Genomic DNA, 490,588 nt, shown 5'->3' with positions numbered 1-490,588 from the left:
ATGATGATGAAAAAAAAACTCTCTGCGCTGTCCCGGGACTCACATTTTTTTGTTATTTTAGAATTCCTCCTCCACGATTTGCATCCAAACCATTGGGAAGTTGATTTCCATCCCATAATATGCCCGCTCCTAAAGCTCAAGCGTCCGTTGAACACATTCACTCTTAGATTGCAAAAAGACAACCACGCTCACCCTTGAACGTTGTCCCGCGTTCGACAAGACACTTAACTCTGCACGACGACGAGTCGCGACCAGCGCCGATAACAACTCGGTGTTCATCAACATTAAGTCGCGGTCTTGACGGAAGCGGCGTGTCAGACGCACTCGCGATTTTGCCGGCTCGCCGCTGCTTTTATGACGTGCCTGGACGTGAGTACAAGATAACAGCTTGTCACCGGAGACGCTCACAAAATGAGCCAGAGTTAAGCGCTAATGCACTGTCCGTACTGGTGACTCGCCCGCTGCCGTGTCACCGATTGCGAGTCGTAGAAGCACAAAAAAAGGAGAAAAAGAAAGAGTTTGACGGAAATAACTTAAGCGACACTTGCATATATTCTTTATCTCTGTGGAAAATATCTACAAAAAACTAAATGTTACTGTTAAACTCTTCTTTGTGTCTGTAAGACTATTATACTGCCACCTGGTGGCCAAGCGAAGCACACCAGAATGGCAGTGCCATTCAGTGTGTTTTTATTTTTTTTTCTTAACACGATTGTACCAAAAGTGGTCTCACAACAATTTTACGTCGATTTTGCCGCTCACAGTCCACAAACTCGCTGAAAAACTCACCTAGTTGCAGTCTTTGTGCTTGTTTTGAAAATTCCACAAGGTGCCCTGTCAAAATATAATACAATAGATTAGTGTCATACGGTGATTGTTGTCAAGGAAGTAGGTTGCGGTGATATCTTTCAACAAGCGTCATATGTTTAAGTTTAAACAGGGTTGTTAGTGGAAGTACTTGTGTTTTATTTATTTATTTATTTTTAAAACTTTTTTTTTTTTTTTGTCAATTTAATCAACCAGAGCATGCACACGCCACGCTCGAGCCCAGATTCAAACCCCCAACCTCAAAATTGCGACGCTAGATGAGCTAACCACTCGGCCTCAATCGCATCGTCGCTAAAAGTAGCCTAAGCGTGCAATAAAGGCAAAAGTTGACTCAAAGCCAAGAGCTCTCCCACCACACACACTTCCTCCCATAAAAAGCGTCTGAGTTATGACGGGCCGCCGCCTTGTAAAAACGGAAGGCGGCGCATAACCGAGTCGTGTGGCGTGTCACGACCCTCCTATCATTACTTTTTATAGCCGCTGATTTCTGGAGCAAGCTCGCGTATGGCTTGCCGGGAATGCCGGCCGGAGACGACTTCAAAAATATATTTCTTTCGAGTATTTTCACATTTTAAGGATGCTAATTTTAAGGCATGTTTAGGCGTCGTTATTTTGAAATGTTTGGCTCGCGAACGATTTTCCATTTAAAGCGCTCCGTAGTTAGAGTAGTGGCTAGTTATCTACCCTACTAATTTGTTGGTTACAAAAATTTATCTTAATACAGCATTGCATTAACTATTAAAAAGAATTTCTCTGTCGACCTACCTATTGTTGTCATATTAAATCCTAGTGTTTTATTTTTAGGTGAGTTTTTATCCAATCAGAATTCAGCAAGCTGGAGTTGCCGGGCAGATTTCACAATTCCAGGAGAACCCACTAATTGTCCGAGGCCTTCAGATACAATCTTGCGGCCGTCTGTTCAGTCAAAGTCAATGGGCTTTTAGATTTGATAGACAGTCGCGATAGCCAATCAGATCGCGAGTTAATGACAATTAGGCCTTCTCGCTTGGCCTTACAGTGAAGGTGACGAACGTTGCCCGTATAGACGACTGATGGACCGTGGAACTTTAAAACCGCGGTAGACTTGAAAACTGATCACCGGTCCAATCTGGCTAATTAGAAACATACTGAAGAAGAAGGCAACCATTAGTGCTTCGTTCCAAATATTTTTGGGAGGGGTGGGTGAGGGGAATTGGGACTCTCCGTTTGGTTTGCGATTTGAAAAAAAAAAAAAAAGTGCTTTCATCGCTTTACAAAGGTCTGTAACGCTCACATTGCTTACGCCAACAAGGTTCAGCAATATTGTGACACCGGGGGGTTACCATGGCAACAGAGGCTATTCTCATTACGACGACTAAATGCAGGATCAACACAATTTTGACAAAGCCGGTCCATCCGGCGACCGAACGACACCGGTGTCGCTGCTCCAATCTTTTAGAAAAGGTCCAAACGCCGGCGCCGCATGCTAATGCACATGCAAATCATCACCCGGGGCGGCGACTCAACACAAACAAGAGCCTTACAAGGACTTTCAAGTCAAAGGGACGTTAATATTCATGTTGAGATCTGGGCGAGTGCTAAATTAATTAAGCCAGAATGTGTAAACGCAAACGCTAACTCAAAGGTTGCCCATTAACGCCGTGATTTCGTCTCGCTGGCTCGCTTTGTAATTTATTGATTGGCGGCGAGATCATTTGTTGGAAAGAGGATTTAAAAATGCAAAAGTCACTTTTTATTACTCTATTATAAACACATTGAGTTTTTTTTTTTTTTTTTTCACCGATTCACCTAAACTTCTGATTTTTGTTCTCTTCCTAAAATCCTCCAAGCTGTCACAGGATGACGCCAAAGCACTACTTTGTAGGAAAAAATGTAATTGGTGCCTAGACTGCCCATGACTTGGCAGCTAGGCTGGGTGAAGCTCTGCGATTTTCAAATGATGACCAGAGGACATCGTCAGAAACAATATGTCAAAGCCAAAAGGTAAGCAGAGCTGCAGTGACACTTGAAAGACGCAGATTAGCGTAAAGTGGCCAACGTGGTGGCAATGGGGGATGTTTGTTTGTGTGAAGTGCTGCCACCAGGAATGAAAATATAAATATTTGTCTGGCCTCTATTTCCCAAAAAGAAACTGCTCAGCTTGCTGCAACGCCCTGGAGCTGTTCCTGGTAACCATGGCAACGAAATCCAACGAAGTGCAATGCTGAGGGGAGCGCGAGTGACACTGAGGAACATGCTTTTTTTTCCCGCTGTACTACACTAAAGTGTAATTGCACCTCCACTCCACTAGTTGGCAGTGTTGTTTTATTCCGGCTTGGGTTGGCGTAACCGAAAATAATTTCGAAGCGCTGCATTAGCACAAGAGTATATGGGGCGAGGTTTACAGTCACTTACTGACACGAGACAGGACAACCCCCTCAAAATGTGCGAAGCTCGGTAAGAAATAGTGTAAAGAAAATAGAAAAGGGAAAAAAAAAAAGTCAAACTGTACACCAGTTTGAGGTTTTACTGGAAAGATGTTAGAGGTTGAGCCGTTTAGGCTGACAGACGAAAGAAAATGGACGTTAATGTTTCCTTGGCGCTCAATAAAGTCGGAATCCGAAATGGGAGCACATCTCCCTGTAAACGGCGCTTTTATGAGGCCGACACGCCGCCGTTTAGCGCAAGGCCCCGCAAAGAAAAGAGATTTGATATAAACAAGTTGAATCTCCGATCAATCTTTTTAACTCAGGTGACAGAGACAAGTGCGCAAAAAGGCGTTTTTTTTTTTTATTTAATTTTTTTTTAAGCTTTCCTTGATATGACAATTAAATGCACTATTTATGACTCTCAGATCAATAATTGATCTGAGGGAACGGAAAAAAAAAAAGTCTATTTGTGAAGATGCGGCGATTAATGATTCATCTTCGCGCGAGTTGCGTGACATGACGCAACAAGGCAATGATCATCTTTTCTAAATTCAAGTTTAGCCTGGGTTGTTAGCGGAAATTTCCGTCACTTGGTCGCAGGTAAATTGACTTCAATTAAATCACCTGCACATCTTTCAAACGGTAATGAGATGAGTTTGAAATAAAAAAAGTCACAACCATTTTTTTTTCTTGCTTGTTAACTCGTTTACTGCCATTGACGGATAAAGACGTGAAAGTTTCTTTTTTTTTTTTACTCTGCTGGTAGTGAATGAGTTAATTTCCTGCTCATTGTCATCCTTGCTCCCACTAATTCTTTCAATTACATCTTAAAATGACCCATTCATTCATTTAAGAGAGCATCGCCGCGCCGCTCGATAACGGCGCACCTCATTTATAAAGACTTGGGCACACCGCGTAATTGGACATCATTAAATGATGTAAGAATGACACAAAGTCTTGTCGTCTTGACTTAAAGAGAGAAGGACATCCTTTTTTGAAGGATTGTAACTTCCCGATAGAAATCGCAGCATAGCGGCGTAGTTAATCCCGGCAGATTGTTGCGGACGCGCCGCCCAACAACAAGCGCATGTCAAGATGTCGGAATCCTAGGAAGGCCCGTAAAGACGACAGTTTAACCGGACAGTACCCGGGGAAGCTTGACCTTTTGTGTGGAGACGAACGCAAGCGACTACCGATCGATGGTGTGGCTGCTTCGAACGTTTGATAAAAATAGACACCACGAACCGTTTTCATTCGATTCTCGGCACGCCTTCTGATTGACTGACGTGCCGCACGGCGACATTACAGAATGTAAGGAAGCTGGTGGTTTGGTACGTTATCGTTTCCGAGATGAAAAGTCTTTTCCGTGGTCGGTCTGAAAAGTAAAAGTGCCACAAATGAGTGACAGCACTCAAGCCACGCCCTCTGTCTCTGATTGGCTGATTTTCCTTTGCCGTGTCTTTTGGAAAATTGCTCCCACTTTGTGAAATGTCGTCGCTGGCCTCCATAAATTGCACAAAACTTCCAGTCCGCAACATTTAAACATCCAAGGAGTAACTTTGTGCTTTTTTTCGTTGGCTTTTCTTGCCGTCTGCTTTTTCCAAAGGATGCAAAAAACGGGAGGGGGGAAAATAAGCCGCAAAAGTCACATGAAATTTCAAAGGGTTCCCACTTACTAAAGTCAAACATCAGAAGATTAACTTTGGCTGTTTCGCTTTTGCTGGTGACACAAAAAAAAAAAAAAAACGCACCTTAAAAAAGAAAAATCTTGGAAGGACACTCCAATTAAAAAAGTTAGCAACGACGACTATGAAATTCTTTTTCTTGGGCTTTTCTCTGGTCTCGCTTTGGAAGTGAAGGAGCAAATTTAACTGCGGGAAGGCTTTTCTGCATCTTATGCCCACGGGTTAGCGATCGAAGGATGGAAAATCCATTTCTGGTATTTGCATTGGGAAAAAAATGTTCCTTTTTGGGCAGATGCTTAAAATAAATAAAGAAATAGCTAAAACACCCGTCAGAAAGTTTAGCCACTTTATGTTTCATTATTTTACCGGAAACTTTTTAATTAACCTCGTTAATTAACCCCAAGTGCTTTTGTGTTGACAGTGACGTTCAAATGATCAGGTTTTTTTTTTTTTTCTCTCCTTCCCTGCCATTATTTTCCCAAATGAGTGCGGATGCGCAGCCGCTCCGTCTCGTCGCTTTATTGACCGGCGACTACTCGCATTTCCACCCAGCTGCTTATTGGGAGATGACCCGGTGTGGTCACGTGACCTCGGACGACACCTGCGTGAATGCGAGTTGATGAAGAGGTGGCCAAAGGTTGCGATGGGAATGGAAGCGGCGCTCGGCTTACTGAATTGCAGCGATTTTGTTTTTTTTTGGGGGGGGGGCGAAAATGGCCATTGGGCTGTCACTTGTGAAGCGCTTTTCTACTTTCGGTACTCAAAGCGCTTCACAATATGACCTCAACTATCGCCCATTGACACACTTGAGCATTGCCAACCACATCTTAAAAATATTCCTCATTGTAAACATAGCAAGCCTCCATAAATAAATAAATAGATAAATAAACAATAATACAAAAAAAAAATTATTAAAAATAAATAAAAAAATAATAAATAAACAAAAGAGTTGATTAGTTTATAGAATTATATAATTTTTTATTCTAAGTAAAATATATTTACAGCAAATTACAACACTGCGATATTATCAAGGCAAAACAATTTGAAAGTCTCAAACAAAAAGTGCCAAGCAAGAAGTAACAAGCGCATTTTTCTTAATTTGAGATTTTTAATCTTGGCAAGACTTTAGTTTGTGCATTCTACTTTTTTTTTTCACACGGATGGGAGGCCAGGCACTCTAGCGTATTATATAGAGGCAATTAAAAAATATATATTTATTTTCCATAATGTGTTCCCTTTATAACGTTCCATGAAAAGTGGGTTCTTCGACCATATGGTGGCAGGGGGGGAGAGCGCAAATCCTGGCTTCCTCCTTGTTTGTGATTTATTGCGCCGCTCGTTGTTCACAAATGCGCCGGGGAGAGCGCTAAGGATGGGAAGCGAGGGCTTTTGGAGGTGAGGCCGATTTGTTTGGCGGCTCACGTGGACGACTGACCCCGACGGGCGCTGTCCGCATTCGCCCGACTAGAAGATCTTTCAAAACATCTTTTAGTTCACTCAAGGGCAAGAAATTAAAGCATTTATTTGAGGTGAGGAGTTTAATAATTAATCAATAAAACAGAGGCACGGTACTGTTAGAGGGGATGCAAAATTCCTGAGGGCAAAAAAAGGTCGCCGCCTGATTGGAGTTCATTTTGGCTTCGACCCGACCCAATTTTCTTAAGGGCAAAAAAAAAGTGTGTCTACTCGAGGTGAGGTGTTTCAATAAAATTGAAGCGGATGACAGGCTTTCAATTTTCTCCCGACGACAAAGAAGACCGACAGATGCTATTGATTTGTTGAAGAATATGACTGAAAAAAAAAAATCGACAAACTAATGAGACCAATCGGATCAAACGTCCCTTTTTTGTTTTTTGAGTTCAAGTGGCCTTGGATGTGGCGTCTTCCAGGACCAACTGTCTTTGCATCTTGGACCGATATGAACTCGATCAAAAGACGCTGGCTGGCCTGGGAGCGAGCTAATGCGCTCGGTCGCTTTGGCCGGAGTGCCCGGCGAGCGTTTGCTGTGCATTAATGAAGCAAAGCGTGGCGCCAAACAAAAGGAGCCCAGCTCGCTTTGGAGTGTTTAGCGGCGGCTTCCTAATGACCCGAACATGTCAATTTGGTCACAATTCAATAGCCAGGGAAAAAAAAATTTTTTTTGATTAATCAATAAATGTCTGACCGCAACAGACCACCTCCTTTTTTTCACCCTTTGCTCTAAAATAAAGTGTGCCCCAAATTGTTGGCGGGTAGTTTTTACATTCCAGAATATGTAAAAAATATAAAAATTTTTTTTTAATGCCATTGAACGGTGTGTACTCTTACTTTAAACAACACCTCAATATTGGCTAGTCAAATCAAACAAATAAGCGCCTCACGTCAAATAGATTTTCTGCCTTCAGGCTTATACTCCAATATAAACGGCGTTGCTGCGTATGTTGTACATTCATAATTATGCTTAAAAGTTTATTAAAACACTGTACGCTAATCTTAAAAAAAAAATAATTAATAATATAAATATCCCAAATAATCACGGGGTGCGTCTGCCACATTAAAAAAAAAAAAACAACACGATTCACCTTAACTAAACTGCTCTTTCTCTCGCCACAAGCACTCAACAAGGGCATCGTCCACTTCACAAAACGTTAGCGCTGTCCCAAAAAACGAGTTGAACAAATACCTCAACTCAAATATGCACGCATCAGGGAAATGGCGTCAACTCTTAACTCACCCCAAAGAGTTAGATGGCGCATCATCCACTTTAATGAATAAACGTCCCCCTCAACGAGATGCCGCCTTTTATTACCCGCAGGAAAATGAACTCCACTCTAATAAAAACACACCACAATCGTCGCCGGGTGTGTCAACTCAACGACATGTCTCCTTTCTTACCATCACTAAAACCTCACTCCTCAGACTCACCCCAGACAAAAAAAAAAACTCACTTCAAATAGCCTTTTTTTTTTTTTTTGACTCGGGACAATCGCCACCACTCTTACAGAAAATGTTCCAAATAACGGAGTGCGGCAGTCATTTTAATAGCCACTTCAAATCAACGAGGCCTCTCCTTTGTTTTCCGTCAGGAGAATCGCCTCCACTGTAACTGAAACAACGCCACAAATAACCATTCCCCAAATAGTCGGCGGGTGTGCCGTCCAGCGCAATAAATGCCTCACCCCAAATAGACACCTGCATTTGTTTTTGTTCAGCGAGACAAACAAGGCGCAGGACACGCCGTCTCTGCGGAGGAGTGCTTGACGCTTGAAGGAGTCGCAGCTCTACAGTCGGACACTTAGTGCAAATTTCCAGTGTGTGTGTGTGTGTGTGTGTGTGTGTGTGAGAGTGGCGATGCTGGGGAATAGCAATAGACGCATGATTGAGAGCAACCTGATGGGGGACACTGGGAGCGGCGACTGCCGAGATACTAATCAGTCTGCTGTCGCTACAGCGAAGACACAGAACATTACATCTAAGACAGGCTTCTTCCCTCAGGCTCGTAAAGAAAATACAGACTGCAAGAAACCGCAGGATAGCGGTATAATGTTAGCATTTTGGCTAACATACTGTACTCAGCGGCGGGGCGTGCATTTCACACGAAGGCCTTCAGTCAAATCGTACTTAGTCCGACTAAAATAAATCCCCCTCATTTATGACACCACGGCTGGACAAATAATATCCAGAAACACACCTATGCACGACTGAGTGATTGTTGGATGACCTCGCTTCTCGTGAAAGATCCGTCTTGAAAATGCCCTCGCAAGTTTATCTGCAATTAAATCCACACTTCTGCCTCCTTCGGCCATTGTGGTTTAAAAAAAAAAGCAAGAATATATTTTAGATTTTCGAACGGTCGCCAGTTACCACTTTCGGGTGTTTTGATTCCGCAGAGCGCTGCCCCCTCACGAGTGAGTATCCAATCACAAGCCGTGTTCGTCACCTTCAACGTGAGGCCTGCGAGAAGGCTCACGGTAACTATCCTGCCTTCCTAAAGTTCCCTGAACACGAAGGCAGCAAGCTCAACGCCTTCCGCTCATCAAGACTCTGGACACCAGCTTGACTCCAGGTTTATTGACAATTGAAAGGGTGAAACTGACAACCACAAAAACACATTGGGTAATCAACACTATGAAACAATTAATGGATAACTTCATTACCAGACAATTACAGCATTTGTTATCAAATGTGAAAACAAACTGGTTTTTACAGTCTAAATTACTGTGTTTCAAATGAGTGTATATTTATTGTTAACGATAAACATCCTTGAACTTGACATATGCCGTTATATTTCACACGGCAAGAATCGTGACACGAAATGGCCACTAGAGGGCGCTGTTAAACAACAAATGAAGGCAAGCAAGCAACGTAACTGCTAGACAGTTTGACGCCAATCACGCACTTAAAGTAGATCGACTCACGTCAAATAGCACACACGTTTCACGACATAAGTAACAAACTAAACTTAAAAGAAAAGAAGACGACATACCGACGATGTCACGGCTGCTCAAGATGTAGCAAGTTGTTTGTAATGATCCACAGAACGGGCGTAAAGAAACGAGGCAACGTTCACACCGCACTACTTCCGGGATTTTTAATCACGTGACTTGACTCTACGTCGCTCTTAAAGGCGTCAGCATATTTTTAGAGAATCAAATGAGAAAAGTTAGAGATAATGGCGGACTATAACCAGGAAATATGATTAAGAGTAGATTACCTGCCTATCGGAGGCAGGACAGTAACCAACCCGTGATCTGATTGGCTATCGCAACTGTCTATCAACTGTAAAACAACCGCACGATTATATCTGAAGGCCTCGGACAATCGTGCGTGGGACTGGTATTATGAAATCTGCCTGGCAACACGAGCTAGCTGAATTCTGATTGGAATAAAAACTCTCGGAACTGCTGTGACATCAATGTGAATAACATGATCATGATTTCTTGATTATGTTAAATAAACAACACAAGGAATAATCCCGTACGGGCTGCATGAACGCAAAGCAAAGAATTAAAACCAAGCATACAAATGATGAATCCAACACATAGCGCTTCAATCTTGACCTTTTCGATAATCCCATGTTTATATGAGCTGGGTGTGCTGTTATTGCTTCTTCTTCTTCTTCTGATGATTATCATTCTTATTATGATGATTTATTACTGTCGATGACAGCAGCGTGGTGAGGCCTCTCACATTTTCACCAGCATCCCACACACGCTGAACCTTTTAACGGCAAAATGGCCGCCAGTTGGTGAAAGCTTACGCTCCAGAGTGGCCGTCCGGCAAAAACATCGACGCCATTGCAGCGACTAAGGAGCATGAATAAAAACACTCGCACTCACACACGCACACGCACACACACACACACACAAAGAAAAAAAAAAACATGAGTGGTTACTCACATTGTACTTGATCTGTTTCACACCTACTTGCACACACATACGCAGGAGCGGGGAGGTGCAAAGTTTTTTCCACTTGGGGGCACATGCAGAAAAATGGAAGGGCGAGGGGTGCGGGCAAACATGCTAAAAGGAATTTAATATCTAACCAGTTTAACAGGAACAACAGTCCAAATTCCAGCTTGGTTTTATTAGTGACAGCGCAAAAAGTTCTTCGTCTCGGTGTGATAATTAATAAAAGAAAAGCATTTATTTAAAATTTGAATGCTACATAATATACAGTTCAAAATGAAAAAAAAAAGTGTCCAAATCTCAAATCTCGTTATCTGCGACAGAGGTATACAGTTTGTGAAAAATTTTAAATAAACTGTATACTACCTTGCAATGTTCAAATTCACAAATTTAAATATTTCATGAAATTTTAATATTAAAAACAATTTAAAATGTGTGTTATCTTTTGACAAAATGTATTATAATAAATAAAAATATAGAGGTGCAACGGTTAATTGATAACTAATCCATTAAGAAATTAATAATTAATTGATGAATCATTTAGATATACTTTTTTTCCCCAAATGCTCGAAACTTGAGCTTCTCAAAATTAAATATTGTTTACTTTGAAAAAAAAAAAACACTTAAGTAACTGAAACAGAATTTTTGTCTGTGCATTTTTCTCATAATGTCCATTTTTTTGGGATGAAGGGATGGAAATGTAAACTTTTGTTAGCCAATTCATCAATTAATCGAGAATTTAATGGATTATTAACTCACTTACTAAAAGCCAAATAAAAAAATGGATCTTTGACGCCTTCAGCCGTCAATGGCAGTTAATGAGTAAAAATAATTGTTGGTTTCATCCCTAAAATATATATCATCATTTCTTACTAGTTGCTACATTTAATTTGAATTAAAAATAGCTCACTGCCTATTGACATTTAAAAAACATTTTTTTTGCAAGCTTTTGTGTGCACCGTGTTCAATTTTCCGATTCGAACATGCAGCAAGCCGTTAGAAAACCTTTGAACACGCCTGCACTCGGGTGTTCAAGGTTCAAAACCGATTGTGCTCATCATGACAAAGAGTTGAGAACTCTCTCGTGACGGTGGGTTGCCTCACCCACACAGCGTCACACGAACTGATGCGAGAGAGTTTCGAGGAGCTGCGATGGCGTGGCATGTGCCAACAATCACAATGTACGAACATTAGCGTGACCTGCTGTTCAAAAAAAGCATCCTGTCCACAGCTCGTCGCGTGAGGGAGAAGCCGTGGGCGTAGATGGATGCAGGTGAGCCGCAATGTGGATCTGGCCACTGTACTTTGTGGCCAGCTGTCAAAGGCTGACTAATTGACCAAGTCCAACACGGGCGGCGGCGAGTCGAGCGAGACGCGGGCTAGGTCTTCCGCCCTGGTGTCATGACACACCCGGATCAATCCCGGACAAAGTTCGATGGAGCGAGGCCGATGGGTGTCGGGTGTCGTCGTTCAAAGCGGGGCGAGACTGCGGCAACAGACAGCAAAAATTCATTGATGGCATATGCATATGGAACTGAACAATTAGTACACATTATATTTATTAAACAGATGCATAATCTACTTAAAATTTTTTTTAAAGATAGATAGGTAGGTCGGGAGGTAGCTAGCTAGTTAGCTAGCTAGCTAGCTAGATAGCTCGCTAGCTAGCTAGGCTCCCGACAACGGAGGCTGCGTGCCTCGCTATGGCCCATCCCAAGGTGTCCTTAGCCAAACGACGTTTATCATCGACTTGCGGATGTTTGTGTGCCTGCGCATAAACGCGGTGAGCACACTTTTCCGTCACTTCCAGCGAGACATTGACGAAAGCGCAACATTTTTTTCACCGGAAGGTCATGTAGTCCATAAAGGCGCAAATTGCCTCGCATGGAAATTGAGCTACCGGGTTTTGTTTTGAAGACAAAAAGAAAGGGGGGGGGGGGCAATTTAAACACATTTGATGATAATGGCTGCTTTGTTGTTGTTTTTTTAAGCAGATAAGGCGAAGTAAAAAAATGATGACTGTCAATGCTTTGGGTCTGGCAGTGAAGATACGCAAATGGTCTCTTCTATCAGGTAGTTGGCAACAAAAGTGGGCCAAAACAAATGATGAGAGTAGGAGCACTTAGCTAGCTAGCTAGCTAGCTTTCGCATCAGAGTCACTCGGCCTCACGTCAGTAGCGAAACATGAATAATTTAGTTTCAGGGTTTAGGTTTTGGGGGCATATTTTTAAATATGCCTTTCCACCACTCCCGTGTACAGTTAGCTAGCTAACTAGCTAGCTAAATAGCTAGCTAGGCAACCCCCCCGAAAGGATCAGCCAAGAGGAACGCTGGTTAGCTTATGAGCTAGCTTGTTAGCTAGCATCTCTCGTCATGCCATGGTAGAGTTTTATCTTATATTTAAATCACGACCTGGTGGGAAACCTTCCAGTTACTCTGAGCTTCAGGCCGAGACATTTTCGCAGCTCAATCATTCGGAAACATGTCAGCCCAAGAAAGATGTGTGATCATTATCTCTGCGATCATTTGAGCGCAGAGTGAACGTTTTAATTATTTCCCCAATTTTGAAAGCTCATTTTATATCATCATACATCATTCAAATCCGATGTGTCAATTTTCATTAAGCAGCGATTGAATTGTTTTCTTTGGAGTGACGGTCTGCATTTCGCTTGCGGGACTTCAGAAAAAAAAAAAAAAAAAAGGCTCTCGCAGAAAAAACTACATTCTTCACGAATCCAAACCTCTTTGGAATCGGAGGGGGCAAGGACATGTAGCGGGATGGTTTCAGTCTGATCAAAAGTGTCACTTAAGAGTTTTTTGCCATCAGTGGCGGGCGATTTCGACCTCCAACGGACGATACAAGAAGCCTTCAAAAGCACTTTAATAAGACTGGTGGATGTGAGGGGATTCCCGAGGGGTGAGAGCGGGGGTCTTGTCTTGACAGAACAAGCAGGGGGCAAGAGAGCGGCTGCGGTTCTGCTTCTTGTCCCGAGTCTGCCGAGGCTCAGTTAGGCCGTAGCAGCTGAGAAAACATTTCACAAGGAGACAGACGACGCAAAGTAAAGCCTACCTCTTTCTACCCCCGGCCAACAGCTGGAACAATAAACGCTGTGATTTAGGACGGGTTAAAGCTACCTCCGCGGAACACAAATAATCTGGAGGCTATAAAAGTAAAACAGAGGCGTAAAACCCCGATTAGCCGACCCGCCGTTTGGGTTTTTAGCCGACGTCTTTTGACGATATATTAACCGGCATTTTTATTCATTCAAGACTCCTGTTACACACTTATTCTTCTGTTGCTCGGGACGCAGCTGCCGCGGCATTTTCACGCGGCTCCTTGAGACCGGTTGATCCGTTTATGCTAGCGCTTTGTCTGCACGCTGAGGTCATCACGGCCACGTCAGCTGTGGGAAGTAATGAAGTCCAAATACGTCGTTAGCAGCGTTAAGCAGATTGTTCAGTTATCTGTTCTTGACTTGAGTACAAAGTTAACTTGACTTACTTAAATTTAATAAATTTATGTTTTCAATAACAACAAAAAAATTATATATATATATATATGTAACTTTGGCAACTTTGCTAATTAAAACAGAACAGACCCAAGAGGAAAAACAAAAAAAGATTTATTTTGCGTATTTTCTGAACTATAGAGCGCCCCCTAGTGGGGAAAGAAAAATCCACAGAAAAGCCACACCGTTGTATTAGCCGCATGGTTCAAAATCACGGGAAAAAATAGCGTCCTTTAGTGTGTAAAATACGGTAGTTAAAATGATAATTAATGAAAGCTGCGAATTTCGTTAACACCAACCTAGTGTTAACCTACATTCAATTTTGAGCTGGCAAAATTGGATTCACTGCCAAAATATTGCTTTGTTTGTTTGCAATGCAGACGTACTTCCTGTTCCTTACCAAACATGTTCCTCGTGGGAACTCTGTATGCCGCTGTACCGGACCAAAAAAAAAAAAAAAAAATGAACACATTAACATACCACTGAAGAGTGACGATATCTAAACTTTAAAATATTATGACTATAATATTTTCCCTCAATCCTAATAACTGCCCTGTTCTTCACTCCTATCCTTAATTATTTATGCTTTGTTTCACTAATGAGTCCAATGCACATTCTTGCAAATGCAAAAAAAACTGCTGACAAAAACAAACCCGAATTTCACGAGAGGGACACGAGGTAACATTTTACAAGCGCATAACTTCGATTAATTCTTACACCAACAGCATTTGCAAAAGCCATCAAATTATCCGCTGGTAATTGGAATATTAACCTTATTTGTCCCTGCTGCAGCACCAAACGCAAACACCATCAACGAGGCTATTTCCATACATGCAGCAAGCTCTCAAAACACATTAGATGATTTTTTTTTTTTTTTTTGGGCAGCCACAAGTGGAAAAAAAAAGCACATTAGTCAGCTGTAAAATAGACGTGGAAATCACACTGATGGGCCAGAGGGGGGAAACTCTCATCGAGTCCCTCGGTGAAGGAAAATTACTTCCACATCACGTTAATTTTCATCAGAATGTGCCCAAAGTGCCAGAGACTGTTTAAATCACGATGTATGCGCCGCTCGTCTGCAGGAGATTATGTAAGTCGGTGCTGCGCGGTCTTGTAGTGGGAGTTAAAAAAGACCTTCAATGTGGTCGGGGAAAACGAAAAAAAAAAAAGGAAAAAGGCTTTTAATTAGTTTCCACGCCAAATACAGGATTGGGAGTACAGACGCTACCCGGGTAGGTCACGGGGAGTTCGCGCGTTATTAAATCGACCAAACAGACATGCACAGAGAGCAAAAGGTGAGGAGGAATAAATGTGGAGAGCGCAGTCGGGCTACAACCAAAAAAAGAAAAAGACTCGAATCGGAAAGTCTGTTTGGCTAAATTGTTGCATCCATGTATCGAGTCACTCGATCGACGCCACCATAATCGTCTCACAACACCAGCGCCAAGAATTAGACCTGCTTTTTAGGGGTCTAAAATCGAGTCGACTTTTTGAGACCAGATTGTCAGAGATGACATCCACGTCTGCTGATCATGTCGAGGATTTGTCATGAATTATGACTTCAAATTCTTTCAGTGAGCACTGTGAGTACCAAGTTTGTTTTTTAAGAATGTGTGTCCGGACCACAATTCACACTCTTCACTTTTCCAATTTCTCATCGCCCATCTGTCAAGGATACCCGCTTCTGATGGCGGCTCATTTGGCAGAATTTCCGAGTCGGGAGTTTATCAAAGGAGGAGCCTTGGAATTCACCCAATAAGGCTGCTTCAAAGCAAAACATCTCACCTCCTGTTCCATTTCACGCACGGGTCCTTTTGACTTTTTTTTTTTTTTTTTTAAATCGGCATCCTGTTTCCGATTGTCATATACACCTCTTTATTTATTTTTACGACAGATATATTTGTGTTCTTTCAGTACAGAAGTGGGGCACCAAACTCTGTGGCGGGTTACTCCATTTTGAAACCGGTGTTAAAAATCCGGACCTTTCTTGTTTCTTTTGAAATCCGACTTTGAAATGCTTTAAAATCCATGGTCACGCGTTGCGACGGCTGAATTTTTTTTAACTCAATTTTGGAACCGCTGTTAAAAATCGGAACCCCGCTCGGAAGCCAAAGGGTGCGCTGTTAATGTTTCTCTCTCTTTACTGTGCTTGTACCGCGGCAGATTTTTCGCTCAGCCCGGACGCAGTGACAGCTTAATCTCCCGAGAAACATAAATCCATCTCAAGATTTCCTCCTCCCAGCGGTTTAGGATAATCACCAGCAGCGTCTGCGCTTGGTCGCAGACAAATCAGTGATTATCAGAGCTGGCGTTGGAGAAGAGGGGGGGGGCGCACACATACGAAAAGCGAGCGTCTGACAACGTCGGGCAGACGGCGTTAAAAGCGTAACGGAGCGAATGCGCGGCTCCGGAGGGAAATCTGCATTGTGCACACAAAGTGCGGTGAGTCATCCGTCAGATGTTGGTCAACTTGTAATGAAATAGTCCAATCGTGTTAATAAGAATTACTTGTCATTTCCTGAGGCGGTCCACACGACATAATGCCTTCTCGGAGCGTTCGACAGCATACGCTCGCGTGTTGTTGGACTCCCAACGAGTCAATTCGGATTATTAAAGGACAATCGCTGTGGCGGTAAACAGATTACGATTGTTTCCCCGTGTTTGGAAAAGGGAATTGAGACAATTGCAACACTGTTTTTCTGGGGGGGGCAGAAGCAATATATTGTCAGCTATTTGATGAGAAACTCACCAATTTTTGCTTTCGTGTTCTTTTGTATCACTCAAATTTGACACAAGATGGCGCAAAAGATCCGATTAAAAGGAGGAATTGGTGTCAAGGATGTCTGTTGAGACAAAATTTGTATTTTGGGGAGGAGCTAGTTTCGCCTGTATTATCCATGGAGAGTCTCCATCGTTTCTCGCAATACTCCCCCGGTTCACTTTTTTGCGGGCTCATCGCAGATTTTTCGATGGACACGTCTTTCTGTCACTTCATTGAACAAGCGAAATGCAGTCAACAGCAGCGCACCTGCCGCTTGCCTCAACCGACAGCGTCACTGGACATCAGAGGGAGCGAGAGCTCGAGCTAGAAAATAGTCGGACAATTCATTTAATCATGGCGTGATTCAAATGAGATTTGTGATGCAATCAAATGGGGGAAGTAGAAGCTTTCCAAAATAAGTCAACGATACGCATTCATGCAATTATTACAAGCTGCCTTTTGTTGACACAACGCTAATTTAGCAGCGTAGATTTTCCCTCAAACACAAAAATGAAACAACTCATTAAGACGCAAAATTAAAACTACACTTTTGTTGGCAAGTGACACGCAGTTAGCTAGCTAGCTAGCTAGCTAGCTAGCTAACACAAAACGCTCGCATAGGTGTCCCAATCTTCACATTGTGCTCTATTAAGACGAACAAACAAAGTGACGGATTCAAATACACAAAAAGCTGCTTCATTCTTTATCTGACATTTCAGGGGTTTTCCTAAATTGGGGTGAATTTATTTTTTTTCTTGTTCTCCTCTCTTTGACTGTGAAAGTGTGTGGCGCGTTCGGACATTTCCTGTCAGAGGGGGGTGGGGCTTAAATTCCAGAGAAAGCCACTTGGGCTTCACACTCGCACGTTTGCGATCGCGGCTGCCACTCTCACAAGCTTCATCTGCAAAGTAATTGGATATTTCCAACGTATGCGCATTAGCGTCCGCTCAGACCGTCTGGCTTGCTGTCAGCGCTCAGGCGGGCCGATGCCATCGTCGGAAAGTTGACAACAGTTGAGCTTGGCAAATGGGACGAGCGGCCCGCGCCTGTCCTCGTAATGTTTACACGACGCGGCGAAATAGCGCCCGGAAGGCCTCGCCCAGCGCCGTTTGGTAACATGAGGAACGTGTTCGCGGGGAGATTTCTGTGCTGACAGAACGTCAAGCGCCGGGAATGTAATGGGCTTCATCATCAGGAATATACGCAGCGTTTAACGCTCTTAGCAAAACAATACTTGAGGAAAACATGGCTTTAACATTTGGAAAATTTCATGATTAAAAAAAAAAATTAGGATTTAATTTATTCGCTTATCACCACTTGTAATATAAATTAATATTTTTTATTTTAAATCATCTGTATTATTTAGACAATCTGATGACTTGTTAATAATATTTAGAATTTCTTTTCATTTATATTTATTAGTGATCCGTGTTTGGAAATATAATCAAAGAAAAACTTCTGTTCTTTAAATAATAGACACTTTGTATATTACACGTGAAATAAAAAACAAAAAACGATCAAATTCAAAGAGCAGATGAATCAGGCAGTTCATAAAAAAAAAATTAATAAAAAAAAAAATGAACTGCAGCAGAACATTTGACTGCTTTGCAGTACTTTGTTCTTTAGTTATTGTTTAACTTCACAGGAGGCAAGGAAAAAAAAATAATTAATGAATAAATAAATATCGGCTGATTTTTGGGGCTTAAATTTGAATCTCAGTATTTCGTCTTATGTTGTAACATGTTAATGCGTAGAACCAACTCGGCTGCTTTATTATCTTGTGCATTGTCTCTCTCTCTCTCAATCAAACCTAAAAAAAAAAATAAAAAAAAAAGACGTCAAATGAAATCAATTTATCTTTGCTCAGCGGCGACAACGAAGGAGGGCAAAAGAGGCAGATTGGCGCGACGACCTTAATTGGAGTCCCGGCACACCGGGAGACGCTGTGACCTTGGTCTTATCTGCGCGACCTCATGCATGATTGATAAATAAAGAAGAAACGCAAGATGTCTCCCAAAGACGAGGTATCTCATCTCATTACGGGGGGGGGGGGCGTTTAATTCGTCGTCCGCGAGTATGAGAGCGACGTCTCTGTGAGCGCGCGGACGGCTCCATAAACATTTCATCTCATAAAATCCCATATTTGCTCGTCACCCCGTGCGCCGCAAATTTAAAAATAAAACAAAAAGACGGCGCTTCCACCTTGAGAATGGCCTTTATTACGCTCATGAATTATTGAAATTGAAAACGTCGTGTTTACTCGTTGATATCAGCGGGACCATCCAAAGCCTTACTTCCACATTCCGCAACATAAGTACCATGCGAGCCTCTCCAAAGACTTCCGCTTTTATAGCCTTGTCACTGGGCTCGGCGCAGCTAAATAAAACAAGCGAGGAGGGTTTTTTTTTCTTGAGATCTTTTTTTTCAGGCAAAATAAACAGATATTTAAAGCGGCCCCCGACGATAACAGCCATGTAACGTTAGCGACCCCCCGCCCCACCTCCGTTGCATTGTTTAGTTTATTTGTCAGGGACCATGAACAGAAAACAGTAAACTCAAGAGGACAGATGCTCGGTACTAGATTATAGCTTTCAAACTCATTTCCGTCTGCAGTCCCTTGTGGCAGGCAAAGAAGAAAATTTCGAGAAAAAGTAGAAAAGTCAAAAGAAATGCAAATCAAATGCACAAATAATCATCAGACTGCCCCGAAATGGTCGCATTTTGCCCTTTAAGTATGTTTGAACTATTATGTGGATATATATTTTTTTTTTTACTGACTCACTTATGCCCTCAAACTTGGAATAAAATTATATTTCTATATTTCATTTTTTTTTAAATGGGCGTTTATAGTCGTCATCTGGAATCCAACAAACATTTGTCAAGTGCATTATTTTTTAACGGACAGGCGTCTCGCTCAGCTTGTCTGTGAAATGCAGGATAGCAAACCACTGTAATAACCAACAGAAAGCAGTAGATGGCGCTGTTAGGGCACTTTGTATTCGAGACAGCACAGCTTTTGAGTAGAAAACCAAAAATAGGAGGTACATCGGAGCTTGTCACGTCGATTACGAGACGTAAAATGTCAACATGTTGAGTTTAGGCATTTTACACTTAACAGTGTGTGCATCACGTGTGACATAAACAGAGAATGTGTCAAAGTTGGTCGGAAAAAGTGAGCATCGCTATTATTAGGAGAAAAAAGCTCAACCGAGCTGCACATTTCTAGGTTGTATAATCTAAATAAAGGAATCTTTTTCCATTTAAAAAATATTAGCGACAAAAGTGTGATACTCACATACTACACGCAAAAATACTCAATGAATTCCATTACTCACATCTACAACACTGAAAAATATTCTGTCGTTAAAAAAAAGTCAATGCCGACCGGTTTGGTTTGGAGCTCTTCATTTTGAACCGTTAATCAATAAAGCCCCCTCGGCCAATGAGACTGTCTGGAAATGTTTATCCCAATGTTCTCATATGACCTGAGAAGCCAGCTGATAAGTTCAAGATGAATTGCGCCCGCAAACGGGCTATTAGTAGTCGGCCCGCGTGCGCCCGGTGGAGGGGCTCTGCCGGGCAGCGTGTAACTCAAAACCACACGTGGTGGCTTTGGTGTTCCCGGGAGCAATGATTGCGCGTGTAATTGCTTCCATGAACTGGCTCGCCATGTGTGTCGCATTATCTGGGCATGCAAAAAAAAAATAATACACGCAGGTGATGTCGCTTGTTGTTTGAAATGATTCGTTATTCTGTCATGGGATCCTGTCCAAGGCGAACCTTTGAGGCGGCCCGTGTGGTGTTTTTTGGGGGGTGGAGTGGGCGAGTTTGCTCAACCTTTAAATAATTGCAGGCCCCCGCAAACAAGACGGGACCACATAGGATTTGGGGGTCCACAGAGGGTTCTTGTTCGAACTAAATCAAACAACCTGGGATTATTGTTGTATGTCAACGTGAGACGGCCAAAAGTTTGGAATGTCTGACACACGCCGTTGATGTAAATGAGGTCAAAAGCACTTCAAGAAACTGCGCCGGATGTAGCAAAGCGGCCCCGGTACATAACCGAGCTTCGTCCAAGATTTCTGACACTTTTACTCCCGGAAATTGAGATGACATTTGATTGCAGGCTGCACTGATTCAAGATACCCCGAGTGCCGGATGTAGCAGAGCAACCCCAGAATATAAGCGAGACTCCTCTAAGTTTCGAGCTTTCTGACAATGGACGGTACATTTCCTTCCGGAATGTTTTGAGAGTTTCATTATACACTGCACAGATTTAAGACACTACGTGCTGGGTTGAGCAAAGCAGCCCCAAAACATGTTCCTACGATGGGCAGGACATCTTGCCGCAGAATATTTTTATCAAGGTTGAGATTGTATAGCGGCCTGCACTGATTCTAGATAGCCTGGGTGCCGGATGAAGCAAAGCATATGTCTAGCAATACAAATAATACATTTATTTCCAAATAAATAAATAAATAAATATAAATGAATAAATAAATATAAAAGAATACATAAATAAATATAAAAGAATAAATAAATAAATATAAAATTATATACATTATATATATATATATATAAGTGAATAAATACATAAATATATATATATAAAATAAGTGAATAAATAAATATATATAAAAGAATAAATAAATGAAAAAAAAAAAAATATATATATATATATATATATATATATACACACACACCCCCACTAACATTTCACACAATCTAGGAGGTCTCACTCTCACAGCATGGCAGGATATAAAAAAATAATTTGTGTTTCTGGGGGTCACATGGGCACGTCCCCCACTGACACCTGCGTGGATAACCTTTCGCAGCTGGCAGCTCATGAATACATATCAGTTCAATTTAACACTTGGCTGCCTGTTTCACTGAACTTTTGTATTATCTGCCCGCTGTGCACGCACGTGTCACGTCGTATATGTCAAACATAGAAAGGAAATGGCACAAAATGGAAAGTGTCGCTAAAACATCGCCGTTTGGCTAAGTGCAGAAATTGCACGAGAATTCTGAAGCGCCGACACGGAGCTGGATAATGACGTGAAACAAATTGAATTGTCGAAAAATTGTTGCCTCGATTAATTGGCGAATTTTCTCGGTGAAAATTCGGAATTGCGCATGTTTGTTGCCTTTCGCAGCAATTCTCAAGCAAATAACACGGCTATTCAAAAACAACAAACCTCCAACTCGCATCTTTAGACCACAAAGCATCTCATTTGCAATCGCACGGAGATGATTCTGAACACTTTACACATTTAGCATTTCGCAGTCGGCGCACGCTGCAAGGACAACAGGACCTTCCGCAGCGCAGCTCCTTCGCGGCCTGCCGCTATATTACAGACTCAACATTCAATCAGCAGGTGCGTTCAGGCGGCATGACATTTACAGACAAGAGTGTGGGGGGAGGGGAGGGGGACCCTCGTGTCATGGGGTAATTATGGAAAATGCGCGTGACTCATCAAAGGGATTAAGAGCACATTTGTGACTCATCATCGCGAAGGAGCGAGCCCACGTCAGCTTCTTGTTTGTTCTTCAGGAGTTCCGAGAAAGAATATCGCATGTGCTCGGCCAAAGTGGGACGCATCATCAAGGTTGTCATCCATTCATGCGGGGGTGAGTTAGGAACTTTTCTTTTCTTTTTTTTTTTTGGCGATGGTCAAATCCTCGTCGGATTCGGAAGCATTGCGAAGTGGGCGGCGAAGGTTTCTAATAGTTGGTGAATTTTTAAAAATTACTTTTTTAATTTGTTTGAACTTTTTTTAAATATCAAATATTAATTTGTATATAAAGCAGGCTTGTTAGCTTTTCTTCACTTTTTTGTTTGTTTTAGTTCAGTTTTAATACTTGTTTTAGTTTTTTAATACATGGAGTATTCTGTATTATTGGACAGCAAAACAACATTTTTTAAACGATACCGAAAAAAAAAAAAAACGTTTTAAATGAGCTGAGAAAACACAAGATTGATTTTGACATTTTTGCTGCAATTATAATTTGTTTTAGTTTTTCTAGTTTTAGTTTAGTAAAATGTAGTTTCAATTGGCTCTCTTTACTTTTTGAATACTTGATCATTTTCATTTTAAAAAAATATTTAGTTTCTACTTTTAATTATTTCATTACCTCTAAAAAAATACTGTATCGAAATAACCTATTATGATTTACCAGAGCTGACAGGCAGGTTTGAAATGCACCATTTTGCCATACCTGTGCCTAGCGTGGCAAAATTCCGATCGTACTGCCGAACTAGCCTTCAAAACCGGTGCACAAAATTTGCGCGAGCCTCCCGTCTGATTTGACGTCACATTCCATTCAATGGAAAGTCGTCCTTCCAGAGCGTGCTTGATATGCTGCCTGCTGATGCAAAGCCGCTGACATGCCGGCATAATGCGCTGGGTCACATGATCAAAATATGATAGTCGTTAAATAAATAAATGGCCAAAATGACGGGAGCAAAAAGTCATGAAACATGATGTGCCTTGGCTCAAGAGACGCCGACAAACATTGGTCGAAAGCAACTGAAGTCGAGTCGATCAAGTGGTACGCAAAGTCGTCTTTCCTGATGGAAGTTGAACAACGGCATTTCTACGAGGCAAAATCCTCGTTTGCTTCCACGTGATCAACTTTCATTGACACGTTGACGCCGCGTTGGATGATTTACTATTTTTCCAGGAGTCTCGCGCTGTAACTGCAACCAGATCTGAACAACATCAATTCCACCAGATGCTGATGAGACGGAATTTTAATGCGTCCGCGACGGTTCAATACTGATAAATTGTGTTGACGCAGACTCGGGGGTAGGGGGGTAAAAAAAAAAAAAGCTAGACACAGATTTATCGCACAAATTTTTAGAGCAGCGCGATGGCACGTTGTAAATTTTGAAAATAAAACGACATCTGGCGCACTTACGCGGAATTTTAATGCCCAGGCGCAAATGTGTTTCCCGGACGAGGTTGTGAGGAAATAACGCGTTAATTAAGTTGCGTGCAAGTAGCTACGTGGAGAAGGGGGGGAAGGGAAAAAAACACAAAAAAAAACTGAATGGGGCCAGAATGTTCTTCTGAAAACATTAATTTTGATTTACTGTTTCTATTCAACACAGAAACTGAGCAGTCAAATACGAATTTAGACGGACTAGGTAACAAATAAGGTAAAATACTAGAAGGCACATTTTAAAAAGTGATATCTCAATTTAATAAAGACAACAATATGACACTCCAGTGATCCTTTTTGTCATCTTGCATCCATGATTACAGAAAATAAAATGAAACTTTCAAATTAGAATTTACAAATTAGGAAATTCTGCGAGTGACGCCAAGACAGAAAAAGTATGTAATTACCGATGGGTGCTACAAAGGAGAGTCTGACATGAAGCCTTTTTGAGCCACCATGAGCAAAGCGTCCCTGTCAGAACTGGTACTGGTCCCATATAGTCATTATCTAATACAGTAATTTTCCATTATATAGTTATAATTATTCATTTTAAATCATATTTCTTTCAGAAAAATCTGCCTTTTTTATCATTATCACCATCTCGTTCATGTGTTAAAAAAAATAAATAAATAAAAATTAAAAAGCACCAATTTTGACTGAGTAAATATGAGCGGCGGATTAATCGCTTCTGCCCACTTAATGCAACCATTTAGATGATTGTTCACGAGGATTGCAAAATGCCATAGACGGGCTACTAAATAGCATCATCGTCACGGCGTTATAATCCCTTTGAACACAAAAGGTGCAGCAACACACGTAGGCAGACAATATATTAAGACTAATCTCTCCAAAAATGACAACTACAACCACAGTCTACTGAGGGTTGCCTCCGAGTATATATCCCTTGGGCTGCATCAGTTACCAACTCAGACACAATTTCAAATTCATCCAGCAAAAGTTGGTCCCTGCTTGTGATTCTGTTTAAGCCAGAAGAGAAGTCCTGGCTGACACTGACTGTCAACAGATTTGTGACGCATAAAACGAAAATAATGTTCAGAGGACTTACAAGATGATTCTGCGTGAATGTAATAACGTCTCCCTTACGAGCCAACAATCTCCAGCTCACGTTCGCCTCGGCCCGCAACGTCTGGCGTCGAGCGGACGTTCATCTCCGCCGCCGTTATTTTCGGGTCGTCCAAACAGCTGCTCGTGTAAAAAACGCAAAAGGACCCCAGCTGATCCAATAAGTGTTTACCGGAGCAAAGCGACTGCCAACAATCTTCCCCTTAACGCTTGTCGTTTGCAATTACTCAACGTGACTAGGCGTCAGGTGACTGACCCTGACGACGTGTTGTTTTGCTTTCTTTTTTTTTTCCGTCACGTTGGAAAGCAGCCCAAAAAACAACACTGACAAAAATATGAAGCTCCATTGCTGCACTTTGAAATTCTTCTCTTGTGACAATTTCAAATATCGGCAATGTTGGGGGGGGGCAAGTGGGCTTTGATTTGTAGATTGTGGACATGACACAATGATTTTGCTTTTCATAATAGTGTCCCCGATGATTGATGGAGGCTCATTTGGATCCCGTTCGCTGTTACTGAAAAAGGAAATTAAGCACCCACTTGATTTATTGATATAATTAACGGTGAAAATGTGACGATGTACAAAAGAGCAAGCTGGACAGCTCGGCTATTATTATAATATTAAAACGGTTGTTGAATGTTTGCTGTGATGATTTCTTTTTAATTCATATTTGATCGTTAATTATTGTTCCGTCTTTCCCTTTTTTTTCATCACGCTGTTAACAATTTTGTTGGATGAGATTGCTCACGATGTCGGTTTTCATCAAGCATTTATGAATGATCACATTTGATGCGAGTGGGCACAGTTTGAAGGAAATCACAGGATCAGAAGTATCGGACTTGAGGGGCGAATGGGCTTGTGAATAAATGTAGCTGTTGTGAAACGCGCTTTATAAATAAAGTTTTATTTTATTTTATAGCATTAAAGAATTTCTGATTAAGTCAGCAAAAATTATTTTTCCCGAAATATATTGAAGTTGCGTACTCAGAGCTAACCTTCAATTGATAAAAGTAAAAGTTTCTTCCTAGTAACTCCCATAAATTCCCGTCAATTTTCATGGACAAATGTGAACTCTGAAAATTCCCGAAATTTAGAAGCTGGATTTTAGTTGGGGTCCTTCCCTGCCTCTCCTTGCTCTTAATTATGTCGCATCTCTTCCAGTTGAGCTCAGTGCTGCCAGGCATGTTGTGGCACAAAGCGGTACTACAACGAAGGTATGCAAATGGATCTTGGCACTCCAAATTTAACTTTGGACACTGGATTAAAAATGAAATCTATAAATAATCCAAAACGTGATAAAGAAGGGGTCATTAAGAAATAAGAAATTAAGCAAAATGGAAAAGAAGAGGCGACTGGATTAGCACGTTGATGCTAAACTGCACCTCACTGTTTCTTGGCGACCCTCACCATTCCCCGCCCCCTTCGCTACAAACAAAAATGAATCCCAGCTCGCAAGACACATTCTGATCAAACGAGTCACGATGACAAAACGAGCTCATCGCTGACACTCTGCCAGAATGCTCGCGGTGACGCAACCAAATGAAGAGCGCCAAACAATAAACGTTGATGGATAATTGATCTCTTCTTTGACTTTGGCATCATCGGCGACGAGTTGTGGTGCAACGTGCGTTTCCTGCCAGACGCGGTCGGCACGCACACTTTGACGGTGACGTTTCCCGATGCCTCGCCGGCAAGTTGGCGCGCTAATATATCAATTACAGCTGACTCTCGTTCGCCACGCGGCCAATCGATACAACTCCTGCCAGCGGAGGTAAAAGGCGCGCCCGGGCCAACGTTCGAAGCGGCCTTGCGGATTTAAGTGAAAATCCATCAAATACACAGAGCCTGAGTTTACATTGCAAGCGGCTCAGTTCTGATTTCAAAGCTGAACAATAAACAAACATCCTCAAGGGGAAGTCACATATTTGCTTTACAATATTCTGCTCTCACAAGTCTTAACACGCCATTGGCCGAATATGAATTAAGGAGCAAAATGCAACGGCTTCGGCGGGAAACTTCTGGGGCGAAACATGTTGCAGAGTCACTCCTACGTTAATAATCGAACGAATCGGCGAATAAGATCCAGTAGACAAGTTTTATTCTCACGAAGGTTTGATGATGAAAGCCGGAGAAAACATGCTAATTGCTAAGCTAACCTAAGACTGACACAGCTAGCGTGTTTAACGCCGGATTTAAAGGCTTGGGGTGATCGAGTTGACTTTTCAAAGATGGCTGGCTGGAACCATGTTAAACTTATAAATTGAACAACAAAATAACTTTAAAAAGAAATTAATCACGGCATACTACACTGTCCATCAGTCAGGAGGAGTGGCCTATACGCTTAAAAGTATATTAACATAGTATAAAATATTTCAAATGTGATTTGTTTTCAAAACAAAGTTCTTAATTTTGAGTTTGACTTTTGAGGTCTAAATGACAATTGTGACATTACAGTAAAAAAAAAAAATGTTTAATTATTTAGTGTTGCTCATAGACAAGAAGAATTTAAGAAATAGAAACTCTTAAATATATTTAGAAAAAAAAACAATTGTTCATTTGTTATATTGTCAGATTCTTGTTCTTTAATAAAATCCTTGCTTCAGGTCACTGGGATTAACCTGCAAAGAATTAAAAAAAAAATGCTCAACAAAATTAGAATCGTGCTCCTCAAATGAAGTCATTGATGTGCAAAACTGCTCTGCCACAATTTTTTTTTTTTTATTTTATTCTTGAAATATGTTACTAACATACAACCAGGATTACAATTCAGATGATTATTATGGTGATAAAAAATATTATTATTATTATTAAAACATGAAAAAAACAAGATAAGATTAAGGGCTGTCAAAATTTCACTTGGCTGAAATGTGTAAAAAAAAATGGTTTTCCGGAGTTACCATATTCATTTCCCAAAGTCAAAGAGAGCCACAGTATTATAATCAAAGTGCCGCATGAAAATCCCTAAAGAAGATATGAATAGTTTGAGTTCATTGTGGAGGAATGTCAATGAAGTCATTGGCAAAAATTGAAAATGTTGATTTGTAATTTATGGATTTTGTTTGTGCAGACAGGCGCGCGTATAAGTCACCAACCGACGTATCGCCGTGGCATAATCTCCCCATTATTGCTCGAGCGCTGACGCCGACCTCCCACGCTGCAGCTTTGGCTTGCAAGGATGCGAGCAAGATGTAAGCGTAACGGCATCCATTACAGGCCACGCAGGTGCATATCGCAACGTGAAAGGCGAGCGGCGTCAACGACGACCTTGAGGAAGATGAGATGAGGGCGTAATGGATCGCGCCGCGTACGCGCAAATCATCTGTGGCGTGCGAGCGAACGTTCAAAGAGGGAAAATGCCTCGCTGGTGATGACAAAGTGACAATGTTGCCATGATCTGGGTCTGACGGGACAAAGACAAAGTCACTCGTGTGCGTTTTTTGCAGCATCGGCAACAGTAACGAAGCTTATCGTCACGATTGGTAGGACGGGATTTCAACCCTTAAAACTAATTTATTCGATTAAGCAGTTAGCCGAATCTTACTCTGCCAAATATCAGAATCACCTTTAAAAAAAAAAATCCATACTGTTTGGGCCCTATTAACTCATTTACTGCCATTGACGGCTAAATACGTCATAGATCCATTTTTTTTTTTTTTTACTCGGCTGGTAGCGAATGAGTCACTTCTGTTGGCAGCTTATTGCGTTCACTTGCAGCATAACAACTAAATGCAGCTTCACCATGTTTACTTTGAACTCTGGGCTCCACGAACTGACCCGCGTGTGCAGACCTCAGAGCCCTTTTGGCTTTATATTCAATCCGCATTTCCGGAATGTCTTCAGGACCCCTCTAGACCAGCAAAAAAAATCGATTCTACAGCTAATTTCGGAAGTGGCTGACCTGTTGACCTGCCATGTTTCTGGGTTAGCGTTTATTCCGTGCAAACTTGAAAAAAAAAAAAAAAACAATATTTTGTGTCCTAATCTAAATCGCGAGGAAAGACGGCGTGAAAAAGCATAAAGCCCTCCAGCTGTGGCAATTCTCTCGCGCCGCGGTTCTCTCCTTCAACGCAAACCCGACTACATTATTAATTACATTGTTGACGCGTGGAGCCAATTGATGCGCTAATGAAAAGACACAAAAGGCGCTCTTTGAGAATTCCAGCGCAAATCTCATTACGTATGCCTTTTTCAATTTGCTTGCATGCTCTGAGGGGCAGCGGGGGTAGAGCATTGGTTGGGGGGGGGCTGGTGCTGTCTTTGCTCTGAAACACTGAAACAGGCGCCAGTCGACAAGGGGGAGCGCGGAGAAGGTTACGCACATGCTCGGATTAAGGCCTGTCAGTCACCGCTTGCGCTTATGCAAACCGGCTGACACGTGGAGACACCGGCTGGCCTCTTCACTGCTGCGTTTTTTTTTTTTTTAGCGGGACAATCCATCGGCCTGATCAATGGACAGTTAGCAAGAAGGTTCTTTTGTTTAACTTTGCGTTCTTGACAATTGTGGGCTCAGACAATGCTGTAGACACCTTTAACTGTCAAGACAAGGAACAATAAAACATGTTATGACAGTTAGGAAGCCAAAAAAATGTGACGTAAAACGTGACCCGAACAGTAAAGAAAAGGATTTAAGATGGACACAGTACGTAACATTCAAACAGTAATATGAACAAATACATTTAAGAAATAATATATTTAAAAGTATAATAAAATAAAAATATATATTCATAGTGAAATGAAAAAAATTTGAAATATACTGCTATGTAAAAAAATGTATAAACTAAAGAAAATCCATTTAAAAATAAATAAAGATATATAAAGTAAAATAAAAAAATAAATAAAATACAGAATAACTGAAAACAAATAGTCACAGTAAAAAAACTAAAAACAATACGTGAAATATATTTTAAATAAAATCTATTTCTTGTATTTTAAAATAAGAAATGAAAAGTAGGTCACAATTAACACAACAAAAAAAACTTGAATATGTGTATAATAAAAGAATTGACATTAAAATTAAAATTAAATAAAAATGACAAATTAATAAATACATAATTAGCCAATAAAAATAAAATGACATTAAATCAAATGAACAATAAAAATGTTTAAAATAAATCTAAACAAAAAAAAAACTATAGACAATAATGAAATACAATCAAAGAAAAATTTTCCCCTGCTCACATCTTCCCACAACAAGAAAGTCATGCATCTTGACAAAATGTTCTCTACAAAACTGATTTTCTCTTTATCCAATCTGTATTTACACTGAGGGCAAATATGTAGATTCGGAAATAAAAAAAAGCTCCTTCTGATGGTTTTGGACAGGATTTTGCTCTGCTGGTCAAACACGATGTGATTCGCACAAACCTCCATTTGTTTGTTAACCCGGGTCGTCGGCGGCGAGAGGCTATTCCCCGCCTGTCACTCACGCCGCATGGCTAAACATCCGCGACACTTCACCGCCACATCTCGTTTTTTGTTTTTTTTTTCTAAATAAAAATTTAAATACCATCCTCGCGATTGTCTGCATGCGAGTGTGAGATTAAAGAATTAAAGGATTGTTCTTGTCATATGAGGGCGAGGATGTATTTTGGTGCCAGTGAAATAATTATAAACACAAAGTGGCGGGATGAAGGGAGGATACGATGAAAGGTGATTTAATACAGAGATTTAATGGTTGTAATTAGTTGGGGGGGGGGTGTCAGGGAGGGGAAGAAAACAAACACCCCCCTCATCCTTTTATTGCGGCTCGGATGTGTGCGCCGATAAGGAACATGTGCAGAAAGGAGTCCCTCAAGCATGTAAACAGCATACAGTAAGCTACTTTTCCCAGTAGAAAGTACTTTTAATTAACTTGCTTTTTTTTTTTACCCCCCCCCCCCATCTGCTTATGAAGGCCACAAGGAAAGTCAAAGTCTTTCTTGTTTACCCAGCAAAAGCAAGACGTGGCTACGACGCAGGAGAATATTTAATGTAAATAAAGCTGCCAAACACTTAATCCCGCAGGAAGATGAAAAGTGACTAAGCTGCTGTGGGCGATGGGGAGACGGAGACGGGCGATGGCGACGGCGGCGCTCCAGTGGTGACTCCGCATGATTATCAAGCGAGGACGACGACGGAATATATGGAGAACGGGACGCTCCCGGGTGCTATGCGAGGACATCGCAGAGTGAAAAACGGCGTCCGACGAGCAGCAATTCACTTAATTTGTTTTGAGTGAGCTCTCCTGAAAAGTACCTGGCAGATTTTTCAAGACCTCAACGCAAGATACCAAAACTTCCAGGTACATTCAAAATGTGCATATCTTCTTTATCTGATGCCGTTGACTTATCTTATCTATGATCCGGGTCATGGCACCAATTGTTCAGACTGCCCCTTTTCCATGGCAAAAAATATTTGATTCAAACCTCACCTCAAGGACAGTTTACAATTGAATACAAATAAGTTAAATTAAACGGGTGCTCTTATCATAAAAGCAGAATGAGCGAGTCATGACCAAACTACGTGTGTCGGTGTGAGCAGATAAGAAAATGTTTTGAGCTGCTAAAAAAAAAAAAATGACATCTATCAGCCAGAGATTGTAAATATCCATATCCGCTTTTTCTAGCTACTTAATAAATGCATTTCTCATCCGTCACTGGGGTTAGCGGCTAGTGGCTAACTGCTAGCTGCCCAAAATGCAGCCCCCTTTTGTTGTGCATTTTTCTTTTAAACATGTTTTTTTTTTTGCATTGAAATACATTTACAATTAATTTTAAAAATCGTGTTTAAGTTTCAATATGGTCGGAGTATATGAGAGGAGTATTGCAAGGCTTAAACAACTAAATAACCTTAATCTATCTTCATTTCATTTTTAGCCCACATTATATTTGCTCTATATTTGATGGTTACATATTTTTTGTTTAAATGCGTTTAAAAGCACGTTTGAATAAGTTGAAATGTGTTCACAGCAAGCGGGGGAGTTATTTAAATAAATAAATAATACAAAAATAAATGTAAAAAGTCAAAGCATCCATCTGACCCACTTATCTTCACATAGTATGTATAATATCTGTATGGTCTATATTTGACATTCTCTGCCATTGACTTTTCGCGCTGCCCTTTCCTCTCGCAAAGAATTTGACTTTTCGGTGTACAGTACATAAAGTCAACCATCACCGGCACAAAACGGTATGAGAGCAGAATGATAATGCAACAGCAGAAACATCTGGAGAATAAAAGCACAGCCAAACTCACGAAGCTTCCATGCTAACGGCCACCAATAAGACGAGCATCACCTGCCAAGTTGGAGGAGGTCTCGCACGTCAACGCGGTTCAACGATTTAGGTGACGGTCGTCCATCTTTTTGGAATAAGTGACACAAAAAGACAAAAGCAGAGTTTAGACTTTGCCAAAAAAAAGCTGGAGAAAAAGCATCACACTAATTCATTAAAGACACACTGCAGTTGGTCCAAATGTTTTCAATTTAAATCGGAGGTAAGAAACTATTTTCAAGGCGAGGTCATCTTTAGCGGGAGATCTCGCGAGAGTTGTCGCAGCCTCGTGTGAAGTCGTATCGACTCTTGACTTTCGGGCCACTTTTTATTCCTCGAAGGTTCAAGGCAAGGTTTACCAAATTGTGACATCTGAGGCACGGGTTTACCCGCAAATTTATGCCCTCAGGAGATGTGCGACTTTTTCAAATGTGCATGCTAAGATGTCGAATGCCTTGCTTTGGGCACAAAGCGTGTTTGATGAAAAGTGGTCTTAATAAGGACACGGAAGGTGCCATTGCTGCTCAAACTGATGGATGAGCTGCCGGCTGAGATGTGAAAGTGACCCGGCCTGCTCCTTTTTCCTTCTTCCTCTTCTTCGTGGCGGGTTCGAGAAAGTGCTATTTTCTCCAGGGAGAGACGCGGCGTGATTGAAGTCTTGACGACAAGACTCAAATGCGACGGCGCAAAGAACGCTGATGACAGTGAGACATGAGTGGACAGATTAGTGTGTACAGACGGCGGTACCTTCAGTTGAGATGCTTCACTTTATTGTGGGAGTTTACGAGGCTCTGCTCGGTGCGAGCTGCGTTTAGTGTGGACCCAAACTTCGTTTTCATTGACCGAAAAAAAAAAAAAAAACTAAACAAAAAACAAATTTAAAACACCATGTTGCAACTCAAAATGAAAGTGAAATCTACTTCTTGAGGATTGATTGATGTGAAGATCTTTCAGTTTGATATGAAATAAATTAGCTCAAATTACCTTTATTTATGTTATTTTTAATAACCAAAGTGAGTTTTTTGAGGCAGATAGAAATTCTGATATTTGGCAGAATATAATTGCCGATTAATTGGCTGATAAGTTAAAAAAAAAAAAAAAAACGTATCATAATAATGCTAACTTACACATTTTTTTCAATGGGGGAAATGTTGGAATATTGTTGTCTTGTGTAAGTATATAATAAAATAAAATAAAAAATGGCAGATTTTTGCCGATATGAAAAAAGTTTTAAAAGCGGCAATATCAGCCAATCGCTGAATCGATCGACACCTAAATAATAATGATTTCTTTGTGTGAAGACACTGATCATTTCAATAATTTCTCACAATAATCAGCGATTTAACCCGGTAGGAAACAGCATATATCAATTTTTTCCACTTTATGTCTAAAAAAGTGAAAGTGAATATTCCTAAGAAATCACAATCTTCGGTGGGCTATTTTTAGAACAGGCCCACAGGTGACCCTTGATCCTTGAGGGCGCCATGTTTGTGCTCCCTGCCTAAAACTAACACTAATTCTAAGACTGTCCCTAAACTAACTCAACAAAACTCAAAGCTCAATTTTATTTTTCTTTACGTAGAACATGTCACCATTAAAGACATTACAGTAGTAAGCCGTGAGCTTCACTCGCTTGACGCTGCGAGCCAACTGGCTGGTCTCGCTGAATTTCAGAGTGTCATCCTTCAATGAGAGCGTCAAGAAAGACGTAAGAGATATCCCGTCTCAAAGAAGAAAAAGCGCACTTCTGTCAGATCGTCGGCCGGCGTATCAGTCTGTCGAAGTCGATCTGATGGAGGATGATGTACGTATCGGTGTCGGGGTATAAATCCCGCTGTCAGTGTCAGCTGCCGCCGTCGCTTTTGGTTCACGGGAAAATGAAACGATTACCTGTTAAGTTGACGCTGCGGCCGCGGGGGTCATTTTTCTTGCCAAAGTCTTTTCCAATGAAAAGCAGACTTTTTGGACACTTTGATCGGGATTAAAAACACATGTTGTGGCCCGTGAGTGACAGTTGGCGCAGATACTGTATCTACACAACCAATTGATTACCCTTTTTTGTTTCCCCACACAGAGACTCAGTCTTTTACACATAAGAGGTTGGATATGAACACTCATTGATAAATTTCAAAAAAGGAAAGGGGGGAGGGGAGGACAATAAATTGGTGGGAGAAGAAACTATATCGGGAGTGGAAAAAAAAGAATTGAAAAAATCTTGGGGGGCAAAAGTAAAATTTTACTGAATTTAAAATGTTATTTCTGAAAAATACTAACCTTTTTGTTGAAAAAGGGAAAAAACAATGTCTACAAAAATAACAGATTTTTTTATCGCAATAAGTAAATAAACAATTAAATAAAAAAAATAAAAAAAAAAAAAGTTTTGTCTGGCAACCAGTTCAGGGTTGCTACTGCCCGAGAACTGCAGGGATAAGCTCCAGCATGCAGCAATCCTCGTGATGATAAGTGGTTAAGATAATGTTTGGACAAATAGATTAAAAATTTAATAATAAAAAAAAAATAATCTGAATTTTATGTTTACAAAACCGTTATTGAAAAAAAAAACATGAAATTTGTTTCCATTTCTTTTGTTGAAAATATAATTTTGTTGTAAAACGTAACTTGGTTGAAAAAAAAACTTTTCTTGAAAAAGAGAAAATGTTAAATCGTCTTTTTGCTAAATATAAAATTTGCTTACTCACAATCCAGTAAACCTTGTGAGGACTCCAGATAAAAAAATATTTTCATTCTTTTGCTTTTTTTTTCTTCGATTCCTTGTGGGAGTTCATCCCCACCGACTATCATTTTGTCACCACCAAGGAAGTATGCGTACCCACAAGCCACTCCATCCTAGTTAGGATCGGGATCCGGGAATAATATTTGACGGTCAATGGAACCGTCCGTCTAAAGTGAAAAATGACCTCAACCTTCCAATCAGAATAACATCTTTCTCTTTGAACCACGAATTAGCCTGCGAGCACACATAACAAAAATAAAAATGGCAATCATGCAGAATCTTGGTATTTATTAGCGTCACATAAAGGTGATTTATGTAACATTATGTCACACAAATTTTAAGGCTAACGTCCGCTTTTCATCCCCTCCACTTGAGGACGGAGACTATTTCCCAAGAGTACCGCCCGCGTTTGAGTGACAGCGGCGGGACGACAGCCGTGCTGATACCAAAGAGTCGGAGATCAAATTCCTCCCGTACGGTAGGAGATATTTTATACGGCGTACTCCAGCTGCGTCGCGTCTGCTGTCGGCCTCAAAGTCGATTGATATCGTCAGCGGGGGAACGTCGGAATCTTCGGTTGTTGTCGCGCCAGCCGGCCTGACTATCCACGCCAAAAGCGAAGACCTCACTGACGTATTGGACATGTTACAAGACGACAGTGCAATATTTTCTGCATGTCACATTGGTGTCGGAGCAGAAAAAATGCCCGATAAATTTGTCCCTCTTTCCACTCGAGTGACAAGGGGCACTTATTTACTCAATTCCAGATGTCAATTAGAGTTAAGAATATAGTTCCTATTGTGTGTGTGTGTTGGGGGGTGTTTGAGTCACGCTGAAACCACTTGCCTTGATCACAGAACAGTAAAAAAAAAAAAAGTATGTCATCCGTTTTTTGCTTGCTAACGGAAATGAACACAATCGTGATTTTGCAGGTGTGCATAAAATTGTTAAAAACCTGCTTTGATGTCATTTTTTAAACGACAAATACCCTAAAGTACAAACTACCCAAAATGCATTTCAAACTGAATTTATACTAACTTTAAAAAAGAACTTGCTTTCAAATGATTTCAGCATACTTCCTTGACACCAATTACTAATACGATTACTATTAGTTAGGGCTTTGGCGCCATTTTGTGGCACCTTAGGGCGACTAACATGCAACGTCACAGAAAAACATATAAAGGCGTGAATTTGTGAATAGCGAACCACAAATGGGTGAGGATTGATTATCGTATTTTGGAAAAAATCACTTGTTGAAACTTTTCAGGCTTCAAACGTTGACTTTGATATCAAAATATCGGAACTTATCCTTGGTTAAATCCGACGTCACTCTCGTAAGAGCCACAAAATATCGATTTTTCAACACAATACATTATTTTAGTCAAAAGTAACTTTTTAGCTACGCGTGGTAGTGTTGTTTAATTCATGTGAAAATTAGGGGGGGGGGGGGGGGGGGTGGAAAAAGCTCTCCCTGGACCCAAAAAGTCCTGCTGCGGCATGTTCATGACGCCATCATGAAAGTGACTGACTGGTGGGGAATTAGGGCGAGGCGGACTGAAATACGACATTATTTATCATGTCCCCTTGTCACGATTCGCTCCTTCAGCCCCCCCCCCCCTCCCAATGCCCCGCCATTTCTCCGGTTTTGACAAGCAGACGATGATATTTCGGGACCTGAGACATATCTTCAGGTAATTGGTTCTTCACCTCAAGACCAGCGAGAGATGGGAGCTCTTCTGCTTTTCTTTTCTTCTTTTTCTTTTTTTTAAAGGTGGAATTGAATTTTGGCGTCGGAGGGAAAAATGCATTGGGCTAGTTTTGTACTTCACTTGAGATATTAGCAACCATGTGCTATTATTTTCGGAACGATGACACATTAGTGGACGATTTCTATGCATTTTGAAACGTGGGTTTTTTCATGTTCCCAAACTGCAGCTTCCCTCCAAATTCACCCATGAGGATCTTTCGCCAATCGCTGCCATTGATTTTGACTCAGAGGCAACGGAAGCCTCCATATAAAACTTTGAGACTTATTTTTAAAAGGCTTTTTGAGAACAAACACAGAGACAGGCGATGACACAGGGGAGATGCAGCACAACCTCCTCACTTATATATATTTAAAAAAAAAAAAAAGACCCAGTGGCGTTTCGTTCTGTCGTTTGTTTTTTTTGTTTTTTGGGGGGCCAAGGAGGATATGCTCCAGGAATGGAGGAGGTGTTTGAGTGCAGGCACGGAGGAATGCAATTATTTCTATTTGAGGGTTCACCTGAACAAAACACTCCCTCAAATCTCGTTTTTTTTTTTGCTTGAAGGGAAAAAAATAATCATTTTGTGGTTTTGAATACAACCCACGCAAAACGGACTTGGTAAATCTTCCTGGAAAATTAAATAAAAGAAACGACCAGCGAACCCAAAAACGAGTGGACATGTCTATCATAATGACAATGCCGTATTTTTTCGGGCTATAAGATGCACTAAAAATCCTTTGATTAGCATTAAAATCCACAATGTCGAACGGAAGCGGAATGAGGTTCGGCTTATTTGTGGTAATGCGCTCAATTAAATAAAAAAAAAACGTTCACTGAGGCAAGTCAACTTTGACTGATGACAGTAAAAATTCCCAAAGATGATTTTTTTTTATATTGCGCTGATATTTTGAGAGTCGAGTTCAACACGGATGGATGGACGAGTCGCACCCGCGCTCGTGTGTCAGACAAGCGCAATCTCCATCTCCTGCCTCGAATCCGTTTGCATGCAGAGCCTTGTCATGAGAGCCGCTGACCCACTTCGTTCCACTCTCCCTCCCTCACACCGTCTGACATTTACGCAGCCTCCATACCCGCCGCGCTGCAGCCGCGCACGTTGGGCATCGGCGCAACATTTTGGCCTTTCACCTTGTTCGCGTTCTCGTGTGATTATCGGTCACGGAGGAGACGAATGGGTCCGTGCGATGTTACAGCTCGGAATGGAGTGCGTAAGTTTCGTCACGACACTTCGGTTGATGTGATTTTGCGGAACTACTTTTAAAAGTAAAAATGAAAACTCACTTTAAATATGACACGTTTTGAACAAACACACGTGTTTATTACAGCGACGACCGAGTAACGTGCGCGGCCAACGCGGTCTTCCAATTGAATTGGTAATAATCGCACAATAAAAATTGATGGATGAATTTCTTGACACGAGTTTGTCTTTTTATATTTTTTGTATTCTTGCACATGACTCAGCAGGATTTGCAAAGCGAACAGCTCATCAGTTGTGGCCTCTACGTGAGACTCGAACGTAACAACTGTTATTGTTCACCATTCAGAGTTAGCTTTCGATGTAAATTGGTCATTTTTATTCTAACGAATTATCTTTGTTTGACGCAAGTGAAGCTGTTCAAGGGTAAAGATAATTAAAATATATTACATAGTCCGGATTAAAACAAGTTCATTTTTGGGCACTTGTCTCACACTCCTGGACTGTGTTTCCTGAGAACCACCCAAACACAGAATATGTTGGGTTTTTTTTTTAATATGAAACACTGCGTAGACTGAGAACTTTGCCAGTGGAAAGTGGGCAATACATCTCCTTTGCTTTCATAACGGTTGGTCAGGAGCAACCTTTTCTAAAGTTGGCTGAAAGGTTGCATTGAGGAAGCTTTTCTTAGCATTTTTAAAATTCCAACGACCAATCCTCGGTTCGGAAAGGAAAGTTCCAAAGCAAAAATGACATTCCGAAGAGGCCTATCGTAATGCGTCAGTGAGGCAAAAATGTGCTCTACCGCCATCTTGTGGCATCCATGCGCAATTACAAACAATTACACATTTTAGCTATTCATGGCAGAACGTGGACTGATGTTTAAAAAGAAAAAAAAAAAAAAGGACAATATGTCTTCTTTAAGTCTTTGTTTTATCTTGTGACTGCTGCAGATAAGCAAAACCGAAGCCCTGCGGTGTTCGTGCCGCATACGCGGCGGAATGAATATGGCGGCTCTACTCTACAACTGTGAATGAAAAGATTCTTTTATCAGTCAATTCCGGAATTTCAAGCGGCTGTGATAACAGAGCGGCAAACAGTCGGGCCTTGAAGGAATTTTGTCTCCGCCAGCATCCTGCCAGTTTTGTTCCGCTGCCCATTTGTCAACAGGATGTCCAATCGCTCAGTGCCAGGCGGGCAAATCAGCACCTTGTCACTTTTGACATGACAATCGCCGCTCTCAGACAAGTCGGCGGGGCCGGCGTGTGCCTCGCGGCGACGAGGCTCCACAAGGAAAAAATAAATAAAAAAATACAACAACAACAACAAGCACCCAGAATAAAGCCGGGCCCCGGCGAGCATGCGATCGGCCAAAACGGACGTATTAGAGCAACGAGGTGCCTTTGAGGTGGAGGACGTTTCTTTTATCACGGGAATCAAAAACTGGATTGGGCAGCGTGACAAAACCTTCCTCTGTCTTATCATGAAATGAGCTAGAATGGCGGCAGGTTTGTAATATATATGCAAGCTGACTTGGATGTACTTCCCAAGAACATGTGACACGTTTTGTGGTACAAACCTACTCAATGAATCAATGGGAAATCATTCATCATTATTTTGATATAAAAAAAAATTCATATTATTCTGTGCTATGGGCTGGTATTCTGTGATCCCTTGTTTTGATTTGCAAGTGCAACCTTGTGATGCGAGCTGCATTGGGTGGCAGTGTCAGAATTAGCAAATATTGTGTAAAAAAAAAAATAAATTAAATTAAAAAATGTGTTTATTGCCACTTTTAGTTTAGGTTTACAGTAAAACTAAATATACACATAGAATTACATACTGTGTAATTATAAGAACCACATATCTTAGTCTTTAGTAATAACCCTTTAAGTAACATATTTGAACACAAGGCCACGGACCACTTTGGACAAGGGCGCATCAATGAAAAATAAAAAACGTACAACACTTCCTGTTTATTACTCGAGGCTGAAAAATATTTTATTTTGAAAAGTTACCGGATCCTCTCCATGACATCCGGCTATGACTGACTCTTCACGCAAATCAAGATGCGAATTGTGTCGGTCGCTTGACGCAAATATTAAAGCCACAAGCGAGCAAAATGAGTTTAAATAAGTAAGTAAATAAATAAATAAATAAATAAAACATGCCCGAAGCCAGCGCTGCTCAATATGCGCTGAGTGGTTTCGCGTTCTGGGGACTACATATTGCTGGCACATATCAGGAGGACGTTGCTAATACAAGTCACATAAAAATATGTCTCGGCGTCCATTAATTAGATCGACAAAAATTCCCGCAGTTTCTGTGTTGCTCCACTTTATATGTTCTCTTGCGTGAATTACCACGGCGACCATATTTTACCCGTGTTACCCTTTGTCTTGATTAAACTACATAAAAATACATTGACGTTAATTGTTGTAGCATTTTATTAACACCCCCCCCCCCCAAAAAAAACTGTGCGCGACGTTCGACTTATTTTGTTGATTTCAAACGTGATTACTCCAGTTTTTTTTCTGTTGATCCACATTATTATTCTTCTTGTTTGTCATTAATTAAAATCATTTTTTTCCTTACAGGGTTTCTGTAGCTCATGGAATTGCAAATGAATTGGATAGTTACACGGAGAAACTCTCACAGTGATGCTGGAAGCCTGGCGGCACACATTGATACCAAAGACCTTTTTAGTGGCGACTTCACAGAAAGATAATTAGTTCGCCCACACTCGCACACGCACACAAGTACTTAGCCCCACTAGTGTCCAAGTGAGCTGCTCTCCACTTCCACGGGGGAGGGTGTCGTTTCCACACCAACTCCATCCAGCCCGACGTCTATGAGTGTTCTCGTATTTTTATGACACCCTCCCACATGTGCTTTATATGGTTTCACATGCTGTGCACTTAACAGAAAGTTCCACATATGTTGTTCACACAATAAATCACAAAGGCTATAAACGAAGCGCATCAGATTTATAGTCCAGTGATTTAGTGCCAGATTTCTCGTTTGTTATCAATGCGGGAAAACTAGCAATCATTCAAAGTACCGCCTGTCCTATTAATTTCATGTGCTGACAAAAATGGCTCCGCTGTTAAAAAGGAGCATTTTATGAACAACATAGATCATTTATGAAAATAGTCCCCCCCCCAATTTTTTTTTTTTTTAATGTGAATGGCCATTGTACTGCCACCTGGTGGTAGAAGACAGAAAGACATTTGCACAGTACAGATGACCCAGCTCCTCTCAGCTCCTTGCAGGAGATAAAGAACGTATGACTGCGCTGTTACATTGGATGTGTAAATGTATTGCTACAACTATTTGGATGGAAATAATTATTTTTTTAAAGGGTTATGTAGGCGTTTCCCATTGTATGTTAGCATTAGCATTAAGCTAGCAATCTAAATGTGGTTGTTTGACATCCACAACATGTATTTTTCCCAGCTTTAGCTTTAATTTGATTGTAAACTTCAACTGGGAGAGGGCTAAAACAGCTCGTAGGCTCTTGTGTGATAAATTGTTTTTTGTGTGAGTTAGGTTTATGGCCACAATTGAGTGATTGTATCAAAATTGCGCTAGCAGCTCGAAGCAAAACAAACCCAACTTTCTGCAACAGAGACTCGAAGGAGACAACCGCCCAAGCAAACATTTGTTTCAAAATGCGCACGCTCTAAACTTAGATTGTTGCATTCTATTAGTTGACTACAAGTTTGCACTAAATTCTACACACTGTCCCTTTAATGTTTTGAAGTTAAATTGACCACACTCATTTTTTTTTTTTATGTGTATTCCTGAAGTAGCAGGCAAAGGTGGGACAAAAGCAGATGTGGCCAGCTGCACACGATGGCGACAACACAAACTGTGCGAGATGTGCGGGAATGAGGTTCCGCTGGCTGGCACTTTCATTTCCGTGATGCGTTTTTAATGGTGCTTCAGGAACGGGCTATTAAGGTTATGATGGCCTCTCTCATTGGATGGCAATTTGTAGTGTGTTTTTTTGCGCATAATGTAAGCACACATGTTGTTAGCGACCCAGAGAAATATGAGACCTTGTCTTTGTCACTATGTAATTAATGACGTCTCTATTAAAATATTTCAAATAAATATTTAAAATATTTAAATATTTTATTTTATTTTATTTTTTGCATTACACAGACATTCCCTGCACAAGCTTCCTTTTCTTTTTCTGGCAATACGAGAAGCCACATGTATGTATGAAAGGTGTGCTCTTGAACCTGCCGTGTAGTCACGTCACGCCGGATGAATAACAATGATTTATCAATGCTTCTTCTCGTATATTTTCTGTCACGAGCCATTATCATGCAAATACTTGTTGCCCATCTTTTTTTTTTTCCCCCGCTGCCAAAGCGTTCTCGGCACAATAGCGATGCGGACTCATTAAAACATCACACTGTTGAATCGGGGCAGCTACGGGCCTGCCAGACGGTCCTGTGCCAGTGCCGTGGGCCGGTGCCACCTGCCACGCGGAGGCTGCTCACCTCAATAAAAAAATAAATAAATAAATGAAAAGGCTGCTCAAGTGCCTTCTATTCTCATTCCCAGCGCAACAATGCAAACCGACGCCCACCAAAGGACATCACGTGTTGACCTGTGAAGCCTCCAAACCCATTTCAGATCAATTTGCACGGCTCTCAGTTGATGGTGTTCCTTTAATCCGCCAATTGTTTTTCACTTTTCAACAACAACAATTTATGTTGGAAAATTATTTTATTTTATCTCTTTGTTTCGAAGTAATCAGTGAATATTGAAACCAGCCCCCGGAAAATGTCGACATTAAACGTAGAAAAAAGCAAATATCCAGCTGAAGTGTCCCTTTAATGCAAAGTGTTATCTGCAATCTGCGATGAGGCGGTTTCCAATTATTTATTCTACCAAAAAGTGCAAGGTACAATCAACTTCCCTCTGATCTGCGAAATTAGTGGCGAGGAAAGTTCTTTATGTTCTAATCGTTCATGGATTAGCCCTTTTTAAATACTTGCCAAAATGTCGCATAATGAAGCCACGATCCCCGCACAGATGTAAAAACTGGGTGCGAAATAAGATTGTCGAGGTAAAAATGATCACTCATACTTCATTGATCATTGAAAAATGACCGTACAACTCCGTGCAAAGGGGGCGGGGTTTGGGCTATTTTGGGATGTCACCACGGGAGGGTACAGTGGCGGGCCGTGTGAAGTCCTACTTGAATGACAACACGGCGGGAGAAATAAGACACTTACACACTACTCAGTGAGTGTTGGACGACCTCGCTTCTCTTGAAAAGTCTGACTTGAAAATGGCCTCGCGAGCGTATCTGCAATTAAATCCACACTTTTCCCTCCTTCGGCCATTGTGGTTTAAAAAAGCAAGAATATATTTTAGATGTTCGTACGGTCGCCAGTTACGACTTTCGGGTGTGTTGATTCCGCATAGCGCCGCCCCCTCATGAGTGAGTATCCAATCACAAGACGCGTTTGGAAGGCCAGCGAGAAGGCTCACGGTAACCAACTCGTGATCTGATTGGCTATCGCAACTCTCAATCAAATCTGAAAGCCGATTGAGACACAAAACAGTCGCCCGCACGAGTGTATCTGAAGGCCTCGGACGAAAAGTGCGTGCTACTGCTATTATGAAATCTGCCCGGCAACACGAGCTAGCTGAATTCTGATTGGATAAAAACTCTCACCTAAAAATTCATCACGAGGATATCATATGACATCAATGTGAAGAATATGATCATTTTTTTTTTCTTGATTATGTTAGACCAGCAGAGAAGGCCTTGAAGGCCTTGACCGCCCACCACCGGGAGGGTAACACTTTCCTAAAGACCATAATGAGCCATCTAAAAAGACCCTGAGAAAGGACGAATTCTGTATAAATGTGGCGGCCATTCATAAAAGAGCAAACCAAGCATGACGCTGTACTGACAGACATCGGCGTGATTTTTAAGAGGACATTTCCACGATCAATGGAAAACCTCAACATGCCGACAGCGTCGCAACGGCGCCACCTAGGAGGCCCCGGCCGCTCTCCTCAGCGCGCAGTCGGCTGCGTCGCGCCTCCCTCGTCAATGAAGAATGGTTTGTTCGTATTAGCGAAATGAGTGTTTCTGTGCTTGACGGGACCTAATGACACAGAGAGGTGTATGTAATGTGCCGGAACCTCATTACGTCTTAATCTTCTCAGGCTTTCTTGGCGAAAAGGACGTCACACCCTCAGCGCACTTTATAAAACACGGACATTTCTTGGGGGCACGTTTTTTTTTTTTTTTTTAATGGGGGGGGGCGTCTTGCGGAAAAAAATGGGAAAGAAGCAATAGCCATAAGACGCATAATTTGCACACCGTCCTTCACATGTTTCCAAGGTCACCGTGAAACCTCCCCCAAATCAGCGACGGTGAATTTATAATAAGCGGGCTGGAATTGCTTTTGCACACGTTTGGCGGGGCCAAATCCCATCGGGGGTGTGAAAGTGTGTTTTTAATTAAAACAAAGTTACTGTACGTTGTTGGCGTAATTAAAGTGGCTCCTAATAACGCATTGTTTAATTAGGAGGTTGGCTTGATTAGATGCCCAAATATGGATGAAGCTTAACAAGATGTGACACCGGGAAGGGAAAAAAAAACAAAAAAACGGCGGCACTGCTGCTCGATCAAGGATTTGATGGGGCTTTGTGTAAATTTCAGGGAGTACTTTTCAGTGGGTGTTAAATGCCCCCCCCCGACCCGTCGTGTAAATGGAAACAATCCACATAAAATTAATAAAAAGCATATTTCTTAATGACGCCTGGGAATTATCCCGACGAGGCCGCGCAGAAATGCGAAATGATAAATAAAGCCGTTGAAATCCCAGCGCCGAAATCCAATTTGAGGATTCCATCAAAAGGGCTCTGCCTCTAATACCAATTAATAATCAAAAAGCAATTATCAGCCATTCAAGCGCGCTGAATTTTTCTTTTTTTTTTTCTTTCAACATTGATTACATAAGCAAAATGGGCCAACGCTGAGTTGATTCAGCATCCCTTCATTATCGCAGCGGTGCAAATCCAAACAGCAAAAGGTCTCGCGCAGATTCATAAACCACTTGTCAGCGCTCGTTTACGCCGCTGACCCTGAACTGAATTTACGAAGCAATAAACCCCAAACCAAAATAATTGCGGCGTTGTGCCTCGAATAGAACGAGCGGGCCGAGTGTCGCCTGCAAAGCGACGGCATTAAAAAAATGCCGCAAAAAAAAAAAAAAACTGGGCTTGTCCCATTACGCGGTAGAACCCGGCCCGGATTTCCCTTCCAGAGCGGGGAAGAAGGCCATTAGTCTGCCGCAGATTTATTTCCGCACCTCGGAAACCCCGCCAAAGACATCTTCAGAAGCACGTACCTTTTTTTGCACCACGCGCTTTCTGCCAAATGACCTTCCGCTGACCGAGTCCAAACCGGGCATTAGTTTTACATTTGTATTGACGAGACCCGTTTTACGGGGCTCGCAAGACTTTGTTCGGCCAGCGCCATAATATGTTTGTGTGAGAGCGATAATAAAGGTCATGATGGCAAATAAAATATGTCCTTTAAAGAATTTTTATAGGGCAAGCGGAAGCTTCCCAGAGCAAGCACCCGGAACGTTAAAACGTCGCTAATGGCACCGTTTCCGGTGTTGCGCGGGATGCGGTGAATAGAAATTCGGTCAAGGCCTTCCCTGCTGGCCTAACAAAATCAAGAAATTATGATCATATTCTTAACATTGATGTTATATTATATCCTAGTGTTGTATTTCAAATAGTTTTCTATCAGTTGTGAATCGACATTTGTTCAAATTTGGGCAAAGTCTGTTGCCATTCCTTCCTCTGCTCGGGGGACCTTTCCCGTGGTGCGTGTGAGGCGAGGTGAAAAAGCAAACAGGCAGCTTACTGCCTGGAACCAATCAGATGTTGCTGTGGGCGGGCCAATCTGCTTCTGCAGGCAGGGCCACCAGCACAGCAGAGCGAGAGGGAAGTCGACTGCAGCGTGCCAAAATAAACCAGCTTTTAATTTATCGGCCTTGGAAGTTAAAAATGGCCGATGCCAATAGTCGTTTGTTAGCATTCAGCTAATATTTTTTTTTCCCCAAATGCAGCTTGTTGCGAAGTCTTCAAAGAACACCCGAATCAATTCAATGCTCTGAGAATGAAATGACCTGAACGAGTGAGGATGTTCACAGGCTTGTAATATTCAAATAATTTAAGTCTTCGCGTTGCTGCGTAGAAGTCTTAATATACGGTAATATTCTGCCCTACTGGGTTTTCGTATTAAAAGGCACAGGCCCGGCAAGCACTTTTGAAATATTTCAGTCTCTCTGTGTAAGAAGCAAGTGTGTGTGCGTGTGTGTGTGTGAATAGCTTGAAGGCAGAAAAGGTGTTCCACTAATGCGGCTCATTTACCATTTAGTCCGTTTCTGGTGTTCCGTCAAGTTTTTTCCTAATGAGGCGTTTAAATGTATGATCATTAAAAAGGTATGTCTTTTTTTTTTTATTATTAGGCCATTTACAGATTGCTCATTGGAGCAGATCTCGTCAAAGCGAACGAGCAAAAAAATAAATAATAAAATAATAATAATCGGTTATAAATCCAGCCGGCGTTATGATGGATGATGGCGGCGGGGGAACCGAAAGGACGGCTGGACAGGGCACACCCTTCCACCTCGGTAGGCAGGGATGGCTCGGCCACATGCCGCTTGCATCATTACACAGCCTCGGCCTCGACCTCCGGTGCCACCCTGATTGATGGGCTCCACCGGGCCAAATGGCCCAACCGAGGCTTTCCAGCCCGGCCCATCCGTCTTGGAATCCCTTGAAGAGGCTTGCCTCTGCCGGCCTAACTGTACGTCTTATCTGGGCTGCGCTGCTTCATCCCAGCCGCTGATTAAAAAGGCCTTGATGAGTCAATATTGTGGGAATTGGGACTAGACGTGATGTCAAATTAATAAATGAGAAATGTCACCGCCGTTGTGATCATCACCTGCGCCGCGCAATTGGTTCCGCGGAGACACGACGGAGGTCAATATACAGTAGTTGTTCATGTGACGCAGCCGCACAACACAGTGTCATGTGATTATGGCGGGAAATCATTTGCCTGCCTGATGATGATCACAGATGGCAAGGAGAGACCGAGGCCGATTCACAGAGGAGGAGTTTGTCGCTTTGTTTTATTTGGATTTCTTTTTTTTTTTTAGCATCATTAAAGCATGCAACAGTTAAAACATGCCTAGCTAAAAAAAAAAAAAAAAAAAAAAATGAGTTATTGACTTCTGCATTTGTACCTTGACAAAACTGTTTTATTATTCTTTTGTCATGCAGCAACATAATCAAGCTTTGCGTCCGACTGGTCAAATTCAGATAAAAATCATAAAATTGCATAAGAAATCAATGCATGTCTTTGCGATATGCATATTACACGGGTCAATATCGCGATTTCAACATTTTTTAAAATATTTTGCGCAAGTTAATGATGTGAGATGGGATTTTTTTTTTTTTCTTCTCGGTCATTTTAGTCAACAACCAATAAAAACGTATTTCGAATGGCACATGATTAGCAAGTCGCTCCAGTTCCGAGTATGCCTTTGGTTACCATTTCGAATATTCAATGAACCAAACGTGAATATTTTTACAATGTAGGAAGAAGCGGAAGAAAACTTAAGCAAGAATGCAAACTCCACACCGAAAGACCCGGGCCGTGATTCAAACCCAACTTTTCTTGACTGTGAGCCAGACGTGCTCACAACTAGGCTACCGCGCTGCCTCGTTAACTAAAATGTGAGGAAAAAAATTAAAAAAAGTTTTGGTACAATCAGTTTGGTAGCCTTTGCAAAATCCAGCGAACAGTCAGACAGCCAATCTCATCCCCGTGGTGGAGGTAATGACAGGATTAGGTTGTGGATTGTGGCCAATAAAATTTCCTCGTGGGAAGAATTAAAATTAAAAAAAAAAATTGGCGAGGGATAAAGATGCCGCGAAGCAAAAAGCAATTCCAGCCAAGCGACTTGATTGGCTCATTGATGGCCTCGGTCGGTATTTATTGTGCGTTTGCCAACGCGCGGCATTCCCTGGCAAGTCATTTGTGCATCGGTAGCGGGTGTAAACGAACGCCTCGTCGTGTGCCCGGCTGGATGTCGTGCCCCGCGCAGCCAGATGTGGCGAGCAGATGCACGCAGCTTGCTCGCTACCTTGACGCTTCAAGAAGTCTCATTACCGTAATTGTTGCTTAATGTTTTCATTATCTGACGCTCCCAGGAAACTGCGGCACTACTTTTATTCGTTCTGGAGGCGCAACGATTAATCGGCAACTCATCGATCAAATTAATCGTTAACCATTTTTGACAATCGATTAATCGTTTAAAGACATCGGTTAAGTGAGAAGTCTAAATCCTCAGAATTTGAACCTCTCAACCGATTTCTGTGGTACTCCATGAAAACAGACTATCGTGTTTATTATTATTATTTTTTTTTTTTTATAAAACATTTGCAAACATCTACTTTTACTTTGGAAAACAATGATTAACATTTTACCAAATCAGTAACTAAATGTTAATTTAATCACATTTATGCACGTTTTTGAACACAGGAATGGAAATTAAAACTTGTTTTTTAATTTGTTTCATTGATGTGGCATTTTATTTTTTTTTGCTTTGTGTTTGATTAAAAAATAAATAAATAAATAAATAAGATTTTCCATTTTGGCTTTTTGATTCCCAAAATAAAGAATGAATGAATGACACTCCGATTCCTCGCCATGGTCCTCTGCTGTTGGTAATTATTTTCGGAAATATGTTTTTTCTTTCTCCCCATTTTTCGCAGCCATAATGATGCAGGAAACGTCCCAGCTGGCTGCTTCCCCGATGCCGGTCAGGAAGCCAGCACCGAGGCCGTGGTGGGAGGGCGGGGGGGGGGGGAGTCCGAGGCCGCCGCTCGTCTGGCTTAATGAGTCGCTCGCGCGTCAACATTGGCACTCGCTCGCTAACATCTGCCTCTCGCATTCAGTTTACTTACATTTCACCTGTGCCATTACTCAGAATGAGCGATCGCCTACTTAGCTCCGGTCCGGGGCGATGTCGTTCCAAAAAAAGACGGCAGGTTTGGACACAAGCGCATCTGCGAGATCTGGCCGAGGTTCATCAGCGAGTCATTCTAAATTTTCCGTCGCTCTCTGTGATGAATAATCATTCTCTGAAAATATTAGAACAAAACGCGTTCACGTTAGAAGGTCGCCTGTCCGTAGCTGCTTTGACGAGGCGCAACATTCCGGCCCTTTTCGAACAAAAAAATGGTGTCCGATTGTCACCAAAATGTACGCGGACATCCATTTCAACACAATAATCAGTCTGAAAATATTAGAAGGAAACTCAATATTTTGGATGAGTAATGACGATTTAGCACGGACGACGGCGTCCTCTCTGATTAGCCCGCCCGTGACATTTGGCGAGGGCTCCGGGTGGGCCGAGAAGATGCCATTAGGTGATAAGCTTCATTTATTGCGGACCTCTCATCGGCACATTTTCCTCTCGCCTTAAAGCGCGGTCGGAACGCGCCGATTAGTATCAGGACGTCGTATCAGGACCGACATAATAAGCGCATTCTCAAGGTGAACCTTTTCAGGCCACTATCTTGACTCAACGTTGCTGTTTTTGGACAATTATCTCTACGGCCCCCACAAAAGAGAACGGACTTGTTTTGTTTTCGGACAATGTCGCCGCGGACTGCTGTGATGAAATTAAGTCAAAGCATGTCCTTCATACTTTGGGCCGTGATGTAATGTCGCTGTCGACGTTTGTTAATTGATATAAAAGACGCGTTCGAATGCGTTGGTTAATTGAAATGACCCATTCTTTTTACGTTCGCCCTTGGGAACGAGTTTCGTTGTCGCAACGCTCTGAGCTTCCTCCCGCAGAGTCTGCTCCATTCCGCCGCAAATAAGTTGATTATGTCAGCGAAAGCACCTCCAGTCGTTGTTTAGCCGTTGTAACGCTTACAACAGCTAATTAGCCGGGTGGGTTGCCTTTGATTTATAGTCCCTCCTATCAGCATTTAATCAGCCGGGAGCAACGATCCGTGTGCGGCCCCGAAACCCCGTTCAATTACAAAGCGTCTGATCGTGACAGAAATGCCAAAGACGGAGAAGATTGTCACATTTTCTGCATAGATAATTCCGATAATTGAGTCATAATTAGAGACGACGCATCCGTCCATCATTTACTCAAGAGGAAGCACAACAATGTTGCCTCCGAGGAGGCGAAACGGAAGATCTGGCATCTACCCGCCTTTGCCTTTCGCACAGAATCCCGTCAAGGCAAAATACTTTCACGACGATGCCCACTTTCACACGGCAACGCCGAGTCCCACAATCAGATCATCGCATTTTACGGACTATAAAGCCGCTACTTTTTTCCTCGATTTTGAACCTAGTACAAAAGGCTGCGGATTTACTGTGGATTTTTCTTTCACCACTGGGGGTGCTCTAGAGTTCAGAAAATACGCTAAATAAATCTCTGTTCTGTTTTAATTAGCAAAGTTTTTGCCGTGTTAAAAATCTGTTTATGGACCTTTATGTGCATTCACAGTACAAAATGGTTCTATACATGCAGTCAACAACTCGTTTTTTTCAACACAGAAAAATGTGGCTTTTTTTTTTAAATGGTTTATATGCAGGTCCGCCTTATAGTCCGGAAAATACTGCATTTGATTCATGACATCAATACTTGTCAGGCATCCACAATTAATTCCGACACAACACAAAGGTAGAAGAGTTTGATCCGGTACGTTATAATTCACCCAGCCCGGGAAATTCGTCAGCGGAATCAAAGAGGCGGGATATTGCAATCACAAAAATCTGACAAGAATTCTTTTTCACAACTCCAAAATAACCAACAAATGAGCCGATTTTTGCTCGAATGCAGTGTGAAAGGGGCCCCGGTCCCCTTCCTGCATCTGATATTTCTGAAGGCAGAAAAATGCCCGACAGCAGTGCTTCTCAAACATGGGAACATGCTTTCTTTCTTTTTCCCGCCGTACTAAAATGACATGTAATTGCACCTCCACTCCAGTAGGTGGCAGTGGCGCCCTCCTTGCCCATTGTGCGCAGCGAGTATTAACTCGGTTGTTTTGCAACGAAAATGCTATTCTATATCGTTGCAGCGGAGAGTGGCTGGTCGGGTGGGGGTGCGAATAGTTCTTTTCGTGCTAACAGAAAATAAATTTGAAGCATCGAACTACAGCGCTGCTATGATTTATACTGAACCAAAAATTCAGTTTTTATAAGTAACATAGAACGGGCTCGTGAATGAGTGATGCGAACAAGTGCGCCAGTGGCAGTAGAGGTCGAAAGTGTCGCCTCCCAAACAAACAGCATCACATGATCGCAGATTTAAAATCGACGACCCGATTCCCCGCCAACCGGCGCGGCCGTCGTACCGAACATTTACTGGATCCGTTCGTTTATGAATGGTCGTCATTACGGCGACGCCGCGGCTTCGGCTCCAGCCGCAATAAACACAAAGCAGGAGGGGGGACATCGGTTCAATCGGGCAAGGAGGTGACTCGTGAAACCCAAGAGACTTTCTTGAGAAAATTAATCGGCGGCAGAAAAACAAGTCCAAAATGGCCGACATGACTGGAGCGAACCCAACCAGACAACGGCGAAGCGTACTAATGCATGCAATCAATTCCACGAAACAACTTTAGCCGTACGAGAGAAAACAAAGTCGCAACAAAAAAGCCGCAAGTACTTCAAAATCTACAAAAAGACGGCGTTGTTCGAGTGACAGCAGTTCATTCTGACATGAAACACCTGAACATGGCGAAATCACGATGAAACAAAACAACGAAATACCTTTTCCCCGTTCCAGCCAGGTGCTCGCAGCCTCCGTTAGATTGCGTCAACCAATTTCTTGAACTTTAAGCTTTTCCTTTTCCTCTGGAAACGCCTCCTTCAATTGCGTAATGCGACGGTTGCGGATCGACACTTCCTGAACGCACCGAAAATAAAAACACATGGCGTACAAATTACAACTTCAAAATAAAGTATATCACCAACGGGGATTTTGACAAAAGAAAACAAATACACGTCAAAAGTCATAAACAATGAACATCGGTGAGTTTGTTACAATGACTAAATTGGAGTAATCAAATAATCAACTTTGGCGCCATCTTGTGCTTTCATTCATTAGTGGTCTGCTTTTAAGGATGAATAATTTTGCCTTCTGAATGCAACTTTGCAGGCAAAAGGAAAGAAAATGTTTTGGCTTCTCGACGTTTGCAGCAACACGAATGTAACGTAGGTTTATAAAATTGCGTACATGCTCGATGGACGGGAGCCGCGTTCGCCCAATTTTGTTTTGAAGCTGTCGTGAGGAAGACATTTTCAGAAGAAACATCCTCAATCCCCGCAGAAGGAAACAGCAGGACTTTTGGCATCGAGAGTCCTCTTCCTGTCTTGCTGCTGCGTACAATATAAGGGCACCTCTAATCAGCGCCAGCGGGTATTTTTTTTTTTTTTTTTAGCGCTATAACAATCACACCAGGGAAAACGCTGTACCACGGTACACCTGCTTCTTCACACAAAAGAGCGCCGAGGTTTTTAAGGGAAAAAAAAACATGACCAGAGTGCAGACACGCCAAACAGCAAAATCGATACGAAGTGGATGAGTAAGGGACAGCAAATTGACCTCAGCAGCTCAGCTCCGTGTGTAGCGTAGCATCACGCTAGTGTATTTATATTCCAAACTATGACTGACAAGTTCACACCTGAGGTGAGTAAAACAAAAAAAAAATCATAAAAGAGCCTCGGCTCAGGAGAAACGGCTGAAAATAGTCACGAGCTAACGCCTCATCACGTTGCGCCGATAAACGACGTGGCGCGCAATCGGAGCTTCTGCCTGCTTATAAAAGGCTGGCCCGTGTTGACGCTTGCTTGATGAAGACGATTTTGCTATCATTCGTCGGCGCTGTGAGCTTCGTCAGTGGCGCCACAAGTGGCACCATGTGCTCGCTTTTAGTGCTAAAACGTCAAGTTTTTTTTTTGTCAAAATATTTGAGAGCATGAAGGCGTCCGTGCTCAATGCAGTGTTTAATCACGTACTGAAGATATGCTAACATCTCACGCAATATGCCAACATTTCACAATTTAGGGTTGCAAAGCATAAATTCAGACTCAAGAGAAAGAAAAAAAATTAAAAAAAATATTTTTTTAAATTGAGATTTATTTTGGGGCGTATTTTTTGAACGATAGAGCGCCCCTAGTGGTGAAAGAAAAATCCACAGCAAAGCCGCACCGTTGTATTAGCCGTATGGTTCAAAATCGAGAGAAAAAAGTAGCAGCTTATAGTTTGGAAAATATGGTAAATTAAAAATTGGGGCGAATTTAATGAGCAGGTGTTATATACAAGCATTAATAGAAAAAAAATATTTTTGTCATGAGCTGATTTTCATGCAATGCTGAATACTCGTGCTGGTATCAGTTGGAAAAAGTAAAAGCAAATTAACTGTAAGACTCCCTCGGACCAACCTGGAAAAAAATTGCTCCTCAAACAAAGTCGTTAATTAGCAGGGAAAAAAAAGGAAAGTAGTACAACAAAGGTGTCAATAAAGTATTGAAGTGCTGACAATGAAAATACAAAAGTCAGAAAATTATATTTCGACTTTGGAGGCCCCTCGGAACGATCCGTTTTCTATTCTTCCACGAATTAGCGCTTCCTCTGCATTTATCAGCAGAAGACTTTTGTAATCCGTTCAATTCCTAGGTGCGAATTTAAATATTAGCAATAGATAATGTACAGCCAACGTGAAAAGCCACAAAAGTGTGGCGGTGTTATCTCGGCAACATTAAATGTCAAGTTAACACTCATTATCACTTTGGGAAGAGAGAGCGGGAACATTCCCGCGTGTTATTATGCATCGTGCTACGAAAATATTTTCTGTAGAAGGTTGACATTTTGCCAAATCTAATTACACCCTCAAAAAGCTCAAAATAAAACAAACGGCACGGACGTGACCCTCGCAGTGCATTTGAACCTCCATTTTCATTCATGTCAGCTACTTAGAGCGCTTGGCCAAATCTCCAGCGCATAAATGTCACGTTTCGCATCCGGGCATCGCCAAGGCGCTCACGCTGCTTTTATTTGCATACTGACGGGGGCGCGTCGGACCGTTCTCAAAGTTCAGGTTAGAGTGGCGCGATGGAGCTGGTGGCCTCATTTTTTTTGCGACGGTGCCGCTGTGATTTACAGCTTTAGTCCACATGCTTTTATCTATTTTTTTTTTTTCAACCGCGAGGCAACCCAGCACGCTTCTGTTTGAGTCCAGCTCGCACAACGTGGTAAAAGTGAGCGCACGCTTCTTTTGTACCGTTTTTCACTTGCGAATTTGAGCAGCCACGGTTGATATTAAAGAGCGTATATTAAAACTGATTTTATAAATTGCTTGTATAAATAAATAAATAATAGTAATAAGAACATTATTATTATTATTAATAATAATAATACCAATAATAATAAGAACAATAATAAAATAATAAAAACAATAATAAAATAATGATCATAATAATTTTAAAAAATAATAAAATAATGTGTGTCATTATCCACTCCGCTTATCCTGATCAGGGTCGCGGGAGGGGGCTGGAGCCTATCCCAGCTGACTTGGGGCGAAAGGCACACGACACCCTGAACTGGTCGCCAGCCAGTCACAGGGTAGACATAGACATCGTCGTTGAGTGGGAACTGAACCCACGCTGCCCGCACACAACTCGGGCGAGTGTACCACCACACCATCAGTGACTTAATAAAATAATAATAATAATAATAATAATAATAATAATAACCATTAACTCAGGGCTTGGTAACGATCAATCACGGCACATGTATTGTGAAGCTGAGCCATGATATTCCACAAACGCAATATTAAATCAGAATGCTGTGATTTGACTTGAATACATGATCGTTTTGTATGGAAAATTTGGGGCTCGACTTCCCCTTTAAACTTTAACTTTCGAGGAATAAGCTGTCCCGGAACACTCGGTTGTTATTTGCGACCACTTCCTTCTCAGGATGTCACTCGAGTCTTTTTAATTAACACCTGAAGAGGAGCATCTCCCCATTGTGCCATCCCCCCCCTCCTCCTCCCCCTCCCCCCCCCCCTCCTCCTGGCTGAAGGGGTGACCTTCTCAGCACGGAGGCTATCATAATGTGTTCCGAAAAGGTCAGCGAGGAACAGACGCTCACTCCTGATATTTGTCCCGATTGATAGAACCTGAGCTGTGGTTACACACGTGCGCTCAAATATTTTCAGTCAATATTGATAAGAGGAGACGTTCGAGGAAAAAAAAAAAAAAAAAGTGCGCTGGCTTTCTGCCGCATCCCATAAACATGCACGTTGACTTCATGGAATATAAATTGGAGAATATTTTTAAATTTAGAAAATTGAGCGATTGTTGAAGATGATCTATCGATTAATTGGAGCAATGAATACTAGTCGATTAATCGGAGCTGTAATCGTTATGAATATTTTTTTTTCTTTTTTTTAATTTTCTGTCTCCCGTTTATTTCTTGGTAATTCTGGATATATTTTAAACCGTACGACTTGACTCTGAGCGTACCTAATATTTTGACTCGAGCCACACCCATCAGCGAATCACTGATGGTGAGAATATTAAGACTCTTTTTTTCCGTTTGACATTATTATTTACGACTTTTTACTCTGGATCCCAATAAGGACAACATGTTGTCCTTATTTGGGATCCCCAAAAAAAAAAAAAAAGGAAAAGACTTTTGCTGCAAGGTGAAAGGCGTGCGAGGCAGATGTGCGACGTAACAGGTGAAATCCTCCCAACGGCCGCCATCAAATCGCTTCATTGGCCAAACGAAGACAAATGGCTTACAGCTGTTCTACTAGCAGCAATCACATTCATCCGAAGGTGGGGTGCAATGATGCATTTAGCTCGCAGCCCCCGCCCCCTCGCCACTGCGACAAGCAAACAAACGAAGCAACAAACTGCATTAAACATGAGATCGCTGCCGTTAAACGCTCGAGCGCATACATTTAAACGCGCAAACGCAGCAAAGCCTTTACGATGCTACTCGTACTTGACTCTCATACTGAGAGACGACGTCTTGGTCTGCTTACTTTCAAGTCGTCAAATTGCGCCTTTTTCTGTGGCCGTTCCATCCCCCAAGCCAATAAATTCAGGCCGGTTTTAAACGGCAGACTTCACAAACCACGTGAGCGAGCGCATCGGCCCCTCATGAAGATTTCCGTGTATTGATATGCGCCGAGGCGTCAACTATTGACGTCTCAATAAGGCTTCATCGCAAATTGGCGGAAAGTTGAATCAAATCAAATCTCACACCAACAGCGTCTGATCCGCAACATGAGGGCGCATTAATGCCTTCTATTGACGCCAAACGCAAACGGGACAATTTGCATACAAATGACGGAACATTCCAGCTGGGTCAAACTCACTGCGCTCGCACGAGGCGGGAAAAATGTCCAGCAAGGACAATAAAGGTCAAGTCGCCTTGAATTAAATAAGAAATAAAATAATTTTTTTTAAAAAGTTACGCTCATCCAAAAATACTGAATATTAGAAAAAAAGTCATGGAAAATAAATAAAAACCCCATTTTGTGTTTTGCGTAAAAGCGAGCTTTTTTTTTTTTTTGCACTGAACTAAACGATGCAGTGAGTGGACAGTTACTGGGAAAGCTCCTCATGACTTGTTGGAGGGAAGGCTAAATGGAACATTTAGCAGGTGAGGAGACAGACCTTGACTGGTCCACGTGGAATTACAATCCGAACATGCCGAAGAAGCGTCTCCCGGGACAAAGACATTTATGAAGCCTTCATTTGCATATATTAGCATAACACCCAAACCAGCAAGGACACAAGGAGACGCTGTCGCCATCTTAAAAAAAAAAAAAAAAAAATTTAATAGTTGGGTGCAGTTAGAAATGGGCGTTTGCGCCGTTGTGGGAGTGAACTGACAAAATAAAATGGATAAATATTAGGACAACTGGAAAGAAAAAGTGTTTTAAATAAGAATATAAATAGAAATAATGGAAATATTTTACCTAAAAATATAATATATACATCTATGCAAATAAAAGCTGAGGACACTGCAGTTGACTGACATATATGGAAAAAAAAAAAATGAAATCAACACAAACGCGTGTGGACTGAAAAAAATTCACCAAAATGCGACTTTTGAGGTTTTGGCCTGACGCCAGCGATACGGACTAAAGTAAGCAGGATATTAATTGGGTTTGGGTCTGGGGGCAGGTCTGCATGAGGGTCATGTTTGGAATCGCATGCACTTCGAACATGTTGCGTGACTGAATCCAAAGCATCATTTCCCTCCAAGACAGTCCAAGCAAGAAAAAAAAGAAGAAGAATCAGCCTTGACACAAAAGTCCTGAAGTGGAAATGTATGAAAGTGAATACTGAAGTGATCGTTTGTTCTCGGCATCATCAAACGCCGGCGTCGCCGCGGTAACATTCGATCACACGTCTACTTCGGGAGCGAGCGACTGAGGCCGAACCTCGCTGTGGGACGCAAGCGACCAAAATAGACGTCCCCTAGATTCTTCCCGGTGATAAGTCGGATATCAGTGTGGCCGGCTGGTGTCCTTGGCTCCCGGAGGAAACATTCCTGCAATTACGAGGGAGGCAAGTCATGACGTTTGGATTTTTTTTTTTTTCTCGTGTCCTCTTAGCTTGAAGCTTATTATGCTTCTTTTGGGACGCTCAGGTTGAACTACAAAGTCTTCTCCTTCTCATCATAGGGAGTTGGGATTTCACTGATTGCTACACTGGCAAAGATTTTTTTTTTTTTAATAATATCCAGATGCCAGAAAAGAGAAAGAAAAGCGTTTGTTTTTTGTTTTTTTTCCCAATGAGCTCCAATATTTGCATTCAGTGGATTTGTATTCAGGGAAGCACGCTGGTCTTAGTTGCCGCCAGCACATCTGCCGCAAAGTTCTAATGTTCTGGGTTTGAATCTCGGCTCTGCTTATATTTTTTCCATGGACAAAATTTCGGCATTAACTGGGCCAAATCAGAATAACTTAGCTCAGCAGTGGTCAATTCCTGCAACATTTTTAACGATTGCGATGATCGAAAATATCTTTGGAAGACATCTCCCGAAGCAGACGCTCCGGCCTTCCCGAGATGAATTAACTTTTTACACACGTCAAGACATTCGGGGCTCATAACCGCATCGCACTGCAGCCAGCGGGCTCGTTTGACGATGTTTTTGGGCAAGGTCACATCTATTTTAACAGCAAAACTTTGCCACTTTCACAGCAACGGGTGCAGACGAGGCGACGCCAACCTCCGGGCCTCGGCTGAGGTGACAGTTTCTCGCACCCTCCATGTGACGGGACACAAGTGACATACATCCTTTGGAATTTAGTTTTGGCATCTTGATATTACGAGAGGGGAAACTTTTTATCATGACCGCAGAACAGGAAATCGCAATGTTCAGTACAGTCATCGCAATCCATTCCTCAAAATGCAATTTTCATGCATATCCAAGAGGCCCTTCAAAGATGTCAAGAGGGGAACATGTCCTCCGACATAAACAGGGGCTGACTGTGCATAATTTGTAGTCAATAAATAATTATGTCTGTGCGCCATTGACGTGAAATGCCGTCAATGGAAATCCTCATGAGGAGCGCCGTGTACGTCAGTTGTGTCAACTGTTTTGTCTTTTTTTTTTTCTTTTTTTTTTGGGAATGGGCGGGGGAATGTCTTGGCCAGCTATGACTGTAACACTAAAATAAATAAATAAATAAATAAATAAAGGAGGAGGAGGCGCTCATCGCAACAATCTGTAAGCTCCTAAAACATGGCAGACCCTCGGAAATGTCACATTACAAGCAGCTGGTGATTGATCAAAGTGTTTGTCGAGTTAAATCTAACTGCAAAGCGTGTCACAAAAGAGAGAAAGGATGACAAGACATAATTTACACACATATACGCACACAGAATTGCATTGCATGCGCACACACTACCAACTACAACTACTACTACTACTAAATAGCATGCAAATAATACATTTCTGTTGTTTATGGCATCCCTAAAGTAAACATTCAAAAATATTTTAAAATAATATATTATTATATATTTTAAAATAATATATTATTATATATTTTAAAATAATATTTTATATATATTTAAATAATATATTATTATATATATATAAATATAATATATATATATATATATATATATATATATATATAAATGTAAATTTAAAAAAAAATCTGCCTTTCAGTTCCAAAATAGGTGATATGAGTGAAATTAACTTGTGTTTCACTGCTGATTACTTAAAAATGGAATCAGGTAGAAACCAACTTTTTCTGGTGAATGAAGGGAGTCTAATTTTTCATTTGCTAGAGTCTGTATTTACATATTATATCCATAAAAAATATTCTGCGAGACTAGAAATATCAGTCAGAATGCTCCAAATACTGAAGCGTATCTCTTCTCGTTTTTAAACGACGAGCATCAAAAGAGTGGAAGTGGATTATTTCCCGTTGCACATTTGATTATCTCGAATCGCTACACAGGACCAAAACTAAATATCATCGGAAAATCTTCTTACGTGATGAACAGAACTGGATGTCACGTCTGCGGGGAAAATTTGTTCCAGCTACCGAGTCATTGTTGGCATGAACAAAACGCATTTGAACAACGACGCCTCCAGCAAACCAAGCGTCCTCATTCCTGCGGCGGACATATTAGCAGTTAAATGGAAAAACAAATTGAATCAGCTGCCAACTTCAGATGTATCTTCCCTTTTTTGCAGGTTAAGAGGAAATGCTAATGCCGTCCTGATGTATGAGCAGGTCGCTGACAATTTCAAAGGAGAGATTTCGAGCAACTAGAATGTTCCAGGGAGGAATTAACATTTGGCTGTGGGGGCCCCGAATAACTTTTTATTTCAAACTTCTTTGCTCAGATGGAGCGTGACCAACTATGCCGAGAAGAACTTTTAGAAACACGTCTCGTATCGGGACTTCAACCATGCGTGACGCAGACTTGACTGAACAGTGGGCAAGACGGACGGACGTATCGTCACTCAATGTTCAACGTGAGAATTCATTTTAAGCAAATATTAAAGATATCAAAAACTAAATTTCAGGGAACACCAACCTGCTCACGCTTTGCAATTCACTAATTCAACATTTTGCATTTGCGTTCTTTCGACAATGCTATAAAGTGCCACAAGAGGGCGCCAGAGCACTGCTCTGAGAGCAGCCAGTGATTGTCTAGAAATTAATTATTAGTGTCAAGGAAGTATGTGGAATAAATAGACCTCAAGTTCATGTCGGGTTCAAGAAGAATTGTTCGCGACCATTAAAAGTGCCGGCAAACATCTGTGACCGTTTGTAACCTTGAACAAAAAATTTCCTACGTTTATAAAAAAACTTTTAAACCTCAGTGGCATCCGGACTTAAGACTGCAGAGGATCGCTCATCACGAATGTAAAACAAAAAAAAAGAATAAAAAACTGAGACGTAAAATAAGAACATTACAAAAAGCCATAGTGTTGTAACGGTCCATCGGCAAATAATGAGAAAACGCTGTTCAAGTTCATCACAGATGCGAAAAAAAAAAGACCCCCCCCCCAAAAAAAAATTTCCTAACGGGCGTCCTCCATCCACGAGTTAACTCCTCCTTGAACCAGGAAGTAGCCCGCTGGCTAACAAACAGCCTGCGCCTTTGAATCGTGACTCACTTTTTCGGCGTCACGGATCCAGACGTGACTCAAGTCGTCGTCGTTATCACACCAACGAAAGTGGTGAGCGTCTCCGCAACACCCCCCGAGGACCAAAACACGCGCAAATGAAAGGCAGCCAGACATGAAATGCATACGAAAGAAATGGAGTGAAGCTGCGAGACACTTTCTCCGCGCTGCGATTGCAGCCAGACAAAAATATAAAGCGGACCGCCAAAGGAATATTAATGATGGCCCGGGCTAACCGGTGATTTCTGGGAGGGCGCAAGGACGAGAACTGAAGGGCTTTAAAGGGCAAGCGACAGCCTGCGACCAAACAAACCTGAAAAGAATCAGACACCATCTGTTGAATGTCTGACAATGTCGAACTGACTTGAACTCATCTGAGAAACCAATTTGTGGATATATATATATATATATATATATATATATATATATATATATATATATATATATATATATGTATATTTTATTTTTTTTTATTTATATATATATATTTTTTATTTATTTATATATATTTCTTTTTATTTACGTATATATATTTTTATTTATGTATATATATATTTTTTTTTATTTATATATATAAACTCTCACACACACACACGACCACCCTTACCTTGCAGAACAGCAACGTGATGTGTTTTTATATATCCTATCCAGTATTATTTTCCATTGCACTAACTATTCTCTTATTTATCTAATTTATATATTTATCTGAATTATTGTTGTATTGCACTGGAGATATTCTGATATATATATATATATATATATTTTTTTTTTTTGTGGATGGTTTTGACACGTTTTCCATTCTTTGCTGAGAGTATTTTTTCTTTGGCAGTGCTTCATGACCCGCTGCGTATATCAAGTGTCTCGAGACGTCTTTTCAGTCGTGCAGTGACGCTCCACAAACACAACCGACTTGACTTGAATTCAGGCCTTGGTTCGCCAAGATGTTTTTGGTTAATCGCTTTGACAAACACCTCCTCTCCTGTGTGCCGTAAATCAAAGAGGAACAGAATGGCGACTAATCCCAATGTCAGCCCGTGTCACAAAATCCATATGCCTCCTGTGTGGATATTACATTGTTTAGACCTGCAAATGGCTTGACAGGCTGGAGATTAAATAAATGCATAAAATAAAACAAAATATTTCTATAAACGGTAGGCTGGCTATGAGGAGGTCTGGTCTGTGATTATGAAGCAGGCACACAAGGCCTTCTACCTGCGAGGGGAGTGGTTCAAGTTTCATATGGAATCTTACTGCCATCTAGTGGTCCAAGGGCGCATATTGTTTTGCATTTGTATTTATGATATATAAAGAGAGGGAAATTCATGAAAACATGCTCAATTATTTAGTCTTACTTTAGTCAAAATTATTACTATTAGTGCTTTTTTTTTTAGTAGGGTTGTGGATTTAATTGTGCTTTTATAACAGTTTTTTTTCTAGAGCTTAGTTTTATATATTACTAGGATTGTTATTGGAATTAAAATATATAATTGCTTCAACTATAACGTTTTATTTATTCTTCTTGCATATGATTATATAATGCTCAATGTAGTTTGACTACAGTTCATCTGCAGTTGTATCGTTTAAAAAAAAATATTTAGCAGGAGTATTTGTAATTGAACAATTGTGTATACTTGTATATTATATTTTTCATAATTCTGTCATTTTACTTTCTATCATGTTGAATGCTCTTTCAGCATGTATTAAAAAAATACGTTCAACAAAATTATTGTCATCATCATTGAGCCTCTTGTTGTAATTCCACAAAGCAGACGACAGGGGGCGACATACTTGGGTGGAATGAATGCGATCGTCGACGTCAACTTCTTGGGTGATTCCTTCCAGGTGTGTTTTTGGCTCCAACCATTTTTTTTTTTGGTGGGGGGGCTATCAAACTGTAGATTTGGGGCTTTAATTTGAGGGGGTCATTCTTTCAAGTGAATTCAGTAATTATTTGGTCATCTACCAATAACTCTGGATCTGTTTCATGTACTTATTTATGACATCTAAAAGAATGGCATTTCACCATTACAGCCCCTGCTTTGTCATTTTACATCCTAATTACAATCATTAGAAGACTCTTCATTTTCATAATTGGTTATTTTGAGTTATTCACAGCCAGTGGTGGAGGATAAATCCACAAAAGCAGCCCGGAATGTCTTTTGTACTTATAGTTTAAACGTCAGAAGACTACAATTGAATCATCGCATGTCATTTAAAAAAATTAAAGAAATTACTACTCTAAGATGGATAATTTATAAACATCGCTCCTGGTACTTTGTCACTTCTATCAGTGGGGAAAAATAAATAAATCAGCCACAGTTTACACAGCAATAAAGACCAGCTTTATTAAATCTCGGGACATCATCTAAAATAGATTCAAAATGAATTGAACACAATTCTTCCCATTTTGTTTTTAAGATCTGATCAAAGCAAAATTAAGTGATCCTCATCAGAGCTTCGTCAAAATGGAAAACACATTTATGCTGATCAGATTGAGTGCGATTTATGCAGCCTCATCTTCCATTTAACTCAACCAGACGACTCTCAAATGTGCAACAATTCAAAGCCTCAGTCGGGAATTCATCGGGGATGAAGTTTTGTTGGCATGAGGGCTCCTCGGGCAGTTTTACGACACGGGAAACTATAAAATGAACGCCTTTAAAAGTCATCAAAGTCCAGAAGCGAAAGAAACAAGCCCGTAAATGTGAATGCTAACCGCTAACTACTGCTAGCATCTTGAAATAAACTGCAGGATTAATTGTGTGGCAAACGTTGTCACTTTGTAGTTTGATGTAAACATTTCCTCATCACATTGGCAGAGTTTGTATGCAAACACTCAAATGTTCATTTACCATAAATTCTATATTTAGAATTTGGGACTGCGTAGCTTGGGTGCTAGCTTCACGACGGTCCATAAATACGAATTTTAGACTTTGTTTTTCCATTTCTTTTTTTTTTCCATTTCAAGAACAAAATACGAGGCAGCACGCTCAGTCACGGCTGTACTTGCCATTTCTCATTTTATTGTTTTATATTTAGGATGGAAGTGTTTTTCATACAAATACTGATTGAAATTATAATTTCTGCATTAGCGTAGGTTAGCGATGGACTAAAATTTGTTCCAACTCATTTGTCATTGCCATAAAAACGGAACGCTGTAAAAAATATTTTATGATTTATAATAATTCTTTTCTCATAGAGATGAATAATGAGTCCTGTTGTAGTCACTGCTTAAGTCGTAGTTGAGCTGAGGTACGGAGCAGTCTGTGAAAAAGTTGGAGAAGGCTAACGAGCACAGCGCGTTATCCTCCACGCCCGCAGGGGCAGCGGCCTCCGGGTGGCAGTATAGCGGCGGCTGGGCGGGAGTCGGGGGCTTCCTGCTTAGCGGAGGTGAGCCGCTAGTCCACGACTCCGGGTAAAGGAGACCGCCGACAAAGTGGTGGCCGTCGTAGGAGGCGGCGGCGGCGGCGGCGGCGGCGTCTGGACCCGGCCCACTTTGGTAGAGTTCCTGCTCGGCTGCCATGCTGACGTAGTCGGGTCCCAGAAGGTCAAAGAAGTCGGCAGCCTCCGGGTTGGCTCTCTCCAGATCCCGTAGCGACATTCCTGCCACCGGGTCGACCTTGGAGCAGTTTGCCGGTTCGGTGAAGAAGGACGGTGGCAGGTTGCGGTGGCGCAGGGGCGGCTTCCTGGCTTTCTCACCTCGGATTTCCTTGGCGGGGCTGAAGAGGGCGGCCAGGCTGCGGTTCTGCAGGCTGGCCTGGACCCCGTCACGCTTGGGGACGGTCTTGCCCGCCGGCGGGGAGGAAGCCGACCCCTTCCCCGGCGAATCCGCGACGCTGATGATCCCGGTGCACCTCTTGATCTGCTTCTGCAGATACTTGCGGTGGTTGACTTTCCTCTTGGACTTGACCGGCTTGTCCAAGGCCAGCTTGATGTTGCTGGAGGCCGAGTCCATGAAGCTCAGCAGCTCCCTGGTGGTCTCCTTGTAGTCCTCATCCTTCTCCGGCTCGCCCAGGAGACCCCCGTCCATCGCCGAGCCCGGGAAGCAGAAATTCATGAACGGCGGGTTCATGATGGCGGCCATTCCTCACCCTCGCCCTGCCGCGATCCAGACCAGTTCCTCAGATCATAATCCCCACCGTCCCGATGCCGCTCGACATTCCGGAGCACAAGTGAGGGGACGGCGAGTGGAGCGAGGGGATCTTTCAGGGGGCCGGACCCCGTGATGTCAGAAGAAGGAGGAGGGGGGTGTTTCCCCCTTCAAAGAGTGCAGGACTTAACTCTTTGCTTGTCCCGGAGCCACCTGCATCCCCCGAGGGATTTTGTTTGAGATTCCACGCTGAGCGATGGACAATGAGCTCGCTTAGGAACACTCCTCTGTCGTTTGAGTCGGTGTGCGCGCTCACGCCTAGTCAAGACGACGTGGAAAAAAACTACAAAGATTTTTATCCCTTTTGCGCTCATTAGAATTCCGGGAAAAACTGAAAAAAAAAAAAGATTTAACTAGGCCTACTTTATTTACTGTTTTGAACACAAACCAGAAAATTCCTCCCGGCCAAAAGGAAGTCCAAGAAAAACTATTCAGACAGCACAATTTATTCCAAAACTGAAAATGATGACAACAGCCTAGTCATAATTGCACTAAAACCCACAAGATGAGACTCTCTCATCGTTTTGATTCACAATCTGGCCAAAACGAAACGTGACCCGTCATGAATAGAATCCATCCCATCTTTCTGTCGGGACGACCAAACTCAACTCGAGCGTCTTTTGTCCCGCTCGATACAGTAACGAGCGAGCCTGCTCATCGTGGGAAAATGCGAGCGCCCAAACAGATGCGGCGATTTGGCCCCAAACATTTTGGTGCCTGCTTGTGTCTTAATCTGCCTGTGACATAAAGTTGATTTCTGGTGCATTCCCAGGCCAGTGGGAATTTCGGCCCCGGCCTGACAACTATTATGGGGCCGCCTTTGACATAAAGCCCTACAGGGTCTAAATAGCCCCCATTCTTCGACGGGCCGGCTGAATGGGAGCTTTGTGCCGGAGATTCATTAAATTGCACCTCACAGCCCCTCGCTAAAATGCGCCTCCAATAATGGAACAGTCCATTTAACTGGAAAAGCTGCCGGAGCTGTTAAATTAAAAAAAAAAACGCAGGCCAGAAGAGTGCCGAAGCTGACTTTGACAGAAATCCCGCGTATGAAGCCTCGGCGGGGGCGTCTTTACAGGAAGTCGCCTTGCCAGCCATTGAAAGGGGCCGCCATGTTGCTTGCCAGCGGCGTTTTTCTCTTTTTTTTTGGGGGGAGTCTGCTTTAAAGATCCACTTTAACTATTTTGTGCCAGTCGCTCGTTGAATAATTCATCTGGCTCCTCTTGGAAACAGTGCATCTTGAGGTGAGGTGTTTTGGAGTTGGAGGGATGAAGCCAGGCTGTTAAACATTCTTTCTCATGCTAATTGCAGGAGAGAGGGAGAAAAAAAAAAAGGGGGGGTGACCGTGAAAGTGATAGTGCTGATCTAATTAGATCTAGAGCTGTGTGATGCGAGTATGTTTTGTCGCCCCAAAAAAATAATAATAATATCTCATTTTAATTGATTCCCCTTTTTTTCCTGTAAAAATCAAATGAAAAAAGCTTTGGTTCCGCCCCCCCGGATTGGATTTCTTTCTTCAGATGAGAAAGTTTTTCTTTCTGAGAATTTACTACCAGAAAAATACAAATAGTGGCTGCTCTTAGCAGGGGATGGAAACTGAGTCATGACGCAAAAAGGCTCGTAATTGCGTATACGTGCCACAAGATGGCGACAGTGCAATCTTTTTTTTTTTTTTTCTGTTTGACAAGTCCATGGCCTGATTAGATGAAGCTCCTCCACTCAGTTCAACATAGATGCTTCAAATTTGCTTCATGAACCAGTTGCGGTATTTTTGGACTCCAGTAGATGGCGCTCTCTGTTCAACATCGGGCTGAAAGCATTTTTTAAACCTTTTATTTAAAGCAACAGTGCCATCTACAGGACTCCAAAAATACAACAACTGGTTCATGAAGCAAATTTGAAGCTTCATTTTCCTATCACTAGTGATATTTTTATACTTGACATGGCTTTTGCTTGTGGACAAAAACATCGAAATTTTTTGAGCAAATGATGGAGGGGATGTTCAGTCAAGAAAAATATATCAATTCGGGTGAAGTCATAAAAGCCAACTCATAAATATGTTGGGCTACTAAAGGAAAAAAAAGAGGTTCACAGATCAAGTAGAAATGCGTTATAACCACTTTTTTTATATGAGATTAATTAAAACATTATTCTATTTATTTTATTTTATGTTTGAATGATGAAAATTTTTTCCAGGTGACGCCACTCGTTGTTGCTAGTCAGATTTCGAGTTTGTCAGGCCAATTTGAACATTGCGATGCATGGCATTGCTGCCACTTTACGCTCATTGAAATCCATTTGACAGGATTATGACAAAATGGTGTCATTGCAGTCACGGAGGTTAACACCCCACCCGCCCCAAACCAAACCCAACCACCTCCATCTTTGCAATCTTTTTTGGGAGGATAAGACTTTCGGGGGGGGGGGTTGCGCCGGTGGGTCATTGACATTGGTGGAGCATGACGCACACATCCCGGAAACAAGCTCGCCATTGTTGCATAAAGGCCACAAGGTTACGGTGCAAGATTGGTTTTGTTGTGGGAGGGAGGAATTTTGGGGGGAAAATCCTTTGAAGAGGCTAAAATCTGTTCCAGGTGAAAAAACTCTTTTCACTGCATTTTTAAAAACTTTTTTTTCTGACCCTTTCAGAATTTTCGATCTACTCTTACGCACCTTCACCAAGCCAACAAACAACACAAAAAGTTGTTAAGGGCACACACACGTATCCTTATTCGGCGATATGTTCAGCATGAGCCATCCAATCCCAAGCGAATTTAATGATTCAGAAGCGACGCAACTCCTTTCTTCCATGTGACACCCCTAAGCTTTAATCTCTTCCTATATCATGTGTGTGTATGTGTGTGTGTGTGGTCGCAACGCACTCCCGCGTTTGGCCTCCGGTGAATACTAAATAACACCTTTGATTGATGGCCACTGTCAGATGCCAGCGGAATAAACGACCCCTTCCAGTCCTGAGAAAACTTTTTTTTTTTTAAAGGAGGGCCTTTGGGTGGCGGGGACCCCGACGGTCCTCCCCCGCAACGGGCAGTATATCTCGGCGTCTGAAAAGTCAGCAACAAGTCCAGCTTTTTTTTTTTTTGCTGCAGCATACCAGCACTTGATTTTGGAATAAGAATAATTGGGATTTTTTTTTTTAACCCTCACTGGAATGGAAATACTGGCAATGTTTCCTGAATTTTGTAAATCTTTTGTGTTTTGATTATGAGAAATGTGGAAGCAGCTGAATGACAAAAGAAAAATTAATGGCATGATACAGGTAATATATTTTTTTCTCAGGGGTGCTCAATAACATGGGAGACGATTTTACGACAGTGAACTCCATACCCATCTGGCTTTTAACCTTCAATCACCCCCCTCGGGAGCTGTATTAATAATATTGCTAGCAGGCGGAACAAAAGTGAATGGTCACCGGGGAGAGGGATCCCGCAGGACGGGGTCAGATGGCAATAACCTCCCGCCACTGGTGTTATTGGCTTCCTCCGACTGCCGACTTTTATTAAATTTCGCTGCCATTGTTCCCGCTCGCTCTGGATGCTTCAAACATGACAAAGATCTACCCAGGCCTGCTATTAAATGGAATTGTAAAATTGTATTTATCACGAGACAAATATGCTATGAAACAATATTTAGCGAAAAATGAATAAAAAATATATACCTTCACAAGTCAATCAAAGTGATATATAGTCTCTCAACAAATAGACTCAAACTATATATATATATATATATATATATATATATATATATATATATATATATACAACAAAAAGCAACAAATAAAGTCTGATCATATAAAATTAAATTAAATAAAGTCCTTATTATAAGTGTGATCGTATAGTGTTTTAACTTGAATATATTATTACAAACAACCTTCCTGGGAATACAATTCTACAACTATTTACGGGAAGAAAAAGAAAAACATTCACTCTCATTCACAGAGTGCCCCTGAATGCATCACACGTAGCGAACGTGACTACGTCAAATCGCAAATGGCGGCAGCGCTTCACTGCGGGCGAGCGCAAGCACATTCAAATAAATGAAAAACACGACATTAATAACAAGATACAATAAAACAGAAAAGAGAATCACATTACCTGCAACACAATGTGGCAAGAGCGAGAGTGAAGTCGCAACCAGCTCGCGATCATCAGCACAACACACGAGTATTTACAAATCAATGTAACAGAAGTGGACAAAACCTTAGTTTTACAACAGTACAGGAAACCATGCGGGCTCACGACAATCAACAGAACTACTTGAGCGCACCACATCAGTAGATAATAACCAAATCATCATATAATGATCATATTTCGGACTATCAACGAGATGCGACTCACCACTCGGCAATCCTCGTAGCTCGAACTGACGGCACGCGGGATGCAGGTGAGACACGCTGCGTCACTTCCGCCATAATTTAACAATGCAGCCCAAGGATTTTCAGGGTCCCCTAAACGGATTAATACATTTTTCTTTGGTTTAAATTATTTGTCTTAGTTTTAATTAACATGCTTACCAACATACAAATGGTCAATCGGCGGCAGAGAGGCTGCAGCTCACCCGTAACCCAAATGAGGACAAACGCGATAGAAAATTGGCAGATGGATCCAGATTTGGGGAGATTTATTAAAGCTTTTATTCAGATTTGTGTATAAAAAAAATCAAATGCATTTGATGCAAACACTAAAGAAAAAAAGTTTTATCCAGACTTTGCCACTCTTGGGTGCTTTTTAGCGGCCTGTCTGATCCATTTCCTAAAATAGTTCAGCTCCAACAAGCGGGCCTCCCGTACGGAAGGGGGGTCCTGATCGTTAGCGTAGCGCAGGTCCAGGTGATGCGCGCCGTCCGGAATCATGATGGACACCAGAGAATCGGAGAGGTTGTGGGTCACCCCGCCGGAAGACCACGGGTCCAGACCGCCATTACTGGGACACGGCAGGCAGAGAATTAAGACTTTAGGACAGGGCCAATTGTAACTTGACTTGTTTCCATAAAGAGCGCTGTGAGCTCTAGTTCAACAAAAATCGATTCCTCTCAGCTTACCTGAAGATGATGTTGCTGTGCGAAGCGATGTCCTTGCCGCCGAAAACCACGCCCGCCCAGTCGGCTCGCGGCCTGACGCCGAACATGGCGTGGCACTCGTCCGAGAAGGCCCGGAAGTTCCACTCGGCGGGCTCGAACATGTCCCGAACGCCGTCGGTGCACATGGGCATCACCATCTCGGTGCAAGCCTGAGGAGGAGAAGTCGTTTAACATGTGATCGAATTATCCATTTCGGCGCCGTGACGCAAAACGGACAACCCTCACCTGGTAATCCCAGCCGAGTATGCCGAGGCTGCTGGTGGCCGTCTCGGAGGTGTTGAGGCAGGAGGCGCTTCCGGTGTAGTTGTAGTAGACCTTGGCCGCTTGTGACACGCCGCGAAGGAGCTGCTGATCAGACGCGGAGGAATCCGAGGCCAGATGCTTACACGCGACCTGGAAAGCACAAAAACATTGCCATTAATCGAATTTGCTGCTCGATTAAAATCCAAATGGTGGTCGATCAGGGAGATCAGCTTTTGCACCTATTATTGTTCTTTTTTTTTTTTTTTTAAATCGAATCATTTTTTAAAAAAGGGACCAAAAAATTAAGTTATTCTATTTGTTACATTATTTTAAAAAATGATCAATTATTGGTTAATTTATTTAATAATGCATTTGCATGGTTAATTGGCAAAGAGCTAAAAAAAAAAAAAAAAATAAAAATTAATCTCACCCCGAGACTTTTCAATTGAATAAAAACATTTTTTTTTCTGTTTGGTTGCACAGATAAGGATGAACGTTTGAATATATCTTTGGGCTTCTAATGAGGAGATAAAAAAAAAAAATCCTCAATTGTTCAACCCTTAGCCAAAGAAGGAGATGGTGTCAACTGCTTGCCGTTTTTCTCTCTTCCCTCTCCCGCCGCAAATAGCTCACAGTTGTTTTCTTTGCAAAACTTTCGTCTGCCGATTGACCCCAGCGCCTCGCTTCCACCTGACCTCGTCACACGCTACCCTCCCCCGTTACCCCCCCCTGACGTCCCACTCAGCAGGTATTATCTACGTTCCCTCAGGCTCCGTGTCTCCACAAGGAACGCTAAACGGTCATCGGGAGGTTCCGCTAATGTATGCGACCCCTATGGACGGCGTAAGCGCTTTAGGCTGAGAAGATTTTTTTTTAATGACAAAGCTAATGTGATTATGTGAGCCAGTGTGAGAAGGGCCCATTGAGGGCTTAGAGGTGTTGGCAGAGATGAATGTATAAAGCTAATCCTGGCTGAAAAGTGAGCAGAAGATGCCACCCCCACCCTTCCGCTGCTCTTTTTTTGTTTTTGTTTTTTTCTTCCATGGTGTAAATCTTCGCTTGGACGTCTCCTCCGCCGTCCTCATCCATCGACCACCAACAAGTCCGCTCACAAAAGCCTCAGTAACAACACTCACGGGGTTACAAAAACACCAGGGCTATTTTTTTTTTGTGTGGGGGTCAACTGGGAAAAAAGATTTTAGCACTCTGACTGCTCCAACTGTGAAGCCTAACTTATCCATAGCTCAGCTTTCAATAAATTTGCACTTTTATTTTCTTGAGTTGTGAGCAAAAATTTAAGTTACGAGCGCTGGATGGCAGCAAATTGTTATTGGCAGAATTACAAGTTGGTTTTTTTTAACCATAAAGTGAAAAACTGGCGAACGTCTGCTAGCATAATGCTAACACACAATGTAAAACGCCATAGACAGGCTAACAAAACTAGCATTGATGACGTTTTATAAACTTTTCAGTCACAGAAACTTGCAGCACATGCAGACAGACGATGTCACAATTCTCACAGGTATATATTCTAACTTAAATATGAGTAAACTACAAGTGAGTATTTTTGGGGGGAACACTTTGAGTCCAAGCCGTGATGGACGGAAACCAAAGAGCTTTTTTTTTTTTTTTTTTTGCATTCTAATCGGGTCGAGATGCTAAAGCCAACGCGCGGCCCCTCCCCTTGTTCCGACATGGCTGCCATAAATCCCGGCGAATTTCACATGCAAATCAGGCCCCAGCGCGTTTTATGTGACAAAAGCGTTTACAGGCCGGCCATAGAGCAAGTCTGCTAAACAACAAGGAGACATTCGGGCGCCTTCTTATGACAACACACACACACAGCTACGTGGACGAACTGTTGCGTAGAAAACACTACGAGGGGGGGATTAAAAATAAAAAAATAAATAAAATAATCAACATTCTTCTAATCACTCGACAATACATCAACACCACAAAATACGTACAACTATATACGCTATATAATGTACGCACACTTAAATACGCTACACGACACTAAAGCGTGGTAGATGCAACACATTTGTCAAACAGGCTCCCTCTAGTGGTACAAGAAAGAAGTACTCCCTAATTACAGCTCCGTTTTATATAACATTTAAGTGTAATCATTTTCCTGTAAGATGGTAATCATTTTTAGAATCAATTTGATTTAACTTTTGCATGCAAGGATGTTCATTTAATTATTATTCAAGTATATGCGTTTCGGGGAATAAAAGAGTTAAGTCTTTTTTTTTTTTTTTAATTGACAATTGTTTTGAAAAGTTGTACACACTGTGAAATTTACAGCCACAATGTCGCTATAGTCGAGTCTGAAAAGTATTAATTGCAGAACAGGACATATGTCCTCGCGGGTCCTCTAAAAAAGAATATCTGGGGCCACCATGACTCCAGCACTGTCCTTCCAAACAAGCCGCGTGATTTGAAAGTCGTTTGAATCTCGCCGGACGCCACGATCGTTTTGCTCCGATACCTGAATGGGCCAGCGAGGCAGCGGCTGCAGAAAGTCGGCCTTGTAGGGATAGTCCACCATGGCCAGGTTCACCCACGTCTCCTGGAGCCAACTCTTGAAGCCCAACACGTCCTTGTGGCTCTTCAGCGGCGCGCACAAACTGAACTCGGCGGACAACCACTCCAGACCCGACGCTGCTCACCAGAAGACGTTTGATTCCGTGGCAGACGATGGGCACAAAAGGCGGATTTGTTTTCCAAATGTTTCATTTTGATTCAACGCAAGGTCAGCTTTCATGGAGGACGACAGAAGTCGGAGAATATTTACTGGTGAGGGGCTGAAATTTAGAGGACTTTGGCAATCTTAAATTAAACAAGGTATAAAAAAAATGATCAAAGTAATTAGCAATTACTTTCCATTAAACTAAAATACGACACCATTAAAATGAGCTATTTTGTAATTTCTTTTTTTTCTTAATTGTCTCATCGACGAGTAACGCGAACCATCTGTCGACTTCCACAGCCGTCCCGTAATATCTTACCGGTGGTGGAGAGGTTATTGATGGCTCGCCAAGACGCTCGGATGCTTGCGTCACAGTTAGGTCCGCTTTTAGCAAAGTCCTGCGTGACAACCTTGGAGAAGTCGCCGCATGGCACCATCCCTGAGAACTGCCATATTGGCGCGGAGGAGGCCAGAGCACTGGGAGGAAAATAATTACATTTAAAAATCATACTGGGAATGGATTACTAATTTGGGACAAGTTAGTGTCAATCGAAAGTGTCGTTGTTACCCGATAACCACGTTGGGGTATTTCATCCTCAACCACGCGGCTAGCATGCCGCCGTACGACCCCCCGATGGCGATGACCGGGCTGTGCTGGGCTCCGGCTCTGCTGAGCTTCACATTCTGGATCAGGACAGCAAAATCCGCCAAGGCCTGTTCGGCTGTCAGGTAGTTCAGGTGTTTGCTGTCCTGCAGACAAACAAGAGGACATTTTTTTTTTCCAGAGCAAAGGGCTCTCCAACATTAATGCAAGAACACATATTCTGCATTTTTCACAAAAATCAACTCACTCAAAAATCGGAATATTATTGAGGTGCTATGTTTGTCCCGCATGTCATTCCAAATCAGAAAAAAAATAAATAAATCAGAAAAATCAGCGTATGTACTTACGCGATAAGAGTCGGCTCCGAATGGCATCGACTCTCCATAGTAGCGATGTTCTGCAAAAATCAACATAGCACCCAGCTCTGCAGCAACATCCCACATGAAGCCCTGGACCAGAATAAGGACAGTCATTAGTATAATTATCATAATTATTATTATATTATAATTATAATAGAAGTATATTATTATAATTAACATAAAATAATACACATCATTATTAATAATAATAATAAATTGTAAAATTAATAATAAAATAATAATTAATAATAATTATATTATATATAATTATAATTCTAATCATAATTAGATTCTTACAGTCGGACCTGAACCCTTGCTTGATTTATTATTTATTTTTAATTCTTATTAGGGAGCAGATGTATTTGGGGGCGATGCCAAAATGGATTCCTGACATGACGGCTCAACTTACGGTGTTGTTGCAGAACCAGGTGATGTCGCCTTCGTTGCCCGTGTAGAACAAAATGGGACCACCCGGCGAGCGCCACTGCTTGTCAGCCACAAGGTAACGCTGTTTGAAAGTGCCGTCTTCTACGAAGCCAAAATGGTCAATCTGGGAGGAAAAAATGAAATAAATCAGTCATGTCACCTTCATATTTAGCATTATAAAGCATACAGTGGGGGTAGCAGTTCTTTTTTTTTTTTTTAATCCCATGCTGAATTTGGCGCTCCAAACCCGATTTATAAATTCAGTCATTATTTCAGGCCACTGTATATGACATCGCGGTCAAACATCCCAGACACTTCCAGAATAAACGTTTTTATTTTGCCAACAACCATTCTTTGCCGGTCGCTGGATACAAAAGGAGGCAGTAACTTTAGCAGGCAATGACAGCAGAAAGATTCAAAGCATCCATTCAGCCTCGGCTTGGCAGCGTGTCGGCGGACCATAAGAGCGTTGGGAAAAGAGAGGAAAAAAAACAACAAAAAAAAAACCTTTGGCAGGGCGGCATACCCCCGTGGGGTCATGTGCACTGTAATTGTGTGAACAAAGTGTTTAAATGTGGAGGTGTGTCCTTTAAAAGGTGCCTTGTATTTTTTTTTGTCGCTATTGAATCTTTAAATGTCCTTTACTCTGACTTGTGTCTTTTAAAAATGTCACAGTTTCATATTTGCCGTGATTCATCTTTTTTTAATTCAGCTCACTGATTTTAAAATCATAATAATGATGAGATGCAGCGCTCATTTTTTTTTTGTTGTTTGAATGCATCCTTTTTTTAGCGCCCGACTGATGTGGATTTTTTGAGGCAGATGCCAATTTTTGGCAAAAAAAAATACCAATTACAGATTATTTCCCGCGAATGGCGGAGGTCAACTCTGCAGATATTGTTTAAAAATAAATAAATAAATAAACAGGACACACTGCATAATGTGAGAGGCTGAAAAATGTTTGCAATGGCCTTGAGATGCATCAAGGAAGTGGAAAAGCCCAACTTTTGTCAGAATGAAACTCCTCACTTCAACATTGTTCCTTGGCACAAAGCTGCCACCAGATGGCGCCAAAGCGTTTTTTTGGACTGGTACTTGAAACTTTTTCGTGCAGGCAGTTATTCAGAAGACGTGTCTGACATTTCTGAGCCAATCGATCAATTAAAAAAAAAAATTGGTGTTAGGGGCTTGTCTAACATTCTAAGATACACTACCAAGTGAGTTTTGGAGGGGTTGTGTTCTAATCACCTAAAATAAATACTTTTTTTTTTAAACAAAGATTCACATGATCGCCAAAACGGTGTTTTCCAAGCCCCCCCAGTCCTACCAAAAAACCCCACCCACTCAAAATGTTTGCCTGAAAAGTAGTGCCACTGTGTGGTCATTATGAGAATTACGCTTTACTAACATCTGTCCATTTGCTGTGCGGCAGTAAAATAGGATTTCCCGTTGAGATGAGTATCATCACGCAAACGGTGTGTTGAAAACAAAAGCGGCCTGACCGCTGACCCTTTTTGTGGCTCGTACGAATGGAAATTGCATCAGTTGTGTCGCGGAGCGGGGACAAGACAATGTGCATCAGGATGGAGGAAGTGCTCGTAATGGGCGCACTGATGAGGAAGGATGCTGAGCGTGGGTGGAGTAAGTGTGACCCCCAAGGCACAAAAATGTTGAGATGCAACAGTGTCTTGATTTATCATCTGAATTATTGGAAATGCCACAAAATCCGTGCCACACACCCTAAAAAAATTTTTCTAACGGCTTTTTTTGAATATGAAAAACAGCACTGCAGTCCAGTTTTAACAACTCATAATAACATAATAAAATAGAATGCAAAGAATTAAGCAATTTATGCATCATAATTTCATGCCACAGTGTGTCGCTTCTTCTGGTGTGCACAATTTGACCACCAGGCGGCAGTATAATACACACAGCCAAACGACACATGGATTTTTTTTCCCTAGAGGATAAAGGATATATGAAAGTGACTATTATATGTTCTGTCTGCATGTTAGGACAGATTTTGTTCGAATATATGTTGTTCAAAAGCTTACAATGTTTATGAACACAACATCAATGTTAGTTTTTTTTTAGCCTTAACGCATTACAATAGCTGAGTGTTTGCACAACGCCTCAACCATGTCATAAAAATGATATCAAGTGATCCCCTGCTCATCTTGGGAATGTCATTTCGGACCACAAGGGAGAGTGTGTGTGTGTGTGTGTGAGAGAGAGAGAGAGAGAGAATAAAAAAATGTCCTGAAAACTAAAACCATTTATTTTATGTAACACGAGGTAGCAGTCAAGACCTGAAAGAAGAGCACTTAACTTCCCCCTCAGGGAAACTTTTAGGCAGCGAGCCAAGAGGGAACAACAACACACTGATTGTGTTTTTTTTGTTTTGTTTTTTTTACTACAGGACGTAGTGAAGGGAAACACTTTCTCGTGCGCAGACAACACGTGTGCGACCTCGACAATATTAAGAGCGTTGAAAAAGTGTTGCAATGATTGGAACACCAAATAGAATTGCTGCGATGCAGGCGGGGACGTTTAAAATGTTGCTGACCAGTCAGCCGCGTAGACGGTCGTTGCTCAAAGAATAATTCGAAGAGCTTCTCTGTTCTACATTTGTAAATCACGTGGCAATGGCTTCACAAAACATAATGGACTATGCTCCAATGTTGTATATGCTCATCTCAGGAAAAAAAGGTTTTGCCTCTTTTCTTTATCTTTGAATTTAATCAAACACTTCCAACAAACACGCTGAACAGCCTAATCGGATATGATTAGTCCAGATTAGGTACGCCACATTTGAGAGACTTGGAGTGATGTACATTTGTATAGAAATTAATTGAAATGTACACATTTTTCTATTAACAAAAATAAAATGGTCTGTTGTGTTTTCAGATGCAAAAGGAAATATTGGAATGGCACCGATGCATAGCTATAAAATAAAAAAAATAATAATAATAATCCAAGCACCATATAACAACCCAAAGCCTAAAATGAATACTCCATCAGAAGCATTGTGCAATTGTTTTGTCAAAATGAGTTGAAGGCAGTGAAAAAAAATTATAGTCCTCAATAAATTGAGTTTGCCAACCACATCTCAGCATACGCACCAAACCGGTTTAAATAATTGTAGCTTTTAATGTCATCCATTTATGTTGCAAAGTTAATTTTTGAGAAAAGGACACCATTTATTTTAAACATTTAAAGTACAAGGGAGATTTTGTTGTGCAATGTAAAATATAAAAACTAAAAAAGAAGTTAAACTCATCCGGGGTGCATTGATGCCATCATCTTTGCAACTCACAGCCAATGGGAGGCTTGGGTGAGCCTACCTGGAAAATGTCGCGAGAACCTTCGGCATTCAAACCAAACCTAGTAAAGAAACTGCAAATTTCTAGTTGTTACCCTTTATGTTTAAAAGTGATTTATTTTTTTATAATAAAACGAGTACACTTGACAATAAAGACGTTTAAATTACAGGGAAGAATTCGGGCATTGAGAAAAGTTCAACTCACCTTCTGGTCCAAGTAAAAAGTTTCATAGCGGACGGGAATCTCGGGGGAGTGGAAGGAGCATCCATGTTTGCGGAACAGTTGCGTTTTGAAGGCGTGTAAAGAGCCCAAAAACAACAAAAGCACGCAGCTAATTCCAGCTCCGTCCAAAAGTGCCTTCCCGGCTCTTAGCGTCATCTTTGTGCCGCGCTGTCAAGACGCCTGTCGTGAGCACATTTTGGGGTGAAGAAGACCGGATGAGGCGCTTCAAGGCGAGGAGGAAGAAGGAAGTGAATGTGTGCTGTCAGCAGACATTCGAGTTGTTCTCATTTAAGTAGAAATAAATCTCACGAGAACATCGACTCAGCATGAATAACAGCGTTGGCTTCCTCTCGGGCGTTTTCCAAACCGTCATTCGGTTAACATTTCATCATCAATTTAGCTAGCCGTCAGCATAGCACGTGGCTAAATTTAAATCCACAAACCGCATAGGCTCATGGGACTTGTAGTTCTTTGCGAAGCCATTTAAAAAATTAAAGGTTGAAATAAAGTATTCTTCCAAAAGTTGGCGGAACCATCTTGACTGTCAAATTAAAACATTGCAGGCCATTTTGATTATAAATTAGCAATTAGGATTTTGAATCGAATTTTGTTGCGGATTGTAAAATTATGTTTGGAAGTGTGCCTTGACTGTAGTTCTCATTCATTTTGTTTGAGTTGATAAGAGGAAGATTTTTTTTTCCTTTCCCATTTCATGTCTCTAATTTTGAAGAATTAAATATTTTTAGAAAAATGAAATATTTGAACATTACCATATCACAATTATTATATTTATTTGGACCTACTAATAACTTCATAGTTTATGGGAAGGGAGTTCTTGGAGCGGCAAACGGCCGTTTATTTTTAAACGGTCATAATGATGGTACTGGGTTTAAATAAATTGAGAACCCATGTGAAATAAAAAAATAATAATTATAATAAAAGTAATATAAATAAAGAATGCTTCATAAAGCTCATTAGAGAAACATGAACACTACATTTAGTTGGATTATTTAATATTATACAGAGTACTTTAGAGTATATTTTATACACACAACCCTTCCCGTAGTGTTTTCCTACTGCGTTTACCACAATCCAAGGGATTAACATTAAGTAACGGCAAAGAAAAATTAAAAAAAAATTAAAAACATTTAAAGTATAAAAAGCAAAGTGCTAAGTTTGTACAACAACAAAAAAATTGTAACAGTAACAAAAAATGTGTGCAGTTATCCGGCGTGTGTGTGTGCAGTACAGTACGTTACACTTGTGAGAAATACATGAGCACTACATCGCAGTTGTGGAGAAAAACATGCTGGGAAGCGCATGAAACACAACTATACACAAACTACACCACAGGAGGCCATGTCTCCGGCGTCAAAACAGATATTAGTCCGTTAAAACTTTCCAGAGCACGAGTACAACCTCCGAAAAAATGTAGAAAAAAAAAAGGAATAAAATGCTGATTCACGCTGGCTAATACCAAACTGTAGCAGCAAGTAGGAGGCAAAATATTTCACAGTTCGTCAAGGCGCAAGGGCGTATGGAAAGCCATATCCGTGTACTAGTATGCTCTTTGCTCACTGGTTACTAGTTACAGTTCAAAGCAATTGGTCGTACTAGTAACCTTTTTTTCCACTACTGTATGACATCATTTCAGACAAGTAGGGCAACCTTGGTTACTAGTGACAAAAAACAGCACTCGTTGACATCTGTACGCTACTAGTACAATCAGTGAGGTGCTAGATGTTAACTAGAACATTTTTACGCCAGATGCTTAGAAAAAAAAGTTACGCCTCACGAGTTAACATGATTTTGTCCTAGTAGCATGCCAAGGTTGTCCTACTAGCGTGCAGAACTGTCATACAGGACAGAAAATAACTTTCAGAATAAGACACAGTTCTACTAGTGCAGTCTAGTTGTTCTACAAGTGTGCCATCTTTGAAAGCTTCATGCACGCGTACGCTCTTCGTCCTTACTCGTAGGACAACTTTGGTATAAACGTAAAACAACATGTTACTCGGGAGGCACTATTTGCAGCTTAAGGTCTGGGTACTAGTTATCTTTGCCCTCACTTGTAAGAAAAAAAAAAGCACACTAGCAGAAGTATTGTGGTATACTAGTAGACTAAGTTAATTCTGTTCGGCAAAATAGTTGGCATTTGGCGTGATACTGGAACTATTAGCAACGCAAAAGATGATAACTAGTAGAATTGTATAATTCTATTAGTAGTACAAGCGGTTACTCAATATCCTACTAGTGTGCTGATTTATCTTTGTTGTAATGACAAAGAGTGGACTAATACACAGACTTTAAGGTCCACTCAGTAGTAACATGAAAATGTGCTACGAGAATGCTGACGTTGTCCTACTAGTGCGCAGTAATGTCATACAGTAGTGGAAAAAACATTACTAGTAAAATCAAACATACTACTAGTGCGCCGAATTGTCTTAGCAGTGATGATAAAGAACGTACTAGTAACCTTTTTATCAATATTCTTGATATCCATCTTAAACTGTACTAGTATATTCTCACTAGTAAAAACGATCCAGTGAACTAGTAGCACAATTGGGCAACTAGTAAGACGCAGTTATTGTACTACAGTGCAGTCGTTCCGTCCATTTTCCGAACCGTTTATCCTAGTGGTCCTGCAAGTATGCCGGGTTGTCTTATTTGTGAGGGCCAAAGGATACTAGTACATGGCAGTGCAAGGTATGAACTAAACGCTGCAACGGCTTTCCAGGAGGGCAAGACAATTGTGCAACATATTCGGAAAGAAAGCACATTCTGCAACGGAAACGGCAACGGAATGCCACCTGGCTGAGCGTTTTTAACACTGCTGGTGAATACCGAGACTTGGCGGCGTGATTGGTTGCCACGACGACGGGAGAGGAAGCCGCGCCATCGCCGCCGCCGCGCTAGTTGAGGCTGCAGCAGCTCAGGTAGCTGATGGTCTTGCCCTCGCCAGGCGCGGGCGCCGCGCCGTTGTCGTCCAGCTTGTTGTGCTTGGCCTCGCGGATGAGCTGGCAGGCCAGGTCCAGGAAGAGCTTCTCCACGTTGTCCGACTCCTTGGCGGAGGTCTCCAGGTACAGCATGCGATGCGCCTCCGCAAAATCCTCGGCACGCTGCCGCGCAACCTCGCGCTTCTCGGACAGGTCGATCTTGTTACCTGGCCAAGACGACCAAAGACCGTCAATTATTTTTGCGAAGTTAAATGGACATTGCAAAGTCGTAAAATGCAATTTTCAAATTGCAATTTGGCAAAAAAATGACGTAAAAATTCATTTTATTTTTTCTATAATCTGCTGATTCATAAATATAGATTTCAATATTTATTTATTTCGGGACGGGCGAGTACCGATACCAAATATCGATATCGGTGCCAATGCCAGCCTTATTTTAAGGTATCGGTATTTGTGGAAACTGTCCATACCGGCCACCGATACTTAAGGCAAAAAAAAATACAAATCTGACATTGAGTAAGTCCTCTTATACTGCGCCTGTTTGACATTTCTCCGAACCATCATAGTCAGAAAGAAAGGTCTTTGTTCACATTTTTTTTTGTCATTGCATTATCAAAAATACTAGAGATAACGTTACTCTGTATTGCTGTAAACTCAAAGAATGACTACTCATACTGATATCGTCCGGAAAAAAGAGTAGCATTGAGTATCCCTAATAGATCCCATACATAAAAAGCCTCAAATTGTCTTGACATTCGTCATCTCATAAATCCTCAAATCTTTATCTTCTACTCAAAAGCGATGCTGATCTCAATTTCAAAGCGATGCAACAATAAACTTTGTTCCAAATGTATTTGTCTTGCGCCACTAAATGTTTGTCTTGCTGATGATGTCTAGAAATGCAATCAGAGTTGCTAAGAATGCTAATAAAAAAAAAAAAAAAGAAATATTATCAAATAGAATGTAAAGAAACAAACAAGTATTCCCGTTTTTTTTTTTTCAAAATGTAATCATTAAGGCCACTCACCGACTAACACGGTGACCACCTGGTTGTTGGCATACTGCTCGATCTCTCGCAGCCACTCGGGAAGGCACCGGAAGGAGTCCTCGCAGGTGATGTCGTAGGTGAGAATGAGGGCGTTGGCACTGCGGTAGTAACTCTGAGTGATGGAGCGGAACCTCTCCTGGCCCGCAGTGTCCCATATCTGCAGCTTCACCTTCTGACCCTTAATCTCCACCGTCTTAATCATGAAGTCCACCCCGATAGTTGCGCCCTGCCCGGGCGGGAAAAGGCCCTGGAGCAAACAGAGAAAAAGTTGACACGCGCGACTGAAACATTGGCAAAGTACAGTTGAGTTGTATTTCACTTTTCTCTTCAATATAGTTGCATTTGTACTTTAGGAAACGGATTGTGAGAATTTTGAGAATAGTTCAGTTTATGTTCCTAAGTAACTTTTTAAAATTGGGAATGTTTGACCCAGACAAGAAATGATTTATTTGTAAATGTGGTCATGTGAATGCTGACTAGCTGAGGCCAACGTGAAATGTTGTGGAAGCGTTGAATGCGGGACCAAATGGTTTGTGTGGAAGGAGGTAAATGTGTAGAATCGCTCTTCATTGGAGCATTTTATTTGAAAAAAAACATGGAATATTATTTAGAAAAGTAAGGAATTTGGTGTGTGGAAAACTTGGAATTGAGTGGAAAAATGTCCCCAGAGTTGGAAAACTTTGTTTTTTTGCCGATATTTTGTCGTTGGAATGATTTGAATTGGTGGACAAATGTGTAAGGAAAAAAATGGCATGATAAAAATAATTGCTACATACATAAACACCAATATGAATGATTTATTATTATTTTTACTACATTCTTTTTTGTGTTTGTTTAAATCACACCAACCTGAGTGAAGCGGCGTACGAGGCATGTCTTCCCGACTCCGGCGTTCCCGATCAGAACAATTTTGAACAGGTAGTCGTAATCCTCCATACTCATGCTCAACTAGAGAAACGCACAAAATGAAATTATCATCATTGAGTCTTCAAGAAGTCTCAGAGACAATTAAAAATATGTCACTACTGTATAATATAAACACAATTAATAATGTTACAAAATTAAAGTTATGAGTATTAATACTCACAGACATATATTGTTTATTTTCAGCAAAGAACAACTAGTATTAGTTTTGACCGACTTCATGTATTGATGTTTGTATTATACCAACCCCAGCCATGTTTACTTAAAAAATGCTTTGGGCCCATTTTGGAGAATTGTTTGTTGAGGTGAGGGGAGACTCTTCATTTTTCAAGCCATAGTCTTGTCCAATGCAATTGATTGTTTTGCCACCATCTTGTGGCATTTATATGCAATTACAAAGCTTAGGCGTCAATTACTTGCATTTCTTTTTGGGGGGGGGGCGTGGGGTGGGCAGCAGGGCTCAATTCCCATCCCACTGTAGTTCCTTAGCACCAAGATGGGCCAAACTCATACTTTGATTTTTTTTGGCCTGACCCCCAAAACGGCGAGAAAAATCTACTTCGGGAAACCACAAATCAGCACAAGTGTATTGAAGTACGAGCTTGGTCACAAAACTAATTAAGACTCGTATGTCAAGGCACTATTGTATTTTCAATATCAATGTACAAGTGTCGCACACGATATGATGCATCAGGTGAGGCTAGCGTTGCACAAAACAAGTTGAGGAAAGGTGCTGATAAATCGGACTACAGCAGTTTTCTGTTTATTTGTCGCTTCATTTTTAAGTGACCCTCGGAGTCACCATTTCTCCATTCGCGCAAACGAAAGACGGTTCTCGACTTTATGAACATTTTCGGCGATGACAGCTAACGAGCAGCTAGCCACCGAGTGAAGCCATTTTGGCTCCATCCAGGCCATTTTGGCTCTTTTCCTTTGTGGCGAGGAAGCCCGATGGAGGAGCAAAACAACACACGTCTGACACTTACCTCAGAAGAACGAAGAGGGGATGGCCCCGCTTTTGACGGCTACTCGCGATGCATAGGTCACCTCATCAAGCGGCCACACGAGCACGGCACAGGACGGCGCGGCTGGCTGCGGGCTAGTAAAGGAGCACAACTCCTGTTGTGCGGCTGGTGGTTGGTGGTTGGTGGGTGGTAGCTGGTGGGTGTCCTCCTTCTTTTGATGGACGAGAAGGAGGAGGAGGAGGAGGAGGAGGAGGACTGCACTTCAATGACGTCTTCGCCTAACGGAACACTGCGCTGCAAGCTCATCACTTAGAAAAAGGGAGGTAGGGGGAGGAGAAAACATTTTTAAAGAAGCATGTGCTTCATAAAGAAAATTGTAAAAATGCTTACAAAAATTCAAATGACAAAATAAAAACAAGTTGTTCATGAAAAACACATAATTACCAATAATAAACATATTACTAAACATTCGTGTTCGTATTTTTTCATTATTTATTTTTTTTAGAACTAAGAAAACTATAGATTAACACATTTCCAGACCTTTAATTTAAAAAAGATAGCCTTAAATATATTTTAAAAGCTGTAGTTGGTTTAGTTTATTGACATTATCGTATAATTTTATTCATAGGGGTAATTGCTTTGATTTACACATAACAAAAAACGAAGCATACTAGAAAATATATATATTGGCTTATCTTATACTAACTATCCGAACTAACTCCTATTATTTTTGTATTCAAGTCATTTGTACCTGCTTGTGGGTTTGTTCGTTTGTTTGTTTGTTTTTTATTGGTATTTAGTCCAAAACCAATATTAAATTTCATCAGCCTTGTTTCCGGCCGAACCTTTCCTATTTGTCTTCCGTGACGTCACTTCCCTGACTTCCTCCCGAAGGCGGAAGTTTACTGGACGGTGTTTGCTAATCGCTGAGGTCAACACAAGACCGCAGGACGTCTTTTGGATTTTGTGGGTCATGGGCTTGATTCCGGACGAGGGCAAGGGGCTCCCCCCGCCGGGCGTCGTCAACCGAAACTCGGTGTGGCTGGCCTGCGTGGGCTGGTGCACCGCCATGCTCCAGAATGCCATCAACCACCGGCCGCCGCTAAAGTCAGGTTAGCACGCTTAGCATGTTAGCTTGCATCCCTCCCATCTACTTACTTGAATGGAGAAGTCAATCAATTTCATTCAAAGTCAATTAATTATACAACTTAGTCAGCAATTAATTCTAGTTTGTAATGTTCACTACCCGTTTCATTTTAAATGTATTTTCTAAGCATGTGCTCAGTTAATACAAGAAAAAAAATAACTGATGGTGTCATACTGGAATGCAATGGAGTGTTTGATTAAATGTTTAACAACGAATTTAACTAATGTAGATTATTTGCTTTTAAATTGTAGTTTTTTTATTGGAGTCCCTTTTTTGTTAATCTATTTATGCCAGGATGGCCGAGTGGTCTAAGGCGCCGCGTTCAGGACCCAGTCTCCCCAGGAGGCCTGGGTTCGAATCTCGAATTTCCCCATTGTGGGACTAATAAAGGGAATATTATTATTATTATTATTATTTTTGGGGGGACCTACCCAAATTGTGGTTTTCATGTAAATTGATTTGAGCACATATTGAATTTTGAATGTCTTGACAGGAGTTCATCGACAGTTTCTGATGGCGACTATCGGCTGGTTTATCGGCTACCACCTGACTAAATATGAAAATTATGTGCACGCCAAACTGGACCGAGACATGACCGAGTACATGAAACTGCACCCGGACGACTTTGCACCCAAGGGTGAGTTGACTTCTTTTGTTGAGAACAAAGTTTCTTTTGGCTTTCGGTATGTGTAAACTAATTGATCAAGTATTTATTGCATATAATTGAAAAATAATTAACTATGACAACTTAATTCAACTCATTTGTATGGATTTTTTAATGCATGAAATTAAGTTATTTTAAATACAAAGTATATTTTGTTTAGTTTTTTTTTCTAAAATGTTTTATTACCTAAATTGTAAATACAATATCCAAAGTATGTAAAAATATATTTTAGTGCATTGAGAGATAAATTTGTATTTTTTAATTAGAAAAATTAAGCCTCAAAACAACCCAGAAGTTTTTTTTATACATAAATATTATTGGTCAGTATATGGTCGACATTTAGAAAAAAATACATGAAAAAATTTATAAAATATAAAATATTTACTAGTATATTAAACTAAAAAATAAGGTTGTATGTCATTGTGAGGATAAGCGGTACAGACGATGGATGGAGTTATTTTTGTTTAGGAAAAAAATAAAAAAATGTGTTTGTTGCTATGCAAGTAATCAACTCCTTGTTCTTGTTTCCCCACCAGAAAAGAAGACCTTTGCTGAGATTGTGGAGCCTTTCATTCCTGTGCGCTAAGCTGTCATGTCACATCGTTTCTACCCAATATTCTTCTGTACATAATCCAGTAAAAGGACTACAACATAATCCAATCGTCTCTTTTGCAATGTTTATTCACTCATACAGATAAATTCACTTTTTTTCCTTTAAACTTCTGTCCCTTATAATTTAGTGTCCACCGGTTTAAATAATTTCCCATTTAATTGTTAATGCCGATGATGTCCAAGTACTTCTGCGTCAGCCTGTGGCTCCTGCGCGTTAGCTGGCTGATGAGGGTATTGAGTCCGCTCAGGTGGAAGCGCAGGAGGCTCTCTGGCTCCAGCTCGAGCAGCGCTTCGTCCACGAGGACCATGGACTCCTTTTTCACGTCCTTGGGGTGCATCAGGCCGCTCTCCAGCGCGCCCCTCACCGCCTTGAGCATCATGTAGTCGCCGTACAAATCTCGCGGAGATTCCTCCTCAGCCGGGACGTCTCGCAGCAAGCACGGCAGGAGGACCGTCTGCTCCATGCGACCTACCGCCGAGCTGTAGGTCCTCAAGGCCGGCAGCAGGCTGTTAGGATGAAACTCGGCAGACTGCATGCTTTCACCGCCGAAAGATCTGGGCTCGTCCCGATTTTATACAAGTGCCGCGGTTATGTAAGCAAAAACATCAGGCGACTCATCTGGCAACACCCCGGGTGCTACTTGGAGTCAATGCTTATCTCTTGTTTGAGTTGAGCATCATGTACTGTAAGTACGCTGTTATTAAAAAAAAAAAAAAAAGTTACGTAACATAAAGGAGCTGCCAACGGAACAGCGTTTGACTTTGCAAGACTTCCTAAAATCAGTAAATGTAGCCAGCCAAAAAAAGAAACCCACCAATGAGAAAAAAACCTTAAATAATAATAAAAGTAATAAAATGAGGAACGCATTACCTAATTTAAAATAATCCACCAGTAAACGCAGCCAATTTGACCTGGCAAAATTTGCTAAAAAAAAAAAAATCCTGACGAGTTTGTTAAACCCAATCTGGAATTTGACAAAAAATAGCCGACCTTTTGGATTTTGTCCATGGGGTCTTTGAGTCTTAACGTGTGTCCTGTTACGTCAAACCAAATCATTTTTCCCGTCTGGCGCAGCATCAAAGAAACACTCAGCAAACGGACGCAGTGTGAAGAGCGGTCTTATTAAGGCAACATCGTAGTCCAAGCAGAAAACATTGAAAACAAACAGCACATACATGGTCACATGATCACATAGAGTTAGCGGCCACAACATTAGGTACACCTGCACCCTCGAATACAATAAAGTACAGCACTAGTCACCTACATCATCACTCCCAAATCAACAGACGTTGAACCCATTTAGATGTCGGCCAGCTAGAGTCGACTATCGATCATAATAACTTGTGCTCTTGCATGTTGACAACAACAATCATTTCACTTGAATATCATGTGCTCGATCAAAAGCAAAAGGGTTGAAACTTGCTATCAGGTAACATCTGACTCCAACTAATTTGGCCGTCTTTGAAATCCGAAAATTTGAAGACAAGCACCACCTCATACATTGGCTTCATCTTGTATCAGATGCCCCTTCAAAATCAGTCGAGGTCCTTCCACTCAAAATAAGAGGGCCTCACAACTTAAGAGCTCTGAAAATGTTCAAACCTGTGGAAAATGGGACCTTTGGGTTTTTTTCATTGCTCGTTGATTATTTTCACATCTGACTTCGACAACTTTGGCAATCTTGTCTCAGAAGTCATTCGAGAAAAAAAAAAAAAAAACTACAACAACTGGATTTCTTTCAAAATCAAAAGGATTCCCGTCTCTCAAAATCGCTAAGGCTCTAAGCTTCCGCATCCTGAAATTTTGATGAACTAAAAATGTTGCCCGTGCACAGATTTTTTTTTTTTTTAATTTTGACAACTTCGGTCATCTTGTGTCAGACCCTTCAAAATCAATCGGGGTCCCACCTTCCAGTCGGACAGCCACGCCTGCGAGTTTAAAGACGATCCGTCGTCAATTGCGACTGCTGGAAATAAAAGAACCCATTTTGACCTTTGACCTTGCTCAAAATCAAGAAGGATCATACCTTCGGAGGCCTCTTGATGATTACATTGTAGCAAATCAGAGCAGTCCAGCAGACTGGCGGCGTTCTTGGATCCGTGTCTCCCTTTTGTCATCTTCTCAAAGGAACCTCCAGGATTTCAAAAAAAAAAGAAAAAGAAAAAAAAGGTGTCCTCCAATGAGAAGCCGGGCCTTCCTCCACCGGGGGCCGACACGCACTTTTAGAGAGGGTGGCCTCCCACCTGGCTCCTTATTTGGACTGCTTGCGTTGTCCCATGATGATGATCTCCAGTACGTGGGTGAGGTCCATCATCTTGGTGAGCATCTCCATGATGTCGGCGTGTTCCCGAGCGCCGCTGATGAACTCCTCCAGGGTCAGCTCGCCTGTGCGGACCCATACAAAGACGGCGTCCAAAATTTCACGTGACTGCTGAGAGATGAGCAGCATATTGAATTTATGTATTTGATAGCCTTTTTCTGAATGCTGGTCTCTCAACATTCACTTCTTTCTTTAATGCTCACTAGAACGCAAACATGAACATGAATCTCTTTTTGATGCCCATTAGTATGATTACAAATGACTATCAACTCTTCTCAATTGCCAAAATTACGACTGTCTCCGAGTTTTTGGTCTCCTACAAAATGTTACAGGTGGAAATTGCCCGTCTCTCAGTATTCACGCTTTCTTGACGATGCAAGAGTGAAGGTGTGATCTCATCTCACCTTCCCCGTGGACGTCGATCCGCTCGTAGATGAGCGTGACAATCTCTTCGGGAGGAATTTCGTAGCTCCTCGTGATGTCTTGAATGGCCTGTTGGGAGATGCGGATGCTTAGAAGCACGGCAAAGTACACGGCACGTTTTTACGGCCGGGCGGCGATCCTTTCGGGACACCGAACTTTGATGGTGACCTCGCGAGCGCAAACCCAAATTCAACTCCAAACCGTATCACTTTTGCAGGTACCGCTGTAAATGAACATCGGCATGGTGTTACGGCCGTGCCGCGAGTTTGAACTTGAAGGCAATTCCAAAGGGGATCACCTTTCGCATTTTTCACTTTGGAGGCACAGCCTGAGTACGCTTTGGCATGATCTCACTGCTGTGCAACAACTGACTTCGAAATTGAATCATTTTTCTCCACAGGGTAATTTTAAACCGTCACGGTCTTGCGGCCGTGCAAACCTGAATTCAACTCCAAATTGTGACACTTTTGCAATTTCCCTTACAGCGCACAATATTACTCTGAGATGAGGCCGGCAGCGTTAAGTGCGGTTAAAAATAAGTCCTGGATTTGTCCTTGTGCCAAGTTCATTCACTTAAGTCTGCTTCGACTAAGCCTCGACGCTTCTTGGAACCTCAGAGCTGCGCACTTAAAAAAAACAAAATAAGAAAAGGACGGTATACCTTGAAGATGGTCTCCATTTCGTCTTTGTCGATTTTGCCGTTTCCGTCCTGGTCGAAGAGCTTAAAGTACCACTTGAGCTTCTGGTTGACTTCTCCCTTCAGAAGCAGACTGATGGCAGCGATGTACTCCACAAAGTCGATGTAGCCGTCCTGCAAAAGGCCTCACAATTTAGCTCGGGTTAAATCCTCCGAGTACATCTCCATCATCATCTTGGTCTCACCCCGTCCATGTCGAAGGTGAAGAAGACCTGGTCCACGTAGCTGCTGGCCTCCTCCGTCATGCCGTTCATCTCCAGCATGGTCTTGAGCTCGAAGAGCGTGATGAGGCCCGACGGCGACTCCCTCATGAACTTGGTGTACCAGTGGTGCATGTCCTCCGCCAGGATGTCGTCCAGGTTGGAGCCGTGGGCGCCCATGCCGGCGGGTTGGCGGGAAGGCGGGAAGGAAGGCGGGCTCCTCGGGATGCGGCGGTAAGACGAGCCCCGGCGGGAACCGAATGAGCGATGGGACTTCAGCCGACGGACTGAAAAGCTGCCGCGTTCGCGAGGGTGAACTTAATCTACTTGATCTTGGCAGGAGCCAAAAGCAGACATAACCCTTTAATGGGATAACGGGGACAAGACTTCTGAGAAGCCCGGGGACACGCCATGATGATCTGGGTCACGGTTTTTGGAAGCCGGCCACCCGTAAGACGCTGACCTCTTTGCCTCCAAAATGAGATTCCTCGAATGCGAGCTTTCTTTTCACTCACTTTTGAACTTCCTTGCTATTTTAGGTTAAACTCAAAACACAACGAGAGACGCTCGTCTGCTTCCTGGCTGCTTTTGAAGTGACTCTGAGCAATACGATGGCCGCATTTTAGGTACGGGCGCCACTTTGAAAAAAAACATTAAGGAGGAAAAAGATTTTTACTCTTCAACCGGCACGCAACAAATAAAGGTATGGAAGGGAAAAAGATTCTCATCTTCAACTGTGAATCATTAGTGGATCAGGTCATCACGTCACATAAGCGCAGCGACAATTTTTCAGCACATTGACAACTGACATTTACATACCAACCAACGAAGTAGCGAGATTTGCGTTTTCAAGTTGGAAATACAATCCCTTTGTTGAGTTTGTGTCAGCTAAAGAAAAAATATGAAGGCTGGTTGTACACTGCGTCCTGTCGGCAAAAAAAGTTATCTAGCATTAAAAGAAAAAAATTGAAGAAAATGTGTGTTTGTATTAATGAATTGATTTATTCTTTGAAATATTTGATTATTTGGTTATAATTATTAAGCGATAGGAAATGTATTAATTCATTTGTGTTTTTAATTTACAGTATCCACTGTCTTTGTTATGGTAGAATTGATTTTTGCACTTTGTTTGACGGTTGTGTTATATAATAGATTTGATTTGAGTCATTATAAATTGCTGTCATAATTGAAAAAACTTGGAAATCATTTGCAGTCAAAGTGTTCATCACAGATAACATTTTTCAACATAATCATTTTTAACATTACTTCACATGTAAAAACAAGTAAAACACTGTATACTAAAACCAAACTAAAACAAAATGTCAATGCTAACTTCCCATGCTAGTCGTTAGCCAATTCGCTAGCATGTTTCAGTTACTTGCTACTTACGTTAGCATCTGTTCAGAGAAATAATTTTGCGCTGTTGGCATTAATATGTCCTTAATTGTATAGCTCACATGGTATCTGCTAAACCTTATCTGGTTAAGTTTTGTCTCTGCTAAAACGTACCTGGTTACGTTTTGTCTCGTGTGGTGGAATATCGCAAAAAAAAAAAAAAAAAAAGCAAAGCGCACTCAGCAGGTCGAGAGCGTTTAATGGGAAGCGTCCAAGACAACCTCAGTTGGTCTGATAGCGATGAGGTAATTTGATAAATGAACACAAAATAGCGTCAGGATGTTTGTTCACCACAATTTGGCACAGACATGTTTAATCCACTTGGCGGCGCTACGCTTATAAACATGTTGACGGGAAAGAAAAGAGGTTTTGGCGGGCGTAACAGTCAAGAGTGCCTCACATCAGATAGCGAGGGACAAGTCTTAATAAATAGCTTTGTGCAAGAAGCACAAATCCTTTTAAATAAGACGAAACCCCCCCCAAAAAAAAAAAAACGTGAGATTTTTTTTTGTATTATTAAGAACAACTTAGAAAATGCGTACTTGGGACAGGAAACATTTTACACTTTTTTTTAAAATAATAAATGTCACAAAATGTGGATTTACGTGTTAATAAGACGCGTTCCACATTTTATGAGGTTTGGAAAACAACAATGACAAATCTGATGAAAAGTTTCCTTACATGCTCATCATTGGACAGCGATCATTGAAATAAATCGACTAAGAGGCGTCAGCAATGTACGAGTCTGTGGTTCAACCATAAAAAAAAAACACTTGGAAGGCTGACAAAACGTAATCAATAACGCTCCATTTTACAACAAAAAGAGGGCTCGTTGTCCATTTCCTCGAGCCCGTCCTCTTGCTAACAGTCACCAGTAATATGAAACAAAAAAGTTCAAGTAAAACAAATAACACAACTTGCCTTGCCTTGACAAAGACAATAATACTCTCTTGCTTTACATATTTTTGACCGCCCGTGCATGTCAAATATGTTTTATCATAAAACTTATGTGACAGCAAGCAACACCCAGTGGCTTATATACACTCCCAGGCCACTTCATTAGGTACACCTACACAATCTAATTGGCTATGAGAGTTTCTCATATTGAAGTGAGGTCGCCAAAATATTAGAAACAGACAATTTGACTGCATTTCCTTGATTCGTTGAGAAATTAGCAACTATTTTTATCACTTTTTTTTTTTCACTGTTTAATTAGCAGCACGGTGGATATAGTGTTCGGTAAATCGGCCTCAAAGTCAGCAGAAATGGGTTTAAATCCCCAAAAACAACAAAACGTGTTTTCATCACTCAGTAATTCAAGTAAAATAAATAAAACAGATTGATTTCATACATGTATAACAACAAATATACATTTAAAGTAATTTTGAAGCGCTTTTGATGTTTTTTCTTTCTTAATTTTCTCATTTGGTAATTACACAATTTAAGCATCTTTATGAATAACCCATCTATGAATTCAAACTGAATGATCAATGTATTGTAGTTCTTCTATTTGAAATTAGCAACGTGATGTAAAGTGGTGAGGAGGCCATCCTTGCAGTCAGGAGATCAGGGTTTGAATCCCACAAACTTACATGTCATGTGATTTAAAGATTGGAACTCACCCATGTGAGCGTCGTGCATGTTTGCCCCATGATCGAGCGGCAACCACCCGCGGGAGTACCCAATGACCATGTGACATTGTGCAGGCGTATCTATTTGACATCCCGAATATGAATCATTACAACCCCACATAAATGCTTGGTCTTGGAAGATGATTTGTGTGACTGTGTGATTGCCCCGCACTCGTGGCGTCATGCGCCTCGTCGAACCGCAAGCGACGCCAACAACCCACCTGTGAACGTCACCTCATGACAACTTGAGGGAAACGGGGTCGATGTACAAAGAGGAGGAGGGGGAGGCGCCGCGGCCCTCCTGATCGTGGAGGAACTGCCGGAGCACGTTGTACACCATCTCCCTGCTCAGCGTGAAGCTCCTCAGCTGCTGCTGGTGCTCCTCGGGCATGACGAACGTCAGCTGGTACTCGGCGATCACCGAGCCGTTCCTGGGGGAGGAGACGACCACAAGCTCGACACTCTCGACACTGTTTAGGTAAAAAGAAACTAACGCAGGTGTATTGTACAGAATAAAAACCTACAGTAAGAACATATTGGACTCGCCTCAGCCTCACTTTATCATCATAAAGCCACAGCAATATGCACGCCTGCCTTTGGTTATGTTTTTCTATGATTTATATAAGGCTGACACAATTCATCAAATAACTCAAATAATTCATTCATGATAAAATTTCAAGTGAAATCTGGGTTCAAGCTTCACAATGATTATTTTCTAATACTTAAGCAAGTACCATGCATCTAGTGGTATTTGGGCTCCCTCTAGTGGTCAAAAACAGAATCACTGGCTTATATATTTAAATATAAATATTTAATGTCACAGTTTTGTTCTGTACATTTGAGTTGTTTTGGATGGTTGGTCATGATGATAGTTATTGGAGAGCGTAAAAAGTTTGAGAACCGTTATGCTACAACAGTTATATACGTATGAAAATAAATTAGTGTTGCTAAAAATAGACAGCCATTAAAAATAATGTAACAAATGGAAGACTTTTTGCATCACAATTTTATTGTGATGCTCCTTTTGACCAGCTCAGAACATTGCAGTCAGCAATGATCGTCGCACTTGGCAGAGCATCGATGCAATCTTCCATCTGCATGTGCTGCCACTGCTTGTGTTCAAGTGGCCCTTGTTTTAAGGTTTATAGTTTCCAAACACGGATGCTAGTTTTTTTTAAGCCTCCCTGTAGCATTTTGTGCTGTGTGTTAGCACAAAGATAGCAGACATTTGAAAGTTCTGTCGCTTGTTTAGGCACACAATGTGGAATTATGTTTTTGCAGCCGCCAACGAGCATTTGTAACTCAAGACTCAAAAAAAAAAAAAAAAAAAAAAGTGTGAAACGTCATGCTTACCGGAGAGCATAAATTTCCGCTTTGGAGAAGTAGCGTCCAAGCGCGGGTGAGGACATGTACACGTCTGACAGCTTTGTAGGAGAGGAAGAGAGGTCATCAGGTTGGGACACGCCAACATGCATGCGAGGTTCAAACGGCTCATCAGCGCATTCCGAGCATATTAGCGTGTTAGTGCTAAAGCTGTACAAGCAGGTCTCAAGTGCTCCAGTTAGTTAAGGAAAATAAGAAAGGCCTTTGGAAAAAGTCTCAAAACAAAATCAGCAAACGTTGGATGTTGATCATTAATTCTGATAAAATAACACAATGGTATGAATTCAACTATTTTATAAGCATAATTTAAATTCATTTAAATTTCATATTGCTAAACTCCAAGGCTGAAAATGTGCGTAGCGTGAGCCATATATAACGCAGTGATGACATCAGTGCAATCTGATTGGGCAGCTGTATTGCGTTCAGAAAAAAAAAAAAATTAGAGGTGGTCTCACCTTGCCTTGCAGGCCGCTGGCGAGAGCTCGGCTCTGATTGGACGAAAGGCTGAGGAGATCCTCGGTGAAGGTGAGGCCTGGCAAACTGAAGCTGCCGTTGAAAAGGAGGGCAACTCGGAACGATGACCGGTTGAACTTCTCATCGGGGTCCTTGTAAATGGCTGTGCACGTGGGGGGAGACGCGCCACACGGCCGACATTCAGTTCTTGTTTATATTTCACCGAGAGGCAAGTTCCGTTTCATTTTCTATGGTTAGCATCGCATGTTTGCTCTTTTCCATCACGGGCAACTTTATGCGGCGGCATCACACTTTTGTTCTTTCCTAACGTTGGTTTATTTAAAAAAACTTGTTTATTCATCTTTTATTTCTGTACGACATTAAATAAATGGTTATATGATTTACTGAAAGTAACAAAATATTTATAAAATTGAACATGTTTATATATTTTTTTAAAATAAATGAAATGAATTTTTTTTTACATAAATGTTACTATAATTCAATTATAAAGAGTAACATTAAAACATTAGAGCGGCCCTGCCTTCAAATGTTCACGCTGCCCGAGTCTCACGACATTTCCCCCCACATTTGCCTTTCGGGGGCGTTACCTGAGCACACGCCCAACGAGATGAAGATGACTGCGACGATGACGACGGCCAGCAAGATGAGCAGCATCCACAGGCGCAGTTTGCCGTACACCACCTCGCTCAGCTCCCGCTTCACCTTCCGTGCGGCGCTCTCCTGGCAAAAGGAACGACACCTTTTAGCGCAGCGCACTGGAAACAAATAAACTATTATTTTCATTCCTCAACGTTAGAATCCGCTACGCTGCAGATGAGAATATAAATATAGTAGCTGTACGAATCAAAGATCATTTACCATTTGAATAGTCCCCCGCTCACTTCAAGAAGGAGGGACAGATGGACGCACAGACAGATAATTATATAGCTCTTCAAATAGAAGTCACACCTTAGAACCTGAGAATACCTCCGTTGCTACACATCCTGAAGGCATCGTCTCGCCGTTGTGACCGTTCTGAAACACAACGCACACGCGTATATACACACACGTACACAACACACTTCTTTTAAAAGCGCCAACCCCTTCGTCTAAATGACAAAATCATTTTTGGTCAGCGTGGTGAATCATGTGTCTTACAAACACTTCAAAAAAAATACACAACTGCTGCACAGTTCATGAGAAATTTCTCAGCGGGGGTGGATACTTAGTGGATCGGACCACATCCTGTATATGCGACAACTTCCTGTAAGTGACCACTTCCTGCAGATGTGACAACTTCTTGTGTCTGACCCACCTGAGCGCCCAGCAGAACGCTTCCCTCGTCGCGGCATCCATAGGCGCGACTGTCACCGTTTCCTGTGGTCACCTGACGTCACACACACACAGGCGCACACACGCACCCCCCCCCCCCCCCCCCCCCCCCACAGACACACACACACACACACACACAGGCCGGACATTTTTTGTCAAGAGTAAAGAAATTTTGCGACAAGAGAATATTGGATGATGGATCAAAGACATTTTGAGATGATAGTCATAATATTAAAGCCACACATTTTCCTGGAGAAAAATGACTAATATATAACTATTATTTAGTAATATAGTAGTCATATTTTCAAGATAAAATTTGTAAAGATTACAGTCATTTATTAAGGTATTTATTATAGGGAAAAAAATGTACATTGGTTTTGAAAAAAATTGTGTATTTTGGAGGTTAAAGTAATTGTCACTTATTTCTCAACCAATTACGACTTGAAACTGATCCTGGAAAAAAAGTCTACTTTTTCCTCACGATTTTACAAATTTAATCTCTTATTGGTGTTAGTGAGTCTTGGTGGTTTTAAAAAAATCCTACACTTGAGGGAAAAAAAGTTTGGGCGATATATTTGTTATTACAGTTCTAATAAATACATCAAAATCAAGTCGGACCTTTTTGTAATTGGTGTTGCAATATTACGAGCATAATTTTACATTTTTTGAATGAAGTTGTACAGTTTTGAGATAGAAGGTTGTTCATTCATCATTCCTAATTAGAATCGTGATGTTACAAGAAGGTTTGAGATGAACACACTTGACACAAAGTGAAACTAAAGTGGTAATAAATGTAAGACGTGAATTTGTACTACATTTTCAGCAAAAGCCCCTAATGAGACGTTTTAAAAAAGAAATATCTGATGACGTCACGTTTTATGAGATAGGAGGTGCGCTCATTTTTTTACTTAGTGCACTTTTTTTTTTAGAAAATAAATCATCGATAACTCACCAAACGTCCCAATGCGTCGCTCCCGTTCGTTTTAACGGTTTGCATCTCAAGGTCCATCTTTCTGTTGTCCAAATAGCGGAGGGAAAAAAAATACACTAGTTCAAAGCCGGAAACGTCTCGACTACTACCAAACTGAACTTCCCACGGGGAGCATAAACGTCTAAACCGAAAGATAAAAGGAAAGTACAAAAACTCCTGAACTCGGTTCCGACTGAAAACACGCCAACAGCGTTCAAAACCACGCAAGAAACACGACGTTACATTACCACCAAACCACCAACTTGAGGCAAGAGACGAGACAGGTGAGATCCAGGGATCAGATTGCGGTCACTGTGACGTCACATCATACGTCAACACCTGAGCGCTCTGGTTGGTCAATTTCCCGGAAGTAAAACGTTTCTATGCGTCAGTTAGATTTCTTTTTATTTTCCGGCTTGTTTGATGTCTGCTATGTCAATGGTTTAGACGGAGAAAAAAAAAGTTAAAACTTTATTGTAGAATATTATGCAGCATCGTCAACTACTGCTGGAATATGACAGATTTTATGTAACACAAACAGCAAATTGTTTATTTTTCGTCATGGCTTTTAATGACTAGTATCCGAGTCCAGACAGATGTTCATGAAAAAAAAAGCACAAGCAGTAAATTAAATATAATTCCAATATATTTGTCTCAGCAAAACAAGATACTTCTCTACGAATGGGAGATTTATTTATAAAGGGAAATTAAGGCCACACTGAAAAGACAACAAAATAACACAAGAGCAAAGTGTCTTTTACAAAAACAAGTTGTATATTTTTGCAATTGAACGTGTAATATTACAAGAGTGAAGTTTTATACTTTTTTAAGAAAAATGAATATATTTGAAAAAGAAGTTCTATGTATTACATAAACTCATATTTTCAAGCTTAAAGAATAAATTTGTAATATCACAAGAATACAGTCCCTTATGTTAAAGTACTAGCGTGAGTACTTTTGGAAAAAAAAAAGTTTCTGATTAAAGTCATAATACGAGAATAAATTAGTATTGCTGAGGGAATTAAATTGCGTATTGTCAAGAAAAAAAGGATGTAATAAAAGTCCATCCGTGCAAAGAGTATAGTTCTGATATTAAAGTTGAAATCTGACAACAATTGTTGCATATTTTTTGATAATAATTTTTGATTTATAGTCGTAAAATTAGAAGAATAAAGTTGTATATTTTTGAGAGGGAAAAAAAAGTCCACTTAAAATATCCACTTTAAACTTTTTTTGGACATCTTAAAAAAATGACTACTTATTCTCATAAATTGTACTTAATAAACATCATTAATCATCTCTGTGTGTCATTTTATTCTTTTACTTTCAGGGTGGCCCTAATGCTCCTTAGTGCTCTTGCAAGGCTAAGAATAAACAATAATGTGTCTTTTCCATGCCTCCACATATTCTAAAAAAAAAAAGCCATCTGAGGGCGACAGAGCAGGCGACTTTTCCTTTTAGTCGGAGCAGTGAAAGAGTCTGAAAATCTGTGCGTTTTTTGGGAGGTCAGAATCATTGTCCACACATCAGTGGAGCGCATCGGCATCTCCTCCACCCGTGTGCTGCGGCCGCACTTCCTCCCCATGAGTCTCCTCTTCTTCCTCCGGGGGGGTCTTTGCTCGCTCCCCATGCTCCTCCTCACAGTCCCTGTCCTCCTCCTCGTCACCATCATCCCCCTCGCCATGTTTGGACCGAGTGACCCGGTCCGGGCATTGTAAAACGACATCCCCGTTGGCTTGGGGCGAGTGCGATTCAAACAGCGATGGGATGCCGCCGAAGAGCGCTGCCTCCTCCCCCATCGACCTCCTGTGCTGTCTCGTAGGCGGACGCCTCTTGAACGACAGCCGAACTCGAGTCTGGCAGATGAGGGGGAAACGTTGACTTTACTCAAAAGCAGATGAAGGGTGGCAAGTTGCACCAAAAGCCCTCTATTTCAGTTTATCATATTGATCATACATCCATCAGAATAGCTTGTGTGTCTGTGCGTCTGCGTGAGAAATCCTCTCACCCGGAGTGACACTAAAGGCTAATAGGATTACGTCTTCAATGGCGCACACCTCTGAGGCTAATCTGAGGCGAGCGACACCTGCTGAGCGAACACGCCATGGGCGCCGTGTGACGTCACCGCTCGCTCCGCAAATAGCCTAACGAGCGAGTCCGTGTCAAGGCGACAACAGAAAATAAGTGTCGTAGTACACGTGTGCAGTTCAAATAAACAAGGCAATTGATTGGTTACAAAATCAAACAGTGGCACGCCATTCTTTTGGTACGGAGGCCTTCAGTGGGGATTAATCGGACTTAATCTACTGCTAAGTAAGATAAAATAAGGTAAGTGGCCTAACCTTGATTATATCACCATGATCACGCACACACACAATAAATACTGTTTGAAAATGCAACATAGGAGAAAGCAACTGCACCAGAATGTTGAGGTGGGCGGGGTGATGTCACCTTGTGGAAGCTGGGCAGCGAGGCCCCTTCAGGAGGGCTGTCGAAGCTGACGGGTTCCTCCTGAGCCGGCCCCTCCTCTTCCACGGTCAGCGCGGTGGGCCGCAGGGTGGGGCTCAGCGGGGTCGTGGCGGCGGCGGCGACGGGGGGCAGCGGTGGCGGCAAATCAGTTTGTCGGTTCACCTCGGCGCCCTTGGGCGATGGCAGCAGGGTCGTAGGCGACAAAGCGAGGTTGGCCTGTGAGCGAAATGATGGAAAGCCAAACAAAATTGATGGAAAGCCAGTTTTGAAATCAGCAGCCAGTAAGTAATTGTTTGTTCAACAATTTATTTTAAAAGGGGAGTATTGGTAACAAATAAATGTCAATATCTTATATCTCAATGTTGTTAAAAGTGAAGAAAATGTGCTAGAAACAGGAAGTTGATGCACGTGATATGCCCTTGGCGGGCCACATAAAATGAGCTTGCGGTCCAGACGTGGCCCCCGGGCCTTGAGTTTGACACCTGTGACTTGATGCAACACACTCAAAAAAAAAATTAAGTGTTTTGACGACGTCGTGTTACTTGCTAAATGGGGTTTGTTCTTTTCATTTTGGCAAAAAATCTTCACAGAAACTTTTAAAAGACATTACAAGCACTTGTTTCAACAAATCCTTTTGCAACACGAATCGAACACTACTAGTAAAACTTTCTACGTATGTCTCAATTTTCCATGACATGTTATTTCAAATTCAATTTGATGTCAAGAAAGAGCGCGTAATTACATACGTGTTAGCAGTTATATAAATATTGTCTGGTTTGGTATCCAAATATGTCAGCACGAGTGTTTGATGCAACACAAGGGAACTACTTTTTTTTCACAGTCACAACAGAGGTGGCCTGTGATCAAAATAAATTTAGCACTCCTACTCGATAGCATACATATTGGGAATTAAAAAAAAAAAAAGCAAAGTCAATTTTCAAACGAGCGGCCCACTAACAAACATCGGTCCTACCTGCACCGGCGAGAAGAAGAAGAGAGAAAAGCGGCAGCCTTTTTGTCCCATGGCTGCCACGACGCGTGTGACAACGCTGGCGATTTCGAGCCACGCTAGAGGCCCCCGCGGGCCCGTGATCCCATTACTGGCTCGTTAATCTGAGCTCAACATGGACAAGTGTTCCCCATCCAAAGCGCTCATCACCCCTCACCCCTCTCGCAAGATTGACATGTTGCAGTGGCGGTAGTTGAACAGCAGGTGGCAGCAGAGCAGTACCTGAAGTCTCTCGATGATGGCGGAGCTCTTTTTCGTTCTCGTTTGAACAGGACTCGTGGAGAGCGTTCCGTTCGTGTTAGTCTGGAAAACAACAACAACAAAAAACCTCATCAACTTACATACAATTCATGAAAGCTGTAAAATGACTCACATTAGATTCTTGCACATCATCTTTGGGAAACCTCAGCGAACGTGGAGGTTTTCGTCGAAAGGGTGACTGCAAAACAAGAGCAAAAAAATAAATTACAATGCAAGTATATGTGTCGCTTGTGGAACTCGAGTCAAATCTATTTAACTGTTCTAACCTCATCGTGAGAGGCGGGCATGGGCAGCATATGAACTTTGAACCTGCCAGCCAGCTCGGACACCGACAGCTTGGATGGAGAATCCTTGTTGGGCAACAAAGCACACAAATTATTGATTGTTGTCCTTCCATGACCTCAAATGCTTTTAAGATCCCGGAAGTGGGGACAGTATGCATCAAATGGCTCCCAGTCAAATATAATATCAGAAAAACACGGAACTTGAGCATACAGTTGGGTTATTGTTTTCATTTTTTTGGGCTAATCAATTTGCACACTTTAAATTGTTAATTTATCATGCTAAATGTCACTCTGACCACTGTGAAAATATCCAGTAAAAATGTGGCTGGTGCACGCTAACTTCAATTTGTTTCCGTGGAAAATGGAAACTGATCATTTTATTTATATTCATGTATGATCGCATACATTTGTGTTCACAATGACAGTGAAGCAGGACAGCTGATGGTGTGAATATGAAAATTTCAAGAAAATATATAAACATGTATCATAATAAAAATTGGATTTCCATCATCAACCTCCCATTAAAAAAACTTTAAAATGGAAAACATTGCAAAAAAAAACATTACCCTGCCCTTATTTTATTTTTTTTTCCTATTCTTGTTACATATTGCAAATATGTAACACTTTCTTTAATTTATTGCCACCAGTCTGTTCTCTTCATTTCTCGTGTTTCGCTTGTTTGCACTGCTTCCAATGTGTGTGTGCTGACGTGACATTTTTTTTCTATTGTTTTGATTTTTGTCACGTTTGTCTTGGCTGCGTTGCTCCCAGTATGTGGATGTTCGATTTCTTTTTGGGTCCAATCAGATCTTAGCCTCTTTTTTTTTGGCCTCTCTCTTTTTCTCTCGCTCCCTCTGCCAGGGCGCCACAGGTGTCCAAGCAGCCGCCTCCAATTCTTAGGTGAGAGCACTCGCCTACCCTCCCAGCCTGCATGTACACTTTCAAGCGTAACCCATGGCAACGTACACACAAACCATGGCCTGAGCTAGATACGCACACATTTTAATCGCAAGCTTTTTTCCCCGTTTTTTCCCTCAGTCGTGTTGTCAGCATGACCTCACCGCTGCCGCCGCCGCCCAAACGCATGACTTCACAGCATCAGCGGCCGACACCCTAAAGCACGGCCCAGAAAACGCCATGGGACCATCCCCCACTCCTTCAAGCCCTTTAACGCTTTCATGACCGCCTCCACAAAAAAAAAAAAAATCACAGTTCAGTTAAATCATTTTGTCCAACTGAACACAAAATAGAATGAAAAGTTTGCAGTCTTTCCTAAATTGAAAGTCAAACAAGAGCACTGCCTGCGGACTAGCATTGAAAATCCCGGGGAGGCCGCCGCCCCGTTGACCCCCCCCCCCCCCATGCGCACTGCTGCTCTAAAAATATTGTGTCAACTTTTTTTGATTAGAACATTTTCATTGTTTTTTTTTTCTTCTGCAGACGGTGATTGGTCCAATTTTTTCTGTCAAAATTAGACCAAAAAAAATGAAAAATATGTTGAAGTGAAAAGTGCAAGCAAAGAAATATTACAACAGTCAGTGATAACCACTTTACGGTCAAGTTTTACCAAATTTAAAAAAAAAATCATAATAAAAAAACAATACATTGCTTGCTTCAGAAAACCGCTGTGCGTTGAAAAGTTTCAAGTAATCTTTTGCAAAAATAAATAGGATCTCAACAAAGTGTGCCACTGGAGACAGTATTGAGCTAATTCAAAAATCAACATTGTTGCCCTTCTTACTATTGATCTGATTTAAGCCCATCATTCCCGAACTGTGATGACATTAACTCCATTGTTTTTTTTCACCTCAAATTTCCTCCTCAGCACATGCCCGCTCCTCTGCACCACGAGCCATATTTAGCAATCTTCTACATGTACAGTATGTGGAACTGGAGTGGGAATTTGTGGATGACTGCGGGAGAGAGCGCGGCAAACTATTTCTGGGGGCAGGACAGGCCTGGGAAACAAAGCCTGGCAGCCTGGATTGCTACTCTGCTGCCGAAGCCCCCTCCTGCCTTTTCTGGCCCTTGGGACTGATGGAGTGGATGCAGGGGGGGGGGGGCAGGGGGGTCCCCAGATGGGCAGGAGCACATCTGGACTGCAGCATACTAAAAATCCATCCAACGGCAAAGCTCATCTATATAAGGAAACCAAGATGGGAAAAGGTACAAGCTAGTTTCGGACGTTTTTTTTTTTTTTTTGCTAAAGCTGGTTAACTCATTCACTGCCATTGACGGATATAGACGGCAAAGATTTGCAGGGGCGGCTGATGTCAGGGGGCTTGCAACGCCATATTTGTTTTCTAAATCCTGAATTGAAATGACCTAAACGATTGACACAAAAAAATATTTGCAGAAGGGAAAAATCTCTTTCAGTTGCAAAAGTAGTCATCCAAAAGACGGCTTCGCCCAAGCGACACAGCAGGAATTTGACGGCTTCAGGGCATTTGGGGAACGCTTGATTCCATTTGACAACATTAAGATCACAAGGCCGAATAACAGCCGACACTGTTGAAGTTTGATGTTGCTTCCTGTCATATGCGCCACCTTGGAAATTTGCGGTGTATTCCTTGAGAAGTCAGAGACTCCAGCCACCGATCACGATGTCCGTGTTTTCGTCTCTTTCTGCTCCAAGTCACTTTCCCGATTGGAGCCCCTCGCTCAAGGGAAATGTTTCGATAAGCTTTGTTCATCACAAGATGAGCTCAAATCCCCGGCGGGAGGCGTTTTGTTTTATCGACGTGCACATGAGGTTTTTTCTCATGACCCGGCAGAAGACGGCACAAAGCCGGCTATTGTCTCAGGCTGCGACTTTTCTGAGAATCTTGAGAGATCTCACGGTTATGGAAGCAGTGCACCAAGAAATCGGAAACAAATCGGTAAAAAAAAAAGATGACGGCTTAATCGTTTGGAGACTTGTGTGACCAGCGTAGAGAGGATCTGATTTTTAGCAACCATAAAAATGGTCATCAATGGACGGAATCTGCCGGAGTTAATCACTTACCTACGCTAGCTTACGATAATGTTTGGGAAAAAAAAAAAAAAAAACTCCTGGGATGTCGTAGCTCACGTACGAGTTTGCGCACAGGTGCTACGAGGACCAGCAGCCATCGAAATGTTTTCTCTCGGAAAACCTGAGGATGGTTTTGGCCGGCGTGAAGCCTCGGCTTGAATGGCTCGCTGTTCCGCTCTGCTTTCACACGCAGTGCGAGTGTGAGCGAAGCGACAGAGAGCAAAATAAATGCCACTGAAGGTTTAAGCGAGGGGGGCTTGAATAACGTTTAGCGAGAGGTCATTCCAAAGAGAGGGGCCGGCAACGGAAAAGGAATTACTGTTCAAAATTGTAGTCGAGAAAGGAGCTAGCCAGTTGCCTAAAAATGAAAAAAAAAAGATTTAGATTTGAGGTCACCAATTTGCCTCTAAAGGCCAAAACATTTCTGTTTGATCAATCTAATATTGTTTGTTGTAATAAAGATCCATCTATCGTTTGTGTTTGTTAAAAAAAATCTGGGGAGGAGGATCTTGAAAAAAAAATAAAATAAAATCGCTTATTAAATTAAAATTGCAATTAGATTATTCTTACTTTTTTTTTTTAATTCACTGTTAAAATAATAATTTAAAAATAATGGGAGATTTTTTTTTTAGGCTGGCAAAAAAATAATAAAATCTATATGAACAATATTTTGGAATTAGAACAATTTGGAAGTCACCAAAACACACCAGGAGCGATGAAACTTTTGTTCCGACTGGCGTCCATTTTTGGAAAACAACACGTCAGCAAATTTGTCTCTCTGCTGTGAAGTTACGGTCTTTGCATGCAGCAATAAAATATTTCTTTACTTTGAGCCACCGAGGAGAAGCACTGATTGTTTTTTTTTTTTTTTGCTCTCCATCCTCCCAAAAAAGGCAGCAGCGAGCGGCTGCTTGAGGAAGCCGACGGTGAAGTCCAGATAACGACATTTCCTCTTCCTGGAGCTGCTTTTCAGCTCCACAACAACCTGCAGATGAACCTTTTCAAGCTGACTCTGAATGTCGTCACTTTGGGCCTCCTCCTCTCGGGCCTCCTTATCCACGACTCTGTGGTTCCCGCCCCGGCTATCTCGGAAGACCAGAGCACGTTTTACACGGAAACTTGCAAGGCTAAGAGTCTGACTCTTTGCTGATAGCAGAATAAGAAAACACATTACGTGTTCATTTTGAAGTAAATTTACACAACAGCGACCAAGAATAATGGGAGTCCTTAGTCACACGGACGAGCAAAAAAAAAAAAAAAAAAAAGGCTGTCATACGTATGCCACGCCTGAAGATGGCAGTCACGCAAACATTCAGTAGTGAAGCTCGTCACAAATTCACCCATTGTTGGAAACCCATTAACCTACTTTTTCTACTCCTTCTGTGACACCTTATCTGAAGAGCCGAGAGGCCACAAAAGACGCTAATAGGAAAGTAGTAATTGGTGTCTAGAAAGTATATTGAAAAAAATTGGAGTAATCGACTATATTAATGCTAAAAATGTTAAATGAAATTTGAACCCCAAACACTCTCAGACCATTTAAAAATTAACGCAACTTTACTCCCAAAAAAGTAAACAGCTAAAAGATTCTTTGCTCTAAAAATAAAGTGTGCCACAGTGCCAGTATGTTGCCTTCACAACCAAGAAAAATTAGAAATAGGAGGCCTCTGTAACTTGGGTTTTTTTTTTTTTTAAGCCACTCAACAAAGAAATGCAGCAAATTCCCATTGTAACTTGATACATGCCACCATACTTCCTTGACACCAATTACTGCTATCCTATTAGCCAAGGAACGATGCTGATGTGAGTTGAGGAGCTTCATTTAGACAGAATTTGTGCTTTGTCGCCATCTTGTGGCATTTATAGTAAACTATAAACTTCTTGACGGCCCTCAATGAATCGTTCTAAACTCTGGGAATGCCCGGCCCGAGTCCTTAGAGACCACAACGTTGTGATGGCAAATCTGGAAAGGCAGCGGAGCGCAAAAGCAGCCCCATTAAAAGCTCCAAAGACATCATCACACTTTTGGAAGAACTTCACACCGAGCCAGATTCCGACTTGAGTGGTGCACCAGCAGGATGGAGGATTCTCCTCAAGAACACTTTAGCAGTGGGGAACTAATGAGGGTACCACCCCCGCTGCCCGCACGGCGCACGCCCACTTGGAGTAGAGCACAAATTCAGTCACATTGCTTAACTGTTGTCTGGACATCCCAAATAGAACATCCATGTGGTTTGCTGGATTTTTTTTCTTTTTTAAAGCAAATGGAGGCGTTTACAGGAAAATGTGACACCATGTTTGTCAATCACCATTTGTGCATACAGAACGGTTTGCAAACCTCATTCCAAACCACCAAACATCCAAAGTATCCCAAAGCAGGAAGTAGCTGGTGTGTTTGGCTCCATATGGAAAAAAATAACTAAATAAAAATGCCAAAATATGCAACCCACTGATTTTGTAGTTTCCTTAAAAGAAAAAAAGCTATTGATGTTGCACTTACTTAAAATGAAAAGAAACCATTTCTGGTGCACTTTCCGAAAAGGAAGACAAAATATTAATGTTGCAATTTCTTGAAAGCAACACTGACTTTGACGTAGCGAGAAAAAAAAAGTCAAGCCAAACAAATGACTTTTCCCTAAATAAAAAAAATAATTTACTGATGTTGCACTTTCCTAAAATGAAGACAAACTCTTACTGTTGTACTTTCCGAAAGAGATGGACTACCAAACTAACACTTTCCTAAAAAGAAAAAAAACAAAACAAGATATATATCGAATTATTGTACAGATGACTGTCTTCATCCAATAAACCTTCCCTTTCATCTGTTCCCGATGTGCTGAGTCTGTTTCCTATCACAGTTACAGGCATCCACCCTGTAAACAAAACACATCGGCTGCGACATCTGCCGCCAATCAGGAGCTCTACTACGACGTCGCCGGCCCCAAAACAAGTCAAATGACTTGTCATGACGCAACGTTACAAAAGGAATCTACTTTAGTTCTCCTGCGGTGTTATTCGCCGCTAACGCCGAGAATCTGGTGTCCCAATCAGAACTCGTGCTGGCCGGCCCCTCATGACACACATGAAACACTTACATTAAAAAAAAAAAAAAAAAGAGGGCTTGTTTTGCTGTTACAGGGAGGAGGCTGCTAAAAAAGCCATCAGGGAATTACCACAGAAAAGTCGCCAGACAAAAAGGGAAAAAAGAGGGAAATACCGTACTCGAGTTTAATGGAGCAAAAGCGGTTCCATCTTGAATGTTACATTTAAATACCTAAAAAAAAGTAGCCAATTTATTTAAATGAATGTTTATAGGCTAAAGTGGCAAGCTACTTTAGTCACCGCCGCTTTAAAAGCTAAAGTTGTTAGCTCGTTTTTTGATTGAACGTTTAGAGGCTAATATGGCTTCCGAGTTAATGATTACAAAACTGCAAAAGTGGCTAGCTCGTTATTTGAGTGAATATTGACAAAGAGAAAAGCTCATATTTGGACTAAATGTCTAATGTGTCCAATTATTTATTTGATAGAATGCTTTTCGCAATTAATTAGAAAAAATAGCATCAATTTATATTGCACCGTTAAAAAAGGTCGAAGGTTGCTTAAGTGGCAAGCGAGAAATTTGGCTGTCAAAAACATGCTAAATGCTAATTTCCGAAGCATGATCTTAGCGCTAATTCGACTTGAGAAGAGAAATATTGTATGACAAACAGGTTGTCTTAACAATATTTAACTTTTCTAGACAAAGCAGACAGGTTGACGTTAGCTAGCTTTAGCTAAAATGGCGGAGTAAAATTTTACTTTATATTCTCCACACCCAAAAATCAATTTAGTGACTTTCTGAGAAATAAGAATACAAGCAGCAGACTAAAAATGCCACCGTTAAATTGTGCTATAATTAAATACTAAAATTAATATTTCAATTGATTCAACTGACAGAAATAAACTTTTCATTTTCATCAATTAAATAAGTTGAGCAATAACGAAGACGTTAACATTCATTTTAATTTATCTCCACATCACTCAAGATCAACTTCTAAATATTTTGCCAAGCAAAATACAAAACAAACCACAACGCACAAGCCATTTTAACCTAGCCCAAGTTAAAACAACAATCGAGTTAGAAATATGATTTTATCTATTGGTCAGTTCTTATTTAATTCATTAAACTCCACCAAATTTAAAACTTTTTGGATGATTTAAAAAAATAATTATTTAGCAGGCTTTATTTAGCTCAGGCTTCAACTGCGCCATGGCTACAAATATGGCTTTAAATTCCATTTTCATTTATTGAGATGTAAGGTTTTTTGTTTGACTTTATTTACACATGTACATTTCACTCAAATTAAACTTTTTACATTGTAAAAAATTGAGCTAGATTTAGCGTGAAAAAAAATTACAGCCATTTTTTTCATCTCATCTTAATCTTTTGATTTTTTTTCTGCTCAATTCACTTACCGTTACAAATCTCTAATTCATAAACATTGTTGATCATTCAAAATAAAACATGACACACAAGTTAGATTTAACGAGTTCAAGATAAAAATATATATATAAAAAATAAATGAGTTGTTACCTCCATCCCGGAGAATGTCGCTTACTCGAGAATCCCTTCTTTATTCTTCTCTCTCCTTATTTTTCTGTCTTATTATGTCAAGTCTTGTAGTTGAAAAAGAAAAATGAAAAAAAAGTGCATGTGGAGCTGTGTGTTTATATCCGGACATAAATGAGCCCCATCGGCGACGAGGAGGAAGGCGACTTTTAATCACGCTGCTTTTCCGAGTGCCATCAAGTCAGCCATCTTGAGGAATACTACTTCTTTAAAAACACTTTCAAAATAAAAGACTTCACTTCTACACTTCCTAGTTTACTGACTTTACGTCCTGTTGCCTTCCCAAACATAACATTGCTTACGCCTTTAAAAAAAGTAGTTATTTAATGAAACGTTCAATAATCATTGCGCTCATTTTGAAAAACAGACCCATTTCAACAGAACACTGAAATATTGACTTTATATTTTACGATATTCAGACCACACATTATCTTTTTTTTTTCATTCGATTGTGTGGCATTTCACTTTCGGCGATTAAAATGATACTGGTTATTTTCATTGTTTCGTGCATTAGTTTGTATTTATACTTATTTGCCTTAAGCATCAAACAGCAGTCTGAGGCGACACACAACAGGAAATGTCAATCATCGTAGGTCACATGAATACATCCTTGTCACATTTAAAAAAAGATAACTCGTGACAAATAAAATCACGTGTTGTTGTTGTTAGAGACTTTGTATGGGGGGGCCACATGCGTCCAAACGGTTAAACAGGAAGTGGCTCATTAATGTAAAGCTGCTGCAAGGCGCACGCGTCACATCTGCATCCATTTGAAAATGACATTTGACGTTGTTGTTGTTGTGTCACATAACATGCTGACAATGACAGATTGTCGACGTGAGGCGCGGATAAAACTAGTACAACGCTGTCTCCCTCTAGTGGTGGGCGAAAGAACGATTGCTTCAGTACGCTTCAGTTGTATTTAACTTTTAGGCGCATTACATTTGTATTCACTGTTTGAAGTGTTTGTTTTTCATTTCTTAGGGTAATTGTATTTTAAATTTATGCGCAATACATATATATTTATTTTAGTTAAAACTTTTGACAAACACTGCTGAGGGGAGACCACAAGGTTTTACTTTAGCGCCCTCTGGTGATCATGAAGACAAATGCATGTCATCGATGACTAAGTTTCCTACATTGATCTATTGACAGAGGCTTTTCGTGTACGTGTGTGCGACTTATTTAAACGAAATTAACCCACCAAGAGGTGTTTGTAATAATTCGGTTTTCATTTTATTCAATTTACCTGCCTCGTGTTTACTTTGATTGAATTGAATTTACCTTCCCTGCAAATCTGAACGTCTACCGTGTGATTGGGGTCACTTGAGGTCAGTGACATGTCGGCGGCATGTGCGAAAGGTTTCGACGGAGGCACGATGACACTTTCGGTCACACAAACACACACAAGAGGCGGTCTGGCCACTTGTCCACCAATTTAGGACGTTGCGACCTTCATCTCGTTGCGCCGATGCATCTGGTCGGCGTGAAAGTGAAGACGCACGCTGGCCTGCCAGGAGGTGCCAGCCTGGAAACGATGAGTCACAGCACACACACACGCACACCCCCTCTGGCTCCGGTGTGTGTGTGTGTGTGTGAGTTTGTGATCGACGGCGAAGAACAGCACGTAATAAAGAGCGTGACTGAAAAAGAAAATGCACGTTTGTTTGACCCGAAAAGAGGAGGACTTTAGCTCTCACAGCTGAGGAGCCGCTCGACCGGTCGCTGACAAGCTGACATCATTTCACCGGCGTCCAAATGCACTTAGAGGAGCCATTACTTTGAATATGGTGATGCGGATTCGAGTCAGAGCCTCCGTAATGTGATCAGCGTGTCACATTACGTGCCGTTCCAGACACGTACGTGGCGGGCCCAAGAGGACCTCGAGGGCATCAGCTGGCACTGGCACATGCGCTCGCACGCACACTTACACACTTGACGTACACAACTTGCTTGGCTTGACGCCGACTACTTTTTATTTTTTTTAGTGACTATTTTTTTTTTGGTGCCCTCACGATGAGTGCGTAGTTCTGCTTTTTTTTTTTTTAATTTCATGTTGACTTTTGCTTTTTAAATGAACTTAGTTTCACTTAGTTTTTAAAAAGGTTTTGTAAGGTTGTATTTGTATTTATGTTTTGGAAAATGCTTCGCCTTAATTTTGATTAGTTTTTGTTTTAGTTTTGCTTTTTAATATATGGCGTATTTGTGGACAGAAAGATGTTAAAAAGGTCACAAAGTATTGCGTAATGAAGTAAAAGTAAACTACAATTCCTAAATGATTGTTCGGCCTTCCCACACCAAAAAGCATGCGTGCGCAACACAAACACAAACTTGTTTGCTTTGACAGGGACCTGACTTTTGTTTCCATGATTCATGCAACCATAAAGTTGTTCAAACGTGCACACATTTTTGATTTATTTCAAAGCAAAGCAATCACAACATTAAAACATTGTCGTCCATACTAAAATGTAATATTGCAATTCTTGTAACTGCAGCGGACATGAATATTGTGACGAGAAATCCAACAAAGACAACTTCTTTGGGCCATTCGAGCAATAAGATTTGAAGTAAAATCGTGGAAAACGTCAGCATGTAGACCACGTCACACACACGAGAATCTCCAGGGCCACAATATTAGGTACACATTCTAATGACATCGGAAACGATGGGGAAGAACAGACAGAATGAAAATATGGTCCAGTTGTCTTTTTCCGTTTTTAAACGCTAACATACGTAATGCAAGTCAACATTTTGAAGTGTGATACGAGCACTGTATGGCGACAGGGAGCTCAACTCAAATCACTTCACAATAAATAAGCAGCAGTTTGGAAAACAGTCAACAAATTTTCAGAAAAAAAGACGCGTCAAGCAGTTCAATGCCACCCGCAACTCAATTTTACTGTCAAACTCAACCTAAAACCGAGAGAATTACGCCGTGCTCACTTAAAACGACCACATAGCTTAGCCTTTTAGTTCGCTAACTCGATGCTAATCAAGCATCTAACCTTGAAGCAACACGATGAACACTAACAGTGCAACAATACATTTAGAAAGACAATAACAGTACTCACGGTCATCTAGTGTTTATCCCCTGCAAAGAACAACTCATATTAGTGCCGTACTGATGAGGTGAAAGAACTTGAGACGTCTCAATAAATACAACATTCGTTCGTCAGTCTTATACTGCCTCCAAGTGGCCAAGGTGGGCACAACAGAAAGAGCAGCAAAATGGCAATTAAATGGATGCAAAACCATTTAGTTCTTTTCAATTCTGTTTAATTTTATCATTACTGGATAATTTTATGAAGTAAAATATTATGAGTGCTATTTTTCCATTCATTTTAATGTGAAAAGATTGAGATACAAGTGGTCATAGAACAAATTAAACTAGTGTCTCAAGGCAACGCTGTACTTAAAAAAAATAAAAATCAATTTTAGAGTTTGAATTGGGTGATGGTATTTATGTTTTCTATTTCACATATTATAATGTTAAAATCAATGCTATTCAATTTCTTTTGTAAGTGAACGGAAAATCCCCACCATAGCGGACGCCATTTTCAAAATCGCCACTTAGAAAAATGCCGACCCGCTTTGTGTTCAGATCTTTTTTTTTTCTCTCTCTCTCTTTACCTTAATCTTCAAACTTCCTGGCGTGGACTTTCCGTCGAGTTCTCCTTCAACGCTCAATGGCGGCGAGACGGAGACGTTGGGCGGCGGGTCCGTTGAGGCTCTCGACGGGGTCGGCGGCGCACCGCTGGCTCTGGCGAACGCGATGGTGGTCGAGGGGGGATCCGGGCCGCCAGTGAAGGAGGAAGAGGCGCTTGGCGGCGGAGCGGTACTTGCGCGACATTAAGTTGTACACCACCGGGTTGATGGAGGCGCTCAGGTAGCACAGCACCATGGAAGCCATGTTGAAGTTCTGACTCAGCATGGCCGTGTCGTAGTCGTCCACCTGGGCGAACAGGTTGCGGCCGATGTGGTAGGGAAGCCAGCAGATGATGAAGGCCAACACCACCACCACTAGGGGGAGCACACACACACACGAAACGCCACTAGACCTGGACGTTTTCTATTGAATGGATTTCACGCTTTTGAAATCGACAAAAAGCAGCCAATTGGGGGTTTGAGGGGTGAATATCATTATCTAAGTCTTGTGATGTAATTGTGTTACCCTAACCCATCTGACTTTTCATTTTAGGGCCCCAGAAGGGGTAGCACCGGCCCTGCTTATCCTTATTCAAGTCACTGTGACTGTTTCATCAAATGACACGGACGGGATTTTGTGTGAAAAGCTTTCTCCAAGCTGTAAACCTTCCTTGGAAGAGATTTACTGCCCGTGTGACGTTACGCGGGCGCAACGAGTGCCGGCAGATTAGATGAGAGTGAAAAGCGTCGTTAGGCCTGATTGATGAGCAGTCATGCGGGACGATCGGATGCCATCAATATACTCACGCGAGGCGATGGCAATATGAGGAGTACAAAACAATATCGGAAAAGAATAAAGATGCTGTCGTGCTGCTTTTTACAGAGAACAATTAGTGGGCGCGCACACGCACGCACGCACATTATTCAGTGTGTGTGACAGGACAGCAAAAAGGTTAAGCAGGGAGACAGGAAGACAAAGGTTGATAAATCACTTGTGGAGACTAACAACAACAATTAAGGCAAGCAAGCAATAGTATTTTCAAACAACTTCTGTCTGGAAACCCTAACACATCCTTGCAACCCTACTTTGACACCCAAATCCTTGCTAGTTTGGGTAACTAATGACTTTGAACCATAATTTGAAACTATTTTGAAACAATAACCCCTGTCTTGGAACCTAACCCTTTGTTTGAAACCTTTTTTTTTTAGCTGCCTAAAATTGTGTACAGTAAATAAAGTTTTGGAAAATGTCAATATAATGGAAATTATTTATTTATGATTATTATTTATTTTTAATTAATTATTATCATTTATTATTATTATTTATTTTATTTTTTTTACTTGTCATTATTATCTGTATTTTGAGTTAAAAAACAAACACCATCCTAAACTCAGCTTCAGTACCCGCAGGGAATTTAACATTTCCAAATAATCCAGTTTTGATCGTTTATTGGCGAAGAAAAAAAAAAAAAAAACATCTTCCGCCGATACGCGTCAAAATATCGAATATCGGCTATGATAATTAGCATGCCACAAACATGGAGCATTTGTTAAGGCAAGAAAAAAAAAAGATCACAAATATTTGCATTTGGGAAATAATGTACAATTTTTTCCCAAGAATTCTTGAGTGCACCCACTCACCGAGAATCTTGACGGTTTGCTTGTGCGAGCGTTCCCTGGCGAGCGCGCCGGGCCCCCTCACGTCGGCACGGCTCCTCCACAGCTTGAGGCCGATGGAGCCGTAGAGGAAGACGAGGCAGAGCATGGGGCACAGGAAGTAGCCGGTGGACACCCACAGCATGATGTGCAGCCGACCCGAGTGGATGGCGCCGTCCGTGTGCTTGCACTGGCCGCCGCGCGCCCCCGTCCCGTTGTCGTACTCCACGCCTACCAGGAAGAGCGTGGGCGTGGAGGAGGCCAGGGCGAAGCCCCACAGGGCGGCGATGATGTAGTGGACGCGGCGTTTGGTCACCAGGACTTTAGTGCGAAGCGGGAAGCTGATGGCCAGGTAGCGCTCCACGCTCAAGGCGGCGATGTGCAAAATGGTGGCCGACGTGCAGCCTTCGAAGACGTAGTGGTAGAGCAGGCACACGGCCTCGCCGAACAGCCACGGGACGTACTTCCACAGGCGGTAGAGGTCGAAGGGCAGGCACAGGAAGATGAGCAGGTCGGACACCGCCATGCTAGACAGGTACAGGTTGGTGGTGGTCTTCATGTCTTTGAAGTGCTGGATGATGAGGATGGTCATGGTGTTGCCCGCCACGCCCACCACCAAGATGGCCACGCAGATCACCGTCACGGGGATCAGCGTGGAGGTGGGGAACAGGGAGCCCTCGTAGTGATGGTCGCCCACGCCGCCGTCGGCGACGTCGCCCGGAGGATCGGACGTGTCGGGCGACTGGAGTCCCACCTGGGGTCTGGTCCAGGGCATCTTCACTTCTGAGAAAATACAATACTAAGATGCAATGTGCAGACAAAAAAAAAGTCAACAAAACGCATTTCTAGAAGGATTTTTCTGACTCTTTTTTTTTTAGATTTTTTTTTCTTTGCCTTAATTACTTAGTTACTGATAACTGGTTAGTTACATAGTTGAAGTGAGTTAGTTATTCATTTAGTTACAGTTAATGACATTGCAGTGGCTTAGTTAGTTACAATTTAGTCAATCTGGAGGAGGTATGTGTTCAGAATGAACCAATCAAATTCAAAGTGTGAACTGGATGGCAGCGCACACCTGCCATCATTTGCCTCTGATTAACCCTAAATAAAGTTCAGCTGTTCTAGTACGCATTAGAACAATGGCGTGCAGACTTCAGCTGATAGAGTATGCAAGATTTTCCTTTTTATTCACTTTTGATCTTAAGTGTTATCACAGTATGGTTGAAAAATTATTGAAATAAAAATAAATAAACTAAAAAAAGAGAAAAAATATACATTAAAATAAATTTAAATTATTCGAAATAATTGGAGAAAATATATAGAAGCTCTAATATAAATACTAGCATCATAAAAAATGTGTAAATAATTAAAATAGAGCCCTAATCTTAATAACAAAATCAAAAATATAGTTGGATTAAATTAACAAATACTAGAAAAATAGAACAAACATTATTAACAGTATGAAAACCTTTTTTAAATATTAAAAAAGACTAACTAGACAAACTACAAACAAGAAGTGATTACAATAAGGTAAAAAAAACAGTCTAATTTAAAAAAATGCTAACAACATGAATAAACAATGAATGTCCAAATGAAAAAAAAACACAAAATACTAACATTCAAATTAGAAAGACAAAAAAAAATAATGATAACAGTACAAATAATAATGACAAAATACAAATTAAAGTACCAACTGGCCACACCACTGGTTACATTAGAACGCTGGCAAAACAGGACACTTTATTTGGCACACCTTCACAATGTTCACGCGGACATCCATCAATGCCGTCTTTACAAATAAATTCACAACAATGCGGAATGAAAGGCTTTACCTGTAAAATCAAAGCGAGGATCTCCACTTGCAGTCCGGCAACAAACGATAATTTGGATGATCTGGCGACAAGAGCGGAGAGCAGCTCCTCTTCCTCCTCCTCCTCCTGCTCCTAAAGGGGAGCTTGTCCCCTAATTGAATGATGACAATGGGAAGAAGTTAACATGCACGTGTAGGAGGGGACTAGGAGATTCTTTTTCCACACTAAGAAATACGATTCAGCACATTAGTAGGATGCGGAATAAAGCTATTTGGAGTATTTAATTATAGATTTTTTTTGTCATTGAAATGAAGCGAGAAAAGAAATCAAGGTTTACTTTCAAATCTGATTCAAACCTCGGCCAACTCCCACTTCCAAGATGGCTGCACCCATTAAATTGAAACTATTATTATTATTATGATAACCACATTTTCAACAGTGCTACAAAGGCCTAACCAAATGCATGACAAAATATCATTTTAAATATGGACATAACCGAACATATTTCATGTTTGTGTATGCATCTCCCAATGCATGAATAAAAAAATTCCACTATCCTAGCCCCCAAAAAGCAAACAACAAAATATTTTTTTCCTAGTGCAATGAGCTCTCTTGCATAAAAATAAACTTTATTTAGACATTTTTTTCACAAAAATCAACTCACCCAACAATGTATTATCGAGGTACTGTTTGTCCTGCAAATCGTTCTAAATCCACAACAAAATCTGCCTTCTCACATTGAAGATTAGAGCAGTATACGACCCAGTATGAGGGCAACTAAGTCATGTCTGCCATCTAGTGGTGAATGGCGATATTGCAACTTAGCACTAGTCAACCACTGCATATTCACAGTTTGGCAGCAACAGATTTGAATATTGACAAGATTCTTTCACTTTTTTTTCTCATAATATTTTGAATTTCTGGTCGTTCTGAGATTTTCACCTCCATTTCCCGAGTTAAAAAAAAAACTAATTAATTAAATTAATCAAGGGGCCCAAAGGACTCCAATTGCGTATCCCTGATCTATTTGGTAGTTTTTGGGAATGTTGCCATCTTTATTAAAATATTAACAAGCTGGAATATTTTGGCAATGTAGAAAATACTGACCTGGGATGCAATTTAGGGATAATGACAGCTTTGATCCAATATCAACATGATCCAAATCCAGGGTCCTAATTGTCCAAAATCTGAGGAAAACCAGTAAAAAAAACAAAACAAGTAGTCATTGCCTTATAAATCCACCCCACCCCCCTGACACCCTTGCACTTTATTGCAGCCATAAAAATTAAATTCACCCTCCCACAAAATGAGCAGAAAAGGAGTTAGCCCACTCCAGCTGTCACTGGTCTTACTCGTGAGGACAAAGAGCGGACTAGTACATGGACCTTAAACTGGATATGAATCAGAAGTAAGACCAGCGTTGCGGTTATCTCTCCTCTTCATCGTTGTGGCCGCCTCAGCCCGGTGACAGCTGCGTGCAAAACAACCGGGCCGCTCATTAATGAAAGCATCCATCACGTGAAATCAGCAATCTCTTCTTGTTTGCTGGCGCTGTTCGACACCAGCTCTGTCTTAGCTACTCAGTGACGAAACCTTCCTTCTCCTCCTACGCAAGAGCCGCCTGTTTGGTCTGACTCCCTAGACTGAAGGAGGAAAAAAAAAAAATTCAATGGAAGACTATTACATTTTTGAAAAAAATCTGGAGGAAAAAAAAAACCTAAAACAAAGTACGGTATGAAAAAAATGTTTAAAAATATATGTTTCGTTTGGGAGGAGAGTCTAAAGGATGCGCCATATATTTTCCAAAAAATCGAGGGAAAAAAATTACATATTGCACATTTTTTTTTAAAACAGAAAAATTAAAGGGTTTTCACTTTGCCTTATGGTCTGAAAAATATGGTAGATTTCATGATTCGACCAATTGGATGAAGTGGAATATGCCACTAATCAAGCCTTTAAAAATGGTTATTTAGGATCAAGAAAAAAAAAGAAAAAAAAAAGAGTCACATTTAAGAATAATAAATCATTTATTGTGCATGGATTTTTGTTGTAGATATCATGGCTATACATAAACATGTTAAATACATTTCTATGATTCCATTCCATTTCCCCGGCCACACAATCAACATTTGCAAAGTGATATGTCTCGTTAGCTGAGTATGTATCGTACAACAAATTGTCATTTTTGGAATGTATGGTGAATGAGGTATAACTGCAAAGATTAAAATGACATAAAAATGGTAGTTTCTCCATTTTTGTGCATATTTGACTTTTTTTTTGGTGGCATTTTTTTTCACGGTTTGTTTTAATCTCTCCAAACTGAACCGTCGATGTTCGAATGGCACACGTTGCAATCAAAAGATCTTTCACGCGAGAGGACGTTTGAGGACCAAAATCAAAGCATATTTGCAAGGTACTGATAGATTTTTGCTATTTATTATTTTATTGACATAACTGCAATTTTTGGACTGAAGACGAGAAAAGTCAAATGTTTTTGATTTCAACAAGTACACAGAAGTCAGAATTATGTGATGGATGGGGTATGCGCGGCATATCATTATTCTCCTTGACTTATATTATCACATATGATATAAAAAATATATATTTTATATATATATATTATATATATATATAAAATAGATATTTTATATATATATTTATTTATTTCACACATAACCCTGGACGAGCCCAAAGTAAAAACCAAAAAATTAAAAATGAACATAGGACTACGGTGTTTCTTCTCTTTGCTGACGGCAAATGAAAGGTAGCAAAAATAAAGGAAATAAAAACACCTTGTAGTGGTTTCTAACTAACTAAATAAAAAAAAAAAACAGAACCTCAACATTTTTCCCTCCCAATAAGGCCTCTGAAACAACATATATTTTTTTTTAATTTGCTCAGTTGTTTCAGTGACTTTTTTTTCTTTTTTCTTTTATAAAAGTGTTAGTGGCGTTAAAAAGCCAACCCAGGCAAAGTCAGCCAAAGTTTTTTTTTTCCTTTCACTGAGATGCGCAAAAAAAACCCCCAAAAAACAAAAAAAAACAAAAAAAAAAAAAGAAACCAAAAAAAAAAAATAATACCCCCCCTTGACAACATCAAGGAAACAACATAATACAAGCAGACATTTTTTTTTTGTGCTGAACATGATTTCCGGAGTCAAGCAGCTGCTGCATGATTGTAAAAACAAGCTACATTAGGGAGTAAAAATAGTTGGATTGGTTAGTTTACTTTCTATATTTCTCATAAGTATGAAATCCAAGCCATTTTTTTTGGTCATCCCTACCGCCACTGTACAAAAATAGGATTTCTCCGCTCACATTTTTGCATCCTTCAACATTCCCCACACTAACAAAAACAAACCCAAAGTGCTAAATCATCTTACATTGTGTATTTTCTCATCATAAAAATCCAACCTGGTTTTAAGTAGTTGATGGATTTAGATAAAGGTCCCTTCATGTGGTCCTCAAGCCCTCACTGTGCAAACTCTCCAGGCAGGTCCCGCAGATACTACACCCGGAGAAAGGGGGGAAAAAAAAAAGAAAAAACAAGAACAAAAACAAACAAAAAAAAAAAAAGCTTCATAGCGGACACGACTGCAAATATAAATAAGGGTTATACACAAACAGTTTTAGCAAAAAGTTGGGGATATTGTGCTTTTGGGGGTGAAATGTCAAATGAGCCCAAAATAAAAATGCACTTCAGTGATTGTCAGTCCAGTACATTTGCATCTGTTCATTTACGGGCACGCTTGATTGACTGATTGAGGTTGGCCACGCTGGTGATAATTGGAGATTAGATTTGATTTTTTTTTTTTGTGAAAAAGAAGTTTGACAACCACTCAAACCTTCAATGGTGAACTTAATTGGAGCTTCAGCCATTTTTGAAGTTCCAATTGTTTAGTCCTTTTTAAAATTCACAAGAGATGGAACGTCCACTTCCATGCAATTCTGTGTCGCCTCCAGTCTCTCCATCACGTGATTACTTTTTTTTTTTATGGCCTACTAAAGCAATTTTATGAAGGCAGCAGCTATCAAATATTCTTAGAATGGATTATTCTATAGAAAATTCCATCAATTCATGGAATAAAAATTGAATTCACCTTCAAGTTGTTTGCAAAATCTTTTTTTTTCCCATTACAATTAATTGAACGATTGTTTTATTATTTGGCATTTTCCCATGATTCAACAAAGCCAAATAAATTACAATCAACTCATATCACACGAGATAAAAGCGAAGGGCCACTCGCATGATGAAGACACCTTTGAGGATGCTTCGGGTTTAACTACACGTCAATTAAAGGTCATACAACAGCTCAAAATAATTATGCAACGGATTATTATTATCATTTTGTTTTTTTTACTGGTAGAATTTTTCCGGTTAATTTAATCGAATCATTATTTTCCATGAGGTGTGATTTCAAACTATTTGTTGTTAAAACATTTTAACAACATTGAATACAAGGGCACGATGAAATTACGACACATTTATACGATTGATGAGTTTGACAATCCTGGTCGAATGTCAGTGACTGGAAGAGTCACAGAAAGGCGTTCAATGGAATAACTTGGATATACGTTCAAAAAAATATCCACTCTGCTCCTTAGCTCTGAAACTGAAAAGTTTGAAATTCAAAAGCTTATAGGTCAAATTAATTCAAAGTTTTTTGTATCTTTTAGATTCATCCCGTTATTTCACCCAATATCCCAAATTTTTTGGGGAGTAATGTACATACTCTGTGTGACAGGAAGCCCCCACAGTGGCGAAGCAGGAGGAGGGGAAAGTGTGTAAAGAAGGGTGAAAAAAAAAAAAAAAAGAATAAAGCTGTAATAACCGTGGTGCCCTGGTGGTGGCGCTCATTTGATGACAAAGTACTGGATGACGAACGCGATGAGGATGGCGATGACGGCGAACACCATGAGGAGCAGGAAGGCGCACTGCTCGTCCGTCAGGCTTCGGCCGGGCCGGCCCGACGTCGAGGTGGACGAGGACGAGGAGGACGTGGACCTGGAGGAGGAAGCAGAGGCGGGGCCGTCGCCCCCCCGCTGGACGCTGAGCGTCACCGTGGGGCTGTAGGGCCCGCTCAGCTCGGGCGCGTCCTGGCACTGGCGGATGGCGCACACCCGGAAGCGGTAGTCGCTGTTGGGGTGGAGGTGCTGCACCGTGAAGCACGTGCCAGGACCTTTGTACGCCTGCCCACAAAGGAATAGGAGAACCATTTGCAACAAGATAATAATATCAAAACCACATCAGAAAAAAGATCGACATTTGGTTATTCTGAACATCTGAGCGGCTTTGAGTGCTGAATAATTTGAGAGCGGAATGCAGACATTTATGTAACATGGCTTCATGATTGAGTACATGTTATTGGTGCTTTATGAGCCTCTTTGTTTTAATAGCTTTGCTACTCTCTTGTGGCATCTAAACCGTCTTTTGTGGGGGTGTTCAATTACCTCAGCACCTACTAATCACGCTCGGCGCAAATAGTGGAGGATCACTGACAACAAACAATCTGGCTTCGGGCGTCTCCTTAAGCAAGTGTATATAAAACATATCTGAAAATGTTTGCGTATCATACTGCAAATTTATAAAGAATACAGCATAATAAAAACTAATATTTTCTGCTAAACTATTATTTGTAACAGGCCTATTTAAATATTTATCTAATTCTATTTTAATATAAGAATAAATCAATTTTTAAAAAAAAGAGTCTGTAGTTGGTCATTTTATGTGCAAAACTCAGTAAGAGTTTCAGCACAAAAAACTGAAGTTCTGAGATCAAACAATGCACACTTGAGTTGTTCAATGTGTGAATTAGAAAATGTGCTCGAAAAAGACGATAGAAATTTTAGTTTATTTTGAGAGTATTACAAAGAGCAATTGGCACTGATTTGGAACAACGGTCCATATAATAATATATAAAACATAAACAATGTATGTATATTTTTATATTAATTACATTTTACCAACACATTTTTGGGTGCAAAATGTCAAAACTAGTGCAACAAATTCTAAAGGACCACTGCTGGGTGGACCGGATTCAAGAACCAAGTGTCGCCTGTGATGAAAATTGCACACATGAATCCCAATCCTCTGAGAAGGCAAAGCCAGACGCAGGCCTCCCACTTCCGCTCGCTTATTGGATCCTATTGTGCGCTGCTTTGACATCAGCGCCCGCCATTCGTCAAGGAGAACAACGGCCTTTGCATAATGGACAATTCTGCCGTGTGAGATGAATGCGAGGGTCGGCGGACGAGCGAGCGTGCGCACCTGCTTGAAGTCAGAGTTTCCCATCATGAACTGCAGAGTGTAGGCGATCGGATCGCCTTTCATGGGCAACAGCGCCTCCCAGCTCACCTCGCAGGAACTGTCATCCACTCGCTCCAGCTTTGGGGCTACAACAAACAAATTCAAGCTTAGCATTCGCGCGGCAACGTGCAACAAATGCCCGCTTAGTTAAAAAGTCAAATCCTGACAGGAGAGCGCGAGGGAGCTTACCTTTGAGAGGGGCCGGGGGAGAGCGCGGGGTGGTGAAGGTGTAAACAGCGGAGAAGGGCCCCGAGCCCGCCTCGTTCAAGGCCTGGATGCGGAACGCGTACGAGGTAGACTCATTTAGCCTCTGCACTTTGTGGGTGTGGCATGTTCCTTCATACAAGGAGATAAATCTGCAATGACAACACGCATGACATGAAAAATTGCAGGACGATGAATGTGAGGTCACAGGGTACCAGTGATTTTGGGGGGAGTGAAAACAAGAGACACTGGAAAACACCACAACATCAAAGAAATGATTCAATCTAAATGACTCAATCACGGTTATCAAACTCAAGGTCCGGGGGCCAGATGTGGCCCGAGAAGGGCAAATCATGTGCATCAACTTTTTCTTCACTTTTAACAACATTGAGATATGAGATATTGCCATTCATTTGTTACCAATCCTTCCCTTTTAAAATAAATTGAAAATTGTTCATTACTGGCTTCTGATTTCCAAACACACTTTCCATCAATTTGTTTCATACATTTATATGAGTTCACATTCATAACGGCTCTCGGAGGAAAACCACAAAAATGAGTGACGCCCCTGGACAAAATGATCACAACATCTCCCTCTTTTTAAGAAACTTGTAACCTTATTACTCATGGAAAAATGATGGCTTAAGTTACCATAAAGACACCTGGGAACTGTTTGACTTTGAACATACAGACCTGCCACTCTTGTCCTCCATCTGCAGCTGATACTGGAGGGCGTCTGAGACGGAGGCTTTGGCTGGCCCGTCGCCCCACTTGAGCCTGAGGGTGTGGTGGCTGAAGGCCGTGCACTCCAGGCGGGGCGGCTGCGGGGGCAGGGGCTTGGTCTTCAGCTTAAAGGTGTGACTAAAAGGCCCGGCGCCCAAGCTGTTCAGGGCCTGGATTCGGATCCTGAAAGAGAAAAAGGCAGTCATCACCTGCCGATTCAATAATTAACAGTATTTTTTTGGGTGGAATCTAGCCTCACTGGTGGGGAAAAGGGCTTATGTTGTAGGAGGTGTTTGAAATGATATTTGAGTGTTTCTGGGTCATAGTTTACCATTTATACTCAGCTTACTAAATTCAAATGATTCTATTAACAAAAACTCTGCAGCCTGAAAGCCTCACCTGTAGCTGGTGTCGGGTTGCAGGTGCTGGATGACGTGCTTTGTGACCGGGCCGACCAGGACGGGCTGGCGTTCACCCAGGTCGATCAGGTAGGATGTGATCTCCGAGCCGTGGTCGCAGGGGGGATCCCAGCAGATCCCCACGCAGGTGGAAGGCGAGTAGAGCGGTGGCGGCCGGACACATTCGTCCTCATCTTCCTCCTCCTCTTCTTCTTCTTCTTCCACCTCCTCAGGAGCGCCAAACCTGGTGAGCTCAGACTCCTTCATGGCGCAGATGTTGTTGACGGCGGCAGGGACCGAGCAGAGGGTCAGGCACAAGACCGCCTCGCTGAAGGGGCCCACGCCTGCCACATTCTGAGCCTGTGAGGACGAGAGATGAAGTTTGTCCACAAGATGGCGATATAACTTAAGGGAAGCTCTCTAAAGCTACTGGAAGGTGGTATATGGCATGGCACACCTGGTATCTATTTATTCTATGTCATACATGTGCTCTCCTCGTACCTGTACCCGGCAGAAGTAGTTGCTGGCGGGCAGCAAGCCCTTCATCTCGTGGCTGAGGGCTGCTCCACTGTAACACAGCTGCATGCTGCCCTCAGCTGCCCCCCACTCAAGACGAAACTCCGTCACTGGAGCCCCGTTGCAAGGGGGGGCCTGGAAGGGGAAAATAAATCAGAAAGTTATTCATAAGGTCACCACAGAATAATGACATCAAGGACAAAATAGTATGATGTAACGAACAACATCTGTTTGCATGTGTTTAAATATATTAAATAATAAATGCAACTACTGGCTTATGTTTATGGGAAAATAATAGATAAAATGAAGGGAACAGTGTACTATACATATATAAACAAATAAAATAATCATATAAATAATTAGTAAAAAAAAAAATAATTAAACCCTTGTAAATCCGGTTAATTGTGTGCCACTAACTCGGTGTTTGCGTCACCTTACCTCCCAGCTGACTACAACACAGCTGGGTGATTTGCACGTGATGGAAGGCGCCTTGCACTGCTCAGGGGCCCCGGGGCCGGTGGTGACGTCGTAGCGTTCCGAGAGTGGCCCAAACTGAACAACCAAACACAATTATTTTAAAATCGGCTTTAGCCTAACATCGAATCAGAGCTCAAGAGACTGAAAAGCCGGAAAGACTGCTTAAAATGTTCATTATCTTAAATACAAAATGATTTCATACTGCATGGTTTTAATACCGTACTTGACGTGAAAAGCTGTACCAAATCCATAGAAGAAAAAAAAAAAAAAAAGAAATCAGCTATAAACTGCAATTTCCAGGATATAGCAGGGATTTCCACAACAGACAAGTACAGTAGATGAATTCCACACGCACACACAGGCAAAAAAAACGTTTTATCCTGTGAACTCCCTCTCTAATAACACAGTACTGTTATGGTTCGTCTTTCTCACCCCCGCCTTGTTTCCCGCCTTGAGCCGGAAGCCGTACGTCCTGCCGGGCATCAAGCCCACGACGGCGCAGTCCAGCTCAGGACCTTGGTAAACCTCCCTGCTCTCCTCCGACTGCGGCCCGCTCAGCTCCACGCTGTAGCACGACACCGGGCTGCCGCCGTCCACCTGAGGCGCACCTGGGAAAATGAAATATAATAAATATATGCAAAAAAAAAAATACAGCGCAAGCCATTTTGGGGTAAACGGCATTTACTCAAGTACTGGACTTTAGTTTCTAATTATCTGTACTGCTTTTTTGTTCATGTTTTCCAATGAATTAAATTGAAGAGACACCAAAGATTTTGATTTTTGTTTGTCATCAACTAAAAAGTGTGAATTTGAGAAGATCCCCCCCCCCCATTTCCTGAGGTCAATTAAGTCTTTCAAATCCTTCTTAGGGTTTATTGTCCGTCAAGTTAATCTTCTCCACACTTTTACGACCGGCAATTGATAAGAACATTAATCAACATTTAATAGAATTTAGCATTTTGAGCGCGTTAATGCTATTACAACTTCATGATGAAATGCGTCAGTTTGCACTTCATCTCTATTAACGAGCCACGGCGAACACAGACCACAGCGCTGTAATGGCGTCTGGCTCTTGCTCTTGCCTGTTTCGCAGATTTGTCACCATGAAAAAGGTTGAAACCTTTAGTAGTTTCCATTTAAACTGTACAACTCAAGAAAAAACAAAGAAAATGTGGCAACCACACGACCCCATCGCAAAGTTGCCAGAGCTTAATGCAATTGAGCCAGAGCCAGAAAGTCCAGAATACATCCCACGCATCGAAAAGCAAATGACTCACCCCAGCGTAGCTGCACTTCGCGGGCTTTGGGCTTGCCCACCAGCCGGGGGGGTGAGCAGGGCCCCGGGGGCACTGCGGGAGTCTGGACCTGCAGGGTCTCCGACAGCTTGCGGAGAAAACAAGAAACAATTTGATCATAACAATTTAAAAAAACACACACACATGCACACACACACACACACACACACAACCCTTTTCTGCACTCACACAGCAAATCATTCGCATGGGTTCAGGACACACACTTATTTATTTTTATTTTTTTTAAAACCAGACAAAATGGCAAACATGCAAGCGTGATGTCACCCGCTTGCCACCGTGAGTCATGCTTCCTTGCAAGGCCAAGGGCAAAACATCCAGGGAGGGTTCGTCAGTTAGCAGACTTGCTGTAGACGAGGAGTTGTCTCAGTAGCCAACAAGCATAGACTGCATTATGTCAGCTTCATCGAAACGCTGGTAAGATTTTCTTACATTTGTGTAGCAGCATGTTTTTATTTATTACTTTGTTGATTTGGGCATTTTACGGTGAATCTCCGGAAATGTCAGCCTTGCTACTCACAAATTCACCCAATTGTTTATTTTTCTGGTGCATTTAGTCAAAATAAAATATTGGGTAAGCTATTTTTTTTAAGGGCAAGGATAGTTTTAAATTATATTTAAGTGTTTTAGAATCAGGCGGCACGGTTGACGACTGGTTACCACTTGCAAATCTGCTCCTGCAAAGGAGTTCTAACGCACAAGAGGTCTCTGGAAATCATATTGCAAAAAGCCGCCAGACAGCTCAGCACAGTTTAAAATAACACTTCCTTCCGTAAGTCCACTTTCAAGAGGAAGTTACAAACATGAAATTCTAATAATAGGTCGCCTGACCTGACTTACAGATCATCATACCCTTTTCCTTATTGTGCCTCCGTTCAAATAAGCAGCCACACAAATCCGGCAGCGTGAAAATGTGTGCGTTTATGAATGACTCACCGGGCTCTGCCCCCCCTCGCTCATGCAGTACACTCTCGCCTGGTAGGAGCAGCCGGGCTTGAGGCCGTCACACACGTGCTCCATGGCCGGGCCTGAATACACCAGCTCCCACGACAAACCTGAGCACGCACGATACCACCACATAATACTTCATTTAACTAGCAATGAACAGAACCAGCACCCCCGCCCGTAAAAAGGCTTTTCACTCACCACTTAATCCCTCCGACATCTCCACAACATACTTGGTGACATCCGCTCCGCCATTTTCTTTAGGGGGATCTAAAACGAAAAGCACAGAAATGAACGTCGTCGCACTGGGTCTACATTTTGCCAAAAGATGCGTACCCCAGGCCAACTTGAAGCTGTTGGGCAGAACTTTGCCCTTGATGACGGGCCTGGAGGGATAACTGGGTCGGTCCGGGTTGGTGATGAAGTCCACCACCGGGCTGGGGTTACTCTTGCCCTCGGAGTTGTACGCTGCCACCTGGACAGGGCAGCGGGGTGCGAAATGAGGCATCAAGACAAAGCCATTAATCTAGTGCATTATCACAGATCCCCTAATTGTGAAACAAAAGATGAAAAAAAAGTGTTCCCTCGCCATGTGAACACAAAGTTGAGAGAAGGTTAGGGTGAGCGAGAGGGTGTTTGCAAGCGGGTCAGAAGGTGCGTGAAAGATTTGGAGCATGGAGAGTCAGGCTGATTGTGTGAATAAAGAGTGAGTCTAGTAGAGAGTCAGTGCAAGAGAGTGTGTGTGAGGGACGGTGTATGAGAGCCAGCGTGTGTGTGTTTGAGAGTACATGTGGGCAGGAGAGTCAACATGGGAGCGTCAAGAGTGTGTGTAGCGAGAGACTCGCCATACGTGTGTGCTTGAGAGGTCAGCGTGAGTGAGGAACAAAGCATGTGTGTGAAGTGTGTGTACATGAGAGTGAGCAAGTATGTACGCATGTGTTGCTCATTGGTTTCCTGTAAGAATCAAGTGAACACTTGCCCCTCCCCTTCCCCTTTTTGTCTTTAATGAGACAGATCTTATTTGCTTTTCCTTGCAACTCTCCCATGTTCCGGTGTTATTGTTGTCCCGGAGAGGGAACATCGCAGAGAGAGGCCGCTCGTTTGGGCAACACTAAAAAAAAGGCCCCGTGAGCGCCGAGTGGCATTTGTGCAATTCAGCGAGTGGCGCACGTGTGCACCAACGTGCTAATCTGGCTGCGGGCCCGCCGAGTTCATCTCATCCGCGCGAAGCATCCGGCAGTTGGATAATTGCAAAGCGGCAAGCAGTTTTTCTTAACGTGAGCAATGGCGGTGTTTGTAATAACCGTGTCGTCAGGACAGCGGAACGGATGTCGTAGTATAACCGCATGCGGCACGCTTGTAATTCAAACAAGCCAGCCCAAGTCAGTAGGACGCATTGCAAAATAAATGACGTGCTCATGCTAACGAGGAGCACAACAAAGCGCTCGACTTCCCGGGACGCTAATAAAAACAGTGTTGTTGACAAGCCTGTGCTGAGCAGCAGCAGGCGCGACCGGCAGGATGCTCCCGTCTAGTGAGGTTTAGAGGCCCGCTGCCACAAATTCTGGCCAAACCGGGATGACTCACAAAGATGCTGTGGGCCTCGGCAGCTTCAACGCCACAAGCTCACAGCAGCGTTCATAAAAGAAAAAAAAGATAAAACAATTCACACATGCACCTGCTGTCATCCACGCACACTCACAAACTTCCAACACAAGGATCACCAGAGTTGCCCTCCCTCAACACCGCTATGACAACCACTATCTGCCTTACCCGGAACTTGTACTTGGTGCTCCTGTGGAGGTTCCTGACCATGCAGGAGAGATCGTCACCGTCATAGCTGGGCTGGAAACCGTAACCCTGGGGAGCGGGACAAGACAGCCGTCAGGGGAGACGCGGCGCCCAGCCAAGTCTTTCAAGACAACAACAACGTTGAGACAAGCGATACGGGCGGGAAGGGGCTGTCACTGACACGGCGCGTGTTTCCAGGAAGCTGCACCAAACCGTAAATGTCATCTGAACAATGTTACCTTCCCTTTAGCGAATGAGGTAAATGTACTGCTTGAATGGTTCACAGAGTCAACCGTGTATGTATATATATATATATTTTTTTTTTTTAAGTAACTGCCTGTATTATTAGCTAAGACTGCGAATATACCAAACTATAATTCCAAAACAAATTTTAGATTGATCACACAATATTGAGCTTGTCACTGAGAAGTTCAGAAACGTCCTCAACAACATTTGCTAACTCACATCGACATACTTCTTTGACACCAATTTCTTCAGCGGTACCTTGACTTATCAGTCAAGTTTGTTCTGAGAAAACGTTTTGCTGCCATCTTGTGGCCACTACGGGCAATTACAAACATTTTAGTGTGAGGGACATTTACATTTTTTTCAAGATTTTGACTATAGCCAAATTTCGTTCAAAGAATGCATGAAGGGTTGCTGTGGGGGGTGCACAGTGAACAACTATTTGCACGTGTTCGGGATGGCACCCTGCCGTGGATATCTATTGTCATCATTGTCAAAAAATAAATAAATAAACGCGCCCTACCGAGCCTTCCTCCTCCATCTCCAGGATGTAGGAGACGCCGTCTTCCTTGGGCGAGCCGCTGGGCCGCTGCCACTTGAGACACAGCCAGGTGATGCCGGCCATCTCCAGCTCGGGAGGGAAGGGCGGCGATGGCACGCTGCATGAGGTGAACAGCTCCACAGATTCACTGAAATCGCTGGGAGATGAAAGAAAGACAATAAAACATGACTTGGTTTCATCGACAACACAAGTTTGACCAAAGAGAAATGTCATCAGGCACAACAGTAGCTGATGCTAATATTTTTTCTTTGATAAAGATGAGATTGCGACAGGGGCTTTTGATAGCAAATTTTTTTTTTTTTTTAATGACAAATATGACTGAGAAATGCACTGTGAGCATGACTCACCGCATGCTTTGAGCTCAACGTCAAGGGCTTTTTTACATGCTGTTCGTCATTCAAGGCAAGAAGTGAGTCATGATTTCTTCGGATCGCGACACATGCTTTCTGTTACCTACCGTGACACATATACGGTTTATATCACACATTTTCATACTCTGTCGGGACTTTGAGACGCCTCAACTTGTCTCGACATTTATCACCCTCATAATCAACGTGGCACGCTAAGATTCAGGCCCTATTCTTTATCTTCGACACAAAAGCTGTGCTCATCTCAACGCCGCCATCTACAGGGATCTGTCTGTCACTACACTGGCTTACAAAGATAAATTTCACAGACAAGCTGGGCGAGACACTTCCACGTCAACTCCATGAAAAATATACCTGACAAAATCTTTGTATTGCACATCTACTTATGGAATCATTTTGCTCCGCCCACAAAGGAACAAACACAGAAATGATGTAATCCATGTAAGGAAGATGACCTACCTGACACCCATGTCATTTTTGGCTGCGAGGCGGAAGGAGTATCTGGAGGCTGGCGAAAGTTTGGCCACTCTGTAATGCTTCTGAGGTCCGTAGTAGCACTGCTCAAAAACGCCCGTGCCCTTCCCCTACAAAGCAATTTGGTTTTTCTGTGACTAATAAGTCAGTTGGCTGCAGCTCAATCGCAACTTGAATGGACAAAATGTACTAAAAACTGGTTGCTTTAACGATTATGTATTCACGCCACTCAGTCATAAAATCCTGACTGGATCGTGTTGCATTTGAGGAGTCATTCAAAAACACGCTCACCTCATCCCATTGAAGAATGTAGTTGTGGACTTTGGAACCGTTGTCGCATGGAGCCTAAAGGAGAACAAAAACAAGCAAACATGACAATGCGACAATGTATGTGTGACACTCGATACACGGTGTGGGCAACACGTTGCCTCGGGTCACTTGAAGCCTTGTTGAGGTACAACGTAACGGACAAGACGCATCAAGCTGTGTGCACCTTTTTTTTTTTTTTAGCTGTTTTAATTAATCCGCTGAAGGTTTGCTGAGACCGCATGCTAGTTTTTGCAAAGCCCATTAACACACACACACTTGTGAACAGACACTAACACACATTTCTACACACACACACGCGCGCACACTTGGGAGGCCATCTTTACAAGCGGAGCCTTTTCCCGCTGGCTAAATGAGAACGTTAATTACACAGGAACCCCCTGAAATGGGGGCCCCAACAACAACCAGAAGAAAGGGCTGCTCTTTTTGCCATGCTGTTCACTTCCTTCCACGAGGCCAGGCCGTCGTCTCCTTGTAAACAAAGAACGTCGATTTGGCAATCCTGTGCTCATTATTGCGCATTCGAGTCGATCCTTTTGTGTTGTCCAACACGACTGAGCACTGAGTGAATATTTAAAATGCTACGTTAGCTGGAGCCGCCTGCTTCTAAGTGACTCTCATAGTTTTGAAAGTCAACACCGGGCATAATGCCTCAGTCATGTTGCTGCCGATCCCGGCACCCTTAAAGCCGACTCATTAACACGGTACCTTCCACTGGAGCACGAGAGAGTTCTTGGTCCCGCTGGCCTTCTTGGGAGCATTGGGAGGTTCTGGCTCGCAGCTTAGCGTGGTGAAGCTCACGGCCTCCGACGGGCTTCCCTGTAAACAGTTACACATGGCCTGGACCCTGCAGGCGGGAAGAGAGCCAAAGAGCAGGTTACGCAAAATGTCCTGCCACCTTTAAAAGCGCCTTATGGCTGACCTGACGTGATAGTCCGTTGCTGGTCGAAGGTCCACTAAAGTTGCACTTAGTTCCTCGCCACTGCCACGAAAGGAAAACTAATCAGTGTAGTGAAGGAGAAATGTGTGGTCCAAATAAAAGCTTTCTGAGCCATCATTTAAAGAGTCTGGCCATCATTCAGTCAGGGACTCTACAGTGAGAACTCATTACTTATTTGGTCGGCAATTTTTCTTTAAAAAAAAAAAGAAAAGAAAAACACTGCAAAAGTTTGATGAATTCTCAACAAGTTTACAACTGCGTGCTTACTGTATTTTATTATGCTCCATTATTATTATTATTTTTTATTATAGAGTTTGTATGAATACATTTTGGAATTATGCGAGTGATGAATTCAGGGCCGTATGAACGGTGTCGGCGTCACTCACCAGTACATGCTCTTGTACTTTCCATCCTTTCCACTAAATGAGACCGACACCTCATAGCTGAGTGTCCCCGCGGGGGTGCTGTCGTCCTCCGTTTTGGGTGCGCTCCAGCTAGCCTCAACGGCCCGGGCCTGAATGTCTGACACCTGCCACAAGTACACAAACACGGGGCTCTATCAGCGATAAAGTGTTATCCGGCCGGCAGGTGTGTAAACAGCGTCTGTTACAAGCGTTTACAGCTCGATGGGCTTCACACACCGAGGTGCCACCTGACACCACAACTCAATAGAACAATCCTCGGTATATTTTCGTGGCCGTTCTGAAACGGACCGAGAAGCCTTTGGTGTCGCCGAAGTATGTAAAAGTGATCCGGACAAACAGCCAAGCTTTGTATGTCGAGGAAGAGGAAGTTTAAGCCTGGGGTGTTAGTGGCGGTTACTGGAAATCTTGGCTGCATGTGCAATTCACAAAAGCTTACGGCACCGTCTGTTTACCACCACTGAGAGTCCGCTCACAATTTTGCCTGGAAAATTGCGCATTGGGTGACAACAGTCAGCACAGCCGTGACATGAAGACCCCCAGCGTATAACCGAACTAGGAAAAAGCTCTTGAATTTGACCAGTGCGTCACAACAAATGCACGGAAGCACATTTGCGTGCTTTTAATGAGTCTAAAAAAATATTTATTAATTACAAATAATGTATCTTTGTTCCTCTCTCTATGCCAGTGATGTATGGCGACAGGCAGACCTCTCAAATGCTCAAAAACAGGATTAAAGAACCTATCAGTGTACCCTCCTGTTGCCATTCAGTCACCAGAATAATAGATTTGTGCTGAAATAAAGCGCCCCGGATTTCACACCGAGTCAGTCGATATGTGCGTATACTGAGATGAGATCAATATTTTAGTGTAAATACATTTTGTGACTTCTATTTGCTGGTGTGCGAAAAAAGTTGTCTCACACGTAATACGTGGCTTCACTCAATAAATGTTGAATAACACTGAATTAGACTTTCAAGTGTGCATAATGGAGTGCCCAGGAAGTGACACAGTCTATATATTGTAACAATATCCTGCGGCCGCCTTCCTAAGCACAATTTCAACAGGGATGCACTGTGACAGTCACAAGATTACGTTGGGTCTCTTTTGAGGAAGCTTAAAAATAGCCTGCGCTCCACCTATGGGGCCCATTGACACGCGGAGGAAGTGGAACAGGTCGAGCACCTTACCAACCCAGGGGGGGGGCACCTTACTCCATTACACCCCACTGTTTCGCATCACAGTCCTTTAACCAAACCCGTGTGGCGGCAAATAGAAGAAGAGACGGGGGGGAGGGGGGAGGGGGGAATAAATAAAAATCCCTCTTTGTATCCGGGCCTGAGACTTCTCGGTTTATCCGGCCGCTTTGAAATGGACTCCCTTTTGCGCCGTTTACAAGGAGCTCAGAGGATTGTGCGGCACATTTTATGAGGTCAAAGAAATTCTATTTCAGCGCTAATCCCCCATTCAGCGCTGGCTAAAACAGCCATTTTGTCTTTTGATTTTTGTTGCTTTAGAAGAACCCCCAAGAATCTGGATTTCTTAGAGAAAAAAAAATCTTAATGTGTTTTGCTATTTTTCCAAACAAAAACTAGTACCATTGAAGTACAGGATTGATATGCAGTATCATTAAGAGTAGTAGTAAGCATTGCATAAAATGTTAACGATACTATTCCATGCTCTTGATGTGTGGTTGCGCCACAATTGTGTGTGTGTCTGAGTGTGAGTGTGTGTGTGTCACTGTGTTCCAAGTATTAGTTCCAGAGTTACTTACTCATTCTCTACCAGTCAAGTAAAAAAAAAAAATTGATTTTTGACGTCTTTAGCCGTCAATGGTAGTCAATGAGTTAAGTAGACTCAATGTTCATGTTTTGTTCTCTGCATTTTTCCACCATCGTCCATATTAAACTTTTTTCACCTGACAAATTTGAATATGCTCTTAACTTCAATCAAACCCTCCTCACACAGTTTCAACATTGAAAACTCCAACTTGAGTATAAAAAGAGGGAGCGTGAATTACGTCCGCGGTTGACCAATTCAACGCATCCAACCACTATTGCCCAAATGGATATTTTACTGAGCCAATCAACATCACAACATTTATTGTCAATACGAGTGGAGCGCCACGTCATTTTAACACATTTGTCTTAAAAGGAAACCCCATTCCATCTCAAGTCAACACATTATGGGAGCGGAAAATTCCCGCGAGTGTGCTCGTCAGCAGGTCAGACTCCATTAGCCGGGCGTCAGCGGGAATTCATCACCGGTGTTAATAGGACGTTTAATGACGCCATGCATTTGCATCATTAGCCCTCTCGCGCAGACGTACTGCTGACGGTCACATAAAAACATGCAAATCCAAGCAAATTGGGCGAAAAGCAAAACATGAGATAATAGGGAGGGCATACGAACCAACGGTTTACTTATGGTGCTCAGCAGCGCTTGCAGGGCCTGTGCAGCTGCATCCAACTCTGGGGAGAGAAAAATATCAATGGAGGAATTATAAAAACAGTCATCGCCACATAAGATCCGTTTTTTTGCTACCGATTGGGCTTTTGCAAATGATGTGCAGTAAGCTCCTGTATGTAAAAAAAAAAAAAAAAAACTAAATTAATAAAAAAAAGACCTCAGTCACTTACGTTAGTTAATCGTAATAACGTACAAATCTGTAAATATATTTTTTAAGTTATGTATGTTGCGTATAAAAACGTATAAAATTGATCGAAAAGACTACGAATAATGAAATAAAGGTGAGAGCCGTAGCTTGACGTGGATCTTCACCCAGCCTAACCGCCAAATCACGGCCTTAGAAAGTGGGTGTCAGAATTTTGTAAATTAGCCGCACTCTTACGTCACAATCTGCGACATTTTCCGAAATTTTGGATTTTCTTGATTGTGTCATTTCACAACTGCTGGATGGGCCGATGCGCCACCGACCCAACTGTTTGTATACATGTAATTAACGCCCATTTCCATTATGTTTTTCCTTTAACCTCGCACAAACTGACAGTAATTTTCTGGTTGTGTACTTGCAACGTAATCTTTAATGATTAATGATGGCAATCAAGAAAAATGCTGGCCGCCCGGCTGCTGGCACTGCTAATGAGGCTCTATTTTCAGCGCCTGAATGCAAACAAACTCCCAAACATCCGCAAACACCACAGCCAAATGTAAACCTTCCAAACTGCCTCCTCTTTCACGAGTGGTGGGAAGGAAAGAAAAAGTACTAAATAGTTGCAGGGGTTTCTTTTCCGTTAAAAATATAATCGACAGTAACATTTTTAATTTTACTGTTGCATTTCTGTAGTTTTTACTCTAAGTTGAATAAGTACAACTTTTACCATATTTTTTAACACAACTATCTGCATATTCTATTTAAGCACATAGCATGAGAACATCTCTCGCCTTTGTCTTTAACCCACTGACCTTCAGCCTCTCCATTTTTGCCCCGGCCCGCTTGCCTGTCCAACGCATGCTCGGCTTCGGGACCTTTGCCTCCCACGCCGTTGTGGACGTCGGGCGTCGTGGGGCTGCCGCAGGTCTTCCGAGGCGATGGGGGAGGGCTGTCCTTCACCTGCCCTCCGCCGCTGCCTCCCTGACGGTCCTTCAGTTTCTTCTGGAGCCGCTCGTACGTTTTGCTCGTTCTGTCGTCTCTGTGGACGAATGCCGGCCGTCCGTGTTGGGTGTGGGAATCTGCAGAGACTGAATTGAAAACCAAAGTAAATACAAACCGGGCGGTCAACATTTACAAACACGCCGACAATATCGAGGGGATCCCGTCATATCGGGATTGGAGTGATTCAAATGGCATCGCAATTAGAGTCAATTGTATATGACATCGAATTTGGAGTCATTTGTTGCGCGTACGATTAAAAAGCATGGTAATGGCAGTGAATCGTATCGAAATTGGTTCACATTCGAATTGTATCATAATAATTGCAGCAAATCACACTTTATAATTTTGAGTCAATTGTAACTCATTCTATCGTATAATAACTAGAGTGAATTGTGAATGTAACGCATGTGCCACAGTGACGCCGATGCACATACACATCCAGATGAAAACCAAATTGGGCGCCGTCTCACCCTGCTCTGAGTAGATGTGAGCCGGATGATATTGGGAGATGTACTGCGAGCTCATGTCGCCCACTCCGCCCACCATGCCCGTGTACAGCTGAGGGGGCGGGGGCATCATGGCCGGGTGCGGGATAAAGGCAGGCAGGTGGGCGTGGGGGGGTGGCGGCGCATGGTGGAGAGGAGAGTGGCCGCCCGGGTGGAACTCGGGTTGCTGTGGCAACACCAGCACCCGTCGCACTCCGTTCTCCTCAATGATCTGGAAGACGACATCCGTGTTATTTTTTTTATTTTTTTTTAAATGCGATCTGCAGAAAAATTATGTGAAACTCGACAAATTCCAGCAGTACACCAGATGACCTCTCACTGCACCAGTAGTTGGGAATCAATGATCTACAGGATGCTTACCTGTGAAATGTAACCAGGAGGCACATAGATTGGAGGCACTGAACCGTTTGGAGACATCATGGGAACCTGAGCAGGACCTACAGAAAGGCAGGGGGTGGGGAGAAGAAACATCAAAGACCCAAAGACAAACAAAAGTGCAGTCAGGAAGGTCACAAGTGGCTCTTCTCACAAATGCTTTTGTCGTCATCATGCTAACTTGCTTGTACTGTTGCTTTTGCAAGGGGTACAATAATCCAGGTCGAGCCTTGTCAGGAATTTTGATACCATATTGCAGCCTTCCAAATAAAACACCTCACCGCAAATTGGCATCTGCGACCAGTCGTCAGTCTCTTTTGAGTTCCTGGTGAGTGTAGGAAATGTTCGCAGTACCAATTGAGCATAGACAAGGATTGAAATAACTGTTGGCCGACGTGCATGGCGGCGCAGGCGAGCATTAGCGTGACGGTACACTGCTACGCCTCATTATTAAATGAGAATAGGAGTTGCGCGTGCCTATCAGACGACTGAACTGAAACACCAGAAGGAACTGTGTAGACGCTCTTCAAAAGGCGTGCTAACTCGCACTTAATTATCATCATGGCCTGCATCTGGAATTAGATTGCTCATTTCATATATTAAAAAAAAAATAAATAAAAAACCCACAAGATGACCACTCAGCCAAAGTGCTGAAGAGACGACGACAACGTTTCCTGCACGGCCGTGGCCGGAGTGCAGCCGCTTTGAGGCAGCTCAGCAGAAAGCCTGTTTTAAAGCGAGTTATGAGAACGTCAGACATAAACACTCGGGACCCGAGCCCCACGTGTCATGCGAGAGGTCCAGAAAAATCCAGCACATACTGACCTCCGGACGACCCGCTTGTGGGGGAGTTTGTCTTCATTTTTGGGAGCTGGCGTAAGCACAGAGCAAATGGGCAACAAATACGAGCCTCGCAAGTCCAAAGGCTTGCCTTTGAAACATCACTGACAAGCCTCAGCACCGCCTCCCGCTTTATGTGCTCACAGTCAGGCATAACGCGCTACCTTAAGAGGGTTGTACGGTTTCAGCTGAGTAATATTTCAATTTCGGGATCAATTTTTAATCACTTGTCACTGGAACGAAACTTAAGTAAAATGTTTCTTTTCCTAATTAAAGTGTTGTCACTTGTACTGCACGTGTGCCGCATTATGTGGCGTCCACCAACGATGAACGTACCAGTCGACTCAAGTCCACGTGCTTCTGTACTGACCCTGAACACTATTTGAATCGGAAATGTATAATCCCCCCCCCCCCCCAAAGCGGTTCCAACCCAATTGGCCTCGGCTACCATAATCATGAAGGTGAAGCATTAAAGGGGGCACTCTGTGCCCGACTGATTCACTCATCCAATATTAGTTTAATGTTTCCGATAAACAAGCAGGGCACAGTGTGACAAAGGTCCAGAGTTCATTACAGCCATCTCGGCAGAAACGCACATGTACCAGTCAATCAAAAAGGCAAAAAAGTCGGCCTGTGATATAGGACACCGTGAAACCGGAAGTGACATTGTGATTACTGTTACAAACAAAAATATGCCAACCGAATAAAACTGAGCGGTGTTCCACACACAAAGTGAGGTCCAGCTTGAAACGACGACGACTGACAGCTAACGATCATGACAGATGACGACGATGGCAAACTGCCGCTGATAAATGTTCAATACGGTAAACAGACGACGACCGCAGACAACAATGATGATCGACAATGACGGACGCTACACTTGACTACAACAGCAGACCAACCAAAATCGATGACTTACGATAACACAATAACCGACAACCATGGCTGACGACTGCGATGATCGACTAGGACAAACTATGGCAGATGACAACGACTGACTATTAAGACTGGAGATCAGCGTCCAGGACATAACTACAACGAACGACAACTGATTGCTAATATGGTCGACAGCAGACCATTACCAAAGGTCGACGATGACCGATGACGGTTGGCGGACAACGGACTACCACTGACAACTAGGACGTGCATTCGTTGTTGGGCAAAACTGACGACGAAGGCAGACAACACGACTTGATGAATATTACACCAAACGATTATCACAGACTTCTCTGAAAACATGAATGATAAACAGCGTCACACCCGAATATGTCCTGTAGGTGTTTGACAACCGGCTAAGAAGTTTACTCTGACAAGACACTTGCAAGACAGAGGCGGGGACAAGCTTTCTGGGCCCACCTCACCGTGAGCTAAGCCAGCCTGAGTGAAAGGCGAAAAAAAAATGAGTCAGTGCTTGAGAACACTCAGCACAGCGAAGATGGTGAGAACGGAAAATCTCCACAAGGGAATCTGGCCGAGTGAAAACTGAATGAAATGCGGTTACACTGACTCCGCCCTCGTTTTTTTTTTTGGGGGGGGGGGACTAATAAACATCGCTGTGTGGTACACCTGCCTGACGACTGATGAGGCTTATTCTAATTAGCCGAGTCTGGACAACACAGGATGTCCAATTTTTGACAAACGCCATTAGCATCCTATCTGACTTTTTTCCCGTCAGCGCAGAAAGGCGGCTTCATGGGAAGCCGCGTTTGTTTAAGGTAACAAACATGGTGGGAGGAGGAGGTGGGAGGTACTTGTTTTGCATCAGTCTGACGCACAACTTCTGACAGAGATCAGATAGAAAGGACCCCCCAACCACCATCCTCCCCTCCCCCTAAATCAACTGGAACATCGGCTGTGCTGACGTGGCTCTAGAGTGCCAGGCTTCCAGCGAGGGTTGACAATAAAAAAACATCAGTCCTCCTCCACAAAAGTGCAGGCTGACACCGAGCCAAGACGAGTAGCCATTTGACCTGTGGGAGACGCGTTCGGACGACACAGTCATCAATCGTCAAAGTCACATAAACTGTCCGAAAGCTTCTGTGTGTGAGCGCGGTACACATAGAGACGTTTTTTAACAGCTTTCTAAAACACTTCAGTTCTCATCCCCATTGGCTTGAGAAAGCTCAAAGTGAGATGCGGCATTGACTGGGATTCTAAAAAAAAAAAATAAAAAAAATCAGGAGAGCCTCTCATCAAGGAGTCGGCATGAAACCGACTGAAATATTCCATGAAAACGGTGCTGAGTGAAATCTCTCAATTCCATGTTAAATGGGCATTGTGATCGTAAAGCTGCAGCAAGGGTGCTTATTAATCACGTCTAATAAATTGACTTGGCACGCACATTTAAAAAAATAAAAATAAAAAAAGAGCATGGGGAACGCAGACAAATGAACCGATCGTGGTTAATAAGTGCAAAGCGTTGCATAAAGAGGCAAAGCGTGAGACTGTCAAAAAAATAAATAAATAAAATACTAATTGCAAGCAAGTACTTCCCCCCGTCGAATCTCATTTATAGTAGCGGCTAAAAAAGGAAAACGTTAGAAACCGTCCCTGACCAATAAGTCATTCACAGCCATTTCCAAACCAGTTCCTCCTGTTTCAGAGCTTTTGGACTCTTATGCCCGATTGGGTTTTATTACAAGTAGAAGTCTCTTCTTTCAGCTGAAAAAAAAAAAAAAAAAAGAGTTTGACCACCTTTTTCAATTCTTTGAGAATCAGCAGGATAGTGTGAGTTGGTTTTTGAGAAAATGTGGAGAAAATAAGATTTTTGAGGAAAGAAACATGGCAAGCTGAAGAAAGTGACTTTGATGATATAATTTTAGTTCTATTGTGACACCTTAAAGTACTTCAATCATTTAATAAAAAAGGTAAAAAATAATTACAAATATATAATAAAAAAAAAAGTGGCGTGAGAGACGCCAACTTTCTGCCGAAATAATCCGCTCGACGTTTCTATTCTGTGATTTGACGCGCTCGTATCTTTGAAGTCATCAACTGCCATTGACGGCTAAAGTCGTTTTGTTTTTTTAACTCGGCTGGAAGTGAATGACTTAAAATACATTTTCTGATTCAAATCCATTTTCGTGTTAGAATCCATTTGTTTGATAATCATCACAGGTCTACCATCTGACATTGATGCGCTACGTTGACGTCAACTATAGAAAAATTCCTATGCACTATTAGTGACGGGGCAGTAGGGAATGAGCGAATGATTCGGAACACATCGTTTGTCTCCGAATTTATTTACAGAGGGCCCTGCAGTCTTGCTGGCGTGGATGACGTGAACAGTAACCTTCATGCTTGTGCCTATTACAGAGCAGAAGCGCTCCAAGCCAGATGGCGCTACAATGAGAGGAAGGCCATTGCCACAGAGACCAGGTTGTTTTTTTGTTTTTTTCTTAACCCCCTCCAACGTGTTTGTTCTTGATGTTTACAAGCCCACACAAAAATAATGTGGACACTCCTCAAAGACTAAACTTAGATGTGAAAACATTAGCAGTTTCTTCACCGTTCCCGCCTCCCCCTCATATCGACGGAGCAGTGGGAGAATGAGTCACGAGCTCAGTCATCCTTGGAGCTACTCGCCGTGGAAGCTGTGAATGAACGCGAGCAACCCCTTGAAATTGAAGGGGGCGGAGGTGGCGAGCATAAAAATATCGGACTAATGCGGCTAATGTGATGTTTGCGGGGTCAATTACGTGAACCGTATGCGACGGGCTTGAGCTCGGGAGAGGATATGAGAGCTGCCGCCGTTTTGGTGCTTTAATCTAAACATGGGTGCGGCCGTTTTATGTAACGCTTACGCCGCACTCGAGAACGAAAAGATATGTGTTGAGACATTAGGCTTGTCCGGCATTGATTGCTTTTTTTCTAGATTGCATTTTTTTTGTTATTAACCAACAAATTGTGTGTGAGGTTCAGATATTATTGTCGTCCTCTTGGTGTCCCCATCCTCACATTCCACACAATAATATCTGAAACTTTGTGTGTGTGCCTGGCTTTTAAAGGCAAAAATCAGGCCTGGTAAGTGACGTGGGTGTCAGCGAATGAGATGGGAGAATTGTCTGTGGTGAACTCAAGTTAGCTGCAAGCTTCTTGCTGTTAACTGGCGCAGTGGGTCTTCATTTTCTTTTGTCATTTTTTTTTTCTTTGTGAAAAAGCCTGACGTGGGTTCAGGGTCTTGGACTTAAGCTGGCTCATAAGGACGTCGCCAAACAATGAAACAAATCAAAAGTTTAAAGTAAAAGTACGGCATGAGCAGCCGCTTACATTGACTTAACAAGACGAGAGTTAATTGACATGCTGCTACATCTCATAAAAATGCAAAACGGCCCCGGCACGGCGGTGTCAGATATGGCGAGGCCTGGGATGATGCAAATTTGGGTGAGGTGAAGGAGGGGGGGTCCGTTACGCAACCAGTGGAAAGGTGGGAATAAAATAAAATACCTGCAACCAGGGCGTTTTTCAGGATGCAGATTTAAAATAGCAAAAGAGATCAGAATGATTGTATTCGTTGTTCTTTCAATTTTCCATTATGAATCCAAAAACTTTTTTTTTTTCAGATTTGCATTAGCCAACTTAAAATGGGGGGGGGATAACAGACTCTCCGGATGTCTCTGCGAGCGTTCTATCCGACACGCCACAGTGTATGGCTGGCTGCTCTCTTTCTGCCACCGGGGGACCGCTTCAAATCCCGCCGACGGAAAACAGGCTAGGCGCATCTGCAGCGCCATCAGGACCCATAGCAAGTGCCTCGCAGCGTTGGCAACGGAGTGAACACAAGTGTCTGACAAAGTGGGTCGGATGAGGACGCAGAACCAATCGGGGAGGATGCCACACCTCTGTAATCGGGCTCGACAAACCCAACTGGCAGCGATGAGCCAGACAATGCATCAGGCCAGGCGGTGTGAAAGACAGCCTGATGAACAAGTGGCTCAGAGGAACTCATCAAGCCCCCAAATAAAAACAACTCATCCGTCATTGTACGGACCTGACAGCCGATCTGTGCTTTCACGTGGGTCGCTTCATCGGAAGATCTGACAAGTCTACAATAAAGTGCGCTACAGTCTTAACGCGGCGCACTCGTCCAGCTTTCAGTCTTTCCAGATATAAATGCAGCTTGAAGCGAGCACACTTATCCTCTTGAACTGATGTCGCTTTAGTGATGTTGAACAATTTGTAACATTTTAAAAGCTCTTCAAGTCCAAAACTATTCAAATTAATTCAATTAAGCGAAACAAAGTCGTACCACTTTCTAACTGGTCTGCATCTCTCACAAAAGACGATTCGATACTCGGGATGTGATATGATTCAAGGACGATACGGAACAAAGCAAAAACGATTTTCCGCTTCAAATCTGGATTCATTCCACTACGACCAGCATCGTTTTCTTTCTTTTGTCCAAGTATCAACGTACTATTCCAGTACCCGAGTATCATGCAACCCTGTTGAGGACACGCCAAAACAAACCAAGCAAACAGAAGCGCGCGCACGCATGCACACACGCTCCTCTTCTGCCTTCCTGCGACGCAAGCGGTGAGTCATCCTTCTATTCGCGTCACAAAGATGAGTGCACCCTGTGACAGACCAGTTAGTAGCAGCCACACTGATCTACAGTAGGCACCTCTTTAAGCTTTTTTTTTCCCCCCCTCCGTCTGACAGAGACACTATGTATGCTCAGCCCCTATTAGGACGCTTTATGCGGCTCGTAATGGGCGGCCAGTGCACCAGCGACGCACTCGGGCATGGAGTGGGGGAAAACAAAGCACAGATTGTATTTTTGTTTTGCTTTATTTGCTTCCTCCGCGTCATTTTAGATCACTGCCTCAAGTCCTTTGTCATCCAAACCTGGCATGCCTGGGGCCAATTGTCCACGCTTTTTGTCTCATCTTTATTCATTTGTGTCATAAGGTAAAGGCGAAGGCGAGGCACACAAGACAAAATAGCATTGTGTGTCAACAATGACATAGGCGGAACGGCTACAAAAGGTTCCCAACGCGAAAACATTGTGTTGTGTCACTTGTGTTATGTTTTCCAATCCATCTTTGCAGGGGTGGGCCAAGTATGGCATGCGGGACCCGTACTACCTGTGACAACTTGTATTTATATTTTATTGCGGCCGTTTGACACATCGGTGAATAACGTGAGTCAGAACGACAGAAAGGCCATTGTTACAAATTATCTGTCATTGCGCTGATTAAAGTTTTGCGTATCAAATATTAGCAGTATCGACACTTGGTATCGGTATTAGTGAGTATTGGTATCAGTCGGAATAAAGTGGTATTGAACAGCCACCTTTTTTTTTTTAAACCTAAAGTGGCCCATCTGCTCCTTTTAAAAATCAGATGTGGCTTTTGAGCACCAAAGTTAAAATTCAACTATTTTAGTGGTTCTGTGGCTTTTCTGTGACATACTTCGCTGTCCTGGCTACTCCGTAAAATGTGACAAAAGCGACAACGCAAACGCCATCAGATCAAAGGTGCATCTTTCACATCATGATCCCACGTCAGAAGATTTCACGTTTGCCATTCAGACATCACCCGGTGAAGCAAGATCTTGACGCAACAAATTGCTTTGAACACGTGACGATGCGAAAGTGTGTGTCGGGTGTTAACGTTCACACTTTTTTCCCAGTATGGCAGCAGAGACTTAAATACAGGTATCAGGCCACCTTGCGCCGGAGGAAAATTGCCAAGTAGACTCCATCGGATTGTGTGCAGGTAGCAATAATGTACTTCATTGACGCGTTTAAAAAAACACGTTCGCCAGGAAATGCAGCGTCTCGCTGTAAATGGCACCGGCATGCTTCAGGTGGACGGGAAGAGTCATGGCAGAGGTCACCAATGTTGTCATTGCTGCTGTTCATAAAAGGGAGGAATGAATGAAGTCAACTCGGCAATTTTTCCACTTTCTGTGGTGGCATCAGAGCCAATCTTGCAATGCTTGAGCAAAAATGTGCTTCAGAAATTTGGCTTAAAAAAAAAAAAGGCATGAAATGTGGAGAGCTCATTAATTTAAGTAAATTTGCTTTTGCTCAACTTACTCATAAATCGTAATGATACATCTTTTAATACCTAATTGAGAGTTTGAAGTAGTTGTAATTATCCAATTAATCCACAGTTTCGATCGTCGTTTATCGTTTACAGATTTTTTTCCATTTAGATTGAGCAAATCTTCCGAGTTGCAGCTTCTCGACAATTGATTATCTTTGGGTTGAATCAAAACAAAACATTTGCTTTCACTTTGGAAAACAATGATCCAATTTTTTTTTTTTCACACAGGCCGAACCAATCACTAAATCCGAATTTCTTAATGCTTATGCATTTTCTGCACTGAAAAATTGAAATGTCATGTTTCATAAAGCGATTTTTTTTTTTTTAATGCAAGTGATCGCCAGATCAACTGATTATTAAAGAATTGTTAGTTGCAGCCCTATTGTGAAGTTTTAGAAAATGTTCCAAGCAAGTGAAAAGAAAAAAAAAAGTCTGGTGATCAGACTCGTCCTGGCAGACACTGCCAGGCTTTTTTATAACGACAACTGTGCAGGACCTCTGCGTGAAAGTAGACCATTTCAAACAATAAAAAGATCCTCATTCCGAACACACGTGGCCTTTCCTTACCTGTGATACACTGAAACTGACCATCCTCTCGTCGAATAGTAAAGGCTTCACCTGGGTTTACCTGCACCAGGATTACCTGTGAGAGAGAGAGGGGGGGGGGGAAGAAAAGCATTTAGCAAAAATAGCTAATTAAAAACACGCTGGAAATGGAAATTTACTTGTAAATGCGAAGTGAGTTTATTAGTCGGGCGGGTTCTTCCACAGCATACAGCGGAAAACAAATACAGCTGTACCTTGGCTTACCCGGGTTTTATAACGTCTAATTACTGTACACACTTGTAGCATTTGTGTGCTAGATGCGTGACTTGAAGAACGGGAGTGGGTTATACAGCGCATAAGCTTCTGGGGGTGAGTGAACGCTCACGCAGCTCCTTGCGAGTGTTTTCATTTTGTATTGGTGGGTTTGACTGTTTGTCCCCTTCAATAAATGTCGGATGCTCTCCTTGCCCACAAGCGAGGGCATTAGACTAACTTTAATTACTCCATATTTTACCCCCACTTGATTGGAATGTCGGTTAAACTAACTCAAATTTGGAGGGAAAAGAAAGGCACAAATACCGAGCAGACCCTGGCTGGCGCCGCGTAAAATTTAAGTGTAGGCACTCGAAGTCCAGGGACGACTGTACCATATAACGCATTGCCACATTGTTAAGAGGTATGAATCGTTCACACCTGACGCGATACGTGTTTGTTTGGTGACCTTTTCTGGTCCATTAATAACACATCTGCTACCAGGCAACCCAAAAAATTCCCTCAAAATATTGAACGGTTGCAAATCAAAGTACCACATTGCTTTTTTGGGGGTTCAAACCAGTTGAAGTGAGTCATCTCTTTTGCAAATTAGCTCTCATTAAGTGCTGAGAGTTATTTAACAGAGTGCAGAGGTAAACAAAAATTCCATTTGCTGAACAGGCCAGAAGAGAGATGTCTTTTTTTTCTTTTTTAATTAATTATATTTTTCAAATTCTCATGTCACATGGTTGTGCCTTTAACTGCATTCGATTTAAAGTCGAGACCAGAAAAAGTCCCCTCGCCAACTTTCACTGTGGCGTCATTGTGTTTCGGTTGGATAAATCATACACAACCAATAAAAGCAGCTATTCAGGGTTACAAAAAAAATTTGCTTGCTACACATCTGCAAAATTAATGAACCCTTGTGTGGTCTTAACTTATCGTGCCCACTTCCGTTAGACATAGCACGGCAAGCAAATGTAGCACATTGTCTTCAGAATCGCTTTGTCGGCAAAAACAGTCACAAGACCAGTCACACAATTGCCAAATCAAAGTCCTTTGTTCATAAAAAGTTGCTGCTGAGAGTCCTCGAAAGCAATTGAAAAAATAATAATAAAAAGGTGCTAAATACGCTTGAGATTTTTGCTCAGTCATCCACTCTGACTCCAGAAGCACTCAAAGCCAAGCTGATGCGACGGAGCGAGCCAGGAGAAAAACAGTCCATAAAAGAAAGACTTCCAAAGCTTGGCATAATTTTACGTATGAAAAAAAATCGAATAAATAGAAGAATAAATAAAATAAAAGGCAATGAGACAACGGCAAAACAATAAAAAAATACCACAACAGCACATCTCCGACAGTCGACAATGGTTATTGATGTTAGCTAACTTTACCTAGCCAACCACCGTTAGTTAGAACGCATGCTAATACCTCCTCAAGTGGTCAAGGCTGGACTCAACTCGAGGGGCACTTTCAATCACTTCAATGAAAACTGGCAACGAAAACGCATAAGCACATTCATACACAGGCTGCGATGACCACAACTGAAGACCACGGACTAAAAACGCAGACAGGCTAGCCAGTTAACAGGCAGCCGCTAACTTCTGGTTGGCTAACTACAGCCAATTCAAAATTCGCATTCACCGACTCCCACGTCACTCACCTGACTAAGCCCAACCTTTTAAAGCCCAACATATTCCATGCCACCAAAAAAAAAAAAAAAAAAAAGAGCAAAGATGAATTAGTGATGGTGAATTACAAATAGGAACCGCAAATTTTATTTTGTCTCACAAGGACTGAATCCTATCCCAGTTGACGTCGGAGACTCCACTGTGGATTGGTCGCCAGTCAATCACAGGGCAAACACACACACGCGCACACACACACAAACATTCACCCCCGTCAGGAGAGTCAACCACTTCACCACAGTGGCTCGAAAGACGACAACAAAGCTTTGAATGGTGTTCACTGCCACCCCTGCTACAGACAAATAACAGCTCAATAAATCTTTTAAACTCAAAATATCCCTCATAAAATGTCTATAAACCCTCCCTGGGTCGTCATTCTCTCCACTTTGAAACTCCCTAAGCCAACGCGAGAAGCTTTTTTTTGGGGTGGTGGTGGTTACCTCGCTCTTGTGGAAGACGTTGTCATAGAAGCGACAGTCCCCCAGCACGGGGCTCAGGCTGCGGTTCTCGTGCCGCTCGGGAATCATCAACACCTCCATTGCCAACACTGCTTCCCATTCATGTGCTCGGCAGCGGCGGGGAAAGAGCCCTTTGACTGCCACACACATACGCAAACAGACCGTCTCGTAGGTTCATACACACCCACACGTCAGCGAGGAGGAGGAGGTGGGAGGGGGGTTCCAGGGGGAGGTGGGCGAGCGGCTAAGGGAGGACTAATTGAGTCAAAGTGGGCAGGCGTGTCACGTCACAGCCAGGTGGCGTCGGCCCGACAAAATCTACTGTGACATTTATCAAAAAGAAATAAATAAACAAGCTGCTACTTACGGTCGCCCGCATCGCTTTTTTTCATCCAGGCGTTCCTTTTTGGCGCAGTCAAGAGAAGGTGAGGGGTGGGGGGTAAAAAGATAAATTCACCGGGGTCCCCTAGCCGGGGGCTGATCCTGGTGACACTTCTACCAACTCCCTCCGCGCGTAACAGCCAGGAGGAGGCGAGCGGCCGTTTCGGAAAGGAGGAGGGTTTGGCTTTAACGGGAGGAGTGGCGTAAATCTCGCAATCGCTAAACCCTGGCGCTTCAGTCTGGCTCCTGCCTCCCTGTCGTCCGTATCCACAGCAACCCCCCTTCAACAAATAAGCACTCGTCCGCGGCGGACCCTCAGACAATGGTTGGGAAACCTTATCAGCGCATCTAGGAGGGTGGGGAAGGAGGCTGGATTAACTGTGCGAAGATGCCCAGTCTTCGCTGGCGTGCCAGCACACTCGCAGCCAGCTGTGCCCGCTAATGGGCTTCATTGCAATCGCGCTCCGTTGACTGAGTCGACAAACTGTAGCGGCACGGGGAGTCCTTTGTTCTGCGACTTTTTCTGCGTTAAATCCAATACAGACAACGGCGTTTGCAACGACGTGAAGGAGACGCGCGGCTTCTGAGGCTGACTTTTATACGCACACACACACGATTTAGCTGGCTCTCTCACTCCCTCCCTCATGCGCTCCCTTCAATCTCCAACGCACCCCCCCCCCCCAAAAAAAGGCCAATCGTTTTTGTGGAACATAAACAATTCACAGTCAAACTAAAGTTTAAATGATCCGTTATATTTTAATGATTTTTTTGCTCAAATCGACAATTTCAGGAAATAAAATTGGATATGCAAAATTGTTAATTAAAACAAAATATTATTAAATTTGAGAATTTTCCCAAGATAAAATTTGTGAAAAAGAATTCACATTTGATTTATATAAAAACGCATATCTAAAAATGTTAAAAAAAATTTTTTAACCAATTACTTGATTAGTTAATCAAACACCCCAAAAAATTACAAAATTAATTCATTTAAATTAACAAAAATTAGGAGGGAAACAGCTAAAAGAAAGCAATATATTTTACAAAATGCTCATTTTATGCTCTGTGGGTAAGATTAAAGAAACACCACCGATTAAAAGCACCACAAAATGTATGAATAATGAAATTATGATCTTGTGTCACTTCACTTATGTGAAATGTGGACCTGTTCATTTGAAAACAAAACGCACTATTCTGCACTATTCTGTCGTTTCAACGGCAACAGGCAAAGGTAAATGGCACCTTCTGCCATCTAGTGGAAGAACATTTAGTTGCTCTGCTTGCCACAGTATATTGCTGGCATAGAAAGGTGAACAAAGACACATTAACAGGACACACCCACACACACCCGCACGCACCCCCCATACACACACGCACACCCCCAGTTTCAGAATAATTGAGTGAACCTGGATCATTTCCCACAGCACACCTGATTCCGATCATGACACTGCGGTTGACACCAATCATGGCTCAGCTTTGTCACCTGAGCCCTGAGCAAGTGTGTGATGGAAGTGACAAAATGGCTGCTGCCGGAGAAAAAAAAAAAACGGATGGATTTTGCTGCACAACTCATATTCCACAAAGACAATATTCATCAAAATGCCATGTTTAGACCAGCGAACGATTTATTGCAAATCATTTTAGTCGGGGTTGACTTCCCCTTTAAAGTGGCTATAAAACGCCACTACGTGACAGTACAGCTCTCTAAACATCCTACAGTTCCCTCTTGAACACCACAGAAGTGTAAATGCAATTCAAAGTGGAAATTAATTACGGTGGCTGAGGGAAGCAGCCGGCTGCTGCAATATAATAGTGTCAGATGAAATAAATACACAAATGCATTCTGCAGAGCAGAAGCCTTCGCAAAGCCCGTCTGTCGCTACAAATAGCGCAACGGACAATGATGAGACGCTTGACAAGAAAAAAAAAAAAAAAAAATCGGTAAAAAGAGAACGGCAACATGCAAGGTTTGCAAATCAAAGATGCGCAAGCTACTCCGACAACAACTACGACCAAAACTATAAAACCCACAAAGACACATAAGGCACATTAACTTCACAGTCAAGCTAATCAATAGCTCGTCAAACACGAACGGCAAGTCTGTTATGCGTGTCATTGAGAAGACAAAGTAATCGACAGTAGGGAGGCCGGTTTGGCACCATTACAAAACCGATTGTGAAAGTGTCGTTAAGCTAACGAATGCAAGTTGAGATCATGAATGCAGAGCGACTAATGTGCAAAGACGTGACCGAGCGAGACAGCGAGCCGTGACTTGTGACTTTGCCTAACCCAACAAGACTTGACAACTAGGGAGGACTCGCGCCAGGAACTTGGGACTTACGTGAAACGTAAAAGGTTACAATTCAGTTAAGCCGACGTTTCAGAATGAGAAGGACTTGGAAGTCAACCCCAGTCACGGAACGGATTGATCAACTTTGGATGTCGAGGTAGCGACGCTTCAATGAGACGCCGCGTGCGGCGTGTCACATTAAAGCCAGCGCCTGTGCCGCGACTGCTTCTGCAACATCTGCCCTTGTTCATCCTCAACACATCATTCCTTAAAGCGACAGCCAGGAGTAGCCCGTGCCAAGTTGACAACACACACACACTCACACACACGCCCCCACACACACGCACACACACACAGATGCCGCTGGCCCCCACGAGCGGCTCATTCACATAAATCGAGCAGGAATCCTGCTGTTTATTTCGCTCGGCGTGAAGTGATCAAAGCCGGATTTAAAGGAATTAACCGAAAATAGCCGCCCCGCTGCAATGAGGAGGAGCATCCAAGCACAATGAGCTTATGGCGTCAGATGACTTGAAGCAGAGAAAAGTAAGCGTAATGAATTTTAGGGGAGGCGGTTCATAAAATATGCGCTGACACTTGAACACAAATTAAATAAGCAGTGTTGCACCATTCTGGTTTCAAACTCATTCGGACCCCCTCATGCCAAAAAGGAGCCAAAGTGGACCAGATAGTGTCCCCTTTTGTGGCAGGTTTTTTTTTTGGGGGGGAGACTTCAACTACAAAGTTTGAATGTTTGCATCAGGGAAACTGAGTGTGTGTGTGTGCGCGTGTGTGTGTGTGTGTGTGTGCACGGTAATGACGCAGCCATTTAAGAAGTGAACACACTTGTCTGAATTTGACAGACTCTGAAATCGTAGCGCGAGAGACACGGCGAGATGAAGAGAGAAACTGCAGAGGTTACTTTTCTCCTCACGCAGATGGCTGAGCACTGATCAGCGCTCGCTTCACGCTCTCGTTTTCTGGCCGTTATAATTATCTTCGAGGAGAAGCCAGCAGAGGAAAGTGTGCATTAAAACAGATGAACGATGACTCGTCGGAACATTACGGCGTGGACGCTCCAAATGTCAAATACGATGAACCGTCAATGAATTCCGTGACGCGGGTTGACTTGCCGTTTTAAATTGCGGTCAATGCTGCAAGAAGCGACGACTCTCACTCGCATTGTTTTTTTTTTTGTTTTTTTCATGATGTAACCTTGAAATGACAATCTAAAATAAAATGGCTCGCTCGTTTTCTGAACCATGATTGGTCGTTAGCTGAGCCCTTCGCAACTGTGATGTCAATTTCAGTCAACAGCAAATCACAAAAAGTACAGACTGAAACGTAATTACGTGCAAAACACAAAATCCATTTGTATAACATCTCAAACCATAAGATTTTTTTTTTGCCATCAAAGCAATGTGTTCCCGTAGTTTAGCTAGTGTTGACTATTTTTTTTTTTTTTTTTACACCTTTTTTTCTTTTATATGTCATGATCCAGAGAAGCAATAGGACCAGTTTAACAAAGTAAGGACTTGCAAGCACAAATATCTGTGTTCATGTGGGCGGAAAAAACACTGCCCTCAAGTAAAGTACAAAAATCTTGAAATAATGAAATATTTCTACTTTGATACCTCCCACTACTGAAACAAAATCCCCTGCGACATGCTCAGCGCGGGTCGGCGAGAGTGACACGCATGCGATTTACAACCACTGCTGCATAATTTCATGGCTCTGGGCGCTGACGTACCACTGCCGCCTCTGACTCAGAGTTCAGGTTTCTCACCATTTGTTCCTCTTTAATTGTTTACCGTGCGCCGGTGCGACAACGGCAGCTGGAGGACAGGAAGCCAGCTAAATGCCACGGGGGAGGAGGGGCGGGGGCTGGCGGGTAAACAATCCCGCCAGCCGCGGAACAAACCAGCGACGGTCTCGCGCGTGTGACGATTGATGATTCAAAGCCATTTCATCATCCCTGGGAAACAACAGATGATTGAATAACGTAATAGGGAAGGAGGAATTTTTCCGAGATGCGTGATAAAGCCCAAGATTAAAGATATTATTAGCAACAAACCGCCGAGGGGATGCTCAAATCAATGAGTGAGAGGACGTCAAACTGTCTCAGTCTGCGTGTCGGAGGACGAATCACAAGGTTTAATGCCGCATCGTCAGACAAAACGAGCATGTTATTAACACTGAGCTAAAAGTAGAGCGACGTCCAATTGCGCTTAGCCTTTAAAAGTACACCGAGACACGCCCCCCCCTCCCCCTCAATGTACGTTCCTTTCATAATTTTGGTAAGTAAGATACTTCTGTTTTCTCTGATTTGCACAATGTGCTCAAGAAATAAAGCTGCCTTGCCAAAAAGAACGCCTCGTAATGCACAATAACAAACTGTCGCCATTAGAAAAAAAAAATTAAAATTTTGAAAGTGGGGAACAAAAACATAAAACATCCATGTCCATTTTGAATGTTGCACTTGCTCCAAAACAAAAAAAAACTGAACACAAAAGAAAACATTTGGCTTTATTTCAGCTTGGCCACCGCCGAATGTTTTGACATTTGTGTCAATGGGGTTTCCCGAAAGAATATCCGAAATGTGATGTGAGGAAAATGTCACTGTTCTCTCCCTTTCTCTCTCTAGTCAAGAAAAGGGAGTGTCGAAAAAAGCAAAAAAAAAAAAAAAAAACACTGCTGAGTCACACTCTGCCCACCTCCTCAAAATAGGTGACGAATAGTGGGCCCTCGCATGAACGCATGCCTGTGACTTATTTTACTTGGTTACCAAATCATAATCTTGTTGTTCTTTCAAGTTATAGTTCAATTAAATTGCACACGATATATAAAAAGGCAACCAAAAACAGTGTGCAAGAATTAAATGTTCAAGAATGTGGAGATGAATAGGATTGAGGGTCCGATAGTAGTTTGGATTGGATGACTTTTGGTGGTTCAATAAATACTCCGTTTTGAAATCAATGAATAATCGTTTTTTTTCATAATCATGATTTTCAATAAAAAAAAATCATCATGATTATGCTCCCACCCCCACCCCCCCAATCATCGCCCAGATCAACTGCCACACGCACAGTCTCACACCCCTGAATGCTGACACACACGCACGCACACTCATACAAAAAATTGACAGGCACAGGATGGCATTTTTCCGGCTTCTCTGTCTGAAGCACCAAAGACGGCAGAGTCCAGAAGGAGGTCTCTCGCGTTTACGGTAACATGAGCAGGCCGCAAGCCTCAGCTCGCCTCAGACCACACACACACACACGCCCACACACACACACACACACACACACAAGCGCGCACTGCTTGTTTAATGTATCAATTTATGAGGACTAACGACCCAATGTTTTGTGGCACTCGTCGAGCAAACAAACATAAGCATGGCTATTTAATTAACTGTCATATTACAACAACATATGGAAAGTGCTTTGTTACAGAAATACGCACTGTAAATAAAGTTGTATTGTATTGCTTCGAAATGCAGGAAACAAAAAGGCTACAAAGTAAAAGTGAATCGGTCGCCTCTGACACCAGTCTCACTTTGCAACAAGACATTTGGTCGGCATGTCTGGCTTAATCAGAGCCACACAAAAAAAATAAAAATAAAAAAGAAAGACTACAGAACCCGTAGAGTACCCTAGCCTAAACAAAAGAAAATCGGAGCTCTGACATTTTACTTTGAAGAGGCAATTACAGGCTACGTTCAGACTGCCGGTTTTGATGCTCAATTTGGAACCGAAAGCATCCCCAAAGTGACCCGAATGAGGAGAAGAGTCTACGTAGGTATCAAAGTATGAATTCAATCTAAAACCTCGCATTCCTTCCACCGCTGATTTTCCCCGCCATGACTGTTGTTACTCCCATTCCTGCCGCACAGAATCGTGACATTTGTCGCTTTTCAATTACGTAAAGTCGGATACATGCTACGCTGCGATTCCACTTATTTTGAGGCATGGGTCTTATGAGAAGAAGCTGCGAGCCCCAAAAAAATAGTCAACTGCACGCCATAAACTAAATCAAAGCAACCAAGCCCACGATCCATTAGCTAGGTTTAAAAATTGACAGCTTCATCTGTTGCAACTGCAGGAAGACCTTTCTGGCGGTTGGACGGCGAGAGGGGGGCTGGGTACAGTTAATGGACGGAAGCGGTGAATCACGCTGTAAACAAAGTGATCTCTAATCATCTCAGGTAATGACCCCATGACAGCGGCTTCGTCTCTGACTCACAATAACTGCTCCAGTCGAGCGCGAATACCCGGCAGCGCAGACTGGATGCGGGGGAAAGGAGGAGGAATTGTCCTTGCAGCTTGTCAAAGTAAAAGGTCAGCGAGGGTGGGGCGGGGAGGAGCGGGGGTGGCCGAGTAGTGGGGGGGGGTGTTGTTCAGCCATCACTGATTTTCACTGTCACGGCAGCCCTGGCCTGCTTTGTCAGGACCAAACCACTCCACGGGGTCCCAACGCCACGATATGTACACACCTGAGACCTCTCAAAACACAAAATGTGACGGCCACGATAAATGGACTGGATTAGGAATGACCGGATTTCCTCTGATAGTAATGCCTCGCCCCAATTAATCCCTGAAACAGATGCCTTGTTCAGGGCCAACAGGAGTGATTCGGAACATCTTGACACCGTTGCCAACACGGCACGATGTCTGAATTTAAGTGGCATTCCATGTTGGAACTTTATTTGGAGAGAGCAAGAGGTGCAATTATTAGTCATGTAATCGACATGGAATGGATCAACAAACTAATCGATGTTTATTTTGTTAATCCATAAATAATTTTGAGACCTCGCCGCATTTAAAACCGTTCAAATCCTCTCAAAATTCATCCCGTCAACAGTAAATATTTACAGATTTCTGTCGTCCTACATGAAAGGAGAATAATTAGCTTTGTGCTGAAACAAAATAAGACATTTGCAGACATCTGCTTTTATTTTGGTGAAACAATGATCGACATTTTCGCCTGTTTTCTGTTACACACCAAACCATTAACGGAATCAAAATTCATGTTGGTGCAGTTGCTGCACAGTCAATGTGAAATAATATTTCGTTTTTGAACAAAGGGATGGTTCGAAGCCCACAATGAAAGTTTAAAAAAAACAAAACTATTATACGATCATTGTTAGAAATTATGCGCTGTTTACAATGAACTGTGCAAGTCACATATCTCTACAATGGCAGCTCTCATTAAAATGTCGTGACATGTAAACACCACATTGGAAACGATCACATCAACACGTGAGCAGCTCATTTGAGATTTTTAAGATGGAATGACAAACAAGACTGCACGTACTTACTCCCCCCAACCCCTACAATATTCCACAGGGCTCCGTCCCTGTCCCTATGCCATTCCTTAGCTAGAACTCCAAATAACTGCAATTTGTTACATTTTTTCTCCCTGGCCATTTAGAAAATATGCAAAAAGGTGTTTTATTTCTCCCATTGTAAATCATTTAAATATAGATGCACGACAAGTCAGCACGTTAAGACAAACAGAGCCATGTTATCAGATACGTGTTATTACGCCACATGAGAACACATTTCAGTTCCCTTCAGCAGTCATGCACACGCAGCGGCTCAAATTGGCCCGAACAGTAGGTGCGGCAATGACGTCAAGCGGGAAGGTAGAGCCGTGTTTTTATTCCTCTGGCTGGCTGGCATAAAACGCTAAGCACACGGATGCGTGACGCGCGCAGGTAATCGGGCGACCTCTTATTTTTTGCCGTCAACAAGGTAACCGAATTCCGTGACATCACCCTCGCATCGTAGCTCAGCTCAGCATGACGTTTTATTTTTTTCCCCCCACAGTGGAAAATGACAAGACGGCTGGAAAGCCACGTGGACCGTGGCTAATATTAGCGAGCCTTATCTGAACAAATTGCAAGAGACGATGCGAGCTCGGCGCTATTTGGGAAGACAAAAATGACAGCCCTTACGTCAGGGCCGCTCACTCTCACTTATTCTGACATTAAAAAATTGCTCCATTACACAATACCCACTCAGGGAGCCGCGCACGCTAACAGACGCACATCTGCTTCTCGAGAAATTCATCATCAAATCCGGTTGAGGTGTTTCAGGAGTGACTCTGAGTAATCTGCATGTTTTTAGCATCTGAAACCATCAGCTGGGCGCATCAGGTTTCACAAGATGACGGAGTGAGCAGCTCTCATCTGATTAGTGAGTATATGATATGATGAGACTCCTTCAATATCAGACCAGAGTGACGAATGTTCATCTAATTGTAAGAATTCCCAGCCTAATAAGCCCGTTTTCAATCCACACTGCAGACCCATTTCAGAATAAAGCACACTTTTGTGCGTACAGCATTCGGCAAATTGACGCATTTCCTCAAATTGCAGAACGCGACAACCACTTCTATAAATAAGCGCAGTACTTCAAACAAGATTCTTCCATGCAACATGCGCAACATTGGCAAATGGGAAAAATTATAGAACATGATGACATATATAGGCGGTGTAAAACAGACTTATCGCAAAGACTAGAACTCCAATTGAAAATTCTATTGGAAAAGAATTACATTTATTTAAAAAATTATAATAAATTGCTTGGCTGAAGAACAATTATGAATCTAGAAGAGAAAACATAACTTAATAATTTGGACCTTTTTTTGATGATAAAGGTTTTCTTTGAAAACATTAGTGAGTACTGACGGGACAAGGTGACGTCAGAACCGCAGTAGCACTATTGCCGGCTCAAACGACACATTTGAGTCAGCCGGGTTTTCTCAAACTTGACCAGCAGCACCTGCAACTGCAGCAACTGTTGTCAGGCTGTCAGCATCAAAATGAGGAGTGTCATTTTCACCTACTAAACTTTGAAAAGCAGTTTGCCAGCCCTGGCAAACATGTCACTCGCTGGTAAAAGGTGCCCTAAATACAATCGCTTCCTCCATAGAGTCTCCGTAACTTCCACCAACAACCCAGGCTAAACCCTGTGACATACAAAATATGTGAGTCTTAGCATCACATTTGCATGTACTTCCTTGGCCCCAACGACTACTTTTCTTCGCCAGAACTTTGGCACCATCTTGTTGCAAGTTGGGGCACTTCAAAAAGTACACAAAACCAGAAATAGAGGCCATTTTTTTCAGTATATACTCGTGGAGAAAGATTAGAAATATGTATGCATTTTAATGGTCAAACAATCACCAAATTAACTCACAACCATTGATAATCGATTAGTGATTTAGGGGCATTTTGGTGAAATGATGGAGAGTTTAATCAATTCGAAAAATATTCAAAAGTAAAAGCCCGACTTTGCACTTGGAAAATGCATTCTATGCATCGCCTCATAATCTGTTTTTGTGTGAGGATAAGAAAGATGAGCTAGTTCCTTTCCTGCTCTCTAATATGGGTTATCACTTTGCTGACAGAGAACGACGAAGCAAGATGTCTGTGGTTACGGGGTCGGGGGTGTTGCACGGGGGCAGATAACTGCCTGCTCATGTGTGCGCATATGGATGGATGCTATTTTTTTTTTATATAAATTTTAAAAATCTCACCGACTGCCTTCATGCACAAAGGGGTACGCCGACCCCCATTTGAGAACCAGTGCTATATGCTATACCTAATCCAATAACGGAGTTCTACAAAGCGAAGCAAAATGGACGGCTCCTCCGCAACAAGACGGCGATGGGGCGTCAGCTTACCTGCTGGGGGCCCTCGCCGTTGACCATGGCTGGAGGTGGCGGTGATGCCAGGATAGGGAGTTCAGGGCTGAGAAGTTGGCCGGACTCCAGAGGCGGGGTGTGGTCTGCCATGTCTCCCTCATTCACACCACTAGAGAGGGGCTCCTGCAACAAAGTCGCAGTCTTTTAGTACCGTTTTGCTTCCAGAGTGGCTTTGTGTCAATTTTTCCATACGTAACATTTTTTTTTTTTTTTACACAATAGTCCCCATTGCCTAATATTAGGGGTTAAATTATAAAGAAATTGATGTTGCATATTTAGCCAAGTACACTGCTTTTACTGATGTTTTTGCCATGGTATTTTATACAATTTTGGGGGGAATTTTGCCATCAGCACAAATTGCTGCTACTGCGACTGAGAGGAGCAGATCTTTCAGCCTGCGAAAGGTACCTGAGGAAATGCACACAATGCTCAACTGAGAGGGATTATGCACCAACTCAAACCCAGTCAGGTGAAGTAACTGAATCATGGTTAATTAAATATGATCCATTCCAAAGAAGAATAAGCAGCCTTTCAGTGTAGGACAGATGATGTGAATTTTTTTTTTTTTAAACATCAGTAGAATGTGAGAGAGATGTATCGTATGTCCTTGAACCTAATTACAGTGCAGTATGCCTGTGCTCTTAAACCTTGCGGTGATCTGGCTTATCTGTTAGCTTTAGCTCCTCCCCGGCTTAAGCTGAAACAACACGGCTGCGTTTACAATGCAGCGGTCAATGAACTGAAGTGCGAGGGGCGGGTGGGCGGCCGGCCCGCAGAGTGCCTTTTTGGCCCCGACTCCTCCAAATCAGCTGGCCCACGGACTCGCCGATGTTACAAAACAGTTCACAAATCAATACAAACATCTGACACCTTGTCCGGGTGCACAAATTTGAAATTTGAATCCCAGATAAACGGCGTCGCAATGTCGCAAAATTACATTTTCAGAGACCAAGCCAGATATAAACAACCACCACAAAGCCGTATACTGTTTTTGTATGTTGTTTTGCTAAAATAATTTACTACGGTGGTGCCTTGAGATAAGTTTTTTTTTTTTTTTTTTTTTAAAAACTCAAGTCTCCCCACGCACAGACAACACCACCGACAACCGCAGCCCCCCCCCCCAAACGTTAATTTGATTCTGCTCGTTTTTGTGTGCATGACGAGGCCTCCAGGGGGCAGTACAACAACATAAGACAGTCACTCCTCATGAAGCAACGGAAATGTTAGTCTTTCTTTGCAGAGGATAAAGACTGCATGCCTGTGAGTATATTATCTGCCTAGATGTGGTGCTCCACCATTTTTAATCAATCATCCGTTGCTTGAACGTTAATGCACCGTGAGACTAATGCCATTTGTTATCCTGTTTATGACATCCGACATTGTTCGCAATTTTCCTCGGGTATGTCTATGTTTTCCCTTAAAATGCATGCAACACACATGCTTTGTTTAGTTTGACAATAAAGATTCTTGATGAGGCTTCTTTATTTGAAGAATTGTTCTCAGTGTGAAAACATTGTTTTGCAATAAGAAAAGTGGACGCACGACTAGCAGCGACGAGATATGCGTGCGATGTTAAATAGCCAGGTGTATGGGTGCGAGTCGCCGACTGGAAATTTGTTTTCCATTGCCCAATTCAGCCCGAACATGTCAAGCATGGCACTGGATTACCGTGTGATTCAAATGTATATCATCACTGAGGAGTGAGGACTGCAGCTGGCAGAAACAAGTGACAGCTGTCTCTCACTTTCGGAGTGCACAGTCTCAAAGTGAAAATACATAATTATAGAAATAATTCATTGTCTTTTATAAGGACCTTTCAGGGCACGCAATGGCATCGTACATAAATGCTGTATATGGACCCAGATTGTCACATAAAAAATAATAGAAAATAGCAGCCTCGGTTGCCACGGTAACAATAACCTTTTAATAGAGTCACACGATGTCACTGGTAACACTATTTGTCAGGAACTACCTGATAAGTTTGACTGAAACTTATGTATCTACTTAGAATGGGATTCATTAGCCTGATTTTCTTCCCCTATCAGTGAGACCCTTATAGATACAAAGTTTCCCCTGAATTATGCTATACGTTTAAACATGGCCCCCAAACTTCAGGTTGCTCACCACTGCTTGATTTATTCAAGTAATAAGCTGCAATGCTTCTAATGTGTGACTTTGTCTGTCCGAGACCCGTGTATTCTCGATACAGCTGTCTTATTATTACGAAATAAAATATATAACTTTAATCTCATTTTACGACTTTAATATCGAAAACATACCTTATCGTACTATTGCGACTATAATGCAGATAACGTACACGTTTATATCTTGAAAGTATGACTGTTGTCATTTAACACCTTTTATTTGAAAAAAAAAAAAAATAGCAACCTTTTGTCTTAATTTAATTTCTCAAAATACATTGTTTTTTCTTGCATATGACATTGAATAATAACCTGTGTCAAATCTTGGACACGCATGCATTAGCGGTTCTGATAAAACTGATGATACTGAACAATTATGCAATCACATAATGACACATGGGCGTTAGAATAGGCAACTCATCCGAGAAAGGAGGGGCTGGCACCGATTTATAACCCATTATCTCATAAGTGGGACCGGCCTGACTTCCTGATCCAAAGGGAGACGGAGGTACGACCCAGCGCTGCTGTTTCTCCTCGACCACAGTTTTTTTCCCCCCTATTTGTTATATAGAATTATCAAAGACAAATTTAATGCATCAGAATTTAATTTGGACACAATATCACCTGCAAACATGACAATAACCACGGTGTCGTTATTCCACCGTGGATAGGTATTCCCTGATGAGGCAGAAGGGCCTCTACTCGCAATTCCTTACAATTAAGAAGTGAAGTCTATTTTTTAGCATATTATGGTTCATGCAACATGAAAAGTTGCATGTGTTGAAGTGGTAAAGCACTAGCATTATTGTTATAATCTGTGCGGTTTTATACGCTTACGTAGTATACATATACAGTGATGTTGTCATGGTGAACGAGTTTTGGTTTTTATTACTTTTTACAATTTCGGTTTCTCACAAGTGACTCGTTTCATCCAAGCAATTATCAGCTGTAGTGTTTTACATTAGTACTTGTTTTGCCAAACCCTGTGATTATTCTAGCTACAGGTGTCATATTATTATTAGCAGGCTGCGGGGTCCATTAGCAGGTGCAAACCGTTTTCACATGTCACCTCATTTCCGAATCATTTTTTAAATGTTGCCCCGTATCAAATGAGGGACGTGTGTTATGTGAAAGGAGCGCTTCTAATGTTACTCACTCAATCAGACTGTTGTTGGACGACAAGCGATGCAACGCACTCAATTTGTCGCCTATTTTTTTTCTCCTCTCCTTCAGCCGTCCACGTCAGCGGGCTGCGAAGAGGAGCAGCTTCTACCTCTGTGCAAACCCCCCACACCACCTGGAAGAAAGAAAACAAGACAACAACAGTTGTCCAACCGTGAGCTCGCCATGATAAAACAACAAGCCCAAAAAAAAGACAGGGGGGAACATGCTAACGTTAGCCGCCTGATGCTACGTTGCTAATAGTTAGCGAGATGAAGCTTCTTTTTTTTCAATTTTTTCTTTCTCTTTCGTCTCAAAAGGCTTCCGAGTGGAGCCGAAAGACGCTTTAATAGGGTCAAGGCTCACCTAAGTGGTCAATTCTATCGAGATAACTTTGCTTCCCAGGCTGGTCCTCCTTGCATAAAAAGCAGGAATTTCGCCATCGCTTACGGTCCGACTGTGTGCGCATGCGCGTTAAAGCAAATCATGGCGACGCTCCAAGTAAATTGAAACGTTGACGGGTCCGTTTAAATAGCGTCAAACGGATAAGTGGCGTCATATATATCTGTTCGACTATTGTTCCGACGTTTGTCACGCTACCTTTTCTTGGAAGATCTTTTTGGAGACGTGTCGACTGGTCCACTGTGACAAATGTCAATAGTGTTTGACAATCGGCTGAAACTGGGCTGGGAAAAAACCTTTTACGTCAACGGGAATCCCAAACAGTCGATAATTTAACGAAACTGACATTTAATTACACTACGGGCAGAAAGTACACATTTAAAGGCAGAAATTGAATGTTTTTTATTATGTTCCTTGTTCAGTTTCGTTTTCATACGAATTAAAAGACCCAAATTATTAAACTAAATTATTCTGACACTGTTTGTATATTTTTTACAATTAAGTTTTTTTAGTATACTAAAAATGCACATTAAGGTAACAGATAATTAATCTTTAAAATAATAAAATCAACTACGTATTAGTCTGGCTGTTCAAGATCGGGTTTAGCGCTACCTGCTGGAACGCAACTGTCCACACAGTACAGTTTACATTGATTTCTCTTTCTTTCTCAATTCATAACATTTTTGGGTGCTATTCTGAGTCAGTTTGCATTCCCCCTGGGTGAATATAGAAGTTTAATAACATTATTTTGAATCCAAACCACTGACGTGCATACTTGAGTTTCATAACTTTTATTTTGAAGGTGGCGCATTACTGTAATCCACCGTGTTGCACAGTATTGAAAATAAAAGTGGCGGCTGGCTTGACTTCGTTTTTGCCAGTGGAGGCTGGCCTGACTGCAGTGGAATATACGACCGTACAGTACAGTATTTGTAGTTTCTCATAGCATTACTCTAAAACGTAAAGAATTTGTAAATTGCTGTTACTTTCATTTGGATTTGTAATAGGGAGACTGACAGACTGACAAACGGGTATATACGATTGTATTCATAAGGTATTAAAACCAATATAATCTAAGCAAGAAGAAATTGATTAAAAAATAACATATTTTTTCAATAATGTACGTTATTTAAAATGTTTTAAAACAAATTCAGGCAGATTTCGTTAAACCCTTGAAGTTGCATCTGAAAGTTTCTTGCTACGCCATTATAAGAAAACCCTTGACGTCTGTGAAGGTTCACATGCAGGAATTTAGCACCACTCCGCAGCATCCAAAGGATGCAAGATCATGATTTGTACGTAAATTAAGAAAAATAAATAGGTCATATTAATTGCTGTTTCAATTTTATTTGTAGTTGTAAGTTAATTTTCAAATGGACACAAACATGTTTTACGCGAACTTGCTGAGTTGTACAAAATTCGTGATGTCTTTGAACTCACCGTCATGATGCCGGAAGTACCTCCACCGGGAAGAAGCTAACGAAGCTAATGTGGCTACTACGAGCCGATGGGACGTAGATTGCGCCGTTACCAACCGCCTTCACGATGAACGCAACTACCCCCTGACTTGCTTAACGTGTTACCAGGACAATTTTGCCAGCCCCGTGGTCAGGAACTAAGCAGTTATTTTGTGTGTCAACAAGCAAGGTAACCATGAAGTTAAACTTTGCGAAGGATGACGTTAATTAGCTTAGCGCTTTTGCTTGGGACGGTGTTTTTATCTTAGCACTTGAGTGACCATTCTCACTGCGAAAGTCCATTGCGACTCTACATTATGCGGTTTCATTTTGACAAGTTTACAGGTGTTACTAAGGGTTCTTTGAAGGAAAACGCTCATGTTTTGGTGACGTCAGACCAACGTAATTACGTAATAACGATACATTTGAATTTGTAGAAACCGAGTGTCAATTTCTTCAAATTTACATAACTTCCTGAAAACTTTTACTAGCCTCTTCAAACATATGACGTAGTTACCAGTAGTTAAGAAATTGCACTCCCTATGGGAAACTATAGGTAATTTAGCATAACAAAATTAATCATAATCTGAAAACTACAATTAAAATTAGATTGAAAATTTCAAGTGAAAATAATCAGAAATACCTCTTTTATTTAAGTATTATTATGTGCAAATGTAAAGTAATAAGCTCAGCTCCTTAATGACCAGGTGTGTGAGTCCCTCATCATTTCGTTCACAAGGTGCATATAAAGGCTCTAGAGTTCATTTCAAGTGTGCTATTTGCATTTGGAATGTGTTGCTGTCAACTCTCAATGTGAGAAGCCAAAGAGCTGTCACTATCAGTGAAGCAAGACATCATTATACTCTTAAAACATTCACGGCCAAAGCAACAAAGAAGTAGGGTGATGTGAGTTGAGGAGTTTCATTTAAACATAAGTAGTACTTTTACACCATCTTGTGGCTTCAGATGAGACAATGACAAACCTTTCTATGGTTTCACTTACAGATTTTCTCTATTCAGGGAGTTCGTACTATTGCAAATTACATCTTGAAATTACACAGCTGTTTATCTTGAACATATTTGTTTGTTGTTTTCCATTCCATTCCCTTCTTGTGCCGCAGTGAGTGATCGAGTGGCATGCTGGACGTTGGGAAGTGGCCAGTGTTTGCCCTCCTCCCGCCTGAGGAACTCAGCCTCATCCGACAGGTGTGCGTTTTCGGAAGCGGCGCCAACGAAGCCCTCTATGTCACCGTCAACGACGAGGTAATGGCGGTGAGTCTCTGCCTCGTGCGTTCCAGGTGGAGCCAGGTTTCAAATGCATGCGACGCACAGCGGCTGTGGGGTGGGGAAGGTGAAGCAGATGAAATGGCGCTATCTTTAGCCGTCAGGACCTAATTCTAGACAGAGCTGGAAGAGGGTGAAGGTGCGACTGGCTCATCCTGGAGCATTTGTTTTGTCCTGACAAACAGCATTGTTTTGAAAGCAAGTACAGTGCGGTGATGCTTTGATGGGGAAGATGTCAAACTACTTAACAAATGCACAAATGTTCCCGATAGCCATGAACTGAAAGCCTTGAGTGAAATTCTTCTGTGACCATGCTCGTAGCTGAAGCCACGTGTATGTCAAGTCAACCGTTCCCATATAAAACAGTTGAAATGCCAATAATTCATTCCAGTCACCCCACAAAAACCCACGCATGATGTCCACTTCATTACACCACCATGATATTTTAAAATGCGGTTCCTTTTTGACTGCGTGCAGGTCTTTGGTCTGGGCACCAACTGTAGCAGCTGCTTAGGCCTCGGTGACCTGCAGAGCACCATCGTGCCGCGCAGGATCGATGTCCTCTGCGGGAAGAAGATCGTGTCCTTAAGCTACGGAACCGGACCGCACGTGGTCGTCGCCACTTCGGGTAACCTGGAACGTCGTCGTGTCACATGAAAGGCTTGTTGCATCATGAGCAGGGTCATTTAGTGTGAAGACTGTCCTAAAGTTCCACAGTGGAAAATGTGTACCTCTCTTAAAGGGCCAGCATCAATAAACCTGCCTGTCCGTGTTGGGATGTTAATGACGGGCTCATTAATTGACTTATCGCTTGGATTAATGGCGCCGGCGCTATAAAGCTGACGATAGCTAGCAGGCTATACAAAGGAAGCTCTAACTGTTGAGCTTGTCTCTTGTTTTTTTTCTGCGCAGATGGCGAGGTGTACGCATGGGGCCACAACGGCTACAGTCAGCTGGGCAACGGGACCACCATCCACGGGCTCATCCCCGCTCTGGTTTCCACCAACCTGCAGAACAAGAAGGTCACCAAAGTGGCCTGTGGCTCCCACCACACCCTTGCCCTTACCACAGAAGGAGAAGTAATGCTCCTTTTATCCTTTTGATTTCTCCTCATCTATTTTTTTCTTTTAAAGCTAGCAAACGTGTCACCTCTGCCTTCAGGTGTACGCTTGGGGCTACAACAACTCAGGCCAGGTGGGATCGGGGTCCACCGCCAACCATCCCACGCCGCGCCGGGTCAGCAGTTGCTTGCAGCGCAAAGTGGTGGTCAACATAGCCTGCGGGCAACTTTGCTCCATGGCCGTGCTGGACAACGGGGAGGTAACTTGTTGTTTTGGCCTCCCTCAGTTGTATGTTGTCAGAGGTCGACATATCATTCGCGATTAGCTAAACTGCTTATAGAGGCATCATGAAATGGTTACATGCTTCCTCGTGTTACGCCATTTACTTTGTCACTTGAGGGAATACTAGAACTTGTTTGTGATCATAGTTTGCTTGCCCATCTGCTGAAGAAATAGGTGGAGGCACTGTAGTTTGCATGCACTTTGACTTTACGTCATTGCATTCAATTACTTCACCGCTAGATGGCTCTAAATTCTACACGCTGTACCTTTAAGAGATGATCGAGGGCACCATAATCACAGTGAACCGTAAACCTGTCTGGATTACTGTAAAGATTTGTTGGCGTTTACATTGCAGATCTACGGCTGGGGCTACAACTGCAACGGTCAGCTCGGTTTGGGCTATACCGGCAACCAGCAGACGCCATGCAGGGTCGCAGCTCTTCAGGGGGTCAAGGTTGTCCAGGTAAGGGTGAGAGAGGCGTTTGCCTTTTTAAAGACGTTAGCCAGCGCACCCAGGCCCTTTCTCTCCCGCCTTCCAGGTGGCTTGCGGCTACGCGCACGCGCTGGCGCTCACCGACGATGGCTTTGTTTACAGCTGGGGCGCAAACTCGTACGGGCAGCTGGGCACGGGCAATAAGAACAATTACTCGATCGCCACGCTGATCAGTACCGACAAGGAGAGGTGCGTAAACACGCACACACCATGGTAACTTAAGTGCTCAAAATTGTAATAGTGTATTTTATCCATCCGACTTGGTAATTCGCTTGTTAAATTGATGAACTAAATAGGAGCCGACTCCCAGAAATCATACGCAGCCATTCCAGGATATGAGTTCTTCATATTTTGAATGAAGCAGACATTTTGATTTTTTTTCTTTCCATTTCAAAGAGGTTCCATATGCCTTAATAAAAGGAATCCGACATTGTTTTGTCAAACATGACAAAGGATAATGAACTGGAAGTTTGTAACCTCTCTCTCGTTGAGGCACTGGGTGCGTTGAGATGAGCTATAATCAGAATATCCCATGGGACAGATTTATTCAAGCTTGGGACCCCTTCATAGAACTTGTGAAGAATGTATCTGCCTATAAGGTGTCCCCCCCAGAATTTGATATCATTTTGTACTTTCATTGAGATCTGTGTACAAACTGAAGTGAGTGAAGTCAACTCGTATCTCAAGGAACTCGCTGTGTTGCCGCGTTCCTCGCAGGATCGTGGAGGTGGCGGCGTGCCACACCAGCCACACGTCCGCCGCCAAGACGCAAGGCGGCCGGGTGCTGATGTGGGGCCAGTGTCGCGGTCAGGTGGTGACCAACCCGCACGTCACGCATTTCAGCTGCACCGACGACGTCTTTGCCTGCTTCGCCACGCCTGCCGTCACGTGGCACCTTCTCACCGTAGGTAAGCTTGCGCGATTGAAGGCGTCTCGTGTGCAGATGGGTCAGTATCACCATTCATCACCGGAAGGTGGCTTTGAAAACGACTTATTACGGAAAATGACGTTGGCTAGCAGTGTGTGAGTCAGTGTCTCCAAATCATGTATGGCCATTGGGGAAAAATGTATAAAAAGAAGAAAATAAATTCTAATCGGCTTCTTGTACTGGCGTGGTTCAATCATTTTCCCTTTTGTCATGAAATGTCAGAGTTGTATTATTATTCTGCATTTGCATGCTAACTGAGCGAGTGTGACGACGACACCAAATCAATCCTTATTTTATCATTTGGCTAAATAGTGTCAGTCTTGTTGCCATGGTAATCTCAACTCACCCATTTTGTTTGAGTATAGTTACAAGTTTGTATTCATTGACCGTAGCTTACGCAAGAACAAAAACGAAAAAGCATTTTACTCCATAATCCATTTCACCACATTGACTTCTTTTTGCGGTGATTGTTGTACTTGTTTTTTTTTTTTCACCATGGTATTTCATTTTTGCATTTCCGTCCATGTATTGTGTTGTATTTTTCCCTTTCCTATTTTATGCATGCAAATCAAAGTGGGGGAGAAAAACATTCCGGAAAGAAGTCTTTATTTTTTATGACAGCATTGTTGCTTTGTGGCACATTGCTGTCATGCAAGCCGGCTCCTTTCTGTGACGGCGGAAGCATTCGAAGAAATATAAACAGGAAAGTCAGTTTCCTGCTCATGCCTTCTGACTCACAAATGCAAACATGTCACGCTCACAATGCCGTTATTTGTTATGTTGTTTACGCAATTTCAAAAACCTTGACCAGAGCTTTTTTTTTTCTTTTCTTTTTCTTGTCATGTGCCTCAAGATGGCGACGACTACCTGACCGTCGCACAGTCGCTAAAAAAAGAGTTTGACAGCCCCGAGATCTCCGATCTGAAGTTCCTCGTGGACGGAAAGTGCATTCATGTGCACAAAGCGCTGCTAAAAATACGGTACAGTTATGTGTCGGGTGAACAAATGCACCAGTGGGACGCTGTGAAGTACCAAGACATTTCAGACAATTGCATGCTTCCAACTTTGTGGGAACACTTGACAAATGGTTCAGAATCATTAGACATGGGCGTCAAACTACACTTTTATTTTGAACGCTTATTACGCAGCTATTACATTGTATTTTTTCCTTATTCAGCATAGTATTTTTTCCCCCTTTTTCTGCAAAATTTGTGTAGTATTTTTTTTCCTTTGTATGCCGGCATTGCATAAGTTTTTTTTTTTTTTTTTTCTGCCCCTTTATGAATCCATAACTGAGAAATACATCCTTTCTCCAAGCCACTTCACACCTAATATTATTCTTTGTCTTTTTATACAGGTATTCCAAAATATTTTTTTTCCTTATTCATGTTGGAGTTTAAATGTAATTTTTCTCTTGAATTTTTCTTCGGGCATATTTTCAAGGACATATTTTTCCTTTTTTGATTTCCTAGTTTACCGTGTGATTATACATTTTTTTTCTCTCTTTATGATAGCATTGTATAGTTGCTATATAATATTTTATTTTTTATTTTTTTATTTACTTATTTTTTTTTGCATGCATTATACAGTATTTTTTTTGTCCTATTCTTGCTATGCCTTATGACCCAATCCATGTCAAAATTCTGAGTGTCACTTATGTTTTGCTTTGGTCATGATCATCATTTGACATGCCATTATTTGCACTAATTGAACTATTGGACGCAGCGATGGCCAAAACAAAACAGTTGAATGAGCAACACGTCCGCCGTCGTGCAGGGAGTGTGGAAGTTTTCCCAGCGTGAGGTGGTGAAGGAACGCCGTGTGTCCGCGGCTGCGTTTCCTGTCGATGTCAAAAGGGGAAGCAGAGGCAGACGTATTGTTTCCGCGTTGGGCTTTATATAACGCCGCTGTGTGGTTACGGAGAATCCGCATTCTTCTTCTGCGTCGGAAGGAGCCAAGCAGTCTGCTTGCTGCGTCGGCGGCGGCGGCGTTAACCTTAGCGCACGGATATGCAGCACTTCAAAAACACCCGTCCTGCAAACATCTCGTGCTCAGTGAGCCGCTTGAGCTGCGCTTTAACTGAGGAAGTTTTTGTTTGTTCAGCTTTGTATGCTGCACTTATGTGCCTGTTCGGAATGACATTCACAAGCCACAACATTTCGTACACGTTGTAATGCATCTCTTCTTCAAATAATTGCTAAAAGTATGGCTTTTATTTTAGTTGTACTTTTTCTCTTTTTGACAAAGGACATATTTCTTGTTCCCCTTTTTATGCAGGCAACACAATATTGTTTACATTTTTAATCCTTCCCTTTTCTACAAGTGATACACTTTTTTTGAAGGCATCGCTATGCATTTTTCTCAATTTTTTTATGCTGGTATAATTTTTTCATGCATGGATTACATTTGATCCCTTTTAGGGAGTGTTGCATCGTATTTTTATTTTCATTTGCACACAGGCATTACATAGCATGTTTTTCCCTTTTAAATATTTTTCTCCCCTTTGATGCAATATTTTCACTTTTCTCAAACGGGGATTAGGTAATGTTTGCTACTTTAAGAAAGCGTGAAAGTTTTTTTTTTCTTTTAGTATTACACTGTGTTTTTCACTTATGTGAGAACTACATTGTTTTATTATTTGTTTATTTGTAACTTTTTGTGCAGTTTTGCTTTTCATGCAGACACCAGTTCCCCCTTAATTTTTTTTCAACTTTTCTTTCTTCAAGATGGCATTGCATCATGTTATTCCCTATTTTAGTATTAACACAGTATGGTTTCACTTTTTACGCCATCATTACGTAACAGCACTTGTCATTTTCATGAGTCTGTTTTCCTTTTTAAGCCGATATTATTATTTTTTTTTATTTGCCCAGGCGTTTCCTCAGGTTGCTTCCCTTTTTTACGCAGATGTTATGTGGTGTGTTGTTCCTCGCTTACACAGTGTTTTTCCCTTTTTAATTTGGGGACTACATTTGACAAATGATTGTCATTATTTTTGCATTATTTCTCTCCAGGTGTGAACATTTCCGCGTGCTTCTGAACGAAACGGATGAAGACACCATCGAAATCGACAAGTTCCCCTTCCTGGTGTACAGAGCCTTCCTGGAGTACTTCTACACCGATTCCATCAGTTTGCCACCAGAGGATGCTGTGGGTAAGGATTTTGGCACGCACACATTTGGCTTTTGCTTCACAATAGTATCAAATACGGCGCGTATTTGCGTATCTGGCTGCCTGGCTTTCTCAGGCCTGCTGGACCTGGCCACCTTCTACCGTGAAAACAGACTCAAGAGGCTGTGCCAAGAGACCATCAAGAGGGGCATCTCGGAGGAGAACGCCATCACTCTGCTTTCGGCTGCCGTGAAGTACGAGGCTCGGGTAAGCTCCAGGGAGACCTCCGCAAACTGCTGTCGCTTTAGAGGTAGTCGAGGAAATGACTGGAAGACAAACTGTGTTTTATTTTTCTCATATTTCTATATGCATTTGGAACACTAAATCGTACTGTGGATCTAAAAAGTCTGCACACCCCTGTTCAAACGCCAGTTTTTTTATGATATAAAAAAAGGAGACCAAGTTGAATCATTTCAAAACATTCACCTAACCCTAGCTGTTGCGAACTGTTACAAATTCCTTGGACAAAATTTAAAAAATGTTGAGGTATCTGCCATGAAGCAAAAAAAAAAAAAAATACAATAGATTAAAGTAAGGATTGAGAAAAGCCTCAGGTGCGTGCTGACTCCCGTTTAACATGAGTTTGAATGTGATTGGTTCGCATGACGAACACAGCCACGTCCTTTTTATAACGAGGTGGGTGTGCACACTTGTGTAACCACATTGTCACCGTTGTTTATTTATTTATTTTTTTACTTCCCCTCTTATTCAGAAGTTTTTTTCAATTTCGTCATACAAATCATACCGTAGGGCCCAGCAATAGTGGGAAAAAATTTGGAAATGATCTTTGACTTATTTTTTCTTACCACAAAAAAAAAAAACTGCCATTTGAAGGGGGGTGTGTAGACTTTTTGCAATCAGTGAATTTTTTGGGGCATATGTCCGTTCCGCAACCATGGAGCCGCCGTCCATCCTCTTTAACTCCTCGAGTCATGTTTAGAACGCCTGAGATTCTCCCCAAATCCCGCTGACCCGACTTAGCCGTCTTGATCGTTTTAGGACCTGGAGGAGTTCTGCTTCAAGTTCTGCGTCAACCACCTGACATCAGTCACACAGACCCAGGCCTTCGCCGAGATGGACCACGACCTGCTCAAAAACTTTATTGGCAAAGCCAGCCGCTGTGGGGCCTTCAGAAACTGACACCCCCACAAATCCTGCAAACGCCCGTTTCTTGGGATGACCTCACTGGCTTTCCAATTTCGGCAGTCCAAAACAGACCAAGGTAAACTAAGTCCGATCATTTTTTTGATCCAGATGAAATGTTTAGTTGACTTTGGTACATCCCTTTCTTTTCATTGTTTGGGTACTCATGGGTGGCAGAAAAGTGATGAAAGCAACCACAACAACTTGCTGTGTGCCACATATGCCTCAAAGGTTTTAGCTTTTTATTCCAATTTCAAGAAGCACAACAAAATCAATCTAGCAGTGCTTGTGGGTTTTTTTTTTTTTCCCGCCAATCGGTGAACGGCAATCGCTCCACACTCCGCAAGCGCAAAGACGCTTATCACTGGTACAGAGAACCCAATGACGGACTACAGAACCGCAAACTGGTCGGGTCTGATGTATGGATACTTTACTGCAGGAATTCTGGACGATTTTGTCCTCGCTTATCTCACCAACCAACCTGCAAAAAAGGTCAAAGAAAATGAGCACTTTCAGTCTGTTGCACAAACGGGGTTTTGTTTTTTTTCAGCGTCTATCGTCATCTGTGCAGACTCTCTCCCTCTATTCATGAGCATGTTTGAGAAGGTTGTTGGCATCTTATGTCATTTTTCTATGTCCCTGTGTGGCTCACGTAAATTAGCATCAAGCGTTATGCTAACCTTCAAACCACTGCTGTAACAGACACATGAAACTTGCATTATTTTGTTCAACTGATGGGGGTATCGCCATCTAATTGGTCTTCATTATGCTGCACACAATTTATATATTGGATTAAATTATTGTTGTATTGCACTGGCGAGGGGAGCTCTCTAATCTCGTTGGACACTGTACAATGACAATAAAGGGATTTCTGATGTGTTCCTACATTTTTGGTGCGCAACTCAAAATTGGGACGAAAAAACTGCACAAGTGTTCCAATTTTTTCTTATTGTCCATTGGCAGTTGGCAGAGCATCTTATATGTGCTTCGTTGCCACTATTTGATCATTATTTTCCAGGAGCATCATATCTGAGCTGGCCCTGGGCTTCAGTCGTTCTTTGCACGCCACCGCCAAGTTGGCATGCACTTCAGAGCTCAAAACAATAGTAATAAAGGCAATAATAGCTTTTCCGGCATTCCTCTCATTTCACGTCAACAGCGGACAAAGGCGGCTGTGTGAAAGGGGCTACTAATGGCATGATGTCCACCGACACACACGCAACCAACCGTAGCAGTGGTTCTTTTCCCCCTCATGATATTGTTTATACTTCTTTGTATTATGTTCATCATATGCATTATTTGGGGGGGGAGCCTGGCTTAAAAAAAATAAAAAATAGCACGTGGATGGACTGCAAATGTTACTGAATAGGTAGACTTTTATACAATTTGAAGTATATTATCTCATGTCATAAGTATTAAAAAAAACACACATCAAACATGTCCTTCCTTACGGTCATTTGGGACGAGATTCCAAACGAGAACAATCTGAGCAACCGCAGCTTCAAATGTTTTCACTTGGTTGAGCGTGAACATAAATGTGCAGAGGGTTTCACACTTCATTTGCGTTCATTTCCCACCAAACACGCAGTCGAAAAACTGCAGTATGCATGCAGTTGTGGGCGGTCAAAGCCTTCTCTGCCTAACATCATCAAAAAAGCATTATTTAGCATATTTATAATAAAGAAAATTACATACACACACACACACACACATATATATATATATGGCTCCTCACGATTTAAAATCCATTGAACGTGGTCGTTGCCAATTTTAGCCTGGCAACCCTTTGACAACCTCTCCTGTTAGATTTTTTGGGGGTTATTGTTTTGTTGCCTACATGCGTGACCTTTCAAAAACCACACAAGAAATGTTTCCGTTGTTACAGTTTAAAAGCTGTTCGTGCGGCTGTTTGCACAGATGTGGGGGTGGGGCGGGTGAGGTTTGTTTTACAAAGCGAGCCAAACACGGAGCTCCACGCTAACGTGCTAAATGTGGCACCTATTCAATCCCTGCGTGTTGTTCTTGAAGCATGATGTCAACTGACCGCTCACCATCCAAGGCCTCAAGGAGGGAGGGGGCGGGGCGGGGCGACATGCTTCCTGGCATTCTGAGAGCTTCAGCAGTCTTGGGAATTGGAGCGTATGTTTTTTTTTTGTTTGTTTGTTTTTGCTTGGCCTGCACATGTTTGCATGTCAGGAGGTTGTTTTTCGGCAAAAGACAATAGTGAATGTTGCATGCGCGCATGTTTTGCATTTAATGACTCTTTTTATATCAGACGAGGCTTTGGCCTGAGTACAAAAACAGCGAACATGTGAGTTTTTTTGCAAATTGAGTAAGCCATGTGCCCAAAAAATAGACAAGAAGTGAGTTTGACGCTGAACTGAATGAAAACGCTCTTTGTGGTCCTTTTCAGTTCATTTTTGATCCTGCCGCCCAGACGCTGGCAGCGACGACAAGAGTGACACACTTCTTGCCATTGTTGTATGAAACAATCGACTCGCCACAGCTTTTGATCTGTTCCTCCATCCTCTAGTGATGTATTTTACAGTTCATTTAAGAATTGAAGTCTTGATTCTGCAGTATTCAATTCAGTCAATTCCATTTTTTTGACTTTATCATTAATGTTTTTCACGTTTTCATTTTTAATTGTGAATTCAAAATGACTTCACACATATCGTCGCTGTCGAACGCAATCCTCGTATCGTCAAATGACAACTTTATGGGAAGTTTAAAAAAAAACAAAAAAAAAACAGCAGCTTGTTTGAGTCCACAGGCACCGCTTCGTTCAAGTTTTCCATCCATCCATCCATTATCCGATCGGTTTTGCGATGTATATTCTTATCTCTCAAAAAAATAGTCAAGAAACTTACAAATTTATCAAAAAAGTTAATTTTGAAATTTTTTTTTTTTTGGGTGAAAAACAAAAAAATATATTTGAGTGTCGACCAAAAAAATTTTTTTTTCTTACTGGAGTTTGGTTAAAAAAAAAAAAAAAGAGTATGCAGCATTTGTTAGTCCTTTGGGAGCAGACAAAGGAGAGAGGGGGGAGGGTCCAGAAGGCGGGGAAGTGGACCAAGTCCCAGCCCAGTCAAAGTACAAAAGTGTGTGCGTGCGTGTGCGTGTGTGTGTGTCAGCGCGACAGAGAGAGAGCGGCACAAAAGAGAAGTGGGCAGCAGCGGCAGAAGCTCCTCACTGAGATTACTCAAAACCTGCCGGAGTAGAAAAGAAAACCCGAGCGCAGACTGCTACACTGACTTGCTCAGTCATTTCTTTTTTTTTTCGGGGGGGGAGAAATCGACGGAAGAAGAGGACGAGGATCCAGGACATAAACCCCAACTTTGGCGCTTTCTCTTCTCCTCATCTTGAGGATATGCCAGCCTTCCCTTTGTGTGGCTTCCCAGCCTAGAGGCGCACGTTGGCGGGTGGGGGGGTGGGGGGGTGGGCGAAGGAACGAGGGAACGAGGGAACGAGGGAGAGGGGGGGGGGGACACCGGATCTCCCCTCACGGCTGTCCTCACCATGAGCTAATTTCTGGACTTCCTCGAGGATATCAAGGATGGGGATCACGTTGGAGACAACCCGAGAGTTTTGACTCCTCGGGAGAGAGGGTCCTTACGCTTTACCTCTCGTCCCTCTTTTACTCCAAACCGGTTCATCAGAGACGTTCAGGTAAAGACAATGTGTGTTACATAATAATTGAGAACGTCCTCCAATGCTGGCGAATTTGGAACTTTTCATTCTGAGTATCTCCCCGACGTCCATGCCTGTGTCTTGCTACAAAACGCTTTGGTCGTTTCACTTTGCGCTAAATTCTCGCACTTGAAGCTCACCCGTGTGCTGAGAAAACCGCTCGTCATCGTGACGCCTTTTCACAAGCCATATCCTCGGGCGGGATCTACTCGTTCTTTAAGCCCTTTTCATGCTTTGCGCTAAATTGCCGTGGAAGTCCACAAAAACGGAACAGTCGCCTTGAGAGGAGTGAGACTCTGGTGCTAAACTTGACACCCCGGGAGTTGCCACTTCTCCTCGGAGGCTGGCAAATTTGGCACCTCGGGGCCAAGCGTCGGAGACGTTTGCGCCCGTGACTGGGGAATCACCTTGCACATTTTCCGCTGGACTCCCGACTGACTCCTTTCACCCTGCACATACTTCTGAGCCAGTGTTTGGAATAAACGACTTCTTGGTTCCGGCCTCTGGGACGACCTTAGAAATTAGTCCATTTGGTACCTTTTGCACAGGATATCGTCCGAACCGAACCTCAGCGATGGAACCGATGCATCCGCGCGAGTGTCTGGAATAAAAGACCTTGTGGACAGTTGCTAAGCAGCGCCACGGTCCAACGGGGCTTTTGCCAGCAAGATGCTCAACACCATCCCGCCGCTGGACTCCGGCAACGTCTCGACGGGCAACTGGAGCTGCAGCAAGAACGACGGCTTCAAGTACCCGCTGTACAGCACGGTGTTCAGCGTGGTGTTCGTGGTGGGCCTCATCACCAACGCGGTGGCCATCTACATCTTCACCTGCTCGCTCAAGCTGCGCAACGAGACCACCACGTACATGATGAACCTGGTGGCGTCCGACCTGCTCTTCGTCTTCACGCTGCCGCTGCGCGTCTTCTACTTCATCAACGGCAGCTGGCCCTTCGGCAGCGTGCTGTGCAAGGTGTCCGTGTCGCTCTTCTACACCAACATGTACGGCAGCATCCTCTTCCTCACGTGCATCAGCGTGGACCGCTTCCTGGCCATCGTGCACCCCTTCCGCTCGCGGACGCTGCGCACCAAGCGCAACGCCAAGCTGGTGTGCGCCGCCGTGTGGGCGCTGGTGCTGTCGGGCAGCCTGCCCACGGGCTTCCTGTTGGACACCACGTCGCGGCAGCGGCAGCGCGCCAACGCCACCTTCTGCTTTGAGAACTTCTCCTCCAGCCAGTGGAAGTCGCACCTGTCCAAGGTGGTCATCTTCATCGAGACGGTGGGCTTCGTCATCCCGCTGCTGCTCAACGTGGGCTGCTCCGTCAGGGTGCTGCAGACTCTGCGGCGCCCCCACAAGGTGAGCCGGGGCGGCGGCGGCAAGCTGAACAAGACCAAGATCCTGCGCATGATCGCCGTGCACCTCACCACCTTCTGCTTCTGCTTCATCCCCTACAACGTCAACCTGGTCTTCTACTCGCTGGTGCGCACCAAGACGCTGAAGGGCTGCTTCGCCGAGTCGGTGGTGCGCACCATCTACCCGGTGGCGCTGTGCATCGCCGTCTCCAACTGCTGCTTCGACCCCATCGTCTACTACTTCACCTCGGAGACCATCCAGAACTCCATCAAGAGAAAGTCGCTGGCGGGGGGGCGGCCGTGCGACGCCAGGTTCTCCGAGGCGCTTCCGTCGGAATCCAGCTCCAACCTGCAGTGCAGCTTGAGGAACCTCAAAGCCAAGATGCTGCACAACGAGTCCTCGGTGTGACGTTCTCTTCTATATATATATTTTTTCCCCCTCTTCTTAAAATCCGAGTCCCATCGGAGGAACCCGCCTCTGTGGATTTCTGGGGCGCCTTATGCAACCTCCCTGATGTCCGTCCGTCCGCTGTGGATTTTAACTGACATTGTGCAACCGGCTGCAAGGGGGTGAACACTTTTGAAAGTGCATGTGCGTGTGTATCTGTCGTTAACTTTAGTACACTTAAATTAACATAGTTATTTGACGCTAATGGTCAGGCGGGGTTTTTGTGCACGGCGGTGGATGAAAGTCTAAAATAAACTATTTGCACCAGAGAAAAAAAAACAACATACGAGTTTGTTTTAAATGCTTCAACAATGTACCAAATACGGTACGAGACTTTATTTCCACTTCTGAGGCTGTTGCGAGATTGAGGAAGTGAGCGTCTAGCTCTGGTTGGGCGTGGAGTGGCGAGTTCCGGTGCGGAAGTTTTGTGCAAGGCTGGAGCGAAACCATACAACGCTTGTGGCCACTTTATTGCCTCTCGCACGTGTTATTGCATCACATCATCGAATAGAAACTTGTCAGATAAATTCCTTTCGAACTTGCGTTTTGTCAATTGCAAATTATCCGTGCTTTGGGTAAAGTCAAATAAGGTGTTTGCGTGCGTAAGAGAAATGAAAAATTGTGGAAAAGGTAAAAATAATGAAATATGGGCAGCAGGTTTTTTTTTTTTTAGTAAAACACGGACAACTTAAAGTTGGTCCGCTTTAAATGCAACATAATAGAAGGGGTGACAGTTTTTGCAAATAAACAAAAAGGGTATATTATAACGATAAGAAAACAATTTATCCAAAATGCACTTTATATTTAAAAAAATATATGGATTTATTAAAAAAATAAGAAGTAGACCGGCAACATAACAGGAGGCTTAGCAAAAAAAAAAAAATCATAATAAAACATACAATACAAAAAAGAAACTTAAAAAAATACCTCATTTTAACCCGATGGCCAAAAGATGATGATATTAATTTTTCTTATTTTGCCCTGCCACATAAAAAGTGTTTACAAATTTCATCATTTTTATTTTTTAATCGACGCCCCCATCTCAACTTAGACCGTTTTATTCATTTTTTTTCACACTGATTGAGTGACACAGTCCGATAATTTGGCCACATTTGAATGTCAAGGTGACAGTATGCGGTTTGCAGCGATTTACAAGTGGTTTCTCACGTGGCCAAACGCTTTCACACAAGCAGAATTCAACCGGGCACGTTTGCCAAATAATGCACTCGGCGAGTCAACAAGCAGCGGCTTGAGTGGATCAGCTGAAACAAAAGAGGGTCTTTGAGGTTTATCTTCATCGCTTTTCTCTTCGCTATAGGAGGTCTTTGAGTAACATCCAAACTCCTCCAACTTGTGTTGCTTCGAACAATGCAAAGCAGATGGCCGGCCAGGCGTGACTTGATTTCCCACGACGAGCCACCTTTAGGGCGAGTCAAGGGAGCGGGACGCGATTGCTGTTGTGAAAACAAACAAATGGACGTTGATGTTACGTGCAATGTTTGCTCCGGTGGTGGAACAAAGTAAAAACGAGCTCAGGATAGTGCAAAAAAAAAAAAAAAAAATATGTGTTCATAGAAACCCAACGAGATTATTTTTATAACAACACAAACTGGCCATCAAATTTAAAGAAGCAAGTTATTTTTTTCCCTATAACTTTTTTCAAAACTTTAAAATTGGCCATATCGACCAAGAACCGTTTTGGGTAACATTAAGAAAAAAGAATCTAAAAATACAGAAGTGAAATAAAAATATGAAAAAATGACCAAACTAAAAATAAATGATTGCACCGTTTGTAATGCTGCGTTTTTGAATTTGAAAGAAACACGTTACAAATATTTTGGTTACATTATTTATTCATTAAACGATTATGCTGCGTGACTTTGCAATTTTTGATCGTAAATAATAAATGAACATTCTGCTCCAAGGTAAGACGTACTCTTATGAGTCAAACATAATGTTAGCTTGTTGTTGTCTCCAAAAAAGCTAACGCTCAGTGCCACTTTGCCAACTAAACTGACGAGGCGAGCTAAACTCGCATTTATCATTTGAATTTCTCAAGGCTGCGCCATAATAATGCTACGGTACTGCTGTTAGCTCTTTATCCAAAATGCTAACATTATGCCGCAGACACGATACCTAGCTGTGGCACTAGCCAACTTCGCCTGCGACGTGAACGCGCTACTATAAAAAATGTGTCGTGTTTAAACAATGTGCAAAAGAAACCCAGATAAAGGCGATGCCACCCATGAAGCGACGTGACTCTCAAGCTACGCGGTCATCCGCATCCTGTGAATCCCTCAAAAATCAAGTCCGCCCCAAGGTAAGCAATGTAGTCTTCATATCATAGCTTAAAACAATGCTGTGTTGTTTGTTTGCCGTTGACCCAAAACGCTAACATTATGCTCACAGCTACGTCTGTGCTAGCTGTTATCTGTGGAGCCAAGTAAGATGGCAAGGCTAGTTAAACACCCCTAGATACCACCTTTGTACTCTGTTGATTGCTTTTAGCCTCGCAATCTGGATGTTTGTAAACAGCCCTCAAAGATACCACACGTCGTGTATTCTCCATCGAACAAATGTTGCTGCTAGCGTTCTCCAAATTTCCCACCAAAATGCTAATGTTTTGTTATTAACATTACAATGAGGCTAGCTACCCAGTTAGCCGAGTTAGCTTGACCGGCGCCACATCGGATTGCCATGTGCGTACTGTCCTTGATCTTTTCTCCTTGAATGATTTGTGGAAGTCGAATGCTAGCGATGGCAGTTACCCGATGAACCCTGCCTCGCGACGAATCACGTTGACCAGCGAAAATAATCCAATCAGTCTTACGTCATGTTAGATAACGTGAGACAACTCAGAGGTCTCTGACTGCGTACGCAATCCTATTTCTTTTTTCTTCCTTTGCCAAAAGAATCCGTCCATTTTGCAATGAGACGCTATCATTTATTGCCAATTATTTTGCTGTAGCTCGACAAAACCCGAGTTAGAGAAGCACCACTTGCTGTCTCACTGTCAAAATGGCGGCTGCGGGAAAAAGGTCACGACAAACCCACGAACGGTACTGTCTCTTCTTTGGGGGAGGTAATAAACAAAGTGTCTTTTGCATACACAAACCTTATCTTATCTTCCTAACCTCTCCCTCCTTCTACTGACAAGACACAGACGCGCATTCTGCTTGCTCTTTTTTTTTTTCAAGGGAGGTTTTTAATTTTGTTTTGGGTTGTTTTTTGTTTTTTTTAGCATTGAAAAGCTATGCAAGGCTATCACGCTTGCACTCAGCAGCCATGTTTGGTCTCACGAGCTCCATCAGGGTCATGCCAGTCTGTACCAGCTCCACTACACCAAAATATTCCTCCATCGAAGATGCAACAAAACTGCCATATGAATGACCATTCCGTCGTTCAAAGACCCCCGTAACTTCCTGCAGTTCTGATCACAAAGATCCTGCAAAATCTGTCACCTCAAAGGTGAATCTTACACTCAAAGGTCCCGTAAGATACCTACACCAACAATGTTTCTTTTTACCCTAAACAACATTGTTTCATCAAAGACACAGAGATCCCACAAAATGACCACATTACGGTCGATACTTTCACAAAGATCCGGTAAAATGTCTTTGTCAAAGATGGTTCTTTTCATAGATATTTAGATACTTGAAATGTGCTTCGATAAATGTGATTATTTCACACAATCCTAAAAAATTGCCACAAAGACCACTCTTTCACGGAGACCCCAGGAAATGACAGCCTCAAGAACATTGCCAAATACAAAATTAAAGCCCGTTTAAATGCGTTTTTCTTTTTAATATACACATGCTGCATCAAAGATATCTTTCACACACACAACTCTTCACCTACAAATCCCGCAAAATATCGGCATCAAAGACAGATCATTAGCGTTAACGATACTTCTTTCACGATGATTGCATCAAAGGCGTTTCTACAGAAACAAAAATACTCCAGGAAAGGAAAAAAAATATCTCCTTGTCATTTGAGTTGACATATTATCAAGGGAAAGGAGCACAGTCGGAGAAGGGGGGGGGGGGGGGTGACAGTGGTGAGGGCAAGCGGGGGTCTCTGCGGAGGATAATGAAGCATTTCCCGCTCTTGAATGCGTGGCGTGGCTCACCAACTTACATTGGGAGGAAATGTCTGCTATTAAGCTGATATGAGCAACGTCCATTTGACACACAAGACACTCCGCTGCGTTGACAACGGCGGGCTCTCCCACCTTGTTTTCACTCTTATTATCACACTGTAGCATGTTTCGCATCGCCAGGCCAGACAAGTTGACTTGGGCGCCAATTCCAGAGAGACAATGCGGCGAGCACAACAACGCAAAGGCATTGTCAGGGCCAACGCGAGCAAAATGAGAAGCAGCACCGGGCTCATAAACACAGCAAGAGGCATGAGAGTTAACCCAACAGTCACATGACTCTCCCCCACCCCCCACCTCACTCCCAATAAACAAACCTGATCAAGCTGTGAGACCGCGTTAGCATTAGCATAGCAAAACTTTCACTCTAGCCACTCTCATGTGAAAAAAAATTGCTGCATCAAAGACTCCTCTCACACATAGCTCCTGGAAAAACATAGCTCCTGCATCAACATTTCAGACCCCGGAAGAGTTGTCCCATTTTTACAAAACGATAGAACCGCCTCAAAGACGGTTCTCCCGCACAGAGATCCCGTTCTCTCACAAAATGAATGCCTCAGCAAAATCTCTCATCCTGAAATGACGACGTTGCCACATCAAAGAGGCTTTCTTTTGACATTTCTGCCACACGTATCCTTCTTTTACAAAATACGTACCGCATCAAAGGCTGTTTGTTTTCGTTCAGGAATTGCAGAAACGTTGCCACGTCAGATGTTTTTTTTCACAAATAAACTTCCTCCAAGATGGTTCTTTCACAAAATAAATGCTGCTGCAAAGATTGTTCCTTCACACGGCGCTCTTTTTCATCCCTGTTTCTCAAAGGCTGTTGTTTTACACAGATCAAGTCCAAATGACTGCATCAAAAACAAAATAAGAACCACATCAAAGAGTGTTCTTTCACACAGAAACTGTTGCCGAAAGCCGTTAGTGCATCAGAGAGACCCCAAACAATTGCAGCATCAAAAACTGTTCTTTCACAAAAAATATATTCTGCATCCGAGATGTTTTATTTCACGCAGAAACGGTCGCCTCAAAGACCGGAGATTGAACCAAAATGACCGCATCAAAGACAGTCCTTTTACAAAATAAATGCCACTTCAAAGATGGTTCTTTCAGTTAGATCCGACATCAAAAATTACGACGATGCGATGATCCCACAAAAGGAATGCTGCCTCAAAGACAGGGCTCGTTCTTAAATGCAGAGATCTCACAAAATTGCCGCATCAAAGACGGTTCTTGACCCACCAAAAAAAAAAAAGCCTCATCATAAACGGTTCTGATAGACAAAAATGCTGCATTGAAGACGACCTCTGAAAAATCAATTACTTTTCTGCGCCATTAGCCCCACCCCAAAAAAATGTCATTTATGCGTCGGTCCCACAAAATTGTGAGCTGTCAAGCATGCATCTTGGCGGGAGTTTTTTTTTGCATCAATTTTTGTCCTGTTGGAGAATCTGAAATGTGTAAGCCTCGCTTGGACCTCCCATGAACATTTAATGACTGTGTCCACTTGGGGCCTGAGCGAGCTTCACGTTCCGCTCCCGCGTTTGTGAACAAGCTCCGTCGGGTCCTTTTGGAGGCTCCGCCCCCTCGTTGACAGTAATCCTCTGGCCGTCTTAAGCCAAAACGACAGGCCACTGGTGCGACTGACAGCAAACACAAAAAGACTTGTCATGGCTCAAAGGTCACCAAATTGGCTCTGGCATTTGTCTTGGCCATGTCAAAATCAAATAAAATAACAATCCATACATTTATTTTCTATAGCGCTCATGCTCATTAGGGGGACGGGTCAGCTGGAGCCTGACCCTGGTGATTTGGTGAGAGAAGTTCCATCGCTATAGGCAAGCAAGCGTTGTCACTGACAGCAAAGAACAAGTTAGAATTGAATGTGCATGTTTTTGGAATGTAGAAGGAAGAACACAACATTTTGCCATCAAAGGCAGCTATTTTATCAAATTATATTTTATGTATAGATCTCATATAACTTACGAAAAAATAGGTTCCGACAGGGAACCCACAAAAATCTTTTTTTTCTTTTTTTTCCTTTTTTTTTTTTTTATTCATCGATATCACACAAAATTGTGGTATCAAAAAAAGTTCTTTGACACATAAAAATCTTCCATATACATAGGAGACCACCAAAAATGACAGCAATCAATTGTTTTTGCGGCATTAAAGACAATTTTACACAAAAGAATACTTGAATGGTTCCAATAAAATCCACAAAAAAATGCCACGACAAAAAGATGGTTCTTTCACACAAAAAAAAATTACATCAGAGATTATTCTGTCATTATAGACTTTTCTTTCCTGTATAGAACCCACAAAAAAAAAAAGTACTAAGGCAAAAATGTAATCGCCACACAAGACGGCCCGAGCCCTGTTTCACCAACCTCAAAAGTCGAAGACGGTACAGAGTGGACATAAAATATATAATAATAAAATAATTATTGCCATACGTATGGACTCAACCCAAACTAAAATATCCCACCTGACACTGAAAGATGTCCACTGTGACTAACACACTTGCAAATCATCGACATTAGTGCGTGTGTGTGTGTGTGTGTGTGTGTGTGTGTGCTGTACAGCTGGAGGCTCAGCTACTCCAAAGAATCCCGAGACAGGAGTAACGAATTTATTCATCCCGCCGCACATACTGCCTGCTTGACTTCCTACACGAAGGTGTGAATGAAAGTGACATCAAGGACTAAAAGCAGAAGACGACGGACGCCTTCTGTGTCGTGGTGCACGTGGACAACTTTGGGGACTCGATGGACACGTTCCATATATTTGCAAATCATCCACACACGCAATGTAAAGCTTTGTGTCTTCTTGCAAGTGCGTGTGAGACATTCACGTGAACTCTGTGTCAACTCTAGACTTGGAGTTGATGAGGGCGGAAGGGGGGAGTAGCCTAAACACAGAAGAGTGGGCTGTGCGCAACACAAAAATACGACGGACATTCTTTCATTCATTGGTAAATATTTGTATTAATTCTACTATTTAAAAAAAAAAAAAAAATATATATATATATATATATATAAATTAAAAATAAAATATAATACAATTATTTTCATCTATTTTACAATGTAAAAAATATTAGAGAGAGAGACAGAGACATATCAGTCCTGGTGTGGGGCGTTAACCGGGCGGTCAAGATAAAAGTCCAATATAATTCATGGGTTGGCACAAGAAAAAGAGGACCCGAAATAGACGCAACAATGACCGCGCCTGCCTTTCAAGTGCTTTGTTAGAAACAGGAAGGTGGTGCTCCACCCTTGGAGCGTGTACTTCTCTTTAGCGACTTAGTCATCGCTCGCGGAATTTTCATCTTCGATGTCATTAGATGGAGCGCCTAATTAAATGAACGAAGGACGCGTCGTGTATGTTGACATTGCCGGGTCAATATCTTAACAATCTGCGCCGTCTCAAATGACTCCATTTCAATCATTTCTCCTTCCGGAAAATGTCTCCAAAATTCCCAAGTGACTCGTTTATTAAGGAGCCAGATGCGACACGTGCCCCGCATCCTTCCTGGCATCTCTTTTGGAGCATTTTTCTTTTATGAACTTGACATCCGGTGTAGGGCCCAATAACTAGTTTGCACGTTATTCTCACCATCACGACAATTCAGCACAACTCGTTGTGGGAAAAAAAACGACACTGATAAGCGTTCAACGCCGGTCCTCGAGGGCCTCTATCCTGGATGTTTTCCTCCATCAACACGCCTGAGTCAATTGATGCAGAGCCCGCTGATGAGCTGATCTTTTGTGACGCGATGGAGGAGGGAAACATCAAAAAGAGGCAAGGTAGTGGCCCTCGAGGATCAGAATTTGAAACCGGTGTACTCAAGTTAGTGCGTTACATTAGTTGCTCATCTGCTCAGGGTGTCACAAAACGGCAATATCTCTTCTTCGTGAGTCAATGTCACAATTAAAGCGCTCTTTCCGTGATACGCGGCACCATCCAACTCTGAAATTGAGGAAATAAAAGTAACGGTAGATGTCACAATATGACAAAGTGATGATTCGAGATGCTCATTTCCTCTTTTTCACCTTCAGTGAATTGTTTTGCAAAGTTTATGTGCAGGGAATTTTGCATGGAGCTGCCAAGGTGGAATTAAATTGGCCACCAGTTGCAAAAAAAAAGGCTGTCGTCTGATGTTTGAGTCCTGCTCACGTGAGTTAAAGCTCGACTAAAACTAAGCAAAGGTTACTAATATGATTTTACTTTTTTTTTTTTAAATACTGTATTGTACATGTAAAAAGAAATAAAAAACAGCGGGCGCCGTCTATATGTTTGATTGCACTTTCAAAGGAGGCTGTGTCAATACTTTTGTCCAGTCAAGTCATTGGCCAAGATTTTCATGTGACAAGACAAAGCAAGGAAGTCTTTTTACTGTCGTTGCTTCCCGTCGGGCGTGCTGACAACGACTGAAAAATCACCACATAAACATGCACATGAATTAATATCCCCGAGCAGTGATTCTCAGAAATGTGTCTCCCTCTAGTGGTCTGTGAAATAATCACAGACGAACCAAAGTTCAGTTGCATTTTACTTTTAAGTCCTGTACATTTACATTTAATATTTAGGAATTTTTTGCATTTAGAATTTTATATAGATTCTTTTTACACCATAAGAAAAAGCCCCCTTTTGAACTATTGAACATTTAAAATGTAAACGATCAAGAATCATGGTAATATGCATACATTACAAATACGCATCTCGTTTTTATTTTACCAAATGTCAGTGACTGCCACTGACCTGTGCGAGAGCTCTTGACTCCACCTAGTGGCTGATGGTGGTCACAGCAACATCCGGCTGCGAGCGGTCATAAAAACATTGCGGTGGACTGGAGTGACGTGACCTAGCCAAGACCCCGCTGCTGTGGGAAAAATACTTCCTGAACAGCCCCCCAGCCTAAAGAAGCCTCCAGACGACCCCAGCGAGCGAATTTGGAGTGTTGTGCTTGCTAACCTGATGAACGCACAGGCGGAGTACAAGACATCAAACGCACATGTTCACAATTTCCCATTCCTATGTGTAATATTTAAATTCAAATAAAAAATGTGATTAACTCAAATTTTAATGTCCAAATAAAAGATATTAAACAGGAAGTGGCAATATAGTCACATTTGAAATTTCTTTTGGAAACATTTTTATTTCATGGATTTTATCTCGTAAGAACAGAAAGAATAACAGTTACGCAAAATAATTTTAAATAAGTAAATCGAAAAGACTCATTTTTATGTACGATTTTTTAAGATTATATTTAATGCATTTTAAATGGGCCATTCAATAAATAAAATATGTATTATCCAACCAATTCATCCGAATCGAAATGTGAATGAGTAAAATTTTAATCTCAAATACAACAGGCAGGCAAAATAGTGAATCACAATCAGTCTTTATTAGTTTGTCCGCAAAAATTATTTCCCTTCAAAGCTGCAACATTTCCTCCAATTGGCCCATCCAGTCACATGGAGATTCTTCCTCAAAATCCCTGCGAGAAAAATCGATGGCACGTCTTAAGGTCATGTTCATCTCCTGTATGGCGTCTCGTCACTTGTTGCGGGCGTACCTAATATTTTGACTACATGACATAATAGCGCAAAACTCTTACGTGTCGTCGTCATCGGAGCGCGGCCACAGACGTTCGTCGTCATCGTCCGCGTCGACTTCCTGTTCGGGGCCGTCTGTGTCGTCGCACCCAGGCTGGGAGAGCGGACCCATCAGAGGACTGGCACCTAATCAAAATACACAACTTGAAGAATTCTCAATTTTGTGACTTTTGCCAAGAACCCAAATGTGAGCTCAGAGGTTACGTCTTGCTAGCTCGTCAGCTATTAAGCTCGCACGGTTCCGCTAAAACCACGCAAGGATCGACGTAAATACGACATTTTGGTACAGATCCGGCTTTTAGAACTGGATAGCGCATTACTGCCACCCGCAGGACTGGAGGGCAAAGGGACGATCCAGCTCATGGCGAGGCCACTTTTCGGAAGCTTGGACTTTGCTTGAAATCCTGACCTTGCCTTAAAAACCTAATTAGAAATCCTACCTTGAAACTGTCACTATATGGAAACCATAATTTAAAACCATGCTTGGAAGCTTAATTTGAACCCAAACCAATTTGGCTTTAAAATGGCTGTAAAATCTTAGCCCAGTTTGAAACCCTACTTTGAAACCTAACTCACGCTTTAAAATCTAATTCAAATCACTAATCTATCCTTGAAACCCTTTTGAACTCCCACTCTATCTAAAACCAAAATTTGCAACCCTAATTCTGGAGGTGCATAGCATGGCCTGGATCATTTTGAGGCGCTATTGAGTGACGTTGCCACCAGCACGGACCTTCTCTGTGGATCACGAAGGTTCTGAAGGTTGGACTCAGTTCAGCTTTCCCCAGCAGACTCAGCAGCCTCTCCGGAGGCTCTCGCCGCCATCTTTTGCGCCGCCGGGCTTCGTCAGGGACGGGCGTGGTGATGTCATCGCTCGACTGGAGGCTGGCATCGGCCAACATCGCCAGCGCCGTCTCGGAGGGCTGGGCCCACCGCCTTCGAGGGGGGAGCGCTCCGTCTTCGTCGTGAACGTCCGCATCTATGGTACGACTCGCTGTTAAATGCCGCAATTCCTCAAATAGAAGCCCACACACGCCGTGACACGCTAAAAAATTAACACCTCTCCCCTAATAAATGCAAAAAGTTCCAAATGAATACGCTCCACGGTATTTAGGTGTTGTCATCATCATCACTGGCGTTATACCAAAAAATTAAAGGGCTGCCCCATTTTTGGACGCTAACCTTCCAATGTTGTGGTTTGGCTCCCGCTCTTCTCTTTCAGATGTTCACGCACCTTCTTTCCCTCATCCGGATTCCACCGCCTTCCCCGTTCCTCCGCCTCAATTGCCTGTCACATTAAAAAAAAAAAAAAAAATCAACTTCAGCTGCGCGGCCATCTGAACTAACAGCGCGGTGTCACAGGTTACGGCGCCCGGTTGCGACATGACGCCGGGTCGCGGGACGCTACCTGGGAGGACAGATGCGCTCGCAGCAGTCTGGAGGCGCGGTGAGAGGTCAGGATGGTGCGCAGGGACGGCCGATCTCGGGGGTCCGTCTTGAACATCTGCTTGAGCAAAAGCCGCAGCTCGTGGGGCAGGTGCCCGGGGCAGCGGGGGGTACGCCCCGCGGCACACTTTCAGGATCAGACTCTTCCAACTGGGCGCCTGGAACTGAACACCTGCCGAGTGAGTTTTTACTCCTTGCTGTTTGCTGGCGACTTGTCACACATTGTTCAGTCCTACAAAAAGTGGTGCCTTGACATAGCTTTTTTTTAATTCATTTTTCGACAGTGCTCGTAATTAATAGAAATGTCAAGAATCTGAAAAAAAAAACATTTTTCATAAGAAAAGTATTATTCAACAATATTGCACTCTAGAAAACCATGTATAATTACACATGCCTGTAAGGATGGTTTTGCCTGTCTACATGTGATGCTCCACTGTCAGTGTTCAAATATCCATCCCCTTAAAGGGTCAAAGCAAAAAATACAACTAAATAAATGACAGCTTGTATCTAAAAAAAGCCACTTGTCTCAAGGCACCACTGTGGAGTGAAACCCAGCATATTCACAAATCACGACCTTACTTTATTTATTTTTTTAAACCTGTCCTCCGGCAATCCCTGAAAACTCACCTATTTGCTGAATTTTATGCTCAGGCATAAAAACTGCTAATAGGTGTTTTTTTTTCCTCCAATGAATTATGGAGGTGACGTTCCAAATAAAATCAAGAGACTGGGCGAATACCAAACAGCCAGTATGCGGGGGTGCACAGTACCAACGAAACGAAACAAAGAATATGGGAGGTTTGTATGAAAACGAGTTACCGGGTGCCGCAAGGTGCACAGTTCGTAGAGGACACAGCCCAGAGACCACACGTCACTGAAAAATACACAACAAGCGTGATTCTCAAAACGTGGCATGAGGGCTCCCTCTAGTGGTACATCAAGGAATCACTGAAGTAAACATTCAAAGACTGCATCGTGTCACAGTGGTTTAAACTTTTTATTTAAATCCAATCCAATATTTTTATTTTTTAAATCAAACATTTATTTGTAACTAATTTATATTTAATTTGTGTGACACATTTTAATTTATTCATTCTTAATTTTTTTTTTGTGGTTATCCAATAGTTAAGTGTAATGTCAATGTTCAAGTAAAGTAAACGTGTTTTTAAAGTAACATCCTTTACCTTTTATTGTTGTACGGCTTGTTGTCCCAGATCTCTGGAGCGACGTAATACGGCGTACCGACATACGTACGAGCATACGCCTTTGAGCTGCAGTGCGCAAAACGGACTTGCAGTGAGTCTCGGCGTGGACTTGATTGGTTGGACAGTCTGGAGAGTATCTGCATGTTTAGATTACTTGGTAAGTTACCTGTTAAGAACACACGCCGAGCCAAAATCACCGAGCTTGACTGTGCCGTTATCTGTCAGAAAAATGTTCTGGGAAGAAACAACATGGTGGATTTTGTTAGATGGTGCATGTGTTCCTGGAAAAAATAAATAAATAAAACTCACCTTGGACTTGAGATCTCGGTGTAAAACACGCTTATCATGGATATGCTTGGCACCGGCACACATCTGAGCAAACCATTTTAAGATCTAAAAGCGAAAAAAGATTTTTTATTTTTTTTTAATTAATGAATAAAAAGTCAAAGATCCCGATCGCTAATTGAGTTATAGAGTTGTAGATCCGGTTACAAATCACTTATTTACTGTAAATGGCGTAAAGGTTTTGAGATTTATTTTGGTCTTGTAAAATGGCTAGTAGGAAAGTAGTAATAGGTATCGTTATAGGTTTTTCACTGCATTATTTCTATTTTGTGTGTTTTGTGATTATAATTTGGGTCTTTGTCAATTCCATACATTTTTAGTGCGTCTCTCATGGAGTTGTAGTTTTGCAATTTGCATCAGCTCCGTTCACTGTATGAACTTAATGAGACCTACGTCATCAACGCAGAACTGCTTGGTCTTCTGTTGACGGATCCTGTCGAGCATGTCTCCTCCGCTGCAGTACTCCATCACAATACACAAGAGGTCATCAGCTGCACAAACACAAAATGTCAACATTGGGGTATCATGACCGCCCAGTCGTGGGCAGTAATCAATAATAAAGCATGTGTTCCTCATTGTGCCATCGTATCAAAACTAGTATTTTATACAGTACTTGACTGTAAAAATGCAATTTTACTTTTGTACTCAAATGCATTTAAACACATGTACAGGAGTGGAATCAGTACTTCTTATTTTAATCACACAAGTATCTGTACTTGTACTTTCGCCACCTACCTCCAAAAGCCTCCTGGAAAGCCACAATATTATCATGCTTCATGCTGGACAACAGCACAGCTTCCCTTCTTGACTTCTCCTGTCTGGAGCCACGCTACATACATTTAACAGAAGCTTCATGTCAATGTAGATACAGAAAGACTGACTTTTATGGGAAAAACAACCAATTGTTGAAGTCACATTTAAACATGCCTTAGTATTATACCTTTGGCAGCTGTATTTCTTTGAGCACATATTTCTCCTGAGTCTTTTTACATCGGACTAACAAAGCTCGACCGAAAGACCCCTCACCGATGACCTTGTGCACCGAATATCTCTCCATATACGTAAAGGGAGACAAAACACAACATTTAACAATTTCACTGTTGAGAGTAAATGCGGTTTGTATTATACACTCCAGCGATGATTGTTTACGAGCGTTGTTATGCAGCTCGCCGCTACTTTCGTGTTTTGTGTGACGTCATACATGACGTCCACATTGTTACCGCCCGGCCTCAAGATGGCGGAAGAGTATTACTTTTATTGTTATAACTTTGGAGTAGTTTATTTTTACAAACAAATTCCCAAATGTGTCAAAATAATGAAAACGTTAGTAAATAATCCGCAACGATTTGCAATTCAAGAGAGATGTAACGGATTTCATTTCGCAAAAAGATAGAAATTGCGTCAAAGTGATGTCGTAAGAGCGGCAGTTTGTCAGCTCTGGTCATTTTCTTAATGAGGCACAGCTGCGTACATGTCAGTAACATTCTTATTTTCTTGATATATTATTGTCATTTTGGCTTGTTCCTAAAACGGCATCTTTCTGTTACAATTTTATAAAGTAAGCTTCTAGCGGAACTGACAGAGCCCGGATAGCTCAGTCGGTAGAGCATCAGACTTTTAATCTGAGGGTCCAGGGTTCAAGTCCCTGTTCGGGCGGCTCTTTTATTTTCGGTTCTGTTCTTGTGTAATGTGTGTTCACATAAATTGTAAACCATAAGTACAAATCATGACATCATATACGTCGGCATGAATGTTCAGTGGCGTCGTGTCGACGCAAAATGGGTGGTTAAGTGCAGACTTCACATCTGTACTTCAGTACAAGTACATGTGCTTGTGTAAAATATGTAGTAAATGAGATTCACACAAGGTAGTTTCATAAATTTCATGCCTAGAGTTATTGGGGGTGTTTTGATAAACTACCCCCTTTAAGAGAGTTTGAGAACCCCTCTTTTATTCTCTGCCTGTCTTTAGATAGGCATGAACTCAAATCTTATGAATATCTCTTCTTTTCTAAACAAACTTTCGAAAAAGATGGGTTTTTTTCCCAGAGAAATTAGGAAGAAAGAACAGTTTAATAAAAAGCAAACAAGAGATTTTGTGTTTAGGGCTCACAAATAATTAGAGGACTTTTTAATTGTTGGCTGTATTCCTTGTTTAGTCAGCGATTCGGAAAGAATAGATGGGCGAATTGAAACAAGGCGAAGCTCATTATCCCAACACATCAGTGAAGCCGCTTAATGTGTCGTGAATGACACTTAGTGGCCGGATCCAAACTTCCAATCTCGACTTCCAAGATTCATTCGAGCGTGAAAAGGCCACACTTTTATGGCTTTCCCGTGACCCGAAAACACTTGTTCATCCTCCCAGTAATAATTTGATTCATTGCCTTTGCTGCTGCTCCTGCTGTTTATCACTTTATCCTTCCAAGGTTGAGCTCAGGCTGTTTTTGTTCTTTTCTCTAAAGGAGACATAGTTGGACATTTTTAACGTTTTAAAACAGTTCCCGGGTAAACGGGCTTTCACTTGTATGGTGCTGTTCTACCTTCAAGGTTCTCAAAACGGTTTAACACAGTCTCCTCTCTCACATCCAGGCCACACAGCATCAGAAGCAACTGGGGCTTCCGTATCTTGCTCAAGGACATTTCGACATGGTCACAAGGGCTGAGGATCAAACCCGCAAACATTGGGTTGGGGGGCGACCACTCAACCAACTGTTGCGGCCGCCCCAGGTGTCCTCATGCCTCCATCAATATTCCCCAAGGATCAGGAGCCAGCCCTCTCCCGTGCTATTTTATTGCTTGGCCAGTGGCCAGTCCAGCCTTCGTTACCGTGACAACGTGGGGTACAGGTAAGGACGAAGCCCTGACGTGAATTGTAAAAAATGTAATTGATGCTGCTTGCCCAAAAGATAAAACTACTTCAAACATTTTACTTGTGTTATAAAAATAGAGTAATACATAATTAAATGTGGACTTCAGGGGCAGTTCTGTGCAAACGTCTAAGTATTTTAACTCGTGGAGGCTGCAATGAATCAACTACACTGAGTGTAAAATCAAACCCAAATTCTCATGCCAGCCCATTCTTGCACTCCAATTGAGGACAAAAAAATGAGAAGAGGTCCACCGATAGGTCATGGTGGTTCGTGGCCCCGATAATGATTGATTACCGAACCAACGTTGGAGACGACCTGCTGTATAGCGATACCAGTAATATTGAGTCATCCAGCTGCGAACATTTGACAGCAGCCGTCAATATTTTGAGCTGAACTCGAGTAGCAGCAGGCCAAAGACGACTGCCGGTCTCTCTCAAAAATAACATTTCTTTGATAGGATTATAGGTTGCCTCTTGCAAGTCTGACAAAATCATTTTATTTTGACAGGTTTGAAGGCAGGAGTCTTCAATCCTGTTCCTCTCGGGCCGGTGTCCTGCCTGTTTGCCCCACCCGCTGCTGCAACACCTGATTCAAACGATCAGCATCGTTATCGAGCTTCTGCAGTCCTTGCTGATTATCTCATCATTTGAATCAGGTGTGTTGCATCAAGGGGCGACGGAAAACAGGCAGGACAGCGGCCCTCGAGGAACAGGATTGAGGACCCCTGCTGGCATTCGTTTGTGAGGAATTACCACTTGACAGGAATCTTTGACTAGCAAGATGTGAGGATAAACCTGAGGGGGATAAAAGTATATAGATAGTTAAGTTCATATTTTGGGGGGAATGAAGTTTGAGATTGGACATGTTTACGTGGAGCGATATAAGGTATGTTACCAACTTTAATGATCTTTAACGTACGGTTTGGTGTTTTTACAATCTGTTATATCCGAGCTTCCAACCAACATGGTCTTGGTATTGGGACACGAGCCGTGCCATCTGCTCGTCTTTCAGACGTCTTGCAAACCGAGCCGCGAATCCTAAAACTTTTTAGCCGATTTAAGTCTGACTTGAGTCAGGTCGTGTGAGTCTCGTCCTCCACGCCGGGCGCAAACGAAGCGTCAAATCGCGGAAGCGTCTGACGTTGACAACACTGTGTGAGACTGGAAATGTGATCAGATGGAATTCCAGATCTCATTAATCGCAGCAAGCGGGGGGGGGGGGGGGGGGGCTTGCCTCTCGGACCGAGACTGTCAGAATTCCAATTAATAGATTGATGGATGAGCCTCGCCGCTTGGAATCTCGGAATGATTTTGAAAACTTCATTGACAGTTTGTTCTGTGCATTCCTTATCATATGGAAGGGATCTAAAATTCCGTTTTAATGAAGTTTTACGTTTGCGCATATATAAACTCTCCAAATTGATTATTAGGCCAAATAAATGACCATTTTTGGGGGGAACCTTGACTTACAATCGCCTCAACTTTTTGAGGCTCATAAGGTACGAACTGTTGCTCGGTTGACTTTTTTTTTTAATTTATATATATTGCATAAATTAAATATTTATATTCATTTATTTCATGGTGTGGACCAAAATTGGAGTTGCATTCAGGCCTTTATTTATTTATTTATTTTTTTTTTTTTAAACTCCACAAGCAACCAAACACACAAATGAAAAGAAAAATAATTGCCACTCACAAGGAACATGAAACAGTGCTATTTTTAAAAACATGATTTGGGGGGGGGCGGGGTGTTATTTCATCGGGGGGAGGGGGGGGGGTAATGGATTCACGGCATTTCAATGGGGACATTTTATTCAATATATAAAAGAGTAAATTAAATGACAGAAGCGATTCAATTCATAAGTCCTCACAAACTCACCGAATTTTGCTGGCTTGTTTAACCTAAAATGTTTATTTGATTGTTGAGGGTCGACTGTTACTGTTCGCTAGACGGATGACTCAAGTGTTTTATATTTCATCATTATTCGTGGGAGGAATGTGGCTCGTTAACATGCAACTAAAGTCCACCAAGTCCAAGCTGGAACAAACGTGTGATGAAGGTCCAAGAGATCCGCAGGCGCCCCTTAATGTCAGGAATGTGGACTTGCAATAACACAAGATATAAATCCTCCTTGTCGGGGGGGGGGGGGGGCCGCGGGGGCCCGTTTGTTGCTGCTCGCACTTGTAATGAGGGCCCGAACGCCAGGCCCTCTTGGAATTTTGTTTTATTTCGCTTACCGACTACCTTCATAGAAAAGAAAATCAAAACATTTTTGGTAGTCCTGGTGAAAAGGTACGGATTTATTTTGAAGGGGGGGGGCAACAAAATAAACCCGTAAACTCACTACCTTGGAAAGTGAGAAAAATTCAGTTCAACCAAGTTTACCAATACTAAATTACGCGAAAAGTCTTGGTGGCAGGAAAAAGTCTCAAAACCAAAAATGGAACAAGAAGTCGGCTATTTTGGTCCGACTCCGACTGACTGTCATTTTTTTTTTTTGTCGACAGCAAGTGACCCCCTGACATGGATAAAAAAAAAATGGCCGTATCTTCCTGCTTAATTCATATTCCACCAATGCAAAATTAATCCGAATACCGTTTCTCAACTAGTGGCGAGGCCTAGAATGCTTTAAGCCAAAGAAAAGTTTTGACTTGACGTCCCCTTTAAGAAAAGTTTTCTATATTTCTCTACTGATTCAAATCGTTCCAATATGAAACTATTCAACGTATCCATGACATGTTAGGAACATAACGTTAAATTAATTTCAGTTTTGCAGCAGCTCCTCAGCATTTGAAACACAAATTCCACAAAAAGTGTATTTCTTCTCTTCTTGAACTTGGCCTCCGACTTAAACAACCACCTGTTCTCTGTGTCCTTCGTGATCCACTTCCATAAAAATGTCCACATTTACAAGCTCGTCAACCTGTTCCGACCGCAGAACGTGAACATCTTTTTACCTGGAATCACCCTGATGATGCAGCACCAAGCAAGAGCCGTCTGAAGTCTCATGTGCCTCCACGCAGGCTTTCACGATTGCTTTATTGGCTTCTCATCCGGCCGGAAACGGCGGCCGTATAAATAATGCAAGATGTTCGCGCCGTGCCTGGTGTCAAAGGAGCACAAAGACTAGCTGGGGGTAATGATTATCTCGGCTGTAGTCCTGTTGGGGGAAAATCATAATTAGAAAGAATTAACCGATGGCTCTAACGGGCTGCCGATGCCCAAACTTTGACGATGCGAATGCTATTGTGCAAGATTATCGCCGCAAAATCTGTCTTCAAACTTCACACCTCTTTCAACCGCTCAGTTTACGAAATTCTGGTCCAATAATGTCTGCTCAATTTCCCCCTACTTCTCATTCCGGTGCTATTTTCACAGAACAGCGACGACACGGCAACAAAAGGCAGTCAAACGGTTGTTTTTGCCCGAGTTGTAAAACTGGCGATTGGCGAGTGGTCAGTCCAGGGTGTCGTCTGTTTCTTGGATGACCCGCTCACTGTTTTTAAAGCGAAGCAGATGTAGCGTCACACTTCAAGTGCTTTTCATTTTCCATCCAAAGCGCCGCACAGATGAGTTCAGCGCCTTTCAAGTGCGGGCGCAAAGATAACAACCCCTCTCTTCACTTTTCGTTCTCCACCGAGCATCTTCGGGGAACAGATGTTCTCGCCTGGACCTCGTGTTTTTTCGCCACCACTGGAGGATTTTTATGATGCAAAGTTGACTTTAATTTGTTGCCGTCTCTTGAGTCCCTGCTCACCTTTAAAGAGTGAAATTACCGTAATTTCTGGACTATATGGTGCACAGGTATATAAGACGCAGCAGCTAATTAAAAAAAGAAAAGCTTTCGGAACGATAGAGCGCCCCTAGTGGTGAAAGAAAAATCCACAGGAAAAGCTGCACCGTTGTGTTAGCCGCACGGTTCAAAATCTAGGGAAAAAGTAGCGGCTTATTGTCCGGAAAATACGGTAATCTGATCTGATTGTGATGTCTCACCTAAATCTGCTGTGTAAATGCAGCCATTTTATTTGACAGGAAAATCAGTTTTGAGTCAAAGATAACGTCAACATTTTTTGAGAATAAAACAAAATTGACCAATAAAAGTTTTAGAACGGAACAGAAGTTTTCCATTTTGTAAAAATTAAGTCGAAACAATGTGCCGGTTTGCATAATTTTGATTTATTTATTTTCTCACACTTATCTTAGTTTCTACCATTTAAAAAAAAAAAAAAAAAAAAAAAAGGTGTGATAATTCCCCTTTAAGAGGCCCTGAAAGTGTGCTGATGAGGCATCCGCTGTGAGCGCGGGTCAATCAGCAGAGAATAAAGATGAAGAGCCACGTTCACGAGCAGAAATGGAGCAGAGGGGGAAGGTGCGATCGGTATTATTTGGGTCGGGGGGGGGGGTTGGGAATTGCCGCTCAATGTGGGGAAACGCGCATGCTGAGCAGATGTAAATGAGCTGACTTTGCACCGGCATCTCTCAAGTGTGGACGCGTGTCTAAAAATAGTCAGCGAGCAACGCGCAATCTCGAACGCAGGTCAATTTTGGCGTGGCGGTTCAAGGTGCCTCGTCTGGATCCGGCTGATCAAAAGGCAAATAAATGGGAGTCAAGGTCGCGGGATCGAGCACATCGATAAAAGTTATTCCGAGTGCGCCGCGTGTCCTTATCCTCTTCATCGATTGCAAAGAGGAGGGGGCGAGTTCTCCCACGGGTACTCAAGAGGATCAGGAGGTCATGGGAAAAAGCTTTTGAGGAACGTGAGCTCTCACAAAACACGCCGCACAACTTTTTTCCATAAACATTTATTTACAAAAACAGAATAATTGGAGGTGTGAATATAAAACAAAAGAAAACGTGCCATCAGGATAAAAAATAGATGATCATACATAACATAGAAGGTATGCATTCTTCTTTTGTGGGGGTTGGGAGCTGGAGAAGAAGCTTGTCGGGGATTATTGCATTTCGGGGGGGGGGGGTTGCGTTGGCGTTTAAGGCAATGATGAGACCGTCGAGGGAAATACGGGAACACTTCACGTTACGATGAAGTCGGAAATAGCATTCTTATTATTTTTTATTCTGACTTAAGTTGTCGTCACAGGACACATAAACTTCAACAGGTTGAACAGAAAGAGAAGTTGTTAAATAAAGCGTTACAAACAGGTTGGTCCACACATTAAGAGAAGGATTCAAAACTGTGTGTGTGTGTGTGTGGACACTACTCTCAAAAAGTCGGAAAATTCATTTAACGCGCTTACTGCCATTGACGACTAAAGACGTCAAAGATTCGTTCATTTTTTAAATTTTTTATTTCCTTTTTTTTTTTTGTCTCGGCCGGTCGTGAATGAACCTAAAATGTGCTCAAACCTTGACAAGTGAACTTCATTTGACCTTCTTGAAATTTGGGAAAATTAGAAATATCCATTTCCCATCAGCGTCACGTTCATCAGGAGTCTCTCTTCTTCAACGCAGCTCAAAGTACGGCGGATTATTTCCCCTAACAATGTGCTGCCTTTATTTCCTCATCTTCCAGCAACAAAGTTGCCTTACTTCCTTGACGCCGATACGCTCTCACGTCAACATCCACTCGCAAAATCCTTGATTAAGAAATCTCGCTCATACCAGAAACCGCCACTGTTTGTAGGTGACAACAACCCTGCAGAAAGTGAACTTTGACCTGTTCGAAATTTTGCAGTTCAGATTCTTGTCCTGGAACATTCAATAACTGAAGAGTTCACACTAGTTAGTCTGCAAACGTTCCAACGCACTTTAGATCAAGCCTCTAATTTCACTCGAAAGACGAATACAGTGAACAACCTCTGCTGTAATCAGTAGTGATGTGAAAATGAAGGTTCAAAATTGCTTCATGAACCAGTTGTTGTATTTTGGAGTCCTGTAGATGGCGCTGTTGCTTTAAATAAACCGTTTAAAAATGGCAAGTCAGCCCAATGTTGATCAGAGAGTGCCATCTACTGGAGGCCAAAAATACGACAACTGGTTCGTGAAGCAGATTTGAAGCTTCATTGACCCGTCACGAGTAATCAGTGCCCAGCCAAAAAAAAAAAAAAAAAGAGTCCGTAATACCTCCAGAGGCCACAAGAAGGCAGTAAAGCCCGTTAGCATGTCTAAATGAAGTCGCACCCCTCAGTTCAACATAGTTCCTCGACACCAACTTGCCTCCAGATGATATCAAAGCGATCATTTTCTATACGAATGTGAGGTGGTATCCCTGACCTTTTTGGAGCAGTGTGTGCGTGTGCGTGTGCGTGTGTGTGTGTGTGTGTGTGCTGCATTATGAAAGGGTCCCTGCAGTTTGTCGCTCGCCGTGCACCGTGTCATTAGAGCCGCTCGGCAGGCCTGGCTCCTCCGACCTTCAGTACGGGTACTGCTTCTGCTTCTTGCCGGCGAAACATGACAACCAGGTGCACAGCAGCATGGCGCCCGCCGCGCCCGCCGCCGTGCAGTAATAAGCCCAGCCGATCTGGCAAGAACCTGCCAAGAAAACATCGGAACGTTAGTTGTTGATTACATTTCGGGATGCGCAGCCTAGTATGGTCTTTCGGAACGCATACGTTACAGACTCTCCTCATGAAAATTTCCATTTGTCGTGTTTTCCTAATAGTTTTACCCCTCCCACCTACTTAAAATACATTTTAAATGATTTTAAAACAAATTGTATATGTACAGTGAACTCCCCGCGATTCGCTTTAGTGACGCCGACAGCCTGCGAAAATCGGCGTCAAATTGAAAATAAATATTTAATCCTATTTATGGCGCCGTTCCACAAATTAGTAGCGCTCTAACTGCCATCGTACCGACCTGAGCATACTTTTTGTTGCGACCTAATAATAATAATAAAAAAAAAAAGGGATTAGCTGCAGCAGCTACGTTCGACGAGCGTTATAAATGTCGAGCATCGGGAATCTAACAAATGAATGAATCCGATTCGCGCAACGCGTGCCATTCCCGCGAGAGAACGCCGCGCTAACGAGCAAGAGGTGTGACGGTGTTAAAAAAATAAATAAATGAATAAAAACATGCAGCTGAAGTTATTTCCGACCTTGGTGATGTTCTGAACACCTGAAGCTTTTGGCGCTAGACAAACAACACTTGTCATGAGAGTGCGCTAACGAGCTTGTCAGATACGTGAAACTTTCAACCCTGATAACAAAATTGGACGAGATTTTAGATCAAACTATTTGGATTGCGAATATAAAATGCCAATGTGAAAATTTCTATTTGGAGAACTCCAGTTTTGCCCCACCACAACCTTTTTGTCTGTCATTTAAATTGCGTAGTGGGCGTGACTGATATGTCGAGTTTGTCATTGGTCGAAGAGCGCTGGTTTTGATTTAGTGCGCAAAAATTCTGCCTAGCAACAAGTGACCAATTCTGTTGATTGCTTTTGAGAGACAGACAAAATTCCTTTTCACGGTTGAAGTTTTATCATGAAGCACAATGACTTGTGGTGATTGTGCAATTCACATTTTATGGATTTAAAAAATATATGATATTCTTAAAGAAAAATTAAATGAAAACTTTAGTATAAATCATGATTTTTTTATTTTTATTTTTATTTTTTTAATCATGACAAATTATAATTTAAAATCTTCTCAGGCAGTAACAGAAAAATTATGGGAACTTACGGGCGGCATTTAGACAACCAAGTGGGCGTGGCTAATTTTGACCGAGTTTGCCAGGGGAGTTTTAATTGTGCCCCACAAATTCTGCCTAGCAACAAGTGACTCATCCAATTCTGTTGCGACCGTCTGCTTGAGAGCTACAATTGGATTTGACTTTTGAAGTTTTCCATTAAATCATTTTTGTTGTTTGGATGTGTTCAAACATTTTTATAGATTTCTCTAACAGAAAAATTGTCATTTAAAAAAAAAAAGCTCACCATAGTTTTTGGAGCTCGTTCCACATTTTTTATAACATAAAACACCACTGGTGAGTGCTGTAGAAATACATTATTATTGCAAAACATCCCATAAAGATGTTTCTTTAACATGCTCACCACAATAACCTTTTTATTGTGCTATCGTCCCGCTCTTACGAAAGACGACTCGTGTTGTTTGAACGAGCTTTGACTTCAATTCGAGGCAAATCGAAGCAACCGCAAACGCGTTTGTGTTTTTTTCTTCTTCTTTCTTTGAATGATTACATCATCTCACCGATCTGAAACTGGTCCGAGCTGTTGCTGCACGTCTGTTGCACTTCTTCGCTGTCCCACCCGAGCGGATAGAGCGCACAGCCGGATCCGATGAGCAGGCCTAGAAAACAAGAGCAGGTCACGGGTTAGTGATGCACGGGAAGGACTTGGTTGGTCAGAATAGGAAAAAAAAAAGTATAAATTTCTGTGAGCATTAAGCAACTTTTCATCAGACCAAATGGTTTGGCAGAACATTTTTGGGGTTTATACAAACAATGTTAATTTTTCTTTTGTTTTAAAAGCTGAATTTGTGACTCGTGCATCCCACATTTGCTGGGGATTACCGCAATCACTACTCAAGGTGCATAGGGAAGACCTTGCTGGCGGATTTTCCTTGAGAAATTAAAAAGGTTTTTCCTGTAATGAGCGAAAAGCAAAAGCCTCAGGAGGTCTGCGAGCATCCCGGGAGGTGTGTGGATGTGCACGCACTTTGTGTGTTGCCAAGCTAATGAAAACGCCCCCAGAAGCACCTCGCGGCAGCCAGATTCACACACACACACACACACACACGTCTCCCTCGTTGTTGTCATCACTTTTATCACCTTGTTTACAGATGCATGCAGAATTGAAAAGTGAAAAATGGTGGACGATTCTCAAATGTTTTGTATGAGACCATGACAGACAATATAACGGCATTCGATGACATTTACAGTAGGTGTGAAACTCTTCTTTGTCGACATGACACCAGGAAGAATAAATCATGATGCACAAAGACATTTATTTATTTATTTATTTATTTTTTTAACATTCTGTTCAAGTTTGTATTCCAATTTGTTTTTTACGCGGTAAAAAAAAAAATCAACATATTTGACCCTGTTTTGACGCTCGCTAAAATTAACCTGTTTCGATAGGGCGGTCCCGTCTAATGCCAGCGTGCCATTTCTCACCCTCTACTTTCCTCAGGTAGCATGACGACGACATTAGCTACTTGTTGTGCCTCGAGTCTAAAAAAATTGAGTGTGAAGTTTGAAAAACACACAAGCTCCCACAAAGACAGCGTTGCGTTTTCACTCATGGATGCAGCACTTCATTATCAAGCCACAGAATTAATCGTGTATAACGTTCACTTTCTATACAATACGCGCAGTATTTTCTATAGAAATTGTTTGCAGTTCGTTTAATAGAGGTGAAGTATCATTAGAATTTTTTTTTTTAACTCATTTATTTCCATTGACGGCTAAAGACGTCAAAGTTCAGTTTTTTTTTTCTTTTACTTGGCTGGCAGTGAATGAGTTAAAATGTATTAACGTGTGTGTAAAGGGTCGCAAACCTTTTAAAATAGTCTTTATTGCTGCCGGTTCAAGCAATTAAAGTCAATCTTCCATCATGTGTCCTCTTTTTAGTGGATATGCTTCATTTAGATGAAACGTGTATGCAAACTTTTATCCACCGAGTATATACAGTATATTAAAAAATGTTTTTTTAAAAAAAGCTTATATAATTCCAACTCAGGATCAGAGAGGTTCAAGGGATTTTTTTCCCCCTCATCCATGACAACTTAACTGCTTCTCCTTCCCAAATTTAAACTTTGAGCCAAGCATCACAGAAAAAGTGACACGCAGGGGGATTGGATGTAAATCCTTGTGCGAGCAGCCAACAGGGTGCACACACGCTCACACACCGACATGTTGTGGCGTTACGTAACATTATCAAATGGCGTTTTGATTCAAATTTGCCACCGTAAAGAGTGAAAGGCACTGCCAGCCAGCTTGATAATGTATTTGCGATGAATATTTAACAATATCACGGATTCCCTTTCAAGTGCAACACGGAGAGACGCGGCCGCGTCTAATCCAACTGAATTTCCTTACACTCACAAGACTGTGTGTGCGAGTGTGTGTGTGTGGGGGGGGGGGGGGGCGTTAATGTAGTAGTATCCTACTCTCTGCACTCTTCAAAAGAGTCAAGATTGGCTTTGATTTGAGGGTGCAAAATAATAGAAAGGGTGCGGCTGCGCACATGAGGACACATGAAGAGCCCCGTTGGATTCCGACAAGAGACAAATCCAACACCTCGACGCTTTGGCTGACTTTTGTTACACAGTAAAGCATAAACCTTTAAAAAAAATGATAATTTTGCTGACTTTTGGTATAGAGCAGACTACTTCCTGGTTTGTGCTTACACTCGAGCCTCAAACTCATTTAATCCCAGAATTTTTCAAGAGAGGAAAGCCCTCAATTCCAGCGTTTTTCTTGACTTTGACTGATTTTGCGATGGCAACAGAATATTGTGTTCTAATGCAATAAAAAAAAAAAAACAGCTCTAATGCAAAAAAAAAGGCAAAGACGTATAAATACGTCTTTGGGAGGCGGGGACTACGTTTTTGAAAACGTATATGTACGTCTTATGGATTGAATGAGTTAAAATAAGCAAAAACTCCTGAAGCCGCTCTCAAAGCTCGTTTGTTATTTTTGCGTAATCCGGTGAACAAACTAAGGAACGACTCAACTAAATGAACCAGCTAACCAACAACCGACTAACCCACGAACCAGCCAAGATTATACCAGCCCCCGTTTTTTTTTTTTTTTTTTTGTTTAAGTGACAAAAGAGATCTTTCGGCAATCTTGCCCCGTCAAAGGTGCTTCTTCTGAATCCGAAAGAGGCGTTTCGCTTTGGCGGCATGATCTGACACCCCCCCCTCCCCACCAGGACAAACGTTGACGCCCTACACTTTCCGAGAAGGTCAAGTGCCGCGATTCTTGAGCGGATTTCTTTGTTTACGGCTTTATTTTCCAAACCACCACTGTTTGTCCAACTTTCAGCCTTCTGTTTGGGTGTCCTGCTGTTGCCACGGCAACCGGCCCACATCGGCCTCGTCGCGCTAGAAGTTCTTGTGAGATTGAGTTTCAATTGATCTCCATTATCACAGCGACTATCTCCGGCCTTAATGGCTTCTCTGAAAAGGCCGCTGTGCGAACTGGGAGGAACTTCCATAAATGGACTCGATCGCTTTCGAATGTGCCGAACTCGCTTATCTTTCTTCATTTACTTTGCGTTTCATCACCATCGATTCACTTTTCATGTCACATTTCAACCCGCGGGGGAAGTTCATTGTCCCGTCCTGTCTTCTTTATTCCTCATCCTTTTATTTGGTTACCTGATGTTAAAGTCCCCTTTTCACAGCCTGGTCCTTTTTTTTTTTTTTTTTTGTCAAGGAGCAAGACGATTCTTTGCATATCGTCGCTGTCCTTTGGAAAAACACTCATGACCATTTTTTTTTTCCACATTTTTTTTTATTTCACAGGACAGCATTGATGACCAAACTAATTCACGTCATCGATCAAGCTAGCAAAATATTTATTGATCTAACTAAATAAGTCACTGAACTATTGATTTAATAAATTAATTACCATATTTTCTGGACTATAAGCTGCTATATCTTTGCTGCTGTAACACCTCAAATTTCCCCATTGTGGGACTAATAAAGGACATCTTATCTTATCTTACTTTTTTCCTTGATTTTGAACCATGCGGCTAATACAACTGTGTTGGCTTTTCTGTGGATTTTTCCTTCACCAGTAGGGGGCGCGCTATAGTTCAGAAAATCCTTTTTTTTTTTCCCCTCTCTTGGGTCTGTTCTGTTTTAATGAGCAAAGTTGTTGCCGTCTATTTGTGCGACAAAATATTTACCAATCGATCAAACAAAATAACTCACCAACCAAACTCTCAAATGAACAAACGCACAAAGTTATCGTATCGATCGAACTATTGATCTTTTGAAATAAGCAACTCGACTATTGAGCTAAGAAAAATAACAAACTTTGCGCAAAAGTATTGGGACATTCCGCCAACAGGAAGTGAAGTTAAAAGAAAATCTGCACTTTTTTGTTGGAAGCGTACAAGCTTCAACAGCGCTCGAGTCGAGACGCCTTTTTCTTTTCAAACGTCGCTTTGATTCCTGCGGGCAGTTTGCTCGCGCTCGGATCAGCCCACGCGCTCGCCGAGGCCCGTGCCGAGTGTACCGTCAGCCTCGCCGCTGTTTTCTGAGGCTGAATAGAGAGATTTACGAGGGAATCTCAAGTGTGAGGTGCTCATCGAAGCGGTCGCAACACTTCTTGATTTCACTGAAGTGGAAATAACAAATCAACAACGAGCTCATCAAAAGGCTTTTCTTTGAGGATGTTCTGCTCAAACTTTTCCAGGGGTTCCAGCAAATAAATCGAGTTGGAAAATTAGGTTTCGACAAAGATCTTTCTGATACTTCAGTCAAACACAGTCCTGGACCACTTGCCAGAGTTTTGACTGCCACTAACAACTCGTTGATGTGATTGACGATCGGTATTGTGTAGTGATGGGAAAATGAAGCTTGAAATCTGCTTCATGAACCAGTTGTTGTATTTTTGAGTCCTGTAGATGGCACTGTTGCTTTAAATAAAGGGTTTAAAAAAATGGCAAGTCAGCCCAATGTTGAACAGAGCGCCATCTACCGGAGTCCAAAAATATGACAACTGGTTCATGAAGCAGATTTGAAGCTTCATTTACCCATCACTAGTATTGTGCAAACAAGTGTAGCAGCAGAAAAAAAAAATCACTCAAAGACAAAACAAAAATAAGTCACATCCCGTTTTGTAGGCACTTTTCTTCATGTCAGAATAGCCTGATAAGAATTGATAGTTTTCTCTTGAAATCCAAACCAAAGCAGTTCCAGGAAGATGAACTTGAACTACAATTTGTCTGGTTATTGAAATATTTTTCCCCTAGAGAAATAATAGAAACAGATTGAATCATTTTGTTGGGTTAATCTTTCCTTCATAAAAAAAAATTCTGATAACTTCATTCTGGGAACGATGCCTTTTATTCTGGGAAAGGCGTATTGTCTTGCAAATTTAAAAGCAGTACAAAAGAGACGTTAATTCCACTAAATGGACGGATGGAAACTTACAAGTGAAAAAGACAAAGTGGCGCTCTGCTCGTTTGTTGTCATTCAGCAGCTCGTTTGATCACGTCAACATATCAAGTCGCCGGGCGTCCGACAGGAGCGTGGCGCGTGCGCGTGCGCGTGCGTGTGTTATATTGATCTGTTTCAGTGTGGACGCAACAAGCATTCTGTCAACAACCGTTTGTATCTCATGGCCGCGCTCATTTGTCAACGCAGTTCCACGCTATAAGCGCTAATTAATGCGTGTGCCACTTTCGGTGTGAAAACAAACTTCTGGTTCATTCGGCAGCGACTAAGCAGGAACGCCAGTTTTGTGGGCAGCACTTGGGCTGAAACTGAGGAAGTGGGAGGTTATATATACTTTGTGTTTGGAAAGTCTTGAGTGTGGTGGAAGGACGAGCCACTAACACAGCAGTTTCAAATGCATTTTGTTTTTTTGGGCAGGCACATCATGGTGGGGGGCGGAGCTACATCGTGGCCAAATGAGTTCAAATCATATCGCCTGATTGAAATGAATGGAAATGCTAATAACTCGTTACGGCCTGGAAATATTTTAGTGAGTAAAAACTATTTTCAAAGACAAACATAGCAATCGCTAACATTACGCTCTTTTAAAAAATATACAGCAATTACTTAATGAAACATAATTTAAACAAATTAAACCGTTATCGTCACTCAATTGTGCTGCTGCCTCCCTTGGCCACCTGGGGGCAGTATAAGACAGTCAGACAGGCTATATATATAGATTTCTGTGTAGTATAGACGGCTCGGATCGTCGCAGCTCCTTGAAGAGGATCAATAATACATGACTATCATTCCTGTCATATTGAATGTCTAAATGTATTTCTCTTCTATTAAAGTTCACATTTCTGCGGGACAAAGTGTAATATTTATTTTATTTTGTTTTTAAAGTTATCTTGAGCTTGACAGTAAACTTCAACTGGGAGTGGCATACACATTTTTTAACAACAAATTGAATTTCAAATTGGATGTCAGTCATTTAGAGGAAGGGCAGATTGGGTAAAAATAAATGAGAAAACTCATTCAAACTGAGAAGTTGAATGTCAATAAATATTTTCCGCCAAAATGAAAATAACTAATACATTTTGTTAAAAAACAAAAAGTAGATGCACTTAATTTGCCTCAGTGGGCTGCATAAAATGTCAAAATAGGAGACTGAATCTGGCCCCCGGGCCATTAGTTTGACACCGTGATCAAACAGCAGGATGGAGATATTTAACTCCCGTTTCCCTTTTTCCAGCGGGGCCTCCCTGCGACCTTGGGCGTGTCCCCTCCGATTTCAGGATTGCACATTGGACGCTGTCCACATTCCGTTCCCGAAGACGTACAGTTAAATAAGCAGAACTGAAGGATTCAAGAGAAATTCCACCGTGGGCTGTCGACTAAAATGATGTATGCTTACCCTTTGCTCGTAAATATTCTCACTCGGGCGCTAAGCCGCTGCCGGAATCTCAAACATGAACAACGTGGAAGGAGAACGCTCGCAGAGAGGATCAAAACAGCCGCGAGTCCTGGTTGCCATGCTTTCATGACATCAACCGTACTCATGAATGAGACAACACATATGTTCCAACTCTGCCGGCATTCGTCACTCTTTACATAGCTGCAAAGTCTTGTGACTTGGAAGTTTTGTGGCCCAAAGGCGTATTTGGGGGCCGAATCGGATGGTCAGAATAAAATTCAGACAACCGATTAATTTGCTGATTAATTAAAGATAATATATATTTTTTATATTTACACTTTAAAATGTTGATAGGGGATTATAAATATTTTTGGGGATCTTAGTTTGGCAGTGATGATCGTTTGGTTTCAGTGTGCTACTGCATTTTAATTTTGTTCATGGTGGTAGCAATCGGAGTGTTTAGTCGTATTTCTATGTTTTAATAGTAGTACTTCATGCAAAACGCTCGAGGATCCCTTCTCACCAACTTTAAGCTGATGAATGTCGAAACCATGAGAGGAGACCAGCAAAGCCAATACGGGAAAACCTCCTCAGGGTACGTTTTATTTCATAGGCCCATAAAAATAAAATCTTGACACTAATCACCTTTTCGAAACCTTACATTGACTCTTCAAGGTCAAATTGTTTTGACATTTGACACCAATAAAAAAATAAATGTCATATTTCCGCCCTGAAATTGCTGAGGGGGCCGCACGTGACCCTGGGGACCATGCTTTTTTCCCCGTCGTACTTCAATGACGTGTAATTGCACCTCCGCTCCACTAGTTGGCAGTGGTGCTCTCCTTGCCCATTGTGTCTACGGTGTCGGTTTGTTTTGGAACAGAAATTATTTTCTTTATAGTTGCGGCGGAGAGTGGATTAGGAGGGGCACGAATTGTTTTTTTTCTTGCTGGGGGGCATAACAGAAAATAATTGAGAAGCACTTTGTTACAGAAACATGCACCTGTTTCTCTTTGAAGGCTCCTGTGGAAAACTTGACTTAATTTCATTCCCGAAGACAAATTCACGGGTTCCTGCAGTCTACAAGCAGGAGAATCTGGTTTCGATTGCTTTTCCTGGATAAGTAAACTTGAATGGTCATACTAAATATAAGGAACAGAAACAAAAAAAAAAAAAAGTACTTCCATTTATCTGTGAAATGTTGATGGAAGGATTACGAATCCACTTATTAATTTCAGACAGGCTTGTACTGTAGTTCATGAAATGATACAAACAAGTATATTTAGGTCCGTTTGTCAAAATGTAACGGTTAAACGGGTGCAAACGAGGCTCTGTGAGCCAGGAAGCTTCCTGAGGGACGAAAATCAAAGCCACGAACACGTTTCATGTTAATAGCGCCCCCGAACAAGTGGTGAATATTTCAATGTCCTCCCTCGCAAACATCAAAACGCATTGGTGACAGCCGGTGTGACTCGCCACGGGAGCGCATCAACCGCACAAACTTCTTTTTTTCAAAAGACAATGCGGCAGTGCTTCGGGGATCCTCTTCCGAGCGAGCGTACAAAGTGATGTATGTTGGTTTTGAAGCGGCATGTGTTTCAAGTGCTGCGTTCACTTCACAGGCGCACCGGCTAGCGCTTTTTAACCCCGTGGGGGTGAGTAAGGGTTTGAAAAGTCGTACACATCTCGAGCTTACATAATAATATTCCCTGGACACACAAGCGCAAAACTCTGAAGCACAATTAAAAAAAAAAAAGTTGGTATGTGTTGGCGTGATGGCTATCGTCATTAAAAGCAGCTTGGTTGTTTTCGCGTATGTCCAAGTCGCAAGTAAGTTCAAACACTTGCATTTCAAGCGAGTCGCAAGTTTCTTTGAAAATAATTCTTGGATAGGTTTAAATCTGCTTTTCGTCTGTAGCTAGCTTGCTACATTAGCCTACGTTTCTACACCCGTGTTAGGATATGAAATCGTAAAATATTTGTTAGCTTAGATTTGTGGTAAACCTTTATTTTTTTTTTTACTTTTCCCTCTAAGATGGGCTGCTACATGTGTAAAAAAATATTTCTTAGTATTTCTATTTTGCCCTAAAACGTGTGAGCCTAGCTTAAAGGCTAAACATGAGTGTAAACTTTTTGTTTTAGTCAGTTTAGCTTCAAGGCTAGCTTACAACATTAGCTGTCCTTTCAACACCCATTAAAATAGGAAATACTGAGCGACACTTTTCGTTTATCTTAAAGTTTTACCGTATTTCTATTTTCTCATTTCCTCTTTGTTAGCCTGCTAAATTAGCCATCTTCTTAACACGCGTGTTAAAATATAAACTCTACAAAAATGATGTGACCATGACCATAATACATGATGATATTAGCAAAATAATCTTTCCCAAATGTTTTAAGCTACATCCTGAGTTGAGTTAAAATTTCTGTTTTTAAACTGGAAGTGTTCACATTTGAGCTTCTTGTTTCGCGCTGTACGGCGCTTTTTAAAATGTTTTTATTTCTTTTATTTATTTATTTCTTTTTTTGGGGGGGGAGGTGGATCAGACAAAACTCCATGATCATGTCTTTTGCGAGTCACATGCATCTATTCTGACATTGGAGTACCCTTGGAGTGCAGCCCCCCCCCGAAAAAAAAAAAAAATCACATTATATAACATGTCAGGTAATCCGAGAGTAACACAAAAAGGCGAGCACAAAAGCAGAACCTGAGCAGGGCTGCAAGTGTGCGTGCGTGGATGACATCTTGCATTGTATCAAATGGATACTCCATAATCATATCATATCGGCTTGATCCGGTGTACTCGGGGATGAAACGCTCTTTGTGCTTCAATACGTCGGAGGATTGAAAGCAAACAGGAGTCAACAAAGGGCGGCCCATTGAAATTCACACGGCAATTTCGTCTTTTGTCATTGTTGTTGATGCCGCGCTGGTAAAGCGGCCTTGAAAAGAGTGGAAATAAATGGCATTTTGTCATTTATCTCGTACGTGAGTGAGTTGAGTTTCGGAGGACAGTGAATGCCCGCATCTTCGCTTAACTTGGCTAAATTTATTTATTTTTTTTTTTGCGGCAAGAACTGATCCTCTGATATTCACCCCAAAAAATGTCGTGCTCAGGATAAAGTCAATTTTTTTTTCATTTTCATCGAAAGTTGTACTTAGAACAGGAGCTTCATTTAATCAGATCATATAAGAATAGTAGAAAAAAAAAGTGCTTAGGTGCCATTATTTGTTATTTATAGGCAATCGCAAATTATTATTCTTTATTCCCCACGAATAGGAAGGGTCCACTGTGCTCACAATCTGAAGTAGAAGTACAGATGCGTGTGATTAAAAAAAACTCACATAATTGAGTAATTATGCTTAAAAAAAAATTAAAAATTATTTTTTGAGACTACGACTCAATTCATTCTGGATGATTTAAGTGAGACCATTCCGATTTTTTTTTTTTTGCCGTCCAATGGCATAATTTGGGGAAAAAAACAAGCTAGATCAAATCTGTTCTCTTCAGAACACAATCTGGCTTCTTTCATCCATTCATTTTCTCCAATTCCTTTCCTAATTAGGATCACATGTGTTTCTTCAGATTAAACTGAGATTTTTTTTTCATACCAGAAGTGGAGGATTTTTCTGCCCGCACGAGACACGACACATTCCTTGCGAATCATCGTTTGAGCCGACGACGTTGTCCTAAAAAGACCAAACGAGAAATTTTGCTTCTCTGAATTTGTTGCCGTTGTTTTTAACGCTCTTCGTTGTCCCCAAGATCGTAATCAACATTTTTCAACTTTACAAAGTAAGAAGTATAAAGCACAAGCATCCGTTTTCAAATCTAAGTAGCAAAACTATAATCTCGAGTAAAGTAAGTCGAGAAATACTGGGAAAAAATTCCATCTCTGGAATTTATCCTGATGGGAGTTAAAAGAAGACTTTTTTTCTGGACTTTGTATATGGAACACCTGAAAGTGCCAAATAGCCCCCCCCCTGCTGCCCCCCCCCCCCCAATAGCCTCGGTTGGGTGATACGTCCGTCTCTTAGTCCAATTAAAGGCTGCGTGATACGACAAGTTGTTTTGATAAGCACGTTCATGAAAGCGCTAAAAGCCTGAAGGCAAACTGACAAAAAGACAGCTGGAAAAGCGTGATGAATGTGAATGCAGTTAAACAGACAACGCCCCGGATTGTTTGAGATGAATCTCTGCTCTTTCCAGTATATTACCCCCCCCCTCACAATTCAAACCTCAGGGAAAAACTCCCGACGCTACGCAAATAGTGCAGCAGCTGTGTAGCGCCGCACAATTCTCCTAATCAGCGAAGAATTTTCTTCATAAAAGAACCGTTTTGAGCCAATGACACTTCAGAGAGTTCAGACGGAACACCGCCGCCGCCCACGTACGTACATATGGCTTCCATTAAAGCCGGAATGAATTTGACGTACTGGGGGGAGGAAAAAACACAACTTTTTTTGTACCTCACAATCCACAAAATCAGAAAATAAGTCATGTCCTATCGTTTTTAAAACAAAAAAAAGTGTCCTGCTGGATACAAATTATACAGTAAACGGGAATCTGCAAATTGGTCTTGTTGTCAAGGAAATATTTTCAAGTGAATTCAGATTGACGCGTTCATTTAGACAAAAGTAGTGCTTTGCCACCATCTTGGTGGCATCTATTGGCAATTCCAAACCTTTTTGAGTCGGCGTCAATTACGCGCCGATTTTCACCAGTCCCTACCACATCACAGATTTATTTTTTGTCCCGTTGGCGGGCCAAATCTGGCCCGCTGACCGTATATTTGATACCCCTGGTATAAATTGTATGACTGTCAAATAGCTAATAGGGTTCATGTTTTACACTCCAAACCACCAGAGGGCAGCACATTGCCAGAAGAGGAAGAATAATTTTACAAACTCCAATGTAGCGGTTGGCAGTAACTTTGAGCAACGACTGAAAGAATGTGAATAAAAACTTGCATATATAAATGGGATCGTTGTTGCTCGCAATTAATCTCTTTCGACTGTTGCTGACTCGGACGTAAATTCAGTATGCCGGATGCAATTTTGAAGATTCACGAGCATCCCCCATAAACCTTCCGCTTTATTATGCTGCATCCTTAAAAGAAGCGTGCCAAACTGTACCTTACAAATAAAGTCAATTTGCACAGGATTAGGACGCATTACCCGTCTGCCTCGACCGGCGCGCGGCAGGTAATTTGCAGTGGAATTCCACTTTAAATTTGCAGACGGAGCAGACTCGCGTCAGGATTAGAAGAATCAACAATCTAACTCAATTACGCAAAATAACCGCCCGCCCGCACTCCACCTCAGGTTTTATGTGCAAAAAATAGCTTCGTGACAATTCATCAGTATTCACGAACGTGAAGGAGTCTGCGGCTTAAAATGAGAGATAAAACATGGTTACGCCGCAGCGACGATGAATTAGGACCTGCCGTCGTGTCGCTGTGAAAAATGGCAAAATTAACTTTAAGCCGCTGATGTGCTAGAGAGCACTACTTTGCTAACAAAGGCTGGATTTACACACCGTGAGTCCAAGCGCCCACTTCTCCTTTAAAGCCGCCATCCCATTTTTCCGTCCATTTCATCCCTTGCCACTTCGCAGTTCAGGATTTTGCCATCTCCCTGAAACGCAAATTCTTAAATTGTAAATAGCTAATTTTGTATTCCGGATTTTTTGCTCTATCACTGGATTTTGGTCTGATCATTTTTCCAGATTGACGTAGCAATACTTGAGAGCAACGTGCTCAAGATGTACGGATGATATGTATTTGAAGTATATAAAGTAAATACAATTGATTTAACTGAGCTAAAATATTTAATTCATTCACTGCCAGCCAAGCAAAAAAAAAAAAATTTTATCTTTGACGTCTTTAGCCGTCAATGGAAAATGAGTTAATTGCGTTAATAAATAAATGTATCTATTTATTGATATTTATTTGTTTATATTAATAGTCTGCTCGTGGGCAGAACTAAATGTACTGTAGAAGTTTTGTGAATTATTTCGACAAGCTACACAAAAAAAAAGTTGAAAAATGTGATTCAGCGTAATTAATTCCGTATTTTTTATTTTTTGCGATTAATTAGTTACAAATTTTCATCGCTTGACTACTACTACTGCCCGAAGACGGCTGCGATAGGCTACAGCACGCCCGCGACCCTTGTATAAATGCCGCCTGGGTCACCGCCGGGCATTCTGCAAAGGGCGCTTTTGATTGATTGAGTCGTGTCCCTGTACTCGACAGGACTTGGATAAAAGATGAAGAGGCTGTTGAGCAGAGATGAATGTAATGTCGTACAGCCTCAGGCCAGTGGTGCTGAAAGATTTACAGTACGTTCGCAGGATAAACAGCACCTCAGCGGCAGAGATATACGCACTCTGACCGGGTCGGCCATTTAAGCATGGCGCCGGGTCGAAACGTTCACATTTCCCTGACACAAATGCCGTGACAAATACATTTGTGGAACTCAATCGTGAATGACACGGACGCACTAATAATTCGTTCATAAATCATTTATAGTACTAAGACTGACCTGCCCCACTATTTGAGAAGCACTGGTGTAAATTAAGATGAGATCATGGACATCAGTCCATTTGTCCGCAATGTCAACTAGTAGTCATCTCATGCTAGCTTAAATGCTAATAAATAATGCTAGCATGTAATGTGAAACACCGTACACAAGCTAACTGAAATTAGCATGTATATTATGATAGTTGGTAAACTTCAAAAGAGTGCTACTTTAATAGACTCAGAGCAGCAACACAGACAACCGTCTGCGTTTTCATTTGTGTTCTAATTTCCCGCCATTTTATATGATATCATATGGAAAGCGCTTTGTTTCCAGCGCCAGCTGTTGTGAAATGCGCGAGACAAATAAAGTTGGATTGTATTGTACCCACTGGCACATATTTTCTACTCTGTGGGAACAATGATTATTACTGCAGCTAAGTAGGATGGGGGTGGTGGGGTGAGGGGGGGGGTTTGCTTTTCTGCATCTCCATTTTGCTCTTAATTATGCTTTATCTCAAGTAGACCTCCGTGCCACCTGGTAAAAAGCCACTAAGAAAGCTTTAAAAATCTGCCGGATAATGGAAGAACACTACATCCACTTTTTGACATTTTTGTTTGTTGCTGTCAGGAATGCTGCCTATGAGCCAAGAAGAATAAACATTCACCCCCCCCCCACCCCCCACCACCACCACTTTTGTTCACACTGTCACACATTTTCCTTCATTTACGTGAGTAAGCCGTCGAAACCTAAAATCTAAATGCATATGTTCTGCATTTTACATTCCTCGTCCGTGTCACGCCCCCCCCCACCCCCCGCCCGGGCTAAGGCGGCCTCATTAGTATTCGGTGAATTTATTAAGGAACAATGGCGGCTGTCTGGGAACATGGGAGCTCTTGATGGAGGAGAGGTTGAGCCTTACTGGGTCAACGCCCCGCCTCCCTCGTCCACTCCCTACCAACCTCAAGCTGAAGGTCACCACGTCCTTGGCGGGGGGGGGGGGCGGTAGTGACGTGGCCATGTGAAGCGCTCTATTGTCGTACGGGTGGCTTTGTGGGCGAAGCGACGCGAGAGCTTGACTTTCAGCCACAATTCACTGGGCCAAAAAAAGGAGGTTTGCCCTCCTCCTGGTGAGCTATAAAAAGATATAAACGGGATCAGACTTTGCCTGAAGACCATCCACCGTAAAAAAGAGATGAATGAACAGGGGGGGGGGGGGGGGGCGGAAAACGGCTAAACGGTTCATACGCGAGGGAGGTGAGATTCGGCGCATCCTGGCCGAGCCAGCCATGCTTCACGGCACTTCAGCCAGATTAATAGAAACAAGAAAAGAAAGTCGAGCTTGAAAGATTCGAAGCAGTAAATCACAAGGGAAGCGAAAATGTTGCATTTCGGGGCGCTGGCTGACAAATCCGATTGATTTGGAATCCCTCCCGTTGCTACGCTATCTGTCAGAATCGGAGCTTCCCGCTGTGCTGATCCGCAAAAGGAATGACGTGATGATTAATATACATGGTACGTTTTTTTCACAGAGTAGAGAATTCAATTCCGGGAGAAACTGTGAGTGAATGTTGAAGGGCTGATTTCATTAAAGTGGAAAAAATTGTTGAATGTGAGACTGAAAAAAATCAATTTCAATTAAAGAATCCATTAAATTTGGGAATTTTGTCAAGCATAATCTCGGCACGTTTTTTATTTATTTTTTTTTTTATTTTCAGATTTTGTAAAAATCTTTACCCAAGATGTTTTGAATTCTCTCATTATTTTCAAATTGTAATGGTTTGAATTGGTTGAGAAATTTGGAGGAATTATCTAAATTTGTACGGCTAATGGGATTTTTTTTTTTTTTTAAAGGAAAAATAGGAATTGACGACTTTTGAATTTTGTGGCTATTTTGGAATCGTAATGTTTTGAATCGGTCGAGAAACTTGGAAGAAGTAGCATTTTGCTTTTGTAAGGTTAAGCGTTGCAAAACAAAAAAAATCCACATTATGAATTTAAAACCACCTCATAGCTTTGCCTTACTGCCGTTTACTAAATGCTCCTAAAAAATGCAAAATACCACGTATAAGTTAACAAATAGCATCACTGCTGCGGCGTCACAACCCAACAAAAAAAAAAAAACACTGACATGCATATATTCTTTATCCTCCGCTTTGCATCGTCTGCATGTACTGCACATCCGCTTTCTGTTCATTACACTGCTCTCACACGCTCAACCCGTTGCGGAGCACATCTATCTGATTTCCCATCTTTTTTTTTTTTTTTTTAATATACAAGTTGAACGCCCACATCCAACCGGAGTGACGTCCCACGGAGATGTCACAAGCGCGTTCTCCATTTTTACGCCTCCCAATTTCCTCCTCGCATCCTCTTCATGGCTGAGCGGAGACACAGCCTGCGCCGCTCTTGCAATAAAACTAATTACCAATAAAGAAATATGACAATACGGGAATGGTTGCGCGCAGCCCAGAGAGAAACGTGCGCCGCGTCCGCAATGACAATCGCATCATCCCACGTAGTCGACTCGCCCGAGAGGGACAACGGGAACATTTTCAAAGCCGGAGATGATGCCGGGGAAAAGGCCACGGTGCCGACTCAACTGGCCACTCGAGTGTACTTTGAAGGCGGGAGAAACCGTAAATGATATTTTGGTGCAAATGCGAAAAAGGAGGGAAATGACGCCCGATGGTGAGCCACTTAAAATCAATGTTGACATTTCCGTGTGCGGTCTTATATTGACGTGGGAGTTTAATTTGTTCCGTGACCGCCATCACCTCCAAGCGACTTTCTCAATTGAAATGCCGATACGTGCTTTCAGACACCAAAAATGGTTTGAATGTGCTTTTCAGTGAAAAAAAAACAAAAAACAAAAATAGCAATCTAAAATTTTGCACTTTGTAAAAACTTCAATTCAATGGACATCGTGCTTAAAAACGTAAAACGTTGAGACGGTCGCAGGTTGTCAGTAAGCCGCAGTGATATTAGTTATTCATTGCAGAGGATAAAAAAAAAAATAAAAAATGATATTCTGTCAAAATGCCGTCTGGTAGGCCGAATAGCGACTTCAACCTGAGCACGAAAAATTTTGAAACTCGGAAGAGGGGTTCGAAAGAAATACATTTTGTGTGTCGAAGAAAATTAAAATTGAAAATTATTTCTTTTCTTCTGCTATTCAGGGAGGCCCTTCTCTGATTGGCTGACAAGTTTCATTTTAGAATATCACTAATACGCTCGTCAGGCCACAATTTTAAGAGCGCCGACGTGTCAAAATGTCAGAAAAATTGCCCAGAAATGTATTTTGTGACGATGGAAGTGTGATCAGAACAATAGGTAATACACTAATAAAAAAAAAAAAAAAAGGTCATTCATTTATTTGTTATGGATAATTTTCCAGACTTTTGTTTTTTTTTTTTTCCGAAAACTTCTATTTCACGTTGCCAACATATGTCTATGGGTTACATTGTCTGTCTAAGTTGCGCCACCATTTGTGTTCAAATGTCACTCATTTAAAACTGTGATATAAAGATGCGTATTTCCCTCTACCAGCCTCTTTTACCGCGTGTCTTGCATGCGATCGGATTTTAAGGGGCTCCTTGGAAAAAAAAAAAATCTTACGTACGCCGTGTCCCTACCCCAAAACGTTTGAGAAGAAATGAATATTTCCACTGAGTGCAAGTCACCGAACGCAAATACAAGGCATACACACTGGAAAGGACAAAGTACTTCCCAGTTCATCCACCCAAGGAATTCTTCAGCTGAATCTGCAATTTTTTTTTTTTTTCCAACTATGAGAAAGCGATACCTCGACGACAATAGGCCGTATTCATGCGCGGGTCAAAAGCGAGGTTGTTCCCGAGTGATGCGTATCCGTTTCAAATCCACGTCCTCACACCCGCGGCCAGCCCAGCTCGGTCTCGGCTGGAACTATTTACCGAGCCGGAACATATTTGTTGACGTTGGAGCGTGCAGGTAGACGTGTGACACGCGAGAGAGTGCGTGAGCAAGATAAGGTGGAAAGGTTTACGGCAACGGCGGCGGGATTAGACGATACCCGCGGGGCCGCAGATGGCACACAAATCCTCAGCGTCGTTGCGGAAAGGTCACAAAATACAGCAAAGAGACTTTTCCCCGAGCCCCCCAGCACCCCCACAATCATTGCTTTTTTTTTAAACCCCCCCCCCCCCTTGTAGGCTGTCATCAATCCTCTGAGCACAATGATTCTTTTCAGCGTCGTGACAGAGAACAGAGTAGAAATGTCGCTAAATGTCAAATAGGAGCTGACTTTTGATGTTGCTAAAAGACTTTGCGGCAACTCTAGAGGAGGCTGCTCGTGGGAAATACACTTCCGTTGTAAAGCGTTTTGCAGAGAGTGGACAGTGACGCCTCGTTTATCGTTTATCACCAAAAATCCTGACGTGCCATAGATGGGCTAACTGAATTACAAGGTGATCCTCATTATTTCTGTATGGAGTCAACTCTAGTTTTTTAATTTGTCACTCCCGAATGAAGATTATTGAAGAGAATTGAACATTGTATATTTATTATTTCAACACCTGAAGCTAAATGCTAACATGGAATGCAAAACACCATAGATGGGCTAACTGAAGTTGGCAAAAATGTTACAATCTCACACAGAGCAGTAACATCTGACAATATCAATATTAATGTTGCTTAGTAAGGGACCTTCTCTGCCTTTTCTTCTTGCTTTTCCGTTACGCTACGTCTTGTGGCTCAGACTGGTACTATACTGAAGGCGCGCGACTAAATTTCTACTTGCCTGTCTTCTGTGTAAAAAAACATCACTGTAATTAGCATGGCCGTTATGCTAATTATAAAACTTCAAATAATTGCTCATTTCACACCCATAATCAAAAATTGAAGATGTTTTTGTGGATCCGAAAAGAAGCCTGGGCCACCCGACACAAATGGGTCTGCGCTCCACTAATTAGTCAAGCTCTTTGACTCATTTTTATTTCTTGACATTTTTTTTTTTTTTTTTACATTATGTAATATTGTGGCTGCTCTGAGTGCGTTGGGGGCCGTCTTGTTTCCCTGCCGGAGCCGTGTCGGAGCGTTTCCTGCCACCATACGGCGGCCGCCTCCCCCGGGGCGTTTGCTGCTCAACCGACACCATATGGCAAAGCCAACGAGCTCGGACTCGCACAGCACCGCCACGCTCTCCCACGAAACACTTTCGGAATCCAAAATGAATGTGGAGAAAGCCAGCACAAACGCAAAAACAGTTGGAAGTCAAATATCATGACAGTGAGCCCACGCCTAGCCGCGGCTATTCACAAATTCGACGATTTCAGATTCACCTACCGCCAGCTAAAGCCCTTGTTTGTAGTCTTACTTAAACAAATAAGAGGGTATTAATTGGAATCAAGGAAGTGTGATGAAGTGACACATCTCGAATGTTTCACATCTACAAGTGTAGTCTGGGTTGTTAACAGAGAGGCTACACGCCCTACGTTTTTGCTGTGATGAGAGGCTCACTCGCTTGGCCACACCCCCTTTAAAAGCACACAGGTTCAGTTCTTGTTATTTCGTAAATATGCTTTATAAAACCAATTATTTACAATCTCATTCATTATTAATTTCTAGCAATGTTATCATTATATATATTTTTTAATTTACGTTGCACAGGGTTGAAAAATTCCATGAAGATTCCCAAGTGAACCTATGCGGGAGAAATGTGAAAATTGAGGTTCATTTAATGCAGTGCTTCTCAAATAGGTACATGTTTTTTGCCCGCCGTACTACAATGACGTGTAATTGCACATCCACTCCAGTAGTTGGCAGTGGCGCTCTCCTTGCCCATTGTGCGCAATGAGTTCGAACTCTACGGTGTAGCTTTGTATTGCAATGAAAATACTATATTTGGATGGTGGTGTGGGCGGCGCGAATTGTTTTCTTCTTGCTGGGGGGGGGGCGTAAATCAGTGCTTCAATGGAAATTTATCACATTCATGCATAAAAATAAAAATATCAATTTGTCAAAGTATAGTGGTTTGCTCACGTATATTAATCATTGCCGAGCAGGGGGGGGGCTATCCACATTCAGAAAGTAATCACAGACGCACGCGATTTGTGGAGGGCGGAATGAAGTATAAACTGCATTTTAAAAAGAATATATAATTTTTCAGTATCTCTGTGCATCCCAGTACCAAATGAGGGCCGCGAACCGTCGGTTGCGAACCCCTGCACAAAAGTCTTCATGCAATCCATTATTAAAAAGAATTTCAGAATATTCGGGAAGTTGTCCGCGGGGAACGAGGCCGACAGCTGGAAAAGCAATCTCAGAGCAACCTAGGAGCTGTTTCGTTGACGACACGACTCGAAGAAAAAAGAAAGCAAAAAAAAAAAGAAAAAAAAAAGAAAAAGCCTGCTCCCGCTACCGCTCGCCTCATTTCCCGCCAGGTTCGTTGGATAATTCAGGGGACAGTTGGCCGTGACGACGGCAACGGGCGCCTGTTGTTCACATGAAAGAGAACAAGGCGAGACGGCGAGAACTTGAATGATGGTGGCGAGTTGTTGGTCAAGCGCAAAAAGTCGACGATTGGTGCTCTTCACCTTGGCAACGAAAACAAATTCAGCCAGGGGGGGGGGGGGCTGAGTTGCATTTCAAGTGGTTGGTGGAGCACGCGCACGCGCACATGCACGCGCACACCTTGGTTAATTGTTTTTCCCTTTTCCAGTCCGCTTTTTTCCTCTCAATGGAATTTGGAGGCGAGCAAGTACAGTTAACCCTTACTACTGAGAAATCGGACAGGAACCTAACCCCCCTCCCACTAAAAAATAAAAAAGTTAATAATTTACTGCATTAAGAATTTAAGGCAGAGGTTGTCAACCTTAAATATTGATTTAAAAAAAAAAAAAGGCATTTTTGTCATCTACCACAGAAAAACAAATATAGGGAGCCACAAAACTCATGAACGGCTATAGAGAACATGAAATTTTATTTCGACATGAAACAAAAAACTAATAAATAAATAATCCAACTTGTTTGCATCTTCCGTTCAATTAAAATTGTCCAAATCTATTTGGAGTCTGCCTCATTAAACTTCGATTCCTCACCTGCCGAAAACCCCAAAATGCCGTCTGCTTCTGTGTTTCAACGCATGTGGAGCATGCCGTCAGCTATCAACTTGGATTAAAAAGGATTATTCGAAACGATGCTTCAAAAGGAGGACATGATTCCACCAAGTAAAATATATCGTGTCTTTGCAAAATAACGGCCAATCGTTCTTTTACTTGCTTTTAATGTGATTTTTTTTTTTTCTTACTAATGTACCAACGTCACCTTCATTTTCGCTCACGATTGTAATCTGTCCTCGGTCAAATAGCTCAACAAATCTTGGCGCCAACCCTCGTCTTTCTTCAAGTCATTTCAAATGAAATATTTCTTTTCCAAAGTCGCAGCGAGTCGCATGCAGCTCGAGAGCCGCAGGTTGCAGACCCCTGACAGGCAATTCTCAACATTTTTGGGGGGGGGTGTCACCATTTCTGCAAGTGGGCTTGTAAACGTAAGCGATTGAGGAGTGCTGCAGATTTTTTTTCCAAATGGGAATGTGTTCCAACCACTCTTTTCAAGCAACTCATTTATCACGGCAACAAAAGCAAGTTACAAGTTGCGGCGTGTGCTGGAAACGAGCGAACCCTCGTGCAGGGAAGGAGCGACAGGAAGTCGAGAACAAATGCAGGCTTGAGAGTAAAAGGCAGCACTGGAACAACAAGGACAGGACAGGACAGGACAGGACTGAACTTGGCATCCGCCAAATCAGTTATGTAAACTAATCCCGACAAAATTTGTCATGTTTGGCTTTGTAGTGAAATTTCAGGATGCAATTTAGAGCTGAAATGAATTTGACTTCCTCAAAAATGAAAAATTAAAAAAAAAGGTTCCAGATTGTGAAAAATCAAGCCCTTTGCTAACCTTCCTGGTGTCGATGCTGTGGGCGTGTCTGCAAAATGCGTGAAATCACTTTGCTTTTTTTTTTTTTTTTTTTTTTTAAATTCAGCCACTCTCCAACCGCCCATTTCAGTTTCGCATCCTCTTGAAGGAAACTCGCTCTTGTGTTCGACGATTCGACAATGAGGCCACGCCAAACTGGCGCGTCCCGGCTACAAATGACAGCTGCCACTCAAATCTCAACGCATCCCATAATACTCGGACAAGCGGCATTCATCTCATCTCGCCTCGCCGCATGACATCCTCCGACTCACTTGGCAGTAACACGCGTGTCGTTGTCGGCGTCCACAACGTGATTGATAGCAGACGCGGCGCGCGGATTTGTGCGACTGATTACAACTTGTAATGTGTCGCTGATAAAACAGCAGACGGTGATGAATTGAACAACCGTCCCCAAGGAAGCCCCGACACTTCCATTACACGTCTTATTAGCGTCGACCGCTTTTGGACCACTTAATTGATCCTTGTCGTCCTGCTTCGACAAGTCCTCGGAGCATTGTAGAATTTCTGAGCGGAAAAATGCAAAGTATGGCGAACCGACACTGCGAGCTTGACCACACTCGCACGTGCGCAGCCGTGTGTCCGCTTGTTTTTGTATATTTATAGCAAGAGCAACCCAATTTCGAGCTGCTGCAGGAATTGATGCCACATCTTCCGCCGCCTTCTTCTGTGTGTGTGTGCGTGTGTGTGTGTGTGTGCGTGTGTGTGTACAGTCTCGGCCAGGCTGGCCTTTATTTTAAGTAGATGGCAAGTCCGATAGCTAAGCGTCTCTATCGCTGCTGCAGGTTTATGATGCTGGAAGCGAGCCCTCACACTTTCTTTGCTGGTAAGCGCAGATTCCACAGAGAAGCTCCACCCCCCCCCTCTCCTACCCCCTTTTCCTGTTGCTACCCCCCCCCCCTCGTCAACACTTCATCTGAGAGCTGGTGGCAGCAGAGCTGGTGTGCGTGTGTGTGTGTGTGGTGTGGGGGGGGGGGGGGGGGGGGAGCTTGTGACAAGATGAAAAAACATCTTAAACTTTCTCACCAGGCTTGAAGGAATGTAAACAAAGAGAGAGTTCTCACGACAACGCAGAGCTGTCGCCTCGAATGAGCGCAGAGCTAAGAGTCGACGGCGATCAAGTGAGAAATATGTCGGTACTTGAACCGGTTAGTGACCTCCACCCACCACCCACTCGAAATAATCGCATTTTCGTTGCAAAACAAAACCTCCACTGTAGAGATAAAACTCGCTGTGCACAATGGGCAAGGAGAGCGCCACTGCCAACTAGTGGAGTGGAGGTGCAATTACACTTCATTGTAGTACGCTGGGAAAAAAAAATCAAGTTCCTCAAGGTTAGCCGCCCCCCACCCTCAGGTAGTCCCGCCCCACTATTTGAGAAGCACTGGCCCAAAAAAAAAAAATAAACCACAAATGCCCGAAAATTCTATTTCAGGTTAGCATCCAATTTAGTTTTGAATTATGGCCACATTTAAAAGGAAGTCAACTTGGAATCCTTCTTATACTACATCAAATCCTTTTTATGCTTTTATTCCGGAACATTTGGAGAGCATTTCCGAGACAATAACAGCCGCTAATGTGAGTCAAAGTCATCTTCCGCCTCTCTTGGCCATCACGGATGTGAAATCCAATCCCAGTCCGTAAATGCGCTCGTGCTATTAGCCTGACGCTAATACATTCTCCGAGCGTTGAGCTGATGTTGCAGAGAGTCTGAGCGAGAGCGAGAGAGAGTGAGCGAGCGGCTTTAAGACGACCTCCTTCTACCTGAAATGAATGTTGAGTGGCGTTCGCTAATCCCAGCGTCGGCTTCTTCTTCTCAGCTTAAGTTTGCTGAAGCTGTGTTTGACTTCCGAGGAACAAACAAAAGGGGCGACTCGGTCGCAGGCGACACGTCCTTCACTTTGCCACCGGCGTAAGACTTTCGACGTGGACTCGCCAGAACAAAGAGCTCAACTTTCATGTCGGGTTTTACGACGGGATCGCAAACATTAGCCGGATGGCTTCAAACGGTCCGTGCGGCGTTCCCTTTGCTTCCGAGTTTTTCGGATTCACATCGTTTTTCGCTTCGTACAACGCCGCCGACTATTTTTTCCCGCTCTTTTCGCGGTACACAACATCCGAGCACCCTCGAGGGCTGCACCTTCCTCTTTATTTTTGTCCTTTGCCATAAAAAAATGATTGATTGTCCTATCGGGCGGGCGGCAATTAAGGAACGCTCCGTCCACATCTCATCCCCGAGCGTCGTCTTCATCTATGGCGGCACTTTGCCATAATGATCCCGCTGTTAGACCTTGAGCTGCGCAGGTTAATTTAATTATTTTTAAAAATACACATTTTACAATAAAGTAACTAACTAATCAAAGTGGTTAAATGTTCAGCATTTAATTAGATTAAAGTTATTTAAAAAATAGCGTCATAATTAAAAAGAAATTCATTAAAAAATGCTCAAATTTAAATAAAAAATACAAACAAAACTTCACCACTAATATGTTTTAGCCACTTCAAATGTACCCTAAAATAGTTTTGAAATTTCTCTATAATATTTGTCTCCTCTGCTGCAGTACAACGCTACACCGCCACGTTTGGAGTGCATTTCGAGTCGTGGATCGCACTCAAATGGTCGGTGAGCAGCATCAACTAAAATGCGTCTTTAAAATAAAATGCTGTTCTGGGATCACATGATTGCCCCTCACACTTGTGAAGTCATATTAGAACACACACATGCCCCCCCCCCCCCCCCCCCCTCAGTGGCACTGCATTGTGCTCTCCGGCACGTCAACCGCGATCCACATCTAATCCACCAAGCCAATAGTGAGGTCCCCGCAGGGTGCCGGGGGGCCCCGGGCCCGACACGGCCGCCTCATTCGTCTTGAAGACAGGCCCACAGGCGGGGGGGTCAGCTCGCACGGCCGTATGCGGGACGCTGGGCCAGATGGTCCCCAGGTGGGCGACCAGGTGGGCGAGCAGTAATGTGCTACCTTGACTTGCAGTAAAGAGCCATCGCTTTGCGGAATAATTATTCTTATTTTGGGTTGGGACCGCTGATCTAGTTGACTAAACTTTTTCGAGTGATGAGACGTTGCTCGGGTGATTATTTATTTATTTTTTTCTTTGTGTTGCGTGCAAAAAAATGTGACTTACAAGCAAAGGCACTGAAACGCGCTTGCATTGCGAGTGAATGATGACAAATTAATGCTCAATTCAAATGCTGTGGAATGAATTGAAACACTACAAAAAAATATTTCTCTTGATTCAGCGGTTGCGAATGACCATCACCGAGATCAATTTTTTTTTACTTTGTATTTGCAAGCAAAAATAATTGCATTGCATTTACACAAACATGATTATTTTTTTTCTTGATATTGTGACAGTAGATTAAAATTCCTTGGGAAATGATCCTATTAGGGTAACGGAAAGTTGAATCGTAAAAATGAAATAAATAGTGAAGCATAATCCAACGACAACTCAGCGCTACCTTGACGTGTTTCAATGAAAGAAATCGATAGCACTCTTGTCGTACTAGATTTAGTTCGATGGGAGAGCTGTTGTTGTTGTTTTTTTTCTCTGCTAAGATTTATGGGCAGACAACAGAGCCGTTTGCATGCAATCTGCGCTCGTTTGCTTTGGTCTTTTTACTTTTACTGCCAGGTGGAGCAGCAAAGTGTGATGTCAATTCTCACGCCAGCTGGAGAGCGCGAGACAAACATCCCCTGCTTGATTACTGTTCAAGTTGCAGAGCGGCAAATATTTGGAACGAGAACGACCAGTATTTTCCGATCAAACAAATCGGAGTATGACCCAAAAATTTCTAATCAGATTTTTAGAACCTAACCCACGAAAAATTCACAACACTGCCAAACATTTGGGAAAACTGCCAGAAATTCCAGAATTCAACCAAACCCATGAATTGGATCATTGTTAAATCAAGGCACCACTCACTGTCCTTGAAAAAAAAAAAAAATATTTATATATATCAACTCGTCATCTCAGCAGGAAGAGTTCACGTGCTTGTCAGCAGTTGCTGCCGCCCCTCGGGAAGCGAACGCGAAATCAACTCCAGACACGGCGGCGGCTGCTGCCAAGGATGTTCAAACAATAATGGACATTTACTGGCACAGCCCCCGCTAGCCCCCCGAACTCGTCCCCAGCCGGGTGGGCAGCAGCTGTCACTGCTTGTACCCGCGCTCAGCTGACGGGAACCTTCTTGTCACCAAATTGGAGGTGGGAATGCGATTTTCAAGCAGTGTCCTCTTCCGTCCTTCTCGATGCTGTCATGCCCTCGCAAGTGGGCAAGGAGAGACACAGCTGCTGACGCGCTTTCAAACGCAAATGACCTGAACTAGTGATGTCACTCCCTTGGCCACGCCCCCTAAAGGCAAACATCCAACACATGGATACTACATTATGAACAATAATTCAATTTTATAAAGCCCGTTTATTTCTTCTATTATGTTTGATTTATATTTTTGTCCAATAAAGTAAAAAAAAAAAAATATTTCTCACATTTCCCACGAAAAAAAATTTGTATGAATGGTGACATTTTCCAAATTGAACTCATTCTTCATATTTTTCCGCTTATTCAACCATTTTTTTTTTATCAGAAAACGAAAAGTTTATGCAAAATTTAGCTGGTTCGCCAACACATCCTGAAGGGCAAACAATTCCAAAAACAATCCGCGTTATTTTCTTGCTGTCTTCCAAACTTCATTCCAAGGCCAAGTCAGAATCTGACAATTGTCTTTCCCAATGAAACATTTACTCCCTTGTCTCGACTAAATAAATAAAAAGCGACGATCTGAAAGGCGGCGTAGCCTGAGGCTCGCCGCTGAACCTCTTCACATTTAATTGCGCGGGCAAACTGTAGACGGATGAAGACAAGTCCGGCCTACTGATTATGTTTGTGATATATGAACATGGCAGTTCGGCGGAGAGAAAAAACAAACACTCCCCAAGTACCAAATTTGAGTTTGAACAGAATAGACAATTTTCTTTACATGACATTTTGTTGTTTAAGTGGCAAAAATGGAGAAAATTAACATTATTAGCAGTCTTGAAAATCAGTCGATTAATCGAAGATTGTAACTTTTTTTCCGGGCAAATTTTGGCCAAAAACAATAAATCCACCCCAAAAATAAATAAATAATTTTTTTTTAAAAATGTCGGTCCTGAGTAATTATTGTGCATACCATAGTGTCTGTGTGTTGGATGTGTGCAAATAAGGGGCGTGGCTTAGCGCGTGTGAGCATCTGTGTGGGACTTGTGGCCTGAACCTCCCAAACTGCATCGGTGACTTATGGACCGTCCTTTCCCACATGCGAGGGCATTGCAGTACCTCCATCGCTCCGTTTCTCCAGCGTATTAGCGACTTAATCGCATTCACATCACATACACCGGCGAGTGATTGTTTCGCCTTCACGAGTGCGTGATTGTTATGCCACACGCAGCCTTGCCGTGCCATACAACGCTGACAACTGCAGCGTAATTGTTGTGACTGTAGAAATTGTTGCCTGTGAAACAAAAGCGGTATCTCATTTGCCGCTGAGCCTCGAGGGATCCAGCTGAAGTTGCCTCATTTATTTATTTATTTATTTTTTTTTTTTAAAGACACTATCTCTTCTTTGCTGAAATTCCATAACAACGTTGTTCATAGAAATGCATGATCACGTGAGTAATATTGGAAAGAATCCGACCAACTCAGATGCGTCACGCAATCGGATGTAGCCGGGATTCAAACCCGCAACCTTTCGACTGTGAGGCGGACATGATAACCACGAGGCAGCAGTGCTCCAAGTATCGTGATATCTACACTCTGAAAGTAAAAAAAAAAAAAAGAAAAAAAATCAAAAACTGTTTTTATTTTTCTGATATTTGGCAGAATAAAAAAATCTGATAAACGATTAATCGGGTGATTAATTAAATCATATACTGTATAATGAATAAAATTACTTTTTTCCCCCTTAGTGCTTCGAACAATAAAAGGTATAAATTTCACAAAATCCTGTAACATTCGTTTATTAAGAGACAAAATTTGGCAAAAAAACAGCCGATTTTTCGCCGATTATTTGTGAAGATTGTCTGAATGTTATTATTTTCATCTCAGAAGGGAATGTAATAACGTGTAAAACTAATCATTCCAAAACAAAACAAACCAAAAAAAAAAAAGATTTTTACAGATTTTAAAAGAGTGAATATCAATTTAATTGATCAAGCCCTACCATATATTGTTGATACATATTTTGCCTAACCAACCTTTTCATTTTTTTTTCCAGTCCTGTCCTCAGACGGCCATACTAACTACAAAGAAATCTTCTGATCACGTCATCGTCAAACCAGCCTGTCCCAGCTGACTTCGGGCGAAACGCACACCACACCCCGAACCGGTCGCTATCACTGAGTGGGAACCGATCCCACGCTTGCCCAAAAGTCAGGCAAGTTTACCACGACATTTTGAGTGACCTCGATATTCTCATCATTTCTGCTCAAAATGATTTTGGGCTTGTGTGTTTTATTGGTTTGTAAAATTGCTTCTTTTGAAGGCTCTCGTGGGGCTTGAAGTAATCAATACGTTGCGGACGCCATTAAAGAGCTAAGGCAGTTAAAAAGAAAAAAAAATCTTTTATTCTTTTCAATGAATGGATTTTGTTTCGGATGAAAAACACAAAACAGACAAATGGACGCCGCGGAAGGTTTGCAATTTCACCTCTTAAGATTGGTGTTCCCATTAGCCCGTCTCGTCCGCAAAGAGAGAGAAGAACTCGCGTTTAATCAGTTCAATTCACGCCCCCCCCCCGCAAGGCATCTGCAGCCCCCGCTATACCTGGAACGTGTGATTACACACACTGCGGGCTCAATCACACTAAATCAAGCGCCGCTTTGGCTTGCTCCAACTATAACGACGAGTTGTGTTGCCGTGGCGGCTCAAAAATAGCGCACACAATGAAGTCATTCACTCGGCTGAAAGTTTGACGACACACTACCCAAAATGACTCAAAGTACAGAGAACCTTCGCCTATTCATGGTTCACTTTTTTTTTTTCCGCAGAATTACCGACAACGGATTTGTGTTTTCCTAAAATGTATTGTAAAAACTGCACATCATGTTAAAGTGTCAAACTGTGGCCCGCGGGCCAAATTTGGCCCAGAGTGTCATTATATTTGGCCCCAGGCGAGTCAAAATGACGACTGTACGAGTTTACGTGCTATATGGTAATAGTACCGTATTTTCTCCACTTTTTTCCTCGATTTTTGAACCATGCGGCTAAAACAACGGTGCGGCTTTTCTGTGGGTTTTTCTTTCACCACTAGGGGCGCTCTATAGTTCAGAACATCCGCTCAATAAATCACGATTTTTTTTCTTTTTTTCTCTTGGGTCTGTTCTGTTTTAATTTCCAAGTTGTTGCCGTGTTAAAAGGCACTCTTTTAACAATCTGTTTACGGACATTTATGTGCGGCTATAGGTGCGCCTTATTGTTCGGAAAATGCAGTAATTTAAAAAAACTAAACATTGTATTGCATTAATAAAACCACTTATAATAAAAAAAAAATTAAAAATCAGCATTTATATTGTTTTTAAAAAAATTAAATGCTGGCCCGCGGCTTTGTTCAAGTTTTACTTTTCAGCCCTGCTGTAGTATGCTGAATTAATTTTTTCAGATCTAAAACGACTGAGAACCACAAATATAAGCAATTAGAAACATTTTGCGGGTGGGTATCAATTACTCGTAGCAGGACTTGATGCGGGGATTTTTTTTTTTTTTAAAAAGATCTGGGCTATTTCATGTGCTTTCTACTTGTTGCATCAACTGTTTAAGTCACATTCACAGCTTCGAAACATCTTCCGTCGATGCGCAACTGGTCCATATTTGGGCATTCGCTTGGTGAGTGCGTACAAATATGGCTGCAGAACGTCTTGTGCGCCGTTTATAGTCACGCTTGGTGTGTTCCGACCGCAGGCCCCTTTTTAGTGCCAGACTGGAATCTCGCTATGGCGCTGGTACTGTTGGTGCGCTAAAACCGACACGCAACTCTCGGTGGCTCAAATGTTATTTTTCAATTCTTTCTCCAGAGGCAGAAAAACTTTCAGGCATGTGGCTAGGAAGTTCACGCGGATTGTTTGTCGGCCGCTTGACCGCCTCTGACAGATGACAGCATGACTTAACTTTGGATTTTTTTTTTTTTTTTTTGCGTGGCATTCATCTGTTGAGTCCGTCGGCCACCCTTGTTGTAAATGCTTGACTTCTCGCTTGACTTTTTTTCCCTTGCTTTTTGTTTATGTCTCGCTGTCGCAGCTGAATTGCCTCTAATTCCTCTTTGGGGTTCAGTGGAGGGCCAGTCAACGAGGTACTTGAGGCTTCGCTCAAAGTGTGTGCGTCACAGGCTTTACTTAAGCAGAAGTACAGGTAAAGGAGGATTACTAATTCAACTTGAGTACTTCGAACAAAAAAGCAAAAAAAAAAAGTTCAGGCCCAAGAAGACGACGAGGGTTTGAAAATGCTGAGGGGGGGCACGAGTGAACCTGGGGAACTTTATTTCTGCCATACTACAATGATGTGTAATTGCACCTCCACTCCAGTAGTTGGCAGTGGCGCTCTCCTTGCTCATTGTGCGCAGTGAGTAGTGGTGGATGTGGTCTTAGATGGCGAATTTTTGAAAGCCAGAAGCTATCGGCGCAGCACTTTTGCAGCAAATCCTGTTTGGAGCCGACAACATCAAACGATTCGGTGCCAAATCGTTCATACTCTCTGCTTCACATTTCCCCGTGTTGCTTCAATCTCTTGTTTTTTTTTTTTTTTCACCCTCTATGACCCCAAAATGTCAAATCAGTCAGGATCTCACTCGCAGTTGATTTCACTCCTCTTTGTTTCAAATGTTTTTTTAATGATGTTTCGTCAATTGAAAAGACTGAAAATTATGATGATCCCAAATAAAGAAAAAAAATAAAAATAAATCAATAAAAAATAACAGGAGACTGAGGGTAGCCGCTTCGTTTGGCCGGAAATCAAGTCGGTGTTCACACCCACAACGGCGCATGCATTGCAGTTCAATTAACTTCAGACGAGTTGTAGGAGCCAAGTGTGAGATGTCGTCAAATACTTGGAAATAAGCTTCCCAGCCCACCGCGGACCACCTCTAAGATTGTGTTCTGTACGGTTAGTTTTAGTTACACGCATCAAATTTGACTTCGGCTGACGAGGTTTCTCAACCGCACAGTGACCTCCGTGGCAACTCTTTTAACATTTTAAACATCTCGCTCGACAATCTCGGCCCGTCACGTTTTCCGACCCCTTCCTCCCGCGCTGACCATCCCCGTTTTGTCAACGAAGGCCTGCAACCGAGCAGCTCCGAATTACAGACACCTTAAAAGTATGATAACAAAGTAGTTTGATTTTTCTTCACATTCCCGGTGTGCTTGAAAAAATAAATGGGAGGGCGGCAGGCGGTGATGTTTCAACACACCGCTGACCACTGCAGGACCTTTGGGAACGGCTTAAATTGTTTACCCGCCCTCCTTCTGGGTCGCGTGACGCAGAAAAGCAGATCCTATAATGGGAAGAGCCCACCCAGCTGGAAACGGAACCAAAAAAAAAAAGCAAAGCTCAGACCCCACGCCGGAGAGCTCCTTCTCACAAAAAATCCTCTCCATTTTTGCTCCGCTTGTCAGTCTTTCCCTCGCCTGCCGCGCGGCACGACGACGCCGACGATTGTCACTCGGCGCTAATGACACGATTCACGTCGCGCTTATTACAGCGCCGACGCGTCTTTGATGCGGCTTCAAATAAAAAGTCGGAGACGCTCGTGTCACTCCTCGGCGTGAACTCGTAAGGCTCTCGAAACAAGGCTTTTTCGCTAAATATAGACGTGGGGTTGTTGTTCAAGACGACAAAAAGCCAGCGAGCAACCGCCGTGAGACCTCGGCCGTGAAATATAAATCCACGCAAGAGAGCTCATTAAAAGCCCCGCACGAGGAAGTGCGGGGGCAGGGGCCCCCCCCGTCCAATATCTGGACGGCGAATTCCCAGCATTCCTCAGGACGCACCGCTGTGAGGCATTGGCCTCTCAGCACACGACTCAAAATTCCTTTCAGGCGCGCCGCCGACGGGAACGTGTGAAAATCCAATCCATAGTCACAACAAACGACGTGATCATGAGCTGACGCATCACGAATCATGCGGCTGAAATTATATCAGTGCTTCTCAAATGGTGGGGCGGGATGTGCTGAAAGGATTTTTTCTTTCCACCCTTAGTTTGGCTTTTCTGTGGATTTTTCTTTCACCACTAGGGGCGCTCTATAGTTCAGAAAATATGCTAAATCAATCTTGATTTTTTTTCTCTCAATTAATTGAATTGAATTCATGAAATCAATTAAAAGGCACTATTTTAACAATCTGCTGATGTCGCATTTTACTATTCGCTCATACGACTATGAGCAGTATTTGCAAAGAATTCCAAGACGTTTCGTTCCTTAACAAACTGTCACTTTGCAAGCACGATGAGCCGTCTGCTTTCCGATTCTCGTCGCCACTTGCTTATCTTTCGTCTCAAGCTCTGATTGGTCCAAGTGTCAATGGAGTTACCGATGACCCAAGACAAAGTACCGCGACCTCAGCGAGCCCTCAGCGTCATTTTCCAACGGCAGCTGAGGCATTTCATCAAACGGTAATCGACAGTCGGAAAAGCGGCCCGACGAAAATTAATCCCGCCGGGTTTGGCGTTAAACATCACGGCGCGCGACTATTTTTGCAGAACCGTCTCCCGGCTTAGCCCGTCTTCCATTTCCCCGGCCTGCTATTTGACCCGAGCACAAAAGCAGCACCGACCCTCACATTCCACCCCTGGCCGGGAATAACGCGGGTATAATTAACCGAAGAGTTAAAGGCACGGTGCCACCGAGACTGTAAAGCGGCCAATGAATACTGAGTATCTGGACCTTATCTGGGCCGTCCTGATTCTTCTGCTTCCCGCACACAACAATCACTTTTAGCTAAGAAGTGCCTCGTGGTCTTGCCACGTGTCTCGTCTAGAAACAACCACAGCGCAGCTCAGCCTCTGGCGAAACGAGATCACTACTTTTTGCCACAGATCACATTTGTAAACTGGGAACACAAAAACATGAGTTGCAATCACGTGCATTAAAAAAAAAAAAAAATTAAAACAGCCTCTCACGGGCTCTTCAGAGAAAGAGAAAGCAAGAAGAAATGCTATTACGTTATTTATTTTTTTTTTTTTTTATTGCCTAATAACAATCGAATCCGATTCAAACTGATGCACTTGTCTGCTTCCTCCATTTCCGAACAAGAAGACAAACTCATCATTTCATTTCCTAAGACTAATCCTGTTGATGATTTGAAATGAATCGTTAAATCCGCTCTTGTTTCGGCAGCTTGTTTTGCATTTTATTCCCTTAATGTGACCTGAAGCGGGACATTTATAGTATTGCCGTTAAAAGCGCCGGCCCCCCTGCGGCCAACGCTAACCACGATGCCGACTGCAATGAAAACAACCATTGTAGCTTGAATTCTTATTTTTATCCGCAATCATTATTGACCAGCTGTCCGCGACCCGGCGGTTGAGACCCACCATCTTCGACCGCCACTAAAACGCGCGCACTTTGGAATTAGCCGTCATACCTCGCCAACAGGTTCGACAAATGGTCTCATTTGTCATTGTTAAACCGAGCGCAAGGCTACAAATTGCTTGATGTATGGCTGGCGGACACAATGATCCGAAGAAATCTGTGAATTATGTTCGCTTTGCTTGACTCGTAAACACAATGAATTTAATTTTGCGAGCAAAACATTGGCTTGACTCAGACGGTGAGGGAGGGGGGGGGGGGGTGAATATTTGCGCTTTCTCAAAGTCATTCATGAGCATGTCGGTCTTGTATTCACGTGGGCATCGGTCGGTCCGAACCGATCGACCGATTATCAGCCGGGCCGATATTTGTCTTTTTGCTGATAATCTGCATCGGCCATTTTGATAACTTTCCAGGCCGACAAATTAAAATCTGGTTTATTTTAGCTCGCTGCTGCACACGTCGCTCTCTCTTTCTCTGCTGTGCTGGGGGCCCTGCTGGCAGAAGCCGATTGGCCCGCCCACAGCACCATCAGATTGGTTCCTTGCGCAGTGGGTCACAGCCAATCAGCAGTAAGCTGCCTGTTTGCTTTTTCACCTCGATTCACACGCACTACGACGGACATCGCCAAAATTTGAATAATTGTCATTGAACTCTAAGACGTGCTCCGTGCACTTTTTGTTTGACTTTTAAAATGACGTTTTCTATTTTCTAAGCTCTAAAAAAAGCTTCAACGTGTTGTAATTCACTAAAGTTGTTGAATTCATTCAATGCCAGCCCAGGTAAAATAAATACAATTTTTGGCGTCCATATCCGTCAACGGGAGTGAATGAATTAATGTGCTTCAAGGCATTGAAACTAAGTCAAATTTTGGAGTTTTTATTTTTCAAAATGTTGACACCATTTTTTCAACCAATGAATATCGGTTTGCAATATCGGTTATCGGCCTCCATGACGACTAATAATCGGTATCGGCTCTGAAAAAAGGCATATCGGTCTACCACTAGTCCAAACAGACGTTAAGAGAGGACCCGCTTGAAATAACACTTGTGTCAACTCTTTACTTGTCTCAGACTTCCTGCTTGACACGAGTAAATCCCCGTTGATGGCCAGCTTTCCGCCCCGTTTCCCCGCTCGCTCCGTCACTCTGTCTGCATCCGAGTCCTCTCTGGGTGACTGGACAGCAGCTCAATGTGGAGACAAAGTAAGGAGGGGGGGGGGCACCGGGAATCATGTTGTGGAAGCTCAAAGAAGGACAGGATGCCGTGAAAGGGATGAAAGGTGGCGATGAGGAGGAAGAAGACGAGCTAAGTTCCACCTCGCCGTGTTCTTGAAGGGGAGTCGAAATCGAGCCGGGTGCTAATTTACAGCAGCCGTTCCGAGGCTCCAAAAAAGTGTTTTTACATCGTAGTGAACAAAAAAAAAATATTAATCATGATTATTTTAGGAATAATTCAAATCTTGATTATACAAACAATTTTTTGGGGGGTACAAAATGTTTAAATGGAAACAATATTAAGAGTGTTTAAGTAGTACTATGTAAGTATTGAGTGCTTGGGTAATCGAGTACAATTTTCACAAAAGTAGAGCTCTTTTTTTTTTTTAAGAATATAGCTTTGCTTCTAGAAAAAAAATGCATTTTACTATTAAAAACAAATTTGAATTTAAGAAGTAAAAACAGTTGCTTGTGTAAAAAATAAATCAATTGTTCATCTTTAAACAAACGCGGCGTCCACGGGACGAGTAGCGCTCTCTCTCTCTCTTTCTCTCTCTCTTACTCTCTCTCTCTCTCTCTCTCTTGCCACTCTGCTGCTGTCTCATCGTTTTTTTTCCCTCTCACGCATGCATGCACGATGAGGCCGACGACGCTCCATCATCATCACGTCAGTGGCGTGGGGGGGGGGGATACAAATGATACAAGTTTTTGTCTCTATAAGAACGTAGCACCTTGTCTCTCGTGATGTCATAATGTGAGCGGCAAGATGAGGAAGACTGTTTGAATGACAATTTGAAATGTATTACAAGAGACTGGCGGAGTCACAGAAAGGCATGGAAGTGTGCATTCTCGGACATGTCTTAACAAAAAGTACTGAAAGGAATCGTCGCAAATGTTGGTTTCGTTTCTAAGATCAAATGAAGTTCACAAAAACGTGCCTGGCCTAGGAACCGTAACTAAGAGGAAGCTGGCAGGTCTTCGCAAAAAGGTCAGCGGAGTGAGAACGATGAGCTCTTTATCGGAAAGCACTCAGTGTTCGTATGGATGCTCGGGGGCGTCGAGTGTCGGTGGCGGGATTCGGCCGCGAGGACAAAAAAGAGGCCGGCTGTGCGGGTCGGCCTCGAGGAAACAGAAAACAGAACAACAGGCTGGTGTGCCAAAGAGCCCTCGGCAACAAGAGTGTGCAAGGCGGTCCATCTGTAACGTGCCGACATGTCTTTTAAGTGCGTGGATCGCGGCCCAACACGTGACCTCGGTGTACGCTTTTTGGGCCCACACAAACACGAGCGCTTCAATGGAGGCAATTCGAGTCCATTCGCTGTTGATTTGATCCTCGTGCAATCAGACGAGAAACAACCAAACCTTAAAAGTATCCTATCCTAATCCTTTAAAAAAAAAAAAAAAAAATCCATTTTCCTTTTCATAGCCAGATATCGATTCATAAAACCATAAATTGATACTTTTAATGTATTATTTGACACGACTTCACGCAAGATCTGTTTTGCTATTTTTCTTCCTTCTAAGGTGAAAATTTTATTTTTTGAATTTTTTTTAAATTTTATTTATCTGTTAGATGAAATTTATACAGCTCATCGCCTATAATCAACAGCTCATTTTTTGGGGTTTTTATACATGAAATTTGTTAAGCCACATCCAATTAAACACGCTAACGCTCGTACATGTATGACCGTTAATCGCGTCCAAACGTGAATCGGTCGTCAACATTCGTGAATCGAGACAGCGACAATGTGCGTTGACTCGTTCGTTATCTTCAGCTCCACAGCAACGCCGCGGATGTCACCGCTGAGGTGTGAACACAACCAAATGCCAGCCGAGTGGAAAACTTGCCAAAAAAATGGAATCGCAGCCAATGATTCGGAATTTTGAGGCTGCGGGCAAACAAACACACTCTCACACACACACACACACACACACACGGTGTGACACAGTTTCCATGCTCAGTCACCAGAACGCAGCGCTCGACGTTAACGCCGCCGCTAACCACGGGTAATTCAGTAAAAGAATCCTGCTGAACTTTTTTTGTCCAGTGTCCAATTTCCAGACAGCAGCGATATGTAAAAACGTGGAAAATCCGAGTTAATCGCAACGTCATCGCAATGAGGAGCCTTTATTTGAGCGGATTTCACTGAAGGCCTTCAAGTGAAAATGGACGGCGCGCCACTGAATATTACCAACCACTGTCTTGAATACGGAATTGTGACAAAATGCGGCATGCACGCGCGACGCCACGTCCACTGCTCGTATTTCATGCGGGAACCGTCGCAACCCAGAGGTCACATGTAATTTAATGCACATTAAATGTCTCTAATCTATAATAAATCCTCTTGGGCCGTCTGGCGGTGCCTCTCAATTTTCCCCGGAGAGACAAAATTAGAGTTGCAACCCCAAAATTTACGGCGCATACATAAATACGCGGCTACGAGCGCCTTTTTCTTTTTTAACATGGCTGCGGGTAGTGTATGTCACACAACTTCCTGTCTGCATCATCTCACAGCCTGTCATTTGGGCTTCAAGGACGCGGCGGCTGTGTAAAATACAACCCGGTTGCACGCCGCCTTGACACAACGCAACACTTTTTTTTTAAGGAGGCATAAAAACCAGAGGACTGGAAAAAAATACAAATACTTTGTTAGTGTGCTGATGTCGATTTTCAGGTCGCAGTACTTGACTAATTTTTTTCTCACTACGTCACTTTTATTCCCTACAATTGAAAGCAGTGGACTCTAAGTTTTGCAACCTCTTTGATGAACATTTAAAGTATGGGTGCCCATTTTTTTTTCTGCCCGGGACCAGTTAATAGTGCGACAGAATTTTCAAAGATGTAGTCTTTTATTTTTTTCCTCGGGGACCACTGGTTTAATGTTCCTCTAATTAACCCAAAAATAAAGTTCAGCTGTTTTAATACTTTAGCAATAATTTTTCTTCGTCTCATTTTTTTTTTTTAGATACCAAAAAAAAAAGGGGTGTGTAGACTTTTTATATGTGTACTTTCTCCTTCTGACTTTGTCAAAAATCGACTTTTTTTTTCAACCTCTGCGGACGACCATTTAACGAACCCCAAATAAAGTTCAGCTGTTCTAGTACTTTTGAAATGATTTATCATCGTCCCATTTTTATTTATCACAAAAAGGGCATTTGACGAGAGGTGTGTAGACTTTTTATACCTGATGTATCTGTACTTTCTCCTCCTTAATACTTCGTGAAAATAAACAGTATAGAATGTGAGTACTTTGGCCGCCTCAAAACAGATTTGCAGATGGACGGCAGTGATGATGGCGCTCTTCCACTATTTTTCATGTCGCATCCTCCTCTCTTCTCAAAATGGAGCTGATTGGCACACGGCCATAACACGAGCCAAATAACCCCTTAAAAGCACTCCCAGAGCACATTTTTTTTTTTTTGTTTCATGTATCGTTCATCGTTGCTAAAACGTGTGCCTGAGTGGATGTTTTCGACAAAACTCCTTAAGCGCCATCTGTTTCCTAAAGTCTCCATTAAAGCGATCGCATCACATTTAAGACTTAGAGCTTATTTGTCTAATGAGACCATCCGTGCGGTGAGAGAGAGCCCAGTGATTGGTCGGTGACATGAATTCGTTCTCATTGGTCAGCTGACACGCTCATCTTCATCATTATTATACGATTTTATTGACTCGCAGAAACAACAGCGCCCCTGCTGGTCACATTTGAGAGGTGTAAGCCATTAGCCACATTTTTGCGTCCTAATACTTCCTGACAGTCCACTCAAGTTCAGTCATTAGAAGCAAATAGAGAGAAGAAACACAAACAGGACACAATTAAAGAAGCCACGGGAGGTATTTAAAAAAAAAAAAAAAAAGCACCATGTTTCCCAAAAAAGACGAGGCCAGGCTCCACGGGGAGGGGGAGGGGGAGGGGGATCCAAATCCCTAACAACCTAATCCATGTCAGGAATCTTTTTTGAAGTCTGTCATTGGAGTTATGATCAGCGAGGCGGAACGCTCTCGAGTGAACATTTTGGCCTTTGCGTCAACACTGCAAAAAAAAAAGGAGCCTGACTAAACAACAACATTGGCGACAATAGATGTCATTAATGAGATTGGATGGCCTAAAAAAAACTAAAAAAAACTTAATGAGCTTTTTTTTTTTTAAACGCCACCCGCGCAAACTGTCCCACTCCCGTTCTCATCGCACAGAGCGTTCCGATGGTCGGCTTTCCCGGCATCCCACGCGTCTGCGCCAGCACAATGCCAATCTTCCCGATTGTGTCACTTCCAATTAGCCCTTGTGAGACATCTGCTTTTAAAAGATCTGAGCGCTGTTGCCGCCGACGACGCCCCCCCTCCCCTCCCCCACACACCCACTCGCCCACCCCCTCACACTTTTGTACTGTAACCACTCGGCCACCAAGCGTGACTGGATTTCGGAAAATTTGCAGAAAGCGCTATTGCTTTTTTTTTTTTTTAATCCGCTAACTGAAAAATAGCAAATTGTGAGCTTGGAATGAGCTTCTCTCACATGAAAGCCAGATTTCACTTCATTTAGTATCCTCCTACACAGCAAGGTTATTAACGTTAAAACGAGGCTAGCAAAACTGAAATTGAACAAAACATTTTTGTGAACAAAATAAAAGAAAAAAAATTCAAACATCCTCATCCGCTCGCTCCGTCCAATCCGTCCGCAACCTGCCTCGCTGTCACTTTTCCAAGCCGAGCGGCGTGACGAGGATTGCAAATAGCAGCGCGGCCAGCCGCAGAATGCGCGCGAGTCAAGCGAGTGAGCGTCGCCCGCTTAATGAGAGGGCTGCGGCGTCTCAAAGTAGGCCACAAAGCCCTCGCCGAAGGCCGACCCTCAGGAGCCGCCGCCGTACGTGTGCATGAAAACACCCAACAGACGTCAACAAAAGTGTGCACGCACACACACACACGAGCGCAGGCAGTGATCAAACTGGCAAAAAAAAAAAAATTCATAGCAGGAGACCTCAAGTGTGGCCTCTGAAGGCACGCCGTGGCCTTCCTTTCCACATGACGCTTCCGGTCACCACTTGAAGTCAAAGCAACATTTTTGAACACACGCCAGGGCGGGCCATTGGTCAGTCGAAATGTCAACGATGACATTTCGCACCAGTGACCGATCGCCATCGCATGTCATTGGTCAGGTTGTTTTGTCAATCAGAAGTGCTCGATGTGCCGATCGTCACTTACCTCCGACAAACTGAATGCCGCCGGCCACGCGACCAATCGTGCGCGAGATGAGCTCGGAAATGCAGCAGCCCATGAGGGCGGTCAGCGCCACCAAGAGGAGGAGGCCGCAGCCCACGCCCGTCACCAGCGTGCAGATGCGCCACTCCAGGCTGGGGATGCCGTGGAAGGAAGCGTAACGGCCGCACTGCTCCAGCATGACGGTGGCCTGACGCTCCTCGTCGCGCACCGGGTACGAACAGCGACGGAAGGTCCCGAAAGACACCGGCTTGTCCATCTGCGTGCCCAGAAGCCAGTAGGGCATGAAGAAGCCCACGCAGGAGGCGGCGGCGCACAGCAGCGACAGCAGCGCCCACACGGCGCCGGCGCACGTCAGACTGGACGCCATGAGGGGTCGGAGGCGGGCGGCAAACGGGCGGCGGCGGTGAGATGCCAGAGGGAAGCGTTGGGGGAAGGAAGCGCGACGGTCGGGCCAGACGTCTTCACCTCCTCAGCGGATGCGGGGCCCTGACAACGAGAACGGGAAAGTAGCAACTTACGGGTCTTTCTTTGCCACTTCGCAAATGGATTTTATATTTCATACAGAGCACAGATACTTTCCAAAAGATCATTCAAAAGCATTCACACTCATTAATCCAAACATGGTAACCAAAAAAAATTAAAATGACCAGCTATTCATATTTTTGGGTTATTCATGTAACCCAATTTTTGGGTCATAAAATGGTTGTCAAAAATAGCCCAAAAAAGAATTACAAAAGGATGAGTTATTCATTTTGTTGGGTTGTTACCAACATCCCAAAAATGTCGGCTTTTTTTTTTTTTTTTTTTAAATACAAAAGGTTTGGGTTGAAAAGAACCCAAATTGGCACAAGAAGGAACCAACCCAACTTTTGGGTTATTTATTTAACCCCCAAAATTGGGTTGTTTTGTCGGTTATTCATTTGACCCAACATTTGGGTTAAATAAATAACCTCGAAAGTTGGGTTGTTCCCTTTTGACCCAATTTGGGTTAATATTGACCCAATTGTTTAAGAGTGCACGTTAATCTAAATGTGTGCGTGTGCGTGCGTGTGTGTTGGGTCACTAAGTGCCCACTATGTCGAGACTAAGTGCATGAAAAGCACACAACGTTTAAGGAAAATGCTTTGAGCCATCATTTAAGTTGGCGGTGATCACTCCCGCTGCACTACAGCCCTCCCTCTTTCAGATCCGTCAACAAAATGAACAACAGGTCTCATTTTTCATATTTTCAGAGCGAGAGAGAAGGCATTAGTGCGTTACATTTTCAATTTTCAAGTGATTTTATTTATGATTCTCTGTGGTTCTATTTGTTTTTAGTATTAATCTTATGCCGCTGCTTTTAGGACATTGATGCAATTTCCGTTATTCTCAGCTCATCAAATGTAGCGTCATACATCTTGATTATTGTGCACATTCACTTCATGAGTGCAAGAAAGCTTGGGAAACTTAAAACAGTTAGGCGTAAAAATACCACCTGAAATTGTTCAAACATTCTCGCCAATGTGGTCCGTTGCACATTGCAAAACAAAACGAGCTAGAAGTGGCATCATACAGTTTCCAATATATCAAGTGGATGTTTGCGTTGCGCCGCCGTGCGCTGCACGCACACAATCCCCTGCAGGAAGTGATTCAGCCCTGACTTATCGCAGTGCTCACACCGTCGGAATGTTAATAATAAAGAATTGAACATGACTTCCAGAAGAGGAGCGAAGAGAAGAAGGGGCTTACATGGTGCGAGAGCTCCGGAATCAAGTGCGCCTCTCGCCGGCGGCTTCTTCCCAGCCGCGGACTCCAGCTGCGGTCGCTGGAAACTTTTCCACAATCGACGAAAAAAAAAGAAAAGAGAAAGAGAAAGAAATTCCTTCGGTTGGACGCGAAGATTTGCACAGGTCACTAAGTCCTCATCGATACGTTTGATGATTAGCACGGCTGCGTGTTCGCGTAGGGAAGACACCCGGCGGAGTGACAAATGCGGCGAGAGAGCGAGCGAGCGAGAGAGGGAGCGAGGGAGCGTAAGCGCCTCTCTCGAGGTGACCATCAATCACACCAATCCCCACCCAGGGGCTGGACCCGACACTGCTGGCGGTCCCTGAACGCGCCAAGATGCGTTCAAGGACACCTCGTGAAATGCAACCGCTACACTTGAAACTTGACGGTGTAAATTAGAACAAGGTTGAAAATGTATTGTTAAATGAATACTTTGCTGAAATTGCCCAACAGAGCAAAATAAAAAAAAGGAGTGTCACTGTTGCAACGTTTCCTTAATTTGTCATTCTTCCCCCTCATTTCGCCAATGTATAAAGCATTGTAGTGATATTACAATATTATGTAATATGTATTAGTAAAGACCACATCGAGTCATTTGGATTGGATAAAGTAATTACAAAATGTATCGATGTTAAAAATGATGTCAAAGATAGGAATTCTCACTTTAGTTGGACATTTGTATTATTTTGATATTTAGTCAATCATTTCTCCAAATACCGCAATACAGTAAAACTGTCAACAATTATTGTTGCTGATATTGCACGCATTGTATCCTTAATACTCAAATCTTCTTTGTATGAAGCACGGAGGATTACCTCTCTGTTATGTCACGGTATTATATAATATTTATAATAGTCCATCGAAGCATTTGGATTGAATTTAAAATACCAGCAAATTTTGTGTTCGGATTAGCTCCGCATGTGGCCACTTTCTGATTACAAAATAGCAATCAATTCTGGAATGCTAATCTGTTCTTGTATTAACCAGATTAATTGTTTAATATTATTGCAATATGGAAAATTGTCATTATGTAATTTATTTTTCTTGTTTAGTCGTGGGATTGACAAATTTGCGAAGTTCCCTGACAGTGAATTCGGCTATCTTAATCATATTTTCATTATTTCTGTGCAATAAAATTTTTTAATATATGGATTTTGTAATATATGTTTCACATTATATTATTTACAATTTCTGTATTTACACTAATTGTACAACAAAGCAATTTGTCGCATTTGTAAGTGGACACAAAATTATTAACCGTGAAGCGGAACATTGTTTCTCTGTTTTATTTGTTCCTGACCGGACGTTGATCCCACACGGACCAAAACAAAACCAGTCAGTTGACGTGGAGAAAAAAGACGCTCGGTTATGTGCAATGGCTGACACGAAGGTAGAATCAGCAGGCGACAGCTCGTCCTCTGCTGCTTTGTTGCAAAATACAAACGCGACGTCTCAGCCCAACAACCCGCTGTCGAGGAAACTGAATAAAATTTTGGAGACGCGACTTGACAATGACAAGGTAACACTCAGTCAGTGTCACTGCAACTTCGCTTCTGGTCCGCAGCGAGCGAGCAGTGCAACATGGACTCAAAGCTTATTTCAAATGCTGCTTACGCACGAGGGGAGAGAAAATCGGGTTGTTTTCTTTTTAAATGTAAGTGGTCGTCACTGCAAAGGTAAGCTAAATAGCTAGTTAGCATATTGTTGGAAGACTAACATTGCGTCGTTTTTGTTTTCGTCAATGGGGACCGGAAGCCCCCGCGAAAAGTGAAAAACCGCGAAGTAGAGCTTGACTTTTTTTTAATTATTATTATTTAAATTCTTTTTGAGGGATTTACACTTCTATTATGTCGCTACGCCACCCGGACATGATTCCCAACCTTGTTCAAAATAACAAATACCAGAGCGGTACGGTTGATTCCGGCTCTGGCCTTCCTGTGTGGAGTTTGCGTTTTTTCCTTGTGCCTGTGTGGATTTTTTCTGGGTACTCTGGTTTCTCATATTGCAGAAAAAAAGAGTGTGAGCGCAGGTGGTAGTTGTGTCTTTGTTTCCCCTGCAAAGGGTTGGCAACCAGTCCAGGGTGTACCCCGCTACTCGCCCACCGTCTACTGAGAGCAGCTTAAGCTCACCTGCAAATTAAAATGTCTTTCGATTCCTACAATGTGTGACATCTGTGAACTGGAAAAATTGAATACAAACTCAACGTGGCCTTGAAAATGTGCGTCCTGAATTGTGTCAGTGTCATTTCGCTCAGACGGCTTTTGTGGCACGATTGCAGGAAATGCTGGAGGCTCTGACGGCCCTGTCGGAGTTCTTCACCGAGAACAGCCTGCGCACAAGAAGGAATCTGCGCGGTGACATCGAGCGAAGGAGCCTGGCCATCAATGAAGACTTTGCGCGAATTTTTAAAGAAGTCAAGGAGGTAAAAAAAAGCTTACGGTGTGTTTAAAGCGTTAGGAGGGGACAAAATTTCAAAAGATATTTTTTTCCACAGGAGCTCGAGAGTGTTCATGAGGATGTTCAGGCCATGAGCACCTGCTGTGCGGAGATGACCAGCAGATTAAAGGTGCCGAGAAATACGTCATCTTGGCATTTTGTGCAATTGTTAGTCATGTTTACACCATGTGCATTTGTGACTCTTGTTTTTTTTTTGGTTTTTTTTCGTGCGACAGGCTGCCAAGGAGCAAACTCAGGACTTGATTGTGAAAACCAACAAGCTTCAAGGAGAAAAGTGAGCATACAGCCATTTCTATCCTCTATCATCTATTTTCTGTAGCGCTTGTCCTCATTAGAGTGGCGGATGAGCTGGAGCCTCTCGCATGTTTTGAATCTCCGCCTGTGTTATTATAGTTTTGGAATTTTAATTATCAATAGTTTTTATTTAGTTTTGAGTTTTTTTTATCTTGTGTATTAAAATAATTGCCAAAGATGATGATGAAAGGCATTTTTGCAATAATTATAGCCTAAATTAGTTTTATACACGTAAAATGTAGTTTCACTTAGTTTTATTTTTTTTTTTAGAAGCATGTTTATTTTTATTTCATATAAAAATAAATATAAAATATTTATTTTATCATCAACAAACACATTTTTTCAATAATTTTTATTTTCAATTAATTTTCATAAACTAAACTAACCTTAATCCCCGCAAACCTAGAAAAACATGTCAACTCCATCTCAAAATTGCAAGTTGCATGTGCTAACTGTTCCTTCACCTTGCTGGCCATCCCTGAATCCAAATGGAATCATCTTAAAATCAACCTGTCAGTTTGCTTCTGCGCTGCATCGTAGCCGACTGGTGAGTTGCCAGGTTTATGCACACAGGGCACAAAAAAAACAAAAAAACAATCTCTTTCAAAAGAAAATTGAGAAAACCACGGTATTTATTAGCCTTTTTTTCCCTTTTTTTTAAACACGTGCTGCTGAGCCTGCACTTGTTCGCAATCTTGCCCACTTCAACCTTTGAAAATATGATACGATTAGGCAACAGGGTTTTGAGTGTTAGTCTGACGCTTTAATATTTGTACACAACCGGACAACCTATGAAAAAAAAAGTGAACAAACTGTTAAACCATCACCCATCATCCGTTTGTCAGTTTGCATGTTTATTTGTCATTCATTCGTCAGTTCTTTTATTCGTGTCCCCTAAAAAGCGCCGTCGTCACCCCAACAAAAGGTGAAGACAACTGTCTTTGATATCCTTCCCGGCTAAAAATGTCAGCGCGTAAGCGTCTCCTCTCACCTTGCCTGCTGTCGGCTGCAAGCTGGAGCTCGGCCTCATTTGCATGCGTGGCTGTGACCTCCGTGCTCAGTGACCTTGACGGCAAACGCGTCCGTGTTTTTTGGCCACAAAAGGCAGCCGTGACAGCAGCTGTGATGTACCACCAGCAGCGCCGCCGCAGCAGCAATTCCCCCGAATGCCTGCTTGTCTAAAACGAAAAGGACGGACATGCCAGTCAAAGAGACAGCGCCGGGTTGAAGGCTCAGTTTAGACGCGACGTACTGCAGCTTGATGCTGAATTGAAATGGCGAGTGGCAATCCGGTACTCGCACTAGATACGTGTGTAAAATTCGACTCGGTGGAAAGCCGTTTCGGCAATTATTTCATGTCATCCCAGTAGAAAGGTTCAATTTGATGACATTTTATAATATTTTTATTTTGTAGATTTTGGTGTATTTTTTGGTCACTTTCAGAATAAAAAAAAAAAAAAGACATTTAAGGTATTTTTATGTGACAGCTGGTTAAAAGTGGGCGTGGCCCCAACACACATGTACTTTTATTACAGTGTAATAGATAGGACCAAGGTGGGGCACAAAATCCAAGCGCCCCGAGTGCCTAACGTCACATCGTCTCTGTCACGGCTCGCTTTCTGTGCATGAAGCACTTCCACTTTTAGTGCCCCTCCTGGAGAAAAGCCAACTAGCGCAAACGGCCCAAAACGTGACGCAAACATTACGTCAGGATTAAGTACTGTAGCAAAGTATACTTTGTTACTTCCTACCAGTGGTGGGCGGTCAAGGCCTTCTCTGCTGGCCTAACATAATCAAGAAATCATAATAATATTCTTCACATTGATATCATATTATATCTTAGTGTTGTATTTTTTGGTTGGAGTTTTTATCCAATCAGAATTCAGCTCGCTCGTGTTGCCGGGCCGATTTCACGATACCAGTCGTACGCACTATTCGTCCGAGGCCTTCAGATACAATCGTGCGGGCGACTGTTTTGTGTCTCAATCGGCTTTCAGATTTGATTGAGAGTTGCGATAGCCAATCAGATCACGAGTTGGTTACCGTGAGCCTTCTCGTTGGCTTTACGCTGAAAGTGACGAACGCGTCTTGTGATTGGATACTCACGCGTGAGGGGGGCGGCGCTCTGCCGAATCAACACACCCGAAAATCGTAACTGGCAACCGTACGAACATCTAAAATATATTCTTTCATTTTTTAAACCACAATGACCGAAGGAGGGAAAAGTGTGGATTTAATTGCAGATGCGCTTGCGAGGCCATTTTCAAGACGCACCTTTCAGGAGAAGCTCGGTCGTCCAACACTCACTCAGTGGTGCGTCAGTGTCTTTCTGTATATTATTTGTCCAACCGTGGTGTCATCAATGATGGTATTAATGAGAGGGATTTATTCAAGTTGAACTAAGTCGTACTTGACTGAAGGCCTACGTATGAAATACACGGCCCGCCAACGCTGTGATATTTTCATTCATAAAACGGCGCCAACCTCCCAACCAGACGTCCAACCTGGTAAGATTTGACCTTGTCGCAAGTGATTTTTGTTGTTGTGTGCACAAGCGCCACCGTCCTTTCTCATTTTCCTCCGCATAATAGCGAGATTTGCCGCATAATCTCTCAATCTGAGTCGGCCCGGGGAGAGCGCGGCCCGCTCCGCGGATGCCGGCGATGTGTGTTTACCCAGCAGGCCCGTCCCCGTCACCGCCCCCCCGGAGTAGCTCGCTATCTTATCAGCCGGCGGCACCGTGTCATTTGTCAGCTCTAATGAAACGGAAAGGAGCGGCAGCTTGCGCGAGCAAAGGTGGTCGGCGGCCAGCCAAAGGGGGCGGGCGACCCGCGCTTGCCCGCCGGCGTTCTTTTGTCATCCTTACGCACGGAGTTGCTCGCCTCGCCGAAAGACGCTGTCAGCACCAATGAAACTAAGCGCCTGGCCCGCACCGCGGCTCTTTTACATTGCACATCGTCATGCGGAACATGTCCTGACGTCTCCCGACATGAGCGCAAGCCGAGCCAAAGGCGGCGGAGCTGAAATGACGACTCACATATTTTTGCCGTTGTGTGCTGCGTTAGCACGCCGTAATTTGAAAAGAGGATGAGTAAATTGTTAGCAAAAGAAAAAAAAAAATCATAATTAAAATACCTCAAACTATAATCCCAAAATATCATTTCAAGATAAAAAAATAAGATTAACCTTAAAAAGAAACGACTTGTAAATGATTTGATTTAGAAAAAAAAGGGGAAAAAAGCATGTTATTTAAAAAAAAAAAAAAAAAAGGACCAAATTTCCACTTGTGGAGGCATCTTACCATCCCCAAGATTCCAAATTCTACACTTTAGGGGGTTCTTGAGCCATCGCCAAAAAAAATAGCACTTTTGCATTCAAATGAGCACAATGCAGCTCTGCTTACCTTTTGGCTTTCACATGATTTTGTTTCAGATCGCATCATCTGGCCATTGCCTGGAGATGGCAAATCTTTCCTCACGCTAGCTGCCAAATCATGACTGTAGGAACTGGTTTTGGGGGCGGGATTACATATGTAAATTAGGCAAACGGTCGCATCACATCCATCAAAATTCACGGCAAGGTCACGGGCACGTTTTCAGAAGCGTGCAGATGGCTCAAGATTTACTTTCGGTAAATGAGTGAAAACTCCACAAGTAATTGAGGCCCACCCAAAACGCTTTGTAATTGCCTGTCGATGCCACAAGACGGCCTGCCAATCAAAAAGTTTGCCCGCCCCTGGCTGAGACTTTGCAATTTTGAAGCATATCATTCCTTCGCCCTTGACAAGTTTTGCAATTTCTGCCCACTAAGTTTTTTTTTTTTGTCTCACAATTTCTTGGAGGATTCAAACAAACAAAAACTGCATTTTATATTGTCACCAAAAATAAAATCCCACATCATTTCTGGGGCTCAGTGATATTTAAAAGTGATGACGTTTGACCCCCTGCCACCCTTTAATTCCATTTCCATTCTTTCTTACTCGGACATTTTATTGGAAATCAACAAATGGAAGGTCAGACAGCCTCTCAGCATGAATTTGAAGTCACCTGGCTCCCCCCCCCCCCCACCCTCGCTTAGAAAAGCGGATCGTTGATTTACTGCTCCAGCCTGCTTGAATGTGGACAGAGGGAGTGTTGTCCCGAGCCGAGTTGTCGGTGTGATTCAGGCCGTTACCATGGCAACTATCACCCCACAGAGACACAATGATAGCAATGCCACTGCTGTCCAAACACCTACTTAATTCTTGGTGTCGCTCTCAGTTATTGATGGGTCCCAACCTCCTCATACGCTTTTTGTCAGGTGTGAGACTGCCACCTGCTGGATGGATGACGCTACTGCACATTTAGCTGCCCTCTGTTTGTCTTGTTTGATGGAAGCTTTTAATTTTGCTTCAATTTTACAGCCTGACGGGCAAGAAAACACCCTTTGAATGATAAAAAAAAAAGTGATTAGTCACAATTTTTCATAGAGAGAGCGGCAGAAATGCATTTTGATTAAATATACATCACAAGACTGTGGATTAGAAAAATCTGAAATGAGTGTGTTCCTTCTCTTTTAGCCATCGTCTTGAGGTGAGGGCCCAGGTGGCTCAGGCCTTCCTCGCCAAGTTCCAGTTGACCAGTGAGGAGATGAGCACGCTGCGAGGGGCCAGAGACTCGCCCATTTCAGAGGTAGAGTCCGTTTTTGGACTTCTTCAAGTGGAAGTTAACTCCCAAAAAATTCTTTAAAAAACAATGTTCGATGCACTCCCACTACTGGAAACACGGCATTTGCGTTGAGTGAGTCTTTTTTTTTGCCATTTTTAACCGATGTGCGCTTTCTTTTTTTTTTTTCCTTTTTTTTTTTTTACAGGATTTCTTCAAAGCCCTGAGTCGAGTGAAGCAAATCCACGAGGATGTTAAAATCCTATTGCGGACCAACCAGCAGACTGCAGGGTAACGACCTACCTGTTTAGTTTTTTTTTTCCCCTCTTCCAATGACACCACGACACTGCTGTAACGTAAATGTCATGTAGGCTAGAGATCATGGAGCAGATGGCCGTGTTGCAGGAGGCGGCGTACGAGCAACTCTACCGCTGGGCACAGAGTAAGTCCGGCACGCCACGACCTCACCGTGCTAATGAATACTTAATACCGGATTGCTATTTAAACAGCGGCCGTGCGTGTAGTAGACACTGTGACACAATAAGATATTGGGTGTCGTCCATTTTGCCATCAGGCGGATGCGTGTCACATCACGGACGTGTTCCGTTCAAATTAGAAATCACATTTGATTTTCTAATGGGAACGAGTACATCAAAAGAATTGGGTGTCAAGCCCTGCCGTGTGAACGGAGCTTAAATGCCTTACATTTATTTATTGAAAATGCAATATACATCCAAGAGAGAAAAGGCAAATAAAAGACGAGAAAACATTTCCTTTTTCCAAACTGTCCCCAGATGAGTGCAGAGGATTAACTCAGGAGTCATGTGACATCAGCCCCATATTGACTCAAGCCATGGAGGCACTACAAGACCGGCCTGTCCTTTACAAGTAACTTACACACACACGCGCGCACACCCCCTCACACGTTTGTCATGTTGCTCCTCCTAAACGAGCACTAGAGGGAAGTGCAGCTCCACATGTCAACTTTCTGAACACAAAAGTGCCTGTTGTGATCCTGTGGTGCATTTACCGACTTGTTGGAATTCACGTTTCTTTTTAATGGAAGCTGCTGCAACTTGTAAAATGAGTGTAAAACAGCTTTTTATTTTACAACACATGAGGTAACCATTCGCAATGACACCATTCTTTTTTTTTTTTTTTTGGATTATATTTCTCTTAATCATGTTGCAATTGTGCACAATCATAATCCAAATGCGTCTGTGGTCACAACATTGTGAGTGCAAGTGTATTTTTAGGGCAAATCCTGGCACTTAATACGCAGGACAAATATTTAAAAAAAAAATTAATTAATCCACCTTTGTTTTACATGTCTTATTTGTTCGTAACATAATATAGTTTTGATTTTGGATGAAATAAAATCATCAATGTGATTTTGTGTAGTTGAATCTAACCTGACCACGGCCAATGTGCAAAGGTCTTCAAATTTGAAAAAAATGTGAACGTGTGTATCCTGAAAATGTATGTCGACTAAAAATAACTCACAACGATCCGCGATGATATTTGGTGCAGACCAATTATAATGGAACCGAAATGCTAGAAATTAAACTGGAAGATGGCCGTTTAGTTTGAGACAAAACTCCTGCTTGGGGATGTATGCAAATGTGCCCCCCCATGGGACAGAAGGCCAATCTGCAAATCTTCTAGTTTGAAGTCATTTTGTGGGCTCTGAGTTCAAAATACGTTTGATGGCCACGGCTGAATTTGTTGTTATTTACAAGGAAATGACGTCAAGTTCTCATCCAAACTTGAAATGCGTCCTTGGAAAAGTTTCTTTGGCGTCCATTAGTGTCCCTTTAATGTCTACTTACTGCGCTCAAAATTGCATGCTCATCCAGCGTGTATGTTTTTTTTTGCTTTTTTTTCCCCAGTAGCCAACATTCCCTTTCGCTGTACGCAAGTACACCTGCCCCCCCCCCCTCCTTCCTCTGTGTGTGCGCAAGGTCACGCTCTCAGACGGGCCTTTCCTGGATTCTTGATTCAGCGCTATCTGGTGTTTACTCTCACAAAAGCTTCGGCTTCCTTGTGGAAACGCTACCCGGGCGCCTGATTTCTTTCCCAACTGACCTCCAACATATAAAAAGACCGGCGGTTCCCACACCAACTATGTATCCCTTTTTGCCCGCAGGTACACCCTGGATGAGTTTGGGACGGCGCGCAGGAACGCGGTGGTGCGTGGCTTCATCGATGCCCTGACGCGCGGGGGGGCGGCCGGGACCCCCCGTCCCATTGAGATGCACTCGCATGACCCGATGAGGTAGCATCAACATCCATTTTGTGTTTAGTGTTGAGAGAGACGTAGCTCGGTCTTTTTTTTTCTTTAATTTGCTCATTTTATTTACGCGGCAGTTCAGACTTTCCACCAGTAGAGGGCGGCAATGCACCTCAACACATCACCCCCGGGTTTACTTGTTTTAAAAAAAATATATAAAAAAAAAATCTCGATATTTTACTACAATTCTGACCACTGCTCCTAAGTATGCGGTGGCTGAGAAGAGGCAGCCAATGATCATCGAATTAAAGCCAAGCAGAACAAGCTTAGTACATCCACGATAGGTTCTGTTACTAAAACGGAAGGAGCCAATAAAAGTTGGAACGCCAGTCAAGGGCGTTGAAATGATTTTGCAGCTGCGAACCTCTGTCCTTGTAAAAATGCGGAAGCTGCTGAAAGCGAGCAAAGTCAGGTGGGAAAGAAAAAAAAATGTTTAGATTCAATTCAGTCAAAGCGAAGTGAGGAAAAGTGAGCAATTCTGGAAAAACGTTTTTTTCCTCTCTTTTTCTTGTTAATAACCATGCAAGGAAAACGTTTGCTTCATAATCGACTAGAAGGGATTTTTTTTCTCTTTTTCTTTTCATTCTTTTGAATGGTTGCCGAAACAAGTGAACCCGAACATGGTCAGGTCATGAATTCAACTCGTAAATCAAGGTAATAAATCCTTGTCATCGTCAACACTCACAATTTGAAAGTAGTCATTATGCTGCAATATAACATAATTAGTGTGACTTGCCTCATAAATAGGATCATTATTATTTAAAAAAAAAACAAAAAAAACCTGCAGATCCGATGAAAACAGTTGACACTTCATACACAGCGGTGGGAGGGGATCCTCTGAATTCCTCCCACGTTCCCAAAAAAAACAACAAAACAAAACACATTTGCATCTTCCGAGACACCAAAAAGGAATTTGCATCTGGGTTTGCAAAAGTGGCTGTGCTTTTCTAGACGAGTTCATGTCCGTACCGCCGTCACGTTGTTTGTGGAAGCACGTTAGCTTGTAACGATGGATGATTGTTGAATTTAATTCACTTGAATTTGGTTGAGTTTCTTTCCGTCAAACATGTCACCGATATTTCTGTTGACATTTAAGAAAATACAGCGTTTAGGTGTGCACATATTTATGTTCTATATTCTCAGATTGCAAAAGCGAGAATAGCCGTAAAATGTGTATGATGGTTGGACTTCCACCTTTTGACCGCGAATGACTCTCAGCGAGTTGAGATTGGATAAGCGTGTGTCCCGATTAGCCGCGTCGTCGTCCTCCCGGGAGATTTTCTCCGAATGGTCCGCAGAATGGCCTTTAGTTAGTCGTGAGTCAGAAGCATCAGCGATTCTGAGAACATTGAGTTGTTTCTCACTGCGTCCGCCACACACACACACACATACACACACGCACACACGTACAATCATTCGACTTGAACCTTGTTGTCTTTGCAAGCATTATGTAAGAGCCAATACGACGCGGTTTGTCTTTGGAGGGGAAATGAAAGATGATTGCAGGTACTTGTGTTCCCGACGTGTTAAAATTAGCCTCCCGCCGGCCAGGAGGGATTTAATTAGCGTTGTCCGTTCTGGTAGGTACGTGGGCGACATGCTGGCCTGGCTGCACCAAGCCACCGCCTCGGAGCGAGAGCATCTGGAAGCGCTGCTCAAGCAAGTGACTCTGCAAGGTACGCTGATGTGGGAAATAGACTCGCCCCCAAAAATTGTCAGCTTCCCAAAAAGAGACTTGTCTATTTGGTTCTCCAACTTTGAAAAGGACTACAACCAGAAATGTACATATGTAATATTCATTATGTTCCAATTTTCAGATTTTTTGTTTAATAATTAATTATTTAATAAATGTGAGAGACTTGAAGTCCTAATGACAACATGTCAGCTTCCCCAAATTGGATGTGAACATATAGTATTTTTTTTTCCACCTTATGTTTGTGAGTCTTTTAAAGTGATTCTCACGTTTTGGTTCGGTTATTACGGATTTGGTCTATGGCGGATTTGTGAGCGAAACTTATTGTTTTACTATTTTGGGCATATGTTCTTGCTATTTTTCTTACTTCTAAGTTAAACTCGTCAAAAAAATATTTTATTTATTTATTTTTTTTGGGGGGGGGTTGTTTACAAAAATGAAGACCATGTAATTTATACAGCTCATCGCCTATAATCAACAGCTCGGTTTTTATTCAACATTTTGCATTTTAAAAGTTATTTTCAATTGTAACAAGTTTTTAAAAAAAAAATCTGTCGATTCATAAAACCATATTTCAATAATTTCTCCCCATAAATTCGGAGGAATTTGTAATGGCCTAATAGAGGTGAACACACACACACACACACACACACACAAATAATTACAATGATAAAGATGAACTTCTACTGCTAAAATTATTTTAATGCACGGGGGCTTGGAATATATTGCCCGCAAAAAGTGTATGTAAAATATGGATGTTTATGTATTGTTTTATTTTTTTCTAACAAAGTAATTATAAATGACAAATCCAAGTTATAACGGGGATTTTAATTCATTATAATTGCTGAAAATAGTAACAGGGTCAACTTTTTTTGCTGCATGCTTTGAAAGGTGTAAAACAGTGACATCTGGTGGGCAAATAAAAAAATGAACAAAATCTGAAAATCTGACATAAATGGTTACATGACTGCATTTTTGTGTTCTGATGCATTTCAAATCAAAATAGCATTTGAAATGTTTTTTTTCAATCCAGGCGTGGAGGACAACATGCAGGAGGTGGTTGGACACATCACGGAAGGAGTGTGTCGGCCTTTGAAAGTGAGCAACAAAAACAGTCGTGAAACTCTCCCTGTTCGGCCGTCGCGTTCTGACCTCATCCCGCACTCTCCAGGTTCGGATAGAGCAGGTGATCGTGGCCGAGCCGGGCGCCGTGCTACTTTACAAACTGTCCAACCTGCTCAAGTTCTACCACCACACCGTCAGGTCTGTTCTGCCGCGTATTCTCTCCGCCGTGTCTTTTGCCATGTCCTCACGCCATATGTGCGCAGCGCCATCGTGGGAACCAGCGCGGCCTCTTTGCTAATGACCATGGAGGAGATGCACATGCTCAGCAAAAAAATGTTCTTCAACAGCCTGAGCCTTCACGCAAGCAGACTCATGGACAAGGTATGACGCTGCAAAATGAAGCGCCTCCTGCGGCAAAGTGATATAGCGGATCATCCACATTTGTAACCATTTCCTCGCATGAATTAAAGGAAGTAAGACATAATAAGCCTTTATCATTACGAATCATCATCAGCCTGTCATCCCAGTGAAAATAAATGAGTTCACCACTGTGTAAAATGAGCAATAAGGACTCATTGAAGACTCAAAATTCACCAAAACTGGAGCGCTTGGTTCACTGAAGGCGAAATTCTCATCAGTGTTGACAAAACACAAACGTAAGGTTCATTGAAAATTTTGCATAAACATGAACGCTTGATGATTAAATTGCCATCTGTGTTTATGAAAACATCCTTTGGTTCATTCAAGGGGAAGTCAACCCCCAAAAATTGAAGTGACAAAATGGCCGCCCAAAATGGCTGCCCTCCTGAGAAAAAAAAAAAAACACGTTGGATTTTACTGCCTAACTCATTTTCCACAAACGCAAGGTGAATGGCGAGTTTTGACTTGTGGCTTGCATAGAATATAATCTTGTTAAAAAAAATTTTTATTTATTTTTTTTATTTGATTGTTGTAAATGTTTCCAAAACATTTGCTAAATCAACATCGTTTTACAAAAACTTGAGTGCTCGGTTTGTTGAGGCCTCGAAAAAAAGTTCCAAAACTCGTACATTAGGCTAATTGAAGAGGAAATCATCATCAGTGCTCGTTGAAGACTACGTTCACTTCATTAATGACAAAATCATCTCCACTTGACTCGGTTCAAGACGTAAAATCATCTTTAGAGACAAAAAAATCATTTGCGGAGGTGAAAACTGAAAATGGTTTTCTAAACTTCAAGATTTCAATCGTCACCAAAAAGTCACATGAGGTCGAATTTGAATCCATGCTGTTGACATTTCTCTGTTTTCTGTCATAGAACGATCGTGCGGAGGTTCTCCATCACTCCTCCACAATTAACACGTCTATTTCTGAACCTCTTGAAAACATTTATGCCCGCTTCGTCCAAGTGGCTCTTACTGACCACCCCCGGAAAAAAAAAAAACTCCGCATTCTGCTTAAATTGCCTTCCAAATGTACCGCGGCACGCGCTCTTCCACGGAGCGGCGTCCAGCTGGCTCCCGATCGATAGCCGCTCGGCCTGTGAGCCCGGTCGCCCCGCTGCTAATCCGATTGAAGGCCCCTTTGGGTTTCAGTGTCGATTGCAGCTAATGCCGGGAACGCGCTCGTCTCGTAATGACCGCCATTAGGTGCACAAAAGATGGCCCGCTTCCTTTTTTTTTTTTTTTTGGGGCCCACGAGAAGATTTAATCACGGCCCTTTTCATTAAAAGCACAACTGACTCACAGATTACCTGCGTAGGATTTACTGAGGCGATGACAGAACTATCGGGCAACTTGGATGGAAATGTGGAGAAGGACCCTCATTTGCATCCGACAGTTTAGAGAAGGCCAAATTAAGTTGATTTTTTCTGTCTAATAATTTATTTATTTTTTTTTTTTAAGGTGGAGCTCCCACCCCCCGACCTGGGCCCGACCGCTTCCCTCACGCAAACGTTGTCCCTCCTCAGGGAGGTTCTGGCCTCTCACGATTCCTCCGTGGTCCCCGTGGGTGCACGCCAGTCCGACTTTGCCCAGGTTGACAATTTTGTATTTTTCATTCATCCCGTCCTGTCCCGTGAACAACTTCATGATTCATGTGCACACACACACACACTCCTCCTTCCCAGGTGCTCTCGTGCATTCTGGACCCTCTCCTGCAGCTGTGCACGGTGTCTGCCAGTAACCTGGGCACGGCCGACATGGCCACCTACATGGTCAACTCGCTGTACGTTATGAAGACCACGTTGGCGCTTTTTGAGTTCACAGACAAGAGGCTGGAGATGCTCGAGTTCCAGGTAGGCATAGCTTGTGCTTTTAAAAAGTCAAGGTTTCAATAACCGCTAATGAGCGTTCCTGTTCTGCAACATGCACGAACCATGCCGCCTCTTTGAAATTAATTACAAGAGACCGGCAACTTCTTGGTTGAGCAGAGAGGGGAGGGATGAGCAGTTACACTTAACACGTGTGTTTTTTCATCCCGCCGGTACCTATTCGTTGGTCGAGTGGCGCGATAGAACAATATAAATCATAGGGACGATATAAAACGTCTACCGCAGGGTCCTCGAGTTCTGCTATCCTGCCTTTTTTGCATCTCTCCCAGCTGCAACACATCTCCGATTCGAATGGTCAGATAATCAGCAAGGTCTGCATCGCTCTGTCCATCGCTTCATCTAATTTTATACCGCATCTTTTGTGTCATGCAACGTGGCTCCGGCGAAGCTCCATTAGGCACAAGTACCATTTGCTCACAATGGCACCTTTTTTTTATTTTTTTTTTTTCTCCACTTCCCCTTCAGCCAGTCACTCTGCTCCGCTGCTTCTTCTGTTCCCGCAGATCGAGGCTCACCTTGACACGCTGATCAACGAGCAGGCTTCCTACGTGCTGACCCGAGCGGGCCTCAGCTACATCTACAACTGTGTTCAGCAGCACAGCGCCAAACAGGTCGCAAAACACGCAACTCTTTTCACGTCGCGGGGGAACGTTTTCATTTGCCAACTGTTTTTTTTTTAAATTTTCCCTGTGCAAAGGATTAAAAAAAAAAAATTCAATAGATGTTCTATGTCACCGTTATGGTGGGCAAAGTTTTTAAAATTTCATTATGGTCTTATTATTTTGACATCACAGAAACCTGGCATTTGAACAAGGGGGTGTGAACTTATACCTCCAAGTTTTTGAAAAGTATTTCAAAGAGCAGCTCCATGCCCGGTGTTATTGTTGACTCGGCCGTCGCCACGGTGACCATATGGCCCGACTCTGTATTGTATGCTTGTCTTTCCGACGCTATGAACACAAGTCAAGCGTCTGACAGACTCCGCCCACTGTTGACTGACGGCCACGACGGTAGCCATAGTTGCGGTGCGTGTCGTGACGGCGCGAGTCACGCCGGGACAGAAGTGCCGCGCCCCGGCACGAAACTCGGTCGCCAAGCGTCATCGTCTCCCGGGTGGCCTCGCCCAAAATAGTCCAGCGTGTATTTGAGGAGATCAAGTCGGTGTGCGTGTCTGCACGGCACGCCGTCTATTCTCGGCCTTTAAGGTTGACTTTCACTATCTGCGAAACGTTGCCGCCCTGTCATTTTCTCTCAAACGGGACGAGGCGAAGGCGGCTGTTGATTTTGTTGTTCCTCCAAAGGCGGAACACTTGCTCCAATGTTTGTTGTCATCTTCGTAGAGAGCTATTCCTACTCATGATTATTCATACAAAATAAATTCCATTGAGTATGTTTTACTCTAGAAAGACTATATTTGGTCCTAGTAAACAAAGTCAAATATTCTGTGGCTCTGAATAAATTTTAGAATGAATTTTACTCTCAAATTTCACTTTTTACTAAGAAATGAAATTTACTGTCTAGTGTACTATTTTATTTACCAACATTTATTTTTACCCGTTATTAAAATTATTTGAATAAGACAAATGTCCTACTTTTGTGTTGATATTTATTTTGGATTTTTTTAAATATCTTTTTGTACTTATAAAAAATTGCCCTTTTTTTTTTAACCCTCTTTAGGTTGTATAAATAAAACAGACTGTTGTTGTATAAATTTTTTTTATTCATTAATTATTTATTTATTTATTTATTTATTTATTTTTTTTACTGACTATGGACTTGGGTCAATTACCAGATATTTATTCCAAAATAATATTGCTATTCTTTGACAGTGAGGTAATATGCTTTCACACATTGTTTTTATTTTTTTTAAAAAGTACACCAAAGAAAACAAAACTTCTGATAATCATCATTTCCTTTCCTTGAATGGAAAGTGCTCCATGAATACAAGGCTGGAACCTCAAAAGTCAGACCAAGATTGGAAATTCCCATTGAACGTGTTCAGACTCTTATTCTATTCTAATAATCCAGTCCAGTAAATCATGTTCTAATGTGCTGCGCTTCTGTAAAATGTCCGTCCACGTTCCCACTAGAATGGCGCACAGGGTGGAAAAAGAAAATGTTTTTTTCTGTATGTTGTGCTGCATTCAAGGCTGCGACGTAAACGAAACAACCGCAATGTGATAAGCCAGTCATTTTGTTATTTCTGAATTTCACAGTCAGCAGTCCTGACAACAGACCGAATCTTTTGTGGTAGCCTTGATTATTCTTTTAAAATAGATTTGACCAAATGACTTCACAAATGGATCCTATAATGTTGCACTGTACATATTGCCGCACCAATCTCCATGCGGAACCAGTTGGAGATGAAATGAGGACATTTGGCGTAACATATTATTGTTGTTGTTGCCTTCAGGGTCCTCTGTCCCTCCTGCCCAGCATGGACGTCTCCTCGGTGAAAGCGGCCATGGTGAGTACATTTCATGCGGAACATTTGTCAAAGGCAAAAATAGAAGGAGCAGATTTTATTAGCTTAATTGTGAGCAAAGAAATGTCAACTTTAAAACCAAAACAAGATATTTTAGTTGGCTTTGCTAAGACTGTGAGGCAGCGGCGGCGGGTGAGTTAACGCCACAATTTGTGAATGGATTGTGGCTGCTCGGGCTAACGTGTCCGCTCGTTCACAAAAGCCGACATCATTTCTTGGGAGCCGCACGGCAACGAGACTGACTCTGACAATGTCGAGAGGGACGCTGGCGTGTTAACTACTTCAATAAAGTACAATCGGACTCACTTTTGCTCCCGCTGCCTTTTTAAAAACATGCTAGCATGTGTGCTAGCGTAAATTTTACCGCGCTTGCATTCAACCATATGTTTTAAGATAGCATTTCAATTGTCTCTAAGCGTCGCCAATGACATGCGACACGCTTATTTTTGCTAGCATTGTTAAGAAAATTCAACGAATCCAATGTTCGCTCCCTTCGCAATCATTCACCGCTCAGTCAGATGACGCCTCAAGGTAAACTGGATTTAGCCGCTGGAATAGAAAATAATTCCAGTTGGACGCTATCAAGAGGACGTTCGGAGCCAAACCGAGATGGTAGACTTTCCGTGCATTTTCAGACATGGCTTCTTGAGAATTTCTTGTGGGTCTTCTACCAAATTTAATGTTGCTGAATTAAACCCGCCGAGGGGGCTAAATTTTAATTAGATTATTGAATTGAATTGATTGATTTTTTTTCCCAATACTCAAGTTGCTGGATTATTTTTTTTTTGGATTCTTGAGACTTTTGTGTGTTTTTCCTCATGATAGACATGCCTTCCATGTTTCCCAAAATAACAACAACAAAAAAAAGCCTTAAGGGGCAGCCGCATGCAACGACTGAAACAGAACTTTCTTTGCCGTCTGTCTGTCCTGACGTGATTCGGATACCAAACAGAAGCTCCATGACAAGTTGGTCTTGGATAATTTAGACTTCTTTCTTCTTTTGGGGCTTTTTGAGACATTTCTGGGTTTACCCCACATTATGGTAGAAGGATTAACTCATTTACTCCCATTGACGGCTAAAGACGTCAAAGATCCATTTTATTTTGAATGAGTTAAAATCACTTTTTTTTTTTTTTAAATGTGTCGTTGCGCTAATTCAGTTGTTAAAGTTAAAGGATCTCGGCGTGCTTGTTCATCCCTCCTCATGCGTTGTGCTGTTTGCCGTCCGTCAACCAACAGGTCCAGTTTGACCGCTACCTGTCGTCTCCCGACAGCCTGGTGATGCCTCAGCTCAACTTCCTGCTCAGCGCCGCCATCAGGTGAGTGTGATTGGGCCCTCACATGGCACGTTCCCAACAAAACACTCCACTCAACGCCACGGCGACTTTTCATTTGCTGTGCGGCTGCGGCGAGCGGCGGGGTTGTTTGGTGTTTGCCTGGCCGACGGCGAGCGCGCACATATGCTTTTAGCTGCCTCCATCCAGCCGCCGCGTGCTGTGAGTCACGTTTACTGGGAAGTGCGGCCGGCTTGAGGAGCACTCTGTACCTCAGGTTAATGTTCTCTATTAATGGACGCCGCAGGCCTAATGGGCAGGACGCCATTAATTAGCTTCTGGTCCATTTCTCACTCACGTCGGCGGTTCCCTGAAATCGCCTCGATGGCGCGCACGTCCGAGCTGATGAACACACGGAAGCACAAATAACGCAAATGTTCTTTTTTTTTTTGGGGGGGGGGGGGGGGGTTCTTGTCTCAAGAGAGATGTCGGTTATATTCCGTTTGCAAGGGGTGGAGGATTACTGGCAAATTTCAGTGAAATTTGCGGTCAACTTCCATGGGAATTTTTGGAAATACATCGGAACCCCCACTAGGCCGGCCTGCAAATAGCGAAACTCCGCATAAAATTGGCACCCACTGAAATGCGTTGTCAGCAGAAAAAAAAATAAAGAAATGTAAACACCTCCTATTCAAAATAAAATACAAAACCGCTGCTCATTGAGGATAAAGCGAGTGCAAAGTGTGAACGCTGATGCTCTTGCGTGTGATTGCAGGGACCAGATCTTCTCGCAGTCCACCGAGCTGGTGTGCCGAGCGTACGGCGAGGTGCACGCGGCGCTCAGCAGCCCGGCCAACGCCTACAAAGACCCCGAGCAGCTCCTTCCCAGATCCCCCCAGCAGGTCCGGGCTTTGCTGCCATGAGGGACGCACGCACGCACGTGCGACCTCGTCCCCGTCCGTCTCGTCCAGCTGCAGGTTATTTCCAGAGCGTTGTCGTGTGTAATCATAACACAGACGTGTACACGTGTGGCCCACGTTAGGTGGGGTTCTGCGGCCGGTGAGTCACCGCCAACGTCTTGTCTGTGGAGGCTCACCAATTTTGTTCGTGCATTAATATGCCACCAAGAACTTTTTTTTTTATATTATTGGATTTTTATTCTTGAACATTTCCCATAGATTTTTTTCCAAAGCTTAATTGAGCAGGGGCAGATATTTTACTTTGGAAAAATCTCATGGCACAAAAACAAATTCACCATTTCTTTGGTGTTTGGTATCAATTAAAATTTCCCAAATCGATTCGATACACAAGAGCTCGATTCAATTGGATTTTCGAATCTTCACGCTGAATGATTTTCGTGTCAATCGAGGATTTCAAGCAGTACCAATTTGGCATTTTCAGAATAAAAAATAAAAGAATTTGAATATTTACGTTATGAATTGAAGCCAATCATGTACGTTTTATTGAACATGACCCGATCAATTCAATAAATACATCTGCCTTCATGCGCGTTGGGGCTGACTTTACTGCTTCTGCCATTTTGTTTTAATATGCGACTTTGGCGTAGAGACAAGCTCTTGCGTGTTGGGGGAAAAAAAATATATATATATATAATTTAATTTAATTTAATTTTTTTAAATTATTTATTTGTTTTTGGTTATTGTGGCGCAATCAAAAAGTGAGCGTCTTTGTTTGACTGTACCTAATGATTTGTCCGGCATAGCGTGCGGTCCAACTATAACGCTTGTGTGGCATATTTTGCATCTCGCCGAGAAGTTTGCACCGGCGTGCTGACACGGCTGCGTCTGATAGCATGTCGGTGACACACTCACACACCCCAGCGTGAGTGCGGACGGAGCATGCATGCCGCGTTGGGTCATGACATCAGGCCCGGTGGCAGCGAGCCCTGCCGGGGGTCATTGCCGTTCACCGGATGCTGCTCCCATTTCGTTGGCCTTCTGGGAATGCCTCGTCCATCTGCGCGCCGTTCCTTTAAATAGACACGATCGCTCCGTTACTAGCCGGCCGGGATACACCGAACCCCTTCAACCCCCCCGTTTATCATGGGTGATGCTTTCTAGTACTGTCATATGAGAAAATCCGCGATATCGAGAAACCCGAGGAAAATATTTGATAGCTTTCTAATTTGTTGAGCGCAATAGAATGAGGATTTTTTTTTGTCTTTTTTGGGGGGAAAGTGTGTTTGTGCTTGCATGCACGTATGTCCTAATGAGGTCGGCAAGATGCGACAGGTGACGACGTTGCCACTTAGAGGTGGCTGATGGTGCAAACACGCATCCCATCATGCGTACGCTGTCGCCTCACTCTGCGTTTGCCCACTCGAGCGTGACGGGGCTTCAAGTCGTCAGAACAGCAAGAATCAAACGTTTTGGAGGACGTCGCTGTGTTTGTGCAGGATGGGCCAGTGTCTACATTAATTTTTTTTGTTGTTGTTTTGGGAATTGAGGCTAAACCAAAATCTAAGCATTATTCTCATTTTTTGTGACATTTATTGTTACACCTTTTTTTTTTGGGGTCATATTCAATGCGAAATGAAAATAAACATTTTGCTCATTTTACATGGATGATTAGATAATATAAATTAATTTTAGTTGAATAAGTGAACACTTTTTTCGAATTTATTTAGTGTCCTATCAATATAATTTAATTAATTAATGCAATTACATATATTAGAATTTGTTTCTCATTTTCTTCACAATTTTTTAAAAAAAAAATTCATTTTATTTAAATTTTTCCTAAATTCTTTTTAAACTATTACACTCATAATATTGACACATTTGTCACTTAAATTGGTCTTTATTTTTATCCTAATACATAGCATATGCATTTTTTATTTACTTGTCTTAATACAAATCAGAATTTTTATCCTATATTTATTTCAAATGTTTTAAAATATCACCCCACCATTCCACTCTTAACACCGCGTTTGCCATTCATTGTAATTTACTGAAATGTTTTTGACGAAATTGAATATTATGACAGCGCACTCCCATCGTTGTATTGTTGGCCAATCCATCCGAAATGTACTTTGTGCCCTGAATGAAGACGTCTGTAACGCCGTCTCCTAATAGAATATGATTCATCTTAATTATGAATACCACGACCCCCACCTCCGGCCCCTTTTCCTTTTTGCTTTTGCATGGTAATTATTTGTCCAAGTTGCTTTTGTTATCAGCCAAAGGTTACCCCGTGTCAATGGCCCCCTTCTCAGCGGAGGCCGTTATGTAACGGGCGCCGATTAGGAAGAGGGACACTGGGAAGTAGTGACCTCAAACACAAACGCCACAACTGATCCTCTTTTATTATTATTCTTATTTATTTTATTTTTTTTTAAGTGTGCTGTGATATGGCCGCCTATGAATGCGCGTCCATCTGCACTCTGGGCCGGACCAGATGCACGTCCAGGTGGCCTCATAAACAAAGCCTCGGTGGCCACGTCGCTGTTTGCTTAGCGCTGATTGGCTGGCCGACCTGTCGAAGCCAATGATGGAGCACCTTGCCAGCCGCCCTCAATGCAATTGTTTGCTTGCCTGATCGTTGCGCTTATTCCATTCCCTCCTCCGATGAGAATTGGTAATGGAATCGCAATCACCAAAAATGTTATCAATCGTGATGCTACAATTTTTTGGGGATGATGAACCAAAAATCTTTTCAAAGCGAGATTACAAAAAAAAGGAAAAAAATTGTTTGAAATTCTGATTTCGAGTCCGACGTAAGCGATATGACGTACTTCTTTCCTAATGGCGCCGCCTTTAGCAACACGGCCTGAAAAGGAGTTGGCAAGCGTGGCCGGAATGTTGGTATCATTGTGTCGGCTTCTCCTCCCAGAAGAAACTTATTGGGAACACTTTGTACAAGCCCCCCCCCCATAAATGCTAATTGTTGTTGTTTAGCCAGCCGTGACATGTGCACGGCTTGGCTTTGGACAAACTGTCATATTTTCGTGGAGTTTGGACCCCAGTCAAGAACAAGAACATGACTGCTAACAAGCGTGTGAGTCATCCCGCGTGCTGTCAATCATTACTCATTACGCGCCCGCCGACACCGGGCGCGTACTTCAAATGCGCGACAAAAAAAAAAAGACGCTCGGGTCCACTTGGAGAAAATGAACGCCTCCCTCAAATAAACCCGTCGGGGGAATTTATCAGTTGCCGTGTCCGTTCGTGGTTGTTTGCTAACCAAAACAGAAGCACCGCACGTCCAGGTGGACGACCAAGTGGTGCATGTGGATGGCCAAGCTTGTGAAAGCCTCATTTAGGTGAGAAGCGCACTTGCCCGTTTGATTTTATTTATTGCTCCTCAAGTCTTCTTTAAAAAGAACACACTCAAGGACAAAATAATTGCTTCATCTGTGCAGCTGTACTGGAGTGTGTGTGTGTTTCTTTTAGGTGTGTGTGTGTGTGGTTCTTAATGTGAGATTGTGTGTGCATGGGGGTGAGGGGTTGTGCGTGTCCTTGTGTCTGGAGTTGTGTATGCACACGTGTGTCTAGAGCTTGGGTGTGTGTGTGTGTGTTTCTCCATCTGCGAGTGTGTGTCCTTGTGTGATCGTGCATGAGTTTGTGTCCAAGTGTGAGTGTACATGAGTGGGTGTGTCCACGTGTGATTGAATGTGTGTGCGTGTGTGTGTGTGTTCATTTGTGCGAGTGTGATGTGAAGACGAGCGTGCAGGTTACTGAGTAACCTGCGCAGCGGTCGTGGTCCTCGCCTTTGCCCTAATAGCCCTTCACCTCACGCACCACGTGAAGCACGCCTGCACGCTGACTGCACACACACACACACACGCACAGCATCAAGTACGGAACTTCCCAGGATCGCGACATTTGAAAGGTGCTATAATGATTCGAATTGTTCCATCATTTGCGAGGGGCTTGCATGACTCAGCACTTTCGCGCCGCATGACAACCCCCCCCCCCCACTTGATTTTTACTCCGAGGCTCGGCTGCCGTTTCATCTTCAATTTCCATCCGGGAAAATGTTCAATGTTGCTGAGTCAAGGTCACTTTTTTTTTTTTTTTGCAACCTGCTTGTGGAAATGCACCGAATTTGAAACATTTGCCAGACGTTTTGGTTGATGTTGCCGAATGCGCTTCCTTCCTGTAAAGTTGCGCGTGCGTGTCACGGGTCAAGTGGAGGGCAAGTACACTTTTTTGGCTCTGATCATAAAAATAATAATAATAATAATAGCGAGATGATTTACTGGTGACTCCAAAGCGTTCGCCAGATGTTTTTGTCTTGCTCACCGGCCGGCCAATTCATTAGGCACACCTGCGCAACCTGTTCCTGGTTGATGACGAGAGCTGTCAATAAATAACATCTTTTAAAATTGCGTCGTGCGCAATAATAATGACGATTCCATCCTATATTTAATTTTTTTTCTTTAAATATGTAAGTAAATATCGTCTACTTTAAACAACAATTGTTCCATATGTGTGCTTTTCATTGGACAAAGACGATGACGTCAACAATGAGCACGTTGTCGGCCCAATATCTCTCGTTAGCGCGTCAATCAAAAGTGAGCATGATGAACGAGCTGAATGAGATTGCTTTTGCGTCCAGAAAGTCACAGGAGGACGTCAAGACGTTGTTCTCTTTCCAAACGGGCTTAATGTGCTTTATGGTGAGCTGAACTGTTAGCGTAGCGCTGAATCAGCGAATAGCCACTCCCGCGCCCGCAGCGTCGTTGTCGTCGTCATCATTGATGCAAAATGGAAAATGGTGAGTCACCAACTCGTGTGGACGCTTCTCATTAACGTCATTGTTGTATGATGAGGTTTTTTTTTTTTTTTTAAATGGGAGTGGCAGTAACATGTTGAAATCAGTGCGGGCCAACAACAAGGGCCCGCCTGCATACGTCGTCAATGGGGGGAATTGAAATTTTTAAATGATTTTTTTTTTCATGATTAATCTGTTAGTTATTGTCTATTTGCTAGTCAGTTTTTAAGTTGTGCATTAGTTTGATTTGCCAGTTTTTGAGTAACTTTGTCATTAATTGGTTGGTAAGTTATCAATCATCGAGTCGGTTGTTTTTAAGTTAGTTGGTTACTTATTAGCTTGTTTAGCCAATTAGTGGTTTTGGTTTTGAGTCACTCCTGTGAATGAGACAACAACTAAAAATATGACGGACAAGACGACGGACATGTGACACACGTGTGCGGCGCCCTGAAATAGAACCAAAGAAATCTAAATCTCCCGTGGGCGTCGCCACATGACACAAGTGTTGCGCAACTACAACGAGATGAGAAGTGGAGGACTTTGGCATGAATCACAGCACCAGTGACCTACTTTGAATTGGAAAGTGTCCCCGCTCAAAATGTCACTCAGGAGGAACTCATGATAGACACGAAGAATTGTAGAAATTTCGTTTTTGAAAATAACAGATTGTTATTGGATGGCAGTCGATTATGCAAGTGTGCCGAATGTTGTGGTCCGCACAAATATATTGCTTTTACCTGACATATTTTGATGTACTTTAATTATTGTTCAAGTTATTTTTAGATGCTGAAAAGCACATTCATGACCAGGCCAGTTGCGTTGTGTGCTGGAGTGTAGATCTGAGGGGCGGAGTTGGTGAATGGGAAGATTTCCGAAGGGGTCCACACATGTCGGAGGCCCCCCGAGAACAACTCATTCAAATACCTGCTGAGTAAAAAAAAAAAAAAAAAATGGATCTTTGACGTCTTTAGCCGTCAATGGCAGTAAATGAGTTAACTGGCCAACAACTAACAGACCAAGTTAGTCACATACAATTGACTAACTGACCAATTAATCAATTAAAGTGAGCAAGTATTTGACAATTAACGAGTAACTAAATTTGTAACTCAACAACCAAACGACGAGCTAAAATGATCATTCAGACTGACTCAGAACTGAAATACGAACACATTATGAACTAACTCGCCAACTGACTGACTAATCGACTAAATAACTAAGTAAGCGAGTTAGCTTTCTGAATTTTCTTTTTTTTTTTTTTTTTTTTTTTTTTTTTTAAAACAGACAGAGAGAAATGACGGGCCTTAAATGGTCACTCGTTTCTTGGGGCGTGTGTGTGTGTGCGTGTGGGTGTGTGTGTGTGTGCTAATCACCCAAACGTCCAAATGGGCTCGTGAGTCACGCCTGACTTCATTGTGGCCTCGGCCGCGCAAGTTCGTGCTGTTGACTGAGAAAACGAAGCAAAGGGAACCCGCGGCGCTGCTCGCGAGCAGCTGTCCCAACAAGCCGGGCCGCCTGCAGGGGGCTCCTGAGAGCCAGACGGGGGTCCTCGGAGGGCTCCGGCTTCGGCTCCGACTTCTCCACTTCACTTCAATTTGAAATGTCGCAATCCGGCCTTGTTGCATTGTGCGTTTGTCTCACGTAGACGTTTCCTGCCATTCATGCGAGCGAAAGGTCGCGACTTTCTCCCGAGCGTCGGACGTGCGTCGTTGCCGCCGCGTTGATTAACAACCGGGAAGCTCACTTTGACCCCCCGAGTAGGAAGTCAGATAAAAACGTGAGAGGCTTTCATAAAAGCTTGATTTGTTTTTGACGTCGTGTGATTGATGACCGCGTGTGCGCGCGCGTGCTTGACATTTTTTTATTTCATGACCACCAAAGTAGATGTGGGTGCATTCCTACAAATTTGTTCACATCCGTAGCTGACTTTTAATTAAGAAACGAACTTTGGTGAAAGTATCAAATCCGTATCGAATGTCGCCGTATCGCGACCGCCCCAAACGTTTGTCGTCGACACCGCGAGGCGAGTGGCGAATTGTTGCTTTGCCGTGTCCCAACGATGGTTGCCGTGGAAACAAGAGTCTGAGTTTTAGTTTGTGGGCGACGACCAAGCATGAGTCAGCGAAACAGACCACTCAAGACTGCATCTGCTGTCACCATTTTATCTTTTTTTTTTTCTTCGTCGTCTTCTTGATCGCCTGGAGAGCGTCCGTATGTTCTCATCTTCCTTTAATCCGACTCAACGCGACGGCTCGCCAAAAAATGGACCCCAAAAAAATCACTTAGTTGTTTTTGCTTAGTCAACATACTAACGGACGCTAAGCTCCACAAAATGTCCCCCCTTTTTTTTTTTTGTCTCTTTCGGGCCACTTCACTTTTCGCTCGTGATCGGCGTTGCTGTTACGTCACTTTTGTTTGCCTCATCGCCCATCTGTCCGTGGCTTCTCATAATGCCAAAATGTCTCCGAGATGGAATCAAATGACCACGACACCTCATACCATGACATACCGTGGTGACTCTTCAACTCGCGGCAAATGTTCGGAATTTGGATCCATTTGATGGAAAGAGGAAGGAAGAGAATCAAACTGAAGGGAAAGGAAATTGGAGAGAGAAAAAATGGTGGGTTTGGAGAAACAAATTGAATTGAACTGCAAGAATCGGGAAAAATCAGACCAGAAATGAGAAAATAAATTTAAAAGATGATCGTCATGCCCATGATGTCGTTGAGATTTGAACGAACGACAGAAATTCCCAATCGTCTCCGACTTGGCATCCATGGCCAATTCAAAGACGTCGCTTTAAATAAAGACTCCTCACTTGACTTTTTTTCCACCGCACTCCGAAGAGCACTTCCTCGCTCAAGCTGCCGACCGGCTCGTGATGAGCTGAGGGAGTCCCAGCGGTGTTCTTGGCCTCCCACCTGCTCCCGTCTCGGAGCTCCCCGGGAGGGCGTCGAGGCTCCGCGCCGATGGATCTTGCCTGGACTTGCCCACCGTTGCGGGTCAGGCGTGTTTTCTTGCGCCTGCAGCCTCGCATGGGAGGACGGCGAGATTAAGTGTAACACCTGAGACACCGACACGCTCGTAAGGACAATTTACAATTATTTGATGAGTAAGACAAAGACTTTGAGACCAACTATTTTTATGTCAGACTTGACCAGACGAAGCACTCGTGCAACGTCTGCGAAAGCTCCTTTCAAATAAACCAGTTCGTCTCAAAGGTGCCACCTCGGTTTTATTCTTCAACTTATCAGACTAACATGGCTACCTCCTGACTCAAGAATGATTTGGTCAAATTGGATTTTCACTCATGGAACACAGAATATCCCATCCTGTCCCAGTTCTGGCCTGTATAAAAAAGACCAAATCCTGTCCTGTTCTGCTCCCGTTCAGAAGGACTCCCATTTTGGAGGTCAGCAACGTTAAAAATGACAACACATCTGTCTGAGGTTTGTTGTCGGTTTTTTTTTTCTTCTCTTGAATAATCCCGCTCTTCTCTGCTCCTGCGGAATCGTGGGATGACTGTCACCAATCTTTCCGGTGAGTTTCGTCATCATCCCTCTTAGGCTGTTTCACGCCATCATCATCTTTGACGCTGACTTTCAAGCACAATCAGTGATGTCATGATAGATAGTCTTGGGGTGGCTCTATTTTCATCGACATGGCGCTTGTCATCCCCCCCCGCCCCCCCCATTTGAATGAATCCACTCTTTAAGTAAACATAATCAAGCGAGTCCCCAAAATGTCGCAAGCAAGCCGACGTCTGGGGCCGGCCGCCAAGCGCCGGCTGTCTCGCCACACGGCGTGAGCAAAGGCAGGAGCTGCTAGCGTGGGAGTCGGGCCCGAGGTCTGAGGCTTGAGGCTTTGACGCGGATCTGGTGTCACGAGCAGGTGGAAAGCAAAACATCTCGCCACCTTGAAGCCGCTCGGTTTCCCATCGCGGGTCGCAGGTGTCCGCAAACCTCCCGCCGCGCCGGGCCCGCAGCAGGTTGCCCAGCAGGCTGTGTTGTGTCAGGCCGATGATTGACGGCCGGAGCTGGAGGAGCTCCCGGAGGGGGGGGGGGGCAGCCAGGTGGTCACTGCTGACATCTTTGATGAAGCTCGCAGTTTACATTTTAACAAGACCGAGGCTCATTAGATTCTCACCAGAACGCAACACAAAGTGGACCTTCACAATTGGTTCTGGTATTGTGCTTCTTCTCAGTCGGGGATCACGAACAAAATTTCAATCATTTGACCATAATTTTCCCATTGAAGTGAATGAAAATGCCAGAAATTTGTTGCTGCCTCCCGCCCAGAAAAATAAAAAAAATTTGCTATGTTTTTAAAGAAGAAATTCTAAACTTAAAGAATTCAACATTTTTTTTTTTGCTTTAGTTCATTGGACATCGCGCTGCTCTTTCTCAGGCAGGCGTTTTTATGAAACAGACCTACAAATGAACACGGACACAGTAAGCCGCCGTAATACGATTCATTCTTCACAGATGATAAAGAATATATCTCCGGTTGAATTTTGTCTTGTTCAAACACACCTTGCTTGAAATTTTGGAACACTGCAACACGATGCGATTCATTAGCTTGTCTTTGCCATTTTTGCATCGTTTGTTAGCATTAAGCTAAACAGGCACTTGTGTATTAGCGATATGTTTTAGGCTCAAGCTAACCCAACATAACCCCGCCCCCAAAAAAAACTAACCTCAAGTCACCTCATGCCCGAACCCTGACCTAACCCCCCAAGCCTCCCTATCTTAAACCCTGACCACCCCCCCCCTCAACGTCGACCATCCCTTCCCCTTCATTCCTAAATATGTTTTCCTCTCGCCCTCAAGTCAAACTTTTGACAGAGACTTATTGTGACTGCTTTTATTTATTTGAGTTTTTTTATCCAAAGTTTTGAGACTTATTTGCGTGGTTTTCTGAAGCCGTGCCCGTTAGCTGCTGTTCCGTAACTTATTGTTGCTCTTATTAGAACAGAGGCGTCGTTGTCCAAACTTTTGGAGAGAGAAGCTTGTCTTTGTAAATAGTTGACATTTGTAACCTTTCTCTTCCTGTTTCCCTTCAACCGAATCTGACCTCAATGGGTTAACGCCCCCCTTTTTCCCCCAACCCAGTTTTATTTTTATTTTTATTTTTTTTCAAAGAACATTTTAAAACACAGTGGCGTTTTATTATAGAATGGCGACTGAACATTCGGACCAATTTGTCTTTTTTTTTTCATGCTAAAAAAACGGAATAATATATTTTTTTAAAAATCTAAATCTGTGCAGACCCCCTCCTCCTGGAAAAAAAATGACTCCTCACTTTGACCCAACGTCGAGGCACATTTAGAAGCCGTCTTCTTTAATGTACTTATTTTTTAAAGAAAAAGAAAAAAAACCACATCGCGAGCACCTCCTTTTGGCTGAGCTTTCGTCTTCCCGTGGGACTCTGAGCGCTAATTAGCATCCCCGCGCTAAACTGAAGCTGCTTCTTCCCTTCGCACTGTATACGACTACTTTCCTAATACTCTCACTATATACCATGCGACTTATTGCCTTTGTCACGACCGATGAAGTTCTCAGTAGCCTTTACAAAAGAAAAAAATAATTATCACAGAATTTCAAGCCACATTGTTGAAAATAAATCAATCCCGATCTTGTGGCTTGTGGACTGTTGCGCAAATGTGTCGCCACGGAGACGACGAGGCCTTCTCCCACCCGGCCGAGTCAGCGGAGACGTGGCGGCGCGTCCCACCGGACCCGAGCCAACCTCTCCATCATCTCGGCTATGATGAGATAATAATCGCAGACGGAGAGGTTAATGTGGCCCAATTAGTTGACAGATGACACGCGCGAACCGGCTTACGGTCTTGCGTCACGCCTCCTCTCGTACAGTGCGCTCCATTTCGTCACCAGCGTCCTTTTGAGATGTGTTTTTTTTTTTTTAAGCTTTACTTTGCACTCTTTAAAAATGGTCAAATATTACTTCCAAATTTCCCAAGGCAATAGGAAGCATTTTAATGATGACATCAGTTTAACCTTTATTTAAAATAAATCAAATTAAAAAAAAATATATTGCCCCTTATCTGCAAGTGACTTATTTCCCCCCCTAACTACTACATAAATTAGTAGTTTAAGTGAATAAATAAAAGGAATAATAACAATACATTAAAAAAAGAATATAATTAAAAATGTTTTTTTACTCTGCTGATTTAAAAAAAATGACACATGATCATAAAATATTATTAACTTTTTCAATTTACAATATTGATTGAATAAAAATGAGTGATGCATTTATTTTTAAAATATAACCAGACCTGCTCCAGAATTGAATTCTGTTTTTTTTCTTTGCTCTCATCGCAAGCCTTCACAAACTTCACTGGAAAGCACTAAATTGTTCTTTTTGGGTTTTTATGTATTTTTTTGAATGCACTCGTGCTCGCCAAGTACCAAACGTCTCTAAAATTACAACTTGACTACAGAAGCTAACACGAAAAAAGCAGTAAGTAAATAAACAAGCGCGTAATACGTGGAGTGAGCGCTGGGCTGCCTGGACTCGTCCGTTTCTCAGAAGACGGCGGCGGGCCTAATGAGACCTGCCGAGGTGCATGCCTGTGCACATGGCAGCGCAAATTAAAACGTGTCCTGCGGGCCGCCTCTCTAATTCGCTGGCACCGTGCCCCCGGCCTGTCGCCGAATTACCAGCAAGCCCACCCCCCCCCCACCCACCAGCCCACATCCACCCACCGTCAGCCAGCCAGCGTGAGGCCCCCAAACCCCCCCCCCCCCCCCCGTTCGTCTCTGAGTCAATAACAGAACACACGAGAGAAAACCGGCTTATTTGATTACGACGGGGGGAAAAAAGCACGCAAGTATTTTGGGGTTTAGCAGTTTTGTATCGCGGTTAATGAGGAGCTGAAGCGCCTGTGAAAGGTGAAAAACCACAAAGTAGAGGTTGACTTTTCAAATTTTTTATTTATATTTAAGGTGATTTAGAAATAGCAGGACGGGAGCGGACGATTACGACGCAACGTTGGCTAATAATGTTTTAAAATTTTCATCCCGTAATGACCTTAACTCGAATTTAGCTAAAGTTACAATCCTTAACTTTGACTTTTGACAATAACATCAAGAAGAACCTTTGAATAAAACAGAATGCGGGATTCTCGTTAAGATCAGCTGTTTCAAAACAAATGTGGCCAACTGTCACGCATATCCGACCGGAAAATGACGGAAGCACACACGCGAAGATGCCAACTTCGGCGCACGTGTGAGAGGTAGTACCTCTCCATGCCATCGGGGGCGATAGTCACCACGTAGCCTTTGACGGTGATGTCCAATAACGGCGGTCTTTCTTAATTTGTCTTCTCACATTCGTCTGATGCACATAGACGAGATGTGAAAATGAGCAAAGTTTATTTAGTTTTGGAGAAGCAGCTTTCATTTCTTTTGTTTTTCCCTGCTTTCGTCACTTCCCGTGTCCAGTGCACTGATTCACGAGCCAACACGCCCCCCCCCCCAGATAATACTCGATTTCATTCTGCTCCTTGTTCAAATATTTTAATTCTATGCATGCGGTACTTAAAGGGACGGACGAAAACCCGCTTCCAGCTTTGCTTAGTCCGTCCTTAAAATAAATAAATAAATAAATCAATCAATCATCCAGCGTCCTCTGCCTCAAATTGTCTCTCGTCTTTCTGAATTCAGCATGCAAAGGAGCATATCACACGATTTTTCTTGACTTTTTTTTTTTTTCTTCTCCTGTCCGCTGTTGGATCGCACGACGGCTGCTTGATGAGACGTAGGTGCTAAAAAAAAATGTGAATTTGGTTTTCATCTCGAATAAAGGATCTTTTTTTTTTTTTTTGGTGACTTTTATCAAGACGTTCAATCATCAGATTATCGGCTGCTAGCAAAGTGCCGCTATTTTCCTTTGACACTTTTGAACAATATTTGTCTTCGTTTCCCTTCAAGGCGTTCATTCAGCGACGTGTTCATTGTTGCATTTTGTTGTTTGCACGGAGAGCGCCTTCAAATATTTATTTATTTTTTTTTTTTTCAATTAGATCTCCTTCGGAGTACCTAATAAAGTGAGCCGAGAGCATTTGCCACTTCCCGCCCGCGTCGGTCAATCTCTGCTGTAATCATGCAGGTGTTACCGCCCACTCGCGACGTGGTTGCCATGGCAACGCCACTTCGTTTCTCATACTTTCAACATGACTTACAGGATTTGACCAAAATAGCCTCCCGCTTTAATCCCGTTGCGATTCTGTTTTTTTAGCATGAACGAACACCCACGGGTGTGATAATAAATAATGAGAATGAAAGAATTGTCATGATGGCAAAAGAACAAAGACGTTTGCAAATGTGTCATCCTTTGAGGCGGGTGAGCCAGACAATAAAAATGAGCACCAAAACCACACGTGAATGGATTGAATTAAAAAGTCGTGCTGCTCGCAGTCTAGACTTCAAGTGAGTCAAAAACATTCCCGCTCTCTCCACATGAATGTCTTAAATACGAGCGCGGGAGGAAGGCGATCAAAGTCGGAGTAAATCATCGAAGGTTGAAGCGGACATGTGGGGTGATGTGCGTTTGCTTTTTGGTGGCGATCGCTCGCCGTTTTACACGACGGAACTGACAATTGGAGCGATGTTACCTCGCTCGCCTCCCTGCTGTGACGTAGTCCGTAGGTGTCAAACTCTGGCCCGCGGGCCAAATTCGGCCCGCAGTGTAATTATATTTGGCCCGCGAGGCTAAACCAAATGACTATTATAACATTGCTACTCCAAGACATGAGCTTGGATGGTCGATTGATATATATTTAATTTTTTAATTATTATTTTTTAAATAATTATTTATTTATATATTCAATTTTTATTGAATAAATGAACGTCAATGACATTTTTTTATTAGATTTTGCATATCTGGACTCTTATTTTCATGGTTGCGTCACTCGGTGACATCAACGTGGCCTTCTTTTTGTGCCAGGGAAATCCCAGATCCTGACAAACAAAGTTTTCCAGCCGTACGAGCAAATGCCAAACCTCGCACATGACAACAACGGGGCCGGGATGAGCAGGAACTCATCGAGCACGTGCCGCCGTGTTGACGTTTGGCAGGCGTGACCGCGGTGTTGATGTTGTTGTCGTCGGTGTTGTTTTCAAATGTCCTGCCGACGCACACGAGCGCGCTGGTTGCAGATGACTCAAGTGAGGCTCAGGTAACCCGTATGTTCCCCCCCTGCATGCTTTAAAAAAAAAAAAAAGGTAAACAAGCCCGTTATGACATCTAATCGAGCTTTTGAATAAGCGCATGAGTGGCACACGGTTGCAGCAGGAGACTTTGTACCTTTTTCCTCTGCCATTGATGCGCAACACTCATGACTTGTTGCAACACGAGCTGCTGATGAATACACATCGGGGTGTGTGTGTGTGTGTGTGTGTGTGTGTGTGGTCACTGCCGGAGCGACATAAGACCACGAAAATAGTAGGAACACCTCTCGCAACCATGTTGTGTTCTGGAGCGTTGCAAAGACTGCAGGTTTTACGTGACGAACCTCGTGACCAGTAAGGGGATGTTCTGGAGGTGATGTGCTGCAATTTAATTGTTTACTTAAACATGGATTGTCAAGATAGGACGTATCCTTAAATGGAAGGAGATCGATCCGACTCCCGAATGTCAACAACTTGAAACAAATCATTGTAGCCTGCTGCCGATCCATCCGACTTGCACGTTGAACGCTCGAATCTTGAACGAGTGACGGGTCAATGAAGCTTCAAATCTGCTTCAAGAACCACTCCAGTAGATGGCACTCTTTGCTCAACATTGGGCTGAAAGCACACTGACTTGACATTTTTTAAACACTTTATTTAAACCAACAGCGCCATCTAGAGGACTCCAAAATACAACAGCTGGTTCATGAAGCAAATTTGAAGCTTCATTTTGAACGCTCTATTCCTTTTGTCAAGTACAAAAAGTCCCTGCGTCTCTCTCTCTTTCTCCCTCTCTCTCTATTAATTTATATATATTTATATATATCTGATGGTTGTGTTTCTTGACCTTCTCAAGTCTCTTGAGATAACTTCTGTTGTGACTCGGCGTAGCGCAAATGAAATTTTCTTGCCGAGTCTGTCCAACCCCGACGGCAGAAGGCATTCACAAGTCTGTTTTCCATAAGTCGTCGTGGCCTCTCAGACAGTCTTGCGTGAGTCTTAAAATGCGGCCTTCACCTCATGTTGACGCCGCGTTTGCATTCCTCCTCCTTCCCATGTTCTTTTTTTTTTTCCCTCTTTGTTGCCTTCCTCGCGGCCGTGTTTACATCCTGTGTGCCTTTCACCTTATTTGTCCTCCAATGTGCCGCTTGTTGCTCCTCGCCGCTCCCCGTACGCGCTCCTCCGCTTTCAGGCGGGAGGAAATAGCAGGAGTCGCGTGCCAGTCGCAGCTCACCGCAAAGCCTCGCTGGGGCGGAGAAGGGGCATTTTGGGCATAAATCACGCAATGCGACGGAGGGCGAGCCGGCTGCCATAAATAGAAGGCCGTTGCATGTCGTAAGAGCTTTGAGCAACACAAAGGCGGGCCTGTGGCTTGTGTATTTTAATTTGACAGATTATATCATTTTTTTTTTTGCTGCTGAAAGGCCTTCTATTGTTTGCGTGTGCGGCGCGGCACGGTCATGGGACGAGAGCAGGTTGTCAAGTTCACGGCTCGGAGCGTGAGAGGTCAGGCCTCGTTTCACTTTGCTTTTTGGGCTCCGAAAGTTGAACGGCAAGGAAAACATGTTGTCACTTCGTCTTGTTTGGGGCAGGAGCTTTGAAAAATTCTAGCAAGCGGTTGTTTGTTTACTCAACTGCAGATGGCGCAGGCATCCATGAGAAGACGATTGTCCATCCACGTATTATGTGAGCGGCTTTTCCTCACGAGGGTCGCAGGCGTGCCGGAGCCTGTGCCAGCCGTCTTCGAGTAGTCGGCGGGGTACACCCCGAACGGCTTGCCAGCTACGACGCACAACCATCCGCGCTCACAATCACATCTCGGGACAATTTAGAGCATTCTGTCAACCTAAAAAGCAAAGATTGGGGAATTTGGGAGGAAACTACAAAATCCCCACAAGAAGGTCGTGCGTAATTCATTTTTTTTCTAATTAGAGGTAATTTTTTTTAACAGTGTTTTAATATGTTTGTTTTATTTACATTGCTTAATTATTAATATTATATTTAATAGATCATTTTACTTTTTGCATTTCTTTTTTCATACTTTTTAAAAAATGGTAACGTAATATTTTATTTTTGACTTCATTTAAAATTCACTTTGAAAGTTGTAATAAAATATGAATTTATTGTAGTTCTTCTGTAACTGATAAACAATGCTAATAATAATAATGCAAATTTTCTTGCTTTGTGTTTCCCTAAAAATGACGAGCATTCTTTGCCGATGTTCTGAGCGCCATCCCAGGCTTCTCCTTCCTTATCTTGAGGCGTGGCCTGCCTGCATTTGGAGTCGCCCCGGTGTACGTCTCCTCACACGCACACCGCTGACCCCCGCTTGAACACCCTGCCACACTTCACCGCTGCCTGCTTCATTCAAATCATGTTAAACTCGGCGGAGTGGCAGAAATGTGCCGTGTGGTTAAATAACGTGCGTGTACGTTGTAGCACGGATGGGTTGTGACGTTGGAGTGTGTTTTATCAGAGGTTACATCAGGACACAAATCAAACGCCCGCCCGGCTAGCCCGTCCGTCTCCTCCCAACTTACACAACAGTGGTGGAAGTCCATCTGTTTCTCTTTAGTTCGCTCGCTCTCTCGCTCCCTCCTCGCTTCGGCACGCCACTCTTGGAGTAGAGAAAAGTAGTCACACTCTGTACTTGAGGGAAAAGTACATATACGTGTGTGTAAAAAAAAAAAAAAAGACTGCGAAAAGCAGAACAGTTGTATTTTGAATCCATTTTGTTCACTTAAAAAAAATGAAATGCTAGAAATGCATTAATGCCCACAATTACCCACCACAATATTTTTTAAGACAAATGGGCCTTGTATTGTAAAATAGGAACATAAAAACAACATAAGACAAAGGAAGTTGAGAACGTAAAAAAACAAAAGACCTCATGACGTGCCTCAGGGTTCCATATTAGGCCCACTGTCGTTCACAATTCATGTGACTAGTCTTTCTGATAATTTGCATGACCCTGTGTTCCATTTTTAAAAAAAATTATGCAATAATTTATTGTTGTCCTTTCACAATTATCAACTCACTTGAGTTGTTGCGATCGGCTCAAGGTGGTGAATGCCAATCAATCAAATGCCATGTTATGTTCAAATGTTGAGCAGCTTTCTTTCCTGAAGTTGTCAACGGTTCATGGGGTTGTCGGGGGTCCACTCGAGTTCTATTACTTAGATCCCCTTAGTCTGCACTGTGAGCTTGCATTTTTTTTGTGACTGTGCAAACATTTGTCAATCATTACTAATGCATATTATTAATAATAATGGCAAAGTAATATCCCAAGCAAACCGGACCAGTATCTAAACCAACAAGAATTAACAATATCAACAATACAAGTGAGGCTGGTAAACAGTACTCACAGCAACCATGTCTTTGGGGCTCCAAGTCTCTCTGAGACTTATTTGTGTCAGACCGGCACCACTCTGGAGACACACCACACACACACACACACACACAAGTGTGTCATGTTAGCATTCATGATCTTCAGCATCATATGAGTTTATTGTTGATGACATTATTACACGTTATTGACTCTGCATTTTGAACCAACTGATGCACTTGTCACTTAAAATGTATTTAACAAATGTAAAATAAAAAGGACTCCCACATGAACAAAACCTGCATTTGCGACTGATTCATTGTTGATTTATTCTTGCCTTGTAAAACTATTTCAAACGTTTTAATTAATTTAGGTCCAACAGTCCAGTTTTGAAAATCTATTGCTGAAATGCTAACAGTTACTTGCTAACACATAGCATGAGAGCAAACTGAGCAGATATAGCATTGAAGCAATTACATTACGTAGATACATTTCTGAAAGTGAATAACAAAAATACTAACATGCTAACAGTTGGTATGCTAACAAAGTGGCCAAGGTTGGCTGTTGAATGTCCCTTCATTTCATTATTTGAGATGTGATTGTTTTTAGTTACAAACGTGGTCATGGATCAAATCAAACTCTTAAGTTGAAGCATTGAGTAAAGATTTAATTTTCATAACTCAACTCTCGCTGTCCATCCACACCGATGAAAATCTTCTCACTATTGTTGTGATTGCGCTGCTGCTCCCCTCCTCCACTTACGACATCGCCAACTACAGGCCTGGCATGCACATTGCAAGCGTTTTGGCTTTTGAAATGAATGAATAAAAGCTTGCGTTACAAATATTGACTCTAGGGAATGAAAAGAAAAACATCTTTTATGTTGTTCAAGTGCTCATTGAGGCACAAAAAGGTCCCAACTCACTCACACGCGCACTTGAACTCAATGACATGACGCATTCTCACGCTGTGTCCTGACTCGGCCTCATTCGCACTCGGGGGGAACATAAGGATCACACATATGGCTCTGGCAGGTGTCCACACCCACATTCCTCCCGTGTGACGAGCCTCACGCCCCCGCCCGCCCGCTTGCCCGCTCACTCACTCAAAAAAATAAAGTAAAAAAAAAAAAAAAAACTTGGCCCACATCACTGACGACTGTACAGAAATGCAAAGACGACGACCCTTCAAGTGCCTTTTTGGATTTTTTACCGAGAGACTTGAGAGCAACGAGTGCAGTTGACATTTTACACGCTAAATGCTCATTTTTTTTTACTTTTTGTGGAAAGTGAATGTAAAACGTGCTACGCCATTACACTTTTAATCTAACAGGCATATTTTTTCCTTTTCAATTGATTGATTTAATTAGTTACATTTTATATATTATTATTATTAGTTTTTCTTGATTTATGGCTCTAATGTGACCATTTCAAGTCATGCAACTTTTGCCTTGTGGGGAAACAACAATGCAAATGTGTTATGATCATGCTTCGATTTTGAATATTTAATTTATGATAATGTGTTTCAATTTCAAAGTAAAAATATGTTGGGAAAAACAAAACAAATTTCCTGGTAGAATGAACAGCTAACAGCGCTGTATAGCGTTGTAAAATTGTAGTCGGAAAAGCAATTCGATTCTATAGAGAGATAGTCCAAATGTGTGAGTTAAAATATGAATTTCTGCAGCCCAGCCGTCGAATTGTTCCTGAGAGATTTTTTTTTTTTTTTTACAATTTTCTTAAATCTGCCAGCCACGGTCAGCCACGCCCACCTCTGCCAATCGGCCACGCCCACCCATTTGAAGCCTTATGGATGACTCGCTCTTTGTCAGATTGTTTGACAGTCATATATGCAAGACACCACAGCACTACAATGTTTATCTGGTGAAGCAGTTCGGCCTTTGTTTGCCTGTTGTGGATTCTGCTACGAAGTGTGATTTCCTCGTCCTGCTTTGCAAAATGTGTTTCGAGACAACACTGAAGTGAGAGCATCTCTGACGCGCTCTCTGTGGATTACGCCGCATGACGTGACTTTTGGCCCAAAATAAATTCACAATCCGCAAAGGGTCGCCATCTCGTCTTTGGAGTGAACCGCTTTCCAACAATTTCATCAAGGGAACAGTTTGAAGCACGCATGCGCCGCTCCTTCTTATGTAATTGTGCTGCGGAACGATTGCGAGCGAGTGGAGGAGTTTGGCGCTTTTGCCAAAGCAGGGCCTTGCGTCTTTATGAACCTCCTGTCCCCACTGGCTGAAAGGTTATGTTTTACTCACGAGTCAAAGTCAAAGCCAGCGGGGGCCCGGAAGGCTTTGCAGTTTGCGGTTCGGGGTGAGCGGGTTCATGGGTTGGGGGGTGCACGGTGCGGAATGCGGCGATCGCGAAGCGCCAGCCGGGTGAAATGAGACGCCGCAAGGGGGAATTGTAACTTTTCTTTTTGTAAGGAAAGTTCCGCGCGGGTTCTGTGACGTGATCAATCTCAGCCAGTCGCTTTCGCCTGGAAATGTCAGCGGACTCATTAACGGACCATAAAGGTCTGACCTCAGGACGTACAAAGTTGACATTAAAACAAAGTCATGAATATTTTTTTACTTGCTTGATATCGCAGCAACCATGTCCAAATTTTCTCTTATGAGGGCTGTATACAGAAAAAAATATATTTTTCAGCTTTAAATAATTAAATGAGCTAATAATAATAAATAGAATGCAATATTTGCGAGAGTTGTGTTGAAGAATTAAAATCTCGAGTGTGAGACTTTTATTTTGAAAAATTGGTATTAATCCTGTTAGGATAAGCAATGTGGTGATTGGTGTAATGATTTGAATGGGGTAAAAAAAAATGAGAAAGTAAAAAAATTGCAAACAATTTGGGAATTTTATTGTACACAATTGCGAATTTTACTGTTTAACTGTGTGAGATTTCAGAAATGCGGGAAATCTTGGAATGTTGAAAATATTTCTCAAGTTGTTTTGATGAGCCGAATATTTTGAAGTTGGCATGGCTTCAATTGGTCAAGAACGTGAAAATTTGGCAATTTTACTGTAAAGTGTGGAATTTTTGAAATGTGGAAATTGTTGTAATGTAGAAAATATTTCCAATGATTGAGCTGACAAGTTGGAAGTTGAGTGTTTTGAATCTATCAGGAAATGTGCTAGGTCGATATGTAACAGAACTCTTAAATGGAAGAATTGTAAAAAAAAAAAGATAAAATCGCAAATGTCAAATGAAAAATTTCTGAAAAGTGTGAATTCTTGCAAATTGGAAACTTCCCAAGATGTGCTGAGCTGAATATTTTAAACCTGGAATGATTGGAATTAATCAAGAAATATGGAAGGAGGAGCTACGCAAGTATGGAAATAATTTTTTGACTGAAATAATTCAATTGTAAAAAATTGGGGATTTTCGCAGATTCGCTTCTGCATTTGTCAAAATGTGGATCTTTTGAAATGCGGGAAAAAAATCCACGATAACATTTCATAAAATTTATTTTCACATTTCAGTCTGATATTATAACATTTTGCATGATCATTTATTTATTATTCATTTTAATTCAACGTTTTTTTTTCTTACTCCTTTAAAACCTCTCCATCATGTCTTTTGAAATAATCCAAAGCAAACGCAGATCTTCAACACAAGTACATTTATTCATGATTGAATACATTTATATTAAACATGTAACATACTGTCGTCGTATTCTATTGGTTGGAAAAGACACAGCACATGTACAGTATGTCTGCGATGTATAAGTTAAATGTAACAGATGTTTTCTTGGAAAAAAATGTGGGAAACTCTTTTCTTGCCATTTTGCACTTTAGTTTAAAAAAACAAAAGGTATTTCAAAGTGCAGTTGTTTCTTTGCGATGCATAAAACGACGCAAGAGAAAAAAAAAAACCCCGACTGGTCCGTTAATCTGCATTGTGAAGTCTGAATATAGAAATGTAAATATCATATCATCATTAGCTTTGTATGTTGTGAGAACACGAGCTAAATACAAGAAAGAACGACAACGTTGTCAGTTTACAAAAGCTTAGCGTAGAAATCACGGCATCATCTACTCTCTAAATAAACTTCACCCCCCCTCCCCTTTCGATAGAACCATGTAGACAAGAACAACACAAACGACACAGCGCTATGTATATTACAAAATGTCAGAAAGAGTCCAAAAAAGAGAGAAAGAAAGAAATAGAACCATAGCAACATCAAATTAAGGAATACAATGCATAGATCATCATTTTGAATGTCAAAATATCATTTACAACTTTTTTTTTTTTTTTTTTTAATTTTAGTGTGAACCCTTTTGATTCATGAACAATTCATTTTGACTTGCGTGACCGGCACAAATATATACAGTATTATATCTCCATATATATATCTATATGTAATAATCATCATCATCATTTTTTTTTTCAACATTAACGGGTTACTTAAAGGCAAATTTGGCCGTGTTTGAAAGGCGACGTGTGGCACCAGAGCCAAACAGCAGCTTCATTAGGGGCGTCTTTTTAAAAAAAAAAAAAAAAAATTATTAAAAAAACAAAACAATGAAGAAAAAAAAACAAACACATTTTGAAATGTTCAGTATTTCATCTGCCACAAAACTAAAACGGCAAAAACAAACTCGCCATATCTTGGCCTCTGGGACGTCACCAAGGCCGCCTCCATTTTGACACGCGGCAGAAAAGGCGAAATGTAAGATAAACTTGGATGTACTCAACACTTAGTGGTGCTCCTCCCCTCCCTCCTTCCTCCATGGGCGGTTTTTATATGAAGCAAAATAAAAGCAGCTTTTTTTCCAACGAGCCGTACAGTTTGGTTCAGTTTGGTGCGGACTTAAAATGGTTGGCGTTTCCGTTGCCAAGCGTCAGGGAAACAAACAAAATGGCGGATTTGGCGTACACAGTACAAGGTCACTAATCAGAATTTTCTTTTCCCCAATGTCCTGCAAGAGTCTGTCGAAAGAGGAATCGGTGTCAAGGAGGTATGTTGAAATAATCCGATAAGTTGTGCTTTGTCCGCGTGCGCCGATTGAAGTTGTGCATTTATATTCCGAATTTCCAGTACGATACGGAGGCTACAGAGGTAACGACAATCTCTGAACCGAAGCGCTTGCTGGAACGGGAGCTTCCATTCCGCCATTTTCCAACCGCCCGTCTCCGACCCTCCTGTTATGTTGCGCGTAGAACTGAACGGAAAAAAAACAAACCAGATTTGGAAAAAAAAAGGATTCTGGAAGCGCAATACAACAGGAGGGTTAAAGAGCGACCGTTTTTTTTTGGGGGGGGGGGCCCAATCTGAAAACGACGTCAAGAGCGCTGAGAACGTGGCGTCTTGACCTCTCACTCATTTCACAGCTGCACAAAAAGCACTTCGAGAACGGCTCACAGTCTACAGTCAGTTTGTCTTGGATCCTCGAAGGAACGAGAAGACAAAGCCTCAGTCAAAGTTCACCGCGGCCTCTTTCCTTTCAGAGAAGATCCGACTGTCTTCCGGATTTGTGCCGTATTTTTCGATTTTTAGAAGTAGAAAGAAAAACCTTCAAGCCCGCAGGACAGAACTACTTAAATAGGCCCCTGTGGTATTAAGGTTCCGAGTGCAGGTTTTGCACCAGAATAAATCTATATTCAACACAATAATTTATGTCTCAAATATATATATATCCTACAATCTAGTAAACATGAACTATGTAATGTTAATATACAATCTTGAGCTATTTACAGGCAGAGGTGTCCGATCGAGAGATGCTCAGGGGCATCGAGCGGCTCAACAACTACAAAAATAATAAAAAAAAACAAAAAAAACGAAGAATCCAGTTTTCTCTTGGAACCAAATTGGATTTTTGCTTCTATTGTGTAAACGCAGCATCGTCTTTAGACAGCACACACACACACGTAGGTACGCAAGACCTGATTGTCCAACGCGTCTTCCAACGTTATGGGCAGTACGTTGAGACGCAAAGAGAGAGAGATCGCAAGAAATGTTTGCCGGTTGACCGCGAGTTGCGAAAACGCGGCTTCTTTATGCTGATGATCGTTGGGTGGGTTGGTTGTCAGTCATTCAGGATGGGGAAAAAAATCATTGTACGAGGAAGGTGGAATGGAAGGCAACGGGGACAAAGCGTGGTTCAAAACTGACGATGAACAAGTTTGGTGATTGCCTCAAGAAAAAGGGACTTTCGTTTGAGGGTTTTTGGCATCTGGGTGGAGAAGACACCAAGCCCTTTAGGACCGGAGCGTCTCGAACAAGACTGTAGTGTGGACCGCCAGCTGAATTTGTCTACCAGAAACTCAAGACTGAAGTCCTGAGCAGGCAAAACTCGTCACCTGAATAAAACTCTTGTTCGCAGTCAGTTGGACAAGCGCACGACACGTTTGGGAACTAGCACCAACGTGTTCCAGATCTTACGAGAAAGCTGAAATTCTCCACCCGAAACTAGTAACGACTCTCGGTGGAGCACCGCCGGAGACGTTTTGGAACCGAGCACTTCTAAAGTCCAGACCCAACAAGAGAGTTGAATCTGTCTGAACTGAAGTCTTTGGCAGACCAAATTAGGAAAGGACCACCTTGGAAAAGAATATTGTTTGCAGTCAGACATGTTTTGGAACTAAGGACGGCTCTCATTTCCAAACGAGAGTTGAAAACACATCCAACTGAAGAAGCCTTTAAGAAAACCGCCAAGTCCAACCGTGTGTGTAAATGCTCGTTAGTTAAGGCAAATTTGGCACTTAGTTTGTCAAGAGGAATCATTCCAGTCGATCAAAACCTGGCACTTCTATTTTTCAAGTGATCGATTTAAGTATTTTCAAAGAGGAATGTTGAAGGTAAAGATTTGTTTCTTTTTACCAAACAGCAACAATCAGTCAGGTTGATAGCTTTTTTTGTTTACATTTCCTCTCGTCCGTGTCCTAGCCAGACACCCAGCTGTGTGTGGTGGTCTTCACCCCGTGGGCGAACCCTTGCTGGGTCGCCATCGGCTCAAAGTTGAAGTCCAGCGAGTCGCCATCCATCAGCGTTTCGTGGAGGACGGTCTCCATGTCGATCTCAAACTTCTCGATGGACATGTCGTCCAGGTCGCTCGGCAGCTTCTCCAGGTGGGGGGGCGGCGCCAGGCCAAGTCGTCCGTAGCCGTTGGTGTTCAGGGGGCAGAACCCGCCGGGCACGCCCCCGCCGCCGAGGTGGCCAGAGAGGCCGTATGGCATCGGCAACTGGTTCTTGGCCGAAGGCAGGCGCGCCGAGCTCCCGCTGTGGTTGAGCGACATGAGAAGACGGCCGTTCATGGCTGGCGAGGTGTGCGGATGAGCGTGCGACATGCCGTGAGGGTGGGCGTTCCCCCCCGCCATGAGTTTGGCCACATGCTGGCTGCTGCTATACGGCGGCAGCATGCAGCCCCGCCCCGACTGAGATACGACCGTGTCCACCGATGGCAAGAGGTCTCCGTGCTGGTCTGCGTCTGATGTGAGCAGCTCCTTGAGGAGCCCGGGCAGTTGGACCGAGCCGTGGCTGTACGATCCCAAGCCGGGCCCGAAGGCGGGCTTGCTCTCGGGCACGGTCTGCATCGGCATGGGCGACAAAGCGTTCATCCCCGCTTGCCCGTACACGCACTTGCGGTACTCCTGCGGCTGCGACGCCATGCTCGGTGAGCTGTAAGGGGGGTACCCGGGGCTGGGCTGCATCATCGGAGAAGGGGAGGACTGCGAGGACCCGGGGGTCGTCGCCCCTCCGCCAACCTGAGAGTTGTTCGGCGACAGCAAGTTCAGATTGTCCAGGAGGTTCTCCATGACGTTCTCCGAGCTGTGTCCCAAAGAGCTGGTCATCTCGGTGAGGCTCGGCAGCGTGGCGGTCATCTTGGGCCCCGGGGCGCCGGGGTAGCCCATGTGCGCCTCCGCCTCGCCCAGGTCGTCCTCGGGCATGAAGGGCGAGAGGCGCCCGCTGACCGTGCTGGCGTTGGAGCTGGTGCGAGGCCTGAAGCTCCAGGCGTCAAAGTCGTCGTTGCTGTGGGAGTTGGGGCTGCCGGGCCACTTGTTGTAGGAGCCTGGGCTGTCGGCGCCGCCATCCGGGCCGCCCTGAAGGGACAGCTGTGGGCGGACAGGGAGACTCTTAGCCATCTGAGCAATGAAGCCAATTGAAATCCACTTCACAACGTCGTAGAAAGTCATTTTCATACTTTCATACTCTCGATAAGATAATGTGCAGTGGAAAGCTGCTATTTGGTTTTGTCGAAAAAAAAATGTACATGTTACCTTTTTCTTGGCGGCCCGCCCCCGACTCTTGGTGAATTTGCTGTTGTTGTCCATGGAGGCTGCCCGTCGCCGTGGAGACTTGCCGCTCTTGCCGCCTTCGGGGTTCAGCATCCACCACGAGCTCTTGCCTGTGCCCTCATTCTGGACGCGGACAAAGCGGCTGTGCAGCGACAGGTTGTGCCTGATGGAGTTCTGGAGGTGGAGAGGTGGAGAGGGGGGGGGGGGGGGATCGACATCAGAGTGAGCGCTTTGCCCTTTCAAAAAAATGCACAACACATTTGGCTTGGCGTTCAAGTGCAAATCCATTTTCCAGCTGCTGCTTCTTTCCAAACAAGCGCAAACGACAGATGACTTGGTGAGGAAGAAGAAAGTGCCGTTTTAATGTCACTCGGGAATGGAAGCACAGAATTGATTAGAGCGGAAGCGGGCAGACTTTTTGTGATCAATTCGATTTCTTTGAGTTTTTATCATATATGCCAGTACCCCAACCTGGCTAAGGTTTGCCGGGAGCCCTTTATAGCTGCATGCAGCTCGAGTTATTACAGTTTTGCCTTAATTAAGTCATACATTCCGCCTTCTTCCAAAAATGGTTGGATCAATATTCCAGCACTGTTGCCGATGCAAATGCTTGTTGGGCTGGACTGAAGAACAGAGTGGGCTGTACGTTGAATGTCTTATCCCTGAACATGCACAAAACACTGATAACGCACATTCCACTTGGGTCTCCTCTACACCGGAGGAAACAAAATCCTGTTTTTTTTGCTCTTCCTAACTTAATACTGCACACGGTCGTTGCTGGGTGATGAGTATTTTTGTGCCAGCAGCAAGTGGGGCGGAACTAAAGCACCGCAAACAAATGAACGAGAATATTGGCCAAAGGTCTGCTGAGAAAACCAGAGAGAGAGAGAGAGAGAGAGAAGCAACTCGTTTGCCTGCTGGGATTTGTCGGATTCAAATGAGCCAAAACGGTTGTTTAAGGAACCAACGAGGTTCGGAGGGTAATAGTTTAGTGTCATTAGCGTCGGCCACACTCACACACACACACACGCACATCCTCCAATATGTTCCTGCCCCTGTGCAACACATCTGGTTCCCAATGTGCCTTCGACGTTGCCTTCACGTCCGTCTCGTCTCATCTCGTCGCCATCATCCATCGTCCTTAAACTCTCCAATCACAGCACAGTCGCGTTCCCATTAGCATTAGCTTGGCTCGCTTTACCACAAAAAAAATTAAAGATCACATTCGCAAATGAAAGAAAAATGTTTTTCATATTTATCTGCTTCTTGCACATTTTTTAAGTGAATCGAAGTGTTCACAAATTCATTCACTGCCTGCTGTTTGGGAGCATTTGATGATAAATTTGTTTAGTGGATCTTTGAAGCGTCACAGATTATTGTATTCTGTGGGACGTAAAGCAACAAACCTAACGACACTTCTTTAATCAGAGAAAAATAAAAGTTTGGTTTCGACAAAATCAGTTTCTGACCAAAAAGCAGAGAAAATAACATCAAGCAGTAAAATGAGTTTGATGCAATTTTTTTTTCTCTTTCGCGACTCAAACAACCAAAACAAGCCATCAATTGCAAAACCGTCATTTGGTCGTTTTTTTTTACGCAAACCTTCAATTAACCGCCACACAAAATTTTGGTGATACTTGACGTCTACTCCCCCCCCCCACCCAAAAAAAAAAGAACACGCTGCATTGCGCTTCCGCTCAAGCACCGGGACCGCGGGTCTTGTGCCTCCCGAGCAGCGACAGCTACGACAAAAGGCGAGGAGGACAACGTCTGGTCACGAGCCTCGGCTTCCCATGACTGTCGAGTGCGGCGCGCTAATTTTTGGCTGTGCAGCGAGCAGGAATGATTGCAATGCGACGGGATGTCCTGTGGGCAGCCTTCTATCACGGTCGCCGCAACGAACGAGAGGCCGGCGCGGCGCTTTCTGACGCCATCTTTGGGTTTAGACCAAAAACGTTCCTGCGATGGGACTGCAGTGAGGTGCGATGAACGGCTGCTTATGTGCGGCTCGCTTTTCAGGAATTGCCCCATTCAGGTTTTTTTTGTTTTTTTTTGGGGTGATTTCTCTGTGAAATGGTACCAAAACCTTGAATGTAACAATTGGCATCAAGGAAGTATTATTGAAGTGAGATATCAGCAGGAGTGGGGAGAAGTTACATTTAGTTCTTCCAGCACATTTTTTTCTAAATTAAATAAAAAAATTTTTAAAATATTTATTGAAGTGTTGAGTAATGATGATTATTTTTGTTTGGCTTGGATCAAAATATAATTGACATATTTGGTGAAGCGCGGTATGAAACAAAATGGCTAATTTGGAAAATGCAGTCATCCATCCCAAATTTGTGGCTCCCGATTTACAAATGCAATTACTCACGAATTTTATGCGGCAACTATCTGAACTATTCGCTGAAAATCTTTTCACGGTTTTTGTGCTCAGACGCCACAAGTTTTTGTCCAAGCGGAAGCGGTGCATCAAGTTGTGAGGATGCTCAAGGAACAAATTAAACTTGTATCTCAAGGCAGTATGTTGTGATACATGTCACGGAGAGACGAACATGGTGGGAGGAGCTACGTTCGGCCTGGGTCGTTAGTTTGGAATTATATGCAAATGTTTGGCTTGATGGTTTTTAGAATATTTACGGTTTGGGAGATTTAATCAGTTTTTTGTGACATTTAATGCGACAAAACCAAAGAGTCTTGTGACCCGCCTCGTTTCCGACTCACCTTGCAGTGCGCAAGGAATCTCAACATTCCAGCTAATCAGCCTGTGCAAAGTTCAATCGTAATCACAGCCGACGTGTTACTATCTCTTAGGAAACAGTTGAGACAGGATTCCCAGCCAGCCAGTCATCACAATCAACATTCCTCAGCGTGGTTACAAAACCCAAGGTTCCGCAGAGCTGTGTAAAGAGCAGCGGCAGAAAGAACATTCTGACAAAGACTCGCCGCTTCATTTTATGTTGAACTATCAGCCTGATAAAAAAAAAACATTCTCCGTACTTTGAGACCGCCAAAAAAAAAAATGCGCGTGGGGTGACCCCACGTCTTGTGCGAGTCGGCCGCCAGGAGCACTGCGCTCTGAATAAACACACCAGAGCGACAGAGCTGGCAAAACACGAGGAAGTGAGCACATGAAAGCGCAGCGGGACAGGAAGCGGGGTCAACTTCCTGCCTGACAGGAAGCGCCGCGGTGGTGAAGCAGGGAAAAAGGGCAAAGGAATGCGAGGCTGCGTGAGCCAAGCGAGCGCCGCCAATTTAGCTTTTGCCCTCCTCCATCGTCCGACGCCCCCCCCACCCACCTCCCACCGCTGCGAACATTAACCCTTCCCCTGTCCCTCCGCCCCGTGGCGGCACGGACTTTGTCATGGGACCGCACGGGCCGTGACTCAAGCGAGAGGCGGCCAATGTTGGCGTGAATGTGCGGCATTTACGCGGGAGAATGAGGGGCAGTGTGTGGCAAAGTGGGCGAGAATCAGTCTTCAGCTTCACCGTGCCAGTTGCGCTGAAAAGGCGGCAGTGTTCACCCCTTCCTTCTCGAATCGACGTTCTCGTGTCTCCTGCGTTTAGAAATTCCCCTTTTTTTCCCCTTTGGAACCGACACCTTTGATAATCTTGCTGGACAATCTCACGGGATATAAAATAGATGGCATTTGAAGTCCTTGCTTAGGAAGGGGAAAAAAAACAGCCCCATTGTCTTTGCGTGTACCTGGCCGCATTTTTTCCGACAGCGTATGCCGTAAAGTAGCGTCAGTTACTGTCCCTTGAGGTACCATCAGCACGATTGTCAGCAGTGATGTGAAAATGAATCATCAAATTAGCTTCACGAACCAGTTGTACATTTTGTCTCCTCTAGATGGCACTGCTGCGTCAAACGAAAGGATTTGAGCAATGGCAAGTCATTTAGAACAAAGAGTGCCATCTAGAGGAGTACAAAAAATACAACAATTGGTTCATGAAGCAAATCTGAAGCTTCAACCATCACGAATTATCAGACACTGGAGTAACCGTGTACATATTTTATTGTTGTTCCCACGTCATTAATGACTAGGAAGAAATCTTTGAGTGACTAATCTACAACGGAAAAATGTAACACAACTTTCCCTGAGAGTGCATCAATCCCCAAGTTCTTTCCGACTCTCAAAATGACAAAGCCATTTTATTAAAAAGGTAAAATGTCAGATAAGGTAAGGGGCCGTTTGCAGCTCGACATTGCAGGATGTTCATGCACCAAAGTGGGCAGCTTCCTCTGTTCGCACAGACTAAATTGCTTGCACTTTCAGCAGCACCTCAAATGTCAGCTCGCTCGCTGAAAGAAAATCCCCGCGAGGGCGTGACACCTCCTATAACACGCAGGACTGAGTCAGAAGAAAGCCGCAAACGAAACCTCGTCTGCAAAAAGCTCAAGCGGTTTGCAGCGCCGAGCTCAAAGTGTGCGACAGGTGCGAACACGCCGGCAGCCCCTCTGTTTTGTTTCATCACATACGGAGAACAAGAAAGTGGAAAGAAATGTGGTTTCCCAGCATTTTCTCTGATCCCCCCAAAAGCATTCAGATTGAGCAGCTGACCGTGTTCTGTATGCTGTCACAACTAACCGCCGAAATCCTGAGCCCTAAAGCGGCGGCCCAGTCATGTCTGGGGTCAAAAAAAATGCTGAGTCGGCGCACTGTGGTTACGGCTGAAAATGTATAAAACTGTCATTAAAGAAAGTTTGCCCGCTAAATGGCGCCATGGAGCTGAGTACGCAGTTCCAGCGAAGACGGAAGGCCGACGAGGGATCACCGGGTTTACGGAGTTGCGCGAAATGGGATTACGCGCTCTTGAGGTATGTCAGAAAAGTCGACGAGCATTCTCTTTTACGCCTTCCTGCACTCCTGGAAGGATTCTTCAGGGAGCCTCCGCAACACTTTTCAAAACGGGGGAACGAGGAAAATAAAGAAAAAAAAAAAAAAAACAGAGCCAGGTCGGCTAAGTAGGGAGGTTGCTTTTTTTGCGACAGGAAGTGTCAGATGCTCCAAGCATTGCGAGTGTGGTCTTGTTCGAGCAGTCACGCACTGAACGACGCAAAAACGCTGCAGCATCTCTTGATCGGCTACACCACGTTAAACTAAAAACTCGTACGGTAGTTTGGGTTTGAAAAATATCTTTGGTGGCACCAGCCCTGGAAGTTTTTTGCCGCACCTCTTAGCAGCCACCTGAATATTCCGTATGAGCATTGATGGCTTCATTTGGAACGTTGCTATGGTTACGGGCTGGGTGGGAGCAACTCAACACAAAACAGGAACATTTGCCCCATTTCTAATACAGACTCTCGTTTGTAACAGTCCATCATATCATATTTGGGTCATTTATCATTTATGAGCAACATCAAATAAATACTCCTTCAAATTATTATTATTATTTTTTTTTTTTTTTAGCGTCACACCAATTCAGAGAAGATGAAATAAGAACTTCTTTTGAAAACATCTGATATCAATCTTAGCCATCGGCGTCGGGGCTTGGTAACGTTCCCAAAAATCTGTGTTCTGACTCACGAAAAACCACAATCTTCATCGGTGAACTACTTTTTTTTTTTTTTTATCGAGTGGTCACATGGTAGCAAGTGGCAAGATTTGGACATTCGTCTTCGGAGCAGGCGGCGTGTTTTTCAAGTGACACACTGAATGCTTGTCTGTCTCAATATGTGCCCTGCCCGAGATTGGCTGGCGACCAGTCCAGGGTGTTGTCTGCCTTTTGCTCAAAAGTCAGCTGGGCTTTGCTCCAGCTCACCTGTGAGCCTGAAAGAGCCCGTGACATCCGTTGTTTTGGAACCGCCGTCGAGCCAGTTCTCAGCATAACTTTGTTCGAAAGGGAAGTCAGCAAGGTTGACATGCAACTTGCATTTTTAATGATTTTTTTTTGTTTTTTTTACAAAAATGATATATCTCCAAACTCCAACGCTAACTCATTTGAAAACATTCATGTGTCTGAGCATTTTCACCCTGTCATGAAATGCAACAAGTAGGACATGATTTTAGCACTAAATTCTGTTAAAAAAAAAAATCCAAAATAAATAAAGCAATACATAAGCACATTTAATCCAGACAGAGTGCACTGACTTCTTGTGTTTGCAGTTTGATACGTTATCAGCGCGGACTGCATGGCCACAATCGCAGGCCTATTAACTCAAGTCAATAGGCCATAAAAGGCGGTGGAAATGTGAGGGGAAAAGAAAGCACGAAAAGAAATAAGACTGGAAAGGAGTTTTTTTTTTTATCCAAATTTGCTTGTTTAAATCCGTGTAGGGGAAAAAAAAAAAACAAGACAACTGTTGTTAAAGTAGCACAACAAATCGCCTCAGGTTAGACTGCACACAAGCGTGTCACTGAGTTATAAAAAGACACCACAAAAGTCGCTCTTCTTAAAAATAGGATCCGCCAGACAAAAAAAGAAAGACAAGCCGGAACCCGGTTGTCTGTGCGCTGCAATCCCGCCGCTACACCCCCGCACCTCACCCTCGTTCCGCCGTCTCTCCACACCACAGGGATGTCACACACACTCACGCACACATATGCACAGCTGATCGTGCACTCATGTGAAAAAAAAGAAAGAAAAAGCTCTCTTTTTGTGCCATAATGCAATTTGGTGGTCTGGACACTGAGCGCTCAGTGTGGAGATCCTTAAATCCACTTTAGGCCAAGTGGCTGACGGTGACGTTTGGGGAGGAACATCTTAGAAACAGCTGCTTTCATTAAAAAAAAAAAAATCAGCAGGAGCAGCAAAAGTGTCTGCTAACGTATTTACAGAGGACCCCATGACCCGGATCTCCGTCTCCTCGATCGTCGACGAGGAACCGGACTTATTAGATGCTAGACAAGAGGCCAGTGAGGAACAGACACCTCGGCATCTTTCATCGCCGGACGACGGCGCGAGACGAGTGACGGCCCGGAGCGGAGCGGCTATTAGCGCGCTTCCTGCCGCTTTGTATCCGCACAGGAAGAGCTGGCCGCTCCTGATACCGATCCCACTGAAGCGCTGGCTCGTATGCAAAGCAGTCAAAGTGTCGCGGCAGATTGAAAACAGGGTTGGAGCGGCTACTTCCGAAGCCAAACTCTGCGCTTGACCGGCCAAACAAGAGGAAATAGGAAAGAGTTGACAGAGGGAAGAGAGGCTGCGGGGTTAGTCTAGGCCCGTTTGGCGGGATCGCAACGTGAGGCAGGAGCTGCACATACGACAAACTACTTCTACAAATTTAAGGAAAATCGGCTTTTGGGTGAAAGTTCAGGATTATACCGAAAATGGGTGTCACAAAAATCGATTTGAATCAGAAAAATATTTTTTGATATTGGTGGGACGGGAGTGATATATGTAGAGGTGTTTTTATGTGGATGTATATAAGGGACACACATCTCTCCAAAAAGAGACAATGTAAATAGGCCCCCCCCCCTATTTACACCCCCCCCCCCCGGTGTGATGCTGAGGTGGGGCGTGTGCAACCCTTTTTTTCCCCCACCGTACTACAATAAAGTGTAATTGCACATCCACTCCAGTAGTTGGCAGTGGCGCTCTCCTTGTCTATTGTGCACAGTGAGTATTAACTCTACGGGGTAGGTTTGTTTTGCAAGAATAACGCGATTACTATATCTCCCGGACTATAAGGCGCATCTGTATATAAGCCGCAGCAACTCTTAAAAAAAAGATGATATACAAGCCGCACCAAGCTTTAAGCTGCAGTTTTATATGCGGAAAAATATTAGCTGTTTACTGCAAGTACAGAATAATAATGCAAATCAAGGTACATAAACGGATTATCAAAACAGTGCCTTTCCCACGGCAACAACTGCGAATTAAAACAGAACAGACCCGAGAGAAAAAAAAAAAAAAAATCGAGATTTATTTAGCGTACTTTCTGAACTATAGAGCGCCCCTAGTGGTGAAAGAAAAATCCACAGAAAAGCAGCACCATCGTATTAGCAGCATGGTTCAAAATCGAGGAAAAAAGTAGGAGGGGGTGTACCAGAAAAATAATTGAGAATCACTGGATGACACTCATTCATATTGCACAAAATGACAACAAGAAACTTCCATTGCATTATACCGTCAGGAAACTGAAATGAAACCACATCAAACCGAACCTGCGGAACATTCGGTACAGCCGGCCAATATGTCGACGTTGATTTCGTCTCCTAATGTCAAAAAGGTGAACAGCGTGATGAAGACCGTTTAAAAACCATTTCTAACTGAAGCAGGACGTATATCGGTTCATTCGTGGGTCAAACACCTGTTGTAAATTTGCCCGATCGGCACCTCGTTAGCGTAAATCAAGTTGCTCAAAAAGCGCCGAAACACAGAACAGCGGAGCATTCAAAAGTCTGGAAAAAGGTCCAATTAAGTTGAAATGTAAGAGGGCTTACAAAGGAGCATCCTGAATTTTCACCTCACGTCAGAGTAAGCCGGACTTTTGGTGAGTACCGTATCAAGAGTTTCCCATAAACGCGGCGCGGGAATGACTCATCTGCTGCCATTTCCTCCCATTTGTCCGGCTCGCACACACGGCCAAATGGAGCGCGCAGCTGTGTGATTGAGAGACCATTATGTCTGTCCAAGGGCCCCAAAGAGCATTTTGCTCGCCGCTTAATTCATTCCGCGAGGCGTTCAGCGGGACCGCCGCCAAGCGTGTGTGACGTTTCCCATTCGAAACAGACAAATTGCATTGACACGTTAACTGGGGAGGACAGAAAGATATGCTAAGTTACAACAAGACCCAAAAGAGAATCATGAAAGAAGAAGAAATAGTGGCATGCAGAACAATTACCGTATTTGTTGCACTATAAATTGCTCGGGAGTGAAAAAAAAACGGCCAAAAAAAAAAAAAAAAGATATAAGTCGCTCCGGAGCATAAGTTGTATTTTGGGGGGGAAATTTAGTTTTCAAAAACCAACGCCAAAAACAGACGAGCCAAAATCACCGCTCTTTAATCACGCTGACAGACGCGAACAACTTCCTGTCGGATTTTAAACTTTAACTTTAAAATGGCTCACCTTAACCAGAATTTGGCCCTCTTTAGCATGGGGACTCCGGTTATTCAGAGTCCCCCCCCCAAAAAAAAGAGTGCCAGAGCGCGCTCCGACTGGGGACGCGGTGTGTCAACAGTTCATGTTCTCAAACACGACAGACTAAGTCACATGATCACCTCATTAGCAAGCTCAGAGAAACCGGATAAAGATCCTGACCATTTGAGTCAGGTGTTACATGTTCTAAGCCCTTTTTTCCCAGCAAAACGGAGCGCCATTCCCAAGCGGCTATTTTCATGTTTCGGCCAAAGTGATTTCCTGACTCAGTCCCAAACGGCGTGCGGCTCATGTGCACAGAGACAGGGACCATGTTGTGCTGGCTAAGCTCGCCGTGCTAAAATATGTGCATGTGGCGCTATATGCGACACAATTGCCAGTCTGTCAATGCACAGAGCGGCATCTGTGGAGCCGGGTTATTTTTCGCCTCCGACGGCTCGGCCGACTGGGCTGGGTCGTTGCCCTCGCCTGGCCCCGGATAAAGATGCAGTGTGCGGACCACTGCAGGATGCCTGTGTGGCGGCCCGCGTCCATCGGTCTGACCCGCACCGAGGAGAGGGGGAGGGAGGGGGATTACGTTTGCACACTCGTTAACCCGGTTCAACCCTTCCAAGGTGAGGATATCCCCCCGGCTGCTTTGATTGCCCAATTCCTCCGTCAATAAATAAACAACAACAAAAAAAAAAGGACTGCGGAGGGGTTCGCAGATTTAATACGGTCAAGTCTAGCCTATTTGCGCTTTGTTATTCACACATTCACGCTTTTTTCTGTGTCGTCTATAAATACTTTTTTGTAACACCCTAAGATGCCACACGATGCGCTCAAAGCTAGCAGGACAGTAGTTAGGGAAGTACGTAGATGTGACACAACTCAACTGTTTGAAGATATCTGGTTGGTGCGGAGGAGCTACATTTAGCTCGGGTAGTTAACGGGGAGTTTTCCATGTTTTCGCATTATTGAGTGGCGCTCACGTTATTGTTTGACACTTTTTACAGGTTGTGAAGGTGAAATAAAACATTTTTTGCATTTTTTTTTTAAATCACATCTATTGAGGCCATTTTATTTTAAAGGTAATTCATGTGTCGTAAATTGAATTTCATTATTTAAAGCCACTGTAACATTACACAGTTTCAACATTGACACTGAACTTGAATATAGGACAATTAAAAAAAATACGAGAATAATGATTCAATTTAAATGTATTGTACTTTAAATTTAAAAGCTAATTTTCAAACTGTGCATAGTTTTAATTCAGTGATGCAGGTGAAAGACGTCCAAAAAAAAACCCCCAAAACAATTTATACAGGCAATTCTAAAAAGAAATACATTTTCAGTTTCCTATGAGAGACTCCAAAATTCACGCCAATTTCCCCTTAATGAACTACAGCAGTGTTGTTTGTCTGATACTTGGTGGCAGCCGACGAGGCCACCAAAAATTTGGTGTGTGGTGGGGCTGATGGGATGACTGATGAGACGGCAGAAAATCAAAAGCGAAAACGGCCGCCCACGTCGTGCGAGTTGTTTTCTATTAAACGCCGCTCCAAAACGCCGCAGTCATTCCATCCGAGCACCGAAAAGTGGCTCGCAGCGTGGAATTATCGGCCGATTTCACAGATATTAAATTAAAGCTTCAGGGAGAGCGCACGACGGGATACGTGCGCTCTTCAACGTAAAGCACTTAGCCATTTGCCGCCTCTAAAATGAACAAACGCGTACAAGGATGAGGGAAACCATTACTGCCCACCCAAACCATTTTTTTTTTTTAATAACAGCAGACCAGCTTTTCCTCTCAAAGGCTAATTATGAGATGGAAACGATGGTGACACATCAGAAAACAGAGCCGGCGTGGGAGGACTTCATTCAATCAAATATAAAAAGAATGACAGAGAAGCTACTAAATTACACATCTTTAGTAAGTCACACACAGGCAAAAAAAGGCGATTTCCCCCTTTTTTTTTTTCAACGTGAGGGTTACGAGGTTGTGTCCCAAAAGGCTGCACTTCTGGACCCTTGATTCTTTTATAGCTTGGGAACATACCTGTTGCTTTTTTGGCCTGGGAAAAAATACAGACAGTGCCCCTGGAATCCAGTAATGAAGCCTATGGGATACATTAGCGTTGACTGTAACTTAGATCGTCAGTAAAATCGTGTACATTGGTAGAAAAACTAAATACATAAAAATAATTATACACACTGAATATTGAAAGACTACAAAGACTTTGTACTGGAAACAGCTTTTTGCTAGCAGTCAGTGGAAACCCCCTTAGACAGGCTAGCAAAAAAAAATTGCATTACTGAAGAAGTTATGGGAGGGATTTCCGTTCAAATAGTAACTATTCACGCACTAATTCTGGCCTAACACATACTACAGACAAGTAATATGAATTATATTTGCTTGTGAGCATTGTTATATCCTCACATTCAAATGTTATATTCTTCGTCGTGCTAATTAAACGATATTGTCTCCAGCTGTTGTAAAATGCGCTTTATAAATAAAGTTGTATTGTATTTTATTGTATTTTTTTGTTAATTGATTCAATAAAGTTAAAAAGAAAAAAACAAAACAAAAGCTCAATCGCCACTTTCTTCTTCTTCTTTTTATTTTAACGTGAGTTTGTAGCTCCATGCATGCGCCGCACTACACTGCCGATCAGAGGCCAAAACGTGCATAGCAGGAACAGTCGGAATTTCTTTTCTCTTTTTTGCTCTTATTTTAATTATTTATTTTTTTACTTTTTAACGTTACTGTTTAATGAAAGTTGAGCTTTGAAATCCATGAATAACCATCTATATTCATCAAGATTTCAATATCAATTAAGAAGAATATTGTATCATGTATCAACAAGATCGAAGGCTCATCTTCGGATATGCTGCCATGGATATTACGGCCCTGGATGAGGACCCACTCCACTGAAGTCATCTTCCTGCAGCACTTCATTCAATTGACTCTTATATTATCTCATCTATTATTGCATAGCATCATTGTATGTGTCAAATGTTGCCCAGTTGGCATCCATTGCAGCCTGGTCATCCTGGAAGGGGGATTCCCCCATCTGTGGTCCCTTCTCAAGGTTTCTCACTTTTCCCCTAATGAGGTTTTGTGAGTTTTTCCTTGCCCTCCTGGGGGTTAAGATCGGGGATGTCGATTGTGGCTATGTAAAGCCCTTTGAGACTGTCTGTGATTAAGGGCTATACAAATAAAATTGACTTGACTTGACTTGACTCATGTTTTCATTTTCTATCTGTGTTTCACTCATTTTAATTGTTATTTCTACATTGTGACACCTTCACCAAATATTAACAAAATTCAAAAATCTACACATCATTGTAAAGCAATTTTGTTTGAGCCCTTTCAGAAAATCTCAGGTTCTTAAATTTGACCACCCAATCGATCTGTTTTGGGCTGTCGACGGCAGTGAACGAGCTCCACAGTTGCACACAACTAGCGATACATTTGCAGCGTGACACCTTAAGGTCTTAATGTCCCTTCATGGGACAATAGCAAAGAGGAAGAATGCAATCCAAAAAAAAAAAAAAAAAAAAGAAGAGAAGAGGAAGAAGAATCTGGTGTCACATGTCACTTGTGAAGTTGCGGTGACATCACGGCAACACCATGCGCACGCACTTCCTGTCAGCGACGGAATGCGAGTTGCAGTGTCACACACAAAAACGGGGACGGGAACTTTGTAGATGACTCTCACTCGGACACTGTGAGCGTGTCTTAGTTGAAGAGCTGACATTAAATCGGACAATTTACGGAAGATGTCCTCCATTAAAAAATTAGTATTACGCTAGAAGGTGTCGTCCAGCGCTTGTTCAAACTGTTTACAAATAGTAGCCGCTAGCTCTGCGTGCATGATGCTTTCATTCCCGTGGAAAGGATCCAGGAAACTTCCCCGCAAAGTGACTCTTTAAATCGGGGCGAACGCGCCTTTTCCATCCAGCTCTCACAAGCGGCGCGGTTCACCAACTGCCAAAGGTGAGCTCGTAAAACCATTCCGCCATGGCAGCGCTCCGTTACAAAATAACGCCCGTGGTCAGGTAAAGCTCCGTTCGGGATGAGTCACGTTGTTTTTCCCCGAGCGTGGCTTTGGTCGTGGAGCACATGAGCGACTGTTTTGGTGCCGGCTGCGGCCTGACCTGCCGCTGGCGTAATACGATGCTGGAATCTCGACTCGTCATAGCGGAAGAGCTCTTGCGTGGTTCTCCGGTCACGTTTGTTCACACATGCGAAAAACTGCCTCCCATCAGCGCCCTCTCGTTTGTGTGTGTGTGTGTGTGTGTGTGCGGCGGCAACCACACACGCAGCAGAGTAACACTTTAACGGGACCGCCGAGTGCCGAGGGCCTCAAAACCACAGGCATTACCCAGACCCACATTGTTGTTCAACTCCTGCCCTGAAGCTATTATACTTGGAGCCTGTCAGACTCGGCCGGCATTCATCACACACGCACACACACAAATACACGTGCTACAAACACACATACAAATCAAACGCGCATACCGGCAATTGATTGGAGGTGTGTGTTATGTCGTCATGATATAAACATTGGAGCCTCTGCTAAGGGACAATTCAGCTCTCAACAATCCAGTTTGGAGCGGAAAATCATTATATGGCTTCTCCCGGGATGGCACTTTGTAAAAAAACATGACATCGTCGCGCCGTGACACACTAACCTGCCTGGGGAATTCAATAATGATGAAAAAGAACTAAACTCATTCACGACCTGATGAGTAAAAAAAAAAAAAAAAAATGGATATTTGACGTCTTAAGCCGTCAATGGGAGTGAATGAGTTAAGGTAAAAAATAGATGTATTTTTTAGAGGGCTAAATTATACCTCAATATCGGTTTGGGTACTACACCGTACTTAAAGTTTTTCATTTGACTGTTCTTTAACTCATTCACGACCAGCCAAGAAAAAAAAAATCTTTGACGTCTTTAGCCGTCAATGGCAGTGAATGAGTTAATGGCCAAGATGTGTTTTCCATAAACAAACTTTTTTTTAGTTCAGAGTTAACTACTGTGTTAGCTCAGGTCAGTAACAGACAAACTTTTTCACAAACCAAGCACCCCCTGATAAACTACAACTATAAATCAGGGGAACGACAGTAGTTCCCTCTCCGTCTCATCTCCAATAAGCCAATAAGCCCATTCATTCCCGTTCGTTTGCATGTATGTCCGCACCGACGAAAAGACTCCCACTTCAGAAAACCTTGGCTCCCTCCGAGCTGATTTCCTGCCTCCTCCACTCCCAAAGCCCAACTTTGCCTCCTGAGGGGGAGAGCGTTTGGGAGAGGGAACTCCAGGGAGAAGAAAACACCAGGTTGTGAAATCGCCGGCAGGATTCATTCTCGTTTCTGCTTGTTGCTCAATCCCAAAAGACTGGACGGGGTGTGGTGACATCACGGTGAACGCGATGATGGTGTTTGTCAGTCAGCTGCGTTTCATTTCACACGCATTAGCGGAATAATGGACTCCTTGGATGTCATCATGTTGTAATGACAGACGCAGACTTTCTGGTCTGATCGGCACTTAATGATAATTTCTTGGTGTGTAATTGAATTTGAGTTGAATTTTATAGCGAGAAAAAAAAGACAATGAGCTTCTAAATAGCATTCTTGCAGTACTATTTAGCTAGCTAGCTACATAGCTAGCTAGCTAAAGAACCCCTTTCATAAATGAATAGGTAAACTTTAGGTCAATTTTAATTGAAACTACTAACTGTAGAAAGTTTATCCACTGGACCCCAACTACGGACTGGTACTTGTTTAATGCTTTCAATGTTAGCGTCAAAGTGCTAGCGAGTGTTTCAGTGCTGGGACGGTCAGAGAAACAGATACACGCTGGACTGGTTGTCAGCCACCGGGGGCACAAATAGACAAACGACCATTCAAATGTGGTCACACGCAAGTTTTTAGAAGCAGGGATTACTTGGAGAAATCCGACACAAGCACGGGAAGAACATGAAAACTCCACGAAGGAAGGCCAAAGCCGAGATTTGAACCCCAAACCTCAAAATTTTCAGGTGGACGTGCTTGGTCACATTGCTGCCAACAGACATCCAAAATATTTTGATAAATATTTTTATCTTTCAACATTGTGGGTCCAATTAAGACATATTTGATTCATTAATGTCTTAAAAAAAGGGTATTACCGGATTTTCCGGACTGTTAGCCACTATTTTTTTCCTAGATTTTGAACCATGCGGCTCATACAACGGTGCAACTTTTCGGTGAATTTTTCTTTCACCAGTATGGGCGCGCTATAGTTCAGAAAATACACAAAATAAAGGGTTAGGGTTAGGGGTAGGGTTAGGGTTAGGGTTAGTGTGAGGGTTAGGAGTTAGGGTCTGGGTTAGGGGTAGGGTTAGGGGTAGGGTTAGGGTTAGTGTTAGGGGTAGGGTTAGGGTTAGGGTTAGGGATGGGTTATAGGGTTAGGGTTAGGGTTAATATTATCATGGCAGGAGCAAAGCAAAAGCCAGAATATTTCATCACAATGAAGTGAAAATAAGCAAAGAAAAGAAAACGAGTCAAGAAAGATGTGTTGGAATGTTCCTTGCGTTGGCCAGGGTGTCTGTCTGCCATGGTGTCTGTGCATCTGCCAGCAGCAGGGCTTTAATTATGAGGCCCAGGTTCTGCACACGCATGCGCGCACGCACACACGCAAACACACTCCTGCGCACACTCCACCTCTAACACAGTGCCTCACAGTTCCGCTGACTAACCAGTGGCACCAGACTTTGGCCTGCGGCTCCTTGATTCCAGTAAACGTCTTCTTATGCAACTCCTAACAAGTGGCAAACAGTCTCAACTGCTCACTGCGGCCGCATTTCTCCTTCCACTCTACATACGGTGGGACAAAGGTGGTGGTGGTGGTGGTGGTGGGCCAGTGGGGGGTCGAGGCACAAAGTGTGGTCTGCTATTGGTAAGGAATGGACAAGGCATGGAAAAGGCAGGCGACCGGGACAGGAAATGGGCTGAGCTCCTTCAGCTCCTCGCCTGAGAAACACAGCTGCCCCTTCTGTCCTGGGGCCATGCCAAGCTTGGACTCCTCCACCGCTTTCAGGGGTGACGTGAGTCTGTGTGTGTGTGTGCTGAAGCGGGAGAAACAGGAACGCTGCTGTTCTATCAAATCCCTGCCCCGCCCCCCTCCTCATCCTCCCACTAATACACATTCAGACTATGAGCTTGTTTCGGAACGTCGATGACCAAATCAGCTTTGCGCTGGAGACTAGAATGCCTTCATTCTTAGCTTAAAGTTGCCACTGGTGGGAATTGTACACCATGTGGATAAAAGTCGGCAGAGAAATGAAGTTATTAGCACGTTGGCTTCTCGATCGATAACTTCTGGATTCAAGACTCTGTGGCCTCCCAACGTAAACATACATCGACACGTGATTTTCATTAGTCCGCTTTTGTTTTGGAATGGTGTGTAACTGCAAACTGTGCCATGACATTCTTCGACATGGCTGAAGACTGGAAATGACCAACTTCCCTACATGATCGCACATAGGCGTCAAATTTAAGATTTTAGATCAATCAATCCCTCTATTTAATTTTAAGTGACCCGTGAAAACTGAAGTGGCCTTCAAGGCCTTCTCTGCTGGCCAAACATAATCCAGAAATCATGATCATATTCTTCACATTATATCCTAGTGTTGTATTTTTAGGTGAGAGTTTTTATCCAATCAGAATTCAGATAGCTCGTGTTGCCAGGCAGATTTCACACTATTTGACGCCTTCGGACATAATCGCGCGGGCGTCTGTTCTGTCTCTCAAGGGGTTCTTTTACCGTTGATTGACAGTTGCGATAGCCAATCAGATCACGAGTTGGTCACAGTGAAGATGATGAACGCGTCTTGTGATTGGATTCTCACTCGTGAGGGAGCGGCGCTATGCCGAATCAACACACTCGAACGTCGTAACTGCCGACCGTTCGAAAATCTAAAATATATTCTTGATTTTTTAAACCGAAATGGCCGAAGGAGGGAATTTCATTGCAGATACACTTGCGAGGACATTTTCAAGACGGACCTTTTAAGAGAAGCTAGGTCGTCCAAAACTCACTCAGTAGTGTGAAAGTGTCTTTTTGTAAAATATTTGTCCAGCCGTGGTGTCATCAATGATGCTAATATGAGGAGTTTTTATTCAAGTCGGACAAAATACGACGTCAACAAAATTACGCAGTTGTGACAAACATACTTGACCTCTTTTTTTTTTTTTTGTGAGTGATTCTGGAACTCGGCGTGCCTACGCATGACCGAGTGAAGTCAGCGGGTGCGTGCTCACGACCGGCGGGCCATGAACCAGCTCGGAGCGCCATGTTTGACTCCAGTTTGTTTTGAGGCGTGGGAGGGAGTGTTTATCGGCAGCGGAACGAGGAATACCGGGTCGGGAGTGCGTCGTGTACAGAGGGAACGCCGCAGCTGTATCGATCCACGCGCCGACATCAAAGCGCGGTAAATATTTGCGCAGCGACACGCGGGATGCAGCAACACGGAGAAAGCACAACCGAGTGTGTGCGTGTTTGCGTACGTGGAACATTTCCAAGCGAATTCTTCAAAAACAACCAGTGGTGGAGAAGACAAAAAACGTTTTGTATTCTGAAAGAATTTTCAAGTCCATCTACCATATTTTCCGGACTATAAGCCGCTACTTTTGTCCTCGATTTTTGAACCATACGGCTAATACACCGGTGCGGCTTTTCTGTGGATTTTTCCTTCACCACTAGGGGCGCTATAGAGTTAATAAAATAAGCTTAAATAAATCTCAATTTATTTTTTTCTCTTTTAATTCGCAAAGTTGTTGGCGTGTTAAAAGACACTGTTTTAAAAATCTGTTTATGTATCTTTATGTCACAGTACAAAATCGTTCTGTACATGCGACAATTTTTTTTTAACATAGAAAACCGCGGCTTATAGCCTGGTGCGGCTTGTATGTTTGTTTGTTTTCTCCCCGAAAAGAGTTGCCGCAGCTTATATATAGGTGAAAACACTGAAAAGGTGTATCTTTTATTTTTTCAGTTATCACTGCCGATTTGAACAATTTTTGGTTGCCAGTTCAATCGGTTAACACTCGATAGTTCTTCGGGGTTTTTTTTTTTTTTAAACCTAACGCGTGACACTAAGCACTGAGTTATTATTAAAAAAAATGAAGGAAACTATCTTTGTTGTTTTTGTTGCTGCGTCAAGTTACCAAATTTAGTCTTGTCAATAATAGAATTAACTCTAAAAATGTATTTTTATTTTGGCGCTTTTCAGAGTCTGCAATTTTTCAGTTACATCTACATTAACCCATGTTTACTTTTACCCGCGTATCTGCACTTCTTCTGAAATACCGAGCGCGATTACTTTTGCCGCCTCTGAACCCAATGTGGGTCACTTGAAAGAAAGCAGGCCTGGACAGTTGTTCCATTTTTTTTTTTTTTTTGGGGGGGGGGGGGGGACCCGTGTTGATTCCAGCCGACGTCCAGCCAGAGAGCTCCTGCGAGCGGGTCGCACCTGGCACAACTGTCCGCCGTCGTGGTGACTCAGTTGGCGGGCGCGTGACTCGCTCCAAGACGAGCTAGCCCGCCAAAAGCGGCGCCGGCGGAGAACGTCTTGGCGGGGTGGTGTTGGGGGGGGGGGGGAAATGGTGATTCAGATTTGTTTACAACTTGGATTTCCAAATAAGAACTCATAGGCGCGTGATAGCAACGTCAGCGATCGTGAAGCGTCAGGAGCTGTCACGGCATAAAGAAATGCCACCATGTGATGGGCAGGATACGCCGAGGTTACCCAGGACGCACTGGGTAGACTGGAAAACACCTTTGGAACCCCAGACAGAGCTGGACGAAGCTGGGGAGAGAGAAGTCTGGGCTTTTTCTGCGAAAGCCGAGGCCCTCGCCGTCGAGAATGGATGCAACGAAATATTGAGACACTAATAATACTAATACAATCGCAAGCACGACGCCAGAAGATTTAGCCTTCTATGAAGACATGTCGGGCAGACGTGACAATCATTATTCCACCGTGCTGTCACGTCTACTTCACATGACAAAAAAACAAGAATGCCAATCAAAAGGGTGGTGTCACTTCCCGCCAGACGCAATCGCTCCGTCCCCGAAGAGTAAACCGAGAAGACAATGTGCGATAGCCCCCCCGAGTGGAGGCGCGGGAGGCCCCCCCGCCGCTGTGAATGCCACGCTGCTTTTCCCACACTTTCGCACCGTCTACGGCGAGCGCCCCCCCCCCCCCCCCCCTTGTCGAGCCGCCGCAATGAATGGAGGAGCGTCCATGAAGATAAAGACACGCAAAGGAGGCGTCTGTCGCCGTGATGCGGAGGCGGCCTGCGAATCAGCCGTTCGGAACCAGCGCCAGTCCGTGGGCCGTTTCGGAACTCGCCACGTAGACGGACTAGCTTAAAAAAAATTGGGTTCAGGATCAGTCTGAAAGGAGTTTTATTTTGGAAAATCACGTCCATCCGCCTGGAACTCGAAAAAGTCGTAAGTTGGGGCATTCGTACGAAAAGGTAGCACAATACTGCTACGATATGCTAAAATATATTTCTCCCACGATATCGAATAATCCTGTTAAAAGCCAAACACCAGTTTGTAAATTCCTTGTGTAAATTGCCGCAATTTTGCAGCCACACTCGTCGCACACATCAACGTGCGAATCAGTCACAAAAAGTGAGCCCACAAGTTAGCAAACATAAAAAAAAAAAACAAACAAGGGAGCTTCTTCAAGAAGGGTGACAACCAAGAAGAAAAGAGCCTCCAACTGCTTGGAAAAGACAATCTCAGCAGAACTGCTTAAAAAAAAAAAGCCGGCTTTGCGTAATATGCATCGACAGGCTCGCAAATGAGGCAACGGAGCACTCAAAACTTGCTTCCTTTTCCAAAATGCAAGCAGGATTTTCTGGTAGACAGGACACAATGATTCCGCCAACATGGTACCGCTTTGTTGAACGGAAACAAATTTCGGCCCAATTAGAAGAAGGCCTTGCGAGAAAACGGTCGCTTTTGCAACAAGTGCCGGTCCTGTAAATGATCCACCGTGTCTCATCGGGACGGAGTCTCTGGCGCTCTGTCGTAACCTCGAAACACGCCGGGGACGTGTCGAGCGCGACTGGACTATTTTACGAATGTTGTTGACGCGGCTGCAAAACGACGCCGATATGAGCTCGGTGAGAGTCGCAATGCTCAACGATATCAAAACACGAAATCCCCTCACGACCCATTTTTCAAATCTTACGACATAAAATGGTCGTAGGTAGCTCATGTCAAATGAGCACAAAGTTCCTTTTCAACTTTCTTCTCCTCCCAACGAACCCGCGGCACATTTGTCGACCAAGTGAAGCTAGCGGAAGCGTGTTAGCTTACAAGCTAGCTCGCGGCGAGAGGCCCGCGATGACGCAGTGGGTTACATTTCAGCCAGCGTGTTAAGTGGATATATTTTAAAACGTAGAGATGTGAAGGCGTTAGAAAAATGCTAGCAAGACCAAGAAGCATCTATTTTTTCAGTGGGCTGTGGTTTCACACACTTGGGTGACACGCTCAGTCTTGCGACCAATAAGCAAAGTTGAGCTTAAAGAGCATCATCAACACAAATCTTCCCACAACGAGTCACCGTTATGATGTGATTATATTACATAATCTTATTGATTCCCCCCCCTACCTCCTATGACGAATTCAATTCAAGACGTTGGAGCTGCTGCGGGGGTTCAAAGTTCACGTCGATGCGTGCGGCTCGATGACTCACTCGGTGCACTCGGCGGGTGTGTGGCAACGCGGTGGGAACGGCAGAGTAAATGAAGACTGGACTTACAACAACAACAAGCGTGTCACGGGCTAACATAACAATAACAACGTATCGCAGCAAAATCTGCCGCTCACACATTGGATGATCGCAGGGGTGGGTTCTCGTATTGAATTCCCAAACATTTCTGAGAAGCGAGGCACACCTAAACCGACATTTTTTTGTGTATGCCCTACTTTGCTCATCAAAGAGACTTTCGAGGATTTTTTTTTTTTGTACAAAAAGCATCCAACCACGTTTTCATTATCATCTATATTTTAAAGAGCGCCCCCAACTGGTCACGGCAGAGTTATGTCAAACGTACTTTGTGTGCTTCCATCTCCTGCCTAGACTCCAACAAGTCCATTTCTGCTTCCACAAAGTCAACAACAATGAGTGGAGCAGCTTTGATCGGTCAGGAAGTAGGTTGGCTGTGTTCACTCCCACAACGGCGCATATGCCCCTTTCTACCCGCATCCGTCTACGAAAATACCAAAAGAACCAAAACTCCGTCCCATGTGCAGTTACACTCCACGCTTCCCACTGTGCCACTCAGTAGAATCACCAATTTAAAAAAAAAAAAAAAAAAAGCGCACCTGGAAATCTCCTTTTTTAAGGTTTTGGCCACAATGAGCAAGTTTTATTTTTTTCCTGCGAGCCTAATCTGATTGACGGGACACAATCCGACAGCCCTTCATTAGTCGGGAGCTTTTGTAAACAGCCAGGTCAAACGGATGAATGGCGAACAGCATGTGTGTGTGCACGCTGCTGAATTCCGCCTCATTAATGACACGCCGGGGTCACCTCGGCGCGTTTCAACATCCGCCAGGGTCGGGGGGGGTGGGAGGGACGGCTGTGATGAATCGCAGATGAATTTCTCGCCATCAATTTATCGCCAGACACCATTCAAGCTACTGCAAAGGCGGATGGCGGTCACGCCACATCTAAAAGAGTCAAGGCCAAAGCCCTCGCCGCCGCCCCCCCCTGGGCCGTCCTCAGCATCCCATGAAGTCTCAACTCACGGGTTCCTTTTCATCTGGCTTCATTCACTTTGCGTGAATTAGTCCAGACGAGAATCACGTGTTGCCATCGCGCGACGCCGCGACGCGGGGCCCCTGTCGAGTCAGCGGACTTTGGAAATCAAAGGGAGCAGGGAGAAGTCAGATGACTGTCATGGATCACGGAAGCAACGCAACTCAACTGGACGGAGGAGGAACGCCAACGAGGACAACGACAAAACTAACACGAAAGTCAAATACGAGCAAAGGAAGCGGATTTTGCTTTTTGACCTTTTTTTTCGATACAAAGGATAAAAAGTACCCTTCCTGGGAATACCAAAAATTTGTAATCAGATTATTAGTATAGGTCTGGTTATGAATAATAATAATAATCAATTTAGCTGTCGATTATTTTGCCGATTAATTGATAAATTAGGTTTAATTCAAATCCCTTGATTCAAAAACATGAGATTATTTCAAATTGGCAGTGTAGAAAATGCACAAACGCGCATCGATTAAGATTCAGTCACAAGTTTGGTCCTTAACATCGGTTAGAAAATCGGCCAAAAAAGCAATATGACACAATTCAAGTTGTCATTTTACGAGGGTTGAGTTGCAAATGACGTAAGAATAAAAGCGACGTAGTTTGAAGTTAAAAAATTCAATTTTACAAGACTAAAGAAGAATGATTTTTTTTTTGGGTGGGGATTTAAAATTGGAACTTCTATTTATTTGTGTCATGTTCTCAAGTGTAAGAAAATAAAAACATTATATATTAAATTGGCCGATTTATATGATGATCCAGTCGTAATAAAACGTACCACTGGGTAATTTTTTTTTTCTTTCAAGTGGCCGCAAACTCAATGCCTCCATTTTTTTACGGCATTTTTCTCATTAGATTCACGGGTAAACTGCAAGAAATGCTTTTTATTTAATTTTTATGGTTTAAAAATTCCAATGATCCTTTGAGGGAAACGGGGACTACTATGTTGCCCGAAACAAAAAATTTGTTTGACACGGCGCTGAGAAAGTGTGGTAAAAGCTCCATAAGCGGCACACAGGCTCCCTCTAGTGGCACATGATAGCATCACTTATTATATAATTTGGGCATCATGACATCGTGTCTTAAACTCTTTTTTTTTTTAATCAAGTACAGTAATATTTGATGAGTTCGGTTGTATTTAACTTTAAAGTACAATTCATGTGCATTTTTTTAAAAACAGTTTTCAAATATTTACTTTGGAATAAGCCTTAATACATTCTATGGGCAACACATTTGAATTGAAATGAATGATTATTAAAAGACAGTTTTTAATTTTCCCAACATTAAACTGTTCAAACTGCAGATTACATCGGCAAATTAAAAATACATGCTGGTGATTATGGTGGCCCATGTAGACCAAGATTTTTTTTTGTAGGTGTCGTTGCACTTGATGTAAAAAAAAAAATTAAAAAAAGTTTGAGAGCTACAGCACAAACCACTTTTTCCCCACAAGTCCATCACACTGAAACAACAACAACAACAGCAACTTACCTTCCACCCTGCAGAGCTGTTGCTGTCCCCCTTGTCCTTGAAATAAGGCACACTCTTCACCATCCAGTCGTAAATCTGAGACAGGGTGAGTCTGTTCTCCGGGGAGCTCTCGATGGCTTTGGTGATGAGATCCGCGTAAGACATATTCCCCCAAGCGTTGCGCCGGGACGAGCTGCTCTTCCTCTGGGCAGCGGCGGCGGCGGCGGCGGCTGTGGCCGACGACGGCGAGTTGGCCACCGGAGAGGAGAGCAGGGTCACCTGTTGCTGCTGCTGCTGCTGCTGCTGCTGCTGCTGGGGCTGCTGCGGATGGGGATGCTGCTGAAGCGCGGCGTTGGGGTGATGCTGATGCTGATGCTGCGGCCGTGGGGTGGGATGCTGGTGGACGCACGTCTCCTGACACTGGAAGTCGGCGCACAGGTCCTCGTTCTCCTCCAGGAGGCTGAGATTGCTGATGTACTCGTTGCCGGCGGGCTCCTGCTTGATGGACGGCACCGGCGACGAGGTGTTGGAGTCGCCCGGGTTGACGAACTCCGGCCGGGGCAAGGGCCAAGTACACGAGCGGGGTCTGGCCAGGGGCTCGAAGTCCGGGTCGATGTCCACCAGGTGTGGCTGCTGATGCTGCTGCTGCTGGGCCGCTTCCGCCATCGTGGTCGAGATGGGATGGGGTGTTACTATGTCCCCCCACCCCTCGATGGTGGTGGCAAAAAAACAAAACAAAACAAAAACAAAAACACGCGAGGTAAACACACGTCCGGGAAACGCGGGAGCTCCGCAGAAAGTCAGTTAACTTTGGAAGCTACATCCCATGACAGCTGAAAAAAAAATCAAAGGTTGAAAAATGTGTCCAAAGAGCGTGGAAACGTGGTGGGGGGGAAAAGGACAAACGTGTAAGTGCGCAGCGTCCTGGCGCGTCGATGTACGGCGCAGCCTGTTGACTCTGCGCGCCGTGCAGCATGTGAGCACTTTTACTGGAAGTGGCGTTTGGCGCTTGGCCACGCCCATTTTTGATTGACAGCCGCGGCTCACCAATCAATGACACCCGAGTGGTTTGCAGGGAGGAGGGCCCAAAAACAAAAAAGGAAAAGAGGACCTGTTTTCATTCTTTGGCCTAGTAAACATGAAAGGGCATCCAAAGGTTGTTCCCAACAATGAACTCCTGTCGTGTTTACATATTTTAATGGCAACTTTTAAGACTGAGAGGATTTTTTTTTCCAAAAGTCACACCTGTTGTCCTTTGAGCTTAAAATGGTGCATATTACACATGAGAAAAAAAATAAACATAGCACACCACCAAATAAAAAAAATTGAGATACATGTACCTTTTAACAATCTTCTACAGGAAAACCATTGTTCCGCCCGTCATTAACGATAAGTCAACGTCATTGTTGGCAAAAGAAAAAGATTATTTGATGTGAATAAATATTTTTTGGACCAATGAACTGACACTTGATAATTTTCCATTTTGGCCTATAACTGATTAAATTCGAATAATGAACCGATCACTCAATAAACATTTACATTTTTTGTTACTTTTCCATGCCTATTGTTTAACAATTTACATAAGTAACATCTTTTGGACTGACACTTCACACATTCAAAATACGGCGATAGAGAAGAACGTGAAAATATTCATTGAATCCATTTAGCCTCTTAAATGCGCTAGATTCATTCCTTACAATTTATTTTAACAATTTATGGAATTGTCGTTTATTGTCACATTGTTTTTTCTCTGCATATTTTACTGCCGTTTGCAAACATGTTGGGCTCTTGCTCATTATTTTTACAAACCAGGAACTTTTTTTCTTTGTAATTATTTGAATATTATTGAAGTTGACCTGCTGGTAATGGGTAAAAAGCAAACAAGTCTGCTGTCTCGTCATCAGACTTGCCGGGGTTTAAAACAGGGAATCTACTGACATCTAATGGCTAATAGGCGCAATGACACCCAAACGCACCATGGCTGCCGTCTCTTCCGCATTGCAAATTTCGTGTCAGCATAATTTGGTCTTTTTTTTTTTAATTAATAATTTAGGTTCATTATTGATTAAATATAATCTACTGACATTAAGGCGTAATTCATTTTATTCTTTTTTAAAATACCACAATGGATGTTACATCCGCTTTCGCAATCGGTTCGCCAACCGGTGCTTTTTTTTTTTTTTTTTTTTTTTTTTTTTTGAGGGGGGTCGCGGGCGCCCTGCACGCATCCAAACTGATCAGACGACTTCTCGAAGTTGCGCCTCAAGTCAAAAACATCCTGCACGGTAGTCGTTACTTTTAGTTGCTTGGGAGTGGCCTTCACTATTCAATTTTGAATTTACGAGAGGTAAGCAGGAAGTGAAGGCGTTACACTGAATTTGTCATCTACAAGGTTGCTGAAAGTATACTTTGTTTGCTTTTTACATTAGATAGATAGCTAGAAGGACATAAAGGACATTTTTCTCTTTGCAGGTTTTCCAGCTCATGCTGATGCAACATGGCTCCACATCCCATTCTTCAGGCCATCATTGACTTCACAGCGGGAGCAGCAGGCAAGTTCACGTTCAAACGTCAATGGCCCAAAACATTTGCAACACTCTTTGGATTCACTCATGTTCCCAATGCGTGTCTTGGCGCTTCAAGCCGTCGGTTTCCCGGTCCGTGCTGCCCATTCTTGGCACGGCTGAATGAAAACCAGGAGAATTGTTCATTATGCGGAAGCGTCATTTAGATAATGGCAAGCCAACGTCGTCGCATGACTCAGTAAGATTGTGCAAGGAGCACTTAAGAGCAGCACACCTGTCCTATTTGAGGGAATATCATGAGGTCATGAGCATTGGAACAAAAACTGCAATACTGTCATTTGTTTGTTGAATCAATTCCCTGACCAAACTTGGAATGGAATTTACTCAGATAAAAAAAATAATGTTTACAATTTAAATAAATTAAAATTCCAAATGAAAAAAAGAAGGGTTTATAAAGTGTCGTTACTATCTGCGCTGTAATATTATTGCGCTGGATGTGTGTCTGCGAGCACCTTAGTGTGAGTTGCGGTCGAAAAGAGCTCCTTGCGAGTGTTCCCGTTTTGGATTCGCTTGCCGTTTGTGCCCGTCCAATAAACACTCAAAATCTTTTGAATGCTCACAGGCGGCACAGCTTGCGTTCTCAGCGGGCAGCCACTGGACACCACCAAGGTGAAGATGCAGACCTTTCCCACCATGTATCGCGGCTTCCTTCACTGCTTCGTGTCCACCTTCAGACAAGTCGGCCTGCGCGGCCTCTACAAGGGCACCACTCCGGCTCTGGTTGCCAACATCTGCGAGAACTCGGTGCTCTTTCTGAGCTACGGCTTCTGCCAGGACGTGGTCCGCTCCTTGGTCGGCGTGAATGAACTCAGGTGCGGCTTCTACTGTACGTTTGGGGCACAAAACCGAAAATGAACGAGGGAGTGGGAGGAAAAACAGCTTTTCAAAGTGGATCAAAGACAGACTCGGTAAATATCCACTTGAGGCATCCCAAAAAGCCGGAATTGAGCTTCTTTGAACTCACCAGTGATGTTCAGAAAGCCTTCTCCGGGTCTCTGGCCTCCATCTTCTCATCGATGGTTCTTTGCCCCTCCGAGCTGGTCAAATGTCGCCTGCAGGCCATGTACGAGATGGAAGCCTCCGGCAAGATCGCCCAAGGACAGAAGAGGTCCGCGTGCTGGATGATGATTTCAAAGTTGTTTGTTCTTTTTTTTGCCCTTATTGGAAGCGTCGCCTTTTTGTGACAATTTTCAGAGTTTGGACGGTGGTGAAGTCGGTGATGGAGACAAACGGTCCGCTGGGCTTCTACCAAGGTCTGACGTCCACCATCGTGAGAGAGTTCCCGGGCTACTTCTGCTTCTTCGGTGGCTACGAACTGAGCCGCTCCACATTTGCACGTTACATGGAGACGGACAAGGAGGGCATCGGTAGGCGACACGTTTTGGAATCGACTTGTTTTTGGTCACCTGCTTGTCGTGATGGGAAAATGAAGCTTGAAATCTGCTTCATGAACCAGTTGTTGTATTTTTGGAGTCCTGTAGATGGCACTGTTGCTTTAAATAAAAGGTTTAAAAAGATGCTTCCAGCCCAATGTTGAACAGAGAGCGCCATCTACTGGAGACCAAAAATACGACAACTGGTTGACGAAGCAGATTTGAAGCTTCATTGACCCGTCATTACCCGCTTGGGAAGTTTAGCAATCAAACCTTCGGCAGGCATTCTTCCGCTCATGTTCAGCGGCGGTTTCGGTGGCGCTTGCCTCTGGCTGTTGATCTACCCCATCGACTGCGTCAAGTCCCGGATCCAGGTGTACTCGTTAGCCGGGAGGCAAGAGGGCTTCCTGAAGACCTTCATGGGGATCTTGCGCAACGAGGGTAAGACTCCAAATGACTTTTTGCGGCCAGTGTGCTTCGTGAAGTGACGCGTCTTCTGTCTGGCAGGATTCAGGGCTCTCTACTCGGGCCTCACGCCCACCATGATCCGCACCTTCCCGGCCAACGGCGCGCTCTTCTTGGCCTACGAGTTCACTCGAAAGTTCATGATGGAGGCGGTTGGCGCCTGATTTCGCCGTTTTCGAAGTTTTGTAATCGTTTTAAGTTCAGGTCTGGGGCACGGGGGGTTCCAAATTTCCCGAAAGGGGTCTATTTAAGGATTTTTTTGGTGCTTTTACACGTGACAGAAAGTGTGCAATTGCCATTCGGAGAAGTGAATGAGTGAGAGCTACCTCATTTAGCTGCGGCGTTGTGGCCGGCAGCAATTTCTACTGTGCAATAGTTTTACTATTTTGCAATGTTTTTCAATGTCAATTGTTGAAGTGAAATGGGAATCAAAATTGCATTAAAAAATGAAATCAATCAATCATTGTGAGAATGATGTTGAAATGTTGCTGCATTTTCACTGGGGGGGAAACTGGGGACAATTCATGACTTGAAAATAAATAGAGTGGATGTAAAAAGTCGTCACACCCTTCTTCATTTTTTGTGATACAAACCCAAAATAAATCATTTCAAAACCTTTTCCACCATTAATTTAGCCAACAAGCAGTAAAACCTTTTCACGAGGGTAACTCAAAATTAACGAGTCATATAAATGTGCGCTCCGTCTCATCACTGGACGACGGGACTGTGCTCAGACTTCAGCAATCGCTTTCAAACTCATTTTAAATGAGAGTCAACTCACCCCTGCCACCATTTTCAAGCGGCCAAATAAAGTTCAGCTGTTCTAGTGGGCAGATAAGAGGGTGTGCACACTTTTGCAACAACATTATCTCGGTGGTTTATTTTTCCTTACCCCCGGTGGAGGTCATATTAATGGTGCAAAAAGTTTTGAAATCATTTATCTTGATCTTATTTTTCTTTATCTTCAGCACACTTTACATCGTCGTCTTTCTCTGTTGCTAACCAAATCAGCAAAGCGCTTGATTAAAATATTTACCCTATTTTGTTTTTGTTCAATTAGGCAAGTTAACGAGCTGCTCTCCTCACTTCAACATCCTTGTCATCATGATACCTCAAGATGGCGCCAAAGCACAGCATTTATATTAGAAATGGTTTTGGCCCCAGCAAACAAAAACAGCAATTAACTGAAGGCAGGTTTAAAAAAAAAAACAAAAAAAAACTACGTGAGTGAACAGCTTCTTCGTATTCTTCTCTGGTCATTTAATCACCAGATTGTGAGTGAAAGGCTCAAGTTACAAAAGCGAAGAAGGACACGAGTGTCCGTGCGCCTGCCCCGCGTGTCGTGTTGCACCACACGCGTTGATTATTCATGACTCGGCAGGTGTCGAGGTGACCGAGCCAAGACGTGCAGAGTCGTCGCTGTCCTGTTGGCACCCGCGAGGACGGGCCCCTCGTCGCCTCAGATTCAACACACACACACACACACACACACCTGCTCTCTGATGATCTCCACGACGTCCAGCACGGCTGACATGATGACGCAGGGTAAACTTGAGATCAACTCCACGGACGTTGTTGAAGGTGATAAGTTGATCTTTTTTGTTGTTGTCGTTGTTCTTTACAAAATGACACCATCTCGCCGTGTTTGGACAACACCGGCGCCGCTAGCGACGGTAGCTAAGCATTAGCGGGTTGAGTCAACAGAAAAGGGCCTTTGTGTGTCGAGAGAAGCCAGTCAGGTGTTTGGTTGTGTTCCTCCGCAGATAAAACCTCGAGCAGGCTGAGATGCTTCGGCTGGATTTTGGTGATCATATCGCTCCTTTTCATCGGGGTCACCTTCCCGCTCACAATATTTATGTGTGTCAAGGTATGCACACTTGTAGTTCAGTGTAGGTTTTCCTTTGACGCGATTTACGGAACTTGTGTTGGTGTACCTAATTTAGTGAATATCACCTTTAAGTGATCTAATTCCCATTGACGTGAAAATGAAGATTCAAATTTGCTTCATGAACCAGTTGTTATATTTTGGAGTCCTCTAGATGGCACTGTTGCTTTAAATACGGTTAAAAAAATGGCAAGTCAGTGTGCTTTCAGCCCGATGTTGAACAGAGAGCGCCATCTACTGGAGTCCAAAAATACGACAACTGGTTCATGAAGCAGATTTGAAGCTTCATTGACCCATCAGTACTAATTCCTCTCGACACGCAGATAGTGAAGGAGTACGAACGAGCTGTCATCTTCAGACTGGGTCGAATCGTCGACAGGAAAGCCAAAGGACCCGGTATGACTCAACGAGCCAGCCGCTGGCTCAGAGAATTCCGGCACGTTCGGTATGACAACCAGTTTTCCTTGCAGGGCTTTTCTTTGTTATACCTTGCACCGATAACTTTGTGAAAGTCGACTTGAGAACCGTGTCCTTTGACATCCCACCACAAGAGGTAACACACCCTCGAAGAACGTTATATTCTGATATCATGAGCTTCATCCTGATGATTTGCGTGCCAGATTGCCGTAGATTATTTTAGCATTTTGTATTTTATTTTTATTACCTGGTCAGATCCTGACTAAGGACTCTGTGACGGTGTGCGTGGACGGCGTGGTGTACTTCCGCATCCAGTGTCCCATCTCGTCGGTGGCCAACGTGACCAACGCGCATTCGTCCACGCGGCTGCTGGCTCAGACCACCCTCAGGAACGTGCTGGGCACCAAGAACCTGGCCGAGCTGCTGTCGGACAGGGAGGGCATCTCGCTCAGCATGCAGGTTCTGCCACAAAAAGTCAAAAGTTGGACTTCACGTCAGCACACAATGCTTTGCTCAAGTCGAATGAGTCAATAAAGTCAATAATGTGACAATTAATTACAAAAACAAAGAGCAACTTTTTGATATGATTGTTCTTTTTATAGAAAGATGTAGCTGTAATTCCTCAAAATTCATCTTAACTCATTCACTACCAGTCGAGTAAAAAAAAAAAAAAAATCTTTGACGTCTTTAGCCGTCAATGGGAGTGAATGAGTTCAAGATTGTGACATGTGCTGACACGAACGTGGTCTTCAGGAATCCTTGGACGAAGCCACGGACGCGTGGGGCATCAAGGTGGAACGAGTGGAGATGAAAGACGTCAAGTTACCTCAGCAGCTGCAGAGAGCCATGGCGGCCGAGGCGGAGGCCAGTCGGGAGGCGCGGGCCAAGGTGGACGAGAAGCCCTGCATCCTTTCTTCTTTCCGTTTGCAACTGGCAAATGAACGGGACAGATTATTTGGATTGTTTTTTTTTTTTAAATCTAACACCAAAAATGTATTCAATTTTCTGATTAATAATGTGACATTGAAAAGCAGACCACAGGAGTTTGGTTACTAGCAAGAGTAAATAAGCTATGCTAGCTTGTTACCACGAACAAGAAAACAATCCACCAGTCACATTTTATCAAGGACAAATGTGTTTAAAGTCTTATTAGAATCGCCTCATTCAAATTTAGACTCAAATTATTTTCAGTCAAGTTCCTGAATACTGTTAGCGCTTAGCTCACATGTTCGCATTTTGTGCTGGATAGGGACTGAGCCTTGCCACAAAAAGTGAAAAGTAGTTAAAGGACGGTTAAAACGTTAAAAAAAAATGGCATAAAGCACTTTCTTTTTTATTAGACAACTCTATTGCCTGAATAAATGAAGCTCGTCATCTCAGTTCACATTTGGCCACCAGATGGCGCCAACGCCGCCACCGCCTAAAACAAAATGGCACACTAACCAAATGACGTCTTTGTTGTCAGCTCATTGCCGCCGAGGGCGAGATGAAGGCGTCCCGCGCTCTCAAGGAAGCCTCGCTGGTCATCGCCGAGGCTCCGTCCGCCTTGCAGCTGCGCTACCTGCAGACGCTCAACAGCATCGCCGCCGAGAAGAACTCCACCATCGTCTTCCCGCTTCCCATCGACATGCTGCAGAGCTTCATGACCAGGAAGTGAGGAACGTTGCCGTTGAAAGCAACGTTAAATTAGCGTTGGATTGGGACCTTGTTGATTCTTCTCACCCAGAAACGTTTACAAGCTTGTGTGTTCTGATGCAAATGTTTTTAGGGGGTTGCTACATGACAACTCAATCTGCCCACGAGAAAGTTTGAAAAATAAAAATTGCTCTTCACGCACTTTCAAGACTCGAAGTCAGCCATTTTGCAATTGGTGGACTTGTATCTCACTCTGGATTCATTTCAAATGAGCATCCTCGTAGACAGACGTCTTATTTTTCTTAACCTTGTATTTTGTCATGAAAAAAAGTCATATTTTCACTCTTCAGGCACTCACGAGTGCCCCCTGGAGGAAGAAAATGAAAGCCTCACACCAGTTTCACAAAAACAATTCATGTAATTTTGCAGATAAGACAAACAGGAAGGTCTCAAGGACCCATGCTGGAAATTGAACAGGAAGTCAGACCGTTTGGTTTGAAGGAGCCATTCTAGGGTGGAATTCCAAACATTTGGCTGACTCATACGAGAGAATGAGGAAGCTTAGACTCAACTAAAATGGCAGGTTTCCGGTTACATTTTGGTCATGGATCCATGAGATGTTTTCATGCGCCCTGTTATAAAAGATGCAAAGGGTTTGCATGGGGAATTTCTTTTCTAATGTTCCCTGAGTGAGTTTTGAGGCATCATGATCAGAGGAGGGGGGGGGGCACCTAATATACAAGACATACATTTGGAGGCATGTTGAGACCCACAAATAGATGATTTATCTGTCAGAAGAACAAAGGTGAGTGCTTCTCATGGTGCTCAGTCCCCAATTTAGTGGTAACCCTTTCGAAAATTGTTAAACGTCATTAAAGTTTGGATAGTTTCTGTGATTTTGCCATTTAAAGCTCAATGTTGAAGTAAAATGAACAGTGTTGTTTTATTTTATAACAACTAACCACATAACTCCCAAATACAAATTGTGTCATTTGAAGCATTTATTTGCAGAAAATTCAAAATCCCAAAATAGTTCTTTTTAGTCTCTTATTTCTTTCCCGGAGCAGTATGTAACATTTTGGTTTAATATTGACCACGGTTAACTCGTGTTTTGGGCGATACATTCAAATTCCTGTAAATGCAGATATCCATTTTAGTTGACAGTAATGATGATATTCTGCAATCTGCGATGGAAATAAAATTATAAAGGCTAATTCCTGTCCAAGCATAGTATCGTAAATGTGCAAATAAATAGCACCTTGATTGGTTTCTAAAATATTGGACTTTGCACAGACAATAAAAGCACTTATTAAACATTATCCATTTGCGGGCACATTTATACCCTATCTGGGCTTATGTTTGATCTATTTCATATATATATATATATATATATATATATTTTTTTTTTTAAAAAGCTTATATCGATAAATGTGTATTAAAGGAGTTATCCACAGTTCGTATTTTCCTGTTGTGATTTAATACTAGATACTAGCGTACAAAGAGCAAACATGTACAGCGGCGACAACAGAAATATTTGCGAACACTTGCAGTTTGGTTGGAGGACCAAAGAGACAAAGACATATAAAATGTTCTCCAAAATAAATCACAAAAAACGCACAAGGACATGCTTTTCACACAACAACTCCCTAAATACAATCTTCAGAAATGTAAACAAAGACTTAACAAATCGAGGCTGTCAGTGACGGCGGACAAGAATCATTTTAAAGATGATTTGGACCACGCTGAGATGAAAAAAGAGGAACATGATTTTATTACGGAATATTATGAGGTTGAAGTCATGATATAACGAACGCAAGAGGGCCGGAATCAAGTCAACAAAGAACTAAGTTGGAATTTGACTGGTTAACGGAGCGGTTGTGGGAATTCCCACGCCAACAAACGCAACACGACGACTTCAGTCGAAACGCAAGTATACGGTTTTTTTTTGTCCGTAATATTGCAACTTTACTCTTCATACTAAAAAGGTAACATTCGTATTATATTCCAACTTTATTTCCCTAATATAACTTATTTTCAGACACAATTGTAAGTTTACAGGTCGGTCAAAATAGTTGTGCAAAATTAAAACTATTGTACCAGTGTATTAAAATGTATTCCTAAAATATGAGAAATATGAAATATTTAAATTAGATTTTTTTTTTCATCATACTTTTGGAACATAAATCTTGTAATAGTTCAACTTAAAAAAAAAAGGTTTTCCCGTACCGTTTCAACTATTTTTCATTTCAGTTTGGTCCTCATAGCTCTTTGTAGCACAAAGCAAAATTTTCTAAAACATTTCCTTATTTCAAAAGTCAACTGGCCTATTGTAATGCAAAAATTCTCCTCCCTGCTTTCATATAGTCATTCTTTCAAATATTATTCCTGAAAAGTATTTTTTTTATTTTTTTTTTTACAAAATGACTGTGAACACATTATTTTTAAAGAAATAAAATCTGGAATTTTATCGGCTCTCTGTATATTTAAATGATGAACCCAATTTGAATTTAAAATCTGTTTTTTCCCCTTCACATATTGGAAAGACAAAAGAGCTGATCTTACCTTGCCTTTCAATATTTGTCAGGTAGCTCAAGCCTTATTTTACTGAGTATCCAGGTCAGAAAAAAATTGTGTCCCACTTTCCTCACTCACTTCCATTTGCTGTTCTCTGGTTATCATCACAATCGTCTTGGCTTTGCTATCTCGCCACCCTTTCTCGGGTCAAAACGCAACAAAACATTAAAAATACCCGTGTTCCTGTGGACATGAGAAGCAACTGAAGGATCCCTGGTTCAATTCCTGTGTTCGGCAGCATGGGCATACGACCTTTGAGCAAGGCACCCGTCCGGCCATTTGTTTTCTATACTGCTGGTCCTCATTAGGGTCCAAGGGAGTTGGACTCCATGCTAGGTGAATCCATGAGTAATTGAGGGGGGTTAAAGTACTGTCATTGATGCCACAAGATGGCAGCAAAGGACCACTTTTGTCCAAATGAAGATCCTCAACTCACTTCAATGGTTCCTTGGCTCCAAGAGGCCACCAGATGGAAGCTGCCCAGTTCCCCTCAATTGTTATTAATGCTTTGTTAAAAGCAAAGTTTGGTCCTTGGAGGAGGTTGCTGGTGGAAGAAAATGGACCGCATAGATTGCGTCATTCGGCATGTTCGTCATCCGTCGCGCTGGATGACAAATGAAGGTAAAATGAGAACGTCAGTGCGTCTTTTGTTCAAGTTGCCGTGTCTTAAAAAAAAAAAAAAAATCAATCGCACTCCTGAGTGTAGCTTGCAGGAAGTGTGGGCTTGCAACGGTCACTGGTGGTAGGAGTGCGGGCGGGCGGGCGAGCCGGGCAGAGAGGGCGGCCGGTGGACGGGCGAGCCGCTGGGCGACATGCGAGGGCTGAGCTCGCCCGTCTGCAGACGCCACAGCAGCTCCTCGTTGGTGCGACTCAGGCGCTTCTTCTCCGTGCTCTCCTTCTCCACGTGCACCTGCAGGTTGGCGTTCTCTTCCGACAGTTGCCTGCCACGCGCACAAGATGTTAGCGTTAGCATGCACAGCTAACTGCAATGGAGCCATTTGCATTTGTCATCGGAAGTTATTCCGGTAAAATTAGAATTTACTTGCATAATTCTGGCAATTTTCGTTATAATATTTTTGGAGTATATTTTTTAGGACTTTTTTACTCACTCTATAAGGATATTATTCTGGGAAAATATTTTTTTCCCTTGTAATATTTGTAGCAAAAGTACTTGAGCAACTTTAGTTCCTCCGAGATTTAGCGCAACTTTATTTTCTGAGTTGGCGAGCGGCGTCTGTTCACGAGGCCGTTAGCTTTCCCATCCCGTTAGCGCGGGCCCACCTGGACACGGCGAGGTTCTTGTCGATGCGTTCCTTCAGGTCCTCGTTCTGCTGCTGCAACACTTGCACTCGCTCCTCCAGGTGAACGTTCTTTTCAGCCTGCTCAAAAACACAAGGCCAGAGCGTGTGCAACTTTAAATTCTTCAAATGATAACATGAACCTTTCACGAAAAAAATTGTTTCTTGTATGGCCAAAGCAAATCAGAAAATTCAAATCCTACTATTTTCTCCAGCTCGGTGATCTTCAAGTCCTGCTGATGGATTTGTTGGTTCTTCATCTCCAGAACCTCCTTGAGGCTCTTCAGGTCCTCCTCGATGTGTTTGTATGGCGCCAAAGCGTCCTGCAAATACCACGTCGCCGAGGTCATTTTACTGCAAAGCATTTTTTTCTCGTCTTATTGACAAATGTTGTCCTGTCGAGCTTTGCGGTTCCACTCTCACCCTGTGGGTGGCGGTAATGAGCATCACAACGCGGGTGCCCAACTGTCATTCAATCGAAACTTTCATTTTGATCTCAAACAGGCCCGGATTGGCCATTTGGGGGGATGGGAATTTTCCTGCCAGGCCATTTGTTAGGATTCGGATTTGCCACAACATTTTGTTGTGTGTGAAGTTCTTTACGTAGGTGTCGTTGAGTCGATCGTGAACTTATTAGGGAATGGTGAGCTATTTCGATTGATACATTTATAAGGTTATAATTATACAACTTCATTAAAACGCTGCAAATTAACGTGGGTCGATCTGAGCCATTTAATGAGTCCCACTCCGGCATTGTCCTGAAACACAACGTATGAAATACTTTTTGTCTCACCACGATCTGGTCGTCGGTGCTCTTGCGGAGGGCTTCCTCGAAGCGTTTGGCTCGGTCCCTCAGGCTCCTGTTCTGGAAGGTCAGCATGTCCACCTGGTCCTAGTTCGGCAAGATATTCATTAGAAAGATAAATATTGTTTTAGTTGGTATTTGTGTAAAAAGTTGTGAGAACTACTCAATTAAGACGTAAACATTTAGAATCCCGTTCAGTTCTACGCTGCCACATCCAATATGGCGGCGCCTATGAAGCTCATGTTTGTGGCTCTAACCTGTAAGGACAATCTAATCTTCTCAAACTCCTCCTCCAGAGACTTCCTCTGCTGCTCGTGGGCCATCTTCAGATCTGACACAACACGTCATATCAGATTTATTTTCTCGTTTTGTGTTGAACGTGTCGAGTGCCTACTTTTCACGGTCCGGGCGTGCTCCTCCCGCAAGGTGGTCAGCGTGTCGTTGTGCGACGCCTCCATCTCCACCAGGGAGGCCTCGTGGTTCTCGTTCATCTCCTCCATCTGGTGCGAGGAGCACAAGGAATAATCATGAAATTCTCAGGGGCGTGCAGAAGGCGGGCATCCGATATAAAAATGTGCTCACCTGTTCCTGCTGCTGCAGCCTGAGGTCGTCCAGTTGGGCGCGCTGGAGGGCCCTCAGGCTGCGCGTGTCGGCCGAGTGTTGCGTCCTCAGCCGCTCCTCCAGCGCTCCCAGCTGGACCTGCTGCTCGGCGCGCAGGGCCCTGAGCTCCGCCTCGAAACGCCGCTCCAGCTCCTGCTTCTCCCGCTGCAGCTGCTCCCAGTGGGACACGCTGAAAGCTACAAACACACGGCAGGTAAGTGAACAGATTTGACTGCAGCCATACAACTTTGAATCACGCTAGGGCCAAATGAAAAAAAAATTTAAATGGAGTTAGCCCACTCTTGTTCTCAGTCAGAAATCCAAACAACCTTCCAAATATGACTCCTTCTCGTGGCTGCAAGGAGCATAAGTGATGACATCAGAGTTAAATGTTAGAAGCGAGGCCAAGATGTGACGCTAAAAAGAGCATGAGAAATAACAAGCTCCAAAATGTGGACGAAAGGATTCAAAATGAAATAAATGACGTTAGCGAGCGAACGCATTCCACTTACCCACTTCATCCCTGATCCTGGCGAGCTCCTGGGACAGTTCCCCTTCCCTCACAGCTGCACTCTCGCTCTGCAACAAAGCACAGGCACAAGCATTTCGTTTTTAACCACTTACTCATGACTCAAAAGTCAAAGAACGTCCAGCTTATGACCTCACAGGAGCTATATTTGCTTTCTTACTCGTCATCATCGAAACCCCCCACAGCCAACCCCTCCCCCCGCGCGACCTCACCCCGCCGTTAACGCCCTGCCGCCCGCTGACTGCGCTCTCTGGAGAGTCATGTGACCTCCATCTTGATCCTCCCAGTCCCGTCCTCGCCATGGCAACATCATCCTTTGACGAGGACACGACGGCTCCCGATTGATTTCTTTGTGAATGAATGAATGAATTTCCTTCGAAAACGTAAAATACGCTTCACCGGGTCATGGTTCCTTTTACTATTTGGCAAATTAATGACATTTTTCTTCATTTCTGACACTTTTGGGTAATTAAAAAGGCCCTGGGTCAAATTGACCCGCTAGTGTTAGAGAAACTAATGAGGGTTAGCCCAAGATCAAAAGTAGGGAGCATTATAATAAATGTTTTCATCAATTTTGTATGACAAAGGGCAGAGAAGAGAACGTGAAGAAGTCATCACAAGATTGCTGCTATCTTTGCTCGCCAGATGCTTGAATAACTCTCCCATTTTGCTGCGGGTCAAACAGACCCATGTTAATGTAATCTACATTTTTTTTACATCAAAATTTTGGGTGTGCCTTTTGTGTGCGTATTTTTTGTCATTAAATAGTTTTTATTCAAATAATATTTATACTTTTCATGACTCGACATTAAAAAAAAAAACTAGTCAAATTGACCCATTTATTGAATTTTTCCCACTTGTCTTACAAGTTTTTAAGAATTTTTTTTATGAAATTTGGAAATAAAACTGAGTGATAGCCTGATTTTTTAAATTTAATTAATTCTTTATTATTATTTAAACTTTTTATTCCATATGTTCCCATTATTTGATGCTATTTTAATTTTTTTGTATTGCCTGAGCAGAGATAACTTGCTAAAAAGTGGCCAGAAATGTCCAATTCATACAATTTCTTTCTTTACAAATATTATACACACACATATGTCCACAATATTCCAAATATGCCACACACACACACACACACACGACTTAAAAACCCACACACATTATTTTACCACGATTCAACACACAAGTGTTTGGTAATGCTTTCCAATCCAAGTGGCCAAACAGGAGGGTTAAGACTCATTAGCATAACTTCATTAAGAGCGAGTCGAGCAGCAATCCAGCAAACCGGACCGTCGAGAAAGACGAGCAAGGCTTTGACTCAGCACAATCTCAAAACAAAAAAACGAGAAGCATGCACGCACACTCGCAATCACACATTCGTCAAGGGATTTTCCACCTGCTGACTTTACCGTGCCCTCCAGACAAGGCGGCCGAGAACAGCGATGGCCCATACGCGCTAGCAGGCTGCAGCATCCCTCGGCCGGCAGAAAGATGCAGAATGAGGAGGGAGGAGGGAGGAGGGAGGGTAAGCCTCACCTCGGCTGCTCTCATCTGGAACAAAGACTGGCTCAGCCCCGCTCACCAGAGCACGCCCAGTTTTTCTTTCCTTAACCCTTTAAACCCCCACGAAGAGGCCACAAATTGCAAAAGCGAAAACACACACACACGCACACACACGCAGCCATTCCTTTTGCATCTACCGGGGATGGATGAAATAAAACAGTGGTTCCAACTATTTACGATAGAAAAATAATTTTAAATGCCAATCTTAAAGTACAGTAGCATAGTAGGCCTAGATGTCCATCAAAAAAAGGCAAAGGCTTTACAATCAACCAAAGGAACGATGCACAACAGCAACTGGTGAAAATCCAGGAATAAAAAACATTGTTGACATTCAAATCCTCCGTGAATGACTCGCAACCAGTCTGTTGTTTGTCTATATGTGCTCTGCCATTAACTGGCGACCAGTCCAGGGTGAACCCGGCTTCTCTTGCCCACACTCACTGCGAGCCAAAAGAGGACAAGCGCTAATGAGAACTGATGTGTGGCCCGTGCCGCCATCTTGCGTGTGGCACGTACCTTGTGGCAGAAATGTTGCGTGGTGATGGAGAAGACGCTCATGCACAGCGAGGCCTTCTTCAGCTGCGCCTCCAGGCTGTGTAGCTGACGGGCTTGCTGCTCACAACGTTCCCTCAGTAGCTTGATGAGCGCCCGGTCCACTTCCTGCGACGACCCGGATCGCCCGCGCACTGCGACAATGCAGGATGTAGAAAAGCGTTCATGTTTTAGCGCTGCGAGGTCATCAGGTGTGCAAAAACGGTCCCATTTATTACTAATTATTTCATTTAAATAGAAAAAGTTGATTCTATCTACGTCAGAGACAGTATAGAAGACGCTAAATGATGAGGGCGGCCATTTTGTCTTGTACTGCCACTTGCTGTCGACCGAAAATGACATCATAGTGCCTACGGGCTCAGGAAACAATCATCACAGCTTACCTGTTTTCAGGTTTAGGTCATGTGACCTTCGCAAGCTGAGCCCTGAGGCACGATGATGTCATTTTTAGTCGACAGGAAGTGGCAGTATAAAACAAAATGGCCGCCCTCTGAAATGGATAAAATCAGGTCGATTTTGCATCTTAATTCATATTCTACAAATGCAATATTATCATTTATTATGATACATCTATTATAATCGGTCTTGATTTATTGTACTATTTCAACGTCACTCAACAAATTGTCAACTAATCTCATATGACCTCAGTCATTGATTTATTTTCCCTCTTCTGGTCTTCCACGTGTGTGACTGTTAGTCCTCGAAAGGCTGACGTGTGCTGTGCTCAAGTCATGCAGCAGAAGAACTGTCGCTGCTGGAGTCAGTTGCCATGGCAACAGTGGGCAGGCGGCCTGGCTCTGGTAATGAAGTGCATGCCCAAGATGGATGATGATGATGGAAAAAACGCCTGCGAGTCGCTGTGGACCAACGCCCCCCCCCCCCCCCTCACAATACATGTTGCAAACAGTAAATGTGACACCCCCCCCCCCCCCCACCCCCCCACACACACAGTATCGACAGTCGAGTGCAACATGAGCTGGAGGGACTCACCGGGGGAATGTGGCTTGGGCGAGACCACCGCACATCTTTTAGGGGAGGACGCCTCGGACTCCTTCAGCGTCTCTTTCCTCCAAGCTGCAAAAAATAAACACAAATCATTGAATTTGGAGCTTCTAGAAATGATTTTTTATTATTATTATTTTTTTTTAATACGACCCTTGTGAGGAGAAGCGGCTCACGTAAGGGATGGACAAGTGGATAATAAAAGTATTTTGCGATCGTTGTAATAATCATAACAACAACGTGTCTATACATGTCGTCGCTGCTGTTTTTCACCAAAAATTTCCAGTAAAAGAACAAAAACATCTTAATTATTCATCAATCATTAGCAAGAAAAATGTTCAATTATTTAACAGTCATAAAACGCTGGAGGCCCGACGTGTGCTCCCTGCAACAATCCAGCAGGGAGCGTGCTGTGCAGTGTGCTGACAGTCTTCTGTTCGGCATAATCGGAAGGAAATGGAGTCGACTGGAGACAATGAACACGCCGCACAGTCACTTTTTTTTTTTTCTTAAAGTAAAAATTATTTTCCATGCCCATTCCCTAAAAACAATCCCTCATTGTCCCGGTTACGCCCCAAATTTTGCATAACTGCAAGATTCAAAGCAGCCCGAAGGCCTACTATCAATAGCTTGAAAATTCGCAAGACTAATTGCACTTGTCTGGTTCTGACCCACTTTTATATTCAATAGAGTGCGCATTCAAGTTCTGAACATCCGATTCAAGCGCAGCATTTTGGGAAAAGCTAAATTAGCTAACATCAAATAGTCTAGTTTGATATGAGCTAACTATAGTTTGATAATTGCTAAACCAAAGCTTTAAAGTTATTAACCAAAGTTAATTTGACAATTAATTGAGCTATAACGTGAATTGTCAGCTATTATTAGCAGTAACAACAGAAGAGCACAGTTCAATAAAAGTTCATCTATGCTAATGCTATAAAATCATTAGTTAGCTACTACGATTCTGGCGTTAGCTATTATCAACATATCAAAATAAATCAAGTTAATATTAATTATCATTAGCTAAAGAAAATTGTGACGCAAAGAAAAGACACACAAATGCTACTAGAAATTTTTTGTCCGTCGCTTTAAAACCATAAAGACAGGAAGAGATAAACTTCATAGTTTAGCTAGCTAATAGCTGGCTAAATATTAACCTAGCATAATGATGGTTGTGTATTGAGTTAACAATTTAAAAACTAATTGTGGATGAGTAAGTACTACTCCACGTAGAGTTACGGATGGCAAAGTGGGCTGAGTAAAATTGTAAAACTTGACTTCTGACTTGCCAAGTACGGGTAATGATGATGACGCTAGCTAGCTAGAAATTAAGGAATGTGGCCTGTTCAAATGTTGCCACAGCAACTTGAGATTTGGAGGTCAAGACTCGAGACTTATTTTAACCTCTGGCTAATCATAATTTAAGATAAAGATCTAACCTTGGTTGAAATCAACAAAAGCTAAAACACAATTATTACAATATACCGTCAAGATCTTCATCAATTTGGCAGTTTTTAACGGCATCCAAACTTACTCTGTGACGTTCGGCAAGTATTGCCGTCACTGGACATGGACGACAAGCTCCTTATGATGCCTGCGGTCACTCTGGCAGGAGGAAGCGCGAAGAAGCCCGGAGGACGAAGACCAGACTGGCCGGATTTAAGCAGGAGGTTCCTGGAGGAGGTTTCTGGAAAAGGCGAAAACGATTCAAGTAGCCACAGGTGAGCAACCAAAAACACCTGGAAGGCCTCTCACCTGAAGCTTCCTGGTAGCTGTGAGTTCCGGGTTGGCCGAGCACCGTTGACGTCGACTTTGGACTCGCTTGCGGAACTCGTGTTTTGGCTGTGGGTTGTCTGGTGACAGCGCCCAGCCCTAACTGAGGCCTCGCACATCTGGGGGAGCGGTAGACGCTGGTTCCTGGAGAGGTGTGCTGCTGGAAAAGTGTTTTAGACATCAGTCGATCGTCAGCATCAAAGTTTAGATCCGGGGTCTTCGATCTTACCTCCGGTGGACATTTGCCAGGGATGTCCTCGTGAGGACCACTGCTGGCTTTCAACCCGGACGAACAATGTCCAGACATGTCCTGTCTGAACTTGTCGATGATCAAGGAGCCAAGAACTGGTGAGTCTTTAGCTAGAGGTCCGACTTTCAGATCTGTATGCGCTGGCATACCTGAGTAGGACGACTGTTTTGAGTGGGCGCCTTCGGGTGGCGTGTCGGTACCAAGAAACTTTCCTGGTGGATTCTTTCGAACGCAGGTGATGATTTTAGGACGGACATTTTTGGGCTTTGGCGGAGACGAGGACCTCCTGGCGTCAGAGTCTTTCTGCAGAGGAGCGACAGGTTTGGGGATCGCACTACCCAGACTGGTTTTGGGCGTCCGGGCGCTCTGCCCCTTGGCCGGAGAGGCAGGGGGTTGCTTCCTGGGGGACGAAGGTGTCACCGGGCGACTCGAGCTTCCCCACGGCTTCCTTCTCTCCAGACTGGAGGAACAAGAGACGTTCTCGAAGGAGGTCTTTGCGGAATTCTTGGTGTAATTTTCAAAGGACAACTGCTTTTTGAAGGTGTGCTCAAAGGAGGGCTGCTTCTTAAAACTCCTCTCGAAAGAGTTGTGTTTCTTCAAGGAGTTATCAAAGGAGCCTTGTTTCTTGACGACTTTGGGCTGTGTGACTTTCGTTTTGCGAGGGCTGCCGCTCTCGTCCGCTTGTGCGCTTTTCTCGGTTGTAACGTTTCTGATGGGTGACGTCTTGTGATTGGCGGCTCCCTTCATGGCTTTATTCTTCTGGTTATTGTTCCTGTTGTGCTCGTGGGCTTCTGACGCAAGATCCTTGGTGGAGTTCAAGTTGAGATCCACCCAGGAATCGAGAATTTTCTCTGGGTTTTCCGACCCGGAAGGCAAAGTCTTGCCCTTGTTGTCCACGTCAGTCTCAGTTGCTGGTGCTTGTGCAGTCGTGCTGCTCGAAGGCGGCTGAGCCTTGCTGCGCTCCCTCAGCCCCACAAAATCCTCGCCGTCCTCCAGCATGTAGGCCTCCAGCTCCTGACACTCCAACATCTCAAACTCCGCCAACTCCGGGTCGTCGCACTGGGAGTCCGGTCCCCAGTTGCCCACCTTGTCACGCTCGGACGGGGCGTCGCTTCCGGCTGCACCGCTGCCACCGCCGCCCTCATGATCTGTCCTGATGTCGTTGGCGTTCCCGTCGGCCGGGGTGTCCTTTGCCACATTGTTGTTCCGCAGCGGCACCGCTCTCTCGCACATTTCGGACGCCGCAGTTAGCCCGCTTCAGGAAGGTCAAGTTTACTTCTCCGTGCTTCCAATCCTTTCAGGGACCTTCATTCCAGCTCAGGACCTCATCCTGTAAAAAGATGAAGTTAGCGAGTGCACAATTTGTGATTTTTTTCCCCCCTTAAATAACGAATCCATTAAGTGCACAGCCAAACAAACATACTTAAAAGAAAGTGGCAGAGTGAGGCATGAAATTATCTGAGTTTACACATTTATAAATTTCCACTTTCACCGCTTCGCGCACACGCTTGTGTCTATTATGGGTGATGCTTGGCGGGAGAAGATAACAACCCCGCCGCGTCGCCTTCACGGCACCTGGGAGACGCGGGAAATTTATGTTCTCATCCACACGCGTCCCCTGACCACAATTCCACCTCTGCTGCCCCCTCCCCCTCCCGGCTCCTTATTGTTTGGCAGGTCATCTTCCTACCTGCTTGCTAAAATGTTTTCCTTCCAGCTCTCCTGATGCAACCTGAGAGCTTCTGCGTGCAATTAAAAACGATCACTTCAAAAAAAAAAAAAAAGATGATTTTATCGGCTTCACGTGAGTCTGAAAGTCTCATGAAATATTGAGGACCGAAATGGAGGCAAGTGGCTTTTGATGCTTAGCTGGCCCCACCTTCTTCGTGTCAGACAGAAGAGGTGAGGCGAAATATACATGTTAATCTCATTTTTTTTTTTTTTTACCTAAAACCAAAAATAGATAATCAGGACCTAGAAAACCTAAACACGTGAGCACAAGTCACTTTGTGGAACCTATTTTTTTTTTCAAATTAAAATTATTAATTTGTTATGCAAGACTGACACAAAGCATACATTAAGGTGAGACGACCTACCTTTGGAGACGCAACACGCACACCACCATCATCCTCATCCTCACCTGCAAGCGCATTTCTTGTCCGCATTCAACAATCATTAATCAAGGTCAACATAAAAAAAGTTCTCACCGTGCATGTGGTAGAAAAGCATCAGATGGATCATAATCGTGATGAGGATGAAGACACGCAGTCTGCAGCATCCCGCGAAAAAAAAATAACAGGCAGGGAGGAAGAGGAGGAAGAGGAGGGGGATGCAACGCCCACCTGCTCACGTGTGCCCCCTGGTGCTCATTTGTGGAAACAATTTCCTGCACAGAATTGTGAGAATTCACAATGCTCAGATTTGGTGTTCATTTATTTTAGTGACAAAAAAAGTGATGCAGCTGTGCTTTGCTGTAAATGAAGGTATGTTTTTTTTTTAAAACATTCATTTTGCTCACCATCATTCCCAACCTGTGTAAACAAATGTGCACGTTTTGTGCACATGAACAAGTTTGAACTCATATTAAATACATGAATTAAAACTACGTATGAACTAATACAGGCAAGTCGACCTAAATACAAACATTAACAGGGGAGAAGTGATTCGAGAGGTTAAAAGTAGAAAGAAAATTCCAAATGGACTAATGGTTTGCCAGTCAAGATGTTCAGGGTTTGATTCTGGGCCATGGCCTTCCTTGAGTGGGTGTTCTCCCGTGTTTCTGTGGGGACTGTCCAGGTACTCCGGCTTCCTCCCGCATTCACAAAACACTCGGTTCAACCGAAAGAGAACCAGAATGCGTTACTGGCGACCACTTTGGGGAAGGTTTGGTGGAAAAGCTGCCTGCACTTTTCAAAATCTGCCGAGCATCAGACTTAGGTAGACCACAATGTTCTGAAGCTATTCAAGTTTGATCAGTCGGTACACCATTTAACTTGGGACAGTTACAATGATCATACCACAACTAGAGAGAAATCAACTAAATAATAAAAAAAAAAACACACACACACAGATAATTACGCAAGAAGAAACATGAACTAAAAAGGAGGTCTAAAAATACAAAGTGCTTTGTTTTGGCTGCTGTCTCCAAAAACTTTGCCAGCTGCCTTCTGCTGCTCGTCTGCTCTCTCTTCTGAAATCACAGCTCATCTCCGCGGCCGTCCAGTTTGTATTCGTTCGTCTTGTTCCACTCAGCCAGCGCGCTGTGACGAATGCCGTAGCAGAAGTAGATGAGCAAACCTGCATGAGAACAGTCAAAGAATTCTTTAGTGTGTCCATCCTGGATTTTTGCTAGTAGGCTACTTCTGGTTTTTGGTGTAAAACATTGTAAAACAATGGGAAATATGTTTATTTTATTTTATTATCACTCCATTCACACCACAGTGGGCATTTTTCATTTGGGGCAAGACGGGTAGTTCAGCATCATAACAATAAGCACCTACAGCCACTTGTCATAACAAGCACCAATAGCCACATAACACACCTGGAGCAACAGCAATAAGCACCTATAGCTTGTGTCATAACAAGAAGGACCTATAGCTGTATGTCACAACAATAAACACCAAAAGCCACACGTCTATAAAGATAAGCACTTATCTTGTGTCATAACAATAAACACCTGTAGGCATGTGTCACAACAATATGCGCCAATAGCAATAAGCACCTATAGCAGTGTCATAACAAGAAGCAACTATGTGTATGTGTGTGTCTGAATATGTGGCTATATATGGAGCACTTAGTTACAGCTGTTGTGAAATCCAGTATACAAATAAAGTTGTATTGTATTGTATAGTCATGTGTCATAACAATACACACATCTAGCCACGTCATAACAATAAGCACCTAGTCCTGTTTCATATTAGGGACACCTAGCCATGCGTCACGTGAACAATAATCACCTAGAGCCAGATTAACACAATTAGCACCTCTAGCCATGTGTCATAACAATAAGATAATAATAATCACCGAAAGCCATGCAGGTGGTGTAATGCACCCAAGGTCCTGCCAGGAGCTGCGTCATCAGGTACGTATTGATCAGCATGCTCACCAGCGGGATGAACGGCACCAGAGGGACCTACAAGTCGACACCAGCACGTTAACTGAGATTACAACTCAAATGTTCTCCACAGAGTTGAAAAAGGAAATGAAGAAATTGAAATGATCACTTTGAAGGAGAGCTTGGTCTTGTTCTGCGGTTGTCTCCACACCACGGCGGTGACGCCCATGCACGCCGTAAAGATGGCGCCCAAGAGGATGGGACCCCACGCTGCTTGCCTGGCCGTGACCGCCACCACGCTGAAGAGGAACGCCAAAACCACTGCCAGACCAAAACCCAACTCAACAAGCTACTTTAGCGCTTAATCGACAACATTTGGTTGCAATTTTAAATCATGGTTTTTTATTTATTTTTTATTTTTTTAAATGATTTTAACTAAATCAACACCACAACTCAGCTCACGAAGCTACTAATTCAATCAAGGTGCTGGTTCTTACCGAGCATGCTGGTGCAAATGATGACTGCGAAGCCGGATCGAGGAGTGGGTTCTTTATCGGGGTGGAACACGAGCCACCTGATAATGGCGCGGAGATCTTCTTTTGGCCCGATGTCCCCGCCGCCCTCGATTTCCACTTCCAGCTCCTGAGTGGCCGTCTCGTAGTCGGCGCTCCCGTCCGGCTTGTACCTTCACACCACAGATCATTTTAGAGCTCATGTTGGACTTGATTGGACCAGTACTTCTCAAAGTGGGCTGCCTGAGCCGTAACCTGGAGGTCCGCAAAATCATTTGGAATTTTCCCCTGCTATAGCGACGATTTTTAAAAAAAATTGCTTTATGGGTTTCTCCAGCTACCCCTCGTAGAAGAAAATCACTTTGATTATGAAAAAAAAAAAAAAATCACCGTATTTGGAAAAAAAAAACGTTTGACCTTTCGGAACGTGATTTTTTTTTTAAAACAGTCAACGTTTTTATTGTTTCATTCGTGTTATGATTTTGAGTGAGCCCTTGGAAAGAAAAAAAAAAGAAGAAAAAAAAGCACTGCTGCGTGAGACGGTGCACGTTTGCCAGACGTACCTGAGCACCAGCACGCACGCGGCCACAAGCGTGTAAGCGAGCAGAGCGCCGATGGACATGAGGTCCACCAGATCCTTCAAGTCGAACAGCACGGCCATCACGGCTGCAACAACAACAACAACAACAAGTCATCAACGGCGAGAGGTGCGAGGAGATCTCAAGTTTGAACCTTTCAAATTTGAAGTGAGTGTGGCAAAAACAAGTCAAACTGAGTCCACACAAAATTTTTAATTAATTTTGGGATAAGCGAGTTTGATGAATTCCGAGCCAGGGCCCTCATCAAGAAAAAGTATCAACAATTCAATTCCTTCTCCCGGGTTATTGTTTATAATGAGCGTGATGTATCCAACAAAAATGTCTTTTGCCACTTGTGTCAAGTGCTCACGTAAGACTTGTGAAATGTCACGCTTGTGACTCACCCGCGACGACGCCCGACACGATGGTTGCGATGAGCGGCGTTTTGGTGTGATTGTTGATTCTGCTCAAAGATTTGAAGAGCAGGCCATCTTCTGCCATGGCCCAAATCACTCGGGGCATGGGAAACATGGCGCCCAGTAAACTACAAGAGGACGCAGCAAAAACAAGCATGTCAGTCCATCAGCTTTTTTTTTTATAACAGTATAAATTCTTCTAAAGAATACAAGTAATATTACAAATGTCGTGTTTGACTTTTTTTTCCCCGAGGAAGAAGAATGAGTATGACTTTGTAAGATTATGACTTCTCTTGTAACATTTTTCCTTTTTCTTACAAAAATGCAAATTCTTCCCTGGTGTAATATAAAACACTCCATGTTTAATATTTTTTTTCTTGTGATTTTGTTTTTTTCTGCAGCCTTTTTTAATAGATGTAAGTAACCACTACTTTCTTCCCTGTAAAAATAATATTTACTATTATAATTTTTGACATTTTGAGTGACATTACATATTTTCTGTCAAGTATGATTTTTACAGGAGATGTAATTTTTTTCTGATAAAAGAAAAATCTACTTTTTTTCCTTGTAGCATTGCACGTTTTTTGGGAGGGATAAAATTTATTGATTTTTTAAAAAATCATTGAATAGCTTTTTTCTTTTAATATACATTTTTACAAAAAAATGACATTTTCATTTTCAACATATTTTTTGGGGGGATACATTTTTTTTTGTTAAAAAGAAAAAACCTTTTGTGTCATTGCACTTCATTTTTTCTGGAAAATGCTCTCGGAAACTTCAGACTTTTTTTTTCTTATAACATGACACATATTCTTGTAAAAATATATATTTTTTCTGGAGCATTACAATTTTTTCCTCCATAACGTTGAAATACAAACTGAACAATTTTGTTTCTTTTTAAAAAAAAAAAAAAACTTGCTGTAAAATTCAGACTGTTATATCCCAATTTTTTTTGTTAGATGGAAAAACAATTCTGAAAATATCATTTGACCTGGTGGACAGTGCGCAGAGAGAGCCGGCCGCCACGGCGTCGGTGGCGGCCGGCCAGCCCACGTGTGTGAAGGCCACGGGCAGCGGGTTGTGCATGTCCAGCAGGTAGTACGGCATCAAGAAGGTTAGGGCGGTCGACACGCCCACGTACATCACCAGGCATATGAGCAGCGAGCTAACGATCCCGATGGGGATGGCCTTCTGCGGGTTTTTCACCTCCTCACCTGGACGGCAGGCAATATTGGACATTCATTTGACTCATAAAACGCCACAAGGTCAAGTTTTGTTCTGCAATATTCTCCGCTATCTTTGTCTCAGGTATCCTTTGCGATAAATACAAATAAATAAAATCCGGCAAATTTACAACTTTTTTTCCTGTGATTTTTTTTTTCATGTGAAAATAATATGCATTATTCTCTTGGGATTACAATTTAATTATTTTCTCATTTATGATATTCTGGGAATGTTCTGACCTTTTTCACTCCAATGTTTAAAAAATAAAAACTTTATTTTTGCAAAATTATGACTTTTTCCTTTCAAATTATTTTCTTGTAACATTACTTTTCCTTTTTTTGTCATAAAAAGAGAAAAAAATACTTTTTTTTCCCTCCTCATAAAATTGACTTCTTACAAGATTTTCACTTTTTTTCCTTCATTACTTTTTTAATAAGTCTTCTCGTAAAAATGCATTTATAAAACACAATAATGCCATTATGTCACATTAATATTCTAATTTTTAAAAATATAAGTAGAGCCTTTTAACTGACCCAAGTGTGGTACTTACAGTTATGCTACAAGTTGTATTAATTCTCTTTACACGTGTGGGATGCTTGAATTATTAAAAATGATTTATTTATTTATTTATTTTTTTAACTAGGAAACTTTCTACCCACCTGTAGAGGCGATACATTCAAAACCAATGAAGGCGTAGAAGCAGGTGGCGGCCCCAGAGAAGACCCCCGCCCAGCCGAAAGGCATGAAGCCCCCTGCGCCCAGACTTTTCTTTAAAGACGAATGAGCTGTTGCACTGGAGAGAAAAAAAAAAGAAAAAAAAAACACAAAAAGACGCCATGAGCAGATATGATCAATGACGTTTGGGATCTATTTAGTGGTCTTGCTGTTCACTTGGGTGAGGACGCGTTAACGGCACTGATGATGTCATCTGGGTCCATCTTCCAGTTTTTGGAGTCTCCTTTAATTAGCCCACCGACCATTACGGACATGAGAACCAGGATGTTGATGCTGGTGAATACTTTGCCCACCAGCGCAGACTCCTTCACGCCGAAGCCGAGCACGCCTGGAAAGAATATGTGCAGTTTTATTAGAGCATTTATTAGGATATTTATTAAGGGGAAAAAAATATCATTTTCAAGGCGAGTTTTTTTTTTTTGTGTGGGGGACAGTCACATTTATTCTTCAGCATGTTTTGGAGAAAAACTCATAATTTGACCAACAAGTTGAGTTTTGTAAGAAAAACATGTATTCTTTCCTCTGAAAAATGTTTTGATTAAAAAAAAAATAAAAAAGGTCAAAATTTTTACATTTCAATGAAAAAAAAACATTTTGTAAAGAAAAAAATAAGTTTGTGATTTTTTAGAGGCAAGTACTCGTTTTTTTGCCAAAAACGTTCAGAATGACTTTTTGAATTCTGCTTTTCAGCTACATCCTTTCTTTACAATCAAGACATTCTGACCTGTCAGAATCATGACGAGAGAGACTGAAAAGACATCAGGGTATTCGGAAAAGATGCCAGGTAAGTTCATGGGTATGTTGTTTTTGCTCCACCTCTCAATTTTGCCTCCGATGAGCGTGTCTAAGGTGGCGCTCCACGTTTTGGCCACGCTCGAAGTACCTGTGGACAAACCAGACAAAAGATCTTCAGGGCAGGAACTTCGGCATCTGACCTCACACCAGGCAAGTCAGCAGTTTTATGAGTTCACATTCTACCATATATCCGCCTTTTTGGGGTCCATGATCACAAACCAAATCTGAACAACTGTGCTCTAAGTGCCTCACCAATGGCATACGAAATGAGGAGGTTCCATCCGGTGATGAAGGCCAGAAACTCTCCGGCCGCCACGTAACTGTAAAGGTACGCCGAGCCCGTTTTGGGCACGCGGGCGCCAAACTCGGAGTAGCACAGGCCGGCCAGGATGGCCGCCACCGCCGCGATCAGGAAGGACAGGATGATGGCGGGTCCCGAACTCTCTTTGGCCACGTTGCCGGCCACCACGTAGACGCCAGCGCCTAGCGTGCTCCCCACGCCCAGCGCGACCAGGTCGAACGTGTTGAGGCAGCGCGATAGGCGGGTGTTGTCGCTGGTGGTGTCCACCACCTTGATGCGCACCAGCTGCCTCCCGAAGCGCTTCAGGGCTTCTGGAATCATCGCACCTGAGAGACGGGACGGGGCCTGTTGGCAAAATAAGACAGATTTCAGCCAAAGAAACATACAAAAAAAAAAACATTACGAACAAAGAGCGCACATAGCTTTGCTTATGCTGTGAACTGACTAAGAAGTCATGCTAAATAACTGACTGAAGAGCTACACCATGAAGTGGACTATCCCCCCAAAAAATTAGTTGGCAACTTTCCCCCCCACACACCAACCCATTGAGCAATGCACATCTACCACTGAGCTGCAACGGAAAAAAACGGTGACACTTTGAGTACATGGATTCATCAGAAAAAGAAATAGTAAATAATAAGTAATGTATGAACACCTGAAAAATCTACTCAAGCACAGGAACAAAGTATGTGTTCTTTGCCACTTCCCACCACGGGTTTTTACTGCTGAGAGGCGAGTAATGCAGATGGTTCATTTCGTGACTCATGACCATAAATAAAACGATTCTTAAAGTGGGTTTTAATTTTTCATTTTCACAATCCTCCGACACCCCTTAGTCAATCGCGAATTAGTCAAGTTTTCTCCATCGCTCTCTCTCTGGTTGTTTTTTTTTTTTTTTTTTACCTTACTTTTTACGCGACATCAACTCATTACGTCTTATTTAGGCTCCGAGGGAAAGCTGTTTTTTGCGCCACCCAGAGGAGGAGAGCCCACCCGCAGGGGCTACTTTACTGGAGGCTACTTCCGGTACAGCTTCAACGAGAGCGGAAGTATGAACTTACTTATTATAATACTTATTTCACGTTTTGACATCGCTCCATTTGGATTTCCTCTCTTTATTTGTAACTTTCCAGCAACGAGAGGCCCGAGACCGTCTCGGCGGCGTATTTTAGTTGTCGTCAAAGTGCTTCAAAGTGACGAGGGCTAGCGATAGCCTTAATGCTGACGTTCGGGTAAAAACATGAGCGCTTTATTATTTGCACTTTCGCCTTTTACACAAACCATTCGTAGGATGCGCATCAAAAACAGCGGTCTACATGTAAAAATGTGCGTCATTATAATAAATATATAAATATATCAAGATGCTTTAGCTAGTGCGATATTGAAATTTCATTAAAAAAATCTTGAGCGAATATATGAAGGTGGATCCCGCAGATATGATAAACCATCGTAGTTCATTATATGTGGCAGCCTGGCTAAACGGAGTGCCTGCGTGGCGGCCATATTAGCCGGGGCAACTTCGAGTAAAAAGGCAATACAAGTCGTAACTTGTTTATTTTTAACCGATTTACACGAGTTTAATTGGGATGCCAAAATAAAAGGATGACTTGAATTGCACTGTACTTAATGCCTTCAAACAATAGATGGCGCTGACGACAAGGAAACCGTCCTTCCTGAATCAGAGGTTCTTCAACAATATACAGCAATAAAGATAATCATTACAAGAATAATAGTAATAATACCCTCGGATCTGTAAGTATTTACCCCTAAGAACAGGTAGATTTAAAGTTATTCTAAGCCACTACAACATCATTGTGCATAATTAGAAAATCAACACAGCGCCTCACCATGTGAAAAAAAATACTGAACCTAATTACTGATTGAATTAAAATGCGTTGCATATGAGTTCAAGAAAAAATTGCACTGAGCAAATGTACTTTTACTGAAAGAAGAAAATGTTTCGCGCTCCCCCAACTAGTCTTTTGAAACCACTAGGTGGAGCCCTCGTACCAAACTGAGACTCAACGAGCTCAATCAACAAACTGATTTGTTTTTCAATTCAGAGAAGAATGTTAAAATGTTTTTAAGCATTGTCTGCACAGCTAAAACAGATGTTATGGGAAGTATTCATGCTCACGTTAAAAAAGCACAGCACAAGAAAAAGTGGCACTGCTGCTGCTGCAAAAAAAGGAAATCTACTCACCCGTTGATGTGTAAGATGCGTTTGACTGGAAACACTTTCCTCCAGTCATACAAGTGTAAAAGGAGGTTATTGGTTCATTTGCAGTCTCTTATGAACTAATTTGTTTACTAACTTATTTTAAATAAAATAAAAAAAATATTGACATTCATTAAATAATCAGCTAATTTATTCTAACAAAATGAATTGTTAATATTAGGAGAATTAATTAATATAATTAAAATAGACAACCTGCACCTACTTGCAGTTTGGCACCCGAGGATTTGTATGTTCCTTCCCCCCCCCCCCCCAATTTTTTTCGAATTAATGAAACAAAAATTTTTTTCAAAGTTTTTTTTGTTTCTGATGGTTCATCACAGATGGTGTATATAGAATGGTTAAATGTGAACTATTTAAAATATTCAAATTATACATATTAAAATATATATTTAATAAAGCATAATATATAGGACAAGTGACTTTTGGGGCGGTAAACTGTAAAAAAAGAAAAATAAATGAAAAAAAAAACAAGTTGAACTGTGCAGCCAGGAAAGAGATGAATGTTACGAGATGGCACATTTTAATGTTCCATACTGCAAAAACAACACTTGCAATGACAAAAAGGTCCAAAGTGTTGCTCATCCAAATATGCTTTCATATTTCATAATTCCATTTGTTCTGTGCAAATTACAGCGTGTTTATCATGACAAATGATTGAAGTGCTGGTAATACCGATACGATGCCACCTTACAATAAGGGAACCCTTAAAGATGTTTTTAAAAAAAGAAAAGGATTGTGACGTTATATGCATGTAATGATTTTTATTTTTTTTGCTTGTATCCTTCTGGATACAAAATTGGCTTATGAGCCTCCAAGAAAGTTTGAGAAAAAAATAAACTACCGAAAGACTTTGGGTAAACATGAGTATCATCACATAGAAACTGTGATCTGTCATCAAACTTTGAACAGCAAGTCAGCCATTTTGGTTTGAAGCAGCAATTTGGGGTGAATTCCAGTGCTCAAACTTGAAATTAATTCACCCAAATGAGCCCCAAGAAGCATCAATGTGCCATGTCTGGTTATTTTATTAACTCATTCACTACCAGCCGAGTAAAAAAAAAAAATAAAAAAAAAGGATCTTTGACGTCTTTAGCCGTCAAATGAGTTGAGGCTTTGCAAAGTGCTAACCTGACAGCAAGCAATCTGTAAACAATTCATCGACTCAGTATGTAGAAGGGAACCCTTATTGTAAAATCGCACCACGCAAACAAATAATCCATACATCAACATCCCAAAGTGCAAAAATAAAATTCGAGCATCAAGGATATCACCATGATTATTCTTATTGATCATTCTTGATTTAGCTGTGCTGTTGCTGCCCTGCACACACAATTGTGTTTTACAAGACAAAGAACACTGAACACGGCTAATAAATCCACTGGACTGCTGCTGGTGGATGCACTCAACCACTGTTTGACATCCAAATGGACAAGTCACAAGTGTGCGCGTGTGTGGGGGGTGTGTGTGTGTGTGCGTGTGTGTCCCCTCTAATAACAGGAATCAATCTCCTCATTGGCCAGCACAAGAGCGGTCCTGCAGGGGATGTACACCTGCGGGTTAAAAAAAAAGAAAAAAGTCAAAAGTGGACCTGGCAAAAAAGTAACACCCGCCTCCCAAAAAAAACAAAAAGCAAAACATACTTTTGCTCGTATTGTAGTGAGCAATCACTTCAATTTGGAGTTTAACATGATTGTATTTCTAGCCCCCCCCCCCTCCACACACACACTGAAAAAGCAAAAACAAAATAGCAGAAGGGTCCGAGTCCGTCCAACTGACAATTGCAAAAATTTGCATTTAATCGATGGACATTTTATTTGTATTGTGACAAAAAAAATCTTTGACCCTAAATACTATCAGGTTTTTGAGATATTTTCATTTGACCGGTAAAAAAAATGTGGATTTTATCATGCATTGTAATTTATAGCTATGGCATTTCAGGAAAAATTATTAGCAATACTAAACAAACAAACAAAAAAATCTGCCTAAAATTTGATCACTGTCAACAACCCTGATTGTGGCCACACCTTCTTTTGGAGTAAGACATGCAAGACACAAACGCAGAAATGTTTGTCCTTTGATTCTCACAACTGAGCTCTCATTGTCCAACATTAAAGGCACCGTTGAATGTTGCAGGAAAGTAAATGAAATGCTGAGGGTTAAAAATAAGAACAATTCGAGCGTGTAAATATCAGGTGGCCGCTACAAAATGTACGGCGCAACGTAGCCTACGCAATGGCATTTATTTTTAGAACAAAGCGTCTGCCGCTAATCAGCGCTTTGATCAAACTGTTTGATATTCCGCGCGCGCTTTGCGGGCCAAGAGCCACCGAGCGCCATTAGTCATCTCAGGAAAGAAAAAAAAAAAAAAAAAGTCAGGCAGACATAAAACGGCCTTAGATTTCCCCACAGAGTCGCCCGTGTGAGTGCGAGAGCGGAGCCGCAAACAATTCAATCAGGGATTGAACTTTAGAACCGCTGCTGGGTCTCTTTGGCGACCCCCGGTGGCCCAAATGCTCACGCGGCGCAACTCGGAGCGCAAGTAGGTGAGCTAAGTAGGACGGCGGTTAGCAAGCTAACTGTTTGCGTCACAAAATGGAAAGTAAACTGAACATTATTTGCTTTTTTGTACGAAGGATTTAATCTCATTTTAAATTAAACGTCCCAAAAATTTGAGCTGATAAAAAAAAAAAAAAAAAAAAGCCAAACAAAATAATGTATAACATGCAGCATCAGACTTTTGTGTTTTTGTTTTTTTAATAAAGTTGGTTTTCTTTTTAGGAAAAGTGCAACTTTTTGGGAAATCACAAGGTTGATTCTTTGATTTTCCGCCTAAGATCGATAGTTTGTCTCCTCCGCAAAGTGCAATACGAGCAGTTTGATGATTTCATTCCCGTCACTTACGTAATACGCTTCACGTGAGAACATTGGGTCCCAAACACATTTTGGCGAGCACAAGGACAACTCCCACAACGAAACACGCTGACGCCATCTAATTATTTCGGTTCCGACTCAGAGGAGGGAAGCGTTCGTGGTTTACGGAGTTCGCGCAGACTTTTTTTTTTTAAAGCACCAGCTGGCAAATAAAAGAGCGCGGGCATGCTCACGCCCCGTCTGATTACGATTGCGTGGAACAAAACAACAAAGTCGATGCCAAGAAGAAGAAGAAGGAGGAGGAGGAGGAGAAAGCATCTGTTTGCGACTCTGCCTCACTTTCTTCTCCTCCGACGTACGTGATTACAGGACGCGCTGGCTAAAGTGGCCTTTCACTGAAGAGAGGCGTCGGCGAGTACGGAAAAAGTTGCTCCTTGATGAGGGGAGGAAAAAAAAAAAAAGCCAAACAACATCCTTATCTGTTTAAGTGCACTGCCGCTTGCATTAGCGACGTGGCGAGGTTCACGTCGAGTTCGCGTAAACAAAACCAGCGCCTTGAGTCCTTCCCCCTTTTAGCACTTCTCCACGCCGCACATGAAAAGGTAACATGCTGAATAATTTACATTCTTGACGTAGGGAAACGCAGCGAGCGGATTCTAATGAGGACCCAGAGTTGGACTGGAAATGATTTTTTTTTTTTTAAAGATTAAAACGCTTTCATTTGTCATGAAGAAGCGCCGTATCGGCTGCGAGCTTGCAAGGAAACATTCGGCGGTGCCGGCGAACTTGTTTGGCGATATCGCGGGGTCACCATAATAGGAACGGCTCTCCGTGGGGTGAAAACTAATTAGTACCTCGCCGACACTATCGATCAAAGTGTAGTTAGTGCGAGATAGCTGGAATGATGCCCTTTGGAGTAGCATTTTTTTTTTTTTAAATTTAATCTCATTGGAATGACAAAAGAGTACAAATAAATAAATACAAAAGACAATTTTAACCGTAAGAGAGACCCACTACCCTCTGCAGTTGAGTACGCTCTGGATCACGATAGCAAGAAATTCATTTATATGGCACATTGGCAGAATTTAATATCGAGCTGAACGATTTATCGTTTTGGGATCGAAATCGCAATCTCGGAAAACATGATTTTGAGATGGCCGACAAGTTTTTTTTTTGTAACGCGCGACAATAATTTGACTTTTGTTGGTTTGTCCTTGTTTTTTGAATAACAAAAATTTGTCTTCTTTTTTGAAGAGGACAAACATCAGCAGTTCGTCTTCCTCGTTGACTCGTATGCAGTCCGGCTTTCTGAGCGAAACGTTTTAATTTAGGCGCCATCGCCGTGCGAATGCATCCCCAAATAAAGACGAAGGTGAAGCGCGTACCTGCATGGAATGGGCGCGTCCGTTGAAGGGTTGCGGCTCCGTGAAGAACTCGGTGTTGTGGTCCAGCCGTCCGTGGCCTCCGTAGAGAAGCTCGTCTGAATCCAGCTTGATTTTGTACCTGGTAGGCGGCGGTTAAGGAAAGCGAAGCGACATCGATTGGGGAGCAGACGACTTTCGGATCGGAAGCGCTTTGGACTTAGTGAGCACAAATCTTCACATTTCAGCGGCATTAAGTGGCAAAGATCGATCACAGTAATTTTCTGATCAAACGTGCCATTCGGACCTTTTTGATTACCGTATTTTTCCGACTATTAGCCCCTACTTTTTTCCTCGATGCGGCTCATACAACGGTGCAGCTTTTCTGTGGATTTTTCTTTCACCACTAGGGGGCGCTCTATGGTTCAGAAAATACGCTCAATAAATCTTGATTTTTTTTTTCTTCTCTTGGGTCAGTTCTGTTTTAATTCGCAAAGTTGTTGCCGTGTTAAAAGGCACTTTTTTACCTTAGATGTGCCTTCACAGAATAAAATCATTCTGTACATGCAGTCCACAACTCTTTTTTTTTCAACATAGAAAACTGCGGCTTATAGCCTGGTGCGGCGGCTTCTTATTACCTCGACAGACTTGTACCAGCACCTCCAGAGACTCTACGACACGTCCATGACAGTGTGCCGTGGACGTTTTAGTTTGTTTGATCAGTTATTTCTAGTCCTCCCATGAACTCATTCACGACCAGCCGGGTAAAAAAAAAAAAAAAAAAAAAAAGGATCTTTGACGTCTTTAGCCGTCAATGGCAATGAACGAGTTAATTTCTCCCACTGGCCCAGCAAAGCAGCCTTCAGTTGTCAAGCGGGCCCAAGCACGGCTTGCCTTGTGCAAGAGAGTCCTTAGATAGCTTCAGAAGCGATTCTTCCGAAATCCAAACAAGCTCACTTCTTTTTCAGTCAACCTGCAGCCTGACAAGGTGCCTCCAAGGCCAAAGAGACGACTACGAAACAGCTCAAGTGCAAAAAAAAAAAAATCCTGCCAGCTCTGCAGCACACAACTAACTCCTCCGTCTTTCCCCGTACGTGAGCCGAGTCTCTGAGCAATCTCCCGATTCATCCATTTGCTTTTCCAATCTCTCGACGAGGCCCCCGGAAGACATAAGCTCGTCCATCACGCGCACAAAAACTCCCAAACTGAGCAATCCAATTTGTGCAGTTGCAAGCGGCGACAAAACAAGCGCAATCGAGAAGACGACTTAAAAAGAGGGGGCCCGTTTCCGAGAGTCCATCTCCACGTGAAGGACGGCGGGATAAAGATGACAAGCGGGGCAGCAAAGAGGGATGACGATGCAATCCGGTGCGCACTTATCAGCCCGTCGAAAAGCAATCGACTGGGCTGAATGTCATTGAAAAGAACTTTTTTTGTGTGTGTCGGTTTCAAAGCATGAGACTCTCCAGCAAGTCCTTGAGCGGCGCCACTTCAACAAAACGCGACGACGGTTTGGCACATTATCCGAGAATGCGGAGTTCACGGTCAGATAGTGAACATGTCACAGTTTAAAAGAGATTTTTTTTTTAGAAAGGTTTATTCAAAGGCTCGGTATGAACAAGAAGCACGCTGATTTTTGTACGAAACGGTGACAAGAGAATTGACAAGAGGTTTGCATTTCATGGAAAGATTTCAAAGAAATATGAAATATGTATATTTTTATTGAGTTGTTCTGCCAGTGTCATTTTTGTTTCATTGTCAAACTGAATTGAACGGACTGTTTTATTTTATTTTATTTCTTAGGCGACTTGTTTCTCAGGAGGAATGGGCCAGATAAAATAAGTTTACTTTCTGCCCCATTTCATTCTAGAAAACATTTGTAGACATATTTTTGTTTCTTCTTTTATGAATGAATGAAATAAATGGAGGAAATGGAAAAAAAAACAATGAAGTGAATTTAATCGATTCTGGCTCCATTATCGATACCAACTGATCCGATTGCTTATCCATTCTCTTGTTAAAAAAAAGGGGGGGGGGCGGGGCAACGGGGGGCAGCCTTGAGCGGTCAACTCTGGGGGTCATCCACACCCCAGCCCCCCCCACCCCCTACGAAACCATTTATTGGTTGCATAAACCACCAGATGCATGTCAAGCACAAAAATCGACAGCAAATGAGGACATTTTCCAACTCCCGTCCCCAAAAAGTTTTAAATTCTAAATGGTGACGCATGACAGGACAATGGAGGTCACCAATTCACATATTTTGACTGGAACCTATTCTGCGTCATTCGCTTAAAACCTATTCACATTTTTTTGTGCTCTTTCTACAATATACTATGCTAACAAAAGATGGCGCCAAAGCGCTCTTTAAAGAAGTGTTGTGATTCATCTCAACGGAGGGATGTAGTTTTGTATGTCAGGGGTGTGCCAAGCTTGTTTGTGTTAGTTGTTCTTTTATGCTGCTTCATATGATTAATCACTCTTATTATTTTTTTAATCACATGCTTGTAAGTTTAAAACCAAGGTCTCTCTTAAAAAGAGACGCAAGTTGAATGCGCTTTCAAATGGACGACTCGCCCAGTTTAAAACGGCGGCGAAATGAGTCGCGCTAAACGGCGCACACGTCGGACCAGATTGTCGTTTGATATACGGCCAAGCAACAGGCGGCTGCCATTGCGCCAGCTCGTCACTCTCGCTCACTGTCAGAGAAAGCTGCGGCGGCGCGGGCCTTGACACTAACTCAGTTTTACGGCCGACAAATCCACACTGTGCCGCATTTAGCGCAATCGTTGATTTTGTTGCGATTATTCCAAACGGACGGTGGCGGCTTTTTATTTGTCTACATGCGTATTTATCACGCTTTACTCAATCACCGCCGTGCATTTAAAAAAAATAAAATCAAATCAAAACGCTTATGCTAAATTGACCGTTTTTCAAATTGTGCAAAGAAAAAGAAAAAAAACACAAAAAGCGTCATGTCTGCTTTTGGCCTGCGGTTAAAACAGCGCAGCGGAACCAAGCGTGAGCGGCTCGGGTCAGCCTTGAGCGGCCATTATTTTTAGCTCCGTGTCCGTGCCGACCCTCGCGCGGCGCGCTGCAAAGTTTCAGCGTGTGACATGCGCCTTGTAATGAAAAAGCACTTTGGCGCTCGTTCAGCTCGTTCGTGTTTACCTCAGCTGCCTTTGAGTGGCACTTTCATCTGTCTTCGCCCCTAATTGGATCCTCGGCACACGCTCCCCCGTCCGAGCATCTGCATCGCTCTGCGACGCCTTCACACAAACATGGATACAAATACACAAAAACGCAGCACTTTCTCTCACACGCATGCAAGGTCACACACGCATTCACAATATCTCATGCACATGCATGTTTACTTTCACACACGGTCACACACATGCTCACATTATCTCATTTACTCACATGCACGTTCTCACATTCACTTTTACTCTCACACACTCTCTCTCAGTCTACAATCGCACAAACACATGGACAGACACGTACGAACATGCACACACACACGCATATTCTCACATTCTCTCATTTACTTACACACGCTACTCTCACATTCACTTTCACTCTCACAGGTTCTCTCAGTCACACACTCGCACCCACACGGTAACAGATGGACAAACACACACGCACAAGCATATTCTCACATTATCTCACTTACCCTCACTCACATACACATTCACTCTCACGCACTCAGTCACACAATCGCACGCGACAACACTCACACATGCCACATGCATATTCTCACATTCTCTCATTTGCTCACACAGGCTACACTTTTACTCTCACACACTCGCTCTCAGTCTACAATCGCACAAACAGACGCACGAACATGCACACACACGCATATTCTCACATTCTCTCATTTACTCACACACACGCTGCTCTCACATACATTTTTCCTCTCTTACACTCTCTCAGTCACACAATCGCACACATACGGTAAGACATGGACACGGCATATTCGCACATTCTCTCACTTACCCACACTTTCACTCTCACACACTCAGTCATGCAATCGCATACACACACGCACACTGACATGCATATTCTCATATTTTCTCATTTACTCATGTCCACACTCTCACGTGCACATTCACTCTCACTCGCACTATCATGCACACACGGACAAGCACAGACACACACTCCCCACGATAATACGCACAGTATCACACACACACTCACGCTGTCAGACTCTTGTGCGCGCTGTGTAATGACAGCAGCGAGCATCGGAGGCCTCTGCTTAAAAACATCAAAAAGCGAGGCGATTAAGCGTCGCGCCCCGACTTCACCCCGTCAAGAGAGGTTGTAATTACGCCGCGTCAAACACGCTCGCGATTAGCGCTCGATATTAAGAGATTAGCAGCTGCTGCTGTTGTTCTTTTTTTTTTCTCCTCTTCTTCCCCATCTGCAAATAAACACGGCCATGTTTGCCTGCGTCGCTTTTATTTTTATCCTCGGCACATCTTTTGTTTCCTATAATAAGCGACGAAACACACTCCAAACTAAATATGGATCTAAACATGCAATCCGCTTTAATAACGGACAAACAATTTCGACGATAAAAGCGGGGAATTGCACTAATGTGTCCCCTTGAAAGGCTTTCAAGCGGATCCAAGCTATTCAAATCATTGAAAATCAAAAGGGTTCATTTCGAATCATTTGCCAAAATAAATGATTGTAAATTGTTTCAAACCATCCACATCTAACGGCAACTAAAGCTAAATTATGCCAAAACTGTAATATTTTATTTGAAATGTAGTGTAGCAATAAATGTTATTGGTTTCAAGTTTTTTTTTTTTTGGTAACGAATGAGCTATTAAAACATTTTTAAAAAGAGACTATAAACTTATGTGTCGAGCAGGAATGTTGCTGGTTCAGCGTCGCTTCTGACTCTTGAGCGGCCTAAGTTTTTATAACCAGTTCTTAGCAGCCGAGTGATGCTTTTTTTTTTTTGTAAATTATTTTTGTTTTCCATATTTTTTCAGGGGTGGATTTTCTGCTATAGTTTCAGCAAAGCTCCTGAAGCCCGAGGAAACAGGTCAGGGTTTTAATACGCACGGTGCACAATGGGCAAGGAGAGCGCCATTGCCACCTACTGGAGCGGATGTGCAATTACACTTTATTGTAGTACAGCGGGGAAAAAAAAGAATGTTCCCCAGGGTCACATGCCCCCCCAGGGGGGCCCGCCCCACTATTTGAGAGGCACTGATCTCAGCGCACCTGCTTCAGCTGTCATCAGAACCCAACGTGGATTCTCGAAAACCCGCCAGACGAGAGCTCAAAAAGGATACTTTCCTGGCGCCTGCACGGCCACCTTGTAGTGCTGGAAGCTTTTGCTGGGGTGGAAGTTGAAGATGAAGAGCACGTTGGCCCTGTCAAACACGATGACCTTGTCCTCCTGGTGCTTGGCGCTCACAAAGGCCTGCAGGGGAGACAGCGGGGACACGAGCGCACGCCATGAATAGTCATCATCTTTCTCTCCTTGGCGTGGATTTAAAGGATTACAACGCGGCGCGCTATGTATCCGTGGGACGCATGTTTGGGGGATTCCAGGAGGCGGTCATCTCAGCAGACGCGAGCGCTTGTCAGCCTGGTTTCAGTGGCGAGCGGTAAAGCGCGACTGCACTGATGCTAATGTTTTGTTAGCGGGCATTAACAATGTCAAACGGATGCGTTAATCCCTGGAGAATAGAATGACATCCAGAACAAGTCTGGAAGTGTTTTTTTTTTTTTTTTTTAGAGGTCGACCATTATGTGACAAATAAAATACATAATCACTATTAACGCCTTTTTTAGCTTCCCCCGAATCCCTCGCCTTCCTCTATTATGGCGCAACTTTAGTGGGCTGTGGTGGCGGCCTGTTGGTTACAAAGACTGCCCTCTGCTGGTGGATTGTTCACCCTCGCCACTCTCTCACACCACCGACACACGTGTCATGCATTCTTGTATGCCTGTTCACTGAGCTGTTGAATTATTTTATGTCAACTTACACGATGTAAAAATATGTTCTTTAAAAACACATTGTGGGGGGAAAAAAGCAACACTGTTATAATTTGTGGCTTTGTTTCATTTCACTCCTCGTAGTGGGACAGACGCTCCGGAAAAGCAACAATTTAAAAGTCAATTTCCCGTCATTTGTCGAGTGACGAATGTGAAGAAGACAAAAGCAGCCTTTCTCCCAGCGGGTCACATGACAATAAATGAGTGAGCAAACAGACGTTCTTTGTGAGTCAAGATTGATTCGTGATTCATTTTCATTTGAGGGTTTGTTGATTTGGGACATTTTGAAAAGTGAGTGAAAGGTTACGCCCTTCGATTAAAACGTAATGAAACACGCTGCAAATGACTCGCCATAGAATAAAAACTCAAACTAAATCAGGTTGTGTTCCCAAAAACTACCCTTCAAAATGAAAACAAGACATCCAGTACGAGCGCAACGAGATGTCTTTGACCAGCTTCCGAATGTCCTCGTTCACCTTCCTACATGACAGTTTAGCAAATTGAAACGCATTTCGGCACTTCGCGCTGCTTATCAGAACGCCTGCGGCATTTCCTGAAACGCTGCTTTTCCTCGACAGTGTTGAAAGGCTGCATCTCGTTCGCTCTGAAGAGTTTGCTCAAGATGGCGCGTGCGGTCACGTCTCTGTTTGCACCGTTGGACAGCGGCAACCTAAATTGCTGTAAAAGCTGTCGTGAAAATGGACTTTGAGGATCATCGCGTCGGGACTTTGATCACACAAAAGTGATACATACGTACCAGCTTGTCGACGTGAGCGGGTGAACAGCCTTCATTTGGTTTGAATCCAAAACGTTCCCACCCACACGGCCGCTGTTTCATCACAGCTTGATTCCGTTTGATGCCGCTCAAATGAAAACATAGCTTGGAGTCCGCTAACTCACTCTGCTTCATCGCCGACCAAGCCGTCTGTATCCTTGTGTGTGTGTGTGTGTGTGATTGTGAGCGTTCCAACTCCCACAGCGGCGAGCAAGTTGACTGACAACGGGAACAAAGCAGCGCGACTGAATGTTGATGACGTAAAAAAAAACAAGCATGTAAATGTCAATTCATCGAGTGCGGAAAGTTTCCTCAAATTTCTTTAATCACACCGAAAGTCGATATAGTAATTATTGTCTCGCATATGATGTATCAAATATATTTTCCTCGTATCAAATCCCCCTCATAATCGCATAATTTACGACGCCACGGCTGGACAAATAATTTACAGAAAGACACTTGCACAGTACTGAGAGAGTGTTGGACGACCGAGCTTCGCTTGAAAGGTCCGTCGTGAAAACGGCCTCGCAAGTGTATCTGCAATTAAATCCACAAATTCTGATTGGATAAAAACTCTCACCTAAAAATTCAACACTAGCATATGACACCAATGTGAAGAATATGATCATTTTTTTCTTGACTATGTGAGGCCATCAGCGAAGGCCTTGAGGGCCCGCCACTGCCAATGACATAACACGGACATGTTGGGGGGAAAACGAGGATGCAAGGGTCCATTCATCCCACTTTGCAGCTTTCATTATGATTCTTTTGATGAATGAAGTTCACCTCAACTTAAGCGATTTGAAGGTTGTGCATCAGCAAGAAAACACAGCCAGATGATGACTTCAGTGCAACTTTTCCCCACTTCAGTCACAAGCGCTTGGGAAATAAAAGTAGACGACTCGCGATCGATATGAAGGAGGGAAAAAAAATGTCGGGCGAGCGGCAGACATGATTGTAATTATCCCGAGTTGGCACCGGAGGAGGCTGACGATGGCGGCGGTCAGGAGTAACAAGGTGAAGAGGCTCTCTCGCCGCCACGACACACGAATCAATTACGCACACTCGCGCCTAATCCCGATCAATTTACTCTACGTTTACATCATCTCGCCAGTGCCGAGAAATACTCGGCTAAGCGCCGCTATTAATTGAAGAGCCACGACGCCGGATGAGAGCTAAATCCGAGCGAGAGGGAAACCTCGCCAAGGTGAACTTGACAGGTATTCATCTCCATCGCCATGCTTTCCAATCACATTGTCCTGAAAAATACACTGAAGTTGGTGGTGGTGAGTAAAAAGAAATATTTCGGTTACAAAAATAACATTTTCTGAACTAAACCATTACCCCCATTAATTGCTAAATCTAACCCTAAATCTAAATGATCAATCAACCCCTTCGAACCCAAACTACCTTTTGTGGCCTAATTGCCCCGCCCTCCTCCATATTTTTCTTAATCCTTCCACACTTAAATCAATATCATTAGTAAGAAAGAAGAAACCTTCCAGCTTCAGTTTCTTCAAAATTTGAATTAAAATTTAAAATGGTGACAAGGCTGTGGCATTTTTACTGGAGTCCCGCCCCTTCTCGTTTATTTTTTTCCCCATTTTGGGGGAAATATGGAAGTCATTTTAATATATAAAGCAATATTTTTTTTCTTCTTGAAATTGAAGTTGGGTCAAAAATAATATGTCCAGTCAACCAAAATGGCACGTTGCATGCAACTTCATTTTTGTCCATGACGCTGCGCTAGTCAGCTCCTTAATTTATTTATTGCATCATTCATGGCTCTAAGACCTTTGAAAAAGAATTTGGGAAGCTAATGCAACCCATGTTTGCTTTTGTGAAGCATTTAAAGCTTTTAGTCTGGCAAGCACAGCGTAATGCCTTTCATTTTTTTTTTTTTTAGCATATTGATTTAGCAATTGGAGATGATTTTGCGGTGGTGCTGAGCTGATGTTGGTGCGCAACAAAGATATTATATTAACTTCAATAATGTATCGTTTGCAGGATGGCGTTTATTTGGTCATGACTTTGGAGGAGGTCACACCAAATTCTGGCACAGACGTTGGCCAACCCTTGCCAGTCAATTTGTCCTTTGAAATAAGATGTTTTTTTGATATAAATATTGAAACGAAAACAAAAGCAGCCCGTCTCCTTACCGGCGGGGCGGCCAGCCATCCGTACTTGTCTTCGGTGCGGTTCATGTCACGGTCAAAGTTGTAGAGCTGACGGTAGCGAAGATCCGTCATGTCCAGCAGGTTGAACTGCCGCCGGGCGTAGTGGTAACTCTCCTTGTTGCCCTCTCGGGGGAAATCCAGCCACTCCGGGTGACCGAACTCGTTCCCTGCGGCAACACGGACCAAAATAGAGAGTCAAGCGTCACCGTCGATTAGCATCGGCGTTGCTATTTGAGGCTCTTTTCAAGTTGTAAACGGTCCACGACCGGTGCAGAATCCCAGCGGGGCGGCTCGCTTTTTATGTTCGATGCCGCCCAGCTTTTATTTCTGCTTCCTATTTGGCTGCAACTTGCCCTCAAGCACTTCCTGTTCTTGCTCCATTTGGACAGATGATGAAAGCAACGACTAGCCTACGTGACTGTACCGAGATTACCGATAAACGGAATATCAATGTTGGATGTTAAAGCAATATCATACTTCTTGCACATGATAATAAAAATTAGAGGGGGGAAAAATTGTTCCGAGATACGATTTGATAAATGTCATTAAACTAATTCACTGCCAGCTCAGGAAAAAAAATGAATATACTTTTTGACTTGTATATCCGTCAATGGTAGCGAACGAGTCAAAATGGGAATCATCAATGACGATCTCGTAACGGATTTAGCGCTTGAACTGTATTTGCTTCTTGAATGTCAACTCTTGTTTGAAAGGCGTTGACCAACATTCCAGGTGCTCAACCAGCTCGGGGCGTAAACCTGGACGAATCCCACGGGAGCGTTAGGAAGGGAAACAGCCGCGATGGCGCTCTCCCGTCACAGCGAGAGATGAGTTAATGAATCCATCAGTGGATGTCACGTCAACATCATAAAACAACAGCCGGCTATAATTGAATTCCCGGCAGAGGTGGTGAGGCACGAGCAGCCGGATGATGCCGCGTGACAACACGATAAATGCAGCTTGTTCATCCCCACCTCCAAGAACAAAAAAAAAAAAACGGTCAAGGTAATAGGACGAAGCAGACATAAGAGAGATTGACAGCAGACGCTAATGAAATTCATTATGTGGCTATTAAAGGAGTAGCAAACAATAAGGCCTGGCCTGTCAGCACCGCAATGCAGCAGTTTACGAATAAAGCAGCAAGTAAGCGCCTTTATTTGTGTCATTAGTTCCGTCAAAGCCGCCTTTTTGTTGGCATGCGCAAACAGAATCGCTGCAGAACGTGGCGCTGGTGGGCAATGTTGACCTGAGCATTTGACGGCTTTGGATGAAGCATCCAAAGAGTAACAGAGGTGGTAGTAGAGGCTCACAGTACGACTAATCTTAAACCCAAAACCCGACACTCCTAAAACCAAAAATATTTAACTTGAGCCGAAACCAAAACACTAAGGGTCCTATTCTTGTGCCCAGCGGAACTCCAGCGCAAAGTCTAACTGAGTGCATCGTGGACTCGCACTGGTGGAAGGGGATAGTGCCCACCACAACCCAAAATTGTACGACAGGGTAAGAGGGGTGCTACTAAAATATTTTTGCAGTCGATAATAATAATAATTCCGGCGATTAGCCTGAACATAGAATCCAAACCCCCTGAACTGATCTTAAACTTTAAACCCCAAATCAGGGGTGGGCAAACTTTTTGATTGCACACAATGGGTTCTAAAATTTGACAGAGAGGAGCAGGAGCAGTTGGATGGAGTGTTTTGGTAACCTCACCTCATCGGAGAAAAAAAAATATATATTTAAAATGAAAAGTGAAAAAAAGCATTCCAACAATATATATGTCTTAGAAAAACCACAGTATATTGAAAATAAAACATTAACAAGGTTTATTCGTTTAATTTTTTTTTTTTTAATTCGGCGGGCCGGATTAAAACGTTCAATGGGCCGCATGTGGCCCCCGGGCTGTAGTTTGCCCACACCTGCCCTAAAACCCTTTGTATGTCATAAACCCCTAAACCAAAGCTCTAAACCCTTTATCGTAATATTATAGCCACTAACTCGAATACGAATCCATGGAACGGAACTCAACTTGACCCTAACCCAAACCACTAACTTTAACCTTAAACACTAAACTCCGATGCTAAATCCCAACCATAAACCTCAATCAAAAACCCCAAATATGAGTACGAATTCAGGTCAATACGAGTGAAATGTGCTCAGGATCACCGAAGCAATCTTCCCTCCCTTTTTAACGAGTAATATGATGGATTCTGCACGCAAATTGATGCGGAGCTGCATAAAAGCTTCCCGCCTCGTGTTTAATCTCCGCTTGAGAGAAACGGATTGGACACACCTCCGCCAGGTAATTGTTGCTCTTTCCTCGCCAAACGTTCCTCCGCGTACACCTCCATTCATCACAGCCTTAATTGCCTTCTTCTTCCACTTCCTCGCAGCCAAAATAACCCAAATCCCATCTTATAAAAAAACATTTAATGGTACACAAGGTGGCAATATTTTCTCTTTAGTTAATAAGCGCTCATTGACACAGCCGCATCTTCATAGTTAGGAGGGTATAGCGTACACAAGTCGCACAAACCTTAAAACGATTAAGCAATTTATCTGGTACATCATGTAAATTAGACATAATGCTGCTGCAGTTTCTCTGGCACAGAATTTTTTTTCCCCCTGGTAAACAATAAAAACTATCAATACTGTAGGTTCTCTAGTAGGTAATTATAAAAAACAAGATAAAATACTCCTCCTCCTCTGTCATTAGATTCGCGTTTAATTTTGTGCCACCAATCGTTTTTCCTTGCTGGAATGAATTGAAACGTCATATAAACAAATAAACAAAAAGAAAACCAACAACAAATCTTGCAATGTGTTTTGGAAAAAGAAAAATAGCACTCTACGATATTGTGTGTCATAAAACATACAATTCTGCCATCAATAAATGAACTTTGTGCTGTGGCTCAGTGTGTGCACACCCTGGCCACCAGGGGGCAGTATGTTATAGACATTGTGACACGTGGAAAAGTATTTCTGACTCGATAATGTGTTGTAACATTTTTTTAGTGAAGGATAAAGAATACACGCCTGGCAGTATTGTCTACATGTGTTGCTCCACCGTTTGTGTCGCTCGCTTAAAGGCTTAGAACATTGATGCTTGTCATTAGTTCTGCAGGTTGTTTCCAATACACATGTAAATTTCTTTGTTGATAATAAATATCAACTTGGAGAGGCTATAAATACCTGGAAGCCTTTTTTTTTTTTTTCTCCACTATCTGCCAAACTGCTGCTTATTGTAAAATTCACTGCGAACATATCGCACTCGTATCCCAAATTGTTCTTTTCTCAGAAAAATGACAAAGATTAAAAGAAAGTATAGAATATTGCAGTTTCACTGAAACATAATGATGAAATCTAAATTATAATATTCCTATTCCTCTGTTCCATGGCGATAAAAACTTCTAGATGCAATACAGCTGCTCCAATGGTGCCTAATAAAAGCGAAAATTAATATTTCATTTCAAATCAATCCAATAAAGTTCTTGCATAGATCAGGGCTGAAAGTTGATGCAAGATTGTGTGTGTGTGTGTGTATAGAAATCAAAAGTACTACGATGGTGTCGGTCGGGTAATTGTGCGGCGCTGCCACAGCTGCTGCTTAATAACGAGGCCCATGAATGCGAGGCGGCCATGTTTACACGAGGTTACGTCAGGCATCTCATTAGCGGTCAAAGCCAGACGCGCATCAGATAAGCGGCTGACAGTGACACGGTCCCCTCAGTAATTAGCCGTGCCGACAAGCCGCCGCGATCAATGTGTTTACCACAGGAGGGATTTCTGGCCAAAGGGGAGGATCAATGAGGGCGGCGGCGAGGCGAGAGCCGATTGGAGATGGGGACGGGAAACAACAACAAAGGGTTACACGACCAGGGTGCATGTTGAAAATACGTTTGAAAAAAGGAGAGGAAGTTTCTCATCAACGGAAAATTCATAAAGACGGTCATTCGACAACTGCTTCATGAAGCAGATTTGAAGCTTCATTTACGCATCACGACCGACAACCTTCAGGATGGGAGACGACCACTCAACCAGTGAGCTCTGACGCCGCATCGTTTAGCGTTTCTTGTTAGCATTAAGCTAAGCAGACTTTCCAAAGGCGTTTTAAATGCACAACCAGTAATTATTTGTTTTATGCACAGCTGGGCACTTGACCCTTTTTTTGCCGGTCAGTCCCCTGCCTTCTGGCCACGATCTCTGAACCGTTTCGGCCTCGACCCCGCGGTGTAATTCAGATAAATTGTCGACCCCTGACCCCAAAGCAAGTAACGACGCACTGTCGCCGTTAGAGGAATTGTGGTATTGTGGCTAGATTAACAAAAAATTAACCCCAAAAAATAATCAGCCATTACTTCTTTTTTGATTGCCAATTCAATATGGAGAGAATGCATGATAAACTGATTCAAGAGGCACGTAAAAAAATAAAAATAAAATAAAATTTAAAAAAAATCATTTTGAAAATGAGAGAAAGTCTTTAACATAGCAGACAGCAGGAGAAGTTTCCGGTCGGGTAATTTCGCCCCCGTAAATCCGCAAGGTTATCAGCAGTCCCTGCGAGCTGTGAAAGTCAGCCGGCGCGAGGTGTGCTGATGTCGCGATAAAAACCCGCCAGGCGTTTGACGGCAGCCGCGGCGTTAATGCCATCGACGTTACAGTATCCATCTCGCAGCTTCGCCGTCGGTCACGGCTAAATAAACGACACTTTCCAAGCCGGGCAAATTGATTTGCTTGCTCAAACTATTTGCTCGGGCTCAGCACCGCTAAGTGACTCGTGCCTTCATTGAGCCGTTGACATGCGGCGTCCTCACACCTTTGACCTGACTTTGTTTCAGCCTTTTTGTTGTTAGTGCTTGAGGATTGTTTTAGCCCTTTTTTTAGTGGTCTTGTAAAGACAAACTAGACTTAGATATTTTGACCAATTCAAAACAAATTTGAAGCAGATACAGCAGAACCTTGACTTACAAGTGCGTAAAAATTGAAGACAGACAGACTGAAAGATCAGAGGACACCGTCAACTGATCGTTTGCATCGTAAAATACTAAACACCTGTTGCTAAATTGTGCACCTTTCTAATCCTTCTGACTCATGTGCAAGAACAGACAAGAAATATATTACAAATGACCGTAAACTGACGGATTGTTACATTACGGTCATTTGATTTTGAAAAAAAGAAAAAAAGAAAAAAGACGTTTGCATTAACGTGCACATGCGGCAAAACGTCACTGTAACCCAGTGCTTCTCAATTATTTTCTGTTACGCCCCCTCTAGTAAGAAGAAAACAATTTGCGCCCCCCCCCTCCACCACCCACTCCCCGCTGCAACTATAAATAATCGCATTTTTGTTGCAACACAAACCTCCACCGTAGAGTGAATACTCACTGCGCACAATGAGCAAGGAGAGCGCCACTGCCAACTACTGGAGTGGAGGTGCAATTACACTTTATTGTAGTACCGCGAGAAAAAAAAACATGTCCCCCAGGTTCACTCACGCCCCCCTCAGAACAACAAACTCCTTTGCATCAACTGTACTACGTTCCTATTCAGACGGGGCTTTGTCGCCATCTGCTGGCATTTCAGGAAATGCAAATGGGTGAGATTTCAGTGAATAGCAGCAGAAGGCTAAAAATATGTGTGTGTGCGTGAATAGCCGAATTTGGGAATAGTTTTAATTTGCAAATGAATGCAGGATTACTGTAATGTGCTTTAGGCGAACCGCTGTCGACCTGAACTTCTTTAGCTGGCGACAATTTTAAGTTTTTATTCTCCTTAATGATGCGTCAAGTCTCAACCTTCCTCTCAGCAGTATATTTTCTTCCCGTTCATTTTGCTTTTTCTTGAACAAAAGTTTTAACTTTCGCCCATGATTAATGTTATCTCGCAATGATAAGCGCTAGCCCTTTAATAAGGCTGACAGCAGCTCTCAAAGGAGAACAATATGCTTTTTCTCTGCCTTTAATTCAGCCGGCTTTGCGTAGCCGTGCGCTTCAAACGCTCGTTGACAGAATGAGGAGCGCGTCTGAAAAGCGAGACGAGGCCGCCGCCTCACTCGTGTCGTTACATCACGGGTGCTTGATTATTGCACCGGTGCAAAAAAAAAAAAAAAAAAAAAAAAATGCTGAAAAGGTCAATGTCATTCCCTGAGTTGCATAATTATTTATGAGAAGCTGCGGATTTGCAATACATTTTAGAAATGTGACGGAAGCTTTGGGCTAAAGGTTAAAAACATTTGACTGTTTTTTGTTAATGTCAAGTCAATTAGTGGAGATTGATCAATGGTGGTTATTTCGCAAAACAGGAATCTTATTGATTTGGAAATCAATGGAGCTGAGGTCAAAGCACCGATCAGCAGGACACGACCTCGACCAGGCGCAATTTTCAAGTTCAGTCTTCCTCAAACATTCATCGATTATTTTCCCTCCTCTTCATTTGAATAGGGCAAACTATAAAATCGGGAGCCCTGCTGCAAAAGGGCTCGTTTCGATTTACGTGGAAATTCAGGTAGCGTCGCCAGCGAAGGAACGGAACTCGTTCGAAACATGAAGACCGGTAAAATGTATGTGGAGCTTCAAAACTCAATGCAGGATTGCGGTTTTTGGTTTTTGACTCAGTAAGCAGCGGACCTTAAAAAACAAAAACACACCCCAAAAATAAAATAAATAAACAAACAAACAAATAAAGAAATAAATAAAAATTAAAAAAACATCCTTGAGTGAAATTGTGAAAATAAAACCTCAATTAATGATATTTTTGCATATTTATGTCAGTATAATTATTTCAAGTCCAGTGACCTCGGAGAAGCGATTTAGACTACATTGCCAGCCAGCAGGGGGCGCTATCACGCAGTGGATGCCATGCCTAGCAAGTCTGTATTTACATCAATCCAGAGAGCACACGCAGAGACCAAGGTCAATGTGTGACGTCTTTAATTAATCTTTAATGTCTTTAGCAGCGGGGCATTTGGGCACACATTTGGAATTTGACTGCGCTGTACTCCACACCCAGCCGTGCAAAAATGCCGATCAAACACGGCAAAGCTACATTGATGCTAATCTAGAATAGAATAGAATAGAAATCCCTTTATTGTCATTGTACTCAAGTGTGCAACGAGATTAGAGGGCTCCCCTCTCCAGTGCAATACAACAATAATACAGACAAATATATAAATTAGATAAATAAAGAAGACAGTGCAATGGAATTCAGTACTGAATAGGGCATATAGAAACACATCACAATGCTGTTTTGCGAGGTTAGGGTGGTCTCGTGTGTGTGTGAGAGTTCAGTATGGAGATGGCTCTCGGAAAGAAACTGTTTCTCAGTCTATTGGTCCTTGATTTGACTGGTGGTGACTTGTGTCGAGATGTAGCCATGAAAGCTAATGCACTTAAGTACGCCGCCCCACCCTTCCTGATGGAATTAAACTTATAAAAAAAAAAAGGCCATTTCATAACATTATGTGAATTAAGATTCGTCAGAGAAAAGTTTGGGTCTTGCCCTGAAGCTAAAAAAAAAAAAAAAAAAAAAAAAATCATCATAAAGACATTAAAGTCCCTCTCAAGAGAACACAGTAGGGACCAGCATCATTTATTAAATATTTAGACGGTGGCCTGTTGCCTCCTGCTGTCTGCCGGCGGAGAGCATGAATAAATCTGTGCTCGTCTGCGCAGCGGTCGACACTTAAAACGCCGAGCGTCTTACCTGAAGGATGGAAAACAAGCAAGCAGCCAAAGCGAGAAATCTAAAACGATTCCCAGCATCGCTCAAGGTAGCTGATGACATCACTGGATCGTGCCATTTATCAAATGCCTTTACATCCCCCCCCCCCCCCAAAAAAAAAAAAAAAGCCTTTACATCAGCGATCACTTTTGACGATTAAAGACGCTGTCAAACGTATTTAGAGATGTGTTTCTTAATAAATTATGCAGTCTTGAAGAGAACGGCTGCCACTATAGAAGAACATTTTTCTTTATCTTCTTTTAATTTTATTATTTATATGTCAGCCACTATCCACATTGAAGAACGCTGGTACAACCTGCGAAAACGCAAAGTTGAAGATTTATGACTTGCACAAAATATGTGACCTGCTCCGCTGCAACTAAACGGCTATCAAAACAAAAAAAAAAATCCCATCAGATTCACTTCGAAGGCATTTCTGAACGTAGCAAAGCCAGCATCGGCGTTGCCGTGACAACTCACCCATGAAGTTGAGGTAGGCTTCGCCGCCCAGAGCGTGCGTGAGCAGGCGGATCATCTTATGCAGCTGCATGCCGCGATCGATGACGGGCGTCATGGGAGCCAGTGAGCTCATATTGGTGTACATCTCCTTGTCCATCAGCCAGAACGCCAGCGTTTTATCCCCGACCAGGGCCTGCGCAAATAATACGGAGGCCGGGTATCGTCAGCATACACGACGAGCTGCACTATGTCAAAAACGGATGTCATATGCATGTCGATGTGAGGAAGTGTTTGACTGATCCTTGGAGAGATGCAGAATATTGTGTGCCATGACAATGAGCGACAAAACAAAGAGAAGACTTGAAGGCTACTTTCAGCATAAAAAAAACAAAACGTTTTTTTTAATTTTTAGTCGAGAGATCCCCAAACGCAGGGCCGTGGCGCGGGGCTGCACAGATGGGGGAGAAAAAAAAAAACCCAAAAACCTGCAGTACTTATGGTTTATTTATGATTTGAGGCCAAAAATAGTCAGCAATCACGATAATAGCAACAGAAGAAGTTGAAAGTCAACATGGAGTGCGAAAGGAAGCTGCAAACATACTCAACGAACACGTCGTCGTCATCACAATTTCAAAATAAAGCTTACCAAATAATACATTGAGTCGTCGACGCCAACGCCTTCGTCGACTTTTACTTTGAAGTTGTTCCTCGTGGTGGCGTAACGGCGACCTTGCCTTCCGTTTTCGACCTTTCGGCTTGATTTATCGCATTTTTAATTGACTGTTCTCACCAAGAACACAACAGCATCCTGAAATCCTATTCAGTCGCTAACAAACCGCTCGTTAATTATGCCGCCATTGTATGACACGATTCAAGTCCCCAGCGTTTGTGGCTACTCCTGGCTAGCAGCTAGCTGTTAGCATTAGCAACAAGTAGCAGCACCGCTCATACTGATTGGCGGTCCACAAAAGTTATGGCCTTTTATGAACCGGTCCGCAACGGGAAAAAGGTTAAGGACGACTGCTTCAGCATGTGTTGTTTTCACCCAAAATATTTTCTGAGCATGAACTTTTTCTAAGAAGAAACATCTTTTTGACGTGAATGTTTCTTTGCTTTATAAAATAACGAAAACAATCAAGCGCCGGTGGCAGTAAATGGTAGGATTTCCGTTCACAAACATGAATGGCCACATCAATGAATGGGTTATGTTCTGGAAAAAAAATAAATAAATAAATCAAATTGCAAACCTGGTCGTGACTTTCAGCATAGGCGATGCTCTTCTCCGCGTAACGTCTGTTGGTCAACGTGTGGACAATGTTTCCTATGTCCCATTCTTCATCCTTTAACTCCTTCAGGATCTGCAGCGTGGAAAAAAAAAGAAATGAATAACCGTAATGATAGATGAGACCGGGGGATCCGTTTCGGATGCTTTTTTTTTTTTGACGGATGTCCAAAGGCGGGCTATTTCAGCTTTAAGGCACTCTGGAATTTTCTCTGGGTTACACTTCTTTCTCAGATCAATCTCTTGTTGTGACATCTCTATATCTGCACCGTGACTTATGTCCGCCCGATGAATGGCTTTAATGGAGTTTTTAATAACTCCTCCGCAGCCCATGGGCGGCGAGGCGGCACCATAAGACGGGCAAGGTCACAGCCTTTCATCCAAAAGCGGGGATTCCACAATAAATCCCAGTGAAAAGAATCAATGGGCAGATGGCGGCTGGGCCCACTCGCGAGCTTCCTGCTGGGTATCATTTACAACAGGGCTTCACCCAGCCCACGCCTCGCAGTACCGAATACCGCGTTCCTCCGCTAGGTCGCGGCTCATCCTTCGCACCTCGCAAAAATCCCTGATTTTCGAGCTGTCATCATCCTCACAAAGCAAATAAATGACATCGGAGGATTATTGCATGATTTCTTCGGATGCGTTGCAGCTCTGTGTGTTGTTTATAATCACAAAAACTGTTTATTTCTGTTAGCTCGTCTGTGGCATTTCGCATTATAGTATGTTAGCGGTAAGCTTGAGAATTTTTATGCGTTCACTTTGTGTGTCTTGTCTCTGTGTGCTTAAGTTGCGGCTGTTTGAAGGTTTATCATTGCCATGACATATATGCCGTGTTCATTTCTGTTAGCCCATCTATGCCATCTCACATTATATGTTGGCATTAACCAATTGGACTGTGAGTAATTCTACAATTCCAACATGTTAGTGTTTAAATACAAATTTCTCTTTTGTCGCGTGTGCCACTTTTACAATATTGTAAAATTCAACGGGGAATGACAACAAACACATTTGTCCTCTTATTTGAAGAATGGCGCATGTGAAGTATTTTCATACGTTTTAAGTGTGTCTTACGATGTTTAAATCATTTCAAAGCATGCAGGAGGGAATCTATTTTGGTCTCTCTAAAGCGTGCATTTACACGGTTGGGTCAGGAACGTATTTCCCACGAGAAACGCGGGTTGACTTCAACAGCAAGCAACAAGCTACTTCCTAAACGGAATCAAAGCGACTTCCCCTACCCCGCCCCCCGCTTGAGCCCTTGGTGATGGACATCTGCCTGGATGGGGGCAGCACGTGGCGAGTCCATCCCAATGACAGGCTTGAAGCGAGCCAGGTGGAATTGGCCCCGACAACTGACTGACAGCCAGGGAAACCTTTATATTACTCCAAAGAGAGGTCATCCTTGGAGTAAAGGGGAGTAAATTGTGCCAATCAATATGTCCAAGATGAACTGGATGGTCCAACTAAATAGTGGCTCTTGGCTTTTGATATTTACTGTACGTGTGTGTGTGTGTGTCTGTGTAGCTCTTGTGGTAAATATATTTGATAAGAAAAATATTAATAAATGCTGGGCCGACTCGTGACAAACATACAATCACTATTCTGTTACATTCAACTTTTACGTTTAATACATTTGTATTCAAGTTTTAAGTACAGTTGTCATTCGCCAGATTGCGGTTTGCTTTTTGCAGTTTCACAGATTTTTAATTTGTACATATGTAACTTCAGACTGCAGATTTCCCACTAAACGAGCGAGACTCAGGTTACTCCAGAATTAAGTAACAATACACGCGAGCCAGGAGGAAAGATTTTGGAAAAGACGGAGAATGTCCAAAGTTTACTGACAATCAAAGACATAAAACTACAATGTAGAACATGCGGAAAATAAATAAAAAATAAAAACCGCACCTCACGCACATCTTTAGTATGGGTATCATGCATAAAGCTTTAAAATACATTATATGGTAAATAAAATAAACATGCAGTCGCTACTTGGATGATTTTTGTCTGTCGTGAGTTTTTTTGGGGGAATGTAACCCATTAAACATTTATCTAGGTATGATTATTCACAAATGAGAATTACTGAAGGACAGTTTCTCATTTTTTTAAAATAAAATAAATTGATTTTAAAAGTGTGCATAATTTTACAGTGTCTTATAATAATATTGAAAATAATTTAGGAAAAAAAAACTTTGTTTTTAGTGAACACATTGGCTTACTACGTTTCAAGGATTTAGAAACACAGTTCGACTGTATTCAACATGGAAGGGGAGAAATTGCATAGAAAAGGTCAGAATGCAGTAAAACAAAAACGGCTGTCATGTTTTCACCAAACACACAAGCTGCTTCGTGATCTTGAACACAGCTGCTTACAGTTACTTGGAATGCAAAATAACCTTGAGTTATGAACCACATGCTGCTTCACAAATGGACAGTGTGAAAGATGTCCCCAAACTCAAATCACGGCACCATTCAGTCACTCCAAATCATTCCCGCTCACTGCAACCTCACCAGTGCTGTAGGAGCAATTAATCGGGTAGCGGCGCCATCCAAGCGAAGACGGGGAGCGACCCGCTTGACGACCACAGGCTCGACCGTGACCCGGACCCCCGAGCCCCCTGGCGCCGAAGACACTCCACTTCATCAATGGTAATGAGCAGCAGAGCAACAAATCTTACTTTACAAGCCGGCTGTCACCAGGCAAGCCAGAGAGCACTCGGATTAATTAGGCAAAGGATGGAAATAAAATGTAAAAAAAAAAAACGTGAGAAAAGAAATGAAGTGGAGCTTCAAGGGTCATTAAAGCAACCTTTAGCGCAGTGGTTCTCAAATTGGGGTCGCCGGACCTTTGGAGGTCCACAAGGCATAGCTTGGAGTCTGCATGCTAATAATACAAAAAATAAATAAATAATAAATAAAAAAAACAGTAATACAGAAATATAGGCACACGTGTAACATAACCCAATTATTCCTTCCTTCCTCGTATCATCACAAATCTTTTATATTATATATTATTACAGGCAGGTTTTTGTTTTTTTAGAATAAAGGGGTGTATTTTTTCAAGAATATAGCCGTATTATTTTTAGAGCATACAGGATCCTTTTCCAGATTATAATTTTTTTGTCAATAAAGTTGTATTTTGGAAATTTGCTTGTTAAAATATAATTCCCACGCGTGTTCCAAATCATTGTAAAATGTCGTAGGATAAGTTTTTTGTTTTTTTTTGATTATTTTGTTTGTGGCATATTTACAAGTGAATCTATTAACTCATTCACTACCAGCCGTGTAAAAAAAAAAAAAAAAAAAAATCTTTGGCGTGTTTAGCCATCAATGGTAATAAATCAGTTAATACAGATAATCCTGAACATTTGTGTAGTGGTATTTGGTACTGTTCTAAGCACTTTTTTTTTTTAATTTCAATTCTCTTATATGGTAAGTGCCTCAATACATTCTTTCACATGTAAGAAGAATAATTACAAATTACATTGTTAACTCTGCCCTATTTTGAACAATTTCATGCAGCTACTCAACTCCCTGCGCCCCGGCTACATCTTCTTCCATCAAACACGGCGGCCCGTGAGTGTCATTATCCACCAAAAATCCGCCCCGCCGAGCGACAGCAAGCGAGGGGGTCAAAGCCAGATGTGGTGTAAACAAGCAATTTTGATAAGCCGCGTCTAATTGAAAGCGCTTCCATCGTGATGGACGGCGCAAAGCGGAAAGAAATGTCTATTTTCATTCAATTAAAATAAATGGGCAGAAAGAGAAATGGGGCTCGGAGGTTGTTGGAGTCGAGAGAAGCCGAGGGATCCGGCAGAATTCCCGTTTCTTATTCCCACCTCTAACTGTTCCAATTATATCCAAACTGCAGCTAGGGGGGAAGGCCACGTGTTCACGTAGCCATGAAGCAGGGCAGCGTTTTGCGTTTGGCCGTGATTCTAAACTCCGAATCCATTCTGAAGACAAAGAAAGTCGGGTACACGTTTCCATTTTTAATAAGGAGCATCGTCAGGCCAAATGGAACCAAAGTCATCAAAGGGCCGATTGTTGGATGTTTTTCAAAGATTAACCTAAGTGATGATCCTGTTGCATGGAGTGTACGTAACTCAGATATCATAAATGTTCAGTATTTACAACCGTGAATCCTCAAGTGTGTAGTCAACGTCAAATTTGCGCACAATTTTCCAGCAAAATGGATGCCCCGTGGCACCATGCTGCCACTCACAGGTCAGACTTGGTACCACGGCAGACATCAGCTTTGAAGCAGCAGAATTTACGGTTATCTGTAAAGTAATAAGTGCGGCGTGCTGTGTTGGTCACAGCTCACCTGCTTTGTGGGTTTAAGTCTCGTGACGATCGCAATGCGGGCCCGAGAGCGCTTTGATGTCAATTCCAGTCAACAGAAGAGGTCAAATGTCAAAATGGCGGCACGGCTGAAAACACAAAATGAATCTAAATACAATTATTAGACGAGTGGCGGCACATAACACACATTACTGCAAAGAAAATGTGCACCTTGACTTCTACGTTAACACAAATCACACCATGGGAAAATCATTCCTTCAACCACTCATCCATCGAGAGCCTGCTGACGTACTGCGTCTCTACCTGGTACGGCAGCTGCGCTGAGGCAGACCGAGTGAGACTCCAGAGGACAGTCAAAACAGCGAAGAGGACTGTCGGACATCTACAAAACTAATTATTTAATCTTTAATTTATTTAATCGATATATTTCATTAAATTATTTGTTATATTGCACTGAAGAGGGCAGCTCTCCAATCTCATTCTACACTGAGTACAATGACAATAAAGCACATTCTGATTCTGATTCTTTGACAAGACGATCCGACAATCTAGCCTTTGCTTGACTTTGATCGCGAGGAGGAGAAAAATGCTCCAAATAGCCGACTATCAATATTTTTACCCCCTCCTTCACTTTTTCCGCCAGTCCTTATTATGAAGAGATCTTCATTTTCCTCGCCGTCGTTAAAAGAGTCATATCGAATGAGTCACAGCGAGGACGGAACACAGCGTGACGCCAAGCTTGCGGAACTGAGGGACTCAGTGGGTACAAATGCAAGCCTATAAATAACACAGTCTACGTCTGTCGATCTTTTCCCGTCTCATTCGTGTTGCAGCCTGTTAACAATGTCCCCTAATTGACGCCATGAAGGAGCAAAGCCACGAGAGAGGTTCATACATCATATCATCTTCAAAATCAAGCGCGTTCTTCGACTTTGCAGCGCCTTACACTTGTGCTAATTGGTATGTATGGAAAAAAAAAAACATATGGCTGTGGGATTTCTGCAATGTAGAAATCAGTTCTTGTGAAAACAGTTTGTAATTTGTTGATAATTCGTGATTCTATGGGAAGCAAAAAAGCATGTCAAGACAAAAGGTGATCCATCCATCCATTATCTCGCCATTATTATTGGCCTCGCAAGTGTATCTGCAATTAAATCCGCACTTTTCCCTCCTTCGGCCGTTGTGGTTTAAAAAAAAAAATAAAAATCAAGACTATATTTTAGATTTTCGGACGGTCGCCAGTTACGACTTACGGGTGTGTTGATTCCGCATGGCGCTGCCCCCTCACGAGTGAGTATCCAATCACAAGACGCGTTGATCACCTTTGACGTAAGGCCAGCGAGAAGACCTTACTCTCATCAACTCGTGATCTGATTGGCTGTCGCAAGTGTCTATCAACTGTGAGCGCCCCCTTCGCTCACACAGAACAGACGCCCGCACGATTGTATCTGAAGGCCTCGGACGAACATTGACTGGCAACACAAGCTCCCTGAATTCTGATTGGATAAAAAACTCTCACCTAAAAAATTCAACACGAGGATATAATATGACATCAATGTGAAGAATATGATCATGATTTCTTGATTCTGTTAAGCCATCAGAGAAGGCCTTGACCGGCCGCCGCTGCTTTATTGTTGTAAGCATTAAGGGACTTTGCAAGTTTGGCTTATACATTATATACATTTTTTAATTAATCGGTCATCAGAATTGTACTATGCCAAATATCAAAATCAGCATCGGCTTGGATGGGCCATATAAATTACTAATTGATGCTAAATTCAAACCTTGAATTTGTAACTTTAAAATGAAAAAAAAAAATTCTGAGAAGTCAAAGCATGAAGGAGAGTTCTCCAACGTAACTTAGGGGATAATCCTGTGAGTGTTTACCGAGCAGGAGGCTTCAATCCAAGTAAAGTAAAGCCGCTCTAAGAAGCAAGCGAGCCAGGAAGGTCATGCGTGAGAGTCTTCTTCTTCTTCTCTGTCTCTTCATCTTCAACGCAGAGTAACAGCCACTTTCTTGATGAACGACGCGGAAGCTTCCGTGGATTTGCCCCTCCGGTCAAGAAGAACAATTAAGTGTAGCGCCGGAAGATGCATGCCGTGACAAGGTCGCATCCTTCGCTTAAATATAAAAACACCACATGAATTTGAGGGTTGAGAATGCGCTACATAAATAAAGCCACCTTGCCAATGTGTGGCATAACAATCCACTCTCAAAGCATCAAATCTGGGACAACTGGAATCAATCCTGATATCGAAACAATCTCATTGACAATTTTATACACTAACCCAGAAATTGAGAGGCATCGCCCATCATGATTTTCCAGTTTATCACCTATTTAAAAAGAGCTGTATTGCGATACGATCAGTACTATTGGAAAAAATATGAGTTACTCTCCGATTCCCATCGCTCGTAATTACACAGACGTAAAAGCACAGCAGATGAAGTTTAGCGCACGCCCACTATCCATAACAAGATGTGAGCGTGCATCGCAACAACAACATGAAACCAACTTTTTGGCATAGAAATGTACGCGTGGCTGTCGACTGCTCACCCCATCAAGGCTTTTCATACCCGCCGCTGCGCCCTTATGAACAATGTTGCCCCCCTCCCTCCACCATGGACGGCCATTAAGTACTTCAACATCGACACTTTGGGCTGAAGAGGCGAGCTGAAGGGTGCTTCAACACTTGTTGTGCGGAAGGACATCCACGGTGTCCCGTGCCAAGAATTTCCCATCGGGCGCGTGAACGAGCGCCGAGTGGTCAATTGTACCTGCCCGACAACGTCAAAATGACCAAAAAAAAAAAAAGGTCTATTACAAACAACAAAGCTGGTGGCGGCCGAAGATTTTTTTCGCACAGTAATTGCAAGCAGTACGTTATTGATGTGCCTGAGCACGTAGCGGCACAGTTTGCAGCAGAAATGAGCGCTTGTCACCTTCATAAAACATTTATTTTGTACTCAAAAGTTGTAACAGCAGGCGAGGAAACCTGTGTGTCTGATGGGAGGTTTACCGGTAATACGCCTCTTCTACGCTAGAAATGACCGTCATTGTTACAAGAAAATGTCTTTTTTTGGCCTATACCTCAGAAAGTAATGCCACGAAAGCGGTCAGCCAAGAACTCAAGATTTTTTTTTGGGGAGAAGGCTGGAATGGATTAACGGCCTTTTCGGGAAAGATGTTCTGAAATGCGATTGATTTGAGTTATGAGCGTTGTCACAGACCAAATTGAACTCATATCTCAAGGCGCCGCTGTACTGTTATAGCGGAGGTAGAAAAACATCACATACTCCTCACTTTTTACTTCCTGTAGGTCACAGGTCTTAAACTCTGAGCTGATCATTTCAATCAGGTGTGATGGAGGAGGGAAACAAAAAAGATGCAGGATAGCAGCCCGAATACTTTTGCCAATTAACTGCATGTCACACTTTCGACATGCAACAAGGGAGTTTTTAGGTGAGAGTTTTTATCCAATCAGAATTCAGCTCGCTCCTGTTGCCAGGCAGATTTCACGATACCAGTCGTATGCACTATTCGTCCGAGGCCTTCAGAAACAAAAACAAAGACAAATTATTTATGTGGAACTTTCCGGAAAAGAAGGCTGTGGCTCCATGACGAGATGACCTTTGCGTTAAAGCTCGTCGCCATCCCCGCCGGCCTCACGAGGAGAATACGGCGTACGTAACTGCATAAGCGGGGGGGGGGTAATTATCCAGTCGACGGCAAGGTCACCGTGAATGAACGGGTCAAACGCTTTTATTTTCACGATAACAACTGCGTCTCGTTGCACCGCTTCTTCCATAAGTCTTTTGTTTTAGGGGATGAATAATGACCTTCCATGAAGTCAGGAGGTGGGATTAGACATGAAAAAAATAAATAAATGAGTGCTGCCTTAATAATAAAAAAGAAAAAAAAATAGGAACAAAGGGCTCGTTCGTGGAAGATTAAACCTCTTACACTGCTCGGGGGGGCAAGAAAGAAATACTCAAGTGCTTCTCACACGAGGAGACTTTTGATCATATTATCCGGGGGAAAAAAAATGCACTTGTTGACATGTGAACGTGATTCACAGCTGCGATGAAGAGCACAATGTGAGGGCGTCCAAACATATACAGCACATCTCGGGGGGACGCTCAAGAAGGGACGCCACGAGCGTCTTTTGCTCATTTGCTGGCATTTGTGTTCGTTTGGAACTAAGTATGTTTTTGAGTGGCTCGGTGTGTGCGTTGACGAGACGCCGTCAAAGAAATGTAATGGCGGTAGCTCGTGATGGGTAAATGAAGCTTCAAATCTGCTTCATGAACCAGTTGTCGTATTTGTGGACTCCAGTAGATGGCGCTCTATGTTCAACATTGGGCTGAAAGCACACTGACTTGCCATTTTTTTAAACCCTTTATTGAAACCAATAGTGCCATCTAGAGCACTCAAAAATATAACAACTGGTTCATGAAGCAAATAGTGAGCAGAAGTGCCTAAAAAAACAAAACAAGTGAGCGAAAGCAGATCACCTTACCTGAATCCACTTATCGGGAATGGCCATCGCTAGACGGTAATCAAAACCGAGCCCGCCTTCCTCCACCGCCCTACAGAGGGCGGGCATCCCCGACACGTCCTGCACAAAAGTGAGAATTGGAGTTCAGAAAAGAAGAAACTAAAAATGGAAGCCAAGTAAGCAGGAAAACTTGCTCAATCAAAGTTTGATGAGCCTTTTGAGGATTCTCCATGAAAAAGGCAGCCTGAGGGGGGCTATTCATCAGAGCGTTCAGCTTTAATTTGTATTCTTTCGACGAATGAATGGTCTTTTTTCGGGGATCTCAACATGCAAGGAAATTCACCAATTTTTGTGCTCGGTCCTGGTAAAAAAAAGTGATATGTTTTCGAGGTAACCGACAAGTCCCCATCCTCGTAAGAAAATTTTACGATAGAAACGAGTTGCACAGATTGGCATTAAAGCGTGTTTACAACATAAATTTCATAAAAATATTACTCAAAGAACTCAATGTACACAATATTTAATGACAGCAAATAGTAAAGTGTCATCATTTTTTTTTATGAATATTAAATGTCTACTCCGATAAAACAGATCATCAAAACGGTAAAAATTTGATTTGATGGCAGAACGGCAGTGTGACCAGCTTTGTGAGCATGGTGCACAAGAACCTTCCCAAAAATTAAAAACGTAGCTTTGACGATCTCGAAATCACATGGTCTGAGATCGCAATTTCAATCACAAAAAGATAAATTGTTCAGCCCTACTTTACAGTTAATTAAAGTTTTATAACAAGTTTGACTCTGGATTATTTCTATTTGCATTCCATCCTTTGGGAAAACTGTTTGGAACGGCGAACAAATTCGAAGGTCAAAAAGCGTCCCCCGGTGTGGATCTTTGGAGTTTCTTCAGGCCAACAAGAGCGACATCTCATTGGCTTTCCGCATTACTTGCTAATTACAGCAATGAATACGCAAAGGAAGCTGAGCTCCTCACTAATAGTCGCCGCGGGCCACGTCATTACAAAAGACGACCTCTACCTCTGCCACGGTGATGCAGTCGGGATACAGCGTGTGCAGGATGTGATTGGCTAGCATAAGGTACACCAGCGAGTCCTCGTCCACGTGCAGGCCAAAGTACTCGCTGTAGTCCCCCGAGAAGGTGACGCCTGAGGAGGAAACGCCCGCACAAAAATTTTTCAAGTTCAATGTCACAGCGTGAAATTAAGCAATCAACTAATACCAGCCCAGGTAAAAACGACGACTATATCCGTCAATGGCAGCGAATGAGTTAAATCCTTTTTTTTTTTTTTTAATTCGCCTTTTTCTGATAACATATCTGTGGCTAAGTCGTTCTCCACTTCTGCCCGTCACTTGACTCACTGCCAGGTCATCGCTCTCTCGTCCTAAAACCTTTCTTGTTTCATTTTTTTAATTTATTTTTTTTAAACAATAGCAAGCATTTCAAGCTTTGGCAAGTCTTACCGATGCCATGGTGGTGGTACAGCATGGAGGTGACGCCATCGAATCGAAAGCCGTCAAATTTGAACTCCTCCATCCACCAGCGCAGGTTTGAGAGCAGGAAGCGCAGCACTTCCCAGCTAGCAATACGCACACACACGCACATTCAAGGTCAGACACGGCAGCGGCTTTGAATTATTCACACGCCTCATCATGCACTTTGAACACTAGAAATTAATTTCCACCGCTGCAGGCCATTCACATATTGATAACCAAAGCGTCATTATGTCGCAGGCTAAGCGACGGTGGGAGGCGTTTTCATTAACGTAGAGGGCCGCACGCTGTCGTTTAGGCTTTCTCGGAACAAAGCAAAGGTGGCAAAAGTACTCCGGAGTAAGTCGATGAACGGTTGCTTTGGAGACTGGTGAAAGTAACGCGAACAAATCTTTCTACTAACAACAGAAAAATCCGCCCGTTTTCATCCATCTCAGGGGAGGCGGCCATTTTGCCACTTGCTGTCGACTGAAAGTGACATCACAGTTCTTCAGAGCGCAGATAACGACCAATCCGCTGCGCCATGATTGGTCGTTATCAGAGCTCTGAGCAACTGTGATGTCTTTTTCGGGCGACAGAAGTGACAAAATGGCCACCACATGAGATGGACCAAAAGGGATGGATTTTACCGCTTAACTCATATTCTACAAACGTAATATTAATCAGAATGGCGCGTTTCAACTAGTGGGCTTGCATTGAACATATTCTTGTAAAAAAAAAAAAAAAATTGGTGTTGACTTCCCCTTTAATTAAAGAACAGAAACCCGAAAAACTCAAGTATTTGTATTTCCTTATTTCCCACCACTGGATTTCAAATGAGAAACTTTTGGCTGCTTAAGTGGGGGGAGCTGTCTTGGATTTGACTTTTGGCCAATGGCCAGAAGCAGGCTGGTTAACTGCGAGGATTCCGCTTTACGCTGTGATAAACAAACACCATGCAAGGGGGACTGAATTCTGTTGCTGTGCGCCGGAGCAGTTTTCAAACTATCATGCGTATGAAAATGCAGAGGTGAGCCATGGGAAACGACAACTTAATCCACCTCTTAATGCCAACACTATCACGTCGCAGTCACACAAACCACTAATAAGATACAAAAACGTAACATAGCAGCTCATAACTGAGCTGTGTTCGTCCACTGGAGCAGCTCAGAGCCAATATTTATCTAATAACATGAGAAAAACATCAAAGAAATTGTAATAAAAATACACCACACGCACCAGGCTGATTATTTTATGCATTATTGTGCGAAGGTCACTACAGTTGTGTTTTGCTTGGAAAATATGGCGGGAAAAATGTTATAATTAGGCAAATGTAAAAGGTGATTAGTTAAAGAAACAACCTAATTGCTAACATAGTTTGTTACATCGGCCGACACGACTAATTCTGAAGGAGCGCAGGTAAGGCCAAATTCTGATTGACAAACGCTAGAAAATGAAAAGAATATACTCGTGGGAAGACATTAATACAATTTCATGGAGCAAATCTTCCAATTCAGGTCAGTGGTGAACTTTTAATAATGTTTAGGCCCACCACTGTGAAAACGTTGCTTTTGGCTCTTTTCTCAAAAGGACGGGCTTCCTTTTTAACTGACGTTTCCATGGCAAGACACCAAAGTTTTGCTTCTGTAATGAGCGCGCCAAATGAGGGACCCCCGCGACGCCGATTAAAGCACGAGTGTCTGACTCTGTGCACAACCAATTATGCAACTTGGGCACTTGCGGTATCATACTGAGAACTGGTGCTGAGGCTTGCACCGGCACAAAATCTGGTCCAGCAGACGGACGTGAAATGCAAGTGACTTGAAAAAAAAATGCGAGTGTTGGAGGTAATGTCGACCAACGAAAATGAAACCAATTATTGGTGCTGTATATATATATACTTACTAATCACGAGCGAGTAACGTCAATAACAAGTCAACCGGTTCTGCCCGCACAAAGTAATGTACAAATACGCAATTTCTGGATAAATAAATAGCACTGGGAAGATTTTTACCACTACCTAGGCGTTGAAAAACAAGTGTACTTTCATTACAAAACGTTATTTAATGTTTAACGTTACAAATGTATATAATGGGTCAGACCACCTCGTTAGCCCGCTAGCATTTCTCAACAGACGTTTGCGGTCATCATTATGTGCACATAAGGGCATTTTGTTGCTCATTTGCATATTGTATAGTCACCTAACGTGATGATTTTTGCTACTTTTTGGAGGAGAGAGACGTGGAATTTATGTTAAATATATTTCGGGTTTCCATGTCATCACTTGTTAATTACTTTTTACGGCCACTAGGGGGTGTCCTTACACTGTCTTTTCCATTAGATTTAAACGTGAATGTTAGGTGATTGTCATTTATTTGTATGTTTTGGATCCTTAATCATTCGTAAAATTATTGGGAGCTGTGACTAATTTCATTTTTCTTGGCTGGTTACTTCACTCACTAGTCTTCATCTCAATTGTTACACCTCAAGCCAGTGATTGGTTGGTGATGTCATATTTGGTTGGTCTACTGCACATGGCAGTCATGACACATAGCAACATCTCAACCAATCACCGGAGGTGCAAGGCTGAGCTTACTTGAACCTGAATCAAGATGTGATTTTTTTTTTTTCCACACGGCAGCACAGCGAGGAAGCAGTTTAACATTTCAGTGATGGACTGGGGCCATTTCATCATGTCAAAAAGCTGTTGCAGCAGCAGCAGCAACGACCACTCCAATAACCTCTCAAACTGCCACATCCATCCCTACACTTAACAGTTCTTGCTCTCAATAATCCCCCACTCTCTCTCTCTCTCACGCTAAAGTATATCACCTCTGCAGGTTTTAACTCGTCCTGAGCCCTCCTCCTCATCCTCAGGGATGTCCGACCCGAGCGCATGCTGACAGGTGCGAAGCAAAATGTTACATCAGCGCATAGAGGAGCACCAATCTGGGGGGCGGAGGGGGGTTGATGTCGGGGCTCGGCGTGAGCAGCAGTCGGGCTGGGTGGTCACACAGCCCCTGTGATAAATAGATTAGGTCCTTCACTCTGCCGCACAGAGCCAACAAAGACTACGGCACAGTGCATCCTCCGGGGATGGAGATAATAGCAAGCCAGAGCTCAGTGGGGAGGAGGGTGGCAGGGGGTGGAGGGTAGGGGAGGGGGGAGGCTCTCCAAGATGAAACCGTCCTGCCACATTAGGAGCCACGGTGCCATTCATCATCAAGCCCAATTACGGGCCGGGTGCTCGGCTCTCTGGTTGGGGAACAGATAGGCAGCTCAATGAAGTCATTGCTCAGTCTGCGCTGTTAATGCCGGAGCAAATTGCAAACTACACAGTGCTCTTGCTTAAGCGCGCCAGTGAAACATGGTTAGGGGAGCGCTAATAGAATAAAGCAGCGCTAATGGAGTCATATTGCTGCTGCTGGAGCATCTTGGATGTACACCGGAAACCTCGGAGGTTGAAACCAACGCATTTCCCTCATGTGCCCCTTGTTTGCCATGACAATTTATTTATTGCCGGGAAAGCAATGGATGGCCGGATATAATAATTGATGTGCAGCGTGGCCGAGGATGATGTAACGGACCCACCTCTGGCATGTGGACTGACAAATGAAGACAGAGTGACGTTCGCGACCGGTCACTGGATATGCCTGTTGAGACTGACGGGTAGATTTATGAACGACGAGTGAGTGACAAATGAACGATCACGGGTGCTGGGTGTAACGATTAAGTCCCGATGGACATGGATTTTGGGAAAATCCGTATTGCGCAAGTTTTTATTGGTCAAACTTAAAAACAAAAAAATGAAGATATTTTCCAAAACCTGGGGTGCTAGATAAAAAATGACTTTTTGGAAGAGTCATAAATTAATTTAGCCGTCTTGATTAAAAATTGCCTTAGACCAGTGTTTTTTTTTGATGAATTATTGCAAAAGGGGATGTTTGAATATCATTATCTTTTTCTTTGGTTGCAATACATTAATGTGTTAAAAAAAAAAAAAATTCAGCCTATTTTTCTTTTTTGTAGATTTTAAAAGAGCTAATAAGACGATTAAATCCCAATCACATGTTCATTCTGTTTATGGTAAAGATCAGAAGCTGCTCCAAGTTTTCTTACAAGCACCGTTGACATGAGTCACCATTCAAATAAGTGACTGCTTCCTTCAGCTCATCTTCATGCGCAGTCGCTGCTTATCGGGTTTCATCCCCACCACCGCCACCCCTCCCTCCCCGCTTCCCCTTCAGCCGAACACGACGGCGACCCGTTTAATGCGATGCACTCGCGTTCGCGGGCAGACGGAGGGGTCAAGCCGTCACGACGGCGGAGGATAGATTGAAGTTGTGGGGAAGCCGTGGAGCAGAAAGCAGATGTAAGGACGCGGCTGATGGAGGGCAACAAAAACGGACAAATAAGCCAAGGCAGCCTGTTCAGACATCCGTGAGACAGCGTATGTAATGTTACCTGGATAAACCTTTTTATAATGTTTGTAAACAAAAGGCGGCTGGACACTTGTAGGTGACAGAAAAGTGAGTGGCTACAGCTGACTGGAAGTGAAATGATAATAATATTATATTCCAAATTAGCTTAATAAATAATAAATCAATCTAATAAATCAGTCAGGACTGGTGGGTGAGGTGAATAGAGTCAGTGGTTATATACAGTACCGTATTTTTACCGTATTACTACAAGGCGCACTCAAAATCCTTTTATTTTCCCAAAAATCGACAGAGAGCCTTAGAAATCGGGTGTGTGTCTGTCGAAGGAAAGTTGGACTTATGTGCTGTACTTCCAGAAATGTAGTGATGGGAAAATGAAGCTTCAAATTTGCTTCATGAACCAGTTGTTGTATTTTGGAGTCCTCTAGATGGCGCTGTTGGTTCAAATAAAGGATTTAATAAATGGCAAGTCAGCCCAATGTTGAACAGAGAGCGCCATCTGCTGGAGTCCAAAAATACGACAACTGGTGCATGAAGCAGATTTGAAGCTTCAGTTACCCATCACTACAGTAATGCTCCTTAAAACCCGGTCGGTGTGCCTTATCGTCCGAAAAATAGGTTGTTTTTTAGCCAAGGATGCATCCTGGACTGGGTGCATGCAAAGCTTCAAAACTCCAAACCTAAAGATTGCGAAACACGACGTGCTGACCTCACTGTGCGCAAAACATAGCAACGATGTTTATTGTGTCTGTTTTGAAGGCCTCTAAAACCTGATTTAAAGGGGACCAATAATGGAAAATTGACTTTTTATACAAATAGCTTGGTCTCTGGAGTGCCTGCTCACCCATCAAGTGTGAAATTAAACAACCGAGTAAATCTTTTGTTAACGGCTTACTTCACAAAATGTGTTTGTGAGACAGCCGTTGGAAATGTTTGTTAATTTACGAGTTTCCCTCTTCCCATGACTTGGCAGCTGAGTGACCCTGGCGAGAATAAGCGGGAAAAAAAAAATAACTCTCACCATGCTCAGATGCACGGGCGTGTGTGCTGTGTCGAAAAACCACGCCCCCGTCAATCAAATTATAGTCCGCCGGGTCATCACAGAGTTTTTATAGAGCATGACAACGAGGCGCTCTAAAGACGGCAAGCGCTGGTCCACATGCTGGTTTTGAAATCGGGTAACTGCACGTCACAACGATATCGGTTTACAACTGATGCTAAGAAAATTAAAAAAAATAAATAAAAAATCCTGCTATTAGCTTCAAAAAGTTTATAATCTATTTGGAAGCAAATCTCTCAATTCACTTCAAGGATTTAACTTTTTATGGATCGGCGGACACCCTGGCTTGGCGTGAAAAGCAATTAATCAATTTTTAATAATCCCATTTTTGCCTTATTTGAGCGCGCAAATCAAGCCGAGTTAATCACATTTCGCCCCGAATTCCTTTTTGTTTTAATATTATCACAAGATCCGTTTGGTATTTCCAATCGCCCTATGCACAGATCATGATCACATCTTTGTGGGTCCAAAAAACACAAATATAGATTAATCCAGTCACAGATGCAGTAATTATTCCTTTGTGCTCACACTCAGCGTGAAAATACCGCGAGCATTGAAACAAGAGTTTTCAAAGGCTTGGCGCGCTGGCTCCTTTTTTTTTTTTTTCCATATCTTAAGAATTCACAGGCACATTGAAGTCGAATAGAAGCGAATGATCCCGGAGAGGTGGTCGGATTACAAGTTCCTCAGAAGTCTCTCTCATCTGGAGCGCGCCGCGCTGCTGCGAGGTTTCGGTTTCTCGGCCTGCCAGCGCGCCGGCGTGCCAAACACGCCGCCTTGATTTACTTGGCGGCTGTCTCAAGGTGACTTTGGCATCTTTTAAAAGGAAACGGCGGCCAATAAATTAGGCTGACATCCGCCGGTTGTTGTGAGCACGCCCTCGTACCAGCGCATTCGGAACGGGTTCTGGAATTTGGGGGGGGGATTTATATGGAATAAGAAAACAAAAGATGCTGCCATGTTTTCAAGGGCATGCCAGCAGGACACAAATGTGACGGAAAATTGAAATGAATAATTAAGCTCGTTCAATATTTTAGGAATGAAAAGTACAAGCTTCTTTTGGGCAGGGATGACGAGAAGCCCACAAGGTAAACCTGTTAACATTCAAACTAGAGGTCACTCAAAAAATCAAAAATGGATGCAGCGTATTACTTTTGGACTGGATTGAGACGCAAGCGTCAAATAGCGTTACAATGACGGCGTGACGTTCAAGCGAGCCCGTTTCGTTCAAATAATTTAGTCTGACTTTGGTGTTGATTAACCTGTCTGTTATATAACTTTGTTGAAGTGAGTTGAGGAACTTCATTTACACAAAAGTTGTACTTTGCTGCCATCTTGTGGCCAATATGGACAATTCTAAATCTCTTTTTGGGAGAAGCGTCAATTACTCGCAGATTTACGCTATTTGCAGAATGGCTCGGTTTGCAAAGCCGGGCATTTCCCACAGAGGTACTCCGAGTTAACAATGTGGATGAAAACAATGTGTTCCCTGGTGAAACTGATTGGGAAAGTGCTACTGAAGGCAAAAAAAAAAGTGTTCTTTGAAAAAGACAACAGGAAGGAAAGCAGAACATTTCAGTCGGACGGTCGGTCGTTATCACTCAGCGACTGTCAAACTAATAAGAACACGGCGTTCCGCTGTAATGACAGACAGCCGCGTTGCTCTCTTAAAAAACAGGCTGTGATTCACACTAGACTTTGCCGCTCCGCATCCTCAAATGAAGACGTCCCAAACAGACAAGTGAGCAGGATCTGAAGCTCCGCTGGGCTTTCACAAATGACTCTTTACGTACGCCCCGCGGTGCAGCCATATGTTTTACGAGCACCGTGCAACCTCGTCCACTTATGATTGCCCCCCCCCCCCCGTACCGGACGCTAAGTCGCGCGACAACTTTAACGATAGCATCGGTCGCTAACATTGATTGATATGGTCCCACTGTGCTGGAAAATCACAACGGCGACAAAACGACGTGTGACCTGAAAACATATTAGCGCGTCAACTTGAAGGACGTGCCTTTGGTTTGGCATATTAGCAGTTAGCACCCATGTAAATGTCGGATAATAGCGGTATGACTTTATTTCGCCGCATGCTTTTAAGTGCACTCGGCTAGTTACGATTTTGTTTGAACCAGCTTAGTTTTTTAAATTATTAAAAATATCAAGGAATAACAGTTTTGTGCTATCCGTACAAATCCAACCAGTGTTATTTGATTTTATAATTTTTTTAAACACAACAATTTTTTTTTCCAATGAAAGTGATTTACTGGTTATTAGTGCACTCAAAAATTTGCAATTAATGGCATTTTGCATGCACAAACCAGTTGATTAGGTAAGATTCCACGGGTCTTGCATTTGGACCTTGAATGCGTCACTCGCTATAAAAATAAAAAAATGCTGATGTCAAAATTTCCTACCCAGTGTCAGAAATGTTGAAATATGGAGGAGGTCGGGGTCTGGGGCTGCTTTGCTATTTCTAGCACAAGACTATCAGGGCATTCCGGAGCAGCTCGGCAGACCTCAGTCTCAAGCCGTAAACCCAGGACCGTCTGTATTCGTGCAAGAAGTACCTGGAGTAGTTGAAGAGGCGGCTATCCCAGAGGCTGTGCTCCCCGCGGGGAGGCGAGTGGAAGAAGCACGAGTCGGAGCCGTCAAATTTGTTGAGGCCGTCCTCCGTGTTTTTGGACGCGTGGCTGTGGACCATATCCAGCAGCACCATGATGCCCATCGAGTGCGCCACGTCGATCAGCTGCTTCAGCTCATCAGGAGTGCCGTAGCGACTGAGGAGGACACCAAACACACAAGTTTGCGTACATGTCAAGGTTCTAAATAAAGAAAACTAACGTTTTTGCACTCAATTTTCCTATTTTGGAAGAATTTCAGCTTTTCAGTTTGCCGTAATTCTGTTGAGATTTGCAACCAGTTTCTTACATTTCTCAGTAGATCCAAATGACAGTCAGTTATCAATAAGTCGGGACAATTCGATTATTGATCCAAATCTTAATGACCAATTTTAATTGTCACAAAGCTGTCTCTGCAGAACGGCGAGTACATATTTTCCGTCCTCCCTCGCTGCTATCGTCCCATCGGCCTCCTTGTGAAGCAGCACGCATACCAACCAGCATTAGCCGCTTCCCGGTATTCACGCGTTCCGATTTTAAATGACACTGAGATCAATCATGGGTGAAATTACACTATATACCTTACACTCGGGGGTTTAGGCTGTACTCCAGAAGGCGAGGGAAGGGGCGGTGAAGGTGGGCTGGGGATTGAGGAGTGAGGGGGTTGCAATGGGGGTGGGGGGTTCTCTGACAGAAGATAAACACTCAGACTAGTCGCTCTTTATCAGAGAGTCCCGCTCTCTGGATTAACTGGAAATGTGTTTACAGAGAGATTACTGCCGGGGTCAGCCGCGCTCACCTTGATCGGACGCCAGTGGGGAAATTTCTCACTGCGTTTTGTCTCGCAGGCTCGCGTTGCGAAACGGCACGACTGGACAAATATTTGTCGTGAGGACGCAAATTGCGTGAAGACATTGGGATAATCCCTGCATCGGTCATTACTGACGTTCCTCAACTGATACGTGATGTTATGAGGGTTATTGATCCGCCTCCAAACCAAATGACTTTTATTAATGTTTGGTATTGGATGTCCGGAGTAGCGTCACTCGTCTCTTTTTTTTTTCATGCGATGCGATTTTTTTTTTGACACAACATAGCAGAGTTAGCGTTCAGATGAACAAAGTCCATACCTGGAAGCTGCAAAGAAGCTGGTAACTTGATAGCCAAAACTTGCGTAGTAGGCGTGCTCCATGATGGCCATCATTTGAATGCAGTTGTAACCTGCAAACAAGACATAGGTTTCCACTTGCGATTTTTTGCCGTCTTGTTTTGACACGATCAAGTTGTCGCCAAAGCTTGTTTGTTTTTGCAGGTAAAAGTTTTCGGCGTGATTCAGTGAGGAGAGCGACACCTCCTTCTGCTCGCGTCGCCTCATTTGCTGCCGTCACCGCAGGCCTTGTTGTCGTCTCTCTCGATGATTTGTAGGATGTCAGCGGAGCGCATGGGACACGCAAGGAACTACAACATTACCCACAACGCATCGATCGGATTTGGGTTGAATTTCATGCTTATATCTGTCAATTTTATATTCAAAATTACGTGACACATGCAACATGGTACTATGGATATATAAACAATTAGCCATTCCATTCAAGACATGGTTTAGAATTATTAATATTTATGCTTCTTTACCTGTATAAAGTTTTTAACATTAGTTCTAGTGATTAGTATAAAATATCTATTAATTCAAATTTTCTAATCCTTCAAATTCTAAATCTTTTAAATATATCACAGGTAAAATTATGCCCTTTTAATTATTTTTAGTAGCGCAGTCTTTCTACAATCAGAGCTTCCACTTCTTAAATTGAAATATTCTTCACCAAAGTCATTAGAAGTTATTCTCACTTTTTAATTTTGAAAAAAAAAATGAAATAAAAAATAAATCAAATCATTTGCATCATAAAAGAGTGCAGCAAACAATGAAATGCCTCCTTCGGAAAGGAGGAATACTTCATGAAATCTGGTTTGAGTGTTGACTTTAAGTTCACCCAAATTCATGACTCAATCCAGTAATATAAAACAAACAAACAAACAAACAAAAAACAAGGTTTGTTATTGGAATGTAGTTATCATGGGTTTCAGTTTGGCTAAAAGTGGTCACGAAATTATTGATGAACTGAAAGTACTCAAGTTGGAAAATACTAAATCAGGCAAAAATCATCACCCGTGAGACGTTTCATTTCAATTGCATTAACACAGCTAGAATGGTTTGAAAAAAAAAAAGCGAGAATCATCTGGCGATCCTGCCATCGACTCTTTCGTGGCATGTTATTAAGAGTCATGCGTTCCCATATGACATCTCAGCACGCTCCTACGAGAGCTGCTTCCACGAGTAAAAGACAAGTCGAGGCTTTCAAGCCACCGTCGGGCGCTCCGTGGGGAAGCCCTGCGGTTGTTTTCTCATTGCTGCGTGGCACTGAGCTGAGCTTCACATTGGAGAGGAAGCAAAGAAACGTCTTCTGAGGGAGTGTGTCAGCATTTCTATATCAACAACAAAAAAAAAAAGACGCCGATTCACCTCCTGACGCACTACGACGGGGAATTCCCTGAGCTGCAGCGGGGACACAATTTGACAGGCGACATCAGAAGCCGCCTGTGCATTATAAGAACGGGAGACAAATAATGCATTTGTTCCACAACTTCAAACACTTTCCAGGTGTCCTAATATCATGTCTGTGACACGCTTTAGTCAAAATACCCCAAAGATAAAGTCCTATCCAGGATTACAGTCCAAGTCTGGACTGTTTATTTCACTCTTGGAGGCAGCGCTTTGTCACAAAATTACACTTCTGATGCATGCAGCAGAAAAAAATATTGAAACATCACCTATTGGCGGGTGCTAGCTGCAAATTCTTCCATTTGCAGTATTGGGGCTTATTCTATAAGCCACCGGGAGGCCACAAGATGGCAAAAAAGGCTGGAAAGTATGAATTAATCGGTGGCAAGGAAGTACGTTGAAGTGATACATTTTGACTGAAAGAGGAGGAGCTAAGTTAGCCTGGGTTGCAAGGTGCTTTTTTTTTTTTTTTTAATTTCTTTGTAAGGGTAATGTAAGATAAGTTTCAAAAGATAGATTTTTTTTGAGGGGGGGGGTCATAGTTCATGGTACATTTACCTCTTAAACAATTAATATTAAAATATAAATTATAAATATATAAAATAAATATTAGGGGGCAGGGCAGAGAAGCTACTATTTCAATATTAAGTTAATTTGCCATATTGTGATGTCACAATCTGGCAAAATTCTAAACGAAAATGAAAATGGACTGGAATTAACTTAAAAAGTCATACTATTTTATGGTTGAGTGAGACAAATAAAATGTGGTTGCTTTGTACTATGACCCACTTTAATTACACCTGCCAGCTGTCATAAGTTGACATTCCCGGTTATTTTTATTTTTTTAAACAGATCCAACAGAGACATTACAACTAATGAACAAATGAAGATGCAGAGGCGTTAATAAGCAGTTATGTCTTACCCAGATCTTTTATACGAGGCAGCACGTTGGTCGTGAAGTTGCTGTATGACGCGATCTTTCCCTCAGGTGACGCGATGCCCACATGGGCCTCGTAGATCCTCAGGTGAGTGGGTTTCATGGGCCGCGGGTGGATATGCTGGAGAGGAAAGCCAAAATGGAGCAAAAAAAAAGAATAATCCTCCGACAAAGGATGCTGCTGTGGTGTGAATCACAGCGTCTGTTGTTACGCAAGAGATTTGCTTGGCGCTAACATCCTGACGGCTACACAACAGGACTTGAACCCACGATTTCCAGCGCATGATGCAGCCCCTCGAGCATTCCAGCCACTGACAAAGCTCTCGCTCTCGAGGATGTTTAAAAGAGAAATTGAAGCTGCAGCTAGCCCTTGGAACCACTTTTTCAATGACATGCTCCTCCCACATTAGAAGGCGTAAGCAAAACAAAAAAAAACAAACAACCTTTGCAATTTAGTGTCCGCCATTGTTTCCGGTTAAAGCTCATTTGGGCAAATTGTGAGCCCTGGAATTCATCCAAAATGGCTGCTTTAAACCAAAAACGCACATTGGAAGAATCATCAACCGTGATTCCGAGACGGCCTCGTTGAACTCGTTCGGCCTGCTTCCCGAGAAGAACCCCCACAATACCCACTTACAATGTACGGTTGCGGGGGGTCCCAGTGAATCCAGTCGTAGATGACCGAGTTCTCCTGCTTGGTCACATATTTGGCCCACGGCGACATCCGGTAGAGGCGCTCACCAGCTTTGGTGTGAATCACCACCTGGTAGGAGAAGACGACCGGTTAGAAGCAACGAGGACATTATGAGGTCAGTCGCTCAAGACACACACAAAAAAAAAAAAAAACGATTGCATGGTGATGAGAAGAAAAACAACAACAACAAGCTACGGTCGTAAGAGCGCTTAAATCGTTGATACTCAACATTTCTGACACAGCAGAGAGAGTGAGCGACGATCGTTGGGTTGATCAGTGCGTCAAGATCAGAAAGGCTCATTTTGCGGCGGAATTGATTCGAAGATTGGCGCCGGTCAATCTTTATTCAACCGCTATTGTGTTGCCAGGGCCTGCCCAACATTTTATTTATTTATTTTTTTAACAACCGAGCGATTGAGCGAGGCATTATGTTTAGTAGCTTGCGCCAATGTTGTCAGCAGTACGTTGAGTTGTGTTTGGCAATTCGGATGAAGTTCCGACCAGGCAGTGTGACTCAATTTAGCTCGCCGGGGTACGGTTCAGAATGGTAAAATGCAGTGGCGGGCCCGAAATTTCACACGGAGGCCTTCAGTGAAGTCCTACGTGAATAAATCCCCTCATAATTGCATCATTTATGACACCACGGCTGGACAAATAATATGCAGAAACGCACTTATGAAGTACTGAGTGAGTGTTGGACGACCTCACTTCTCTTGAAAGGTCCGTCTTGAAAATGGCCTCGCAAGTGTATCGGTAATTAAATCTACACGTTCCCTCCTTGGGCCATTGTGGTTTAAAAAAAAACAAACCAAGAATATATTTTAGATTTTCGAACGGTCGCCAGTTCCGACTTTCGGGTATGTTGGTTCCGCATAGCGCCGCCCCCTCACGAGTGAGTATCCAATCACAAGACACGTTCATGATCTTCAACGTAAGGCTAACGAGAAAGCCTTACTGTCATCAACTCGTGATCTGATTGGCTATCGCAACTGTCAATTAACTCTGAAAGCTCAGAGGAGATGCCCGCACGATCGTATCTGGTATTGTCAAATCTGCCTGGCAACGCGAGCAAGCAAAATTCTGATTGGGTAAAAACTCTAACCTAAAAATACAACACTAGGATATATGACATGAATGTGAAGAATATGATATATTTTTTTTCTTGATTATGTTAGGCCAGCAGAGCAGGCCTTGACGCCCCACCACGTGTAAAACATAAAATGGCTTCAATTCAGCTTTAAAAATATAAATGGAACCAAGAGCGCGGAGAAAAGCAAGCAGTTAATTCTGCAATGTTACGCACTGCATGTGCTCTGCCCCCCCGCAGATCCCGGCTAATTCTGGCTACTCCTGAGCAGTAATGACCGGTGCCACCTGCCTGAGTGCCGTTGGCCAGAACCCCCCTGAGCTTGTTTTCATTACAGCCGGCCTCCTGGGGGGGGTCCAAATTTCCTCGACTGACGTCCTTCAGAACTTACAGGATTAGGAAACAAAATATACACACTAAGGTGGTCCTTCACACAAATTCACCAACGACGGGAAAAAACAAGCATCGGCCAGGCGATATGCGACGTGCAAGGTGTGAAGTGTTTGATTACTTCAAAAATATTTCCCTGCTGCGCGTCATCAAGAGCATTTTTTTATTTTTTATTTTTTTTTTGTGGGGACAAATTGGACCCCAGAACAAAAAGGGGACAGGGGGGGGGGCTCTACATTAGAGGGCCTGGCGCTCGGCTTCGACGGTGGATTTCATTTGAAAAGGCGAGCTGGCGACGATGCGGCCATTGACGGGCAGCAGGGGGTGCGCAGGGGGGGGCTGGCACATGCCAGCGCTTCCATCTGCTTCTTATCATCCCAAGACTGACCTGCGTTGACAATGGGAGCGAGGTGGCCTGTCCGGTGGCGGGGGGTCGTTGATGACCCGGTTCCAAGGACCGTGGTAACGTGACTCTTTTCATTCTGTGGCTGGCATCTCATTTGGGGATTATGTTCCCCTTCAATATCTTATGTAGTGCACCCCCCACAAAATCATCAATTATTATTTTTTTTTATTATTTTCATACTATATCGTTATTGATTTTTTTTTTTATTTTATAAAAGCCCGTCTGCCTCCTACGAGATGACAGGACTTTAGCATAGCGAAATGTCCGAAACATAACCAGTTGAGCGGGTTCGTGTGCACATTCTTGCTCATAGAATGTCTCGGAACTAACCGTTGTATGAATATGTGTAAAAAAAAAAAAAAACGGGGATTTTCACCTTGAGTCGTTGGCTCTGGAACGTATCCCGCACGATGAACATAAGGGGGAGGAGGTCACCATATTTGTCGTCCTCGCGGCTTACTCACAAGACAATGCAAAGTAGGCGGTGTGTGTTTTACATTTAACCTTGATGAATTTTTCACAAGCGCTAAAAAAAAAAAACCAATCATCTGCAGCCACAGTGGGCCGAACAAACAGACGTCCCGCGGGAGTGGAAATGAAAACAAGCCTCGGCGGCGCACACTTGCGCCCGCGCCGTGATCTCCCTTGCAGCCTTTCGCGCCCGTCTTAACGAGACGTGGGCGGGGGGGCACGGCGCCGACACGGCACCCGCTGAGGACGTGAAAGTCGGCGTGAAGATGCGCTGTTGCCTACCTTCAGCTTGCTGTTGTGATCCACAGCGGGAGAGCCGTCACGCTTGGGCGGGAGAATCAGCTCCCACTTGCCGTAATCTCGTTTGGTGTACGGGTGGGAGAATTTGTCCCAGTCATCTAGGTGGGGAGTCAAAAACGCAAACATGAACGCCGAGGGAGCAACATGAATGAGAGCATCAGGCTCAATGTAATACACACCCAGATGAGATATTTTACATTCCGAGGAGGACTTGGGCACACCTCCTAATCAATCGATCAGGGCTTGGACAGGAATTGTCCCTAAATTTTAATTTTTCAACTCGGCAAGGCATTTTGGATGATTGTGTTCTTCCATAAACGCTCGCTTCGGTATGTTTGTTGTTTGATGGTATACGATAAAAAAAAAATACATGAAAAGTAACACACACATACTGTCTTTTCCGGACTACAAGCCGCTACTTTTTTCCTCGATTTTTGAACCATGCGGCTAATACAACGGTGCAGCTGTTCTGTGGATTTTTCTTTCACCACTAGGGGCGCTCTATAGTTAAAAAAATACGCTAAATAAATCTTTTTTATTTCTCTCTCTCCTGTGTCTGTTGCTTATAGTCTGGTGCAGCTTTTGTATATGTTTTTTATTAATTAATTAATTAATTTATTTTTGTTGTTGTTGTTTTTTCCCCCAAAAGAGTTGCCGCATAGTCCGGAAAATACGGTATAACTATTGAAGTGCACACATTTTTATAATTAATCGCGATGACTCCTGGGTATCGATTTCAATTCACTTTGATTGATTTTGGATTCAATCAAGGATTTCAAGCAGTACCAATTAGCTATTTATGTTAGAACGTGCGAAGTGAGTTTGGTTATTATCATGCAGAACTTTGGAAAATGTCTCCGTCAGCTCCTAAATTCAACTCTGATGAGCTGTTTTTCTTGTCATTGATATATTTGTGCAAACAAATGTATACGTAGCACCTGTTGAGTTGACCTGTGGTTAAATCCATCTGTGGCAGAGTAATTTTCTTTTCTGGACCTGGATTTGACACGTGTGACTTTTAGTAGTAGAAGGTATTTAAGAGGTACGCGAAACTGAAGAAGCAAGGGCGGTCTCTTAAGTAGACGTGTGGCTATTCGCTACAGAGAGAGAATTACTGTCGCTTACCTTGGGGTGGGAAAAAAAAATGTGATTACAAATGAACCAGTAAATGCCGAGACAATATAGTTACAGAAATAAAGGTGGATTACAACACAAAAGAAGTTTAAAAAGTAATGAGAAAAACTGTCAAGCAGTGTGATTTATTTTTCCGGTACTCCCCAAATGTTCAACTGTAAAAGCCTGCCATGGGGAATGTCATGATTTTTGATTGCTAATGAAATAATTAAAAGTCACTTTGTGCCTTTTTGCCTTCTGTTTGAAAAGCTCCCCACTGGCCCAGCCCATTTCAGCAGCCCTGCTCTCCTCCACAATGAAAAGCCCACTTCACCACTCAATGAATCCAAAAAAACCTGCTGAGAGCACATTACCGGCAGCTGAAGGGAACCTTTTAGAACGCCGAACATTTATCACGCCGACCACCCGGGCCATGTCTCCAATCCATATCTGCTTACCGCTTGATGAACGGAAAACAACGGCAGGATGGAAAGTGAAAGGCACAAGTGAGTCGACACACTCAAATTCATGCGGGATTTATCGCTCGAAGCGTACGAGCGCAGGATGTGCATCAGTGTTGCCGCTCGTTAAATCAGAGATGATGGCGCTGTGTCATAATGTAATCACTCTCACACAAGTAAATGTCTTTGACATATTTCCCACGAAGAAAAATGAGAATCGATTGTGGAAAAAGGTGCAGTGACAATAAAACAAACAGAAAACCGTGTCAGTGTTTTCGGGTTGCCATTTGAATGATTGTACTAATTGGTAAAAAAGCAGCACAGCGGCGAGGAGTTCTGCGTTCGATTCTCAGCTACGGCCAGGACACTCGTCGATGGAGTACAAAAGTAAAAGTGACAAATGGAAAGTAGTTCGATACATTTATACAATAATACATTTATGGCAACTAATTAGGGCTGGGTTTAAAAAAAAAAAATAAAAGAAAAAGAAAAAAAAAATCTAGATATATCGATTTGAATCGATTTTCTTTTTCATAGCCCGATATTGAATCATAAAAGCATATATCCATACTTTTAATAACATTGTTTTACCCTAAAAATTGATCTGACTTCACGCAATCTCGAACTCAAAATGAAAACAAAATGTCAGCGCCAACACGCATGAAGGCAGATGTATTTATTGTTTTGATCAGGTCATGTTAAATAAAACGAACATGATCAATGGAAATGCATTGGCTTCAATTCGTAATGTAAATATTCATATTTTTAAGAATGCAGCGAGTTACAGCAAGCAGTGTGGACTAATTGCAGCATTGTTTTTTTTCTGAGAATGCCTTGTGAGAAGTAAAATTGATACTGCGTGAAATCCTCGATTGAATCAAAAATCAATCAAAGCGAATGCTGAATTGAAAATTGAATTGAATCGAGCTCTTGCGTATCAAATCGATTTTGGAATTTCATTACCCAGCTGTATAACTCATCGATTAATCAAGTTAATTGCTAATTATTTTTGATCACCAATTAATCGTTTGAATAAGGGGGGGGGGGGGGTTGAGTGAACTTCAGGGCTCATATTCACAAGCTAGAATCCAAAACTTCAATTTTTTTTTTTTTTTTTGCCTTCACCATCTCACGTGGGCTGAGCGCCGTAGCGTCAAAGTAATTTCATTTCATGCACAGGTAGGAAGCAGCTCTACTTATTTTTAGCTTGGGATTTTTTTTTCTCTCCCCTAATGTGTCAAATGAGAGTCATGCGACACGACTATGAGCAATAAAGTCGAGTAGGTTTGATAGAGGGGGAATAAGAGGGGAAAAAAAAGGAAAAAAAACGGAGTGATATGAAAACAGCCTAAAAAGGGGCTGGGGTGTGAGCTAGCTTGTTGTTGATCTATTTGACAGACAGTGAGGCAGTCTGTTGTAATGTCGTTAATGATGATGAAAATAAATGATCTTTAACTTGATCTGACTTTCAAAGTTGGCACGGCAGGTGAAAAGGAGGTCTGGGCGCAAACACAGATCCTCTTTTTTTTTTTTTTCTTCCCTTTTTTGCATTTCTCATCAGCTTGCTGGCGATGATGAAACAAGCGGCTGCTAAAAAATGAAAAGGCAGCCTCCCACCATTGAAAGGAGACGGTCCCACACTTGAGTATTCAGGCCAATCCTGCGTGATCAATATTTTCCACATTTCCGACTCCCGGGTCGGCCGATCAAAAGGGACGATAGCCTCGTTTCAGCGGCGGCTGCTGCTTATCTTAATTTCGGCTTCCTTTGTGTTCGGCAGCGCGGCAACGTTGGATATCTTATTAAATGCTCAGCCGAGACGCAACGTTTGTGTGTGTTGTGAAATTTCTTGACCGCGTTGGGAACAAACTCAGACTCAAAGTCACATTTTCTTTCTGTTTAGTACAGCGACGGGACCACGTTGGATTGTCTGGGCGCGGAGCCAATTGGCTTCCAACTTTCATTTTTCATTAGAATAAAAAAATGGGACCGAGTTTCATAATGTGCGAGCTGAGGGTAAGGTGTGGTTTCTTCAGGCACAATCTCACCTATGGCTGAGTGATTTGAGGAAATTTATTTATTTTTTTCTGATAAGGATCACGATTTCGATTTAATCTACGATTTTCGTCACAGTGTACAGCGACATTTGCAAACATGTCAAAAAAAATGCCGTTAAAAACAAAATCAAGCTTCAAATTTGCTTCATGAACCAGTTGTTGTATTTTTGAGTCCACTAGATGGCACTGTTGGTTTAAATAAAGGGTTTCAAGTATGGCAAGTCAGCCCAATGTTGAACAGAGAGCGCCATCTACTGGAGTCCAAAAATACTACAACTGGTTCATGAAGCAGATTTGAAGCTTCATTGACCCATCACTAGCTAGAACCTTCCCGAGCCGACTTCTGGCAAGAGGGGGTGTCAACCTTGGACTTCGAATATACAAAAGTGGAGAATTATTCCCATTCTTTTATTTTAGAATTAAAAAACATTCAGTCTTTGATATGGTTTCGTCAAAATATCCCACGTATCAAGCATGGTCGATTCTAATTCAACTCGTAAGTCAAGGCGCCACGGTATAAGAAGGCAATTCTTCCCTGGGTCATTTTCTAGCATTGCATCATCTGTTGAGCAGGTGTACTCGCTGGCAGCTACACGGAAATTGCCAGAATATGGCGGGGAATTCTTGTCGGCGCGTTGATGGAAGAGCTTGGTGTTCTCAACCCGAGAGTGCACTTACTGAAATCGCCGGTGAGGAAGAGGGCTTCTGCGGCCGGGGCCCATTCCTTAAAGAAGAGGCTGTTGTTGGGCCGCCGCTGCACGCCGAAGGTCCAGTAGCTTCGCGTGAACTGGTCGAAGCCGCCCTCCGCCTCTTCCAGCTGGAAAAGCTGCTTCTGGAACAGCTCATATCTGAAAAACAATAGATTCAACTGAAACCGGAAATATAGATGATTTTTTTTTTTATTTCGGTAGAGGTTCCCACCAACCAATCACGGCTCAATTTACGAACTTCACAAGAGCCGCGATTGGTTGTTGCCTGAGCACTTGATGTCATTTTCAGTCGTTGTTCGCATAAAGGAAACCTTGAAATCTCTTTCATGCAACTTGGCCTAATTTCTGTCTTTTCACCTTTCAGGAAGGATACGTTGACTACTTAGTAATTTATCTCACTTAGCTTCCTCCAGCCAGCTGGCGTCCATAACAGACCAAAACCCGCCCGCCTCCCCCTTGCTGCAATCCTCAGTACAGAAAGCTTCTTTCAGCAAGCTGAGCTAAGTGCACTTGCTTCCCCGTAGCGCCCTTGCCAAGCTTTCCACCGGCCTCCTGCAATGCCCTTGGGCGACGGAATGATCAGATGATGGACAGACGCGGCAACCATTTCTCAGCAGCTGATGATGGAGCAAGCGAAAAGGACAAAATTGAAAGAGGAAGACGATGAGATTCACAGTAGTGACGGGCATGACAGTTCTTTTCAGAGAACTGAATCATTAGAATCAGTTCATCAAAATGAATCGTTCAAAAGATTTGTCCATCGACTCGTTTGCGGTCCCCTCCTAATGCATGACCCAAAACTATCACATTGAATGCTTATTTTTAGTTTAGCCAGTGCCCATTCCCATTATTATTATTATCATTATTATTAGTAGTAATTATGAATAATAATAACAATAATTTATTTATTATTAGTAGTAGTAGAAATAATAACAATAATAATAATTATTGTTATTAAAAATAAAAATAAAAGTAAAAATAAAAATAAAAGTAAAAGTAAAAATAAAAATACAAATAAAAATAAAAACAAATAAAATAAAATAAAATAAAATAAATTTAAAAATAAAAATAAAAATAATAAAAATAAAAATAAAAGCCTTGACAAAATGGGAACAAAGTAGAGTAATTGGTGTTAAGGAAGTATGCTCAAGTTGAGCCTGGGTTGTTAGTGGAAATTACTGAGGAACTGCACGGGTCCATGTATTTTTAAAGTTAAAATGAATTTTTAGTTTGAGGTACATTTGAAGACTTAACTATGAATATAAGTAATCACTTTTAGTCAATTAATTCTAGTTTTCCTGGCAGGGTTTCGTCTTAATCTTCACCATCCAAGGAAGAACCTTTTTGCTTTCTGACGTGTGATGCCCGAGGGGACTGCAAGTAAATGTGCTTTGCGGTTTTGTTTCGAAATTAAAGCACTATCTTCCAATCCCAGCTCATAATCTTCTGTCAAGTTCACGATCTGCCTTTTCAGACTCCCCCGAAGGCGCTTTTAAAAATCCGTAACATATTCACAAGCAGACCGCAAGACGATGCCAACCTAGACGCCATTTAGCTGTGTTGTGTTTTGTGTGCGTTTGAGTCGAGACCACCCGGAGAAACACCGGCGGCGCCGAGTCGTCTCCGGACGCGCTTGAGGCCGGCGGCAAGGTGGCGGTTAAAGTCGCTTTCTGGCTAAGTGCGTTAATGAGGCCGAATGGAGAGCCGGACATCGGCAGAGCGCTAGACTGATGGAAGCCAAGATTCAGCCGCAGCCCGCAGCTAATAATATTAAATCGTAACTTCGAGTCACTGTATCAATGTCAGTCTCGCTCTGAATAACCGACGTCATTTCGGAATTGCTTCAAATCGGGTCATGCAGAACTCGCAGCATTGGAGACTTTTCGTTGGCTGCAATTTGAGTGCTTCACGGCGCCGCGAGCTGCGAGATTTCCTGCCGTCTTGCGCAAGCAGACGGGTAAATAATGAAGCGTGTCAACAGAGCAAGGCCCGGCGGGGCTGTAACCTGCGCGCAGCATTAATGCCGCTTCTCGCAATCATCAACGCGGCTGCCGGCGTTCAGATGAACTACGGCCCCGAGGGGCGGCAGGCTCACGTCGGCTGAAGCTGGCGGGGGGGCAAAGTTCAACAGACGTGCGCAGCCCTCGGCCATGACACGCCGCTGAGATCTGAAGGGTCCGTCTGTGCGGTCAAAGGTCTTTTTTCCTGATAAACCGGCTCGATTCTTGGCGTGCGGCCGCCGGGTGAGAAGACTCAGCGTGATGCCAAAGCTCGAGATACGACTTGCTATGTGACGCTATTTATACGGCGAGCCGCACGACGCCGGAGGCTTCTCGAGAGCCTCCGCTGAGCAGCACCTCATCGGGAAAAATCACAAAAACGTGCTTGTGCACAACGGCAACCAGGAGTGGGCCGTATATTTGGTATCTGACTTCATAGGCCTTTTTATATCACCAATGTAATTGCACCTCCACTCCAGTAGCTGGCAGTGGCGCTCTCCTTGCACATTGTGCGCAGCGAGTATTAACTCAACGATGTAGGTTTGTTTTGCAACGAAAATGCGATTATTCATAGTTGCAGCGGCGAGTGGGTGGTGGGGGGGGGGGGGGGGGGGGGCGCAAATTATTTTTTTCTTGCTGGGGGGCCGTAACAGAAAATAATCGCGAAGCACTGGGTTAGACTGACACAGGCTGAAATCTGATTGGACAAAAATAAATGAATAAATGAAGTGGATGGACTGTTGGTACTAAATGAATCCAACTTGTGGAACAAAATATCCCAATTGGATTCGACTGGACATGTCGGTGTTTGCTTTGTGATAGTGAATTTACTCATCTTAATCTTGGAAAAGCAGATTTCAATCCATTTCTCATTTCTCGTGAAAAGAAATGCAAATCTATTCAAACCGTTTGGTAAACAGGTTGTCATTTTTGTGAACACATTGCGAGGAAAAATGTAAATGCTCCAACACTGGAGACTAATAAACTTTGGAGTCATGCTGAGATATCAAATATTGTTTTAACTGTAAATTGAGGCCAAAGAAAAATAAATAAATAAACTCTGCTGCAGATGAACAACAATCAATCGAACACATCGCAGTAGGGAACAATTATTTGAGCTCCATCAGCAGGGGCTCGTATTTGAGGCACGCGTCTCGGGTTCGGCGAAGCCTAGCGGTCCCAAGCTGGGCGTGTGATGGAACTGACACGTTTGTTCTCGGCGCAAGGTTGGAGCCTGCCACGCGGGCTGGAACTACAAAGCGGGTGGTCTCTAACCTCCCATATTGCAAAGCAGACCCTCATGAAAATGGATATTAAAAATAATAACAATGTGACCCCTGGGCGGAGATCCTGTTCCAGACAAACAATTGGTTATTACCGCAGACATCCAAGTCAATAACATTAAGGTTTTTAATTAAACACCCAGCAGGTAGGGTGGCCATAGATGAGCAAAATGACATCATAGTGTTTTGATCATCTTTGTGAACACTGACTTTAAACTAAACTATGACAAAAACGTGTTGCTTTGCCTGATTTAGCCCAAAAGGTTTAAAGTTGGTTTCCATTCCCTTTCATATCATTAAATTTAAAAAAATGGGGGGAAAAAATACAAAACAAAGGCTATTTTTTGTATTATCATTCTTTTTGGCTTTTTTAAGATCAGTTCATTTTACTTAGTTTTTAGAGAAGTTTCTTTAGTTTTTGTGAATTTTTATTTGTTAAAAAAAGGCGAAAAGGTGGAGTTGGTAGGGAGAGAGCAAGACGAAAAAGATGCTACATGAAAACTGATGCCTTTTTTTTTTGTTATGAACATGATTTAGATTCATGTGTGTTGTCCTAAAGAGAAAAATGGTGCCAGCAAGTACTAGTTAGCCCCAAGGTCAAGAGCAGCCCAAAGGTCTGTTCTAAAAGTCACTCACCAGTGATGGGACAGTGTGAGAAAAGTAACAAAGAAAAATTAAAACTGAATAAGAATGTTAACATTTATTTATTTAATTAAAATTAACAAAGTACATGTTTCTTCTGTACCAAATATTCTATATTTTGCTTAAAAAGAGATTAAGTTCAATAGGAAAAAAATGCTCATTTTAGAGTTGTAATTTTAATACTGTGATACCGCAAAATCTTTTGCTCACGTTGATCACACCATCAGAATCTAATGTCTGTCGATTCCTAGTCTGAACCTCTTCTTTACCATTGTGAACTTTGTAGCCTGGCAACACAAAGAATATATATTTTTTTTTAATCATTCAGCTTTTATTTCATGCAGGATGTGACATAAATCCATTAACTGGCATTGAGCATTTCTGTATTCAGCCTACTTTGGTCCCAACAATAATGAAGGTAGACTGCAGTCATTCTCAAAGAAGCATTATTAAATGACCATGGAATGATTAACATGAGCACCACTCTGCACCCCCTGCCCTTACCCCCCCCCCCTCAAAACCTCCCAAATAGTATTGTAGCAAGTCATCAGGTTTAAACTAGCGCTCAGTTGCTACACAGTCTGTGGTCACGTTGCACAAACAGGAGCCAACATCCAGGCGACTCATTCAAGTGCTTTTAGGTCACCCTGCTGTGCATAAAAACAACATGTTGACTCCACTGAATGGCCATTTGTTTTAAATGCACATTGCTTGAGTGGTGTGGCCAACTAGTGAGCATTTGTGTGGACCTTTTAGTGTATGTATAAAGGTAGACATAATTGTATTGCAATTACAATGCACACGGGGGCCGGACGGAGACATCGCAAATGACAACTGTTGCATTTCAGGCCAACTCACAGCAAATTTAAGCACCATTCAAAGCAACGGAAGCACTGTTATTAAAATCTAAGGCATACTTAACTCATAAATGTCATTGACATACATACATATATATATATATATATATATATATAAATATATAATACATTTTTTAAATCTTTTTTTACTTTGTGAAAATACTCAATGGTTAAAATAGTTCCGCGACACTGGTTTGAAAAGACAATGGTAGGGAATTAACTATCCATTAAAGGATTATCTATCGTAGGGATGCAATTTATTTAAAGAATTTATTCAATTGGTATTTTTTTTTTGTATTGATGTATTGGCTCGATATTTTTTCTTTTAAATTTTCTCTGGTTTATTCAAAAACAGGACTACAAATTGACAGTGTGGAAATGGACAAAATAAACTATAACTTTGTTACTGGTTCAGTCTGCAACATGGGGCAGAAAATCAGCAAACATTTTCATCGGTGGTTTTCCAAAGTAAAAGCACGTTTCTATTTGTCGGTCATCAGAGTGAAGGGCAATGACCACAGAGTCTGGCGCTAGTTGATGACGTTTGGCCGACGTCACTTGTTCGGACTGGCAAGTTTGCGCATGCTCGGAACTTCCAACTGTCAAAACTGCGCGAGGTTGCGACTCAAATTTTGTCGAGTTCTCATCTGGTCACGCAATGCGAATGCTGCATCTTCAAAATCTTGTGGTTTATTGACAACGAAGAGGAGCCACAATGTCATTAAAAGGTCACACGTAAACATGCACCGGGGAGCTTGAAGGTGTTGCAAACTTGGCTTTTTTAGCCTGAGGTTGTGCGGTTAGGTGGTCCAAAGGTACACATATTAGAGCAAAGCATTGACCTCAGCGCGTGACATTCAGCGCTGCATGATTTTTATTTTTTATTTTTTTGCCCCAAAGCGTCATTCAGGAAACATTTACCTCCGCTTGAAGTCCTTCGCGTAGGGTTTAAGGTACGGGTCCATTTGAAGTAGAGTGTTGAACTCAGGAATGGTAACATTATCCTGCCGTTCCGCCATGATTTCCATCCCGAGACCGAAGCAATCGAGCGCCGAACTCGGCTCTTTGCCCACCTCACTGTGAGTGCGAACAAAAAGCAGGAATGTCGATTACGGGGGGACTTTTTGTGGGGCTGGCGGTGACAGAAAGTCAGCCCAGTCCGTCCTCCTATCACAACACGCGGCTGTGTTTACCACCGGGAGGAGCCGAGTTGGATCGAACATTGCCGAGTGCGACTCTGACGCCTGCCAAACTGACGACACGTCAGCAAACTGCTACGTCATAGGTCGATGACTCAGACGGATATTTTCGAGCCATCAAAAAAATTAAAATAAAATAAATAAATTAATAATTTCGAGCCATCAATATTTATGAATGTGTTTAAACTTCATTCTCGTTCACAATGTCATGAAATGAGAACCCTAAATGTAGCATTTTCATTTTCCACGTGGTGAATTGTTTCAGGGAGCATGGTGACCCCCCCACCTGTTCTGAACCTTGAGGTTGTGGCCCAAGTTTAAAAAAAAAAGTCTTGGAAATAAATAGAGTAATTAATTTTTTTTTTTTTTTAAATCTAATGTTTTATTAAAATATTCTTTTTATAAACAGTGGAATTAACAAAGAAAAGCACAGCACAAACTATATATAAATATATAAACAAAAAGGATTTCAAAGTAGGGTTTTAAACTTGGGTTACATTTTCCAAGCACGGTTTTAAACTAATGTTAGGGTTTACAACCAGGTTTTTATACTACAATAATTGTTTCAAATTTGTTTTTTAAACAATGGTTTCAAAGTAGGGTTCTTAATTCAGGGTTAGAGTTTGAAATGTAGGTTTTAAACGAACATTTGTATTTCAAATTAGGTTTATAAACAGGTTTGGCTTTCAAAATTGGTTTCCCAAGTCAGGTTTGGGTTTCAAACTATGGTTTAAAAAGTGGTTTAAGTTTTCAGTATAGGGTTAGAGTTTTTAAAGTTGGGTTCCCGCAAGGGTCAGAGGGTGGTGGGGGTGAGAACCTTGCAATCAAATACATTATTGTATTGTATTGTATTAAATGTTTGTGAAATGACGGCGCTGCTCTTAAACGCGTCGTCCTTGTCGTCGAGTGAAGTTTTTTTTTTTACCACGACGAGGCAAAGCACAAAGCGAGTGTCATTGGAAGGAAGCATCTGTTTGGAGTACAAAAACACATACGCAACGTCTGCCCCTGAAGGTTATGTCAATAGATGTTACCTGGCTTGTGCACGGCGAAATAACATCACCTTGACAAGGGCGGGAAGGGCACAAAAAGAAACTCAAGACACTCAAAGTCAATTTTGTTTTAGGGAGGGCAACTTTGAGGAGCTTTTCTGAGTGCTGCTACTTTATGTTAATTGTCAGAATTACAGCTTCTCAAAGTAAATATTAACCAATGTCAGCAGTCTTCCAAAAACACGACTGATTATCTTTATGTTGCACTGTCAATCGGAAATAATGTCACGTTTTGGAATGAAGGAATAATAATAAAAAAACAATAATGCTTTTTTTCCCCCCAGGGAGTTTTCTACCAGTCAGGTTGACGGACGGCCCTGCCCTCGTCCAAATCCATGCCAGTGTTGCATAATAAAAGTGCATTCAAAACAGTCTACTCTACACGTCGGCACTCCGGCGCTTGAATCACATTTTCCTCGCCCCGTCCCTCTTCGCACGTTCACCCGAGTTTCACCCCCAGAAAATTGTATTACTGTGAACCCCCCGAGATGCCGCTCTTTTAGTCATTTATTCATTGTGAAGAGTTTAGATAATGGTGGAAAACAATTCGTGTGGAGTCCCAATGTTCACAACAAATTTGAATACAGAATCCGAAAGGTGTTGCCATGGAAATGAAAGAAGCCTGATGCAAAAAAAAAACATGTCTCGTTTGGTCTTTATTGATAGAGTGCATTGTAATGAAGATGATTGGGGGAAAAAATGAGATTATTACTCATTTAATGCCTCTAATTTTTCATCAAAGGACTTAAGAGCAACCCGGCCTGAGATTTGCTTCCTGGTGAGTCAAGCTTGGCAAAAAAAAACAAAAAAACTTAGAGGACAAAAAAAATAATAAATTGATTAAGTTGAGCAAGTCGGCGAATCGGAAAGCTTAAAGGGGAAGTCAAGTCAAATATTATTTTTACAAGAATATGTTCTATGCAGAAAACAAATTAAAACTAACTTGATTTAAAAAACAAATGAAAAAAAAAACACAAATGAAAATTCCCCAAATATTATAACCTTGCAACATACTTGGCGTGAAGTGTGTTGGACATTTGCATCCAATTAAAAAAATAAAATAAACAAAACATATTTTAAGAGTTATATCGTATGGTCATGTCACAGGAGGTCTTTTTTCTTTTTCTTTTTTTAAATCTGGAAAAAAATGGATCGTCTCCTTTAAAGTATGTGAGCAGTGTTCACAGCCAAATTAGCTTTTCACATCATGAATAAAAACTTGCAAAAGACAATTAGACAACTGTCTTCCGAGGACCTGCCAGGAAACAACATTGGACAAATAAACAAGAGGTGAAAAAAAAAAAGCATACGACGATATTTCACGCCGACGCCTGAAGAATTGAAGTTGACTGCTCACAAATAACGTGACTTATTTGACCAGATGTCGCGAGCAGAACTCAGTCGTGTGATGTCTGACAACCTCACCGACTCCCATCGAAAAGTCGAGCAACTCATCTTCTGCTAAAAACTCCAAATGTAAATGTATGTTAATTGAATTAGGTCCAGTAGGTCGGACGCGGACACAATACAGGCGGCTTCCTTCTCCGCCGGATCAAATTGGATGTCAGGGATCAGTGTGCTGAAATATTACCAGTCATAATTCATGTGAAAGAGAGCCGGCGCCTCGGTGTGAACGCCACTAAGTGAAAAGGTTAACGCCGTGTGAGACGGCGGATGATGCTAATGAGAGGTGATAAGTTCGCTTCCAGTCTTCAATTTCAAGGATGGAGGCGTCTCGGGAAAGGGAGACGGCGGCCGACGCGAGGGGCCGGCTCGGAAGATGAGAGACATTAGACCGGGCGCTTGCGGAATCTCTTTAAGAAGATGAAATGCCGGCGAGGATCAGTCACACCTGCCCTGTTGTGACTCGGGCTCGTACCGTATGTGACTCATTCAACATGTGTGCAGTTCATTTTCCGGTCCCCGTTGGCGCGCATTAAAAATGCATTTTCAGGCTGTCAAAGTCGATGCCAATCTCTGGTGGTGGGGCTATCTGACCCTAAACAGCAGGATCATTTTTGCCAATCAGGAAGTCTTAAGGCAGTGTCCAGAAAAGGACGGGATTCATTTTGAAGTTCATTTAAATGTATTTTCATTAGCAGTGGTGGGCGGTCAAGGCCTGCTCTGCTGGCCGAATAGAATCAAGAAAAAAATGATCACCTTCTTCACATTGATGTCGTATTATATCCTCGTGTTGTATTTTTAGGTGAGAGTTTTCATCCAATCAGAATTCAGCTCACTCGTGTTGCCAGGCAGATTTCATAATACCAGTCGCACGCACTATTCGTCCGAGGCCTTCACATACAATCGTGCGGGCATCTCTTCTGTGTCTCAAGAGGCTTTTACCGTTGTTAGACAGTTGTGATAACCAATCAGATCACGAGTTGGTTACAGCGAGGCTTCTCGCTGGCCTTACGCTGAAGGTGATGAACGCGGCTTGTGATTGGATACTCACTCATGAGGGGGCGGCGCTATGCGGAATCAACACACCTGAAAGTCGTAACTGGTGACCGTTTGAAAACCTAAAATATATTCTTGCTTTTTTAAACCACAATGGCCGAAGGAGGGAAAAGTGTGGATTTAATTGCAGATCCACTTGCAAGGCCATTTTCAGGACGGACCTCTCAGGATGTAAACGAGAAAAGCCTGTCATTTTTCAAAATAATATATTTTAGCCTAAAATAATAAATAAACCACAAGTACAAGTTTTTTTTTTTTTTTTCATCTGAGCGACCCACCATGGCCCGGTCCAAAGTAGTCGGCCCGCGGACCAGTGATTGGGCACCTCTGGTATGCCACATCTACATCATGTATGCATCATGAAATAAAAGCTACAATTCTCAAGGTTTCATATTCACCTTTTGACCCGAAACCCAAATGTCTTCACTTTCCAACATTAATCGCTGGCTGCAGATTCAAGTGGAGCGATTCACTCCGGGGCTTCCTGCGGGGTCCCTCAGGTGGCGGAGGCCGTGTCATCTGTACGCGCTTTTCAAATCAGGAGGTGTTCATCACGCTCGGCTCGGGGGGGGGGGGGGTGCGTGTAATTACCACAAACAAGAGCAAACACGCAGGGAGAAATAGATGACATAGATCGGATTGATGAATCGGGTTTATTAACCGACCACGTGTGGTCTACTGAAGTCGCTCGTTTCCTCCGGAGGTGGCAATTTGATTGTATATCAGAAAACAGAACATTGCTGTCTCTAAATAGAACAAACTCCAAGTCAAGATAATTGACAAATTCCATTTTGATGCAGGATGCCTGCTCGTTGAAAGACAAAATAGCGTCAGGTGTGAATTGCCTCAAGGAACCTTGGGAAATAAGTTTGACTGAAGTAATTGTTGACATTTTGGTTGGAGCAATCAATCAAAAATCCAAAACTGCCGAAGTTGAACCCTTCTCTTATGTTCTGCGGGTCAAATACAATTTTTAAATGAAAGAAGCGATATTGTAAAAATGCAACCGCAATTTTGGAGCAAACCTTTCATTCTATTTTTCAAATTGGCTGAAATGAAATCAGTTTTCATTGGAAATTTTTGTGAATATCAACAACAACAAATTATTTAATTTATTCGAAACAACAAAGGCAATATTCTTTTTTATAGAAACAAAAAAAAACTATGTACTTTTACTTCTCAAATTTCCCCATTGTGGGACTAATAAAGGACATCTTTATCTTTAATACAGATTGGGAAACTTGACACCAATTTAGTTTTTGCAGTTTGGAGTCTTCCACACAAACCAAATGTTTTTTTTAATTTTTTTTTTTATCAAAGACAGTTAATGTTTCCAATAACTTTACAAAAACATACACCAGTTGTCAATGCTGTTTTCCAACGCCCTCCCACCCCACCCCCGGAAAAAAACAAAAAACATCTTTTTGTAACGATTTAGTTATCTTTGATATTTACAAAAAGAGGACTAAATTGTCTTTGTTGTTTACAAAAAAAAAAAAGGTACGGTTACAAAAAAAATGTTGCAGTCCGGGAGGAACCTTTCATATGTAGCCAACATGCAAAATAGCCAGAGTGACGATTATTTTAGCCTGGAGGGGAATAAACCCCACCAAAATAGAACATAATAGAACATTGTCAAAGGAACGATACAAAATGGAAAATAGGCTTCCACTGTGCCACACACACACACCTACACACTCTTTTTGTGCATAATGTATTGATGCAGGCATTTGTGCTTCACCTTGTTAGTCGCACAAGGAATAGAGTTGTCTAAAATTAGCTGCGCTGTTTGAGACCCAGCAGGTAGGTAGCGCCCCGTGCTAATAGATCCTGGAGGTGAAGTACCCATTAGCTCCAAAGGCGTATTCACCTCTAAACAGATGTTTTTGTGCAAGTTTAAATGGAGGGAATGGCAAATGGTAATGGAACACCTGCGCTGGTGTGGGTTTAGCGTGTAAAACAATAAGAACAATAGAAAATGCTGCACTTAACGCGGCAGCTAAAATTGATTAATGCAAGCTGTGGAGCGGATAAGACTATGCCTTCGCCCACACAATCTTTTGAATACTGATAGACAGACAAAGTATGCTTAGCCAGCCAAGCTAACGAGGCTAGCTATGTGGACTGGGTCACTTAGCTGTTTACCAAAATGCTAACGTTAGGCTAGCACCATGAGGCCTACTTGCTGACACTGGTAAGCTTAAGCAGCTAAGCTAACGAGGCTAGCCAACATTTTGGTAATATCCGTAAGCTAAAAAACTAACTTTGTTCTATCTGTGGTGGGCAAGTTTAGCCAGCCAAGCTAACGAGGCTAGCTACGTGGACTGGGTCACTTAGCTGTTTATTAAAATGCTAACGTTATGCTAACAACATGAGGCCTACTCGCTGACACTGGCAAGCTTAAGCAGCTAAGATATCGAGGCTAGCCAACATTTTTGTAAGTTAGCTATAACACTAACGTTGTACTATCTGTGGTGGGCAAGTTTAGCTAGCTGGGCTAACGAGGGTTCTTCTCACATTTTAGAGGTAGCGTAGAAAAAAAACAACAACAACAAAAAAAGAAAAATATGAATATAAAATTTTACTGATTTAACTTTCAAATGTATTGGAAAGATCAAGGCCAAACATTAAAAAAGAAAAATATCTATATATTTTTTTTTGTTTTACATGGCTCAAGTCATTGCCCCGGAGCTTCATGGGGGGAAAATAATGCTACGTTTGTCGCATTTTGCCAGCAAGTGCTTTTGATTTATGTTTAAACGTATCTGCGAGTAGCTTAAACATATTTGCCCAAAAATTTGTCAAAACATTTTACTCGGCAGTTCCATACTTCCATCGAGTACAAACTTTTAGTTTATTAAAAAACAACAACAAAAAAGCATTAAACACAAAATTGTCCCCCAAAAAATCAAGGAAAACTTTACTAATGCCTTTTTTCTTATTCAAACTTTCAGTGTAAAATTTCAAAGTTGCCTAATGGTGAATCCGATCCTGCACATGATTGCCGATCACGCAGCAATAATCTGGATTGTAATGGAGGCTTTACTTGCGCTTCCTTCCATGGCATCACTTATTTATATCACTTTTAGTTCACTTTGATGCGAGCAAGGCCTGTAATTGCGTGCACCTCAGTCATCTTGTTTCCTTGATCAAATTTTAATCCGTGCGTGAATTATGCATCGCCGCTGCATAGTGAACTTACGCCCAGAAATTTTCCTTTCAAAAACAAAATCTTGGTCTGAAAAAAAACATTGACGCTCTTCTTTAGCAAACTTTGTTTCCAAGCCGTTTGTAAAACGCACATCAAATGACTGCTAATGGAAGTTGTGGGGAAAAAAAGTTGTGATGTGGTGTGCCGCTCAGCTTTTCTTTTTTTTACGGCCGTCTTTTAGCGGTTTGCAACGAGAGTCGGAGTCATTAGTCATTCTAAAAAGCTGAGGCGAGCGGACTTCTTAATACGCTCAAAGTGGAGGCCAGGCGTCGGCCTTGGCAGGCAGGAAAACGGGTGCGTTGAGAAACAACAGCAAGTCAACAACATCGCGCACGAGCCAGAGTCGGAATCTAAATTTGCAAATGATAAGAAATTCCGTATCAACGCCAAGTATGAAAGTCGCAGTTACTACAAGTAAAAGTCGGAATGAACGGACTCTACCAAGATTTGTGGCTAGAAGCAATAGTCATCAAATAAAATACCTAAAAAAAATGCCCCCCTGTCAGGGTGACAGTCGTGCAGTTGTGCCTTGGTGCGTCCGGCGGCGTTTGTGTAAAAGATGTCAGGAAGGAGGAGGAGGAGGAAGCGTTCGATGAAGTCGCCAAGGAGAGCAGATGGTCGGGAGGAGCAACGAAACGTGACTGGCGTTTTGCAGAGGAGGCGCTGAAGAGTTGTGACCGCTTCATTTTGCACCCAATTAATGTAGCCTTCTTGTTAGCGCAAATGCTAGCCGCACTGAGCCAGCCATTCACTCATTTTTTTTTTTCAGGACCTCGTAAATTGTTGTCGAAAAGTGCGATTAATTGCCATCAACTTTGGAAAATGTTGCGATGAAAACATTTTTAATCACTTGACAGCACTACGTCCATCGAGTCCGAGTGTTTGCAACGTGAGATGTGACTCAATAAATTCTTTGAACTGTAAATGGGAGCAGTACTCTGTGGCTTTTTTGATGGGAAAATGAAGCTTAAAATTTGCTTCATGAATCAGCTGCTGTATTTTTGAGTCCTCTAGATGACGCTGTTGGTTCAAATAAAGGGTTTCAAAAAATGGCAAGTCCGTTTTTTCATGTTGAACAGAGAGCGCAATAAATACGACAACTGGTTCAGGAAGCAGATTTGAAGCTTCATTTACCCATCACTACGTGGCTGGTTGATTTCCGTTAATTACTTGGTGGACATTTGCTTTGTCATTGGTTAGTTAGCTATAAAATATCAATCATTACTTTATTATTCTGCACGGAAATTTTAGATAATTAGTATTTTAGTTATGTCAGTTGGTTTTGTCACTTGCTTCACTGCCAGGTCGATACAAATACTCTGTCAATAAAAAATCGATAAAAACAAGAAAACAGAAAGACCAACACCAGCAGAGAATTTTTTATTTTTTTAATAAAAAAAAAATATATATATATATCAAGGATGCTCATTGACCCATAAAATTAAGAGTGGTCTTTTGAACCTAATCAGCCTCTTGGCATGTTGTTCCGTTTCAGCCTTTTAACTCCCTCCTCCCTGCGGAGTCATCAACGCTTTGAGTACAGTTAACCCCTTGAACCCGGCACTCCAGCGACGCACGCACGCGCTCATCGTATAGCTCGCTTATGATTCACAGCAGCGGCGTGTCGCCGCGGTCACGATGCTCCAGATTGTCCAATCTCCAATCCCACGAGGCGCTGTAGGGCAATTCTTCAGCACTTTATTAGATCAGCGAGAGCAGATAAGTCTCATGTTGTCGCCAATTCGCCAGAAAAGAGACGAAACGTCGGATGTTACGTGTGAAACTGGATGCATTCGCCATTAATAATAATAATAATAATAATAATTTGCCCTTTATTAGCCCCACAATGGGGAAATTCGAGATTCGAAACCAGGCCTCCTGGGGAGACTGGGTCCTGAACGCGGCGCCTTAGACCACTCGGCCATCCTTAGTTGTCTCTAATTCATATATTTTGGCCACACATGATTACAGACAGATTTTGTTTTTTTTAGACTAAACATGACATCACCTTGAAATTATGAACGTATATCTGTCTGCTTGTTGCTCTGCAGAATTCAAGGCGCAAACCTATCCCTTGCTTGGAATGCTGTCCTCTTGGAAAATTAGGAGATAAAGCTCAGTTATTTATTTATTTATTTATTTATATATATTTTTTTAGAAAATGGAAGGTGTATTTTTTTTCTTTAAAAAAAATCTACTGTAAAACAATGTGACGTCCTACTTTTTTTTATCAGGGTCCGACATCAACGGCGGCTTGATGGCCCGGTGCCACGGTGCGACTGAAGTAAACTGATGCTGGCCCGACTGGACCGTGAGTAATTTCTGGAGCTTGACCGATGAATTGATCGACTCTCCCTACCTTTTTGTATTCTAACCATTTTCTGACGTAAAAAAATGGTCTCCTTACACCGCTATAAAACCCGATCGAACCATCCTGTTTATGTAAATGAGGATTCTCATGCTGTTTTCCTCGTTCGCTGTTGCACGATTTGGCCTTCATGAAGCAACAGGTGCACGTTTCTGTGAGAGCCTGCACAGTTTCAAAATTACGACCATTTTATTTTTTGTTTCACACGAGTAGAAACCAGACAACTTTGTTGGTCACAGGACAAATCCTACGCCAATAATATGTATGATATATTTGTATTCCTGTCAAATGTGAAGTCTAAAGAATTATTGAATGATACAACCTTATTAATTCTACGCTTCCGGTTACGCGTGCGAACCCCAGTTTGAGAACCAATGTATTAGTCCCCCGAGTGGGCGTGGCTTTGTCTCCTCCCCATCATCCAATCAACGAGCAGCACGGGAGCGGCGGGCTGCACGTGCACGCTGTCGACCAGCAGTCAGCGTTGTCCTGCTCCAGAGGAGGACCAGCTGCCCCCCTTCCTCAACCACCTCCCTCCTCCTCCTCCTCCTCCTTCTTCCTCCCCTCAAGCATCATCATCCTCGTCAGTCAGAGTTCATCCATGTAAAGTCTGCGCATCCGCCGTCTGGATAAGTGACCCCCCCCCCTTTTTCTCCGTTCCCCACGCGTGGAGCGCCGAGTCACGACAAGGCAGCGTAACACTTAAGAAGTGAAGATGATGATGGTCCAGCGGCACTTGTTCTTCCTCCTCTCAAGCCTGGGCGCGAGCATTTTTGGAGGTGAGTGCACGCGAGGAGGGTTATGCTGCAAGACCGGGGCGTGGTGTGCGTGGATATGCGTGGAGACCCCCCCCCATTTCCCCTGCTCCCCCAGTCCCGAAAAAAAAAGCACATTATGCCTGTTCCAGTTCTCCATCATGTGCTGTGTGCGCTGGAATGCGCGGAAGTTGCGCCGTGCGTGCGCGTGCGTGCTCCCAGTGGAAACACTGCGGCGACACAAGTTAGTGTGTTGGCAGGAGGAGGCAGAAGTTGTGTTTGTGTTTCATGGTTTCACACGTGTTGTTGTGGCTGCAGCAGTCACCTCCAGCACTGAGCTGTGTGAGTGCGCGCGTGCGTGTCTGCGTGTTGCACTTGCGACACACACTTTGGCATATTTCATTGGTTTTACCTGCTTGTGCGGCAAATTAGTGTGCTGCAATCAGATGCAGCTCCTGGAATGCGTGTGCGTGTGGGCGTGCATGTGTGTGTGCGTGTGTGTGTGTGGGTGTAATCAAGTCCCCCCCTCCTCAATGCCAAAAGTCTCCGAAAAATCCCCCCACCCCTCCTTAAAGTGCTGGTCCCGTCCTCAGCCGTGCATGCGCAGCCGCCGCCCCTGTATAGCCGCGAACGGTGCGCGTGCACGCAGCAAGTCGGGGGTGCGTGTTTGAGGTGACCCCCCCTCTCCCCATCTTCTTCTTTTTAAATTTTTGGGGATATTTTCTTTATTTTGTTGAAGCAAATCATTTATTTTGCACTTGTAATACAAGTTTGTAATTTTCTCAATTCTTTATTTACACCTTTTGTTTTATTTTTCACTTTTATTGTGAATAGTGTTTTCATTTATTTTATTTGAATAATTTTAATTTATTTTTTATTCAATTTCTTTCTATGTATGGGAGTTTTATTTTTGTATTTAAAATATTTAATTGTGCGAGCATTTTTATTTTAGGGTGATTATGTCCATATATATTTATATCATCTTCATTAATATTACATATATTTTCTGAAAATCCTATTTCATATCGCTGAAGCAGAAAGGGACGGGGTAAAATAATACAAACCTTCCTTTAACACATGTAGATGGCAGTCTAAGGCATAATTGATTAATTAGTCGCTCAGAAATTCGTTAATTTGTCTGGAAGTGACTGTTGATGAATCATATCTTGGAATAATCATATTATACTCGAGTGCACTCGGTGTCAGCAACCAAAAGAGGTGCTGTTGATGCGCCGAACAAATTTGCTGTCCAAGGACGTCCTTGTCCTTTTGTCTTGACAAAACGAGACTTTGGTGTGGTTTGGTCGAGCAAAGTGGACCGTTTTCATGCCCTCGTTGAAGATGGCCGCCCATCCAGCTGTGGCCTGACGACACTTCCAAGTATTTCCGTCGCCTCCTGCTGTGACAACCCCCGGCAGCCACGTTTGATGCTCCAAACGCGAGTAAATATGCATAGCCCTCTTATTATTGTGGCCATCTCAAATGATTCATTTTGGAGTGGAGCCGCAAAAATGGCTCAATGAATGGATGGAGAATTGCCTTTTTTTTTGCGAGCAATTTTTCCATTTTCATGCAAGCTGTTATCAACCTACAACGAGTCGAAAGGTGCCCCCCACAACCTGGGAAAAATATCAAAAAAAAAAAAACGCACCAAATTTGAGAGCATTTTCAACTTAGTGAAAAATGACGCTGTGCTGTCTGATCGAAATGGGCTTGGAAGCGCCACCTGGTATAAAAATAAATAAATAAATAAATGAATCAGCCCCAACACATAATGATAACAGTCTATGTGAGGTGCATGTTTTTTTTGTTTTTTTTAAGTGCACTTGGGGTCGTCTTTCTCACGTTCGACATCGTATTATCTGTGACTTTGAGTGTTTATGGCTTTAAAACCCGGGCCCCCTCTGGCTCGGTGAGTGACGAGTGCGTCAGCAAATGAGAGTATCCTGTCTGTCCTTGACCACTTGCGCGGCATGACACGACATTTAACCAAGCGCTGGTAGGCTGAATTAGCTTTTAATGTTTACGTTAGCCGATGTCATTTTTCTCCCGGGAATCTTCTCCGATTTGCATTGCAATACCTTTCATTGCCAATCGCAAAAGAATTTCAAAATAAAACGATCACATTAGTCCCCTTAAAGGAGTGTCGTCCTGTGTACATTTGACAACGAATCCTACGCACCTCTTATCCTGTCTGTTTTTTTTTTGTTTGTTCCAATTCATCGATTAATTAAAAATAATGGACAGATTAATCGATTATTAAAAAAATTGTTAGTGAACTATCTTTTAAATTGAAAAATGTGCAGCTAATAAATTTAATCGGAATTGAAATCGGCAGCATTAAACTCAAACGGTGAAGAAGGTCAATGTAACGTTCCATTTTTACTGTATGAGATCCTAAAAAGAAAAATTCAGAACTCCCGTGGTTGGCAACTGCTTGCCAACCAGAATTTAAAAATAAAATTGGAAGAGTGTATAATCTTAACTACAACCATTTTGCGTGTGTGCGTGTGTGTGTGTGTGTGTTTTTAACTCCAAAAACGGAGCGTTCACGAGGGACCTGAGTAAATATTGATCTTAGCGAGGCTGTTTGTTGTGCTTTTGGCAGCACCCTCAAGTTATGTTTTTTTGGCCGATCTGGCATTTGATGGAGCTGTGGAGCCTCAACAACATCGAATCAAATCGGAAACATGTGTAAGCAAACGAGGAAGGTGAACGCGGTGGACATTTTCATCAAAAAAAAAAAAAAAATGTTGCATAAAGATTGAATAAGAAGTTGAAACTCGTGTTGATTAACCGCAAACAAGCTCATTCTCAACGTGTGCCGTCGTCCATTCGGCATCGCTGGAATCCTTTCAGATTCTTGCAGCCGTACATTTTATTGATTCCGGGTTTGTTTGCATCACGGCCGTATACTCATGTGACGCATATAATGTGCGGGAGGCCAAAACCATTTCTCATCTCTTGTAACCACAAACATGAAATTACAGGTCAAGGTGGAATAATCCCCTCACAGGGTAAATTAATCCTTCTCCTTGATCGATTTGGCTTGTCCATTATTCATCAGGAAACCGATCAGCATCTAGCGGGAACAAAAACTAACAAATTGTGTCAAGAAACCATCTCATTAAAATCATACGTCATGATTTTCTTTTTTTATTATGATGTTTATAAGCAAGAGAAAAAAAATACACTTTCACAGTGATTGGTGGTGTCACAGGGAGGGGGGGGGCGTGGTCTTTCTTATTAGTAGGTACTCACACCTGTGCATAATCATTTGTTTTGTTTGGATGGTGTGGTGGGGTGAGCAAGGGGGAAAAAAACTTTGGCTGAGCGTAAAAGAAATCGGCGTAAAACATCGTCAAAATCATCAAGGAAAGCAAGTGTGAGCAAAACATGTGAAATGGACTTGTGAGTGAAACAAACGTCGAACGTCGGCCAACTCGTGTTGCGGAGAGAGAGCTGATCAGTCCAAGAGAGCGACCTTGAATGGCAAAATGAAGTAAGTGCCTGTCATTTTCCTCCGCGATGGATGCGCCTCGATAAACAACAGTCAAGATAGCGATGACGCAATAGTTGGGATGCGCGTCATCAATGTTTCAACTCGCCTTGTCTTAGCCTGCCGTGGCGTCATTTCACAACTGAGTCACTCAATAAGCTCCAGCAATATGGGGCGTTTTTTTGCAGAGGATAAAGAATACATGCCCGTGAGTGTTACATTGTCTGTCTAGCTGTGCTGCTTCACCATTTGTGTTCAAATATCTGTTGCTTCAACTACCGCAACGCTGATGTTATTTTTCTTAGCCTGTCTGTGGCGTTTTGCATTTCGTGTTAGAATTAAGCTTGGAGAAGTTACATTGTTGCTATTGTTGTTTGATTTTTGGATTCGTCCTTTAATGGATTATAACAGTGCAACTGTTTTCTGTGGTGAGTCTCGAGTCCTTTTGTGCACCGCGGATTGTTGTAAAAAAATGTTAAAACCATTTGATTTCTCAAAGTGAATGTCTCCCTCTAGTGGTCTGCAAAACAATCACAGCTTAATGTTCAAAGTCACAGTTGCTTTCAATAATATGAAATAAATAATTTTTGTTCTGGTTTTGGATGCACACTTTGGCCTTTTTTCGGAAGTGTCTTAATGTTGGTCATGACGGTGGAGGAATGATGGAGGAAGGAGTAAAAAGTTTGTGTTGCTAGCTCGGAAAACAAGACTTTTACTTTCCATTGTCCTTCACTGCCTCGCTCTTGTCAGAGCATGCGTTGGTGAATGCAGAAACTGTCACCAAAAAAGAAAAAAAATCTTGGAGGTTTTGCGCTCCACTGACTGCTTTTCTGCTTTCAAATGGTTTCTTCTATATTTGCGGTATTGCCTTGCCACCTACGCAGAGTAATTTTTCATTGGGAGCCGAGACTGTAGGGTGGCACTTTTCAACGCCACTTGATGGCTGAGAAAATGCACTTGTGTTTCATCTACTGACTCCGTGTGTATGTGTGTGTGCGTGCGTGTGTGTTTGTGTAGAAAATGTCAGTCAAATAAACTTGACGCCAAAGCCAAGTGAAGCTCTGAGCTGTCACATATCAGGCTCGCGTCAAGCGCGCAATATCCCGAGGCGCATCCCATTTACTGTCCACAATTGTTCTAATCTGCTCCATTAGCACAAAAACACCTTTTCGTGTGTTTTTTTTTTTTTTTTTTAGCATCCGCAGGTCACATTATTAGGTACACGGCCAATGCAGGAGAGCTGTCTTGACATCACAAGGGATAATGTTCACTTTTGTTGAACGTTGCCATGATGAAAAAACTCAGCCTGTTTGCCTTGTCGTTGTGAAATTTGGTGGACGTGTCTGTCATGAGTAGACCCACAAAAAGACTCGAGAAGCCATGGCAAAAATAGACAGGAAGGTCTTTTCGCCTATTTCCTGGGGTTCCTCTAATATTTCCTGGGGGAACTTCGCAACATGAAATTTGGTGGCCATGTCTATCGTAAGTTGACCCACAAAATTGTTTCAAGAACCCACAAAAATCTCTCAAGAAGCCATGGCCAAAAAAAGACAGGAAGGTCTTTTTGACTATTTCCTTGGGTTCTTCAAACATTTTTTGGTGGGAAAATGAAGCCCCACTTCGCCCCATGAATTTTGGTGGTCGTACCTTTTACAAGAAGACCCACAAAAAAGTCTGCCCTAAAAGACAGGAAGTCCACCACTTTGATTTCAAATGTCCATTTTTAGCTTCACCTTGACCATTTTCCAGGTGTCTTTGAGTAGTTGAAAGAAGACCCACAAAAATATTTTTAAAAAAACATGTGAAGCTGCCATTTTGGCTCATGTCGCCCATTTCCCGGGGTCTTTCAAAGACTCGCTGCTGAAATGTCCTCTTGGGTTTGGGTGTTAACGTGACGCTTGCGATGCTTCTTTTTATGCTGTTTGCAGTGTTGACCTTTGCCACTCTCTCTTGGCCCTCATCCCTGCATGCTCAAGTGGGCTTTGTGCCCAATAATGGTTGCGCCTGCACATTTCATTTCTCCAATGGGATCGTCTCACACTTTTTCCACATTCAGCCACCAAACTCCTTAAACAAAATGACTGTTTTCTGGCTGCCGCTCGCATTTTTTGGTTAATTCAACACTTGGAGCGCAACGTAGCGTCAATTGCAGTCGCGCCGGTCGGCACAATTGACAGCGTCACATGGCAACCAGTCAAATAATAGGAGTTTAATGAATTTTTAAAATTTTAAATTTTTATTATAAATCTGAATAAGTGACTTTGAAAACCTGATGATTTTGCAATGCAAGGTGGGAGATAAAAGCTCAGAATCGCATGTCCTCATAAAGAGGCATCAGCCGTGGTCCGCACGGCAGCTGCATACCGATGGGGGGGGGGTAATGGGGAATGGCAAGAGGAACAAGAGGCGAAGATGGAGCCTCAGAGGCAGAGAGGGGAAAAACAACTGAGAAGAAAAATTATGTGGGGCGGAACATTTTTAACAGCCAAAATTGAAAACCCAATTTCTTAATATGACGTGAAGGGCTGCAAAGGGGTGGTAAAATTCCAAAATATTTCTGCTTGAAAATATTAAATCTTCCTCTGAGGAAAAAGTTGTAACCGTTGCTGGTCACTCGGGGCCACCATTTTTCATCAGCGCTATTTGTGAGGCCACGTAGGACCCGGTACTTCCTAAACAGATGAATGATAAAAATGCCATTTTGAACATGGAATAAATGCGAGTGCATTTTTAAAAGCTCCGCTATCGTGACCCAACAAGAAAAAACACAAACAACAAAATAACTGCAAACTGTGATTCATTTATTTTTTGCCTCTTGATCAGTGTTGTTTGATGAAAATATTTTAACCCCCGCCCTTTTATTTTTTCATGACGATAACGAGACGATTTAAACGAGGTTCTTTGATGTCGAAAAAAAATGACGTGACGTCCAAAAATTTCCGTTGATAGCGAAAATGGATCTTTGACGTCTTTATCCGTCAATGGTAGTGAAAGCGTTGACTAAAACGGACTAAAACCTTTTTGAATTTTCGTCGACTGGATGCCGCTAAGCGATGTTGAACATCATGTGGCAGCTTGTTAATTTCCCACTGACACCTGAACTATTTATTCCGTCTCAAGACCTCGCCCCCGCCCCCCCGCATGGCTCAGCAGAGTACCCAAACAACTGTGATATTTTTCATGTTTTTGAATTTCAGGGCACTCAAAGTCCCTCCATACTTCAAGCGAGGATAGCCAAGCAGCCATCGAGACCAAAAAGCACCCACTTTGGGCTGACCCGCTACCTTTCTTTTCTTTTTTTTTTTTTTTTTTCTATGCGAACGTAATTACGCATTCAGTCGCCGACATGCGCCGTGCTCCAGGTGACCTTAACCACTGGAGCTGCAGCAAGCCCCCACGTAATGACCACTCTCAACCTCGGGGGCCGCCATCATCGCTCCATAAATACACCGCGCGACGGCGGGAAGCTGCCGGCTTTTTACAAATGGACACGCCGCACTCGGCGGAGGCTTTTGTGTCTTTGGCGGCGGGAGGAAAAGAGACTATAAAAAAGAAAATTGTGGAAAAGCTTCAATGAAGGCTGCGTTTTTTTTGTTGTTTTTTTTTTTGGTCCAGGCTGCTGTTCATTCGCAGCGGCCGGGTGGCAAGATGTCCTCCGAGCAATTTTTCAAAGTCCCGACCTGCAAAATAGAGTCCACGTGGGCTGACCTCAGCTGAGGTTGTTGGAAATGGTTGGACTTGGTGTAATTGGAGATGTGAGGCGGGTCAAAGTGAGAGGGGCTTGTGTAACCAATGACGATGAATGTGCGGCTGGTTTGTGTTGCAGGATGTTTCGGAGAGATTTAGAAAATGTCATGGTTGCTGAAAGAAAAAAATGAATAAATAAATAATTTAAACATTAATGCTACACCAGAAGAAGAAGCAAATCTACATTTTTTTCCAGAAAAAAAAAACTTAAAAAAAAGCAAAAGGCATGCCAGGTTGTACATTTTCAAGAAAATCAAGATTTTCTAGATCAAGTGGGTTTTTTTTTAGTTTAAAAACTGTGATGAAAATCATGCAAAATACAATATTTTTAAGATGAATGGTTGTATATCTTTAAGAAAAAATGCCTTAGAGACATTTTTTCGATATATCGTTTCAAGAAAATATATTAACATTTTGGAGATATAGATCATTTCCAAGATAAAACTGGATATTGTTTCAAGAAAAAAATATATTTTCAGACAAAAAGTTGCATATTGTGAATAGAAAAGGGTATTATATGGATTTACAGTTTTGAGGAAAAAAATTAATTTCCTAATTTAAAAATATATATTTTTGGGAGAAAAAGCTTCAGAAAAAAAGGTAGATATCTTTTAGGAAAATTGTATATCTTTGCAAGATAAAATATGCATCCTTTTGAGATAGTTTGGTGGGATCTTTTTTTTTTTTTCACAGCCATAAACTTACATGTGATGAGTCGGTTGAGATTGAGAAGAATTCCAGATGGATGTGGAAATAAATGTTCATTTAGCAAGATGTTTTATAAAAGCTACACACAGAATCAAGAGGCAGCACATACAAAAAATATTTATTATTATAAGCCTTGGAACAACTTCTACTTTAACACTCCGATTCAGATTGTATCGGAGCTTTTAACAAATCCAATTGAGTGATGTTGGACTAGTTATTATGTTTGCAAATAATTTTGTGGACCCTCATATTACACCATGCGGACCCCCAGGTAGCCCACGCCCCGCAGTTTGAATAGCGGCAGCTCTAAATGACACATTGCAACCGAGTGTAAAAAGTCATACTTGCAATGACATCTGCCTCCGTGTTCCACTTTGGAATGTTTTAATGAGACTTTTTTTTTTTTTTCTGCCAGTGGCAAGATGAAATAAGACTTTTTATTCTTAGCGCCTCAACGTCTTTGTGATGCGAGATTGACGCACACCGCGTGGAATTTTTCACATTCCTGTCTGAACATTTGGAGTGGACTGTAATCCACTGCTCCTGTCATTTGGTCACCAAACGGAAATGAAGAGGGGAGAAAAAGTTCACGCTGGTTGTCGACACGCTCAACCTATAAACCTTTGCGAATTACATCATGTCTACTACTGAGAATGCGTTGTACTTCTTTCTATCTTGGATGACATTTGAGTCCAAATCTTTCATATTTCTTATTGGAACCAAATTTAAAACCACAAAAGTAATTAATGCGTGGCATACCATAGCATAACTATGTTAGCATAGCACAACGTGTAGCATAGCTAGCATAACTAGCATAGCGTGTGAATCACCTAGCATTGTATCAGAACATATGTCTGGCATTGCAACCGCGTCACCTCGCATCGCATGTGGCGTAACGCAACATAGCCTGTAGCATAGCATAATAGCATAGCAGCACAAAAATTCACCTGGAATTAAATGTGACATGAAAGAATCATAAGATAACAATTACCATCGTAACGTAACATAGCGTATCATAGGACCTCATCTAAGTGCGGCACAATAAATGTACAAAAGATAGAATAAAAATAAAATGGAACCTTATATAACCTAGCATAGCATATAAAATAGCATAATGTAACATATAGGATAGCATCATAACATTACATATTTTGTAATTAATTATTGTTGAATTCCATATTTTCCGGAGTATACTTTCCGCTACTTTTTTCCAAGATTTTGAACCATGCGGCTAATACAATGGAGCGGCTTTTCCGTGGATTTTTCTTTCACCACTAGGGGCACTCTATAGTTCAGACAATAAGCAAAATAAATCTCGATATATATTTTTTTTAATTTAATTTTTTTCCCCCTCTTGGGTCTGTTCTGTTTTAATGAGCAAAGTTGTTGCCATGTTAAAAGGCACTGTTTAAACAATCTGTTTATTTACCTGAAAAAAAAAAAAGAAACAGGAGCTGTAACAAAGCGCTTTCCATATAGTGTCATAAAAATTAGCAGCATATTAGAACACAACTTAAAACACAGAAACACTCATAAGATACAAGAAGAACACCAGAACAGCGACAGTCTCATGTTGAGTCGAAAGCGAAAGAATCAAAACGTGTCAAATGCAAATGACGCTCGCTGGGTTCTCCTGCACGCCACTTGAGTGATCCTTCCTCGCCCACTTATGATGTGACACGTGTCATTCTGCAAACTTTTCTTTTTCCACCACCGTATTATTACGATGCGGCATTAATGGTCGCCATAGAAACGGCCGTCGGAGCGCGCTACCGCCGTGCCAAAAAAGCGCTCGCGCTTGTACAATGCCTCGCCGTAATTGGCTCCATACTCGAACATTCTGGCACATTCCGAGAGGAAGAAAAGCGTCCTCACGTATCATATTTCAATTAGGAGACGCTGGCGAGCGTTTCCTATTAAATGTCTGAAGGCACCGAGCCCATCAGTGGTGTCATGAAAACACTAGATTGACATTTACATTGGAAAGGGGATTCTTATTAGCTCCAAAAGTCATTTTTAAGCATGTTTATGCACTTGTTTGTGTTTTTCGTTATTCCAGATGAGAGCGCAAAGGATGTGAATTATTAGCGAAGCGCAAACGTATTTCCGCGGTAAGACGAGCAAATCCCTTCATCAGCTCCCGCTTCTAGCCGATGGCATCAAAAGCACGTTGCTCTTTCTCCGCATCAAGACGGGATACTGACAGGCAGGATTTGTTATCCTAATCTCTTGGCAGGTGATCACGTTTCGCTCGCTTCCGTCCTCAATACCAGCGACTTAAAAAGACGATTTACTTGGAAGCGCCCACAAGATTTTGTACACAATCATCCATAGTTTTTTTTTTGTTGTTTTTTGCCACCTGAGATTTTTCTCATTTGAAGTCATTCCCCCATTAGGGAGCAGACGCTGACAGATGAACGTGAACGCCGGCTTCCGTTTAGTCGCAAATGCGCACTTAGACGGGGTGAAATTTAGACAAGGTTGAAAACTTTTTAGGAAACTCTTTCGAAACTTCCCCCGTCTGACACTTTGAGGGAGGAATGTGACGTTGTTTGCGGTAACACGTTAATGCAACTAAAAGTATGATCATTCGTTCGCGTGGCAAGTTTTGAAACCCGGATGGTGTGGCCCAAACTGTTTTTTCATGACATTTACCTTCATTTACGCATCCACTAAAAAAAAAGTTTATTGTTGCTCTGAGAAGAATCTGCAGACAGAGAGAACTTTTGTGTTGATTTTAATTGCAACTTTGACATTTTATGTTTGCGTCTACCCTGCGAATGATTACTCAATGACCTTGTGGAGTTTGTCGATCCAAAATTCCAGAGATATTAAAATGCAAAAGCGGCAGAATGCAACCGAAACAACAAATCTGTTCTTATGCCACCTCTCCTATTGTAATGATAATTACGCTTGTTGTTGTTGTTGTTTGTTTCTCTCTGGTCTGAAATGTCAACGTCTCAATTAGTTTGATTTTTGGCACTCATTTGGAAAGCCTCTGACAGTTTTTATCATCATCATCATTATTATTGTTTTTCTTTTTTGCACCATCAGTGACATTCAAAAAGTAAATGGCACCAAGATAAAAGTAGGTCATTGTGCATTGATCGCTTTCATGATTTACCAGCGTTCCTAAACACGTCGGCTTAACCACTCTTTGTCTCGCTGATTGCTGTGTAAATGAAATTGTGGCATAACAAGCAGGATAAAATAAAGATAAAATGTTCATTTAGTTTGCAATGTTTACTTTAGCTCAGCAAATAGTAAGTCAATTCTTCTTCAGGGATTCTAATGATCCGTCTCTTTTAACTTTTATCTCTCTCTCTCTCTCTTTCTCTCTCTCTCTCTCGCTCTCCTGGCTCGCTAGCTTGCTGGCTGACTGGCTGGCTATCTAGCAAGCTAAGTAGCCTCTCTCGCACTGGCTAGCAAGCTAGCTAGCTTGCTGGCTGACTGGCTTGCTATCCAGCTAGCTAGGTAGCCTTAGCTTACTTACAGCTTGCTCTCCTGCTAGCTAGCTCTCCATATTTCTTATCATACTTGAACAGACTTGAACAACTGTCATTGATCAATATTTCTCAGCACTTGACACTTCAAAGCACTCAAGGACTTTTTGCTTAATCGTAAACTCAAAGTTGCATTCCATGCACTGCTACTGGTCACGTAATAAATGGCACAATGATTATTTGCATCACTTTTGCAACCGTCATAGGATTTTAAGTACCACACCACTGATGACTTTATCTCTAATCTTATTATCGTCATTGATTGTTACCCGTAATGCCAGTGTAGCTCATCCTGCCAAACTCCAATTCCTTTTGTCTTTTACATTAATAAAGGTGATTCTGATTCTGATCATGAAAGTAAGTCTTAAATGCTATCTTTTGTTTATTACCTAATAATCTCAATCTGATTGATTTTTGTTTTCCAAAGCACAATGCACATTCACCACTAAGCCGCTTGAAAATATTGCCATTACTTTGCTTTTTATTGGCCGACAAGTTGTTGTCGTCAAAAAAAACCAAAAATGACTGAAATATCTCCAGTTGAGGTGGCACCAGGTCCGGTTGCACTCACCTTCAATTATCCTGCCTTCATACTGAGGTGGATATTCATTTTATTTTTTTTTCTTTGGCAATGACTACAATTCATGTTTTTTTTGTGGGCAATACAAGAAACGATGTCACGAACTGCTGCTGGCTGGAAGTGGACGTAAAGTCCAAAACTCTTCCCAGAGCGCTGAGTCATAAATGCCAAACGCTGCAAGTCGCCCACTGGCACAAATACATTCAACGGGAAGCAACCTGTAGACTCGCTCTCTGAATGCAAAAAGACCAAATGTTAAACGTTTTAAAATGGATACAAATTTCAAATTCAAATGTCACATTTGCACTTCTCATGACCAACATGGTCACATGACTCGACTAATAATAATGAGCATTGAAAATGTTTGAAATTTTTTCCTGACAGTCGGTTATTTCAGGTGTAATTCCACTATTGGCCACCAGGTGGCGGCACACTTATTTTTACAGTGTAAATTTGAAGAGTGCAAACAAGAAGTCAGCCTATTTTAAGATCAACCTAGTTTTTAAATTAAATTCTCAGTAATCCTGCTTTTTATGCCAACAGAAAGCATCGGCATCCTTGGCCATAATTATTGATTTATATTTTGAGATTAAATCAGACCAGTGCGCCAGTGGTTCCCAAACCTCAGTCTATGGACCGGTGCCATTTGGTACTTGGCCGCACAGAGAGACGGACCGAAAATTGACCATTTCATTCCAAAGGGAGAGAATATAAGTAGACGACTTTTTGACAAGCGATGTTCCTTACCTTGTGGAAAGCAGGAGAATGCGAGCAGCGTTTGCACAGCCTGCACATGTAGCATCGACCGTTTAGCCGCTACTAACTAGCCGCTAAGCAGCAACTGATCGCGTCATCTTTTGATGACGATTGAAAAGTCACCTTAAAACTCGCGAGAAGAGAGCGACAACAAAATTCAATTCCCCCTCAAACTGCATATTCTTTCACCCCTTACCATTGTGAGCGATTTTTTATTTTTTTTTTTTTTCTCCAAAAGCTCACCTGGCATTGACTGCATCGGCGTCCCAATTGCGTTCCCGCTATTGGATAACGGTCGTCTCATGTTCAAACGTCGGCGCCTTGCGGGACGCCGTGCTGAGGATATCTGTCACGGCGCCATTTCAAAGAGCTTATCGCAGAGGGAACATTTTCTGCTTCACCGTTTATTTGAAAGGAGATTCTTTTGTGCGCAATACACTTTTTTCACACTTGCGGCATTTAATATGCAGCATAATATGATCAAATGTGTCATCATTGAACATCGAAATGTCTGGCATTGAGTGAAATCATTCGGTTGAGATGAATGCAAATTGGAATTAGTAACTTTTTAAAGGCTCTTTCTGATTGAATTGATTCCCCCCCCCCCATCCCCCGCCTCCTTCTTCTCAGTAAAAGTTAATTTCACCGTGGAGTGTGGGAAGCATTTGCAGTTGCAGATGTCTCGCAGTAGGAATGAATGTCAAATGCGGTGACGGCAGATGGCACACGCCCGGAGTAAACGTCGCCTAAAGGCGTCTGGGAATCGCTTGTGAAGGCAGTCGGGAAGGCGCTAGTGTTTGCATCATCTATTTCGTGGCGTTGCATCTTTTTTTTCTCCTTTTGGGTCCCTGATCAAATTGGATGTTCGCTACTTTTGCAGAAAGAATAATCCACATTTTCGGATAATTTTTTTTTTAAAGTTGGTATCATTGACCCTGGAAAAAAATGGCGCTTGAAGTGGTTGTACACAATAAAATCATCTGTATTCAAATACATTTTTTGACGATATATTGTCTTATTAAAAAGTATCTGGATCTAAATGATTTTATTTTTGTGCAACCGCTTAACAAAATAAAATTCCGTAAATTTTTTTCAGTGTACTATCTTGGGCTGGGTTTAAAAAAAAAAATCCATAAATCAATTTTTATTAAATTTCCTATTATGTCTTCACATGTCATGTGAGATCTTGTCACTACGGGAAAGTTGTGTATCAAAACAAAATGGCGGAAGCAGTGAAGTCAGCGCCAACAAACAATAAAGTGTAATTGCTCATCCACTCCAGTAGGTGGCAGTGGCGCTCTCCTTGCCCATTGTGCGCAGCGAGTATTAACTTTATGTGTAGGTTTGATTTGCGACAAAAATGCTATTATTTAGAGTGGCGGCAGGGAGAGGAAGGTGGGGCGAATTGTTTTCTTCTTGCTTGGGGGCGCGTAACAGAAAATAATTGAGATGCACTGCACTAAATGATCAGGATGGCGGCAAAGTGCTGTTACTTTATTTATATAGCTATTTATTATTATATTTATTTTTTTTAAATATATTTTGTTTAATAAAATAATGAAGAATTTTATCCTAGATCATATAGCCCCGCCTTAACTTCCAGTCGTACTCGCCTCGCATGTTGATGTCGCGGTCAACAAGGTGTAAAGTCCAAAGTGACATATCATGGGGGCGTTTTGTCAGGCTCGCGTCGCCGTTTGTCCGCTTGGTCCGCTGCCAGGAGACGTGTAAATGAAATGTGCGCCGGCGTATGGAACGCGACATGAGGGCGGAACAGCTTGCGGGCCAGAATGTCAGATGACGGCGCCGCCGAGGGCCCGCTTTGTTGTCGGGCCAACGCGGCGTGAGGTAGCGCCCGCCCGACACCGCCGGGACGTCAACGCAGATCCTCGGCCCATCTGTCTGCGCGCGTTCCGCTGCGAAACACACGTCGTCGTATGAGACACGGCAATTACGAGCGGCTGGCGGCCCGGGGCGGCGAGATAAAAAGGAGCCAGCGGCCGAGCATATTGCCGCCGTTCCGGGCGGGAAATGAAGTCCCGCTATCGGCGCGACACTTGTTCCGAAGGTTGGGAGCACGATGGAGCGATAGCCGCACGTCGATGCTGATAAACGGCAACGTTTTGTTTTCCATGGACAGGGACCGCCGCGCACACCGTCTTCCGATGAATTCGGAGTCGTGTGTTCCCGTACAATTGTTCAAACAGCGAGTGCGCAAATCCTTTTCAGGAGTGAACAACCCAGTCGGGTAAAATTCCATCAATTACTTCCAGCGTTTTGCTGTAAAAATCGTTGCAAAAAGAAAAGTATGAATAAAACGGGTCATGACAGAGGTAACACCCACACCCACACACACACACACACCCACACACACACACACAAGAATTTCATGTGAGTGGAAGGAAGCTAAAGATGCACTCTCGGCTGTGACAAGCAGATCCTCGCCGGAATGTTTTTTCGGGGTGGAAGGTTTCCATTGTGCCCGGCGCTTTAAAAGGAGACGATAAAATTCCTCCACGGCTGTCGACGTCAAGCACAATTGTGATGGAAGCCTTCACGCGGTTTTATCATAAATTCTAGAACACAGGGATTCTCAAATTGGGGTCCTCGACCCCCCCCCCCCCGAGGGTCTGCCAGGTGGAGCGTTGTGCAAGAATTTACAAACCCACAAGAAAAAATGTGAATGGCTATGTGCTGCTCTTTCTGGTCTACCCGCTTTGGCCACGTGGGGGCAGTGCGGGACAGACAGACGGACGGTTTGCTGAGATCATCTCATCTCCTTTCATCTTCTCAGTACGGCACTAATATTAATCATTCTTCGAAGAGGGTGAATGCAATACGAATAGGAGGACTATAATAATGTCTGTCTTCATGTGTTGCGGCACCTTTTGTGCATTCGCATCGAGCGAGCAGACCGAACGTAGCCTTTCAGCTTTGAGGTTGCTTTAATGACACAAAATGCTGTGCTGACGTCGATGCGTATATTCGGACTCACAGGCTGATCGTTTTTATCCTTTGCAAAAATGACCAATTTTACGGCCACTTACTGAGTCATTGATAGTAGTTGTGAAACTCTTCTTTGTTTCTGCCTGCATGGCTACATTCTACAGCTCATGTTGGCATTTGAGTTTGCATGCACGCTAATTATTCTGCTGCCTTCCTCTGTGACGGACATTTTCATTAAGGCGCCTGTCAGATGTCTGTTATGTTTTTTTTTGTTTTTTTTAAGAAAGTTGCAAAATCAAATTATTTCCAGCATTTCATTCTTTTCATTCAATTTGAACCTCTCATGAATAACAGGAAGCGCCAAAGTTTGTGGTTAAAATGAGGCCGAATGTTTTTGTGTGTGTGTTATTGTTCACCGTGGCTGTGTTCCCCGCAATCTTATTAGCAAATAAGTCCCGGCAAAGTGTTTTGACAAATAATGTTTGAACCGAGTGTCTCAGCACATTCTCGGTCGTGATAATTATTTTCCGCGTGATAGGTTGTCAAGGCGCCGCCTCGTCCAGCGAAAAGGAAAAGTTTCAAATTAAAGCTGACAAAATGTCATCTCAGGTGTGTTTTTATTTTTTTTTAGAGGCATCCAAATGGAGCTTTTCAACAGAGGCGGAGTCATAAATTTTTCAGTCGTGTGGTCAGGGTGACACAATGACTTCTTGTGCACGCTCACAACTTGTCACGCCAGCCGCGGCTGCGACGCAAACATGGCCGAGATGTCATCGGTTCTCAGACCATCCGCGGTCAGGCTTTCTTGAAATAAGATGCGCGCATCTGCCCAACGCACTCTTACGACAAATTATATCAAAGAAGCATGTTGACAATGACGCAACAATCTCTTAATTCGCCGCAGGTCTGACCTTTACTTTTTATGAAGCTCCGCCCCTTGTTTTTAAGTTCTCTCTGCTTTATTTAGAAGGAAACTCGATAGCACTGAGTACCAGTCGTCACTCTTTGAGTACTCACCGATACAGAATCTGATTCCCACTTTAACACAATAATAAAAAATGTAAGAGACGATTCAGTGTCAAACTGTGGTAGTATAGCGCCATCTACTGCTGAGGAGGACTTACACATTGTCCGTTTTTTTTTTGTTTTGTATTGAAGAATTTGTACATTAATGTAAAACTCTAATTCCTAAATACCAAAATGCCACTAGATGGCGCCAATGCAATATTTTTTATGTTAGACATGGCTTTGGTCTGATCACGGAAACAAAAACGGTTTCATTTATTGTAAGATGTTGTAAAGTGTTTGCGTGTTTTCCTTTGAAACAAAATTGGTAATTAACGGTGATCCGGTAATCTCAGAATGGAGTCAATTTGTTCTCGCGTCTCGCGGTGGAATTGCGCAATCCTGCTCCCCATTCATCGTGATTCAACTTTGGTGCTTCCCCTTTGCACGTAAAACAACAATTGGTGCCGCTTTCATTTGCACTGTCGACGCTTCTGAGGCCATTTGCTGCTCATTTACGGCACAATACGACTTTGGAAACACGGAGGCAGATGGTTTCGTTTGGACGTGGCCGTTAAAGCGCACGTCGGCCTCGCCGAGCCGCTTATTTGCATTTAAATGCGTTTGACCTTGAGACCCCGCGCGTACGCCCGGCTCCCGCTTTTGTGGCTTCACACCTTTAATTGGATGATTATTTGGAGTTTTGGGTCGCAGCCTGCGTTATTATACTTTGTTTTCGCTCAAGAGCAGATTTGTTAAGCAGTTTTGTGAATTTTGTGAAGTCTTTTTTTTTTCATTGCTGGCTAATAATGAGCGCAATTTTTAATTATGGGATTGACGGTTGCGACTTGATCATCAGGGGTGGTCACAGCGAATCACTCGTGTGATTTGTTTGGCACAGTTTTTACGCCAGATGCCCCTTCCGGACACAATTTTGTGTCATCGACATGAAAGGCGGAAGATCGATTTTAAAAGTGTAATGTGTCTCATTGATGCACGCGGGTTCGAATCGTGGAAGCAAATTAGACATTAAACGGTTAATCATGACAGTGGCACATTGCGCAATCGGAATAAACAGAATTAGAGTCAATAAAATCCCCGTGACTCTCAGTCACGCTCGCGCACGTTTGCATAACAAATGTGATTACCGTTTGCTGCCCGTGTTTCATATTCACTGCCACCTTGCACAATGAAAATACACGGAGTGACTGGAAATAAGCCATAAAGTCAGAAGTCTGCGGTGAGCTCAGTCACGCGGCTACGTCTGCTGTATGTCATTTCAAAAGTCTACACACCCCTGGGTTTGTGTGATATGGAAAATTATGAGACTAAGAAAAACATTTTAAAACTTTGATGTGATTTGTAACCTTTAAATTGGATTTTTGAAAAATTTCTAGAAATAAAAAAAGCTCTCGTCATATGGTTGCAGAAGTGTGCACACCCTCTTGTAACTGGGCTGTGGCTGTTTTCCGAATGAACCAATCGCATTCAAATTGATGGTGAATGTGACTCAGCGCCTTCTTCCACCCCAAAGAAATTATCGCTGTTCTCGCAGGATTTTCCTGACGTATTTTGCCTCTCAAGCCAGAAGGTTATGTGCTAAAACTGACTGCTATTTGGAACCGTTCGTTAATTCCTTCGACCTTTTCTAACGGCACAGTTCAACTAGATGGAAAAACATTCCCAAAGTTCTGTGCCTCACTGTTAGTCTGTTTTTGTTTGTTTTGCAATTTTATTTTTTGTTTGTGGAGTCTAGGGGGGTTGAAGGGGATAATGAGTAGCAAACATATTGTTAGGAATTCTAACCAAAAAGTTGTACCTCATTTTCATTAGTCTCCTTCAGACTTTAATTAGAACCAAAAGAAAAGTCAGGAAAAGTCTACTAGAACCGCTGAACTTTATTTGCAGTTAATTTAGTCTATTTCAGTTGTATATTTTTCCTTTTCAATTGACTTGTCATTTTTTTCCCTCATTTCTCATTTCAGCCGGGGTGTGTAGACTTTTTATAACCAGTGGGAGTGGCCGTCATGCCAGCAGCCAAATGGAAAAGTTAAACAGAACAACTCGAAATAACCCATAAAACTCGGTCCAGAACGCCTCATTAGGCCCACGAGTGTTTGTTTGCTTCCGAGCGAGCTGATGACACCGACGGGCAAAAAAAAAAAAAAAAAAAGGCGAGGCATCCATCAGTCTAATTTCAGGTGGCATCAATATTGGAAGCAGACGGAAATTGGCCTCTCTGGAGGTTCCCTGATGAAAGCGTCTGAAATAGCTGAGCTCGTACGTCTTGCTCACATCCCGCCGTTGATTGCGAGACGGCGCCTCCCCGCTCTCATCGACGCTCGGCTGAACGTGAGAAGCTCAAACAAACGCTTTCTTTTCACGCCGAGGAATTCTAGTTTCTGCGAGGGTGCGAGTCGGCGGAGGAGTCGATGCGGCGCAAACGCTGGTTTGCATGAGGATGAAAACCTTTTCCAAAATCAGTCAATTTTGCGATTACGATTTAATAATCGATTTTTTTTTTCCAAGTTGCTCTTCCCATGTATTTAGCATCGAATTAATCTGTATTACAAGAAGCAATTTGAAATTTGCATTCTGAGTGTTTCTCCGAGAGCGGCATGAAGCGCATTTAAATGTCTACGGATGGAAATGTTAATAAGAATCCTTTACGGCGTTTTAAATGACAAATGTTGAAATGGAGACAAAGGCCTCGCTACAATTTCAAATGTCAAGGCAACTCTTGGCCCTATTTCAATTTTTATGAGACTTTTATTAAGCCTGGAGGAGGTCACCATGAAGCAAAGGACATATCGATTTTTTTTTTCTCTTTTTTGTGCGCCCATAAAGCCTTTACGCATATGATCTTTATTGTGAGCCGTCTGATTATCACATACATATTTATATATATATATATATATATATATATATATATATATATATATAATTTATCATTATAAGAAATTATATATAATTTATTATTAATATATATATATATATATATAATTTATTATTATAATAAATATTTAATGAATAATATTTTGATTGTAACATTAATATTTATTCATTATTATAAACAACACTTCAACTTTTTGTCGACTTTTATTGCAGTCTTTCTTGAAGGAGGTCAACCCAAAGTAAACTTTTCGCCTTCATGCCACGTGCACTCCGTTTTTTTTTTCCTCATTGGGTTTTCAATCCGACATATTCAAGACGTGTTTTGAAGCTTTCCCGCGCTGGCGACCATCTGGATGTGCGTCGGCAACACTCGCAGGCTTTCCGGGAAGAGACGTCGACTCCGGGAGAAGGGGGAAAAGAAAAAAAATCTAATTAAGGCTTCAACCAGACTTGGAACTGAAAGTATTGAGTTGTTTGCACAATTTTCTGTTTTTCTCCAAATTACAACTTCTTTATCGGGACACCCTCAAATCCACATTTCAGGAACCTGGCGAACGGTTCATCAACGACTCTCGTCTTGCAAAAGTTACCTTGAAAATGTCACTTAGTTACTTTCTGGATTTCTTGACTTTAAAAATAATTGAGTTACTTTATGGATGACTTGATTTGAAAAGGAAGTGAGTTTGATTACAAGTTACTTTATTTGTTACCGGTCGTCATGCATTTCAGAACTGAAAAAAAAAAGTTTCAGGAATTGGATAAAAAGTATCAATGGCGACAATTCCTACCTGGGCTGCGACGCTGTTTCCATAGTTAATAACTTGACAAGAGTGCAAAGAAAACAAGTTGCGTTGAGGGCACGCAATATCGATACGTTGGAGTGGACGCTCCACAAAAAAAGCACTGTTGCGCGCATGCTGTGGCATTTTTGTTCTTTATTATAATTTTTTTTTTTTTTTATTCTGCAATGCCATCTTTACAACTTTGATGGATGACACTGGCGGGTTTATAGATTTTGTAGCTTTGTGTTACTTCAACAGCCTTTTCCTGCCCTCGCCCGCCTTTGATTCCTATAATTCTCATTTTTTTTTTGCTGGTGTTTTGGGGGGGTGGCGGGGGTGGGGTGGCGAGTAGACAGATGACGGCGGCTGCGGGGCCGGGCGAGGGCGGCGGAGTGTGCGGCTCGCCTCAACCTCTGTCACTTTGACAGAGTGAATACATTGTGAGAGATAATGGAAACTTTCTATCGGAATAAAAGCGAGCCTCGCCGCTCGTTCATCAACATCGATTACTGTACAAAGACGAGTGCCGAATCGCGGCGAAATAAATAAGGACAACAAAAGTGTGTACTATTTGCCTGTTAGGGGACATCACCCCAATTTGTTTTCTCTCAGTATCCAAAAACCTTGAGCCGCAGGCTTTTTTTATGTAATTTTTTTTTATGTATGAGTGTGTGTGCGTGAGAGTGGGAGAGAGAGAGAGAAACAAGTGTGTTTTTCTGTTCGCCTGAAATCCATTAAATGGGAAGTCAACTCCCCAAATATATTTGGAATTATCCAATCCAATCCAACTTTATTTATATAGCGCATTTCCGAACAGCAGGAGCTGTAACATATGCGTCATATAAATTTGCCGGTAATTAGAACACAAATTAAAACACATTTACAATCGATACCAGAAGAACAACAGAACAGTGACAGTCTCGTGTTGAGTCGAAAGCTAAAGAAGAAAAATGTGTCTTCAAACGAGTTTTAAACATTTAATGGAAGCTCATTCCATCGGGAAGGACCGGCAACAGCAAAGGCACGAGTAAAGTAAAATACATTCCAGTAATCACGTCTAGATGTAACGAATGCATGGATTACTGTTTCAAAGTGCTGCTGGGAAAGAAAGGGCGTCACTTTAGTCAGCTGCCTAAAATGAGAGAACCTGAATAATAAAAATATGCTTTTTCATCCGCAAAGAACAACTAATATTAGCGCCGTACTGATGAGCTGATGATTAGAGTTGTGGCCTTCATTCAAGTACATTATGATGAAATGCTATTTTTCCTCAATATGTCGTTTTGGGGAGTTGCGCTCATTTCAATGGGAAGGGAAAGCAAATATACAAAACAAATATAAATATATGAACTGATTACCATAGTCAAACCTAAGAGCATGTGATCCCATGTGCGACTTATAACACTCAAGATGCTAATTTCCTGTAAGTCGCTTCTCTTGTAATTAGCTCTAATTAGCTCCATGACATTTTCCCCCAAATCTCCAGTACAAACATGTAATTAATTTCTTATCACAAAAGTAAACAAAGAGGATGAGTTCACCACCCTGTCAGAGTCCCGCTGGGGTTGTTTTCCCTTTCAAACGTTGAAGCCCAGACGCTGCTGGCATCGCCAAAACGGAGTCAGGGTGAGATATCGCCCGTCGTCGTCGCTTGCGCGAGACGCTGTGATGAAGCTTTGAGGTTTTATCTCGCTCGCCAGAAACACTAGAAGCTCCTTCGGCTGTGACCGAGATGACTTGGTTGGAAATTGGGCAACACCGTGGCGCTTGTCGAAATGCGGATATTGCATTACGTCCAAATGTGATGAGTGTCAGTCATTTTTTGTTACTATAGAGAGAGAGCGTGAGAGAATGTGAGAGAATGTGTGAGAGAGAGAGAGCGAGAGTGAGAGAGAGAGAGAGAGACACACACAGACACACGGTGGACTGTGGCTGGGGAAAACAAATCCGTCCTTCACACGGACGATTAGATGCCATCAGCAGATTGTGGAAGACCGCATGGCTGCGCAAACTTGATCAGCAGCAAAGCGACGAACAAAAGCACACACGGACGCAAATGTTTGCCGTCATGTCCCAATTCCCCTTTTTCAAGCTGATCTGGAATATTTGCTGGGTTTGATGGTGGGGAGCGATGTGTCAATTTTGATTGCGGATGACGGAAGGGGTCTGGAGGTTAGCGTTTGACATTCGTAAAAGTTTGAGGAACAAATGCCGTTTTGTTTTTTTGCTCCGGTTGTGATCGTGTCGTTATTAATGTATAAACCATTTCCCGGATGGATGCGTAAAGTCCCCAAAATACGCAGCAGTTCTTTGTGGATGTTTAGCGCCTGAGTCTGTCATCAAATGTGTTATCATTGAACATTTATTTACCTTTGAGATGAATTTATGAGTCGTAGAGGCTCCATTTCAAGCTTTTGTGTACCACTATCGTTGCTATTTGTGGGGCATTTTTAAAATGTAAAAGTAAATTTTATTGAAGAGCCATTCTGAATCATTGTCGTATGTTTTGTCATGGCGAAAGCACCTTGACCCAAATGAGCCAACTTCAGGTTCGACTGTCATTTGTCTTTGTTAAAATCAGATTTTGATATTTCTAGAAGGACTTGATGATTATATTGTTTGCTTTTGTTTTTAGAAAGCTGAGCCGACTTGATTTCAACAAATCTAAAAGTTGATTTTATTTTAGGGTCCTTTCAGGATGGTCATAGTATGTTCTTATTTCTAGACATTTATATATATATAATTTAGATATATATTTCTTTTGAATTGCTATATTTATATAATTTTGGCCGACTGCGATTCCGAAGCAGGCATTCCACATTTCGGGACATCCATGTGATTCCGAGTCCATGCCACATGGTCTGTCGTCTGTTTTTATGGACTTGTTTTGAGCCAATTACAGCAAATGAAACATTCATTCCCGACGACATTCTGTTGGATGGCGCATTCAATTATGTCTGAATTGTCAGGAGCTTTGGGCCACGGATTGTCAGCTGATGTTGAATAATTGGATTAGGACAATAATAGGGCCGAGGATATATTTCTTTGTCCTGTGTGACAGATCTTTTAATGGGAGATGAGACCCGAGCAGGCCATTAAGCAGATGGGCCGCCGTTGACTTCATCTCCAAATGATGTCTTTAGCGCGGGCAAATGGGCTAATTAGCGTCACGATACAGCACGTGCTAGCGCAAATGGATACGACGCGTCTCTAGTGGGCGAGGTGATGACGGTCAACGACGTCGCCGCATGACTGACCGCTTTGGCTTTGATCGAAGTGAAGGGGGGAGTTAAAAAAAAAAAATGACGCTCACTCGCTTTGTGGCATTATGGCGCAAAAACTCTCCGCTCCATAAAGTGCGTTGATCCCGGTCATCTGGATGTGTATTATAAGCATCATTTGTTTTATTGACCAACATCCGTTTGATTCTGACAAGCGGTTTTGTTGACTCAGGAAGTAATGGACCATACATACGTTTGAAGGTTAAAACTTGAATAAACGACCAACCATCGCTTGGCGAGCAAAAAAATCAATAAAAACTCCGGTTTATGATCTCTTGGATTCGTTACGAGATGATATTTAACAAATGAGTGCCACCTGTTGGCGAGATTATTCATTGCAAATTGGTACAAAATGATAATGTCGAGTAGTTCATTCGTTGTCAAACTATGGCACGGGGGCCGTTTATGTTCCGCCGCACATTTTTTTTTAGTGGCCCACGGAATATACTCAAAAAAAATAACTGGCCTCCAATGCGAATTAAAGAAGAAAAGGATGACCAGCTGCTGCTCAGGGGAGGTGTGGAGCTATTCTAGTGGGATCGAGGCCTGTGGAAGAAAATCTGAAAATTATTTGTATTATCTTATATATATATAAATATGAATATATATGTAAAAAAATATTTTTTTAAAATTTATTTTTATTTATTTTTTAATATGAATTGATTGATTGGTTTTCAAAAATCACCTTGGATGATGAGCCACACGCTGCTTCACCAAGCCGAATCCAATAAGCATTCCGATGGAACCACGTGCTGCTACATCCCGTATGCCCGCATGTTATGCCGCAAAGTTTGTGCCTTTGTTCCGAATCTGACGGAGATTGCGAGCAAGGTGACACATCTGCTCGCCTTCTGCACATGCGAGTCACATCCGCTGGCCTTCGGCGCGAGCATAAGTGTGAGTGATGATGTTGTAGGCCGATGATTAAGTGTGGATCCATCCATTGAGTATCGCCGCCTCCCGCTCAAGACGACCTCTGAATAACAATCGGGAAGCCAATCAATTATTTATTTCATATTCTTCACGGCTCCGAATGATTGAAGCGGCTTTACGCCAGTGTGCTGTATCATCGCTGTATCACGCCACCATCCGCCCGGTTATCGCTTTTCCATCGCGTTCTGTTAATTATTTTAGCTCTCGAATAATTATCGGCGTTGGCTATCAGCTCGTGAAAATTGACCCCAAAAAATGATTTGACTTTTGCGGGGGCGTAAATATACCCAAAAATTCCATTTTGACAAGTGCATGTATACTGATAAATGTTTTTTTTTTCATTGTCAACACAACCCCCAAAACTCGCGCAGTCGTGCCCTCTGGAAAGTTTAAAAAAAAAAAAAATTACTCTCAACACCACAATCACAAATTGATATAAAATTCAGAAGACACATCTATCAATGAAGGTCAAATGTAAAAATGACCAATGTCCAATATTGGACAGAAGGTTCATCGTTTTGGTTCAAAACGGCAATTGAAAAAATTCAGAATTCTTACAAGAGCAATTATTCCCAACCGTTTTTTTTTTTTGCTTATGAAACTTTTACTACGAGTTGCCCCTCCCTCATACGTGTTGCTGTTTCTCCAAAAGTAGAACATAACGCAACAAATTAAAAAAAAAAAAAAATTATTTTGTTTTCTTGTCATGAAAACTTAATTCAAAGGCCCCCCCCCAACTCAAAACATAAAAATACATATTGCCGGCCCAGGGTTGAATAATTAAAATGATCACTTTTCAGAAGACCAGCCACCCCAATTTTTTTTAACTATTAATAGTACATCATCAATAAGCGCAAGCCATTTTCAGCAACGTTGAATGGTCGATAATTTGTAAAAATAAGAACTGAACAATAATGTAGATTTGGGGGGAAAAAAGCCTGTCTCTCGTGATATTTAACCTTGAAAATAAATACGTAATGTAGATTAAAATGAAGAAAAAAAAATCAAAATGAATTACAAGAAAAAAAAAAAACGCCTTTGTTTTGAACTCACCCAAAAAAGGAGCTTCTTCCAAATAATGCCCTTTAAATATCATAAACGAGACTAACATTGGTTAAATCTCCGTCGCAGGGCTTATGGACGCTATGCTGGCAGCCTTGGGTCACTTTGGAGCCTTTTTTAAAACAAATTATAAATAAAAAAAAAAATTTCAGTAAATAAAATGAAAAGAAAGGATATTGGGCATGGTTTGTCGACTATCAATACTTGACAACACATATCTCTCCCATATGGCACGTAAAGGATGCGTCGCATATCAAGCTGGGCGACAATATGGCGCTTTTTGCGTTCGACGGCTTTGGTGGCATCAAGTTTGAGGATTTTGAAGATTTCCAATAGAAGAAAAAAAGCCCCACCATGGCCAGGTCAACGCAAGTTGCAGCTTTGACTTTTGAATCGCAAGCACCTGTGAAACTTCCTTTTTTTTTTTTTTTTTCTCCATCAAAACGTTTTTTGCATTTGGCAATAACATCACAATTTGTCGCCAATAAGGAAACAATTCTTCCCTTTTTCGCCTGAGTCAAAATGAAGTGATTAGCATGCTTATTTATGCTTATGAGAAAATCGCCCACAGATTACAAATCACCCCCCCGTCCATACTTTTGGAATGAAAAAAAAAAAATCCATTTGTTGTGACAGATGCTTGTTTTGGGGCGCATCAGCCAAAGCTCAGCGTGATTATCTGGACCGTCACGCTACACTTGCGCTTTCCTGCTTTCGTTGTCACACCGAGCAAATTGTTCATTTGGCACGTTGATGAATCCTCATCATCGCCGCTCACTGAGACTGCAAGCGACATGAAAAGCAAGCTTCCCTAACGCTGCAAATGGGCTTCTCATCCTGAACATCAAAATCAAAAACCCTGATGCTTTTTAATCGTACGACTTGTTCTACTTGTTTCTTGACGCAATTTTCAACTTTTCCAGTCCTTTTTTGACAGTGTACCGTATTTTCCGGACGATAAGCCGCTACTTTTTTCCTCGATTTTGAACCATGCAGCTAATACAACAGTGCTTCTTTTCTGTGGATTTTTTCACCACTAGGGGCGCTGTGTAGTTCAGACAATACGCTAAATAAAGCTCGATTTTTCTTTTCTCTTGGATCTGTTCTGTTTTAATTAGCAAAGTTGTTGCTGTGTTAAAAGGCACTATTTTAACAATCTGCTCATTCACAGTACAAAATCGGTACAACGTAGAAAACTGCGGCTTTTTTTTTTTTTTTATTTCAAAAAGAGTTGCTGCAGTTTATATGTAGGTGTGCCTTATAGTCCGGCAAATCCGATACTTGTTCCTTAACCCAATTTTCAACTTTTTCAATTTTCAACTGCCAAATATGAAAACACTAATCCAAAAGTTATGAGGCCATTCCACACTGGTGTGGTTTGGTATCTTACCCTCCTGTCTCTCTCTCTCAACTCTTGAAAAGCTTTGTCATTAATGATCCTACAATCCCAGCTGTTTTAATTGCTTTTTATTTTACGTCTACTTGAATCCACACACACACACACACACTTGTTTTTCCTGGCAGGTGTCTCCGTAAAGGTGACGCCAATGTCATTTTTCACGGGACATAACAAGTGGTGCCACGCAGGAGGTTTTATGTGAGCTTTTAATGGAGTCAAAACGCGCAGGATTTACCGAGCGGGAAGGAAAGTGGAATCACATTTATTTACCGCCGCCTCCGCTGATGAGATTTAATCCTCGCAGGTAGCTAATAAGCGTTTATTGCAGAGGAGGTTCACGCCGTTCTTTGTGGCCAGCTCGCATTGCGCCCGATCATTTCGAGCGCTTCTGTTTATTTCCATTTGCGGCGGTTATCGCCGACAGCAGGCGAGAGGCGCATTTACGTGAATCACGCGACGCTGCTGCCGACTTTTTCTGACGGTGGATCAGCTTTGTTGTTTTATTTCAATGCAGTGGCGTGCAAAGGGGGCGGGGCAGGGGGTGGACTGCCCTCTCTGAGTGCCCGGTGCCTCTGCCCCATCGCCCCCCCCCCCCCTCTTCGCACGCCACTGATTGAAAGCAAAATCAAAACGGCACGACGGCGAAAGGAATCATCTTGTCTTTGATAATCCCGCCGCTTCTTATCGTTGCAGATGTTTGCGGCGCCGATCGGTCGTTTAGCTCCACCGCCGGCAGCCTTTGTCGGCCGACGTTGCCTTTGAGGACGGCTTCAATCGCGGCGCAACTTTCATGCGAGCGCTGACCTCCGTGAGAGAAAGAGGCGCTCCCGCCGACGCTAATCTTGGCTGGGGTCTAAACAGGGAATTTATTAGCATCGCTCGCGTGCAGGCGTAACAAATTCTCATCCGGGGCTCCCGTTTTCAAGGCGTTTGTGTATTCCGGAAGTGTCAGCAAGGATGTTTGGAGGTGAGTTTAATTAGAGCGCGACGCTCCTCTGCCGCACGGCCAAAAGAATGCATAATTGCTGCGAGACACGAGACGGCCTCTTTATAATCCTGTCATGCATTTTGAATTGTCCACGCCACCCGCAGATGCCGTTTGTCTGTGGAGAATCAGCATTGTCTCGTCTGGAAACTTTCTTGGTTTGTGCTCAAGCATGTTTGAGAAACGGTTTTGTGGATTCTTTGTTTTTGTGTAGTTTCGAAGTGTAGTTTAGTTTAGAATTAAATTTTCATCTGCTGGCTGCTTTTTGGCGGGTGATTGCTGTTGTAATTCCACTCTTGGCCCCAAGATGGCAGTACACAATTTTTCCACACTTTGAATTAAGGAAGTTGGCTGACATGGTTTCTAAATGACGCTAGTTTGTGTTGCAATGTTCATCTAATCCTCTGTAATCCTGATTTTTATGCCGACCGAAAGCAACGACTGTCAGTTAACTTTAGCATGTGCATCTTTTGGTCGGATTATTCACGTACATTTTTAGATGAAAAGTGGATTTGAAAAAATGGGACGTTAACAATAAACACGAAAGTGTGACACCGTGAAAAATAAAAAAAATGCCATAAAACCATGCCCCCCCCCCCAAAAAAAAAGCTGAAAAACATAGCATCGAAGATTTCCCTGTGGTTTGGAACGCGACGCTAACGATGGAGGCGGGAATTACTGTAATCTAATAATGCACAATGAATCTGAATCTAAAAGTCCAGGCCTAAAAAAACCATAAATAAGAGCCCGGGCCTGGATTCTCATCGTCGTGAAGTCACCCATCCATTTCCAGTCAATGTATTCGCTTTGTATCGAATCACTGAATGGGGAAGGACTTGCAGTGTCAACGTAAATGCTCTGTACTCATTACACAACACGGACACCGTGTATTCTTCCGTCTGTGCTGACTCACTGCGTATGCAAATGCAAGAATAGAGGGAGAGCCGTCGAAGGCAAAGATAAATAAAAAAGAATCCTGCAGGGTGTCAGCGCAAATGAAGGGTTGGACTCGGAAAAGCTCATATCGCCGCTTGTTCAAGCATCCCGACAGATCCGAGAAGTGGGCCGGATAATTCATGTGGTGCCGCTGCCAGCTTCTGTTCAAATATACGATATCGGTAGCGAGACATTTCTAACAATTATGCATTCCAACCTTTTGGGAATTGGGTGTGGAAGAACACGAGGACAAATATGGTGTGCAACCAGGCCCTCTCTCGAGGCCAACATCTTTGACCTCGATTGCAATTCGTAGACAGAAATTGCCACAGATATGCTCCAACATCCTGTAACGAGTCACAATTTGGAGAGGAGTACCTCAGGGAAATCTTTGAGGCCCACTAGTTTTCTAGGAAGTTTGAACTCTGCTCGTTCTTGTAGCACCATCATCAAGGCAAAATTGACAAACGTGTTGCGACAAGCATAGCAAATGGTTGAAAATTCCCAAACATCAAAAGAAAAGCGAAAAGTGAGGAACAACTGCAGAGTTCGGTTCCTATTTACTTCCTCTAACGGGAATGGCCACAGGTCCCAAGGTTGTTGAAAAAAATCGATAGTGGTTTTGGACAACAACATGAAAGTCGGACACAATTCATAGTGGAGTTCCTCAGGGTAATGCTTTAAGTCCACTAGTTTTCAATTAAACTTTAACCTTCACTTCCTTGAGTTGGAATCCCTCAATAATTTTGCCTATATCGTGTACAGTCGTAAATGTTGTAAAGACTTAAGATCGTGAGGCAAGACGAATGTGATCATTGTCCAAACCAACATCGTCTAATATAAACGCCACTTTCAGTACATCCACTAACGAGCTAATTAACACCTCTGTGTCAGTGTCAATCACGAAGAGGCGTTTCATTGCTTGGGAGTTTAATTTTTTTACGTGACTTTGCTTCCGCTGAGCTCCACTAAACGCTAATAACCACCTTAATGGCGTTTTTATGCGGCCGTGAAGCGGCTCCCCTCCTGTTAAAGACTTTATAAGGACCGGGGTAAAAACGAAGCACACCTTGGAGAGATGTTTTTTTTTTTTCCCCGTCATTTTCCTAGATGAGGTTTGAGGATTATTGGGGCTAATCTCCGGAACAACGTGGCGACACTCGTGTGAAATTTCCAAGGCCGGCGGTTGCCTTTCGCTGCTCCGTTTCCAGTCAAGGACATTTGAAATTTCCTCATTGTGTGTTCCTATTTTAAGCATATGAAAGGTAGAATAAGTACTATTTCGCATGTCCCAAGGCACAAGGTGACCTCGATTGTGAATATCTGGAGGGCACGTCATAACCTTGCACTCTAATTAGTCATTGAGACTTTTGTAGGTTTTTTTGTCGAGACGGTAGAAGGATAGGTGACAAAATGTTGCAGCGAATCGAGAAAAAAATCAAAATAATGAATATTTTAAATTAAGATCAACAATGTGTAATTAATGTGTGCTGGTAGGAGTATCCAAAAAACTTTTGTGAGTCTGGTTAGAACTCCAATAACGAGGATCTTGAGTTTTTTGACGTTTAATGAGGTTGAAGTCACAGTGCACACGTCTTGATGCTCAAATGACAATGTGTGGTTCTACAAAAATAATAAAGCATTAATGTCTGAATAGTGCAAATATCACAACACTCGAAAGGAAGTCGCAATGACAGCTAAAATGCTTAAATGTGCTCGTGAACGTCACATGTTACTAATTAGTGGAGAAAAACGTGTATTTGTACACAAAACGAACAGTGTTCTTAATGCTGTAAACTTACTTCCCTCATGCACAACTCGAAGCAGGATAAAAAATTTGGACTATAACTTGAATAAACATAACTTGATAAACAGAACTGACACAAATCTCGCCACCGTCTCTCCTTATTTCTCCTTCCTGTGCAGCATCCGCCACACACGCGCAAAGTGAGTTGGAGCGCTAAGCTCCGCCCTCTTAAAGGAGCCAGTGTCGCAGTCTTTGAGCACCGTTTTCACCTGTTCAAAAGCCGCTCACATAGAAATCGGTTAATACCACGTCCTTAGAAAAACGGGATGTTTTACTCGTTCACATTATGCATCGTGGGATTTACGTTAATACTATTTCCAACGCTAGGAAGTTCCTTGGTTGACTTTGCCAATCGAAGCGTTGAGTATTCCCTTACCCAGAGTTACCTGAAGGGAGCTCACTATTGATGAGCAGTTCAGGTGCCAATTGGATTTTGAAGAACCAGATACACGAATGTTACGTGTACTGTTTTTTAAGTTTTAATGATTTTTAGAGATTGTTTTTTTTGGTTGTCTTTGGTAAATTCCTCAAGACAAGGAAGGGGGGGTCGCATGTCTCGCTGCGCCTCGTCGTGCTGATATGAATCAGACGGCGGCGCGATGACAGACGATCATTGCAGCTGTCGGGCGCCCGCGTTCAACGTTGGCGATTGATGGCGTGGCAACGTGTTGAAGGATGTCAAGATTGACGTTGGACATGACCCCGAGGTTGTGTTGACATCGCAGTGCAGACTCTACAAACTCGTCGACACGTTCACTTAACTTAGCGTTAACTTGTAGTAAACATAAAAGTTCAGCTCATGATGCTGTTTTGTGAATGAAAATATAATTTTTTTAAGTGGGTTCAAACTGATTTTCTGCAAAAGGATTAGCGTCGGGGTTTGTTCGTTTTTTTTCGTGTTTTTTTTTTTCAAAGAAGGAATAACAAAATTGTATCTTTTTTTGCTCAAATATACATCTATTACATTTTGATTCTTTATTAATTTCATAATCAACTCTTGCCCTTTGGTTCAAATAAATAAACTAGCTAATACTGCAACTGCATTTCCTTGATCGATTTTTTTTTTTTCATTATTTCTATGTGACTTTGAAGATAATTGCGTCGTAAATGGATTGACAGTCAAGGTTAAACATTCATTCTATCATCCAGTAACACAGAATGAGATTATACTTTTCTTTAACATCTAGAAATGAGTCGTTTGACGCACACAAACGATTTTTTTTCCTTCTCATGACAGTTTCACTGCAAAATTGAAAACATTTCCTCTAGCCACCTGACTTGCTTAATTTATGTCTTTACGGGCCATAAGTCTTCACTTTCATGCCCTCATAATTTTTTGGGACTTCCCAAAAGTGACTTTTTTTCCTCTCCAGTATGGATAAGCTCTCGAGATAATTATTTTAACGACTAGAAAAAAAAAAAAAAAAACCTCCGCGCCGCCAAACAAGACGGAAGGTCATCCATCCGTCTGCTTCCATTTTCCCGCCACTTTGTTGACGAGTCGCTCTTTCTTCCGCCCCTTTTATACCCGAAGAGTCTCTACCACTCAAACGCCGAAACACACTTTTATTTGCATTCCGACTTTGAAGCATTTCAAATTGAATTTCCTTTTCTCCCCTCTTACTCTCAGCTAATAGGTTGTGATCTTATTTTTCTTCCGCCCTGCCTGAAAACCCGATTTTGCTCAAGCATGTTGAAGCCAGATGCATTTGCATAGCCACATAAAGTCGAAAAAATAAATAAATAAAAAGAAAACACGCTCACACGTTTCTCTGCTGGCACGCTGGGAAATCATCGGGGACATCTTTGAAAGGTTTTGAGTGGAGCTGAAAGTGCGTTAAAAAGCACTCTGCTTATTTATGTAAGTTAAAAAAGTATGTTGAAAAACAGTCGTGCGTGTGTGTGTGTGTGTGTGTGAGGAGGCAAGCCCAGGGGATGTGACCCGCTGGCACATTTAGGACGGCAAACTCTGGTGTTGAATCGATTTTCATTGTTTCAACTATGAGTCTGTCATTTTTTTGTTTGTTTACACTTTCCAGGTGTCTTTGTAAAATGTCCAGCATTTTTCTGTCAAAATACAAAAAAAGGCCTCCTGCGCACAAGTGGTTGATTTTTTTTTTTGTTGTTGTTTTTATTTATTTTATTTTTTTTGGAGAGGACTTCTTATGTAGAGAGGTTGAAAAGTCTGCTGTGATTGTTGATTTCACAAAAAGTGCCGTGCTATCGGTCATAAATTTGGATGATGGCTGTGAGGGGGGGGGGGGGGTTGGATCTCAGTAGGGCGTCAGGAAGTCGAGTGGCTCCCTCGTGGGCCCGCCAGCCCGTAGACTGAATCCATCATATGGGGAAAAAAAAATAAGAGGCCATCCCCTCAAGCTTTCACCAGATTGCTTCCCTCGGCGTCCCAACTCACACATGGACGCTCACAATAAACGCCGGTCACTTCCTCTTGACCGAACGGGGTGGCAAAAAAAAAAAAAAAAGGTCTGCAGTCCCTCCTTGGATGGCGTCCCTTACGCCACCTGCGACCTTCATGTCCGACAAGCAAAGGTTTCAAGGCGGCATGCCCAACAGCGGCGTGGTGTTCATCTGCAAGTCAAATGAGTCGTGAAACGAATGACGCATTTCTGGTGACCAATTGTGAGATGCGTCGCGTTTCCACTTGCCATGGTTCAATATTTGTCCAAGCGCTAAATCGTCTGCTAGGACTTACTCGGCCTTTGCACGAGGCTTTCCGCTTAAGTGCAAGCCTATCATTTAAAGCCGTACTTTTCCCAGACAGCGAAGACAACGGGGACTTGGTGATGCACGATGCCGGCACTCAAGTTTTCTGCCGTCGTGCGTCTTGTGAAGAGCAGAAGTCAACAAATTGACTTTGATGCGAGGATTGCTCTGTGGAGTTGAGATAACGACGGAGCGGGACAGACGACCGTGGAAAATGTGCTGAAATGCCTTTAAAGGTTACTTTGGATCCATAATAATCTGATATAATGATCTCTCGTGTTTGTAAAGACTACATTTAGACAAGATGGGGGGGGGGGGGGGGGGGTTGTAACCAACATACAAAAGACGGAGCAAACAAACTAACGTTCCACCGACTCATGCGCGACTCCGTGTAGAAATAAATTTGCGATGGTCGCAAGTGAAGAGGAAAGATTGCGTAACAGACAGCGAATGCCAAACGGTTAGCCAGCCAACGACGGAGCTCACAACTTCCGCATCGACATTCTCATTCATCGACACCCACGTCACTCACCTGGTCAAGCCCCGCCTTTTAAAGCCTCTGGCACACTGAGCCACTCACTCAGTCGAAGATTTTATTATGTCAAATACGAGAATAGAGAACCCGCATCAATACCTGAACGTCACATGTCCATTTTAATAACGCAAAATGTATCATATTACGGTGAAAAGCACATTTTCATCAGAGATTTGTCCCTGCCTCCTGAAATGTATTTATGATGCCAATTTAAAAAAAAATATCCTTACTTTTTTGTAGCACATCAGGTTTTTGATATATTTACATTTTTTGTTAAAAAAAAAAAGATCTTTGACGTCTCGAGCCGTCAATGGCAGAAAATGAGTTAAAGTATGGTGTAAAAATGAGTAATCAATTCTAAAAAATATTTAGTTGCTGCATCTGTGGACAACCTATTCTCAGTTCAGACTAATGATGGATAAATGAAGCTTCAAATCTGCTTTATGAACCAGTTGTCGTATTTTTGGTTTCCTCTCGATGGCGCTCAACATTGGGATGAAGGCATTTTTTTTAACCCTTTATTTAAAGCAACAGCGCCATCTAGAGGACTCCAAAATACAACAACTGGTTCATGAAGCAAATTTGAAGCTTCCTTTTCCCATCAATAGTTCAGACGTAACTAAAAAAAACAAAAAAACAAAAGAAGACAAAAAGAGGGTTGAGGAATATCTGAAACAAAAATCTTTTGTCTCATTCACCTTTTGACGTCCAACCCAAATGCTGTGAGACAAAAAAAAACAATTCCGCCTCACTGTTGAATTAATTTTGGGGTTTGTTGGTTTTGTGCTCACAGCCTGTGCTGGCACGGCAAGGTTGTCCAAAAGTTGACAGCTTCTTCACTTTTGGGCTGACAGGTTGCCAAACGCCAGGCGTCTTGACTTTTTTACAACGAGAAGGTCTGCCAGGTGTTGCCGCAACGCTCCGGTTGCGTTGGCACGCTGAGGGGGGGGCGTGAAACATTGTTGTAGGAATGAATTAGCACCCTTCATTACACTGGCTCCGATTGCAGGCGGGATTATGCAAATGAGCCCTGACACGGGAATCGGTATGCGGACGACTTGATTCGCATTTTCGCCGCTGACACGCTGCAGCTGCTCGGGGAAGATGTCAAAAGTGGTTTGGATTTCTTCACATCTCGTTTTCTGTGTTTCGAACGGTGGATTGTTTCTGAATTTATTTAGACTTTTCAGGGAGTCGCGTATTCTTTTCGACGAGGATTTTATTTCATTTTTTTCGACATTTGAAAACGGCGCTTTCTACTCCCAACTTTGTCGTCAAACGCCACGTGGTACTTTTTTCGGTTCAACAAAAAAGAAATTCTTATTTGCAACTCTAATTTTCTCAAACGGAGATTTCTTAAAATAAGAAAAAAAATAATAATAAATGAATCAATTGCAGTTGTATTCAAAAGGCTTTAAAAAAATAAATAAATTGCCTGACCAGAGATGTTTTGTGGCTGGATTAAGAAATCCAACTAATTGAAGTGTTAGTCCAAACAATTGTGGTTATTTCATTTTTTTTTTCTGGCATCCCCGTTTATCCGCTTCCCGCTCACCAGTCCCACTTTTAATTTTCTCGGCGTGAGGAAGATCCTTCACCTGAAAGCGCGAGCATCTTTGAGATTCTGGACCGCCTGGGAGCTGAAACTCCAAGAGGTCGAGAGTAACGGTCACGATGCCTGGAGGCTTACCGGAGGCGGCGTGAGGGGTTGGGGGGGAGGGGGGGTGTGCTTACAGTGTAGCTCAAGGCTGCGAGGGGGGGGGGCATCTCATTATTTGTTACGTCTCCTTATTAGACGAAGCTCCTCGACATCCCGGCGGAGCGAAAGCTTTTCGAGCGGTTGGCCACAACAAAGCTCGGATGTCCTCCTCTTGTGAAATGATGATGAGACAGCGAGTCGGCAAAGCGAAATTAGAGCGTCAATTATTCCAACCTCACCTGGCTTCCTCGTGGCGTCCTTGTATATGCGGCGCGGTAATCTCTCCAAGGGATTTTCAGTGGAAGGCGGCGCGAAAGGAGAACAAGGCCGACTCTTTGTTTCTCGTCGTCGTAATTAAACTGAACACCACCCTCCGAAAAGATGAGCTGGGCTTTTGGGCGGAGTCCCCCACGGCGCCGTAGCCCACCCCTGAGAGGTGGACGTTACGACTGTGTAACGAGCAGGCTGCGCTTCTAATAATCGAGCGTTAATGACGATGGACAGAAAAGGAATTTTTCTTTTTTTTTGTTCTTTTTGTGAAATGCCCCGACAGGCCACAGGATGGCACCAAATTCTTGCCTTACGAAAAAGTAGTGCATTGGTGTCAAGGAAGTATGTCGAAGTGATAATTTAAAAAAAAAATAGGAAAATAAACGAGACACCTTTTTCACCGATGCACATGAAATTGGGAGGATGTCTATCGTCAAAGGACTCGGGGGGAAATTTAAAAGAACGTCTGCCATTTTGTTTGGAAGCAGCCATTTTGGGTGAATTTCAGGGCTTGTATTTTGACAAACTCCTCCTAGAGAATTTGCTCAAAATGAACACCGATTGGAAGTCGCTCTCCGAGACAGATGGGCTATGCGAAATTGCCAAGATTTTTATTTATTTATTTTTTTGCTTTGGCCACTTAGTGTGAAAGGAGCATTCATTCAAAGTTTGTTTATCATTTTGAGCATTTGGAAAGAACATGAAATAATAATAAAAAAAATGAGCCCCTGAGACTATTTTCACCAATCGACATGAAATCCGGTAACCGTAGTCGCCGTCACAACAGAATGCACAAGAAAAGACTGAAAAAGCCAAGCCAGAAATCGATCAGAAAGTCATTCATCTTGGTTTGCAGCACGACTCACACCATGCGGGGTTATTTGGGAATTTTCATTCTTGTGTTTTTATTTTGTTTTGAGTATATACCCGCCTCAATCTGTTCCGCTTCGCAGGACACACAAAGACGCACAACCATCCGCTCTCATACTCACACCTAAGGACGATTTAGAGTGTTCTGTCAACCTGCCATGTATGTTTTTTGGAATGTGGGAGGAAACCGGAATACCCAGAAAAAAACCACGCAGGCACGGGGAGAAAATGCAAACTCCACACAGGAAGGACGGAGCCGGAAACGAACCCGCGAATATATATATATATATATATATATTTTTTTAAATCGGAGTTATTTTACAAGTTAAAGTGTTCAGAACAGGTTTGTTAATTTTTGTAGTTTTAGAATTAGTGATTTATTCTTTTTTTTTCATTTCTTTTGTGCAAACTTGAAAAAACATCACGGTGACAACAGTTTTGTAAAAACTCAACAACAACAAAAAAATTACCTAATATTATAATTAGTTTTATAAAATGAAAATATAAACATTATCTTTTGTCTCCTTAAAAGAATTAAATTTTCATATAATTCTTTACTTTTAGCTATTTTATTAATTTTTGTCATCTAAAAAAGTTTTTTTTTTTTCTGTCCACCTCTTTTTAAGATTGCAATCTTTGCTGCTCATTTGCCATTGGTGTGACTGAGGGCCTGTTAATTTATGGCTTTACCATCGCACTGCCTTCATTTATGAAAAGAAAAAAAAATGTTACTCGTCGACTAATCACAGTTCGGTATCACTTGTGTGTCATCTTATTTCAGCCTTGGCCATAATTTGTCTTTTTGAATACACTTTACTTTAAAATGGGTTACTGCGTGTTCGGATCTTCCAGTTGCTTCTCCAGAGATTTGCTGCACTCATTTTAAAGCTGTCATGAAGAAGTCCACTCGAGACGAACACTCTCAGGATTTCTGCTGGCGTTTTCTGCCACGGGCTCTGCGCGACTTTTTGGACCGCGCTGTCTAAAATGGCCGAGGAATACGTTCTTCGCAAAAGACTTCTCCTCCCTCGCGCGATCCGAGAACAGAGGCGCTTGGCAGGAGGCGTCTCGGGTCAAAGAGAATCTGCGCGAGTCTTTGCGGGTCGGGTGCTGGCAGCGTATCGGCTCGCCCTTCCCGGACGGCCCCCCAGGGGGCGCAGTGGTCGTCAACTTTTGAGGCCAACAGCTGCCGCTCCTCTTTTGTTCGTATTTGGCTAAAGTTGCAAATGTACTCACTCGGTGTGCTTAGTCTAAGTAGAAGTTCAGATGCCTGCAAAAAAAACAAAAAAAAAAACAGAACTATTGATTCTTTCACCTGTAAATTGAATTCCAACATTTGGCTCAAAATATTTCATGCATGCTTGAACATAATTGCTGAAAATGTGAAAATACTGCAAACTATCTCGTAGTGATGGGTAAATAAAGCTTCAAATCCGCTTCATGAACCGATTGTCGTAATTTTGGACTCCAATAGATGGTACTCTCTGTTCAACATTGGGCACACTGACTTGCCATTTTTTAAACTCTTTATTTAAAGCAACAGTGCCATCTAGAGGACTCAAAAATACAACAACTGGTTCATGAAGCAAATTTGAAGCTTCATTTCATCATTTCCAATTGAAAATGTCGTTTGACAATCCAGAGAACGTACAACTTTTAGAAAAAAAAAAATGCAACGCTTTTCTAGCGTGTGGGACTTGACCCGAGCATCGCAAGTCCATCGAGCAGCGCGCCGAAGCCCAGTTGTGACTCACCGTTGTAAGCCGCCGGCGCAAGCAGGGAGCTGGCCTGTTTGGCAGAAAGGCGACGTCGCCGCTGAGCCCACGATGATACAGTCTGGCGGAAGTGCCACCGTCCCCGTTTTCTCCGAAATCGGATCCCTTCCTGCTGTTATGAGTCATTGGTTCTTTTCACACATTTGAAAGCGCCTCCGTCTCGCGTAGAAGTTGAATGAGCACATCAGCTTGTCGCAAAGGCAACCACGTGTTGTTTTTTTTGGTTTTGTTTTTTTCCCCCTGAAAGAACATCGGCCTGCCCGAGTGAGCGTGAGCGACCCGTCAACAGCGAAGTTCATGTGATCATTCCACAGCAGGAGCAGCGTTGGGGTGTCTCCCCAACTCACCTTTTAAGCATGTGCGTCCGGCTGGCAGAAAAAAAAACTCCAGTTGCATCACATGTTGACAATTATTTGACCGAGGCCGAGTTGATTTAGAAAACATGCTAAATGGTTTGCAAGATTTTTATTTGATTGAATTTATTTTATTTTTTTTTACTCTTCTTCACCACCGTCGGTGGAACGTGTGAGGTGTCAGTCGAAAAGAGAAATTGCTTCCCAAGGGAGACGTCATTTACATTTGATGATTCAAAAATAGACTTTGTAGGGATATCTAACAGGCCAATACGTTACTGTCATCGTTTAAAAGATGATAACAAACGATGCAGGTGTGCTGATTATTGCGCGTGAATTTCCAGATTTACAGGTTGTGAAGGGGAATAAATTTATACTTTTTTTTTGTAAGCCATTTATTGTTTATGGTTATCGTTATGAGATGAGTTAGGAAGAAAATGGTTTGGATTGTTATTTACGGTTTCAACTATTAACATAGGCAAGGTGCACATTTTTTTAAGGGGGCTTCAATTTTCGGTGGCGGAGTCCCTTTTAATAAATTTAAAACAAATTGTTGTAATGACATTTTAGCTGAACACAAAAGAAAAGCAAGTGCAAACCTTTCCATTGCTGATTTGTAAACAGAAAGCTTCGTTTTAATTCTCAACATAAAGCAGCATGCAGGAGCAGCGTTATGGTGTCTCCCCGCGCCGCCACCTTCTTTTGCGGCCTTTTTTCCCGCCGATCCTCGCCCACGTGGTCATGCCGTCGTCGTAGTGTCAGAATTAATGGCACAGGAAGTACGTGGCATGGAGAAAGTGCGTCAAATGCAAAAAAAAGTTGGCTGTGTTCACACCCACAGTGGTGCAAACGCCCCTTTTTACTTTCGCCCATGGATTAATAAAATACCCAAATAAAACTCCTCCCATGCACACAAGTAGACTGCTGGGCATGAAAGGGGGCCCAACTTTTCTATCGTCAATCTTTCTATCTATGGAGCTTCGCCCCCGACCGTTGACCACGCCCCCGCAGGGCATATCAACAAGTCTCCTCATCAAGTCCACTTTTTACGGTTGCTCTCCTCCTTCTTCGCTTTTACGACACCGGAGGTGTAAAATGTTGTTTGGGCTGCAATCTGCCATCCAATATCTGTCCGCCCCCGTAAAAGCGGACCAATTCCTGGGTGATGGCACGCTCATGTGGCGACAGATGCGCCGCTAACAGGGAGTGAGACACCGCAGTAAATTGAAGTCTTAACGTCTTGGAGGGTGTAATCTCGTGTGTTATGAGCTTTCCGAGCTTAATTAACGCTTTTGGAGAGCTCTCGTCAACTTTCCGATGATTTGTGCTCGACGTGGGTAAAATCCTGCCGTGCCAGGTCATTTCAACTTCATCACAAGGCGGAGTCGAGATGAATATTTCACGTTTCCATCAGGAGATGTTGAGAGTTTTCACCTTCCGGGATCATGGAGGTTTGAATTTGGATATTTTTGTTTATCGTGGCAAACCGTTATTGAAGTAAAGTGATCAAGATGATTGATAAAGATGATTTATTGGGTGTCAACCGGTTATTGCGATGGAAAAGAGATTTAGTGTTTTGCTACATGAGTTTGCAGGTGTCAAACTCGGATCCTCGGGGGCAACTTTCATGGTAAAAAATGCATTTAAAAAAACAAAAAAATCTTATCAAGTACAGTCCAACTTACTGCAACTTTTACCCTAAAATAATTTTTTTCTGTCGTTGACTCACTATTGTTCATTCAAAAACTACGGACTCCAAATAAAAAAAAAAAATAAATAAATAAAAAAAATCTAAGCAGCGTCTTCGTATTTGGCCTCTTGCAAGGTTAATCTCCTCCAACAGCCGTCGGCCCGGCAGGGGAAGAACATTGACTCGGTCCATCTCACCAGGAAAGTGATGGAGAGCTTCGACAGGGACATCGCTTTGCTGACACCCCAGCGAACCCCCCCCACCCCCCCAACCCACAGGCCTGCACATGATAGCACTAAGATACTCTGTCTACACCCCCCCCCCTCCTCCGCCTCCCGCACTCTCTCACTCTCTCAGGGCACATCCATCACGACCAACGCAACGCAGTCCGGAAACATTAGTCGACAGGGATTCGCTTTTAATTGCGCTGGCAAACGCAATAAAAGCTGGATGAACATTGCAACCATGCAGCTGCAGCAGAAACTTGCGTTTACAAACAATGTCATATGCAAATACAATTTTAGAACACAAATAAGATGTTGGATTAAATGTATGGACATCATTTTCACATCAACTCTTAGAAAGTTAAAAGTTACTATTATGTATGGCCTGAACAATATGGATTTTTTTTTTTTTTTTTTTAGACCAATATAATATTTATAATATGAATCGGATGATTAATTTGAAGAAGATATCAGGAATGAATCTCTTAACACTTACAAACATAAAGATATGAATTACAAGGTGAATATTTGACGTTGCAAAAAAAAAAAAAAATTTGGGGGGAATGTGGATGTGTGAATGTCACCATCTTTGTCTTCTGTTCTTGTGCAAAAAAAAAAGAAAAAAACGTTTTTACCAATTAGAAAGAAGCAAATAGCGTCCGATTAATCGATCAAACCCCATTTAATATAAAAAAAAATAGAATAAAAAAAATCTGCAAGCTCAGTTTCAAAAGAAAAAAAACGGCAACGAGAAATCCATGAATCCATATGTTGCAAAAAACAAAACAAACAAAAAAAAAACAGCATAGCGAGTTTGACGTTCCAGCGCAACACGCGAAATTGTCGGCTTTGAGGGCTACAATTATGGCAGGCGGCGTGAGAAAATGCTATTTCTTGGCATGATGTGGGTTGACCGTGTCAGCTCGACTCCATTAACTCGTCCAGCGAGGAGTGAGTGAGGCCGTGTGTCTCATCAGGTGCGATTGCAGACACCCTTCGAGCTGTTTGCCTTTGTCAGTCACGGAGACCTTCGTATTGAGCGCTCGCGTCCGCCGGGCTAAACCGATATTTGTGCGGTGGCCGTGAAGACTTTTTTTTTTGTTGTTTTTTGTATCGACAGTCTTTGAGCAAACCTTTTAATCAACTTGTGTATCCGAGTTGTTAAGCGGCACGTTGCGATTGGATGACTTCCTCCGCGTACTTCAACGCTGAATTGAAAGCGATTTTGGTGTCCAGCAGGACACGAGGATGAAGAAACGGCCGCTTAATACCAACGTTAGTTTTTTTCTTTTTCTTTTCAAATTTCTTACCTTAACTAGAATCCCAGGTTGCATTTTGTAGACTCCTGATGGGTTACTTTGTGTCAATCCTTGTTGCGGAGAGCCAAAGCTCGTTGCCATGACAACTGTTATTGTTGTTGTTCTTCATCTTCCAAATGGAAGATGAGTACGAAAGCATTTATTTATATTCATCAATTCTTCATTTTGCAAATTAAGAGCTATATTAAGTGGAAAACGTGTTTTGAAAGGTGTGAACCAAATGCAGTCGAGGGGATGGTTAAAAAAAAAAAAAGGCAAACTCTACTTCACGGAAATTCACCTTTTTTGTGGAATCGCCTTCAAAAGGGGAGAGAATGAACTAATTTGAAAAAACGCAAAATAGTTTTGTTTTTTTTAAATGTACGTTAATAGCAAAAATGCGCGAGGTATTGTCGTTCACGGAAAAGAATTTGTAATTGTTTATAGAAGCTACAAGAAGAAGCAGAGTTCTTTTTTTATTTTTATTTTATAATGAGGCAAGGCCACCGTTTGACCAAATGAAGCTCCTCCTTGCACTTCTACATAGTTGCTTTGGCCAATATTTATACAGAAACTCAGAACACTGTTGACGTGAAATGCCGTCATTGGGAATCCTAACAAATGCCATTGACCTTTTTTTTTTTTTTTTTTTTATGGGAATGGGCGGTGAAAATGATTGGCCAACTCTGCTTTGATTTTTAAGATGAAAAAACAGAAAAAAAAAACATAACAGATCCTTAGAAATGTGACCGTTTCAAGCAACTTTTGAGTTGTCCAAATGTTTATTAGATTAGAAATTAGAAATTAGAAATCCCTTTATTGTCATTGTACTCAAGTGTGCAACGAGATTAATCACGTTAAATCTACGACAAAGAGCGTCACACAAGTGATGACGTCATGTACATACATGCACACACGAATGCACGGCTCAATACACGCACACACGACTAAATACAACTACTACTACATAGCGTGCAAATAGGATGTAAAATTTGTCAAACGTAACATTTTTGGACTGGTGTATATTTGTGGATTGTTCATTATTTTGCCATCAATAATAATTTTAATAGCCCGTCGTTACCTAAATGAAGCTTCGGCCTGTCTCGCACTGCTGATTTTTAGTTCATCCGAGCCACGCTTTGTCTAATTCTGCAAATCATGGCGATAACCGCATCCCCGCTTTGCCCTCGCAGGCCACCTTGAAAGCAACCTGCTCTTTATATTTACAAATTTAGTTTCCTCGCCAATAAAGCCGCTCCTGGGGGGTGACGGCGTGTCATCTGCCGGGTGTCGCCGGCCGTCTGGACGCGGCCCTCGGAGCGACGCTTTGATGATCGCTCGTGATGGCCGGCCCAGGTGCCGGAATCGCATTAGACCTGCAGGACAGGTGGCGCAGCGGCAAAGGAGGGCTCGGAGGCTCCGTAATGAGGCCGACGCCAGATAGACCCCCATCTGTTTTTTCGTGACGCCGCGGCGCCCATGTCACAGATGAGCAAACGTCTCCTGGAAGTGTCGGCGAGGCCTTCCAGGACCTTGCGGCTACTTTGGAGTCACGTGTGCGACAAAAAGCCACTTTTCACTGTGCGCACTGAAATGATGAGCACTGTCATCTCGCATCACAAATATGTAAACTTGAGAGTACACGTTTTCAATGAGTACAAATATCTTTCTCTCCTGGTGTATGCTCACAAAGATGGTCATCGTGAATTACTGGAATGCGGTAAAGTCACCAACTTGGAAAGAATGTACGCTTTGAGAGAAGCAAAGGAAATGATTAAATTGGCGAATGTTGCCTTTCGAACACGTCATATTTAAGTGTTGCAGTGTTATCTGGTGGGCTAAAAAAAAAAAAAGATTATCCTGCGGTGTGGGGTGCGTTAAAACTAATTAATCCTGAGTGATTATCTTGTAGTGTTAAGTCGTTTTTTTTTTCTTTTTCCAAAAAGATTATTCCTGAGTTGTCCTCTAGACTGTGATTTATTTATTTATTATAAGTTTTTTTTTTAGGATCATCCTAACTCACTTTCTTGCGGTGTGGCTCGTGTTAAGTTTTTTTTTTTTTTTGGTGTGTGTTGTGTTCAGTTGAAGTCAGTCTGAGTGATTATCTTGTGGTGTGCAGTCTGTTAAGGGTGACTTTAAAAAATAAAAATAAAATAAAGCATCCTAAGTGACTATCCAGTAATGTGGTGGGTACTAAAATTGAGTTTTGGTTTGAAAAGATCATTTTATATGATTATCCTGTGGTGTGGGGGGTGTTACGAGTAATTTTGTTGAAGATGATCCGAAACGATTATCCTGCGGTATCGGTGCCGTAAATCCGAATGATTGTCCTGAGTGTGGTGAGGGGTATGTTAAAACTTTTTTTTTTTTATTTAGGACATTATCCGAAGTGATTATCTTGTGGTGTGCGGTAAAAAGTGATTATAAAAAAAAAATGTTCCAAGGGATTATCCTGTGGTGTGGCTTGTGTTAAGATTGAGTGAGTGATTGTCCTGGAATGTGATTTGTGTTCAGAATGATTTACCTTACGGTCGGGCATCAACGATCGTAATTGTTAAAAATCGTTGAATAGTTTGCTTTCCTATCGTCGGCGTCACCACATGGTCACTTCCTGCCGTTTTTCTCGCTCATGAAAAAAATAGTCTCTCGTTGGTGCTTTTATGTTTCCTCCCAGGTTAGGAGGTTATGGTTACAGCAAGAACTCTCGCGGCATGAAAAACCGTCGGCCATTAATTTTTAAAAACGAGCACTTAAAAAAAAAAAAAAAAAAAAACGTAGCCGCCGCTTTGAATTTACACAGCAGAGGCATCATGAATAATCCAAAACGTCCGCGTGTATCGATTGGCAAAGTATTACCTCGTTTGAACCGCCGTCTTCCTGGAGGTTTCTCCCCGGTAGTCCATCTCTCCGCTTTCATTGCATTTAATCGATCAGCGGCAAACCTCCAATAAAATGCTTCACTTTGGGCTCCTTTTTGGGGTTTTGCTCACAAGCGACCCGATTTATGAAACGTGCAAAAAAGGTGCGCAAACTTGGAAGATGAGCTACTAACCGGGGCACAACTTGGATGGCATCTGCCTGAACGCACTAAGTCTAATTTAAGTCTGAAACCCTTCTTTGAAACCCTAACACTGTCTTGAAACCCTAATCCGAAAGCCGTATCCCAAGCATGTGATAATCCTGATTTAGAAATCTTAACGCTGTCTTCAAACCCGAATCTGAAACGAGATTCCCTGTTTGAAATCCCGGCACAGTTTTAAAACTAAACTGTAATTTGAAACCCTAATCCTGTTTTCAATCCCCATTTTTGAAGCCCCAATCTGAAACCTATTTGAAAACCTGACCCAACGATGAAAGCCAAACTCAAAACCCTAACACTTTCTTGACACCCTACCTTGAAGCGCAAATACTGTCAATTTCGAAATGCATTTGTTTCCTTCCCACAGTAAATAAACGACAAGAGTTCATCCAACGTTTTTAATCAAATTGAAATCGCGCTCTCCTTCGACAACCTCACAAAGTCGGTCGGGTTGGAAGACTTGAGCGAGGGAACAGGTGTGCGCTTTCACGGCTTTGTGTTTTCTCATGGCGCCTTTTTGCATTCTTTGAACGCCTCGGGCGCTTGTCAGGTCGCCACGTGGGCCGCCTGTCGCCACGCTCGCTACCCGTCCCGGTCGCCGCCGCGCCGTTGCGTCTGTCGACACCAATTTTGGGACGTGCCGCTTACAGGGCTTGGGGGACGCCACTTGACTTGGACGGGAACGACATTTGACTCGACACGTCTTGGCTGTTCGCATTTGCTTCTTCGTACGGCATCGGAGAGGTTAGCGTACGTTGCCCCCCCCCTCCCCCTGGCGTCTCCATGGCAACGCTAAGATCTAGCGATCCCTATAGCCCGCACCTGTATTAGCGGCGGCCGTAAAGAAAAGCTGACGTGGTGTTTGCGGAGGCGGCTTGTGTCTTTTCATCTGCTGAGCCGACACTGTGCAAGAGGTCTTGTGGGATCGTTTCTCTCGGCTAAATGCGGGGCTTCGGTGTTTGTGTGTGTGTGTGTGTGGATTTTTATTTATTTATTTATTTATTTTGGGAGAACTTGAGCTACTGTTTTCTGTTCAGTGCCCACAAAAGCTGAGGCTGCGTTCAAGCAGTCCCGACAGATTGACGTGGTTGCGAGCAGTTTTTAAATCGTCAACGCCCAGTCGGAAAGGTCAAACAAAATAGTAGATCTGAAGGGAAAATGAAGCTTCAAATTTGCTTCATGAAGCAGTTGTTGTATTTTTGAGTCCAGTAGATGGCGCTGTCGGATGTATGTGTTCTTGATCCGATTAGTTGGTTCAGTCAATCGGTTTGTTGCTTGGTTACTCCGTTGGTCGGTTGGATTATAAATGATTATGATAATCCAATGATTTTGGAGACTTTTGTTATTTTAGCATCTTAGTTAGTTGTAGTTTTTCTCAAATGAGTTGACTAGTCGGTTGGTTTCTTGATAATTAGCTGGGTGTATTGTTTCTCTGGTGGTGAGTAAGTCAGGTCAGCCTGTTCGTTGATTGGTTAGTCAGTTGATGAGAGGGCGTTGTTCGTTTATTTGTCAGTTAGCTCTGCAATCACTAGCTTGGTAGTTAGTTGGTGCATGCTTTGTCATAATGTTTTCCAACTTATCTTCTGTGTAAAAATGTGGAGTCTGAGAGCTGGTAAATTGCTTTTCCATTGAGGAGGGGAATCAAGTCGGATAATGTTGATCAAGTTTTCTGGAAAATCTGATTTGGTGCCACGTTATAATTGCTCAGTGTGGTACGAGAGGCGGCTCAGCTGGACTGCAGCGAACACGACAAGCCCCTCGGCGTGCCGGCCGCAAAACATCAGGCGGGGTGATGCCGAGCGGCGAAGAAACGACAGGAGCTCCAGTTGAGCTTTCTGTAGTTTGAGCTCGTTTGCATCGTTAGTCTCTTGACGCTGCCAATTATTGGCGATAATTCATTTCAATCTGAATCTGCAACATCAGACAAATATTGCCACCTAGAGGACTGGAGAGGAACTGTTTCAAATCGAGCAATTTCAATTTATAGACCGGCTGAGTAGCATTTATACATTTTGGAGACTTTTTGTTTGTTGTTTTATTATTGTTGTTGAGTGAGAGAGATTCTGGTTTGGGATGCTGTTATAAGAACCGCATCAATGTACACGAACGGACAAACTTCAATAATAGCAGACTTTTTTTTTTTGGGCTGACATGAAGAAAGGCCTGTGTCCCTTTTTAAAGGACAGGCTGCCAATGAAAAACACGTTTATCGTATTGCATAAAATTGAGGTCGGCGCAGTGGCCTGCTGTTATTTGTTTTTGCAAGCGCAGGTCTGAAGCCTTCACGCTTGATTTATTGAAAATGTCTTATTACGGCCGTTGTCAAAAACACCATTTTTATCCCAAACCTACGCAGGTCATCTTGAAAATAAATTGAGCCCCCGAGGCTGGGGGGAAAAAAAACCCAACAGATTTGATTTAAGTTGTTGCGGTGAAGTTCAAGGCCGTCACCGTCAGGATGCTGTCGAGGAAAACAAAACAAAACAAAAAACGAGTAATAGATATCGCACGTCATTGCTATGGCCAACGTTGGCTGGAGCATCATCACAGCATCAATCTCTCGTCGGAAAAAAGCGGCGACGCTTGTGATTCATGACCGAGTACGTGCTCTACTTCTTCACAAGCGTGTTCATAAATTAAGCAAAAAGCGCTATTTCTTCACGGCCAGGTTACAACTTCCCGCTGTGATTGTTAGAACACATTTACGCTTGCGGAGAGCTATCAGAACTTGATCAGACTGAGCTAATGACTCGCACTTTAATTATCCTGACACTTTAACTTGAGCAAAATGGAAATGCCGTGTGTCAAAAACCGTCTATCAGCGGATCTGAAATGTTTTACAGCAAATTCCATAAAAAAAAAATTTTTTTTAAAAACTTAGCTCTCTAAGTGACCAACATGAAAAGTGTTCATCAATTTTATTTATTTTGTTGGTACATGCAAACGCTATGTTGTGAAGACTGCACTCATCACTAACAACCCGGGCTAAACCTAACTCCTCTTCGATTTACAGGCCTGTGGTGGCCTCTTTTAACAGGGAAAAATAAATATTTTAAAAATCAGCAAATAGCTGGGGGGGAAAATAATAATACAAAAATAAGACAAACATATGCGGCTCATTACTGGAAAGGCTTTAAAAGAGTCCCTTGTGAGTGCAATTTGTGTCATCGGTGTCCTTGTACCTTTCTTCCAAGTCATTACTTTTTAATGAGTTTTAATTCACTTTCTTTTTTTTTTTGGGGCCCGATTTGATTGGAGTATTTTGCATTGACAACCTCCATTACATTGCGGTTACGTAACACTTATTTCGACAACACGCTTGCGACTGGAAAAGATGTGAAAGTAGTCTCATTCATCAATTGTTGACGTACGCCAAGACACCTCCATGTATTAAATCAAGGTTTTCAAAATGAGTGCGGCTTTTTTTTTTTTTTTTTGCTCAAACAACATTTACAAGCATGCACTGCCATAAAGTGCTTCAATTGGAACATGACGGAGGAGGAATTGAATCGGAATTTGTTGTTGCTGCTGCGATATCCCCTTCTGGAGTTCTCTGTGAAATGGTTTAAACGGCGTGTTTTTAACGAGGCAGTGAGCCGAGCTAGCGTTGTACTCGTTGGTCTTCAAAGTCCAAAGAAACGGTTAAAATTCCTTGAACCAGTACGAAATACCTCAAGTCCAACTGGTGCGCTAGTTAGCCTAGCAAGCTACGAAATGCCTTGCTAATGGAGCAGTGCTTCACAAATATGGCAACGCTAAGCTAGGCTTTTCCAAATAAAAATCTTGTGGACTGCCAACAAACATAAAACAAAGCACATGTGAAAATTGTAATTAAGCTTACAAGCAATAAAAACCGACTGTGAAAAGTTAAACGAGTCTTTACATAAAATCCCGTAAACGTGAGCAGCTAAGTGCGCTAACGCTATAAGATGCTCGTCATTCATTCTTTTTTCTTATTGAACTTTGATTCATCCAGGTAAGGCAATTGAGAACAAACGGAGATCATGTACAGCATTGTCATGCTCATGCTAGCACGCTAATATAGCATTCCTTAGCTAAGCCTTTACAGTCGTCCACAGTTAGTACAATTAATCTTCCTGTAGGCGAGGTAAATTAAACATACAGTCAATCAAAGTCAAAAGCGCTAGATTCTCAATCCGTGATCTCGTGCTAGTGAGCTAACAACCGCCTTCCGTAGCGTTGTCTAGACTGTCTTGACTTGCTAATTCCGCCGTCGTCTCGCGTGATAAAACAGCAATTAAACTAATCCAAATAGACTCCAAAAAGGGAGTCATTCTTAAACATCTCGCAAAAGTAAAGTCATGCGCATACGGTTGGATTTTCAATATTCACACTCATTTATTTCGCATTTTACGAGCAGGTTGTATAAGAAGATTAAGTATGTAGTCAGAAAAATGCTAAGTGTACAGATACGGATTATGTGATGTGTGCGCACTGCATAATGATGAATCGTAAAAAGTGAAGTATTTTCTATTACTGAGGAGTGAAATATGCGTGTGTGTGCGTGTAATGGAGTGTGTTTCCGAAGCAGTGTGTCACAGAGATGAGCGCAATCGTCTGCAAGCCTTTTCACTGTCACTCACTCCAAAATTATCATTTGGAAATGTTATCTTGTTCACTTTCCCCGGAATACAAATTATATTGGCATAATATTTGCCTGGAAACAATGGCAGTGCTGCAACATTGAAATGAAAATAAGCACTTAGGAATAAAATTGACTATGCAAGGAAACGTTTTCAGAGTGTTCTCCTCTCCTAACGTCTTTGACGCTTTCAAAACACGCGTGCGTATATGAAAGCGTCTTTGGGGACTAAATCTACGCTTTTCTTGAAGGTCTTTATACACAAAATTGTTTGCTTAATTAATTTTGATTGAGCTGAAGTTGTTCATGTTCTCAAAACATGAATTCATCTCTTCTATCAGAAACTTAGTCAAGCACATTTTTATGATCATAGGAAGAAAAAAAACGTTAATTGAAGACAAAATTGTCGGTTAGCTTAATTTATTAAAGGATATATGTGAGCTAGCTAGCTAGCTAAGACTGGATCTCATCTTCGATGTTTAAAAAAATGCATGTCTTCATTGTGTGTTTAATGATGAACATAAAGTAGAAAATGTCTTTATTGACAAGAAAATGTATGTTAGCTAGCTAACTACATGGTCTTTTTTTTTTTAACTTTCACACTGCAACGGTAACGTCAAGCCAAAACAAGTGTGTCTTTCGCTCGACTGCTCTGTGGGGAAAAACAAACCTCTTTTTTATTTATTTATTTATTTATTTATTATGCTATTGATGCTATGTGTTCTCACAAACCGAATCTCACTTACCTGCCGTTTACCAGCCAACTCGGCCGAGCTGCTTTCGACCGCCGCCTCGTGATTCCGCCCGGGGGTGCGAGCGCGTGAGCTGAATGTGATGAACCGCCCCCCCCCAATTCCGTGGGTTAGTTACACAGCCGTCGTCCCGGGAGACTTTGTCATGGCACACTGATGGAGGTGAAGGCCAGATTGCGGCTCGTGCTGCATTCGAGGACACTTCTCAGCGGAGGAATGGCCAAAAAGATTGGTCGTCCGCCTGCCTGCTTCCGTTTGTTCTTTTTTTTTTTTTTTTTTTTCCTCATTGCTTTCTTATCTGGCTGCCCCCGACGTGCTTTTGTTTCAGCGCACATATGGCGCTCATTCGTCACGTGAGCCATCTCGGTTAATCCTGCACACGGTTAATCGGAGTTCTGCGAGGATGTTCTTCACAGGCGGCAAAAGTACAGCGACTTCCTCTTTGGAGTGATTGCACTCGACACCTCATGCATCTCATTTTAGGCTTCTCAACTGGCTCAGAAGTGGGAAAATGAAGTTAATCGCCGTCGTATTAATGTGTTAAACCACTCTTTTGACTTTTATCATTAATAATAGGTATGCATAACATTTTTTTTCCCCAAAGGCCTCACTGACGTTCTCCCACGTGTGAGCTGTGTTCGGCTTGGCCAATAAGTATGCCCATAATTGCTCAACAATTCTCACCGTGAGCAACTTTTTTATTCGTCATTAGCGGTCTTTTGAGCCGCGCTTCGTCTGATTCCGCACTTTGGACCCCAGACAATTTAGCCATTTTTCACCCATATCGGTCTTGATAGTCGTCACGTCACACATTTGTTTCGTTTCAACTCGTAACCCATCGTACAAGTGTAAAAATAAGTTAAGTGTCAAACATGAGGTAACCCACAGTAAAATGCAACAACAAAAACACCAATAATTGGTTCTATCTGTCCAGGTTTTGGTTTACTTTTTGTCTTTTAGGTGTTAAATTTAGTGCCTTTCCCCAAAATGTTTCCCTTGTGGTTGTTTTAATGAAAACAAATGACGATTTTCTGCTCCTATGTTTGAGCAATAAGAGGAAAAGTGCTGTAGGTGTGAAAATGTAGTGAGAAAATGGCACACACACACCCCCACACACACACTCACACACAGCGTTACTTACACACCGGGCCGCCTCTCAAAGCGCCTCCTCTGCAAACGTGTCAACCGTTGTTATGATCGATGGCCGCACTTCTCACATATCAGCAGAGAGGAAGTCGTCGTTTCAACATTGATCGTGTCAAATAAAAAAAAAAGTTGCTGCTATTTTTGCCCGCGCGGCGCTGATAAGAAGCCAAAAAGGTTGTCCTTGACGACGACATCAATGAGAGCAACAATGTCACCAGCACCCTCGGCCATGTCACAGACATGACATGATCTCCAGTCACGACACGGGAATTATTATTACTAATGTAATAATTCCTGTATGATTTAAGTTGATAATTATTATTTATCAAACAGAATTTTGTTTTTTTTATATATATATATATATATATATATATATATATATACATTTTTTTTTTATTCATATATATTTTTTAAATAATATATATATATATTTTTTTTTAATAATATTTATATATATATGTTAAATATTATATATATGTTAAATAAAAAAATATTAAAAATAATTTGTTTGTATCAACAGGAGCAGCACGATGCTCCCTGAATTGAAGCAAAATGTGGCAAAAAGTTTTTTTTTTTTAATTTAATGTTCAAGTTGTATCTCAAGCCTTCACGTCTGTCTAATACAAACAAGCAAGGTTGATGAAAGTAATCAAGGTGCAAGTTGACCATCAACTCGTCGCCGTCTTGGCAGCTGTCTTCCAAATTGGGCCTCGCGGGAAATATTTACTTTGTGATTTGCTTCGTCTTTTTAATTGTTTGCCTTGTTCGCTATATGATAATCCTTTCAGTGGATTTCACAGTGATTTCAAAAGAACTGTCAGATTTGGCGTACTTTACTTCATTTGCGTTCTATAATCAAAGGTGAAAAGAGAGGCGCATTAAATTCTTGTAAATAGTCCTTACTTTGATGTCGCGGCGCTTAACTTCTTTGTTTGAGATAGTGTGGGACTAATAAAGGACATCTTATCTTATCTTAGTGCATGATATGCTGCCTGTTGCGTAAGAAAAGGAAGACACAGTCAGAAATTGGGAACAAATCATCAGCCTGGCTGGCATATTTCATTTGTGGATTTTTCATATTTTGTCCAAAACCGTGCATGATCTGCTTGAAAAGACGGCATCGAACAATTGAGAACGGTTTTCTCGTGGAATGCTTGACCAGGAGAGCTGGCTTTGTTATTTTAAAAATGTGCTCACTTTTTTCAAGACGGTGCATGATATGCTGCTCGCTGCAATAAAGAAAAAATGCATTGTGACAAATCAACTTGACTGGCTTTAGCTTTACACCCTCAATGTGTGGGTCGTCGTCATGGATACGGAGGTCTTTATCCTAACCAGTGCATGATATGCTGCTTATTGTGTGACAAAAAGAAAACCGATCCTGGAATCAGAAATGAGAACAAATCTGCTTGATTGGGAGTCGCGTTGCATAGTGATGGGAAAATGAAGCTTCAAATTTGCTTCATGGACCAGTTGTTGTATTTTTGTGTCCTGTAGATGGCACTGTTGCTTTAGAAACTGGCAAGTCAGCCCAACGTTGAACAGAGAGCGCCATCTGCTGCAGTCCACAAGTACGACAACTGGTTCATCAAGCAGATTTGAAGTTTGGTTTACGCATGCGAAAAAAACGGTGTGCCCAAATCTGAGGCAAAATGAAGTGACCCGCCGATCAAAGTATGGAAGGAGAAGTTGAAACGACGGCTTGCTGGCGGGCTTGATACGTTGTTGTCATGGAAACCAGTTCCTTTATTCAAGCTTGCGAAAATGCAACTTCGAGTTTGGTTCGCATTCACGTTGCATACTCCTCGAGTGGCTCGTCAGTGTCATTGCAAAATTCAAGTTCAGCGTTAAAGGCGTGCATGATATGCCGTTTGCAATCAGAACCTGGATCGGCACAATTATGTTGACAAAAAAAAAAGCAAATCCTTGCACTGCCTGAAAAATCACATGTTAAATACAAATGTGTATTTCCTCCCGACTGATAATTATCGCTGTGTCTTTCCCTCTCCACGCTTCCTATCTAACGTGCTGTTTTCTCCCCCCCCCCTCACGCTATCAGTGGAAGCGACAAAAAGCAAACCCAGAGGTGAGTTATTGCCTCCATTTTCTTGCTCCATGATTTATGTTACACACCGCGAGCAATAAAGCGCATGCGGCTCGGCCTTTATATCCCCCCCCCCCAAATCCTCCCCCCGGCCCATCTCCAGAGCCGAGGGGGCATTCACATACGGCGCTGGTGGCAGAGCGTTTTGTTTTTTTTGTTTTTGTTTTTTTTGCTTCACTGTTATTCTTCTGCAAGAGAGGCTTGCCGATGCGCGCACGGCAGTTGGAGCGCGCATGTTATGACGAACTGGCTCGCGCTCGGGCGGATGGCTCAAGGACAGAGGCTGTTTTGGTGGGCCCAATTGACATTTTCGCCGATTGCAAAATGAAAAGTCGCAACAGACCATATTGAGTCATACCTCATATGAGAGGCCGTGGCAAGGGCTTGCCAGATACGTCATTATTTTTGTCATTATTCCTCACAGTCACTGAAGAACCTTTTTTTCCTGAGGTTTTTGTCCAAAATAAACACATTTAGATGGAGAAAGTGTGCAAAAAAAAAAAACGGCACAGACATAAAAACTTATAGCATAACAATGTCAATATTAATAACATTTTTGATAATTTTTCTGTTCCAGTTTTTGTGATTTTTCAGGCTTAAAAATCACTTTGCGGCAAACTTCTTGTTATTCAAAATCTCCACCACTTATGAGACTAACAAATACCGTATTTTCCGGACTACAAGCCGCTACTTTTTTCCTCGATTTTGAACCATGCGGCTAATACAAAGGGGCACCTTTTCTGTGGATTTTTCTTTCACCAGTAGGGGTGCTCTAGAGTTCAGAAAATATGCAAAATAAATTTTATTTTTTCTTCTCTTGGGTCTGTTTTATTTTTTTAATTAGCAAAGTTGTTGTCGTGTTTTAACAATCTCTTTATGTGCATTCACAGTACAAAATCGTTCGATACATGCAGTAAACAACTCTTTTTTTTTTCAACATAGACAACTGCGCCTTATACCCTGGTGAGGCTTGTATTTATTTATTTATTTTTTTATTTTATTTTATTTTAATTTTTTTCCAGTAGAAGTTGCTGCTTTACAGTTGATTGTGTAATATTGTTCACCAGGAGACAACGGTGTTTTTCTGACCCACTTTTCTAGATAAATTGTCCTTTTTTCCTCCCATTCTTTCCTGCTTCAGAGACACACACACACACAAAGACAATGACAAGAAGTAACCCTCCTCTCCAGGGGAATATTTATTGCCAGTCCATCGTTTCGTCTCCCCACTGCGCCAAATCACAGGGGAGGACTTTGCTCGGCAACGCCTGAGTCGAGCGCAGTTACTCAGTTCACAGCCTCAAAAACAAAAATGTCCTGTTTGACAGAGAGGGCGGCTTGTTGCATTTTTTTTTTTGTCTTTCCGTTAAATGGGCTCTTTAACATTTTAATTAACTCATTAAACATCGCACTAACTGGAAAGCACGTAGCATGATCCAACTGATGAAAGCCGTCACAGATAATGAATGGATGCTTAAAAGTTATGCCAAAAAAAAAAAAAAAAGTCGGCCAGGTTAAAATGAGACAAAAGTTAATGCCCCTAAATTGTGTGAGTGGAAACTACAATGCTGTAACTCTTAACAAGAATTGTGGGAACATGCTTTTCCCCCCGCCGTACTACAATAAAGTGTAATTGCACCTCCACCGCCACAGGAAGAACGTGCAAACTCCACACAGGAAGGCCGGAATCGAACCCACGACCTCCGAACCGTGAGGCGGACGTGCTACCAACGTGCCGCACGAGCGTAAATCCATCTTCCGCCATTCCTGCTTGCTGAACTGACTGAAGCGAAGCGGCCGAGACGGGGAGTGACACGGGTTCCGTTTAGAATGCGGCCCAAAGCAATCATAGACTTTGCTTTTAGCATAATTGCATATGGATTTTCCATAACCGGATCAGAGGCATATGGGAAAGGCCCGTTTGGTCCAACGTGACCCTCGTAGATTCTGAAGTGTGACGGGCAGCTCCGGATCCGCTTTACATCTCAAGTTTGAAGACATGCCTCACTCTGGACAGGTAATTTAGCGATTAGCTCCCGCTAATGGATCCGAGCGAGATTTAGTGCTAATTAGCTAGCGTCCTTAAAGACTTCTTAAATCTTTCCAATCAAGGAGAGCTATCGCTCGGCGCCGAGGCTTTATTGCCCGAGTGTTGGCGTTAACAACATTTCTGTCAGCGTGAGCGATGACTGGCGGTGACAAATATGACCTTTTTCTCGTTATTGCAACAATTTAGGTGTAATATGTGTTATTCCTCTTTGGGCTGGCAAGGAAGGTCAGTGAAGGTGACACGGCGGGCGTGTTGTGTTGCCTTCAAGGAACTCTCACTTGGTTTTGGAAAAAAAAAAAAAAAAGCCAGCAAGTCTTATCTGCTTATTTGAACCAATCCCGAGCATTCGCCATTGTCAACATTTTCCAGTTAATGAATGTGTCATATTCACGCATGATCCTCATGATGAATGGACACGCATTTAACACGCGGTTTGCATAATCGCTCGCCATTTTCATGCATTAAATACGCTTGCCGCACATACGAGAACATATAGGCGATATACAGTGCGCAGTGGAATCATTTGCATGCACAGCATTATCCAATAAAAAAAATGACAAGAGTTTTATTTCAGTAGCAAGGCACCCTTGCTGAATAAAGAAATAAATAAAACGTTCAGTGGTGTGATGTCGTTCTGCATTATTTGAACGGTCAAGACGTCGAGCTATGTGCAGGAGAAATGAAAATTAAAAGTCCAACATTGAAAGGTACAAAGGTACATTGTAGGGGTTTTACAAAAAAATATTTTTAGTCGATTATCATATCGATTATTTGATTATTATTATATTTTTTAAAGTTTAAAAATATAAAAATCATAATAACCAGACAAGCGATCACACCCAAGCCGAGGTCTTCCTCTCCAAAAACAGCAAAGAGATACAATAACGCACCCTCAAACGTGGATTGAGGTGTAATTCCACTTTTGGCCACGAGGTGGCGACATGTGATTTAATTTTGATCGTTAGCACGATGGCCTCCCGGTACAGAGGTGGTGGGTTCGATTCCGGCTCCGGCCTTTCTCTGTGGAGTTTGCATGTTCTCCTCGTGCCTGTGTGGCTTTTCTCCGGGTACTCTGGTTTCCTCCCACATTCCAAAGACACACTTGATAGGTTGATTGAACACTCTAAATTTTTCCTAGGTGTGAGTGTGAGCGCGGGTGGTTGTTCGTCTATGTGTGCCCTGCGATTGGCTGGCAACCAGTCCAGGGTGTCCCCCGCCTACTGCCCGAAGACAGCTGGGATAGGCTCCAGCACCGCCCGCAAGGAGAAGCGGTGCAGATAATGGATGTGTGGATATATCACAGATTTGGACGATAACCCCTGCAATGGCGGGGGCGGGGGCGGGGCTTACTGTACGTCTCTTCCTGTAAATGTCGTCCCCTGTGTCAATCCGAACCGTGCGTGACCGACCCCCGTCCCCTCTCGCCTTTGTTACATTTAATTGCAAATCGCATCAGAACACACATTAGCGCCGTTCCCATTTTCCCGAGCGGTGGCGCCGCGAATGATAACCGAGGCGCGGTGATGTTTAAACACGGGAAGCTGTTAGCTGTTTGAAATTGCCTTCATCGTTCGTGTTTGCTGGTTAAACTCTCGCTGCCGCCGGTGCGTTATCGCCAAGGCCGGTCGAGGAGTAATAGATTTCATTCTAAGCGTAAGAATATCTATATTTGCAGCCGGGCGGCGATAGGAATGATGAAATGTGTTGGAGTGAAGGTTAAGTGAGTATAACTCCCGTGACTTTCACCAGGTTGCTTATTAGAACTCAACCTGATTGAATGCATTAATAGGATTTTTATTCCCCTGACGTAATTGTCGTTGTTGGCGCGGTTATATTAGATTGGGACTCGCTTCGTAGTCCTGTGAATGTTGTTGGAAAGGAGTGCAAGAAAAATGGCGTCGCCGACTGTTTCGTTGTCTTTGGCGATATACGTCACTTACGTCATCGGCCCTCCGTCCTTATTCATAAAAATGATCGTAGTCTCTCACAATCCGTTTTTTCAAGGCTTTTTAAAGCGCTTCCATTCATGTATTTTGTCAGCTCCAAAAAAAAAAAAAAAAAAAAAAAGTGTCCATGCATGTTGACGCCATTGGACAGAAGCGGCACTTTAGTGAGTGATGACACAAAAACCAAATCATGTTCTTATGATATAACCTGCACTTTTCTCGACTTACCGTATTTTCTGGACTATAAACCGCTACTTTTTTCCTCGATTTGGTGCAGCTTTTTTGTGGATTTTTCTTTCACCACTAGGGGCGCTCTTAGTTCAGAAAATACCCTTAATACCTCTTTTTTTTTTTTTTTATCTCTTGTGTCAGTTCTGTTTTAATTCGCAAAGCTGTTGCCGTGTTAAAAGGCACCGTTTTAACAAACTGTTTATGTACCTTTATGTGCATTCACAGTACAAAATCTGTACTTGCAGTAAACAACTCATTTTTTACAACATAGAAAACTGCGGCTTGTATATCGTTTTTTTGGGGGGGGGGGTTTTCCCCCATGGTCCGCAAAATACAGTAATTTTTATGGAGAAATTAGAAAAGTCGAGTTTTGTAGTCAGGAAGTATGTATTTATTTTCACATAGAAAAAAAATTCTCCAGCTCCAAAGCGTCGCTGGACCCGAAAGATATGATCGCCCCTGTCGTAGATGGATTTCTTCCATTCGATCCATTATTGCTTCCTGACTTTTCTTGTGATTCTGATCATTTTGGTTCGCTACAGATTTTGAGGACCATATGGCTTATGCATCCCAAGCCGGTCTTGGGGGAGAACATTTGGCAGCCTTTAGGTGCCCTGACAGCAAAATAATCCAGTCATCTTTCATCTTGAGCCGAGGCTCATGAAAAGGCCAAGAGGCGTGCCCGCGGTGCAAAACGCCGCTCTCGTAAAACTCCTGCTGGACCAAAAGGTCGCAGAAATGGCTGTTGGCAAAGTCTTCATAGAAGCTGTCGATACGCGCTCCACGCGGCTTTGATGGAGAGCGTTGATTAAAAGTGATAGGGCACGGCGAGGTCACTTTGGTGCGAGGTAACGCCGTTGATTTAGTTCCTACCCACTTTGATGTTTCATGATCAATCGCCCCGCATATTCACGTTTCGATATTCACAAATGTCCGCTATTAGCTGGAAAGAAAACTCACACTAGCCGTGTCTTAAAATAAAAATACTGATTTGGTGCCATTTGGTAGTATCTTGGTGTTGCGGGGACGTAGCTTTGCATAACAAAATAATTGCTTTGCCGCCATCTTGTGGCATCTTTAAGCAATAACAAACTTTTTTGAGAAAGTGTAATTATCTCAGTGGCTTCGCAGACAAAAGAATTTTACATTTCCAAACAAATTGCTTGTGTCTTAAAGTCGTCTTTTTTGAACCAGGAAGTAGTCTGCTAGCTAACAGACGGAAGAACAAAAAAAATATGTATTTAAAAATTGTAAAGTCCAAAGTTTTAGATTTTGTTGGATTCATTTTCTTTCTTTCTTTCTTTTTGTGCAGCTTTTTATCGTTTAACTCAATGATTTTGTGACAAATGACTGTATCTCAACAACGTTTGTTTAGTTGACACATGGTATGGTTAGGCTCCACCCACTCAGCTGTTGATTGAAAATTAAAAAACGTATAATGTTTTAACGCGTGGTACGGTACATGTGAACAACCTGTACCTTTCCTGATTGCAACTTGTACCAGGCTGTATCGCGCGAGGAAAATCAAAGTGGTCTTGGCAGCGAGCCTTGGGGTGCACCTTTTCAGATGACGTGAGCCAAAAATATTCCCACCCAATTCGATTTATCAGAACACTTTCATCCGCGTCTACTCTCGCGGGAGATGAACTTGGCACAGTTATATTAAGCGTTGACGGTAAAACTCGCGTTATTGTTATTTCCTTGAAGAGCTTAGCGAGACTTGTATAACAATAGAAGTTAGATTTGAGGGTAAGAATAATGACAGTTGGCTTCGTTGGTGAACTTCTCCAGTACTCTCTCGATGCCGTGATTCCAACGAGATGTCAGGAGCGAAATCTTCGGCTCACTTGTTGTGAGAGAAGCGAGCAGCCTCGCGTCGCGAGTCACCCGGGAGATGGGAAACTCTGTTATTCCTTGTTCGCGCCGCGCGCCACCGGGGGCCCGCTGCAGTTTTTAATTAAATGGAATATTTATACAGCGCACGTGTTGAAACTCCCTCGCTTCCCCCAACATGCTGGCAAATGGGCCACGCCGTTTAGACTCGGCCAATTAATTACAATTTTGTCAAGACACAGCATTAGCGGTGATTAATTCCCACGTTCCCACGGGTGGATGTTCGACGTGCGAAAACAGAGGAAAGACGGAACTATTTTTGTTTTTGTCAACATTTTGGAGTAAAAATTAATGTATATGTTGAATTTAGTTGTGTGGGTTACGGCTTGCTCATGGACACTTTTTTCAGAAATAGGCGGGAAATAATTGAGAACACCCCCCCCAAAAAAAGTGATTTTCCACAATATTAACGTTTTTTTTAAGTATTTTTTTCTTTTTGTAGTTTGTTGGAAATATCCAGCTTTAAATGTGAAAATATTATGCAATGAACCCTGTTTACTTTCATTCTAAGGGCAGAGTTCCATTTATAATTATAATAAAAATTAGCACAATCCCCCAATCATGGTAAAATATGTGTGATGGTCTGATATAATCGAAGTTAAAAATTTGGTCATTATTCCAAAGTTTGGCGCAAAAAGACACATTTCATGGCCGAAGAAAATCATACCCACAGTGAAGCATTCATGAAGAATTTCAGTTATTTTTACTTTGCCTTTATTTCTATCGCAAAAACCTACCATTTGAACAAGGGTGTGTAGACTTTTTATCGTTGCTGATGTTATGTCCTGTGAGTGTTGTCGGGTGATGAAAGGAAGACACAAGCCTGCAGTTTCCAGTTGCTTCTGCTTGAATGCTCCCTAAGCATTCATCAACGTGCCGCGTTCCATTATTCAGTGCGGTCAACTGTAACTGACAACGGCTTTTGGGCGTGCGCGGGGGTCGGGTGGCGTCGGTGGCAACACATCTATCACGTCTCACAAGACCCTCGTTTTCTCGCGGTGGTCTCACAGCAAGAATCGTGCGCATCGTCCATAGCAATAAATCTCTTATTTACATTCATCAGCCCGGGCCTCGTTGTTGATCCGCCCCGCCGGTGCACTCGAGATCGCCGCCGTCCTCCTGGTATTGATATTCTCCACGTAGCACCGCACGCTCGCAAAATCAATAGCGCACGAGTATCATCTTCTCCGCCTCGATAAATGAGAACGTTCACGTTCCCGCTCGGCAACACTCGGAAGCGCATTCCAAGTCTCAGTTCATCTTTTTTTGAAAAGTGGCAACATGCAGAGTTCGACTGATCGTCTACGAATGGAGGCGAATGAGCGAGATATGTTACTCTACTCGTTATTTTCGACACTCGAGGAGTGTCGAGTCACAGTCCTCTGAGTCGCCGGTTAGTCCTCGGTACCTCTAGTCGCGTTTGGTGTGCCACCTGAACCACCGAGCAGGTGTGTCGAGATGGACGAGATCAGCAAGGTCAGGTGAGACGAAACCATTTAAAGATTGGAAAACAAATCAAGGAATCTTAAAAGGAACTCTAAAATGTCCAGAAAGATGTAATTGGAGACAAGCAGCAGTATTTTGGATTCAATTATTTTATGTTACGCACCCCTAAGCAAGAAGAAAACACCACCACCACACCCACTCTCTGCCGCAACTCTAAATAATAGCATTTGTTGTAAAACAAACCTATGCCGTAGAGTTAAGACTCGCTGCGCACAACAGGCAAGGAGAGCACCACTGCCAACTAGTGGAGTGGAGGCGCAATTACACTTTATTGTAATACGGCGGAAAAAAGCATTTTCCCCAAGGTTACACCAGCATCGCCTCCCCGCCCCACTATTTGAGAAGCACTGGGATAGAGTAAGATTCGCGTTTTCAAAAGTCCGATGGACGAGTCTCCTCCTCATTATTGTCTTGCTCAAGCGATCCCCAAAACTGAGCAGGAACTCGTGATTTGCTCCTCGTGCTGCAGCGGCTGCTAATCATCTCTTTTTCACCTGCAGCACGCCTCGAGTGCATCTGTTGCCGCCGTTTCCTCTCTCACATCCTCTCGTCAAATATTTGTGTTTACAGAACGCCGCAACCGAGCCCCCCAACGCCCCCCCCCCCGCCCGCCCCCTCTCCTCTCAGCTGTGCAGCGAAATATTTCATTCATGAGGCGCCCCACTTGATTGTGTCGGAAAGTTAACAGTAACAAGGGGGGAGAGGGGGGGGGAGTTGAAGCGCCGCTCTTGAGGAATCCGACACGTGACGATGATCACGTGACTATGAGGGCTGACGTTGCCGCTTTCGTCTTTCTCTCGCAGCTCTCACATCCATGTAACCCAAAAATAGGAAAAATGACGACGGGATATGTTAACAAAACAAAAGCCCCACGAGGGACCAATTACGTTTTAAAGAGGAATTAAGTCAACACACAAAAACAAATAAATTTAAGTCTTAGAATTTTGGTTAAAAAAAAAAAAAACTAACATTTTGATTGAAGTGTCTGATATATATATATATATATATATATATATATATATATTTTTTTTTTTTTAATACTTGCACAATTTTTGTGTATCCTGGATGAAGAAAGCGAGTTCATTTAATTGTCAATATAAACTCTGACCTCCAAACACCTGAACAGCATTGCCAACTCGCCTTTCAACATCACCCTTCAAAATTGATGGCTTTGAGATTCAAAATGAAAACTACGGAAGCAACCACACATTTTTATCAGCGTCTTAAGGAGGATAGTTTAAAAAAATCTTCATGAATAATGAAGCGTGATATATATTTCTTTGAGAGTCAATTAAACAGATTTTTGCTATCCCTTTCCGCTATATCTGTAATAAATAGGTTTGACGTACTTCCCGTCACCTGCAAACGTTTCCACCTGTCAACACGGCGACGTCCTTTCATTCCACATAATGCCCCAAAGACACGCCAACGCATGCTCTTGACATAATTTAGCCTTCGGCGCTGATATAAATTACGCCTTGGGGGTGACGGATCGTCTCTGGCGAGCACACCAAAACTATTCGTTTTGTCAGTGGGCGACCTTGCCGTCTTTTGTCCTGACGGTTTGCTTTTCACGCGCAGATGTGAAGACTTGACTCGCTGTGCTTTTAGATATCAGTTTTATGCTTTTTCTTTTCATGCGCGACCTCCGTCTGCATTGTATTGCGCGCCTTTGAGAGAAACTTCTCATCTGGCAAAAAGTCAAGAGTTCTTTTCTTCTGAATTTGTAGGCACGGGTCTTTGCCAAGCGTTATTTAACCGAGGCTCATTCGTTTGATTGAAAGTCTCAAACAAAAATGTCACAAAAAGTACGCAGATTGAAATAGTGACAATCTTGTCTGCAAATACGCTTACCAACAATGAAATGTGGGCCTGTTGAGTTGAAGCTATTATTCAATTGTATGATGAGCAACAGGTGAATTCAGCCTTCTGTCATTTATTCGTAATCATTTTGCCTGTCATTATATGTCACTCGCATCGATAGATACAACAACAAATATTCACTACTTGGAGAAAAACAACTTTAGGGACGTCTTCAGTGAATCCAATGCTTCTCAAATACGGGGTTGGGCACCCTGGGAGGGGGGGGGGGATGCGATGCTGAGGGGGCGCATGTGACCCTGGGGAACATGCTTTTTTCCCCCCGCTCAACTACAATAAAGTGTAATTGCACCTCCACTCCAGTAGTTGGCAGTGGCGCTCTCCTTGCTCATTGTGCGCTGAGAATTATTTTCTTCTTGCTAGGAGGGGCGTAACAGAAAATAATTGATAAGCACTGAGTAAATACAAGACCTTTACAAAAAATAAATAAATAAATAAAACAATATGTCCTGTCAAAAGAAATATTTGGCTATTGCCTCGCTGTTCGCCGGCTAATGCTGTCTTAGCAACAAAACAAAAGGGACTTTGCTAAATTGGACAGCAGACCAAAATGAAGAACTAGCTTAGCCCTAGTAGCATGATGAGGCTAGTAGCGACGAAAATGGTTTTAAAAAAATAAAATAAAAAATGGCACCAAGCATTCTTTGCTGTTGTCCTGGGTGTGGCGCAGGACCCTTGAAGTTAAAATTAAATAAAGATCTAAACAAAATAGTAACTGATCTCAGCAAGATGCGTCGCAGTCGTAGAAGAAGACGTACAAGAACCAACTAAAATGACTCATTTAAAAAAAAATAAATAAATAAATAAAGTAGTCTTGGACCACATCGGATTGTGCAAGTCTAATTTTACACATTGCCTATTAAATTGGACTCCTCCCTTTCCGTCAGGCAGATGATGTAATGAAACCGACACATTCAAACAAGGACATTTTATATTTTAATGAGCCAAAATACCTGTAAAACGCCCCCCCCCCCTCGCCCCCCTTCCCGCCCTCTCCCCGTCATAACGTCGCTCTCATTGCTATTTATAGTCGGCCTCAGCGTGTCCCTGAGCTGACGAGCGGCGCCCGTCAGGACAATCGAGGTCAAGGAAGGTCCGCCGATCTTTGCGCCTCCTGGGGGGGGGTGCGGTGGGGAGACGGTGGGGCCCTCCGGTGCTCACTCGACTAATGAGGCGGGCAGCTGCTCCCTCGGCCGACGCGGTCAACTGTACCTGGGAGGAGGCCGCGTCAATGTCACCTTGGCCGAGCACGTCAGGGGAGTTGAGGGCGATGTATGCAAGGGGACGTGATTAGCGCTGCCGACTATGCTCTCCTGCATTCAACCATGACGTCACACTTGGAAACAAAAGCTTCCATGTCACTGGACAGCATCGAGCAATTATATGCTTTGAATGATACTTTATTCAGACTTAAATGTGTGACATCAGTCAAAAAGATGTTTACGAAGGAAAATTGCATTGAAGGGAGTCGTTAATTATAGCAGTGGTGGGCGGTCAAGGCCTTCAAGGCCTTCTCTGCTGGCCTAAAATAATCAAGAAAACAACGATCATATTCTTCACATTGATGTTATATTATATCGTAGTGCTGTATTCTTAGGTGAGAGTTTTTACCCAATCAGAATTTCGCTGGCTTGTGTTGCCAGGCAGATTTCACATTTTGGCAAAATGAGATGGCATAATTTTTCACAGCTATTTTACGGCGCCAGTACCACAATTTGAGAACCGCAAGCCAACATTACGGGCAAAGTATTAAAAAAAATGATGACTCGACAGATTCCGGTGATGTCAAGACATTGAGCCGCTCCGCTGTGATTGGTTTTCAAATGAAGACCTTGTCCTAACGAGCAATCTAACGCCATGACCTCAACCGTGTGACCACTAAATCCCACCCTCTGTCTCCCCCCCGCCCCAATCACACACAGGTGGCCAAGGTCAGTTCCCCATCACTCAGAACGTGACAGCGTTGGAGGGCTCCGCCACCAACATGACCTGCCGGGTGGACTTCAACGATAACACCTCCCTCCAGTGGTCCAACCCTGCGCAGCAGACGCTCTTCTTCGGCGACAAAAAAGGTGCGGACGCCAAAAGTCATGACACAAACAAAACTTCTTTTCACCTTTGTCAACACTTTGTTAAAAAAAACAAAAAACATAATAATCACGTCAACAGCATTGCTGTGGGGCTATGTGGAATTTGAAAGCCTAATTGCAAATGATGAAAATTAAAATTTTGAACCTTAACTTTAATCCGGGCTCGAAACCCTGATTTAAAACTTGCGAGCTTAATTTGAAATCATCACCCTGACTTGAAACTTTAACATTTTTAAATTGAACTTATTTTCTTGATTTTTGGCCAAAAAAAAACAAACAAAAAAGTGTTTGTTCTTAAGTTGTTTTCAACTATTAAAAAAAGTTAATAGTGCGCTAAAATAACAGACGTGTCGAGGATTGACCAATAATGTGGCACCTGCAAAATCCATCACTCTCTCCAATCTGTAGGCCGACAAATGAATAATTTCAACGACACGTCCTGTCTGCAGCTGGTAATGATTTCGTCCAACATGGTGCTCCCCTTACGGTGATTCATTATTCGGTTTAATTGTTATTCCACGAACACAAAGTTAGTAAGAGTTCCGTATTTTGATTGGTGCTGGAACATGTTGTATTCAACCCTCAAAGGTATTTTGTCTCTGTGTGTGTCTAATCTAAAAACACCTTTTACTGGTTTCATGAGTTGATGATGATGATAAAAAAATCTGCTGCTTTGTCTTTAAATAAGATTGGTGGGGGGGTGTATTCTCATGCAGCCCGGAGCAAATTATTATAGATAAGGTGGTCTGTTTTTTTTAGTTTGACATGAAATAGACAGGCAACAGGGGGGCAGGAAAGATTAAAATGACCTTTTAAAAGCGATATGGATTTTTCTTTTCTTTTTTTAAATGACTTAAAAGCTATGTGTATTATTAAGCGACGGCTGGGTAGAGCTGAAGACAAAATCTGATCTTTGGCCTTTGGATAATTTGTTCCATTTTAATTCAGGTCTGACAAATGAGGATGAAAAAGCCCCCAAAGACTATTAGATGGGATGAAAGGAAGAAAAACGGATAAAACATATGCGTCTCTCTCCAGAAATTCAAAGGGACGACACACCGTATGTTAAATCCTTTGTAATGCTTCTGGTATGTGCAAGAATATGCAAAACACACTGTTGGCATTTTAAACACATAAAAAAAAAGTTGGAATAAATGAACAAATCGATTCTTTTGAGAGGAATTAACAGCAAATCAAGGGCTTGTCACTGCTGTGAATTCCTCATTCCTGCTTTGTTTATACGGGTATTGGTTTGCTGTTTAATTTGTGTGTTTAACAACAGGCATGTTTTCGGACAGCTAATGGGTACTTGTATTCACGTTAATTTCTGTCGGGCATATTGTTGAACAGCTAAAGGGTCCTAAAAGACGTGTAGAGATGACTATCCGTTGGTGTCAGATGCCCGCAACAGTCACTGTTCTTCTGTGTTTCCCTCCAAAATATACAAATTTTCCTTTTCTTCACGATACAGTTTAAAATACGGTCATCTGAATATGATATGGTTAGCTCCTGAATTCTCTGCCAGCTTTGACAGTCATGCTGCAGTGTGTATACTCCAAGTTGAGCTGTTGAATTTGTCAGCGCATCCCCGTGGCTTTCATTCCGGGCATCCCGTGAGAAGGAATGAGGGCTGCTGGGAAAGGAAGTGGGTGGGTGACAGCTCAATGGGCTCATGCATCAGCGGCGAAAGCGTAAACGATGAGCTTCTACGTGAGAGGCTTCACTCAAGCCTCAAGTGCGCCTCAGGAGAGCGTTAACCTTGCCGGGTTTCTCAGGTCCATCCTCATTTGGTGCGGTCCTCCTCTTGTATCGTGCCTGCTGGCATCTGTTACATATCACGCACTCGAGGCTCATTGGCTGTCAGACACTCACGTTCCTAGAGAATGAAGACACAAAGTAATCTGGGTAAGCGGAATTCTTTGTGAAAAAAGCCCCTGGAAAAATAAAAAAAATAATTTTGGGTAATTCAGTTCATTTTTTGCGGATTATTTTAGTACAATTCACAGTTTGTAATTTGAGTGTAATTCCACCGTCGGACACTAGATGACAGCAAACTTTTTGTTTTTACACTGTAAATTATGAATAAAGAAGAGTGAGAACTGGAAGCGGGTCTATTTTACGATCAGGCTAGTTCTTAATTCAATGTCCAATTTTAATCCTGATTTTTACGCCGAAAGGAAGTAGCGGCTATAAATTTGTTTTATATTGTACATCACTGACAATAATTATTGATGTATCTTGTCAGAGGATATATCCATCCATCCATTATCCGCCGCTTATCCGGGGTCGGGTCGCGGGGGCAGCAGCTTCAGCAGGGAAGCCCAGACTTCCCGCTCCCCAGCCACATCAGAGGATATATATTATTATAATATTTTAGTCTTATTGCTCTTGCTCATGTTTTTAAATGTGTTTGTATATTAAAAGTGTCTCTAAAGCCTTCAAAACAAATGAGCCCTAGATAGATAAAAAAATGGTAGCGAGTATTTAAATAGTGTATTTCTATATCACATATATACACATCGGTGAAGTTATTGAAGGTATTTTGTCAAATGCATTCTTATGAAGGTGTCTTGAAAGTATTGACGTGTACAAAAATGCCTATTTTCATTCAACATGAACCAGTCAAATTACATTTGCATGGATTCTAGTTGCTCGGTGGATTTCAAAAAGACTCAAGCATAAATATACAATGTCCAGTGCTGCAACCATTCAAATGTTTATTTTAACACATTCCCTTCACAATCGACTCCGTCTTAAATATAAATGTCAATGACTTGTATGGCTAGCAGTGCGCTACGTAACTGATGTCGACGCTGCCGTCATGCACCTGCACTCCTCATCTCCTGCTCCTTTTTCTCCTTCTTCAGTTGTTTGCGCGTGATCATTCACCGCGTCTAATTGGGACATTTGCCTCAGATCAAAAAAGGTCAGCGAGTGAAATGGATCTCGGCTGATGCATAGTAATCAAACAGCCGTTACGCGCTAAATGAAAGCGTTAATGTGTGCGCCCAAACAGGCATTAGCTCTGCCAAACCGAGAATAATTAACCCAGGTGGATTGTTGGGGGGGTGGGGGTCTCGCGATTGCCGACGGGGGCGTGTCGTGTTGTTGCAAATGCACTGCGGTCATATGAGCACATGATTGAGCGGGTCCAGCCTTTGATTGGTTAAAGCAGAGAATAAGGACCGCTTCCGAATGTCTTGGATTGGGCTGCAGCCCATCAAGGCAGTTGCCCAAACTTCCTGCGATGAAAATGTGATTTTGATTAAGGCAGACATGATGGAGAATGCAATGTCAAGTTAAACTGAATGTACAACAAGTGGGTCCTTTGGGGTTCGGACCACAGCCCGTCTAGGCAGTTGTGCAAACTTTCCCTATGTCTATGTGTTGTGACGAGTTGTGATTTTGACGAGACAACATAACGTAAAATTTGGTATCAAGTTAACTTCTACGGACAAGTGGACACTTCAGGCTGTAATGGCACCGCAGCCCGTCGAGGCGGTTGTGGAAATTTCCCTCCATATTAAGTATTTGGTTTTGCGTGATTGAAAAAGTGGGGGATTTAGAGTTGGGATAGATATGATAAAGAATTCCTTATCAAGTTAAATTAGACGTGGACCCTTCATGCTTTAATTGGGCCGCAGCCAATCTAGGCGGTTACGCAAACTTCCCCTTGGAAATAATTTTTTTATGATGCTAATGTGATTTAATGCTGAGACGGACATGATAGAGAACTTACTGTCAAGTTCAATTATACAAATTTTATCTAGGCAGTTCACTGTATCAGAACTATGTTGGTTGTTTTGCAATAAGTTTTTCACCTCAAAACCTTTTGTCTGACTTTTAAAAAAAATATTTGGGACACAAATGCTTTTTGACTGACTGGATAAATGTTTCTCTTTTTAAGTAGTCCAGACTATCGTCAAGTGTTTGATATTTACTTTTCTTGCCTGTGCAGACGAAATGTACTTTTCGTGCATCGCAGTTACATTTCTCCTTGCCGGGTTTGCGTGAGTGACGGCACATAAAGTACTTGTATTAAATGTGAGCCGTTCCTTGTATGTTTTCTTCTCAGCCGTGTGCCTGAGAATTAACCCTGCCAGGCAGATGGATTGCTGTGAATACAAGGTGTTTAATCTCATAAATCCATTTTGCCAAATGTTTCAGGATGATACGATTACAGCCAATAAATAAAAAAAAAATGAATAAAAGATCAAGTTCAATCAACATTCTGTAAAGAAATAAAGACACACACACACACACACTTTCCAGGCTGTATTTACAGGTAAATGTGCCAGCTTTTTTTTCTCAACACTTTTTATCGACACTTTTCCCGTGTGGGTTTAGTGAAGAAAGTGTCCAAGTGTGCAACGTTGCCAAGGAAAATGTCATTTGATTTTTTTTTATAGGGTTTCAAATTACAGCTTCAAACGAGGTTTAACATTTCAAATTAGGGTCTCAGGTCTTTGTTGGGGTTTCAAGTTAGTGTTTCACAACGAGAGTTGGGTTTCTAGTCAAGGTTAGGGTTTTACATTATGGTTTCAAGCGAAAAAGAGGGTTTCAGATGAGGGTTTTAAAACACGTTTAAAATTTGGCTGAAACCCTTTTTTTTTTTTTTTTTTTGCTCATTACCTGCAGTAGAGGCATTCAAATCCAATATTATGCAAACCAGGAAACAGACAAACCAGCAACATAAAAAAGAGCAAAGAAGACAAACCAGTAGATAAACTAGGAAAGTAGACCCAGAAAATTGACAAACCAGGAAAGTAAAATGTAAGTAAGTAGTAAGTAAATGAGACAACCAGGAATTTGGCAAGCCAGGAAAAGAAAAGTACCAAATTAAAAAACTTGACAAACCAGGTGTGATGTAATATTAGTCAACTAGATAACCAAGAAATCTACTAGCCAGGAAAGTAAAAAAAAAAAACAGGGTATAAGACAAACCTCAAAAAATGTAACCAGTTAAGATGAAAAATGAGTACACAACCAGGAAAAGGATGAACCGGGAAAGTAGACAAACCAGAAAAGTAAAAAAAAAAAAAAAAAAGTAAATGAGCCAAGGAAATTCGCAATCCGGGAAAAGAGACAAACCAGGAAAGTAAACACAGTCAAACCAAAAAACTTGACAAACCATAAAAGTTGAGAAACTGTAAAAGTCATAGCAGAAAAATCGCAAACTTTTATGGCGCTAACATGTGTTAGCATTAGCGAGCAGCAGGTGTCCTGACGTCCCGCGAGACCGGTCCTGCTGTCTGTTTCACTGATCGCATTTGAGTGGGAGGGGCTAAAATGTCGTGCGTGTTCAAATCAAATCTGCAGCACATGTACAAGGTCATCGTTCCAGATTTGCACATCCTAGCCTCGCGCACGGCAAACACCGAGGGAGCGACCGTGGCTTTCCGGTGGGAAATGAACCTTTTCATCACATGGATTTCCTCAAGCGTGCACTAAAACAATCCGTGTCACGCGTTGACATTTGCCTTTGATTGTGACGGATCTCCGGTCCGCTTCCCTGCGCGATGTCCAATGCTAAGCTAATAGCGTGATTCCCTTGCCCGGGTGTCGCGTGAGTAATAGATTTCGCTTAGTTTTTTAAAAAAAAATTTTATGCTGTGCTGTGAAGTGCTGCTGGGTTTCTGCACTAATGCTTCACTCAGGTCCACTTGGTGTCTCCGCCTCGGCTTGGCTCAATAGGGAAAAATCAATAGTTCACCACGCAAACACTTCCTGTTGATGTCTGTTCTTTTCTCGATGTTGATAGAATGTGACAGCAAAGTCTGGCGTGGCAAACAGATGCTGCCCGTGTTGCTCTTCAAAAGTTTAAAAAAAAAAATATATATATATATATATATATATATATATATATATATTTATATTTATATATATATATATATATATATTTATATATATATTATATATATATATATATATATATATATATATATATATATATATATATATATATTATTTTTTTTTTTTTTTTTTTTTTTTTAAACTTTTGTACTATATATATATATATATAGTATATATAGTGAAGCTTAGTAAGTGCCGTATTTTCCGGATTATAAGCCGCTACTTTTTTCCTTGATTTTGAAGCAGGCGGCTCATACGAGGGTGCGGCTATTCTGTGGATTTTTCACTCTTTGACAATCTTTCACCACTAGGGGCGCTCTATAGTTCAGAAAATACACTCATTAAATCTAGACTTTTTAACTTTTTTTCTCTTGGGTCTGTTCTGTTTTTATGAGCAAAGTTGTTGCTGTGTTAAAAGGCACTTTTTTTTTAACAATCTGTTCATGTACCTTGATGTGCATTCACAGCACAAAATCATTCTGTACATGCTGTAAACTAAATTTTTTCAACATTGGAAACTGCGGCTTATAGCCTGGTGCGCCTTGTAAAAAGATTTTATTTATTTATTTATTTTGTGGTAAGCTTTAAGAGACCGTAAAAGATGTTAATTTATTCATTATGTATATTTTTTTTATTCATCATGTTATTGGAATTTTATTTGTCCAAATATCAGAATCGGCCTTAAAAATCCTTATGGGCCTATATTCAAACCATCTGGTGAGCAATTGGACTGGAGCAGTCAAAATTGGAAAATGGGTTTTAACCAAAAGTGGGGTGAGGAATTCAAGCCAGGCAAGGAGTGTTCCATACGGGGAACCAATCAGCTTTGTTTCATTATCCATCTTACTATGTCGCGATTAAAGGAAAAGAATATCTTTTTTTAATATATTTGATGTTTGCTTGCTGTAACTGTATCGTTTAAGTGGTTGCCTTTGTATTTCGTTTCCCAACGATGCACCTGAATGAGAAATGCTAAACGTGTTCCTGTGAGTGAAAAATCAATAGAACCCGAACGCGTTGACGTAAATGAATATCGTAATCTCAGATGATGATGAGTTATTTTGGAACCCTGCTGACGGTTCACAATGCGGACGATCACTGATTTTTTTTTCTTACGTTCGCCCGCGCAGCTCTTCGGGACAACCGGATCGAGCTGGTGCGAGCGTCGTGGCAAGAGCTCACCATCCGCATCAGCGATGTCAGCCTGGCCGACGAGGGCCAGTACACGTGCTCGCTCTTCACCATGCCCGTCAAGACCACCAAGGCCTTCCTCACCGTTTTAGGTCGGATTAAAAACAAGTAACAAGAGGAACAAGCGTCTACAAAGTGTCACATGGTGTGTGTTGCGTGTCCAGGAGTGCCGGAGCGGCCCGAGATCACGGGTTTCACCCGGCCGGCCCTGGAAGGCGAGGTCATCACCCTGACGTGCACCACGGCGGGAAGCAAGCCGGCCGCCCATATTCGGTGGTTCCGGAATGACAAGGAGGTCCAAGGTAGGTCATGTGTGAAGAAGCATCGTACCCCTCCCCACTTTGACGTTAAAACCGAACATTGAAAGACACGTTGACGTTCCACTTTTTTGCCATGTTACGTATACAAGGTGGAGAACACACATAGAAGAATCGGTTTATAATGGGACCTAAATCATTTCCCTGAGGAACGCCACTCCAAATTAGGACCAACTAATGGGCAATTTCATATGTTTTGATTATACTCTATTCACTTGTGTATGGACAAAAGTATTGAAAAACAGCCTCAAAAGAAGACTAGTGGCCCTAAAGCAGATCCCTGAGGGACTCCACTTCAAATGGTCTCTTTCACTTTTTCAAAAAAATGGCAATGAGCAAATGTATTGGGGATTCGTGGCACTTCCAGAAAAGTGAAAAAGTATTATTTGAAAACTTGTGGATCTAAAGCATTACCCTGAGGGACCCCAAATTGTGTCTGCCACTTTTATTCCGATTAAATGTATTATACCGACTATCGTCCCGAAAGGGTAAATTCAACTTACACAAAATTCTATTTATACAGGAGAGTGTAACACTTTGGTTGACATTGTGTAGGTTAAAACAAGAACAACAGACTTTAAGCAACATGAAGGAACATTTGTAGCGCCTCGCCATGTAGAACGAAGGCTGACGAAATGATACAAGAGAAGCAGATGGTGCCGTGATCACATGGAACAGACAAACGGTCTGTGTGAGCGCTTTTATCGCGTTATTATTTTCTGCAAGTCGAGAAGACAAAAAAACAAAAACACAACAAAGGCTGAAATCTTCAAGAAACCAATGTTTTTGTTGCCTGCTCGTCACCCGGCCTGCTGCGGCGATGCAGCGTGACACTTGCTCTTTATTGAAGTTTTGCACTTGAAAGTGTTTTCTTGGTGGTTCCGTCTGTCTGTCTGTTTGGCCGGCCAGTCGGCGTGGCGTGATGGATGGCGGCGCGGCGAGGATGTGAAAGGGATGGCGCGCACGTAGATTGGTGACGGGCCAGCGAGGTGGAGCCGTCTGTCTCGGTGGAGATGACACGCTCGTTCTTGGGCGTCTCGTCAAAAGTTGTGTCAGAAAGTTGAGATGTTGAACAGGCCGGTGGCTATACGCTCGCAGGACACTTCATTAGGAACGCGTGCGCATTCCAAACACAAGAGCTGTATTCCAAATGTTGTCTTCACAAAGAGAAAAAGAGCAGGTTTGGTAATTGTGATGCGTAATTGTACGTAATTACAAGATTTGAGACATATTTAGAATGAACAGTGTAGTATTGTGAGAATTAAGTAACATTTTCGGAGGGAAAAAAAGTTAATATTGTGAGTGTATTGTCTGATTAATTTTTATTTTTTTAAAGTGCACTATTCTGAGAATTTTATATTTTTCTGAGTAAAGTCACGATTATTGACAGGGGAAAAAAAATTACAAGATATTGATGAATGAAATATACTGAGAACAAAGTTGGACTTATTCTAAGAAAAAAGTCATATTGAGAAAAATAAGAATGTGACATACATATTTTTGTTGGGTTGGGCAATTTGACGTGTTAATTTCACATTAACTCACTAGTTTACTAATGCCGAAAATCATTTTATTGTGCATTAACGCCATTCATGCGATTTCTTTTATTGTGAAAGTCTTACTTCGGGCTGCGGCCCTCCCTGGTACACTTTTTGCAGCGTGGGTTGCTGCGTTATCGCACATGAGATTTGTTTTAGTGAGGAAAGGCATGTTTTTTTTTTTCTTTTCATATCACGGCATTTTGAAACTTTAAATTTTTCTTTTTCATGTCGATACCTTCAGGCACGCTCCCCTCTATTTCAGGCCACAACATCAAACCGCCACCTCCTTGCTGATGTCACGACGTGTTCCTTGAGTTACCAGAATTAAAAAAATAAAATAAAATAAAAAGTCTGGCCCCGACGGCATGTGCCTCGGTGCACTTTTCTAAGTGGCGCGTGCGTGGCTGTTGTCAGGCCGCTTGGGCAAACACGGCGGCGACGAATGCTCCTCGAAGTCAAAGCCCGCCGCAGAACAAAGCCAGCGACTGGAGGGCTCGACTTAAAAACTTCATTTCCATGTCAAAGTGTCAGCGTGAGGGGTGTCGGGACGTCAATCAACGCTCCGGGATGGGAATCTTTTGTAGGCGTGCTTTTAAAGCGTGTCTTTTCTGCTGGAAGCGCTATGTTGCGCTGTCACTCAAATTCGTCGTCGTTGCTGGGGGGGGGGGGGGGGGGGGGGTTGAGGGGGCTGCGGCAGGTGTAATAGCAACAACATGTCGCTTTGAATTCATGCGCCAACTCTTCGGTTTTTCTTTTCCTCCCAGAAAAAAGCTCCAGGTGAACATGTCATGCAGTGAGAGCCAATTGGTTTGTTTGCTTGAAAAGTGCGACTTCATATTGGAAGCAAGTTGACCTTAATTGATGTTTGCTTTGTACAATCTCGCCTCTTTCTGTGCAAGGAATGTTTCCTCGTAAACAATTACATGTTTGAGATTGCATGGTGACTCAAGGTTTCGTGGAAGTTCTGCAGCAGTTGGCGATAGTGCAGCACGTGTGTCTTCATTGTACAATTTATTCTCTTCCCTGCAAGGAATGAAGACAACTAATGTGTCCCCCCCGAAAAAAAAAAATCTGTGTTTTTAGGGTAGGTTTATTAGTTTGTATTAATTTTTTTATTTTTCAAAAATGCCTTGTTTTAGTTTTTATTAGTTTTAGTTTTGATATGTGGAATATTTGTGTGTAATAAATTAAACTACCATATTATTCCCAAACGGCCCTCCTTCAATCCCGAAATGAAAGGTGACAATGAACAGAAGTATTCCCTGAGGGACTCCCCTCCAAATTGTTTCTGATTCTCGCACTTAAAAGCGACAGTGGACAAACGCTAAATAGAAAAGTTATGAACCAAAAGCATTTCCCTGAGCGGTTCAACTCTAAATTGTTTCACTCTTAATTTAAAAGTGACAATGGGCAAAATTAATGGGTTGCTTGGCTGTTCCACCTGCAAAAAAAGTGTGATCAGAATACTTGTGGACCTAAAGCCTTACCCTGAGGGACCCCACACGGAATTGTCTGATTCTTACTTTTATTATTTAATTTCTCGCACTAATTATAGTCCCTAAAATGTCAATTCAATTTCCACTGACTCTCTGTGTTCATTTTGTGTAACACATTTTGGTTGACATCGTGAAGGTCAAAACAAGAACCAAAAACTTTAAGCAACATTTGTAGCGCCACGTCACGTTGAAAGAAGCCTGACGAAATGATACCATTTTCAAACGCATAAAAACTCTAAGCAGGTGTACCAAAACTATTTAGTGAGACTTGCTCGGTTTTTTTTTTCGTTCCCGCAGGCACGACGGAGGTGAGCGCCTCGGGCAAGTCGTTTACGGTGAGGAGCAGCCTGCACTTCCAGGTGGACCGAAGCGATGACGGCGTGGCCTACACATGCATGGTGGAGCACGTGTCTTTGTCCAACCCTTACGTGACCACCGAAGTCCTGGAGGTCCACTGTGAGTCTTGAACACTCACACAAATGGATTATCATAAAGATTAGCATTGAGAGGGAAATACTAGAATTGAGATTACACGTACATCTGCGGGTTTAGTTTTGCATTTCCACCGGGATTAGTGAGGATTAGCGTGCAGGTAAGGGATTAGGCGAAGGGATATGAGCTGCCCAATACCTGGAGAGCTAACTACTCTTGTTTTTGTGTGTGTGCGTTTGCAGATGCTCCCCATCTAGAGATCACACATTCGCTGATCATCCCACAGGAGGGCCAGTACTTCAAATTGGAGTGTGTTTCCAGAGGGAACCCCATGTAAGTCACGGGTGGGGGCTAGCTAGCTCGCTACTGTGGAACTAGAAGCGTTGTGGGGACGTGAGTCCAATGACTTGACTTCAAGAACCTATCAATTTGGATTATAAGACTCGTTTGGCTGTCTTAGTCCTTGACAAAGTGAGTAGTGCCACAAAAATGGACTTTAACTCATTCGCTAATCGGCAGAGTAAAAAAAAAAAAAAAGGATCTTTGACGTCTTTAGCCGTCAATGGCAGTAAATGAGTTAATATGAAACAGAGAGTCAATTACCTCCGCGACACACCACCGAGGATCTTTCTGCAACGAAGCCTCGCACGGGCTCGATTTTAAACAAACAAGCCAACTTAATCCAGCAAACCTTCCAATTTTCACTCATCAAACTCCCACATGTGAAATGGAGGCGACAACTACGCCGCACAACTTCCGCAGAACGTGGAAACAAAAGTAGTATACTTCTGAAACAAACAAGTTGCATTCAAGAGCGGCAGTGTATTTGTTTGTATTTATTTTCAAGCTATTTTCACCATTTTAAATTGGCTAAAATTGTGTAAAAATATTTAAATTATTATTTCAATTATGAAGTAAAAATTGAAAAAAAAAAATGACCATATTTGGGCATTCGAAATACGAGTATTAGTCACGTGACCAGCCAAACTTTGAAAAAAGTTGTTTCATAACATCTACCTTCATGTCCTTCCCATTTGATCCAGTCCAGAACCGGTCCTGTGGTCCAAAGACGGCGGAGAGCTACCCGACGTGGAGCGCATGATCGTGGAGGGCCGGGAGCTCACGATCACGACGCTGAACAAAACCGACAACGGCACGTACCGCTGCGAGGCCAGCAACCATCTGGGGACCAGCAGCGCCGAGTATATACTCTTTGTATACGGTGAGAACACTCGCTGAGGCCTGACAAGTCTTTTTTTTTTTTTTGTATGTATCGGCAATGCTCCACTTGACTCGATGTCATTGACGGCCTCAAATCACGTGAGAAATCTCAGGTGCGGAAATTGACCCGCTCCTGAATTTTAATATCCGAGTCTTGAGTCTTGCTTGCCTCGCCGCCGCCCTTTGAGCAAATCTGCAGGCTCGGCGTACGCTCGTCACAGTACGCCATTCGCTTTCCGTCCAAATCAATACGGTAATCGATACATTGAGCGCCGTTTTGCGACAGGTAATCATCGCGAAGTGTAACAGCTGCAGCCCTCGCTGAGATTCAGTCATAGTTTATTTAAAAGTTCTGCCCACGTGAGAGTCGGGCTGAATGATTTTGAAAAAAATAATCAAATTGAGATTTTTTTTCCCTGTTCCATATTGACATTGCAATTTAATATGCAATTATTTTTTTAAAGGTCCACTTCCCATGAATTTTTAGCAAACACGAGCAAATAAAGAATATTTGATTCATTGTAAATTAATGTTTTGGTGTTTTTGGTTTGGGTTATACTTAAATAAAAGGTAAATAAAGGCTAAATAAAGTTTTTTTTAAACTTCTATATAAACACCAACTGATCAAATTGAAGCAGAGATTTTTAATGTTTCTTTCAAAATTGGAGCCTTTGGAATTTGAAAATTGCATTTTATTACATTAGTTCGTTCATTCGAACTTTGAACTCATGTTTGAATTTATTTGCATTCCCGTTTGCGAGAGTGCCATCACGTATGCGCCATAATCACGTGTAGAACGCATGAAAAATACCAGTGGACAAAGGAGATAAGTGTTTTCAAATTGGAAATACAGGCACTATTTAAACCTTGAGTCAGCTAAAGAAAATATTAAGTCATGTTCCACACTTTAAAAAAACACAGTATTTATTCATTTAATTTTTTTTCAAGTTCTGTGGGCCAGATTAAAACGTTCATCGGGCCACATGTTGCCCCCGGGCCGTAGTTTGCGCACGCCTGCTTTAGGGAGCGATACCACGTCAGTCTGTTTAGATCATTGAGAAAGTCCCGTTGATGAAAAATGCAACCGCGGAGGAGACCCAGGAAGTGACACTCCTCACTCCTCGGCACCTCCATCACGTCTGGCTGAGCGCCGAGCGGCCGACATCTCGGATGGCCTCGGCCCGGAAGACTCATTCGCAGTACCCGAGAGGCAATAAATGTCATCGCCGCGCCCCAATTCATCACCGGCGCCCATTATGCGCCCTAATATGCTTTATTAAGCCGAGCGAGGCAACGCGGCGTGTCGTAATTACTCGGAGATGTCTGCGAGACCGCAGCAGATGCGGCGCGGTTAAGTACACTTGAGCGATGGCTGCAGCGCCATTTCCCCGTAAAGGAAAGCAGCAAGAGCGGGCGTGAAGGAAGTTTTTGGCACAGGGCTCCCCCTACAGGTGACAAGCGGGACTGTCTAATAACTCTCCAAATGAATACAATACAGTACAACTTTAATTATATAACGCATTTCACTACAGCTGGAGCTGTCACGAAGCGCTTTCCATGTCGTGTCATATAAATTGGCGGGAAATTAGAAAAATGAAAACACATCTACAGGAGATGCAAGAAGAACAGCAGAACAGCAACAGTTTCATGTTGAGTCGAAAGCTAAAGAATAAAAATGTGTCTTCACCGTGCCTCTACCTACACCTTTATCCAGATACTCAGCATGTTACTGACTTACTGGCATATTATTTCGCTAAAAACGTTCAAAATGACGACAAGGGCAAAAAATATATTTGGGCATATGGACAGCAGTTTTTTTTTTTGAAGACCGACCAATGATTTTTTTTGTTTTCCAACCCCACCTGCCCTCGCCTGAGTCGGCCACGTGAGAGAATCAACACCAAGTACGCACGCAAGTAATTGTTCGATTTTCCTCATATTGTGCGCCTTTCCCACGAGAGCTTTTTTTTTTTCTTCTTCTTCTTGTTTTTTTCCCGAGCGACTTTCCCGCATCAGGCAATCACATTCCGTGTCCACATTCTACGCGTGTCGCACCCCGCCATGGCCAACATGACACGGAGCGTGCGTCCAATGATGGATGAGCTAACAAAGCGAGCTGTGAGCTAGAAAATGTTGTTTTTTTGTGGGCCGCTTTTATCGAGTAGTAGCAGGACGAAGAGCACAGGGAGTACAGTAAAGATAAGAGGTAGGAGGTGTTGGTGCGGTGTGTAAATAGATTTGAGACTTGCATTTTCTTGATTTTATATTTATCAATGACGCACTTTGAATGTTCCACTGAGGGGGCATCGTACATGTCAGCGCTTTTATTTGGTCACAAACGCGACATGAAAAGAGACGACTGACTATTTGGCAAGACGATTGTTGCTCAGGTGGGGATCTGGATAAAGGTGCATGTACTTTTTCAGTCACATCAATGAATATAAAGTTGTCATTCTACAACCCATCTGCAGACAGTATCATTCCGCAAATGTGTTCAGAACTTGAATTTTTTATTATTATTATTTTTTTTTGCTACGTCCTCATCTGGTGTCAGACCCCAACGCCATCGGGCAGCACGGGCCCGACCACGCTCTGATCGGCGGCGTGGTAGCCGTGGTGGTCTTCATCACCTTGTGTTTGATCATCGTCCTGGGCCGCTACCTGGCTAGACATAAAGGTAAGCCGAGTGCCCGCTAACATCCACGGCTTCCAACGCTATCGTTTAGGTCAACGAAATTTAAGACAAAAACAAACCAACTTGCTCTCATAGTTTTGTTTGTTTTCAGCAAAATCTTGGCTGGGGTTGAACTATTTCCTGTTTTCACAGTTTTTGTTTCAATGTATATAGTGGCAAACATAATAGTGCGCCACCATCTAGTGGTCAACAGTGGAATTACACCACAAAACAAACGATGCAAAAACAAACAATTATACAAGTCCAAAAAAAAATGTGCGCAATAGTGAGACTGCGTACTAGGAAGTGACAATGAAGCTATTGTCCTTCCAAATGAAAACTTTGTCAAAATGTTCAAAAGCGTTGGTAAGCGTTTACGTTAGTCTGTGCTTCCTCAATATTTCACATTTTGTTTGACCGTACTGTGCTCTTGGGGGCCCTCTAGTGGTCGCTGGGCCGTAAGCAGGTGCTGAGTTGTCTCATTTGCATCCACTTCTGCCCAGGCACGTACCTCACACACGAGGCCAAAGGGTCCGAGGACGCCCCCGACGCCGACACGGCCATCATCAACGCAGAAGGGAACCACGTGCACGCCGAGGAGAAGAAGGAATACTTCATTTAGGCTTCTTGTTTCTCTTCTTTTTATTTTTTTTATTTCTTTTTTTACTTTTTGACAACAGACATACAATTTGAAGCTGCCTCAGTGTCACAACCTCTTTTTTTTTTTTTTTATTTGTTTTAAGCGCCATTGGCGGCTATTTTTTATTTATTTATTTATTTTTTTGTAGTTGAAGGTGCCTGCATATCTGTTTTGACCGTCACGCTACCTTCTTCTGCACACATTTTGGCGACATAACGTCAACTCCAGTCAAAGCTGATTTATTATTTTTTTTTAGTATCCGGGGAGGGATTTTTTTTTTCCCACAATAGCGCATAGCGAGATCCCAAAGTTGACCCTGAAACGCAAAATGTAGAAGCACAATCTTCAGTAGATTAAAGCCGCTTCCTCTCGGCCACCATTTTTTTTTTTTTTTTTTTTTCCCCGGGCCGGCATTTAAAAAGCACAAATTTGCGAGGGCTCAAAAGCGAGGAAATCCCGATGCCAACTGGTTCTTGTCTCAGGATTTGCATCTGGATCAGAGAGAAAAGAATTTGGTGCACCCCCTCGGCCACTCCAATGTGAGAACCCCCGCAGTGAGTGGAACCCTGCCGGGTTGGAACTTCTTGAGCCAACAGGAGGAAAAAATAAAGAAAAAAAACTATGCTCAATGTGTGCATATTGCTGTTAAATACTTTGCTATAATGTGAATATTGGTAAAGAATATTGTGAATTCTTTGGATCCCTGGCACATTTGTTGATGGCGTATTGGCGCTGTTCAATGAAAAGCACGTCAAATATTTATTCAGTGATTCTCAAGTAGTACGAGAAAGAATCACTGCCCAAGTGCAGTTCAGTTATATTTAACTTTTAATTTGAATACAGTTGTATGTCATATTTAAGAACTATTTTTTTTAAAAATATTTATTTAGGTTGTATTTATATTTTACTTGTACATTTTAATTTGCGCATTTTATTAATTTATTGGTGGCCAATGATGGCTCGAGATGTATGCTACAGTATTTTAATGTTAATCACGATGATGGTACACGGCCGTGAACGATTTGGCGATATGAGCTTTTCATTGCATAGCGACGATTTACATTATTTGAGGTGTTTCATGAGATTTTTTTTTTTTGTGTGTGGGCCAGAAGGGATGTAAATAACATGTAAGTATTGAATTTTAGTACAAAAAAAGTCAATAGTTCTAACTTGATTTTCATAACATTTTCCAACATGTTGTAGACTGGCTGTTTTCTTCTATAAAGGAGGACGCGAGACCACACAGAAAAGGGAAAGAAAATTTAAAAAAGATTTATACTTATGATCCTTTTTGGAGGAACCTTTTCAAAGTAAAAAGTATCGGTTTGCAAATGGAGTCGAAATAATACGGGGAAAAGATAATTATGTCATGCGAAAAAATCCATTTGTTACATAAAAAAAATAGGAAAATTGTTGGACTGTTTCAAGAAGAAAGTTAAAATATTGAGAGAAAAATAAAAAAAATTACAAGGATTTTTTTAAAGGAAAACACATTTGCAGTATTATGAGATAAAATATGTTAAGATGTCAGAAATAGTCTGTAATTAATTTTCTATGGGGTAAAGTTGTGAATAAATAGCCAGAATAATTTTTTTCCAGGGAAAATTAATTTTTCTTCAAGGAAAAAGTAACTTCATATTAATAGAAAAATTGGATAAGCCTTTTCTTCTTTTTTTTTTTTTAAGACAAAAATTATTCCTCCCAGTGGAAAATGATTATTCATCAACAACAACAAAAAAAGTCATTTTATGCGAATAGTCATCATACTGCTCATGTCTTGCTGTTCTGTTCAGATCTGAGTGGAACATTTGAAACGATCATTTGTTTTCCCCTTTTCAGTGTGCTCCTCGTGCTCCTTTGTATTCTTCAAACAGGGATTGTAATGGAAGGGGGGGTTCAAAAATGTATGTATTTATCACCATGATTGACACCAACTATATAATACGGATATTCTAGCTGTGATTACTAAAGTACCTGTCTTACAATATTTTTTTTTCTTCTTCTGTGACATCACCCAAAATGGACAAAAGGATCACCGTTATGGCCTTTGAGTTTGCTACAAAATCGTTGGTGAATCAAACGTCAGCTATCACTGTACAAAAAAAAAGGACCACCGACGCTCACCTTTCTTCTTCATGCCATCAAGAACTCATTTTATAAAAAACAAACAAACAAAAAAAAAAAACATTTTCAATTCGCTGTAAGTAATTTGCTTTTTATGGGTTAGGGTAAATGTGTGTGTGAGAATGTGTGAGATTTTTTTCCTCCCCTCCGCTTAATATTGAATATTAATTTTTCAACTATGCCACTGTAAAAAGAAAGCGAGCAAAAAAAAAAATAAAAGGACAAAAGTGTGGATTAAATTATGAATTTAAACTGAATGTGTTGTTATGTTGTCATGATTTAGTCTTTGTGATGCTTCCAATCTTTTTTTTTTTTTCTGTCCAATCACATTTCAACTTCAGAGTCCAAATACAAATCAGCCTCCGGTAGGACGATCCGCACGGGCAGGACATTTTGGCAGTGGCAGTGGAGACTAGACTCATCGAGACTTGAAGCTTGGTAAGATATAAAAAGGCCCGGATTATTATCTTTGCGTTATTGTTTTTAA

The 490,588-nt window shown here is 42.6% G+C and overlaps 22 protein-coding genes, 2 long non-coding RNA genes and 1 other non-coding gene across 34 annotated transcripts; 10 read left to right on the top strand and 15 right to left on the bottom strand.

The window, feature by feature from the left end:
• The first annotated feature begins 16,129 nt into the window (after window positions 1-16,129).
• On the top strand, window positions 16,130-35,310 carry LOC148333075 (uncharacterized). Its single transcript, XR_015844310.1, has 4 exons — window positions 16,130-16,259; window positions 22,133-22,209; window positions 30,611-30,887; window positions 34,967-35,310. It is a non-coding gene; the product is annotated as an uncharacterized LOC148333075 (long non-coding RNA).
• A 27,422-nt stretch (window positions 35,311-62,732) lies between these two features.
• Window positions 62,733-64,478, bottom strand: fam181b (family with sequence similarity 181 member B). Its single transcript, XM_088301061.1, has one exon. It carries the CDS (start codon window positions 64,406-64,408, stop codon window positions 63,518-63,520), a length of 891 nt encoding a protein of 296 aa, XP_088157187.1. The 5' UTR covers window positions 64,409-64,478; the 3' UTR covers window positions 62,733-63,517.
• A 4,611-nt stretch (window positions 64,479-69,089) lies between these two features.
• Window positions 69,090-77,872, bottom strand: prcp (prolylcarboxypeptidase (angiotensinase C)). The gene is made up of 9 exons (XM_088301581.1): window positions 77,420-77,872; window positions 73,876-74,016; window positions 73,455-73,556; window positions 73,072-73,253; window positions 72,823-72,980; window positions 72,303-72,475; window positions 69,797-69,964; window positions 69,533-69,720; window positions 69,090-69,414 (listed from the first exon to the last, which is right to left on the bottom strand). Exons 1-9 carry the CDS (start codon window positions 77,591-77,593, stop codon window positions 69,189-69,191), a joined length of 1,512 nt encoding a protein of 503 aa, XP_088157707.1. The 5' UTR covers window positions 77,594-77,872; the 3' UTR covers window positions 69,090-69,188.
• Window positions 77,873-78,433: 561 nt separating this feature from the next.
• rab30 (RAB30, member RAS oncogene family) lies at window positions 78,434-83,638 on the bottom strand. Its single transcript, XM_088300504.1, has 4 exons — window positions 83,353-83,638; window positions 82,292-82,390; window positions 81,422-81,689; window positions 78,434-80,600 (listed from the first exon to the last, which is right to left on the bottom strand). The coding sequence occupies exons 2-4, from the start codon at window positions 82,382-82,384 to the stop codon at window positions 80,350-80,352; spliced, it is 612 nt and encodes a 203-aa protein (XP_088156630.1). The 5' UTR covers window positions 82,385-82,390; window positions 83,353-83,638; the 3' UTR covers window positions 78,434-80,349.
• A 563-nt stretch (window positions 83,639-84,201) lies between these two features.
• On the top strand, window positions 84,202-85,797 carry ndufc2 (NADH:ubiquinone oxidoreductase subunit C2). Its single transcript, XM_088300051.1, has 3 exons — window positions 84,202-84,443; window positions 84,972-85,115; window positions 85,679-85,797. Exons 1-3 carry the CDS (start codon window positions 84,305-84,307, stop codon window positions 85,726-85,728), a joined length of 333 nt encoding a protein of 110 aa, XP_088156177.1. The 5' UTR covers window positions 84,202-84,304; the 3' UTR covers window positions 85,729-85,797.
• An 8-nt stretch (window positions 85,798-85,805) lies between these two features.
• Window positions 85,806-87,928, bottom strand: thrsp (thyroid hormone responsive). Its single transcript, XM_088300050.1, has one exon. The coding sequence runs from the start codon at window positions 86,288-86,290 to the stop codon at window positions 85,910-85,912; it is 381 nt and encodes a 126-aa protein (XP_088156176.1). The 5' UTR covers window positions 86,291-87,928; the 3' UTR covers window positions 85,806-85,909.
• On the bottom strand, window positions 86,858-90,353 carry guca1c (guanylate cyclase activator 1C). The gene is made up of 4 exons (XM_088300048.1): window positions 89,381-90,353; window positions 89,160-89,309; window positions 88,480-88,567; window positions 86,858-88,140 (listed from the first exon to the last, which is right to left on the bottom strand). The coding sequence occupies exons 1-4, from the start codon at window positions 89,573-89,575 to the stop codon at window positions 88,007-88,009; spliced, it is 567 nt and encodes a 188-aa protein (XP_088156174.1). The 5' UTR covers window positions 89,576-90,353; the 3' UTR covers window positions 86,858-88,006.
• A 613-nt stretch (window positions 90,354-90,966) lies between these two features.
• Window positions 90,967-96,862, bottom strand: c15h3orf52 (chromosome 15 C3orf52 homolog). The gene is made up of 7 exons (XM_088300047.1): window positions 96,542-96,862; window positions 95,573-95,644; window positions 95,227-95,292; window positions 94,866-94,998; window positions 94,260-94,420; window positions 93,775-93,845; window positions 90,967-92,852 (listed from the first exon to the last, which is right to left on the bottom strand). Exons 1-7 carry the CDS (start codon window positions 96,596-96,598, stop codon window positions 92,657-92,659), a joined length of 756 nt encoding a protein of 251 aa, XP_088156173.1. The 5' UTR covers window positions 96,599-96,862; the 3' UTR covers window positions 90,967-92,656.
• A 155-nt stretch (window positions 96,863-97,017) lies between these two features.
• LOC148333066 (capZ-interacting protein) lies at window positions 97,018-111,804 on the bottom strand. 2 transcript variants are annotated; one of them, XM_088300595.1, is made up of 6 exons: window positions 111,276-111,804; window positions 100,565-100,648; window positions 100,411-100,476; window positions 100,260-100,340; window positions 99,011-99,244; window positions 97,018-98,415 (listed from the first exon to the last, which is right to left on the bottom strand). In XM_088300595.1, exons 1-6 carry the CDS (start codon window positions 111,279-111,281, stop codon window positions 98,086-98,088), a joined length of 801 nt encoding a protein of 266 aa, XP_088156721.1. In that variant the 5' UTR covers window positions 111,282-111,804; the 3' UTR covers window positions 97,018-98,085. The 2 variants fall into 2 exon arrangements, with proteins under 2 accessions (XP_088156721.1, XP_088156719.1); XM_088300593.1 differs by lacking the exon at window positions 111,276-111,804 and adding an exon at window positions 108,169-108,382.
• Window positions 98,710-106,399, top strand: LOC148333067 (uncharacterized). Of its 2 annotated transcripts, none has more exons than XR_015844237.1 (4): window positions 98,710-98,887; window positions 98,964-99,309; window positions 102,408-102,748; window positions 104,489-106,399. It is a non-coding gene; the product is annotated as an uncharacterized LOC148333067 (long non-coding RNA). The 2 variants fall into 2 exon arrangements; XR_015844236.1 differs by lacking the exons at window positions 102,408-102,748; window positions 104,489-106,399 and adding exons at window positions 101,444-101,482; window positions 101,621-101,806.
• Window positions 100,420-116,890, bottom strand: mlnr (motilin receptor). 3 transcript variants are annotated; one of them, XM_088300591.1, is made up of 7 exons: window positions 116,612-116,890; window positions 116,424-116,503; window positions 115,338-115,467; window positions 113,491-114,288; window positions 111,835-112,224; window positions 100,565-100,648; window positions 100,420-100,476 (listed from the first exon to the last, which is right to left on the bottom strand). In XM_088300591.1, the coding sequence occupies exons 4-5, from the start codon at window positions 114,278-114,280 to the stop codon at window positions 111,881-111,883; spliced, it is 1,134 nt and encodes a 377-aa protein (XP_088156717.1). In that variant the 5' UTR covers window positions 114,281-114,288; window positions 115,338-115,467; window positions 116,424-116,503; window positions 116,612-116,890; the 3' UTR covers window positions 100,420-100,476; window positions 100,565-100,648; window positions 111,835-111,880. The 3 variants fall into 3 exon arrangements, with proteins under 3 accessions (XP_088156717.1, XP_088156716.1, XP_088156718.1); XM_088300590.1 differs by lacking the exon at window positions 116,612-116,890 and having other exon boundaries at window positions 116,424-116,566; XM_088300592.1 differs by lacking the exons at window positions 116,424-116,503; window positions 116,612-116,890 and adding an exon at window positions 115,981-116,030.
• Window positions 116,891-117,324: 434 nt separating this feature from the next.
• fndc3a (fibronectin type III domain containing 3A) lies at window positions 117,325-160,849 on the bottom strand. Of its 2 annotated transcripts, XM_088300712.1 has the most exons (28): window positions 160,711-160,849; window positions 160,340-160,480; window positions 157,022-157,165; window positions 144,285-144,360; window positions 135,811-135,887; window positions 135,415-135,661; window positions 134,755-135,030; window positions 133,741-133,799; window positions 131,293-131,435; window positions 130,889-130,948; window positions 130,675-130,813; window positions 129,931-129,984; window positions 129,625-129,749; window positions 128,759-128,933; window positions 127,972-128,058; window positions 126,535-126,673; window positions 126,400-126,468; window positions 126,190-126,308; window positions 125,218-125,323; window positions 124,373-124,548; window positions 123,902-124,015; window positions 123,449-123,598; window positions 122,949-123,307; window positions 122,520-122,732; window positions 121,812-121,978; window positions 121,584-121,708; window positions 120,148-120,505; window positions 117,325-118,823 (listed from the first exon to the last, which is right to left on the bottom strand). In XM_088300712.1, exons 3-27 carry the CDS (start codon window positions 157,130-157,132, stop codon window positions 120,170-120,172), a joined length of 3,702 nt encoding a protein of 1,233 aa, XP_088156838.1. In that variant the 5' UTR covers window positions 157,133-157,165; window positions 160,340-160,480; window positions 160,711-160,849; the 3' UTR covers window positions 117,325-118,823; window positions 120,148-120,169. The 2 variants fall into 2 exon arrangements, with proteins under 2 accessions (XP_088156838.1, XP_088156839.1); XM_088300713.1 differs by lacking the exons at window positions 117,325-118,823; window positions 157,022-157,165; window positions 160,340-160,480; window positions 160,711-160,849 and adding an exon at window positions 146,644-146,755 and having other exon boundaries at window positions 119,781-120,505.
• Window positions 160,850-162,201: 1,352 nt separating this feature from the next.
• rcbtb2 (regulator of chromosome condensation (RCC1) and BTB (POZ) domain containing protein 2) lies at window positions 162,202-171,450 on the top strand. Of its 2 annotated transcripts, none has more exons than XM_088301433.1 (12): window positions 162,202-162,393; window positions 163,325-163,466; window positions 163,965-164,115; window positions 164,400-164,566; window positions 164,649-164,807; window positions 165,186-165,293; window positions 165,370-165,512; window positions 166,041-166,231; window positions 167,105-167,231; window positions 169,266-169,405; window positions 169,499-169,629; window positions 170,422-171,450. In XM_088301433.1, the coding sequence occupies exons 2-12, from the start codon at window positions 163,341-163,343 to the stop codon at window positions 170,560-170,562; spliced, it is 1,584 nt and encodes a 527-aa protein (XP_088157559.1). In that variant the 5' UTR covers window positions 162,202-162,393; window positions 163,325-163,340; the 3' UTR covers window positions 170,563-171,450. The 2 variants fall into 2 exon arrangements, with proteins under 2 accessions (XP_088157559.1, XP_088157558.1); XM_088301432.1 differs by having other exon boundaries at window positions 163,325-163,475.
• Window positions 171,451-174,047: 2,597 nt separating this feature from the next.
• Window positions 174,048-176,472, top strand: lpar6a (lysophosphatidic acid receptor 6a). The gene has a single exon (XM_088300674.1). The coding sequence runs from the start codon at window positions 174,925-174,927 to the stop codon at window positions 176,014-176,016; it is 1,092 nt and encodes a 363-aa protein (XP_088156800.1). The 5' UTR covers window positions 174,048-174,924; the 3' UTR covers window positions 176,017-176,472.
• Window positions 176,473-185,602: 9,130 nt separating this feature from the next.
• On the bottom strand, window positions 185,603-190,021 carry nek3 (NIMA related kinase 3). The gene is given in 13 exon segments (XM_088300791.1): window positions 185,603-185,714; window positions 185,835-185,958; window positions 186,566-186,811; window positions 187,015-187,120; window positions 187,241-187,372; window positions 187,374-187,442; window positions 188,098-188,152; window positions 188,463-188,549; window positions 188,650-188,717; window positions 188,793-188,876; window positions 189,222-189,319; window positions 189,564-189,657; window positions 189,769-190,021. Coding segments are annotated over 13 exon segments (1,344 nt in total). The 5' UTR covers window positions 189,886-190,021; the 3' UTR covers window positions 185,603-185,650.
• A 390-nt stretch (window positions 190,022-190,411) lies between these two features.
• Window positions 190,412-190,484, top strand: trnak-uuu (transfer RNA lysine (anticodon UUU)). Its single transcript has one exon. It is a non-coding gene; the product is annotated as a tRNA-Lys (tRNA).
• A 7,443-nt stretch (window positions 190,485-197,927) lies between these two features.
• LOC148333059 (LHFPL tetraspan subfamily member 6 protein) lies at window positions 197,928-240,632 on the bottom strand. Its single transcript, XM_088299752.1, has 4 exons — window positions 240,443-240,632; window positions 238,697-239,200; window positions 199,873-199,971; window positions 197,928-198,190 (listed from the first exon to the last, which is right to left on the bottom strand). Exons 2-4 carry the CDS (start codon window positions 239,079-239,081, stop codon window positions 198,072-198,074), a joined length of 603 nt encoding a protein of 200 aa, XP_088155878.1. The 5' UTR covers window positions 239,082-239,200; window positions 240,443-240,632; the 3' UTR covers window positions 197,928-198,071.
• A 1,147-nt stretch (window positions 240,633-241,779) lies between these two features.
• On the top strand, window positions 241,780-276,102 carry cog6 (component of oligomeric golgi complex 6). 2 transcript variants are annotated; one of them, XR_015844287.1, is made up of 20 exons: window positions 241,780-242,000; window positions 242,760-242,903; window positions 242,976-243,047; window positions 243,154-243,212; window positions 247,791-247,902; window positions 248,084-248,166; window positions 248,247-248,317; window positions 248,670-248,763; window positions 250,022-250,150; window positions 251,750-251,841; window positions 252,892-252,956; window positions 253,030-253,121; window positions 253,187-253,304; window positions 254,807-254,938; window positions 255,031-255,198; window positions 255,738-255,845; window positions 257,648-257,701; window positions 258,959-259,038; window positions 259,769-259,970; window positions 275,555-276,102. XR_015844287.1 is itself a non-coding variant. In XM_088301224.1 (19 exons), the coding sequence occupies exons 1-19, from the start codon at window positions 241,857-241,859 to the stop codon at window positions 259,914-259,916; spliced, it is 1,965 nt and encodes a 654-aa protein (XP_088157350.1). In that variant the 5' UTR covers window positions 241,780-241,856; the 3' UTR covers window positions 259,917-260,498. The 2 variants fall into 2 exon arrangements, 1 of the variants encoding a protein (XP_088157350.1); XM_088301224.1 differs by lacking the exon at window positions 275,555-276,102 and having other exon boundaries at window positions 259,769-260,498.
• Window positions 274,121-397,240, bottom strand: LOC148333052 (1,4-alpha-glucan-branching enzyme-like). 2 transcript variants are annotated; one of them, XM_088301223.1, is made up of 17 exons: window positions 396,946-397,240; window positions 391,211-391,380; window positions 386,884-386,999; window positions 384,191-384,316; window positions 383,539-383,674; window positions 381,190-381,280; window positions 380,009-380,218; window positions 371,934-372,049; window positions 371,490-371,617; window positions 370,474-370,572; window positions 361,613-361,723; window positions 360,387-360,558; window positions 352,170-352,354; window positions 348,527-348,657; window positions 343,248-343,365; window positions 340,474-340,541; window positions 274,121-274,141 (listed from the first exon to the last, which is right to left on the bottom strand). In XM_088301223.1, the coding sequence occupies exons 1-16, from the start codon at window positions 397,050-397,052 to the stop codon at window positions 340,479-340,481; spliced, it is 2,079 nt and encodes a 692-aa protein (XP_088157349.1). In that variant the 5' UTR covers window positions 397,053-397,240; the 3' UTR covers window positions 274,121-274,141; window positions 340,474-340,478. The 2 variants fall into 2 exon arrangements, with proteins under 2 accessions (XP_088157349.1, XP_088157348.1); XM_088301222.1 differs by lacking the exon at window positions 274,121-274,141 and having other exon boundaries at window positions 339,495-340,541; window positions 396,946-397,238.
• foxo1a (forkhead box O1 a) lies at window positions 281,745-309,800 on the bottom strand. The gene is made up of 3 exons (XM_088300932.1): window positions 308,850-309,800; window positions 285,475-285,666; window positions 281,745-285,309 (listed from the first exon to the last, which is right to left on the bottom strand). The coding sequence occupies exons 1-3, from the start codon at window positions 309,492-309,494 to the stop codon at window positions 284,140-284,142; spliced, it is 2,007 nt and encodes a 668-aa protein (XP_088157058.1). The 5' UTR covers window positions 309,495-309,800; the 3' UTR covers window positions 281,745-284,139.
• On the top strand, window positions 311,021-313,811 carry slc25a15a (solute carrier family 25 member 15a). Of its 2 annotated transcripts, XM_088301314.1 has the most exons (7): window positions 311,021-311,175; window positions 311,301-311,380; window positions 311,976-312,225; window positions 312,381-312,521; window positions 312,608-312,780; window positions 313,069-313,227; window positions 313,294-313,811. In XM_088301314.1, the coding sequence occupies exons 2-7, from the start codon at window positions 311,326-311,328 to the stop codon at window positions 313,413-313,415; spliced, it is 900 nt and encodes a 299-aa protein (XP_088157440.1). In that variant the 5' UTR covers window positions 311,021-311,175; window positions 311,301-311,325; the 3' UTR covers window positions 313,416-313,811. The 2 variants fall into 2 exon arrangements, with proteins under 2 accessions (XP_088157440.1, XP_088157442.1); XM_088301316.1 differs by lacking the exon at window positions 312,381-312,521.
• stoml3a (stomatin (EPB72)-like 3a) lies at window positions 314,721-317,389 on the top strand. Its single transcript, XM_088301317.1, has 7 exons — window positions 314,721-314,832; window positions 315,015-315,118; window positions 315,460-315,532; window positions 315,607-315,689; window positions 315,809-316,012; window positions 316,307-316,441; window positions 317,019-317,389. The coding sequence occupies exons 1-7, from the start codon at window positions 314,754-314,756 to the stop codon at window positions 317,208-317,210; spliced, it is 870 nt and encodes a 289-aa protein (XP_088157443.1). The 5' UTR covers window positions 314,721-314,753; the 3' UTR covers window positions 317,211-317,389.
• On the bottom strand, window positions 318,647-329,370 carry mtus2b (microtubule associated tumor suppressor candidate 2b). The gene is given in 13 exon segments (XM_088301022.1): window positions 318,647-320,703; window positions 321,044-321,144; window positions 321,264-321,383; window positions 321,854-321,952; window positions 322,123-322,196; window positions 322,260-322,365; window positions 322,448-322,662; window positions 322,978-323,044; window positions 325,077-325,246; window positions 326,103-326,186; window positions 327,649-327,801; window positions 327,854-328,031; window positions 328,117-329,370. Coding segments are annotated over 13 exon segments (2,829 nt in total). The 3' UTR covers window positions 318,647-320,495.
• Window positions 329,385-344,734, bottom strand: LOC148333053 (high affinity cationic amino acid transporter 1-like). The gene is made up of 14 exons (XM_088301225.1): window positions 343,862-344,734; window positions 336,704-337,097; window positions 336,381-336,539; window positions 335,813-335,984; window positions 335,581-335,714; window positions 334,689-334,911; window positions 333,686-333,825; window positions 333,267-333,369; window positions 332,689-332,876; window positions 332,361-332,512; window positions 332,161-332,269; window positions 330,345-331,434; window positions 329,828-329,902; window positions 329,385-329,467 (listed from the first exon to the last, which is right to left on the bottom strand). The coding sequence occupies exons 2-12, from the start codon at window positions 337,071-337,073 to the stop codon at window positions 331,334-331,336; spliced, it is 1,851 nt and encodes a 616-aa protein (XP_088157351.1). The 5' UTR covers window positions 337,074-337,097; window positions 343,862-344,734; the 3' UTR covers window positions 329,385-329,467; window positions 329,828-329,902; window positions 330,345-331,333.
• Window positions 397,241-406,806: 9,566 nt separating the features above from the next.
• cadm2b (cell adhesion molecule 2b) lies at window positions 406,807-489,458 on the top strand. Its single transcript, XM_088301112.1, has 10 exons — window positions 406,807-407,093; window positions 460,971-460,997; window positions 472,445-472,594; window positions 479,596-479,748; window positions 479,821-479,958; window positions 483,308-483,466; window positions 483,685-483,775; window positions 484,486-484,664; window positions 487,218-487,340; window positions 487,841-489,458. Exons 1-10 carry the CDS (start codon window positions 407,030-407,032, stop codon window positions 487,957-487,959), a joined length of 1,203 nt encoding a protein of 400 aa, XP_088157238.1. The 5' UTR covers window positions 406,807-407,029; the 3' UTR covers window positions 487,960-489,458.
• Window positions 489,459-490,588: the final 1,130 nt, after the last annotated feature.

This window comes from Idiotropiscis lumnitzeri, chromosome 7, assembly GCF_059441095.1.
Source record: "Idiotropiscis lumnitzeri isolate Australia: NSW breed Sydney's pygmy pipehorse chromosome 7, RoL_Ilum_1.0, whole genome shotgun sequence".
Taxonomy (NCBI): Eukaryota; Metazoa; Chordata; class Actinopteri; order Syngnathiformes; family Syngnathidae; genus Idiotropiscis; species Idiotropiscis lumnitzeri.
This window is presented reverse-complemented; position numbering and strand designations above follow the sequence as displayed.

Coding starts and splice junctions, on each gene's coding strand:
- LOC148333053 (XM_088301225.1), bottom strand. CDS start 337,073: ATGATTCCAGAAGCCCTGAAGCGCTTCGGGAGGCAGCTGGTGCGCATC. Junction 334,912..335,580: donor TGAATGTATCGCCTCTACAG/GTGGGTAGAAAG, acceptor CCTGCCGTCCAG/GTGAGGAGGTGAAAAACCCG. Junction 333,370..333,685: donor CGTGTCGGGCGTCGTCGCGG/GTGAGTCACAAG, acceptor TTGTTGTTGCAG/CCGTGATGGCCGTGCTGTTC.
- mlnr (XM_088300591.1), bottom strand. CDS start 114,280: ATGCCCTGGACCAGACCCCAGGTGGGACTCCAGTCGCCCGACACGTCC. Junction 112,225..113,490: donor GCAAACCGTCAAGATTCTCG/GTGAGTGGGTGC, acceptor TGCTCCCCCTAG/TGGTGGTGGTGTTGGCCTTC.
- cog6 (XM_088301224.1), top strand. CDS start 241,857: ATGGCTGACACGAAGGTAGAATCAGCAGGCGACAGCTCGTCCTCTGCT. Junction 243,048..243,153: donor AGATGACCAGCAGATTAAAG/GTGCCGAGAAAT, acceptor TTCGTGCGACAG/GCTGCCAAGGAGCAAACTCA. Junction 248,764..250,021: donor GACCGGCCTGTCCTTTACAA/GTAACTTACACA, acceptor TTTTGCCCGCAG/GTACACCCTGGATGAGTTTG.
- lpar6a (XM_088300674.1), top strand. CDS start 174,925: ATGCTCAACACCATCCCGCCGCTGGACTCCGGCAACGTCTCGACGGGC.
- ndufc2 (XM_088300051.1), top strand. CDS start 84,305: ATGGGCTTGATTCCGGACGAGGGCAAGGGGCTCCCCCCGCCGGGCGTC. Junction 84,444..84,971: donor CCGGCCGCCGCTAAAGTCAG/GTTAGCACGCTT, acceptor ATGTCTTGACAG/GAGTTCATCGACAGTTTCTG. Junction 85,116..85,678: donor GGACGACTTTGCACCCAAGG/GTGAGTTGACTT, acceptor TTTCCCCACCAG/AAAAGAAGACCTTTGCTGAG.
- stoml3a (XM_088301317.1), top strand. CDS start 314,754: ATGATCTCCACGACGTCCAGCACGGCTGACATGATGACGCAGGGTAAA. Junction 315,690..315,808: donor TTGACATCCCACCACAAGAG/GTAACACACCCT, acceptor TTACCTGGTCAG/ATCCTGACTAAGGACTCTGT. Junction 316,013..316,306: donor GCATCTCGCTCAGCATGCAG/GTTCTGCCACAA, acceptor CGTGGTCTTCAG/GAATCCTTGGACGAAGCCAC.
- c15h3orf52 (XM_088300047.1), bottom strand. CDS start 96,598: ATGGACCTTGAGATGCAAACCGTTAAAACGAACGGGAGCGACGCATTG. Junction 95,645..96,541: donor GCGACGCATTGGGACGTTTG/GTGAGTTATCGA, acceptor GTGTGACGTCAG/GTGACCACAGGAAACGGTGA. Junction 94,999..95,226: donor AGGTATTCTCAGGTTCTAAG/GTGTGACTTCTA, acceptor TCCTTTTGCCAG/GAGAGCGCCGCACGGAAGGT.
- LOC148333059 (XM_088299752.1), bottom strand. CDS start 239,081: ATGGCGTCCAGTCTGACGTGCGCCGGCGCCGTGTGGGCGCTGCTGTCG. Junction 199,972..238,696: donor CGGCATTCAGTTTGTCGGAG/GTAAGTGACGAT, acceptor CTTGTTTTCTAG/GCCTGCTCATCGGATCCGGC. Junction 198,191..199,872: donor CTCGGACCAGTTTCAGATCG/GTGAGATGATGT, acceptor TTTTCTTGGCAG/GTTCTTGCCAGATCGGCTGG.
- prcp (XM_088301581.1), bottom strand. CDS start 77,593: ATGACGCTAAGAGCCGGGAAGGCACTTTTGGACGGAGCTGGAATTAGC. Junction 72,981..73,071: donor TACCCCAACGTGGTTATCGG/GTAACAACGACA, acceptor TTTTCCTCCCAG/TGCTCTGGCCTCCTCCGCGC. Junction 69,415..69,532: donor CACAGCAACATCATCTTCAG/GTAAGCTGAGAG, acceptor GCCGTGTCCCAG/TAATGGCGGTCTGGACCCGT.
- LOC148333066 (XM_088300595.1), bottom strand. Junction 100,477..100,564: donor TGCCCGCCTCTCACGATGAG/GTTAGAACAGTT, acceptor CTTGTTTTGCAG/TCACCCTTTCGACGAAAACC. Junction 98,416..99,010: donor CGCTGCCCAGCTTCCACAAG/GTGACATCACCC, acceptor CTCATCTGCCAG/ACTCGAGTTCGGCTGTCGTT.
- rcbtb2 (XM_088301432.1), top strand. CDS start 163,341: ATGCTGGACGTTGGGAAGTGGCCAGTGTTTGCCCTCCTCCCGCCTGAG. Junction 163,476..163,964: donor TCAACGACGAGGTAATGGCG/GTGAGTCTCTGC, acceptor GACTGCGTGCAG/GTCTTTGGTCTGGGCACCAA. Junction 165,513..166,040: donor ATCAGTACCGACAAGGAGAG/GTGCGTAAACAC, acceptor CGTTCCTCGCAG/GATCGTGGAGGTGGCGGCGT.
- LOC148333052 (XM_088301223.1), bottom strand. CDS start 397,052: ATGGAAATCATGGCGGAACGGCAGGATAATGTTACCATTCCTGAGTTC. Junction 383,675..384,190: donor ACCCCCCGCAACCGTACATT/GTAAGTGGGTAT, acceptor TTTCCTCTCCAG/CATATCCACCCGCGGCCCAT. Junction 360,559..361,612: donor ATGCTGAAAGTCACGACCAG/GTTTGCAATTTG, acceptor TTATTTGCGCAG/GCCCTGGTCGGGGATAAAAC.
- rab30 (XM_088300504.1), bottom strand. CDS start 82,384: ATGAGTATGGAGGATTACGACTACCTGTTCAAAATTGTTCTGATCGGG. Junction 81,690..82,291: donor TCGTACGCCGCTTCACTCAG/GTTGGTGTGATT, acceptor TGTTTGCTCCAG/GGCCTTTTCCCGCCCGGGCA. Junction 80,601..81,421: donor GGTGGTCACCGTGTTAGTCG/GTGAGTGGCCTT, acceptor CGTCTTGGCCAG/GTAACAAGATCGACCTGTCC.
- fndc3a (XM_088300712.1), bottom strand. CDS start 157,132: ATGGCAGACCACACCCCGCCTCTGGAGTCCGGCCAACTTCTCAGCCCT. Junction 129,985..130,674: donor CTCTCGTGCTCCAGTGGAAG/GTACCGTGTTAA, acceptor GTTCTCCTTTAG/GCTCCATGCGACAACGGTTC. Junction 122,733..122,948: donor CAACCCGACACCAGCTACAG/GTGAGGCTTTCA, acceptor TTTCTCTTTCAG/GATCCGAATCCAGGCCCTGA.
- foxo1a (XM_088300932.1), bottom strand. CDS start 309,494: ATGGCGGAAGCGGCCCAGCAGCAGCAGCATCAGCAGCCACACCTGGTG. Junction 285,667..308,849: donor ACAGCTCTGCAGGGTGGAAG/GTAAGTTGCTGT, acceptor CTCCACCTCCAG/AACTCCATCAGGCACAACCT. Junction 285,310..285,474: donor GGCGGGCCGCCAAGAAAAAG/GTAACATGTACA, acceptor GTCCGCCCACAG/CTGTCCCTTCAGGGCGGCCC.
- fam181b (XM_088301061.1), bottom strand. CDS start 64,408: ATGGCCGCCATCATGAACCCGCCGTTCATGAATTTCTGCTTCCCGGGC.
- guca1c (XM_088300048.1), bottom strand. CDS start 89,575: ATGGGCGCCCACGGCTCCAACCTGGACGACATCCTGGCGGAGGACATG. Junction 89,310..89,380: donor TCACCTTCGACATGGACGGG/GTGAGACCAAGA, acceptor GGCCTTTTGCAG/GACGGCTACATCGACTTTGT. Junction 88,141..88,479: donor GATCGACGTCCACGGGGAAG/GTGAGATGAGAT, acceptor GGGTCCGCACAG/GCGAGCTGACCCTGGAGGAG.
- cadm2b (XM_088301112.1), top strand. CDS start 407,030: ATGATGATGGTCCAGCGGCACTTGTTCTTCCTCCTCTCAAGCCTGGGC. Junction 407,094..460,970: donor GGGCGCGAGCATTTTTGGAG/GTGAGTGCACGC, acceptor TCACGCTATCAG/TGGAAGCGACAAAAAGCAAA. Junction 479,749..479,820: donor GGCCTTCCTCACCGTTTTAG/GTCGGATTAAAA, acceptor TTGCGTGTCCAG/GAGTGCCGGAGCGGCCCGAG.
- thrsp (XM_088300050.1), bottom strand. CDS start 86,290: ATGCAGTCTGCCGAGTTTCATCCTAACAGCCTGCTGCCGGCCTTGAGG.
- slc25a15a (XM_088301314.1), top strand. CDS start 311,326: ATGGCTCCACATCCCATTCTTCAGGCCATCATTGACTTCACAGCGGGA. Junction 311,381..311,975: donor CTTCACAGCGGGAGCAGCAG/GCAAGTTCACGT, acceptor GAATGCTCACAG/GCGGCACAGCTTGCGTTCTC. Junction 312,781..313,068: donor GACGGACAAGGAGGGCATCG/GTAGGCGACACG, acceptor AACCTTCGGCAG/GCATTCTTCCGCTCATGTTC.